The following is a 576,716-nucleotide window of genomic DNA, read 5'->3' as shown; positions in this document are numbered from 1 at the left end:
TAACAAGTGAACTTTAATTTAGTAATCTCATATTAATCATTGAGGGTCCCGAAGAGAGCAACACAATAATTAAAAACAAAAAAGAAATATAGCATTTATGAGGGGAACTGGAGGAACTAATGAAATATAGCCTAGAGAAGAGTAAGATGATATTTAATTTTGCTTGAAGGGATATAGTAGAGGAATGATATGAGGAGTCAAAGAACTAGTGCAAATACTGACTTAAATATGTGTCAATAATCACCAATACATATGCAAGTAGGGCATTTGGACACTTATGTTTACTTGAAATATTTTCCCCATAGAATTATATGTTTTTGGCTCTGGACTTATGGGCAAGAAATAACTTACATTAGCTATAACTGAGTGAGAATTTTTTTTTTTTTTTTTTTTTTTGTATTTTTGTGGAGTAATTTCTTGTTTTTTGAGTTGTGCTTTTTGGGTACAACTTGGAGTTATAAAATAACTTATGTACATGTGCCTCTTCTTGAAAGTAATAAGCAATTAATATTCTTTGATTAATCGGAGATACTTATTAAGTATACTGTTTTAAACAAACCTAAACAACTGTAGCAAATATCATTGATCATTTAATATGTCCACTGAAAATGAGACTACCAATTCCTGTCCACTGGACCCCTTTTCCAAAATTTATAAAACCATTTAACTCATGTAAATTACAGCTGTGGACCACAGTCCATGATTTAGACTACTATTTCTGCAACCTATTGAATATTTACATTAAAAAATTTAAATACAGTTTAAAAATTAATGAGTCACTACTTCAGATATTTTGAAATGCAATTTTATTCTAATTTTTGTAGTGTTTTTATTTGCTTTAGATATTTTTATGTTAGAAGGGATTTCTACTCTGACTCACAATTCTACTTCAATTCATAATTATTTCATTATTTTATTTCAAGTAGAATGAAATAATTTTAAAAATTACCCATTTGATAAACCAAAACCAAAACCAAAAAAAAAAACAAAATCCCTATCCTGAGAATAAATTTGAGTGAAGTATATAAATTGTAATCATTATTATCATTTTTTTATTTCAAACTACTAAAGGATTCAAATATTTTAAATATGAAATTGAAATCTGATAAAGGCATTAGAAAGTAATTTATCAAATTATTCTTTTTCCAGTTCTATATTCAAGTTAGCGTTAAGTATTTATTATTTTCCTGTTTCAATGCTATTCTGTTTTGTATGGTCTCTATTTGTAAGTACCTTAAAATAAAAGAGAGGGAGACACATATATAAAACATTTATAAAATAATATTTCAGTATATAAGCAAGTACATAACTGTAAATTACAGACCATAAGTATCCCCCAAATTTCTACTTTTTACTTGATCTTCCATAATAGTGCTAAGTGGCTACCTCACCTCTCAGGACGTGTGGGGAGTGGCTCAGCCAATCCTGGTGGAATGGCTCCCTATCTCATCATCACTTTCTTTATTCTCTGGAAGTTCTTAAATTAAAGCCACTTTCCTGGAACTAGTGGTTAAGTCAGATTTGTGTAAACACCTAATCTCACAGACATCAGGAACTACTTGTGTGCTGGGGCCAGTTCATGTCCCATGAGAGCCAAATGTGTGCCAATGTGTGCACCTCTTCCAAACTGCATGAACAATGACATCACGTTAGGAGCTTGAAATTGGCTAAGATGAGAATATTATACCATGAAAATTTGCGAATGCTACAAATCAAGGGATTTTGTTTCTTTGTTTTGCTTTGTTTTTTCTTTTTGGTGGGGAGTAGTTTGCTAAACATTGATTAACACACCATTGTGTACAAATATTCATTTTTCCATACACCTTCCGATTGGTTTTTAGCTCCAGTTTTTATGACTCAACCAGAAGAATGTCTATAGAGTACATATACTGCTTAAGGCTACTAGGCTAGAAAGCATGAATATGAAAATTCACAATCTCTTCTTGTTAGTGTACGTATTAGGTCTACAAACTATGAAACCTGATGTGCCCAGTCTCACAGGATGTTTTTTGTTTTTTTTTAAATGCCTAGATGTTCCAATATAGGAAAGAAATCAAGGTTGAGCCATAGCAACTCCTTGGCTCTAGAACAGAAATCTTCTGTTCTAGAACAAGTTGTTGAGTAACAACTTCAGGGACAACTCTGTGAATTGCTCTTCATAAACTGTTTACACAATAATTTAAATCTGATAGTCTTACATATCCAGCTAGAAGTTCCATGAATCATTTTCTAAATATGCAATTGATAGGAACTGAGCAGAATAATTAAATATTATAGTTAGTTTAGAAATCCCACTAGGGGATTAAAGACAGAAAGGGAATTTTAACAGAGTTTGGGAGATTGTGGTAAGCTAATGACCAATCAAGGAAAGAATCCAGTAACCTAGCAACAATCTACTCTACCTTGAAGGAAGCCCAGGCACATTCAAGCGGCAGCCATACTCAAGCCAAAAATCCTGATAGTTAAAACACAAGACAATAGTTATGGGGTCTGAATCTTGTTACATGAAGTAAGGGAGTTAATGGTTCTTGACGAGTAACATTTCTGCATGTAGCCAAGACAGGAATATAAGTGAAAGGGGAAAGAAACTAGGTGATAGGGGACATTATACTGAAACTTGAGATGAATTACAGTATTTTAGTATGTTACCACCGTTTTGCTAATATACATATGATTTAAATAGTGTCAGCACAGTCCTGGTTAGACCATATAGGGTCAAAGGAGAAACTAATGATGTAAGCCTTTATGTCTAACCAAGAATGTGGAAGAAGGTGGTCTTTTCCCCTCCCCACTTTTTCTTTGATCATACAAATGCCGCCCTCTTTGTTCTCTGGGCTGTGTTCTGTTGCCGGCCCACTTGTATCTCTCACAAGCATACTATGGTAATAAATGCACTGTCTGCCTATGCCTTTGCCTCATCCTGAATTCTTTCTGTGAAGAGAAAAAAGACCTGGGCTTTAGTAAGTCCTGACGCCAGGTGAGCAGTTTTAATTAGAACACAGTGGGTTTGAGTTCCCTCCTAAGCCAGGGATTCTGGGTTCAAGTCCAAATCTGAGTTAAGTCTCATCTGAGAAGGAGTGTGGTTTCACAATAGCAGTGTTTTTACAGAAGGATATCATTAAAGAAAAAAGAGCTTGAATGAAGGGCCTTGAATTCCCAGATTTTCCAAGGATTTCCTCATCATAGGTTTGGGGTGACCTCAACAAAGTTATGGCACCTTTATTCTGGACCATTTCATCAGCAAAAGCTTCTACTGATAGTAGGTATACCATTCATTCATTCACTCATTCATTCATTTTTCATAATTATTGAGTTCCCATTATGTGACAGGCAGTGTGCCTGTCAATTTCTCTCCCTTATTGAAATTACAGTGTAGTAGTGAAACTGACAATAAGCAGTTACAAATCAGTTCAGGTAAAGGTGTTTCAGATGAGAGAAAATGGCCTTTTAGAGAACTGAAAGTTCAGTAGGCAGGAGGTTTTTGTAGGAACAAAATTCTTATAAAATCACATGCAAATTTTTAAAAACAGATCTAGATTTATTTAAGGAAAATTGGAAGGTATTAAAATAGTTTTACTTATTTATTTTTATTTTGTGCATGAATACAGAATTGATCAAATTTTATTTTAGAAAGAACTAGAATTTAAAAGAAAAAAATACTATATATTTCAACAATAGACTTAACCTTATTTTTTTAGTAAATTATAATATTTGGAGCAATACAAATTCCTGATGGGAGCAAAATCAAATCTCATTGACAAGAATATGAACAAACTTATAAGAACTACCTTATCTGGAACACAAAAATAGAAATTTATCATGGCAAGAGCAAACTGTCACTCTGCCAAAGACTGCATCATTGCACCCGGTTATGGAAGGTAGTGTTTTGATGTGGGAATTCATTCCACTCTTTATTTCACTGTTCTTATCTTAACAGAAATAAATATTTGGAAAGGATTTCTGACATACTCATCCGTTCTAAATGGTAAGTGTCCCCACCCTACCCCACAAAACTACAACACAAAGGAGAAATATATGCTGGGCTTAAAGTCATACAGTAGTTGTGCAGCACTTACCTATGGTGTATTGAGCTGTTGAAAATACTTTACCCTTTCTTCTATTTACTTGAGGAGCCCAATGGAACGTTCTTTTTTTTTTTTTTTTAACATCTTTATTGCAGTATAATTGCTTTACAATGGTGTGTTAGTTTCTGCTTTATAACAAACTGAATCAGTTATACATATACATATGTCCCCATATCTCTTCCCTTGTGCGTCTCCCTCCCTCTCACCATCCTTATCCCACCCCTCTAGGTGGTCACAAAGCACCGAGTTGATCTCCCTGTGCTATGCGGCTGCTTCCCACTAGCTATCTATTTTACGTTTGGTAGTGTATATATGTTCATGTCACTATCTCACTTTGTCACAGCTTACCCTTCCCCCTCCCCATATCCTCAATTCCATTCTCTAGTAGGTCCCTGTCTTTATTCCTGTCTTAACCCTAGGTTCTTCGTGACATTTTTTTTTTTCTTAGATTCCATATATATGTGTTAGCATATGGTATTTGCCTTTCTCTTATTGACTTACTTCACTCTGTATGACAGACTCTAGGCCCATCCACCTCACTACAAATAACTCAATTTCATTTCTTTTTATGGTTGAGTAGTATTCCCTCGTATATATGTGCCACATCTTCTTTATCCATTCATCGGTCGATGGACACGTAGGTTGTGTCCATCTCCTGGCTATTGTAAATAGAGATGCAATGAACATTTTGGTACATGACACTTTTTGAATTATGGTTTTCTCAGGGTATATGCCCAGTAGTGGGATTGCTGGGTCCTATGGTAGTTCTATTTTTAGTTTTTTAAGGAACCTTGATACTGTTTTCCACAGTGGCTGTACCAATTCACATTCCCACCAACAGTGCAAGAGTGTTCCCTTTTCTCCACACCCTCTCCAGCATTTATTGTTTCTAGAGTTTTTGATGATGGCCATTCTGACTGGTGTGAGATGATATCTCATTGTAGTTTTGATTTGCATTTCTCTAATGATTAATGATGTTGAGCATTCTTTCATGTGTTTGTTGGCACTCTGTATATCTTCTTTGGAGAAATGTCTATTTAGGTCTCCTGCCCATTTTTAGATTGGGTTGTTTATTTTTTGGTATTGAGCTGCAGGAGCTGCTTATAAATTTTGGAGATTAATCCATTGCCAGTTGCTTCATTTGCAAATATTTTCACCCATTCTGAGGGTTGTCATTTCATCTTGTTAATGGTTTCCTTTGGTGTGCAAAAGCTTTTAAGTTTCATTAGGTCCCATTTATTTTTGTTTTTGTTTCAATTTCTCTAGGAGGTGGATCAAAAAGTATATTGCTGTGATTTATGTCATAGAGTGTTATGCCTATGTTTTCCTCTAAGAGTTTGATACTTTCTGACCTTACATTTAGGTCTTTACTACATTTTGAGCCTATTTTTGTGTATGGTGTTAGGGAGTGATCTAATCTCACACTTTGACATGTACCTGTCCAGTTTTCCCAGAACCACTTATTGAAGAGGCTGTCCTTTTTCCACTGTACATTCCTGCCTCCTTTATCAAAGATAAGGTGACCATATGTTCATGGGTTTATCTCTGTACTTTCTATCCTGTTCCATTGATCTATCTTTCTGTTTTTGTGCCAGTACCATACTGTCTTGATTACTGTAGCTTTGTAGTATAGTCTAAAGTCAGGGAGCCTGATTCCTCCAGCTCCGTTTTTCTTTCTCAAGATTGCTTTGGCTATTCGGGGTCTTTTGTGTTTCCATACAAATTGCAAAATTTTTTGTTCTACTTCAGTGAAAAATGGCAGTGGTAGTTTGATAGGGATTACATTGAATCTGTAGATTGCTTTGGGTAGTAGATTCATTTTCACAATATTTATTCTTCCAATCCAAGAACATGGTATATCTCTCCAACCCTTTGTATCATTTTTAATTTCTTTCATCAGTGTCTTATAACTTTCTGCACACAGGTCTTTTGTCTCCTTAGGTAGGTTTATTCCTAGATATTTTATTCATCTTGTTGCAATGGTAAATGGGAATGTTTTCTACATTTCACTTTCAGAGTTTTCATCATTAGTGTATAGGAATGCCAGACATTTCTGTGCATTAATTTTGTATCCTGCTACTTTACCAAATTCATTGATTAGCTCTAGTAGTTTTCTGGTAGCATCTTTAGGATTCTCTATGTATAGAATCATGTCTTCTGAAAACAGTGACAGCTTAACTTCTACTTTTCCAATTGGATTCCTTTTATTTCCTTTCCTTCTCTGATTGCTGTGGCTAAAACTTCCAAAACTATGTTGAATAAGAGTGGTGAGAGTGGGCAACCTTGTCTTGTTCCTGATCATAGTGGAAATGATTTCAGTTTTTCACCACTGAGGATGATGTTGGCTGTGGGTTTGTCATATATAGCCTTTATTATGTTGAGGAAAGTTCCCTCTATGGCTACCTTCTGGAGGGTTTTTATCATAAATTGGTGTTGAATTTTGTCAAAAGTTTTCTCTGCATCTATTGAGATGACCATATGTTTTTTCTCCTTCAATTTGTTAATATGGTGTATCACATTGATTGATTTGCATATATTGAAGAATCCTTGCAATACTGGAATAAACCCCACCTGATCATGGTGTATGATCCTCTTAATGTGCTTTTGGATTCTGTTTGCTAGTATTTTGTTGAGGATTTTTGCATCTATGTTCATCAGTGATATTGGCCTGTAGTTTTCTTTCTTTGTTACATCCTTGTCTGGTTTTGGTATCAAGGTGATGGTGGCCTCGTAGAATGAGTTTGGGAGTGTTCCTCCCTCTGCTATATTTGGGAAGAGTTTGAGAAGGACAGGTATTAGCTCTTCTCTAAATGTTTGATAGAATTCTCCTGTGAAGCCATCTGGTCCTGGGCTTTTGTTTGTTGGAAGATTTTTAATCACAGTTTCAATTTCAGTGCTTGTGATTGGTCTGTTCATATTTTCTATTTCTTTCTGATTCAGTCTTGGCAGGTTGTGCATTTCTAAGAATTTGTCCATTTCTTCCAGGTTGTCCATTTTACTGGCATAGAGTTGCTTGTAGTTATCTCTCATGATCTTTGGTGTTTCTGTAGTGTCAGTTGTTACTTCTCCTTTTTCATTTCTAATTCTATTGATTTGAGTCTTCTCCCTTCTTTTCTTGATGAGTCTGGCTAATGGTTTATCAATTTTGTTTATCTTCTCAAAGAACCAGCTTTTAGTTTTATTGATCTTTGCTATTGTTTCCTTCATTTCTTTTTCATTTATTTCTGATCTGATCTTTATGATTTCTTTCCTTGTGCTAACTTTGGGGTTTTTTTGTTCTTATTTCTCTAATTACTTTAGGTGCAAGGTTAGGTTGCTTATTCGAGATGTTTCCTGTTTCTTAAGGTAGGATTGTATTGCTATAAAGTTCCTTCTTAGAACTGCTTTTGCTGCATCTCATATGTTTTGGGCTGTCCTGTCTCCATTGTCATTTGTTTCTAGGCATTTTTTGATTTCCTCTTTGATTTCTTCAGCGATCACTTCAATATTAAGTAATGTATTGTTTAGCCTCCATGTTTTTGTATTTTTTACAGATCTTTTCTTGTAATTGATACCTAGTCTCATAGCATTGTGGTCAGAAAAGATACTTGATACAATTTCAATTTTCTTAAATTTACCAAGGCTTGATTTGTGACCCAAGGTATGATCTATCTTGGAGAATGTTCCATGAGCACTTGAGAAAAATGTGTATTCTGTTGTTTTTGGATGGAATGTCCTATAAATATCAGTTAAGTCCATTTTGTTTAATGTATCATTTAAAGCTAGTGTTTCCTTATTTATTTTCATTTTGGATGATCTGTCCATTGGTGAAAGTGGGGTGTTAAAGTCCCCTACTATTACTGTGTTACTGTCAATTTCCCCTTTTATGGCTGTTAGTATTTGCCTTATGTATTGAGGTGCTCCTATGTTGGGTGCATAAATATTTACAATTGTTATATCTTCTTCTTGGATCACTCCCTTGATCATTATGTAGTGTCCTTCTTTGCCTCTTCTATAGTCTTTAAAGTCTATTTTGTCTGATATGAGAATTGCTACTCCAGCTTTCTTTTGGTTTCCATTTGCATGGAATATCTTTTTACATCCCCTCACTTTCAGTCTGTATGTGTCTGTAGGTCTGAAGTGGGTCTCTTGTAGACAGCATATATATAGGTCTTGTTTTTGTATCCATTCAGCCAGTCTGTGTCTTTTGGTGGGAGAATTTAATCCATTTACGTTTAAGTTAATTATTGATATGTATCTTCCTATTCCCATTTTCTTAATTGTTTTGTGTTTGTTATTGTAAGTCTTTTCCTTCTCTTGTGTTTCTTGTGTAAAGCTGGTTTGATGGTGCTGAACTCTCTCACCTTTTGCTTGTCTGTAAAGGTTTTAATTTCTCCATCAAATCTGAATGAGATCCTTGCTGGTTAGAGTAATCTTGGGTGTAGGTTTTTCTCCTTCATCACTTTAAATATGTCCTGCCAGTCCCTTCTGGCTTGCAGAGTTACTGCTGAAAGATCAGCTGTTAACCTTATGGGGATTCCTTTGTGTGTTATTTGTTGTTTTTTTCCCTTGCTGCTTTTAATATGTTTTTTTGGTGTTTAATTTTTGACACTTTGATTAATATATGTCTTGGCATGTTTCTCCTTGGATTTACCCTGTATGGGACTCTCTGTGCTTCCTGGACTTGATTAACTATTTCCTTTCCCATATTAAGGAAGTTTTCAACTATAATCTCTTCAAATATTTTCTCAGTCCCTTTCTTTTTCTCTTCTTTTTCTGGAACCCCTTTGATTCGAATTTTGGTGCACTTAATGTTGTCCCAGATGTCTCTGAGACTCTCCTCAGTTTTTTTTTTTTCATTATTTTTTCTTTATTCTGCTCTGCCATATTTATTTCCACTATTTTATCTTCCAGGTCAGTTATCCCTTCTTCTGCCTCAGTTATTCTGCTATTGCTCCCTTCTAGGGTATTTTTAATTTCATTTATTGTGTTGTTCATCATTGCTTGTTTCATTTTTAGTTCTTCTAGGTCCTTGTTAAATGTTTCTTGCATTTTGTCTATTCTATTTCCAAGATTTTGGATCATCTTTACTGTCATTATTCTGAATTCTTTTTTCAGGTAGACTGCCTATTTCCTCTTCATTTGTTAAGTCTGGTGGGTTTTTAACTTGCTACTTCATCTGCTGTGTGTTTTTCTGTCTTCTCATTTTGCTTTTCTTACTGTGTTTGGGGTCTCCTTTTTGCAGGCTGTAGTTTTGTAGTTCCCGTTGTTTTTGGTGTCTGTCCCCAGTGGCTAAGGTTGGTTCAGTGGCCTGTGTAGGCTTCCTGGTGGAGGGGACTAGTGCCTATGTTCTGGTGGATGAGGCTGGATCTTGTCTTTCTGGTGGGCAGGTCCACGTCTGGTGGTGGGGTGTCTGTGGACTTATTATGATTTTAGTCAGCCTCTCTGCTAATGGGTGCAGTTGTGTTCGTGTCTTTCTAGTTGTTTGGCATAGGGTGTCCAGCACTGTAGCTTGCTTGTCATTGAGTGAAGCTGGGTGTTGGTGTTGAGATGGAGATCCCTCGGAGATTTTTGCCATTTGATATTACGTGGAGCTTGGAGGTTTCTTGTGGACCAGCATGCTGAAGTTGGGTCTCCCACCTCAGAGGCACAACACTGATTCCTGGCTGCAGCACCAAGAGACTTTCATCCACACGGCTCAGAATAAAAGGGAGAAAAAGTAGAAAGGAAGAAAGAAAGAAAGAAAGAAAGAAAGAAAGAAAGAAAGAAAGAAAGAAAGAAAGAAAGAAAGAAAGAGAAAGAAGGAAAGAAAGAAAGAAAAGGAAAGAAACAAAAGGATAAAAGAAAAGAAAATAAGATAAAATAAAGTTATTAAAATAAAAAATAATACGAAAAAATTTTTTTAAAAAAGTTAAAAAAAAAAAAAAAGTACCGATAGAACCCTAGGACAAATGTGCAAGCAAAGTTATACAGACAAAATCTCACACAGAAGCATACACATACAGACTCACAAAAATAAGAATAGGGGAAAAAATAATAAACCTTGCTCTCAAAGTCCACCTCCTCAATTTGGGATGATTCATTGTCCGTTCAGGTATTCCACAGATGCAGGGCACATCCAGTTGATTGTGGAGATTTAATCTGCTGCTCCTGAGGCTGCTGGGAGAGATTTCCCTTTCTCCTCTTTGTTTGCATAGCTCCAGGGGTCAGCTTTGGATTTGGCCCCGCCTCTGAGTGTCAGTCGCTGGAGGGTGTCTGTTCTTCGCTCAGACAGGACCGGGTTAAAGGAGTCGCTGATTCTGGGGCTCTGGCTCACTCAAGCCAGGGGGAGGGACGGGTACGGAGTGCAGGTCGAGCCTGCGGCGGCAGAGGCTGGCATGACTTTGCACCAGCCTGAGGCACGCGGTGCGTTCTCCCAGGGAAGTTGTCCCTGGATCCCGGGACCCTGGAAGTGGCGGGCTGCACAGGATCCCCGGAAGGGAGGTGTGGATAGTGACCTGTGCTCACTCACAGGCTTCTTGGCCGTGGCAGCAGCAGCTTTAGTGTCTCGTGCCCGTCTCTGGGGTTCGTGCTGTTAGCCGCGGCTCACACCCGTCTCTGGAGCTCCTTTAAGCAGCGCTCTTATCCCCTCTCCTCGCGCACCAGGAAACAAAGAGGGAAGAAAAAGTCTCTTGCCTCTTTGGCAGGTCCAGACTTTTTCCTGGACTCCCTCCCGGCTAGCCGTGGTGCACTAACCCCTTCAGGCTATGTTCACGGGGCCAGTCCTCTCCCTGCGCTCCAACCGAAGCCTGAGCCTCAGCTCCCAGCCCCGCCCTCCCAGGCGGGTGACAGACAAGCCTCTTGGGTTAGTGAGTGCAGGTCGGCAACTGATCCTCTGTGCGGGAATCTCACCGCTTTGCCCTCCACACCCCTGTTGCTATGCTCTCCTCCGCGGCTCTGAAGCTTCTCCCCTCCGACACCCGCAGTCTCCGCCCGTGCAGGGACTTCCTAGTGTGTGGAAACCTTTCCTCCTTCACGTCTCCCTCTCACTGTTACAGGTCCGGTCCCTATTCTTTTGTCTCTGTTTAGTCTTTTTTCTTTTGCCCTACCCAGGTACGTGGGTAGTTTCTTGCCCTTTGGGAGGTCTGAGATCTTCTGCCAGCATTCAGTAGGTGTTCTGTAGGAGTTGTTCCACGTGTAGATGTATTTCTGATGTATCTGTGGGGAGGAAGGTGATCTCCATGTCTTACTCTTCTGCCATCTTCCCTGCTGTCCCATTGGTATATTTTTTTTTAAATAAAATGTCCTAGTTAAAATCTCTGTCAATTTTACTTTATATTAATGAAGTGGTATCTCATACCACAATAATCTACTGTGTTAGCCAGAAAAATAAAGCGAGTTTGATACTTTAAAAAGGTGGTACATTGTCTTAGAACTTTATGTTGTGTTCCTTTTAATTTTTTCACACGTATCAGAGATTGTCTCAGCTGCGACACAATCTTCAGAGTTATCCCATTTTCATTTCTAAACACATTTAAAGATACACACAAATGCAATATTTAAAGTTGTTCCACCCACTCTGTGTATCTTGCAGATGGTATGTGTAAGTGATGGTGGAGATAGTGATAATGATGATGGTAGTAATAGTGATGATTCTGGCAGTCAGTTTTTCAAAGTGCCAAAAGTTTGGGTTAATCACATAGCAACATGAAAATTACTGTAGTCAATAACTTCTCCTTTGACATATATATTACAAAATATAGTTTTATCCCCACTTGCCAGTTGCATTCTATAGCTCCATAGAATGAGACATAAAATTAAAAGGAACTCATTGCATCTTGAATTGGGCAAACCCAAGCTGCATTACTGGAAGTTATACTAACTATCTCTGTTACTTGAACAAGTTCCTTAATCTCCAGTCCTTGGTTTCTTTTTCCATAAAATAAGAAAAGCAATCATTGTAGTTATTGGGGTTAAATGGTACAGCATACATAAACTGCTTAGCACACAGTAGGTACTTAATGCATAACCTTCCCTCTGAGAAAAAAATAGAGTTACTACAAATTTATTTTACATGTTTGTTACAAGACAGTATTAATCTATAATGAACTAAACAATTAATATTTTAATAGAAATATTTTAACATCCAGTTATTGTAATGAAATTTCATTTTCCTTAATAGCCATACTCTGAAAACGTTTTCACTAATTTAACACAGTTTAAAGAATGATTAGTTATCCTATATATTCGTTGTAATATATGGTATTATACCTTGAAAATTTTCCATTCCCTCTTTTTTTCCTTTTGCAAATATTCATTTTTGACATCCTCCTATAAGAAAACATAAGATTAGATTGATTAAATGAGCCAATATTTATTTTCAATTATTTAGTATTCTGTATTGTAATTAAACCTTGAACATGTATAACTGGAGAGACCTAATAATAGTAGAGAAGTTGAATAGACACATGGTGAAAAGCTATGGGGTAAACTATTTGAGCAATGCCTCAGATAGGAATACAGAGCCACATCTTCAAAGACGAAGATCTTGAAACAAAGTTTTACTGGTAGCTTATAATGAATAATTACCAAATATATAAACAATTTAATTATATTTATATAAATGGACATGCACACACACACACACACACACACACACACACACACACAAAAGCACACAAACACGCACATAGTCTTCCCAGGCATTCTTTTCTCTTAATAAACTTCAATTTTATAAAATACAAAACAACTAAGAAACAGAGCAATAACATTAGAACTGTTCCCATTTTAAAATAAAGATATGGGGGGATCTTGAAGATGGCGGAAAAGTAAGACGCGGAGATCACCTTCCTCCCCACAGATACACCAGAAATACATCTACACGTGGAACAACTCCTACAGAACACCTACTGAACGCTGGCAGAAGACCTCAGACCTCCCAAAAGGCAAGAAACTCCCCACGTACCTGGGTAGGGCAAAAGAAAAAAAAAGAAAAAACAAAGAAAAAAGAATAGGGACGGCACCTGCACCAGTGGGAGGGAGCTGTGAAGGAGGAAAAGTTTCCATACACTAGGAAGCCCCTTCGCGGGCGGAGACTGCAGGGGGCGGAGGGGGGGAGCTTCGAAGCCGCGGAGGAATGCACAGCAACGGGTGCGGAGGGCAAAGCGGGGAGATTCCCGCACAGAGGATCGGTGCCGACCGGCACTCACCAGCCCGAGAGGCTTGTCTGCTCACCCGCCGCGGCGGGCGGGGCTGCGAACTGAGGCTCTAAGGCTCGGTTTCGGTTTCGGACGGAGCGCAGGGAGAGGACTGGGGTTGGCGGCTTGAACATAGCCTGAAGGGGTTAGTGCACCACGGCTAGCCGGGAGGGAGTCTGGGGAAAAGTCTGCACCTGCCGAAGAGGCAAGAGACTTTTTCTTCCCTCTTTGTTTCCTGGTGCGTGAGGAGAGGGGTTTAAGAACGCTGCTTGAGGGAACTCCGGAGACGGGCGCGAGCCGCGGCTAAAAGCGCGAACCCCAGAGACGGGCGCGAGTAGCGGCTAAAAGCGCGGACCCCAGAGACGGGCGGGAGACGATAAGGCTGCTGCTGCCGCCAACGAGGGGCCTGTGTGCGAGCACAGGTCACTCTCCACACCCCTCTTCCGCGGAGCCTGTGCAGCCCGCCACAGCCAGGTTCCCGGGATCCAGGGACAACTTCCCCGGGAGAGCGCACAGCACGCCTCAGGCTGGTGCAAAGTCACGCCGGCCTTTGCCGCCGCAGGCCCGCCCCGCATTCCGTGCCCCTCCCTCCCCGCCGGCCTGAGTGCGCCAGAGCCCCCAATCAGCGGCTCTTTTAATCCCATCCTGTCTGAGCAAACAACAGACGCCCTCCAGCGACCTACACGCAGTGGCAGGGCCAAATCCAAAGCTGAGCCCTGGGAGCTGTGAGAACAAAGAAGAGAAAGGGAAATCTCTCCCAGCAGCCTCAGAAGCAGCGGATTAAAGCTCCACAATCAACTTGATATACCCTGCATCTGTGGAATACCTGAATAGACAACCAATCATCCCAAATTAAGGAAGTGGACTTTAGGAGCAAGATCTATGATTATTTTCCCTTTTCCTCTTTTTGTGAATGTATATGTGTATGCATCTGTGTGAGATCTTGTCTGTATAGTCTTGCTTCCACCATTTGTCCTAGGGTTCTATCCGTCCATGGTTTTTCTTTAAAAATTTTTTTTCTTAATAATCAATTTTAATTTTAATAATGTTATTATACTTTACCTTCGTTCTTTCTTTCTTTCTTTCTTTCTTTCTTTCTTTCTTTCCTTCCTTCCTTCCCTCCTTTAGACAACGAATCATCCCAAATTGAGGAGGTGGTCTCTGAGAGCAAGATTTATGATTTTTCCCCATTTACCTCTTTTAGTGAGGGTGTATGTGTATGCTTCTGTGTAAGAGTTTGTCTGTATAGCTTTGCTTCCAACATTTGTCCTAAGGTTCTATCCGTCCCCTTTTTTTTTTCTAAATAAGAATTTTTAAATTCAATAACTTTATTATACTTTATTTTATTTTTACTGTATCTTCTTTCTTTCTGTATTTTTTCCTTCTTTCCCTCCTTCCTTGCTTCCTCCCTCCCTTCCTCCCTCCTTTCTTTCCTTCTTGCCTTCTTTCCTTCTTTGCTTCTTTCTTCCTTCCTTCCTTCCTACCCTCCTTTCCTTCTTTCTTTCCTCATACTTCTACTAATTCCCTCTACTTTTTCTCCCTTTTATCCTGAGCCGTGTGGATGAAAAGCTCTTGGTGCTCCAGCCAGGAGGCAGGGCTCTGCCTCTGAGGTAGGAGAGCCAACTTCAGGACACTGGTCAACAAGAGACCTCCCAGCTCCACATAATATCAAACGGCGAAAATCTCCCAGAGACCTCCATCTTAACACCAGCACCCAGCTTCACTCAACGACCAGCAAGCCACAGTGCTGGAAAACCTATGCCAAACAACTAGCAAAACAGGAACACAACCCCACCCATTAGCAGAGAGGCTGCCTAAAATCATAATAAGGCCACAGACACCCCAAAACACACCACCAGACGTGAACCTGCCTACTAGAGAGACAAGATCCAGCCTCATCCACCACAACACAGGCACTAGTCCCCTCCACCAGGAAGCCTACACAACCCACTGAACCAACCTTAGCCACTGGAGACAGACATCAAAAACAGCAGGAACTACGAACCCGCAGCCTGCAAAAAGGAGACCCCAAACAGAGTAAGATAAGCAAAATGAGAAGACAGAAAAACACACAGCAGATAAAGGAGCAAGATAAAAATGCACCAGACCTAACAAATGAAGAGAAAATAGGCAGTCTACCTGAAAAAGAATTCAGAATAATGATAGTAAAGTTGATCCGAAATCTTGGAGATAGAATGGACAAAATGCAAGAATCAGTTAACAAGGACCTAGAAGAACTAAAGATGAAACAAGCAACGATGAACAACACAATAAATGAAAATAAAAGTACTCTAGATGGGATCAATAGCAGAATAACTGAGGCAGAAGAACGGATAAGTGACCTGGAAGATAAAATAGTGGAAATAACTACTGCAGAGCAGAATAAAGAAAAAAGAATGAAAAGAACTGAGGACAGTCTCAGAGACCTCTGGGACAACATTAAACGCATCAACATTCGAATTATAGGGGTTCCAAAGAAGAAGAGAAAAAGAAAGGGAATGAGAAAATATTTGAAGAGATTATAGTTGAAACCTTCCCTAATATGGGAAAGGAAATAGTTAATCAAGTCCAGGAAGCACAGAGAGTCCCATACAGGATAAATACAAGGAGAAATATGCCAAGACACATATTAATCAAGCTGTCAAAAATTAAATACAAAGAAAGCATATTAAAAGCAGCAAGGGAAAAACAACAAATAACACATAAGGGAATCCCCATATGGTTAACAGCTGATCTCTCAGCAGAAACCCTACAAGCCAGAAGGGAGTGGCAGGACATACTGAAAGTGATGAAGGAGGAAAACCTGCAGCCAAGACTATTCTACCCAGAAAGGATCTCATTCAGATTTGATGGAGAAGTTAAAACCTTTACAGACAAGCAAAAGCTGAGAGAGTTCAGCACCACCAAACCAGCTTTACAACAAATGCTAAAGGATCTTCTCTAGGTAAGAAACACAAGAGAAGGAGAAGACCTATAATAACGAACCCAAAACAATTTAGAAAATGGGAATAGGAACATACATATTGATAATTACCTTAAATGTAAATGGACTAAATGCTCCCACCAAAAGACACAGATTAGCTGAATGGATACAAAAACAAGACCCTTATATATGCTGTCTACAAGAGACCCACTTCAGACCTAGAGACACATACAGACTGAAAGTAAGGGGATGGAAAAAGATATTCCATGCAAATGGAAACCAAAAGAAAGCTGGAGTAGCAATTCTCATATCAGACAAAATAGACTTTAAAATAAGGACTATTAAAAGAGACAAAGAAGGACACTACATAATGATCAAGGGATCGATCCAAGAAGAAGATATAACAATTGTAAATATTTATGCACCCAACATAAGAGCACCTCAATACATAAGGCAAATACTAACAGCCATAAAAGGGGAAATCGACAGTAACACATTCATAGTAGGGGACTTAAACACTCCACTTTCACCGATGGACAGATCATCCAAAATGAAAATAAATAAGGAAACACAAGCTTTAAATGATACATTAAACAAGATGGACTTAATTGATATTTATAGGACACTCCATCCAAAAACAACAGAATACACATTTTTCTCAAGTGCTCATGGAACATTCTCCAGGATAGATCATATCTTGGGTCACAAATCAAGCCTTGGTAAATTTAAGAAAATTGAAATTGTATCAAGTATCTTTTCTGACCACAACGCCATGAGACTAGATATCAATTACAGGAAAAGATCTGTAAAAAATACAAACACATAGAGGCTAAACAATACACTACTTAATAATGAAGTGATCACTGAAGAAATCAAAGAGAAAATCAAAAAATACCTAGAAACAAATGACAATGGAGACACAACGACCCAAACTTGTGGGATGCAGCAAAAGCAGTTCTAAGGGGGAAGTTTATAGCAATACAAGCCCACCTTAAGAAGTAGGAAACATCTAGAATAAACAACCTAACCTTGCACCTCAAGCAATTAGAGAAAGAAGAACAAAAAAAACCCAAAGCTAGCAGAAGGAAAGAAATCATAAAAATCAGATCAGAAATAAATGAAAAAGAAATGAAGGAAACACTAGAAAAGATCAATAAAACTAAAAGCTGGTTCTTTGAGAAGATAAACAAAATAGATAAACCACTAGCCAGACTCATCAGGAAAAAAAGGGAGAAGACTCAAATCAATAGAATTAGAAATGAAAAAGGAGAGGTAACAACTGACCCTGCAGAAATAAAAGAGATCATGAGAGATTACTACAAGCAACTCTATGCCAATAAAATGGACAATCTGGAAGAAATGGACAAATTCCTAGAAATGCACAACCTGCCAAGACTGAATCAGGAAGAAATAGAAAATATGAAGAGACCAATCACAAGCACTGAAATTGAAACGGTGATTAAAAATCTTCCAACAAAGAAAAGCCCAGGACCAGATGGCTTCACAGGCGAATTCTATCAAACATTTAGAGAAGAGCTAACACCTATCCTTCTCAAACTCTTCCAAAATATAGCAGAGGGAGGAACAGTCCCAAACTCCTTCTACGAGGCCACCATCACCTTGATACCAAAACCAGACAAGGATGTAACAAAGAAAGAAAACTACAGGCCAATATCACTGATGAACATAGATGCAAAAATCCTCAACAAAATACTAGCAAACAGAATCCAACAGCACATTAAAAGGATCATACACCATGATCAAGTGGGGTTTATTCCAGGAATGCAAGGATTCTTCAATATACGCAAATCTATCAATGTGATAAACCATATTAACAAATTAAAGGAGAAAAACCATATGATCATCTCAATAGATGCAGAGAAAGCTTTTGACAAAATTCAACACCCATTTATGATAAAAACCCTGCAGAAAGTAGGCATAGAGGGAACTTTCCTCAACATAATAAAGGCCATATATGACAAGCCCATAGCAAACATCATCCTCAATGGTGAAAAACTGAAAGCATTTCCACTAAGATCAGGAATAAGACAAGGTTGCCCACTCTCACCACTCTTATTCAACATAGTTTTGGAAGTTTTAGCCACAGCAATCAGAGAAGGAAAGGAAATAAAAGGAATCCAAATCGGAAAAGAAGAAGTAAAGCTGTCACTGTTTGCAGATGACATGATCCTATACATAGAGAATCCTAAAGATGCTACCAGAAAACTACTAGAGCTAATCAATGAATTTGGTAAAGTGGCAGGATACAAAATTAATGCACAGAAATCTCTGGCATTCCTATATACTAATGATGAAAAATCTGAAAGTGAAATCAAGAAAACACTCCCATTTACCATTGCAACAAAAAGAATAAAATATCTAGGAATAAACCTACCTAAGGAGACAAAAGACCTGTATGCAGAAAATTATAAGACACTGATGAAAGAAATTAAAGATGATACAAATAGATGGAGACATATACCATGTTCTTGGATTGGAAGAATCAACATTGTGAAAATGACTCTACTACCCAAAGCAATCTACAGATTCAATGCAATCCCTATCAAACTACCACTGGCATTTTTCACAGAACTAGAACAAAAAGTTTCACAATTTTTATGGAAACACAAAAGACCCCGAATAGCCAAAGCAATCTTGAGAATGAAAGAAGGAACTGGAGGAATCAGGCTCCCTGACTTCAGACTATACTACAAAGCTACAGTTATCAAGACGGTATGGTACTGGCACAAAAACAGAAAGATAGATCAATGGAACAGGATAGAAAGCCCAGAGATAAACCCATGCACATATGGACAGCTTATCTTTGATAAAGGTGGCAGTAATGTACAGTGGAGAAAGGACAGCCTCTTCAATAAGTGGTGCTGGGAAAACTGGACAGGTACATGTAAAAGTATGAGATTAGATCACTCCCTAACACCATACACAAAAATAAGCTCAAAATGGATTAAAGACCTAAATATAAGGCCAGAAACTATCAAACTCTTAGAGGAAAACATAGGCAGAACACTCTATGACATAAATCACAGCAAGATCCTTTCTGACCCACCTCCTAGAGTAATGGAAATAAAAACAAAAATAAACAAATGGGACCTAATGAAACTTCAAAGCTTTTGCACAACAAAGGAAACCATAAACAAGACCAAAAGACAACCCTCAGAATGGGAGAAAATATTTGCAAATGAAGCAACCGACAAAGGATTAATCTCCAAAATTTACAAGCAGCTCATGCAGCTCAATAACAAGAAAACAAACAACCCAATCCAAAAATGGGCAGAAGACCTAAATAGACATTTTTCCAAAGAAGATATACAGAGTGCCAACAAACACATGAAAGAATGCTCAACATCATTAATCATTAGAGAAATGCAAATCAAAACTACAATGAGATATCATCTCACACCAGTCAGAATGGCCATCATCAAAAAATCTAGAAACAATAAATGCTGGAGAGGGTGTGGAGAAACGGGAACACTCTTGCACTGCTGGTGGGAATGTGAATTGGTTCAGCCACTATGGAGAACAGTATGGAGGTTCCTTAAAAAACTACAAATAGAACTACCATATGACCCAGCAATCCCACTACTGGGCATATAGCCTGAGAAAACCAAAATTCAAAAAGAGTCATGTACCAAAATGTTCATTGCAGCTCTATTTACAATAGCCCGGAGATGGAAACAACCTAAGTGCCCATCATCGGATGAATGGATAAAGAAGATGTGGCACATATATACAATGGCATATTACTCAGCCATAAAAAGAAACGAAATTGAGCTATTTGTAATGAGGTGGATAGACCTAGAGTCTGTCATACAGAGTGAAGTAAGTCAGAAAGAAAAAGACAAATACCGTATGCTAACACATATATATGGAATTTAAGAAAAAAAAATGTCATGAAGAACGTAGGGGTAAGGCAGGAATAAAGACGCAGACCTCCTAGAGAACGGACTTGAGGTTATGGGGAGGCGGAAGGGTGAGCTGTGACAGGGCGAGAGAGAGTCATGGACATATACACACTAACAAACGTAGTAAGGTAGATAGCTAGTGGGAAGCAGCCGCATGGTACAGGGATATTGGCTCGGTGCTTTGTGACAGCCTGGAGGGGTGGGATAGGGAGGGTGGGAGGGAGGGAGACGCAAGAGAGAAGACATATGGGAACATATGTATATGTATAACTGATTCACTTTGTTATAAAGCAGAAACTAACACACCATTGTAAAGCAATTATACCCCAATAAAGAGGTTAAAAAAATAAAAAATAATAAAAAATTAAAAAAAATAAAGATATGGTCAACATGATCTCTATGGTGCTATATAACACTAAGTTATTATTCCATTTCTTCTGTGAATATAATCCTTTTTCGTTTTTATTGCTTTTAAATTTAAATTGTGAACATAGTGAGTGAATATAGATCTACATATATGTTGAATAAATGCTTATTAAAATTAAACATTAAAAATCAACAACTATCTTACTAAGTCTCCCAATGAGCTTTTAATTACCAAACGTAAAATGACATTTTTACATTTTAGAAGGACATGATTACATGTCTATTACATTTACACATTTTAGAAGAGCACAAACACATGAATATTAAAACAGATTTCTTAAGCAGAAAAAAGAGTGAACAACTTAACATTCTAACTATTCATATCAAGACCTGTAATAGTACCTTATGGCCTATATATGATCAAAATAATTCAAATGATAATGAGTACGTTTTAAACATTATCATATATAATAAGGATGTTAATGATATATAATGTACAGCAGCTTATTTCTCTTCTGGAATATGGTCTTTCACATAAAATTGTAAGTTTCCAATTATTCAACATGATGGTTAATAACTTATAATTAATAAAATAATCAAATAAATTAATAGAGAGTAAGTCACATGGAGTATTCATTTTCACCAGACATATATGAACTCAAGCTACACTAAATATAATTCAAACCTTGGGAATTCAGCAGGCATCTAAGTATTTACCTTGTTCATTACTTATGTTTTTACTTTAGTATTCAGAAAATATCGGTTTACAATGATTCCTGGGTGATAAATGCTATATAAAACTGCTTTAGTTTTTATTTTGAGATTTGTGATAGTTTGGCATTCTCCTTTGAAATTATGCCAGTATGAAGCAAACCTTAGGCTTAATTGTAGTGGCTATGAATTTACTGACATTAATATTCCTCATACAGGGATAATCTGCTGGATAACTTCACATTATTGGATAACTAATGATCCCATTCTCTTTTTGGCAGTCCAAATGAGACATCTTTCAGTGAAAACAAAACACAGATGTTCAACATTAGCAGATGTCCAGGGTGACACACTAAACATATGCAAGGAATGGAAACCTTAGATCCTCTTGTGTAAAAAATTCTGACCAGTGAGTGTAAGATTTCCTAGCAGCATCATTTAGTTTTGTAAGAGTAGAATTTTGTTTATGTATTAGATAATAATATCCTCCCACATTCCAATCTCTACATTGATGCCGAAACTATTTTTCTTTCAAAAATAAAAGTATATATTTTAAAAACTACATTATATTTTAAAAACTACATTTAGTTTTATTATTTTCATACTATTTCTATATAAAATAAAATAAAAAGCTATAACATGTAAAGGTAATTTATCTGCATTATCAAAACAAATTCTTAAATTAATTTCTTTTGTCCAAAAATTCTAAGTGGCTTCCTTCATTGTTCATTTTCAGCTTACTCAAATATCTTTTCAGTGTGAACTTCCCTGGTTCAATTCAAGTGGAATATCTGACATTGTACACTTATGTATTTCTCCCTACTAGAAGCTTTGTGAAGGCAGTGAGTCACTTGACTTGTTTATCACTCTACTTCCAGGGCCTAGAATAGAGGATATAGTAGTGTTCAATAAATATTTGTTGGCTATATGAAAGAGGAAAAAAAATAGTTGTTTTTCGTTTGTTTACTTGCCTTCCTTTCTTCCTTCCTTCCTTCCTTCCTACCTTCCTTCCTTCCTTCCTTCCTTCCTCATTTTTGTGGGTAAGGTGTCATCCTCACCTAATCAGTGCCACAGTATCCTGAATTTGATAAGCAATAAACACTATTCAACTGAATTAAGGCTCCTCCCTAAGTAGCAATTTTATAAGTGAAATTTCAGCCAACATTATTTTTAAAATGAAGTATAAATTACATACTATCAAATGTACCATTCTTACATTTTCTGTTTGATGATATTTGACAATTACATACACATGTACTACCAACACCCAAAACAAAATAAAGAATTTCTCTACCCCCCTGAGAATTTCCCTCATAATATTTTTCAGTCAAATCCCTTTTCACAGTGGCAATTATTTTCTGACTTCTACCACTGTAGGTTATTTTTTACTATTTTACTAAATGAAATTATACAATATATCCTTTTCTGTTTCTAGTTTTATTCACTTTGCATAATATCTGTAAGATTCTTTATGTTGTTATGTGTATCAGTCTGTTACTTTTTTATGCCAAGCAGTATTCCATTTTATTAATGAATCACAGATGGTTGATTAATTTTCCTGTTGATGGACATTTATGTTTTTCCTTTTTTTATTATTAAAACTTAGAATGCTTTGAACATTCTTGTAAAAATATTTTTGTATTCATTGACCTCTGTGTTAAATACTTAGGAGTAAAAATACTGAGTCATAGGGTAGATGTATGCTTAACTTTATAGGAAATGGTCAAAGATTTCTCCAAGATGGTTGTAAAATTTTATACCTACAGCAAGAATATACACTAGTTCTGATTGCGCCTCATCCTGCTACATGCCAACGTATGACATCAAGTTCATTAAAGACACTACTATGCTTTCTTCTAGAAATTCTAAGTTTTATGTTTCTTTTATCCATCTTAAATTATTAGTATTATTATTTTATTTTTATAGAGTGAGGTTAAGGGTTGAAATTCATTTTTTTTTCCATAGAAATAGTCAGTTTTATTTTGCTTTCTAAATTTTAGTCACTCTACTGCATATGAAATAGTACCTAATTGTGGTTTTAAATTGGATTTTTCTAATGATTAATGATACTGAACACTTTTTCATGTGCTTATTGATCACTCTCATATCTTATTCTGTGATGTGTCTGTTCAGATCCTTTGCCTATTGTATAATTGAGTATTCGATTTTATTTCTACTGATAGAAGAGTAATTTACATATTTTGCATATGCTGTGCTTATTTTTCTTAGTCGGTGGATATCCTATTGATTTTACTAATCATATCTTTTGATAAGCAGATATTGAAATATTGATGAAGACCACTTTATCATTTTAGATAAACTTTTATCAGTGATTTTTGTGTCCTAAGAAATATTTGCCCACATCAAGGTCATAAATATATTCTTTTATGTTTTATTTAGAAGCTTTATAGTTCTGGGTTTTATGTTTAACTGTTTGACCTGTCTTGGATTCTTCTTTCGTGTAGAGTGAAGCCAGCGGATAAAGCTCATTTTTTCCATAGAAATATTCTGTGATCACAACTGGGAAAAGTTCTCTACTTTTAAGGACTCATAAAATTAAATTGATCCCACCCAGATAATCTCCCCCTCTGAAGGTCCATATCATTAGCTACATCTGCAAAGTTCTTTTGTCATGTAAGATAACATATGCACAGGTCCTAGGAATTAGGATGTGCTATTATTCTGTCTACCACATTTATCTTTTACACTTTTATTTTCTGGGGTTTTTTCTATCTAATTATTAAATTTAATTTTTCATAGGTAATTTGTGAACATGGTTTAAAAATTAAATCTATTAAGAGGTGATAATGAAAAAGCTCCCTTCTTTCTTTCAACCCCATTGTGTTCCATTCCTATATCTCCTAGGTAACTGTTAGTCTTATTTTTACTTAATTTCCAGAAGTTCATTTTTGGAATTTCTTTGTGCATGTATAGGCAATTATAAATATAGATTCTTATCTTAATCATTTTTTTATAATTAAACATTGCATATGATGTGCACTGCTTTGTTCCTTGCCTTTTCTTTCTTTTTTTTTCTTTTTTTTTTTTTTTTTGCGGTACACGGGCCTCTCACTGTTGTGGCCTCTCCCGTTGAGGAGCACAGGCTCCGGACGCGCAGGCTCAGTGTCCATGGCTCACGGGCCTAGCCACTCCGCGGCATGTGGGATCTTCCCGGACCGGGGCACAAACCCACGTCCCCGGCATCGCAGGCGGGCTCTCAACCACTGCTCCACCAGGGAAGCCCTGTTCCTTGTCTTTTCACTTAAAAATAATATTTAGGGGTTCCTTCTAAATTGACACATTGGGAAATACCTTATTTATTTTTTCATTTTTGTATGCTTTTAATGGATTTATCACTCTTATTTAACCAGAGTCTGGAACATTTAAGCAATTGAAGTTCTCTATTCTTACAAAAATCTTGCATTTGAAAACTTTTAACACACATCATTTCATGTATGTTCCAGTGCATGTGATAAATTCCCCAAGGTGGAAATTCTGGATCAGTGGACATGTGCCTTTTTAATCTTGATATGCCAATTGACTTCCATAGGTTATAAGAACGTGTGTCTTCTTAAAACTCAAATTTACATATTTTCTACTTACCCTAAAAAAGTTAGAAAGTTAGCACATTTACATAATTCCCACTTTTCCTTTGCTACTCCTCATAATTTTTGTCATACTATTATTAGTAGTAGTTCTTCTATTGGTTAGTTTCTTAAATTTATATTATATACTTACTGAAACTTCTAGATTTATTTTTTTCTTTTGAACAATCCTACCCATCATTCTTAAATACCTTATTATTTCCTAAAAACAAGGACATTTTCCTACATGCTCATACTACAATCATCAAAAACCAGGTAACTCTGATAACTTGGTTAAGAAGGTGTCTGCCTGATTTTTCCACTGCATTATTACTTCCTTCTCTTTGTAATTAGGACATATTTTATGGGGGAGTTACTTTGGAAATACTCCATTCCTCTTTACATTTTCAGCTCCATTTATTTATTTGGAAACATGGTTTTCAATTTTATTCAAAGAGTTTAATCAATTTTACATACTGATATATCATATATAGTATATATAATATATATTTTATACATAATATATATATAGATAGACATATAGTCAATATTATATATATTCAGAATCCTAGAGGCGGCTGCTACATGTGCTCATTGCTATGAGTGTCACTGTCCCAAGTGCACACACACACACACTTTAACCAATATCCAATACTTTCAATTCCAATGCGCTACTACAGGGTTCATTCTAGTTTTCTTCTTCTCTTTTACAAATTGTAACTAACTTCCCTAATGGTGAGTAACATGTCTTGAATTATCCTAACATATTTACACATTTGATTAATCTGCTGTACGTGACCAATTTCCTATCACCACCACTGCCCACCTCCCTCAGCGGATTCCCTCCTGAAGAAGCTCCCTCTCAAGACATCCCACTCTGGGCCTACTTTTGCTAACCCGGCGCCCTCTTCAGTAAGCCTGGACGTTCACAACGCACGCTGGTGGATCCCTCCTAATGGATAGAGGACAACCTCTTCACTGTACCCAGCATGATACACCTTGTCCCCTTCCTCAAGGAAGTCTTTCTTACCCCATGCAGGCTCCAACGCTAGGGCTTGGCCACGCCCACTGCAAGCAACCTGCTTCCCTCCTCAAGCTCCAAAACCTTGCATGGAATTTCTGAACCCTCTGGAAGGGATCTGCCCTCTCCCCTCTCCAGATCACACTCCTTAAATGGAGCAGCCCTCCTAAGTAGGCAACCTTCTCAAGCTGCAAAGGCTAAGACACTCAGCATCAGCCTGCCACATCAGCCTTTACACTGTACATGCTCTGACATGGCACCTGCTGCCCCTCTGCAGGGGCCCATCTAACCAGAAGATAAATAATTTTCACTTAAAATCAGAGTGAAGTTACACTAAAAATAGATATTTTCTGTCTTGAATGATAAATACTGATGATGCTTTCCCATAAAATTCAATAAAAATTATGTCTACCTGACTATCATTAGAAATGACAGGCAAAGAACTGTAAGAAACTACAAGGTTTATTTCCAGTGCAGGTTGGTAGGGATAGGTGGTGGTTCTGCTTTGCATAGTCATTCAGGGACCCAGACTCTTTCCATCTAATGGCACCTTCATTCCAGAGGCCTCTGAGTCCTTCTCTAGATCCTCTGAATCCAGACTCAAACAAGGGAGGATGGAGAATGAAGGATTATGAGTGGGGAATCTGAAAACTACAAGGAAATCTGAAAAATGCAATCTAGCTGTGTGTTCAGGAGGAAAGTAAGAAGATTTTGTTGTATAAACAGCTAGTTTCTGTCACAACATTATGTTTAGGTCTTTGTGAACTGCAGGGATAGTTTATGGTTGATCATATAGAAGAAAAATAGATATAAACAAAATTTTTGTAAAGTGTATGTAAACTAAATAATGGGTTGTTTTCACAAAATGGAAGTATAAGTTATTGAACAATAATAGAGTAATTCTAATCCACATTGAGATTCTTTAAGCTGACAAGTTTTTTGGTAGGTAATATATTGTAATAATTTGTTCCAATTTTGTTAAAGGAGATTACATGAAGCAGCTCTATACAACATGCATTTACTTTGATTCCTATTTGAATAACCCTTAAGAAAGCATCCAATTTTAGTGCTGTTAGAAATAAAGGACCTATGAAATCATCTACAGCTTAAGATATTGAAGATATTACACTTAGGTAGCAAATACTAACTCTTTTTTTTTTTTTTTTTTTTTTTTTGCAGTACGCGGGCCTCTCACTGTTGTGGCCTCTCTCATTGCAGAGCACAGGCTAACTCTTTATTTCTTTCTACTTAAAGTGTTCTAATCATCCACTTAAGGTCTCAAACCTATCACCAAATGTTGTCTCTGAAAAAACAAAGCACCTGGGGTAAAAGAAAGAAAATGGTAATTGCATGTACAATTTTTAAAATCATCACTAATTGTTTACAGTGAAATTTAATCACAGAAAGATAAGATTCTTATAATTTAAACCTAACATTCATGTTCCAAGAAAATAGCAACATTGACAGATTAAAAAAGCATAAATAATAATCAAATTATATTGTCCAATTTTTATAATTTTAAGAAGAAATTAATTTAGAGTACTGTTAATGAATGAGAGGGAGTGATTACTTAACAAGTTCAACAAAAATCTGTTGTTCAGCAGAAGCAAAACACCAACAAGCTTTCTAAAGGAATTAATCCAACCTGAAGCAAAGACACATTACTTTTGGGGCTTCCCTGGTGGCACAGTGGTGGAGAACCTGCCTGCTAATGCAGGGAGACACGGGTTCGAGCCCTGGTCTGGGAAGATCCTACATGCCACAGAGCAACCAGGCCCGTGAGCCACAACTACTGAGCCTGCGCGTCTGGAGCCTGTGCTCCGCAACAAGAGAGGCCACGATAGTGAGAGGCCTGCGCACCGCGATGAAGAGTGGCCCCCGCTTGCCACAACTAGAGAAAGCCCTCGCAGAAATGAAGACCCAACACAGCAAAAATTAATTAATTAATTAATAAACTCCTACCCCAACATCTTCTTAAAAAAAAAGACACATGACTTTTGACCCTTGTATTTGTATAGGAACAACATTTAAGAAAAGATTATAGAATCTTTTAGGTGGAACTTTAGACATAATTTACCTAGCACAATAGTAATGGAATTTCCTCTATAATTTTCTTGAGACATGGAATCCCAGTCTTAGCTTGAACACTACTTCACAGGTGAGCAGGGGCCACTGCTGGTTTTACAGGACCTTATAAAATGCTGTCTTATACTGACTTGAAACAAAATTTCTTATGACTTTCAAATATTAATTCTTATTCTATGACCTGGACAATGAATACATTTACATCTTCTGGATAAAATACTTTAAAATAATGATGATGGATAAAATGTAACTTGTCTTATTTTCTTTATTCTGAGTACCTTTCTTTATACCCATTCTCTAATATTTCTAACTAAGTTGTCAGCTCCCCTTTCAGAATGTCTGTGCTATTCCTAACCAGAAAAACATGTATAAGATGAGAAACAACATACTTGGCATTTGTGATATCATTTTTAACTTAAAAATGTGCAGCACCCCAATAATGAAATCCTTGAACTTCAGATCTCTCATGCAATTTTGAACAGAAGTCGTGTTATATTCATATTCTGTTACTTGCATTTATTCTTTTGAATGAATGGTGATCTTGTTATCTCATGAAATTTGGCATGGTAATCTTAATTTCTCAAGGAAAAATGTTATATTTTACTAGAGCAAAATATTCACTAGGATTTGAATTATTGGAAATTGTTTTATGTGCAGTAAAGCATTTTAAACTTGTTTATGCAAATGTATACATTTTTTAAAGGAAAAATGGTCAAAGTAATAAGATATAAAAGTCTCCAAGTTGTCTTAGCCAAGAACTTTGGTCTGAGAATTGCACCTACTTAGCATTTGATAATGTGGAGGAAGATTTGGAAAATATTCTTTTAGCTTCTAAAAAATGTACGCTTTATCAAGTAAATAGTTATATTTATTTCAAGATCTAGTATTAGATTTTGTCTTTATTCAGAGATTAACCTATTTGACTAATATTTCACTGTTGTATAGAAAAATAAATCAATTTGCTTCCTTCTATTAAGAACCACAAAAATGAAAATGGAAAAAATGGGTACTTATGAAATGGAAAAATAGAGAAAAAAATAAGATGTCAGTCTTTACCCTTTAATTGTATATGCCTACTTACTATCAAAGAAATGACAAGTATATATTCCCACTCAGAACTATATCCAGAGGAAAGCTTTTTCAAGTATATAAATATTCCTGCTTAATTTGTTCTTATTATCTATTGTTTATGTGCACCAAGCTGGAGAGTGCATCATTTTTAGGTGAAGAAAATATCCAGTGGGATATCCAATTTAACATGACTGAAGAATACAAGCATTGATTGAGCATTTCTCCATGCTCACATTCCAGTGAAGTGTTCAGATGCCACAACTACTTTTCTGAATCATCTCCTTCCACTTTCATCTCTGCTCCTTCCATTCCAGCCACACGGGCTTTCTTTCTATCCCTAGCAGTTGTTTAACATGTTCTCAACTCAAATAAGAGGTGGGCCTTTGGCTATGTCTGTTCCATTTGTCTAGAACACTTGTGTAAATAAATGTTAGACTCATTACCTCAGCTTTTTCAGGTTTCTGTTCAAATATCAGCATATCTACAGGGCTTCCCTATCTATACTTTGTAAAATAACATGCCTCACGCAGGGCACTCCATCTTTCCCTGGCTTTACTATATTTATCTCTGCAATGTTGATCAATCAAAATCATTTATTTATGCTTTATTGTTGGTCTCCTTCTCCACACTGCTGGCACTTGCTGTTTTGTCACCTACTCTGCCCTCTGTATTCATGTACTGACTGGAACTTAGTAGATACTTAATCAATATTTGATAAATAAGCTAATTAATGAATATTGAATAGTACACATCAAATAAATTTTCCCACACTTTAGAAAGAGTAATGTTTTCAGAATGAAAGAGCCCAACTTTCATTGACAAGGATCCACATTTAGAAATATATCTTGTGAAATTAGTGACTTCAAGAATAAAGGAGAGTCAAAACAGAAACTTAAGAGAAAGATAAAACACAGGAAAGAAATGAGGTTAGCTTCAGATTATTTATCTGTATAATGAAAAATGAAGCAATACAATAATGTTGAAGGTGTGGTTATTTAACCAATTAACGTAGCATTCAAATGTGAGTTGAAAGTAAAACATTTTGGTATATAAAAACAAACAAAAATGAAGACATTAAAAAAAAAATCCAAGTGAGAAAAAGGCACATTGGAAGAAATAAGAAACAGAAGACATTTAAAATTTAAAATTAATTTAAAATTAAATCTAAAAATAAATACTATCAATCATTGGAAATGTGGCTTTTAATAATTTAAATTAGGAAATTATTGATAAGAAAATAGAGGCAGGATTTCAGAAATTACTAACAATTCTTCACTAACTTTACAGATGAATAAAAGAAGAACATTAGATGAAACAGAAATATGAATATTTTATTCAGGTTATATCTGTTTGTATTTACAAATTCATTTGTATTGGAAAATGGAAGCATGTATCTGGATCAACAAGTAATGTTTATTGTGGTTTCTGTGTATAAACTTCCAATAGAAATATTATGTTTTATTTTGTGTTAGGAGGAAAAATATTAGAGGAGAAAAAAGACCTTAGTTTTTATTCAGTTGTCTTCTGTATATTTAATTCTCGAAATATATGAGTCAAAATTTTGAAAAAAGAAACTGCTATCTCTGGTCAAGAGTGTTAAAGACAATGTATAAAGAAGACATTGTTCAACCCCAAATTATTTCAAAACTCAATTTTTTAATAATAAAATACATTTTAAGGAACTCGATTAAACATTTGAACCATATTTAGTCAGATATGCTATTTATTTTCTATATTTACTAAAATAAAAATATAAATGCACCTTATTGTAAAATTTTAAAAAGCATAAAAGTATATAAAATAACAATAACCCCCCTTTCTTTTTCTTACTCCCTCCAATCACACTTCGTACCTTAGAGCTAACCATTGACAGACTACAATGACAAGTTCTAGAGCATGCAGGTTGGAATTATGATAACAAAGACATAGGTTTATAAAGATACACTGTCAAATATATTACTGTATTCAGGAGGGCACCAAAAGGATTTTGAGAAAAATAATGTGATTTTCTTGTTTCAAGACAGGAAATCAGACTAATTCAATGCTAATTCTTAGGAGAAAATGCATTATCAGAATATGGGACTTTTTATTTTTTGCAATACAAAACTGACACAAACATGTATTACTTGAATAAGAATATTCACTTCACTACCAAGTATTTTCTGATTTATACTTTGGTAGTTCTAAATGAAATATAAATTAATTTTTTAAATATAAAATAGCATTTTAACATTTATAGCAATCAGTCTTAATTTATAAAACATGGCAGGTGGACTAGGTAGATTTTTATGTTCACCTCACCTCAACTCCTTAGCAGAGGTTAAAGATAGAGAAAGACTGCTTCCACACTTAAGGAGATTACATTTTAGTAGAAGGGAGAGGTAATTTCAAATGACTTACAAATAAAATTAAATAATGCACCAAGTACAAAAGCAGTATAGAACAGGAAAGCAAGAGAAGAATCTTCCCAGCAGGCGTACAGCATTGAGAAAGACTTTAGAGAGGAAATATCCTATGGACAGGATTTGAAAGATGAACTCACCAGGCTGATAAAAGAAGAATACAACATAGGCAAAGGCACAGAGGCAAGAAATAAGATGGTACACTAAAATATTTTTTGGGCTTCCCTGGTGGCGCAGTGGTTGAGAGTCCACCTGCCGATGCAGGGGACACGGGTTCATGCCCCGGTCCGGGAGGATCCCACATGCCGCGGAGCAGCTGGGCCCGTGAGCTGTGGCCGCTGAACCTGTTCATCCGGAGCCTGTGCTCTGCAGCGAGAGAGGCCACAACAGTGAGAGGCCTGCGTACCACAAAAAAAAAAAAAAAAAAAAAAAAAAAAAAAAAATTCAAACAATTTCGCATTAGTTGATTACAACAAAGAGTAAAAGGCTGGAGAAGTCTGTGTAAGGGCTGAGTCATGGATGAGCTGGTATTAGCTAAGTTACTTGGACTCTAACTTGTAAGCCATGGAACATGAATGAATGGGTTTTAGAATTGGAAGGGACTGAGTAATAGCCATTGTATATATGAGCCACATCTTCTTTATCCTTTCATCTGTCAATGGACAGGAGAGAATAGGATCCTTAACAATGGAGAAAATTGAATACCTTAGTTCAAATAGCAGAACTCATTGCAAATATGACATTGCATAGAATAAAATGTAAATAGATAAAAGGTTAGTTTGTCTATGAACGAAACCCCTTTCAACGGAAAATTGAAGTTGCAGTTAAACATTCAGTGAGTTTCCAATGTAGTCCCAGAGCTCTTCTAGTCTTTAAAGGGTGTGAAAACAGACTAATAAAATATTTGAATACTTGATGGACTGTCTTGAATGCATCATGCCCTACGGTACCATTTGTTACCAAAGGTTGACCAAGGATCACTAAATTTCAAATGCAATAAATTCAGGAATAAGTTGAAAAATGAGTGACGTCTAAATTATCAGGAGTGTGTTGTCAAACTTTATTAAAGATGAGATGCTGAATGTCTTGGCAGTCCACAGTCATCAACGCAATGATGGGATATCAGTATGTGCACTATTTCATACTTGAATTAATGTGAATCTCTTCTTTTTACTGATGTTTTCTTTTTTTAATGGTATAGGAATTAACCTACAGATTTGTTTTAGTTATCCATAGAATTTCTATGATGGGTATTTTATAAGCAAAAGAATTTCAAAGATAACAGTAGAAAATTTAAATTAACACTATCCTGAAACCATTTGCCACAGGCAGCTTGCAGACACTCCAATTGTGGCCGCAGCACCCCTGCCTCGGCCTGAGTGAATAAGTGTGCCTCAAGCAGCCACTGCTTTCACTCCCTCTCGCCTGGGCAAGGAACAGATGCCTTAGGGAGGTGCACACAACAAGGTGGGGTCAAAACCAAAGCTGAGCTCCAGGGCTGGTGAGACTAAGGAAGAGGACAGCTGCACAAGTTGTGGATTAAATCCCCAAAATCAGCTGGGTAAATCCTGCATCTGTGGAATACCTGAATAGATGAGTGTTTCAACAACTGAGACCCATCTAGCCTTCGCAGCACTGGAATTTGGGGTCAAGTACATGTGGGAATCTGGCCAGGTCAGAGTCTGAGCTCACCCCACAGTGCCCACAGCAGGTCCAGAGACCTACCTAGAGGTATTGGAGGGTCTCCTTGGAATGTGTTGGCTCTGGCTCACAATGGGAGCAAGGACACCGATAGAGGAGGGCCCAGGAAAATATTCTTATTACTATTATTCTTTTCTTTTTGTTCATTTCATTTTGTTCAGTTGTTGGTATTGTTGATTTTTTTAAACTTTTATTCTTAATTTTAATTAAAAATTTTTTAATATATATAACTTTTATTTTTCTATTTTTACTTTTTGTAGCTTCGTGGGTTTTTTCTTGTTTTCATCCTTTATTTTTAATTTTCTTTTCTTATTTTTTTTTAACATCTTTATTGGGGTATAATTGCTTTACAATGGTGTGTTAGTTTCTGCTTTATAACAAAGTGAATCAGTCATACATAAACATATGTTCCCATATGTCTTCTCTCTTGCGTCTCCCTCCCTCCCACCCTCCCTATCCCACCCCTCCAGGCTGTCACAAAGCACCGAGCCAATATCCCTGTGCCATGCAGCTGCTTCCCACTAGCTATCTACCTTACTACGTTTGTTAGTGTGTATATGCCCATGACTCTCTCTCGCCCTGTCACAGCTCACCCTTCCGCCTCCCCATAACCTCAAGTCCGTTCTCTAGGAGGTCTGCGTCTTTATTCCTGCTTTACCCCTAGGTTCTTCATGACATTTTTTTACTTAAATTCCATATATATGTGTTAGCATACGGTATTTGTCTTTTTCTTTCTGACTTACTTCACTCTGTATGACAGACTCTAGGTCTATCCACCTCATTACAAATAGCTCAATTTCGTTTCTTTTTATGGCTGAGTAATATGCCATTGTATATATGTGCCACATCTTCTTTATCCATTCATCCGATGATGGGCACTTAGGTTGTTTCCATCTCCGGGCTATTGTAAATAGAGCTGCAATGAACATTTTGGTACATGACTCTTTTTGAATTTTGGTTTTCTCAGGCTATATGCCCAGTAGTGGGATTGCTGGGTCATATGGTAGTTCTATTTGTAGTTTTTTAAGGAACCTCCATACTGTTCTCCATAGTGGCTGAACCAATTCACATTCCCACCAGCAGTGCAAGAGTGTTCCCGTTTCTCCACACCCTCTCCAGCATTTATTGTTTCTAGATTTTTTGATGATGGCCATTCTGACTGGTGTGAGATGATATCTCATTGTAGTTTTGATTTGCATTTCTCTAATGATTAATGATGTTGAGCATTCTTTCATGTGTTTGTTGGCACTCTGTATATCTTCTTTGGAAAAATGTCTATTTAGGTCTTCTGCCCATTTTTGGATTGGGTTGTTTGTTTTCTTGTTATTGAGCTGCATGAGCTGCTTGTAAATTTTGGAGATTAATCCTTTGTCGGTTGCTTCATTTGCAAATATTTTCTCCCATTCTGAGGGTTGTCTTTTGGTCTTGTTTATGGTTTCCTTTGTTGTGCAAAAGCTTTGAAGTTTCATTAGGTCCCATTTGTTTATTTTTGTTTTTATTTCCATTACTCTAGGAGGTGGGTCAGAAAGGATCTTGCTGTGATTTATGTCATAGAGTGTTCTGCCTATGTTTTCCTCTAAGAGTTTGATAGTTTCTGGCCTTATATTTAGGTCTTTAATCCATTTTGAGCTTATTTTTGTGTATGGTGTTAGGGAGTGATCTAATCTCATACTTTTACATGTACCTGTCCAGTTTTCCCAGCACCACTTATTGAAGAGGCTGTCCTTTCTCCACTGTACATTACTGCCACCTTTATCAAAGATAAGCTGTCCATATGTGCATGGGTTTATCTCTGGGCTTTCTATCCTGTTCCATTGATCTATCTTTCTGTTTTTGTGCCAGTACCATACCGTCTTGATAACTGTAGCTTTGTAGTATAGTCTGAAGTCAGGGAGCCTGATTCCTCCAGTTCCTTCTTTCATTCTCAAGATTGCTTTGGCTATTCGGGGTCTTTTGTGTTTCCATAAAAATTGTGAAACTTTTTGTTCTAGTTCTGTGAAAAATGCCAGTGGTAGTTTGATAGGGATTGCATTGAATCTGTAGATTGCTTTGGGTAGTAGAGTCATTTTCACAATGTTGATTCTTCCAATCCAAGAACATGGTATATGTCTCCATCTATTTGTATCATCTTTAATTTCTTTCATCAGTGTCTTATAATTTTCTGCATACAGGTCTTTTGTCTCCTTAGGTAGGTTTATTCCTAGATATTTTATTCTTTTTGTTGCAATGGTAAATGGGAGTGTTTTCTTGATTTCACTTTCAGATTTTTCATCATTAGTATATAGGAATGCCAGAGATTTCTGTGCATTAATTTTGTATCCTGCCACTTTACCAAATTCATTGATTAGCTCTAGTAGTTTTCTGGTAGCATCTTTAGGATTCTCTATGTATAGGATCATGTCATCTGCAAACAGTGACAGCTTTACTTCTTCTTTTCCGATTTGGATTCCTTTTATTTCCTTTCCTTCTCTGATTGCTGTGGCTAAAACTTTCAAAACTATGTTGAATAAGAGTGGTGAGAGTGGGCAACCTTGTCTTGTTCCTGATCTTAGTGGAAATGCTTTCAGTTTTTCACCATTGAGGATGATGTTTGCTATGGGCTTGTCATATATGGCCTTTATTATGTTGAGGAAAGTTCCCTCTATGCCTACTTTCTGCAGGGTTTTTATCATAAATGGGTGTTGAATATGTCAAAAGCTTTCGCTGCATCTATTGAGATGATCATATGGTTTTTCTTCTTCAATTTGTTAATATGGTTTATCACATTGATAGATTTGCGTATATTGAAGAATCCTTGCATTCCTGGAATAAACCCCACTTGATCATGGTGTATGATCCTTTTAATGTGCTGTTGGATTCTGTTTGCTAGTATTTTGTTGAGGATTTTTGCATCTATGTTCATCAGTGATATTGGCCTGTAGTGTTCTTTCTTTGTGACATCCTTGTCTGGTTTTGGTATCAAGGTGATGGTGGCCTCGTAGAAGGAGTTTGGGACTGTTCCTCCCTCTGCTATATTTTGGAAGAGTTTGAGAAGGATAGGTGTTAGCTCTTCTCTAAATGTTTGATAGAATTCGCCTGTGAAGCCATCTGGTCCTGGGCTTTTCTTTGTTGGAAGATTTTTAATCACCGTTTCAATTTCAGTGCTTGTGATTGGTCTCTTCATATTTTCTATTTCTTCCTGATTCAGTCTTGGCAGGTTGTGCATTTCTAAGAATTTGTCCATTTCTTCCAGATTGTCCATTTTATTGGCATAGAGTTGCTTGTAGTAATCTCTCATGATCTCTTTTATTTCTGCAGGGTCAGTTGTTACCTCTCCTTTTTCATTTCTAATTCTATTGATTTGAGTCTTCTCCCTTTTTTTCTTGATGAGTCTGGCTAGTGGTTTATCTATTTTGTTTATCTTCTCAAAGAACCAGCTTTTAGTTTTATTGATCTTTGCTATTGTTTCCTTTATTTCTTTTTCATTTATTTCTGATCTGATTTTTATGATTTCTTTCCTTCTGCTAGCTTTGGGGTTTTTTTGTTCTTCTTTCTCTAATTGCTTGAGGTGCAAGGTTAGGTTGTTTATTCTAGATGTTTCCTGCTTCTTAAGGTGGGCTTGTATTGCTATAAACTTCCCCCTTAGAACTGCTTTTGCTGCATCCCACAAGTTTGGGTCGTTGTGTCTCCATTGTCATTTGTTTCTATGTATTTTTTGATTTCCTCTTTGATTTCTTCAGTGATCACTTCATTATTAAGTAGTGTATTGTTTAGCCTCCATGTGTTTGTATTTTTTACAGATCTTTTCCTGTAATTGATATCTAGTCTCATGGCATTGTGGTCAGAAAAGATACTTGATACAATTTCAATTTTCTTAAATTTACCAAGGCTTGATTTGTGACCCAAGATATGATCTATCCTGGAGAATGTTCCATTAGCACTTGAGAAAAATGTGTATTCTGTTGTTTTTGGATGGAGTGTCCTATAAATATCAATTAAGTCCATCTTGTTTAATGTATCATTTAAAGCTTGTGTTTCCTTATTTATTTTCATTTTGGATGATCTGTCCATGGGTGAAAGTAGGGTGTTTAAGTCCCCTACTATGAATGTGTTACTGTCGATTTCCCCTTTTATGGCTGTTAGTATTTGTCTTATGTATTAAGGTGCTTCTATGTTGGGTGCATAAATATTTACAATTGTTATATCTTCTTCTTGGATCGATCCCTTGATCATTATGTAGTGTCCTTCTTTGTCTCTTTTAATAGTCCTTATTTTAAAGTCTATTTTGTCTGACATGAGAATTGCTACTCCAGCTTTCTTTTGGTTTCCATTTGCATGGAATATCTTTTTCCATCCCCTTACTTTCAGTCTGTATGTGTCTCTAGGTCTGAAGTGGGTCTCTTGTAGACAGCATATATAAGGGTCTTGTTTTTGTATCCATTCAGCTAATCTGTGTCTTTTGGTGGGAGCATTTAGTTCATTTACATTTAAGGTAATTATCGATATGTATGTTCCTATTCCCATTTTTTAAATTGTTTTGGGTTCGTTATTATAGGTCTTCTCCTTCTCTTGTGTTTCTTGCCTAGAGAAGATCCTTTAGCATTTGTTGTAAAGCTGGTTTGGTGGTGCTGAACTCTCTCAGCTTTTGCTTGTCTGTAAAGGTTTTAATTTCTCCATCAAATCTGAATGAGATCCTTGCTGGGTAGAGTAGTCTTAGCTGCAGGTTTTTCTCCTTCATCACTTTCAGTATGTCCTGCCACTCCCTTCTGGCTTGTAGGGTTTCTGCTGAGAGATCAGCTGTTAACCTTATGGGGATTCCCTTATGTGTTATTTGTTGTTTTTCCCTTGCTGCTTTTAATATGCTTTCTTTGTATTTAATTTTTGACAGCTTGATTAATATGTGTCTTGGCATATTTCTCCTTGTATTTATCCTGTATGGGACTCTCTGTGCTTCCTGGACTTGATTAACTATTTCCTTTCCCATATTAGGGAAGTTTTCAATTATAATCTCTTCAAATATTTTCTCAGTCCCTTTCTTTTTCTCCTCTTCTTCTGGAACCCCTATAATTCGAATGTTGGTGCGTTTAATGTTGTCCCAGAGGTCTCTGAGACTGTCCTCAGTTCTTTTCATTCTTTTTTCTTTATTCTGCTCTGCAGTAGTTATTTCCACTATTTTATCTTCCAGGTCTCTTATCCGTTCTTCTGCCTCAGTTATTCTGCTATTGATCCCATCTAGAGTACTGTTAATTTCATTTATTGTGTTGTTTATCGTTGCTTGTTTCATCTTTAGTTCTTCTAGGTCCTTGTTAACTGATTCTTGCATTTTGTCCATTCTATTGTCCATTCTATCTCCAAGATTTCGGATCAACCTTACTATCATTATTCTGAATTCTTTTTCAGGTAGACTGCCTATTTCCTCTTCATTTGTTAGGTCTGGTGCATTTTTATCTTGCTCCTTTATCTGCTGTGTGTTTTTCTGTCTTCTCATTTTGCTTATCTTACTCTGTTTGGGGTCTCCTTTTTGCAGGCTGCGGGTTCGTAGTTCCTGCTGTTTTTGATGTCTGTCTCCAGTGGCTAAGGTTGGTTCGGTGGGTTGTGTAGGCTTCCTGGTGGAGGGGACTAGTGCCTGTGTTGTGGTGGATGAGGCTGGATCTTGTCTCTCTAGTAGGCAGGTTCACGTCTGGTGGTGTGTTTTGGGGTGTCTGTGGCCTTATTATGATTTTAGGCAGCCTCTCTGCTAATGGGTGGGGTTGTGTTCCTGTTTTGCTAGTTGTTTGGCATAGGTTTTCCAGCACTGTGGCTTGCTGGTCGTTGAGTGAAGCTGGGTGCTGGTGTTAAGATGGAGGTCTCTGGGAGATTTTCGCCATTTGATATTATGTGGAGCTGGGAGGTCTCTTGTTGACCAGTGTCCTGAAGTTGGCTCTCCTACCTCAGAGGCAGAGCCCTGCCTCCTGGCTGGAGCACCAAGAGCTTTTCATCCACACGGCTCAGGATAAAAGGGAGAAAAAGTAGAGGGAATTAGTAGAAGTATGAGGAAAGAAAGAAGGAAAGGAGGGTAGGAAGGAAGGAAGAAAGAAAGAAAGAAGCAAAGAAGGAAAGAAGGCAAGAAGGAAAGAAAGGAGGGAGGAAGGGAGGGAGGAAGCAAGGAAGGAGGGAAAGAAGGAAAAATACAGAAAGAAAGAAGATACAGTAAAAATAAAATAAAGTATAATAAAGTTATTGAATTTAAAAATTCTTATTTAGAAAAAAAAAAAGGGACGGATAGAACCTTAGGACAAATGTTGGAAGCAAAGCTATACAGACAAACTCTTACACAGAAGCATACACATACACCCTCACTAAAAGAGGTAAATGGGGAAAAATCATAAATCTTGCTGTCAGAGACCACCTCCTCAATTTGGGATGATTCGTTGTCTAAAGGAGGGAAGGAAGGAAGGAAAGAAAGAAAGAAAGAAAGAAAGAAAGAACGAAGGTAAAGTATAATAACGTTATTAAAATTAATTATTAAGAAAAAAAATTTTTTTAAAAAAAACCATGGACGGATAGAACCCTAGGACAAATGGTGGAAGCAAGACTATACAGACAAGATCTCACACAGAAGCATACACATACACATTCACAAAAAGAGGAAAAGGGAAAAAATCATAGATCTTGCTCCTAAAGTCCACTTCCTTAATTTGGGATGATTGGTTGTCTATTCAGGTATTCCACAGATGCAGGGTATATCAAGTTGATTGTGGAGCTTTAATCCGCTGCTTCTGAGGCTGCTGGGAGAGATTTCCCTTTCTCTTCTTTGTTCTCACAGCTCCCTGGGCTCAGCTTTGGATTTGGCCCTGCCACTGCGTGTAGGTCGCTGGAGGGCGTCTGTTGTTTGCTCAGACAGGATGGGATTAAAAGAGCCGCTGATTCGGGGGCTCTGGCGCACTCAGGCCGGCGGGGAGGGAGGGGCACGGAGTGCGGGGCGGGCCTGCGGTGGCATAGGCCGGCGTGACTTTGCACCAACCGGAGCGCGCTGTGCGTTCTCCCGGGGAAGTTGTCCCTAGATCCCGGGAGCCTGGCAGTGGCAGGCTGCACAGGCTCCGCGGAAGAGGGGTGTGGAGAGTGACCTGTGCTCGCACACAGGCCCCTTGGTGGCGGCAGCAGCAGCCTTAACGTCTCCCGCCCGCCTCTGGGGTCCGCGCTTTTAGCCGCGGTTTGCGCCCGTCTCTGGGGTCCGCGCTTTCAGCCGCGGCTCGCGCCCGTCTCTGGAGTTCCTTTAAGCAGCGTTCTTAAACCCCTCTCCTCACGCCCCAGGAAATAAAAAGGGAAGGAAAAGTCTCCTGCCTCTTCGGCTGGTGCAGACTTTTCCCCGGACTCCCTCCCGGCTAGCTGTGGTGCACTAACCCCTTCAGGCTATGTTCAAGCCGCCAACCCCAGTCCTCTCCCTGCGCTCCGTTCGAAACCGAAACCGGAGCCTCAGAGCCTCAGAGCCTCAGCGCCTCAGCTCGCAGCCCTGCCCGCCGCGGCGGGTGAGCAGATAAGCCTCTCGGGCTGGTGAGTTCCGGTCGGCACCGATCCTCTGTGCGGGAATCTCCCCGCTTTGCCCTCCGCACCCGTTGCTGTGCGCTCCTCCGCGGCTTCGAAGCTCCCCCCTCTGCCTCCCGCAGTCTCTGCCCGCGAAGGGCCTTCCTAGTGTGTGGAAACTTTTCCTCCTTCACAGCTCCCTCCCACTGGTGCAGGTGCCGTCCCTATTCTTTTGTCTCTGTTTTTTCTTTTTTTCTTTTGCCCTACCCAGGTACGTGGGGAGTTTCTTGCCTTTTGGGAGGTCTGAGGTCTTCTGCCAGCGTTTAGTAGGTGTTCTGTAGGAGTTGTTCCACGTGTAGATGTATTTCTGGTGTATCTGTGGGGAGGAAGGTGATCTCTGCGTCTTACTCTTCCGCCATCTTCCGCCTAGTCCTTCTTATTGTTTTTATGTGTACATTTTATGTTTTCTTTGCTTTTTTTTGTTGTCTGTTTGCTTTCTGTTTTTGATTTATTTTTCATTCTTTGTTTTTGTTAGTTTAGTCTTTATTGACTGTTCTCATATTAGAATTATTTTGTTTGTTCCCTAGTTTTTGTCTATTTTTCTTCTTTGTGTGTGTGTGTGTGTGTTGTGTTGTTGTTGCTGCTGTTTGTTTACTGTTGTTTTTGCTATTTGTCTTAGATAAAAACATTTACACATATTTAATTGTGGTATCATATAAGCAGTAAACAGAGAAGCTAAAAGGAAATCAACCTTGTCAATTGTACACTAAGCAATGTTTTAAAAAAGAATTCATAAATTATATGTATATATCCAATACTTAGATTAAATAAATAAGAAATTTTTCATATTTAAATAAACTTGTGGGTCAATTAAGTTTTACCTACATCTTCCAAAGCATGAAATATTAATATAAAAGATAACATTTCTAGAATGGGTTACTCAAGATACAGTGTATAGAGTGGTTAAGAGCCCAGACAGTGGAGCCATATAGCCTGGGTTCAAACTTCAGCCATGGGCCTGGTTAGGCAGATGACCTTGGGAAATTTATCTAACTTCCTGGTACCTCAATTTTTTCATCTTAAAAACAGATATTGATAGCACTACCTCATAGAATTCTTGTGAGGATTTACGTTATTAAATGTAAAGCATATAGTAAATGCTCTCTGTAACTACTATTACTACTCAACTATGGCAATATAAAATCAAAGAGAATTAACAATAAAAAGGATAATTTTAGTATCTTTTGAAAAAGGAAGCTCCACTGAATGCTATTTTTCCTTTTAAATATGAATGCAGCAATATTCTGCATAAGTATTTTGATATTATTTATTTCTATCATTAAAATGAAGCACGTGTGTGATTCAGAAAAAAAACCAGATAATATCTGTGATATCACAGGTTATCTAGTTTTATTATCATTCTTAGACCTGTAGGGAAATTGTTATAATTCACTCTGTATTTTACTGTTTTTTATAATGCCTGGTTATGACAAAAGAGGGCTTGAAACTGTTATTATGTCTCACTACATAATTTAAAAAAAACAAAATTTACACAACCTATAGCAATCTGAATCCTTATACAAGGATTCAAACTGGATGAATATACTGCATTTCTTCTTTACTTTATCGTTATTTTTATTTGTTGAAATTATCAACGTCGTCTGCTTCCTTTCCAATTCTGTACTATCACTGAAGACTTATCTTCAAATTTTATCTTCTCCAAGAAACTTTTCCAAGAACCTTGCAAACCAAATTATCCATGTCCTAAATCTTTGACCTTATAATTCTAGCTATCCATAAGCAAAGTGATTTTAAAATTGAATAATGTTTATATTTAACAGTCTAGATCTCAAACATCTATCATGGAATACACACATGTAATGCCTAAAAGTTCATGGACAAAGACGTCAAGATGACAGAAGATGTGAAACAAGACTGGAGTTTATTTAGGCAGAGGGAAGAATGTGAAGAATGTTTTGAACCCAATATGCCCCTTTTTCAACATCCATATTTTATCCCTTTGTACATTGTTCCTTGAGTCTCTTTTCTCTTTTCCTATTCTGCTTCTGGAAATACCTCACTTATTATTAACAAAGCAATGAAACACTTTATTTTTACAAAATAATAATTATATTTGTTAGGAGAGAAACAGTTTAGTTCTCTTTAAGTTTTCTATATGGAAAACTAAAGTTTCATAAACAGTTTATAAAATTCTCCAAAAGTATGTGTAGCTTGAAAGGTTTTCACTTGTACCATCAGATTTATCTGCAGAAGGAAAGAAGCTGTTAAAAGAATGTGTATAGGGATGCTCAGTGTCTGGTTGGGCTTATTTGCTGCACCAAGAGTGCATATTTTAGAGGAGGCAAAATCAGTAGAAAATTCTTATCAAAGACAACATGTTGTCTCTTTTCTTCATTAATTGTTAAAGGTAGTCAAAGGTAATGTACGAGTTCTTTCTAGTATACGTGTGTAACCAGATGTCTGGCAAGTTCATTCAATTATATGATTAAATACTTATTGAAAGCCCAGTATGTACCAGGCAACTTATCACAGTAAGAACTGGAGAAGACATCCCTGTTTTCAAGAAGTAATTTTCCTCCCACTTCATTCTTATTCTTCCTCTGTCTAGTATTTCATTATTTCAAGTCAGCTATTCATTTAATCATTATTTGCCAGGCACTATGTTAGATACTAGAGACATAAGAGAACCCAGAAAGACAAAACCCATGTTAGATCTTAAGAGTAGTACAGTGTTGTAATAAACAGGGAATTAAATTGGAGATCAAGGGCTTCCCTGGTGGCGCAGTGGTTGGGAGTCTGCCTGCCGATGCAGGGGACATGGGTTCGTGTACCGGTCCGGGAGGATCTCACATGCCGCGGATTGGCTGGGCCCGTGGGCCATGGCCGCTGAGCCTGCACATCTGGAGCCTGTGCTCCACAACGGGAGAGGCCACAACAGTGAGAGGCCTGCATACCACAAAAAAAATAAAATAAAATAAAAAATAAATAAATAAATAAATAAATAATTGGAGATCAAGATAACACTATCTTAAACATACTAAGTAATTATTTTATATAGGATAGATCAGCTTCCTCATCATATTTCTTTTATCTATTAAATAAAGGGAGTCATTAATTTATTCATTTAATGAACATTTACTGTGTTGGTCTATTATGTTCCATACACGAAGATAACAGAACCAAACACATAAACTCCGTTCTCCGTAAGAGAGCTTACAGTCTGATAAGAGTCGTGATAGATACACAAGTTAAAACATTCCAATAAATGTGTGCATAGAATGATATAGAAGCAAATGGGCAAGGTGGTCAGTGACTTCAAGGGTCAGCAAAGTTTTTCGGATGCAGATAACACTGGAGTTTATTATGAAGAAAAAGGAAAAGTCTATGTTGCAAGTTGAAGGAAAAAGGAAATTCAAAGGAGAGCAAGAAACATAAGACACAGATACACAAGCCAGAATACTGGAAACTACAAGGAGCCCAGGATGCTAAGATAGGGAGGTTTTAAATTGCTAAGCGAAGAAAGATCAGGGACAGGAGAAATGGGCAGGAACAAATCTATCAATATTTGCATACCATGTTAGGAAATTTAGATTTGTTTCTGTAAGCAAACGACAGTCACTGGAAAAATGAAAAGCTTGGAAGTTGTCACAATCAGAAATTGTTTATTTAAATAGATTGCTCTGAAAACAATACAGAGAATGACTCTGTAGAGGTTAAAAGCATTGCCTCTAAAATCACAAAGACAATCATGGCCTCAGTTTCCCAATCTATAAAGTGAGAATAATAATCCTAAAATTTTCACAAAGTTTAAATGAAATAATATATGCAAAACTCTTAGTATAGTTACCAGGAGTTTGGGTGAAGATATCACTGCCAGAGGCAGGAAAACAAGGAAATCACCACACATCAGAATGTCCAAAATTTTACCACTACTCATGCCAGTAAATTATTATGTAAATTTATTCTCAAATAGATTACAAAATCTGCTAAAGGAAGGGAATTTTTAAATGTATTTTTAAATCTCTCATTCTCTAGATTCTAGAATAAAGTTTTCTTTTTTTTTAACATCTTTATTGGAGTATAATTGCTTTAAAATAGTTGTTAGTTTCTGCTGTATAACAAAGTTAATCAGCTATACATATACATATACATATATCCCCATATCTCCTCCCTCTTGCGTTTCCCTCCCACCCTACTTATCCCACCCCTCTAGGTGGTCACAGAGCACAGAGCTGATCTCCCTGTGCTATGTAGGTGTTCTACAGAAGTTTGCTAAAGACTCAGCTAAAATTTTTATGAAGGTAAGTTTTTCTTTTGTCATTTTAACACAACACTTATGAAAACATAAGGTGTTGGTTTTGCTTAATATTCATCTTTTCTAAACTTTAATTGTTTAAAAAATATCCTTTCATCATGTTTCAGAACAATTTAAAAATATTTAGAATAATGAAATCTCATATGTTATCACTTGCTTTACTTTTATAACAAGTTATTAAAGTACTTTTGCTGTTATAATGAGAATTAAATCAGCAAATTCAGATTTGCTTTACTTTGATGGTTAAAATTATAACAATTATATGTTAAACACATCATTTTGGTTTTTTCTGATAATGTTAACTTTCATGATTTTTTCAGTTTGGTGTATATTATTACCTATAAATATATATTATCAAGTGGGCCTAGTATAAATATGTCCATACTGAAATATTAAGCATTATGTTTAACCTTGAAGTGTAAAAGTGTAACCCTATTGGAATATACTATACCTATCTACATATACATCTATATCTATGTATGTCTACAAAATGTTATTGATATTCATTTTTTATACCCAATTGTCTAATATACTATTGAAGCTCAGTTCCTCCTTCCACTAACCTTCAGCATTTTGGAAATGGATAACACCTCTGCTACAGGCTGGATAGGAAAGGAAAACAAGAAAATCCCAACAGGTTATGCACATATTCAGGCAGGTTCATTGCAGGTTTCTGTTGTTGCTCTGCAGTTATGTTATTATTTATAGATTAACTATCTCATCACAAGCTATATATTATATCTGTTTAAAAGCCATGATTCCAAACGAAGGTCTAGGGAGTCTTTCTCCTGCATGCCACAGAGATGCTGATTGGTTTCCAGCTTGGTGTAAATTTATCTTGATTATTTTGTGACTGGTGTTAGTGTGAGTAATAAAAATAATGTATCAGAATCCTACATTAGAAAGTAGGGAGTTTTGTAATATGCTTGTGCTTTTGGCTGCAAAATATCAATATAAGCAGGCTGCTGTACTTTATGAAAACTGCAACCTTCACCTCACCTCTGTGCACACTTACTAGGCTACACTGAGATAGTCCAGATGTGACAGATGCATGCATCCCACTGAGCTGATCTTTATTCTGGAGGAAATCCCAGAATATTCTGCCCAGAGAAAGATGAAAGAAAGCACTTAGAGTTACATCATATACAATGTTAAGTCCAGAAGCAATAATGAATAGCTTGCTTTGTTTATTTGTATTTGAGAATTTTAAGACAACACCCATTGTGAAATGCCACAGGGCCTATGTATCATGAAAAATAAACAAAATGCTAAAAGCTAAAAGTCATTTTTAATTAGCATATCAATAACGAAAAGATCAACTGAACAGATGTCCCTTGCTTTGTGCCCAGAAGTTCGATGAACTGGAGCTCTGTCAGGTCAAGGAAAAAAAAAAATGTTCAACAGACTAAAGGCTTTAAGACTCTTAATAGGAGCACTCTTGTTGATTTTACCCTTTGTAATCTTCTATAGATATTGATATCCCTCCAAAAAATCAGAGGCCACTCTAATAATGGAGATTTAAAGATTACATTTGAATTACATCACTGAGGAATTACATTATATTACATCATTTCAATATATTTGCATGGAAGTCACAGAACTAAGTATATCTGGGATGGGTTACTTGCATCAAGTCCTTCCTATACTCATACTCCCAATCTGTTTTCCACATAAGTAACTTTTATGAAATATTGACTGCATACCTTCTGCATTACCATTATTTATAAGAAATATGTACATATTTGGTCATTCAGATGATCAAAATATGTTTGTAATATTTATTTTGTTTTCATTCACAGCTTCTAATTTCTCCTTCATCCAGGCTCACAAAACCCTTGGAATTTCCTGAGCAATGGAAACATCTTTTGTTAAAATATTTGATCTCTTGTTTTCAGTTCCTGAAAATTCTGTGGAGCCATAAAGGTGAAATGAGTGTCTTCTTAGTCATAATAAATGCCTTTCCACCACTCTCAGGCTTATGTTAATGAAGAGGGCTTTTGGAAACACCTAAGGATAGGAGCTGGTTGCCAAGGGAACCAACCAAGAATAGAGCATTGGAACTTTCGATCCCACCCTCTGATTTCCTGGGAGGGGAGAAGAGGTAGAGATTGAATTAATCACCAATGGCCAATGAGTTATACAATTGTGCCTATGTAATGAAACTTCCATAAAAACCCAAAAGGAGGGGGTTTGGAGAGCTTCCAGCTTGGGAAACCAGACCTTCCAGGTACTGGGCCAAGCTTCATGAGGGCAGAAGTTCTTTTGCTCAGGACCTCACCCTATGTATCTTTTTATCTGGCTATTCTTATCCTTTAATATCTTTTATAATAAATCAGTAATCTAGTGAGTAAATGGGTTTCCCAAAGAGCTGTTCTAACAAATTAACTGAACCCAGGTAGGGGGTCGTGGGAACTTCTGATGTATAGCCATTCAGTCAGAAGCAGAGGGCTTGCAATTGGCCTCTGAAGTGGAGGGCCATCTTGTGGGGCTGAAACCTTTATTGGTGGAATCTGATGCTACCTCAGGGTAGATTGTGTCAGAATTGAGTTAAATTTAGTTGAATTTTTGGACACCCTGCTGGTGTCTGGGAATTGCTTTTTGGTGTGGGAAGCCTCTGCACGCACACACACACACACACACACACACACATAAAAACACACACACATGTGTGTGTGCTTTGAAATTGGGTCCAGGAACCCCCGAAAACCTTCCTACTTAAGGAATCATGGAGACCATAGGAGAAGATCTGGCTATATAAAAATCAAGCCACTTGCAAAGTATGACACCAAATTACTTCTCAGACTTCTCTACCATAAGTGTGCATCATATTTTCTCCATTTCAACTTTGTATTTTCCTTACACTTCATGTGGCACTTAAAGTATAAATCATCTCACCATTTCCTAATATCTACATCTAAAAAAGCCTATTCAATTTTCAAGCAGCTTTGATAAAATGGTACACTTTTCATGTAGAATCACTCCATCTACATTTCTCTGTAATTTCTGTATGTAAAATAAGCTTTTCTTTTCTCTTGTCTCATTGTTTGTGGTAAGAATATATGTTAGTCCTACTGCAATGGCTTGAAGAAGTTAGAGGTTGATTGGATCAATGATATGTGAAATCTGTAGGTAGGCTGCCCAATTAACAGATATGGTCAAGGAAATGGCCTCTTGCTATCTCCTTGCTACGACACCTTCTTTTCCTACAACTTGTGTTCCAGGCTAGAATAAAGGAAAGGGAAAGGCCAAAAATGTTTTACTAGTGAGATATTGTCTGTTTCTTTAGAAGTCAAGCCTTCTACAGAAAACTTCTATAAGTATTTCACTGACTAGAACTGGGCCATATGGTCACCCAGCTGCAGTAGAGTTTGAGAAGATAATTTTTTCAAAATTTCAGACTCTAAAGTCAAGAAAACTGAAAACATAAGTATGTAAGTGACTCCATGTTTCCCCAACTGCCATAAAACTAATTTTCCTATTAATTACAGTTATCAATGTTAGATATGTTCAAGTCTGTTTGTAATCCTGAGTCACTTGAAAAAAAGGATTGTGACGTTAGTAGTCCTATCCCTCATGTCGGGAACAGTGTTAGAATGGACAGCTCGAAGGAGAAGATTCTGTTGCAAGAACACCAAAGACCTGAAAATAGACCAGTCTTAATTAAATCAAGGTAATCTCCCCATGACCTTTCAGCTCTCAGAAAACTTAATTTTCTGGAGGAAAGTAACAACATTCAGAGCATCTATAATTTTGCCAAAGTGTTTTTCAAAGCAATTGTATCATAATTCATTCCCACCAACAATATATGAGAGTTCCAGTAGCTTCACATCCTAGTGAACTCTTAGTATTGTCAGTCTTTTAAATGTATTACCTGTGTAGTAATATTTCATTATAGTTTTATTATTTATTACTTTGAAGACTGATTTAATGTGCTTGTGGCTATTAGTATATCTTGTTTTGTGAAGTGTGTATTCAAAACTTTGACCATATTAGTTTTTCTTCCTTTTTTTTCCCCTCTTTGTAAGAGATGATTTTATATTCTGGGTAAAAGTCCTTTATCAGACATATATTTTGCAAATATGTTTTAATATGTGGTTTACTTTTAAACATGTTTTTTTATAACAGTTTTAGTGTGATATCATTTGCAAACCATAAAATTTATACTTTTAAACTATACAGTTCACTAGTTTTTCATATATTCTCAAAGTTGTATAATGACCAACACTATCTAATTTTAGAAAAGCAGGCTTTATTTGTTTCATGCTGTCTATCTCTTGTCTAATAAATCTTTGTCTACTCGAATTTGTAAAAGTTCTTTCCTTTGTTTTTTTTTTTTTTTCTGAAATTTGTGGTTTTGACACTCTTTAGTTAAGTTGTGTATATGAAATAGGGTAAGGGACAAGCCTGTTTTTTTTTTTTTTTCATACTTATTCCACTACAATAAGTTGAAACGACCATGTTTCCTCTTCAAAATGCCTTGATCACTTTACTGACCATGTATGTATGGGTCTAATTCTATTTGTAGTCTCTGTTCTATTGACTTATATGTCAATATCATGTGTTCAGTGTAGCTCTATAGTATGTTTTGGAATTAGATTCATCTTTTTCTAAATTGTGCTCATTTATTTTAAATGTTTTCATATATTTCTAAATTGTTTTGGCTGTTCTGTATACTGAATATTTTCATACAAATTTTACAATCAACTTGTCAATTTCTAGAGGAAAACATGTTGGAATTTGTCTTACAAGTGTGTTTAACTATAGCTCAGATTCGTAATGATTGCCATGTAATATTAGATGCCACCTTTCAAACTCTATTATCTCTTTTTCTCTGTCACATATGTATACTTAGAGTCATTATGCAATTTAATCCTGAATTATATGAGTCCTCAGATGTAAAAATAACTAAATATCTAACACTAATTTGAAACAAACCTAAATAATGAAAGACTTCAGTTAAACCTAAGTAATGAAAGATTTTGGGTAAACCTTCTAAATATGAAAAACAGTAACCTTTAAAGGAATAGCGAAAAATGCATAGTAATAAGGAATTCTATTCTTAAGTAGTAAATCTTAGCTTTCCTTAGAACTAAACCCTTTGGTCCTGAAAATAAATGCACAGTCCTTAGAAGATTATGACATATCAGCAATGATAAGCATCAAATTAGGTCAGTGTGATTAACAATAGAACATGTTGCATATTAGGTTGTCAATTTATGTCTATGAAATGAAAAAATAGATCACATGGTGACTCTAATTTCCTACTAGATAAAGATAATTGTAGAAACTCTGGGGTCATTAGCTCGCTGGGGGTTGTCAACACATAAGAGTATTACATCTTTGGTAAACTACTCTGTTAAATATAGATTGAATTATTTGTACTTGATTTACTTAGCAGTACAATAGGAAAAACCTAGCAATATTAATTATACATCAAGTAACAGTTATCCGTACTTTGTGTATTTCATGAGCAAAAATATATTGCATCTTATACACATAAGTAAATGGCAACAATGAAAGACTCGTAAATCCAATAGCAAGACTCTCCTGTTTTGTTTCAGAAATATAACTCATTAAAATAATAGAGAACCTTGAATGCTCTTTATTAGTTTTAAATTATTTATGCAAGAAAAAATAGTTGTTCCAATAAGAAAAATGTTTAGAAAATTTGAAAACCCATTTTCAAAGAGAGAAATTATTGCCAAGTTCTAGAAATTTGCTTTATGGTTTTATTTCTTCTGGAAAACTGCGATTACAAACAGAAGGATTTCTCACAATAATTGTGCATGAAAAGAAAAACATATTAAATCAAGAGTAATTTTAAGAGACCATAACATTTGTTCTAATGAGAAGCAGGGTAATTTTCATATTGCAACATAACATTTGCTTTTTATTTCCTAAAATTTATTTTCATAATTGATTTGGTAAGAATATTAAATATGGTAGTCACACTAAATCTTTTGCATATTCCTCTGGGTTTATAGTTATTATCTATATTTCTTTTAGAAAACATTTCAGTTTCAACTGAATTTAAAAATCATGTATCATTTAATATTGATGATCCACAGCAATCATAATGCCTAGGACTGGAAATGTAATAGAATAAATTGACCATATCAAATGATTAATCAAATTAAATGCTAGCCTATTTAGTCTATTCAGAAAGTATCTAAAGACAAAGATCGGGTTTTATACACTTAATTAATTTTTTTTTCTGAATTATATTACTACAGTAATTTTCCTACATACTAAATAGTTCCATTCTGAGAGCACATACGTTAAGTCCGATTTTTTTGTAAGCCCAACAAAGTTAGCCTAGGTACCTAACTAATACAATCGACTATATAATACTGTACTGTAATAATGTTATAATACTTTTCACACAAATAATACACACAAAAAAAAAACCCCAAAAAATAAAGAAAACATTTTTAATCTTACAGTACATTACCTTGAAAAGTACAGTAGTACAGTACAACAGCTGGCGTACAAGGGCTGGCATCAACTGAACAGGCGAGAAGAGTTACTGACTGGAGGAGAGAGAGGAGATGGGAGATTGTAGAGGAGAAGGATCGTCAGCAATAGGAGATGGAGGGCAAGCTACAATTTCATTCACGCCTGACTGACGGAATGCATGTTCACATCTTTTAAAGTTCACAACTTGGAGGTTTGTATGTAGGGGACTTACTATAATTATTCCCTTTGTACATTTTTCTTTAATTATACATTATATTATACATTCTTTATACATTCTTTAATTATACATTAATTCAAGCTAGTAAATAAAATGAGAGCTTTCCCTAAAATTCTCTGGTAATAATCTTGGTCATTTTTATGTATTGCTTTATATTCTTATTTGAATCATGAATAAAATAATATACTAGTAATCAAAATAATATTATTGCAAAATTATATCATTTTGATCATTGCAAAAGTATATCATTTATATATATGTAGATTAAATGTAAAATTATTTAAATTAGGTGGTTGGTACTCTGTGATAAAGATTAACCTGAACTCAACTTATTTGCCTTTCTGGTTAAAAGATATATCTTAAAAGAGACTCCTTATAAAAATACATTCAACACTGCAAATAAAATAAATCAAGACTGAGAAAATTGGGACAGAGGGAAAATGAGGATAGGAAAAGGGGATGATGTCAGAAGTGAGATGAGTACACTGAAAGCATATCAACTGTTCCTGTATCTGCTGAAGATGGGACACAAATTTAGCCCAAAGCTTTCTAGTAGTCAACACAAGGAAGGATCAATGATTCATTTAATGGGTCACAGTAACCTCGAAATGAAAACAAAGTACTCATTCAGGAAAAGACCTATTACTGGCACTATAACCATAAAAACATTTCCCATGTGTCTTAATAAAAGCAATATTAGAAATTACAACCATACCTACATCCTTCCAATATAGTACAGTCAGAAGTGCTCTGACATTTCTAGTAATAACATTCTCAACTTAGGCTGTTCTATGACACAGAACACAATTCAGCAAAGCCAAAGCAATCTAATTTGGATGGACACAACTATCATGTGACATGGCTTAACCCAACAATCCACTGCAGAGTTTCTAAAGTAGTAAGTTTCACATTTTCACTTTACTTTAGGAGCTGTCCTGTGTGCCCATGTGAGTGCTCATGAATATACATGGGCACATAGATAAAAGGAGATCCACTACCACTTCCAACCAAAAATTTAATAATTTGCTCCAGCTTTATATATTGTGGCATAATATGTAGAAGAGGTTTGAAATTTGTTTGTTGGTTTGTTTCTAAAGGACAGTTTGAAAAGTTCCAGATCTAAGCAAAGAGTTAGACTGAATATTGTTTAGGAAAACCTCAATCACTGATTCTCAAATGAGTGAGAATAAGTGAGGGTTACTTCCATGTTATGTTTCCTGACAGCTTTTTGTAATATTACTATTTTATTTTTTCTTGTCCAGTACAAAACCAGTTATTTTAAGAGTTAGTGGAACTAAAAGATGATCAACACCACCATATTTTTTAAAGGTAATGGTGCTGACAAGGAACACATATGCTTGAAGAGACAACCTGGATTAGCCTAATGGTATTTTTTTGTGTGTGTGGTACTCGGGCCTCTCACTGTTGTGGCCTCTCCCGTTGCGGAGCACAGGCTCCGGACGCGCAGGCTCAGCGGCCATGGCTCACGGGCCCAGCCGATCCGCGGCATGTGGTATCTTCCTGGACCGGGGTACGAACCCGTGTCCCCTGTATCAGCAGGTGGACTCTCAACCACTGCGCCACCAGGGAAGCCCCCTAATGGTCTTTTTAAAGAAGTTTGTTTTTTATTTCAGGACTAAACAACAAAGTATAAAAAATACATGTTTTTGGATTAATGCCAGGTAAATGTCTACAAGCTTGAAAGGAACTGCAATGCAATCCTTTATGAAACTAAAAATGCAGGTGTCTGACATACATTTCAAAAATTCTGAATTAGAAATTGCAGAATAAGAGGAGAGTAAATATAACTACTCAAAAATTTCCACAAGTAATCCTATTATGTATTCCAGGTTGAGAATCACAAACTTGTTCCAAGTATATTAAATAGAAATATTACAAAAACTAAAATAGTTCCTTTCTTCATTTTTAAAGTTCCGCCCATTTTGTAGCTGGTCCCCCAGTCAAATGCCGAAAAGAAGCTGGAAAAGATTCATAAAGCACATACATTGTGGGGTAAAGAAATATTACACCTACAAACCTTCATTTTGCTATCACATTGCCTTTTCTATCTTTGAATATCAACCACTAAGGTAAGTGAGAAATGCCAGGAGCAGAGATTTGGGACTTCAAGCATTCTTGTGGCTTTGTGTGTCTGCTTCACCACTGCTATGCTCCTGATTGCAGTGGTGTACTACTGGGCAGAATATTACATACACAATACGTTTTCAGTCAGGTTAAAATGGGAAACATCGAAACAAGCATTAAAGACTGACTTTTCTAGAGACTATTTAATTAATACTTTCTTGTACAACACAAATATATTTTTTACATAGATTTTCAGAATATTTCAGAAAGTATGTTCACTGACAGGTGAACCTAAGGAGTAAGGAAGTACTGAATAAACAAGAACTTCATAATTTTCCTTCTGATTTCCCATTTACCACATCTTCTAAATTTCTAGAGTGAAATTTTTGATTTTTATCTTTAAAAATTAAATCTGTTCTGCTCTATCACAAACCTGATTTAGCCCAAGAGTAGTAACAGAATAGCTTTTTTTTTTTTTTTTTTTTTTGCGGTATGCGGGCCTCTCACTGCTGTGGGCTCTCCGGTTGCGGAGCACAGGCTCCGGACGTGCATGGCTCACAGGCCCAGCCGCTCCGCGGCATGTGGGATCTTCGCGGACCAGGGCACGAACCCGTGTCCCCTGCATTGGCAGGCGGACTCTCAACCACTGCGCCACCAGGGAAGCCCCCAGAATAGATTTTCACCAGCTATAAAGTGTCTCTGACTATATTTTTCCATTTTAAAAATACCTAGTTTTATTATTCCTAATATGTTTCACTGAATGTAACATTCTATACTGAGGGTAAAACTTGTCATTAGTTTGGTCTATTATTGAATTGGACTCACAATATTTTAAATGTTTCTCTTTATTCTCTCTGTTCCTTCTGCTCTTTTTTCAGCCTGTGCAAGTCAACTCTAGTTCGAAGTAATGTCTCTCTAGTCCTTCTGTATTTAAAACTCTTTTTGTGCATTCTGTCAGTTATTCTCATGTAACTACCAGACTTCCATTGTTCTCCATGGGCTTCATTTATTTATCAAATCATGGTCAAGTACCTTGCTTGAAGTCTAGCCTTTCCACAAAGAATAAAGTGAGAGAAAAGGAATGTCTGCTTCACTCACGTGGTATAATCTTAGAATATAAATGTTTAAAAGGTAGGATAGTTAATTATCATAAGTAAAGATATTCCTATGGTGGAAAACACTTGGGTGCAAGGGAGACTCAATTTGAATGACTCCAGATATTATGGGTTGATAGGCATTCGAACCGTTCATTGGGAAAAAATACTGTCAAACACTTGCTTAAAAAGGTACTATGAATTAGTCATATCCCTGAGATTGAAAACCATAGAAAAGTGGTAGAGCCAAAGAAAATATGGGAATAAAATTAACACAGGGCAAGTGCTTTGTTTCATATTTTTTAGCAAAAATATATGCAGAACTTCTGCTTCTGGGTATAGTGGATTACTTTGTGGTTGACCATTGTTCCTGCTGAGCACAATTAGAAAATCTGGGGAAAATTATTTTTTTAAAGGCTTCAGATATCTGCTAATCCCTTGAAGACATAAAGATCTGATAATCTGGAGTTGAACTCTCAATGTGGAGCTGATTTTACTACTTTGGGGTCATTTACTGGTACTGCTTGAGAAATTTACCTGGATAGAAGGTCATTGCCTCCCAGTAACGAGAAATTATCTGAGCTTTTGGTGATCTCTTGTGTCTATAGTGACAAAAATGAAGACTTTTGGGCCCTAAAACACAAGGTAAATTGTCACCCTCGAATCTGTGCCAGGCAAAAACCTGAAAACGTTAGCCAAAATCATTGGAAAAAGCTGGGTTTTCAGTATTCTTTCCTAAATAGACAAAAATTAAGCTCAGGAACTGTCAGGGAAGGACCCACGTGATGTTTTCAAATTCCATTGAAAACCCTGGAGAACGACAGGGATTCAATAGTAGACTGAGCTTTACCAAAAGTGTGATGCAGCCTCAATTCTCTGATTGGTTAAAGTGTTGAAACCCTTATTCCATCCGCCCAGTGAAGAAATGAAGATATCACCTGAAGTCTGAAAAATATTTGTACAAAATATCCAGCATTAAATTGAAAATTCCCAAGAATGGCAACCAGAAAGACAATGTGACTGATAACCAAGAAAAAATAAAAAGAATTACATGATCTAGACTGACCGATTATTCTGATGTCAAGTTCAGAGATCAGGCCTTCAATTTAACTTTGACAGTTCCGTGTGTGTGTGTGTGTGTTGTGTGGATCCTTTAGAATTTTCTACATATGAGCTCATGTCATCTACAAACAGATAATTTTACATTTTCCTTTTCAATCTGGATGCTTTCTATTTCTTTTTCTTGCCTAATTATCCTGGCTGGATTTTCCAGTTCTACACTGAATAAAAGTGGTGTGACGGGCATTCTTGCCTTTGTTCTTATCTTAGAGGAAAAGCTTTTGGTTTTTCAACATTGAGTATGAGATTAGCTGTGAGCTTGCCATGCCCCTTATTATGTTGAGGTACATTCCTACTACACTTAGTTTGTTGAGAGTTTTTATCATGAAAGAGTAATAAATTTTATCAAATGCTTGTTCTGCGTATGTTGATATAATCATGTGATTTTTATCTGTCATTCTATACATTTGGTGTATCACATTAATTAATTTGTTTATGTTGAACCATCCTTGCAGTTTAGGAATTAACCCCACTTGATCATGATGTATAATCCTTCTAATGAACTGCTAAATTTGGTTTGCTAGTATTTTGTGAGGAGTTTTGATTCTGTGTTCTCAAAGGATATTGGGCTATAGTTTTCTTGTAGTGATTTATCTGGTTTTAAAGTTGCAGGATACAAAATCAACATCAGTTGTATTTCTATACACTAACAACAAGCTACCTAAATTGGAAATTAAGAAAATAATCCCATTTACCATAGCATCAAAAATAATAAAATACTTAGGAATAAACTTAACCAAGGTGGTAAAAGGCTTCACTGAAAACTACAAAACATTGATAAAAGAAATTAAATAAGTCACTAATAAATGGATAGACATCCTGTGTTCATGGATTGGAAAAATTAATGTTGTTAAAATATCCATAAGTAATCTACAGACTCAATGTAATCCATATCAAAACCCCAATGGTATTTTTTACAGAAATAGGAAAAACAATCCTAAAATTCATATGGAACCACAAAGTCCCCAAATAGCTAAAGCAATCTTGAGAAAGAAGAACAAAGCTGGAGTCATCACACTTCCTCATTTCAAATTACAAATCTACAGTAATTAAAACAGTATGGCACTAGTCTAAAAGCAGACATACAGACCAATGGAAGAAAATAGAGATCTCAGAAATAATCCACACATATATGGTCAACTGAGTTTCAATGAGATGCCAGGAATGTACAATAAGGAAAACATCATCTCTTCAACAATTGGTATTGGGAAAACTGAATATACACATGCAAAAGATTGAAATTGAACCCTTATCTTACACCATAAATTTAAAAAATTCAATTCAAAATATATAAATGTAAGACTTGAAACTTTAAAACTCCAGAAGAAAATATAGGAGAAAAGTTATGTGGCATTGGCCTGGGCAATGATTTCTTGGAAATGACACCAAAAGCACAAACAATAAAAGCAAAAACAGACAAGTGAGACTACCTGAAACTAAAAAACTTCTTTGCAACAAAGGAAAAAAATCAACAAAGTGAAAAGATAAGATGACCTACAGAATGGGAGAAAATATTGGCTAGCCATATATCTGATATGGGGTTAATATCCAAAATATATTAGGAGGAACTCATTCCTAATTCAATAGCAAAAAAAAAAAAAAAAAAAAAAATCCCTAAATAAACTGATTTAAAAATGGGCAGGGCTTCCCTGGTGGCGCAGTGGTTGAGAGTCCGCCTGCCGATGCAGGGGACACGGGTTCGTGCTCTGGTCCGGGAAGATCTCACATGCCGCGGAGTGGCTGGGCCCGTGAGCCATGACCGCTGAGCCTGCGCGTCCGGAGCCTGTGCTCCACAACGGGAGAAGCCACAACAGTGAGAGGCCCGCGTACCGAGAAAAAACAAAAAAAAATGGGCAAACATAAATCACAATCTTACTGAACTATTTTGTTGTTAGTATGCCCCCCCCACACACACATATACGTAAATTCTTAGTTAATAAGACAAACATTTTCTACCCAGTCTATCAAGAGCAACTTACATTCAGAGTAAGTGAAATTTGAGTATTCTAAATTACAGATCTCATCTTATATATGATTAAATTCATAATTTTTCAAAAAGAAAAATTGTTAACATATTGTTTAAAATTTGTTGCATTACTATTATTTGTTTCTGAAGACAACAGTGATAGAAATCTAATGATTATATATCCAGATAAATGCCCATGCTTATAATGAAGAGACTTTTAGTTCCTTTAAAGGTAAAATAATCGTTTTTTGGACTAGGCCACAGAATTAAGATGACAAATGGAATGGAAAGTATCAGAATAAGGTATATATAATGTGATGTCACTGTGATTCGACCACCTTAAGAAGTGAACCTGTGGCAAATAGTATAACTCCAGTACCAAGACTAAATGACAAAATGACATTTGTACGGTCTACCACAGATTCAGGCATGAGGTCCCTGAAGAAACCATAACCAGATCTGAGAGGCCTGCTATTGCAGCATCCAGTTCATTTTAAGGAATGGAATAATTAGTCACTAAATAAACGTTCTGGTTTAAAAAACAAAACAAAAAATGGAAAACAACTTAGACATATTTCCAAAGAAAACATACATATGGCCAATAGGTACATGAAAAGGTGCTGAACATCATTAACCATCAAGGAAATGCAAATTAAAACCACACTGAGATTTCACTTCACACCTGTTAAGATGGCTATTAACAAAAAACAAAGGCTAGCTGTTGGTGAACGTGTGGAGAAATTAGAACTCTTGTACACTGTTGGTAGGAATGTAAATTGGTACAGCCACTATGGAAATCAGTATGGAGGTTCCTCAATAATTAAAATAGAACTACCATATGATCCAGCAATGCCATTTATTGGCATACAGTCAAAATAATTAAAATCAGGAGATCAAAGTAATATCTTCAGTCCCATGTTACTGAAGCATTATTCACAATAGTTAAGCTATGGACATAACCTAAATGTCCATCAACATTTAGGTAAAGAAATATGGTATTCTAGCCTAAAAAAGAAGACAATTCTGCCATATGCAGCAACATGGATGAACTGGAGGAAATTATGTTAAGTGAAATAAGCCAGTTACAGAAGGAAAAATATACATGATTCCACTTATATGAAGTATGTAAAACAGTCAAACTCATAGAATAGAGAGTAGAATGTGGAGTTGCTGTTCAATAGGTGTTAAGTTTCAGTTATACAGATAAATAAGTTCTAGAGATCTACTGTATGACATTGTGTCTATAGTTAACAGTACCATATAGGCACTTAGAAATTTGTTTAGAGGGTAAATCTATGTGAAGTGATCTTAACATAGTAAAAGAAAATCACTTTGACAAATATGTTCAAGAAAATAGTGGAAAAAGATGAATTAAAAGGATGAAAAATTGTAGATATCATCTGATAATTGGAATCTATATAATTGGAAATTAAGATGTCAACAAATTTAACAGCACATTAAAGAGTAGAAGACAGAATTGGTGTACTGGAAAGAAGAACAATTGAAAGTATGCACACTGAAGCAGAGATAAAAAGAAATATAAATAAGTAAAAATGTAGGAAAAAGACACATAGAGTGAAAATTTCTCACATATATTTAAATGGAGTCTGAGATGGAGAGAAAAAAGAATGAGGCAAAATCATTATTTGAAATAATCCTAGCTGAATTTTCCAAATCTAATGAAAGATGTGAACCTGTAGATTGAAAAAGCTCTAACACTGAAACAGAATAAAAAGAAATAAAATGAAAACCAGAGGTAGGCACATCAAAATAGGATTACTGAAAAACAAAGACAACTAGGAAACCTCAAAATCCAAGCAGGTTATTTTTTGTATATCGATAAGTCAATTTTATTATAAAATTTAAATGGAAATTCAAAGAGGAAGAGAATTGATAAGGCAATCATGAAGAAGAACAGGGTAGAAGGATTTAATCTGCAAAAAGCCCAAAATTTATGTATAATTCTCAAAAATTAAGCCATTGTAGCACTAGTTTGGAAATAAACAATATGCTATATTAAAAAATAGAGACTACATGAATAGACTCATGCATATATAGTCACCTGATTCATATCAATGGTGGCAATGCAGTTCAGTGGATAAAGGATGGTCTTTCCATTACATGGAACTGGCATAATTGGATATCCATATGCAAAAAACAAAAACAAAAAACTTGATCTTAAATTCATACCATTCTCAAAAGCCAACTTCATGTTAATTGTGAAAATTAAAACAAGAGAGGTTTTTAGAAGTAAACACAGGAGAATTAAACACAGTTTGAGTAGATGAGTGGGGAGGAAGGTCCAAGATGAATATTGAAGGCGGCTCTTTGTGGCACCATGCATGAGAATTTGGCTTTGTTGAAACTTCCAGTAATTATACAGACACTACTGAGCTGCGTCTGAAACGCCTCATTTTTACAAACTAGTCAAAATAGTTCTGTGACTGCGGAAAAATGCTGATCAGCATGAAAAAAATACATAGAGAATACAGGTGTTTTACTCAGATATGTATTCTGCTCATATAGTTTTGATTCTGCCAGAATTAGTTAACAAAAGAATTCTAGCTTGTGAAAAGCACCAGAATAGATGCCCCTGAAGGAGGCAAAATGTGAAGCAGCTTTAGAATCATCACAAAACCACATAGTGACATACACAGAATTAAAAATGAACACTTGTATGATTATTAGCACATTTGGAAAATAAAGTGTGCTTTATTTTTCTGTGCTACATGGTTTAACACGTGGTTGGCTTTGTAGGCAGCATCTGTTCTTGCTCCCACTAAACTGGAAGTTGGAGTTTGCAACTGAGTGTTAAAAAAAATCAAAATCATTAGTGAGCAGTTGAAGATATTTGAGGGAAAACAGAACTTTTACTTTAAACCTGCCACTGTAAACAACTTAGTTTATTTATAAAGTGTATTTTCTTCTAAGTCTCTCTTTGGCCACACTTCCAACCTAGGATTTTCTCCTTGCCACACTTTGCTTTTTCTGCTGTCTTTTCCTCTGACACATCACATTCCCCTTTATGCTCAGATCCCCAGGATGCATGGTCTACATCTCTGCTCACAGGGCTGGCCTTTCCAGCCAGTTCACCAACCCTTCCCAGCACTTCCTATATCCACTAACCCTGATGAATAACAAACATTCTTTCTTTCTCATTTATATATTTCTTACAGAAAAATATTTGCATCCCCCCCACCAAAAAAAAAAAATTTTCTCAACGAGAAGACAACACCAGGATTTACTTGCTATTTCCAGGACTCCATTGATTATTTGCTTAAATTCCTCTCCCAACCAAGAGATAACAGAGCCTTCTCAGCGTCCTCTTTTGGGGTAGTGTTTCCTATCCCAGTCTGATGACTTAGCTGTGAAAAAATTTTCTTCTTTTGAGTCTAAGGGCAAGTTCCAGAAGCCAATTTCTTCCTGTTCTCCAACACATATGACCTCAGGCAGCTGAGCCACATGTTAGTAATCTGCAGATGGGTCAATTTGAACTGACAATTGAAGTTTCAACTCTGCTATTTCTTTTTATCTACTGAGGGCAGGCATTCATACCTTTAGTCTTCTTCCTTCTGAAACAGCTTTACTAAGAGACAGTTATACAGGGAAAAGTTTGTTTTTTTAATAACTTCAAGATCTTTCCAGGAAAGCTAATTTATAAATTGCTCTTAAAGTAACTATTTCTGGGTAGTTCCAGTGTTTTCTCCACATCATATTTCAGAAGGCTTATTACAAAGTCTCTTGAGTCTTTAAAATATGTGTAAAAGTATTTTATTACTTGCCTTTTTGACTTATGATCAGAATCCTGTCATCTTAATCCCAGCTACTTTCCACTTTATCATATAATGCCACCAAAACAGAGACATGTCCACCTTATATAAGTCCTAGCACTGGTCTTACAAATGATTTTGTAAACTCTTTCATTTGTCTACTTTATACCTGCTCCTCCTGAGAGTTTCAGTGGCATATTCTAGGCACAAATCAAAATATTTTTCTCATGTAACTGGCATTACATTCCCAATACATTTCTCTATTTTCTGGCTGTTTTTGACGTAAACAAATCATTATAATACTTGATTGATTACCAAATCACCTATAATGTACTTTCTCTAGGGAATTCCACCTCTACGGGTGACATCTGCCATGGACATCTTATAACAATCTTGTAAATGCTTTAATACCTTAAGATTTGGTTAACTGGCATGGCTCAATTATATATCCATTACTAGCCTAAAACTTCAGAATGATGCTTCTTAATTCTCTCACTCAAATACACAGAATGGTTCGTGTATTTAGCACTTTATTTGAATCTTTCACTATTAAACTGTGCACAATGTTCATCTCATAATGTCCGTCTTCTATTCAGTCATATGCCAATTACCATCATGGTCTGTGTCATTTGTCAGCCATAGTGAAGAAACACTCTTGTCTCACTTTCATCATGATGATTTAATCCAAAACACAGCTGAGAGCTGCACCTTAATTCATAAATCCCAGATGAATTTTCAAAATATAACCCAGATGTTATCCCCTTTGGGAAACTTCTATTCTCACCACACTTTAGTCTTAAAAGAGTATTCAATGTGTGCTCAAATTCAACCATAAGGAAACACTGAAATCATTAGAATGAGTTAAATGGATTTCACTAAGGGTTTTGTGGGGGAGATGGAGGGGAGGGCTAGCATTGAGCACCACACTATAAACAAGTTAGTCTTTAAAAATCCCTTTAGGGAATTTCTGGTCCTCAAAAATCCTATTCGGTTAAAATGCCAATCTGTTTCCTTTTCCCTTTGACTTCTCCATTTTCTCATATCACACATCATAGTCTGCCACTTTTACAAATACCCACTCCAGACATGTGGACTTGGGTTCTCCCTTCCTTTCATGTAGAGAAATATCATCGGCCATCTGGCCTTCTCCAGACATCTCTATAATGTTATTGATTTAAACTTTCTCCATATTCTTCATTATATCATAAACTTGTTCAAGTTTTTTTCATTTCTTGTATAAGTTACTAAATATTCTAGCATGCAAAAACTAAATATTTTAAATTGTCTAATTTATAATGGCCCTCTATGCATTCTATAGCACATTGTAAATGTAAGTTTTATGGAGATTGGTATAAGGTGTATTTATTGCAACTATATTTTGTTTACAAGAAAAGAATATGCTCAAACTAAAACTAAAATGGCCTACAGCTTTTGAAATATCTGTTTAAATGTTTGTACTGCTCTTGAAAAATGTGAAACTTTTAAATTCTTTTATTGTCTTAAAAAGACTTAACTTGAGATCTACCCATTTAACAGATTTTTAAGTATGTAATACTGTAGTATTATCTACAGGCAGAATGTTGTACAGGTGATCTCTAGAACATATTCATCTTGTGTGGCTGAAATTTTAGCCTAATTAATTAGCAATTTACCTCTTCCCCCAGCCCTGGCAACCACAATTCTATGTTTTGCTCCCATGAGTATAATTTAGATACCTCATGTAAGTGAAATTATGTAGTATTTGTCTTTCTGTGACTGGCTTATTTCACTTAGCCTAAGAACCTCAAAGTTCATCTACGTGTCCATATAGCAGGCATGGAAAAGAATGAAATTGGACCTTTATCTTACACCGTATAAAAAACTCAACTCAAAATGGATTAAAGACTTAAACATAAAATCTGAAACTATAAAACTCCTAGAAGAAAAATAGGTGAAACTTTTTTTTATTTTTATAAGACTGATTACATGGTATACTTCTGTTGAGATACGCTGTAAAAGTTTTTGTAGTGTGTTATAAATCTCCACATTATAAAAATATTTCCATAAGTAACATCAAAACACATAAGTAGGTGGTTGGATCATTGTAAGAACTTTTACAAATATCCTATTCCATTATTTTCTAGGGTGGATGATATGAAGTCATTTTTAGTAGCAAGGCAACTAAACATTAAGACATAATAAATGCTTACATTTAATTACCCTGAATAGCGATATTTGTTATAATTTGAAATTTTACTTACATCTGACAGATGGCCAAAAGTTGGTTTAACTGTTTGAAGCATAAGTTGCTTGGTTATTGGGTTTAATGCTAGAGGGAAACCAAACAAAATATTTAGAATATCATCAAAATAAATAAAAAATAAGCAAAAAATGGAGAAGTTGTTAGTATTATCTTTACCAATATTTTGATATAAAAGACAATATTGGATTTTCCCTAATAATAAAATTGACTCACTGGGACTTCTTTTTAACTTCACATTCACAGACAACCATAAGCGTGAATTGTTTAATCTAATTTGTACAATGTCTAACTTAATAGTCAGAAATTAGAAATTGTATAGTACTTCACATGTGGCAGATATTATTGGTTGCCTACCCCAAAGCCATTAACTTAGCCCTTGCCAGAATCACTTTCCATGACAGAAGCTAAAAATATCAGACATTTGCTTTTTTATAGGATATGATACTCTTAAGTTATACCCATGTGACCAAAACTAAAGTAGTCATAATTTATCATCCGAATGGGAGCACATTTGAGAATAAAAGGGAAGTATTCATAATTCTGCTTGGACAGTAGAGCACATCTGAAGTGGAAATGTGCCAGGGGACTTTTGGGAATATCTAGATTCCAGGATATAAAAACAGTCTAGGTTGAGCAACTACCCTTTATGCTTTGGACAAGGCTGTGTTGGATCACAAAGCTTGAAGCAGAATCTTGGATGCATGAAAGGGACTACTGCCAAAACATTGAGGATAGCTGAATGAAAAAACAGAAAGAGCCAGAATCTTTTCTGACGTAGTTGAATAGTTTGCGTCTTCTTACACAATAAATAGTTTTATTCTTTTAATTAGTTGTTCTTTTTACTCACATCAAAAGCATCCTAAATAATATATTTATAAATATTAATATGTAGTGAAATTTGGGACCATGGTACTTCATGCACAACCCATTCAACTATTGGACAAACTTGTTTTAATAATTTTTCCTCCTATGGCTTATGTAATCTTTGTATTCTCTTTTATCTTCAATATAGGAATTTATGATGAATCCACTAATTTTTAAGGTAAAATGTCAGTTTCAAAACATACTACATGATATCAATAAGCAATCTTATAGTCTACTTAAAATCAATATTAATTTTAAAACTATGATGCAATTTAATATCTTGAAAACTAAACAAATTTGCTCTAAACAACAGAATTTTAAAAGCAGTGGAGTAATTTATAACACATTCATTTGATTGTAATGATTAGAATACACTTTAAGCCAGCTAGAGTAAAAAAGATGTATGCCTAATAAGGACATACAAAATAATATAGCAAGTTCTAAGGACATAGTTAGAATTGAATCTGAGTTCAGAAATATCAGAGAACAAGGGTGCTAGCTTTGTATGTTGGGAATAACACAATACCTCTCATACCGCTACGTTTGAACCCCCTTACATTATCAGCTGGCTTCCCTCACAGGCTCTTAATGAGGAAACCCAAAATCCAAGTTTACATAATCTTGTAATTCAGGATACTACAAGTTGACCCTAGTGTTTATGACAGAATTTACTTATTGAGAAGATAATTGGTTTGTCCAAACCTATAAATTTGTTTACATTAGATTAAGAGTCTATCTCTGGTTCAGTTAGAAGAGATTAAGAAACTTTCACTTCTGGGCCTGTGAATGGAACATGAAAATGAAGAGGTCTGATACAAGAAAGAAGTCAAGCAAATTAGAATTTGATAGGGCATATTAAATGCTAGGCACCCCTCAGACAACTTTCATAATATCTAATGCAATCCTCACATAATTTCAATAAGAAAGATTTTCTGGCAACAATTATACAAACGAGAAATTGATGCCTCAGGACAATTAAGCAAGCGTCATTGCCAGAATTTTAGCCAAGGTCTGTCTATCTTGATAAAAAGGTAGAAAAATGGATAATGACTTTATTCGAAGTTACAGATATGGCTATTGATTTTTGTTAACATAAGGCATAAGCCAGAATTGTATGGATTTTTCCTCAATTTTACCAGTGTAAAAGTATAGGAACATCATTTTGTCATAATAGATGTTATACTATTATTCATGTTTTCTTACACCAACCTTAGATTACCCATATCACTATGTTGCTTTTAATAATTTAGAATATCAAGCAGTTTATATCAGAGAAAAGAATATGTATCTAAATTGAAATTAGGAAGCAGTTTGTGGTGTGCCTATAGTATTATCATAACATTTAAACTGTATTGAATTTGAATAACAAAAAAAAGAAAATCTAGGAGAGAGTGTTCATTCAAAAGCAGATTTTATTTGAGATGAGGTTCGTATTTTTTAGTACATTAACAAAATTGTTCAACCATCACTATCGTCTAATGCTGGAATATTTTCATCCCCGAAAACAAATGCTGTACCTAATTGCATTCAGTCCCCATTCCCACCTCCACCTAGACCCTTGGCAACACTAATTTACTTTCTGCCTCTATGGATTTGCCTTTTCTGGATACATCATACAAATGAAATCATACAATATGTAGCTTATTGTGTCTGGCTTTTTTAGTTAGCATAATGTTTTTGAGGTTCACCATGTTGTAGCACAAATTGATACTTCATTACCTTTTATGGTTGAATAAGTCCCTTGTATGGACGTGCCATGTTTCTTTAGTCATTCATCAGCTGATGTACATTTGTTTCCACTTTGGGGCTAGGAACATTCATGTAAAACTTTTTGTGTGGACATGTTTTCAGTTCTTCTGGGTATATACCTAGAAGTATCATTACTCAGCTATATGAAAGCTCAGTGGTTTACTTTTTGAGAGCTGCCAAACTATTTTCCAATGCACCATTTTACATTCCCATCAGCCATGTATGAGGGTTCCAATTTCTTTACATTCTCATTAACACTTATTATTGCCTGTGCTTTTTATTTTGCCATCTTAGTGGATGGAAGTGACATCACATTTTTTCTGATTAGCATTTCTCCTAATTTGGAGAACGGATATTCAAGATTATTTGCTCACTTTTTAACTGGTTTATTTCAGTTATTTTGGTAGAATTGCAATAGTTCTGCATATATCCTGGATACTAGACTGCAATCAGATGTATGATTTGAAAATCACATATCTCTCATTTTGTGAGTGGTCTTCTTAGTTTCTAAATAGTGCCTTTTAAGCACACAAAAGTTTTGTCTTCTTTAAAATTTTTTAAGAAGTCAACTTTATCTATCATCTCTTTGGCTTCATGTTCTTTGAAGTATCACATGTAGAAACCATTGCCTAATGCAAGGTCATGAAGATTTACATCTATGTTTTCTTTTAAGAGTTTTATAAATTTAGCTGTTACATTTCAGTATTTGATGCACTTTTAACTTATTTTTTGCATATGGTAGGAGGTAGGGGGGTCCAAACTTATACTTTTGCTTATAGATGTCCAGTTTTCCCAGCACCATTTATTGAAATTGTCTTAGTACTATTGTTGAAAATCAATTAACCATAAATATGTGGGTTTATTTCTGGATTCTTAATTATATTTAATACCTCTAAAATTTATCCCTATGCTACTACTATACAATCATGACTACTGTAGTTTGTGTAGTAAGTTTGGAAATACAAAAGTGTGAGTCCTCCTACTTAGCTCTTCTTTTCTGAGATGCTTTTGACTATTCTATGTTCCCTGTAGTTCCATATTAATTTTAGGATCAGTTTGTTGATTTCTGCAAGAAAAAAAGAGAACTGAGATTTGATAGGGGCTATGTCGAACCTGTAGATCAGTTATGTCGAACCTGTAGATCAATTTGGTGAGTATTGCCATCTTAACAATATTAGGTGTTCCAATCCATGAATACACGGTGCCTTTCATTTATTTAGGCTTTCGTTAAATTTATTTCAATGATGCTTTGTAGTTTTCAGTGTACAAGGCAAACATTTCTTTTTTAAATTTATTCCTAAGTATTTTATTCTTTTTGATGCTATTATACATGGACTTATTTTCTTAGTTTCATTTTCAGGTTGTTTATTGATAGGGCATAGAAATACAGTTGCTTTTTATATACAAATTTTGTATCCTTCTGAACTCATTTATTGACTCTGATAGTTTATTGTGAATTTCTAAGGATTTTCTATATACACAATTAAGTCATCAGCAAAGAGAGATAGGGTTAATTCTTCCATTCCAGTAAGGATATCATCTTTTTTTATTACCTAATTTCCCAACAGATGATCTTCATCAGGATCTGAAAATTCTGTGCTCTGAGACTGCTTCTTTGATAGTGATACCTGCAATTTTACCAGTGTATAAAATTTTAGGAGCGTAAAACAGGACATTTTAAGGCAATCTTCAGAAGTAACCTACAGCCACAAAAGATCCTATGAGGCAGTAGTTCTCAAAGTGTGCTCCTCAGGCCAGCAGTATAAGTATCACCTGGTTCTTTGTTAAAACTACATATTTCTTGGGCCACAGCCCAGACTTACTGAATCAGAAACTCTGAGCTTGAGGACCAATAGTTGATATGCTCTTGGAGTTCCATTAGTGCTCATGGAGAAAACTACTGCTACAGAGAAAACTAATGCCACATACTCCAAAGCAGGTGAAGTTGGTATCCACATGAGACGGCAACTCCTGGGTTGTGCTCAGATCCTTTTGTAGCAATGAATGCCAGTTGTTGCTCACATTGCTTGCCATCTGCAGGTATTACTGGGAACTCAGCAGATCCCTCTCCACTTTGCCTCTCTTGGAGAATCTGACAAGTGGCTTGCTGCTGGAGGAAACAGATCTGCAGCATCAGGCACCCAGGCCCCTGAGGGCTGAGAAAAACCACAGTTCCTTGACACACCTGTAACTCATTTGGGGAGGTGCTGCTTGTGAAGCTCAGCTTTATCATCAAAAACTGGATTCTCCATTCAGAAAATATACTCCCAGCAGCTTGCAAAATGAGATCAAAATCACCGAGTACTACAAGTATTTTCTCATTATAGAAATTACTTTTGTAATGAGAAAATACTTGTTTACATTTGTTATAAAGAAGTAGCAGTACATTTTGAAAAATACTAAATGTATAAAGAAAAATACATAATGATGTAATCAGTAATGTTTCTTTAATAGTTACTGTATTATACCTTAAGGTATGATATTATTAGTATGTATCTATGAACTCCTCCTTTCCTAACCTTCTACCCACACATATCTATTACGTATTATTCATTTCCAAGTGTGCACATGGTAGGTTCATTAAAATAGCAAAAAAAAAAAAAAAAAAAAAATCTGACCATTTGACAAACATAGTAATAACATAAGCATTTATACAAGCAGTGGCTAAACTGGTTAGGTTTACCAATTAAAATTCAAGGGTTATAATTAAATTAGAGTATAAAATCCACCAAGGTAAATACCTAAAATTAAAAGATACTAGTTGTTAAAAGTAAAACAATCCTTCAGGTGAATGAAAACTTGAATATTTCAAAATACAGGTATAGGAATTTAAAGTAGCAAGAAACACAAATATGAAAACATAGTGCCTCCTAGTATATTATGAAAGTTCATATTTTTCTTGGGAATTGTAGCATAATGAGGTCTAGATTCAAGTGAGCTTGGAAAATAAATATTTGAACAGAAAACATGCAGATGATTGTTATTCAAAACATCAGAACATAAGCATGTCTTAATAAAATTACTTGTACATTTTAGGCACATCTTTCTCTTTTGTCTAACATTTGAGAGTAGAATCCTAGCCATATTGGTTGGCCAGAAGTGATATGTTGATACTGTATTAACTATTTTGCTTCTGTTATTTTTATATTTTGCAGATGTCACTTCATCCTAGTTTTAATATTTAAAAGGAACATAAAATAACACGATATATCAGAGGAATTGGTATGTTGTAAGAAAACAGTCATTATATTTTTAATAGAACAAACATGAAAGTAATTTCCTAATTTGCCAAAATGGACAAAATGAAGGATATGGGTATCTCAATTTAAACTGAAAAAACAGTTCAAGTTATTTAAATTTTTTTCCTGAAATTTTTTGTATGATAAATCTAAGGTATTGAAGTTACCTCTAACTACAAGTAAAGGGCAATCCAGTGGATTTGTGCCCCAAAGCACTAATGAATGTTGAGGTAATCCTCATAAAATTTCATTCAGTTGCAATAATGAGAGAGAAAAAAAAAAAAAACTTTATGTCAAATATTTCCCTATACAATTGAAACCATCTGTTTCTGAAAATTGCATACTGTTTAAACAATATTATTTAGAGTTCTATTCACTTCATGGCCACTCATCTTAGTATTTATGGGAAAATAGTATTTTAATGTCATTAAGATAGCATTTGTCACATTACTGCTGCGGTGGTTTTAATGGGAAAATTCAGCTAATTTACAGGAAATGTCTCAGTACACATAACTTGGTGGGAATTTAGGAAACAGTGATATATATATTACATCAGATATGTATGTAAAAAAATTAAAAATAAAAAATAGAAGATATGAACGTCAGGAGAAGGCTAAAAAATTGTCAATAAATTCCCATCAATAAAACTTTAATAAATCAGCTTCCGGTGGGTGGCTTATTATTTACTTTGTGTTTATGAATATATTTTTAAGAACAACTTTTCTAGTTGGTTATAGATCAGCATCTTTGGCAATAGCACAATGTTTGTGAGAATTTTGTACAATGAGCTTTTAAATCTGTGTGTGAATGAAATGCAGATATATTTAATCTCGACTAATCCTGCCTGTGAAATGCCTGAGCTTAGCTATAGAATGAATAAGAGTTGTATTTTTAGTAAATTGAAGGTTTTATTTTTTACATCTTTATTGGAGTATAATTGCTTTACAATGGTGTGTTAGTTTCTGCTTTATAACAAAGTGAATCAGTTATACATATACATATGTTCCCATATCTCTTCCCTCTTGCGTCTCCCTCCCTCCCACCCTCCCTATCCCACACCTCCAGGCGGTCACAAAGCACAGAGCTGATCTCCCTGTGCTATGCAGCTGCTTCCCACTAGCTATCTACCTTACGTTTGTTAGTGTATATATGTGCATGCCTCTCTCTCGCTTTGTCACAGCTTACCCTTCCCCCTCCCCATATCCTCAAGTCCCTTCTCTAGTAGGTCTGTGTCTTTATTCCTGTCTTACCCCTAGGTTCTTCATGACATTTTTTTTTCTTAAATTCCATATATATGTGTTAGCATACGGTATTTGTTTTTCTCTTTCTGACGTACTTCACTCTGTATGACAGACTCTAGGTCTACCCACCTCATTACAAATAGCTCAATTTCGTTTCTTTTTATGGCTGAGTAATATTCCATTGTATATATGTGCCACATCTTCTTTATCCATTCATCCTATGATGGACACTTAAGTTGTTTCCATCTCCAGGCTATTGTAAATAGAGCTGCAATGAACATTTTGGTACATGACTCTTTTTGAATTTTGGTTTTCTCAGGCTATATGCCCAGTAGTGGGATTGCTGGGTCATATGGTAGTTCTATTTGTAGTTTTTTAAGGAACCTCCATACTGTTCTCCACAGTGGCTGTATCAATTTACATTCCCACCAGCAGTGCAAGAGTGTTCCCTTTTCTCCGCACCCTCTCCAGCATTTATTGTTTCTAGATTTTTTGATGATGGCCATTCTGACTGGTGTGAGATGATATCTCATTGTAGTTTTGATTTGCATTTCTCTAATGATTAATGATGTTGAGCATTCTTTCATGTGTTTGTTGGCAGTCTGTATATCTTCTTTGGAGAAATGAAAGTTAAACATGGAACTATAAGGACTTCTGTTATTTTTTCATTCGGTAAAAATTTTAGCTTCAACTATGTGCCATAAATAAGGATAAATAAAACATAGCTATGACCTTGGATAGATATATACACTAGTGATAGAGAAGTAATTAAAATATTTAAAATAAAATATGAAAAATCTTCTAATAAATACTGGGGGAGAAGAATAGAAAGAGAAAAGTAGCCCAAAGCTCTCAGAAAGGATTCAGAAAGGCATTTCAATTAATGGAATCTCAAATATAAGTAGAAGGAGTTAAAATTCTGTTATTTTCTGTTTTAGTAAGGCATACACTAAAAGTTCGTGGTCAGTATGGGGCCCTACATTTCAAAATGGGAGTAAACCAGGAAGATATCTGGCAAAGACAATGTTAACTAGAAAAAAAGCCCTATTAGGAAAAGTAAAAATAATTGATGCTATTTAGTTAGAAAAGAAAGTTGTGACATCATGAAAATGGAAAGTTAATGTTTCTTCAGATTCTTGTAGAACAGACCATGACAAGCCTATCAAAAATACATTATATTTGGGACTTTGCTTTTGCTTATGATGGACTAGCTTGTGTCAAACCCACTCTACTGACAGGAACAACTAGAAAATCTGGGTAAAATGCATTAAATATCTTTGGAGGCATCAGAAATTACCAAGACAACCAAGATTTGAAGGGAGAAAATCTCAGAGAGAATGGAAAATGCTGAAACTGTGGCTTGGTGCCATTTTTTCTTTCCTGATATCTGCTGATTCCTAAGCAGGGGAAAGCTTAGAGATTGAGAATCAACTAGAGGTTGGTGTATGAGTCTGAGAAGTTATGTAGATCTTTTGGCAGTCTTACGGTGCAGGGAAGGGCAAAGCTAAAGCTCAGGGCCAATTAAGAAGGCTGATTAACACATCAGATCCTGGAAGTCTGCACTCAGGTACAAGGTCAAATCTGAAATAGACCTGCCCTAAAAAAACTGAAACTCAGCTTTAAGTTAGCTCAGTTTCAATACTGGATTCAAGAGATAAGCCAGAAATATGCAAAAGTAAATATCTATGGGAAAGATAGGATCATTCAGATATAAAAATTATCCCTACTGTATTTTTACACAATAATTAGGATTCAATCATATATTATGAGGCTATCACAACACAAGATCAATATACATAAAACAAAGGGGAAAAAAAGAAAATGGAAAATAGAGATTCAGGAAGGTGATCTAGATGTTAAAGTTATAAGGACTTTATAATAACTTTGATTCATAGGTTTATGAAAAATATATTTCAGGGTAAAAAATTTTAGTAGTTAGCTAGTATCTGTTAATAAAAATCAAAAGGGAATTATAGAATTAACAATAAAATAACAAGAATTAAAGACTTGATAATTGGGATTAAGAAGATTAGATACAGAGGATTAATGAATTGGATATAGCTCAGAAGAAAATGCTCAACTTGAGGCATGGAAAGAAAATACAGAGAAAAATTTAAGAAGATGTCTGATGTACTAAGGGTTATAATCCCATGAAGAAAGGAAACAATGAAGTAGAGCAATATTTGAAGAGGTATTACCAAGAACGCAAGACATAAAATACAATCAAAAAATGTAAAGTGGGGCTTCCCTGGTGACGCAGTGGTTGAGAGTCCGCCTGCCAATGCAGGGGACACGGGTTCATGACCCGGTCCGGGAAGATCTCACATGCCTCGGAGCGGCTGGGCCTGTGAGCCATGGCCGCTGAGCCTGTGCGTCTGGAGCCTGTGCTCCACAACAGGAGAGGCCACAACAGTGAGAGGCCCACGTACCGCAAAAAAAAAAAAAGTAAAGTGTATTGTAGAACTAAAGGAGAAAGATGATACAATAAACAAAAATATCTACAAGACAATGCAGACAGCTATCTTCAAGAATATTAGGTAATATGAGTTTCCTTGAAAGAATATAAAAAAACACTATATGGGGGAAAATGATGAGTTGGACTTCATTAAAATGAAGAACTTCTCATCTAATGAAAACATTAAGAGAAATTCATTAAGAGAAAATTCAAGCCAATAAGTGGGAGAAAATATATGCCATATATACATCTGACTCATATAAAAAATTTACTGAAAAAATCTACAAATGACTAAAAATACAGGCCACCCAATATTCACATGAGCAAGTGGATATCAAAGAGGATATCCAAATCACAAATGAAAATATTTTAACACTGTTTAACCTTATTATTCTTCAAGGTAATGCAAATTGAAACTACGAGATAACTTTACTTCCTATCCAAATTGCTGCAAGGACAGAAAATACAGGGAGCTGGCAAGGATTGGAAGTAATGAGAATTCTTATAGACTGATAGGTGGAGTGAAAATTTGTACATATCAATTTGAAAAATTATTTTTCAATATTTGCTAAAATTGAACATATGCATAAACTACGACCTAGAAATTCAATTCTGAGAAATAAGACTACTAGAAATACGTTCAATAAAAGGCATTTACTAGAATGCTGAAATATTCATCGCAGTATTTTTTCATAACAAACCCAAATTACAAACAATACCAACATCCTCAACCATATCAATCAACAATAGAACTGATTAAAAAGTATAGTATAATCAGATAAGAGGATGTCATTCAGCAATAAGAATAAACAAATACTGATCTAAGCAACAACATAGATGAATCTTGCAAGCACAATAATGAGCAAAAGAGGCCATAAACTGAACTATACACTATATTTCGTTATGTACAACTTAAAAATGAGCAAAACTTCTTTACAGAATTACCAGTGAGAATAGTGATTAATTTTGAGGATGCAGATAGGTTTTGTAAATAAATGGGAAAGGTCAAGCAAGGACTTCTGTGGTGTTTTAAAAGTCTGATTTATACCCTGTTTCTCAATCTGGGTCTGTGGACCATCGGTAGCCATGAAGATGCTATCAGTGGCATGTAAATCCTCATATAAACTATATATTATCTTAGTGAATGAATATGTTTTTCAAAACTATTTTTAAATACATGGAGAATTTATTTTGATACAAAATCACTGAAATTGTTATTAAATTCATAGTAGCTTTTTGCCATTAGGTATTTTGTCAATCTATAGTTACCAGTATAATATCATCCTATAGACGTTAATAAAGTATTTCACATTAAAAATGTTCCCCATTCATGAACAAAGGTTGGAATCAGCAGCTTAGATGATATACTGAGATACAGGTATTTTAAATGAATGGTCTTCTAAAATCTCTCTTTATGGTATAATTTTTTTAATTAAAAGAAGATACATTTCAACTGATACAAGCGATCAAACGAAGTTTTGTAGTTTGGCGAATCATAAGACAAGGGCTTCACTTCAAGGGCCACAGAGAAATATACTGAAAGTAAGATGCAAATATGCAGGAATTTCACACTGTCAGTGGATAATTAATTTCCCTAAATACTCTCCACATGTTACCAGATACCAGATTTCTTTGTTTTTGTTTTTAACATCTTTATTGGAGTATAATTGCTTTACAATGGTGTGTTAGTTTCTGCTTTATAACAAACTGAATCAGTTATACATATACATATGTCCCCATATCTCTTCCCTCTTGCATCTACCTCCCTCCCACCTTCCCTATCCCACCCCTCTAGGTGGTAACAAAGCACAGAGCTGATCACCCCGTGCTATACAGCTGCTTCCCACTAGCTATCTATTTTACGTTTGGTAGTGTATATATGTGCAGGCCACTCTCTCACTTTGTCCCAACTTACCCTTCCCCCTCCCCATATCCTCAAGTCCATTCTCTAGTAGGTCTGTGTCTTTATTCCCATCTTACCCCTAGGTTCTTCATGACCAATTTTTTTTTTTTTTTTTTTTAAGATTCTATATATATGTGTTAGCGTATTGTATTTGTTTTTCTCTTTCTGACTTATTTCACACTGTATGATAGACTCTAGGTCCATCCACCTCACTACAAATAACTAAATTTCGTTTCTTTGTATGGCTAAGTAATAGTCCATTGTACATATGTGCCACATCGTCTTTATCCATTCATTTGTTGATGGACACTTAGGTTGCTTCCATATCCTGGTTATTGTAAATAGAGCTGCAATGAACATTTTGGTACATGACGCTTTTTGAATTATGGTTTTCTTAGGGTATAGGCCCAGTAGTGGGATGGCTGGGTTGTATGGTAGTTCTATTTTTAGTTTTTAAAGGAACCTCAGCACCATTCTCCATAGTGGCTGTATCAATTTACTTTCCCACCAACAGTGCAAGATGGTTCACTTTTCTCCACACCCTCTCCAGAATTTACTGTTTGCAGATTTTTTGATGATGGCAATTCTGACCGGTGTGAGAGGATATCTCATTGTAGTTTTTATTTGCATTTCTCTGATGATTAATGATGTTGAGCATTCTTTCATGTGTTTGTTGGCAATCTGTATATCTTCTGTGGAGAAATGTCTATTTAGGTCTTCTGCCCATTTTGGGATAGGGTTGTTTGTTTTCTTGATATTGAGCTGCACGAGCTGCTTGTAAATTTTGGAGATTAATCCTTTGTCAGTTGCTTCATTTGCAAATATTTTCTGCCATTCTGAAGGTTGTCTTTTCATCTTGTTTATGGTTTCCTTTGCTGTGCAAAAGCTTCTAAGTTTCATAAGGTCTCATTTGTTTATTTTTGTTTTTGTTTCCATATCTCTAGGAGGTGGGTCAAAAAGCATCTTTCTGTGATTTATGTCATAGAGTGTTCTGCCTATATTTTCCTCTAAGAGTTTGATAGTTTCTGGCCTTACATTAAGGTCTTTAATCCATTTTGAGTTTATTTTTGTGTATCGTGTTAGGGATGGTTCTAATTTCATTCTTTTACATGTAGCTGTCCAGTTTTCCCAGCACCACTTATAGAAGACGCTGTCTTTTCTCCACTGTATATTCTTGCCTCCTTTATCAAAGATAAGGTGACCATATGTGCATGGGTTTATCTCTGGGTTTCTATCCTGTTCCATTGATCTATATTTCTGTTTTTGTGCCAATACCATACTTCCTTGATTACTGTAGGTTTGTAGTTTAGTCTAAACTCAGGGAGCCTGATTCCTCCAGCTCCATTTTTCTTTCTCAAGATGGATTTGGCTATTTAGTGTCTTTTCTGTTTCCATACAAATTGTGAAATTTTTGTTCTCATTCTGAGAAAAATGCCAGTGGTAGTTTGATAGGGATTGCATTGAATCTATAGATTGCCTTGGGTAGTAGAGTCATTTTCACAATGTTAATTCTTCCAATCCAAGAACATGGTATATCTCTCCATCTATTTGTATCATCTTTAATTTCTTTCATCAATGTCTTATAATTTTCTGCATACAATTCTTTTGTCTCCTTAGGTAGGCTTATTCCTATATATTTTATTCTTTTTGTTGCAATGGTAAATGGGATTGCTTTCTTAATTTCACTTTCATATTTTTCAATATTAGTGTATAGGAATGCAAGAGATTTCTGTGCATTAATTTTGTATCCTGCTACTTTACCAAATTCATTGATTAGCTCTAGTAATTTTCTGGTAGCATCTTTAGGATTCTCTGTGTATAGTATCATGTCATCTGCAAACAGTAACAGCTTTACTTCTTCTTTTCCAATTTGTATTCATTTTATTTCTTTCTCTTCTCTGATTGCTGTGGCTAAAACTTCCAAAACTACGTTGAGTAATAGTGGTGAGAGTGGGCAACCCTGTTTTGTTCCTGATCTTAGCGGAAATGGTTTCAGTTTTTCACCATAAGGACGATATTGGCTTTGGGTTTGTCATATATGGCCTTTATTATGTTGAAGAAAGTTTCTTCTATGCCTACTTTCTACAGGGTTTTTATCATAAATCGGTGTTGAATTTTTTCGAAAGCTTTCTCTGCATCTATTCAGATGATCATATGGTTTTTCTCCTTCAATTTGTTAATATGGTGTATCACATTGATTGATTTGTGTATATTGAAAAATCCTTGCATTCCTGGGATAAATCTCACTTGATCATGGTGTATGATCCTTTTAATGTGCTGTTGGATTCTGTTTTCTAGTTTTGTTTTGTGTGTGTGTGTGGGGGGGGGGCCTCTCACCTTTGTGGCCTCTCCCATTGAGGAGCACAGGCTCTGGACGTGCAGGCTAAGCAGCCATGGCTCATGGGCCCAGCCGCTCCGTGGGATGTGGGATCTTCCTGCACCGGGGCACAAACTTGTGTCCTCTGCATCGAAGACAGACTCTCAACCACTGTGCCACCTGGGAAGCCCTGTATGCTAGTATTTTGTTGAGGATCTTTCCATTTATGTTCATCAGTGATATTTGCCTGTAGTGTTCTGTCTTTGTGACATCTTTGTCTGGTTTTGGTATTAGGGTGATGGTGGCCTCATAGAATGAGTTTGGAAGTGTTCCTCCCTCTGCTATAGTTTGGAAGAGTTTGAGAAGGATAGATGTTAGCTCTTCTCTAAATGTTTGATAGAATTCGCCTGTGAAGCCATCTGGTCCTGGGTTTTTGTTTGTTGGAAGACTTTTAATCACAGTTTCATATCAGTGCTTGTGATTGGCCTGGTCATATTTTTAATTTCTTCCTAGTTCAGTCTCAGAAGGTTGTGCATTTCTAAGAATTTGTCCATTTTTTCCAGGTTGTCCATTTTATTGGCATAGTGTTGCTTGTAGTAATCTCTCATGATCCTTTGTATTTCTGCAGTGTCAGTTGTTACTTCTCCTTTTTCATTTCTAATTCTATTGATTTGAGTCTTCTCCCTTGTTTTCTTGATGAGTCTGGCTAATGGTTTATCAATCTTGTTCATCTTCTCAAAGATTTTAGTTTTATTGATCGTTGCTATTGTTCCTTCATTTCTTTTTCATTTATTTCTGATCTAATTTTTATGATTTCTTTCCTTCTGCTAACTTTGGAGTTTTTTTGTCCTTCTTTCTCTAATTGCTTTAGGTGTAAGTTTGGTTGTTTATTTGAGATGTTACTTGTTTCTTAAGGTAGGATTGTACTGCTCTAAACTTCCTTCTTAGAACTGCTTTTGCTGCATCCCATAGGTTCTGGGTTGTTGTTTTCACATTGTCATTTGTTTCTAGGTATTTTTTGATTTCCTCTTTGATTTCTTCAGTCTTCTGTTGGTTATTAAGTAGTGTATTGTTTAGCCTCTATGTGTTTGTTTTACTAATTTTTTCCTGTAATTGATATCTAGTCTCATAGCATTGTGGTTGGAAAAGATACTTGATAGGGTTAAAATTGTCTTAAATTTACCAAGGCTTGATTTGTGACACAAGATATGATCTATCCTGGAGAATGTTCCACGAGCACTTGAAAAGTATGTGTATTCTGTTGGTTTTGGATGGAATGTCCTACAAATATCCATTAAGTCCATCTTGTTTAATGTGTCATTTAAAGTTGGTGTTTCCTTATTTATTTTCAATTTGGATGATCTGTCCATTGGTGAAAGTAGGGTGTTAAAGTCCCCTACTATGATTGTGTTACTGTCGATTTCCCATTTTATGGCTGTTAGTATTTGCCTTATGTATTGAGGTGCTCCTATATTGGGTGCATAAATATTTACAATTGTTATATCTTTTCTTGGATTGATCCCTTGATCATTATGTGGTGTCCTTCTTTGTCTCTTGTAATAGTCTTTGTTTTAAAGTCTATTTTGTCTGATATGAGAATTGCTACTCCTGCTTTCTTTTGATTTCCATTTGCATGGAATATCTTTTTCCATCCCCTCACTTTCAGTCTGTATGTGTCCCTAGGTCTGATGTTGATCTCTTTTAGACAGCATATATATGGGTCTTGTTTTTGTATCCATTCAGCCAGTCCATGTCTTTTGGTTGGAGCATTTATACCATTTGCATTTAAGGTAGTTATCGATATCCATGTTCCTATTACCATTTTCTTAATTGTTATTGTAGGTATTTTCCTTCTCTTGTGTTTCCTGCATAAAGAAGTTCCTTTAGCATTTGTTGTAAAGCTGGTTTGGTGGTGCTGAATTCTCTTAGTTTTGCTTGTCTGTAAAGTTTTAATTTCTCCATCAAATTTGAATGAGGTCATTCGTGGGTAGAGTAATCTTGCTTGTAGGTTTTCTCTCCTTCATCACTTAAATATGTCTTACCACTCCCTTCTGGCTTGCAGAATTTCTGCTGAAAGTTCAGCTGTTAACCTTATGAGGTTTCCCTTGTGTGTTATTTGTTGTTTTTCCCTTGCTGCTTTAAATTTTTTTTTCTTTGTATTTAATTGTTGATAGTTTGATTAATATGTGTCTTGGCATATTTCTCCTTGTATTTATCCTGTATGGGACTCTCTGTGCTTCCTCTACTTGATTAATTATTTCCTTTCCCATATTAGGGAAGTTTTCAACTATAATGTCTTCAAATATTTTCTCAGTCCCTTTCTTTTTCTCTTCTTCTTCTGGGACCCCTGTAATTCAAATGTTGGTGAGTTTAATGTTGTCCCAGAGGCCTCCGATACTGTCCTCAGTTCTTTTCATTCTTTTTTTTTCTTTATTCTGCTCTGCAGTAGTTATTTCCACTATTTTATCTTGCATGTCACTTGTCCGTTCTTCTGCCTCAGTTATTCTGCTATTGATCCCTTCTACAGAATTTTGAATTTCATTTATTTTGTTGTTCATCACTGTTTGTTTTCTCTTTAGTTCTTCTAGGTCCTTGTTAAACGTTTCTTTTATTTTCTCCATTCTATTTCCAAGATTTTGGATCATCTTTACTATCATTATTCTGATTTCTTTTTCAGGTAGACTGCCTATTTCCTCTTCATTTGTTATGTCTAGTGGGTTTTTGCCTTGCTCCTTTATCTGCTGTGTGTTTCTCTGTCTTCTCATTTTGCTTTACTTACTGTGATTAGGGTCTCCTTTTTGCAGGCTGCAGGTTCATAGTTCTCATTGTTTCTGCTGTCTGCCCCCAGTGACTTCAGTTGTGCAGTGGGTTGTAGGCTTCCTGGTGGCGGACACTGGTGCCTGTGTTCTGGTGAATGAGGCTGGATATGGTCTTTCTGATGGGCCGGACTAAGTCCGGTGGTGTGTTTTGGGGTATCTGTGACATTATTTTCATTTTAGGTAGCCGCTCTGCTAATGGGTGGCATTGTGTTCCTGTGTTGCTAGTTGTTTGGCATAGGGTATACAGTACAGTAGCTTGCTGGTCATTGAGTGGAGCTGGGTCTTGGTGTTGAGATGGAGATCTCTGGGAAATTTTCCCCGTTTGATATTGTGTGGAGATGGGAGGTGTCTTGTGGACCAGTGTCCTCAAGTTGGCTCTTCCACCTCAGAGGCACACCCCTGACACCTGGCTGAAGCACCAAGAGCCTGTCATCCACACGGTTCAGAATAAAAGGGAGAAAATGTAGAAAGAAAGAAAGAAAGAAAGAAAGAAAGAAAGAAAGAAAGAAAGAAAGAAAGAAAGAAAGAAAGAAAGAAAGAAAGAAAAAAGAAAGAAGATAAAATAAATTTATTAAAATAAAAAAATATATTTATTTAAAAAAATTATAAAGTAGTAATAAAAAAAAAGAAAGAGGAGAGTAACCAAACTAGAAAACAAATCAACCAGTGATAACAAGTGTTAAAACTATACTAAACAAACAATAAAATAAAATAAAATAAAAACGGACAGACAGAACCCTAGGACAAATGGTAAAAGCAAAGCTATACAGACAAAATCACACACAGAAACATATACTTACACACTCATAAAAAGAGAAAAAGGGAAAAAATATATATATACCATTGCTCCCAAAGTCCACCTCCTCAATTTGGGATGATTTGTTGTCTATTCAGGTATTCCACAAATGCAGGGTATATCAAGTTGATTGTGGAGATTTAATCCACTGCTCCTGAGGCTGCTGAGAGAGATTTCCCTTTCTCTTTGTTCGCACAGCTCCTGGGGTTCAGCTTTGGATTTGGCCCTGCCCCTATGTGTAGGTCGCCTGAGGGCATCTCTTCTTCTCTCAGAGAGGACAGGGTTAAAGTAACAGCTGATTCGGTGGCTCTGGCTCACTCAGGCCGGGGAGAGGGAGAGACATGGATTGTGGGGTGAGCCTGTGGTGGCAGAGCCCGGCATGACATTGCACCAGACTGACGCGTGCTGTGTGTTCTCCTGGGGAAGTTGTCCCTAGATCACGGGACCCTGGCAGTGGCAGGCTGCACAGGCACCCAGGATAGGAGGTGTGGATAGTGACCTGTGCTTGCACACAGTCTTCTTGGTGGCGGCAGCAGCATCCTTAGCATCTCATGCCTGTCTCCGGGGTCCACGCTGATAGCTGTGGCTGGCACCTGTCTCTGAAACTCCTTTAAGCGGCACTCGTAATGCCCTCTCGTTGCGCACCAGGAAATAAAGAGGCAAGAAAAATTCTCTTGCCTCTTCGGCAGTTCCATACCTTTTCCCAGACTCCCTCCCGGCTAGCTGTGGCCCACTAGGCCCCTTCAGGCTGTGTTCACGCCGCCAACCCCAGTCCTCTCCCTGGGATCTGACCTCCGAAGCCTGAGCCTCAGCTCCCAGCCCCCGCCCGCCCCCAGTGTGTTAGCAGACAAGCCTCTCAGGCTGGTGAGTGCTGGTTGGCACCGCTTCTCTGTGTGGGAGTCTCTCCACTTTGCCCTCCGCACCACTGTGGCTGTGCACTCCTCTGTGGCTCTGAAGCTTCCCCCTTCTGCCACCCTCAGTCTCCGCCCGCGAAGGGGCTTCCTAGTGTGTGGAAACCTTTCCTCCTTCACAGCTCCCTCCCACTGGTGCAGGTCTGGTCCCCATTCTTTTGTCTCTGTTTTTTCTTTTTTCTTTCGCCCTACCCTAGTACGTGGGGAGTTTCTTGCCTTTTGGGAGGTCTGAGGTCTTCTGCCAGCGTTCAGTAAGTGTTCTGTAGGAGTTGTTCCACATGTAGATGTATTTCTGATGTATTTGTGTGGAGGAAGTTGATCTCCATGTCTTACTCTTCCACCATCTTGAAGCTCCTCCCCAATAACAGATGTTTGATATTTACCAGAGCTAATCTTTTCAGTGGTGAAAGAGATATCAATAATTCTAATATTTTTAATGTGAATCACAATAAAATCTGAGATAGTTTCAAATCTCTGAAATAGTGACCTGGGTGTATCAGCCAGAATATTGAATGTAGGCTTTCCTTCTGCCATTAATATTGTTAATCACATTTTATGCCCAAGTAAATTGTCATATCTGAAGAATGGAGTTTTCAAAAGATACACAGCATGAGTAATGCTTATAATGTCTCTCTTTCTTTATTCCTTCCATGTGTTACTGTTTTAGAACATAAACCATGCAGTTGTTTACTCATTTAGGTATCTCACAAAATCATAGATTAAGAAAATTTGTAACCCTGTCTTAGGCAATAATAAACCATTAACAAATTATTACTAAATACCTGCCATATACATTTGTGATATTATTTTAAAAAATCAAAGAAATGGTTGTATCCCATAATCTTACAATGTTTCTCTCAGGTATATTACCCTAAGGAACATTATATTCTCTTCTTTCATGCCCTTGCCTTCTGCCCAGATTCATCCCCTATACTTTTTGACATAAAAACTTCCATCAGGGCTTCCCTGGTGGCGAAGTGGTTGAGAGTCCGCCTGCCAATGCAGGGGACACGGGTTCGTGCCCCGGTCTGGGAAGATCCCACGTGCCATGGAGCGGCTGGGCCCGTGAGCCATGGCTGCTGAGCCTGTTCTTCCGGAGCCTATGCTTCTCAACGGGAGAGGCCACAACAGTGAGAGGCCCGTGTACCGCAAAAAAAAAAAAAACAAAAAACTTCCATCAGAGTGGCCTTCCTGCCCTGTTCTTCTTCCCTGTTGATCAAATACCCTCCGTGATGCTGGCCTTTTGTCAGACAGTTCTGTACTGGATCCATCACCAGAATGCTGACAGCAATCCACTCCCTAATAGGACTCTTGGTTGATCTGGACATTTGAGATATATACTACAAAACAAAACAAAACAAAACTTGTCAATAAGTCATGGTCATTCACTGTTGAAATAGTACTATTTGTCCTGTAATTGAATCACATGATGGGGGCTGAGGAGGTGGCTTTCACACTGGGTCTGATACCCTATTGACAACAAACTTTTCCTCAGATTAAATGCATTCAGGGATCCAAAAGAACTGTGAAAACACAAATCATGTGTACTGCAGCACATAGAAAACACATCTTAAAATTGTGGTCGAGATATTCATTGGATTTACTTAGAAAACACACAGTCTCTTACTCTCAATAGTAGTTGGAGGAGGAAGAGAAGAAGGAAGAATAAAGATAACAGTGATAATAATTTTTAAAAACTACTTCCCTTCAGTGAGGGCCTGCGTTCTGTGAGGCGTTGTGCTAGGTAATTAACATATAATATTTCATTTACTTGTCAGAAGAATAAGAATCTAGGACACTAAAGCCTCATTTTATTTCAATATAATTATATTTAAAACCTCAATAAGCCTCCAATATATTTGTTTCTGGTTTATCGACTTGACTAGAAACCACACCCAAAGAGGATATTTATGCACAGTTTTTGAATGTTTCCTCACAGCAAGCCTTTCTGCACTAAGCACACTCTAGTTCACAAATTAATAGCTTCAGACCAAGATAAATCAAAACCTGGAATATGATTCTGTTCTCCAGGCTACATTCCAGAGACTTCTTCAATGAGACAGAATTATTCTTCAAAATTACGTAAGGAACATTTAAAAAAAAATGCTCAAACTACTTTCTAAGAAAAATTAATTAAATAAGAATTTCAGGGGCTGGAAGCAAAGCATCATTATTTTTTAAAAAGCAATGTGCAGCCAAAGTTGAAACCACTGGGTTAACCAGAGGTATTTGAAAGAGGCTTAAGTGTTCAGACTTATATTTTAAGTAATCTAATCTTCTGAGAATTCTTTCTGTCTCAGTTATCATACATTAAATTTAGATTACAATGTATTTTCCAGCAATTCAAAGAATCAAATTATCAACGGTGAAAATGTTTACTATAAAAACTGTCTTTTCTTTATTTTTTGTGTCCAGAGAGGCTAAAGCTTGTCTCTTTCTTGGAAAATATGTATGATGGCCATAATAATTAATCAGCATATTGCAACATCGTGATATTTTCCTAAAAAGTCCTTAAAGACATTGCTCTTATTCCAAATGTACAACAAACCATAATTTAACCAAATATGGCAAAAAATTTCAATTTTCTACCAGGAATAATAGAGTCCTTCAGCAAATCAATTCTTCATGGAAGGATGTATCACTGCCAGCCATGGTATTAGATTCTTTAACAGCCTTCTCAGTTGTAAACGAGAGAAATTAAATCTGGTTAGCTTAAACAGAAAAGGCTTGTAGTGGAAAGGTAATTGGTAGCTCATAAAACCTCTGGGAGTCCTGGAGAATCACTCCAGGTAGGGACAAAGGAAGGTAAGGTGAAACTGGAATGTTACAACAGGAACAACCTACATAAGGTGACATTGCCAGGGCCATGATCACCAATTATTTTTTTTCTTTTTTTAAGGTTTATGTGCATTTCAAATTTTATTAGAAGTAGATGCTTCACAAAAGTGGATATTCAAATGACCAGTATGCATATGAAAAGGTGCTTAATATTATTATTCATCTGGGAAATGCAAATTAAAGCCACAAGGAGATATAATCACCCCCCCCCCAAAGAGAATGCCTAAAATTAAAAAGACTGACAACAACCACTGTTAGGAAAGATATTGTGCAACTGGAACTCTCATACATTGCTCATGGGAGTGTAGATTAATATAGCACTTTGGAAGCCTGCTTGGAAATATCTATTAAAGCTAGACATTTTATTGCTCGTAATCCCAAGATGAGTATATATGCCCACCAAAAGACACGTGCAAGAATGTTCACAATAGCTTTATTCCTAACAGGTTCAAACTGGAGCTCACCAATTATTAATCTGTGAAGTAGAATATTTTCTTTTATTCTTTTCTGACATCATTACTCTTCTCCCTAGAAAAATGTATCTGGAAAAGTTCTGATGTAAATAATTTAATATCAGTGACAATTAGTTATGGGTTACTCCAGTTCAGCTGAACCAATTATAACATTGAAATATTTCCTCACCAACTGAGTTAAATAACCATTGTAAAAGCACCCTAAGTATCCTACAAGCACCTCAGCTGCTCTAGACCTCAGATCTCCCACTACTAAATACATGATGATTGGCATGTCAGGGATCCTTCAAGATCCTGCTCTGAGCACTTTCTTCTGAACCGATCAGGGTTGGGCTCTTCCAAGTGTTAAATATTTGAATAACACTCCTTCTCTTCCCATGTGACTGAATCTTTGGCACTGGGAGCTGAAGAGTGATTCAAGACAACACAGAATGTAAGTGTGAGTCCAGGGTTTGGAACCTAGCAGGCTCATTCTAGACTCAAAGCTTTAAAACACAAAATCCATATTATTTACTTTCTTCTAGATAAATTTATATCACATTAAGTGAATTTCCCTCACAAAAATTACAGATTGAAGAGGGGGGAGGCACTGGGGACAACTGGAAAGGGTATTAGGAAGAGTGCTTAAGTGACCTTAAAATCATATCCTATATCAACATATACATACTGCCGAAGTCTAACAATGCCTTAGGACACAAGCATCCTTTGTCTTAGCATCCTTAAGACTAGTGCATATTTGGCAGCTGCTTTAAAATTCTGACTTAATTTTCATTATTTATATTTATACATAAAAGGAACACCAATAACAAAAATAACTGTTGTCTATTGAATTATCACAGGTTAAACTAGTGAAGTAATTAAAATGAGGCATGAAAAGAAAACAGAAATATATTTGTTCCATTATAATAAACAAATAAATGGAAATAAATAATTTTATTTTAGTATCTTTAACATCTAGGGGGGAAAATATCCTCAATTTAATTAAAAAATTAATGATTGAAGAATAACAATCTGACAAGTAGAAAAAGTATCCCACTAAGGGAACAATTTTCTCCTCATAGGCGAATAGGTGGGTTTGAAAGTACAGCTGTAAAATCTGTAAGTCTGTTTTAGATTTCCTGTCATTCTTGGTCTAAAAGAATATTAATAATAGAATTAAAGCCCAATAAGTCATAGGAAAAACTTTGAGAAAGGCAGGTAGAAGCCTTCGGGCAAAATATGTTTACAGCTTAATGTACTGAACATGGTTGACATGGTGAATTTAAACTTCTAAGACGGGGAATTATATACAACCCTATAGCCCTCCCTGAGACTTAGAGTGATGAAAGGCATGCTTGAAATACAATAAAAGGAGGATGAATCAGGTTTAAAGAAAGACGGATTATGTCAAGAAATCTATAGTTTTATGGAAACGTTTGCAACTGAGAGTAAAATTATGTTGAACAGCATTTTAAAAAATTGAGAAGGATCATAAAAATATATATTTGATGCATTTTAACTTAACTCAAACAGGTAGAGAAAGTGTTTATTACATTTTTGATACAGATAAACAAGCCTGACTTACCAACAGGCTCACATAGAACTAGGGAATTTCTATTTTCTCTGGCGATCTATTTTCTCTAAAAAAAGTGCCCAAGATATGTCAACACATAGGGATAAAATGAGGTAATTCCAGAAATGGAAAAACAGTTTAATTCTTAAAAAGTTTAACAAAATCCAAACATAAATATTTAGACGTCTCCAGGAAATATTTAAGAAGATACAATAATATTTCAAATTTATTACTATAACAAGGGAATATTTGCAGAAATGTGTTTGCCTATAACACAGGTATAATCCAGACCATAAAATAAAGACACTGGCTCTATGAGGTTATTCTATGTTTCAATAAAAGGAAGGAAATCTACATGGAATTCTGAGGACTATGAACGCAAAATGTAATTTTGCTATATTGTAATTTTACTATATCTTCAACACTAACCAAGAAAGAGATAAGGTCTGTTTGTTGCCATGGACTATCTGGTAAACTACATAAACTGTAGAGGTAAACTCTCTTTTGTGGCAGAGTTATGTTTCATTTATATTTCCCAGCATTGAGGCATAATAGTGCTTGAATATCATTTCTTTTGCTCTGATTTCACTCTTACAAAACAAATAATAGTTTGGCTTTATAATAGCACAGTGGCAAGAGCATTGGATCAAGGTGACAGATGAAATAACACATACAACTAGGAAAGTGGGTACAATAAAGGAGTTATGCCAACATTTCTAGTCATGGGATGCAGTTTACTACTCTGACTTATACAAATATTATTAACATTACCTGCTCAATTTATAGGTAAGTAAAATTTACAGCTCTGGAAGAAATAATGCACAAGAATAAATAAAATATGTAGAAAATGAAAAAAAAAGAGGAAGAAGTGCCCCTGACAAATATAAAGTTGCACTATAAAATAAGAGTAATTAAAACAGAGAGATAACTTTTCAAATAATAAAGCAACAAATCAAATAATCAAGAGTCCAGAAACAGATAAAATATATATATATATATATTTTAAAATATTTTCACCTAAAACTGTGATAAAATAATGGGCTATTAAAATACACAATACTAGGGCAATTAGCTGTACATGATTGTTGGGGGTAGAAATGATCCCTGCATTACATGAAAATAAATTCTAGATGATTCAAAGAACTAGGTAAACAAATAAAAACTATAGCACATTCATTATATTAATAAAAGGGAGTGGTTGAAATATCAGAAAAACAACAATGGATGGGCTGGAGAAAATATTTTCAGTATATAAAACAGGAAAAATTTCAGTACTACTAATATAAGAAAAATTCAGATGAATATGAAAAAGAGACAATCTAATGAAAATAGACAAATGCTATAAATAGGTAAGAGCAGAAAAAGAACTGTAAATATCAAATACATGTATAAAAGGTGTTTCACAGCATTAATAATTAAGGGAATGCAAATCAAACTGGTAGACATTTGATTCTTATTATTCACAGTATTTATGTTCTATAAAGTTGCCACACAAACTGAACAATTATTGTGTCAACTTTATAGGGAAATACAAGTTTAGGTTTCTGTGAACCTCTAGTCACAACATTTTCAACAACTCATCAATATATAACATTGTTTTATGGATATTTCTGTTTAAAGACATATTATTTAATAAATATTGTTAATTGATTCATTAACATTGAACTCACAGCCAACAGCACTATAACTCTTGTATTACTGAAGCTTATCTAACACACATATTGTCTCCCTAAGGCACATCACAGCCTTCTTGCACTTAGAAATACCAAATAGCACAACAACCCTACACTTAGGGGCCATTTTAAACAGCAAAATCACCAAGAAGCACAAAATATGGAAAATGTGGCACTAAATAGACTGCAAAAATTACACTTATTTGCAGTATGAGAACTGAGCATCATCTTGTTCCTCCTCAGCTGGGAAAGTGTGTGTTGAGTGATTCAAAATTTTCATTACCCTGAGTATGTCTATGAATAATCCAAAAAGCACCATGAATATTGATTTAGGGGTTAAAAATTAATTTTAGTGACCAGGCAAGTTCACAAATAGAGAATATAGGGATAGTGAGAATCATTTAAAATCATCTGATGAGCAATGCCTGAAATAATTATATACTCAATATTGCATGGGGAAACAAGGATTTGAATACTGTGCTGGTAGAATTACAAATTTTATAATGTGCATGCAGTATGACTAAGTAACACCACTTCTAGATCTTGTCTATGGAAATATCAATGTATAAAAAACATAAATATGAGTGCTAATATCAGGAATATTTCTAAAAGCAAAATTTCATAAACAAAATAAATGTTTAGACAAAAGAGAATATTAAAATGAATTATAGTGCATCCATCCATACTATGGTATATACTGTAATCGTTTCTAAAGAATATCTTCGATCTATATATACTCAAAAAGTAAGACATCTTACATACATCACTAAGAAAGGAAAATTGAAGAGCAATATGTATAATTTATGTTAATGAACCTAACTAATGCTAATATTTAAAATTTTGAATATACAGTTGACCTTTGAACAATGCAAGGGTTAGGGGTATCACCCCTCATGCAGTTGAAAATCTGTATGTAACTTTTGACTCCCCCCAAACTTAACTGCTAATAGTGTACTAATGATGGGATGCCTTACTGATAACATAAAGAGGTAACACATATTATGTATGTTATATGTATTATATAATGTATTCTTACAATAAGATAAGGTAGAGAAAAGAAAATATTATCAAAAAGTCATAAACAATGGATTTACCTGATGGTGCAGTGCTTAAGAATCCATCTGCCAATGAAGGGGACATGGTTCGAGTCTTGGTCTGGGAAGATCCCACATGTTGTGGAGCAACTAAGCCCGCAAGCCACAACTACTGAGCCCACGAGCCACAGCTACTGATTCCACGTGCCACAACTACTGAAGTCTGCATGACTAGAACCCATGCTCCACAACAAGAGAAGCCATCACAATGGGAAGCCCACAAACCACAACGAAGAGTAACTCCAGCTCGCTGTAACTAGAGAAAATACATGCGCAACAATGAAGACCCAACACAGCCATAAATAAATAACTAAATAAAAAGAACATCATAAGCAAGAGAAAATACTTCACAGTACTGGACTGTATATATTGATACTGTAAATTTACAGTGTCTGTTTACAGGATGAATTGTGTCAGGACTTGCTTTAATGTTGTCTTATATGATACAAAATATTATAGATTTTATACATATTACTAACACTATACATCAAAAATGAAAAGATAATGTGAAAAACTTCATATTTATTTACAGGTATAATGATTCATGCATTGATAATAAAGAAGCTGCAATATGATTGCTTTATGGTAGCCTAGTGTGATCTATATGATTGATTCACAGTAGCCTTGCCTAACACTAATGAATGAATCGTTGTAAACTTTTATGGCATACAGTATATTACATTCATATTCATAATACAGTATTGGAAGCTTTGTTACATTAAAAAAAACAAAAACTCCTGTGATGATAAGCTGATACACAGTTTCTCCAGTTATGAGAGAGAAAGGCATCGTGTAGACATAGTATAATTATTTGAAAGCCAAGTTATAAAACATTAAGAAAACTAACACATTATTAATGTTACATTAAATATCACTCACCTTATGCCTATGTAAGTGTAGGCTCTCCACTTCAATACAAATGTTGCACATGGTGTTCTACACTATTAATACTTAGGTGATGATGATGAAACAAGTCTTATACAGTTCTTGCCACACAGTTATTATATTTCCACATGAAGACACTCACACATATACACAACAGATAAGTGTATTAACTGTATGGCATGATAATTATTTACTATTCATTAAGTGGAAATGGATTATCACAAAAGTCTTCAGCCTCATGGTCTTCACACTGAGTAGGCTGAGGAGGAAGAGAAAGAAGGGTTGGTCTTGCTGTCTCAGGGGTGTCAGAGGCAGAAGAGGTGGAAGAGATGGAAGGGGAGGCATGAGATGCAGGCACATTTGGTGTAATTTTACAGAAATACATCATAGTTTATGTCTGACTTTTTTGATTTTTCATTTCTCTAAAAATGCTTCTATATGGTACCAATCCCTCTTCCACTGTCTCTTTTAGTTTCAGTGCTCATATCATAAAAGGATCTATGTTTAAAACGTCAAAAGCAGTCTTGGATAATCAGAACTCTTCTATCAGACTATCCAATGTCAATTTTTTGTTTATGGCATGGCTTCTTCTACTTTTCTTCAGCACTGGTTCAGAAGCACTTATCTCCATCAGGTTGTCTTCTGTTTATTCCTTTAATGTGTTGTCTATTAGCTCTTGAATTTCTCCAAGATCCATATCTTGAAAGGCTTCACCCCCCACATTTTTTTGCAAACCACATGATTTCCTTGATTGGCTCTATTGTAAATCCTATGAAGTCATGGACAACATCTGGACACAGTTTTCCCCAGCAGGAATTTATTGTTTCGGGTTTGATGGATTTTACAGCTTTTTCTATAACAGTGATGGCATCTCCAATAGTGTAATCGTTCCAGACTTTTATGATGTTTCATCAGGGTTCTCTTCCATAGATTGGCAGTCCTTTGTAACGGGCCTTAAAGGTGCTTATGACCCCCTGGTCTAAAGGCTGAATTAGAGACGTTGTATTTGGGGGCAAGTAGACCACTTTGATGCCTTCAGTGTTGAACTCATGGGGTTCTGGGTGACTAGGGACATTGTGCAATATCAAAAGAACTTTAAAAGTCAATCCCTTACTGGCAAGGTATTTCCTGACTTCAGGGAAAAAACATCAGTGGAACCAGTCCAGAAAAAGTGTTCTCATTGTCCAGGCCTTCTTGCTGTACAGTCAAAAGCCTGGCAGCTGGTGTTTATCTTTTCAAGGCTCAGGAGTTAGCAGCTTTTTAGAAAAGGGTAGTCCTGAACATAATCCTGACTGCATCTGGACAAAACAGTAGAGTTGGCCTATCCTTTCCTTTCTTAAATTCTGGTGCTCAGTTCTCTTCCTTACTAATAAATGTCCTTTGTGGCATTTTTTTTTTTCCAGAATAGGGCACTTTTGTCTGCATTAAAAACCTGTCAGGCAGATATTCTTTCTCCTCAAAGATTTTCTTAATGGCACCTGGGAACTCATCTGCTGCCTCTTGGTCAGCAGAAGCTTCTTCTCCTCTTATCTTGATATTTTTAAGCCAAACCTCTTTCTAAAATTATCAAACCATCCTTTGCTGGCATTATATTATCCAGCTTTAGATCCTTCACCTTCCTTTTGCTTTAAGTTGTTCATATAATGATTTTACTTTCCTCAGATCACATTAGAGTCCACAGGTATGCCTTCCTTAGAGCAATCCTGCACCCACATCAAAACTGCATTTTTAATATGAGATTTTGAAAAGTAGTTTGCAAAAGTACAAGATTTTCAAGCCTGCTGGCAAGGCATCAGCAATGGCTTCACTTATTTCCTTTTCGTTTTTATACAATGGTCCTTATGCTGGATTCATTTATCTTGAAGTGGCAGGCAACTTCAACTGCAGACCTCAATCTATGGTACATATCAAGCAATTCAACTTTTTCTTATAATTTCACATCTTTTCTGCACTTCTTGGGAGCACTTCCAGCATCACTAGAGGCACTTCATATGGGTCTCTTGGTGTTATTCAAAGTTTACAGTGTTGTGCTAAAAATGATTAAAAATACACAAGAACCACTAGAGATCACTTTCTACTGGGATACCAATTTACTGGTGAGACCAACTGCTCATGTGGAGATGATTAGTATCACACAGTGTTTTAAGCAGATACCTGCAACAGTTGAGCTCATCGTAATAGCAACAGGAGGTGCCTATGAAATTATGACAGCAGTACAATAGGTCCTGCAGTTAATTTAATGCAATTTTGATTTGACATTGCATCTGCACATTTGTTTGCATTTCTCTTAACTGTGAATGGCATCATATATGATTTGTGTTTGTGTGTGTAAGTTTTGATAAATTTTAATTTTTATAAGAGATTTATGAATATTTTATGGTATAAATGATAAAATAGACTAGTATCAACATATATTTTGTGCACTCAATGCATACCTAACTTTTTCTTAATTTTTTTCAGTATTTCCAAGCTATGAAATTCATCTGCAAGATTTTTCAACTTGTTGCAAATCTAAAAAGAATTTTCCAATATATTTATTGAAAAAAACTCCGCATATAATTAAACCCACACAGTTCAAACCCATGTTGTTCAAGGGTCAACTCTCTATATAGAAGCATATAAATATGTGTTTAAAGTCTTGAAGAAAATAAAGAAAAAGAATTGCTTATCTCAAAGGTGGAAACTGGGGAGATTTAAAGAGAAATTTTACTACTTTTAGGTATGTTATTTATTTTTACTATTTAGGTAGTACATTGTTCATTTTTTTTCCACAATAACAATTTTAAAAGTAATTTTTGTTATTTAAAAAATATATTACAGAAAGGAGGACTTACAAGGAATAAAAAATTATTTTTGCCCTTGAAGACTTTTGCTATAAAATTTAAAATTGCAAAGTATTATAAAAGACAAATATATAAGATGCCATGAGAAAGAGCAGCTGATTCTAAGTTGATCATGGACATTTCAATGAAAGGAGGCAACATCCCAGATCTAATAGAGGTTTGCTAAATGAGTTAAAGGAAATTTCTATAGTTCTATAAAACTTATAATGTGGTGTTTGGAGAAAGTTAATTTATATGACTGCATAGATTATCATGTCACATTATAGATTAACAGTCACAAAAGATTGAAGAAGGTTGTTGTATAACATAACTTCAGAGCCCTAAGGAAGGAATGAGCTGGGGGAAAATATCAGTACACTTAGGCACCTCAATATGTCTTCTTCCATAAGCCTCCCTTTATTAGACTATGAGGTTTTTATCTGCTTTCCATTAACCTCTATGAACTCCTAAAATGTATGGAAAATGCTCTGTGGGCAAGCCTATGTAACATTCCTGCCTTGCCTCTGGAGAGAATGATCACTAGCTGTCACGAGATTCTGAAAAGGTTAAAATGACACATGCACACACCAAGGATTTACACCACTACTTTACACAAAACAATTCTTTCCTTTTGCTATGTTCATAACTACTTTGTAAATCTTGATTACAGCATTTTAAAAATTGTTTGGCACTATTAGGACATCAATAAATATTTCTTAAAAGAGTGAACAATTCAGTATGTTTTATTACGTATAACATAGTTTTAAAAAATTGTTTCTCTCCCTTTTCTCTAGAACTATTCCAAAAGCCATAGAATTGCAGAAAAAAAAATTATTGACAAAAAAATCCTTGCCGATATCACAAGCATGCAAACAACTATGTACTGTATCTGCAGAATCTTTAAATTCACTTATAACTATTTTCATGCTCAATCTTTATCTAGAAGGAGTCTATACTCATATATGTCAACTTTTAAGAATATATTTAATTTTATGTTGTCATAGTCTCAAGTGAGAAATCATTAAGCAAAGTACTCTGAGGTGTTGATCTAAGTTTAGCAAACAAAGTGGTAACAAGGTATTAAAACAGTATCATTTTACTGTAATTCAATTAATTGATTTGGTGGTTTAGTGTGTTTACTGGAAAGGAAATAAATAATACCTCACCTTGATTTGCTTCATCATGGCAGTAATGAAAACAATAGAGGTATTTCTTTATCCCTATAAAAAAATTTTCTTTTTTACTGAGTTAGCAGAGAAAGAGCCATAAAAAATTTAAAATCAAGATGGCTTAATCAAATGAATAATGAGTTTAATTATCTGAAACCCAAGCTAAATATTTTCATTAAAAAATAACTAAAAAATAAGAATTTATGTCCCCTTTTGATATATGGATATCACAAACTGGAAAAGTAAAACACAGAGGTTCTTACATCTTATAATATACCATCTAGGTAGGTTTTTAATCATCAGAGCCTTGGTATACAGATAAGAGCAGATAAAAGAATATAAATTATTATTCTAGGCTTTCCTATTAGCCACAGAGAGGAAGAGGGAATAAAACGGAGAATGTAAATTGTAACTGCAAACAAGATTTTTAAAAAATAAGTCTGAATACACATATACAAAGTTAAACCATCCTACCACTTTTTACACCCCAGCTCATAGATGATCTCTTCATTTAAATAGGTATTAGGTTTAGAGTTGTGAACAATTACTTGACATTTATCAGTGCTTTGTATTGTTAAGAATCTTTTTATTTTATAGCACTAAGCTAGAATGTAATTATTCAAAGCAGTTCTGATTTTAAATAATCCCCAGTATAGTAGCATATTCATAATATACTCAGTATGGATGATTATTATGTCCAATCAACAGATGAAAAAATATACACTTTGACCATGCCCACAAAAATAAACATGTATTTTATAATTAGATATCATTATTATTATTGTTGTTATTTTATTTTTATTATACCTTTAACCTAAGAGTGGTTGTTTAGATCTTCTTCTCCATTCAGCTGGTCATTTATTCAAGGAACTTGATTACATATTGGGCTATAAGAAATCTAGAAGACAATATATTTTACTCACTATTCCCTCAATAGTCAATGTATAATCCAGCCTTCTCACTTGTACTTAAAATTGCTTCACTGAATTTTTGTTATCTTTCTCTCTCCCATCAGTGTATTCACATCTGCTGTCTTTGGGGTCTTGAAAAAGTCATACTTATTTTATAGCAATTCTATGATCATGCCAGTCCACAGGTAGTTTTCCTTCCCTCTTCCAAGGTATAGTACTTATGATTTCCACACTCATCTTGGCACTTACCATTTAGTCTATTACATCTCATATATTGATCCCTTATTACTTTTAAACTTCCTGTTATTTAGGTGTAACTGGCATTTTCTTCCAAATCATACTTACTTTTTATGAACCTCACAATCTCTTTGGGGAAAGAAAGGATAGTTTATATTTCTTTGAAATTCTCAAAGCCTAGTTCTGATTATATACTAGATGCTGTCTAAAAATGTGAATTCATATTAGATAACACACATTAATAAATAATAATTTAGTGTGTATGTCTACTTGCAAACCCTCATTTTTGTTATTTTAGGAAAGAATTAAGACTACTTGATCATATTGTATCTAATTAACAGCCCAGATGAAATGTTTCTGGAGGTAGAATATTACCGGAAGAGCAAGAAAAGTTGTCTAAGTCACAGTGTGAACTATGCATGAGTCTTGTCTTGTCTTGCCACTTTTTCCTAAACAATGAACTGCTGCCAATCTGCCTTCTGGAATCTCCTCTTGATAATGTCTAGTGTCTGTAGAATTAACCTGCTTAGAAATGAATTCTTGATTCCATCCCCAATCTTACTCTACTCCCAATCTTCTAGATTCCAGTTAATGTCATCCTTATCTTTTCAATTCCTCTGCCCAAGAACTTGTAGTCATTTCATAGTGATGGCATCAAAAAAACCTGTAGGAAGATCTTCAAAACATGATGTTGAACATTTTTAAATGGTCAGTTTTAGATTAAAAAAAGTTAAAAGCCAGCAATATATGATGTCTACCCATAATGTGTCCTGAATCAGACCATTTCTCATCACATTCAATGTTAGCATTCTAGGCCAGGCCATCATCATCTCTTTAAAAACAAAATAAAATAAACAACAAATACCTAAGAGCTTTATTAAGACATAATTCACATACCACACAACTAACGCATTTGAAAGAGAAAAATTCAATGACTTTTACTATATTTGCAGAGTTGTGCAACCATACCACAATTTAATTTAGAATATTTTTTATCACTACAAAAATAATTTATATCTTTTAGCAGTTACTCTTCATCCCTCCCCATTTTCTCTCCCAGCCCTAACAACCACTAATCTACTTTCTATTTCTATAGATTTGTCTATTCTGGACATCTCATATAAACAGGATTATATAATATGTGGTCTTTTGTGACTAGCTTCTTTCACTTAGCACAATGTTTCCAAGTTTCATCCATGTTGTAGCATGTATTAGCACTTCACTCCTTTTTATTGCTGAGTATTCCATTGGAAGGTTATACCACATTTTGCTCATCAGTTGATGAAAATATGAGTTGTTTCCATGTTTTGGCTATTATGAATAATACTGCTACAAACACCTAAGAATGAAATTGCTTAGTCATGTAGTAAATATATGTTTAGCTTTGTGAAGAATTGTCAAGCTGTTTTCCAGAGTGGTTGTACCATTTTATATTCCCATCAGTTGTATATGAGAGTTCCCGTTTCTTCATATCCTTGACAACATTTATTGTCTGTCTTTTAAAATTCTTGCTACCCCAGCAGGAAAGAATTGTTATCTCATTGCAGTTTTGATTTGCATTTTCTTAATCATTAATTATGTTGAGCATCTTTTTATGGGCTTATTGCCCTTTTGTATCACTTTGGAGAAATATTTGTTCAGACTATTCACTGTATTCTGGTTACAAACACCTTATCATAAAAATTATTTCCAATATTTTATTGCATTCTGTGGATTGGCTTATCACTTTCTGGATAGTATAATTTGCAACACATAAGTTTTTAATTTTAATGAAGTCCAATATATCTTTTTTTTTTCTTTCTTTGCTTGTGCTTTTGGTATCATAACTAAGAAGTGCTTGCCTAACCCAAGATCACAAAGACTTACTCCCAAATTTTATTCTAAGAGTTTTATTAGTTTAGTTATTACATTCAATTCTATGGTTCTCCATGACCCATTTTAAGTTAAATTTTGCCTATAGTGTGAAGAGGGATCCAACTTCATTTTTTGTGTGTGTGGATATCCAATTATCCCAGGATCACTTATGAAAATACTATTCTTTCCCTTTGAATTATTTTGGCATCCTGTCAAAAATTGACCATAACTATAAAAGTTTATGTCTAGACTCTCAATCTTATTCCACTGGTACATATGTCTTTCCTTATGGCACTACTACACAGTTTTATAGTAAGTTTTAAAACTTGGAAATCCTCCATATTTTTTCTTATTAAGATTATTTTGGCTATTCTGCCTCTCTTGTGTTTCCACATGAATTTTAGTAACAGTATGTCATTTTCTGCAGAAAATCAGGCTGCAATTTTGATAGGGATTTTGCTGAATTTGTAGGTTAATTTAGAGAGTATGCCTTCATTGTTTTCTACATGAACTTTCTAATGCCTTCACAACTGATCTTTTTGCTTCAATCCTTGCCCTTCAAATCTGTTCTGCATATGGTACTAAAGTGATTTTTTTAAAACTTCTCAGGTTATATTCCTCCTCTTTTTATAAACCCTCAAAGCCTCATCCAGAATAAAATCTAAGGTCTTTACCATAGTTTAATGGCCCCACATCAACTTTTCTCCTGCTACTACTTTGATTTCATTTCTTACAATTTTCCCACTTAGTCACTCATTTGAACTACACTGAACTTATCAGTAATCATTCTATGCAGGCTCTACTTTAGATCTTTTATACTTCCCATTAACTCTGCACATATCCTTCCTCCTCCAGACATCCTGCACTTTCCTAAGGTCTCAGGTATATTATCATATTATTAAGGGGTCCTTCTTGATCTTTTTGTATAACATAGCATCTCTCCATCCATCTCTATCTTCTGACCTGCTTTATTTTTCTTCAGAGCCCTTACTACTGCCTGACATTTAATATATACATACAATTTTTTTAGTATTTATCTCCCCCAGTAAGTTTCATGTAAACAAGATTTTTGTTTTTTTCATTATTTTATCCTTAGTGCTTAGACTAGTACCTTCCACAAAGCAGGCACTCAGTAAATATCTGTTGAAAGATGAACAAAATATTTTAAGACTATCTAATGGCTACAGATGAAATAGCCAATTTTATAAGGGTTCTGTTAGACAATTTTATATGCAGATAATACACAATTAAAACTTCTCTCTCTTACATTCAGTATTATTGTATTATTCAAGCAGTGTGTCTACTTTAAAAGACGTGTCAAATGAATTTGAAGACTAAGTGAATGAGCCTTATTTGAATCTGATTTTCAGCAAGTCAGAAATACTAAGGTCTCATAATCATTACCAGTCCTGGCAAGCAATAAAATTTATATCACTATGTTCTAAAATCAAAGAATCATTGGTATCTCATAAACAGTATTTTAGACTAAGAAGCCAAAGAGCCCTTAACTTCTTCACAATTCTGTTTTTCACTTTGCATGATTTGGGCTGTACAACTGGACAAGTCATTTATCTTTTCTAACATTAAGTTGTGTTTCTTTAAAACAAAGATAATACAGCTTGCTGCTATTTATTCTCTCATATGCATTTCACAATATTGATAAAGGTGACATAATTCTAAACACAGGTTAATTTTGCACTTGGGAGCTGCCACTCAAAAAGGAAGAATTCCTGGGCTTCCCTGGTGGCGCAGTGGTTGAGAGTCCGCCTGCCGATGCAGGGGACACGGGTTCGTGCCCCGGTCCGGGAGGATCCCGCGTGCCGCGGAGCGGCTGGGCCCATGGGTCATGGCCGCTGAGCCTGCGCGTCTGGAGCCTGTGCTCCGCAACGGGAGAGGCCACAGCAGTGGGAGGCACGCGTACTGAAAAAAAAAAAAAAAAAAAGAAAGAATTCCTGCAGTATAAAGGTTTCAGTGTACATAAAGAAGGATATATTAATGTTATAGTATGAAAAATAACAGAATTATAAATGCATGAGAAGCACTGTGGGAAAGAAGGAAAGAATCAGGAGTCAGGAAGACCTTAGTTTAAATGCTGACTCTTTATTTTCCTAATAATGAAAAAGTTAAGCATAATGGAACCTTACTTCTTTTTTTTTCTAAAAGGGGAATAGCAAACACTTTTAGAGCACGTAACAAAGTGCCAGGCTCATGGTAGGTGCTTAATAAATGTGTGGTTCAACTCCTTTAATAGAACTCTCAAAAGGGCATGGCACCAGGTATCAAGTCATGGGTCTGATGAACAGATAGACTGAAACAAGTATCTTTATATGGGCATGTGGGTTAACTTCTGAAATGAGTTGTTGAGAATTCTATCATTATTTTTAAATTAGCTGGTATCTCTATAATATAATTACATTATAAATGCTTTTCTACAAAATTGAATATTAAAATAAAATGAAAAATTATGAGGCTTTTGAAGATCTCATAAATTGGGGATCAAATTAGCTATTCAATATTTATCTTTTTGCCTTTTTAAATATTCTTTACAGTTTTTTTTTTAATTTCAAAAGTCAAATATGCTATTCAGTCCAAATCCTGATAACAGAAGTTGACAACCTGGTGAGTATCTTTCCACCCTTTTGTGGATACTCATATAAATATTTACATAAAATTTTTATGTTTTGTTTACATTTGCTTTATATATATATATATATATATATATATATATCCTGAAGTTTATTTTGGAAAATTCTTAGTATCAACAAATAGTATGACTGTAATTCATCATCCAAACTTAGAAAGGCTATGCTATTAAAACACATTTGGACAACAGTTCTAAACAGAGACTGTCCTGAGAGAACCAGAATGTATATTCACAATAGATTGAGCTCATAGTTGATAGTTCCATGGTGCTCTATAATACAGTTATTCTGTAATTTAGCCACTGTTATTAATTGATGTTCATTGAGGTTGCATCTAGTTTTAGGCCACTCCAAAAAATAAAACAAACAAAAAGACGTGATGTAATAAATATTCATTTTCCATCAATTATTTTCCTTTAGGAGAAAATCCTAAAATTGCATTGCTGAGTCAGGAGGTTTATGTTTTAAAAGAAAAACACTAATAATGTCAGATCATATTCTAAAAAGCATCTCACATTCCCTCCAATAATATATGAGAGCACTTAGTTCTCCATAAGGAATGTCCATATTTCCATGGATTGATTTTCTTGATCCTTTCTTCTGATTATTGTATTTTCTTGTGGTAACATCATATCCTTTTGCTTAAAATATATTTTAAATTATTATTTTTTTTCTAAATTTGAGTTATTCATTGTTCCATACAAACGTAAAATAATTTTATCTCATTACTAGCTAGTGGGTAGTTAGATATTCTTATGGAAATATTAAAATGCTGAACAGATCGTATTTAAATTACATGTATATTTTAGAAATGGTCACACTTTATGAAATTAAATTTTGCCTTCAAAACACAAATGATGGGGCTTCCCTGGTGGCACAGTGGTTAAGAGTCCGCCTGCCGATGCAGGGGACACGGGTTCGTGCCCCGGTCCAGGAAGATCCCACATGCCGCGGAGCGGCTGGGCCCGTGAGCCATGGCCGCTGAGCCTGCGCGTCCAGAGTTTGTGCTCCGAAATGGGAGAGGCCACAACAGTGAGAGGCCCGCGTACCAAAAAAACACAAATGATGTGTCTTTAGTTCCTTTTTAGTTCTTTAATATTTTTATAGTTTACTTCATATAGACCCAAAAATCTGTTATTAAATCACTCATTTTTATTTTTATTTTATCTTGTCATTTCCATTTCTAAATAGATAATTTTTATTGTAAAAACTATTAAATTTTAAGTTTAAATTATTGATTTTGATATTTTACTATTAAAATTTAGCATTAATTAGTAAGTTATATTGATCTGGTAATATTGATCTGGTGTACTGAGCTGGTAATTAAATGAGCACTCTTATTTATGTATGTAATCATAGTAAGCAAATAAAGAAAGTTGGTTCTTTTTTCCTACTATTTCATGTTGTTGTCTTATTATATTATCTAAAATCTCCCAAAAAGTACTAGTGGGTGATGCTAGACATTATTGTCTTGATCTAAAGTTTATCTACAATAGTTTCAGCATCCCATCACTTTTGAGATATTTCCAATTGGTTTCTGGTAAATCATCTGTATCACATTTAAGTATTTTTCTTGTATTTTCCTTTTACTAAGAATTTTTCTTAGACATTGCTACCAGATTCTAGAAAATATCTGCTTGCATTCGTTTCTGTAATTCTATGTTTTAGATCCCTTATTTCCTTTTTTAGTAATATCTTCATTCTTCATACACAAGCAGATTCATGCATTAATATAAATTCACAAAAATTAAATTTTCTTTTAAAACATTCTGCTCATCTTTTGAGGGTGAAATTATCTCTGAACTAATTCAATTTTAAGTTTTAGGATTAATATATTATTTAGTGATTTTTTTTCCTCATCAAGTTTTGCATACTCTGAAGAGCTAATAGTTAAGAAGATTGTTTATTAACTCAAGCTCCACATCCCTCACAGGTTTGTTACAGTGTCACTCCTAGACCCAGGCTGGTGAAATAGCCATTTTCTGCAATATTTCAGAAATCATTATATAGAGAAAAAGGAAACATGTTGGAACATACTATGATACTTAAAATTTCTGCTAACACATAACACACATCCTTGCATTTACATTTCATTGGCCTAAGTAATGCACATGGCCATGCCTGAGTGAGTGGGCACTAGGAGTGAGACATATAATCCTCCCATGGGTATGAACAAAATATAGGTGAAAAGAAATACCACCTACCCATTGTAAGAACTCATTTGAATATAGAAGTTAATATATATGTATGTATATTGTAAGAATTCATTTGAATATAGAAGTTAATATATATGTATGTATATATTTTGTTTTAATATAAACCATTTTGTTATGGTATCTCTGGTAGGCAAAATGATGCTCTCCTCCAAAAAGCCCTACTTCCTAATCCCTGAAGCCTGTGAATATATTATGTTAACATAGCAATGGAGCAGGGGAGAATTCAGGTTGCAGATGGAATTGAGGTTGCTTGTCATCTGACCTTAAAATAGGGACATTATCTTGTATTATCCAGGTGGACCTATTGTAATCAGAAGGGTCCTCAAAAGTGGACTCTAACACCATATACAAAAATAAACTCAAAATGAACTAAAGACCTAAATATAAGACCAGATACTATAAAACTCCTAGAGGAAAACATAGGCAGAACAATCTTTGATATAAAGCACAGCAATATATTTTTGGATCTGTCTCCTAAAGCACAGGAAATAGAAGCAAAAATAAGCGAATAGGATCTAATTAAACTGGAAAGCTCTTGCACAGTAAAGGAAATCATCTACAAAGGGAAAAAACAACCTGCTGAATGGGAGAAAATATTTGCAAATGATATGACCAATAAGAGATTAATATCCAACATATATAACAGCTCATACAACTCAATATCAAAAAAAAACGATTAAAAATAGGCAGAAGAACTGAATAGAAATTTTTCCAAAGAGGATATGCAGATGGCCAAGAGGCACATGAAAAGTTCACCATCAACTAATTCAAAAATATATATGCACCCCAATATTCACAGAAGCATATTTATAATTGCCAAGATATGGAAGTAACCTAAAAGTGTCCATCAACAGATGAATGGATAAAGAAGAGGTGGTATATATATACACACACACACACACACACACACAAAATGGAATACTACTCAGCCATAAAAAAAGAATGAAAGTTTTCCATTTTCAGGAATATGCATGGACTTGGAGGGCATTATGCTAAGTGAAATAAGTCAGACAGAGAAAGACAAATACTATGTGGTATCACTTATATGTGGAATCTAAAAAATACAACATACTGGGCTTCCCTGGTGGTGCAGTGGTTGAGAGTCCGGCTGCCGATGCAGGGGACACAGGTTCGTTCACCGGTCCGGGAAGATCCCACATGCCGCGGAGCGGCTGGGCCCGTGAGCCATGGTCACTGAGCCTGCGTGTCCGGAGCCTGTGCTCTGCAACGGGAGAGGCCACAGCACTGAGAGTGCTGCGTACTACAAAAAAATTAAAAATAAATAAATAAAAAATACAACATACTGGTGAATATAATAAAAAAGAAGGAGACTCACAGATATAGAGAACAAACTAGTGGTTACCAGTGTTGGGGGGAGGGGCAAGATAGGGGTGGGGGAGTGGGAGGTACAAATTATTTGGTGTAAGATAGGTTACAAGGGCATATTGTACAACATAAGGTATATAGCCAATATTTTGTAATAACTGTAAATGGAGTACAACCTTTAAAAATTGTATAAATAATTTATAAATAAATAAAATTCCTTCTGTAATTAAAAAAAATGTGGAAGAATGAGGCAGAGTGTCAGAGTCAGAGAGACATTTGAAGATAGGATATTGTTGGCTTTAAAATGGAAGAAGAGGCTACAAATCAAGGAATGTAAGAGGCCTCTAGAATGTGGAAAAGGGAAGGAAACATTTTCTCCTGGAACCTCTAGATGACATACAAGCCTGCTGACACCTTGATTTTAGCCTAGTGTCACCTATTTCAGAATTCCAACATCTGGAACTGTAAGATTACAAATTTTTCTTGTGAAGCCACTAAGTTTGCAGTAATTTGTTCCAAAAACAATAGGATTTGACACCTGGAAGTGAGTTGCTACATTAAATATCTAAAAAATGAAAAGAGAAGAGAAGAGGCACTATTAAAGAACATGTTGAACGATTTCTTTTACTGCCAACTCTACATAGCATCTAGAATTTTAATTTTTATGTTTGCAATAAGATAGAGTTGGTTATGTTTTTATTTTCTTCCAGATTAAGTCAGCTGTTCTAGCAACTTCACGTTTCTTTCTTTCTCTAGTTATTCTTTCAACTTCTTACATTTTATTTTATTTTCTTTCTTCTTCTCTCCTCTGAGCTAACCAAAGAATCATATTTGTCAGATCGGACTTACATATTTACTAATAGTTCAATGATACAAGCTAGTAGCAAGTACAAGTAGAGCAGGGAGACATTTGGACATCAATGACGGTTCCCCAGGCCATTATGTCATTCATTAGACATGTAATTTCTAACTCAGAATACCAGATGAGGTTTCCATATAAGACATGTCAGTTACTCCACAGAGCAGGAAGCATTAAGGTTATGAAGAATTTTTAGTTTATATCTAGATAGGTGATCTTATTTAATATTTTCCATGAAATTAGACCTCACATATCCTAGGTTTGTTTACCACAAGCAATCTTAGCCAAAGACATCCTTCTAAGAGCATCCCACTGATAAGGACTCTTCCTACTAAATATCAATAGTTTATTTCTTAAGACCTCCAAGGAGATTAGACTGGGTCATCTGCCTTCTTTCTTTCCCTTAAATCATCTCTCCAATAAAGATAAATAGATTACACGGCAGTTGTTTTACCTCCTTCCTCCCCACAGCCCCAGGAAACTCCTAAGTCTGTTTTGTTTTTCAGAAATGTCACTCTCTTGATACAATTTAGTTATAGCTGGATAAACACAATGGCATTTCAGGTACAGAAATAGAAATTCCCATTCAAACTACTGTTTGTTACATGAATTTGTTTACAGTTACCTCAAACATGACAAAAGTAATTCCTAGCAATTCTGTTTCAGGTGAACTGAGGAATGGCATTTTTAGACATTTTTATCTCCACTGACATAATTCTTTTATTAGTGCATTACCATTTCCCCCTATCTGACTCATATGCAAACCCATTCAAAAATATTTGTAAAACTCTCAACTGTTCAAGACACAAATGTGTAACAGAGCTCAAGTTCTTCTGCCATGAGTACTTTTCCTACATTGTACACAATCATTAACTACTTCCTGCTTTCTAAATATTATCTCATCTACCAGTCCTACTACATACTTTCATGCTTATATCTGATTTCTTCATTTACCATTGATGCACAATAATTCAAAATTTATATTTCTCAAAACTTAATACATTGGCATCTGCATCATTAGGCTAAAACCTGACTACATCTTTGCTTCTTATTTCTTACCTGTATATACAAACCAGTGCTCTCTGAAGGAAGGTGTATGCTCTGGTTTCCTACACAAGATCATCCAATATGGTATGGAAAGAAAATATTAGAATTTCCTTTTGTTTTTACTTTAATCTCATACTTTAAAACAATCACCTTTGTGTTTTATTATAATCATGATATATTAATACAATAGCATATACATATTATATATGACTAAGTATACATTTATTGAGGTACACCTTCAAAAAATATTCCCGTGATAAAATTGTGCTTTCAAAATAGTTTGAAAATCATTGCACCAAATTATTCCTATTTAAAAAAAATAAATATATGAACAATCAGAAAGTTTTTTTTCTGGAACATTCTTTTTCCCCAAAACTTCCTAAGAATTATGAAAGATGTTTTATCTATTATTTTATTTTGAGTAAATTATCCCTAAATAGACAACAATGAGTATTTCTCATAAAAGTTATATATAATTGGTATATCAATGTTTCATTGATTTTTCCCTGTTTAAAGAACTCCTCTTTAATATCTGTATATTAAAGCCACTCCTCTAAACAAAAATTACTTTATTTCAAAATCTTTTACTTATATTTTTTTATTAAATAAAAACACTTTACTCCCATAAATAGTATTTAATATAACATGTATTTTTGTATTACATGCAGAGTAGAATTATTCTACTTCTCAGGGCTATTCATACATAAATTAAATGAATAAATACCAATGTTTAGTATTATATAACTGTGAGCCTAGAGAGCTGGTATCTAAGATGTGTTCTGACACATGTTAGACATATGTCCTCAGTTAAATTTTTTACTCTTTCTAAGGTTCCAATTTCTCCTCCCTGAAATAAGAAGCCTAGTTAAGAGCATGGGCTTTGGACAGAACTGGGCCTGGATTCTGGTTCCATCACTGTAAATTCCTGTTTATTTGTGCAAGTGGTTTACGCTCTATAAGCATTAGTTTCCTCTTCTGTAAAATTGGTTTAATAAACTTAACTCAAAGGATTGTCATTAGGATTAAATGAAATAATGCAAATAAAGCAGTTTAATTCAGTAAATAATCACCAGTGTTAGCTATTTTGATTACTAATATGCAGATTTCTAGTAAATTACTCAAATATGACTATGCATGTCTAAAATGTGTGACACTTTTCTAAGTGCTTTTACCTGTGTCAGGATACTTCAAGAAAATAATTATTTCATACCAAGTTTTACTATTAGAATGTTGGGATCTAACGGTTAGGGTAACTTCTTACAATCATAATTCACAGTAGATGATAGAGCACAAATTAGAGCACTGAAGTTTTAACTGAAACACTCATGATATTCTTACCATAGCATACTGTCTTCATCAAAGGAGAAAATTAATGAATTGATGTTTATATAGGCCATAGAGGATAGATATGATTTTGATATGAAGTTAGGAGAGAAAAAGGTCTTTTAGCATTGAGCAAAGGGTTATAGCAATGAATGGGAATGTCTGCTATGGGGGAAGAGACATTAAGGGTTCAACCTGATTGGATCAAACAATATGCTTTGAGATGGAGAGAATACATAATGCAGATAAGTAATTACAAATTGTACCATTCTCAACTGGAAAGTCTAGACTTCATTAGAAAAAAATGGGTTCTCAATTTGAAAGCTCCTGAGTTAAAAGTTAAGTAGTTTCTTAACTAACTTTTAGAACCTATAATATGATAATTTGAAATATAACTCTACAGCATGTGAAGTTTCCCAAGCTTATTGATCACAGTTCCTGTAGAAACCCTTCTTAAACTCTCTTAGATCCTTTCCCTTACAATTAGAATGTGATCCTATACCTTATATGGTCTGGTGAACCTTACATCTTCTTACCACTGTCTACCTCTCCAGACTTCTCTCTTTACTCCCTCCTTATAACTGCTTCAATCTTCTTTCTGATATTCATGCCATAATTGTTCCCTTCTCAAAACATTTGTGCCTGTGCTTCTCCCTTCCGCTTAGAATGCTCATCTCCAGATCTTCATGCTACTAATTGGCTCTTTTTCAACATGCAGGTCTTACCTCGAATGTTGCCTTCTCAGAGAGGAAGAGGACTCCACAGCTAAAGAAGTACCTCTAAGCATTCTCTAGTCTATCACCTGTTATTTTTTTCTCATTCATCTGAAATAATCATTGGGTTTCCCATTTCTGTGTTTACTTGAGTATTGTCTATCTCTTCTCTCATCATAATATGAACTGATAGGATTGGGGCTCTTTCCAGATGTCATTCCCTTAGCACCTGGAAGAATGCCTGGATAATGCAGGTGCTCAAAATTATTTCCTAACTGACCAAATAATAGATGGATGAACGGATGGATGGATGGATGAATTTGGAAATCCTTTACTCAACCCCCATTTGCAAATTAGAAGATGGCAAAAGGTGTCTTTCTAATTTTTCCTTGAATTACTCATTCCGACCAGGTGACAATAACATGCTCTGCCTGCAAAGTTACACTCATTCACCTTTTGAACTGGAAGCTGACCATACTCTGTAAAAATATGTAGACAGCATCTCAGTCACCAAAGACTTTGGCAAACTACCAAATTCTATTTTATTGCTTTTGCTCCATTTTGATTTTTCAAGCCCCTTGACAATATTCACCCATTTTTCCACATCAATTTTAATCTCATTTCCTAATGTTGTGCTTCCCAGATAAACTTCTCTGGAGTCCTAACTCTTATTCTCTTATTATGCATTCCTGATTCCTGAATCTGACTTTTCAGATTCACCAACTGAGTATCTGCTTTTTCCCTATTCACTTTCTGACTCAGTCTGCTCTCAAGTCCCAGCAAAGCCTACATTCTCAGAGCACCTTAGTTCTAAATCCCTGTAGAGAACATTTGTTTATATATTTGTTAATTTATCTTTAGATATTCTGTTATTTTTTTCAAATTTGTCTTACTTTACCAGTTGCAATAAAATACCAACACACTAGTGTTGTTGTAAAGATTGAATGAGCCTATCAGAAACATCTAGCACAGCAGCACAACACAACACACAGCACAGAAGTCTCAGCAGCCACAGAAATATCATCTCTGTTATTATTTAATATTATAATTCCTTTCCTTACATAATTTCCTACATTTTCATCCAACATATAGTTAAATGATAAGCTATTAAATGTTTACAGGAAAGAGCAATTCCTCCTCCAAGAAATCTACATATCTCTTACCAACACCTTTCCAGTAGATCTAAGACCTGAAAATAGATGGACATAGGATCATGAATGTACTTCCTACAAGCAAATCAGGAAAGTTTGAAGGAAGAAATCAATTATGGCTGTGGAACAAACCTTGAAACTTTTAACTCAAATTTTCCTTCTAATATATGGTAACTATAAGCAATTTTGTGGGATTTTATATGCACTAAGACATTTAAAAAGTAAATAAAGGATGAAAATTTTGTCTTGCATGTTATAATGTATTTCATTTTCTTCTTTGAGACTTTGGAATGGTTTCTAAACTGATATTTCAATCTAATAGCCTTAATTCAGTATCTAAGATATAATAGCCTAAGAAAAGAGAATCTGTGTAATAACTATACTGAATATAAATACTTGCTTACAGTAAATTCTATGCCTTTGGAAAAGATGACCATCATGAACATTCTCAGTAGATTTACAGATAACCTTGCCTGCAAATATTTCTAGGTCATTTTCTATTAAATCTTGGTGGATGTTTATCTGACATAGTCTATTGGGGTTAATTTTGATTATTGATTTGTCTAACTTTTTGCTTTCTCTTTGAAATGTGCTAAATTCTACTTACCTCTCGTGTGTTAACAGACACCACACAGTATACTCTACAGCACTTGTTATGCTCTGGAAATATGTAACTAAACGATAAGCTGATTTACAAATATTTTTTTAGGAGATTTTTAAGTGTACTAATTTTTTTAAAACAGCTGAATTTATGTTTCCTCCATCTCTTGTATATACAATGTTCTTATTATAAAAACATACCAAAATAATTCTAAATCTTATTCTAAAACTTAGCATATATCTTCCTTATGCACATATATTTTCTTATTCCTAAATGTGCCTTGAACTTATTTTTGAGTACTATCTAAATGTTAAGAATAAAAAAAATTATAATGAAAGACATATTCATTTTAGGTCCTAATTTGGGAACTTTTACTTTTCTAAGAACTCCTCAGAAAATATTGCATTGTTGTCAGTTGTAAGACTCAGGGTAGCACTTGCTAGTTGCTATAGCAAACTAAAATCTGGTTGCTTAATTCAACAAATGTTTGTCACTTGCACAAGTCTAATACTGATGTTCCTGGCTGAGCTACTCTTATGGGCAGCTCCATCCAAGAAGAGGATCCTAGAGTCCAAGTTCCCACCATCATGTGATTCTGATATCTTGGAGCACTTCACTTCCAGACAGTGAGTGAGATCATGAAAGATAATATCTTTCATGGCCAGGCTGTAACAATTTCCCTCTATTTTATTAACCAGAGCCAGTTACATGTCTCCAACCTAACTGCAAGAGAGACTCTGGAATTTAACCTTCCTCTATGCTTAGAAAGAGAAAAGGGAGATTGCTAAACCTCTAGTCAATCTCTGCCACACAGGCATATTGTTCTAGAACATGGTAAAAGAAGTAAATATTGGCAATGAGAACAAATATCCTCAGTGATAGTTTCTTTTACTGGAATTTTCCTTATTAGGATGTTGGTTTAAAAATCAGATTTTAAAATGTAGTATTTTCATTATTTGTGCATAACTGTACATAGAAGTGATTTTATTGAATTACTTACAAGACACATTTTACTCAATTAAATTCTTTCCTGAAAAATGAGTGACAGTCAATATTTAGCAGACAAGATGTAATATCAGAAATACTCTTGAAAAACACTCTGAAACAAGACATATAAAATGCAAAATAACTATTCACTTTAATTATTTTATTTCAGTGGCTATAATACATGTTGGATATAACTGCCTTGTACATATTGATAAAGCACAGTATTGCCTATATTTTGATTTTCTTTTTCATGAATTATTTGTAAGAGATCAGTATTTTGTAGGGGACTAGTTTTGCCAAATAATATAAATAACCAAAAGATAAAAACACTCTACTATGAAAGCATGTTTGGAATTATCAGAAGCTGTAATACTGAATTAATCAGGTATAAACTATTTTGTTTTCCAATAATTAAGAAATCTTTTGCAATATAAATATTAAGACATCAGAAATGTAATCCAATTATAAGTTTATAAAATTACATTTGTGAATATGTAGATTTGGAGCCCTTCTAAAAATATTGACGCATACAGTTTATGGAAAAACTTGGCCTGAAATTTTATGTGAATTAATTTGAAAACTATGTTTAAAAAATACAGGACTTTCATCAATTTTGGGATAGGTTTGAACTTGCTATCTGATTAATATTGTATTATCTGCTAAACCAGCAAGGCACTCTGGCAAGGCTTGGTAATTTCCTATTTTATTAGCAAAAAATTTGTAATAATTTCCTTTAATTTACAGACAATTACAATTCAATTATGAAGCATACAAAACATTTTCGAAGTTAAGACAATACACTGCCTAAAACTTATATGATCTGTCAAATTTTTGCTGAAAAGAAATTCATGATTAAGGTCTTATATAATTATAAGATTGAAGACTCAAAAACCTGTGAAAGTTAAAGACTAAAACTGAGCTAATTATTGTTATCAAAATGTTTCATGTCCAGGTAAGCAAAAGATGCATGATTAACTCTGTTTCTGATAATGCATTAAAGCCAAAATTCTGCCTGGCTTCATTTCAAACTGTTATTTGTAGTCAGGGTCAACTATTTCAATATCACCTATATGGTTGGTGGCTTCACCTAAATCTATTGAGCTGATACTTCTATAATTCTGGGTCAGTAGAAGTAGTACTGGTCATTAATCATCATCTTCAAAAAAATCTAGTTTCCAGTAACACTTGTTTTTTTCTTGAGAGAAAAATACCAGCCAATATACAACCCCATTAATCAAAAACATATGTAAATTCTGCCTTTTTTACTATTGAAATAATCCATCTATCTACTTCTATATCAGATACTTGATGCATTTATATATTTTTAAATTTAAAATATATTTTAAATTCTGTTATAAGGTAAATATGTAATCATAACTAAAATTGATTAAAGTAGCAGAAATGAAAAATAGGGAAAGTAACGAAGAAATAATAACATGAGTTTATCTAGGTAAGGAAGCTACCACAAAGTCAAAAGTGACATTGTTCTTCTTCTTTTTTTTTCTTTTTTTTCTTTTGGCCATGCAGGATCTTAGTTTCCTGACCAGTGATCGAACCCATGCCCCCTTCAGTGGAAGCGTGGAGTCTTAACCACTGGACTGCCAGAAAAGTCCCCAAAGTGACATTGTTCTTTTCGAATCTAGGAAACGTAGAAAATGTCATGAATTGCACTGTCCCTAAAAAGGAAGGATGCCATTTCACAAAATGAGAGAAACTTGTTCTGAAAATCTAATGAAAAATTAATGTAAGTAAATTGACTGAACTTAAATCATTAAAATATTAGGAATTTTAATAATAGGATACATTATTGATATGTAAGAGTATAAGAGAATGAAAGAGACCGCATATTTGTGGAGAAATAAAGTATTATGGGGACGAGGGGCAAATGGCGGAGGAGTAAGACATGGAGATCACCTTCCTCCTCACAAATACATCAAGAAAACATCTACATGTGGAACAACTACAGAACATTGGCAGGGGACCTCAGACTTCCAAAAAGGCAAGAAAATCCCCACATAACTGGGCAGGGCAAAAGAAAAAAGAAGAAAAAAAAGACAAAGGAATCAGGATGGGCCTGCCCCTCTGGGAGGGAGCTGTGAAGGAGGAAAAGTTTCCACACACTAGGAAGCCCCCTCACTGGCAGGGATGGGGGGAGCTTCAGAGACGTGGAGGAGAGTGCAGCAACAGGGGTGCAGAAGGCAGAGCGGAGAGATTTCCACATGGAGGACTGGTGCCAACCAGCACTCACCAGCCAGAAATGCTTGTCTCCTCACCTGCTGGCGGGGATGGGGCGTGGGGGTGAGGGCTGGGTGCTGAGGCTTGGGCTTCAGAGGTCAGACCACAGGAAGAGGACTGGGATTGGCTGCGTGAGGACAGCCTGGGGGTGCTAGTGTGCCAAAGCTAGATAGGAGGGAGTCCAGGAAAAAGCCTGGGCATCTCGGAGAGGCAGGAGACCTTTGTTCTGGGGTACTCAATAGATGGCCCACCATAGGAGCTTCCTTCCTGTGTGCTCACAGACTGCAGGGCAACACCTACGTGAGCGCAAGCCCTAGCCGCGGCTGTTATCTCGGACAACAGAGGCTGCCACCGTTGCCACCAAGCGTCCTGTGTGCAAAGCAGGTCACTGCCAACACCTTCCCAGCAGCCTGTGCAGCCCGCTAGTGCCGAGGATCCCGCCATCCAGGGCCAACTTCCCCGGGTGAACATACGGTGCGCCTCAGACTCTTGCAACTTCACGTCGGCCTCTGCTGCCGCAGGTACTCCCCGCACATCCTAACTGTGACTGCCATATCCCTTCCTCCCCCAAGCCTCAGTGAGCAAGTGAGCCCTAATCCACCGCTGCTTTCGCCCCCTCTTGCCTGGGAGGGGAACAGACGCCTGAGGGAGGCCCACACGCAGAGGCGGGGTGAAAACCAAAGCTGAACCACAGAAGCTGTGCAACCAAAGAAGAGAAACGGAATACCGCTGCATGACCAGTGGATTAAATCCCGGCAATCGGCTTTGTAAACCCTACATCTATGGAATATCTGAATATACAATGAGAGTTCCCAGAGTTGAGGCTGTGGACTTTGGGGGCAAGTACACACAGGTGTAAGGCCAGATCAGAGCGTGAGCTGACCCCACAGTGGCCACAGCAGGTCCATAGACCTACCTAGAAGCATTGGAGGACTTCCTGTGTAGGTAGGGATTGGCTGTGACTCACTGATGGTGCAAAGACACTGACAGCTAAGGCCACAGGAAAACATTACTACTTCTTTTTTGTTGTTGTTCTGTTCCTTTTTTATTTTTCTTTTAATTTTTATTTACTTGTTATTTTCTTTTCTTTTTTATGTTTTATTTTTAATTTTTTTTAAAAGTCTTTACTGGAGTATAATTGCTTTACAATGTTGTGTTAGTTTCTTTTGTATAACAAAGTGAATCAGCTATACGTATACATATATCCCCATATCCCCTCCCTCTTGCGTCTCCCTCCCATCTTCCCTATCCCACCCCTCTAGGTGGTCAAAAAGCACCAAGCTGGTCTCCATGTGCTATGCGGCTGCTTCCCACTAGCTATCTATTTTACATTTGGTAGTGTATACATGTCAATGCCACTCTCTCACTTTGTCCCAGATTACCCTTCTCCCCCACCATGTCCTCAAGTCCATTCTCTACTCTACGTCTTTATTCCTGTCCTGCCCATAGGTTCTTCAAGACCATTTTTTTTAAATTCCATACATATATGTTAGCATATAGTATTTGTTTTTCTCTTTCTGATTTATTTCACTCTGTATGACAGACTCTAGGTCCATCCACCTCACTACAAATAACACAATTCCATTTCTTTTTATGGCTGAGTAGTATTCCATTGTATATTTGTGCCACATCTTCTTTATCCATTCATATGTCAATGGACAGTTATGTTGCTTCCATGTCCTGGCCATTGTAAATAGTGCTGCAGTGAACATTGTGGTACAGGAGAATTCCAGATATCAGTAAAATTAAGGTAGTTGGTATGCATAGTTTTAATCTAAATGATGTGAGGTATAAATTCTGCATCTGGACAAAAATACATTGCCTTCATAAACTAACTTACCAGTGGCATTATATGAAAAAAATGAATGTACTTATATTGCTTAAACTTAATAATCCTGTTCTCATTTTTCTTTAGATGCTCAAGGTAATATCTGAGAAGCATGTACACAGATTACAAAACAAGTTATTTCCTATTTTCCAAAAGTTAACAACCTAAATAAACAAAGAAATCACTCTTCAAGTCCTTTTAAATACTGTCAAACTAATTATTGAACATCTTCCTCTAAGATTGTATATAAATAATTGTATATATAATTTTCCAGATAAAATATGTAACATTTATGCACTCTTTTATGTTTCTTGTATTCTGTTCTACTTATCCCAGGTTGAGATATGGTGAACTTATTGCTTCCTTTAGGTATTTTCTAAATATTATTGATAAACTTGATCATTTAAGTGATGTTGGCTCTTCAATATGGGTGCAGATAGAGTGTGAACTATATACCTGAGAAAATGTCTTTTTCTCATATGTGGATTACGTTGCCTGCACATTCTAATCTATAAAAGATTGTTATATATAGTAAAAAAAAAATGAATTACTAGAAAACTAAATGTTTAATTAGTTTCAAAACATGTCAGTAGCTTTATAACATCTGTCTCAAATGAACAAAATACAGAATAGAATTTAAAATATGAACAACACACACAAAAGCACAACTAAAGCTTATACTACGCCATCTATTTGAATTTCAGTTTGTCGGAGGGCAAAGAAGATTCTGATACATGCTTGAAAGAAGCACTTTCATTTGTGAAATATTGATTTACATAAAAGAGTCCACAGTGTATTTATTTACCTTGCAGCAGTTAACATAATTAGTACAGGAAAAGAAAAACTTAGCCTATGTCAAGTGAGAATATTATAACTATAACTGGTGGTCTGTAATTATTTTTAAGTGATATGAACCTTGAGGGGTTTGGTATTTGAATTTCACAGAGGGAAAGCATATTAATCAGTGCTATTTCAAATGTATACCTATTAAAAATGGATACATGAATTTGAAGTTAAAAAAAATCAGAGTTAAGAAGGTAGAGTATACATATTCTGAGATATTAAAATTAAAACAAACCTTGAAATTCAGAAAATAGAACTCAGTCAAATCATACACAAGTAATATGGAAAAATTTCTAATTGAGCTTATTTAAAGCAAATCTCTCACCCATGTTAATTTCTATAAGTTTCTAGATCTTTTAACCATTTATATTTCATATTCAATTGCATATCCTATCTGAATATTTATAATGTTTGGAGGGTCAATCACAGGTGACTGCACAATTATTCTTCTAATATCACTAGAACTCTAAAATTTCAACATCATTTATTATTAGAAAAATGCAAATCAAAACTACAATGAGGTATCACCTCATACCGGTCAGAATGGCCATCGTCCAAAAATCTACAAACAGTAAACACTGGAGAGGGTGCAGAGAAAAGGGACCCCTCCTACACTGTTGGTGGGAATGTAAATTGGTACAGCCACTATGGAGAACAGTATGGAGGTTCTTTAAAAAACCAAAAATAGAACTACCTTAGCACCCAGCAATCCCACTCCTGGGCATATACCTGGAGAAAACCATAATTCAAAAAGATACATGCACTACAATGTTCATTGCAGCACTATTTACAATAGTCAGGATATGGAAGCAACCTAAATGTCCATCAACAGAGGAATGGATAAAGAAGATGTGGTACATATATACAATGGAATATTGCTCAGCCATAAAAAAGAACAAAATAATGTCATTTGTAGCAACATGGATGGACCTAGATATTGTCATACTGAATGAAGTAAGTCAGACAGAGAAAGACAAATATCATATGATAATGCCTATTTGTGGAATCTAAAAAAAAGGGATACAAATAAACTTATTTACAAAACAGAAGTATGGTCACGTATGTAGAAAACAAACTTATGGTTACCAGGGGTTAAGGTGGGGAGGCAGATCAATTGGCAGATTGGGTTTGACATATACACACTACTATATATAAATAGATAACTAATAAGAACTTGCTGTATAGCACAAGGAACTCTACTCAATACTCTGTAACAGCCTATATGGGAAAAAAATCTAAAAAAAAAAGAGTGGATATATGTATATGTATAACTGATTCACTTTGCTGTACACCTGAAACTAACACAACATTGTAAATCAACTCTACTCCAATAATTTTTTTTAAATAAAATAAAATTTCATATAAAAGTTTAAATACTGCAATCCATGGAGCTTCATATACACTTGATCTATTGGAAGATAGTACACACTTGACCTGAACCAGAAACACTTAAGCAATGATTTTATATATATATATATATATATTCCAGAAAAGGAGAAAATGTTGCTATTAATGGTAACTTGGGAATTGGCAGAGAGATTTTAGTAATTTAAAATCAGTCTTTTAAAATATTGCTAATATATTCTAAAAGTAGCACAATTAAGTCAGATAGACTATGAAGTTATAAAGGGGGTTATATATAGATATGCTGTCTCTGTAAATAACATACATACACCCATACTTACTTGAGTGTCTCAATTTGTCTGCAAAATATGTCTACTCTTGCCCAAAACTCATCAAATAAAATGGTATAACAGTTGAAATAAAAGACATTTATGTATTTACCAAGTAGGTCCTTATCTTCAATAATTGCCATCTCAACATCTATTCCAGTAACTATTGTGTATGTGAAAGGAACTTGAAGAACACTAATCTCACCAAAAGACTCCTTCTCCTTAAGTTGACCCATATACACAAGTTTCGTATTTTTTTCTGTAAGAGATATAGTAACTGATGTTTAATGAAACCACTTTTATATAATGGATAAATAATTTTGGTATATGGTATTTAAAATAAATTAGCAGTTTCATGCAAATCAGAGAACATTTATTTATATATGTATTTAAATTATATTAGAAAAATAATAGATTGGTGAGAACTTCAGCATATCTAAGACAGTTGAAGACACTGTAGTTTAGTGATCTAGAAATTAAATGTGTTAATACACCAAGATGTTTATGAAATCTTGAACTCATTCCATTTTTTAAGGTCCTAGGATACTGTTTTGTAAGCATAATTTAGTATGCTTTGTGAACCATTTGTTACCTCAATTCCAGCTGCAAGGCACAGTTGTTGAACCAGCAGAGAATAATGAAAATAAGCAGAGAGTGCGAGGAATGGAACTGATGAGATGATTAACTGCAAAAGATGAGATTCTACCCTAACTTTTTCGTATAAATAAAAAAAAGAAAAATGGAAAGTGAGTTTGACTCAGGTAACTAGCAGTTTAAGTCCAAATAAGGAATTTTGTGGAAAAGATCTGACAGTAGTTTCAATATGCATAGTTCTGGAGAAAAAAATTGAAACTCCAAATTATCTTTTCAGGGAGAGCCCAACAGTATTAAAACAAGGATGAGCTGCTGAGCAGTAAGATAAAAAAAAAAAAAAAATAGAATGTAGCCCTCAGGGTAGGACAGTGACAGAACTCAGAAGAGGTAAAAGCCTTTACTAAGTACCCTGGGGTCAAAAGCCAATAACTAACTAGTTGATATGCCACTTATATAAATGGAAAATCTTCACACTGCATATGACTAGTACAGCAAAATTCAATGAAGTTTGCATATTAAATTGAATTACGTTGAAGACTGCCTAACCAGCCAAAATGGATTAGTTCTAACTTTTCTGTCACTATGTATTAGTGTTTTGCCTATTCTAGAACTTCATAAAACTGGAAACATACAGAATGCACTGTTCTGAGTTTGACCTTTTTGCCCAACCTAATGCTTTGAGATTCATCCGTATTCTTGTATGTATCATAAATTCTTTTTATTGAGGCATGACATTCCAATGAATGAATATACCATAATTTTTCTATCCATTCAACTGTCAATGGATATTTGGATTACCTACAGTTTCTGACTTATGAAGATTCATGTAAGTCTTTTTGTAAGCATATATTTTATTTCTCTTGAGTAAATATCTAGAGTGGAATTTCAGGGTCATATATTAAGTGCATTTTAACTAATCTGATATGCTTATAGAAGTACTTTGTTGTAGTTTTAATTTCCATTTCTCTGATAAATAATGATGTCAAGCATCTTTTAATGTGCTTCTAGGTTGTTCCTAAGTCTTACAATTCAATATATATTACAACTTATTTTACATTCCTGCATCTTACAACTCAGTAAAAAGAAGAAAATAAATGCAACAAAAATTAGTCAAAAATTGAACAGCTACTTCACAAAAGAAGACAATTAATAAATGATCAATAAACACAAGAAAACATGTTCAATATCTCCTATTCATTAAGATAGGCTAATTGATTAAAAAGAATACATAAGTTTAAAACTTACCACTTTTCTTGATTGTGGTTTTGAAAGTCCTACAATACTTCTGCAAATCTTACAATATCCAGAATTAATATAAGCCACAAAAGAGATTATATTTCCACTATCACTGAAAACAAAAGAGACAATTCATTATTTCACACATTTTTATAAGAAATTATTTTAGATATTTTGACAATAAAAGTTGACATTTAATTCAACTATTGAGTAAATTTCTTAATGAATGACAGTTTATAGGCAGTCCTCTGTATATGATAAAAATTTACATCTGAAAAAAAAAATTTACATCTGATATTTATATCAGCAACTAATACAGAAGTAAATATTGACAAGAATTTGGCAGTAAACTGTATGGTGGAGGAGAGGAAGATGAGTGTGGGGCAAGCCCCAAGCCGTAACATTTGCTGATTTTCATGGTGTAGATATTTTTACCATGGCTAGTTTGAAACTGCCAGTGGTTTAACAACTGGCTCAAAAAAATCTCTGAATATTTAACATTTGGATCTTCAGAGCTCAAAGTGTATAATAAATAAATAAATAAAAGGTTATTTGTCACCAGTCATTTATTTTGCTTAAATAAAAATTTATGGTAACTCTTCTACTGTCTTATATTTTGTTTCTTACAGCCAAACATTTATATTATAAAGTTATCTTCAAATATCAAAGTATAATATAGCTGTAGAATTATGTGTAAATTGTATAGACATGGGAATTTTTTCATAGATCCTACTCTTAAAAGTAAAGAGTAGTGTTTTGCCAAGATGTTATCTGATTGTAGAGACTGTTTTACTTCTTTCAGTCAATCAGCAGGACATAAAGGAAGGTATAGAGTCTCCTGGCAATTGTTACAGGTAAGAGAAGCATGCACTTAGTACAGAAACCCATTATTTTTAAATGTTAGAGCTGCACTACTGTAAATCTTTTCTTGAAAGTCAAGCCTTCCATAGATCATAGAGAAGCATACATAATATCAAATTGAATAATGATCATGGGAATTTGTATTAAAGGCGTGTTAACAATGGAAAAGCTGAATCACTGCAGCAAAATGTATGAGGCAGTCTCACTCCTTATAGGGGACATTTACTGCCTCAGTAATTGTCTATGGTCTCTGTACTAATCATAGAAAATGTTTATCTTAATGAAGACAACACAGCAAAACCATTTTCATCTAGGTAAGCAGGCTGAATTTAATGACATTAAAAAAATGTCTCATCACACTTAAGAAATTTTAAATATTACTTTTTGACTAGAAAAACAATCATACCAATGCCTGTAAAAACTTAACACCTTTCTCTTTTGTTTCTTAATTTTATTTATTTAACCTCTAAACCTGTTTCCCATTACAAAGAACTTATGCCAGTGATGTCAAGATAAATGTTGTCATCTCCATACCCTTTCCTCTTGGGTTACATAGAAAGCTACGAACAACATAGAAAGATCCAAAGGATTATAACACAATTTTAAATGAAAATATTTAGTCATGGACTATATAAATGACATTTTATTCATTATTATTTAAAGGTAATATTCAGGAAATAAAGTTGATTTATATTTAAAAACAGAGTTTCAGTTTAGGAAGGTTAAAAATTTGGGAGATGGATGATGGTGAGAGTTGCACAACAACATGAATGTACTTAGTGTCACTGAACTGTACAATTAAATATGGTTAAAATGGTATGTTTTATATTATGTGACTTTTACCAAAATAAAAAAAAATTAAATAAGGTCTTAAAGAGCCTCATCAAAACTCAAACTCATATTCTAAAACCTGAAAGCATTAGACCTTTATGAAAAGAAAAAACTTGACTTTATCTTAAAAGTAAATTAGAAAGAGAAGAAAACCAGAAGGATTCATAGAAAGTGAATACCATGTATTGTTCTTTTCCTTCCTGTTGTTTTTCATGTGCCAGGAAATAGTCACAAGTCTAATAAAGCTATTTTATTCCAATTTTCAGATCAGTTAGAAGAAGTCATGATAAGAAGGATAATTCCCAACTGGCTATTAGCATCAATACTGGGACAGTTAAGGTCTCAGTTTAAATGGAAACTAGTGATTAGAAAGATTGTTAAAGGACATCTTCTTAATTAAGATAAACTCAAGTCCATTAGCCTAACAGACCAAAACACAGTTTTGGAGAAGTGTGTCTGAGTATCAGCAAGACTGATGCAGCTTCAAGCAGAACATGCATTAGCTTAATGGATACCATTTCTCCCTGTAAAACTAGAGTACTAGAAAAAGAACAATATAAAAAAAATAGTGCTAATGAATGCTACTTTTGAACTTTAATATTAATTTGGGGAAACATTTTTGAACATGTTTTCCTTATGAATATATTTTTTGCTTTCCTAAAGTGTTAATAAAGATCTTGGTTAAAAAGGACCTTGCATTTACTGAGTATTTCTATAAGGGTCCATACTAATGAAACTTTAACCAATATTAAACACTACTTATTTTAAAATGTATATTTATATGAAGATATATAGTATTTATGGATAAATGGAAGCAAATCCTGATTAGAAATGCATATCAGAAAAATTGAACACTGATTAATTATATAATTTCCATTTATACTACACCTTCTGAATTCATGGCACATTAAGATAGGTCATTCTTCTAAAGTATGAGTACTATATGTAAAATACTGTCATGCATATTAAATACCTGCCACTTTGCATAAGAAATTAAAAATAAGTGAGCATTTCTCTAATCACACAAACATGAGATTTGGAAAAAAGTTGTACTAATTATTGATAGAGGAAATCCAGAGAAATATGGGTGAAAGAAATTTAAATTTTGAACACACCTCAGAAACTATTCCAAGAAAAGAATTTACTAATATAATACATTTATAGAATTTCACAGAAAATAACAGAGTATGACTTGTTACTTATTGAAAATTAGGGCAGATGAAGAAGGTCCAGACTTGGTGTTAAATTCCCTCCACCCCTCTCTCCTTCCCCTTCTTCCCCCATTATCCCCTTTCCTCCATCCCACACTCCAAGATAGGACAAATACTGGGGCTTAGAGCCTTTTACAAGTCAGGGCAGAAGGGATTATGGAGATTTGATGCCCAGCCTGATAGCCAAGAAAGCCATACCCTCAACTCTTTCACTAGATTCAAATTTTCATTCAAATCTCACCCTCTCATGACTCTGCTAGTTTATCCTACAGTTTAACCTGCTATTACCAGCTCCCTTACCCGACTCTGCTTTTTTTCCTCATGGTTTTATCTTCTAACATACTATCAAATTTACTGATTTATTTCTTGTGCTTACTGTATATTACATCCTCTAGCCACTAAGATGCAAGCTCCATCAAGACAAGGATTTTTATTTTTATCTTTCACTCATGTATTTGCAAAGTAGCCATTCAATAAATATTTGATGAACAAATGCAAGGTCTCAATATTAAATTGCAACTTCCTCAAAAGGTTAACTGAGCATGAGAGGAAGCTCAGAATATGGTAGTTTAGGTTTTTATGGAACCAAGTTGCACAATTAAAAATTATGGATGAAATAGTTTTAAATATATGAGGTGGTAAAAGGAAAAATAAAAAAAAAAAAACCTCAAAAGCCAGAAATAAAAAGAAAGTGCAGTCACAGAGGTAAGAAAGCCCTAGAGACAGTGGCAAAGTCTGTCTGAGAGATCAGATGTGAACATCCTCCTTCATAAATCCTTCAAGAACAATATTCTTGGGGGGTGAACTTGAAAAAGCCCACCTTACAAAGAGAGTTCCTGAAGATATTTTCCTCTCTTACTTGTGGTGCTAAAAGGAATGGAAAAAGAGAAGAGAAAGTGTCTCTGAAAATTCCTAACCATAGCTCATGATATTGGGGCTAGAATCTACATCACGTGCGAGGCATCAAAGATCTATTTTTTAATTTTGTTGATTTGCAACTCTAAATGCCTGGAAAAAAATTCTTTCTGGATATATTAATGTTTATCCATGCTTCAAAGAAGTCTAACAGATATGAAGATACTATTTTAGGGAAAATGAGCCCTTAATAAAATATGCATTATCAAATATATTAGCAAACCAGCACCATTAATTATAGTCACCATACTGTTATAAACGTAACTATACATATACTCACATTGCTATAGTTTTGCTTTTTTTTGGCGGTATGCGGGCCTCTCACTGTTGTGGCCTCTCACGTTGCGGAGCACAGGCTCCGGACGCGCAGGCTCAGTGGCCATGGCTCACGGGCCCAGCCGCTCCGCGGCATGTGGGATCTTCCTGGACCGGGGCACGAACCCGTGTCCCCTGCATCAGCAGGTGGACTCTCAACCACTGCGCCACCAGGGAAGCCCTACTATAGATATTTTTATGTATTTATGTACACATGATATATACACATTTATAGCAACATCAGAATTAGGAAATATAAAATAAAATTATATTTATAGAAAAGCAAGAGACAGAATTATTCAATTTGATTACCAAAATTAACCAGTGCTTACAGAAAAAACTATAATCAATCCAAACAAAAATATTAAATTAATTAAATATTAAACTAAAAAACTAATGCTATATCCTAAAATTTTATTATTAAAATTTAGCATTACATCGGGTTTTTTTTGGCATTATAATTAAGGTCACATTTCAAACGGCCATGAATTTAAATATTAGTTTATTTGAATCAAAATTTAAAAATTAAAACAGTCACCTCTTCAGGCAATGTACCAATAGTCCTTAACTACTCTTTATCTTCAGTAGTCAACAGATTTAATTAATCTCTCATGTTCTTGACACACTTTTCTGCTCTTCTCGTAAGAACTTCCTTTTCTTAGTGCTGAGGATACCCTCAGACTATCCTCTATGTACTGTACAGAAAGAGTCAGTTTTTTTCCTCCCTAAAAAATGTCTCTTCCATTTTCCCAAAAAATGGACAAACTCGTATTTTTCTGGTATTAAACATCAATTCTCCTCCGTTAAAAAATTGGATTAAATCTTAGACTTATTTAATTAAACTGGTGTTAGTGTCCAACTTTGAATTCTCTTTACTTTTCCATTCTCTCTCAGTAGATGATACCGATAGATAGATGGATAGATAGGTAGGTAGGTAGGTAGATAGATGACAGATAGATTTTCTATAGACATATTTATGAACACAGATATTCAAAACTAAAGGTATGAATATATGGATATGGGTATATAGGTGTAGGGGTTGTGTATATACAATATTTCATAGAATTCCATATTTCTCTATTTCTTCTTTACATATACTCTGTCTTTTCATGGTATTTTGCACGATATTCAAAGATCTGCTATACAGATTAAGGTTAATATTACTACTCTTGTTACATAGGCTTTAGTGAGCCTGCTGTTTTCAGAATCACACATTCAGTTTTCTCTTTTTATTTGAATTTGGAGCACTAAGTTGTAATACTGAATTTAATTTCCATCATGCTTGATGATTACTTTAGTAAATATAAGAAATGTATTTAACTGTGTCTACCATAAAGTAAATTCTGTATACAAGTTTGCTGCTTTCATACTAAATTTTGACCCTCAGGCTTTCCAGATATTCCAACCATATCTGGGCTTATAATAAAAAATCACTAAAGGAATGAAAGAACCATGAGCAAGAGTCAGCATAAAGTCAAAACTATAAATACAGATCTCCAAATACCTCAAACACTAGAATTACCAGAATGTAGAATGCTTATATATGAAATGTTAAATAATACAAAGGTAATTTCTGGAAGGACTTGTGTAAAATAGAAATTTTTCTTATAAGTTTGGGAAAATTCATTAGATCAACTGTCGGAGTGTGTTTTTGGTTTTTTTTTTAATAATTATTACAACAATTCCTTTTGGTACTTTCTAGTTTTCTAATTCATACATCTCTTTCATTTGACATTTTATATTTTCTAGAAATGTATTCTTTCCATCTAGTTTTTCAATACGTTAGAATAGACTTGTTTACAACACATACTTCTGAAATCTTTATTGTGTCTTTATTATATTTCATGTGCTTATAAGGCTTTTTCCAAAATGATTTTTTCTAAACAGCATTTTATTTCACAAATAGCTTGTTTCTGTGTAAATATTGCTTCTTAGTTCATTGATCTCTGTCTTTATTTCATTATTTTTTTTAAAATCCTTTTTTCTTGTTTTCTAATAAATGTATTTAACACTACACATTTCTTCTCTCTACTGGCCTAACTATACCTCATATGTTCTGAAATATAGTGATTTTACTATGATTTGGTTGAGAGTTATTTCTTAATTTCCTTTTGTAACCAGTGGGGTACAGCAACATGTATTTATTTCATTTCCAACATTTGGGACTGTACTTTTTCTATTCTTTTAAATCAATTTTAAGTTTTCTTGTTTTGTTTTGTTTTACACTTGACTCTGTGTGACCATTATATACAATATATTTTTGTAATTATTCCTTATTTTTTACATGCTGGGGAAAAAGTTCTGTTGATGTGGAGTTCTTCATATATATAAAAGTTTGACTTTTTAAAATTGTAATGTTCAGTTTACAGTTGTTAATCTATTTGGTCTCTCAGTTCCTGAGAAAGTTGTGTAACCAAACTACAATGATTATGATTCTTTCTCTTTTTTTTCTCACAATAGTTTTACATTGCATTCTAACCTGCTCTATATTAAGATTCTTTCATCAGCTTAACTCACATAATTTAAATAAATGCATCATGTCATTAATATTTTTCTGTGGCAAGATCTTCTATTTTAATTTTTCCTCTTTTACACTTGTCAGTATTTCCTAGTCAGCTTTCCATTTTAGTATGTATAAATAAATGTCAATATTTTTGAAAGACTCCATAGTATGGAGGTATCATAATTTAGGTCATCATTTTTCTAAAGTTGAGGTTTTAAACGGTTCCAAGTCTTGCTATTTAAAAATATGCTACAATAAATTTCCTTCCTGAACATCTGCAGATAAGTGCACAGTTTTCTATAAATTAAATTCCTTATAAAACATGTAATAATAAATTCTGATAAATTTTGCTAAATCAGAAAATGAAATCTAAATATTGTTTTAATTGGCATGCCTTTGATATTTACTGAGGATTAAAGTTCATTTATTTATGTATTTACCACTTGCATACTTTTATGAATTTTCATTCATACATACTGCCCATTTTCAATTTTTGTCTTTTTTATCTGTAGTAATTCTTTATATATTATGGTTCTTTAATCTTCATCATTATATACATTGCAAATATTTACTTCTGGTTTCCTAAGAATGATTTTACTTGTTTACAATTTACCACATAATTTTTATGATTTTGTTTGTGGTCAAATCTGTTAAGAATTTCTTCATAATATCCATATATTATTGAGAAGATTATTACTAATAAAATGATTATATATTGTTTCAAAAGATTTATAGGATTTTGCATTTTAATATTTCCTATAATTTACAATTTGAATAATGTATGAGCTAAGAATTTTCATCTCAAATGGATAGAAGTCCCAAAAACAATTGTTGAAAATTCTATCTTATCCTCATTGATTTGAAATGTCCTTGATTTCATATATAAATTGATATAAAGTTATGAAGGTTTTTCTGAACTTTATTGCAATCCACTTTTTAAATTATTTTACTATTAGAATATGTTTTGATAACTGTGAGATAAATTTTCCAACTGAAATTTTACCAGATTTTCTTGGAACATATTAAATGTTTGCTCTTCCAGACAAAATTATGTTGCTGAATATTTATGTTTGTCCCCTTCAGATTCCCTTTCTAACTTTCTCTACTCTGTTAGTTTTTTGTTAAATTTGGCCAATGAGAGGCAAAGGAAGGAGATAATAAATGAGAGAATTTGAGGTAGTTATTTCCCCTATCTGCCATTTTGATGGACTACTGTGTAGCAGAGGCTGAATACCTGTACCAAAGACCCCAGTTGCCACAGGAAAAACCTGTAGATACAATGTGTAGTCAGATCCTGATAATTCCTCCCTCCCCTTTCCCCTTCAGAGAGACTTTGTAATGATTTCCTACTATTGGAAGTCCCTGGATGCTTCACCATCTTTCGTTAGTTTCCCAAAATCTTACCCTCACTTTTGTAAGTAGTGCATTCCTTAGACTCTCTTTCATCATTCTCATCTAATATGCTGTCTATTTACTGCCAGAAGCCCAACTGATACCTACAATTTTCTTCTCAAGTTCCATAAAGTATTCTGACAACATTTTCATTTCCATTCTATTCAATTCATATGTTAATTTAGGTAGAAATATATGTTTATCATATACCAGTCTAGCTTCTATTTTCCCAGTCTTTTTAATACCATCCCCCCAAATTATATAGTTTGTCTCATAAAGGGTTTGCATTTTTCTCTTAGTTCATTTCTGGACATTTAAAATTCTGTTGATATTTTAAGTGATGTGTCCCATTATTTTGCATAGTTTTTGTTTCTTATATAAATTATGAATTGTTGACTTAAGAAATGGAAATTGATTCTTCTTGGTGTAGTAAAAGAGAAAGTTTTGAAGAAAGGATTGACATTTAACCCAAAGTCAATTACATTTATGGTGCCAGAGTCAGAATAAATCAAGCTTCATAATTGCCATACTTAAGATTTTTATTCCACAAAAGTAGTAGTGAACAAATTTGGGTCAGGTGCCAGATCCACAGAGGATTTCTTTCTATGCAGTAGGGGTTGATCACCAAAGAAGAATTTAGATGGCATTACTAATGATTGACTATATATATGCTAAGTAAACAGAAACATTTAAAAGAAAACATTTCAAATAACATAAGAAATGTAAGACTATAATCTTCCAAAAATATTTCTGATTCACTGATATCATTCTTTCTCTTACCTAGCACCATGATGCTAGGAAAAAGATGCATATATATATGTGTGTGTGTGTGTGTGTGTGTGTGTGTGTGTGTGTGTGTGTGTGTGTTTAGCTTGACTTTATCTCACAGGGTTCTTTAGAGGACCAAAGAGATAATCTTTATAAATAGCAATAAATTAATAAAAGAAAATTATTTTCATATTTGTGTAGAAAAAGCTTCTTCGTTTTCACCTGACAATCATATATTTTAGCCATAAATTATAGTTAACCATGGTAATTTTCCATTTAACAAGGCTACACTGATTAGTGACTTCATTCTGACACCACCTAAACATTTACATTGATTTCAGTTCAATTACTTAAGCAATATTATTTTAGAGATGAATAATCACATACTAAATGGACTGGCCAATGAAGTACATGAATAGTATGATGCATTTATCATTTGCACATAGTACAGATTATAATTAAATTTATTCATTATTTGAAATACTGATTTACCTCATTAATTTCACAATAACTAATTTTGATTCAAGATAATATTCCACTTGGTATATCTTAATGTAATTTGGACAGTGTAGGTAAATGGTTTGAGTAAAGAAATTTATTTTATTACATACATTCAGAACACTGGTTATTTATGCTCAAATTAGTTCAATCATTCTATAAGATATTTATGCAAAAGTACATTTCAGTACACCTACTGATGATCCAGCTTCATTTTTGTACACACTATTCTGACAAGAAAAATGTGTGAAGTTATTTTTTAATATTTTTCAAAACAACTTTAAAAAGATGTGATAAATCCTATTTTCATTTTTTAATGGAATATTAATGTTTGATAATTAGATTTTGTGAACTCTTTATATTAATCCTCTTTTATAATATCATTTGTTGATTTTTCTGAAACTATTGTTTTCCTCTTAATCTCATTACTTTCACATGTTAGACAACTCAATATAAATTGCATACCCATAGTTTCTTCTTATTGTTATCTCTATCTTTAACTTAATAATTAATCCATCTTAGATAATTTTTGTCACATGATGTCAGGTTAAATAGCTGACTAAAGTTTTCTCCCATGTGTACAGATTATTTTCTAACACTTTTTTTTTCAGAATTTCTTTTTTTATTTTGTCAGATATATTCAACATACTCAAAACCTAACTTTTATCCTATGCCATATTTGAATTTTAGAATTGGTAGGGTCTGATTTATATATTCTACATAATAAGTTATCAAATCTGTTTTTCTAATAACACTTTTTATTTAAAAAATTACTAGCCTTTCCCCACTGATGTATGATACTTCTTCCATTATATACTATACACTATTCTCCTACACACTGGGCTCTTTTATAAGCTAACAGGCTAAATGGAATGAAATGAAAAAGTTTTAGATCTTTTATAAGAAATAAATTTACAGCATGTGTCAAAAATGATGTAATTTTTTAGACACATTGATGAAACGTATCTAAGAATTTTTCTTAAGGAAATAATCAGGTATTTAAATATATAAGTATTCAAAACCCTGTGTGTAAGATATTTTATGCAACTTAAATGACAATCAATAGGGAAATGTTTAAATAAAGTATGATAATCCATTGGATATATTATGCTTCCACTAAAATTCATAACTTTTAAAAACTGTTACTTACATTGAATATGGTAATTTTATAACGGCCAGTGGAAATGAGTTCCATTAACTTTGTTCAACTAGTATTCAACTTTGGTTAAAAATATACAAAAGCCATTTGCTTCTGAATTAAAAACTTGGAAAAATATAGGAAAAGGTTGATGTCTGTAACAGTCAATGTTTTAAGAGTATAATTATAAGTAACTTATGCTTTGTAGTCTTCTGTATACAATAAATGTACACATTGTTTATATATTATTTTCATAATTACATTAAATAAAACATTTTCTAAAATAATTTTAGAACAACTGATTCATAATGTGGTCTCTGGTAGAGGTATGCCATAATTACAGAATAAAAATAAATTGCTTTTGAGCAATATGGTATAATAGGAAGCCTGAGACCCCCTTTCTCCCACAGAGACACTGATTCTACAGCAATCCATGGACCAATTCCACTTGCGAGAAATCCAGAAACTAAATAAGAGGCTCTTGTACTCCATGTGAGCACAAAACCAGCCGCATCAAAGCTGGTAAAAAACTTCATGGCACCCTCGAGCCATAGTCTCTCCCACCAGTACAGCTCCATACAATCAGGAGAAAACTCCCAGCTCCTGATTTCTCCTTAGGAAGGTAAAGAGAAGTCTGGACTGTATGTACAAAGTTCTGACCTTTCAGGGGAACTGCCTGAGGGATTGGATTCTGCCTTGTCTCTCTGAGATCACTGACAGAACTCAGCATACTCTAGAAGCCTGGTGGCCTCTGAGAACAAATAAGAGCTGGGTAGCATGCTGCTTCTTCAGAACACACATGGTACAGCAGACAAAGTTCAGAACAGCTTGATGGCCTCTCCCTCAGGAGAAAGAGAAGAGTGGTGCATGCACACAAAGTTCTGGCTTTTCAGTGGGTTGCCTGATTTATATCTTGTCTGAATCTAAGCACTAACAGGAATAGGGTGCCAGGTTGAGGTCCACTGAGAACAAAAATTTTTCAGTGTGTACCTGAATCTACAGTACCATATATAGACACTATGTGGCACTCCTGATTAGAACTTGGCAAACCTCTTCAACAAGATTATACACACAAGCCTAGACAGAACACATCCCCAGAAAAGGCTTGAAAAATCTCTAGAATATCCAGCTGGGCTGACTGAAGAAGTTCCTCCCTGTGCAGAACCATGCCACAGAAACTGGGAGAAATAGTTGATTTTTCAAATTCCAAAGTTCCAGCAGAAGATAACAAGACATACAAAAAGCAGGGAGATATGGGATATTCAAAGGAACAAATTAAATCCCAAGAAAATGACCCTAAAGAAATGGAGAAATATGAATTAGCAGACAAAGAATTTAAAATAGCCATCATAAAGGTTTTTTTTTAATAAATTAAAAGAGAGCACAGACAAATAACTAACAGAAATCAGGAAAATGATGTATGAACAAAATGAGAATATCAACAGAGATAGAAACTATGAAGAAGAACTAAATAGAAATTCTAGAATTGAAGAATAAAATAACTGAATTGAAAAATTCACTACAGAGCCTTAACAGCTCTTGACTAGACAGAAGAAAGAAAGAATCAACAAACTTGAAGACAGGACTTTTGAAATTACTGAGGCTTAGGAGCAAGAATAAAAAGAAGAAGAAGAAAAAAGTGAAGAGAGCTTAACGGACTTGTGGGACATCATCAAATAAAATAACATATACACTATAGGAATCCCAGAGGAGAAGAGAAAGTGGCAGAGAACCTATTTGAAGAAATGATGGCTAAAAACTTTTCAAATTTGAGAAAAAGTGGACAAATTCAAGAAGCTCAATTCACTCCAACCAGGATAAATCTAAGAAGACCTACACAAAGACACATTATAATAAAACTGTTAAAAGTCATAGGCAAAGAGATAGTTTTGAAAGCAGCAATAAAAAGCTACTCATCACATACAAGGAAGTTCTAGAGATCTGTTGTACAACATTATACTTATAATTAACAATAAAGTACTTAAAAATTGTTGTGTAGGTCTCATGGTTTGTGTTTCTTACACAATAAAAATATAGTGTTGTTAAGATGTAGCCTCTGAGTTACTAACAGTTTTATTACTTCTCCATCAAAATGTACCCTGAGTAATATGCACACACACACACACACACACACACACACACAATCTCCTACGAACAAAAATGTCTCAATTGAGATCTTGTTAATCAATCATTGACCTAAGGTAGAGGGCATGTAATTTTAACTTTTGACAAAATATTTTTCTCTGTTGAAACTCCAAAATTATGATTACATAAGATGTGTTTACAGAGACAACTGAAAATAGTATCAGAAATATTTTAGTCAAATTTCTAGAGTTATTGAAAATATGTTTTTTTCTGAGTTTGAAGACTCATCCTTCTATCTAAAAATGCAACTGTAGAAACAAAACTAACCAGTTAAATTATTTAATTTAATTAAATTATTAGCTTGGACCTCTTTTCTTGAAACAAACACTTAAGTTTTTTAAAAAGTCTGAAATACAGTTGACTTGACAAGGCAAAAAATGAAAAGTAAAGCAAGTATAAGAGAGTTAAATGTTACTGGATTCTAATTCAAAATATTTCATTTATGTCTTTAGGAGTTAAAAGAACATCTACACAGTGTCACATATGTAAAAAGCAATCAAAATTTTTGTTCACTTCATGTGAAACTTGAACTTGATTTAGAAGGTGTCATTATTCTAAGAAACTTTCAAGCTAGTAGACATATGTTTTAAATTTTATTCAGATCATTTTTAATTTTATTCAGATCATTTTGAGTAGTGGAACTACCACTCAAAAAGAAAAAAGACATAAAAACCTGAAAGGACATCAAAATAAATTATGCAGATTCATACACATTACCCTTATTACCTATTTCAGTGTAATACAAACATTTATAAGCTACATAGAGTCTGTTTTTCATGATTGGCTGATTCAGTCTCTATTATTTTCAAACTCTACAATTTGTACTGTTAATTTCTTTCTCACAGAGCAATGTTATTTTACATCAGGTAGAATATGCATAAGTTTTGCCTCAGTAGTGGGGAAAAATTAGACCCAAACTAAATCTAAGAAAGACTAAAAGCAAGATATAAAAATATTGAACTGCTGTCAAGTACTAAACTTGGGCCCTGAGCAAAGTTCAAGAAAATTTGGAGAAATAGAAACAAATATTCATCACTGAAAAAGTAAAATTTAGAATACTTGAAATTCAATGCAGAATTACAAAACATGCATGCAGAAAAAAAATGAGTATATAACTAATAATGAAGAGAAAAATAAATTAATTCAAAGCATATCAGAAGTGATATGTGATAGAATATGAAGACAAAGACATTAAAACCCTTATTATATATGCATCCCATAAACTAGTGGAAATAATGAGCATTTTAAGTAGAAACATGGACAATATATAAATGATGCAAATCAAATTTCTAGAGATGAGAACTAAAATGTCTGATATGAAAAATATAATAGATATAATTTATAGGTTAGACACTGCAGACAAAAAGTTTAGTAACCTTAAAGACATGACAAAAGAAATTATCCAAAATGGAACAGAGAAGAAAAAAAAGAGAATCAAGCACACACATACATACACACACAAACACACACACAGAACAGAGCATATTGAGACATGTGATAGGTTTAATTCATCTAATATACATGTTATTTGCATACTCAAAAAAGAATGAGTGAGCACTTGTCTAAAATAATACACATTTTATTAAAACTAATATTCCACCTCATAATAGCAAAATTAAAAAAATTTTAAAGTGTACATGGAACATGTACTACATAGACCATATTCTGGGCCATAAAAAAAAAAAGTCTCAATAAACTTAGAGATTCAAATCATACAAAATATGTTCTTTGACAAAAACAGAATTAAATTTAAAATCATTAGCTGGCAAAATCTACAATATTTTGAAACTTAATAACATATTTCCAAATAAACAATGGGTGAAGGAGAAATAAAAAAGGGAAGTTAAAAAGAATTTTGAATAGGATGAAAACAAAAAGAGTAACATTCGAAAATTTGCATATACATCTAAAGCAGTACTTAGAGAGAATAGTATTAAATGGCTATATTAAAAAAGAAGAAAGATCTCAAAACATAAACTTCAGCTTCTGGCTTAAGATACTGAAAGAATGAATTAACCACAAAATACACAGAACAAAGGAACTAATAAATATAGGAGTAGAAATCAATGAAAGAGAAAACAGAAAAACAATAGGGAAAATCAATGAAAACCAAAGCTGGTTCTTTGAGAAGATTAATAACGTTGAGATATGTCTAGCCAGACAGAGCACAAAAGAATTATCATAACAACCCTCAGATAAGTACTATTATTACCTCCTTTTTACAAACAAGAAAAATAACACACAGAGAAGTTACATGATTTGCTCAATGCCTCACAATTAGAAAGTAGTACAGCCAGAATTCAGACCCAAATTATCTCCCTCCTCCAGCCATGATTTTAAATATATATTTTATTTTATAATGTATATTTATATAATTACAAATTATATCAATTAATATTTGTATAGCTATATTGTATATGGATATGATATAGTAAATAATTATATACAAATAAAATAAATCTCTTTCCACTTTCTGGCACTTTTTCACTTTTCAGTATATCTTGGATATCTTTATGCCTTTGCACATATGGTATGCTTCATTCTTTATATTGGTGACAGACTCCCACCATAATTTATTAATGTTCCATAATTTATTAACCAGTCCCTTATTGATGGATATTTGCTTCCCAGAGCAAAAAAAGTACAATAAAAATTATTGCACATATATCTTTGAATAGACAAGAACACATTTACTGGTAGTATAAATTTTTAGAAATAAAATTTGCTGCCTAAAGATTGTTATTTTTTATAGATTTTGCCATATTTGTCTTGAAGCATGTTGTACCAACTGATATGCCTATCTAAGGTGCATAAGATTCTTGCTTACCAATGCTAGAAAATCTTCTCTATTAGTGAAATTTTGAATGTTTACAAATGTGACAAGTGGAAAATGTTAATTAAATAAAAATGAATATTTGAAATGATTAGCAAAGGTAAGTTATGCAGGATTTTTCATTCCCTTATTGAGAACTGTCTTTTCATTCTCTTTTCTTCATTTTCCCTCTCTTTCTCTCTCTCTCCCTTTGACCACTTGAGATTTTACAATTGATTGGTAAGAGTCATTTTATATTAAAAATAACTTATGTATAAGATGTACAACAACTTTATCAGCTCTCTGTATATTAATACTTTATGGATCATATTCATGCAGAATACTGAATTTTTATTACTCTGAAATTAATATTTCAGTATAAATTTTGAAATTTCAGTTTCTAAAAGGTATTTTACCTTTTTCTTTAGTCATGTTTAAAAGAGCTTCCCCCACCAAAGATTAGGAAATACATTTGCCAATGTTTTCTTATAGCAGTGTTATGATATCCTAGATTACACAGAGGCTTTTAATCCACCTGAATGTATTTGCCTCTGTTTACCACTTGTCCAACAATCAGGCATTTAATAAACTATCTTTTCTCTACTCTTTTGCAATAACTCTTCTATATTATACTAAATTGCCATATTTTTTCTACTTCTTTGTCTTTTTATTAATCTGCTAACCTAATAAAATATTTGATTTATATTACATTCAGTATTTTAAATGTATCTAAGTTTTTACACGTTTAATATTTTGTAGACATTAGTATCAACATAATCAGCTTTCAAAAAAGTCCTACTGCTATTTTTTATTAAGTTCACATTGGGCTAATAAATTTACTGTGATTTGCAGTGATGTGTTTTCCTATTCAAGTACAGGTTACGACTCAACTATACTTATTTTATGTAACACAGTTGAGATTTATTTTTTTTAAAAAATACCTTCATATTTCTTGTCTATTTCTATACATTTGATATTTTGGCTATTATATATGTATCCTCTTCATTTAAAATTTATAAATAATATGAAATAAATTTTAAATATTAACCTTGCAACTAATTACCTCACTTAATTCCATGTTTTCTAATGATTTTCTCATTGACTCTCCACAAATATTCAACTATATAATAATATGAATAAGTAATAGTGATTTCACCTTCTTTTTCAAGTTCATGCTGTTATTCATTTTACTTAAAAATGTTAGTAAACTCATCAATTTAATGAGAATGTTTCTGGTATTTACTATTAAAAATATATCTAACTTCTTTTTTGAGACAGATAATTTTATCATGTTATGGAAATATTCATATATTCTTATCTTGTTAAGAATGTGTGTCAGAATTTCCTCAAATGCTTTTTAACTGCCATGAAGATATTATGGTTTTTCTACTTTGATCTATATTTTAGTGAAATACACTAATATCATTTTAAAAAATATTGAGCTAGTTCTCACTGAATTCCTAGAATGAACCAATTTTTTTTGATGTATTATTCTTTAAAGTACTGCTAGATTATGTTTTCCAATTTAACTTTTAAGGTTTTTATATTGATATTCACATTTGAGATCCCTACATAGTCATTTTTTTAAATTATCTTTGTCAGTTTTATCTTCCATGTTATACTGAATTTGAAAGAGAGCATTGGTATCATCTGCTCCTTGAAAATTTAATCAAATTAGCCAACTTTAGGCATATTAAAATATTCATAATATTATTACAGTGTGCTTCTGGTACTCAGCAAGGATCTCTCCAATATTCTAGAAGAGGTTACTATGATCAGTCTTCTTTAAAAAAAAGACAAAGCAAAACCAAGAGGTTATACTAGACAATGCAAAAAACAAAATGGAAGTTAAGACTTTTTTTGTCGATGTATATTACTCAAATTATTTCTATTGCTGATATATCTTTTCTAATGTCATTATATGGGAAGAGTGGCTAAACTGTTAAAAATGTTAAATTTATATAACTAATCTATTTTTCTATCTCTTTCCATTTAAAAAAATAATTTTTAAAAGCTGCATGTAACTTTTTTAAATCTGGTAAAGATCAGAACAAAATATAAGGTATCAGAACTCCCTGTGATAAACAAAAATATCACTTTCTTCATAAAGATATCCCAGGTTATACATGACACTGAATGAGTAGTTTAGGTAGTTTTTAAAGTGATACTCTTGTGGTTCACATACATTAAAAACTATTGATAGCACCTTCATGATTGAAAGATTTGTTCAAGTATTGTATATTATATTTCTACCCTTTAAAACTGTCTTAAGGGCTTCCCTGGTGGCGCAGTGGTTGAGAATCCGCCTGCCGATGCCAGGGACACGGGTTCGTACCCCGGTCCGGGAAGATCCCACATGCCGCGAAGTGGCTGCGCCCATCAGCCATGGCCGCTGAGCCTGCGCATCAGGAGCCTGTGCTCCGCAACGGGAGACAGAGGCCCGCGTACCGCAAAAAAAAAAAAAAAAAAAAAAAAAACTGTCTTAATATTTGCATGAATTAAATTCAATTAAATATTTACATTAATTAAATTAAATATGCATGAATTAAATAAGGGGCCAAAGTACTTCTTGAGAATAACTGCTTATGCACATAAAATTGTTCTGTGTAAAATGCCTGAATAATTATTGTCATATTATTCAAACATATATCATTCATTCTTGAATAGCAACCCAAATTTGATTTATATTTTATATTCTCTGGCAAATATTATCTCCAGATAAGTTTCAGCAATATTTTCTAAAATAATATTTGTCAAGCAAACATAAGCGGATTAATATTAATATAGTATGTCCAAAAAGAAGCAAGCCTCTCAAGTTCAATAACACTTAGTCCTGTCTAAAATAGAATTTAGGTACATGGTATTTTAATATAAAGCCTATCCAAACTTTCTGAGTGAAGAATTGACTATATGTTAAAATAAACATTGGAAAATGGCACTTTCCTCATAAACATGGTGCAAATTTAAATAATAAAAATAATTTTTTTAAAAAAGTATGCCATTTGAGAAGTGTAAGTAGAACTGCTGTAGCATTTAAGCCTAAATTTATATTTTTCTCAGAGCAAATATTGATCTCATAGCTGTAGCTATCTCCTAAAAGCTCCTGTAAAATTTGGGAACCTAAAGAGATCAGATGAGAAATACAGGTCTTTGACATGGCTGCCCTCAACTGATCCAAGATTTGCCTTGGTTCAAAAAAGGACTTTTATGGAGTATTATTTGAAACTTCTAAGTGTTCTAAAATTTTAGATTTAATAGAAACATACAAATAACACTCTTTTTATTAAAGTTTGTAAATCAACATATGGACTTAAAAAGTAATTAATTGCCCACGTGGCTGTCATTGGCTGTAGAAATGCCAAAAAATTAAAATAGGAAATAAGAATGCTGTAGTCACAGGTAGATTGCCCCTAGCAGTCTTAATTTTCTTTCTTTTTACAAGCAATGTAAATATCCACTATATTTCATAGGAGCTGAAGATCTGATCATTTTGTCATTAAATGGTAGTTAGGGAAACCTTGAATAAACGTTTGTTTGGGATCCAAAATATATAGCAATACCACAGATATAAATTCAGTAGTGTCAATATTTAAAGAGGTAAAGCTAATCATGTGGTTATTATCTTAAAAGAATAAAGAAGGTTGTGCATGTGTAACTCACACACAGGCATGAGAAATAGTTAAAGCAAAAAGACTGCAACCTTGGAGTAAGGTATCAATTTGTGAAAAATAGATTATTATCTCAAAGCCCTCATATGGCGCTTTGAGGAGATAGAACGTACAGGAGAGTAATTGCTTTTAAAAAATGGGGAAAGTCTTCCAGTTATCACTCACTCCAAGAAATAATATAGATGATAGATGTAGATTTTTCCCTTGTTGAAAGCATGGAAGCTTACAAAGCTCTTCTTATAATAAACATGAGCAAGAGTCATTCTAGAGATTCCAGAAAATTCATGCAGGGGATTACATTTCGTGAAGTCATATGAAGGCAGTTGCAAATATAAATACATGAAGCATGTCACTAGAAACATGGCCTCTGAGAAATTTGGAGGAAAGTTTGTAATTTAAAGACCAAACCTAATAGCAGGATAACTCTTTTTTTGGTACCAGGAAATGACAGGTCTTATGGGGGTTACAGGGGGATGAAGAAGCAGAAATGATTTGGGATCACGAAGAAATAGAATCACAAAGAAGACAAAGCATAGCTGGGCCCAAAATGAGGCAGTTCTCACTAATTCTGCCTAAGTGCTACATAAATACTTTAAAGAAAGTTATGTAATACCACACTCCCACTTGGATGAAGCATGTGCTTTTGTTGTCTCAGCAGCTCTGTAGAAACACACTTATCCTCTTTCACAGTCCAAGTGGTTCAAGGAGGATTTTACCATTTTCCAGGGGCAGGGCTGTGATCCAGCTCCAGCTGAACAATAAATTCCATCCCCTATCCAGAGTGACTTGTTCAGTGTGTACATGCAACTCAAGCCCAGCCAGTGAGTCATACCAGATTTTTCCTGGAACAATCAGGAAAAGAGACTTTTTCACAGGGATTGTTGGCTGTAACAAAAATGTATCCTGTAGCTATTTTTGCCATAACACGAGAAACTTGCTAGGGAAGAAAACAAACAGAAAGCAAAACAGAATGAGGGACTAGAACAAATAATCACAGTGAAATTAGTTCAGATCTTGGATCCAGGTATTTCTGAAAGATAAATTCCTGACTTCCCAGTTATAAGTATCAATAAATTATTTTTTGTTTATTATTAATTTTTACTCGATTCATTGAGTTTGATTTCTGTAATTAAAATGCAAAAATACCTAATAAAATATATTAAAGTTAGAATCCATAATGTCTTCCTGGGCACTGATCTTCCTTGCTAGGCTCTGATCACTTAAATTTTTAACCAAAGTTCTCTTAACCAGACTCCATTTAACATGTGTGCCAAGCTAAATGACTCTGTAAACATGACACATGCCCTTGTCTAATTGAATATCTGTGGCTAGTAAGTGGCACTTTAATAGCCTCATGTGCTTCAATTACCATCAAATGAGTCGTATTCTTGACAACAGTCAATTGTGTTTGTTAACAAATGCTGTTCATATTATTTGCATTTTTCATTGAAATTAAAATTTTATCAAATATTAAATCAATAAATATTCTATGTGTGAAAGAGTTCATGTTTGTATGAAATCTAAAGATGAATCTATCTATCTAAAGATGAATCTATCAGAAAGACTAACAGTTGTGAGTTGCAAAATAAAATATCCTAAGTAGATATAGGTAAGAGCCTGAGTAAAGCAAAACAAAATTTACTCTTCACAAAAGATTTTATTTCTTGTTCCTCTTTAAATGAATTAATACTAGAATTCATGGGTGTACAAAAAACATACACATCTCTAATGTAGATCCATAGTAATACAAAGAGGCCTTCCCCCTCCATCAAAACATGAGAAATAGGGACTATGTAGTAAAATTTTAAAATGAAATAAAAGGCTTAAACTGCTGATAAGTCATTTTATATGATTCTCTAATTTTGTTTCAATTAGATTACCACTTACTGGTCCTAACATACCAGTACATCTATAAAGTTTCAGCCTCTTAGAAGTTAATGTGCCTAGCTTTCAACTCAACAATTTACTGTATAACTTTAAGTTTTTTCAGTTCTTCAATATGGATTCTAAACTCAGTGAGGACAGGTACTACTTCTAATAACTCTAAAGAGTTCTGGGTTTTATATATTGTAAATACTTACTGATTCAGATATGAATCATTTTCATTATAGCATTTTTTATGTCTAGTCTCTTTGCACACAGAAATTTTTTTTGTAAAAATAAGCTTCTTTTCTTGAGAATAATATTAATAAAATTAATCCATAAATATTTTTAAATATTTTATGACAGAAAGTATAATTATATTGAACTTTTGGTGCATACCTATATTTTTTAAACTGCAAGTAGTGCTAACTTGTAGATGACTGATTTACATATGTTCTCTATGTGTTAACATTCACATAGTTAAATCAAGCGTCCAAAGGACTAAGAAAATGTCTTGTTTCACTTCCACTATTTTTTTCTTCTAGTTTTATTGAGATGTAATTGGCATATGGCACTGTGTAAGTTTTAGATTACAGCAAAATGATGTAACTTACATACATCATGAAATGATTATCACAAGTTTAGTGAATATCCATCATCTCATATAGATACAATATTAAAGAAATAGAAACAAAAATATTTTTCTTGTGATGAGAATTTTAGGATTTACTCTCTTAACAGCTTTCAGCGTTAATTATATTTGCATGTCATACATTACATCCCTAGCACTTATTTACCTTATAACTGGAAGTTTGTACCTTTTGATTGCCTTCATCCAATTCCCTTCCCCTCCCCCACCTCTGATAACCAGAAATCTGACCTCTTTTTCTATGAGTTTCTTTGTTTGTTTTAGAATAATTGACCTACAACACTCTGTTAGCTCCTATTACACAACATAGTGTGATTTGATATTTCTATAGTTTTCAGAATGATCACCACGATAAGTCGTTGTGATATGTCACCATATAAAGATATTACATAGTTATTGACTATACTCTCCACACTGTACATTTCATAACTGTGACTCATTATTTTGCAACTGGAATTTTGTACTTCTTAATCTCCCTCACCTATTTCTTCAACTATGTTTTGTTTCTCATTTTTTCTCCATATTAACAGCCCTCGTTTTTCCGTAGTTACAATGCTAATCCAAGATCAGGTCTATGGTGCTGTGATGTTACAAGTACAAGGAGAAAAGGAGGGAGGGGTGGAAGCCCACTGCCACCTCACTGCAGGGGTTAGTGTGGCTGAAATCCATCTCATGTCCCCATCACCATGCTGTGTGCCCTGGCATAGGGCTGCATCTGCCAAGAGAAAGTTGTGCATTTTTTAGTTTACACAGTGGTGACATATGGTCTGGGGTAGTTTCCATAGCTAATCCTCACTCTGTCTCATATTTAGACTGAGTCTTCTGTCCTCATTCTGTTCGTAAACAAGCCAGGGACCCAATAATCTTTACCAAATATACAATCCAAACTCCCTTCAATCTATTGTTTTCTGGGTAAAGTATTTGAGTCTAATTCAGGCTTGTGTGTACCCAAAGACTTATTAGTTTCATTTACACTACCCTCTGTAAGGCCTAAATGCAAAAAAGAAAGGGATAGAATGTTATGAGGATCTTTTTAACCAGTATTTCTCAGTATTTATTACAGCAATAAGAGTTTCTTAAACCAACAGTTTTGTGTTTCCTTCTGAAAGAGAAAACAGGGTACATTCTATAAATGGCATGTGATCTAACCAGAGCATAGGGACTAGAGAATTCTGGCCAGAAGCAGATGCACAGTAGTAAACATTGATGAAGGGAGGTTAATCCCCAGAGCTCACAATCACAAATTTTGTGCTGCCTGGAGTCTGACACACCTAACTCTGCTATCACATAGGCAGTTGATTTTGACTTTTCTTAACATCAGAACACATCTTGGAGGGCTGCCCTGGTGGCACAGTGGTTGAGAGTCCGCCTGCCAGTGCAGGGGACATGGGTTCATGCCCCTGTCTGGGAAGATCCCACATGCTGGAGAGCGGCTGGGCCCGTGAGCCATGGCCGCTGAGCCTGCGCGTCCGGAGCCTGTGCTCTGCAACGGAAGAGGCCACAACAGCGAGAGGCCCGCGTACCGCAAAACAAAAAAACACATCTTGGAGAAATAATGTAATATAATGGAAAGAGGATTCATTTTCTCATTAATCCATTCTGGATTTCATATATGATATTTACTAAAAGTCTAATCTTTGAAAAATACATTTTTGAACTTTAGATTTCCTTAATATCAGTTTCCCTTAATAAAGTTTCCCTTTATTTAAAAATTATTTATAAAATTTTTTGAATATTCTTTTCTCAAATAACTTGTTATATGATGCCTTTTAATACTAAGTTCCCTGATGCTTATAGAATACAATTTCATTTGTATAAATTCTACATTAATAATTTTAGAAATATTATAAATATCACTTTATCAGGCCATTAACATCTATGAAGATAAAAGTTTGTGGTATCTCACTAGATCTGTTTATTAGCATAATATAGTCTTTAAAAATGAAAATACAAATATTACATGTAAATATATTTTCATTTTCCTGAGGTAATCTTACCTCCCACACACACATGCACATGCACACACACTTTCACTCATCTGTAAATGTATAATGCCAGAGAAATTTAGGACATTCAAATGTCACAGTTAGGAAAACAAACTTATAATGACATGGTTTACCTTCTTAGCTATAGTCACTTTTTGGGAAGTAGTCATAATGCTTTGTAAGATCTTTTAAAAAGCAGCCATATAGTTCATCTTTACTGTCAGTAGTTTTAAAAATCCAGTTCTGTAAATCTGTTATACCAAGATTTTTTGCCTCTTTTCATGTTTTGCTATAGCAGGAATAGTATTTCATGTTCTGAATCTGTGCTGTCCAACATGGAGGCACTAGCCATGGGCACCTGTTGAGAATTGGAAAGCAGCACGGCTAAGCAGAGATTTGCTGGATGTATAAAACACACAGTGGATTTTGAAGATTTCATATATACATTTATTCTTAATAAAATGATGTAAAGTAATCAGTAATTTTATGTTGATTGCCGATTGAAATTAGATATATTTAGTTAAATATACAGTAGTTCACCCTTATCCATGGTTTTGCTTTCCGTGTTTTCAGTTACCTGTAATCAACAATGGCCTGGAAATATTAAGTGGAAAACTCCAGAAATAAACAATTCATAAGTTTTAAATTGCACCTCCTTCTGCGTAGCATGATGAAATCTCACACCACCCTGCTCTGTCCTGCCCAGTATGGGCGTGTCCTGCCCATTAGTCACTTAGTAGTCCTCATGCGTATCAGATCAACTGTTGTGTTATCATGGTGCTTGTGTTCAAGTAACCCTTATTGTACTTAATGATGACCCCAAGGTGCAAGAGTATTGATGCTAGCAATTCAGATATACCAAAGAGAAGCCATAAGTGCTTCCTTTCGGTGAACAGGTAAAAGTTCCTGAATTAATAAGGAATGAAAAAATATACTATGCTGAGGTTGCTATGGTAAGAACGAATCTTCTGTCTGTGAAATTGTGAGGAAGGAAAAAGAAATTTGTGCTAGTTTTGCTGTCACACCTTAAACTGCAAAAGTTACAGCCACTGTGTTTGATAAGTGCTTAGTTAGGATGGAAAAGACATTAACTTTGTACAGCAAGATATTTTGAGAGAGAAAATCAACACTCACATAACTTATTATAGTATATTGCTATAATTGTTCTATTTTATTATTTGTTACTGTTGTTCATCTCTTATTCTACCTAATTGTTAAGTTAAACTTTATCATATGTATGTATGTATAGGAAAAAAACATAGTTTATATAGGGTTTTGTACTCTCCACAGTTTCAGGTATCTATTGTGGGTCTTGGATTGTATTCCCTCATCGATAAGGAGGGACTACTGTTTATTAAATTTAATTTCATTTGTTTCTTTTTACTTTTTTTAAAGGTCACTACTAGAAAATTTAAAATTTATGTGTCTTCTATTAAATTTCTATTAGTATTGTTCTAAGATTTATACTTCTTCAAAATCCTATATACATATGATTCACATAATCATATATATATGAATCACATTATAATCCTTTATGAATTATATGATCACTTTTATGTTTTTTAAATCCTATTGCTCTTTATATAGCCATCGGGGGTACAATGGAAAAGAATTCAGTCATCATTGGTCATTACAGTCTTACCAAACTATATAGTACTTCCACTGATTTCTACTTTAAGTCATTCTTACTTCTTTATTTCACCTTGTTAGACATACTCAAGATCTCACCATACACAAAAGGAGCCCTTTGGTCTAATCCATGTTCTTTTCCTGGATAGACTTATAGAAGAATTGTGGTTTGCTTTCATACAGTAATGAGCTGGGCCTTAGAATTTGGAAGTAAATAAATAACCTCTTTTTTTCTTTTTTAATAGATCTTTATTGGAGTATAACTGTTTCACAATACCGTGTTAGCTTCTGTTGCACAACAAAGAGATCAGCCATATGCATACACATGTCCCCATATCCCCTCCCTCTTGAGCCTCCCTCCCATCCTCCCTACCCACCCCTCTAGGTCGTCACAAAGCACCGAGCCGATCTACTTGTGCTATGCTGCTGCTTCCCACCAGCCGACTATTTTACATTGGTATTGTATATATGTCAATGCTACTCTCACTTCACCCCAGCTTCGTCCTCCCACCCCATGTCATCAAGTCCATTCTCTATGTCTACCTCTTTATTCCTGCCCTACCACTAGTACCTTTTTTTTTTTTTTTAGATTCCGTATACGTACCTTAGCATACTGTATTTGTTTTTCCCTTTCTTACTTACTTCACTCTGTATGACCAACTCTAGGTCCATCCACCTCACTACAAAAAACTCAATTTCGTTTCTTTTTATGGCTGAGTAATATTCCATTGTATATATGTGCCACATCTTCTTTATCCGTTCATCTGTCGATGGACATTTAGGTTGGTTCTAAGTCCTGGTTATTATAAATAGTGCTGCAATGAACATTGTGATGCATGTCTATTTTTGAATTATGGTTTTCTAAGGGTATATCCCCAGTAGTAGGATTGCTGAGTCATATGGTAACTCTATTTTTAGTTTTTTAAGGAACCTCCATACTGTTCTCCATAGTGACTGTATCAATCTACATTCCCACCAACAGTGTAGGAGGGTTCCCTTTTCACCACACCCTTTCCAGCATTTATTGTTTCTAGCTTTTTTGATAATGGCCATTCTGACTGACTTGAGGTGATAACTCATTGTAGTTTTGATTTGCATTTCTCCAATAATTAGTGCTGTTGTGCATCTTTTCATGTGCCTCTTGGTCATCTGTAGGTATTCCTTGGTGAAATGTTTCTTTAGGTCTTCTGCCCATTTTTTAACTGGATTGTTTGCTTTTTTGATACAGAGCTCCATGAGTTGTTTGTATATTTGGAGATTAATCCTTTGTTGTTTCATTTGCAAATATTTTCTCCCTTTATGAAGGTTGTTGTTTTGTCTTGTTTATGGTTTCCTTTGCTATTCAAAAGCTTTTACCTTTAATTAAGTCCCATTTGTTTGTTTTTGTTTCTGTTACTCTTGGAGGTGAGTCAAAAAAGATCTTTGCTGTGTTTTATGTCAAAGAGTGTGTTTCCTATGTTTTCCTCTAAATGTTCTATGGTGCTTGGTCTTACATTTAAATCTTTAATCCATTAGGAGTTTATTTTTATGTGTCGTGTTAGGTAGTGTTCTAATTTCATTCTTTTACAAGTAGCTATCCAGTTTTCCCAGCACCACTTATTGAAGAGGCTGTCTTTTCTCCATTATACCTTCTTGCCTCCTTTGTCATAAATTAGGTGCCCATATGTGCGTGGGTTTACCTCTGGGCTTTCTATCCTGTACCACTGATATATTTCTGGTTTTTTGCCAGTACCATGCTGTCTTTTTTTTTTTCTTTTTCGGTATGTGGGCCTCTCACTGTTGTGGCCTCTCCCGTTGTGGAACACAGGCTCCAGACGTGCAGGCTCAGTGGCCATGGCTCACGGGCCCAGCCGCTCCATGGCATGTGGGATCTTCCCAGACAGGGGCATGAACCCGTGTCCCCTGCATCGGCAGGTGGACTCTCAACCACTGCGCCACCAAGGAAGTCCCACGCTGTCTTGATTACTATAGCTTTGTGGTATAGTTTGAAGTTGTGGAGCCTGATTCCTCCAACTCCGTTTTTCTTTCTCAAGATTGCTTTGACTATTCGGGATCTTTTGTGTTTCCATACGAATTGTAAAATTTTTTTGTTATAATTCTGTGAAGAATGCCATTGGTAGTTTGGTAGGGATTGCACTGAATCTGTAGATTGCTTTCGGTAGTATAGCCATTTTCACAATATTGATTCTTCCAAACCAAGATCATGGTATATTTCTCCATCTGTTTATGTCATCTTTGATTTCTTTCATCAGTGCTTTATAGTTTTCTGAGTACAAGTCTTTCCCCTCCTTAGGCTGGTTTATTCCTAGGTATTTTATTCTTTATGTTGCAATGGTAAATGGGAGTGTTTTCTTGATTTCTCTTTCTGATTTTTCACTGTTGGTGTATAGGCATGCCAGAGATTTCTGAGCATTAATTTTGTACCCTGCAACCTTATCAAATTCATTGATTAGTTCTAGTAGTTATCTGTTGGTATCTTTAGGATTTTCTATGTATAATATCATGTCAGTGACAAACAGTAACAGTTTTACTTCTTATTTTCCAATTTATATTCATTTTATTTCTTTTTCTTCTCTGATTGTTGTGCCTAGGACTTCCAAAACTATGTTGAATAAGAGTGGTGAGAGTGGATATCCTTGTCTTTTTCCTGATCCTCGTGGAAATGCTTTCAGTTTTTCACCATTGACTATGATGCTTGCTGTGCATTTGTCATATACAGCCTTTATTATGTTGAGGTAGGTCCCCTCTATGCCCAATTTCTGGAGAGATTTTATCATAAGTGGTGTTGAATTTTGTCAAAAGCTTTTCTGCATCTATTCAGATGATCATACGGTTTTTATTCCTTAATTTGTTAATGTGGTATACCACATTGATTGATTTGCCTATATTGAAGAATACTTGCATCCCTGGGATAAACCCCACTTGATAATGGTGTATGATCCTTTTAATGTGCTGTTGGATTCCATTTGCTAGTATTTTGTTCAGGAATTTTGCATCTATGTTCATTAGTGATATTGGTCTATAATTTTCTATTTTTGTGATACCTTTTTCTGATTTTTGTATCAGGGTGATGGTGGCTTCGTAGAATGCATTTGGGAGTGTTTCTCCCTCTGCAGTTTTTTGGAAGAGTTTGAAAAGAATTGGTGTTAGCTCTTCTCTAAATGTTTGATAGAGTTCTCTTGTGAAGCCATCTGGTCCTGAACTTTTGTTTGTTGGAAGATTTTAAATTATGGTTTTAATTTCATTACTTGTGATAGGTCTGTTTATATTTTCTAATTCTTCCTGGTTCAGTCTTGGAAAATTGTACCTTTCCAAGAATTTGTCTATTGCTTCGTGGTTGTCTTTTTTTGGCATATAGTTGCTTGTAGTGTTCTCTTATAATCCTTTGTATTTCTGCAGTGTCAGTTGTGATTTCTCCTTTTTCATTTCTAATTTTATTGATTTGCATCTTCTCCCTTTTTTTCTTGATAAGTCTGGCTAAGGGTTTATCAATTTTGTTTATATTCTCAAAAAAACAGCTTTTAGTTTTATTGATCTTTGCCATTGTTTCCTTCATTTCTATTTCATTTATTTCTGCTCTGATCTTTATGATTTCATTCCTTCTGCTCATTTTGGGTTTTCTTTGTTCTTCTTTCTCTAGGTGTTTTAAGTGTAGGGTAGATTGTTTATTTGAGATTTTTTTGTTTCTTGAGGTGAGATTGAATTGCTATAAACTTCCCTCTTAAAACCACTTTTGCTGCATCCCATAGGTTTTGGGTCATCATATTTTCATTTTCATTTGTTTCCATGTATTTTTTAAAATTTCTTCTCTGATTTTTTCAGTGATCCCTTGGTTATTTAGTAGCACACTGTTTAGCCTCCATGTATTTGTGTTTTTTACAGTTTTGCTTTCTTGTAATTGATTCCCAATCTCATAGTGTTGTGGTCAGAAAAGATGTTTCATACAATTTCAATTTTCTTAAATTTTACGAGGCTTGATTTGTGACCCAAGGTGTGATCTATCCTAGAGAATGTTCCATGTGCACTTGAGAAGAAAGTGTATCCTGCCACTTTTGGGTGGAATGTTCTATAAATATCAATTAGATCTATCTGGTCTATTGTGTCATCTAAAGCTTGTGTTTCCTTATTTATTTTCAGTTTGGATGATCTGTCCATTGGTGTACATGGGGTGTTAAAGTCCCCTACTATTATTGTGTTACTGTCGATTTCTCCTTTCATGTTTGTTAGCATTTGCCTTATTTATTGAGGTGCTCCTATGTTGAGTGCATAAACACTTATAATTGTCATATATTCTTCTTGGATTAATCCTTTGATCATTATGTAGCATCCTTCCTTATCTATTGTAACAGTCTTTATTTTAAAGTCTATTTTATCTGATACAGGTATTGCTACTCCAGCTTTCTTTTGCTTTCCATTTGCATGGAATACCTTTTTGCATCCCTTCACTTTCAGTCTGTATGTTTCCCTAGGTCTGAAATGGGTCTCTTGTAGACAGCATATATACGAGTCTTGTTTTTGTATGCATTCAGCCAGTCTGTGTCTTTTGGTTGGGGCATTTAATCCATTCACATTCAAGGTTATTATTGCTATGTATATTCCTATTACCATTTTCTTAATAATTTTGGGTTTGTTTTAGTGGATGTTTTTCTTCTCTTGTGTTTCCCACTTGGAGAAGTTTCTTTAGCATTTGTTGTAAAGCTAGTTTCATAGTACTGAATTCTCTTAGCTTTTGCATCTCTGAAAAGCTTTTGACTTCTCCATTGAATCTGAATGAGATCCTTGCTGGGTAGAGTAATCCTGGTTATAAGTTTTTCTCTTTCATCACCTTAAGTATATCCTGCCACTCCCTTCTGGCCTGCAGAGTTTCCACTGAAAAATCAGAGGATAACCATATGGGGATTATTTGTATGTTATTTTTTTTCCCTTGCTGCTTTTAATATTTTTTCTCTGAATTTAATTTTTGTTAGTTTGATTAATATGTGTCTTGGTGTGTTTTTCCTAGGGTTTATCCTGTATGGGACTCTCTGTGCTTCCTGGACTTGGGTGACTATTTCCTTTCCCATGTTAAGGAAGTTTTCCACTGTAATCTCTTCAAATATTTTCTCAGACCCTTTCTTTTTCTCTTCTTCTTCCAGGACCCCTATCTTTCAAATGTTGGTGCATTTAGTGTTGTCCCAGAGGTCTCTGAGATTGTCTTCAATTCTTTTCATTCTTTTTTCTTTATTCTGCTGCTCGGCAGGTATTTCCACCATTTTGTCTTCCAGCTCACTTATTCATTCTCTTGCCTCAGTTATTCTGTTATTGATTCCTTCTAGTGTATTTTTTATCTCAGTTATTGTGTCATTCATCTCTGTTTGTTTGTTCTTTATTTCTTCTAGATCTTTGTTAAACATTTCTTGTATTTTCTCATTCCGTACTTACATTCTATTTCTGAGATTCTGGATCTTCTTTACTATCATTACTCTGAATTCTTTTTCAGGTAGATTGCCTATTTCCTCTTCATTTATTTGGTCTTGCTGGTTTTTACCTTGCTCTTTCATCTGTTACATATGTTTTCGCCATCTATTTTTTTTTTTTTTTTAATGAGTGGGATTGTGTTCCTGTCTTATTGGTTGTTTGGCCTGAGGCTTCCAACACTGGAGTTTGTCCACTGTTGGGTAGAGCTGGGTCTTGATGCTGAGATGAGGACCTCTGTGTGACCTCACACTCTTGAATATTCCCTGGGGTCTGAGGTTCCCTGTTATTCCAGTGTTTCGGACTCAGAGTTCCCACTGTAGGAGGTCCCGCAAGCCACTTGGGGTGGCAAAAAAAAAAAGAATAACAAAGTAAAAAATAATATTAGACTAGGAAACTAACAGATATCTTAGAAAGAACATAAAAATAAAAATATAGATGAATCAACAACTAGAAGGTACATCAGTACCACAGTAGTAAAAAAGAGGAGGAGGAAAAAGAACGAAAAGTGGGGGTGGGGGGAAGGCCTTGGCTGTGGAGAGCGGGGCTTAAGCAAGGGTGAGATTTGAGCAGTTGTCGGGGCCAGTGCTCAGGACCCACATGGCTGGAAGAGGCCCTGGAGGCTGTGGGGGGTGGGGCTTAGGCTCAAAGAACAGAAGGGACCCAGGCTTGCCCTCCACCCTGGTGGAGGTCAGGGGACATCACTTGGGATCCCAGTAGTTTTCCTGGGCTTGATTGGACAGGGCAAATGCCTTCCTCTCCTCTATTGCTCCTCTGGTCTGGGGTGTGGGAGGGCCCCTCCCACTTGCCCCTCTTGATCTCCCTGGCCTCCCTCCTATGTCCCCAAGGACCCACCCAGCCTGGAGTAGGCTTTGGAGGGCAGAGGATCGGCCTGGGAACTCAGAAGTCTCCCTGGGCTCGACTGGGTGGGATAGTTGCCCTTCAGCTCTTTTCCTGCTCCTCCCAGAGGGCCCCTCCTGCCTACCTCTCCTAATCTCCCTGGCCTCAGGAACACCAATCTTGTCTGACCTTCAATTCTCCTCACCCCTCAGTCTCCCTACATCTTACCTTTTCACTTTGGGGTTCCTTCCATCTCCTTAGGCTTCAGAGTTCCCCACCAGTGGCCAGCAGATGCTCTAGTTGTGGGGAGACGCTAACTCTGCATCTTCCCACACTGCCATCTTGACTCCTCCTCAATAACCTCTTTTTTATTTTCACTTCTCTTTTCCCTTAAAATCTGTAACACATCACACACTAATACCTAACTAACTACTTCCATTACTCTGGTGTCTTGTCTATGTTCTTCATATCTCTCCAAATGTGAAAGAATCTTCCAAACAGAAGTCATTCCATTAAACATATATTTTCAAATATAATGAAAACTGTCAAGGACTTATATTAATGCACTTCCTCAGGTGGGGTGATTGGATGGTGCATCACAACATTTAATATAGATGCTTTTTATTCATTAGATTGCTTTTGGTTTTTAGAAAATAAATTATAATTATTTTTATTTATTTATTTATAAAAATAGGTATCATAGAATAAATTTGATATACTGAAAAGTACAAAAAAATCAATACTTTGAAGCATTGGTTATAAATAATATTTATATTACATTACAAGAGTTAGTGTTTAAAGAAATTCTGCTCTGAAATTTTTGGAGATAATTTTGATTAAAACAAATGGTATTATAATTCTGCATTTCTATAGATTTAAGTGTCCACATATTTGGTTTGCTTAGAGGAAATAAAATTTATTTTCATATATTTGATTTGCTTAAAATATGAGAAAATGGAACTAAGTCATTTACTTTTTACATGGAGCAAAGTAGAGCTTTACTGCTAAATGTCATGATCTAGAATGCCAAAAATTAATTTGTGTTCATAGGAAAGATTATAATTTTATAATGACAAAATAAAAAAGATAATGGTCATATATAGGAAGTAGAAAGAGATAAAGTATTCCATAAAGAGCTCCAGCATTGCCTGGGTTGTTCATGAAGACTTTTATTTACTTACTGGGAATGTGAATAGAATTGGAATGTTTTATTATTAAATGATGTTTAATTGAATCCTATCTATTTTCAAGGATTTGAATTAATTAAATAAATGCTTGATTTATTTTTATTACTATCTAGTAGCTGGATAATTATTTAAATCAGCAGTAATTGTTTTTTTACTTTACATAATTGTTTAACATATTGTTCATCTTTATCTTACCATAATTAAATTAATTCTGAGTAAAAATTTAAACTACATCCTTCCTACAAAGTTTGTGTGGATTTATCCTGTGGGTATTAATATACCTTTGTCAAACTGCAAAATGAATTAAGAACAAAATCAATGGTTTTATAGTGTATAGTTGTACTAGTTTCCTGTGGCTTCTATAACAAATTGTCACTCACTAGGTGGTTTAAAACAATATAAATTTACTCTCTGGTAGTTCTGGAGGCCAGATGTCTGAAATCAAGGTGTCAACATGGCTGTTCTCCCTCTGGAGTTTCCCTTTGAGAATACTCCATTCCTTCCCTTTCCTAGCTGGTAGTTGTTGGCATGCAATGGCAATTAGTGCCTTCTGGACACATCACTCCAATCTATCTGCATCACCTTCTCCTCTGTTTATGTCTCTGTCAAATCTCCTTCTGCATCCTTCCATCCTTTGCCATATAAGGTAATATTCACAGGTTCTACAATTAGGAAGTGAATATATCTTTGGGGAGCCATTTTTATTCCTGTCATAATAATAAAAGAAATAATCTAACTGCAATAATTAAATTTGTATTGATCAAGCTGTTCAAAATGTGTGCAATATTTTAAGCATGAGTGTTATGTCAAACAAATAAGAACTTCTCTGAAATGATATTTTCAAGCAACAAATATCTTCAGATTTTAATAGCAGTGTGTTTTATTTTCTATTGGCAAAATTTTCAGAATATTGCATCTGGAATTTAATAAACTTAAAGCTTAATTTCAAAGATCTCATCTATATGGAATTAGATTCACATATATTTTATATGGGTAAATAGTTATGAAATAAAAAATTTTTCACAATAAAAATATTAATAAAAATTATATTTAATGATATTCTAGCCATTATATATATATATATATATATATATATATATATATATATATATATATATATATATATTTTCCTGGTATGCAGGCCTCTCACTGTTGTGGCCTCTCCTGTTGCAGAGCACAGGCTCCGGGCGCACAGGCTCAGTGGCCATGGCTCACAGGCCTAGCCACTCTGTGGCATGTGAGATCTTCCCAGACTGGGGCATGAACCTATGTCCCCTGCATCAGCAGGAGGACTCTCAACCTCTGCACCACCAGGGAAGCCCACTAGCCATAATATTTTTGAGGTAAATTATTAAAACTTCTATGATAAAAACAGTAAAAGTTTTTTTCATAGAATGTTAATAAAATTAATAAATTTTATACAGTCATTACGCATTTCCATTATTAATTATTACTCTAGCAAACAAGTGTATTATCACACCATGAGGAAACAATTAAAAAAAAAAACAGTGGCAGCAGCTTCGTGGAAAAAAAAAGTTTCTTGAATTGTGAAAGAAATTATAACATAAAAATTTTGGATTATACTTGTGATCTTGACAAATAAATTTATATAATAAAATAATAAAAATGCACATGTTCTGAATTTGTATCTTTAGATGATCAATATCAGTTTAAATCCTTTAGTAGAAATATAAATTAATAATGAAGCTTAAAAGTCAAGTGGTAAGCAGGTCCTTCAGCAGCTTTAGGAACATTTGCAGATGGCAACATCCTATAAACTTGGGCTTTAATGATCAAACTTAGAGGGAAGGAAAATTTTGTGCTTCTACAAGGTAGGGAGTAAGAACAAACACCCTACATAATATCAAGATTTTCAATGATAACATGAATTACAACTATCTGTCCAAAGATGCAGCAAGTCATTTAGAAAGTTACGATTAGCTTGGGTTCTTGGTAGGAAAAGAAAGCAACTGTCCCATGAACATTTAAAATAATGGTCTATTTACATTCACAAATGTCTTGGGAGTGGGGATGGGGTGGTCTGCATTTGAATACCTCTGGGAAATACTAGAAGAACTTTATTCTAACTGTGAGGTGTTGGGTGAGAGCACAGGTTTATTTAAATCCATGCTTGAGAATACTGCCTGGTGACTGGAGTAAGAACGTAGGCTGACATCCACAGATATACACATGCAGCAACAAAATATTCTGGTTGAAATTAAAAACAAAAAAAAAATCAACACAAAACAAAGCATGGTGTAGAATTCTAGCAGTGCTAGGGAGTACTGAAAATGTACTTGAGAGGTTATATTCCATTCCATACCTAGAAAAATTAAAATGTCTCTCACATAAATTCCTTCCATTAATGGTGTCACTACTGCCTTTTGTCTCTTTCCCTCTGCACTACCAAAATAGACTCCTACTTGTTTTCCTGGTTTTCTAGTGCCTCTCTCCTTTTAACCATCATTCATATTTCTCTGCCTGATTCACTCCTCTAAATTTTTTACTTCTTCAGACATCTATTCAAAACCTTTAATGATACAACATTTGCAATAAAATTAGGCACATGCACATGAATATGTCATTTAAAATGCTTTGTATTCTCTATAGTTTTGACTGAGTGCCCAATGCTGATGAATAAACACCTTATTAACTTGAATTGGGCTATTTGAACTGCTCTCCTGAATCAAGATGTGCAAACCCTGTATTGATGCATGTTATTTTTCCTGCCTGCAACTATCACTCCCAGCCACTGTTCAACCATGTTCAAAAAATCCTCTCCCTCATTTAGTTTCTATTGCATCTGTTGGAAAATAGTAATTTAAGAATATTTTCATAGGTAATATATATGTCCATGAGACACTGAAATTTATTGTAATGTGTGATATTTGGGATGCATCTTATTAATTTTGGGGGGGTAAATCATATAAATTTATTTGTGGGTGATACACTTTGTATATTATAAATACACTAGGGGAGACATACCCATAATCATATAAAATAATTATTTTATATCATCTTATTAATTTAAAAATACACTTTTAAGGGGAGACCTTCAAGATGGTGGAGGAGTAAGACGTGGAGATCACCTTCTTCCCCACAAATACATCCACATGTGGAACAACTCCTACAGAATACCTAATGAATGCTGGCAGAAGACGTCAGACTTCCCAAAAGGCAAGAAACACCCCACATACCTGGTAGGGAAAAATAAAAAAGAAAAAACAGAAACAAAAGAATAGGGATAGGACCTGCACTTCTGGGAGGGAGCTGTGAAGGAGGAAAAGTTTCCACATACTACAAAGCCTCTTCACTGGCAGAGATGGAGTGGGGAGGTCGGCGGCGGGTGGGAAGCTTCAGAGCCATGGAGGAGAGCACAGCTACAGGGGTGCAGAAGGTAAAGTGGAGCAATTCTTGTACAGAGGATCAGTGCTGACCAGCACTCACCAGACTGAGAGGTTTCTCCGCTCACCCACCGGGGCAGGTGGGAGGTGAGAGCTGAGGCTTCGGCTTTGGAGGTCAGATCCCAGGGAGAGGACTGGGGTTGGCTGCGTGAACACAGTGTGAAGGGGACTAATGCACCACAGCTAGCCAGGAGGCAGTCCAGGAAAATGTCTGGAACTGTCTAAGAGGCAAGAGACCATTGTTTCAGGGTGCACGAGGAGAGGGTATTTAGAGCACCATCTAAATGAGATCCAGAGATGGGTGTGAGCCACAGTTATCAGAGCAGACACCAGAGATGGACATGAAATGCTAAGGCTGCTGCTACAGCCACCAAGAAAGTTGTGTGAAAGCACAGGTCATTATCCACACCTCCACTCCCACGATCCTGTTCAACCTACCTCTGCCAGGGTCACGTAATCCAGGAACAACTTCTCTGGGAGAACACACAGTATGACTCAGGCTGGTGCAACTTCACGCCAGCCTTTGCTGCTGCGGGCTCACCCCACATTCCACACCACTCCCTCTCTCTGGCCTGAGTGAGCCAGAGCCACCTAATCAGCTGCTACTTTAACCCCATCCTGCCTGGGCAGGAAAGAGACACCCTCAGTTGACCTACACACAGAGGCGGGCCAAATCCAAAGTTGAACCACAGGAGCTATGCAAACAAAGAAGAGAAAGGGAAATTTCTCCCAGCAGCCTCAGGGGCAGTGAATTAAATCTCCACAATCAACTTGATGTGCCCTGCATCTGTGGAATAGCTGAATAGACAACAAATCAACCCAAAATTGAGATGGTGGGCTTTGGGAGCAACTGGAGACTTGGGATTTCCTTTTTGCACCTAATTTCTTTCTGGTTTATGTTTATCATACTTTAGTATTTAGAGCTTATTATCATTGGTAGATTTGTTTACTGATTTGAGTGTTCTCTTTCATTTTTTTTATATGTATATATATTTTTTCTCTTTCTGTGAGTGTGTCTGTGTATGCTTCTCTCTGTGATTTTGTCTGTATAGCTTTGCTTTTACCATTTGTCCTAGGGTTCTGTTTGTCAGGGTTTTTTTGTTTTTTGTTTTTTTAGTAAGTTTTAGCACTTGATATCATGGGTGGATTTGTTTTTTGTGGGGTTGCCCTCTTTTTTCTTTCTCTCTTTCTTTTCTTCATATTTTTTTTTATTTTTTAATGTTTTTTCTATTTTAATAACTTTAACTTATTTTGTTATTATTTTTTCTCCTTTTTTTCTTTCTTTCTATTTTTCTTTCTTTCTCTCTTTTCTCACTTTTCTTCTGAGCCATGAGGCTGACAGGGTCTTTGTGCTCTGGCCAGGAGTCAGGCCCTGAGCCTCTGAGGTGGGAGAGCTGAGTTCAGGACATTGGTGCACAGAGACCATCCAGCTCCAAGTAATATCAAACAGCAAAAGCTCTCCCAGAGATCTCCATCTCAACACTAAGACCCAGCTCCACTCACCAACCAGCAAGCTAAAACACTGTACACCCCATACTAAACAACTAGCAAGACAGGAACACAAACACACCCATTAGCACACAGGCTGCCTAAAATCGTAATTAGTTCACAGACACCACAAAAATCATCAAAGGACATGGTCCTGCCCACCAGAAAGACAAGATGCAGCCTCATCCACCAGAACACAGGCACCAGTACCCTCCACCAGGAAGCCTACACAACCGACTGAACAAACCTTACCCAATGGGAGCAGACACTAAAAACAATGGGAACTATGAACATGGAGCCTGTGAATTGGAGACCCCAAACACAGTAAGTTAAGCAAAAGAGAAGACAGAGAAATACACAGCAGATGAAGGAGCAAGGAAAAAACCCACCAGACCAAACAAATGAAGAGGAAATAGGCAGTCTACCTGAAAAAGAATTCAGAGTAATGACAGTAAAATTGATCCAAAATCTTGGAAATAGATTGGAGAAAATACAAGAAATGTTTAACAAAGACCTAGAAGAACTAGACAGCAAACAAACAATGATGAACAACACAATAAATGAAATTAAAAATTCTCTAGAGGGAATCAATAGCAGAAAAAGTGAGGGAGAATGGATAAGTGACCTGGAAGATAAAATATTGGAAATAACTACCACAGAGCAGAATAAAGAAAAAAGAATGAAAAGAATTGATGACAGTCTCAAAGAACTCTGTGACAACATCAAACACACCAACATTTGAATTATAGGGGTCCCAGAAGAAGAAGAGAAAGAGAAAGGCACTGAGAAAACATTTGAAGGGATTATAGTTGAAAACTTCCCTAACATAGGAAAGGAAAGAGTTAATCAAGTCCAGGAAGTTCAGAGAGTCCCATACAGGATAAATCTAAGGAGAAAAACACCAAGACACATATTAATCAAGCTATCAAAAATTGAATAAAAAGAAAACATATTTAAAGCAACAGGGAAAAGCAACAAATAACATACAAAGGAATCCCCATAAAGTTAACAGCTGATCTTTCAGCAGAAACTCTGAAAGCCAGAAGGGAATGAAAGGACATATTTAAAGTGATGAAAGGCAAAAACCTACAACCAAGATTACTCTACCCAGCAAGGATCACATTCAGATTTGAAGGAAAAATTAAAACGTTTACAGACAAGCAAAAGCTGCAAGGATTCAGCACAACCAAACCAGCTTTACAACAAAGGCTAAAGGAACTTCCTTAAGCAGGAAATACAAGAGAAGAGAAAGACCTAGAATAACAAACCCAAAACAATTCAGAAAATGGTAATAGGGACATGGATATTGATTGCAACCTTAAATGTAAATGGATTAAATGCTCCAAACAAAAGACATAGACTAGACTGGATGAATGGATACAATAACAAGATCCATATATATGCTGTATACAAGAGACCCACTTCAGACCCAGGGACACATACAGGCTGAAAGTGAGAGGACGAAAAAAGATACTCCATTCAAATGAAAATCAAAAGAGAGCTGGAGGAGCATTCTCATAACAGACAAAATAGATTTTAAAATAAAGACTATTAGAAGAGACAAAGAAGGGCACTACATAATGATCAAGGGATCAAGCCAAGAAAAAGAGATAACAATTGTAAATATTTATGCACCCAACATAGGAGCGCCTCAGTAAATAAGGCAAATGCTAAGAGCCATAAAAGGGGAAATTGACTGTAACACAATCATAGTATGGGATTTTTTTTGTTGTTGTTCTCTATGCGGGCCTCTCACTATTGTGGCATCTCCTGTTGTGGAGCACAGGCTCCGGACACGCAGGCTCAGTGGCCATGGCTCACAGGCCCAGCCGCTCTGCGGCATGTGGGATCTTCCCGGACCAGAGCATGAACCCATGTCCCCTACATCAGCAGGTGGACTCTCAACCACTGTGCCACCAGGGAAGCCCCATAATAGGGGACTTTAACACCCTACTTTCACCAATGGACAGATCAACCAAAATATATATAAATAAGGAAACACAAACTGTAAATAATACATTAAACAAGATGGGCTTAATTGATATTTATAGGACATTCCATCCAAAAGCAGAAGAATACAATTTCTTCTCAAGTACTCATGAAACATTCTCCAGGATCGATCATATCTCGTGTCACAAATCGAGTCTTGGTAAATTTAAGAAAATTGAAATCATATCAAGTATCTTTTCTGACCACAGCACTATGAGACTAGATATCAATTACAGGAAAAAAACTGTAAAAATTAGAAACACATGGAGGCTAAACAATACACTACTAAATAATCAAGAGATCACTGAAGAAATCAAAGAGGAAATTTTAAAAATGCCTAGAAAAAAATGACAATGAAAACATGATGACCCAAAACTCATGAGATGCAGCAAAACCAGTTCTAAGATGGAAGATTATAGCAATACAGTCCTACCTCAAGAAACAAGAAACATCTCAAACAACCTAACGTTACACTTAAAGCAATTAGAGAAACAAGAACAACAACAACAAAAACACATTTAGCAGAAGGAAAGAATCAAATCAGAAATCAAATCAGAAATAAATGAAAAAGAAATGAAGAAACAATAGCAAAGATCAATAAAATTAAAAGCTGGTTCTTTGAAAAGATAAACAAATTTGAAAAAGAATTAGCCAGATTCATCATGAAAAAAGGGAGATGACTCAAATCAATAGAATTAGAAATGAAAAAGGAGAAGTAACAACTGACACTGCAGAAATACAAAGGATCATGAGAGATTACTACAAGTAAATATATGCCATTAAAATGGACAACCTGGAATAAATGGACAAATTCTTAGAAAAGAGCAGCCTTCCGAGACTGAGCCAGGAAGATATACAAAATAAAAACAGACCAAACACAAGCACTGAAATTGAAACTGTGATTAAAAATCTTCCAACAAACAAAAGCCCAGGACCAGATGGATTCACAGGTGAATTCTATCAAACATTTAGAGAAGAGCTAACATCTATATTTCTCAAATTCTTCCAAGATATAGAAGAGGAAGGAACACTCCCAAACTCATTCTACAAGTCCACCATCACCCTGATACCAAAACCAGAGATGTCAAAAAGTACAGGCCAATATCACTGATAAACATAGATGCAAAAATCCTCAACAAAATACTAGCAAAAAGAATCCAACAGCACATTAAAAGGATCATACACTGTGATCAAGTGGGGTTTATCCCAGAGTTGCAAGGATGCTTCAATATACGCAACTGAATCAATGTGATAAAACATATTAAGAAATTGAATGAGAAAACACATATGATCATCTAAATCAAAAGCTTCTGACAAAATTCAACACCCATTTATGATAGAAACCCTCAGAAAGTAGGCAGAGAAGGGACTAAACTCAACATAGAAAAGACCATATATACAAACCAACAGCTAACATTGTTCTCCATGGTGAAAAACTGAAACCATTTCCACTAATATCAGGAACAAGACAAGGTTGCCCACTCTCACCACTATTATTCAACCTAATTTTGGAAGTTTTAGCCACAGCAATCAGAGAAGAATAAGAAATAAAAGGAATCCAAATCGGAAAAGAAGTAAAACTGTCACTCTTTGCATATGACATGATATTATACATAAAAAATCTTAACGATATTGTGAGAAAACTACTAGAGCTGATCAATAAATTTAGTAAAGTAGCAGAATGCAAAATTCATGCACAGAAACCTCTTGCATTCCTATACACTAATGATGAAAACTCTGAAAGAGAAATTAATGAAACACTCCCATTTACCATTGCAAAATAAAGAACAAAATACTTAGGAATAAACCTACTAAGAAGAAAAATTATCTGTATACAGAAAACCATAAGACACTGATGAAAGAAATTATAGATGATACAAACAGATGGAGAGATATACCATGTTCTTGTTTTGGAAGAATCAATATTGTGAAAATTATTATACTACCCAAAGCTGTCTACAGATTCAATGCAATCCCTGTCAAACTTCCAATGACACTATTCACAGAACTAGAAAGAAACATTTCACAATTTGGATGGAAATAGCCTAAGTAATCTTGAGAAAGAAAAATGGAGCTGGAGGAATCAGACTCCCTGACTTCAGACTATACTACAAAGATACAGTAATCAAGACAGTATGGTACGGACACAAAAATAGAAATATAGATCAATGGAACAGGATGGAAATCCCAGAGATAAACCCATGTACACATGGTCACCTTATCTTTGATAAAGGAGACAAGAATATACAATGGAGAAAAGATAACCTCTTCAGTAAGTTGTACTGGGAAAACTGGACAGCTACATGTAAAAGAATGAAATTAGAACACTCCCTAACACCATACACAAAAATAAACTCAAAATCAATTAAAGAACTAAATGTAAGGCCAGACACTCTCAAACTCTTAGAGGAAAACAGGCAGAACACTCTATGACATAAATCACCACAAGACCCTTTTTGACCCACCTCTTAGATAAAAGAATAAATAAAAACAAATAAATAAAATAAATAAAAAGAAAAATAAACAAATGTGACCTAATGAACCTTAAAAGCTTGTGCACAGGCAAGGAAACCATGACAAGATGAAGAGACAACCTTCAGAATGGGAGGAAATATTTGCAAATTAAGCAACTGACAAGGGATTAATCTCTAAAATACACAAACAGCTCATGCAGCTCAATATCATAAAAACAAACAACCCAATCCAAAAATGGGCAAAAAACATAAATAGACATTTTTCCAAACAAGATATACAGATTGCCAACAAACACATGAAATGATGCTCAACATCACTAATCATTAGAGAAATGCAAATCAAAACTACAATGAGGTATCACCTCACATGAGTCAGGATGGCCATCATCAAAAGGTCTACAAACAACAAATGCTGAATAGGGTGTGGAGAAAAGGGGATCCTTTTTCACTGTTGGTGGGAAAGTAAATTGATACAGTCACTATGGAGAACAGTATGGAGGTTCCTTAAAAAACTTAATATAGAACTCTCATACTACCCAGCAATCTCACTACTGGGCATATACCCTGAGAAAACCATAATTCTAAAAGAATCACATACCACAATGTTCATTGCAGCTCTATTTACAATAGCCAGGACATGGAAGCCACCTAAGTGTCCATCAGCAGATGAATGGTTAAAGAAGATGTGGCACATATATACAATGGAATATTACTCAGCCATAACAAGAAACGAAATTGAGTTATTTGTAGTGAGTTGGATGGACCTCAAGAGTTTGTACAGATTGAATTATGTCCAAAAGAGGAAAACGAATACCATAGGTTAACACATATATATGGAATCTAAGAAAAAAAAATAGCACAGGGAGATAAGCTCCGTGCTTTGTGTCCACCTAGAGGGGTGGGATAGGGAAGGTGGGAGGGAGATGCAAGAAGTAGGAGATATGGGGATATATGTATATGTATAGCTGATTCACTTTGTTATACAGAAGAAACTAACACATCATTGTAAAGGAATTATACTCCAATAAAGATGTTAAATAAACAAACACACCTTTGTATATTTTTTTCTAATTGTTAATTCTTTGAGATCAAACCAAAACCTTACATTTAGTTCCTCAAATACTTGAGTTTGTTTGATTTTAAATCCATTTCTTTTAATCTCCACAAAGCAACTAGTTTAGTGTTTTGCACATAATAAATTATTTACTTATGTCCACACAAAACCTGCATGCAAATGTTTTTAGCAGCTTCATTCATAATGCTAAAACCTGAATGCAACTAAGATGCCTTTCAGTAGGTGAATAGTTACATACACTGTGGTACATCCAGACAATGGTATATTATCCAGTGTTAAGAAGAAGTGAGCTATCAAACAATGAAAAGATTTGGAAGAAACTTAAATATTAAAGTGAAAGAAACCAATCTGAAAAGGCTACATATATATTTTATGATTCCAATTCTTTGACAATCTGGAGATGGTAAAATCAAAAGAAAGCAGTAAAAAGATCAGTGTTTGCCAAGGGTTTAGGGAGGAGGGAGAGATGAAAATGTGGAACACAGAGAATTTTTAAGGCAGTAACTATTCTGTACAATACTATAATGGTGGATAAATATCGTTATACATTTGTCCAACCCACAGAATGTCTAATACCAAAAGTGAGCCTTAATGTAAGCTATGGGCTTTGGTTGATGATGTTTCCATGTAGGTTCATTAATTGTAACAAATGAACCACTCTAATGGAGTATGCTAATAGCAGGGGATAGTGTGCAAGACTGGGGGCAGGGGGTATATGGGAAATCTCTGTACCTTCTGCTCAGTTTTGATGTGAACTGAAAACTTCTCTAAATAATAAAGCCTATTAAAATTAATTAAATGAATTAATATGCTATATTACAAAATATTCACTTATGCAAAAGAAGAAAAGAGGAAGAAAAATGCATCACTATCAATGGCACCCCTAGACACAAACCTGTTTCTGGGATGCTCAAGAGTGTCCTTATGGCTAAAAGTTTAGATACCCTGCAGAGTTAATTGATCTAGAAGGACTGATGTCAAAAAGTTGGGATTTAGAGCCTAGAGCTTCAAATTTCCATTTGGTATAAATACTGTGACTGAAATTCTCCATTTTGGACTTTTGAAGACAAGAAAATTTTTTATAATTGCTATATTTGCATATTTTATCTTTTAAAACTAAATTTTTACTACATTTTTGGTATCTCTTATTATTATGTTTGCTATATGATATCCAACCTGGAAAATATGGAGCATACTGACATAAGCAGGATAACAATAAAATGTATACAAATGGTTCATTAATGTCAAGTTAACTTACCATTTCTTCTTATACACATGATACACATAGAAACAGGTTGATTAGTGAGATCAGCTGGTTTCCATTTTCTATCCAGTCACACCTGGAAAATATATCACCTGGGAAGATTTCAGCTGGTGTGATACAAACCAGACAGACCCAAATAACAAGCAACATTGTACACATCCATTAAACTCAATCTCCCTTTGCATATGAAGCAAAAGTAAGAAGACTTAAGTTAACAGAGGAATAGTGCCAGAAATAAGATTTATTTCATAGATTTCCAGGTATTAATCCTAAATTCTATCAATCTTTTGAATAATTTCCTAGATGTCTCTGAAACTTCATCCAATATATTTTTCTAAAATAAGATCAAAACACAAGTAATTATGCTTTGGAAATCATACTACTGCTAATTTTAAGCCTATCAATAGATATTGAAAGTATAATTTGAGCTATGCTCTACATTTTCTGATAAAAATTCAAAATAAATCATGAGTAAAGTGGAGAAGTATTATATTTAATGTTTCTCTTTGATATATCAAGTTTGTCACCACCATAAAAGAAAATTAGTTTAGGTTTAAAGAACTTATTCTTCACCTAGGAATATTTATTTATAAGAACCATAGTATTTCAGAGCTGAAAGAAGCCTTGAGAATCATCTAGTGAAATTGCCATTCTTCCCTAAGGAGGATAAATTTTTTTTTTTTTTAAACTGTGTAAGTGTAAGGACCAAATATTTTAACAACAGGGAATCAGTGGAAGAATTATGTTACTTTAGACTTATACGATACAATCACAGATTGTTCAATGTGATAGTTTCCACCATTACTTTAAAAGTACTTACCAAATAAGAACTTGAACCCAGCATTCTAAGAAACTATGTGTCCACATCTTCTTAACTTTTTGATGATAAATTTAAATGTTTTAGATTGATATTTCAGACTGAAACACATATTATTCATCAGTAGTAATCAAATACATTAAAACACATAATTATTCCCCTTTTCCAAATCCCATATTCTTTTGGTTCACGTAGTTGAAAAAAATCTTTGATTATGGTGTCTTTCTTCCTCTAAAACCATCTAAAAAATATTAATGTCCTGATAAATTGGCAAGTTTAAGATTTTTTTTAAATAAAATAGCCCTGGAACTGAGGCATGGACCAAGAGTTAATATTTTGAATACAGAAGGGAGACCCATGGTAAATCCAAACACCCAATTAAAAAAAAATTCTATACAATAAATATACTGAATCTAGAAATGCTAATTCCTAGTTTTTTACACATCAGTTTACTTCTTGTCTTCTAAGTGTACTTTTGGCCAAAAATGAATACAACATTAGGAAAAATGTTTCATGAACAAAACTACAACATGACATTCAATTTTTATAAGCAAGAAGAAAATATATATTTGTCTAAATATGGGCTAAACACTGTATTTCAAAAAATGATAAATAAAATATAAAAACAAGCACAGGAAAGAAATTTGGAACAAATTCAGGAAAGGGTGCATAGTCTCACTAAATTGAACAGGTTTATTAGGGAGTCTCAGCTTTTGAAGCATAGGTATTCATTTTTTCCAATAAATGAATCTTCTGTATGGTGCTGTATTAACCTCACTTTTCTATTATATAGCGGCTCCCTGAAAGGATAGCTTAGCCAGATTCTGTAATTTCTTCACCATATTTTTATTGTTAGAATAGTCACATTTTGGAATTTATAACTTAGACTCATTCTTTTTAGAACTTTAATTTCAAACTTAATTCAGAAATGTTCTCCTCCTCCTGGCACCACGTCTCCCACCGCAATTATGGATCTGCAGGTTTGAGGTAGGGCACTCTAGTGATTCCTGACTGAAGATTCTGACACACCTACTGTAGCTCCTCTTATGTTGGTGTCTTAGTTTTGGCTACTATAACAAATAGCATCAGCTGGGTTGGCTTAAACAACGAACATTCCTCACAATTTTGAAGGCTGGGAAGTCCAAGATCAAGGTGTGAATAGATTCAATGTCTGATGAGAGCCCTCTTTCTTGTTTGCAGATAGCTGCTTTCTTGCAGTATCTTCACATAGCCAAGAAAGTGAGATCAACTCTTTCTCTCTCATCTCTTCTTTTAAGGGCATTAATGTCATTCACGAGAGCTCCACTCTCATGACTTAATTGCCTGCCAAATGTCCCACATCCAAATAACATAATCTTAGTGAATAAAGCTTCAACATATGAATTTTGTGGGACACAAACATCAGTAAATAGCAGTTGGCATCTCTTATTTAGTATGCTTCTCATAAATGGAAATATTGTACAAAATGACTCAATGCCACCTACACATTTTGTATATACATAACCCAGGAAATGCATGCATCATTGTCACGCTGAATATTGGAAATGTAGGCAGCTTCACTGCTGCTACTCCTTACCTCAGTCTTATCTATTCTCTATAATGATATTTTCCCCTGATAATGTGTACAGATAAGCAAACATGCAGCTAAAGTAGGTGCTCTACCAGGAAAAAAGAAAAAAAAAATGACTGTAACTTCTCACAACCTTTATCCTTTATAGTTTCGTCTTTACATTGACTACTAGGGTGGGGCAAGAAGGGTAGGGACTGTGGGGAGAAATAGGAGGATGTGGAAGTAAGTCAACTTCTGAGATCACTCTTCAAGTCAATACAGAATGATTTTTAATTTAAAAAGCAACAATCTAAATGTCCAATTGAAAGGTAATATTTAATATATTAGAGAAACACGTGTGAAGAAATATTATATAAAATATTAAATCTATGAAAAATTGCAAATTCCAATAATGTAATGTAATATAAAGGAAATAATCCAAAATTACTTTAAACTCACCATGACCTGGAGGAAATTTTTTCCATTAAGTGAGTGTAACTAGCTCATATATGGATAAAGTAGGCCACTCCGTATAATATGGACACTTACGATTAATTTCACCTTATTTTTATTTTTCAGTTTTGTTTTTTCCTGAAAAAAAGTCATTATCAAATTTTATATTACATAATTTTTTAAAAAAGAGGTAAAAATATAGAAGATAGATAAATGGCAGTAAAAGAAAAATAAAGGTTATATGGATGTAACTTAGTATAAAATGTATTTGAATTTTATAGCAGCGTGACCACATAACCATACTGAAATTTTAATCTTCAGATCTGCTACTAAAATATTTTCCCCTTTCAAAGTATTTTTAGCCTCCTATAAATGTTTTAGCATTAAAAAAAAAAACCTATCATAGTCAAGACTACACTCAAAAGTTGTATTTGATAATACCAAATAAATGATACTGACATTTTGAAAATAAAAACAAACATATGAAACTTTTTTTTTTAAGCCAGACACTCTGAAACCAGAGATTTGGAAGGAAGTTGAATCCTAGGAAAGTCTTCTGTATCACCAACACTGAGACCACTCTATCTAAAGAAATCCCAACTATTAAAGACCTAAATCAAGAAGATGGATGTCTCCTCATCTCCCTCCAGCATGAGCACCTCACTGTGACTGATGCCAGTGCTCTGCAGCACCTGTACCATTGTTAAACCCTATCAAGAGGAGCTGACAGAGCATGACCATGGTGGGCTCCCAATCCATCATTTATACAAACTTCTTCTTCCATCCAGGGGAGAAGAAATAGAAGAGAGGGGAATTTGGGGATTTGACTAAAAGAGAATAAATTGTTAAAATTGAAGAAAATAAGTTATCCTAATGCAGCAGAATTAGGGGCTCAGAATTAAGTTGTGATCACCTACTCATGCAGCTCTCGGTCTCGATGTATGTTATACATATGAAATAGTGTTCAGATAATGCTCAAGTATTTGTTCTTCCTAAGGTAGACTGTAGAGGTTTAGAGATCTCTGATCATTCTGGTATCCCTCATACATGACATGCTGTTGACACCCAAAACATACGGTTGTTGAATGAATGAAAGAGTGAATAAGTGAATGAACAGATGAATTTTAAATTCATGGAAAACCAAATTCACTCAAACCTATAACAAATTATATCCATAGAGACCTTTCCACTTCAACTACTCATAGGAGACTTAAGTGATATTCATCAAATATATCATATTTTTATGGTCTCCAGTTCAAGACAAATTAAAATATAAAAGAGATATGGACATCTTCTGCCTACAGAGGCAAAACTTAGTGTTAATTTATACCCATATTGTGTTAATACATAGATTAGATACGGTCATACCGATTTCAACTTTGCATAATTCTTTGCAGGGATTATAAGGATTTCACAATCTTCTTCTGCCACCACTGAGAACGCCTTTGTTTATGATTCAGTCTGAGCTGTAACTTCCAGGGTTCCAAAGGTACTCCATTGTCCAAGCTGTAAAAACACCAAAAGTTACTTAAACTTCATTATCATTCATCAACATAAAAATACCAATGATAGTGAAAGGATCAATCTAGGAGAGCCAGCAAAAGGATAAATGGTAGATCACACTCCTGCTCTTTGAAAGAAGGGGATCTAAACATACTTGCATGGATGTCATACTTCTTTTGTCCAATGTCACTTTCCCAAAGCAAGAAATTTTTGTTTTAATTTTTTTTTCATTAGCATGAAACAAATAAGTTATAAGAATAGATCTTCTGTTTTATTCACCGATTCATTTTAAATGCCTGAAATTGTGCTTGGTACATAGTAGCCATTCAATAAATATTTGTTGTAAGAATGAGGAAAATAGTGTACTTATATCCATGTTCTTCTGTTTATTTTATTATACTCATATGTTGGTAAGTAATAATGGAAATGAATACAGTGTTAGGCAGGTATAAATCACTGATATATATATGCATTCATGTATGGTCTCCTAATTTACTATGCTAAGAATAAATATTAAGCATGGGAAAAATGTTACCACTAGAATACATATTGTAAGTTATTAGGCTGTAGTGAGAATGTGTACAGTTACAAAGAGGATTTGTATTCATGTTTGCCTGGGAAAATTGAAGGACATCTAGAAAAACAAGGGAAGCTTCTCAGAGAAAACATCAGGTCAATAGGGCTATCTAATGATGATATGGGAAAACTTCCATCTTCCACTTCATATCCATAGAAAGGCTGAATATTTTTCTTTTTAGTTGAATGAATAGCTGAGATTGAATCTGCAAGTTTGGAAATAAAGGAGGACTTGAAACAATTACTGCTGAAATCAAAGTGGTCCACAGTGATATCAAACTAGGAGGAAGTCCTAAGGGATTGAGTTCTGGGGTTGTCAACCATATTGGAATAGGAAACTCAGGACTATACAGGTGAGGAATTGGAGTTGAACACTTTTGCTTAAAGCCTAGGACCTTGAAGGATTGTCCCATATATTAAATGGAAACAACAAAAACTCTAACCATTAATCTAGCTATGGAACTGTGTGGGTGCAGAGTATACATTCACACATAGTACAGGACCCAAAGCTAATGTAAAGCCTGGCACACAACTGAAAAAACCCTAGGATCCAGGAAGGTTCAATTTTAAACTCTATGTATGAATTCAGAAGACAAGGAACTCCCACGGAATGCAATTCCTGATAATAACAAAATCACTATAGAAAATTGCAAGCCACATAAGTGGACAAACCCTTATGAGGAAAGTCAACAAAAAAAAGAACCAGAAAAAAAAATGAAGAACTTAAAAGAAGCAGTACACGTTTAATATATTAAGACCATAAAACCAGAGCACGACATTATGGAGGCAAAAAGAGGCATTTTGTGAAAGAACAAAATTAAATTTCTATAAGTAAAAATTAAAGTTATTGAAAGAAAAACACAATGAATGTATTAATTAGTAAATTAAAACTAAAGAAAGAATTCAGGACACGGACAAAATATGAGAAAAACATCCAGAATAAACTATGAAAAATATAGAAGTAATGGAAATAAGTGGGAGATTTTAAAAGATATAGAAGATAAATGAAGACCATTCAGCCTATATCTACTAGGATTTCCAGAAGAAAGCTAAAAAATATGAGAGTGAGGTGATACATAAGTGACAATAGCTGCAAACTTCCAGAAATGACAGAAGAGTTGAGTCCTGAAAATGGAGGACACAAAATTTAGATACATATTTGTATTTTATATCACTAATCAAAATTTGTTATACTTCCTTAAACTTTCTCCTCCAAATCCCCCTTCATCATCGTATTAGTTATCAATAATTTCAAGCAGATGTTTTCTATATATTTTTCCAGATTTTCTAATTTTTTTAAAGTATAAGACTTAGTCTGAGTTACCTAATAAATTATTATGAAAGCATAAGTCCTCCATGATTTTGAATAACCTTCTTAAGACTTTCTTTCTTCATTCATTAACCAATATCATCAGACAACCCAGCAATGTTAGGAAAGTATTCAACTTCCTTGCTCTTTACATACCCACTTATTTTAGTTGAATTAATTTTAAAATTAACATTTATAACATTTCCATTCTGTTCTATAATATGGTCACCTTCAAAATGCTAGAAAAAAGAACATTCAAAGAACTAGAATTGTGTATTTACTTAAAATAACAGTAATATAGAGTGAGAGTAAAACAAACAACAAGATGATAATTTTAGGCAGCATGTGAAATAAATTACTAAAAGATGAATTTTAGCTGGAAAAGCATTGAATCCAAAGAAAATGGATGCAAAGAAGTTGATAAAAATTGGTAAATGTAAATAGCATTTACTGATATATAATAAATTTTAAATGACTAATATAGAATGCCTTTAAAATGAGAGAAAGTTAAAATAATTTTACAACAGAAACTCCAAAGAAAGGAGCAGGAAGATAGAATTAAAATGTCTATGCTCTGGAATTAGGAAAGAGAAAAAGATTTATGCAACTTTTCTTAGTTCAAATTACAAATTTAATATAAGAATTAGAACTTTTTAAATGGAAAAAAGAAAATAAATACAATGATATAAAAATAAAGAAATGATAAAAATTTTTATGTACCTAAAGTGTCTAATAAACACCAATAATTTGACTTAAGAAATAAAAACAACAAAAGCAAATGATTATAAATATGACAAAAATATTTGTAAAATTTCCAGAAGAGAACAGCCAAATGAATCGCACGCAAAAGAAACATGCTCAACCTCACTAGAAAACAGAGATGTACATGGTACCCACATATATTCATCCATCAGAATGAAAATATTAAATTACTCTAACCTATGAGACTGGGGAGATACTTTAATACATAACTCTAAAAACTGTAAAAAGCTTCAAAAATGGGAAATAAATAATAAAATAAACAAAGAATGCTTAAAATACTTTATCCAGTAACCCATTCCCTAGGAATCTACCTTAAATAAATAAATACTTTTTTAAGGATACATTTAAAGATGTTAAGGCAGTACTTTTTGGCAACCCCTGACTGGAATATTCCTTAGTGGTCACCTACTTAGATCAATATGTGTGTGTGTGTTTGTGCATATGTATGTAACGTGTGTGTCTATGTATGTATGTATCTATGTATGTATATATATATATTTGTGAGTAAATTATACATATATTCAAACAACTCTAAGTTTTAACATACTGTTAATGATTTGTAACATCTATACATCTTAACCTAAGATTCCTTATAATGAAAAAAAAAGTAATAGGTGAAAATTTATGTTAAAAATCTATTTTTATAAAGTGAACATTTACAGAAACAGTAATTTGTGTAAGTGTATACAATTGTTTATATCCTGATGTCAGTTCAGGGAAACATATACAAGTGTAAAAGGCTATTCAGAGGAGAAATGGAGTGAAAATGACAAAGGATTTATTAAATTTTTCTTCAAACTTCCTTGTATTTTTTTCGATGATAATAGGGAGTATGGATTAAATTTTAGACATTTCTGAAGACATTTAAAATGCAGGTTCAAAACAACATTCTCTGTCTCCTAAGACAATAGAAATAAAAGCAAAAATAAATAAATGGGACCTAATCAAACATGAGTCTTTGCACATCAAAGGAAACCTTAAACAAAACAAAAAGACAGCCCTCAGAATGAGAGAAAATATTTGCAAATGATGTGACCGAAAAAGGCTTAATTTTCAGAATATACAAACAGCTCATACAACTTAACAATGAAGAAACAAACAACCCAATTAAAGAATGGGCAGAAGACCTAAATAGACATTTCTCAAAAGAAGACATACAGATGGCCAAGAGGCACGTGTAAAGATGCTCAACATAGCTGATTATTAAAGAAATGCAAATCAAAACTACAATGAAGTATCATCTCACACCAGTCAGAATAGTCATTATTAAAAAGTCTACAAGTAATAAATGCTGGAGAAGGTGTGGAGGAAAAGGAACCCTCCTACACTGCTGGTAGGAGGGTTCTACACCTCCTACACTGCTGGAATCTAAACTGGTACAGTCACTATAGAGAACAGTATGGAATTTCCTCATAAAACTAAAAAATAGAGTTGTTATATAATCCAGCAATCCCACTCCTGGACGTATATCCAGAAAAGACAAAAGCTTTCATTTGAAAAGATACATGTACCCCAACATTCATAGAGGAACTATTTACAGTAGCCAAGTCATGGAAACAACCTAAGTGTCCATCGACAGATGAGTGGATAAAGAAGTTGTGGTGTATATATACAATGGAATATTACTCAGTCATAAAAAAAGAATACAAATGCCAAGATTATCATACTAAGTGAAATAAATCAGAGACGTATGTGGAATCTAAAAAAATGTGCAAGTGAACTTATTCACAAAGACTAACAGACATAGAAATCACACTTATTGTTACCAAAAGGGGAAGGGGGGGTGCATAGGGATAAATTGGGAATATGGATTAAAAGATACACACTACCATATATAAAATAGATAAACAACAAGGATCTACTTATAGCACAGGGAACTACATTCCCTATCTTGTAATAAACTACAATGAAAAAGAATTTTAAAAATAGATATACATATATGCATATGTTGAATCACTTTGCTGTACACCTGAAACTACACAATATTATATAACAAGTATATTTCAATTAAAAAAATTCTGTGTTATTTTTCATGCCTGTATTATCTCTTTTAATATCTTTATATTGATACATAATATATCTTAAATTATATACATCAAATGTTTATAGCTGTTATCTCTAGGTGATGGAATTGCAGATAATGCCCCTTATTATTGTGTACCTCTCTTCATTTTCTAAATTTTTCAATAAATATAATTTAAAATTAGACAACATTATGAAGTTATTTTAATGACCTACAACTCAATCTTAATTTTTTTGAAAACATTTATCAAGGTTATGTTGATAATCCTATTTTGGTGGGGATAGTTAGTAGAGTTGCACAAAAGGAAACAGTTTCTCTCACTTCTAAACTCTCATGTTATTTTACTGAAAAATAAATTGATAGATAACTTTATTGGGAAATAATATATTCCCATGATTTAAGAATTAACTTCTCTAAAAATGCATAACCCAAACAACTTGTCTCTGAATATTATGAGTTGGTAAACCGATTACAATTTCTTTTGAATAAAAACATCATGCTGAGTTTTGTGCAAAACTGCATTTTACAAAAATAAACTCTTCTGAAAAACAGAAAACTTTTATAAGTATAATTTTTGTTCTTGTATCATTTTTCCATTGCTTCTAGCTTCCAGACACATTAAACAAGATCAGTGACTAAAATTACAGCTGCTATTTTTAAGCCAAGGAAGGGTTTTGTTCTTAATGCTATAAAACATTTTCTTTTTTCTAAGGGGCTGAAGAAGCAGAGAAAATACAAAGCCTCTATAGATCAGGGGTTCAAGGCTGAGGTCTAAGGATCGACTTTTAAAGACTCTTAAACTCCTAATATATTATGACACCGTATGTGATTATTTGTAAATTTCCATTTTTCTTGAGTTTCTATCGCTTTCATTAGATTTTCAAAGTTGTCTGTGTCCCGAGAGAAGGTTAAAAAGAACTGCTCTAGATAGAAAAATATTACTTTTCCCCTATGATTTTAAAAGGCTTATGTAGGAACTACTTTCTTATAACCAATGTTATACAATAAGAGAGGGATACAAAGATGTTGCATTTTATAATCTTTCAGAGGATTTTGACCATATTTGGGTTGTATTGTGATATTTAGAACGTAGAAGCAGGCACAAACATAAGGTGAGGATAATTTGCTTGGGACCTCATCTCACTGGCTGAGAGATTGGACTGTGTGATTCTGTAGGAATTCTCTGGGTACATTTGTTCCAAAGTTGTATGCTGAGTCAAACAAGATGTTTCCTATTATATGAAAAGAATTGATCATTTGAGGTTATACTAATAGTATTGCAGTCTCTAAGTGAAATCTACAAACCAAGTCGATTTTTAGATATAGTCAATAAATTCCTCTTTAAATTTGGCTAAACAAGATGTCCTTTTATGTCCCCTCACACATTTTAGCAAAAAGAGTCTAGACATCATAATGAATAAGAGAAGTAGAAGTTCTTTTTCTTTCCTCTGAAACAGAACGGTTCTTTCAAACACCCTCAGGGTACTTCCACCTCTTCAATTGTTCACATGAAACACTTGTCTGAAATATCTAGCACACTGACTGCTCATCAATACTACCCAGCTTCAAGGTCCAGTTTAAATCTCATCTTTTTCACAAAGTCACCTGGCTCATCACAGACACCCCTCTGATTTATAATAAAGTATGTACTCTATTGTTTTTTTTATATAACATGCAATGCTTTCCTAAGTAAGGGCACTCTAAAAATTAATGATACTATTATATTACTGTCTTAAAACTGTGAGGATAAAGAAATTTGTTTCCTTCCCCTTAATATAGGGAGATTTTCAGCAGCAAATGAGCCTGAATTGCATAATCATCATGTGCTGCCATTTTAAGACCAGTAGTATTCTAATCAAATGTCCTTAATTTTAAAAAGTCCAGTTGTAAAAAATTAATTGCTCTATAGGTAAATCTTGAACTTGGTAAAAATTTATCTGATGCCTTCCTTACTTAATTTCACTGTGGTTATAGGAGATTTCAAATTTAAATCATTTGAATCAATCATTTGAAATTTGTTGAGACTCAACCTGTGACTTAGCACTAAATCAATTTTTAAAAATGTACCATGACCACTTAAAAGGAATGTGCATTCTGCAATTGTTGTTTGTATTGTTGAATACAAGTCTATTAGATCAAGTTTGTTGTGTTGTTCAGAATTTCTATATCTTTGCTGATGTATTTTTTGTCTAGTTCTTTATCAGATTCTATTTAAAAAAAAACTCCCACTATAGTTGTGAATTTGTTTATTTCTTCTTTGTGCCCCATCAATTTTCACTTTATATATTTTGAGGTCATAACTTTAGGGCACATAAACTTCACACTCATCATGAAATATTCCTCTATCTTAAATGATGCCCTTGCAATAAAATCAACTTTACCTACTATTAGTATAGCTACCCCAGCCTTCTTTTGGTTAGTGAGATCTTATTTATTATCTTCCATTATTTTTCTTTGAAAATTCCTGTATATTTATAATGAGGTGTGTCAGCATACACGGTTTTATTTTACCTAAGCTGACAATCTTTGTTTATTAATTGAAGTATTTAGTCTGTTTATATATGATGTAATTATTGATATATTTGTGTTTAAATATGACATCTTAATATTTGTTTTCTATTTTGCTATCTACTTTTATGTCATTTTCTCTCATTCATTGCTTCATTTTAAATTAATCAAACATTTCTCTATTACTTTATTATGTCATTTTTTAGCTTAGAGTACTTTTTTATTCTTTTGGCAATTACTATAGTAGTAATAAAATGCATCCTTGTCTTACTAGAGTATACTCTAAATTATTAATTTTTTTCACTTTCCAGAAATGGAAAGACTCAAAAAATCTGTAACTCCATTTACCCTATCCTCTTTTTTGGTTTTATCACTTTTGATATATTTTATTTCTATATACATGTAGACCTTCACAGGTAACACTGTTTTATACAGTCAAGGAACATTTAAATCAACCACATATTCACCAGGTTTCTTTGTTCTTCAATCCCTTCTACATTCTTGTAGTTTATTTGGAATAATATTTTTTTCTGCCTGAAGTTCTTTGCCTTGGGATTCCTTTTTGCACAGGTCTCCCAGCAATATCTCTTTATTATTTGTCTGAACACATCTTTATTCTGCCTTTATTTAAAGATATTTTATCTGGTTATAGAAGTCTAGATTGACAGCTATTTTTATCACAATACTTAAAGTATTATCATTCCATGTTTTCTGACATAATTATTTATTTAGAGAGCATTAAAATTTACTTTTGAACATATTGTGTCTTTTCCATCTATTTCAATTTTAAGATTTTCTTGGACTGGTTTTCATTACTTTCTAATGTGTCTAGGTGTGATTACCTAGTTTGTAATTCATACAGAAACTTGAATCTGTTGCTTGATGTCCTTCCACAGTTGGGAAAAAAATTCAACCAGTACTACTTCAGGCAATGCCAAATATTGTTTCTGTCCCATTCTTATGCTTCTTTTTCTTAAACTTTTTATTACAAACTTGTCAGAATTTTTCATCACCTCATATATATCTTATGCTCTTTTCTGTATCAGTTATCTTTTTTTATCTTCATATTTACCTGTAATATTTTCTACTAATCTATTTTCCAATTCAGTAACTCTCCTGTTTTATCTAATCTGCTGATAAACACGTCTATTGAGTTATTATTTTGTTATTATATTGTTAAGTTTCAAAGTTACAATTTGTTTTTTTATTACAATTCAGTTTTGTAATGAAATTCTCCCCTCATCTATTTTCTTCAGAATACAATCAGCTACATTTTTTTTTTTTTTTTTTTTTTTTTTTTTTTTTGCGGTGTGCAGGCCTCTCACTGTTGTGGCCTCTTCCACTGCGGAGCACAGGCTCCGGATGCGCAGGCTCAGCGGCCATGGCTCACGGGCCCAGCCGCTCCGCAGCATGTGGGATCTTCCCCGACTGGGGCACGAAACCGTGTCCCCTGCATCAGCAGGTGGACTCTCAACCACTGCGCCACCAGGGAACTTTAACTTTAACTTCAATAGCTGTATCACCTGTGTGTTAGTTTTATTGCTTTTTTCTATTGATTTTTTGGTATTTTGTCCTATATATGGATATTCTTGGCAATTGTTTATTCAATGCTGGATATTGAGTACAAAAAACTGTCATGGCTCTAGATGATATCACTTTTCTCTTAGATGCTTTACTTTTGTGCTGACAGTCAATTAGTATAGAGCAGATTAACATAATCCCATAAAGAATTGAGGTATTTTGAGGCTGATTTTAGTTCTGGTTTTCTACTGATAGACTAATATGTTTATGAGAACCTCTTTTTCTTTGCAGATACATAACTCTTAATTTCTATCTGTCAAATGTTATGAGACTGATGACAATTCTTCTTGTTAGAGTTGTAGCTGCATAATTTTACTTGGGTTCTGTGATGGTTAATTTTATGTGTCAACTTGATTGGGTCATGGAGTGCCCAGATATTTGATCAAGTATTATTTTGGATGTTTCTATAAGGGTGTTTTTGGATGAGATGTTCATTTAAATTAGTAGACTGAGTAAAGCAGATTGCCTTCCTTAATGTAGTGGACGCATCTATTCAATTGAAGACCTGAGTAGAACAAAAGACTGGCCCACCCCCAAACAAGGGAGAATTTTCCTGCTCTTTGGCCTTCAAACTGATCTTCCTGATTATCAGCAACATTGGTCCCTTATGTCTTGACTGCCTAAATAAACTGAACTCAAAATTTTGTCACTTTGGTACTCTAAGACTCCTGAAAGTTCTGATTCACTATTTTCTTCTTAGTTGTTCATCCTTATTATACCTACAAATTGCCAGATGACTCAAAGAATAAGCAACAGGAAATGTCTGGATCAAAATAAAGTATTTCTCTTCTTGCTTGAATCATGGCCCTTCAAATCCTGGTTCGTTTGGTTGCTCTCAAATACCTTCAAAACAGTTGTTTGCTTGGTTGGTTTTATCCAGATTTTGTAATTGTTCTCAGCAAGGAGATTTGTTTGATGCAAGCTACTCTTCATGGTCAAAAGCAGACAGAGGTTCAGCAGACTAAAATGACTGAGTTTTTTTAAAAAGCAAAATCTACTTCACTTTCTATTGTCTGGATTTTTTTTTTTTTTGGTCCTTATCATCCCTCTATGAAGGGAGTGACAAAATCACTCAGAATAATCAATTGGACAATGATATCCAAAACTTTTTAGAAGACAGAGGAAGAGTGGAGATTCTGGCAAGAAAATCCAGAAACTGGCACATAAAAATTAGAATCTGTAATAGGAAAAGTATTAAGAAGAGCTTGATCCTGATTTTGACTTTCTTTTCCCCAAATAAAACAAGAGAGAGAGAGATCAAATGATAGCTTTTTAAAAGAAGAAAGGAATTAGTAACATCCAAGCAATATATCTATATATCCATATATGGTAGTTGATAAGCAAGTCAATGAATAGTGATGTATTTATTAATAACAGAGAATCTCCAATGCCTGAACTATTCATCTATTCATACACATCAGACACTAATGAGAGTGAGTACTTAGTATCTATTGTACTTTGCAGGTTATATTTCATATACGTGTGTATGTCCTGTTCACTCCTCTCTTTGAGTTAAATTTCTTTTCAAAGTCTTAGCTACACATTTTCTAGTTCATAACACATACATCTAGGAGTGTAGAAAGGGAGTAGATCAGCAAAGAAAGCAAGTGCCTGGAGAACTCATAGGAAATGTGTTCCTTATATGTATCACACCACTCATAATGTTCTCCTGAACAGCCCAGACTGCATTCCTTAAGCACATGGGCACAGCTCAGCTGATAACCATAAACTCTATCTCAAGTGGATCCCAGTTATTTCCTTGTACATTAATTTTTTTATGTTTCCAAGAGACCAACTCATACAATATCTTCAGCACTGACAAGAACAACAGCCTCCTTTTTCTGTGTTGTTAGATTTGGACTTCTGACTTTATGCTTAGCAGATATGACTTTTTTTTTTCTATGTCCTCAGAAGGTCCTAGTTGACTAAACTGAATTCCAAAGGATTCACCCAGTATGATTCTGCAGTTTCACAAACCTAATTTGGAAATACTGAGTTCATTTTAATCAGAAGTATTTTTCAAAAATTAAACCAATTAATTAAAAAATAACATTTGGACAAATAAATATACTTTGTAATTTTCTAAACACTTTTGATGCATAATTAATACTGCTGACTAGTTATAAATGAGAAAAATTTTATACCTCTATTTTTTCAGATTTTTTAATTTTCTTATTACAAGATAGAACTTTATCTGATACATAAGAGTACACCATTCAACCACTAGAAATAATCATTTCAACATGTTATTTAGTAAAAATTGCTTTTCTATACTGAGATATTACACTGCAAAAAAATATGAGTGGCATAGTCATAATAATTTGAGTAAGCACTAAGAACTAAAAATATTTCTGTATTCTACCATGAAATTCAATGTCAATTAAAGAAAATGTTAACTTCTACTTTAAATAGTCATAAACTTCTGAAAAGTAGCATGTAAAGTTCAGAAAAAAACTAATAGAGCATATGTTAAAATAAATATTTTATAGGTATTCATACATAAATTCTCATCACATGTCCAGTAGCTATTGCAGGTATAAAATCTAGAGTGCCTTAATGAGTTAATATCATTCATGTGTTGTATGGTTTATCAATTTTTAAATTAATGCTTTGATGTGATTTGAATTTTATATAAAATATGATATATTTTGATAGCTTTGTATAGTAGACTAATTTTTTTAATAAGCCAGAAACACTTCTTCCTGATTTTATATTAAAAATAGGACACTTCCTCCACATAATGCTGAATTCAATTGTTCAAATATCCATTTATTCTGAGTTTAATGTGTTCTGACAAAGGAGATTCAGTTGAATAAGGTTAGATTTGAAGTGAAATAACTGTGTCAGCTTAATCTGAAAATGATTTAACATCTATATTTTTGCTTATAGTAAAAATAAGTACTTTGAATTGCATTTTGGGCTTTTCCATATTCACCATTAAAGAAATATGTTTCTTAAGTATACTCTCTACTTTTATAACTGTATAGCCTATTTTTTAAACTTTTCAATGTACTGTTGACCCTTGAACAACACAGATTTGAACTTCATGGGTCCATATAAATGTAGATTTGTTTCAGTAAATATATTGGAAAATTTGGGGGAGATTTGTGACAATTTGAAAAACTCACAAACCGCATAACCTAGAAATATCAAATAATTAAGATAAAATTAGGTATGTCATAAATGAATAAAATATATGTAGACACTTGTCTATCCTTACATAGGTATAAGATGAGTGGTATTTAATATAAAATTAATAATGTGTTAGGGTTTTTTTTTTACTGTTTTATAACTTTGCTTTCAAAGAATTACATTACCATACAATATGCTTCTCTCGTAATTGGAGAAACTGATACATCAGCCTATATCACAGGCAAGTCATTTTATAAAAAATGTAACAATGTTTCCAATCCTCTATCATTAATATGAATTTTATACTGTATGCCATAAAAATTTATAGTAATTCATTCATTAATGTATAGGTTAGGCTACTGTGAAGCAATTGTATAGATTAACTAGGCCACCCTAAAGCAACCATATTGCTGCTTCTTCATTATCAATGCATGAATTTTTGTACCTGTAAATAAATATGAATGTCTTTTTCACATTATATTTTTATTTTTGAGGTTTAGTATTAATAATGTATATAAAATCACTACAGAAATTTTTTTGTTTTGTTTCGTTTTTTTTTTTTTTTGTGGTACGCGGGCCTCACTGTTGCAGCCTCTCCCGTTGCGGAGCACTGGCTCCAGACGTGCAGGCCAGCGGCCATGGCTCACGGGCCCAGCCGCTCCGCAGCATGTGGGATCTTCCCAGACCGGGGCACGAACCTGCATCCCCTGCATCGGCAGGCAGACCCCCAACCACTGCGCCACCAGGGAAGCCCTCTAGTGTATATAAAATCTACAGTGATGTAGGTATTGACAGATGATACATCTTGTAAGATGATTTAAACTTATGGTATAGATAAATACAGTAGAGTAGGGAAACGTATTTTTGCTTTCTTATGATTTTCCTAATAATATTTTATTCTCTCTGGCTTACGTTATTAAAAGAATACAGTATAGGGCTTCCCTGGTGGCGCAGTGGTTGAGAGTCTGCCTGCCGATGCAGGGGACACGGGTTCGTGCCCCGGTCCGGGAAGATCCCACATGCCGCGGAGCGGCTGGGCCTGTGAGCCATGGCCGCTGAGCCTGCGCGTCCGGAGCCTGTGCTCCGCAACGGGAGAGGCCACAACAGTGAGAGGCCCACGCACAGCAAAAAAAAAAAAAAGAATACAGTATATAATATATATAACATACAAAATATGTGTTAGTTGGCTGCTTATAATATTAGTAAGGTTTCCAGTCAACAGTAGTCTATTAGTACTTAGGTTTTAGGGGAATCAGAAGTTATACACGGATTTTCGACTGCACGGGGGTCAGTGCCCCTAAGACCCGCATTGTTCAAGGGTCAACTGTATAGTAATTATATAAAAATTGTGATAAAATGTTTATTCCCATATATTTTATTCTTTTTGATGAAATTTTAATTAGGATTGTTTCCTTGTTTGGTGTTTCTGACAGTTCATTATTAGTGTATAGAAAATAACAGATTTCTCTATATGAATCTTGTATCCTACAACTTTACTGAATTCATTTATTAGTTCTAATAGTGTTTTGGTGGAGACTTTAGGGTTTTCTATATACAGTACCAAGGCATCTGCAAATGGTGACAGTTTTACTTCTTCCCTTCCGTTTTGGATGCCTTTTAGTTGTTTCTCTTATCTGACTGTTGTGGCTAAGACTTCTAATACTACGTTAAATAGAAGTGGTGATAACGGACATCCCTGTTTTGCTCCTGATTTAGAAGAAAGTCTTTCAGCTCTTCACTGTTGAATACGATGTTGGCTGTGGGTTTGTCATAAACAGTTTTAATTATGTTGAGATATGCTCCCTCTATACCGACTTTGATCATGAATGGATGTTGAATTTTGTCAAATACTTTTTCTACATCATGTCATTTTTGTCCTTCCCTTTGTTAATGTGGCGTGTCACATTGATTGATTTATGAATACCGAAATGTCCTTACATCTCATATGAATGAGTAAAGAAGATGCGGTGTATATGTGTATGTGTGTGTATATATATATGTATATTACTCAGCCATAAAAATAGCATAAAATTCTGCCATTTGCAACAATGTGGATGGACCTAGAGAGTATTACACTTAGTAAAATAAGTCAGACAAAGACAAATACTCTTATGTTATCACTTATATGTGGAATCTAAAAATAAACAAACTAATGTATATAATAAAACAGAAACAGACTCAGAGCTATAGAGAACAAACTAATGGATACCAGTGGAGCAAGACACGGGTGTGGAATTAAGAGATACAAACTACTATGTATAAAATAGATAAGCAACAGGGATATATTGTACAGCACAGGAAAATATAGCTATTGCTTTGAAATGCAAAATGATCTATAAAAAATATTGAATAACTATGCTGCACACTTGAAACTAGTATAAAATTGTAAATCAACTATATTTCAATAAAAATTAAATTAAATTAAATTAATGATAAAATGAACTTTCGTGTTCCGATAGAAAGTCAGTCATTTATACTAATTATCAGGATATTAATTTCTAAACTTTATCTTGGTAAAATTGTATATAACCCTAAAAAATAGATGGTTTTATCTATTTCTTCACATTATTTAAAATAATATTAGTAAACAGTATTCTGTGTTTTTGCCAAACATTATATTTTTGAAATGTAACCATGTTAACGCAGATCATTTCTTTTTTCACTGCTGCATGACTATACTCAAATTATTCATTCTTTTGCTGATGAACATTTGTGTTGTTATCAGTCTTCGGCTATAAAACAATGATGATATAAGCATTATTGTTCATGAGTCTGCATTTCAAATATAACTATTTCTCTAAGATATATACCTAAGGATGCAATTTTTGTGCTATAGGATGTGTTAGCATTTTAACATCTAATATCAAGCACTTCTAAAGTGCAAGTTCTAACTTACATGCAGCATAAATGCATACAATGTCTGTTTCTGCACACCTTCTCCAACATTTTATATTGTCTATTTTTTTTAATATTTTCCAATTTGGTAGTAAGTAATACTATTGATTGAACTTTTTGTTATTTAGTTGTATTTATTTTTAAATGTAAAAATTATTTGCTGTGTATTTCCTACATTGCTAAAATGGTCAAGCATCCTTGCATTTGCTTAATCTTTAATTCATAGTTTCTCTTCTGTAAAAGATCGATTTATAAGTTTTGCATTTTTAATTATATTTTCCTTTTAGACCTGTGGATCATTATATATTCCAGATATTAATCTTTTGCCTCTTATGTATGTTGAAAATATCTTCTCCCAATGTATGCCTTGTCTTTCCACTTACTTAGGGTATCAAGAGATGAATAAAAAGTTCTTGATTAAAAAAATATATATTATTATAGTTTACTTCGATCAGTGTCTTATTTAAAAAGATAATTAAGTTTTTGCTATCATGACATCATGAAGAAATTCTGTCATAGCATCTTCTAAAATATTTGAGCTTATTCCTTTCACAAATAAGCTTGTGATCTCAAATTACTTTTTATGTGTGATGGGAAATAAACATATAGTTTTATCCTTTCTATCCATGTAGATAACTATTTACCTTAGCTCATATTCATGAATCATCCCACCACTTTCCCCACTGCTCTTCATGACACTGTTTCACATGAGTGCTAATATATGTGCACCTAAGTTTTGGACTCTGCCTGTCAGTATGTCATCTATGAGCCACTTTATGGCGATAAAAGCACTATATTGATTATATAGCTTTATTTTAAGTCTTGATATCTGGTAGGACAAGTATCCTTTTTCCAAGAGTCTTCTTCAGGATTATCTACCCTAGGCTTAGCATTTTGCTCTTTTGTATAATTTTTAGAATCACCTTGTCTAGTTCCACAAACAAATTGGATTTTTTTCATTGGAATTGCATGAAAGTTATACATCATTTTGGGAGACCTGTCATCTTAAAATATTGAATGTTCCTGTTTGTGAACATAATATAACTACATCTAAGATTTCTCTACCATTTATGATAAAAAACCCTCCAGAAAGTAAGCATAGAGGGAACTTATCTCAACATAATGAAGGCCATATATGACAAAACCACAGCCAACATAGTTCTCAATGGTGAAAAAGTGAAACCATTTCCACGAAGGTCAGGAACAAGACAAGGTTGCCCACTGTCACCATTATTATTCAACATAGTTTTGGAAGTTTTAGCCACAGTAGTCAGAGAAGAAAAAGAAATAAAAGGAATCCAAATCAGAAGAGAAGAAGTAAAGCTGTCATTGTTTGCAGATGACATGATACTATACATAGAGAATCCTAAAGATGCTACCAGAAAACTACAAGAGCTGATCAATGAATTTGGTAGAGTAGCAGGTTACAGGAAATCTCTTGCATTCCTATACACTAATGATGAAAAATCTGAAAGTGAAATTAAGGAAACACTCCCATTTACCATTGCAAAAAATAGAATAAAATACCTAGGAATAAACCTACCTAGGGAGAAGAAAGCCCTGCATGCAGAAAGCTCTAAGACACTGATGAAAGAAATTAAAGATGATACAAACAGATGAAGAGATATACCATGCCCTTGGATTGGAAGAATCAACATTCTGAAAATGACTCTACTACCCAAAGCAATCTACAGATTCAATGCAGTCCCTATCAAACTACCACTGGCATTTTTCAGAGAACTAGAACAAAACATTTCACTATTTGTATGGAAACACAAAAGATCCCAAATAGCTAAAGCACTCTTGAGAAAGAAAAACAGAGCTGGAGGAATCAGGGTCCCTGACTTTAGACTATACTACAAAGCTACAGTAATCAAGACAGTATGGTACTGGCACAAAAACAGAAATATGATCAATGGGACAGGAAGAAAGCAAAGAGATAAACCCATGGACATATGGTCAGCTTATCTTTGATAAAGGAGGCAAGAATGTACAATGGAGAAAAGACAGCCTCTTCAATAAGTGGTGCTGGGAAAACTGGACAGCTACATGTAAAAGAATGAAATTAGAACACTCTCTAATACTGCACACAAAAATAAACTCAAAATAGATTAAAGACATAAATGTAAGGCCAGACACTATAAAACTCTTAGAGGAAAACGTAGGCAGAACACTCTATGACATAAATCACAGCAAGACCCTTTTTGACCCACCTCTTAGAGAAAGGGGAATAAAAACAAAAATAAACAAATGGGACCTAATGAAACTTAAAAGCTTTTGCACAGCAAAGGAAACCATGAACAAAAGACAACCCTCAGAATGGGAAAAAATATTTGCCATCAAAGCAACTGACAAGGGATTAATCTCCAAAATACACAAACAGCTCATGCAGCTCAATATCAAAAAAAATACCACCTAATCAAAAATGGGCAGAATATTTAAATAGACATTTCTCCAAAGAAAACATACCCATAGCCAAAAACACATTGAAAGATCCTCAACATCACTAATCATTAGAGAAATGCAAATCAGAACTACAATGAGGTATCACCTCACACCAGTCAGAATGACCATCATCAAAAAATCAACAAACAATAAATGCTGGAGAGGGTTTGGAGAAAAGGGGACTCTCTTGCACTGTTGGTGGGAATGTAAATTGATAGAGCCACTATGGAGAACAATATGGAGGTTCCTTAAAAAACTAAAAATAGAGCTACCCTATGACCCAGCAACCCCACTACTGGGCATATACCCTGAGAAAACCGTAATTCATAAAGAGTGATGTACCACAATATTCATTGCAGGTCTATTTACAATAATCAGGACATGGAAGCAACCTAAGTGTCCATTGACAGATGAATGGATAAAGAAGATATAGCACATATATACAATGGAATATTGCTCAGCCATAAAAGGAAAAGAAATTGAGTTATTTGTAGTGAGGTGGATAGACCTAGAGTCTGTCATACAGAGTGAAGTAAGACAGAAAGAGAAAACAATTACCATATGCTAACACATATATATGGAATCTAAAAAAAAAAAGGTTCTGAAGAATGTAGGGTCAGGACAGGAATAAAGATGCAGATATTGAGAATGGACTTGAGGGCACGGGGAGGGCGAAGTGTAAGCTGGGATGAAGTGAAAGAATGGCATGGACATATATACTCTACCAAATGTAAAATAGATAGTTAATGGGAAGCAGCCGCACAGCACAGGGAGATCATCTCGGTGCTTTGTGTCCACCTAGAGGGGTGGGATAAGGAGGGTGAGAGGGAGACGCAAGAGGGAGGAGATATGGGGATATATGTATATGTAGAGCTGATTCTCTTTGTTATACAGCAGAAACTAACACACCATTGTAAAGAAATTATACTCCAATAAAGATATTTAAAAAAAGACTTCTCCAATATCTTTTAATGAAAATGTATATTGTTCTCTAAAAAGTACTGCCCCAAAATTTTTGCTATTTTTCAAGTTTTTTTATTAATGACATTTTCTGATTATTACTTATAATTCTGTGAATTTTTATTTTATTTTCAAATCAACAATGTGTTTAAATAATGTTTTATTATCTTTTAATCTGTTCTTTAGTATTTTCCATTTAGAGAAGGGACTGACCAACCTTTTCTATAATCGACTAGAAAGCAAATATTTTCAGTTTTGCAGGTCATTTAGTGTCTGTCACAACTACTCGACTCTGCCATTGTAGAGGAAAGTAGTCACAAAGTGGTATATAACAAATGGGTGTGATTGATTGTGTCTTAATAAAACTTTATTCACAACAAAAGGCTGTAGTACAGATTTTGCCCAAGAGCTTTAGTTTGCCAACCTCAAAAATAGAGCTTCATTCATATTATCAAGTCCCTATATTTTTTATTATTATTATTTTTAATTTAAAAAATGTATTATATAATTATGCTGTAATATTGTGAAAATGATCTTTAATATATAATATATAATAACAGTATGATTTTATATGATATGCTATACAATATAAATATTACTAAGATATGACATTTGTGTAATTTTAAATTTTAAAAATTACAGTATCTATTTTCTCCCACTTACTTCACCAACTTCAGATTGTCACTTGGCTCCTTGGGTCACAACTGTTATACCCCAAATACCTTTTCTGAGGCTTTTTATTAGAACCATTTTAGGTTTACAGTACAACTGAGAAGAAGGTACAGATTTACCATCTACCCTCTGCCCCCATACATGCATACCCTCCCCCATTATCAACATCACTCACAAAAATGGTATATTTCTTAGCAAAGATGAAACTGAATTGACACATAATAATCACACAAAGTCCAAAGTTTACATTATGGTTCACTCTTGGTGTTGTACATTCTAAGGGTTTGGTCAAATGTATAAGGACATCATTATATATTATTATTATATCATAGAGTATTTTTACTGACTTAAAAATTCTCTTTGCTCTTCCTATTCATCTTTTCCCCTCTCACCAACACCGTTGGCAACCACTAATTATTTTAAGGTCTCCATTATTTTATCTTTTGCAGAATGTTATATCACTGGAATTATACAGTGTGTAGCATTCTCACATTGACTTCTTTCATTTAGTAATATGCATTTAAGCTTCTTCCATGTGTGATCATGGCTTAATAGCTCATTTCCTTTTGTCACTGAATAATATTCCATTGTCTGGATATACCACAGTTTATTTAACCATTTACCTACTAAAGAACATCTTATTCCCTCCAAGTTTTGGCAATTATGAATAAAGCTACTATAAACATTTGTGTAGGGTTTTGTGTAGACATAAGTTTCCAGTTCCTTTGGGAAAATACCAAGGAGCACAATTGCTGGATCATATGGTAAGACTATATTTAGTTGTGTAAGAAACTGCCAGTCTTCCAAAGTGGCTGTACCATTTTGCATTCCCACCAGCAATGAATGAGAGTTCCTGTTACTCCACATCCTCACCAACATTTGGTGGTGTCAGCATTCCAAATTGTGGCTATTTGAATAGATGTGTAGTGCTATCTCATTATTGTTTTAATATGCATTTCCTTGATGACATATGATGTGGAGTATCTATTCATATGCTTATTTGCCATCTGTATGTCTTCTTTAGTGAGGTGTCTGTTAAGGACTTTGGCCTATTTTTTAATCAGGTTGTTTTCTTATTATTGAGTTTTAAGAGTTCTTTGTATATTTTGAAACAGACCTTTATCAGATGCATCTCTTCCATATATTTTCTATCAGTGGCTTTTCTTCTCATTCTTTTGATATTATCTTTTGCAGAGCAGATATTTTTCATTTTAATAAAGAACAGCCTATCAATTATTTCTTTCATGGATTATGTCTTTGGTGCTTTATCTAAAAAGACATCATCATACCCAAAGTCATCTGGGTTTTCTCCTGTCATCATCTAGGAGTTTTATCATTTGTATTTTACAATTCGGTTTGTGATCTATTTCGAGTTAATTTTTTGAAACATGTAATGTCTATGTTTACATTCATATTTTTGACAGTGGTCATCCAGTGGTTCCAGCACCATTTGTTGAAGAGACTATTTTTGCTCCTTTGTACTGACTTTGCGCCATTGTCAAAGACCAGATGACTATATTTATGGGGCTCTATTTCTGACCTATTTCCTTCCACTATTTGTCTATTTGTCTAAAAGATCTATTTGTCTTTTCTTTCACTAATACCACACTGTCTTTATTACTGTAGCTTTATAGTAAATCTTGAAGTTGGGTGGCATCAATTCTCCAACTTTGTTCTTCTCCTTCAATATTGTGTTGGCTATTCTGGGTCTTTTGCCTCTCTATATAAATTTTAGAATCATTTTGTTTATATCTATACAATAACTTCCTGGCAATTTGATTCGAATTGCATTGAATTTACAGATCAAGTGAGAAGAACTGACATCTTGACAATATTGAGACTTCCTACCCTAAACATAGATTATCTCTCCATTTATTTAGTTCTTCTTTGATTTTACTCATTAGAGTTTTATTGTTTTGCTTATACAGATCTCATATATATTTTGTTAGATTTATACCTAAATATTTCATTTTTGAAGACGCTAACATAAATGGTTTTGTGTTTTTAATTTCAATTTCCAGTTGTTCACTGTTGGTATATAGGAAAGAAATTGACTTTTTAAATTAACCTTGTATTCTGTAACCTTGCTGTATTATTAAGTCCTGGAGGTATTTTCATCAATTCTTTCAGATTTTCTACATAGATAATCATATCATTTGTAATAAACACTTTTATTTCTCCATCTCAATCTGTATACCTTTTATCCTTTTTTCTTGCCTTATTGAATTTGCAAGGACTATCAATACATTGTTTAAAAGTTGTGAAAGAGGATATTTATGCCTTATATCTGATCTTAGTGGGAAAGCTTTGAGTGTCTCATCATTAAGTATGATGTCAGCTTTAAGTTTTGTAGGTAGCTTTTATCAAATTGAGAATGTTCCCCTCTATTCCTAGTTTACTGAGAGTTTTTATCATACAGAGGTGTTGGGTTTTGTCAAATTTATTTTCCGCATCTATTGATATGATCATGTAATTTTTCTTTTTTAGTTTGTTGATGTGATGGATTACATTAATAGATTTTGAATGTTGAACCAGCCTTCCACACCTAGGACAAATATTACTTGATTGTGGTGTGTAACTCTTTTTATCCTATTTTGGATTTGGATTGTGTGAGCACCTTATAACACCAAAATAATCCTAATTCCTTCCTCTCATCCATTTTATTATTGTTGCCATCCTCTTCGCTTGTGCCTAGACATAGCTAAGCAGATATATACTCATAAACATACATAGTCAAATACAATCTTGCTCTTATTACTTCAAACAAACTGTTATTTGTTAGGTCACTTAAAAAGAAGAAGAAAAAATGTTTTCATTTTACCTTTACTTATTCCTTCTCTGCTGCTATTCCTTTCCTCTATGTAGATTCAAGTTTCTGACTTATATTATTTCCTTTCTCTCTAAAGAATTTCTTTTAAGATTTATTACAAAGTAGGTATACCAGCAACAAATTCCCTCCATTTTTAATTTGTCTTAGAAAATCTTTATTTCTCCTTCATTTTTGAAGGATAATTTTCCAGGGTACAGAAACCTAGGTTGGTGGGTTTTTTTCTCAACACTTTCAACATTTCACTCCACTCCTTTCTTGCTTTCATGGCTTCTGGAAAGTCAGATTAAATCATTTATTCCTCTATATACATAAGGCTCCCCCCCACCCCGGCTTCTTTCAGAATTATTTTTCTTTATTTTTGATTTTCTGTAATTTGAAACTAAAATGTCAATGTGTAAGGTTTTTTGTTTTGTTTTGTTTTGTTTTTGTGGGAGAGCATTTATCTTGCTTGGTATTCTCTGAGCTTCTGGATCTGTGATTTAGTGTCTGACCTTAATTTGGAGAGATTCTCAGTCATTATTACTTCAAATATTCCCTCTGTTCCTTTCTCTCTTTTTTCTCCTTCTGTTATTTCCATTGTGAATATATTATATTCTTTTGTAGTTGTCCCACAGTCCTTGAATATTCCCTTCTGTTTTTCATTTTAAGTCTTTGTTCTCTTTGCTTTTCAGTTTTGTAGATTTCTAATGAGACATCATCAAGCTCAGAGATTCTGTCCTCAGCCATGTCCAGTCTGCTAAGTCCATCAAAGGCATTGTTGATTTCTTCTTTTTTTTTTTAAATAAATTTATTTATTTATTTTTGGCTGCATTGGGTCTTCATTGCTGTGCACTGGCTTTCTCTAGTTGTGGCGAGCGGGGGCACGTCGTTGTGGTGAGCAGGCTTCTTTTTGCCATGGCTTCTCTTTGTTGTAGAGCAGGGGCTTCAGTAGTTGTAACACGTGGGGTCAGTAGTTGTGGCTTACAGGCTCTAGAGCGCAGGCTCATTAGTTGTGGCACATGGGCTTAGTTGCTCTGTGGCATGTGGGATCTTTCCAGACCAGGGCTAGAACCCATGTCCCCTGCATTGGCAGGTGGATTCTTAACCACTGAGCCACGAAGGAAGTCCAGAATTGATTTCTGTTGCAGTGTTTTTGACCTTTAACATTTCTTTCTTATGATTTTGACCTCTCTGCTTACATTGTCCATGTATTCTTACAAGCTGTCTATCCATTAGAACCCTTAAAATATTAATCATAGTTGTTTTAAATTCCTGGTCTGATAATTTCAACATCCCTCCCATGTCTGGTTCTGATGCTTGGTTTGTCTCTTTAAATTGTATTTTTACCTTTAGGTATGCCTTGTAATTTTTTTTTTTTCTCAGTAGTTGGACATGATGAATTGGGTAAAAGGAACTGCTGTAAATAGGTTCTTAGTAATGTAGTGGTGAGGTTTGGGAGAGACGAAGCATTCTACAATCTATAGTCTATAATTAACTGTCATTCTTTTAGTGAACCTGTGCCTCTGGGTTGTGAATTTCACAAGTGTTTCTCTGTGCTTTTCTTCCCACAGGATGGCTAGAGGGTGCTAGATTGGGTATTTCCCTTTCCCCAGTTTAGTTATATTCTGATAATACTCCAGCAGGTTAGGATCTGGTTAACTAGTTTCCCCTGAGGTCAGGCGTTGTTAAGATCAGAATGCTGTGGTGTATTTCAAAATGGTTTCTACCCTGACCAGAAGCCCAAGGAGAGTTTTCTCTGATATTTCCTATGGAAACCTGGGCAAGATCATGTAGGTAAATCTCACGATGCTATGGAGGTCCCAACAAGACTGGTTCCCCCTGAAGAGTTGTCTGCACTGGGTTTCCAATAATTTGTCAGAGTTCAGCTTTTTGTACCCTGGCACTGGTTACCATAGAGACTCCCACTCCTGAGCCTCTGTTCTGGTAAACCCTGACTCCCTGTATTTGCTCGTCTCCAATCTTGCAGGCTATTGTTTGTCCTTTGCCCTTTCTTCTCTCATGGATACAAGAATAGATATTACAGTTTGTTCACTTTTTTACTTGCTAGCAAAAAGTGGCTTCCACACTCCTCACATGCAGAACTGCCTCTGCTTACTTATTACTACTCTGTGAAGTAGATGACATAATCTAACTACAGCTCCAAGGGTTTCAGGTGACTTCTCCCCAGAGCCCTGTAGTTCACACTAATTCTTTCCATTTTAACATATTTTTTCTCTTCTACAGATTTAAAAATATGTTTGTGACTATCAATCCTTGATTGAATGAAGAAAAGTAAAATCAGTACTAACCTATGTAGAGAGACTTGTCCTCTGCAGAATACGATTGCATCATTATGATCTATAATCCAACACCTGCTCAGACTGTATCTGCCTAGGCCATACTGAACATATATAAGATCAGGTAGTAAACATCTTGTCTTAATCAATGCAGCAGAGATTTTTTTTTAATTGGTCACTGAAATGTGACCAGAAAGAAAAAAGTATTTTATTTTTATTTCCTCTAAGAAAAAAAAAATCATGTAATAATTTTATTATAGTGTAAGTTACTATCGATTATAACAGAAAGTAATTTGATTACACAATATGGATAAGCTAGATAGCACTGAAATACGCTTTTTGTTAAATTTCAGTCTCTGGGTCCTTTTCCAGATATCTCTCTGGAATCTTTTTCTCTGTTTCTTTGTCTCCTCCTTCTGCTCACACTGGGTGGGTAGGAGCTTTTTCTAAGGATTAGTTTTCAGGTCTCCACTCTACACATTAGGTAACTCTACTATCTGAGAATTCAACACTAATGGCATGGTATCATCACTATTTGGAATATTTCTACAGTGCTCTCCATTTCTGACCTATATCTATAATGCTAATCACATCTCAAAGTGCCTACTGGACATTTCTCCATAAATACAATACATGTAAAACTCATAATCTAAACTCATAATCTAAATGCCTACTCTAATTTAGAGATTCTTATTCTTTTCTGTTTTGTGTATGATAAAATATTTTTACCAATGATTCAAACAAAACCCTTCACTTGTTAACATCCCTGTTGAGCTAAATTCTTACTCCCTTCTAATTTCCATATGTTTGCAATCCTCATGACTATTCAATTCATATTTAATATTTTGTTTTCATCTTTATTGTCCATAACTTTCTATCATTACTCCTTTTATAATAGTATGTATATTTATTACCTGAATTTGTTCATTAATTCTCTCCACAGTTCTAGTTTGCCAATCTATTTCTGATTCCCTGCCATAATATTAATCTCTCTAAAACAATTAATTCAATATTTAGCTCTTTATCAGTCAGGGGAGAGATACCATACGCCACTTGGGTAACATGAAAATAATGTAATGAAGGAACTACTTATTAAGGATATAGGCACCTAAAAGTTGCCTAGACAGAAGTGGTCAATTCAATTTCTAAGAAAGAATCTCATATTACAAAAGCATCAGCCATGTTCAACACTCAAAATATTAGGAAGAAAATACCACAAAACTAAAGAACTGAAATTACATTAATGGTCTAGAGGGTCTTGTTTTTATGGAGAGCTTTGCCGATCTGCAGAATTATGAAATTGTCTTACATAATGTCAAACTAACTCCTGAGAATTCTGTGTCAGAAACATATTCATCTATTCAACAGCACTTCCTCACTCCTGCCTTACTTGCTAACAGAGCCTGATTTTAAGGCAAGAAGCTGCAAAGTACCCTGAGATCAAGGATTAAGCCCTTGGTGCTGAATGCTGATTGTTCTAAACTAATAATGGTGATCACATTCACCTCTATCAATTTTGAGTTGAAAGGAGGACTGTCTTAGTCCATTCAGACTGTTGTAACAAAGTACCATAGACCGTGTGGCTTATAAAGAACAGACAGGTATTGCCCCAGTTCTGGAAGCTGGAAGTCCAAGATCAGGGTGGGAGTGAAAACCCTCCTCCGTATTGCAGACTTCTCCATGTATCCTCACATGGTGGAAGAAGGGTGAGAGATCTCTCTGGAGCCTCTTTTATAATAGCACCAACATCATTCAAAGGGCTTTGCCCTTATAACCTAAAGACCCTACTTCCTAATACCATCACTTTGGGAGTTAGTCTTAATATTTCAACATATACATTTTGAGGGGATACAAACACTCAGACCACGGGCCTATGACCCAGTCTGGCCAATGAGAGAGAAATGGAAGATTATGCCTTCTGTGGATTTTGTGGAAATGTCTTCTTCACTGATAAAAGGACACATGATACCCCATCCCAAGTCTGGAATAGTGACAACAACTAAGGTGAAAATCTGAGGAAGATAGGCAGCATTCTAAGAATGACAGGATGGAAATATGGGGAAGGCCCTGAGTCAGGTAACATTGTTGGCACCCTCAATTAATAAATCCATGAGCCATCTATTTCCAGACTTCCTTCATGTGACATAATAAATATACTTATTGCTTAAGCCGTTATTGATAGGGGTTTAGATTACACACATTCAAAACTCTCTTGAATGATACAGAGATTAAGACCAAATTCTCTAACCAAGTTTTTTGAAATAGATTTCAACTGTAAGAAAAATAATTTATACATTCAAATGTTACAGACCATATTCAAACTTTATGTTAGTGTCAAAAACTCTGACAGTTATTGGCATCGTTTAATTTGTTAATAGGTAAACCCAAAAGCTTCCCATTCCCAGTATGATCAATGACAGAAAGAAATCAGAGAAATTATAACTTGGAAAATGGAAAAGTGTAAATAAGCTCCTTCTAGAAGTAATGGAAAAATTACACATCAGGCTTGCCAGTGTGTTTACCATCATCATTTCACCATTTTGTGTCTGTTAGAAAAAATTAAGAATCAAAATAGTGAAAAATCTCACTGTAATTACAAAAAAAAAATAAAAATAAAAATAAATTGCAATCTTAAGGTAGTAGTTCTAGAAAACTTTCTAGAGATGAAATAGGCACTAAATTCAAGCAAACATATAGGAATCTGCTGGACTTTTAAAAAATGAACATTCTGAGTTTTTTAATTACCTTGGTTTATTCTACTATAAAATAGGATAAAAATAATAATACCTACTTAACAGTTGTATTTTCTATTAATATGATCAAAATATTTAATTACTTAATCCCTATCAAGATTTTTAAATAAACACTTGGCACTATGGTAAGCATTCAATATTTAATAGCACCCTTATAATCATAAATAATATTAATAATCGGAAAGTAAACATTATCGAAATAAATATAAATAGTAATTCTTCCAAAAGTACTTGGGAGAAAAGAAAAAATTTTTAATGTTTAATTTAAGAGTGTATAATGTAAGACAAAATCCCTTAAAACTATGAGCACAGTTTCATTAACTCACAATGTAATTTGGATAATTCTAATAAAAATATTTGAGAATTTGGCAAATCAAGCAGACAAAAATGCGTAATAATAGCAAGGAATATAATGATGCAACTGACATTTTAAAATGATTTTTAAAATATTTCCAATTCAATTACGGAAGCCAAAGCAGAAATTACAATTATTTCAAAATTTAGTAGTAGTGTTGGGTCAGTAGGACTCCCAACTGAAAAACCAGAAAGTTATTTTGCAAACTACATGAAAAATATATTTCAGATGTTTAAAATCTTCTAATGTAAAAATAAATTAATAAAGGTATGGATTTTTTAAACATATTTTTATAAAGTAATGGTTTCAGAGAAACTTAGAGGTCTTTAAGGTAGAAACAAAAGACATTTGACTACATAAAAAATTATATATCTATAATGATAAAAGAGCTATAAATTAAAGCATAAACAACATAATATATTGAAAGATCATATTTGCAACGCATGTAATAGAAAAAAGTTTAATGTCTACAGTACTATACTCAAAGATCTTATAAGTTAACAAGCAAAAGCACAAAGAAAACCTGCTAGTAAAACAAGCACAATGGGAAACAGGCATTTCACAGAAAATGGGCAAACACCCATAAATCAGAAACTACACTTATTTCTCTACCTCCAAATAAGTGTTATAAGATTAACACCTATTTTAAATCATATATCAACTTGAAATTCTTTATCATTTAAGCTTCTTAAAGCCAGTATTTGAAAAGGTGAGAAAAACAATAGCATAACTGAATATATTTTGGTGTTTTCAAATAAATAAAGTAGTCAAATAAGAAACAGTCCTTTTAAAAAACCGACTGGGGGAATGTAAAACAAATTGATTGAAAGCTTTAATTCTCTTAAGTGTCTGTTTTGGAAATAAAATATATCGGTAATGCTTATACATGAAGTCCTTTTATTTTTAGATACTATTAAAAGAGCATTGATAAACAGTCAATATGTACCAAAACATTTCTTCTTTACTGCTTTTATATTAAAAGAGCCATAAGAACATCTTATAGACAGCAAAATTTTTACTCTTTTTTTATTTATTTTACTCTTCAATCAATTTATTTTCAAATAATAGTAAATTTTCTATGACCTAAGGTTTATTTTTAGTTACATCACACATTTTAACTCTGTGAAAATAAAAGATCACTACATGTAGTAGTGATAAGAAATATCTTCATGTTTTAAACCCATCACAGCTATTTGTATTGAATTTTTAAATGACTGGAGAAAAAATTTGATGCTAAGTTCCAATTCCATTATTCATAGCAAAAATATTTCTTAAGTGACTTTCTGGGTTTTAACTTTTAAATATTCTAATATTTTCATTTCATTAAACAGGTTTTTTTAAAATTTTATATTGGGCTATAGTTGATACACTTTATTTTTAAGAACAAAATATTACACATATTTTAAACATACCAATTTAGATAAAATAAATGCAGTACATAAAAACAGCAGCAGTAAACACAAATTATATTTATTCTTATCAAATACCTTAAAATTCCTGGAATACTAGGCATCAGAGAAAACTAAGCTCCCCAACCTCAGGAAGTCACCTTCACATTGAGAGTTGAGATAGGCATTCAGAGAGACCAACATCTAAGATAACAGCAAAAAGTCATCTAAGACAGTCTATAGATAAATGAAATAAGATATGGAGGGGATCAGTAGAAGTATGGCCAAGGAATGAATCCTTGAGGTATGCTTTGATATGGAGAGGTCAGAAAAATAAAGAGGACAACTAGCTTAGAAAACAGCATACCCAGAAAATCAGGCAACTTTCCTTCTCAGAACTCTGAAGGCCTAGGAATTAGATATCCTAAAGATAAATTCCTTATGTTTATCAAACATGACATTGTCTTTACTCTTCAGGATATCCCAATATCTTCTTGATCATAGTTTAAAATTAATTAGAATAAGTTCCCATTTGAAATTATTGGTTAAGTTTTGATCTAGAGATGAAATTGCTATTCAACTATTATACTTAAAAGATGTATTATTTCTCCAGTGGGAGCAACCATTTATCAATGCTTCTGAAGTCTCCCCAAATTTATCCAAATACCTGATAAAACCTGAAATGTATTGGGCAGTATGAGTAAGATGCTCATGGCTCAATTGCCCTCAGATACAAGAAAGATACAATCTATGTTGATAACACAGATTAGAAGTACTTAGGAGTTGGGAGACTGAAAAATTGGGATTCAGCAATCAAGTGCTTAACTTGCTCAAAATATTTTCACTCTAACTTAAGGATACATACATACTGGCAGCAAATATTTATCAATTTTTTTATCAATTCCTACCTCCACCCCATCCCCACCACCTCATCCTCACTCACATAGTTTGTTATTGACTGACTAGCTAGCAACTGATACAAGCCAAGAAAGAAATTTGAGAAGGGATTTATTCCCATAAAACCTAGGAATTAATGTAAATATCAACAATTAAATTTATGCAGCAAGCAATTAAATTATGCACGTGTCTATTATCTCTGGTTACCCAATTTATTCCATGACGAAGGGAGGTAGACCCATTGCCTTCTCCTATTTTAACAAGAGTATAAATGGTATAATTATAGCTCCTAAAATGATTGCAAATAAATATCATTTTTTTCCTTTATGCACTGGTAATGGTATCATATTATTTAAAGTGTTTGATTTATACAGGCACAAACTAAGAAATTAACCACTGTGTATTTCAGCTGTTATAATAACTACTGGACAACAGTAGTAATCATTTAATTATTCTTCTTTCTTCATCTACTAGATACCATGCTAGATACTTCTATTGCTATTTTTTCAAAAATATACCACATATAAATTGTTGTGTTAAATGCTGTTGTGCATATAAGCCAATGTACATGATTTCAAGCAGTGTCCAAATAAATACAAACTCCTTAAACCTCAAATTCAAAATCTTCTACTCTCCTACCTATTTTCAGCACTATTTCCAAAATATGCCCTTAGATGAATTTATCATTTTAGTCACATAGTTTATTCATTGACACCGAAAATATTTTGTGAATTTTGACTACGTTTTCTTAGCAGCCCTTTATAACCACAGAGAATGCCTTCCTTAATTTGTTCTATCCATTTAAAATTTAACCTTTTCAATCTATCTTCTTTACCTATTGCCTTCAGAAAACGACTACTCTTTCCTTTAAGCTTAAATATTAATTGCTCGCTTACAAAGCTAATTTGGCAATTCATATCTATTACTGATGCATAATAATCAAAAAAGAAATGTTTTGAGCCCTTGTTTTGCATTAAGCACTTTCATAAATCATTTTATTTATCCTCAAAACTTTGCTATGAGGAGGATATTATTAGTACTATTACTTCCACTAAATCTATTTCACAGATACAGAAACAGAGCTTTAGAAAAATTAAGGAACATATCCAAGGTTAAATGACTAGTAAATATCAGAGCCAGGATTCAAGCCTAGGATTGTCTCATACTAAGCTATATGCTCTTCTATAATTATTTTTATTATTTCAAACTGCAACTAGTAATTCACTGGTTTTTACCTTCTCTCTTTAACTGGATATATATGAGTGTCCTATACATTCTGGTAAGCATACAAGTTTCTACAACATAGAGATATAAACTTCTATGTGGTAAGTAGTGAAATGAAATTTGGGAGATTGTAACAAATCTAGATAGCTATAGCAAAACTAAATTGTGGACAGAAAACACATGTTAATTAGCAATGATGGTTACACAGAATAACCATATAAAACAAGATCCAAAGGTGAATTTCAAGATCATGGGTTAGCCAGATACCCCCATTGGAAAACTGACAAGCTTTCATATAGTCTAACCAATACACTAGGAGTAAATAATTTCTAATGAATTAACTGGTAAAGTGAGATAGTACATGCTATGTACCTGACTCAATAAATATGGGAGCATAGGAAGGAAGATCTGTGACATGATTTGGAGGCAAGAAAGGAGAGGAGAAGAAAAAACAGACTGTTTACATACTGTATATATGCTTCTCCTCCTATGCTTATAGCTCCTGAAAATGTTACTCAAGAGGCAGAGATTCTCAAGTGGGAATGAAAATGAAAATACCTAATTCCTGACACACTGAGTAAACTCACTGCTGAGGAAGACAGGCTGCATGTAACATATCTGAGAAATAATCTTCCTAGTAGAATCTGATTTGGTAGAAATGTTTTAGGAATGTTTAGCATACTGACTGACTCCAGCCTAATAGCCACGGTAAAAGTTGGAAAAGAGTTAATTATCCTGCATAGACACCCAATCATCCCAAATTAAGGAAGTGGACTTTAGGAGCAAGATCTATGATTTTTTTCCCTTTTCCTCTTTTTGTGAATGTATATGTGTATGCTTCTGTGTGAGATCTTGTCTGTATAGTCTTGCTTCCACCATTTGTCCTAGGGTTCTATCCGTCCATGGTTTTTTTTTTAAATTTTTCTCTTAATAATCAATTTTAATTTTAATAATGTTATTATACTTTACCTTCTTTCTTTCTTTCTTTCTTTCTTTCTTTCTTTCTTTCTTTCTTTCTTTCTTTCCTTCCTTCCTTCCCTCCTTTAGACAACGAATCATCCCAAATTGAGGAGGTGGTCTCTGACAGCAAGATTTATGATTTTGCCCCATTTACCTCTTTTAGTGAGGGTGTATGTGTATGCTTCTGTGTAAGATTTTGTCTGTATAGCTTTGCTTCCAACATTTGTCCTAAGGTTCTATCCGTCCCTTTTTTTATTTTTTTCTAAATAAGAATTTTTTAATTCAATAACTTTACTATACTTTATTTTATTTTTACTGTATCTTCTTTCTTTCTGTCTTTTTTCCTTCTTTCCCTCCTTCCTTCCTTCCTCCCTCCCTCCCTCCCTCCCTCCCTCCTTTCTTTCTTTCTTGCCTTCTTTCCTTCTTTGCTTCTTTCTTTCTTTCTTCCTTCCTACCTTCCCTCTTTTCCTTCTTTCTTTCCTCATACTTCTACTAATTCCCTCTACTTTTTCTCCCTTTTATTCTGAGCCGTGTGGATGAAAAGCTCTTGGTGCTCCAGCCAGGAGTCAGGGCTCTGCCTCTGAGGTAGGAGAGCCAACTTCAGGACACTGGTCAACAACAGACCTCCCAGCTCCACATAATATCAAACGGCAAAAATCTCCCAGAGACCTCCATCTTAACACCAGCACCCAGCTTCACTCAACGACCAGCAAGTCACAGTGCTGGACAACCTATGCCAACCAACTAGCAAAACAGGAACAAAACCCCACCCATTAACAGAGAGGCTGCCTAAAATCATAATAAGGCCACAGACACCCCAAAACACACCACCAGATGTGAACCTGCCCACTAGAGAGACAAGATCCAGCCTCATCCACCAGAACACAGGCACTAGTCCCCTCCACCAGGAAGCCTACACAACCCACTGAACCAACCTTAGCCACTGGAGACAGACATCAAAAACAGCAGGAACTACGAACCTGCAGCCTGCAAAAAGGAGACCCCAAACACAGTAAGATAAGCAAAATGGGAAGACAGAAAAACACCCAGCAGATAAAGGAGCAAGATAAAAATGCACGAGACCTAACAAATGAAGAGGAAATAGGCAGTCTACCTGAAAAAGAATTCAGAATAATGATAGTAAGGATGATCCGAAATCTTGGAGATAGAATGGACAAAATGCAAGAATCAGTTAACAAGGACCTAGAAGAACTAAAGATGAAACAAGCAATGATGAACAACACAATAAATGAAATTAAAAGTACTCTAGATGGGATCAATAGCAGAATAACTGAGGCAGAAGAACGGATAAGTGACCTGGAAGATAAAATAGTGGAAATAACTATTGCAGAGCAGAATAAAGAAAAAAGAATGAAAAGAACTGAGGACAGTCTCAGAGACCTCTGGGACAACATTAAATGCACCAACATTCGAATTATAGGGGTTCCAGAAGAAGAAGAGAAAAAGAAAGGGACTGAGAAAATATTTGAAGAGATTATAGTTGAAAACTTCCCTAATATGGGAAAGGAAATAGTTAATCAAGTCCAGGAAGAACAGAGAGTCCCATACAGGATAAATACAAGGAGAAATACGCCAAGACACATATTAATCAAACTGTCAAAAATTAAATACAAAGAAAGCATATTAAAAGCAGCAAGGGAAAAACAACAAATAACACATAAGGGAATCCCCATAAGGTTAACAGCTGATCTCTCAGCAGAAACCCTACAAGCCAGAAGGGAGTGGCAGGACATACTGAAAGTGATGAAGGAGAAAAACCTGCAGCCAAGACTACTCTACCCAGCAAGGATCTCATTCAGATTTGATGGAGAAATTAAAACCTTTACAGACAAGCAAAAGCTGAGAGAGTTCAGCACCACCAAACCAGCTTTACAACAAATGCTAAAGGATCTTCTCTAGGCAAGAAACACAAGAGAAGGAGAAGACCTATAATAACGAACCCAAAACAATTTAGAAAATGGGAATAGGAACATACATATCAATAATTAACTTAAATGTAAATGGACTAAATGCTCCCACCAAAAGACACAGATTAGCTGAATGGATACAAAAACAAGACCCTTATATATGCTGTCTACAAGAGACCCACTTCAGACCTAGAGACACATACAGACTGAAAGTAAGGGGATGGAAAAAGATATTCCATGCAAATGGAAACCAAAAGAAAGCTGGAGTAGCAATTCTCATATCAGACAAAATAGACTTTAAAATAAGGACTATCAAAAGAGACAAAGAAGGACACTACATAATGATCAAGGGATCGATCCAAGAAGAAGATATAACAATTGTAAATATTTATGCACCCAACATAGGAGCACCTCAATACATAAGGCAAATACTAACAGCCATAAAAGGGGAAATCGACAGTAACACATTCATAGTAGGGGACTTAAACACTCCACTTTCACCCATGGACAGATCATCCAAAATGAAAATAAATAAGGAAACACAAGCTTTAAATTATACATTAAACAAGATGGACTTAATTGATATTTATAGGACATTCCATCCAAAAAAAACAGAATACACATTTTTCTCAAGTGCTCATGGAACATTCTCTAAGATAGATCATATCTTGGGTCACAAATCAAGCCTTGGTAAATTTAAGAAAATTGAAATTGTATCAAGTATCTTTTCTGACCACAACACCATGAGACTAGATATCAATTACAGGAAAAGATCTGTAAAAAATACAAACACATGGAGGCTAAACAATACACTACTTAATAATGAAGTGATCACTGAAGAAATCAAAGAGGAAATCAAAAAATACCTAGAAACAAATGACAATGGAGACACAATGACCCAAAACCTGTGGGATGCAGCAAAAGCAGTTCTAAGAGGGAAGTTTATAGCAATACAAGCCCACCTTAGGAAGCAGGAAACATCTCAAACAAACAAACTAACATTGCACCTCAAGCAATTAGAGAAAGAAGAACAAAAAAACCCCAAAGCTAGCAGAAGGAAAGAAAGCATAAAAATCAGATCAGAAATAAATGAAAAAGAAATGAAGGAAACAATAGCAAAGATCAGTAAAACTAAAAGCTGGTTCTTTGAGAAGATAAACAAAATAGATAAACCACTAGCCAGACTCATCAAGAAAAAAAGGGAGAAGACTCAAATCAATAGATTTAGAAATGAAAAAGGAGAGGTAACAACTGACCCTGCAGAAATAAAAGAGATCATGAGAGATTACTACAAGCAACTCTATGCCAATAAAATGGACAATCTGGAAGAAATGGACAAATTCTTAGAAATGCACAACCTGCCAAGACTGAATCAGGAAGAAATAGAAAATATGAAGAGACCAATCACAAGCACTGAAATTGAAACTGTGATTAAAAATCTTCCAACAAAGAAAAGCCCAGGACCAGATGGCTTCACAGGTGAATTCTATCAAACATTTAGAGAAGAGCTAACACCTATCCTTCTCAAACTCTTCCAAAATATAGCAGAGGGAGGAACAGTCCCAAACTCCTTCTACGAGGCCACCATCACCTTGATACCAAAACCAGACAAGGATGTCACAAAGAAAGAAAACTACAGGCCAATATCACTGATGAACATAGATGCAAAAATCCTCAACAAAATACTAGCAAACAGAATCCAACAGCACATTAAAAGGATTATACACCATGATCAAGTGGGGTTTATTCCAGGAATGCAAGGATTCTTCAATATACGCAAATCTATCAATGTGATAAACCATATTAAAAAATTGAAGGAGAAAAACCATATGATCATCTCAATAGATGCAGAGAAAGCTTTTGACAAAATTCAACACCCATTTATGATAAAAACCCTGCAGAAAGTAGGCATAGAGGGAACTTTCCTCAACATAATAAAGGCCATATATGACAAGCCCACAGCAAACATCATCCTCAATGGTGAAAAACTGAAAGCATTTCCACTAAGATCAGGAACAAGACAAGGTTGCCCACTCTCACCACTCTTGTTCAACATAGTTTTGGAAGTTTTAGCCACAGCAATCAGAGAAGAAAAGGAAATAAAAGGAATCCAAATCAGAAAAGAAGAAGTAAAGCTGTCACTGTTTGCAAATGACATGATCCTATACATAGAGAATCCTAAAGATGCTACCAGAAAACTACTAGAGCTAATCAATGAATTTGGTAAAGTGGCAGGATACAAAATTAATGCACAGAAATCTCTGGCATTCCTATATACTAATGATGAAAAATCTGAAAGTGAAATCAAGAAAACACTCCCATTTACCATTGCAACAAAAAGAATAAAATATCTAGGAATAAACCTACCTAAGGAGACAAAAGACCTGTATGCAGAAAATTATAAGACACTGATGAAAGAAATTAGAGATGATACAAATAGATGGAGACATATACCATGTTCTTGGACTGGAAGAATCAACATTGTGAAAATGACTCTACTACCCAAAGCAATCTATAGATTTAATGCAATCCCTATCAAACTACCACTGGCATTTTTCACAGAACTAGAACAAAAAATTTCACAATTTGTATGGAAACACAAAAGACCCCGAATAACCAAAGCAATCTTGAGAACGAAAAAAGGAACTGGAGGTATCAGGCTCCCCGACTTCAGACTATACTACAAAGCTACAGTTATCAAGACGGTATGGTACTGGCACAAAAACAGATAGATAGATCAATGGTACAGGATAGAAAGCCCAGAGATAAACCCATGCACATATGGACACCTTATCTTTGATAAAGGTGGCAGTAATGTACAGTGGAGAAAGGACAGCCTCTTCAATAAGTGGTGCTGGGAAAACTGGACAGGTACATGTAAAATTATGAGATTAGATCACTCCCTAACACCATACACAAAAATAAGCTCAAAATGGATTAAAGACCTAAATATAAGGCCAGAAACTATCAAACTCTTAGAGGAAAACATAGGCAGAACACTCTATGACATAAATCACAGCAAGATCCTTTCTGACCCACCTCCTAGAGTAATGGAAATAAAAACAAAAATAAACAAATGGGACCTAATGAAACTTCAAAGCTTTTGCACAGCAAAGGAAACCATTAACAAGACCAAAAGACAACTCTCAGAATGGGAGAAAATATTTGCAAATGAAGCAACCGACAAAGGATTAATCTCCAAAATTTATAAGCAGCTCATGCAGCTCAATAACAAAAAAAAAACAACCCAATCCAAAAATGGGCAGAAGACCTAAATAGACAATTCTCCAAAGAAGATATACAGACTGCCAACAAACACATGAAAGAATGCTCAACATCATTAATCATTAGAGAAATGCAAATCAAAACTACAATGAGATATCATCTCACACCAGTCAGAATGGCCATCATCAAAAAATGTAGAAACAATAAATGCTGGAGAGGGTGTGGAGAAAAGGGAACACTCTTGCACTGCTGGTGGGAATGTGAATTGGTTCAGCCACTATGGAGAACAGTATGGAGGTTCCTTAAAAAACTACAAATAGAACTACCATATGACCCAGCAATCCCACTACTGGGCATATACCATGAGAAAACCGAAATTCAAAAAGAGTCATGTACCAAAATGTTCATTGCAGCTCTATTTACAATAGCCCGGAGAAGGAAACAACCTAAGTGCCCATCATCGGATGAATGGATAAAGAAGATGTGGCACATATATACAATGGAATATTACTCAGCCATAAAAAGAAACGAAATTGAGCTATTTGTAATGAGGTGGATAGACCTAGAGTCTGTCATACAGAGTGAAGTAAGTCAGAAAGAAAAAGACAAATATCATATGCTAACACATATATATGGAATTTAAGAAAAAAAAATGTCATGAAGAACCTAGGGGTAAGGCAGGAATAAAGAAGCAGACCTCCTAGAGAACGGACTTGAGGTTATGGGGAGGGGGAAGGGTGAGCTGTGACAGGGCGAGAGAGAGTCATGGACATATACACACTAACAAACGTAGTAAGGTAGATAGCTAGTGGGAAGCAGCCGCATGGCACAGGGATATTGGCTCGGTGCTTTGTGACAGCCTGGAGGGGTGGGATAGGGAGGGTGGGAGGGAGGGAGACGAAAGAGGGAAGAGATATGGGAACATATGTATATGTATAACTGATTCACTTTGTTATAAAGCAGAAACTAACACACCATTGTAAAGCAATTATACCCCAATAAAGATGTTAAAAAAAAAAAATCTATGCTACACTACTTATCTTATGATGTAGGTCTGTGCTGCTATACACACCAGTGGTGGCAAAATGAAAGATAAAATTGTGGTAAATTAGCCCAGTACAACTAAGCATGGTCGTTTGAATCACCATAATGGCTTGTCATTAACTTACAATCATAATATTAAAGATCTAGTATCATATAAAAATGTCTGCTAAAAGTCAATATTCATATATCAACAAAGATATTTATTTTTTCTGGTTTCTTAGCACTTAAGTGATACCAGTTTCTGGGGCTAGTGAATTTATTTAGATGTCCAAAAGTTAATAGTCTAACTTTAGCCAAGTCCTTGATGGCAGCATTTTCAGCCACTGTAGCACAGGACAAAGAAACAACATTTCTACTTGCTCGTATTTCATAATTCCTGTTTGTCATCATATGTGTACATATTTGTCACTCAGTGACCTGGAACTCTGATTTTAAAGTCTACTCTAAATGCTATTTCTAGTTATTTTATTTTAAAATTTCATTCAAGAAATCAATGTTTGCTTAGAAAGACAGGAAGTTTTGGTCATTAAAAGTGTGGGCTTTAAAAATCAACAAGGCTGGGTTCTACTTTGGTCTAATTTAGTGTTTACCAGCTATGTGACAAATAATTAAAGTGTTACATTTCTCAGAGACAAAATTATATACCTCATAATGTTTTTGTGAAGATTATCTGAAATACTCTATAAAAGTTTTAACTTAGTCTTAACTTAGTGCAAGTACATAGCAAATACTCATTAAATAACAGCTGCTATTATTATCATCTTTCTGATCATCATCATCATCAAGCTTATGACTGTACTGTTAAGTATACTTCTTAGTCTCATCTAGCACTGTAATCAAGCCAATCCATATATTATATTTTTCAAGTTATATTTAGCAATATAAACAACAAAATATTAGGTCTTATATTTAACAATAACATCATTTTAAAACCTATATTTTAATTTATTTTTTAATGTTGCACACTTTTATTAACATACAAATTATCATAATTAAACCAGCATTTTCCATGAGTAACATTCTCACATACAGGTTTGTTCCCTTCTCCAGTAATTGTAGAGGGGGTGGAAATGTCCTGGAATTTTTTATATAAAATTCCAGACTCCCTTTTGAAATTCCAGACTCTCCTTATTCAGCCTCTCCCTGTAGCTTTTCTCAGTTTCTAGGACTCAAGTGATAAATGCCAAACCCATGTTTCCTCTGAGCTCTAGGTGAGCTTGTGATCCTAGAGACGAGTCTTGTCATTTAAAAATATTTCAAATAAAAACCCATATCATCCTCAAAGGTCTAAGTTACGTCTCTATATGTTATCCATTCTTATTGCCCCCTTCATTGCACTTCTCTATATGTTATCCATTCTTATTGCCCCCTTCATTGAACTTGGTATTATGAATAAATAACAACATGTTAGGCCTTATATTTAACAATAACAATATTATTTGTTATACTATACTTTTTATGTTACAACTTCTTTAGACAAATATTTAGGAATTTCATAAAAAGTTAAATGTATCTTCTCTATGAACCAATAACCTCATTCCTAGATATTTATCCAAGAAAAATAACATTTATCACAAAAAAATGCTAGCACATGAATGTTCATTGCTTTGGAAATAACTGAGATGTCTAGAAACAGAATAATGGATGAATAAGTTGTAGTATATTCATACAATTGACTACTACTGAGCAACTAAAGGTAACTACTGAAACAAAATGATACTCTTAAGATCTAGACTCATATTACAAGTTGTTAACATAACCGTCCACTTGTATACATAATTGGCATCTCAAAATCTCAAAACTGACCAAATTAGTTCTTTCCCAAATCCTCTTCTACCTGTCTTCCCAATCCCAGTAAGTTGTGTTATCCTCCACCAATTCTCTCTATCCAAAATTTTAGAAATGATCATTGAATCCTCTCTTTAATTCCCCCTTCATTTGTAATCCATAAGCAAGTCCTGTCAATTCTACATCCAGAATGTATCCCAAGGCCATCTATGTCTATAGCATCTACTAAAGCAACACTGTCCAGGCAAATAACGTTATTAATGTACTTAATTACCAGAACTTCCTCACTGATTTCTCTGTTTTGCCTCCAGAACCACATACCCAGATCCACTCCATTCTACGTATGACAGCCAAAATGACTTTTTCATATGTAGACCATATCATAGTACTCTCTTGCTTTTGGGGAAAAAAAGCCTGGTAGGTATTTAAAACATAGAATTGTCTTTTTCATATTCAAGCAAAGAATTCATGGAACCTCCAAAAATGACTTGATTGTTTCTTGGAAATATCAATTTTTTTTTTACTAAAAAATGTGTTGTGGAATAGTAGCAAAAGCTACTACAATGGGGTTACTTCACCAGAAATCTTAGGTTTTATGAATATCAAGTGTATATTAGTTAGGTTGTTTATTTTTAGTGAAAAATTTATTAAGACATTCCTTGGAATAAGAGGAAAAGTTTAATTTTAAAAGTACATCCTTTGACGTACAGCAAAGTAGTTAAATACGCAGAGAAGTCCATTGGCTCTGACATGAAAATATTAAATGTGCTCAAAAGTTTACAAAGACTAGCTTTCTGTAGGCATGCATCAAGTCTCTTGAAAACAACAGTAATCAAAAGACACAAGAGTATAACACAAACTGCCAGATTCATCTTCCTAAAATTCATGAAGTTAGTGCTCTCTTCAAGTGACTGGTATAGTTCCTTACTATGCTTTCATCAAAGATGAAATCTTCCAACTAGCCTAAAATCAAACCACTTACCTGAACCTGCTTAAGTGACCAATAACTGCCTTCTCTGTCCTGTGTACCAGAGCATTTCCTCACTGTCCATACTACCTCTTCCTGTCCACATTGTTTTTCCTACTTGGGATATTTCCATTCTTTCACTTGTCCATTCTTTTAGTCATGCTATCTAAAATGCCTTTATTTTAAATGACCTATATATCACACTAATCACTATACCTATGAACAGGGGGTGTGATAAGGAAGAATAAACTTCAATGAGTTTATAGTCAAATGAAAATAGAAACTAAAAACAAACAAACAAAAAAGTAAGTCACATGACAAATACTAACAGCACAACCTAAGGGAATATACTAAATATATGAGGGCACAGGGGAGATTGAGAGACTTTAGTCAGAGGAAATGAAGCTTAATTAGTTTCTTGAGAATGCATGAGAGACTTCCAAGAATCCCCAAAGGAGCTTGTCACCTTCAGATGCAGAAAACAAGATGTGTAGAGACATGGAGAAAACATAAACATGCAGTGAACTATATGTAGTCTTGCCTGGCTAACAAAAAGCATGCACTGGAGAGATGAGCTCATTCATGGAGGGCCCTGAAAACAATGCAGAGAAATTTAAATTTTATCTTGTAAGGAACTAGAAATAAGTAAAGCATTTTATGCAAGGGAGCTACATAATCACATTTGACTTTTACGAAAGTCATTGTAGTGACAATGTGGAGGATGAACTGAGGAAGTCTGTAGATTATATACAAGGATAGGAGGTGATCATAACATATTGACCAAAAATAATAAGAGCCTGAAAGTAAAAATTGGTAGAAGGGATGGAATGAAAAACAAAAACATCGTCAACAATAATAACAGTAGGTAAAAATTGAGCTCTCACAATATGCTAGGCATTGTTCTGTTTTATATAATCTGTCTCATTTAATACAAACAATGATGAATGAGGTGGGTACTGCTACTAGCTCAGTTTTTACAGATAAGGGACCTGCAGCTTAGAGTCTTAGTAAGTTGCTCATGTTTCTATAGCTATAAAGTGTATGCTCTGACTCCTTGTGCTCTTAAAGAGCACATCACTTGTGCTCTTAAAAATGGGGCTATTGGGCTTCCCTGGTGGCACAGTGGTTGGGAGTCCGCCTGCCGATGCAGGGGACACGGTCTCGTGCCCCGGTCCGGGAGGATTCCACATGTCGCGGAGCGGCTGGGCCCGTGAGCCATGGCCGCTGAGCCTGCGTGTCTGGAGCCTGTGCTCCGCAACGGGAGAGGCCACAACAGTGAGAGGCCCGCATACCGCAAAAAAACAAAAGAAAACAAAACAAAAATGGGGCTATCATGGGCTTCCCTGGAGGCGCAGTGGTTGAGAGTCTGCCTGCCGATGCAGGGGACACGGGTTCGTGCCCCGGTCCGGGAAAATCCCACATGCCGCGGAGCGGCTGGACCCGTGAGCCATGGCCACTGAGCCTGCGCGTCCGGAGCCTGTGCTCCGCAACGGGAGAGGCCATAACAGTGAGAGGCCCGCGTACCGCAAAAAAAAAAAAAAAAAAAATGGGGCTATCATGGTCACACAGTGTGGACAGGGCACAAACATAGCTCACCACTTCTTCAGTGTATGCTATAGTCTATAGAATTCTATAAAATAAGGGGACAGTGCCTTCTCTTAACTCCATGGCCGTTCTAACCCACAATGAACTTGCTCTTCTCCAAATGTCATAGTTCACCTTGTCAGGACCAGCTCCCACCTAATCATCTAATTCTTGACTGTCTTCCCCATTTTTGTAACAAGAGTTAGTTCTGGTCCCCTATTAAGGACAAGGAGCATTTTTTACGTTTTATTTCAGTGACGCCCTGCCTCCATCGAAATGTTGTCAAATAATAGTGTGTGTGTGTGTGTGTGTGTGTGTGTGTTGATTTTTTATGCCTGTTTGGAGATGTGCTTACCAAAATTCAAAAACAAAAGGCCAAATCTGTAAGAGACATGAATAGCATAAAATTGTCTCAATATTTACAAGAGCAGGAGGATGGAAAAGAATACATATTTTATGTTTTATTATTTTTATTATTGTGAAATACTAATTTTGTAAGAAACATCAAGACAACAAAGGATCCAATCTGCTAAAGGATAACGAGCAATTAGTTAAGTCTATCATGTTTTATTTTTAAAGTTAATGAGCTAACTTGATAAAGTAAAATACAAAAAAAATTCTCAGGTTAAAGATTTTAACTTTATATTATATTGCTCAAAGGAAATATGTTTTCTCCAGTCTAGGATGTTATCAAGTCATATAACACATACTTACAATGGTTCACAAGATACAACCAGGCAAAAAAAGGGTTTCATGCAAAGCTCTCATTGTAAAAGGAAGGGCCCCAAAGTATCAGTAACTATTTAATCACCTCACCTTTGGGGAAATTTTCTTCTTGCTGTCACTATTCTAGTTCCTCTCCTTTGCTCTTTGGTGACTACTTTCCTTTTTCCCAAATGTGGAATTTACTCAAGATTTGCTCCTTGAGTTCAGCTTTCTTTTTAATACTGTTTTTCTCAGACTTTATTAATAGTTTTATGGATTTAATATCACATTTCTATGTAGACAAATTCAAAATTGATACCTCTAGTCATTTCAAGATTATATTGTATACCCACCACAGCACTTAACACACACACACACAAATTCTTACATAGTAAGTATTTTATTAAGCTAGTCAATTTAACTGATTCTGTAGCATCACACACACACACACACACACACACACACACACACTAAAAAGAAGAAATTTCTTTCTAAAGGTAGCTTGTTGAAACTTATTTTTTGTGTGGCAAAACCCAAGTTTAAAGAGGTATATTTCAATATCACAATTTTTCCCAAATTAGGTGGTTTCAAAAATAAATAAAATTATATGTAATATTTAGCATGGGAACAAATAATATATATAATCTGTTACATTCTATGTGTTATGTGTATTCTATATGTATACAAACAACATCCTATTACATACATATAGACGTATTACATATATAAGCTATATCATTGGATGCATACATTACATGGGATGTGTTATACCCATAACACATAGAATATTAAGTGCAATTTTTCCAATTACTCCAAGATGTTAAACTTACATTTATATAAATTTAAATGATATAAAATAAAATATATATACATATATGTATATATATATATATAAAGATTAGATAGATTGATATATAGATATTTATGTAACAGAGTGCTCTGTGTAGTTTTCCTACTGTAAAAGTGACTTTTCCTGTTGCTTCAGAGTTTTAGAAATTAAAATTTCCAGGGCTTGCTTGCATAGTGATTTAGAGATTATAAAATTGGTTTTGCAAACTTTAGCTCATTTTCCATCTCAAGAGACTATAAGCTGAGGTCAGGCAATTGATGGAAAAGATTGAGAGAGGTCTGTTTAGTGAGGGTTGCCAGCGTCCTACAGTCATTTTCCTTCCTCTTCTTCCCCTTTCCCCAAAGCTCAAAGTGAGGATTGAAAGAATCTCTTTTCCCCATTTCCTGTCTGCCTACATTTTTCCCCTCTGACTTTAAAAGAACTTAATTATAGGAATGAGATCACTAGGTAATTTAACCTAACTCCTGACCAATGCTCCACTGAATGCACAAGATGCCTTGCTAACCTGTAGATTCTTTTCCTAGATTGAAAGAAGTAAGAATGTAGAATTAAGTAATTAAAGAATAACTAGCTCTCTACTCCCAGAAGCCCGCTTCACAATCCTGCAGTCAGACAACGAGGGCAAGATAAGATCTGAAGAAAGATCATGAGGAGTCAGCCAGTCTGCATAAATGGAAAATGATGCAGAACACAACCTCCTGCCTTGATGAGTCACTGAGATACTTTAAAAACAGTCATGGCTGAGCAGACTCTTCGGAGTTGGTCTGGGACACGGAACTACCTTGCCCCAGGTTGCTGGAACTCTGAATAAAGCAATCTTTAATTTCTACCAAAACCTGTCTCTTGAGTATTGGTTTTTTGATTGGTGAGCAGCCAAACCTGAGTTCAGTAACAAGGAGACAGGACATTGATAGAGTAAGTGTGTGGCTCTCCCTCTCCCATCAGCCAGGTGGACTGACAAAAGTTAACTAGTGTGGAACTGTCTGGAAAGGGAGTAAACCTGGAGATCTGCCAGAAGGGATGAGCTGATCCAAAAGAAAGACTTCCATGGTATCCACTGCATGAAACCAGGGACAAAAGGTGTAGTATTAAATAAGACACTACAGGAGACAATACCATTCAAGGGAGTTACGGAAGGAAGGACAATATAAAAGATTGCATTTAGAGCCAAATCACAGAAGGTAAGCATAAAATTTTACCTCTAATATCCACCCTCCCTTCCTTCCTGATCCTCTGAGAAGAGCAAGAAAGAACAGCAAATGAACAGAAGAGGATGCAGAGTAAGAAAAGGGTAATAAACTGATGTGAACTCCTTTTCCCACTGCAGAATTATGGCACAATAAGGCACAAGCTGTGCTGTCAAGCATGAGAATTTGAAATTTTGATATGAAGACAGGACTGGAATTTTTTTTTTGACTGAAATTTTTAATACCTAAAAAGATTAAGCTACTTGTTAATAACTAGGATCTGACTGAGATTTCATCCAGGGAACATGGAATAATAATACTACATAGCTTGTTTGAAAGCTTTGGTATTAAAAAAAAATGATAAAGATATTTTATAAATTCACCCTACTGAGTCCAAATTGTTCAATATAAATTTATCAAATAATTTTCTTTCCACATGGCTTCAAATGTTTATTTTCAAAGAAAACTTCTACTAATAAGCTATAAAGTTATCTTAATAATTATTGAAGAACTTCCACTTAAAATTGCTTGTATAATGTTGCTAAATGTTATCATGTAAAAAATACATTTTAATAAAAGGTAGCAGCATAGTAAAATATATAATATATCAAATATAGGAGTATATAAAGTACAAAATACAGTATAAAGTACAAAATACAGTGTGTGTGTGTATGTGTTTTTGTGTGTTAGCATATACCATACCATACTGAGCTGACTCTAAAGAAATTTGATTTTCTTTATGATTGGTTCTTTGAAAAATTGTGAGGCTAATTAAAAAATGAATTAAAGATTTTAAGACTCGTTAGAATCATTGTTGATGATCTTGTAAAGGAATGAATAATTTCTCTCTCTTTTCCTTATATAAAACACTGTAATAAAAACATTTTGCTTTAATATATAAATCAATATCAAGAAAAGCAAAAACAAAACTTCTTACTATTTGTACTGCACCAAGTTTTTTAGTCCAGTTTACATCTGTAGCAGGGAGTAAATATAGCAGATATTTGCATCTCATGAAAAATGTATTTGATCCTTAGACTGTATGTTTTTCACTTTATTTTCATTATGTTCAGATAATACCCACATATTTACAAAATTTATTAGAGGGTTAAATTGAAGAATGAAGATGGTATTACTTTTTTTTTCTTCTTTGTAGTTTGATTCTCTGATACAACACAATAAAAAAGCAAATAATGGCAAAGAAGCCAAATAGATGGCGGAAAAATAAAACATAACCCTTTGTGAAAAACCACAAAAACTCTCCTAAGCATTAATAATATTTAATGTTTTATTTTTAAAATAAATACACAGAAAAGTCAGGTAATAAAATTAGACAAAGAGTAGCATGTCTTAAAATATAACACATTTCCTATAGGGGACAGATTCAACAAGGATAATTTATGTTTTTAGCAATCCAAAATAAACTGTAGGCAATAATCACATACTTGTCCTTCAGTAGACTTAAGAATAAAAGCCCTAGAGTTGCTGACAGTTAACAAGATTGTCTGTTTTTATGTCTATTATTTTTTCAAAATATTCTATCAGAACTAGGGAAGCAAATGATTTAGAGCTGTGAACTTGTTATCATCCAGCTTGCAATAAAAATGCATCACTGCAGCACTGATAGCTCCTGGCATGCTGTGGCAGTGATAAAACTTTTAATGGTGCTGAACAGGCATGGGGTATTGTCAGAAGAGAATGCTCAGAAAGCTACAGTATCTCAGACCTTTGAGGCAGGTGTTGGAGAATGAGTATTAACTATAAAAAAGAATAACAATATACAATCTTGTCATACAATAACAATATCAATACAATGGGGAGAAACAATGAAAGTTTAAGGAAAATCAGTCATCAGCTTAAAGTGATGTAATTCAAGAACTCCATGGCAGCATATAAAGAAAATTTCCTATAGTTGGAAGTCAGAAAAGTTGAGGATTGGACTCAGTAATTATAAGGATACCATAGCTCCAAATAACTTTGCACTTACAACCACAGCAAATATTCTACTGAACCCTGAAATTTGGGATAGAGACTTTAAAACCTAGGACATAAAGTATAATTGCCACTTTTCAGTGAGAAAATATATGAATGCATTAAAAAAAATTGAGTTTGTCCCATGTCTGGTTCACAGTAGCTCTACTGGGTTCATAGACCCACCTCATGGCAATTTCCATGGATTTTAAACATGTAATTTGAATGGTTTCTAGGCCTTTGTGGTAAAAACAATCAGAAAGGAAGATCAAGTGGAGGCCTCTGAAATTGCTCTCTCCCTACCCTCCTCCACCTTAGGCAAGATAGTAAACAAAAACAATATCACAGACATCAGCAAGATGGAAGATTAGAAGTTCTGACCCAGCCCTCATCCCTCACAAAAGTAACAGTTTAATAACTATCCACAAATAAAAATAGAGTGTTGGAATACAATTTTTAAAAGCCCACAATAGAAGGGAAGAGATTTTCAAGACAGAGACGTTGTTTAAGATCTAACTCGGGAGGAGGAGTCTCGAAGATGGCGGAAGAGTAAGACGCGGAGATCACCTTCCTCCCCACAGATACACCAGAAATACATCTACGCGTGGAACAACTCCTACGGAGCACCTACTGAACGCTGGCAGAAGACCTCAGACCTCCCAAAAGGCAAGGAACCCCCCACGTACCTGGTTAGGGCAAAAGAAAAAACTAAACAGAGACAAAAGGATAGGGACGGGTCCTGCACCAGCGGGAGAGAGCTGTGAAGGAGGAAAAGTGTCCACACACTAGGAAGCCCCTTCGCGGGTGGAGACCTCGGGAGACGGAGTGGGGGAGCTTGGGAGCCGCGGAGGAGAGCACAGCAACAGGGGTGCGGAGGGCAAAGCGGACAGATTCCAGCGCAGAGGATCGGGCCGACCGGCACTCACCAGCCGAGAGGCTTGTCTGCTCGCCCACCGGGGCGGGCGGGACTGGGAGCTGAGGCTCCAGCTTTTGTCGGAGCGCCGGGAGAGGACTGGGGTTGGCGGCGTGAACACAGCCTGCAGGGCGTTGGTGCGCCGCGGCTGGCCGGGGGAGAGTCCGGGGAGGGGTCTGGACCTGCCGAAGAGGCAAGAGACTTTTACGTCCCTCTTTGTTTCCTGGTGCACGAGGAGAGGGGATTAAGAGCGCTGCTTGGGAGGGCTCCAGGGACGGGCGCGAGCCGCGGCTGAAAGTGCGGAGCCCAGAGACGGACTTGAGACGCTAGGGCCGCTGCTGCCGCCGCTGGGAGGCCTGTGTGCGAACACAGGTCACTAGCCACACGCCCTTCCGGGGAGCCTGTGCAGCCCGCCACTGCCGGGGTCCCGGGATCCGGGGACGACTCGCCCGGGAGATTGCACGGCGCGCCTCAGGCTGCAACGTCACGCCGGCCTCTGCCGCTGCAGGCCCGCCCCACACTCCGTGACCCTCCCTACCCCCCGGCCTGAGTGAGCCAGAGCCTCCGAATCAGCGGCTCCTTTAACCCCGTCCTGTCTGAGCAAAGAACAGACGCCCTCCGGCGACCTACACGCACAGGCGGGGCCAAATCCAAAGCTGAGCCCCTGGGAGCTGTGAGAACAAAGAAGAGAAAGGGAAATCTCTCCCAGCAGCCTCAGAAGCAGCGGATTAAAGCTCCACAATCAACTTGATATACCCTGCATCTGTGGAATACCTGAATAGTCAACGAATCATCCCAAATTAAGGAGCCCTGTGGATGAAAGGCTCTTGGTGCTGCAGCCAGGAGTCAGTGCTGTGCCTCTGAGGTGGGAGAGCCAACTTCAGGACACTGGTCCACAAGAGGCCTCCCAGCTGCACATAATATCAAACAGCAAAAATCTCCGAGAGATCTCCATCTCAACGCCAGCACCCAGCTTCACTCAACGACCAGCAAGCTACAGTGCTGGACATCCTATGCCAAACAACTAGCAAGACAGGAACACAACCCCACCCATTAGCAGAGAGGCTGCCCAAAATCATAATAAGTCTACAGACACCCCAAAACACACCACCAGACGTGGACCTGCCCACCAGAAAGACAAGATCCAGCCTCATCCACCAGAACACAGGCACTAGTACCCTCCACCAGGAAGCCGACACAACCCACTGAACCAACCTTAGCCACTGGGGACAGACACAAAAAACAACAGGAACTACGAACCTTCAGCCTGCAAAAAAGGAGACCACAAACACAGTAAGATAAGCAAAATGAAAAGACAGAAAAACACACAGCAGATGAAGGAGCAAGATAAAAACCCACCAGACCTAACAAATGAAAAGGAAATAGGCAGTCTACCGGAAAAAGAATTCAGAATAATGATAGTAAGGTTGATCCGAAATCTTGGAGATAGAATGGACAATAGAATGGACAAAATGCAAGAATCAGTTAACAAGGACCTAGAAGAACTAAAGATGAAACAAGCAACGATGAACAACACAATAAATGAAATTAAAAGTACTCTAGATGGGATCAATAGCAGAATAACTGAGGCAGAAGAACGGATAAGTGACCTGGAAGATAAAATAGTGGAAATAACTACTGCAGAGCAGAATAAAGAAAAAAGAATGAAAAGAACTGAGGACAGTCTCAGAGACCTCTGGGACAACATTAAACGCACCAACATTCGAATTATAGGGGTTCCAGAAGAAGAAGAGAAAAAGAAAGGGACTGAGAAAATATTTGAAGAGATTATAGTTGAAAACTTCCCTAATATGGGAAAGGAAATAGTTAATCAAGTCCAGGAAGCACAGAGAGTCCCATACAGGATAAATCCAAGGAGAAATACGCCAAGACACATATTAATCAAACTGTCAAAAATTAAATACAAAGAAAACATATTAAAAGCAGCAAGGGAAAAACAACAAATAACACACAAGGGAATCCCCATAAGGTTAACAGCTGATCTTTCAGCAGAAACTCTGCAAGCCAGAAGGGAGTGGCAGGACATATTGAAAGTGTTGAAGGAGAAAAACCTGCAACCAAGATTACTCTACCCAGCAAGGATCTCATTCAGATTTGATGGAGAAATTAAAACCTTTACAGACAAGCAAAAGCTGAGAGAGTTCAGCACCACCAAACCAGCTCTAGAACAACTGCTAAAGGAACTTCTCTAGGCAAGAAACACAAAAGAAGGAAAAGACCTACAATAACAAACCCCAAACAATTAAGAAAATGGGAATGGGAACACACATATCGATAATTACCTTAAATGTAAATGGACTAAATGCTCCCACCAAAAGACACAGATTGGCTGAATGGATACAAAAACAAGACCCATATATTTGCTGTCTACAAGAGACCCACTTCAGACCTAGAGACACATACAGACTGAAAGTAAGAGGATGGAAAAAGGTATTTCATGCAAATGGAAACCAAAAGAAAGCTGGAGTAGCAATTCTCATATAAGTTATATATATATATATATATATATATATATGTAGTTTGCTTGAGTGCAGTGTTTTTTGTTTTCTGTACTGAATTCATTAGCATGGGTCGGTATAAAATTTAGCATAGGTCAATATGTAATTTGTAAACTAATAAGGTCTTAAAAGTGAGGAATTAAGTCTTTTAAATTTAATTATTTATTGTAAAGAGCAGAATAGCATACATAAACAGGTGCCTAAGGAAAACTTGTATTCTAATATGGAACTCTCATGAACACCTTTTTTTTTTTTTCTTCTAACGGTATGATAGTAGGCCATTTGATTATTTTTATGGCTTTAACTTTACAACAATGAAATATTCGTAAATTTTAAAAAGTATTTTTCTTTATTTGATGCGGGTGGGATACTGGAGAAATGAAAGGTCAAACATCTATTGAGGAATCCATACTTGTCTATATATGGTGTACTTTTATTTCAAGAACTGATTTAAAATTCCTAAAAGGATGCTATAATAAGTTATTATGCCATTTTACAGACTGAATTAAGTGAATTTCAGGGAGGTATGAAACTTGCCTAAGGCTATCCAGCTACCAAGCGGTAGAAGTGAGAATTAAATCCAGGTATACCTATAAAAAAAAAAATAAAAAAAAAAATAAAATAAATAAATAAATAAATAAATAAATAAATAAAAAAAGAAGGCGAGGGCAGCACCAGGGTATGGGGTTGTTAGTTTTATAGGGGTGAGTAATTTCATACACTGATGAGTGGGAGGAGTATTCCAGCTATTTTGGGGAAGGGGTGGGGATTTCTAGGAATTGAGCCACCGCCCACTTTTTGACCTTTATGGTCATCCTTGGAACTGTCGTGGCACCTGTGGGTGTGTCGCTTAGCTTGCTGATGTGTTACAATGAATGTATACTGAGGCTCAAGGTCTAGTGGAAGTAGACTCGTCCGCCATCTTGGACCTATTTTGTTCTAATCAGTTTATGTTGTGTCCTCGGGCTATGTAATTCTTTTAAAGGTTGTGCCCTGCCCCCTTTCCTCCTGTTTCATATTGAATATATAATATTTACCAGAGTATGTTTTAATAATTAATACATGATATATTGTATAATTAATTTATATATCATATATATAATGATATCTATAGGTATTTGTTCTAATAAGTCATTAAAAATAAATGAATATTAAAAAAAATAAAATAAAATAAAATATTAAAAAATAAATAAATAAATAAAAGCCCACAATAAATGTCATAATTGATGTGGTAATACCTAAAAGCTTTTCCTCTAAGATCCAGCACAAGGCAGGGATGCCCACTCTTGCCACTTCTCTTCAAAATAATACTGAAATTCTAGACAGAGCAAGTGTACAAAAAGAAGGAGGAAAAGAAGGAGAAGCAGAAGAAGGAAAGAAAGAAAGAAAAGATATCCAAATCAGAAGGAAGAAGTAAAATTACCTGTTTGCACATGACATGATCTTATGTGTAAAAAACCCCAAAAACTCCACAAAGAAAATGTTAGAAATAATAAATAAATCCAGTAAAGTTGCAGAATATAAAATCAACATGCAAACTCAGTGGTTTTTCTATACACAAGAACAAACTACACAAAAAAGAAATTGAGAAAAGAATCCCATTTACAAGAACAACAAAAACAATAAAATACTTAGGAATAAATTTAACCAAATAGGTGAAAGACATATATTCTGAAAACTATAAAACATTAATGAATAAATTAAACACAGATAAATGGAGACCTTCTGTGTTCATAGATAGGAAAAATTAATATAGTTAAAATGTACATGCTACCAACTCAAATTCAACAACATATTAAAAGAATTATATACCATGACCATGTGGGGTTTATCCCTGGGATGCAAGGATGGTTCAACATATGCAATCAATAAATGCGATACACCACATTCACAGAATGAAAGAATAAAAATCACATAATCATCTCAATATATACAGAAAAAAAAAATCTGACAAAATATAACAGCCTTTCTTGATAAAACCTTCAACAAATTGGGTATAGAAGGAACATGCCTCAACATAAGAAAGGCCATATACCACAAAGACATAACTATCATCCTACTCAACAGTGAGAGATCAAAAGCTTTTTTCTAAGATCAGCAAAAAGACAAGGGTGCAACTCTCACCACTATTTTTCAACATAGTACTGGAAGTCCTAGTTAGATATAGTCAAGACAAATCAGAAAGGACACAGTAAAATTTTTATTATTTGCAGGTGATGTGACCTTATATGCAGAAAATCCAAAAAGCTGTTGGAAATAATCAATGAATTAAATAAAGTTTCAGGATATAAAATCAACATACTGAAATCAGTGGCATTTCTGTATACCAACAAAACTTCTGCAAAAGAAATAAAGTATCCCATTCACAATAGCATCAAAAATATAAAATATAAATAATTAAATGTTTCAACCAAGTAATTGAAATATCTGTATCATGAAAACTGCAAGATTTTTATGAAAGAAATTGAAGAAGATACAAACAAATGGCAAGATATCCCATGTTCATGGATTGGAGCAATTAATATTATTAATATGTCTGTACTATCCAAAACCATATAATCCAAACCCAATGTAATCCCTATCAAAACTCCAATGGCATTTTTCACAGAAATAAAGCAATCCTAAAATTTGTATGGAACCACAAAAGATCCTGAATTGCCAAAGCAAACCTGAGAATAAAGAACAAAGGTAGATGCATCACAGGTCTTGATTTCAAAATATACTACAAAGATATAGTAATCAAAACAGTATGGTGTTAGCATAAAAATAGACATACTAATGGAACAGAAAAGAGAGCTCAGAAATAAATGCCATCACATACAGTCAACATATATTTGACAAAGGTGCCAAGAAAACTCAATAGGGAAAAATAACCTCTTTAATAAATAGTGCTTGGAAAACCAGATAACCACATGCAGAAATTGCACAAATAACCCAATTTTAAAAATGGGAAAAGGACCTAAATAGACATTTCTCAAAGGAAGACATAAAACTGACCAACAGGTGCATGAAAAGGTGCTCAACATCGCTAATCATCAAGGAAATGAAAATCAAAGCCACAATGAGATATCACCTTACACCTGTTATAATGGTTATTATCGAAAAGAAAAGATAAACGTTGGAGAAGATGTGGTGGAAAGGTGATCCTTGTACACTGTTGGTGGACATGTAAATTGATACAGCCATTATGAAAACAGTATGGAGCTACCCTCCCCCAAAAAATTAAAAACAGAACTAACTACCATATGATTCAGCAATACCAATTCTGTGTAGTCATCTAAAGAAATGAGAACAGGATATTGAAGAGATATCTACATTTCCATGTTTATTGCATCATTATTCACAATAACCAAGATATGGAAACAACCTACATGTTTATCCATGGATAAATGGAGATAGAAGATATGATATACAAACAAACAATAGGATATTATTCAGTCTGAAAGAGAAGGAAATCCTACCATTTGTGACAACACAAATGAACCTGGAGGACATTATGCTAAGTGAAATAAGCCTAACATACAAAGACAAATATTATACGATCTCACCTATATGTGTAATCTAAAATAGTCAAACTCATTGAAGAATAGAGTAGAATGTTGGTGACAAGGGGTCAGGTGTGGGGAAAATGGAGAGATATTGGTCAAAGGGTGCAAAGTTTCCAGTATGCAAGACGAGTAAGTCTTAGAGATCTAATGTATAGCATGGTGACTATAGTCAACAACGCTGTGTTGTGTACTTGAACTTTGCTAGCAGAATACATTTTAAGTGTTCTCACCACAAACATACAAAAATCTAACTATGTGATATGAAGGATATGTTAATTAGATTGCGCTGATCATTTCACAATGTATACATATATCAAAATATCAAGATGTATAACTTAAATATATACAAATTTTATTTGTAAATTATACATCAGTAAGGCTGGAACAAAAATAATACTACATCCCAGGTAGAATGACAGAGATTAGTGCTGCCCTCATACACCTAATTCAGGATTCAGAGGTGGTAGTCCCATCTTATTCTCATTTAATTCATGAGTTTTGTCCTTAAAAGCAAACAACTAGATCCTAAAAGATTGGAGTGGATTACTGTAAAGTCAACAAAGAAATAGCCCTAATTATAGCTGCTCTGCCAGAGGTGGTATTTTTTTCTAAAGAAGATTGAAAATGTATTGGTTACATGGTATGTGACCACTGAGTGGTGTGTTCTTTTCTATCCCTATCGAGATAGATTAGAAACATTACCCATTCATGTGTGATCAACAATATACTTTTATGTTCTTGACTCATTTTTTATCCTTGTTTGTTTTTATTGGCTTTATCCATATTCATTCTTCTTGAATCTGAGAATATTCTAAGTTTTCCTGACTTCAATCCATGGTGCTAAATAATTTGGTTTTAATTGTTTCTTTGGCTCTTTTCTCCTCTGAACATCTTGACCACCCTAAATCCAAAATTGGCTTTTTTAACCACAATTCTAGTTGAACCAGACCTGACCCTCATGTGGGGTATCTAGACATCCAGAAAGATATTAAACTTTATTTTTTTGTACCAGCTGATAGTTTTGAAACACATATAGGCAAAGGATTTTCTTCAAGCGAGACTTTCTGATTGTAACAGAATCAACACCTTGATTACCTTAGCATTGTCCTTGAGATAAGCAGCATAAACATACATTCTTAACTTGATTTAAAAGGCCCTTCATGATCTGTCCTTTGTGTTCCCTTTCTCAAATCACATGTTCCCTCTCCCTTATCTCAAAATAACCCTCCTTCTACATTCAGTCATCCAACTACATTGGCCTTGTCTCAGTAGTCAAACATACCACAAAACACCAGCCAGTGGGCAATATGCTTTGGAAGGTATCCCTCATTAAATTGTTTTAAACACATTTCAAGTTGTGTTAACAGTATAATTCTTATTTTTAAAAGCTGTATTATCTTGAATATTTCAGGACACACTGAGTGATATATTTAGATTTAAATATCTGGAAGAGATAAAATGTTACAATAATGATACATTGTTGCTTATTGAGAAAGCAAATATTCCTTTCTTGCCATTGGGTCCATTGAAGGTATGTGCGTCTCTGCCAGTATAGAGTTTCTGAAGTCTTCACTGAAAACAAAGCTGTGGAAACTCTGAGGTATGAAAGAGGTTGTAGACTCATTTTCTTCACTCAGATTTTTATATATCTGTGTTCGTGGTCAAGCTAGGCCTTTCAGTATCATATAAAATCCATCATTTCCTATCACTGAAATAAAACAAAACCAAACAAGATATACTGTAGACTTTATTTCCCAGACTCTTTGATATAAGTATGACTACAATAAAGATTACCATTGCTTCACTTTTAGCAGATTTCTTTTAGTTTAATCAATAAGTGACTTTAATGTGGCACTTAGGCATCACAAATAATTTAGTCAAATAACAAATATAACAAAGACATGTCTACATATTTAGAATACTATTTTCTGACAGTTATTTATAGTAATAAATCCTTTTATGTAACTGATAAATGCTAGAAAAGAACCATGGTGCCATATCAAGATTAATAGATATAAGACATCATGAGAAAAACAGGGCCAGAAAAGTCCTTGAACTTTTCTAAATGCCTCCCACCCCACAAAAATGTGCCTTTCTTCTTATTTTATATAAGTAACAATATATACCTACTATTAATCTTCATTTATCTTTGTTCTGGACAGAATGATGATCACTCATAGAACTGAGTAAAGAATATAGTATGAAAAGGGAGGGGTTCCCTTCCTGTTGGTTGTTTGGCCTGAGGCAGCCCATCACTGGAGCCTACCTGGGCTCTTTGGTGCGGCTAATGACGGATGCTGGGAGGGCTTACGCCAAGGTGTACTTCCCAGAACTTCTGCTGCCAGTGTCCTTGTCCCCACCGTGAGCCACAGCCACCCCTGCCTCTGCAGGAGACCCTCCAACACTAGCAGATTTTTCTCTCAAGAAGTAGTGCAGCTTTGAAGACTCCTAGAGATCATGGCAACATTTTTCTCAACTGCATCAACCAACAAGCATTGCTACCTCGAGGAAATAAGAGGCTGCTGAACTCATCCTTGATTCTGTCAAACTATCCTCAATATGTATAATTGGTCCCTGTGTGGTTGTAGGCAAGAAAAAAAAAAAAAGGACTGAACCCCAGAAACATGACAAATGCTTTGAAAATGGCTTTGGACTAAAAAAGTCTCCATGTGTTTCATAATGTAATCTTTTTGCTTATGAAAAATGCCTGTGAGGATGTCATAGAATGCTGCTGCTGGAAGATTCAAAGCTGTCTCAATGCGTCTCAGCTTTGCTTGTCTGAGTGGAATGAAGCCAAAGCTGAACCTTCGTATAGTGCCCTGCATGTGAGGCTGGAGAGGCTGATCGCTCACCCACCTCTTCTTTTTCTGATACACCAGAAATACATCTACACGTGGAACTCCTCCTACAGAACACCTACTGAACGCTGGCAGAAGACCTCAGACCTCCCAAAAGGCAAGAAAGTCCCCATGTACCTGGGTAGGGCAAAAGAAAAAACAGAGACAAAAGAATACGGATGGGACCTGCACCAGTGGGAGGGAGCTATGAAAGAGGAAATGTTTCCACACACTAGGAGCCTCTTCACGGGAGGAGACTGTGGGTGGTGGAGGGGGAAAGCTTCGGAGCCGCGGAGGAGAGCCCAGCAACAGGGGTGCAGAGGGCAAAGCGGAAAGATTACTTCACAGAAGATCGGTGCCGACCGGCACTCACCAGCCCGAGAGGCTTGTCTGCTCACCCACCAGGGCAGGCGGGGCTGGGAGCTGAGGTTTAGGCCTCGGTCGGAGTGCAGGCAGAGGACTGGATTTGGCGGCATGAACACAGCCTGCAGGGGGTTAGTGCACCATGGCTAGCCGGGAGGGAGTCCGGGGAAAAGTCTGGACCTGACGAAGAGGCAAGAGAATTTTTCTTCCCTCTTTGTTTCCTGGTGCGCGAGGAGAGGGGATTAAGAGCGCTGCTTAAAGGAGCTCCAGAAACGGGCGCGAGCCACGGCTAAAAGACGCTAAGGCTGCTGCTGCCGCCACCAAGAAGCCTGTGTGTGAGCACAGGTCACTATCCACACCCCCCTTCCAGGGAGGCTGTGCAGCCCGCCACTGCCAGGGTCCCGGGATCCAGGGACAATTTCCCTGGGAGAATGCACGGCGCGCCTCAGGCTGCTGAAACGTCCCGCTGGCCTCTGCTGCTGCAGGCTTGCGCTGCATCCATACCCCTCCTTCCCCACAGCCTGAGTGAGCCAGAGTCCCCGAAGCAGCTCCTCCTTTAACTCCATCCTGTCTGAACGAAAAAGAGACGCCCTCCAGCGACCTACACGCACAGGCGGGGCCAAATCCAAAGCTGAGCCCCTGGGAGCTGTGCGAACAAATAAGAAAAAGGGAAATCTCTCCCAGCAGCCTCAGAAGCAGCGGATTAAAGCTCCACAATCAACTTGATGTACCCTGCAACTGTGAAATACATGAATAGACAACGAATCATCCCAAACTGAGGAGGTGGACTTTGAGAGCAAGATCTATTATTTTTTCCCCCTTTCCTCTTTTTGTGAGTGTGTATGTGTATGCTTCTGTGTAAGATTTTGTCTGTATAGCTTTGCTTCCACCATTTGTCCTGGGTTCTATCCGTCCGTTTTTTTGTTTTCTTTTAATTTTTTTTCTTAATAATTATTTTTTATTTTAATAATTTTTTAAATTTTATTTTCTTTCTTTCTTTCTTTCTTTCTTTCCTTCCTTCCTTCCTTTCTTCCCTCCCTCCTTCTTTCTTTCTTTCTTTCACTTTCTCCCTTTTATTCTGAGTCGTGTGGATGAAAGGCTCTTGGTGTTGCAGCCAGGAATCAGTGCTGTGCTTCTGAAGTGGGAGAGCCAACTTCAGGACACTGGTCCACAAGAGACCTCCCAGCTCCACGTAATATCAAGCAGCAAAAATCTCCCAGAGATCTCCATCTCAACACCAGCACCCAGCTTCACTCAACGACCAGCAAGCTACAGTGCTAGACACTCTATGCCAAACAACTAGAAAGACAGGAACACAACCCCACCCATTAGCAGAGAGGCTGCCTAAAATCATAAAAAGTCCGCAGACACCCCAAAACACACCACCAGACGTGGACCTGCCCACCAGAAAGACAAGATCCAGCCTCCTCCACCAGAACACAGGCACTAGTCCCATCCACCAGGAAGCATACACAACCCACTGAACCAACTTTAGCCACTGGGGACAGACACCAAAAACAACGGGAACTACAAACCTGCAGCCTGCAAAAAGGACACCCCAAATAAAGTAAGATAAGCAAAATGCGAAGATAGTAAAACACACAGCAGATGAAGGAGCAAGATAAAAACCCACTAGACCTAACAAATGAAGAGGAAATAGGCAGTCTACCTGAAAAAGAATTCAGAATAATGATAGTAAACATGACCCAAAATCTTGGAAATAGAATAGAGAAAATGCAAGAAACATTTAACAAGGACCTAGAAGAACTAAAGTTGAAACAAACAGTGATGATCAACCCAATAAATGAAGTGAAAAATACTCTAGATGGGATCAATAGCAGAATAACTGAAGCAATAGAACGGATAAGTGACCTGGAAGATAAAATAGTGGAAATAACTACTGCAGAGCAGAATAAAGAAAAAAGAATGAAAAGAACTGAGGACAGTCTCAGAGACCTCTGGGACAACACTAAACACACCAACATTCGAATTATAGGGGTTCCAGAAGAAGAAGAGAACAAAAAAGGGACTGAAAAAATATTTGAAGAGATTATAGTTGAAAACTTCCCTAATATGGGAAAGGAAATAATTAACCAAGTCCAGGAAGCACAGAGAGTCCCATACAGGATAAATCCAAGAAGAAATACTCCCAGACACATATTAATCAAACTGTCAAAAATAAAATACAAGGAAAACATATTAAAAGAAGCAAGGGAAAAACAACAAATAACACACAAGGGAATCCTCATAAGGTTAACAGCTGATCTTTCAGCAGAAACTCTGAAAGCCAGAAGGGGCTGGCAGGACATATTTAAAGTGATGAAGGAGAAAAACCTGCAACTAAGATTACTCTACCCAACAAGGATCTCATTCAGATTTGATGGAGAAATTAAAACCTTTACAGACAAGCAAAAGCTGAGAGAGTTCAGCACCACCAGAACCAGCTTTACAACAAATGCTAAAGGAACTTCTCTAGGCAAGAAACACAAGAGAAGGAAAAGACCTACAATAACGAACCCAGAACAATTTAGAAAATGGGAATAGGAACATACATATCGATAATTACCTTAAATGTAAATGGACTAAATGCTCCCACCAAAAGACACAGATTGGCTGAATGGATACAAAAACAAGACACATATATATGCTGTCTACAAGAGACCCACTTCAGACCTAAATACACAACAGACTGAAAGTGAGGGGATGGAAAAAGTTATTCCATGCAAATGGAAACCAAAAGAAAGCTGGAATAGCAATTCTCATATCAGCCAAAATAGACTTCAAAATAAAGACTATTAGAAGAGACAAAGAATGATGCTACATAATGATCAAAGGATGGATCCAAGAAGAAGTATAACAGTTGTAAATATTTATGCACCCAACATAGGAGCACCTCTATACATAAGGCAAATACTAACAGCCATAAAAGAGAAAATCGACAGTAACACATTCATAGTAGGAGACTTTAACACCCGACTTTCACCAATGGACAGATCATCTAAAATGAAAATAAATAAGAAAACTCTAGCTTTAAATGATAAATTAAACAAGATGGACTTAATTGATATTTATAGGACATTCCATCCAAAAACAACAGAATACATATTTTTCTCAAGTGCTCATGGAACATTCTCCAGGATAGATCATATCTTGGGTCACAAATCAAGCCTTGGTAAATTTAAGAAAATTGAAATTGTATCAAGTATCTTTTCCATCCACAACGCTATGAGACTAGATATCAATTACAGGAAAAGATCTGTAAAAAATACAAACACATTGAGGCTAAACTATACACTACTTAATAACGAAGTGATCATTGAAGAAATCAAAGAGGAAATAAAAAATACCTAGAAACAAATGACAGTGGAGACACGATGAACCAAAACCTATGCGATGCAGCAAAAGCAGTTTTAAGAGGGAAGTTTATAGCAATACAATCCTACCTTAAGAAACAGGAAACATCTCGAATAAACAACATAACCTTGCACCTAAAGCAATTAGAGAAAGAAGAACAAAAAAACCCAAAGTTAGCAGAAGGAAACAAATCATAAAGATCAGATCAGAAAAAAATGAAAAAGAAATGAAGGAAATGATAGCAAAGGTCAATAAAACTAAAAGCTGGTTCTTTGAGAAGATAAACAAAATTGATAAACCATTAGCCAGACTCATCAAGAAAAAAAGGGAGAAGACTCAAGTCAATAGAATTAGAAATGAAAAAGGAGAAGTAACAACTGACACTGCAGAAATACAGAGGATCATGAGAGATTACTACAAGCAACAATATGCCAATAAAATGGACAACCTGGAAGAAATGGACAAATTCTTAGAAATGCACAAACTGCCAAGACTGAATCAGGAAGAAATAGAAAATATGAAGAGACCAATCACAAGCACTGAAATTGAAACTGTGATTAAAAATCTTCCAACAAACAAAAGCCCAGGACCAGATGGCTTCACAGGTGAATTCTATCAAACATTTAGAGAAGAGCTAACACCTATCCTTCTCAAACTCTTCCAAAATATAACAGAGGGAGGAACACTCCCAAACTCATTCTACGAGGCCACAATCACCCTGATACCAAAACCAGACAAGGATGTCACAAAGAAAGAAAACTACAGGCCAATATCACTGATGAACATAGATGCAAAATCCTCAGCAAAATACTAGCAAACAGAATCCAATAGCACATTAAAAGTATCATAGACCATGATCAAGTGGGGTTTATCCCAGGAATGCAAGGATTCTTCAATATATGCAAATCAATCAACGTGATACACCATATCAAGAAAGTAAAAGAGAAAAACCATAAGATCATCTCAATAGATGCAGAGAAAGCTTTCGACAAAATTCAACACCCATTTATGATAAAAACACTGCAGAAAGTAGGCATAGAGGGAACTTTTCTCAACATAATAAAGGTCATATATGACAAACCCACAGCCAACATCGTCCTCAATGGTGAAAAACTGAAAGCATTTCCACGAAGATCAGGAACAAGACAAGGTTGCCCCCTCTCACCACTCTTATTCAACATAGTTTTGGAAGTTTTAGCCACAGCAATCAGAGAAGAAAAAGGAAATAAAAGGAATCCAAATTGGTAAAGAAGTAAAGCTGTTACTGTTTGCAGATGACATGATACTATACATAGAGAATCTTAAAGATGCTACCAGAAAACTACTAGAGCTAATCAATGAATTTGGTAAAGTAGCAGGTTACAAAGTTAATGCACAGAAATCGCTGTCATTCCTATATGCTAATGATGAAAAATCAGAAACTGAAATCAAGAAAACACTCCCATTTACCATTGCAACAAAAAGAATAAAATATCTAGGAATAAACCTACCTAAGGAGTCAAAAGACCTGTATGCAGAAAATCATAAGACACTGATGAAAGAAATTAAAGATGATACAAATAGATGGAGAGATATACCATGTTCTTGGATTGGAAGAATCAATATTGTGAAAATGACTCTACTACCCAAAGCAATCTACAGATTCAATGCAATCCCTATCAAACTACCACTGGCATTTTTCACAGAACTAGAAAAAAAATTTCACAATTTGTATGGAAACACAAAAGACCCCGAATAGCCAAAGCAATCTTGAGAATGAAAAACAGAGCTGGAGGAATGAGGCTCCCTGACTTCAGACTATATACTACAAAGCTACAGTAATCGAGACAGTATGGTACTGGCACAAAAACAGAAAGATAGATCAATGGAACAGGATAGAAAGTACAGAGATAAACCCACACACATATGGTCACCTTATCTTTGATAAAGGAGGCAGGAATGCACAGTGGAGAAAGGACAGCCTCTTCAATAAGTGGTGCTGGGAAAACTGGACAGGTACATGTAAAAGTATGAGATTAGATCACTCCCTAACACCATGCACAAAAATAAGCTCAAAGTAGATTAAATACTTGAATGTAAGGCCAGAAACTATCAAACTCTTAGAGAAAAACATAGGCAGAACACTCTATGGCATAATTCACAACAAGATCCTAGAGAAATGGAAATAAAAACAAAAATAAGCAAATGGGACCTAATGAAACTTCAAAGCTTTTGCACAGCAAAGGAAACCATAAACAAGATGAAAAGACAACCCTCAGAATGGGAGAAAATATTTGCAAATGAAGCAACTGACAAAGGATTAATCTCCAAAATTTACAAGCAGCTCATGCAGCTCAATAACAAATAAAAACAAACAAACAAAAATCTAAAAATGGGCAGAAGACATAAATAGACATTTCTCCAAAGAAGATATACAGACTGCCAAAAAATATATGAAAGAACGCTCAACATCATTAATCATTAGAGAAATGCAAATCAAAACTACAATGAGATATCATCTCACACCAGTCAGAATGGCCATCATCAAAAAATCTAGAAACAATAAATGCTAGAGAGGGTGTGGAGAAAAGGGAACACTCTTGCACTGCTGGTGGGAATGTGAATTGGTACAACCACTATGGAGGTTCCTTTAAAAACTACAAGTAGAACTACCATATGACCCAGCAATCCCACTACTGGGCATATACCATGAGAAAACCATAAATCAAAAAGAGTCATGTACCAAAATGTTCATTGCAGCTCTATTTTCAATAGCCAGGGGATGGAAACAACCTACATGTCCATCATCGGATGAATGGATAAAGAAGATGTGGCACATATATACAATGGAATATTACTCAGCCATAAATAGAAACGAAATTGAGCTATTTGTAATGAGGTGGATAGACCTAGAGTCTGTCATACAGAGTGAAGTAAGTCAGAAAGTGAAAGACAAATACCGTATGCTAACACATATATATGGAATTTAAGAAAAAAAATGTCATGAAGAACCTAGGGGTAAGACAGGAATAAAGACACAGACCTACTAGAGAATGGACTTGAGGATATGGGGAGGGGTAAGGGTAAGCTGTGACAAAGCGAGAGAGTGGCATGGACATATATACACTACCAAATGTAAAATAGATAGCTAGTGGGAAGCAGCTGCATAGCACAGGGAGATCAGCTGGGTGCTTTGTGACCACATAGAGGGGTGGCATAAAGAGGGTGAGAGGGAGGGAGACGCAAGAGGGAAGAGATATGGGAACATATGTATATGTATAACTGATTCACTTTGTTATAAAGCAGAAACTAACACACCATTGTAAAACAATTATACTCCAATAAAGATGTAAAAAAAAAATAAAAGGGAAATTATTCATTAGTAGGAAAAAGTGTTGTTTTCAGTACATATCCTACTTCATATTGTTACTCACCACAATCTGTCATCTGATCCCATTACATAAAGTTCCACTATGTGACTGTAGATCTAGCACATTTATTCACTTGTGAGCATTTTGAATGAAACATAAATCAGTTTTTTTTCTTCTGAAGCCTGTCATTTTTGAGAAGAAGATCGTGGGAAATGGATGGTGTTTCTCCATTTCTCAGTCCTTTACATTTCTTCAAAGGATCAGAGCAAATTGTTCAAGTGCTGTGAGAACTTTTCTTTCAATTTGCTTATTAACTTGCTGTAAATAGAAACTTTACAAATTGATTTTAATGCACAGTTGTGTTTCTGTTTTATTCCCTATGACATGCCAACTTCTTGCCTTCTCTAAACTGAGTCCTTACTCGTGGGTTTCTTTTGGTTACCATCTATACATCATGACTATAGGATATTGATTTTTTATTTTTGTCTTCTCTAAAGCAAGGGTTGCGTTTGTTTGGATGCCGGGGCTTAAAATAGATTCTTTCTGGGTAGCACAATATCACTTATTAAACTTCTAATCTGTGTGTCAAGGGCACTGTGTAAACATCGCTTTTGTTTTTTAATTTTATTTTTTGAGAAAATAATATATTTTATTTTTTTAACATCTTTATTGGAGTATAATTGCTTTATATTGTTGTGTTAGTTGCTGCTGAATAACAAAGTGAATCAGCTATACGTATACATATATCCCCATGTTACCTCCCTTTTGTGTCTCATTCTCACCCTATGCCAGCCCTCTAGGTGGTTACAAAGCACGGAGCTGATCTCCCTGAGCTATGCCGCTGTTTCCCACTATCTATTTTACATTTGGTAGTTTATATATGTCCATGCCACTCTCTTACTTCGTCTCAGCTTACCCTTCCCCCTCCCTGTGTCCTCAAGTCCATTCTCTACGTCTGCGTCTTTATTCCTGTCCTGCCCCAAGGTTCTTCAGAACCTTTTCTTTTTTTTTTTTTAGATTCCATATATATGTGTTAGCATACAGTATTTGTTTTTCTCATTCTGACTTACTTCACTCTGTATGACAGACTGTAGGTCTCTCCACTTCACTACAAATAACTCAATTTCATTTCCTTTTTTGGCTGAGCAATATTCCATTGTATATATGTGCCACGTCTTCTTTATCCATTCATCTGTTGATGGAAACTTAGGTTGCTCCCATATCCTGGTTATTGTAAATAGTGCTGCAATGAATATCTTGGTACTCCAAAGAAGATGTACAGATTGCCAACAAACACATGAAAGGATGCTCAACATCACTAATCATTAGAGAAATGCAAATCAAAACTACAATGAGGTATCACCTCACACCAGTCAGAATGGCCATCATCAAAAAATCGACAAACAACAAATGCTGGAGAGGGTGTGGAGAAAATGGTACCCTCTTGCACTGTTAGTGGGAATGTAAATTGATATATCCACTATGGAAAACAGTATAGAAGTTCCTTAAAAATCTAAAAATAGAACTAACATATGACCCAGAAATCCCACTACTGGTCATATACCCTGAGAAAACCACAATTCAAAAAGAGTCATGTACCAGAATCATTGCTTTTTAATAGCTATTGTGTGAGCTGTATGAGAACTATATTGTAATAAGTACACTGTGTAGGGAAAAGATAATAATAGTTTGTAAGACTAGTAATGGTCTTGAGAAATTACATAGAGAAGAAAACAAGTTGGGGAAAGGGTGTATTCTAATATATACATTTATATTCTGTTTTTTTTTTTTTAATACAGTAACTACACTTCTTAGTATAGAATAAGAGCTATGGAAAGAAATCCACTGTGGGAAATAATTTTATTGCAAGAGTTGTTAGTTACTTACCCAATATAAAATCTTTCCTTTTCCTTTAGTAACAAAACCACAATTTTAACGGGTGTTGTATGTGCCAGTTTAAAAATTGAATTTCCCAGAAACTCTTACTTGTGTGGCCACGTGACATCATTCTGATTGATAAAACATTGAGAGTGAAGATGGCGGAAGAGTAACACGCGGAGATCACCTTCCTCTCCACAGATACACCAGAAGTACATCTACGCGTGGAACAACTCCTACGGAGCACCTACTGAACGCTGGCAGAAGACCTCAGACCTCCCAAAGGCAAGGAACCCCCCACGTACATGGTTAGGGCAAAAGAAAAAACTAAACAGAGGCAAAAGGATAGGGACGGGTCCTGCACCAGCGGGAGAGAGCTGTGAAGGAGGAAAAGTGTCCACACACTAGGAAGCCCCTTCGCGGGTGGAGACTTCGGGAGGCGGAGTGGGGGAGCTTGGGAGCCGCGGAGGAGAGCACAGCAACAGGGGTGCGGAGGGCAAAGCGGACAGATTCCAGCGCAGAGGATCGGGCCGACCGGCACTCACCAGCCGAGAGGCTTGTCTGCTCGCCCGCTGGGGCGGGCGGGACTGGGAGCTGAGGCTCCGGCTTTTGTCGGAGCACCGGGAGAGGACTGAGGTTGGCGGCGTGAACACAGCCTGCAGGGCGTTGGTGCGCCGCGGCTGGCCGGGAGAGAGTCCGGGGAGGGGTCTGGACCTGCCGAAGAGGCAAGAGACTTTTGCGTCCCTCTTTGTTTCCTGGTGCACGAGGAGAGGGTATTAAGAACGCTGCTTGAGAGAGCTCCAGGGACGGGCGCGAGCCGCGGCTAAAAGTGCGGAGCCCAGAGACGGGCATGAGACGCTAAGGCAGCTGCTGCCGCCGCCAGGAGGCCTGTGTGCGAACACAGGTCACTAGCCACACACCCTTCCGGGGAGCCTGTGCAGCCCACCACTGCCAGGGTCCCGGGATCCAGGGACGGCTACCCCGGGAGAACGCACGGCGCGCCTCAGGCTGCAACGTCACGCCGGCCTCTGCCGCTGCAGGCCCGCCCCGCACTCCGTGACCCTCCCTACCCCCCGGCCTGGGTGAGCCAGAGCCTCCGAATCAGCGGCTCCTTTAACCCCGTCCTGTCTGAGCAAAGAACAGACGCCCTCCGGCGACCTACACGCACAGGCGGGGCCAAATCCAAAGCTGAGCCCCTGGGAACTGTGAGAACAAAGAAGAGAAAGGGAAATCTCTCCCAGCAGCCTCAGAAGCAGCGGATTAAAGCTCCACAATCAACTTGATATACCCTGCATCTGTGGAATACCTGAATAGACAACGAATCATCCCAAATTAAGGAGCCCTGTGGATGAAAGGCTCTTGGTGCTGCAGCCAGGAGTCAGTGCTGTACCTCTGAGGTGGGAGAGCCAACTTCAGGACACTGGTCCACAAGAGGCCCCCCAGCTGCACATAATATCAAACAGCAAAAATCTCCGAGAGATCTCCATCTCAACGCCAGCACCCAGCTTCACTCAACGACCAGCAAGCTACAGTGCTGGACATCCTATGCCAAACAACTAGCAAGACAGGAACACAACCCCACCCATTAGCAGAGAGGCTGCCCAAAATCATAATAAGTCTACAGACACCCCAAAACACACCACCAGACGTGGACCTGCCCACCAGAAAGACAAGATCCAGCCTCATCCACCAGAACACAGGCACTAGCACTCTCCACCAGGAAGCCTACACAACCCACTGAACCAACCTTAGCCACTGGGGACAGACACAAAAAACAACAGGAACTACGAACCTTCAGCCTGCAAAAAAGGAGACCCCAAACACAGTAAGATAAGCAAAATGAAAAGACAGAAAAACACACAGCAGATGAAGGAGCAAGATAAAAACCCACCAGACCTAACAAATGAAGAGGAAATAGGCAGTCTACCTGAAAAAGAATTCAGAATAATGATAGTAAGGTTGATCCGAAATCTTGGAGATAGAATGGACAATAGAATGGACAAATTGCAAGAATCAGTTAACAAGGACCTAGAAGAACTAAAGATGAAACAAGCAACGATGAACAGCACAATAAATGAAATTAAAAGTACTCTAGATGGGATCAATAGCAGAATAACTGAGGCAGAAGAACGGATAAGTGACCTGGAAGATAAAATAGTGGAAATAACTACTGCAGAGCAGAATAAAGAAAAAAGAATGAAAAGAACTGAGGACAGTCTCAGAGACCTCTGGGACAACATTAAACGCACCAACATTCGAATTATAGGGGTTCCAGAAGAAGAAGAGAAAAAGAAAGGGACTGAGAAAATATTTGAAGAGATTATAGTTGAAAACTTCCCTAATATGGGAAAGGAAATAGTTAATCAAGTCCAGGAAGCACAGAGAGTCCCATACAGGATAAATCCAAGGAGAAATACGCCAAGACACATATTAATCAAACTGTCAAAAATTAAATACAAAGAAAACATATTAAAAGCAGCAAGGGAAAAACAACAAATAACACACAAGGGAATCCCCATAAGGTTAACAGCTGATCTTTCAGCAGAAACTCTGCAAGCCAGAAGGGACTGGCAGGACATATTGAAAGTGTTGAAGGAGAAAAACCTGCAACCAAGATTACTCTACCCAGCAAGGATCTCATTCAGATATGATGGAGAAATTAAAACCTTTACAGACAAGCAAAAGCTGAGAGAGTTCAGCACCACCAAACCAGCTCTACAACAACTGCTAAAGGAACTTCTCTAGGCAAGAAACACAAAAGAAGGAAAGGACCTACAATAATGAACCCAAAACAATTAAGAAAATGGGAATAGGAACACACATATCGATAATTACCTTAAATGTAAATGGACTAAATGCTCCCACCAAAAGACACAGATTGGCTGAATGGATACAAAAACAAGACCCATATATTTGCTGTCTACAAGAGACCCACTTCAGAACTAGAGACACATACAGACTGAAAGTAAGGGGATGGAAAAAGGTATTTCATGCAAATGGAAACCAAAAGAAAGCTGGAGTAGCAATTCTCATATCAGACAAAATAGACTTTAAAACAAAGGCTATTAGAAGAGACAAAGAAGGACACTACATAATGATCAAGGGATCGATCCAAGAGGAAGATATAACAATTGTAAATATTTATGCACCCAACATAGGTGCACCTCAATACATAAGGCAAATACTGACAACCATAAAAGGGGAAATCGACAGTAACACATTCATAGTAGGGGACTTTAACACCCCACTTTCACCAATGGACAGATCATCCAAAATGAAAATAAATAAGGAAACACAAGCTTTAAATGATACATTAAACGAGATGGAGTTAATTGATATTTATAGGACATTCCATCCAAAAACAACAGAATACACATTTTTCTCAAGTGCTCATGGAACATTCTCCAGGATAGATCATATCTTGGGTCACAAATCAAGCCTTGGCAAATTTAAGAAAATTGAAATTGTATCAAGTATCTTTTCTGACCACAACGCCATGAGACTAGATATCAATTACAGGAAAAGATCTGTAAAAAATACAAACACATGGAGGCTAAACAATACACTACTTAATAATGAAGTGATCACTGAAGAAATCAAAGAGGAAATCAAAAAATACCTAGAAACAAATGACAATGGAGACACAACGACCCAAAACCTGTGGGATGCAGCAAAAGCAGTTCTAAGGGGGAAGTTTATAGCAATACAAGCCCACCTTAAGAAGCAGGAAACATCTCGAATAAACAACCTAACCTTGCACCTCAAGCAATTAGAGAAAGAAGAACAAAAATACCCCAAAGCTAGCAGAAGGAAAGAAATCATAAAAATCAGATCAGAAATAAATGAAAAAGAAATGAAGGAAACAATAGCAAAGATCAATAAAACTAAAAGCTGGTTCTTTGAGAAGATAAACAAAATAGATAAACCACTAGCCAGACTGATCAAGAAAAAAAGGGAGAAGACTCAAATCAATAGAATTAGAAATGAAAAAGGAGAGGTAACAACTGACACTGCAGAAATAAAAGAGATCATGAGAGATTACTACAAGCAACTCTATGCCAATAAAATGGACAATCTGGAAGAAATGGACAAATTCTTAGAAATGCACAACCTGCCAAGACTGAATCAGGAAGAAATAGAAAATATGAACAGACCAATCACAAGCACTGAAATTGAAACTGTGATTAAAAATCTTCCAACAAAGAAAAGCCCAGGACCAGATGGCTTCACAGGCGAATTCTATCAAACATTTAGAGAAGAGCTAACACCTATCCTTCTCAAACTCTTCCAAAATATAGCAGAGGGAGGAACACTCCCAAACTCCTTCTACGAGGCCACCATCACCTTGATACCAAAACCAGACAAGGATGTCACAAAGAAAGAAAACTACAGGCCAATATCACTGATGAACATAGATGCAAAAATCCTCAACAAAATACTAGCAAACAGAATCCAACAGCACATTAAAAGGATCATACACCATGATCAAGTGGGGTTTATTCCAGGAATGCAAGGATTCTTCAATATACGCAAATCTATCAATGTGATAAACCATATTAACAAACTGAAGGAGAAAAACCATACGATCATCTCAATAGATGCAGAGAAAGCTTTTGACAAAATTCAACACCCATTTATGATAAAAACCCTGCAGAAAGTAGGCATAGAGGGAACTTTCCTCAACATAATAAAGGCCATATATGACAAGCCCACAGCAAACATCATCCTCAATGGTGAAAAACTGAAAGCATTTCCACTAAGATCAGGAACAAGACAAGGTTGTCCACTCTCACCACTCTTATTCAACATAGTTTTGGAAGTTTTAGCCACAGCAATCAGAGAAGAAAAGGAAATAAAAGGAATCCAAATCGGAAAAGAAGAAGTAAAGCTGTCCCTGTTTGCAGATGACATGATCCTATACATAGAGAACCCTAAAGATGCTACCAGAAAACTACTAGAGCTAATCAATGAATTTGGTAAAGTGGCAGGATACAAAATTAATGCACAGAAATCTCTGGCATTCCTATATACTAATGATGAAAAATCTGAAAGTGAAATCAAGAAAACACTCCCATTTACCATTGCAACAAAAAGAATAAAATATCTAGGAATAAACCTACCTAAGGAGACAAAAGATCTGTATGCAGAAAATTATAAGACACTGATGAAAGAAATTAAAGATGATACAAATAGATGGAGAGATATACCATGTTCTTGGATTGGAAGAATCAACATTGTGAAAATGACTCTACTACCCAAAGCAATCTATAGATTCAATGCAATCCCTATCAAACTACCACTGGCATTTTTCACAGAACTAGAACAAAAAATTTCACAATTTATATGGAAACACAAAAGACCCCGAATAGCCAAAGCAATCTTGAGAACGAAAGAAGGAACTGGAGGAATCAGGCTCCCTGACTTCAGACTATACTACAAAGCTACAGTTATCAAGACGGTATGGTACTGGCACAAAAACAGAAAGATAGATCAATGGAACAGGATAGAAAGCCCAGAGATAAACCCACGCACATATGGTCACCTTATCTTTGACAAAGGAGGCAGAAATGTACAGTGGAGAAAGGACAGCCTATTCAATAAGTGGTGCTGGGAAAACTGGACAGCTACATGTAAAAGTATGAGATTAGATCACTCCCTAACACCATACACAAAAATAAGCTCAAAATGGATTAAAGACCTAAATGTAAGGCCAGAAACTATCAAACTCTTAGAGGAAAACATAGGCAGAACACTCTATGACATAAATCACAGCAAGGTCCTTTTTGATCCACCTCCTAGAGAAATGGAAATAAAAACAAAAGTAAACAAATGGGACCTAATGAAACTTAAAAGCTTTTGCGCAGCAAAGGAAACCATAAAGAAGACCAAAAGACAACCCTCAGAATGGGAGAAAATATTTGCAAATGAAGCAACTGACAAAGGATTAATCTCCAAAATTTATAAGCAGCTCATGCAGCTTAATAACAGAAAAACAAACAACCCAATCCAAAAATGGGCAGAAGACCTAAATAGACATTTCTCCAAAGAAGATATACAGATTGCCAACAAACACATGAAACAATGCTCAACATCATTAATCATTAGAGAAATGCAAATCAAAACTACAATGAGATATCATCTCACACCGGTCAGAATGGCCATCATCAAAAAATCTACAAACAATAAATGCTGGAGAGGGTGTGGAGAAAAGGGAACCCTCTTACACTGTTGGTGGGAATGTAAATTGATACAGCCACTGTGGAGAACAGTATGGAGGTTCCTTAAAAAGCTACAAATAGAACTACCATATGACCCAGCAATCCCACTACTGGGCATATACCCTGAGAAAACCATAATTCAAAAAGAGTCATGTACCAAAATGTTCATTGCAGCTCTATTTACAATAGCCCAGAGATGGAAACAACCTAAGTGTCCATCATCGGATGATTGGATAAAGAAGATGTGGCACATATATACAATGGAATATTACTCAGCCATAAAAAGAGACGAAATTGAGCTATTTGTAATGAGATGGATAGACCTAGAGTCTGTCATACAGAGTGAAGTAAGTCAGAAAGAGAGAGACAAATACCGTATGCTAACACATATATATGGAATTTAAAAAAAAAAAAATGTCATGAAAAACCTAGGGGTGAAACAGGAATAAAGACACAGACTTACTAGAGAATGGACTTGAGACTATGGGGAGGGGGAAGGGTAAACGGTGACAAAGCGATAAAGAGGCATGGACATATATACACTACCAAACGTAAGGTGGATAGCTGGTGGGAAGCAGCCGCATAGCACAGGGAGATAAGCTCGGTGCTTTGTGACCGCCTGGAGGGGTGGGATAGGGAGGGTGGGAGGGAGGGAGACGCAAGCGGGAAGAGATATGGGAATATATGTATATATATAACTGATTCATTTTGTTGTGAAGCTGAAACTAACATACCATTGTAAAGCAATTATACTCCAATAAAGATGTTAAAAAAAAAAAAAAAAAAAAAAAAAAAAAACATTGAGAGTATCTTTGCTTTCCACATACGCACACCACCCCTTCTTCCCTGCTACCTAGAACAGTGATAGGATATTGGAGCTGAAGCAAGCATCTTACAATTAAGGAAAATGCAAGGAGAATTTCAGAGGCCTCACCTGAGACCATGTGACCTCTCATTATGTAACATAAACAAACCTGAAAATTTTTATAAACTAGTGTCCTCTAGTTCTCTATTACTCACACTGAACACAATTTCTGTGTGGATATTTTTGGAATTTCACTTAACTCTATCCATAAAATATGTTCACCTTACTGATGAATATAGCTATTCAATTCCTCTAGAGAAAATCTTCCTTCAGCCTTGGCCCAGTGACAGTGAATTTGACTGAATTTCTGCTTACAATGCATTAATTTTCACATTTACTTTATAAAAATATCTATAATATTAAGGAGGCTGTTAAGGAATATAAGTAATATAGGGAATTTGAGATCCATAGAAAAAATTTTTGGTCAGAAAGTATCTCATAAATATTCGAATTACTTTTAAAAGCAGTCAAATAAAGCTATTCTGGAAGCTGCTAACTCCATTTATATAAAAGATGATGACTGTATTTGAAACGGTAAAGGGGGCTGTATTTTAAAAGAAAAACTTTTATTAATATTAGATAACATTTTCCCTTTTTTATTGAGGTATATAGTTGATGTACAATATTATATAATTTTCAGATGTACAGCATAGTGACTTACGATTTTTAAAGGTTATATTCTATTTCTAGTTACTATAAAATATTGATTATATTCCCTGTGTTGTACTATATATCCTTGTAGCTTATTTATTTTATACAAAGTAGTATGTACCTCTTAACCCCATATCACTATCCTATCTTACCCCTCTCCCCTTTCTTCTCCCCACTGGTAACCACTAGTTTGTTCTCTATGTCTGTGATCCTTTTTCTTTTTGTTATATTTTTGTTTTATTTTTTAGATTTCACATATAAGTGATATCATATAATATTTGTCTTTCCTGCTCTGACTTATTTCACTTAGCATAGTAACCTCCAACTCCATCCATGTTATTGCAAATGGCAAAATATTATTTTAATGGCTGAATAGTATTCCATTGTGTGTGTGTTTGTATGTGTGTGTGTATATATATATATATATATATATATATATATATCACATCTTCTTTACTCATTCATCTATAGACAGACACTCAGGTTCCTTCCATATCTTGGCAATTGTAAATAATGCTGCTAGGAACATGGTGCAGTGTTCAAATTAGTATTTTCAAATTAGCGGTTTTTTTTTTTTTTTTGGATAAATACTCAGAAGTGGAACTGCTGGGTCTTATAGTTTCTTGAGAAATTGCCATACTGTTTTACATAGTGGCTGCACCATTTTGCATTCTTACTAACAGTGTACAAAGGTTCCCTTTTCTCCACACCCTTGCCAACATTTGTTATTTCTGGTCTCTTTAATGATAACCATTGTAGTTTTAACTTGCAGTTCCTGACAGTTAATGACGTTGAGCATGTTTTCCTGTGCTTGTTGTCCATCTGTATGTCTTCTTTGGAAAAATATCTATTCGAGTTTTCTGCTCATTTTTTTAATTGGGTTGTTTCTTTTTTGATGTTGAGTTGTATGAGCTACTTAAATATTTTAGATAGTAACTCCATTTATATAAGTCATATTATTTGAAAAATTTTCTCCCATTCAGTAGGTTGTCTTTTTGTTTTGTCAGTTGTTTCCTTTGCTGTGCAAAAGCTTTGAAGTTTGATGAGGCTCCATTTGTTTATATTTGCTTTTATTTCCTTTGCTTTAGGAGACAGATTCAAAAAAAAATTGCTGCAATTTATATCAAAGAGTGTTCTGCTTATGTTCTCTTCTAGGAATTTTATGGTTTCCAGTCTTACATTTAGGTATTTAGGTAGATACCATTTTAAATGGTTTACTGTATATTGATTACTTTTTCTTTTCAAAATAAGGTACTATACATGGATCAAGGGCTGGTTTAGGAGACCTGGATTTAGTCCAATTGTTGTGTTTATTATGTAATCTTGGGAGAGTCATATATTCCTAGGTTCAACTTCCAATTCAAAAATTGTCATGCTAGGTCAAATTATCTACATGTATTAAATGTTTTATTTTGCTGGTTATTCAGTGAATATAATACATTTTTAGGTTGTTGGAATTACTATTAAAAAACTTAAATAAATTATAAATTTCAAAATGAATATAAATAATGAAAATTATACCAATGGAAAGATTATTTGTAAAAATTTTGGCTGACTTTAATTAATGAACTTTTAGAAATACAGATGAACAACACTTACCTAATTACAATATTTAAATTAGTTAAAAATATTTAAAATCTCACATTAAATCTCCAGAAAAATGTTTTAAGTGTTTACCTACATTTTGAGGTCCCAAGTCCATTTCTACTTTCCCCTATCCAAGAGATGATTGTGAAGTTTTGAGAAAGTTAATGCAGTTTTCAAGGATGAATCTTCATGAACCATAGGGAACACCTCAGTGCAGTGAAAGCATATCCACACATAGAATCAATATACACTCTTCAAGGCCATGTTTGCCTTTAAGGGAGCCATGGTCTTTATAGTAGGACTAAATATTTTATTACTTCTATTGTAAAAGCATGTTGTTTGGACTATGGTTAATTTATATATGGAAAAGATGCCCACTAAATTTTTCATGAGGTTTAGCTACTGTGTTTTTATATGTTATATGAAATTTAAACCATGACAGAAAATAAAGTCTATGCAGGCTAAGAAATGTTAAAGTTTTAGTAATCAAAAAATATTTTTCATCATTAAAAATATAGTATTTTTTAAATGAGGAGTTACGGTGTTTTTGAGATATAACCTCATAAAAAAGTAAGAGTAAAATGATAAAATGAAAGAAATAGGAGAGAAATAACACTGCAAGACTCAGTGGACTTCAAGTAAAGAAAACAGTAAACAAGACATATATATATTAAAAGACAAAAACCCATATATCAGTCATTTCATAGAAATATTTCAAGGTTAATATACAGGCAGATATTAAAGAATTTTTTATCTGGTATCTAATTCCTGGTTCTAATTCCTGATTCTTTTAGCTCTCTGAGCTTTATGTTATCAATCATAAAAATATCCTCTGCCCAGGCCATAAAATGAGATCCAATGAAAAACTCTTGAGATAATTTGAATTAAGTAAACTATATCTATTAAGTAAACTATATCTATACATCTATATGGCATATAGAGTTTACCATATGTAATATATATTGTATAAAGTATTTTATTATAGTGATATAAGTAAGCTTTATATATAGTCATCTTATAGTAATCATGTTTTAGTACCATTTTCACTTAAACTAGAAATATGTAGGTGTGTTATGCAGTATTTGAAATCATAAAATTGTTATCCTTGTTAGTATTTTATTGTTTAAGAAAACAATGCATGAGAGGCTGAGTAATGGTAAGTTTAAGATTCTGTCTTAAATAATGAAGTTCCAAAGAACTTATGGCCAGAAAAGAGACCAGAAGGTGCAAACAGCTGTGTGGAATTGCAGGAAAGAAACCAAAGCCTCAGCAGCAGATTGAAAGTCAGCAGCATGGTGATGAGCAGTTACTAGGGGGAATACTTTAAATAACAGCAGAGGGAGGGAAATGCATCCATGAATAAAGAAAAGGGAAAAAGAAAGACACCTGGTTGGACTTGTTTTTTTAAGTTGGATGAACAAAGAGATTTACAAAGATCAGATATTTAATGAATTGACTGCTGTGATAGTGAAACAGATCTGAGCTGTCAGAATTAGATGTCTTAAAAGTCAAGAGAAGGGTTGCAGCACAGGTAGGTGTAAATACAGAGAATTCCAAAATTTTTTAATGTGTTTGAAAATATGCACTATTGAAATATGAATTGCAAAGCCTTATTTAGTATAAATGATCAAATTAAAGTTGATATTTGTCAAGGGTTGAAAGTTCATATTTTAATAGTTAATCACACATGTTTTTAAGATACCTTGAGAATACATTTTCTTTTAATTTTAGTTTCTAAGCTTTCTGAAAAAAATAAATAACTACTTACAAACACTAACATATAAATATACATTCATTGTGGAAAATTCAACACAAATATATGTAGAAGAAAGAGTTAACTGTTCCCCTTCACTGTTCCTCAATTCCTCTCCCCTGAATGAAGGTAACAATTTTTTAAATATGTATTTTTGGAGTATCCTTCTGGATCTACTTCTATGTAGTTTTTACTGTGTATTTTTATATGTATATACATGCACATATAATTTCAGGTTTTATATTATATTATTTATATAATTCTGCAATTGTTCTGTTTTTATTTATTATCCTTAATAAGTTTCTACATCAATGTATATAAATCTACCTCATTCTTTTTAACCCTGACTAGAATTATAGAGAATAAGTGTATCACAATATATTCTGTCTTCTATTAAAGGATACTTCGGTTGCTTACATATTTTTTACCATAAAAAGTATAATTCCAGAAATTTATGATAGAATGAATTAATTTTTTAATTACTATCCTCAAGCTAATGGCAAAACCCTGTTGAATGTTTGTTCTTTCTTCCCTTTCAGAATCATTTATCCTCTGCAAAACTCCTATGATTTAATTTTCACTGCTTGATATTGGATTAAATGAAACTAATTATGAGAGAGGACTGTTGGGGAAACTGAAAATATGTAAGTATTTTCAATAGACACATGTTCTCCAAAATTCCAGTTTTATTTCAAATGCCATGATCCTGATGAACCACTTTATAAAAACAGTGGCATAGTGAATGGAGAATAATTTAGCATTAAGGCTAAAGTGTGATTGAAATTCAGTTCTAATCAGGACCACTCCACATGACATTTTGTGCCTTAGGGTCCTCATCTGCAGAGAATAATAATAATATCTACTTTTATTTGATACTGTGTGGAATAAATAAGGGATGTTCCTCACCCAAAGGTGTATTAAATAAATTTAGTTCCTTTTTTATAATAGGCACTCAGTAAATGCAAAAAAATGATGTTGAAGTCTGTTGGTTTAGGTTTGTGTGTGACTCTGTGTGTTGTTTATTTATATGCCACCCCCCAAAAAATTAAAATACAAAATACTTCTATTAATGCATCCAATATATCCTTAGTAAAGGGATTAGAAATTAAAATTGGGAAACTAAACTAAAATCTATCTGAAGAGTTTTTTTCTCAGTATCTGGATCAGTCAAATAATCACTTTGACCACTTGCTGTCTTAACCATGAAAACCAAAGCTAGATTGTTATTAAATGTGTATATCAACGAGTGACTTTCAAAGTGTGGTGCGCAGACTAGCAGCATCCTCTGGAATGTTATTAGAAATGCAAACTAAGCTCCCTCCAAAACCTACTGAACCAGAAACTTTAGGGGTTGAATACAGCAACACATTTCAGTGTGTCCTCTGGGGAATTCTGATGCATGCTCAAAGTCGAGAAACACAACTGTATATCTTTAAAACATAAATACTAAAATGTGAAATGTTATTCATTTCACTACTTATAACTTTACAAATGAAATACATCCAAACAGTACATTTTAACATGTCAAGTGAAATTATGAATATTATAATGATAGAGAACTCAAAATAGTGATACACGTTTGGTCTTGCCAAATTTCCCTCCAGATTAGTCTGTTACATGTGCTTCTTTTTACCCAGGTTTCAGAAATGACATTCTTACTAAGTGTTTTCAGATGCTCATCAATTAGATGAGAGGTTAAATCTGGAATTGTTCTCAGCATCTTCCACACAGCGTTGTGTTCAAATAGCATCCTGTGAATGGGCCTTAAAAAAAAGATTTCAATGATGTGTTAGTTTCTGCTTTATAACATAATGAATCAGTTATACATATGTTCCCATATCTCTTCCCTCTTGCGTCTCCCTCCCTCCCACCGTTGTTCACCAAATTGTTATCCTCTTGCTCCCTGGGCACACAGTTATATGACATATTCAAGCCTTCCTTGAACTTAGATACAGCTATATGAAACTGAGTTCTGTTCAATAGAATATGGGCAGCAGTGATGCTTGACATTTCCACACCTATCCTTTAAAAGATCTGTCCTGTGTACAACCATCCATTCTCTTTTCCTATCCATTGGCTAAATGGGGGGACTCCAAGAACTCAGAGAAGGGAAGAGGTGAAAGAGGCAGAATGATCTAGGTCCTTGAGTTGCCATTTGGATGAGAAGTGACCAACAATGAGTTGACTATTGACTATTAAATAAACTGTAAATGTGTTAAGGCTCTGGAAAAAAAAAAGATTGCACACTGAGAGACTACCACATAAATACAAAGAAAAAAACAAACCAAAAAATCCTCAATTTTTGAGCTTCCAAATTTGTATTTCCATTTTTTTTCAGCATTGCTAAGGATAAGTGATGATGGTCTCTTTTGTCTTAGTAATCTTTATAATTTGTTCTCCTTCCAAGATAAAGAGGTACCTCCATGAAACTTTAAACTTTAGGATATTACATAGTGCCTTTACCTTCTTTTTATATAAAACTCAGTGCTTCAATTTTAAGATTATATCTCTCATTATTAGTCATTATAATAATAAAAACCTCTTTTAGACAATAAAATGATTGATGTCTTATTTTATTCTTGATTTTTAGGTACTATTAAAGTTAAAGCACATGAATATGTAATTTAACATTTGAGAATATAAATTTTAAGTGAAAAGATGCATATGTAATTTTAAATAAAACATAGTTTTCTTATGATGGATGATATTTATTTACTTTTAATCATTAAATTCACTATTTAATAAATATAATACCATAATCAAGAAACAAAATTCATGTTGATTCTAAGTTTTCAAGGGACTAACCCAGCTACCATGCCATTGTTAAATGTTCAGTATTTTTAAAAAATCTATTGTGAAAAATCAGTTTAGCAGTAGATAGGGAATTCAGAGTACTCACATATATGTAGGTTTGACAGAAACAGTCCCAGTTTAGGCGTGATATTCTGTTGGTTCATCTGTTATGCCTGTGTTTATGTGTGCATGTTTACTGATCACATTATAAATTGTTTTTTTTTTTTTTTTTGGTATTGTGTGTTGTAGCAAAAAAAAAAAGTTGGAAAAGCACTAATTTAGTAGATAATTTTAAGAAATACTTTTGAGAAAACTAGCTCCCCACTTAATATCATTTAAAAGTGTGTATTTCAGATGTAATAATAAAGAATTAGTATTCAGAAATGGCATGGTATTATAACCAAATCCTAAAAAAAATGTCATTGATTTAGCAACCAAACAGGGGATGACAAGGAAATAATATCACAGATTTTTAAATAGACATACATTTTTAGTGGCAAAACATTTGAAATATCAGTTGCCTGAAATAATTTGGAAGGTAGACCAAGTGCCTAAGAAACCAACTGCTTCACAGAAAATAGTTGGAAAAAGTTAAAAAGTTATTGGGTTTTGTTTGCTTAATGTTAGTTGTTCGTAGCAATGTATTATTAGCTGGATAAAACTGACCAGTTATCAAACATAAATGAAAAGGAATAGAGAAGATCCAGAAATGTGTGGCATGATTTTAAAAGCGATGTCATTAGACGAATATAATAGTCATTTTTACCTGTATGGATGAGTAGACTAATGTTTTTCATCAAATTGGGAAGTTTTGGCTATTTTTTCTTCAAATATTCTCTGTCCCTTTTCTCTCTTCTCTCCTTCTGGGATTCCCATTGTGTTGATTCTGGTATACTTGGTGGTGTCCCATAGGTCTCTTAAGCTCTGTCCATGTTTTTCATTCTTATTCTTTCTCTTCTCTGACTGGATAATCTTAATTGATATATCTTCTTCAAGTTTGCCAAACTTTTCTTCTGCCAGATCAAATCTGTTGTTGAACCTCTAGTGAAGTTTTTATTTCAGTTATTGTACTTTTTAACTCCATAATCTCTATTTGGATCTTTTTTTGCAGTTTCTTTTTATTGATATTATCTATGTGGTAAGACATTATTGTCATACTTTCATTTAATTCTATAAAGTCTGTATTTCCTGTGTGCAGCTACCTAAATCTCTGTTTATTTCACTTAATAGTCATCTAATAATTGTTTGGAAATTTTCTTAAATGCCTGAACCATTAAGTCCCCCAACTTTTGCTGATGGGCAGGCTGTGTGTTTCCATGCTCTACTTTAATTCATTAGACACTGTTTTCTTTATGTCTTTGAACCTATTCATAATAGTAGATTTAAAATCTTTGTCCTACTATGTCTAACATTTGAATCCTCTCAGGACATTGTTTGTTCTTGGATGCTTCTTTCCCTACATATGGGACAGACTTTGTTGTTTCTTTGCATGTCTCATAATTTTTGTTTAAAATTGAACATTTTAGCTAATGTGGCAAATCTAGCTATAACCTTTCCCCTCCTTCCCAGGGTCAAATAACAACAATGCACAATGAATGTGGTTTTTTAAGGGAGTTGCCAGACAAATCACAGTGTGGCAGTGCTTTGGGAGTGGGTTTTTTGAGGATCTCCTAACCAGTCTTCCCTTTCAGGAGCTGCAGAGCTGTTAGCTCCTAAAAACTGTTACAAAATTGGAGACAGGAGAATTAAAATAGGTCAAAATAAAAAGCTACAAACCCTGCTAATTTTCTTGAATAAATACTCCTCATGTGGTTTCATGCATCTGATTAATTTTAGAGTTCTGAAAAAATTTGTTTTGACAATCTTTGTCAGTATTTCATTGATTGTATTAAGGAGCAGATATACAGAGGTCCTCACTCTGCCATTCTAGAAGCCCTGCACTCCACATTGAATCTTAAATCCTCTGATCGATAGCAACACCCCTAATTTCTTCCCACAGATCAAAGTCAACATAGATGACAAGCAGTAAGAAGTTCATGTGACCACTGTGAGTGAGACAATCAAAAATAGTTTGGAAATAACATTACTAACAGAAGACATTAAAAGAAATAATGTTTAAAAGTCTGGAAGTCACTCAAAAATTATAACTATTAGCTTGATAAAAGAATGGACTTGTAATTTACATATTCTGACTAAAAATTCAAAACAATTTTTCCTTCAACTAACTTAATCTTCCTCTGAAAATCTTTTCTTGTTAAATCCCTATTTTTTAGTTTACTTCTGCCTTTCCTACATGGATACTCAAGAATCTTCAAATACTTGGATTACCATACTTGGAACAGGAAGAAAAAAGAGGAATTGTAACATACTGCTATAACCTCCTATTACCACCATTCTTACATTGCTTTTGCTGCCCCACTTGGGCACTGGTCTTAAGGGTGTCTGAGGCTCTGCCCTGACAAATTATGTGCAGTTCTGAAATTCCCCAAAAATTTTTCAGTGGAGTCTAACATACACCCCTGTGATGGTAAACCAAAATATTCAGGTCTGAAAACTTGGCCTCCACTTCCACCCTTTAAACGGAACTTCACTTTTCTTTCAATCTCTACATTTCTTGTTTGGCAGAAACTTTCATATACATCATACCCACTCCTTCTTACCACATCTTCCTGACTTACTCTTAATGCAGTGAAAGAAACTAGATTAACAAAAAGGAAAATTCATATATTGAGAAAAACTATAATGTTCAAACTATTACTAGCAAATAGTTGTTTAATAGTGTTTTTCTTATCATTATCATCATTATGAATTATCAGATCACTTATAATGGTGTGAAAAAAATGTTATTTCCCTTGTATTTTCATTTACTCACCTTGGTTTCTATTTCTAGCCCCAATTCCAGCTGATGGCAAAAAGCAACACTTTAAAATATTCCAAGTATTTCAGGCATTACACATGGAAATAAAATAATTATAGGATTCCTTTTCTACTCCTTTCTCTCCTGGTGATCATCTCAAGCCTAGGAGCTTGTAAAGAGTCATGATAATTTGGTAACTGGCTTCTGATCACCAACACTTATGTGCACTGACATCTGCTGAGTTCTAACTATTATGAATAGCCATTGGAATCCATGTTTTCACTGAATTCCTAAATGTTTCAAGTTATAGGTACATGTGATCTATATTTTGTAAAGCTCTTGTAAAACTGTTGACTTTTTCACTCTCCACTAATTCATCATACTTCTTGCAAATAAAGAGAGAGCTTGATTGTTTCAGGAAATGTATTTGCAGGTGTGGGAAAATGGTTAGGGCTCTCTTAAAGTCTCTATACCCTTAATATTAATAATTTACTCAGATGTGTAGATTAAATGGAGTTTCTGAATTTTTTCTTCAATTAATCTGGTTTTTTTTAGAATCCTTAATCTACTAGGTTGACGAGTAAAACAAAACAAAAAAAAATCCTTACACTGTCTCTTAATATACTCTCTATTCAATTTAAATATTGAGACTACACAAAGTTCCAACACTGGCTGCCTCACATGTTCTTTTTCAAAGACTTAGACTCTTTAGTAAAACTGCTTAGTTTACCAGAGTTACTCCACTCACAATACTTCTCCCCAGGAAGGGATGCAAGTGTATAAGGGGATTTATTGGGTCCTTGTGACAGTCGCTAGAGGAACAGTTGGACAGCATGTGCTGAAAATTTTGTTGAAGAAATAAAATCAACTTCTATTACAGGGCACATAAATAGAGCCATTTAACTTGTGTAGGAAGTTTCCCAATAAAACAGTGGTGAATTGGAACACTCAGGTGCAAGTAGGGAGAGAGAGAAAGTGGTGAAATATGCTATAAAAAGCAATATTTAGGGACCAGTCTCCTCCACCATGAATCCAACACAAGCCACTGAACCAAACTGACCCACTGGGGGCAGACACCAAAAACAGCGAGAACTACAAATGCGCAGCCTGCGAAAAGGACACCACAAACACAGTAATTTAAGCAAAATCAGAAGACAGAAAAACACAAAGCAGATGAAGGAGCAAGGTAAAAACTCAACAGACCAAACAAATGAAGAGGAAATAGGCAGTCGACTTGAAAAATAAGTCAGATTAATGATAGTAAAGATGATACAAAATCTTGGAAATAGATTGGAGAAAATACAAGAAATGTTTAAAAAGGAACTAGAAGAACTAAAGAAAAAACAAACAATGATGAACAACAAAATAAATGAAATTAAAAATTTTCTAGAAGGAATCAATAGCAGAATAATTGAGACAGAAGAACGAATAAGGGCCCTGGAAGATAAAATAGTGGAAATAACTATTGCAGACCAGAATAAAGAAAAAAGAATGAAAAGAATTGAGGACAGTCTCAGAGACCACTGAGACAACATTAAATGCACTAACATTCAAATTATAGGGGTCCCAAAGGAGGAAGAGAAGAAAAAACGAGCTGAGAAAATATTTGAATGGATTATAGTTGAAAACTTCCCTAATATGGGAAAGGAAACAGTCCATCAAGTTCAGGAAGCACAGAGAGTCACATACAGGATAAATCCAAGGAGAACACCCCAAGACACATATTAATCAAACTATCAAAAATTAAATACAAACAAAAAATAGTAAAAGCAGTGAGGGAAAAACAGCAGATAACATACAAGGGAATCCCCATAAGGTTAACAGCTGATGTTTCAACAGAAAAACTTCAAGCCAGAAGGGAGTGGCAGGACATACTGAAAGTGATGAAAGGGAAAAACCTGCAACCAAGATGACTCTACCCAGCCAGGATCTCATTCAGATTTGACGGAGAAATTAAAACCTTTACAGACAAGCAAAATCTAAGAAAGTTCGGCACCACCAAACCAGCTTTACAACAAATGCTAAAGGAAATTCTCTAGGCAGAAAACACAAGAGATGGAAAAGACCTACAAAAACAAACCCAAAACAATTAAGAAACTGGTAATAAGAACATGGATATTGATAAATGAATGTAAGTGTAAATGGATTGAATGCTCCAACCAAAAGACATAGACTGGCTGAATGGATACAAAAACAAGATCCCTATATATGCAGTCTACAAGAGACCCACTTCAGACCTAGGGAAACACACAGACTGAAAGTGAAGGGAAGGAAAAAAATATTCCACGAAGAGGGAAATCAAAAGAAAGCTAGAGGAGCAATTCTCATATCAGACAAAATAGACTTTAAAATAGACTATTACAAGAGACAAAGACGGACAATACATAATGATCAAGGGACCGATCCAACAAGAAGATATAACAAGAGTAAATATTTATGAACCCAACATAGGTGCACCTCAATACATAAGGCAAATGCTAACACCCATAAAAGAGGAAATTGACAGTAACAAAGTCATAGTAGGGGACATTAACACACCACTTTCACCAATGGACAGATCATCCAAAATGAAAATAAATAAGGAAACACAAGCATTAAATGATACATTAAACAAGAGGGACTTAATTGATATTTATAGGACATTCCAATCGAAAACAACAGAATACACATTCTTCTCAAGTGCTCATGGAACATTCTCCAGGATACATCATATCTTGCGTCACAAATCAATCTTTGGTATTTTTAGAAAATTGAAATCCTATCAAGGATCTTTTCCGACCACAAGGCTATGAGATTAGTTATCAATTACTGGAAAAAATCTGTAAAAAATACAAACACATGGAGGCTAAACAATACATTACTAACTAACCACGAGATCACTGAATAAATCAAAGAGGGAATCAAAAATACCTAGAAACAAATGACAATGAAAACACGATGACCGAAACCTATGGGATGCAGCAAAAACACTTCTAAGAGGGAAATTCGTAACAATACAATGCTACCTCAAGAAACAAGAAACATCTCAAATAAACAACCTTACTTTACACCTAAAGCAATTAGGGAAAGAAGAACAAAAATACCCTAAAGTAAGCAGAAGGGAAGAAGTCATAAACATCATATTAGAAATGAATGAAAAAGCAATGAAGGAAACAATAGCAAAGATCAATAAAGTTAAAGCTTTTTTTTGAGAAGATAAACAAAATTGATAAACCATTAGTCAGATTCATCAAGAAAAAAAGGGAGAAGACTCAAATCAACAGAATTAGAAATGAAAAAGGAGAAGAAACAACTGACACTGCAGAAATACAAAGGATAATGAGAGATTACTATAAGCAACCTTATGCCAATAAAATGGACAACCTGGAAGAAATGGACAAATTCTTAGAAAAGAACAACCTCCCGAGACTGAACCAGGAAGAAATAGAAAATATGAACAGACAAATCACAAGCACTGAAATTGAGGCTGTGATTAAAAATCTTCCAACAAACAAAAGCCCAGGACCAGATGGCTTCACAGGCGAATTCTATCAAACATTTAGAGAAGAGCTAACACCTAACCTTCTCAAAATCTTCCAAAATATAACAGAGGGAAGAACACCCCCAAAAGCATTCTATGAGGCCACCATCACCCTGATACCAACACCAGACAAAGATGTCACAAAGAAAGAAAACTACAGGCCAATATCACTGATGAACATAGATGCAAAATCCTCAGCAAAATACTAGCAAACACAATCCAATAGCACATTAAAAGTATCATAAACCATGATCAAGTGGGGTTTATCCCAGGAATGAAAGGATTATTCAATATACACAAATCAATCAATGTGATAAACCATATTAACAAATTGAAGGAGAAAAACCGTATGATCATGTAAATAGATGGAGAAAAATCTTTCAAAAAAATTCAACACCCATTTCAGATAAAAACCCTCCAGAAAGTAGGCATAGAGGGAAATTACCTCAACATAATAAAGGCCTTATATGAGAACCCACAGCCAACATCTTTTTCTCAGCACTATTATTCAACATAGTTTTGGAAGTTTTAGACACAACAATCAGAGAAGAAAAAGAAATAAAAGGAATCTTAATCAGAAAACAAGAAGTAAAGCTGTCACTGTTTGAAGATGACATGATACTATACATAGAGAATCCTAAAGATGTTACCAGAAAGCTACTAGAGCTAATCAATGAATTTGGTAAAGTTGCAGGATACAAAATTAATGCACAGAAATCTCTTGCATTCCTATATACTAATGATGAAAGATCTGAAAGATAAATTAAGGAAACACTCCCATTTACCATTGCAAAAAAAAGAATAAAATACCTAGGAGTAAACCTACCTAAGGAGACAAAAGACCTGTATGCAGAAAACTATAAGACAGTGATGAGAGAAATTAAAGATGATACAAACAGATGGAGAGATATACCATGTTTTTGAATTGGAAGAATCAACATTGTGAAAATGACTATACAACCCAAAGCAATCTACAGATTCAGTGCAGTACCTATCAAATTACCAATGGCATTTTTCACAGAAGTAGAACAAAACACTTCATAATTTGTACAGAAACACAAAAGACACTGAATTGCCAAAGCAATCTTGAGAAAGAAAAATGAAGCTGGAGGAATGAGGCTCCTGGACTTCAGACTATACTACAAAGCTACAGTAATCAAGACAGTATGGTACTGGCACAAAAACAGAAATATAGATCAATGGAACAGGATAGAAAGCCCAGAGGTAAACCCACGCACATACGGTCACCTTATTTTTGATCAAGGAGGCAAGAATATACAATGGAGAAAAGACAGCCTCTTCAATAAGTGGTGCTGGGAAAATTGGAGAGCTACATGTTAAATAATGAAATTAGAACAATACCTAACACCATATACAAAAATGAACTCAAAATTGATTAAAGACCTAAGTGTAAGGTCAGACACTATCAAACTCTTAGAGGAAAACTTAGGCAGAACACTCTATGACATAAATCACAGCAAGATCCTTTTTGACCCACCTCCTAGAGAAATGGGAACAAAAACAAGAATAAACAAATGAGACCGAATTAAACTTCAAAGCTTTTGCACAGCAAAGGAAACAATAAACAAGACAAAAAGACAACACTCAGAATGGGAGAAAATATTTGCAGCGAAGCAACTGACCAAGGATTAATCTCCAAAATTTACAAACAATGCATGCAGCTCAATATCAAGAAAACAAACAACCCAATCCAAAAATGGGCAGAAGACCTAAAGAAACATTTCTCCAAAGAAGACATACAGATTGCCAACAAACATGTGAAAGGATGCTCAACATCACTAATCATTAGAGAAATGCAAATCAAAAGTACAATGAAATATAGTCTCACACAAGTTGGAATGGCCATCATCAAAAATCTACAAACAATAAATGCTGGACAGGGTGTGGAGAAGTGGGAACCCTCTTGCACTGTTGGTGGGAATGTAAATTAATACAGCCACAATGGAGATCAGTATGGAGTTTCCTTAAAACCTAAAAATAGAACTGTCATAACATCCAGCAATCCCACTACTCGGAATATACCCTGAGAAAACCACAAATCAAAGGAGTCATGTACCACAATGTTCATTGCAGCTCTATTTACAATAGCCAGGACATGGAAGCAGCATAAATGTCCATTGACAGATGAACAGATAAAGAAGATATGGCTCATATATATAATGGAATATTACTCAGCCTTAAAAAGAAATGAAATTGAGTTATTTGTAGTGAGGTGGATGGACCTATAGTCTGTCATGCAGAGTGAAGTAAGTCAGAAAGAAAAATAAATACCATGTGCTAACACATATGTATGGAATCTAAAAAAAAAAAAAAAGAATATTCTGAAGAACCTAGGTGTAGGACAGGAATAAAGACACAGGTATAGAGAGTGGAATTGAGGACATGGGGAGCGGGAAGGGTAAGCTGGGATGAAGTGAGATAGTGGCATGGACTTATTTATACTACCAAATGTAAAACAGATAGGTAGTCTGAAGCAGCCGTATAGCACAGGGAGATTATCTCAGTGCTTTGTGACCACCTAGAAGGGTGTGATAGGGAGGGTGGAAGGGAGATGCAAGAGGGAGGAGATATAGGGACATATGTATATGTATAGTTGATTCACTTTGTTATAAAGCAGAAACTACCACACCATTGTAAAGCAATAATACACCAGTAAAGATGTTAAAATATCAACCAATCAATCAATATATAAAGAAAGAAAGAAGCAGTATTTAACTGAGAAACAAAGAGTTTTATTTCTTCAAGGACACATAGCTAATGGTGATTAGAAAGAAAATGAAATACTGAAAATTGCTAAGTGAAGAAGAAATCATGCTAACACACAAACACACACACACACACACACACACACACACACACACACTCACAGAAAGAGGAGGAATTCTGAATGCAAGAAAAATTTCCCTCAGGAGGAGTTACCAAAAGGCCCATGATGGTCTCTAAAATTGAAAGTAAACTTCAGAGATGCTGATTAATTTCTACTTCTCAGTGACCTAGAGACATCAAAGAAAGTATCTTTAGGTCCTGCTATAAAGCAATCAATATTTAACTGGAATTAAATATATTTGGAGATAGAGTTTCTTCATATATTTTAAGAGCTGTCAAATTAAAGAGGGATTAATATTATTGTGTCTGGCATTTTGTGTAGAAGGTATAAAGAGGTCACTTTTTTCTAATTAAAAAGCACAATTAAAATATTAAAGAAAATAAAACATACCCTTAGGTATGTATAAACAAAATTCAAATATTAGCTTCCTATCAAAGTCCTCCTGCTGTTTGAGTTCAAATTTTCTTTTAATAATAGTTAAAAATAACCAACCAAACAGAAAGCAACAGGGGGCTCAGTCTCATGTACTGTGGGAAACTTGATAATCCTGAGAATTGGGGGGAAGTTTATATTTCTTCCAATTGCTTCTTTTTGTTCTCCTATTTTCACTGAATACGTAAGCTCTATTCTGGACAGCAGAATTTGCTGTGGTCAGTTTTATTTTTTTTACTTTTTTTACTTTTTTACTTTTTATTTTTTTTTTACTATCTTTCCCACATATGATATTCATATCAGATAGAGAACAGATTACCACTTGTTTTTAATTTTGAATATTTTCACTAATGTTATCAAGTGATTCTTTTACAAGGATTGGACAAGAGCAGTGGCGTTCAAACATACACACACACAGTCACAGAGCGCTTTGTTTAACTAAATCTTACATAGACTGTATATAAATAAAAGCAGACCTACACTAGTTTAAGGAGTGGGAGGATAGGTCAGTTTCCATACCAGATCCATGTCTCCCCCTACACATCTGAAGGAGCAGTGAGAAATCCACAGAGCTGATATAAAATTATAAGAAAATCAAGGTTACTTTCAACATGGATGTTCTATTATTTTATTTAGTTGATTGCTCAGTATATTTTTAATTCTTTATATTATCATACACTTACAAGGAATTTTATTTTCAAAATCCAACCTCCTCCTTTTAAACCAAGAAATCTGAGGCTTAGATATGTTAAGTAAATTGTTCAAGGTCACACAGATAATAAATTGTAGAGCCAGGTAGTCTCACTCTGGATCCTCAGGGTTCCCAACCACTTAGCCACCACAGTTAGCCAAATCTTCATTATAGTCGTTTTCATTTTTTTGAGTTATTGGGCTAATTGAGTTAGGGCAGATTCTATTCCAGGTTTTGCTGAGTCTGACAAATAAAATAAAGAACATAAATTTATAAATTAAAAATTTGGAACAAACATGAATATTTATTTAGAAAGGGAAGCAAGGACAATAGATAATCATTACAAATTTTTAAAAGCTACACAATTTCAAAACACCACAAAATCCAGAAAAATAATATAGTATTTTTATTAATTAGTTGTATATCCATTATATTTACTTTTCTAAAATTTTTACTACATTTCTTATATATTTTTACCTCTTTGTATGACACCAATTTTATATCATTTTTATTGAAAAGAATATTCTCTGAAGCTTGGTTGGTAAAATGTTTTTAATTATTCTTAATAATTTAGAAATGCTTCCTTTTTAAACATTAGAATTCCTGTCAAATTTAGGAAAATCTAAGTCCACATTTCTTTCCTGTGTGGGCTTTAAGATTGGGAAAGCTTTTCCATGGATTCAATTCTCTCATCATACATTTCGAAGTATGTGCTATTCGACTGCCAACATGTTTCTGGTACCAGGTTGCCATAGGACGGTTGTATATGGTGATGACAGCTCTGACCCATGTCAAGATGCTGTTGGATCCACTCAGTGAGTGATAGGGTTAATCCTGACAGTCATTCATACACTAGGACAGAGAGCAATAATAACTTGCATGTACAGCAATGACTTAGAACCAAAAATTAAATCCCAGTAGACCAAAAGAAAAGTATCTTTAACTCAATTTTCCCTAAACTGAATCCACAAAATGTCAGAAACCACTCCAATGCCAGGTTCATGAATGTGTAGGAAAAGAAAGTTGATAGGCTAAGAGAAAAAAATTGATTAAAGTTAAAATGTCTTCCTTTTGCAAACGTTACAAAAATTTATGAGCATGTGAATACATTTCTAAGGCCTCTCTCAGGTCCGTGGAAGGAACCTATGCAAATCAAATGACAGGCCTAAAGCTTAAGCTTCATTACCTTTAGGTTTTGGTCTGAGTTAAGGTCTAGGCATTAAGCAAAAGAAAGAGTAAAAAGAAAATAGCTTTATAATCAGACTGGATTAAAAACTGAAGGCTTTGAATCTGGAGTGAAAAGAGGTAGAAATTTTATAAAGGCATGAAAGTGAGGAACACAGAGCAAAGTAAAGGTATGAGCGTGAATCAAAGGCCATGGAGGAATTTGCTCAGATTTACAATTTGGGGGAAAAAATGGTGGAAATTATAGTGTGGATTATCAGCTGGGAGTAGAATACCAGGGAGTGTGTTCCATTTGTTTATATCTGTCCCTAGAGCACACACCCTGTGCACCAAGCCATGGGAGTTCCTCAAGGAACCCAAAAACTTGCTGTAATTTGATGGTATTATGTGTGGGAATACAAAAACATTTTCAGAAACTTCACAGCTAAAATTCCTAGGTTTTATCAAGAATATAACATTTGATCAAATGTTCTGTGAACCACAGATTATTGGGATAGAAAAATCCAGCTGAAAATGTCACTTTAATTAAAGATGCCCACACACATACACTTGGACCTCCTTAATAGTTTTAAAAGCAGCATTTATGACATTAACTACATTATTTAAAACAGTTAAAAATGTGATTTTTTCCCAATTGTCATTTATTTTTATCCATTTTCCCCTTATACTTTCAAGTAGTCCACTATAAAATTATTTTCCTGGAATCTAGTGTGTACCTGAATTTTTCTTGTATCATTAATATGTACATCACCTTCTGTCTGACTTTGACTTGCCTAATCAGTCAAGAATCAATGAACAGAATAACAATATATTTTATTTGATTATCCCAATTCAGAAGACAAATGTTGATCATTATCAGTTTTTCCAGAAATTAGGTTTGGTCGTTCATGAAGAGCAGACATCAGAGTTACAGTATGATTTGGATTCTCTTTGCTATTCTTATACACAGTTGAAAATTAAAAGATTAGTGACAGCAACTGTAACTCTTCTTTTCAAGTTTTAAAAAATATATATATATATATTATGATTAGAAATGTTAAAATTAGAAATTTTTAAAAATGTCTGTCCTTGTTGTTTGAAGTGGATGAGCTGGGCTTTTCCATGGGAGAGAAATTAAAAGACATGTACTTCCAAAATAAAATAGCAGATCTCCTTTCATTTCACAGGGACACGATTGAAGAAAATAATAATCCACCTGTTGATTGAAATTTTTAGGAGGAGGGATCATAAAACAATTTTCAAAGAACTTAATTTATCTACATATTTATGAATCCAACACCAAATTTGAGAATCCTCAGGAAAGGTACCTCATCAAAGAGCACTTTTTTTCACACACTCAGTTCCTGAGACCTGGGTGGTTAACAGTAACAACACAAAAAGGGCATAAGGAAGGCCTCAAAATATTTCAAAAGTCACCTGTATTCTCACTTCCTAAACACAGTCAGCAGCAGTAAATAAGATAACCACGGATTACCAAAATAGACAGATGTTTAGAAATTCTATTTTAGGTTCTCTACATCTTTTGTCCTTACACATTTGAAAGAGCTGTTTCTAAGACACAAAACTGATGTGATGGATTTCTCTGTAAGAGAGACAGACAAGCAATTTTGTCAGGAATCTTAATTATTCTTAACCTAATCATCTTATTTCTCTTCTTGGTGCTCAGAAGAATGTAATTACTACAAGTCAGAATCAGAAGGCAAGAAATCGCTTCTACCCACATTTGGATTTTTGAGGTCAGCTTAAAAAAGAGTCCCTATTCTCTGATCATTCATTCATTTCTTTATTTAGCAAATAATTTTGTGCAATGATTAATTTTCATGTATTATTCTAAATATTGGCATACCACAAAGAAAAAGATAAATATGTTCCTTGCCTTACACAACATAAAATCCAGTGGGGAAATCATATATTAAAGGAAACTTATATCTGTGAAACTGCTATAAAACTGCTATAAAAGGTAGAGCTCCGTGTTCTATGGAAAGTAATAGAGAGACATATCTAGTCTAGTTAGGTCAAAAATATTACCCAGAAATGATAACAATATAAACTGACACCTGAAGAATAAGTTGGGCAATGGGGAAAGGGAGGATATCAGTGTTGAAAGTATAAGGAATTGCATGTCCAAAGGTCCAGAGTCAAGTATTCAAGAAACACTGAAGGCCCAGAGGAATCATATCAGAGAGGTCAATGAGGAAATTGGACAATAAATGAGGCCCAAGTGACAGGAAAGGCAAAATCCTAGGGGGCATTGTAAACTCTGTTAAGAATTTTAGACTGTGTCATAAGAAAAGGTAAAGTCATCCAAGGGCTTTCACTAAGAGTAATAACTACAGGGATTTACATTTTTGAAAGTTCACTCTGGCTATACAGAGGAGGGTGGGTTAGAGTATTGTAAAACTAATGCACTGAGATCAGTTAGAAGGCTATTACAGCAGATTGTACAATGAACAATTCCATCTAGCAGGTCAAGTTTTTAAAATTAGTTTGGAATATATTTAGTGAGCTTAATAATTCAAGGAAAAAGCAGTACAATTCCATGTCAAGAACACTCTTCCACGGGAGTAACACTGAAATCACCAGTAGTATCAATATCATAACTGGAGAGACTCCTTTTGTCAGGATGACTGACTAATAATGCCAGTTTAAAATTTTTCCAGTCCAAAATAATCTGTTATGTTTAGTGTCTTGAATTTGTGACTACATTTCAGTAACTATCAAAATGCTAGCCAGAAAAAAATAAAATATAAGAAATACTCTATCATTCCCCACTTTAGAAAATATTTTAGAATATTCTCTTATCCTCATCTAATGTTAGGAACAAGGAAATCTACAAACTTAAATTTTATTAGATTAGTTCTAACATTTCCATAATCAGAGGGAAAGTATATGCTTAGCAAAGCCACAAATAGTTATATGTATCAAATGGATGGATGGGCAGGTAGATACACAAACAATAGACATATAGATATAGAGATATATAATATTTATTTAGCTGTATTTATCTATCTATAAATATATATTTATATATCTATATATCTGAAGTAGATGTATATAGATAGATATTGATATTGAAATTTATATCTACATATGTAATTGAAATCTATATATTTATTTACAAAATATATACATATATCTGTAGATAGCTGCTATATAAATGTTTTAATTTTAAAAAATAAAAATGTTTTTTGAAGACTGATAATAAAAATGACAATATGGAGAAAATCTCTTAGGTTAGGCATTGAGTAAAAGAAACTCAAATGCATGATGTTGTCAATTATGTACTTCAGTATTTGCTTTTTGACAGAAAAAATTTGACATCGGAATTGATTTTTTAAACTGATGATAATTAATGTATTTCTATTTCTTTCTAGGATGCATAAAAATGCTTGAGCTAGGGCTTCCCTGGTGGCACAGTGGTTGAGAGTCTGCCTGCCGATGAAGGAGACACGGGTTCGTGCCCCGATCCGGGAAGATCCCACATGCCGCGGAGTGGCTAGGCCCGTGAGCCATGGCCACTGAGCCTGCGTGTCCGGAGCCTGTGCTCCTCAACGGGAGAGGCCACAACAGTGAGAGGCCTGCGTACCGCCAAAAAAAAAAAAAAAAAAAAAAAATGCTTGAGCTAAATTTAATACTTAGACATGGCAAATAAGTTAGCTTAGGTGGTTATTATGTCTTCTTTCCTAAACTTTGCTTGCTTGTTTCTATCGTAACAACCTTGTCATATGCATGCCTTTAGTAGAAGCCACACAAAACATTTCTGTAATATAACTTAACACTATAAATTTCAATAATAAATTTAAAATAAGAATTTATTTAAATAAATTAAAAATAGGATAGGGATTCAAGACTAAATTTTAAATAGTAATCAAATTTATAGTAAATTTCAAATGGGAATATTGTATTGTCGTCCTTTGACTAAAATTAGATTTAATGGACAGATTTTATTTGGGTTTTTTTTTTTTTTTTCCAGCAGTGTTATACAATGTTTTTAGAAAAATCCCTCACTTTTTGTGGGAGATTTTTGTTTTTTTAATTTTGGAGAGGATTGAAGTGGAAATGAATATAGGGTAATAGCTTGGACTATAGCATGAAATGAAATGGATCAGGAAGTATTTTTCGTTCTTGATTAGATTGGGTAAAGAGAGAAAAAAATATTGTAAGACCACCAGTTTCCTGACATAAAATTATAAGTTGGAAGAATGTATTGAGATGGAGAATACTTTAGAAGATGAAAGTTTGGTAGAATGAACAAGGGTTCAGTTTTAGATTTAGAAAGTAAGATATACCAAGTGAACACATCAAGTAGGTAATAAATTATAAATAAATCCAAATCATTACAGGAAAATAAATACGTAAATAAATGTTTGTACACATCTGATATACTAACAAGGACTAGATTTACCCTCCTACCTGAAACAACTAAAAAGTAAAATATATAAAGTAATGGTTTTATAGACATTGAGCATCAGACAAAGAAAAACAGTGATCCCTGGAATCAAGATACAAATGAAGGTAAGAAGAGGGGGATATCACAGGCTTGGGGATTCTCCCTGGGGAGTGAGGGTTTCAAGCTACATATTAGGTACCCCAGCCCTATGGTCTGACACTGGGAAGATGAGCCCCTCTTAGATGGTTTAAAAACCAGTGGGCTGTAAGAAACTGAGACTCCACTCTTGAAGAGTTCAGGCACAAACTTGCTTACTCCCAGTAACAGCAAAGAAGCAGCTGTTTGAAAACTACCTGGGGCTTTAACCAGATTGCCCAGACCACACCAGCCAGCCCCCCAGCCTGCACCAGGCTCCTGCTCCAGCCTCTCTTGCTCTGGTGCTGCTACCCACCAAGGCAGATGCTGCCCTTGCCAATAAGAGTGTGCATGCTTGGAGGGAACTGAGCTAGCTTAGACCTGCCTCTGACCAGGGTGGGGGAAACTACCACCCCAGGAGCACACATCACTGCACACACTTAGAAGGGAGCAAAACCACCTAAGTAGCATTGCACCAACCCCTCTGGCCCCAGTCCAACCTCTAATAAATGCATGCACACAAAGGAGGGGGGCCAGTGAAAACAATACAGAATTGCAACCCCAAGTCCTCAAGCCCTGACCATGACCCCAACCAAGGCAGAGACTGCCATCACACTCTAGAGGAACAGAACTCCCTCAGGTTTCTTGCTCCTGTCCCTTGTACAGTGACCCTACCACCAATAGGGTGGTGATGACCATTGAGCATACAACAAGCCCCTGCTGGAACTTGGCTCTGGCTCTAACACCTTCAGCTCCATCCCTACCTCCTACCAAGTCAGTGACTGCCAGCACACCCCAGGAGAAGATGCTGCCCATGCTCACTTCAGATCCACCTCTCCCACTAAAGCCACTGGGCACAAACAGACTGTATAGGGATTCTCCTACACAGAACACACCTTCAAGACCAAGATAGTTAACTGATTCACCTAACGTCATAGATAGAAAGTTAAAGAAAATTAGAAGACAGAGGAATATCTTTCAACTAAAAGAACAAGAAAATAATGCTTGAAAAAAAAAAAAAACCTGAAGAAGCAATTTACAGAGATAAGTAATTTACCTGACAAAGAGTTCAAAGCAATAGTAATAAGAAACCTAATTGAACTTTGGAAAAGAATAGATAAACACAGTGAGAATTTTAACAGAGAATTGAAAAATGTAAAACTGAACTAGTCAGAGCTTAAGAATACAATAACTGAAATGAAAAGTATGCTAGATGGAATTAATAGCAGATTAGGTGACATAGAACATGTAAGTGATCTGGAAGATAGAATAAGGGTAATTACCCAATCAGAAACAGCAAAAAGAAAAACAAATTGTTAAAAATGAGAATAGTTTGAGGGGCTTCTGTGATAACATTAAGTGTACTAATATTCACATTATAGGGGATTCCAGAAGGAGAAGAGAGAGAAAAGTGTCAAAAATGTATTTGATGAAATTATGGCTGAAAAATTCCCAAACCTGAAGAAGGAAATAAATATCCAGGTACAGGAAATATAGAAAGTTCCAACAAGATAAACCCAAAGAGACCCACACCAAGACATATCATAATTAAAATGACAAAAGTTAAAGATAAAGAGAGAATTTAATGGCAGTAAGAGAAAAAACAAAGTCACATACAAGGGAACCCACATAAGGTTATCAGCTGACTTTTCTGGAGAAATTTTGCAAGCCAGAAGAGTGTGGCATAATTTATTTAAAGTGCTGAAAGGAAAAAAACTACAACCTAGGATCCAGCAAGGTTATCATTCAGAATTTAAGGACAGATACAGAACTTATTAGGACAAGCAAAAACAAAAAGAGGTCAGAGGTCATCAATACTGAATAATCTTACAAGAAGTGTTTAAGGGTCTTCTTTAAAAAAGAAAAGGCTGGGACTTCCCTGGTGGTCCCCTACATTGGAATGTTAAGAACCCACCTTCCAATGTAGGGGACATGGGTTGGAACCCTGGTCGGGGAACTAAGATCCCACAAGCCATGGGGCAACTAAGCCAGCGTGCCACAACTACTGAGCCTGTGCACCACTACCAGAGAGGAGCCCAGGCACTGCAACTAGAGAAGCCTGTGTGCCACATCAAAGAGCCCACATGCCACAATGAAAGATCCCTCATGCAGCAAAGAAGATCCTGTGTGCTGTAACTAAGACCCAATGCAGCCAAATAAATTTAAAAAAAGAAAGAAAGAAAGGAAGAAGAAAGAAAGAAAGAAAGAAAGAAAGAAAGAAAGAAGGAAAGAAGAAAGAAAGAAAGAAAGAAAAGGCTACAACGAGAAAGAAATTATAGGAAGGGAAAAAACCACTGATAAAGGCAAATATATAGTTAAAGCTGTGGGTCAACCACTTAAATAAACTAGTATAAAGGTTAAAAGACAAAAATCTACTATAACTACAATAAACAGTTGATAGACATGAAGATGTAAAATATGACATTGATAACACAAAATGGGAGAGGTGCATAAGAAATGTAGAGCTTTTAGAATGCATTTGAACTAAAGTGACTATCAGCTTGAAACAAGTAGATATAATTCTAGAGAAACATATGAGCTCCATGGTAATCACAAATCAAAACCTGCAATAGATACACATAAACTGAAGAGAAAGAAACACAAATATAACACTAAAAAAAAATCATCAAATGACAGGGAAGTGACTAAAAGAAGAAAAGAATGTGGAAGAAATACAAAAGCAACTGGAAAACAAATAAAATGGTAGTAATTCAAACCTATCACCTATCAGTAATCACTTTAAACGTCAATGGACTAACTGCTCCAATCAAAAGACATAAGGTGGCTGATTGAATGTTTTTAAATCTCCCTATATGCTGCCTCCAAGAGACTCACTTCAGAGCTAAAGACACAGACTGAAAGTGAGAGGATGAAAAAAGATATTTCATGCAAATGGAAATGAAAAGAAAGCTGGGGTAGCAATACTCATATTGGACAAAGTAGACTTTAAAACAAAGTCAATAATAAAAAAAAAAAGAAGGGCACTATATAATGATAAAGGGACCAATACAAGAAGAGGATATAAGATTCATAAACATATATGTACCTAATATAGGAACACCTAATTATGTAAAGCAAATATTAACAGACATAAAGGGAGAAATTGACAATAATACAATAATAGTAGGGGACTTTAACATCCCAGTTACGTTAATGGACAGGTCATCCAGACAGAAAATCAATAAGGAAACAGAGGCCTTAAATGGCACATTACATCCATTGGACGTAATTAACACCTACAGGACATTACATCAAAAAACAGCATAAAACACATTCTTTTCGAGTATACATGGAACATTCTCCAGGATAGATCACATGCTAGGCCACAAAAGAAATCTCAACAAATTTGAGAGGATAGAAATTATATCAAGAATCTTTTCTGACCATAACAGTATGAAACTAGAAATCAATTACAGGATGAAAAATGAGAAAAACACAAACACATGGAGACTAAACAGCAAGCTGCAAAATCTGGACAAAGCTGTGTTAATCATTCTCCCCCCAGAATACTCGTTAAAATAGGAATATAAAAACAATAACAAAACATCAAGGAGATAAGGGAGTATGTCATCAGTTAGCAGATAAGAGGGTCCATCACTTTTCTATGGGGGAGGGAAAAGTGTATGGAAGTGTAGAGACAAATGAAGCACAGTGGAGAAATACAAAGCCTAGATCAGTCATAGGAGAGGAAGCTGCATCAGAGGAGATGGTCTGCATGCTTTGTAGAACTCAAAGAGACCCTACCCTAGAGATGTCTCTAGCAAATAAAATGAAGGAAAAAAATAGAAGTGGAGTTGCAAGCAGAAGGGTTAGTTGAAGGTCATTATTTGGCAAATTATTTCCTAAACTAGAATGAAAACAGGAGGATGCATGTAATTGGTAGGAAGTCATAATTGAGACATCACATAACATAACATATTTGGTGTAATTTTTAAGAAATATTTTCAGAACTGATGCAAAGTGGTAATTCAGTGATAGTTGTTAACCAAAATGTACAATATGTTTTCCAAAATACATGTTAAAAATGTATCTGTAGAATAAATTCATCATTATTTCTGAAAACAACCAACTTGTATTTAAAATACAGTAAATAAGTTGTTTTCCTTCACTCTATCTTTTCTAATATTTTTAGAAAATATTATAATCTGTGGGTTTTTAAAATTTCTACGTGCATTTCCTGGCAGTCTCACATTTGCCTTGATTTCCATTTTCAGGCAGTGACTACGAGATGTAGGTTTTCACCTCTTCTCTCTCTCAACTATTTTATAGATTTTTCTGCTTAGCTGTCTTACTAATTAATCACAAAAAATAAATCATTCATGTCAACTCTAAATTGCTTACTTTGGAGCTATTTAAGCATGTTTTCTTTTTCTTCATATTCAGAGTAGAACTACATTTAATCTCTTCTTTAAAAGAGCAAAAATTAAATTTGGTGCATTTTTAAATATCTTGAAAATAATTCTTTCTCTTGAAAACTATAATCATAATATTTTAATAGTCTTCATACTAATATCTGATGTTTTAAAATGTAGTTTCCAAAGCAAATTCTATACATTCTTATTAACATCTTCTGGTTTCAACTAACCCCAAATGTGATAAAATTATTTCTTCAATATTTAAACTCAATTATTCTATTGAAGCCCTTAGTCCTTCTCCTTTATGGAATCTAATTATTCAGGGATTTAATTACTTTTCTAGAAATGTTCAAGATCTTGGTTCTAGTTATTTACTGCCATTGGACTGAATCTCCGTCTTAGGTTCTGTGAAACACTAGTGCCTTCTGGGTATATTTTGAGTGTAGTGTCTAGAGAATATGACCACTCCTTATACTTCACTGTTATGAATATGATCCAATCCTTATCTTTTTTTCTGGATTAATATAATATTTTTGTAAATGTTCCCCCTATTTCACCCCTGCTGCATACTGCAGACAGAAGAGTCCTTTGAAAATATGTCAGGTTTTGTCCTTGGATTCCATTAGGCTCCAAGTAAAAGTCCAAGTCTTTTACAATGAGCCAAGCTATCTCTTTAACCTCACCTTCTAAAGTCCCCACTTCTTCATTACCATTGGTCTCTTTGGTACCCTTCAAACATGTCAAGTAAACTCCCACCTTAGGGTTTTTGCATTTCCTATTTCCTCTGCTTCAAAAGTTCTCTTTCAAGGTATCTATATTGTATGCTACCTCACTTCATGTTTCTCCTCAAATGTCAGCTTCTTAGTAAAACTTTCTCTGAATACTTCTAGATATGATTGAATTATCTACCCCAACTCTTACTAAGACCCATAACTCCCTAATTTTTGTTCATAATACTAATTACATTCCAACACATCATGTATTTTCTTTTTTTTGCTGTTGGTGATCATCTCCTATTAGAATATAAGCAAAGAAAGGCAAGGTTTGTACTAGGTTCTGTACTATGAACAGTGCTAAAGAAGCTCAATATATATTTGTGGAATAAATGAATTTTTTCACCGTTTTCTTAGGCTACTTCTGCCTGCTGATGCATTCCCCAAATTGCTTTCCAGCTTCATGACTATCAATTTGCTTAACGCACGTGAATTTTACTTTAATATCTATAATTCCCACATTATATTACATATCTCTCTATAAACCTTCTACAACTACCCAAACTCATGCCCTCTAAATCCAAACCTTTTATTTATTCAAATTATCCTCAGAGCTGTCTTCTTTCTAGTATACTAGAAAACTCTGATTATTTTTTATAATACATGTAATTCTACTACAATATAAGGTTTTATAACTTCATTTATTATAACATGATCAATTAATTAAGGAATATGAATTGCATTTATTTCATAATTACTAGTTATAATGTGAATAAAATAGAAAGCCAGAACTTATGGGTAGTAATAAAACTTTAAGTGTTTTGTGTTTTTATAAAAATGTGTGATAAAAATGATAACAATGCAGATTTGTTCAGCGATGTGGTAGGATTTAGAAGTATGCAATTGTACTATAAAAAGCAAAAAAACAAAAAAAAACTCCAGTATTGGCATTCCTATAGGAAAATAACACCATTATTTTGAGGATTAAATACTCTAAATCTCAATCTTTCTCTCCATTGGAACAATGATTTTATAAAATGATTTTCAATGTTCTGAGGTTTCTTAGGAATAAAACTATTGTCATAGCAAGAGTCTATTCTTAGCAGAACTAGCCGTACTATTACAATTGGGATCATGACAATTACTTCTTAAATATTCCCTTTTACATTATACTTCCACTTTATATCCCTTTACTATTTCCTACTCTCTCCACAGAAAAAAGAAAGATTACATATAATAATAAAAATAATTAACATCTGAATAGCATTTTGACATTTTCAAAGCAGTTTTACTTATATTGCCTCATTTAATGTTAACAACAATGCTGTAAATTGATATTATTTTCATTATTTAAAGAACGTGATGAGCCCCCGATTTCAAGAAAATACTGATAGTGTCAGACACAACTTAAGCCTGTTCTAGATATTATTTTTCCCTGTCCTGTCACTCTGCATAAGAATAAAGAATTAACATGTTTTTAAAATAATTTTATCCATATGACTGTTGTTTATGGTTATCTTTATTTTTCATAATCTATGAAGACATCAATGATAAGGTGAATAAACAAATAATATCTGTTGTATCTTGTATTAAAAATATTAAATTAAAACTGAAAAGTCAGGAAATATTCCTAGTAAGAATTATGAAAAAGTAAGTTTTAATCTGAGTTAACAAACTGACATAATCCTTGACAGACTGCCTTCAGTGTAAGCAGGATTTAATTAAGGTTACTATTGAGCTAGATATTCAAATAACTGAAGATTAAGGGAACATAATAAAGATATACAATCATATTTTCTGGATAAGTAAATCACAATATATTTATTTAGCACTGTCATGTGCAGCTATATTGGAAATGAAGCAAAAAGAAAAATATGCCCCCTGCATATATACTTACCAAAATATGCCCCCATATTTTGAGCCGTGGAAAATATTAATAAAAGCTCTATAACAAAAAAATGAGTACATGTAAAGCCCTGCATTCCACAATCTGTTCACACACCATTGTCAACCTTCATAAATCCACCTAGCAGGGACCCGACCACCCAGTGGTTCAGAAACTGTGGGAAGATGAAAAACAACAGTACTTGTCATTGAACAAAAATGCAGCATCATAAAACAAACCAAGAAAACAAGTCTGTCTAATTAAAATTTTGATATTTTATCATAGATTTTTACATTAATTTTTATTTTTCAAAATACTGCATTAAGAATATTTTATCTTGTTTACTGAGATTTTTGGTACACGCCCTTCAATCTGGCACCTCATCTTAATCCCAGCCCTGTCTCCAGGTACATTTATAAGTATCACTGAAAACAGATGACTGAAAAGCTGTAACTATAGATTGAAATAATCTACCTCAACAACAAAAAGTGCATGTTCTATTACACCATAGAATATTAAGCTAATGAGTTCTTATGTCACACTTCCAAATCTAAATCTTAACTTCACAACTTAAGCAATGTCACAAGGATGATTACTGCAGCATAGTTTGGAGAATATGTCTCTCAATTTAGAGATTATTGTTAGAAATACTATAGATACATTACAAAGAATTAAGTCTATAACCATAAACCTGGCAACATTTCCATAATATAGTAGGTAACTGAGAAAAACAATCCAAAATATATCAGTATGATGTTAATATTGTAAAATTAATGATAATAAATCATTCTGATCATACACATATCTATACAACAATGTGTGACATTTTAAAAAGTTATATTTGAAGAGATAAAGAGGAAGCAAAGGTGTAAATAAGCCAAATTTCTAAATGACATTTTAAAATAAATGTCCATACAAACAGAGCATGCATGTTATGATTTCATTTATATAAGTGTAAATGTGTTTGAATATGGTATTGAAGAGATATTTGAAATGGTGGTCACAAAAATGTTAATTGTGATAACATCAAAGTTGTGGGATTTAAGGTAAATGTTTTCCAAGTAAATGTTGAATTTTTTCACAATTAATATATATTATTTCTATGACCAAAAATTTTAAATGTTTTATAAGATCACATAGCAGCAACTGCATTTGAGCTTCAAAAATGAATTTGAGGTCTTTGTTCAAAATGACAGACTGAGCATGAGCTGTAATTCCCTTAGTATTAAAAAATAAACATTAAATGCATAATTATATACTCTGTTGAAAAAGGAAAAACATTTTGTGTGTGTGGTGAGGATGCAGAGCTCTTGACACTGGTTGTTCATGGGAAGCTTCTCTCAGAGAAGAATATTTAATGGTAAACAGAAGTATGAGGAGGATCAAGCCATATATTTTTGTGACAAGAATAGTTGGGAAATAACTGTCCAAATAGAAATAAGCACATGTGCAAAGATCAGAAATCCTGAGGGAGAAAAGAGAAGCTGACCAAAGATTTGGATAACCAGAGAACAATGAAAAGGCTGGACGTTGGGAGGAATGGGCAGGGCCAGATCTCCCAAGGTACCTGTGGACTTGTTAAGGAGTTTAGTTTTTTTTTTTGAGTTTAGATGTTATTAGAAGAGCAATGGTAAATCAGTAAGCAGATTTAACTGGAGAACCAATGAACTTCAGTCTGTGTTTTGAAAAGAGTATTCCAGCAGCTATGTAAGTACCCGACTGGAAGGCAGAAGTAGTGGACACTGAGAACCTACAAAGGAGGCTATCACAGTACCCAAGTGGGAAGCTATGGTGACTTGCTCAGAGATTGATGTCAGTGTGAAGGGAATGAAGCAGACAAAACCAAGATATATTTTGGAGTTAACCCTGAAAAACTTACTGATATTCAGGTGTAAAAGGGATACAAAGTATTAAGTATAATGTCTACGTTTGTCACTCCAATGAATCCTCGTCTGATTTATGGAGAGAGAAGGAAATGGAAAAGAAACAGTTTTAGAGTCATTGGGAATGAGGCAGGTGGGCAAAGGAAACTGAGAGTTCTAGTTTGGGTATGGTAAGTAGAAGAAGCCAAAAAGATGGCTCAATACATGAATGTAGAGTTCAGAGAAAGGTCATGGTTTATTTGTTTTTGTAATCTCCCAATGGCTAAAACTAATTTTGTTTCACAAGTTCATAACATTTTACTTGGAAATTTTACCTGTAGAAAGTTATATTTAGGAAATAAAAGTGTGGACATAAATTCATTTATAATAATTTCATCATACATGATAGCAAAGAAATTAGGTGAATGTGCATAAATAATAAACAATACTACAAAGAAAAGTCAGACAGGATTTGGTGATTTGTTAGATGGTGCTAAGGGCATTGTTTTATGATAAAGTTAGTATTACAAGCTAGAGCTGAAGAAAAATGTATTATAGAAAGCTCTTTGTACTTTTTCCTTCCTTCTGTTGTTTATACCTATGATAAACAATATATTTACATATTTTAATACCATATTTCAGAAAAATATAAAAATTTTGTATAAAATTAAAACACAAAAGAGTTTGTTCTTATAAGTAGCATTTGGAAATGATTTTTTATAATACTATTTGCATAAAAATAACTTGAAATATAGAAATACTTCAAAATGACAAAAGTTAATTATCTTATTTTTTTATCCATTCATCCACCCTGTCTTTTTGTTTGTTTGTTTGTTTGTTTGTTTGTTTCTTTTTTGGCAGTATGCGGGCCTTTCACTGTTGTGACCTCTCCCGTTGCAGAGCACAGACTCTGGACGCACAGGCTCAGCGGCCATGGCTCACGGGCCTAGCCGCTCCACGGCGTGTGGGATCTTCCCGGACCGGGGCACAAACCCGTGTCCCCTGCATTGGCAGGCAGGCTCTCAACCACTGTGCCACCAGGGAAGCCCCACCCTGTCTTTTGATTGGAGCATTTAGTCCATTTACATTTAAAGTAAATGTATAAAGTATATGTATATGTATAGCTGATTTGCTTTGTTATAAAGCAGAAAATAACCATTGTAAAGACCATTGTAAAGCAATTATACCCCAATAAAGATGTTAAAAAAAATAAGAATAAATAAAAGGAGGAGACAACTGCAAAAATAATAAAAAGTTAAAAAAATAAAGTAAATGTTGATAGGTATGTAATTATTTACATTTTGTTACTTGTGTTCTGATTGTTTTTGTAGCTCTTCTCTGTTCCTTTCTGCTTCTCTTTTTATCTTCCCTTGTGATTTGATGATTTTCTTTAGTGTTATGTCTATATTTCTTTTTCTTTATTTTTTGTATATCTGTTATATTTTTTGTTTTGTTTTGTGGTTACCATGAAGGTCATACATAAGCAATCTATTTTAAGTTGATAGTGACTTAAATTTGAGTGCATTCTCAAAGCAGCACATTTCTACTGCCCCTCCATCATTTAATGCTTTTGATGTCATATTTTACATCTTTTTATTTTGTGTGACTCAACTATTTTAGGGATAAATGATTTTACTGTGTTTGTCTTTTAACCTTCATGCTAATTTTATAGATGTTTGATCCACTACCTTTACTGTATATTTTCTTTTATCGTGAGATTTTTTTTCTTTCATAAGTTTCTTGTTTCCAGTTATGGCCTTTTTTTTTCCATTTAAAGAAGTCCCTTTAAGGTCAATCCCCTCAGCCTCCACCACCACGACCCCTTTGCCAGCACTCCAGCACCACCTTGGGCCGGCAATCCTCTATGGGAGGGAGCAAAGCGGCCAGTGGCTGGATGGGTAGCTGATGGGGCAATGGAGACAGCAGTGGGGCAGCCTGTTGTCCTGCATACTGGAAAGTGACATCTCCATGGGGCCAGCCTGTAGTACCCATGCATTCTAAGGTGGACAGCAAATTCTGTGTTTATCAGAACACTTCCACTGCTGTACTGAGGGCACATGCATTTTCAGTGGGACTTGAAATTCCTGGAGAACTGCTTTTGGTAAAAAGCTGGCAACAATTTCTTTAATATCCATGTCTTAATTTTTTGTTTTGTTGTGTTTCAGAAAGACATCAAGAAACTATGAACAACTTTGGTAATGAACAGTTTGACTGCCATTTCCTGAATAAAGCCTTTACTGCAAGGACATTCTGGACCAAAACAAATTAATGAAATTTCTTGTTCTGATGATAAGGCTGCCTTCTATGTTGTAGGCCTGGGAGACATTCTAAAGAAATAACTGAGATGGTTAAAAGCTCTTCCTCTGGTCATCCCCTTTTATGCAGTCAAATGCAGTGATAGCAGAACCACAGTGAAGACCTTAGCTTCCATCAGAACAGGATTTGACTGTGCCTGCACGACCGAAATACAATTGGTGCAGAGTCTCAGGGTGCCTACAGAGACATGCGAATTCTTGTAAACAAGTGTCTCAGATTAAGTATGTTGCCAATAATGGAATCCAGATGATGACTTTTGATAGTGAAGTTGAGTTGATGAAATTTGCCAGGGCACATCCAAAGGCAAAGTTGGTTTTGTGTGTTGCCACTGATGATTCCAAAGCAGTCTGTCACCTCAGTGTGAAATTTGGCACCAGAGTCAAAACTAGCAGGCTCCTTTTGGAATGGGCAAAAGAGCTAAATATTGACGTCATTGGTGTCAGCTTCCACATGGAAAATGTCTGTACCGATCCTGAGACTTTCATGCAGGCCGTCTCTGATGTCTGCTATGTCTTTGACATGGTAGCTGAGGTTTATTTCCACATGTATTTGCTTGATGTTGGTGGTGGCTTTCTCGGATCTGAGGATGTTGTGTTTGAGCTGATTCCTTCAGGCATGCTGGTGGGTGGGGTTGGCTACAAAGCCCAGCCTCAACTACTGCTATTATGCTGGTGGGAGTGACTAGCCCCCAGCCAGCTGTCTACGAGGCCTGGCTGTAACTGCTGCAGCTGTATTGATAATGCAGGGCTGGCCCCTGAATGACTGGCTGCAAGACCTGATGACATCTGTCACAGGAACGCTGGTGTGGGGGGCTGGCCAGGGTGGGAGCTACTTTGGAGGGAGACCAGTGCTGGCAGAGGCTGCCCACCAGGTGGAGCAAGGCTGGCTCCCTGGAGCAAGAGCCACTTTGAAGGGGCACTAGTCCTGACCAGGGTGGCCTGCCGGGTAGGGGGGAGGGGGAGTCACTTAGGAGGGGCTGGCCAGGGTGGATTGTTTGGATGGGGGAGTCCTCAGGGGAATGCCAGGACTGAGTACATAGTGTTAGGCTGATGAAGAGTGAGAGAAATGGTACCCACCAGCACCAGGCCAGCTAGGCAGAAGGACTGCTTCAAAAAAATGGAGCTGCCAGCATTTTTGTCCATGGAGAAAGTCCCACCAGATCCCTGCCCTTCTGGTACACTCCCTAAATTTAGCAAATGAATCTCCTTCTTATATGACCTGGATGTTTTTTCAAGCCGTTGCCTCTGTGCTGGGACTTGGAGCAAGTAAGTTTGTGTATGAGCCCTTCAAGAGTAGAGTCTTGGCTTCCCACAACCCTCAGGCTCTCCTAAATATAAGCCCCATATTTTTCAAATGCAGAAGTATGGGAGCTCATCTTCCAGTGCAAGTCTCGCCTGGTAGGGAGCCCAGCATGGGGCTAGACTCCTTGATCTTCGGGAGACCTCTGCAGGTCCTTAACTGTAGGAAATCTGTCCTGCTAGTCTTCAGGTTGTTCTCAGAGACATATAGTTGTTCTATATGTAGTTGTAGTTTCCATGTGTCCTTGGGATGACGTGAGCTCAGGATCTTCCTACTCCACCATCTTGATCCAGACACTCCAGTATCTCATTTTTTTAATTTCTCTTTTTTATTACTAGTTAGGTTAACCTTTTTTATAATGTACTTATTAGCCCATGCATTTTTAATTGTGAATGTACTTGTGAATCAATGTTGATTTTTCTTTTTTTTAAACTTTTGATCCCCTTCACTCATTTATACCACCCCCACCTCTTGCCTCCAGCAACCACCAATCTGTGGTCTTTATCTATGAGCTTGGATTTTTATTTTGTTTTGTTATCTTTTTATGCCACGTATAAGATAGATCAGATGGTATTTGTCTTTCTCTGCCTGACTTATTTCACTTAGCACACTATTCTCTTGAAGCCAAAGCATGGAGAAGAGTTCCCTTGTTGTTGTTTGTGTTGGGTGTATATATGGGTTTTTTTTCTGACCTATTAAAAATATAGGCACTCACTTTTATTTATAAGTACTATTATGTCATTAGTTGGAATAAGAGTATCCTAGTGCAGTGCCTTGATCATAGGAGGCTCCAATAGCCAGAAGTAAGTGCATAAGTAATTTGGGAAGCAAAAATACAGAACTAGGAACCAGTGGCCTTGGCACAGCCATGATGCTTTGAAGAAATGAACCAACCTGCCTTGGGTTACTTGCAGAGGTACTCTTCAGATGTCATTAGAAACTGTTTCCAGGAGAACAACTTCCACACTATGGCAGATGAAAAAGATAGTCACCCAGCATCACAACCTCAAAAGGCATGACAGAAATTTGTCACATACCCAAGAAGAAGGCAGACACAGAAGTGAGAAGTCCTTCAACTACCATCTTACTCCTGCCTCACAAAGCCACAAGGACAGAAGAGCCACAGCCAAGAGCCCTGCCACCCTCTGTACCACGCTGAGTTTCATCAACTAAGACTGCTTTAATTTCACTTCCTGTAGAGACTAGAAGAATAATTTCTGAATCAGTACATTTTTTTATTTCCCATGAAAATTTATAGAACTTTTATGAGGGTTTTTTTTTTTAATGTACAGCTTTGGGACTAAACTAAAAAATATTCTTCTGCTTCATTTAAATCAACAAAGGCCACTTGTGCTTATAAGATATAGTTTGAAAGATCATGCACTGGAAAGGATTTTGGCAAGTACGGATAAAACCTGATTCTATACTTATTTGGAATTCAGCACTAACCTTTCATAATCTAATGCAAATAAACATCTATTGAAATACAAGTAAAATGATACACTCAGTTTCTACTGTAAAAGTTAGAGTTTGGCAGCTCGTTAACTACAAAGGAAAAAAGATTACTAGAAGCTTTTTAAATAATTGAAATAAGTAATGGATGCCATAAGCCTCCTCAAATTGTGTAAGAGATTTATAGTTTGATCCTGCCAAATGATAACTGGCAGTCTATTAATCTGTGTGAAAAATGAGATATGTTATTTTCTGCATAATGTAACTTGCATAACAATGAAAAGTGTTTGCTAAGGAATGCTTCTGCTTTAGTTCTGTTCACTCTCTTTAACTCCAGAAAGTGTGTTTAATGTAAACCCTTGGATTGATATTATGCTGACAATCTTCATGTAGTACTATGAACTGATTAGACTAAGCACTAGACTCAGAGTAAAAAGTATTTAAATACAGTACCAAAGTATTCATTATTTTGCTGTATGACTGCAGACAGCTCTGTCTTTGGACAGACCCCCAACTCTCCAATTTCTCTTGATAATTAACATAACTTGCTATTAAGCATAAACTTCATTGGATAAAAATCAAGCTCTCATTACAGTTTCCCATGATATCTTTGACAGCACCACACAGTGATGGTAATTTTGATATATAATATAATCCATTTTACCAAAAACATTTATTGAGGGTTCCACATGTGTCTAGAGCCATTCTAAGAGTTTTACTCATTTAATCTTCTCATGAACCTAAAGACGAGATCCTATTATGAACCCCTCTTTGGAAAAGAGGAAATTGAGCCAGAGAGATGTTATGTAACTTATCCAAGGTCAAAGCTGCTAAAGTGTGGAGTCTATATTTTATGCCAGGCAGTTTGACTCAAGAGAGATCAAACCTAAGGCCAAATGGATAATACTCTAGGCACACTCTGTTTATCTTTTGAGGATCAGACTTTGTCCTAAGCACTTTGCACACAATAACTCATTACATTTAGTAATGAAAATAAAAACAAAAATAAATGGGACCTAATTAAACTTAAAATCTTTTGCACAGCAAAGGAAACCATAAACAAGATGAAAAGACAACACTCAGAATGGGAGAAAATATTTGTCAGTGAAGCAACAGACAAAGGATTAATCTACAAAATATACAAACAGCTCATGGAGTCCAATATAAATAAAACAACCCAATCAAAAAATGGGCAGAAGACCTAAATAGACGTCTCTCCAAGGAGGCACAAGAAAGGATGCTCAACATTACTGATTATTAGAGAAATGCAAATCAAAACTACAATGAGATATCATCTCACACCAGTCAGAATGGCCATCATCAAAAAATCTAGAAACAATAAATGCTGGAGAGGGTGTGGAGAAAAGGGAACACTCTTGCACTGCTGGTGGGAATGTGAATTGGTTCAGCCACTATGGAGAACAGTATGGAGGTTCCTTAAAAAGCTACAAATAGAACTACCATATGACCCAGCAATCCCACTACTGGGCATATACCCTGAGAAAACCGAAATTCAAAAAGAGTCATGTACCAAAATGTTCATTGCAGCTCTATTTACAATAGCCCGGAGATGGAAACAACCTAAGTGCTCATCATCGGATGAATGGATAAAGAAGATGTGGCACATATATACAATGGAATATTACTCAGCAGTAAAAAGAAACGAAATTGAGCTATTTGTAATGAGGTGGATAGACCTAGAGTCTGTCATACAGAGTGAAGTAAGTCAGAAAGAAAAAGACAAATACCGTATGCTAACACATATATATGGAATTTAAGAAAAAAAAAATGTCATGAAGAACCTAGGGGTAAGGCAGGAACAAAGACGCAGACCTCCTAGAGAACGGACCTGAGGTTATGGGGAGGGGGAAGGGTGAGCTGTGACAGGGCAAGAGAGAGTCATGGACATATACACACTAACAAACGTAGTAAGGTAGATAGCTAGTTGGAAGCAGCTGCATGGCACAGGGATATTGGCTTGGTGCTTTGTGACAGCCTGGAGGGGTGGGATAGGGAGGGTGGGAGGGAGGGAGACGCAAGAGGGAAGAGATAAGGGAACATATGTATATGTATAACTGATTCACTTTGTTATAGAACAGAAACTAACACACCATTGTAAAGCAATTATACCCTAATAAAGATGTTAAAAAAAAAAAATCTACAAACAGTAAATGCTGGAGAGGGTGTGGAGTTAAGGGAACCCTCTTGCACTGTTGGGGAGAATGTAAATTGATACAGCCACTATGGAGAACAATATGGAGGTTCCTTAAAAAACTAAAAATAGAACTACCACATGACCCAGCAATCCAACTACTAGGCATATACTCTGAGAAAACCATAATTCAAAGGACACATGTACCCCAATATTCATTGCAGCACAATTTACAATAGCCAGGACATGGAAACAACCTAAATGTCCATTGACAGATGAACAGATAAAGAAGATGTGGTACCTATATACAATGGAATATTACTCAGCCATAAAAAGGAACAAAATTGGGTCATTTGTAGAGGTGTGGTTAGACCTAGAGTCTGTCATACAGAGTGAAGTAAGCCAGAAAGAGGAAAAACAAATATTGTGTATTAACACATATATGTGGAATCTAGAAAAATGGTACAGATGAACCTATTTGCAAGGCAGGAATAGAGACACAGAAGTAGAGAACGGACATGTGGACACGGTGGGGGAGGAGAGGGTTGGACAAACTGGGAGATTAAGAATGATATATATACACTACCATACGTAAAATAGATAGCTAGTGAGAACATGCTATAAAGCACAGGAAGCTTACCTCAGTGTTCTGTGACAGTCTAGATGGGTGAGGTAAGGGGGTGGGAGGGAGGTCCAAGAGGAGGGGAGTATATGTATACATATAGCTGACTCACTTCATTGTACAGCAGAAACTAACACAACATTGTAAAGCAATTATCCTCCATTAAAGAAAAGTTAAAAAAAAAACCTATTACACAGAATTAACCCAGTTTCAGAATTTAAAAAACAAAAAAGTATCAGACGTTTAGTAACTTGCTTATAATCATATTATGCAATAATTAGTGAAGCCTGAATTCATCTGCCTGATTCAAAAGCCCATGCTATTGACAAGAAGAGTGTATGTTCAGCTTCAGTTTACTCCAACTTTATGAGATGTATTAAATAGAGAAATCACAGCTATTTACCCAAGTCAAACTACTTTTTTTCTTTTTTCTTTTTTTTTTTTGGATATCAAAAATCAAATAGACTGCACAGTAAAAGGAAAAATAGACAAATGTGCTAGGAATGAAAATATATCAGTTGTACAGACTCCAAAATTACAGCCAAACCCTCAGGGTGTTGAAATCCCTCTGACCTGCCTGAGGTTGTTTAAGAGGAATACTGGCCCTGGGAGTCCATTCAAGCCTCCAGGCAAAGCTCACTGTGTATAGGCACTTCAAAAAGGAGACAGGGAAGGACAAGAGAAGAACATCTATATATATATATATTTTATGTCAGCCAAAGCACTGTCTACTGCATGCTGCAGAATGCAAAAGAAATCAACTGTATCTCTATATGTAGTCAGTTATCAAAGATTCCAGGTAACAGTGCAGCCATAATGTGGGGTACCAATATAGCTCTTAACTTTGGCCAAGATGGTCACCTTATCACTGTTACTTTTGGCCTGCACTCTGCAATTACAGCTGACATCAAGTCACCAACGTGTTAAGGTTTTTCTTCCATGTTGTTTCCCACTAGGTAAGCTCCATATTTATTTTTCTTTTTTCAGATTTTTTGGAATGTATATATATGTACACAGAAAAGAATTCTTTTTGCATAAATTATTCAAAGTCAGCCAGACAAACCAATAATAAAAAAGCTGATTAGAAAAGAAATACTATTGTTAATCAACTTTAAAGTTCAGAAATCAAATGGTGCATAACAATTGCTGATAACTCTGCAACATTAACTTGCTTTTTGGAGTGGATTGTTTTTTAAGATAGTGTTCATCTGCTGATACATCTGCCATTAAAGCTCATGGATACAGAGGCTTTCTCTAAGCTTTACTATCCAAATAACTCCCCCTATGCAAGGAGTCACAAACTCATTTAGCTCTGTACCTTAGACTTCAAAGTAAGTGATTTTTATCAAATTCTAGATCTTGGACCACTTCATTGTACAGCAGAAACTAACCACTTCCTTCCCCCAAATGCATGTAGAAAATAAGTATATTCTTCTGCTTTTTGCTTACTTCCTGACAAGAATTCTAGCAGGGAACTGCGTTTCTGACTCATAATTGCTATAGCAGTATGCTTCTGAATTTTATCTTTAATAGAGAAACAAAAAGAGAATGACAGCACCATGATTTTCTATTCTTTATTCCCATAACAGACTGAAAAAACCCAACCCCGATTAAAATTAAATTTGTCAAAAGGCATTACACAGCAACATTCTTTGAATATATACGCCTGCAAAAAATAATTTCAATAGCAAACCACAAAGACATATCTATGTGTCTGATTTCAAGTGTATTTTATCAGCTACATTTAAACTATCATGGGAATAATTATGAAGCAAACAAATTATTAGTTGCAAAACAAGTGGAAACTCTTCAGTTTCATTTGTAAAATAATGGTAATATTATTCACCTTAAAGAGCTATCATGAGGATTAAATGAGACCATGTGTGCAAAGTATTTAACATAGTGCTGGTACACACTGGGCACATAATAAGTGTTAAGTATTAATACTGAGTAGGACTGTTACCCACACAATCTCCTTAAGAGTGATTGACAATATGACTTCAAATACCACTAAATATGAACAGCTTCCACGTGTGTATTTCTAGACTATAAATGTCTCTGAACTTCAGAAAAATATGTAACAACTGTACATCTCTACTTGGATGTTTCTAAAGCTCTATTTCCAGCTCAGTGTGCTGGAAATAGAGTTTTACATTTTCATCAAACCAAACATAATTCACCTCCATTCAAAAATCTGTGAGTTGTCCTAGATTTTCTCTCTTTTACATCACACACCTAATGTTTCCTAGTTCTATTGATTGAACTTTCTAAATATATTCCATGTCTATATCTCCTTATCCATATTACCACTGCCATTGGTGTAGTTCAAGATCTGATCATTTCTTGCCTGGATTCTTGCCATTCTTTTTAATTGGTTTTTCAGCTTCCATGTGTGCCCCCTTCAGCATATCTTCTACACTGCCACTAAAGCTGCCAAATGTAAATCTGACCATGTTACTCACTGGCAAAATACTTCAGTGACTCCCAATTACCTGCAGAATAGAGACCAAATTCTTTCATGTCTGGATCTCTTGGAAGACAATAAATATCACCTTCTTACCTTCCAAATTGGAAAGGTAATAAGAAATAAAAGAATGAGAAATAGGTAACTAAAACCTCTTTTATTACTGATGAAGCTACTATGAATATATAGTTTATACTTTCAGTCAAGTGTGTCTCTTAACCTTGAATCCTATAATCAGAAAACTTACCCTCCCAGCCCGAGGCAGAGCTAAACTAGAGCAAGTCTTCCCACCCTGGAGAAGGTGCTCCCTTCTGGCAGTACACTTCAAGAGGAAGAATGGTTTACCCTAGGAGTTTTACAGTTTCAGGTCTTATGTTTAAGTCTTTAATCCATTTTGAGTTGATTTTTGTGTATGATTTAATATAAATATACAATTGCCTTCTTTTGGATGTGGATATCCAGTTTTCCCAACACTATATGTTGAAGAGACTATCCTTTGAGTATTCTTGGTTCCCTTGTTGACTGGTGATGTACACCTGAGTTTATTTTGGGGCTGTCTATTCTGTTGCATTGGTCTATATGTCTGTCTTTACGCCAGATATTAGTCTTGGCAATGACTTCTTGGATATGACACCAAAAGCATAGGTAACAAAAAGATAGATTAGTGGGACTGCATCAAATCAAAAAGCTTCTACAAAGCAAGGAATGGTGAACACAATAAAAAGGCAACCTATGGAATTTAAGAAAATATTTGCAAACTGTATATCTGAGAAAAGGTTAATGTCCAAAACACATGAGGAGCTCCTCCAACTTAATAGTAAAACAAATAAATGACACAATTTTTAAAAATGGGCAGAGGACTTGAATAGACATTTCTCAAAGAAGATATACAAATGGTCAACAGTCACATGAAAAGATACTCAACATGACTAATTATCAGAGAAATGTAAATCAAAATCACAATGAGATATCACCTCACACTTGTTAGGATGGCTGTTACCAACAAAACAAAACAAAACAACAACAAAAGAAATGACAAGTGTTGATGAGGATGTAGAGAAATTGTGCACTGTTGGTGGAAATGTAAATGGTGCAGTCACTATGGAAAACAGTATGGAGTTTCCCCAAAAGATTAAAAATAGTAATACCATATGATCCAACAACCCTAATTATGGGTATTTATCCAAAACAAATGAAATAACTGTCTCAAAGAGATATCTGCATTCCCATGTTCCCAACATTACTCACAGTAGCCAAGATGTGGAAGCAACCTATTATCCATCAATGGGTGAATGAATAAAGAAAATGTAGTATACATATCAAATGAAAATATGTAGTATATATATTAGCCCTGAAAAAAGGAAGAAAATACTGCCATATTTAGCAGTATGGATTAATCTCAAGGACATTATGCTAAGTGAAATAAACCACTCATTGAAAGACATACTGCATGATACCACTTATATGAGGTATCTAAAATAGTCAAACACATAAAAACAGAGAGTAGAATGGTGGTTTCTCGGGGCCGAGGGGAGGGGGAAATGGGGAGCTGGTTTTCAATAGGTATAAAATTTCAGTTATGCAAGATAATTAGCTGTTAGATATCTGCTGTATAGCATTGATTCTATAGTTGACAATCCTGTGTTTTGCACTTAAAAATTGTAAAGAAAATAGATCTTTACCACAGTGAAAAATCTTATGACAGTGAAAAAAAATTAAGTTTAAAAAGAGGAGGAATGGTGAAGATATGCCAATACTTCCATTTAAATATTTCTAAATTTACCTCTCAAAGAGGTGGTTCCACACAACCTCCTTAGAGTAGAGTGAGTTAGTAAGGCTGGGTATGTCACCCGGTGGAGCTCCTGTCACTTGGAAGAAAAATCAGGTATGCTCTTCCCTAACAAGGAGTCTGGCAGACCAAGGCCTTTGTGATCTGACCTGTAGCAGCTACTCCTATAGCCTCATCCTCTGACACTCCCTGCCACTCAATGTAGGTTCTGCTATCAGTTTCAAAGTGTGTTTCATAAATTGTTAAAAGGTTATAAACCAGGGCTTCCCTGGTGGCACAGTGGTTGACAGTCTGCCTGCCAATGCAGGGGACATGGGTTTGTGCCCCAGTCTGGGAAGTTCCCACATGCCGTGGAGCGGCTGGGCCTGTGAGCCATGGCCACTGAGCCTGCGTGTCTGGAGCCTGTGCTCCACAACGGGAGAGGCCACAACAGTGAGAGGCCCACGTACCACAAAAAAAAAAAAGGTTATAAAAAAGAAGGATGGTAATAGAAGAAATTCTGTGATCTAGAAATTTTGCAAAGTGCTGGATCAAATAAAGAGCTTTCTTCACTGTAAGTACTTTCAGATCCTTTAATATGCTAATGGGTATTGTGACTTTCCAGGAAGGGGATAGACAATACATGTGTTACCAGATCATCTTACAGGATGTTTTCTGAGGCATACTTTGGAAAATGCTACTGTAGTAAAAACATTTCACTCACAGTTTTGAATATATCTTGTTCTCTCATGTCTCTAAACCACTGGACATGATGTCCCCACTGCTTCCACTCCTTAATCAACTCCCCACAGCTCTTTAAGACTAGATCCAAGAATCACCTGTTTAACCTTTTTCAGTCCTTAGACTTTCCTCCTTATTTTCCTACTTCTGTATTTCTTTAGAGCTTCAGGCTCTTACAATCATATGAATTTTCACTTTGTATTACTGTTGGCTTCATTTGATTTTCCATCTTACCAAATTGAAGATACTGGAGTGTAGAAAATATTTTATCTTTGTATCTTAAAATGTTAGGCATTTGATAAATCATTGTAGAAAGAAGAATGCACTTGGACTTGGGTGTCAGTTCTAATTTAACATGATGCTCTGTGCCTGCTACCTGCTTGGCTCCCAACCCTTGTCTCAACCCCCTGCCCAGTGCTGAATTCCAGTCACCCTGAACTTAATTCCGCTCAGCCCTGTTTCTTTTCTCTCTGGCTTTCCCATATACTGTTCTCTCTTTCTGGAACCCCCTAAAGCTTCTGTCCACTGAACAACTTATTTATTTTTCATGCATTTTAGTCCTTCTAAGATCTCCCAAAATGAGATAAAATGTTTTTGCACAGGTCTCAAAGTACAGTTTATCTATCTCCAACATATGTTATTGCAATTGCTTATTATTTTATTTATTTATTTATTTTTTGCGATACTCGGGCCTGTCACTGTTGTGGTCTCTCCCGTTGCGGAGCACAGGCTCCAGACGCACAGGCTCAGCGGCCATGGCTCACGTGCCCAGCCACTCTGCGGCATGTGGGATCTTCCTGGATCGGGGCACGAACCCGTGTCCCTTGCATCGGCAGGCGGACTCTCAACCACTGCGCCACAAGGGAAGCCCAGCAATTGCTTATTTAATTGTATATTCTATGTAAATGCAGGGACCATGTCTATCTTGCTCACTAATCTGTCTCCATTGCCTAGCACAGTATCTGATACATTGTAGGTGAGCAACAACTAGTCATTAAGTGAATGAACTATTAGTTATGCTTCTCACCTAGGCTCCAGACAATAGTCTGAAATTTTATGACATTTATTTCATCAATGTCCCACTACACTGTCTGTTTTTAGGTAACGTGATAGGTGCATATTTTACTTTTACTTTTCTTTTTTTCTTATTCACAATGCTTCTGTCCATAATTTGTCACCTGCATGCTGGGACATGACTTACAAATCAGTCCCTACTTCTTCCATGTCATGTCGCAGTCTTTCTCTACAAATTACAGCTTAAAGTTCCCTCAGGTTAACTAGAGCATACAAAAGGCTGAGAACCTCTGCAACGGCTTGTTTCCATTGACATTAAAATAGTAGGTCACACTATATCCAGAAAATTCATGTGGAAATGGCAGTCTGATATATTTCTTCAGAGAGCAAAACAATTACAGACAAGGAATTTTCTTTCCCAAGAGACTAGTAAAATGCTTTCCCCATGTCACCTTCCAATATTTTATGTTGTGGTGAGTGACTACACCTTTTCTATTCAATTAGACCTTCAACAAGCTGAATAGTAAATAGTTAACCAGTCAAGTTAGAAACATATGTAAGCATAGAACCCTGAACAACTGTTTTTCAAAATTGACCACATAAAGAATGCTATGGAATACCCTCCTCAATAAATGTGAAGGAAATCCTATTAATATATTTATTATCCTTTCATCTAGTGCTTATTGTAAATCATTTTGATATTTTAAATGAGGAACATGGTTAGGTTAAAAACCTTAAAGGGGGTAAAACTAATAGGGCACAATTTCCTGAAACCACAATGGTTCCCACAAAGCAAAAATATATTGCTTTAGTTAAACTTGAGACCTTATTTTTTATTATTTTCTTCTGTAACATACATTTATTAATGAAAATTTGTGAAATAAAATTCATCTGAAAACCCACTATAGAAATGTTAGAACCATGTGGGGCTGGAATTATGTGTACGTATTTGGAATATGTAGAAAATATGTGAGTTAGTATGGAGGTGGTTGAGAGTTATCAACCTGGAGCCTTCTTGACAAGGAATATAGGATTAGTTCTATACAAAATAGTGAATTAAGTGAAATTTTTATTATCCTAATTTCCAAAATGTCTCCTTAGCCTTTTTCTTTAGCTAAGCCTTAATAATTCCTTTTTTCTGTAATTACACTTATATCTCCACCCACCCATGCCATGGCCAACTCCAGATTCTCCCCACATCGATTCACCCTGCATATAACTCACAAATTTTCTTTTTCAAAATAAATGTGATGGTGTCAGTCTTCACATTAAACACATTTAAATCCGCTATTGTCAACTCTTTGATATGCGTACTAGGTCTTTGATATTCTAAACTTGACTTCTCTAACCTAATTTTTCAGGGTTTAAATAAGACAAAGAAAATGAACTCACTGAAACTCTAGAAATAGTTATTGTAATAATAACTATTATTATAATGATGATGATGTTAGATAAATCTTTAATTTTTAAAAAAAATTCCAATTATTATAGTGAAAATAATATGATCTTGGATGAAAATTTACAATGTACAAAAAGATATACAGAATATGACCCACACTCTCCCAACCAAAGTTAACCACTATTAATATGTTGTAATACAGCTTTCCGCAATCTGTTTTTCATACGTACTTATGTAGTCTAAATTAACAAAGGTATTAATTTAAAAGGGGCAGAAACACATTTATGATAATTTAAACAATGAGAGTGTATGGAGCACAGAAATATATATGAAAAGTACATGATAAACAGTAATTTGTGAATTTCCCCACCTCATAATGGTTCCCTCATACTTGGTAATTACCTAGAGAATGTATTCAATATAAGGGTCCTCCAATGTGGCTAGGGGACCATGCATTGGGCATATGTGAATGTGGTAGGTAGAGACTGTATATTTTCTTTCCTTGATTTTAATTTTCTTTATGGCACTTAACACTATTATCATGGTCTCGATGATTGTGTCCCCCCAAATTTCACATGTTGGAGTTTTAACTCCCAATGTGATGGTGTCAGAAGATGAGGCCTTTAGGAGGTGCTTAAGTCATGAGGATGGAAACATACTACACTTTTTTCACAGCTTTATTGAAGTATGATTAAAAATAAGAATTGCATATATTTAAGGTGTACAGTAGGATGTTTGGATATATGTATATAGGGTGAAATGATTTCCTCAATCAAGGTAATTAAAATATCCATTACCTCACATAGTTACCATATTTTTGTGTATGTTGTGAGAAAACTTGAGATCTACCTCTTAGTAAATTTCAAATATGTGATAAATTATTAACTATAGTCACCATGCTATACTTTGGCCCCCAAGAACATGTTTATCTTATAACTAAAAATTTGTACTCTCTGATCAACTTCTCATTTCCACCACCAGCCCAGCCTCCGACCCCTGATAAACACCATTCTAGTCTCTGTCATGAGTTCAACTATTTTAGATTCCACACATAACGGAGATAATGCAGTATTTATCTTTCTGTGTTTGGCCATCTCACTTAGCCTAATGTTCTCTAAGTTCATCCACGTTGTCACATATGGCAGGATTTTTCTACTTTTTAAGACTGAATAATATTCTATTCGGTATATATACTACATTTTCTTTATACTCACCTGTTGATGAACGCTTTTGTTGTTTCCATATCTTGGCTATTATGAATAATGCTGCAAAGAATGTGGGAGTTTCAGATATCTCTTTAAGATACCTGTTTTATTTCCTATGGATATATACCCAGCATGGGATTGCTGGATCATACTGTAGTTCTATTTTAATTTTTGAGGAACCTCCATACTGTTTTCCATAAAGGTTGTACCAGTTTACAGTCCTACCAATAGTGTCCAATGGTTCCTTTTTCTCTATGTCTTCATCAATCTTTTTGTTTTGTTTCATTTTGTTTTTAAATGAAAGTCATCCTAACAGGAACAAGGTAACATCCCATTGTAGTTTTGATTTGAATTTCTCTGACGATTAGTGATGTTAAACATATTTCATATACCTGCTGGCCATTTGTATCGCTTCTGTGGAAAAAATGTCAGTTCAGGTTCTTTGCACATTTCTTTTCTGGGTATTTTTTATATTGAGTTGTATGATATATCAGATATTACATATATATATATATATAATTATTAACCCCTTATTAGGTATATGGTTTGAAAATATTTTCTTCCATTCCATAAGTTGCCTTTTCCTTTTGTTGATTGTTTCCTTTGCTGTGCAGAAACTTTTTAGTTTGATGTAGTCCCATTTCTCTATTTTTCTTTTGTTCCTTGTGCTTTTTGGTGTCATATCCAAAATATCTTTCCCAAGACCATACAAAGCAGCATTTCTACTATGCCTTTTTATAGGAGTTTTATAGTTCAGGTCTTATGTTTAAGTCTTTAATCTATTTCTAGTTCACTTTATGTGTGGTGTAAGATATAGGTCCAGGTTCTGTCTTTTGCTTGTCATTATCAAGTTTTCCCTACATTGTGTATTGAAGAGATTATCCTTTCCCAATTGTATATTCTTGGCTCTCTTGTCAAGTATTAGCTTACTGTATATACACATAGATTTATTACTGGGCTGTCAATTGTGTTCCATTCATCTAATTATTTTTATGCAAGTACCACACCATTTTGATCATTATAGATGTTAAATATAGATTGAAATCAGAAAGTGTGAGTGCTCCAGTTTTCTTGCTCAGGGTTACTTTTGTTATTCAGGGTCTTGTGTGGTTCCAAGCAAATTAAAAAAAAAATCTATTTCTGTGAAAAATGCTATGGAAATTTTAATAGGAATTGCATTGAATCTACAGATCACTTTTGATAGTATGGATATATTAACAATATTAATTAATCCCCTCCTTGATTCAATTCATTCCCAAGTATTTTATTATTTTTGATGTAATTGTAAATGGGATTGTTTTCATTATTTCTTTTTCAGATAGTTCTTTTTTAGTGCATAGAAACACAACCAATTTAGGGGGGTTGATTTTGTATCTTACAACTTTACTGAATTTGCTCATTCGTTCTATCATTTGTGTGTTTGTGTGTGTGTGTGAAATCTTTAGGATTTTCTTTGTATAAGATTATATTCAGCAGAGACTGCTTTACTTTTTCCTTTCCAACTTGAATCCCTTTTATATCTTTTTCTTGTCCAATTGCTCTGGTTAAAACATCCAGTATTGTTAATAGGAGTGGTCAGAGGGACATCCTTGTCTTGTTCCTGATCTTAGACAAAAAGCTTCCAGTTTTTTACTGTTGAGTATGGTAGTAGCTGTGAGCTTTTCTTATATAATCTCTATTATAGAAGGTATGTTCCTTCTATATGCACCTTGTAGAGAGTTTTTATGTTGAATTTTGTCAAATATTTCTTTTCATAATCTATTGAGCTAATCATATTTTTATCCTTCATTTTGTTAATGTGGGGTATCACATTGATTGATTCCCCATCCCTGTATCACACTTGATTATGTTGCATGATCCTTTTAGTGTGCTGTCAAATTCAGTTCAGTAGTATTTTGTTAAGGATTTTTGTGTCTATATATATCAGAAATACTGGCCTGTAGTTTTCTTGGCTTGTGGCATCCTATCTAGCTTTGTTATCAGGTAATTCTGGTTTTACAAAATGAGTTTGAGAGTGTATCCTCCTCTTCCATTTTTTGAAAGAGTTTGAGAAGTATTGGTGTTAATTCTGCATTAAAGTTTTTTTGGAATTCACAAGAGAAATCATCTGGCTCTGGACTTTTCTTTTGGGGAGGTTTCTCATTACTGACTCAATCTCCTTACTCACTATTGGTCTGTACAGATTTTCTATTTCATCCTGATTCAGGCTTGTTAGATTGTATGTTTCTAGAAATGTATACATTTCTATTAGGTTATCCAATTTTTTGGTGTATAATTGTTCACAGTAGTCACTTATGATTCACTGTATTGTGATATCAGTTGTAATGTTCCTTGTCACATTCCTGAATTTGAGACATCTATCTTTTTGTCTTAGTCTATCTAAAGGTTTGTCATTTGTTCACCTTTTCAAAAAAACAACTCTTAGTTTCATAGATTTATTGTATTTTTTTCTAGTCTCTATTTCATTTATTTCTGCTCTTTTATTTCCTTCCTTCTATTTAATTTGGGCCTAATTATTTTTCTAGTTCCTTTAGAAGTAAAATTAGGCTATTTGAGATCTTTCCTTTTTCTTACTGAAATTATTTATTATAAACTTGTGTCTTAGTACTGCTTTTGTGCATCCCATATGTTTTGGTATGTTGTGTTTCCATTTCTGTTTGTCTCAAGATATCTTTTAAATTCCCTTTTGATTTCTTCTTTGATCCATTGGCCCTTACTAGTATGTTTTGCTTTCTTTTCTTTTCTATTTGTTATAATTAACATACAATATTATATTAGTTTCAGGTGGACAACATAGTGATTGAATATTTTTATGTATTATGAAATGATCAAAGGAATAAGACCAGTTACCATCCTGCAATATATAAAGTTATTGCAATATTATTGACTCCATTCCCTATGTGTACAGTACGTCTTTCTGACTTATTTTATAGCAGAAAGTTTATACCTCTTAATCCATTCACCTACTTTGTCTGTCCCTCTACAACCCTCCTCTCTGGCAACAACCAGTTTATTCTCTATAACTATGAGTCTGTTTCTGTTTGGTTTGGTTTGGTTGGTTAGTTTGGGATTTTAGATTCCACATATTAGTGAAATAATATGGGATTTGTTTTTCTCTGTCTGGTTTACTTCATTTAGCCTAATACCTTCTAGGTACATCCATGTTGCCGCAAATGCCTGAGTAATATTCCATTGTGTATATATATCACATTTTCTTTATTCACTGTTTTGCTTTCCATTTGCCTGGAGAATTTGGAGTATTTTTTTCCACCCCTTCACTTTAAGCCAATGTGTTCTTGAAATTTAAATGAATCTCTTGTAGGTAGCATACAGTTTTTTGTTTGTTTGTTTTAAATTCATTCATTCGATGTCTTGTGATTGGAGAACTTAGTCCATTTACATTTAAAGAATTATTGCTGGGTAAGCATTTTCTATTGCCTTTTTGTTAATTTTTTTTTTTTTAGTTCATTGTTTCTCTCTTGCTGTTTTCCCTTGTGATTTGATGATTTTCTATAATGACATACTTTGATTCCTTTATTTTTATCTTTTGTGTGTCTGCTACAGGTTTGTGGTTAACATGACACTTTCATAAATGTCTTGTAGTTATAACAGTCTATTTTAAGCTGATAATAACAACTTCAATTGCATACGAAACTATTTTGCTTCTGCTCTATTTTGTTTATGATGGCACAATTTAACATCTTTTAAATTGCATATTCATTAACAAGTTATTATAACTGTACTTTTTTCTTTTCAAGTTTATGCTAGTATTAAAAGTGATTTACACACCACCATTACGTTAAAAGAGTATGTTGAATTTGACTATATACTTGCCTTTACCAGTGAGTTTTGTACTTTTGTTTTCTTGTTACTAAATTAGCTTCATTTCAGTTTCATTTCTTCCTTTTGAATTTATTTTAAAGCAGGTCTAGTGATGATGAACTCCTTCAGCTCTTTTTTGTCTGAGAAAGTCTTTATCTCTCCATTTCTGAAGGACAACTTTGCTAGCTAAAATATTCTTGATTGACATTTTTTTTCTTTCAGCACTTTAAATATATCATTCCACAGTCTCCTGGTCTACAAGGTTTTTGCTGAGAAAGCCACTGGTAGTCTTTACAGGTGTTTCCTTTTGTGTGATGTGTCTCTTTTCTCTTGCTGCTTTCAAAATTCTCTGTCTTTTGACAGTTTGATTTGTCAGTGAAATCCTCTTTGAGTTGAATATTATTTTGCACCTTTGATCTTCATGCACTTGGATGTTCATATCTGTCTCCAGATTTAGAAAATTTTCAGCCATTATTTCATTAAATAAATTTTCTGCCCCTTTCTCCCTCTCTTCTACATCTGGAACTCCCATACGCAAACTTTAATTCACTCTATGGTATACTATAAATCTCACAGGCTTTCTTAGATTTTCTTATTCTGCTTCATCAAATCTGATGTTGACACTCTATTCTATTTTTCATTTCATTCAATGTATTCTTCATCTCTTGAATTTCTATATTTTTAATGATTTCTATTTGTCTGTTGAACTTCTCATTTTACTTATGTATTTGTTGCTGATTTCATTGAGTGGTCTATTTGTCATTTTTTGTAACTCATTGAACTTCCCTAAAACAATTATTTTGAATTCTTTGTCAGGTACTTTGTAGATTTCCTTTTTAGAGGGTGAGTTACTAAAAAATTACTGTGTCCCCTGTGTGCCTTTGGTGGTGTCATAATTCCTTGATTGTTCATGTTCCTTAAAGTCTTGCATTACTGTCATTACATTTGAAGAGGCAATCACCTCCTCCAGTCTTTACTGATTGGTTTTGGTTTTCATAGAGAAATACTTTCACTAGTCAGCCTGGTTGGAGATTCTGAGACTTTCTCACAACTTATCTATGAAAGCATCTGCTCCACACCTCTTGTTACCTCTTGAGAGGGAATTTTTTAATTGTGTACCTTCTCTCAATCCTGCAAAGCCAGACTGGATATTGAAAGTCTCCCATTTGTTTTCCTTAGGGCAGTGCCTGAAATGCTTAACTGTGTGTCTTCTCCTAATCCCACAGAGTTGGCCAGCTTTCTGTGCATGCTTGTTAACCATCTGCAAAGGCTTGCTATCATTGTCCATGGGTCACAGGGAGAATCTAAAATTGGGGTAAGGGTGAGGAACACAAGTATTAAGGGTGCTCATGTGCCAGTTGGAAGAGTCACAGGTGAGGCATCCTAGGTGGCTCATGGGTGGGCTTTTTGATGGAGTCCACAAACCTTCTGCTTGTCCTTTGATGAATTCTGAGACCAGCATCTTTCTCCCTTCCTCTCATTTTTATAACCTCAGTATTCTGGGTGCAGCAATAAAGAAGTTAGCCTCTTTAGCAGCATCCTGCACAGCTGGCAGAAAGGCAGTCATTCACTAAGTTCTTACATTCCCCCATGGGAGAAATTACATGGCACTGTGCTCGGCTGCCTTGGGAAAGGGATGATGCAAATGAAGTGACCCTCTTCAATGCATCCATTCTAACATTTTTTGCTCTAATGGTATGCTGGAACTTCTCTGCTAGACTCCTGAACTCCCAAAAAGGTACTCTCACCTTTGGGTGGTTGACAAAATTGATATTCTGTGGAGAAATGATAATAGAAAATTACTATTCCACCATCTTGCTGATGTCACTCCTAAACATTTTGTTTACTTATTTTGGTCATTAACTGTTGCCCTTCTATGAATTTAAGTATAGAGAATTTTGAATATTTTCTTCACTGATGAATAAATACCTAGTGTTTAGAAAGTGTCTGGTGCATTGTAGATACTCAATAAATATTTGTTGAAAAAATGAATGAATAAATAAATATATGTGCACTCTATCTAAACTGCGTCAAAATGATGCTCTTGGTAGTTTTCAACTAACTGTAAAGATACAGCCAAGATGTGACTGGAAGTGTATTATCTTCATAATGGTGTTTTTGGAGAACACAGATCTCTTGCTGCCAATGTTACTACAACGTTTCTGCTCCTTGCCTTCCTAAAGCTTGGTTGCCAAGATTTTAGCTCTTTGAATACTCAGGTAATTGACCAAGAAGGCCTTAACAGTCCCCTCAGCCTGACTAAATTTTAGACAGGTTTATTCCTGATGATAGGCCCCTAACCTCTTTTTATAGAGCATTTAATTCAGAAGACAGTAACTGTAAATTCTTTCACTCCTCTTTGAGATGTAAATTTCCCAGTTTCTTGCCTGTTTTACAACCCAGGGATGTCTTTCTCAAGGACCGTTAAGCCATCCCTTTGAAATTTAATCAAGAAAGACAGAGCCCCTATCTCCCAGTCTCTGTGGGAAATTAGAAGTCTAACTTCAGTAAGCGGCATTTAGCAAAGACAAATGGTCTTATCAAATTGACAATCTCTTACCAATGCCCTCCAACACTTTTTCACTAGTTCACCCCAGCACTAAAACTCTCTCCTACATCTGTTTCAGAGAAGTTAAGTTTAATCTCTCTCCTCTATCACGATGGTCTTGACCTTTATTGCAACTGAATGAAGTATTCCTTGCCTGTTTGTTCTGTCCAGTGCAATTTTGCTCTGGCATAATCTTGAAATGAATTGTGTATTTTGCTTAAGCTATTCAGACTTAGTTTTCTTACTTGAGAGAAAGGGAACATAATTCACACTTAAAGAGACAAAGAATCTTAATCAAATATGGTTGCGCCCCAAAGGAACTAGAACTGAAATCCCATTTAGAATTCAAGGGACTCTTCACTCTATAGCACAGTCACTTTTTGACTCAGTGTTTCTCTATTCCTATTGCTATGGGCTTTGTAAACAAAATACTTTTATTTTTCTATCCTGTATAGCTGATCTCTACTCCATGATTTTTCCTTATTAAGTTACTTCTGTCCCCTCATGATTCTGGCTTATCAATGGCCCTTGATGTTCTTACTCTGTTAATTTACTGCATCATTTCAGCTTCTATTCCCATTACTTCCTGATTCACACTACCATTTTTCTAGCTTGAATTGTCAAGAGAAAGACCCATTTTATCCCTTCATAAAGATCCACCTTGTGCCCTGTTGGCCAATCTATGGATTGGCTGCCTTTGGATTGAGTTCTACCCCCCAATCCAATTACATATGCTCAGAGGAATCAAGGCACATGAAAATAACACATGGCTACTCAGTCAGGATAGTGTGTGGTGTATGACAATGGGAGACACTCTGATGGACATTGTGTAGTACAGCTCATCCTTCAATTTCCAGTTGTACATACCTTTCCTTTTTACATGTACTGTGTCAAAGATGCTCCCTATCTTACATGATTTCTTATCATAATTCAACTATAAATACATCCCTACTACTCTCAATCAAGTAATAATGCAAAATCATACAAGTCTTCTTCAGATAGAGAAAATGCCATAAAACTACTTGAAAAGGTTCTTGCCAGTAGTCTTATGATCCTAATCCAGGAGAGTCCCATTTCTCCTCTATTACAGTCGTAATACCACTGATATGTTATTTTTTTCTTTATTCTGAAATCAGTGAACTCAATATCACATGTAATTACAATCAACACATACTATATATTTATTAGCAATAACAAATAAATAATATGTTCTACCTAAGCATAGAAAGAAAAACAACCTGCCCCTAGATTTCTAAGTAAAGGTGTTCAGGCTGTGGACAGGGCACAGAACAAGAAGAGTGTTTGTTCAACATATATAAGATATTCATGAAACAGCACCACATACTTGTAATATGGATTCTCATGACTGTGGTAACTGGGAATGGTAAGGATACAGATTGGGGCCTCACTGTTTGCAGTGAAATTAATCATTTAGTCAATTAGATTGTCTTAGTTTCCCATGGAAACTGATCCCCTATGATTAGCAGCTGACTGTCACAGCACTTCACTTCAGGGTGGTATTATCTAGCTTGCACAGACTTCTGAAAATGTGGGCTCAAATTTGTTGTTTTTATACTCAGATCTGGAAATTGTCTGAGTGACTGAGGACATATACCAATTATTATGAGTCAGATTCAGATTCCTCTTCATCAGGACTGGAGAATTTTGGCAGCACATGACTCACAAAAGCATGCTGGGCTATATGTCAGTATTCTCCACAGAGATTCTGCAGTCTGTAAATTAAAGATTGCAGCATGTTAGTCTATTCATGCTTCTAGATTAGTATCCCTCCTTGGTTGCCACATAACATTCTGATTTCAAATCTAATTCTGCTTCTTCCTAGTTTATGTCTTAGAAAGTTCATTAACCTATCTGAATCTGTGTTCTGTAAAATAAGCAATATTGATAAATCTATTTTACAGGATTGCAATAGGGAGTGACCAAAATTAAATGTATAATTATGTATTCATATTTATTCATCAAGTCCAACATGTAGTAATCCAAATTAATTTAATGACAAAACAAACCACCTCTAAGGCAAGGGAAGTTTTAAAAAATGTAAATGTATTTATAAAAAGCTACTACCTATCATGAAACCAGAGTGGAAGGAAGATAAAGATTAAATCCTGACATGTTTGCAAGTAAGAAATATAACTAATTTACATAAATTTAATTTTTAAAGGTACTATTCAGAATAATAAAATATTTTCCTACAGTACTTACACAAAAGTTAATCTGTTGGCTATTCAAATATATATGAAAGTTACCTCTTTGATGGTGTATTTCCTTCAATATCGTGTTAAAATTTCAAGGAAAAGCTAATTGGACATATTAAAAGTAAAAAAAAAAAAGCTGGGAGGTGGAGGATTGGGATTGACATATATACACTAATATGTATAAAATAGATAATTAATAAGAACCTGCTGTATAGCACAGGGAACTCCACTTCGCTGTACAGTAGAAACTAACACAACATTGTAAAACAACTATACCCCAGTTAAACAAAAATGTCTAGAATTTTCAGATACTCTTTTCAGAAAAATATTCTGCATGAAATAGATAAAGAAAATTTATACTGAAAATATAAAATAAGAAAAAGAATTGTTCCACAAATAGTAAAAAAGTGAAAACCTCAGAGGGTAATACAGCTTTAAAAAACACACTTCTATCAATCCTTCAATGCAAAGGAATTCACTTATAAATGCATCTGCCCTGACATTTTCATTTTTTTGTCTAGGGTGCTCAAAATTAAAAATTTATCATTCTAGAGGTTGTTCATAGTTCCATGTACTAAAAAATAAGTCAGATTGTATCATGTTTAAATTCTGTTTGACTTGATAGAAATAAATTATTATTCATGTGCAGTTTTTAGAATTTCTCAAGGTTCAACCAATCTAATAGAAATTACTCAGAATTATTTCAGAAAGTTTTAAGATAATTCAAAAATTTAGTAAGACATTTACAAATGTAGTTAGAAATATACATTGAAATTCTTGGATGATAAGACCACCAGCTGTTATCAATGAACAAACATACTAACAAAATTTGTCACAGAAATAAAAAATATAATAACTAAAAATGGCAGAAAAGCAATTTTTGTACACACAATGGATATTTAATGAGCAATATACATGGGGATAAACCAATGAAAAATAAATATGAGATTACTACTCCCATGGATTATATCATATCCTGAAAATATTGTATTCTAGGAATGGTGGTTAGAAAATATTAGATAGATAGATCAATAGATAGATGATAGATAGATAGACAGACAGGTATACAGAGAAGAAAATATCTAGTAACTCAACATGTTATGTAGACAAAACTGATTGACTTTGATAGTCAAAAGGCCTCTAAAACATGGCATTAGCCTGAGATACAAATAGTGCTAAAGTTAGTCTTATGAAGATAGGGGAAGAGAATATCAGGAAGAAGGAACAGAAAACATCAAAGGTATAATGGTGTTGGAAGAGATGGTATGGGAGGGAGCATTTTGTAGACATGCAAAAATTTTGGATTTTATTTTAACTGTCATAGTAAGCCACTAGAAGATTTAAAGGAGAGGATAAACATAATTTGATTTGCTTTTTGTTTTTAATTTTTTTTTCTTTTTTTAATTTTTGGCTGTGTTGGGTCTTCGTTTCTGTGCGAGGGCTTTCTCTAGTTGTGGCAAGCGGGAGCCACTCTTCATCACGGTGCACGGGCCTCTCACTATCGCGGCCTCTCTTGTTGCGGAGCACAGGCTCCAGATGTGCAGGCTCAGTAGTTGTGGCTCATGGGCCCAGTTGCTCAGCGGCATGTGGGATCTTCCCAGACCAGGGCTCAAACCTGTGTCCCCTGCATTGGCAGGCAGATTCTCAACCACTGCGCCACCAGGGAAGCCTGATTTGCATTTTTAAAATAGACTTTTAAAAAATCACTGTAACTACTTTGGTAAAATTGGATTAAGGGAAAGCAAGGGTGGAAGCAGAGAAAAAACTAGGAGGCTATTACAGTGACATGGGTGAGAGGTGATAGTGACTTTCACAATGGTAGTCATAATGGAGATGAAAAGAAATGAAAATATCGAGGACATTGAACATATATTTCATAGGACTTGCTAATGGAGGCAAAAGTAAAGCAAAAAGAGGAATACATGAATAACTCCTATGCTTTGGCTGGAGCAAGTAAGATGATGGCACAATGCTGACTACCAAAGTGGAGAAGAAAGGAGTACAGGACTTGTAGGAGAGGGAAATTTGCTTTGGTCCTTATTTGTTTATCAGCATAAAGATAACATTTAAAGACATGGGATGCAATGAAGGCACTAAACAACATATGTGAAGTTGAAACTACAATTTGAAAACCTGAGACTAAAGACGTTGGAGAAATGACTTACAAATAGCCATTTCATTATTTCATGATACCTTTTAAGAAAAGTTTCAAAATCACATATTAGAATATTGAAAAAGTAAAAACAAAAATAATATAAACTGATAGCCTAATTCTAGTGCAGAGAATTTGCTTAATATTTTTTTAAATGATTTAATGACAGTATATAGAAATGATGTTTACATGAAAATATATTAGGAATTTTAGAAGAGTGAGCAGTAGCAACAGAAATTTAATCTCGCTTGGAAAAAGACAAAGTCCATTATAATAATTATAAGATGGAGAGTGGACACTGGACACTGTTATGCTTTGGCAATACATAATCTAAATTTTATTTATATTTAAACAAAATTCTAAAATATTGGGGGACAGGACTCCACTTTTCAATGTAGAGGCAAAGGGGGATTAGAAAATAACATTTCTAAGTTTTCAGTTCAAGACATGAACTACTACCAGAGAATTTTCTATTTTAATGATAAGGTAGCTGAGGTAGCCAATAGTAGACAGTGAAGTGATATCCTATAGTCTCTTAACTTACACTGAATAGAGAGCCTCACCATTTTGATTAAATATTAATTGGGTCTTTTTGAGAAAATCTGGTACCCCATGAACTGGAATGGGAATTAAAGGAAAGATTCACAAACTTTGAGAACTGAGAAATCCCAAAACCTTCTCTATAATTTGTTCTTTCTTAATGAAGATGTAATAATCTCTATTCATTGAGTTTAATCAGTATCTTAAACCCTCACAAATAACTAAAAGGATTTTCAAACACTTTAAACCTATTCAACCTTCATCTTACATACTCTTGTTTATTTTGTTTTTATCCCTGTATATTTAGTTGAAGATTATTATTCCAATAATGATTATTATAACTTTATACAGATAATATTTTATTTACATGAATTTTATACAGATTATTTGCCTATGAGTTCTTTCATCTTAAACCTGGAGTCTGGGATTATTTCACTTCCTCCTAAAATACATCCTTTAAGAGTTCCTTCGGTGACCATGTACCGAATTTGATGTGTCTGAAAATGTCCTTATTTGGCCCTGATCTGTAAAAGATATTTTTGATAGGTATAAGTTCTAAAGTTGAAATTAATTTTTCCTGGAAATTTAGAGGTTTTTAGCCTACTATTCTTTGGTATCCATTATGCTTTTGAGATCTCTACCCTCAGCCCATGCTTTTTTTTTTTTTTTAATTGAAGTATAGTTGATGTACAACATTATATAAGTTATAGGCATACAGTATAGTGATTCATAATTGTTAAAGGTTATACTCCATTTATAGTTATTATAACATATTGGCTATATTCCCTGTGTTGTATGATATATCCTTTAGATTATTTTATAGATAATAGTTTGTACTTCTTAGTTCCCTACCCCTATATTGTGCCTCCTCCCTTCCCTCTCCCCACTGGTAACCATTAGATTGTTCTCTGTATTTGTGAGCTTGCTTCTTTTTTGTTATATTCACTAGTATGGTGTATTTTTAGATTCCACATATAAGTGATATCATACAATATCTGTCATTCTCTGTCTGACATTTCACTAAGCATAATGCCCTCCAAATCCATCCATGTTGTTACAACTGGAATTTTTTTCATTCTTTTATATAGCTGAATAGTATTGTAGTATTGTATTTGTATATATATACCACATCTTCTTTGTCCACATACCTGTTGATGGACACTAGGTTGCTTCCATATCTTGACAATTGGTAAATAATGCTACTATGAACAATGGGGTACATGTATCTTTTTGAATTAGTGTTGTGTTTTTCAAATATATACCCAGGAGTGGAACTTCTGGGTCATATGGTAGTTCTATTTTTAGTTTTTTGAGAAACCTCCATACTGTTTTCCACAGTGGCTGCACCAGTTTCCATTTCCACCAAAAGTGTACATTTCCTTTTCTCCACATCCTTGTCAGCATTTGTTATTTGTATTCTTTTTTATGATAGCCATTCTGACAGGTATGAAGTGATATCTCAGTGTGTGTTTTTGTTTTTAACATCTTTATTGGCTTTACAATAGTGTGTTAGTTTCTGCTTTATAACAAAGTGAATCAGGTATATATATATATATATATATATATATATATATATATATATATATATACCCATATCTCCTCCCTCTTGCATCTCCCTCCCACCCTCCCTATCCCACCCCTGTATCTGGTCACAAAGCACCGAGCTGATCTCCCTGTTCTATGTGGCTGCTTCCTACTAGGTATCTATTTTACATTTGGTTTACCTTTCCCTGATGATTAGCGATGTTGAGCATCTTTTCATGTGCTTGTCGGCCACCTGCATGTCTTCTTTGAAAAAATGTCTATTGAGGTTTTCTGCCCATTTTTTAATCAGGTTGTTGTTTTTTTTTCTGTCATTGAGTTCTATGAGCTGTTTATATATTTTGGATATTAACCCATTATTGGTCATCTTATTTGCAAATATTTTCTCCAATTAACTAGGTTGTCTTTTTGCTTTTGTAGATGGTTTCCTTTTGCTGTGCAAAAGCTTTTAAGCTTAATTAGATTCCATTTGTTTATTTTGTTTTCCTTTCCTTTGCTTTAGAAGAAAGATCCAAAAAAATATTTCTCTGATTTATGTTACAAAGTGTTCTGCCTATGTTTTCCTCTAGGAATTTTACAGTTTCTGACCTTACATTTAGGTCTTTAATACATTTTAAGTTTATTTTCATATATGGTGTTAGAGAATGTTCTAATTTTATTCTTTTATATACAGCTGCCCAGTTTTCCCAGCACCACTTATTGAAGATAATTTTCTCTTTTGAATATTCTTGCCTCCTTTATTGTAGGTTAATTGACGATAAGTGTGTGAGGTTATTTCTGGGTTCCCTATTCTATTCCATTGATCTAAGTGTCTGTCTGTTTGTGTCTCTTTTTTTTTTTTTTTTTTTTTTGCAGTACACGGGCCTCTCACTGTTGTGGTCTCGCCCGTTGCGGAGCACAGGCTCCGGACGCGAAGGCTCAGCGGCCATGGCTCACGGGCCCAGCCGCTCCGCGGCATGTGGGATCTTCCCAGACCGAGCCACGAACCCGTGTCCCCTGCATCGGCAGGTGGACTCTCAACCACTGTGCCACCAGGGAAGCCCTGTTTGTATCTTTTGTGTTTCCCTAAAAATTTTAAAATTATTACCTCCTGAAACTGAACAATATAACTTATTAATTCTCTATTAAAATTTATCTCTTACTTTTTATCCACATCGTGAGCTTTTACTTCTATAATTATTATTATTATTTTAAATTTCTAAAATATCTATTGGGATTTTTTCCAAATCTACCAAGACGTTTTTCTACTGTTCCCTGTATTTAACTAATTTATATAACTTTTTATCCTTTTAAATCTTTCAGTCAAAGAAGTTTACATCTTGAATCTGACATTACAATCTCTGAAATCATTTCAGGAATAAATCTATGGTTATTGTTTCCTTATATCTCAATAATGGTGACTTGTTTCCTTAAATGCGTGGTGATTTTGTTTTTCAATGAAAGTTGAATTTTTAAATTTAATATAGGTTGCTTTAGGCCTGAATTCAGGATGCTGTCTTTTTTTTTTTTTTTGATGATAAGGGAATGCCAACATTTATTTTATTCTATTTTATTTTATTATTTAACATCTTTATTGGAGTGTAATTGCTTTACAATGGTGTGTTAGTTTCTGCTGTATAGCAAAGTGAATCAGTTATACATAAGCATATAGCACCATATGTCCTCCCTTCTCTGTCTCCCTCCCACCCGCCCTATCCCACTCCTCTAAGTGGACACAAAGCACCAAGCTGATCTCCCTGTGCTATGTGGCTCCTTCCTACTAGCTATCTATTTTACATTTGGTAGTGTATATATGTCTATGCCACTCTCTCACTTCATCCCAGCTTACCCTTTCCCCTCACCGTGTCCTCAAGTCCATTCTCTACATCTGTGTCTTTATTCCTGTCCTGCCCTTAGGTTCTTCAGAACCTTTTTTTTTTTTTTTTTGAGATTCCATATATATGTGTTAGCATACGGTAGTTTTTCTCTTCTGACTTACTTCCCTCTGTATGACAGTCTCTAGGTCCATCCACCTCACTACAAATTACTCAATTTTGTTTCTATTTATGGCTGAGCAACCTAAGTGCCCATCGACAGATGAACAGATAAAGAAGATATGGCACATATATATAATGGAATATTATTAGGATGCTGTCTTTTAAAGGTGAATTTGCATTTTCTTTTCTGAGTTCCAGGGAATATCGCCAACCTAGGAATACTTTTGTCTCCTCAAGTTTCCCAAGCTTAATGGAAAAATGTCAGTTCAGCTCCCTACATTTCTGAACTCTTTTGGACTTTTCTTTCCATCACACCATTGAATAGCCACTTTCTCTTCTTATTTCTCACAATTTTATTACTAGCTTAATCCTTAGATTTCTCTCCTCTGATATTGCCTCACTTTATTTTTTTATAATTTTATTCTATGAGAATTAACTTATTTTAGCAAGACTTAAAGTGCATTAAAATTTATATATTTTTTTTGTAATTTACCCATGATACGTTTTAACTTTTCAGAAGAATACTTTAGCAGTTATTTTATTGGGAGTATCTATTCTGTGACACTGCAAGAAGTAGAACTAGATTGTTGTCTTAAAATTATGTTTTAAAAACCACAGATAGAAGTAAATTGCTTTTACTTGACTGATATAAATAGAAATGTGTGCATGTTTAATAGTAAGCACTAGAGCATATTTATGAATACTGATTTTTAGACTCCTTGATTGAGCTAAATGTGTTGATGTGGGTGCCTTTTATAGACAGCCTGCGGCTTTATGGTATGCTTGGTTAAGTAGCACAAACCTAGAACCAATACTTAGAAGAACTGAGATTCCGACGCTCCTGGGCATATTATGGACAAAGGAGTAGGAAGACTTGAAGTTAGGCATTAAGAGTTGGCATGGCTACAAAAGCAGGTGGAAAATATTGCAACTGAAATGGGTTGCCTATTTCTAATGCGACTTGAGTAACCCTAGGTGAAAATGCCAAGTAACAGCTACTCTTCAAAACAACCATACCACTCATTTCTAAAGGTGACCCACTGGCTTTACTTTATTAATTTGTAACCTTGTTTCTTGTCTTTGCTCTCGCCAAATAATTGGATTTCAATAAATGTTGACAAATATATTTATAAATAGACACATTGAAGTGAAAATAAAGACAACTAATGAAACAGCAAAAAGTGAATGTTCCAATTCATTTTATGCAATTAAATCTGTTTCATGGGTAGAGTTTTTGTTTTCTTTGACTTTTGCCACCAGATGAATCTATCCAATTTTAAAGAAATAATTGCATTGTAAATATAATTTATGCACATGACTGGTATTAAAAATATGAAATATTTAGTGTGAGCCCTGAGTACTGTAAAATTTAAAAAGAGATTGTTTCTATATTTCCAGAATATAAAATATAATTAGACATAAAGTCAAATTAAAAATTTTATGAGTGTTCCTATAGGACCTCTACTAATTGATCTTGTTCTTCATTTTATACATTTGGTTAATAGTACATCTGCTGCTATTCATTTATCTAATATTATGAATATTTTATATTTTCAACTTTTAGAACCATTATTATTTGAAAATATTATACACAAAGGCCAATATAGAATCAGTTACTGAAATAAGCTATACTTATGAGGACTTATAAAATGTCTAAACCCAAAGAGTACTGAAAATGTGGATTCCATGTCCTAGCTACTGTAAATAGTCTTGCAATGAACATTAGGGTGCATGTATCTTTTCAAATTACCATTTTCTCTGTGTATATGCCGAAGAGTGGGATTTATGGGTCATATGGTCATTCTATTTTTAGTTTTTGAAGGAACCTCCATACTGTTCTCCATAGTAGCTGTACCAATTTACATTCCCACCAAGTGTAGAAGGGTTCCCTTTTCTCCACTCCTTCTCCAGCATTCATTGTTTGTAGATTTTCTGATGATGGCCATTCTGACCAGTGTGAGGTGATACCTCATTGAAGTTTTGATTTGCATTTCTCTAATAATTAGTGATGTTAAGCATCTTTTCATGTGCTTTTTGGTAATCTGTATGTCTTCTTTGGAGAAATGTCTTTTAAGATCTTCTGCCCATTTTTGTATTGGGTTGTTTGTTTTTTTGCTATTGAGTTGCATGAGCTGTTTGTATATTTTGAAGATTAATTCCTTGTCAGTTGCTTCATTTGCAAATATTTTCTCCCATTTTGAGGGTTGCCTTTTTGTTTTGTTTATGGTTCCTTTGCTAAAAATGTGGTACATATATACAATGCAATACTACTCAGCCATAAAAAAGAACAAAATAATGCCATTTGCAGCAACATGGATGGACCTAGAGATTGTCATACTGAGTGAAGTAAGTCAGACAGAGAAAGACAAATATTCTATGACATTGCTTATATGTGGCATCTAAAAATATGGTACAAATGAACTTATTTACAGACAGAAGTAGAGTCACAGATGTAGAAAACACACTTATGGTTACCAGGGGATAAAGTGGGGAGGGATAAATTGGAAGATTGTGATTGACATATACACACTACTATATATAAAACAGGTAGCTAATAAGAACCTACTGTGTAGCACAGGGAACTCTACTCAATACTCTGTAATGGCTTATATGGGAAAATAATCCAAAAATGAAGAGTGGATATATGTATATGTTTAACTGATTCACTTTGCTGTACACCTGAAACTAACACAACATTGTAAATCAACTACACTCCAGTAAAAAGTTAAAAAAAAAAGAAGTCTAAAAATGGTTGGAAAGTCATCTGTCCTAAATGAAATAGACATTAATTTAACTATAGAAGAATTGACTATGTGCTCTGATTTTCTGATAATTTAGAAGATAGGTACAAAGAGTTACTGAACTAGTCTTTTAAAATATGATTAGCAGAAAGAAAAGTATAGAAACATATATATTTATATAGTTCCTTCTTCAACAAGAAAAATCAACACCAAATACAAGTCATACACTTCCATTAAGTTAGTGACTACAGCATACATTTCTGTATCATTTATATCACTGGAAGTATAGAAGGATGCTGAAATAAGCCACAGTAAGATTCTGTAATCAGAGAATCAATTTTCATGTGACAGTTATATTGCTAAATGGAAATTAGAAAGATTATTTAAAAACTAAGGTCACGGGCTTCCCTGGTGGCGCAGTGGTTGACAGTCCACCTGCCGATGCAGGGGATGTGGGTTCGTGCCCGGGTCCGGGAAGATCCCACATGCCACGGAGCGGCTGGGCCCATGAGCCATGGCCTCTGAGCCTGTGCGTCCGGAGCCTGTGCTCCGCAACGGGAGAGGCCACAACAGTGAGAGGCCCGCGTACAGCAAAAACAAAACAAAACAAAAATAAAAACTAAGGTCACTTCCACTCAGTATATTGATTCTGAAAAGCCCAATAGTGAACACCATGTGTGAATTGTACAATGTGTAGATGTTTATAAATAAAAATAATTAGCAATGTTAACAGGATATTTTTAATGTTCAGAAAGTGAACACTTTAGGATACATGCTCTTTTCATAGTTTTCTTAAAAAACTAAATACTTCCTAAAAATAGCAGAAGATTTAGCAGACCCAAAAAGTAATTTTATATTATTTATGATAGGAAGACAAGGTCCAGGAGTGATTTGGATCCTGCAGATGGAATATGATAATAGCCACCATACATACTTCCACAAGTTACACCTTCTCTTGGCTTCTTCCCATTTTATCCCATGATTTTTTTTTTCTTATTAAAGTTTCTGATTCTACATAGTATGGTATCTTGACAACTGAAATGGCTGAACCTTTGAATTTTTAATCCCTCTAGCATGAATTCTAAGATATTGCTGTAATTTTAAAAATTGAATATAAAAAATTTACAAGGAAATGCCTTATTCCTCTAGATAAAAATTCTGTTGTAATCTCTTTTTCCATGTCATGACTTCAATAAATATCAATCTTTTAGTAAACTATTATGTTTAATATTAACAGATTACCTAAACCATCAAGGCTTTTTTACATTAAATATTTTATAGGATAGTCATCTTCAAGCTCAAAGTTTTATAATCATTTACCATCAGTTAGTGATGAAAAATAAATGAGGAAGTATCAATTCTTTCAGGCCACAATAATAAATGAGAAGAACAAAATCCTTCGAAGGGAGATAGACCTGAATTCACAATATACATACTATTTCTACCATTTATGATGTGGATTTGATAAATTTACATAACATTTTTAATTTCTTCATCAGTTAAATAGGAATGTAAGGAGTATGTGCATGTGTGAGAGAGAAAGAGAAATTTAATACAAAGTGTATGAAGGCTGACATAAGGCGTAGTTACCATGTACCAAGCAATAAATGGGAAAAATATGTCAGCATTAATGTGTTACTTTGTGTGTGAGTAATAGGTTCCTGTCTTGGAGTAGTTACAAATTTATCTTCCTCTTTTTTTTAGAGAGATTGATCTTTGTAAAACTAATGCAGCAAGTAAAATACTTTCACACCAAGAACTCAGGAGTGCAAATGTAACTTTTGATTTCTCTGAAAATTAGTCTCTAATTCAAGTCCTCATTCCAACCAAAAGCAGGTAACATAAAGTCTTTCTGACTAACCACAGTCAGTTGAGGTAAATACTAAAGCTGGACAGTTCCTTTGGCCTTTTTTCTCAGGGAAGGCTTTGATGCTGCTTACTAGAGAGGAGAGGCTGAGATTTTTATACAACATTGAAAGGTGGAGTCAACCATGAACTTGTAGCCTTTTTTGGCATCAGCTTTTCATTCCATCTCTTAGTCCTCAGGCTTGGTTGTGCTGCCATCTGTGTCTGCTTCACCCATCCCAACCATGAGAGATCTTGAAGCTCGCTAACTGATCTAACTTCTTCACAGATCACTGGAAACTGCAGCTACTCTCCCACACCATTCTTGACTGCAGGAATCTGTCCCTATACTAACATATGCCGAATGGTCAGTGTGTTTACCTGATGCCAAACATTGTTCACATGGCACAGGGAAACTGGAAACCCAAGGAATGTGCTGGCTTCCTGAGTAACTGAGTTAAAGTCAGAATAATTCACATTTACATTAAAAAAAAATTAATCGTAGAGGTCACACTGACTTACACTGTTAGTTGGCCTTTCAATATATTTTCAACACTTTCAATGTTTGGCAAATACTCTAATGTTTGGTAAGTTCTATTCTATTTTAACATCAAATAATGGAGGTATAAAGTAAAACGTGAAGTGCCTCACTAGGTAGCAGTTTTCGGATAGGAGTTAAAAAAAATATTTCTGAATGCTGTACCATTAGAACAGTTTGGGTAAATCTGGGTCAAGGTTAAATCATACACAACAGATAACTTCCCCTTTCTTTTCCTGTTCTTAGTATCAGAGTGGGAGTTCAGTAAATGTTGATTGTCTGATTCTTTCTGCATATAAACCCTACTCCCATGTCTAGCTGAACTCTAAACTACCCAGGCCAAAGGCAGATACAAGCAGCTCATATAAGACTATAAATATTTAAACAGAGCTCTCAGCTTCTGCTCACTGCAGAAAACACTGAGTTTGGAGTTTCAGTCCAGCCTGCTAGAGCAAAAAATCAATAATTTTGAGAGGAACACAACTTAATCCAGAGTCTTCACAATATTGAAGGTACAGTTCAAAATTATTGACATATGAAGAACAGAAAAAAATGACTAGTACACAGATTAAAAAACAATATAGTTGACACTAAAATATCACAGATGTTGAAATTAGCAGAAAGAATTTTAAAGCAGCAAATCAAACCATTGTCAAGAAGTATTTGAAAACATAATTGTAGTGAATAAATAAAAATCTCAGTTGAGAAATAAAAATATAAAAATAAATGAAAATTACAGAACTAAAAATCATATCTAAAATTTTAAAAAATATATCCTCATTAAGGAGTAGTAGCCCACTGAATGTGAAAAAAAAAAGAGTCAGCAGACTTGAAGATAGATTGATAAAAGTTATTCAGTTTGAAAATAGCAGAGAAAAAAGATTGAGAACAACTGAACAGAACTTCAGTGATTTGTAAAATAGTATGAAGTCATAACATTCATGCACTGGAGCACTATAAAGAGAGAAGAGAGAAAATAAAGCAGAAAAAAATTTTGAATAAATAGTGGCAAGAAGCCTCCAAAATATTTTGGAAGATATAAATTTATAGTTTCAGTAAACTTAGGAAGCCCTGAACTGTATAAATTCAAAAAACATTTATTGTGAAGCTTACTAAAGTAAAACAGTTGAAACTCCAAAGTGGCAAGAAAATCTTAAAAGCAATTCCCCCAAAAGACATTACCTACAGATTAAAAAAAAAATACAAATGTACATTTCTCTTTATAAAAAAATCAAGGCCAAAATAAACCGGAGCAAATGATTAAGTTGTAAAAAGAAAAACTGACAACCCAGATTTATAAATCCAGTGAAAATATCTTGCAAGCATGGAGGGAAACAAAATGAATAAATGAATAAATCTAAGAGCATTCATCCTTAGCAGAACAACACTATAAGAAATAATAAAGGAAGTTCTAGATGAAGGAAAATGATACCAAATGAAAACTCAAAATCAAAAATCAAAAATGCTGTTATCATCATTAATGTATTGATAAAACTTTAAATCTACATTTTTATGTTAAATGTCAATGTTTTCTTTCCGCTCCTTCCTTCTTTGCCTGTTTTCAATTTTCATTGTTATGAAGATACAAATCTTATGTGCTCAGCATAGTTACACAAGAGGTAAGAGTAAAATTGTGTTAAGGTAAATAATCTCCCTTTACACATTCACATATTATGGCTATGCCAATTTTAAAATATTTCCTGCAAACAGGACACATACATACTCAGTCTTCTTTCAATGAAAAGCAGAACCGAAATAGAAAAATCAGATTAGTGCTATTGATTTGAATAATAGTTTAAACCTCCAACATAATCTATATTATTTGAAACCATTATACAGCTGTCAAAAGTCATTGGAGTTTCTCCATTATTATGTCTGTGTGATGTGAGAAATATTTTGACAGCATTAGTAAAATCTCATAACTTGTGAGCAGCAGAACAAATCAGAGCCATATGTGGATTAAATACAGACTCCCAAAGCAAAGAGTTTTGTTTCTTCTAAGAAACTTTGAAATATTTTTATGTGTATATATAGATTTTATGTATACACAGATTTTGTATATGTATGTATGTATGTGTGTGTGTATATATATATATATATATATATATACAGATACAAATATATAAGCTTTTTCAAAAAAGCTTTATTACTATTTTTCACTCTTTAAAATACCTTCTGACTCTCTTAAACTATCTTTAAGGTAGTTTAAGATTATCTTAAAGATAGGGGTTATATAAATTCTATAAATAATGTCATTTATTTCTATGAGAATCACTTAACTCCAGGATCTATATTTTAGGATTTCTCCTATTGTGTAAACATCGTTGCCAGCCATTGGACTCATGCAACAAAGAAGGGTGAAGATTTATGCTTTGAAGGTGTTCTGTGCTCCCATGTAGACAAGACATTTAACAGTACTTGGTACACAACAGGTGCTGAATACATTTATTGAATGAAAAGTTCATAAACAATAGAGCTATGAACAATTGTGTGAGTATAAGTGTAAATGATAAAAATGAAACTGGAAATCTGTACATGAGTATTTACTTATTTCGGTAAATAAAGCTTCAAATATATTTCTGTGAAAAGGCAAGTATGAAGAAAAAAATTCAGGGCCTTTGTCAAGCAGAAGTTGTAGTCAGGAAATTAGTTAAGCATACAACTATGCCCTTATCAGGTGTGTTAAATTACAAACTTGTAAAAGTGAAGGCAAAAGTGACAATAGCTATTTCTCAAGTTAAGAAGCCCAATACTGGGCAGCAGAACCACAGAAATTAGAACATACACAATGGATGTTCATTAAATACAAAATCACGCAATAGCTCCCAATTGCATGAAAGCCAAAGTAATTACACCTTACACCTATGATCTCACTCCATTCCAGGAACAACTGGCCTCCTAGCTCCTCCTAGAAATGCTAAGCCCACTCCTGCCTTAGGATTTCTGTGTCTTCTGCACCTAGGCTCTGCTGTCTGCCTGGTGGACTAAACTCTCAGATATATTGGCAGAGCTCCCTTCACCTCCTTCAAAGCTATTCCCAAATAATATTTTCTCAGTGAGGCTCACACTGACCATCCTATTGAACATGTACTACACCTCCTCAAAACCAATGACATTCTCAAATCCCCTTGCACTACTCTAAGTTTTCTTTTTCTATGGCACTTAATATATTCTAGCATATTTCATTTGTACATTATGTTTATTGTTTGCTTTCACCCTCAGAATATAAATACCACTAGGGCAGGAAGTCTTGTTTTGTTCATTAACGTATAATAAATTCCTACTCCATGGCAAATGTTCAATAAATATCTTTAAATAAATAAAATATACTGAAAATTTTAATTAAGTGTTAATAGTCTAAATGTATTTGAAAAAAATAGGCAAACATCTGGAATATCTTTTGCCTAAAATTCACCAGGGTGTATCCTCTAGCTATCAATCCATGGACTATGTTAATAGTTGAGGTATTTGCCATTTATCTTATCTCTCATTTATTTGATTCCTAGCTCTGCTGTAAGAAATTGTTCCTCTCTGTAATTCAGTGAAGTATGTGATGAAAGACCAATAATATCTACACACTCTAGTATTTAACTTTTTTTTAAATTAAAAAGGAGGCAGATAATTGGTCACATTTGATCTTTGGAAATAAGGTGGCCCTAGGCTGATGATGCTCCCAGTTTCCACTGGCCACACTTTTGAGGTCAATAACTCTAAAAAGTGTCTCACAGCAGGTCCAACTCTCCTAGGTTCGTTATCTACATTTGAAGTGATCTCAGTTCTTCAAATGGTTCTTATGAATTATGTCCAGATAGCTCATTCTGCCATTTACTCAAAGCTGTTTATTTAGTGCCTTCTATGTGCCACACAAGTTGCTAGGTGATGAAGATATATATAGCCAAAAAGACAAATTCCCTGCTCTCAAGAATTCTGGTAAGAAAAACAGAAAAAGCAAGAAAATAAGAAACACATAATAATAAACTGAAATAAGAACTGTTAAGGAACTAGGATTCTTAAAGAGGTGAAAAATGTATGTGTGTGCATGTGTGTGTGTGTGTGTGTATGTGTGTGTGTGTGTATGTTGTTTTGAGGGGGAGAAGTTAAAGGGCATTATTTTCAGTAATGTTAATGGAAGAATCTACTAACATGTACAGTTGAGCTCAAAGCTGAAGGGAAATTAGGAGCTGAAAGAACAAATTCTATTCAGACAAGACTATGTGAGCAAAGTGTGTGTAATAAGTTTGATTGCTTGAGAAATTGAAAAATAGACAATTTGTTGGAGTATAGTGAGTGAAAGAGAAATGACATCAGTAAAGGTTGGAGAGGTGAGCAAAGACCAAACTTGTAAAGGCTTATAAGCCCATGGTGGAAAGCTTCCTTCTTTTTTCCATCTGTCCTGGAGGCACTGGGAAATTAGAGAAGAGATAATAGCAGGTGTGAACATTCTTGGTACTATATGCAGAGTGAATTGGAAGGCTGTATAGAGTAAAGATAAGGGTTATTGCATTGGCCTAAATAAGATTCCTGAACTGGAGAGGAGGTGGTAGAGTTAGACTAACCAGATTTGAGATACTTTCAGATATAAAAATAATATGACTCTCTGATAGGTTGATATGGGCATGAAGAAAAGTAAATATCAAATATGACTGTTTTCTATTTTAAGCCCCCCAGATTAATGTCATTTACTGAAATTGGAGGACTATATGGGAAGAATAGTGTGCATGAGAGGAAGAAAGGGACACAGATTTGGGTGGCAGGAAACAAAATTGAGCCTGTGAATTTTGAGACCTGTGAGACATTTAAGTCAACATGTCAAAAATGCAATGAGAAATATCATTTTGGTACCTCAAACTTTTAAAAGATTGTATAAGATATGGGAATGGAATAGCAAAGGAATATAGACAGAGAAGAGAAAGAGACCCAGGACCAAATTATAGTTAGTAGAGAAAGAAAAGCAAGCAAAAGAGGCTAATAAAAATGGCCAGTGAGTTAGGAAAATGTCACAGAAAAAAATGGGGATACTGTTCCAAGGAGAGGGGTTCTAAATTCATCCAGAGTTGGAGTTTTGACAAGAAAAATTATCTAAGGATTGTGGTACTGGGCAATGAAAAGTGTTTGTAATGATGAGCTGGATATGGAGGGAAACAACAATAGGAGGGGCTGAAGGATAGTGAGAAAGTAAAGGAATCAATTCATCGAAGGTAATGTCAAACATGGACAATTGCAGAGAAGCCTCTCTAGGACTTAAGCAATGTCTTTGGCCTTTGAGAGGTATGAGAAAAGATAATAAATAGCAAGTAAAACCTACTTTCACCATTTCAAATTTATTGGATCCCAAATTCTGGGTACCTATGCCATAAGCTCTCTAGTGGGAACTCCTATCTTAAGAACTATGTCACATGTCCAAACACCATGTATTTGTTCTTTTCCACTTAATACCACTCTGTAAACATGCGTGGATATTTTTTCACATCTATGGTGTGGACTCTGCATTCCACTATTTTTTTTGAAGGAAAACTTCAGGAACCAGGAGCAACTTAAAATCTGTCCATTTCCTTTCATAGTTTCATATTTATTAATTACCATCAAATATAATAATCTCAAATAATCTCATACTTTCATATTTATTAATTACCATCAAATATAATGAAATTAACATTAAGTGCAGTGGATATCCTAATCTACACAATAAACAGAGACAAGGTTATATGTGTATACACACACACACACACACACACATATGTGTATGCAGTAAGTCCCCTACATACGAATGAGTTCCTTTCCAAGAGCACATTCATAAGTCCAATTTGTTTGTAAGTCCAACAAAGTTGGGCTAGGTACCCAACTAACCCAATCAGCTAAATAGTACCATATTGTAATAGGTTTATAATACTTTTCACACAAATAATACATAAAAAACAAACAAAAAATAAAACATTTTAAATCTTACAGTACAGTACCTTGAAAAGCACAGTAGTATAGTACAACATCTGGCATACAGGGGCTGACATCAAGTGAACAGGCAAGAAGAGTTACTGACTGGAGGAGGAAGAGGAGGTGGGAAATGATAGAGCTGAAGGATCATCAATAAGAGATGGAGGGCAAGCTGCAGTTTCACTCATGCCTGATGTTGATGGCACAGGTTCTGGTTCCTTGCTGGATTCAATTCTATCTATCCTCTTGAAAAAATGATCCAGTGATATCTGGGTGGTAGCTCTTTTTTCCTCATCATAGATAACACGGTAGCACTGGATTGCATTCTGAACAGCTGTTGCAACCTTCATGTACTGTTCTACATTCCGGTCCTGTGCCTCAAAAACTAACAGTCCCTCTTCAAATAAAGAAAATCCCTTTGCTGTTTCCAGCATCGTGTATCTCTTTGGTTCTTCAGTTACTTCTTCCTCTTGTCTCTCTTCACCCTTTCTCTGGGTCTCCAATTCCATCAGGTCTTCATTAGTAAGCTCCTTGTGTTGCACAGCAAGGAGTTCAATGAAGTCATCCTCTTGCAGATCTAGCTCCAGCTTCTCACTGAGGGTCACTAAGTTGCTGAAGACCTCATCCACCTTCTTAAATCTATGAAAATTATGAACAAACTGTGGGCAAAAGTTCTTCCAAACCCCATTCATGGTGACGGTCATAACCTCACACCAAGAAAAGTCTATGTTTTCGATGGCCTTGTAGATGTTATAGCCCTTCCAAAACTGTCACAGGTTGTGCCTGATTCATCACTCGCCTTTACTGCCTGAAAAAAAGTGTGACACAAATAATATTTCTTGAAAGTTGCTATAATCCCTGGTCCATAGTTTGGATGAGTAATGTAATATTCGATGGCAGATGTACTACTTTGACACTGGAATGAATGTCATTCATGAATGGGGGGTGGCCTGGAGAACTGTTGAGCAGAAAAAGAATGTTGAATGGGACATCCTTCTCCAAGCAATATTTCTCTACCGCCAGGATAAAGTGGTGGAAAAACAGTCCTGGAAAATGGCCTGTGTGCCCCAGGCCTTGGGGTTACTCTTCCACACAAGAGGAAGAGAGCCCTTGGCTATGTTTTTAAGGGCTCTTGGGTTCTCTGAATGATAAATTACAAGAGGCTTCAGCTTCATATCACCAGAAGCATTGCCACCAAACAACAGAGTTAACCTATCCTCTGCTGCTTTATAGCCTGGCTTCAACTTTCCTCCTTCGGTCTGGCATCCTCTTCCAGTACAGTCCTGTCTCATCCACATTAAAAACCTGCTTGAGTAAATATGCTCCTTCCAGAACACTCTTTGACATAAAGCACAGCAAGATATTTTTTGACCCACCTCCTACAGTAATGAAAATTAAAATAAAAAGAAACAAATGAGACCTAATTAAAAGCTTTGCACAGCAAAGGAAACCATAAACAAGATGAAAAGACACACTCAGAATGGGGAAAATATTTGCAAACAAACAACTGACAAAGGATTAATCTCCAAAATATACAAACAGCTCATGCAGCACAATATCAAAAAAAAAAAAAAAAACAACCCAATCAAAAAATGGGTGGAAGACCTAAATAGACACTTCTCCAAAGAAGACATACAGATGGTCAACAAACTCATGAAAAGATGCTCAACATCACTACTTATTAGAGAAATGCAAATCAAAACTACAAGATTCCATATATACAATGGAATATTGCTCAACCATAAAAAGGAATGAAATTGGGTCATTTGTAGAGACATGGATGGACCTAGAGACTGTCATACAGAATGAAGTAAGTCAGAAAGAGAAAAACAAATATTGTATATTAATGCATACATGCAGAATCTAGAAAAATGGTGTAGATGTTATTATTTGCAAAGCAGAAATAGAGACACAGACATAGAGAACAAACATGGATACCAAGGGGGAAAGGGGTGGAAGGAAAAGGGAGATTGGGATTGACATATATACACTATTGATACTATGTATAAAATAGATAACTAATAAGAGCCTACTGCATAGCACAGGGAACTCTACTCAATGTGCTGTGGTGACCTAAATGGGAGGGAAATCCAAAAAGAGGGGATATATGTATACGTATAGCTGATTCACTTTGCTTTACAGTAGAAACACAACATTGTAAAGCAACTATACTCCAATAAAAATTAATTTAAAAAACTACACACCATCATTAATAATTTCCCGAAGCATTTCAGGAAATTCCCAGGCAGGTACCGTTTTTTTTTTTTTTGCCACTTACTTTTATGTTATGAAGGTTGGCCCTAGGCTTGAACCAATGAAAGCAGCCATGGCTGGCATTAAAAGATGCACCCTCTGATTCTTCACTGTGTTTCTTCTTCAAGTCTTCATAAAGGCTTTTAGCATTCTCTTGAATTAGCATGAAGCTGAGCGGGACTCCGCACACGGAGAAGTTTCTCCATCTCTTCCATTACTTTTCCACGCTTCTTTGATATTATTGTCGACATCACCAGCACAGCAGACTTCACATATTCCATGATCTTGTCCTTTTTCTTTAGAATCATGCTGATGGTTGAATGATTCGTGTTATAGGAGTGAGCAATATCTACTATCGTTTTGCCTCTCTCCAATCTCTGAATGATTTTCACTTTTGTTTCCATCGTTATAGCTTGGTGATTCTTAGCAGTACCAGCTACCTCATCACAGCTTTTACTCTTGCTTCCAGACATCCTGGGCTCGAAATAAACATACTGTACCACTGTGCTCTATAGAGTACTGTAAAGTACACAAAATCACAACCACTTGAAGAGAATGCACACACATGAAAATGTATGCCAGACACGTGAATTAACTTACATGATTGAACATGTGAATGCACATTCGCATCTTTGAAAGTTTACAATTTGAAGGTTCGCATGTAGGGGACTTATTGTACAGCATATTACAATTCTAAATGCTCTTAGAAACTGATATAAATTATGGTGCATTAATTATGCTGTGTACTGCATATATCTTATATTTTTTATTGTTGCTATTGTCTAAAGAATTTTTACATAAAAAAAGGTGAATGCCTGAGAGAGATGTGTATTTGAAAAGGCACTGTCTATATATACAGTTCCTAACCCCATTTGCTGATGGGTTCAATAGATTAGTCCTTACATGTCACCTCTTGTAGAACAGGTTACATAGGTTAAATTATAATTAAGGACCAATGTCTTTCGAAAATAATTTCATGTTGCAGGTTAACTTTATGATTGCTCTGTTGCATCATATTATGCTATAACTTTAAATTAAGAGTTGGTGGCATATTTATTTCGTATTTATTTTAAATACGAAATAAATATGCTTACCTAGAGGACAGCCTCAAAGTGAAGTGGTTAACAATAAGAATTACGTTCACAGTGAATGTGAACATGTGTGTTATTGTGTTGGAGGGACACAAGTGGCAGTTACAAAGGATATCCGAAAGCTCTTGGGTAAATAAGTGTCGTTCACTATATGCAAGTAATCTTATAATCAGATGAAGAAATTCAAGTACAGAGAGTATTTGCAAAGGTCCTTCTACCAAAGGGAACTAGAAAATAAGAATTAGCAGATAAAAAGCAGTCTTTGAGGGCTTCCCTGGTGGCGCAGTGGTTGAGGGTCCTCCTGCCGATGTAGGGGACACGGGTTCGTGCCCCGGTCTGGGAAATCCCACATACCGCAGAATGGCTGGGCCAGTGAGCCATGGCCGCTGAGCCTGCGCGTCCGGAGCCTGTGCTCTGCAACGGGAGAGGCCACAACAGTGAAAGGCCTGTGTACCGAAAAAAGAAAAAAAAAAGCAGTCTTTGAGAGATGAAATGAAATTGAATTAAGGAAAACAGGTGAGGAAAAAAGAACTAAGAAACAGTCCTTGTATACATCCACTGTCTTGCAATTTAATGGATTGCTTATGTATAGCTAATGCTGGGCTAATAGCAGTAGTTGACAATGCTCAGTTGTTCTATAGAAAAGATCATTTGACTGAAAACCTGAACCTAAATTAAGGCACTCACACTAAGGTGCCCAAAGAACAACTAGTGAAACAAAGTGACATCCTGAACTTTGTAGAGAAATTTATATGCACATGAGGAATTTTATATCATGCACACTTTTCCACCAATAATCTTTTCAAAAACTACTGAGTAGTATGCTGAAAATAAATGCTAATAGTAGCTCACTTTCTTTGAACATTAATCACATTAATTAATGCATATGTAATATCTGCTTCTTTATCTTGGCTAAATATTACACTCTTTTATTCCTACAAGTGATGTCAATGTTGCATTTGTCTGATTTTTTTTTTCATTTATTTTGCACTGAACTAAGAGGTACAGTGCCACATTTTCTTTTTGAGGTAATTAAGAGTCAGAGATTAACTTTCTATGTCAAATAGAATTAGATAAACATACATTTTTTTCCTTGTAAAATAGCCAAGTTCTACTTGCTTAGTCAACATAACATTAATTTAGCACCTATTAGAAGCCAAGTATTCTACTGGCTACTTTACAAATTCATCTTCAGTTAATACTTTCAAATTTAAGGTGAGTTATCATCCTCATTTTACAGTAGAGGGAACAAAATCAGAAAGGTTAATTATCTTGCCCAAATGAATGCAGGTCTATAAAACTCAAAAGGTCAAGCTATTAATGTTACATTATCTCCCAATATTCTACCATGGGGTGTTACAGATGCTGTGGATGTTCCCACTAGACTTCCCTTATCTGGCTGCTGCACCCATCCCTAACAGTGTGACAGTGGCTCACACTGAAACTCTTCTCGAAGAACTGTTCTTGACAGGCATGAGTCAACTTGTCCAAAGATACACAGGTGGTCCTGTGTCTACCCTCTGCCTGGGGCAGCCCATGGCTGATGCACATCTCCTTTGCTCCTGGACAGAACAATCTCGTTAGTGCAAATTATGCATCAGAACCCCCTTTGAAATCAGGCTGAACTATATTTGAAACCATATCATTACCTAGCTTCTTCCTTTATCCTGACCTCCTTCCCTCACTCCCTTACAGGCTTTTCCTGACAGCCCTGCCTCACATAGGAATCCCTTTTCCAAGCTTCATGAGTAAAAAACCTGACCTAAGACTGTTGGTGACAGGAGAGTCTAGAGAGTAGACTCTGATGATAGGATTTTAAAACTGAATTTCTCATTGGCCAAATATCAATGAGGGCCCCATTACTGATCACAGATGGCATTTGAAGCATGATGAAGCAGGATAATTTCTGAGACTTTCACTGTAGTGATCTAGGACAGGATGCAGGTTACAGATGCACTAGCTTATTTCGTGTCTTTGGTGTTTGATAGCTACAGGGGGAAAAGTAACTCTAAAATTAGTGTGCAGTTGAGTGGATATGGCTGAGAGCTACTAATGCATTAGAGAGGAATGACAGGCTCCAATCAGTTAATCAACAAGTTAAAGCAAATTCTGGGAGTCAGAGTGCCTCCTTGGCATGGTTTAAAGAGACTGTCATCCACTGCAGTTGGAAGGCTAAATAATCATAGGAATTAATTGTAAAAGTAACAGAACATCAGCTGAATTTTCACCTAAGCAATGCTCATATGCCAAAGTTAAGACTTATTAGAAAAGACTGGAACCTTGAAATTTGAGATGTGGATACTTGTATAGCTTCAGTGAAGAAACGGGCAACTTTAGTTATCTTGAGTCTTATGAGCTAGCAGAAATACCCCCACTTCCCCTTGACAGAATTAAGAGCATCTCCTCTTGTTTAAAAACTATGAAAAGGCCTCAAAGCAGGTGTCTTATAAGACAATGCTTTCCATCTATAATGTTGCACCTCTTCTTCTGTCTGCCAGACCAATCGTGAGGGTCAAACCTCCTGAGGGTCAAATAGCCTGACAATAGATGAACTGCTGAGCCTACTAAGGGAGAAAGTAATTTTATTATGAAGGAGTTGTAAGATCTAATGAGTTTTGCAGTAGTTTTGCAGGAGCTTACCTGGAAATGTATCCTGAGAGTGCTGAGTAGAATGTTAAACGGGATAGAAGAAATTCTGTCAGAAATAGGTCATTCTCCCATGACTCAATTTAATTCCCTGACAATGGCCCTTAGAGACATTTTAATAACTAGAAGCTCCACTAGAAGATCAGAGAAGGCAATGGCCTACATTAAATACAGAAGAGATTTCAGAACTGTGGAAGCAAGAATGAAAAGGCTCAGAGAATTTGGTGTGCTAGAGTGGATCCATTATAAAAGAGTGAAAGACTCTGAACCTGATGCTGTTCTCAGGAGCATCCAGAAGACATTCTATTTATCAAGGCAGTAATGAATGTCTTTGTGAGGGAGGCACCAATATTTTTGAGAAATCTGTAGTGTAAAGATAAAGTTGCAGAACTGGTCTCCCTGCTATTAATGGGGACAATAGCTTCCCAGAATATCAGAGGACATATGACATCACTTAATTGTCAGAGAAAATGTGAGAGTAATTACTGTTGCAGACAAAATTATCTTAATGATAGCCAGGGCTGGACCTGACATACAGATCTATGGAGATGGCTCAGAGAGCATGACGTTCCTAGAGAAAATATAAATGAGCAGTCACCAAGAGTATTGCTTAATATAAATCAACAGAGATCAAGAATGAATGAACAGAAGGCTGATCAGCTTCCCCAATAGAAAATCAGTTTACTGCCCAGTTCTCAAACCTGTACCAGTTCTCAGATGAAGACTGCATTGACTGGAAGAGAGCCAGATGTCTTTGAAGAATACTCTGCAATACTTTGGCAAACGTATACAGAAGTGATCTCCCCCAGTCCATCACCAAAGACGCCCCATAACCAAGGAAGTGTTAAGGAGAATACTTATATTTTTTAAGAGCATATGGTTATAGGATTTTAGCTGATAATGATATTATGGGATCAGAAAATAAATGGAGTCTTGGCCAAGGTTTATCTCACAGTTTTTCACTGGGTCCATGGGCCCACTTCGTGGTCATTTTCCAAGCTCTTGAATGTATTTTTGAAATGAACATTCACAGCAGCTGTCAGAACCTTCACATTGATTCTTTGGCTAGTGGTTTAAGGATTATTGTTGTAGGAAAAGATAAGTGGAAGTTCCTGAAACAGACCAAATTAGTAAATAAAAAAAATACATATCAAATCCTGGAGTTAGTTGCAGAGCTTAGTTTTACCCTCTGAGAGGCAGGGGTGGTGGTCGTCATCATATCTTATTTATTTCATAAATCTGTCCCATGGAAATGTAAAAATAAAAAAAAATTAAAGAGATAGATCATGGTGAATGAAAATGGACTGCTAAAAACTCAGCTTCATGATAGCCCTAAAGCAGTTGATATAGCAGATGTGATATCTTTACTAGAATGGATTCATATTGCCTAGGTATAAGGTGTGGAGCTATTCATCCAGCAAATGCATCCTTTTCCATATCCATTAGGAAGATCAGAAAACATTACTTTCACATGTGATGTATAACATATATATTTTATTGTTGTTTTGTCCAAGAGATAATTTTAACCTTCTGTCACAAGGTAGTGAAAGAGGACCTAAATTATCTGGATACTTCACAGAACATCAGATAGCCCATGATATTAATTGTATCATGTGAATTGTACTTGATGAGCAGGAAGTGACATGCACTCTGGATACCTGGTCAGATAAATGTTCCAGAGGACAGGAGATAGCTGTTAAATCAGTAAAGATTTCAGGAGTTCCCCAGTCTGGGGCATACTTCCCATGTAAAAAACAAGTCGTTACACCTTATCTCACTCACCAAAAAGAAAGAAGTATTTGGTAGACCTCTTCTGATCTATTTTGTTAGGTGTTGCAGAAGGTCACTTTTGAATGGGGCAAAAAAGAGTATGGAAGCATGTCCAAGCTACCCATATATTTAAGTCATATTCCAGCAGAGTCAATATATAGAGGTATAAAAATTCTGTGTGACCTCAGATACATGGAATCAGAGACAAGATGGCAGAGCAGAAGTACTTGAACTAACCTCCTCTCACAAAAACACCAAAAGCACAACTAACTGCTGAACAACCATTGACAAAAAAGACTACTGGAACCTACCAAAAAATGATATTCTATATCCAAAGACAAAGAAGAAGCCACAAAAAGATGGTAGGAGGGGTGATTTTGTGATATACTCAAATCCCATACCCACCAGGTGGGCAACTCACAAACTGGAAAATAATTATATACAGAGGTTTTTTCAAGGGAGTGAGACTTATGATCCCCAAGTCAGGGCTCCTAACCTGGGGGTCTGGCAATGAAAGGAGGAACCCCCAGAGCATTTGGCTTTGAAGACCAGCAGGTTGAAATTCAGGAGATTCACAGGATTGGGGAAAATAGAGACTCCACTCTTGGAGAATGCACATGAGGTTCCACATGCACAAGGACTCAGGGCAAAGCAGTGACTCCATAGGAGCCTGAGCCAGACATACCTGTGGGCTTTGGAGGATATCCTGTGGAGAAGGGTGCCAGCTATAGCCCACTGCTGAGGCAAGGAAACTGGTGGCAGAGGCCCCGAGGGAATATTCCAAAGTGTGATCTCTCCTAGAGGTCACCATCTTGCCCCTGAGACCTGGTTCCACCCAACAATCTGCAGGCTCCAGTGCTGGGATGCCTCAGGCCAAACAACAAACAGGTTGGGAACACAGCCCCACCCATCAACAGACAGGTTTCCTAAAGTCATCCTGAGCCCACAGCCAAATCCAGGCACACCCCTTGACACAGTTTTGCCCACCTGAGGGACAAGATCCTCCTCCACACACCAATAGGCAGGCACCAGTCCCTCCCACCAGGAAGCCTGAATAAGCCCTTGGACAAAGCTCACACACCAGGGGCCAGAAACCACAAGCAAGAACTACAATCCTGAATCCTGAGGAATGGAGAACACAAACACTGAAAGTTAGACAAAATGAGACAGCAGAGAAATATGTTCCAGATGAAGGAATGATATAAAACCCCAGAAGAACAATTAAAAGAAGTGGAGATAGGTAATATGCTGAAAAAGAATTCAGAACAATGATAGTAAAGATGATCCAAGATCTTAGAAAAAGAATGGAGGCACAGACTGAGAAGATACAAAAAAAAAAAAAAGTTTAAAATAGAGCTAGAAGATTTAAAAAGCAAACAAACAGAGGTGAACAATACAATAACTGAAATGAAAAATATACTAGAAGGAATCAATAACAGAATAAATGAGGCAGAAAAACAAATAAGTGAGCCAGAAGACATATTGTTGGAAATCACTGCCATGGAACAGAATAAAGAAAAAAGAATGAAAAGAAATGAGGACAGCCTCAGAGACCTCTGGGACAACATTAAGCACACCAACATTCACATTATAGGGGTCCCAGGAGAAGAGAGAAAGGGTCTGAGAATATATTTGAAGAGATAATAACCAAAAACTTCCCTAACATAGGAAAGGAAACACTCAAGTCCAGGAAGCATAGAGTCTCATACAGGATAATTCCAAAGAGGAACACACTGAGACACATATTAATCAAATTGACAAAAGTGAAAGACAAAGAGAAAATATTAAAAGCAACAGGAGAAAAGCAACAAATAAGATAGAGGGGAATCCTTATAAGGTTATCAGCTGATTTTCAGCAGAAACTCTGCAGGCCAGAAGGTAGTGGCATGATACAGTGATGAAAGGGAAAAGCCTACAACTAAGAATACTCTACCCAGCAAGGCTCTTGTTTAGATTTGATGGAGAAATCAAAAGCTTTACACAAGGGCAAAAGCTAAGAGAATTCACCACAACCAAATCAGGTTTACAACAAATATTAAAGGAACTTCTCTAGGTGGAAAAGAAAAGCCCACAACTAGAAACAAGAAAATTATGAATGGAAAAACTCACCAGTAGAGGCAAACATACAGTAAAGGTAGGAAATCATCTATAAACAAATATGATATCAAAGCCAACAATCATGAGGAGAGTACAAATGCAGGATATTGGACATGTATTCGAAATTAAGAGACCAGCAACTTACAACAGTCGTGAATATATATATATAGACTGCTATATCAAAACCTTGTAGGAACCACAAAGCAAAACTCTACAATAGATGGCCACACAAAAACAAAAAAGCAATCCAAACACCACACAAAAGATAGTCATCAGGGGCTTCCCTGGTGGCGCAGTGGTTGGGAGTCTGCCTGCCAATGCAGGGGACACAGGTTTGTGCCCTGGTCTGGGAGGATCCCACGTGTCATGGAGAGGCTGGACCCGTGAGCCATGGTCGCTGAGCCTGTGCGTCCGAAGCCTGTGCTCCACAACAGAAGAGGCCACAGCAGTGAGAGGCCCGTGTACTGCAAAAAGAAAAAAAAAAAAAAAAAAAGATAATCATCAAATCACAAGAGAAGAGAACAAAAGAGGAAGGGAAGAAAAAAGGACCTATGAAAACAAATCCTAAACAATTAACAAAATGGCAATAAGAACATACATATCAATAATCAGCTTAAATGTAAATGGATTAAATAGTCCAACCAAGACATAGTCTAGCTGAATGGATACAGAAACAAGACCCATATATATGATGTCTACAAGAGACCCACTTTAGATCCAGAGACACATACAGACATAAAGTGAGGGAATGGAAAAAGGTATTCCATGCAAATGGAAATCGAAAGAAAGCTGGAGTAGAAATACTCATATCAGACAAAACAGACTAAAAAATAAACATGGTTACAAGAGACAAAGAAAGACACTACATAATGATCAATCTGAGAAGACATAACAATTGTAAATATACAAGCACCCAACATAAATCACCTTAATATATAAGGCAAATGCTAACAGCCATAAAAGAAGAAATTGACAGTAACACAATAATAGTGGGAAAGTTTAAAACCCCACTTATATCAATGGAGAGATCATCCAAACAGAAAATCAATAAGGAAACACACGAATTAAATGACACATTAGACCAGAATGACTTAATTGGTATTTACAGAGCATTCCATCCAAAAGCAGCAGAATACACATTCTTTTCAAGTGCACATGGAACATTCTCCAGGATAGATCACATTCTTAGCCACAAAGTGAGCCTCTGAGAATTTAAGAAAATTGAAATTATATAAAGCATCTTTTCTGACCACAATGCTATGAGATTAGAATTCAACTACAAGAAAAAAAACTGAAAGAAACACAAACACATAAAGTTTAAACAATATGTTTCTAAACAACCAATGGATAACTGAAGAAGTAAAAGAGGAAATAAAAATATATAGAGATACAAATGGAAAAGAATATACAATGATCCATAACCTATGGGTCCAGAAAAAGCAGTTCTAAGCAGGAAACAATACAATCTTACCTCAGAAAACAAGAAAAATCTCAAATAAACAACCTGACCTTACACCTAAAGCAACTAGAAAAAGAAGAACAGCAAAACCCAAAGTTAGTAGAAGGAAAGAAATCATAAGGATCAGAGAAGAAATAAATGAAATAGCGACGAACAGGACAAGAGAAAAAATCAATGAAACTAAAAGCTGGTTCTTTGAGAAGATAAACAAAACTGATAAACTTTTAGCCAGACTCATCAAGAAAAAAAAGGGAGAGGACTCAAATTAACAGAATTAGAAATGAGAAGTTACAACTGACACCGAAGAAATACAAAGGATCATAAGAGACTACTACAAGCAACTATATGCCAATAAAATGGACAACTTAGATGAAATGGACAAATTCTTAGAAAGGTTCAATCTCCCAAGACTGAACAAGGAAGAAATAGAAAATATGAACTGACCAACCACAAGTACTGAAATTGAAACTGTGATTTAAAAACTTCCAACAAACAAAAGTCCAGGACCAGATGGCTTCACAGGAGAACTCTACCAAACATTTGGAGAAGAATTAACAGCTATTTTTCTGAAACTCTCCCAAAAAATTGCAAAGGAATTCTATGAGGCCCTCATCACCCTGATACCAAAACCAGGCAAAGATACCACAAAAAAAAGAGAACATTAGAGATGAATGTCACTGATGAATATAAATGCAAAAATCCTCAACAAAATAATATCAACCCAAATATATTAAAAGGGTCATATACTATGATCAAGTGGGATTTACCACAGGAATGCAAGGATTTTTCAATATCCACAAATCAATCAGTGTGATACACCACATCAACAAACTGAAGAATAAAAACCATACCATTAGCTCCATAGATGCAGGAAAAGCTTTTGACAAAGCTTTTGACAAGATGGAAGCTCTCCAGAAAGTGGGCATAGAGGGAATGTACCTTATCATAATAAAGGCCATATATGACAAACTCACAACTAACAACATTCTCAAAGGTGAAAAGCTGAAAACATTTCCTCTAAGATCAGGAGCAAAACAAGGATGTCCACACTTACCACTTTTATTAAACATAGTTTTGGAAGTGCTAGCCATGGCAATCAGAGAAGAAAAAGAAATAAAAGGAATCCAAATTGGAAAAGTAAAACTGTCACTGTTTTCTGATGACATGATACCATACATAGAAGATCCTAAATACGTTACTAAAAAACTAGCAGAGTTCATCAATGAATTTGGTAAAGTTGAATTATACAAAATTAATACACAGAAATATCTTGCATTCCTATACACTAACAATGAGAAATCAGAGAGGGAAATCAAGGAAACAATCCCATTTACCATTGTATCAAAAAGAATAAAATACCTAGGAATAAACCTACCTAAGGAGACAAAAGACCTGTACTGTGAAAACAATATGGCACTGATGAAAAAAATCAAAGATTACAGTGACAGATGGAGAGATACACCATGTTCCTGGATTGGAAGAATCAATATTGTCAAAATGACTATATTATCCAAGGCAATCTACAGATTCAATGCAATCCCTATCAAATTACCAATGGCATTTTTCACAGAACTAGAACAAAAATTTTACAATTTGTACAGAAACACAAAAGACCCCAAATAGCCAAAACAATCCTGAGAATGAAAAATGGAGCTGGAGAAATCAGGCTCCCTGGCTTCAGACTATACTAGACAACTACAGTCATCAAAACTGTATGGTACTGACACAAAATAGAAATATAGGTCAGTGGAACAGGATAGAAAGAGTAGAAGTGGGACTTCCATGCTGGTGCAGTTGTTAAGAATCCACCTGCCAATGCAGGGTACCAAAAAATAAATAAAATAAATAAATTTGAAAAATGACCTGTCTAAAAAAATTAAAAATAAAAGACAGAAAAAAATAAAAGAGTAGAAGTAAACCCATGCACCTGTGTTCAATTAATCCATGACAAAGGAGGCAAGAATTTACAATGAAGAAAAGACAGTGTCTTCAATAAGTGATGCTGGGAAAATTAGACAGCTACATGTAAACAATAAATTAGAACATTCTCTAATACCATACACATAAATAAAATGGATCAAAGACCTCAATGTAAGACTGGATAGTATAAAACTCCCAAAGGAAAACATAGGCAGAATATTCTCTGACATAAATTGAAGCAAGATCTTTTTTGATCCACCTCCTAGAGTAATGAAAATAAAAACAAATGAGACCTAATTAAATTTAAAACTTTTTGAACAGGAAACCAGAAGCAAAATGAAAAGACAACCTACAGAATGGGAAAAATATTTGCAAATGAAGCGACCCAACAAGGGTTTAATCTCCAAAATACACAAACAGCTTATGCAGCTCAATATGAAAAACAAAACAAACAACCCAATCAAATAATGGGCAGAAGATGTAAAGAGGCATTTCTCCAAAGAACACATACAGATGGCCAAAAAGCACATGAAAAGATGTTCAACATTGCTAATTATTAGAGAAATGAACATCAAAACTACAATGAGGTATCACCTCACAACAGTCAGAATGGCCATTATTAAAAAATCTACAAGTAATAAAGGTTGGAGATGGTGTGGAGAAAAGGAAACCTTCCTACACTGTTGGTGGGAATATCAATTGATAGATGCACTATGGAGAACAGTATAGAGATTCCTTAAAAATCTAAAAATAGAGCTACCATATGATCCAGCAATCCAACTTCTAGGCATATATTTGGAGAAAATGATACATGCACCACAATGTTCATTGCAGTACATTTACAATATCCAAGACATGGAAGCAACCTATATGTCCATCAACAGAGGAATGGAGAAAGAAGATGTGGTACATATATACAATGGAATGTTACTCAGCCATAAAAAAGAATGAAATAATGCCATTTGCAGCAACATGGACAGATCTAGAGATTATCATACTAAGTGAAGTAAGTCAGACAGAGAAAGACAAGTATCATATGATATCGCTTATATGTGGAATCTAAAAAAATGAGACAAATGGGAATTCCCTGGTGGTCCAGTAGTTAGGATTCTGTGTTTTCACTCCTAGGGCTCAGGTTCAATCTCTGATCAAGGAACTAAGATCCCACAAGCCACACAGCAGGGCCAAAAAAATAAATAAATAAAGGAAAAAATTTTTAAATATAAAAAAATGAACTTATTTACAAAACAGACACAGACTCACATACTTCAAAACAAAACTTATGGAACCAAAGGGGAAAGGTGGGGAGGAGGGATAAATTAGGAGTTTGGGATTAACATATAAACACTACCTCATATAAAATAGATAATCAGCAAGGACCTACTGTATAGCACAGGGAACTCTACTCAGTATTCTGTAATAATCTATATAGGAAAAGAATCTGAAAAAGAATGGATATACGTACTTGTATAACTGAAGCACTTTGCTGTACACCTGAAACTAACACATATTGTAAATCAACTATATCCCATTATATAATAAAAATTAAATTATAAAAAATAATAGGTGAAGAGAAGAATGCTAGATAGCATGAAAGCATAGTATTGCAACCAATAAACAGTATTTATATTCTTCTAGAAAAAATAAATCTGTGTGGAATCTCTGGCAAGTCCCAGCAGGACACTCACAGGGCAGTACCTAACATTCTAAAACAAGTGCATGCCTGCCACAGAAAACTATACATCTTTTGAAAGTACTGTTACTGTACCATAGCCCCACTCAGGGGTGGCCCTGAAGACAGTGGTGAGGAGAAATCCACCCAAAGAACAGAACTTCAAACAGTGTCAGGTCAACCACTCTTTTTGTGTGGAGAGGAAAGTAGATAAGAATACAAACAGATTTATGAGCAGTGACAAATGATTTGGCTGTTTGGTCAGACAAAATTGGAATATCATGGACAAGGAGGTCTGGGGAAGAGACATACTGTAAACAAACTGCAGGACAGTTTTTGTTCTTTTCTATTACCCGTTGTCTTCAAGCCTATTTCATTGTAAACCAAGATAAGCTATAAAATGTCCTCATACAAACAAGAAAAGTCATTATTATCATAAATACAGGAATATATTACAGGTAAACAAAAGGCAAGCAGTCTCATATATATGAAGAGGGTACCAAAGCTCCAAATATATGAAGGAGATCAAGAAAATAAAAGTGATCCCAGGATCCGAAAGAGGATTGCTTTAATGTTCACACAGCAAAAACTCTTAACCTTTTCCTCTCCCACACTCTCCAAATCTCCTTTAATTCTTGGAAAATCTGGATAGTAAATTACCTGGAGTATTGGTTCTTAAGAAATATGTATTAGAATCATCTGCAAGCTTTTCAAAGTACACAAACACCAATAGCCATGATCCAGACTCACTAATTTATAATGTCTCAGATTGGAGCCAGTCATTTGTGTAATTTAAAAGCCTTACAAGAATACTTTCACAATGTATACCTCTATCAAGTCATCACATTGTACATTTTAAATATATTACAATTTTTGTCAATTGTACCTTGATAAAGCTGGGAAAAACAACAACAACAACAAAAAACAAACACCATGAGTGATTCTGCTATATATCCCTACCTGAAAAGTACCATTTGAACAAATGTTAAATTGTCTACCCAAATTTGACCTCAGAGCCCTATATTTCATAGAATAGAAAACATTTTAAGAAACATCTTGTTTAAAATCATAGCTTAAGATTTTACTTTAAGCATATTCAATATGCTTTAAAAACTATCTTGAAGACTAGGCAGGGAGCTTAACAACCACATACAGAATATAACATTTATGGGAAAGTATGATTGTGATGTCAATTTACCCAAAACCTCCTGGAATACAGCTGTGGAGACCTACCTATATGCAAGATTATTATGTCACTAACAGAAAGAAGAGAGTTCCTTAGCCAATTTATATAAATATTGACATGATTTCACTTTTAAATGAAACAAACAAATAAATAGAGGGGTAAGTAAGTATGCTATTTAAAGAGATACACATATAGCAAAAAAAAAAAAAAAAGAATTGAAAGCAGAGATATTAAGGGCATTCAAATTGCTCAGGTCCTGTGGGTATGTTGCAGAGTACAGGTTGGAATAAGCTGCTCCTAGGCAAGAGATGTTTGAGCCTTCCTGGGAGGTCAGCTCCAAGTCTAGACTTGTTCCATTGGGAACACATTCCAGTGACACCAACACCACAGTGCTGAAATATGAGTAAAAGGAAATGCCCCAACAAAATAAATTCTTGAGACATAATCATTCATCAAATATTTATTGCATATTCACTAGGTAATAGGGATACTAGGATATACATATGGATGTGATTTCTACTTTCCTGAAGTTATATTTTTACAGGTAAAACAATTTCAAACTAAATAGTGCTAATAAAAAGCAAACAACCAAAATGCTGAGATAGAGAATAATGGACATGGGAGATGATAACTTTGGAGCAGTGGTTGGAAATGGGCTCTCTGAAGACAAAATACTTAATCTGAGATGTGAAAGAAGAGCATGACAGGCAAAGAGGCCAGGATGGACAGCATCCTGCAGTGTGAATGTGCTTTCTATACTCAAGAAATGAGTAAAAATTACTATTGCTAGAACATATGGAGCACAGGGAGGGTTGGTAGGAAATGAAGGGAGAGGTGGCAGTAGAGAGATAACACACCTTCTTGTAAGCCATGGTTAGGAGATTTACTCTAAGTACAATCAGAATTCAGATTTGGGTGATAAAACCAAGATTTTAGTTTTATATATATTACTTTTGAGATACCAGTGAAATATGCAATAAATGCGTAAAAACAGGAGCATCTCAGGATACAGAACATCTATCTTCAGAGTATGGGTATAAGATAATAAAAACCAACAACGCAACCAGGGAAGTTGGAGTAAAAATCAGTTAAGTGTGGTTTGCATTCTTGTCCTGGAAGCTGGAAGACAGAAATGACGGAACAGAAAGAGGGTAGAGAAACAAATACATATGGAATCTGAATTAAAATGTTGCAAAGTTCAAGATGGCTCTTAAACATCAGAAAAAAATTAACAGTTTTTATTTGATTATAACCTAACCATATTTTCTATAGAAACACCTACCATTTGTCTCAAACTTTAACAGTAGAAAATCATTTACATTTAACTCTTAATGTAGGGTGTGACAAGGGAACATCAGAGGAAGAACTGCTGTCACTGTAACTAATTTTATATGGCAATGAGCTGTCAAGTGATAGCTCTGTCAAAGATATACTTAGCCTCTGGTCCCAACTGGTAGATCGAATTATGTAACTATATGACAAAGTAAAGAATTTCCCCAAATGACAAAATAACAATATGTGCATTGACGATGACTCTTCTGCTATGAAGATACTGGGACCTCCCCTGAGAGAAAGCAAAGCAAATTGGGCCTCAGCTTCATTAGGGTTAGAGCTGGCACCCAAAATATGTGACCAGAAATTTTATTGTCCATATCCAAGATCCAACCTAAAAAAGGGCTCAGCCTAAATGCAGAATCTGTAAGGATGAAGGCATAGCAGCCATACTCATTGTTGGGGAGGTAGTCATGCTTTTGTCCTGGGGGAAGACTTTCTAGATTGAAAGAGGGCATGTCCTTTAAAGAGCTGAACAAGATGTGAAGGTCCCAGTGAAAGACTTTTGCCTCCAGGATATTGAAGAAAGTATAGCAAGGTTCTGACATAAATATGGGATAATTCCATGTCTATGGAATCCCTGGTAACTCTATTATCATATAGTATATCCAAATTGTTTTCCATTTGTTCTTTATTGTGTACCCAATAAGATGAAAACCTGAATTTGTGATTCATTTGCTAATGTCCCTATTAATTTTAGGAGAAATTTAACTCGGGATATTCATCTATCATCAAAAAATATGTGCCCTTTGAAAGAGAAGTTTTTCACAATTTTGATTTGGCAAAAACCCTGTGCATTTTCCTTTAGATTTAAAACAATTTTTATTTTGGACATGCCCTTCAGCTTGTGGGACCTTAGTCCTCCAACTCGGATCGAACCTGGGCGCCTTACAGTGGACGTGCAGAGTCAGAAGCACTGGACCTCCAGGGAATTCCCTGCCTTTAGATTTAAAAACAACCATTTTGTCATAATTTAAATGAACTAATATTTATTAAATACTCAATCTCACTGATATTTATCAACCAATTTTTGAGGGGACTAAAATATAAATTGCTAACCTATGGGAAATCTTAACAATTGGTATCTGATGTGACTTTTTCAAAAAGTATTTGAAAATGATTTTTTGAGACATTCTATTGCATAATGAAAATTGTTTTGATCTTTAAAATCAATTGAAATCTTATTTCATTGCTGTACCTCTAAAGGACAAAATAAGGTAAAATCAAGTATAAAAAAATCCATAGAATAGAATAAAAATTATTAAACTAAATCTATTAAACAACAATTTTTCCCTGTGTAATGTCTTTAAATTGTTTTATGTGTGAAATTACAAAGTTATTTAGTAAAGCATACATTCTATAACAATTTATATTTCATAAATCAAGCATAGAGTATTAGTTCTTTACATTTCACTTGGGTGAAAATAGTCCTTCATTTTATGGCCAATAATAGTATTTACACTAATAAGAACATAAATGAAAAAGTACACAAATAGAGAAAATACTAGACCAGAACACTAACTCTCTTTTCTTGAGTTCTTATTATTGACTAGATATCCAAGTTAGGAAGTGGGCTTGGTGTCCTGCTCAATTCACACTAACACTTCCATACCATCACTTCTCCACTCTCCTGTGAAAGTACATTTTCCTCGGAAATTGGACACAGATCTTTATTCCATCTTATTGGTCTCATCAACCAATTCACTGTGTCTCCACCCCAATCTCTGAATATTTGACTCCACACACCCAGTTTTCTTCTCTATCTGAAGTTCTGCCAGCATTCTTGGCATTTCTAATCCAAGGGTGGAAGTCATTCAATAGTCTATATGCTCATATATTTGCCCTACTCATTTCCAGTTGCCTTAACCCCCACTAATTCCCATGACCATTCTTGAAACTTGTCATCATTAGGAAGTGCTCCAGTTCTGAAATACTAAACTCAAACAACCCAGCTTCAGACACTAACCTCCAAATATTTTTGGCTCTGTTGTTCACCAACTGCCATTAAACTTTTTGATCTGGCTAGGAGCCCCAGTCCTTGCATATTTATATATTGTCATTATCTACTTATCCAAAAGTGCATGGCCCAAAATGACTAAATAAATCAAGTCTTTTCAGTGGACCTTCAATTATCTTCTTTTTTCCATTCCTTTCCTTTCTCACTCTCTACACTTTTCCTTGGAGACCTTAAAAACCCTGTGGCTGGCTGTAGTAAAAATCTGTATGCTGATGTTTGCTAAATCTCTACCTTTATCCCAGACCTATAAGCAGAACTGTAAACCTATCTACCTAACCGTTTCCAAATCTAAACTCATCTTTTCCCAACTTTGGTCTTTCCTAAGTATTTTATCTTTGTAAATGATACCACCTTAATGCTTTTTGCCTTAAACTTCTGGGCATTTTCCTCAGTTCCTGTGAGTCCTTCTCTCCCTATATTTGTGTCTCTATCATTTGGCAAGTCCTGTTGCCTCTACATTTCAAATATCTTTCAAATGTATCATCTGTTTACATAACCACTAATTCTAAACCATTTCATGCCATCACCATCTCTTATTTGGGTTACAGCCACCTCCCAGTGGGTATAGCTACCTGCAGCCTTGCCTACAACAATACTTTATCCACACTATAATTAAAATAGCTTTATAAAACACAAATCTAGTCAGGTAACTTCTCTGTTAATGACAAAATGTGAATTTCTACAAATTGCCACCATCCCGTCTATCTGTCTTTCAGCATCTTTACATATATAAACTGCATCCCCTCATATTTCTACAAGTAGACTATGTCTACTCCTATATAAAGTCAACCCATGTCCCATTCACCTGCTTAAGGACCTCCCTTCTATCATCAAGTTTGCCCTCACCAACTGATTTTATCCATCAGCATAAAAAACCCTAATCTTTTTATTCCACATCCTTTTCTGGCTACATTGCAACAGCAAATTACCTCCAAAAGTACTGTCTCAATGCCTCTTCTACTATTATCTTGATTTTCTTATTTAACTCCATGTAGATAAAGAACAGATTCTGTAAGATTTTAACAGACGATTTTTTTTAAATTGAGACTTCTTAATGGCATAGCACATGTACTATCTTCATGAAATTCTGTATTCACTTAAAAAGAATGTTGATTCTGGGCTTCCCTGGGGGCGCAGTTGTTGAGAGTCTGCCTGCTGATGCAGGGGACACGGGTTCGTGCCCTGGTCCGGGAAGATTCCACATGCCACGGAGCGGCTAGGCCCGTGAGCCATGGCCACTGAGCCTGCGTGTCCAGAGCCTGTGCTCCGCAACGGGAGAGGCCACAACAGTGAGAGGCCCGCGTACCGCAAAAAAAAAAAAAAGAAAAAGAAAAAGAATGTTGATTCTGCAGTTGTTATGTCCTATAAATGTCAAAAAGATGAAGGTGGTAGGTAGAGCCATTCGTATAATCGATATCGTCATTGACATTTTGTCAAGCTCTATAATTTGCTGAGAGATGTGTAAAGTTTTCAATTATAAATATGATTTTGTCTATTTTGTCTATTTCTCCATTTTAGTTCTGTCAGTTTTTCTTCAGGTACTTTCAAGTTGTAATATTATGTGAATAGACATTTATAATTGTACCTTCCTGAGATATTGACCCTTTTATATTTATGAAGTGCTCTTATCTCTAATAATACTACTTGTTTTATTCTTGAGATTTTTTAAATTGATTTACAACAGTGTTAAAACTTTTATATATAAAATATATATTGCAACTATCTTTTCATTTTGTTTGCCTTCCTTTTTTTTTTAATTGAGGCAATTTTGGTTTATAACATTATGTAAATTTCATGTGTACAAAATTATAATTTGACTTCTGAATATATCATACTTCAGTATGGTCACCAGAAAAAGTATAATTTCCATGTGTCACATACATTTGACCCTCTTTACCCATTTTGTCCTTCCGCTCTGGTAATACTCAATCGGTTCTCTGTATCTATGTGTTTTTTTGTTTGTTTGTTTATTTTGTTTTTTAATGTATTCTACATAAGAGTGAAGTCATATGGTATTTGTTTTAGTCTGACTTATTTCACTTAGCATAATACCCTCATGGTCCATCAATGTTGTTGCAAATGGTAAAATTTCATCTTTTTTATGGCTTAGTAGTATTCCATTGTGCTTGTTTGTGTGTGTGTGTGTGTGTGTGTCTAAGTGTGTGTGTACGTATATGAATACCATATTTTCTTTATCCACTTATTCATTGAACGGCTCTTAAGTTGTTTCCATATTTTTGCCATTGTAAGCAATGCTGTGATGAACATAGGGAATCATATACATTTTGAAATAGTTTTTTTGTGTTCTTTGGATAAATACTCAGAAGTGGGATAGCTGAGTCAAATGGTAGTTCTATTTTTTTTTTTTTTTTTTTTTTGCTGTATGCGGGCCTCTCACTGTTGTGGCCTCTCCCATTGTGGAGCACAGGCTCCAGACGCACAGGCTCCATGGCCATGGCTCATGGGCCTAGCTGCTCCACGGCATGTGGGATCTTCCCAGACCGGGGCACGAACCCGTGTCCCCTGCATCGGCAGGCAGACTCTCAAACACTGCGCCACAAGGGAAGCCCTGTTCTTAATTTTTTGAGGGATCTCCATACTGTTTTCCGTAGTGGCTGCACCAATTTACATTCCCACCAACAGTGTAAAACCGTTCCCTTTTCTCCTTGTCCTCTCCAACATTTGTTATTTATTGTCTTTTCAGTAATAGCTATTATAACAGGTGTGAGGTGATATCTCATTGTATTTTTTATTTTCCTTTCCCTGATAGCGCGTGATGTAAATCATCTTTTCATGTACCTGTTGGCCACCTGTATGTCTTCTTTGGAAAAATATCTATGCAGATTTTCTGCCCTTTTTTTTTTTTTTTTTTTGCTGTACGCGGACCTCTCACTGTTGTGGCCTCTCCCATTGTGGAGCACAGGCTCTAGAGGCACAGGCTCAGCGACCATGGCTCACAGGCCTAGCTGCTCTGTGGCATGTGTGATCTTCCTGGACCAGGGCATGAACCCGCGTCTCCCGCATCGGCAGGCGGACTCAACAACTGCACCACCAGGGAAGCCCTCTGCCCATTTTTTATTTGTTTTTTTTTTCTTTGTGGTTGAGTTGTATGAGTTTTTAAAAATATTTTGGATATTAACCCATTATCAGATATGTGATTTGCAAATATCTTCTCCCATTTGGTACGTTGTGTTTTATTTTGATCATGATTTCCTTTACTGTGCAGAAGCTTTTCTGTTTTATGTAGACCCATTTGTTTCTCTTTTATTTCCCTTGCCTTTGGACTAAATCCACAAAAACTTTGCTAAGACCAATGTCAATGAGGTTACTGCCTATGTTTTCTTCTAGGAATTTTATGGTTTGAAGTCTTACATTCAAATCGTAAGTCCACTTTAATTTTTGTGTATGATGTAAGACAGTGGTCCAGTTTCATTCTTTTGCATGTCACTGTCCAATTTTCCCAACACTTTTGAAGATACTTTCCTTTCTTCATTGTATGTTCTTTGTTCCTTTGTTGTAAATTAATTGCCCATATATATGTGGGTTTATTTCTGGACTCTCAATTCTGTTACATTGATCTGTTTGCCTGTTTTCTGCCAATACTATGCTTTTTTGATTACTATAGCTTTGTAGTATAATTTGAAATCATGAAGTGTGATACCTACAGCTTTGTTCTTTTTTCTCAAGATTCCTTTTGTTATTTGGGAGTCTTTTATGGTTCCATAATTATTTTAGGACTTTTTGTTCTGTTTCTGTGAAAATGTCATTGGCATTTTGTCAAGGATTGCATTGAATCTGCAGATTGCTTTAGGTAACATGGACATTTTTACAATGTTAATTCTTCTAATCCATGAGCACAAACTATCTTTCCATTTCTTTGTGCTTTCAATTTCTTTCAACATCTTATAGTTTTCCTTGGTTAAATTTATTCCTTGGTATTTTATTCTTTTTATTGAGATTGCAAATGTGATTGCTTTCTTGATTTCTCTTTTTGCTAGTTTGTTTTTAGTGTATAGAAATGCAACAGATTTTGTATATTGATTTTGCTTCCTTCAACTTTACTGTATTCACTTATTATTTCTAATAGTATTTTTGGTGGAGTCTTTAGAGTTTCCCATGTCATGAGCAAGTAGTGACTATTTTTTTCTTTTCCAATTTGGATGGCTTTTATTTGTTTTTCTTGTCTAGTTGTTCTAGCTAGGACTTCCAATACTATGTTAAATAAGAGTTGCAAGAGTGGGCATCCTTGTCTTCTTCCTGCTTTTAGAGGGATACTGTTCAGTTTTTCACCACTGAATATGTTTTTAGCTGTGAGTTTGTAATATATGGTCTTTATTATGTTGAGGTACATTTCTTCTATACACATTTTATTGAGAGTTTTTATCATACATGGGTGTAGAGTCTTGTCAAATGCTTTTTCTGCATCTATTGAGATAATGATATGATTTTTATCTGTCTATTTGTCAATGTGCTGTATCATATTGATTGATTTGTGGATGTTGTACCATCCTTGTATCTCTGGAATAAATCCCATTTGATCATGATGTATGATCTTTGAAATGTATTGTTGTTTTCAGTTAGCTGATATTTAGTTGAGGATTTTTGCATTTATATTCATCAGATATATTAGTCTATAATTTTATTTTTCATATTTTCTTTGTCTCATTTTTGTATCAGGATAATGTTGGCCTTGTAAAATGAGTTAGGAAACATTTCTTCATCTTCAACATTTTGGAAGAGTTTGAAAACAACAGCTATTAAATCTTCTTTGAATGTTTGGTAGAATTCACCTGTGAAGCCATTTACTCCTGCACTTTTGTTATTTGGGAAGTTTTTGATTACTGGTTTAAATTCCCTACTAGACTTTCTGTTTCTTCATGATTTAGTCTGAGAAGGTTGTATGACTCTAAGAATTTATACGTTTCTACTAGGTTGTCCAATTTTTTGACATTTGGCTGTTCACAGTATTCTCTTATATTTCTTTCCATTTCTGTGGTATTCATTGTTATTTCTTCTCTTTTATTTCTGATTTTATTTATCTGAGCATTCTTTCTTTTTTATTAGTGAATTTAGCTAAAGGTTTGTCAATTTTGTTTATATTTTCAAAGAACCAGCTCTTAGTGCCATTGATTTTTTCTATTGTCCTTTAAGTCTCTATTTCATTTATTTACACCCTTATTTTTATTTTTTCTCTCATTCTACTGACTTTGAGCTTTGTTTGTTCTTTTTTCTAGTTCCTTCAGGTGTAGGTCAGATTGCTTATATGAGACTTTTCTTGTTTCTTGAGGTAGGCCTGTATGGATTTTGGTATACTCTATTTTTATTTTCATTTGTCTTCAAGTATTTTTTGATTTCTCCTTTGATTTATTCATTGACCCAGTAGTTATTTGGTATGTTGTTTAGTCTCCACATATCTGTGATTTTTCCAACTTTTTTCTTGAGTTGATTTCTAGTTTTATATCATTGTGGTCAGAAAAGAACTTGATATGATTTTAATCTACTTAAATTTATTGAGATATGGTTTGTGTCCCAACATATGGTCTATCCTTGAGAATGTTCCATGTGCACTTGAGAAGAATGTGTATTCTGCTGTATTTGTATGAGAATGTTCTGCATAAATCTATCAAGTCAATCTAGTCTAATATTTCATTTAAGGTCAATGATTCTTTGTTGATTTTCTGTCTATACAATCTGTCCATTGATGTACGCAAGGTTTTAAAGTACCCTACTCTTACTGTGTTGCTGTCAATTTCACCCTATAGGTCTGATGATAATTGCATTATGTATTTTGATGCTCCTATGTTAGGTGCATATATATTAATGTGTTTTGTCTTCTTGATGGATTGTCCCCTTTATCATTGTATAATGTCCATCTTTGTCTTTTTTTTTTTTTTTTGGCTTAAATTCTCTTTTGTCTGATATAAACATGGCTACCCCTGCTTTCTTTTGGCTGCAATTTGCTTTGAGTGTCATCTTCCATCTTTTAGTCTATTTTGTCTTTAGGGCTCAAATGAGTCTCCTGGAAGCAGCATATAGTCAGGTCTTGTTTGTGTCTTTTGTTTAGTGAATTCAATCCATTTACATAAGGTGATTATTGATAGATGAGGGCTTAGTTCTGCTATTTTATCTTTTGTTTCCTTGTTTCTCTACACCTCCATTGTTTCTTTTTCCTTGTGTTTCTGCCATTTTAGTTTGATAGTTATCTATGATGTTTTTCTCAGTTTCCTCTTTTTTTTAATGTTTCATGTCTCTGCTCTTCATTTATGTTTTGTGGTTACCATAAGATTGGATAAGATGTTTCATATGTAATATAGTCCTTTTCTGCTGATAGCTTTTTTCTTCATTTGCCTATATAGGTTCTGTCCTTTTCTTCTTCTCTGTTTATGTTTTTGTTGTCTCAAATTACTATTTTTTTTTATGTTGTGAGTTCGTTATCAGATTTGAAGGTGTTATTTTTGCTCTTATTTTTCTCTTTAGCCTTTATGCTATAATTAAGTGTTTAACAACCTCTTTTGATATAAATTTGTAATTAATATTGCTGGATAGAGTATTCTTGGGTGACAGCTTTTATCTTTCAGTATTTTAAAATGTCATTCCACTTCTTCCTGGCCTATAGAATTTCTGCTGAGAAATCTGATAGCCTCACAGGGGTTCCTTTGTAGGTTATTATCCTTTTTTCCCTGCTACCTTTAAAATTCTTTATCATTGACTTTTGACAGTTTTAATATAATGTGCCTTGGAGAAGGTCTTTTTGCTTTGAGATAATTAGGTGTTCTTTTAGCTTCATAGACTTAAATATCCAGTTCCTTCCCCAAGTTTGGAAAGTTCTGAGCTATTAATTCTTTAAATAAACTCTCTGCTCCCTTCTGTCTTCTCTTCTTTTTCTGGGATACTCATTATGCTTATGTTACCTTACCTGATGGAGTTGAATAATTCTTGTATAATTTCTTCATTTCTTAAAAATCATAGTTCTCTTTCCTCCTCTACCTGAATCTTTTCTAGATTTCTACCTTCAAGCTTGCTGATTCTCTCTTTCTTATGGTCTGCTGTAATTCAGTGCTTTCTATTACATTTTTCATCTTATTTATTGTTTTTCAGTTCTAGAACTTCTGTTTCTTTAGTTTCAATCTCTTTGGTAAAGTATTCCTTCTGTTTCTGAGCTCATTGAATTGCCTTTTTGAACGTTCTTTTTAATAGTTTGTTAAATTGAATTATAGTTGATGTACCTTTTTGAGTTTTCTTGTAGCTCATCGAGTTTCTTCATGACAGCTATTTTGATTTGTCTATCAGTTAGATCGCAAACATCCATAACTCTAAGTTTGGTTCCTGGAGAATGATCTCTGGTGTGTGTGTGTGTGTGTGTGTGTGTGTGTGTGTGTGTGTGTTACCATGTTCCCACGTTTTCTTCATGGTGCTTGATGAGTTGTGTTCCACTGCTGGCACATTTGAAGTAGTGAACACCTTTCTTATTTAGGTAAAATTTTTTCACTTGATTCTAGCACTTGATTGTAAATCTTCAACAGGCTTGTAATTAGAGGCCCTTCTTTTCCTCTTCAGTAGGTGTCACTATAGCACAAGTTTTTGGTTTCTCTTACCTGAGCTTGCCTCTGGCTATATTTGAGAGTTTGCACTTTCACCCCTCCACCACCTCTGCCAGAGATATTGCTGGTGCTTTTGTTGGAACTGCTTGTGCCTCTGGGGTCACTGGTGCCTTGCTGCTGGCAGTGTCACTGTTGTCACTGGTGCTGCTGCTGGAGACACCAGGATGGCAAGCACCTCAGCTACATACAGAGTTGCCTGGGTCCAGGCACTGCCATTGCATTTTGGAGAGGGGGCGGGGGTTAGGGGAAGTAGGCTGGGTTGTGGGCACCTCTGCCATCCTGGAGTTGTCAGATTTTCAGGTGCTACTCCCGAGAGCTAATGTCATGGGCCTTCCAAGCCTGGAAGGACCTGGGTCACAGATCCCACTGCCATTGCTTCCCAGTTCCCTGTGGATGCAGGCACAACTGCAGCCAGGTGGCTGGGTGCTGCTACTGGGTTCTCTGGGGCTGTGAACTCAGCCACCATAACCAGGGGTCTGAGATAATGGTAACTACCATTACTATTCCCCCATTCCTCCTCCTCTGTGTGTTCCAGTCCACCAACCTCCAGATGTGCAGGCATTTAGATCTATCCAGCATACTGGTGTTTTTTGGAGAGGAACCTTTTTTGAGTTATGGATATTTTACTAGTTGTAGATTAAAGGGGAGAGAGGAAGAGAGCTTCTTATGCTGCCATGATGCTAATGTTGCAATATTACTTGTTTTTAATCCTAGAATTTTAATTTGGTTCTTTTTCATAGTTTCCCTGTTTGGATTTCCCATCTGTTAATTCATTATGATTCTATTTTTCTTTCAGTTCTTGAACATATTAATAATAATTGCTTGAAAGACCTTGTCTATTATTTCCAACATCTGTATCATCTTAGAGTTTCTATTGACTGATATTTTTATTGAGTAACTTTTTCCTGCTACTTTTTGCATAGTAATATTTTATTCTGTGTTTGGCATTGTGTTGTATACATTGTAGATACTCTGTATTTACTTTCCTCTGAAAGGTTTTGAGGTTTTGCTCTAATAGGCAGTCAGATTCAAATTGCAAAATCTATCTCCTGCAATAGGCAGAGCTGAAATTTCTGTTCATTTCTTTCTTACAGCTACTGATTTTAGTAGAATTGGAAACTTCCCTACATGCATAGTTCAGTGGGAAAACAAAGATTTTGGTAGAGTTACTACATAGACTTTGAGGCTCACCCACTCTACTTTTCCACTTAAATTTTCCAGGTACTTTGCCAGCTCTGCACTCTAGCTGCTGACAACTTAAGCCTTTAAGACTTGGATTTCTTCTATCCTGACCTCAGATTGAGAATTCTACCAGGACAAAAAAAAGTTGCAAATACACAAATCTCATCTGATATTGTTTTCATTTTCAAAGTCAAATTCCCTCCAGTTTCTGCCTGTTTTATGGTTTTTCCTCCAGCCCTTCAAACAGATGTTTTCTATTAAAACATCTTAAAATACTTTATCCAGATATGATTATTGTTATCTGTGTATTAGTTAGAATGACAAAGCTTATCTAGTACCAAAAGCCATAGCCCCAACTCTACAGAAACTACTTTTGTTAGCACCACCAATAGCCCCACATTACTAGGTCTAATGGTTAATTCTCAGTCTTCAACTTAACCCAAACTTTAAGCAGAATTTGACATGTCCTCCTCCTAGAATCACTTTTCTTACTCTCCTGTCTTCCATCTACCTAACTGGCCTTTTCTTCTTAGGCTCTTTTCCTGATTCTTCATCTTCTTCCAGATATCTTAGCTTTAAAAATATGCCATGAATCAATTTTGCAATATCTATTTTATATCTACAAGCATTTCCTTGGCAATGTCATCCAATCTAGTGGCTTTAAAAATAATCAAATGTATAGCTATTCTCCCTGAATTCCAGACATACATATCTAACTCCCTGCTTACCATTTCCACATGAAACATCTTCCTTGGATGTTCTATTTTCTCATATTCATATTCAGAATATCAGAAAATATTAAGTGCTCAACCCTCAAAACATAGTAGACAAAGAATATGTGTACTAATTGCCTCTGAAATTGATCAAATCCATCCTGGTCATTATTGCTTGTTTTGATATTGCAACTTACTCCTTATTGATTTATCAACTTCTACCATCGCTCTTCCACTATTTTTCTCAAGTCAGTAGCTAAGTCATTCCTTTAAAATATAAAATAGGTAATATTACTTCTCTGCCAAAAATTATTTTTGAAAATATAAAATAGAAATATTATTTCTCTGTTCAAAGCTTTCCATTTCATTTATAATAAAAACCAAAGTCTTACAATGACCTAAAGAGTCCCATATGGTCTGGTCCTTCTCTCTGGGCTTCGACTATTCTCCTATCTGTTTAGTATGTGGTTGTCATTCTGGATAATATTTTCTAAAAATGCACTCCTTAACTTTGTGCCATATTTTAAATCTGTTTTTCCACAACAGCACTGATATTCTTACTTCAAATACAATCTATTTGTTTATTATATTTAGTTTGTCTTCTCCCACTACAATGTAAGCATGAGGGTAATAATTTTTGCTCTTGCTGCTTGTTTGTTTACTGTTATATTCTTAGAATAGTGCCTAACACAAGTTTGGTAATGAATTGTTGTCGAATGAATAACTAAATAAATGAAGTAAATCCTACCTGACTTCTCTCTGATCTTTGGAAATAGTCCAAAATCCTAATATGCTGTATAATCTTCAGCATACTATTGTTTCTATATACCTCCAAAGAGCTTCATGTCTGTAAAGTAGTCTTTCTCCTCACTCTCTTTTCTCTCATGCATGTTTTAAGTTTCATCTTTCAAAAAGTTTTCTCTTACTTTTTTAGGACCATCTTACCCCAGTCTAGATTAGTTTTATCTTGTTCCCAGAATACCTGTTACTCACTGTAGTATTTGTTTATTCGACCAAAGGTTAAAACTGTAAGTCATTTATAGCAAGATCACCTCTCTTTTATGCACTATTTTATTCCAAATAGTTGGTCAAATATATTATTTGTCAAAAATAAAACTTGAAATGTGTTGTTATTGTTAACCTGAAGTTTTTAGAAGTGAATAAACTAAGATTGGCTTATGGCTATAAAACCATGATGTGAATAAACTAGTATCTGAACCCAAGTCTTTCTAACACCATATTCTTTCCACATGAAATATTCATGAGTTATATAATTTTCTTATAAGACTAATTTAATAAAAATGTATCATAATATATTACTCCTTTTTTCCAGTATAGGTTATTGATCATCCTTGGGAATTTTTCATTGACAAAATGAGTTTTTTCCCTATAGTAATATGCAAAGGGTGGCATAACTATGTTATATTCATCTTTAGATACATATTTATGTATCATCAATCTTCAAACCATTTAAAATACTTTTTAAGCATTGTGTGTCACAGCACAGTCAGAATTATGATGACTCTAGTGGAACTTGACAGACCATGAAGTTAATTTACCTGTTAAGGTGTCGAGTGGAAATCTCCTTAGTTGCTGATCCTTGCAGGAAACTAAAAATCACCTGAGGCGGGAAGGAGGAAAGTTTGAGGCAAAGCACAATCAAACGCCAGTAAACCTAATCAAATTTGTAGTGGCATGCGTTGTACTAAAATTCTTCACAAAAAGACAAAAAGCTCAACATCATGTAAACTACTGAAGAACAAAGTCAAAGATCATAGTTAAGATGTTACTCTTCCCTACAAGACATACATCAAAGCAGAACACTGCTTCCTGACCCATTGTGAAGACTATAATTATTTCTAATGGTCTCTAGAGACAGGGCCTATGCTTGTCAAGTAAAGAAACATAAATACTTTTCTAGGTATACATTGAAGTATTTTATATGAAAAGACAACCGTCTTTGGAGGCAGACACTCTTGGATATGAATCAACTTTACCAAGTGGGAAGTATGTGATCTCATACATGTTGCATAAACTGTGAGCCTCAGTTTCTTCTTTTGCAAATTACAGAAAAAAATTTTACTCCTCACACTCTTTTTTAGGTCCAGCTAATAAATCAAAAATTAGTTTTAAACAATATAAGTACAGGATTAAAAGAAAAAATTACATGATATCAAAATCAGAATAGAAATGGAAAAGCAAAATGAAGTTTATATGCACAAGGTTCATTGCATAAGGAAATAAAAGAAAACCCAGCCCTTTCCTTTACCCCCAAAAGTTCAAAATAGCCTATAAACTTTTTACCTCACTAAAAGTGAACTGTTGATTCTCAGGAAGTGCTCTGGAAAGGATAATGTCTAATGAGGAGAAAGTCATGTGATTAAGGGAGCTATATCTGCTTCCTGGTATACCTTGAACTCCCTCTTCTTCTTTCATTAATTTCCACGTCATCTAGTGCTTAATGTACTACTCTTTGGTACTTAAATTTGCCTTCTCTCAAATTTCATTTTAATATATTATCACCACTCTGCATATCTTTGTAAACTGAAGACTTAAAGAAAACAAAATCAGAATCAAAAGAAACAAAGCTCCCTCATCTTGGTCTGCTCTGTGAATTTTTCTACCACACTGATTCCATTTTCTGGCCTGTGATCTGTAACTCAGCAGCTAATTGATTGTGCTGGAAGTAAGATGCATGGTTTTCCTATTCTCTTTCCATCTGGAGGGCAGAGAACTTGTAGAAGGGAAGTGCCCTGTTGCACATTTGTAACTTTGCTAAGTTCTCTCTCAGATTCCTCATATTTAATTATGCTTTTCAGCATTAAAAATAGACCTTTACATTAAAAATTATTCAATGTCCCTGCAATGGACAGAATTGTGCGCTCCCAAAATTCCTATGTTGAAACCTAACTCCCATGTGACCATATTTGGAGTTAGTAATTAAGACTAAATGAGGTCATAGAGTGGGGCTCTAATTTGATAAATGAACATCCCTATAAAAAGAGACACCAGAGTGCCACCCAACATGAGGACACAGCAAGAATATGGCCATCTGCAAGATAGGAAGAGAGCTCTCACTAGCAATTGAGTTAGCCCGCACTTTGATCTTGGACTTCCCAGCCTTCATAACTGTCAGAATATAAGTTTCTGCAGTTTAAGCGACCCAGTCTATATAGTTTTTGTTATAGCAGCCTGAGTGACTAATATAGCCCCTGTTTGACTTCCCACAAAACAGTTCCTTTCTGTGATATTTAAAAACACCTGAAAGGACTAATTGCCTCAGAGTATAAGGGTGAGTCTAGAAGCAGAAAAAGATGAATTGCTTAATACTTGTTACCTAAGAAACTCTGAAGTTCCATTCAATAACACAAAAAAGCAAGGGATGTTTCAAAGACAAAAGCAAATACATAACCGTTCATTCATTCACTGAGAAGATAATAATTGAGCGGTTGTCATAAGCTTAGTAAAAAGCACAATAAGATTACCACTTATCAACAGGAAATTTAGTAGAGAACATAGACATATCTAGTAATTATGAGGAAAAATCACAAATTAAAAATAAAACTTATCTGTTGATTGTTATAATAGCAGAGAAGAAAACATCTAATATAGTTAGAGTAAAGGAAAATAAGAAAAACGATGATATTCAAATAGGAAGGTATCAGAAAAGTACAGGCTTGTCTTCTAATCAGTTTAGTATGTTCAATATAGGCCATCAAGTGTATTATCTTAAGCAAGCTTAAGATATTCTTGGTTTTCCAAGAATCCAAATTTAAACTAAACAATCTCTTAATCCCCAAAAGAGAGTGAAAGGTAATTCTAATTTGCAGCTTCTAGGTTATTTTGTTTTGCATTTTTCACTTTGTAAAAACAAACATAGTAGGAAACAAAATTAACCTTCATTTAATCTGAAGCTTTCACTATTTAGGTGAAGAGTGTATGCTACTGTGAATATGATGTTCTAGTAAGTTATAGACATCTAATCACAATGCATAAATTATTTTCATGGATATAACACAACTGGACAGGGCAAAATTCACTAATAAGCTGACTTCTGGAATAACTCTTAGGTTCCAGCAGTCTCTGTTCACACAAGGTTTACAGGATCAAACAATTAATAGTCATAACAGCGGGGCTAGGTCATCCATCATTTCAGAGAGCTAGACATAATTTGAAAATTTAAAAAATTAGCATTCTCATTATGAAATGAATAAATGCATAAATATGACATTTATTTCTCTTTTTTGATGGTTATTTAACCATTTTAAGTAAACTTAAACAGTAAAATTAAAAAAATGATTGTTTAATTTTTTTTATTTTTCTATTTTTTAAAATCTTTATTGGAGTATAATTGCTTTACATTGTTGTGTTAGTTTCTGCTGTATAACAAAATGAATAAGCTGTACGTATACATATAGCCCCATATTCCCTTCCTTTTGCATCTCCCTCCCACACAACATATCCCACACCTCTAGGTGGTCACAAAGCACTGAGCTCATCTTCCTGTGCTGTGCAGCTGCTTCCCACTAGCTATCTATTTTACATTTGGTAGTGTATATATGTCCATGCCACTCTCTCACTTTGTCCCAGCTTACCCTTCTCCCTCCCTGTGTCCTTAAGTCCATTCTCTATATCTACGTCATTATTACTTTCCTGCCCCTAGGTTCTTCAGAACCACTTATTTTTATGTTATAGATTCTATATATATGGGTTAGCATACAGTATTTGTTTTCCTTTTTCTGACTTATTTCACTCTGTATGGGAGATTCTAGGTCCATCCACCTCACTACAAATAACGCAATTTCGATTTTTTTATGGCTGAGTAAATTTCCATTGTATATATGGGCCACTTCTTCTTTACCCATTCATCTGTCAATGGACACTTAGGTTGCTTCCTTGTGGTTGTTATTGTAAATAGTGTTGCAATGAATATTGTGGCACATGACTCTTTTTGAGTTATGGTTTTCTCAGGGTGTATGTCCAGTAGTGGAATTGCTGCATCACACGATAGTTCTGTTATTAGTTTTTTAAGGAACCTCCATACTGTTCTCCATAGAGTCCGTATCAATTTACATTCCAATCAACAGTGCAAGAGGGTTCTCTTTTCTCCACACCCTCTCCAGCATTTATTGTTTGTCGATTTTTTTTTTTTTTTGCGGTACACGGGCCTCTCACTGTTGTGGCCTCTCCCGTTGTGGAGCATGGGCTCCGGACACGCAGGCTCAGCAGTCATGGTTCACGGGCCCAGCCACTCCACAGCATGTGGGATCTTCTCAGACTGGGGCACGAACCCGCATCCCCTGCATCGGCAGGTGGACACTCAACCACTGTGCCACCAGGGAAGCCCTGTTTGTCGATTTATTGATGATGGCCATTCTGACCAGTGTGGGGTGATACCTCATTGTAGACTTGATTTTCATTTCTCTAACGATTAGTGATGTTGAGCATCCTTTCATGTGTTTGTTGGTAATCTTTATATCTTCTTTGAAGAAATGTCTTTAGGCCTTTTGCCCATTTTTGCATTGAGTTCTTTGTTTTTCTGATATTGAGCTGCATGAGCGCTTGTATATTCTGGAGATTAAACCTGTGTCAGTTGCTTCAGTGGCAAATATTTTCTCCCATTCTGAGGGTTGTCCTTTCATCTTGTTTATGGTTACCTTTGCTGTGCAAAAGTTTTTAAGTTTCATTAGGTCCCATTTGTTTATTTTCATCTTTATTTCCATTTCTCTAGGAGGTGGATCAAAATGAATCTTGCTGTGATTGATGTCATAGAGTGTTCTGCCTATGTCTTCCTCTAAGAGTTTTATAGCGTCTGGCCTTACATTTAGGTCTTTAATCCATTTTGGGTTTACTTTTGTGTATGGTGTTAGGGAGTCTCCTAATTTCATTCTTTTACATGTAGCTGTCTAGCTTTCCCAGCAACACTTATTGAAGAGACCCTCTTTTCTCCATTGTATATTCTTGCCTCCTTTATCAAACATAAGGTGACCATATGTGTGTGACTTTATCTCTGGATTTTCTATCCTGTTCCATTGATCTATATTTCTGTTTTTGTGCCAGTACCATACTGTCTTGATTACTATAGCTTTGGAGTATAGTCTGAAGTCAGGGAGCCTCATTCTTCCAGCTCCATTTTTCTTTCTCAAGATTGCTTTGGCTATTCACAGTCTTTTTTGTTTCCATACAAATTGTGAAAAGTTTTGTTCTAGTTCTGTGAAAAATGACATTGGTAGTTTAATATGGATTTCACTGAATCTGTAGATTGCTTTGGGTAGTAGAGACATTCTCAAAATGTTGATTCTTCCAATCCAAGAACATAGTATATGTCTTCATCTGTTTATATCATCTTTATTTTCTTTCATCAGTGTCTTATAATTTTCTGCATTCAGGTCTTTTGTCTCCTTAGGTAGGTTTATTCTTGGTATTTTATTATTTTTGTTGCAGTGGTAAATGGGAGCGTTTCCTTAATTTCTCTTTCAGATTTTTATCATTAGTGTGTAGGAATTCAAGGGATTTCTGTGCATTAATTTTGTCTCCTGCTACTTTACCAAATTCATTAATTAACTCTAGTAGTTTTCTGGTAGCATCTTTAGGATTCTCTGTGTATAGTATCATGTCATCTGCAAACATTCACAGTTTTACTTCTTCTTTCCTGATTTAGATTACTTTTGTTTCTTTTTCTTCTCTGATTGCTGTGGCTAAAACTCCCAAAACTATGTTGAATAATAGTGGTGAGAGTGGGCCATGTTGTCTTATTCCTGATCTTAGTGGAAATGGTTTCCATTTTTCACCATTGAGAACCATGTTGACTGTGGGTTTGTCATATATGAACTTTATTATGTTGAGGTAAGTTCTCTCTTATGCCTACATTCTGGAGGGTTTTTATCATAAATTGGTGTTGAATTTTGTCAAAAGCTTTTTCTGTATCTATTGAGATGAGCATATGGTTTTTTATTTTTCAGTTTGTTAATATGGTGTATCACATTTATTGATTTGCATATATTGAAGAATCCTTGCATTCTTGGGATAAACCTCACTTGATCATGGTGTATGCTCCTTTTAATGTGTTTTTGGATTCTGTTTGCTAGTATTTTGTTGAGGATTTTTGTATCTATGCTCATCAGTGATATTGGCCTGTAGTATTTATTTTTTGTGACATCTTTGTCTGGTTTTGGTATCAGGGTGATGGTGGCCTTGTAGAATGAGTTTGGGAGTGTTCCTTCCTCTGCTATATATTGGAAGAGTTTGAGAAGGATAGGTTTTAGCTCTTCTCTAAATATTTGATAGAATTCCCCTATGAAGCCATCTGGTCCTGGGCTTTCCTTTGTTGGAAGAGTTTTAATCACAGTTTCAATTTCAGTGCTTGTGATTGTTCTGCTTATATTTTCTATTTCTTAAAGGTTCAGTCTTGGAAGGTTGTGCTTTGATAAATAATTTGTCCATTTCTTCCAGGTTGTCCATTTTATTGGCATATGTTTGCTTGTAGTAATCTCTCATGATCCTTTGTATTTCTGCAGTGTCAGTTGTTACTTCTCTTTTTTCATTTCTAATTCTATTGATTTGTCTCTTTTCCCTTTTTTTCTTGATGATTCTGGCTAGTGATTTATCAAATTTGTTTATCTTCTCAATTAACCAGCTTTTAGTTTTTTTGATCTTTACTATCATTTCCATCATTTCTTTTTCACTTATTTCTGATGATTTTTATGATTACTTTCCTTCTGATAGCTAGGGTTTTTTTCTCTTCTTTCCCTAATTGCTTTAGGTGTAAGGTTAGGTTGTTTATTTCAGATGTTTCTTGTTTCTTGAGGTAGGATTTTATTGCTATAAAATTCCTTAATAGAACTGCTTTTGCTGCATCCCATAGGTTTTGGGTCGCCGTGTTTTCATTGTCATTTGTCTCTAGGTATTTTTTCATTTCCTCTTTGATTTCTTCAGTGATCTATTGGTTATTTAGTAGTGTATTGTTTAGCCTCCATGTGTTTGTATGTTTTACAGTTTTTTTCTTGTAATTGATGTCTAGTCTCATAGCATTGTAGTGAGAAAAGATACTTGATACAATTTCATTTTTCTTAAATTTACCAAGGCTTGATTTGTGTCCCAAGATTTGATTTATCCTGGAGAATATTCCATGAGCACTTGAGAAGGATGTATATTCTGTTGTTTTCGGATGGAATGTCCTATAAAAATCAATTAAGTCCATCTTGTTTAATGTCATTTAAGCTTGTGTTTCCTTATTTTTTTTCATTTTGGCTGATCTGTCCATTGGTGAAAGTGTGGTGCTACATCCCCTACTATAATTTTGTTACCATCAATTTCTCCTTTTATACCAGTTCACATTTGGCCTATGTATTGAGGTGCTTCTTTTTGGGGTGCATAAATATGTAAAATTGTTATGTCTTCTTCTTGGATTGATCTCTTCATCATTATGTGTTGTCCTTCTTTGTCTCCTGTAATAGTCTTTATTTTAAAGTCTATTTTTTCTGATATGAGAATTGCTACTCCAGCTTTCTTTTGATTTCCATTTGCATGGAATAACATTTTCCCTCCTGTCACTTTCAGTCTGCATGTGTCCCTAGGTCTGAAGTTGGTGTCTTGTAGACAGCATATATATGGGTGTTGATTTTGTATCCATTCAGCCAGTCTATATCTTTTGGTTAAAGCATTTTATCCATTTACATTTAAGGTAATTATCAATATGTATGTTCCTATTTCAATTTTCTTAATTGTTTTGAGTTTGTTTTTGTAGGTCTATTCCTTCTCTTGTGTCCTGCCTAGAGAAGATCCTTTAGAATTTTTTGTAAAGCTGGTTTGATGGTGCTGAACTCTCTTAGCTTTTGCTTGTCTGTAAAGGTTTTAATTTCTCCTTCGAATCTGAATGAGATCCTTGCTGGGTAGAGTAATCTTGGCTGTAGATTTTTCCCTTTCATCAGTTTAAATATGTCCTGCCACTCCCTTCTGCCTTGCAAAGTTTCTGCTGAATGATCAGCTGTTAACTTTATGGCGATTCCCTTTGTGTTATTTGTTGCTTTTCCCTTGCTGCTTTCAGTATTTTTTTTTCTGTATTTTATTTTTAATAGTTTAATTAACATGTCTTGGTGTGTTTCTCCTTGGATTTATCCTATATGGATCTCTCTGTGCTTCTTGGACTTGAAAGACTCTTTCCTTTCCCATATGAGGTAAGTTTTCAACTACAATCTCTTCATATATTTTCTCAGTCTCTTTCTTTTTCTCTTTTTCTTCTGTGACCCTTATAATTCGAATGTTGGTGCATTTAATTTTGTCCCAAACATCTCTGTGACTTTCCTCAATTTTTTTCATTCTTTTTTCTTTATTCTGCTCTGTGGTAGTTATTTCCACTATTTTCCACTAGTTCCAGGTCACTTATCCATTCTTCTACCTCAGTTATTCTGTTCTGGATTCCTTCTAGAGAATTTTTAATTTCATTTATTTTGTTGTTCATCATTGTTTGTTTGCTCTTTAGTTCTTCTAGGTAATTGTTAAACGTTTATTATATTTTCTCCATTCTATTTCCAAGATTTTGGATATTCTTTACTGTCATTACCCTGAATCTTTTTCAAGTAGACTGCCTATTTCTTCTGCATTTGTTTGCTCTGGTGGGTTTTTACCTTGCTCCTCTATCTGCTGCATATTTCTCTGTCTTCTCATTTTGCTTAACTTACCCTGTTTGAGGTCTCCTTTTTGCAGGCTGCAGGTTTGTAATTCCCATTGTTTTTGGTGTCTGACCCCAGTGGGTGCCTTGTTTAGGCTTCCTGGTGGAGGGCACTGGTGCCTGTGTTCTGGTAGATGAGGCTGGATCTTGTCTTTCTGGTGGGCAGGACTGCATCTGATGTTGTGTTTGGGGGTGTCTGTTCACTTATTATGATATTAGGCAGTCTCTCTTCTAATGGGTTGTGTTGTTTTCCTATATTGGTAGTTGTTTGGTGTAGGGTGTCCAGCACTGGAGCTTGCTGGTCGTTGAGTGCAGCTGGGTCTTAGCATTGAGATGTAGATCTCTGTGGTAGCTGTCACCGATTGATATTACATCGGGCTGAGAGGTCTCTGGTTGTCAAGTGTCCACCTCAGCTCTCCCACCTCAAAGGCTCTGGTCTGACAGCTGGCTGGAGCACCAAGACCCTGTCAGCCTCACAGCTCAGAAGAAAAGGGAGAAAATAAGGAATGAAATAAATAAAAGAAAATAAATAAATTTATTAAAATAAAAAAAATTTTTAATACTATAAATAAAAGAAGAGAGCAACCAAAGCAATAAACAAATCCACCAATTGTAACAAGTGCTAAAATCTAAACTAAGATAAACTTAAAAATCAGAAACTAGTCAGTTGCATACAGCAAACCCCAAAACTACAGTTGCTCTCAAAGTCCACCGCCTCAATTTGGGATCATTCGTTTTCTATTCAAGTATTCCACAGATGCAGGGTACTTCAAGTTGATTGTGGAGATTTAATCCACTGCTCCTGAGGCTGCACAGAGAAATTTCCCTTTCTTTTCTTTGTTCCCACAGCTCCTGTGGTTCAGCTTTTGATTTGGCCCTGCCTCTGCATGTAGGTCGACCTCTGACGTCTGTTCTTCGCCCAGACATGAGGGAGTTAAAGGAGCGGCTGATTACTGGGCTCTGGCTCACTGTGGCCGGTGGGAGGGAGGTGTACAGAATGCGGGGCTAGCCTGTAGTGGGAGAGGCCAGTGTGACATTTCAACAGCCTGAGGTGTGCCATGTTTTCTCCTGGGGAAATTTTCCCTGGGTCACAGGACCCTGACAGTTGCTGGCTGTACAGACTTCCAGGAGGGGAGGTGTGGATAGTGACCTGTGCTCGCACACAGGCTTCTTGGTGGCTGCACGAGCAGCTTTAGTATTTCATGCCCATCTCTAATGTCCGTGCTGATAGCCGTGGCTCATGGCTGTCTCTGGAGCTCGTTTAGGTGGTTCTCTGAATCCCTTCTCCTTGCACACTCTGAAAAAATAGTTTCTTGCCTCATAGGCAGTTCCAGACTTTTCCCCAGACTCCCTCCCATTTAACTGTGGTGCACTAACCCCATTCACGCTGTGTTCACACAGCCAACCCCAGTCCTCTCCCTGAGATCTACCTCTGAAGCTCAAGCCTCAGCTCCCAGACCTCACCCGCCCTGGCAGGTGAGCCAACAAGTCTCTCAGGCTGGTGAGTTCTGGTTGGCATTGAGCCTCTGTTTGGAAATCTCTCCACATTGCCCTCTGCACCCCTGTTTCTGTGTTCTCCTCCATGGCTCTGAAGCTTCACCCCCCCACACCCCACCCACACCTTGTCTCCAACAGTAAAGGGGCTTCCTAGTGTGTGAAAACTTTTCCTCCTTCACCAATCCCTCCCAGAGGTGCAGGTCCCATCCCTATTCTTTTCTCTCTGTTTTTGCTTTTTTCTCTTACCCTACCCAGAAATGTGATGAGTTTCTTGCCTTTTGGGAAGTCTGAGGTCTTTTGCCAGCATTCAGTAGGTGTTCTGTAGGAGTTGTTCCACATGTAGATATATTTTTGATGTATTCATAAGGAGGAAGGTGATCTCTACATCTTACTCCTCTGCCGTCTTGAAGGTCCTCCTAATTTAAATTTTAAAAAGTACTGGAGAAGAAAGAAACATCAAGGAAAGTAACAGGAAAAGGAAGAATTTGCTCTAACACCTGAGAAGAGCTTCACCTAAGAGCTTAAGCTTAATATTTCCAAAGCTTGGGTCCTTCTTACCTGTAGTAATGGTCAGTGCTTCTCATTATAGCAGCACCTTGTAAAGAAGAGAAAAGAAAAGCTAAAAAGTGAATCCACTAGTACCTTATTCTGGGAAGCCTGAGCCTTTAATATCTTTGCTTTTCGAAATTCCCAGCACAATCATCAGTGGACCAGCCCAACCCACATGATATCCTTTTCCCCTGTAATTAAAGGGAGAGATGAGAAAGGGGGCTTGTCATAGATGTCACCTGCAGCAAATCAGAAAGTTATGAAAGACACTGTGTAGAAGTTTGTTCTGAAGTGGATCCAGCCATGATTTCAATAATTATTGCAGGTCTAGTATGTGCTAATATGCCTAGAAAGGGATAGAACTTTTTAAACAAATGATAATAGGGTTTTAAGGAAGCATGTAAAAAGAAATTAACCTAGTCCTTGGAGTTAGTATAGATAAAATGACATTCAAATTGAGAACTAAGGAAATGGAAGTGGTTTCTTACATAAATATGGTAGAAGAATAATATCTGGGGCTGAGAGGAGAGAAGTGAGAGGTCACCGGACAAAATTTTTTAAAAAGTGAATCACTGGAACTGAAGAAGGCCAGAATGGAATAGGCCTAGAACACTTAAGGCACAGATAGGAGAAGAAAATGATGTAAGTTGAATTTGGAAATATAGTCAAGAGGCTTATAGTCAGTGCTAGGCACTGTGCTCTTCAGGTTAAGAGTGAAACACTTGAATCTCATTTTTGTAGAAGTCACATAAACTTCATAAACTGAACATGGAGAAAAAAGACTGGGAAGGAGGACAAGAGTTACTATAGGGAGACTAACTGGATAACAATTACCATACTTCAGGTGACAAGCAACCCTCCAAATAGAAGTATGGCAACAATGGGGTGAAAAGAGGTGGATGTATTAAATATGTTGGTTAAATGAGGTTAATGCCCCACATAGCCTAGGACTGCATTAAACATTAATCAAAGCTTTGAAAATCATGGCACTCTACTACATTTTATGAAGGAATGGCTTGAGAGATTTGCACACTACTTCTCATGGAAATTTCCTTTAAAACCCCCTGTAGATATGCTCCCTCTCTGTGATGATTAACTTTATATGTCCATTGGCTAAGCTATGGTACCCAGTTTTTGGTCAAACAACCATTTAGAAGTTGCTGTGAACATTTGCTTTATTTATTTTTTAATTTTTATTGGAGTATAGTTGCTTCACAATATTGTGTTTGTTTCTACTGTACAGCAAAATGAATCAGTTATACATACAAATATATCCCCTTTTTTGGATTTTCTTCCCATTTAGGTCACCACAGAGAACTGAGTAGAGTTCCCTGTGCTATACAGTAGGTTCTCATTAGTTATCTATTTTATACATAGTGTCAATAGTGTATATATGCCAATCCCAATCTCCCAATTCATTCCACACGCCCTTTCTTCCTTGGTATCCATACATTTGTTTTCTACGTCTCTGTCTCTATTTCTGCTTTGTAAATAAGATTGTCTATACCAATTTTTTTTCAGATTCCACATATATGCATTAATATACGATTATTTGTTTTTCACTTTCTAACTTACTTTACTCTGTATGACAGTCTCTGCATCCATCCACATCTCTACAAATGACTCAATTTCATTCCTTTTTATGTCTGAGTAATATTCCATTGTATCTATGTACCACATCTTCTTTATCCATTCCTCTGTTGATGGACATTTAGGTTGTTTCCATGTCCTAGCTATTGCAAAGAGTGCTGCAATGAACATCAGGGTGCATTTGTCTTTTTGAATTATGGTTTTCTCTGGATATATGCCCAGTAGTGGGATTGCTGGGTCACATGGTATTTCTAGTTTTAGTTTTTTAAGGACTCTCCATACTGTTCTCCATAGTGGCTGTATCAATTTACATTCCCACCAACAGTGTAAGAGGGTTCCCTTTTCTCTGCACCTTCTCCAGCATTTATTGTTTGTAGATTTTGTGATGATGGCCGTTCTGACAGGTGTGAGGTGATATCTCATTGTGGTTTTGATTTGCATTTCTCTCATAATTAGTGATGTTGAGCATCTTTTCATGTGTTTGTTGGCCATCTGTATGTCTTCTTTGGAGAAATGTCTATTTAGGTCTTCTGCCCATTTTTGGATTGGGTTGTTTGTTTTTTTTGCTATTGAGCTACATGAGCTGTTTGTATATTTTGGAGTTTAATCCTTTGTCAGTTGCTTTGTTTGCAAATATTTTCTCCCATTCTGAATGCTGTCTTTTCACCTTGTTTATGGTTTTCTTTGCTGTGCAAAAGCTTTTAAGTTTAATTAGATATGATTAACTTTTAGATCAGTAGACTTTGAATAAAACAGATTACCCTTCATAATGTGATTAGGCCTCATCCAATCATTTGACAGTATGAGGGAAAAAGACTGAGGTACTTCCTCTAAGAAGGAATTCTGCCTCCAGCTGTCTTCTGTGGGACCAGCAAGAACTTCCTTATTATTGGGAATAGATAAAGCCAAAATAGGACTCAAACTGCAACATCAAGTCTCTCCCAGGTCTCTAGTCTTCTAGTCAGATATTGGCCTTGCCAGCTCCCACAATCACATGAGCCAGTTTCGTAAAGTAAATCCTTATCCCTAAATACATACATCTTATTGGCTCTTCTTCTCTGCAGAATCACAACTAATACACTCTCTTTTCTACCCATAGCAATCATATTTTCCTGTCAACATGCTGCTGTCTCCCAGCCATAGAGTTTCCATTCACTTCTTTCTGCCAAGTCCCTAACCACTGCACAATGCCAGGTTACTTACTCACTTTCTCCCAGCCAGAAGGGGTCTCAGGCTTTCTATTCCCATCTGCCTTTTTCTGCTCACAGGTGGCCAGAAAATTAACAGCTCCACTCATCCTCAACAACAAGCCAAATCTCCCACATATGGGAAGCCCTTTTATTTAATGCATTTCCTATAAGAACTGGCCCTTTTACCAAATTCTCTACTGGAAAGGAGTTTCCAAGAGTTCACAAAGAAAATAATATACAATTTTTTTAACATCTTTAGAAAATAATATCCAATTTATCCTAGGAGTCAGCAGGTGAAAATACCATGTTTATTCATACATTAATAATCCTTAGTCCCTGTCTCAGACATTTAGGAGATAAAAGCAAAAGGCTCAATGATAAAATCAAAATGGTAGACATGAATGAGGGAGAGAGGAGGAATAGAGGTGATTCCCAGGATTCTGTCTTATGTACTTGTTAGTGGGGAAAAAATGCACTTCATTTTACTAGGGAAGTAATAAGTTTGAAGTCACAAGATTTTTGAGAGATGAAAAGTTAATTGTTGAGGATGTTGAATATGGGTGGCCATGAAACATCCAATTTTAGAACTGATAGATGGATCTGGAGGTCAGAAGAGAGGTAATGTCTGGGGATATAAGTCTATGAGATGATGACTTATAGACTCTTGGTGGTCTAGGAAAAATGAATAGAGTAAGAAAAAACCAATAAGCTCTAAAAAATTACCAAAATTTAGTAGTCATGTACAGGAAGAGGAGCCAAAACAGGAGATAAAAATGAACAATGAAATAGGTGAGAGGGAGGGAAATTTTTTTATACATATATTCTGTTATAGAATATATATATTATATTATAGAATCAATTGCATATACCTATGTTACTCTAAAAGCACCTCAGCTGTTAATGCAGTAGAATATTGGAAACTGATGTATTCTGATGAATTAATATAGTTCCAATCACTTCCTCATCTTTGGCAGATGTTGGTGAACACAGCATTGCCATCAGTCAACCATCGTAGAAAGTTATTAACTTCCACACAAGGCAGTTATTCACAACAAGTTAACATTCTCCAGAGGGCATATTAGAGAATGACAGAAAGGAAATAATCTTATTTCAAGCTATCTTTTAAAACATGCCCTGTCTTGCACATTCTCAAATCACTGCTTGCTTATCTTTTGTGAATTATTAATCACCCTCACTCACAAACTGCACACTATTTAAACCATAATTAATGAAATAAAAATGAAATAAAAACTTTACATTCCTTGAAAGTGTGCACCAGAAGAACCATGTGATTAAAAATTAAAATATTATAAAGGAGTATTCACTTTACATTTGTATTTCTGAAAATAACAATAAAATAAAAGAATGGGACAAATAAAATTAAAAACAAAGAAATATGTCCAACCAGAATTTCCTATTTATATCTGTAAATTAAGACTATCTGAATATCCAATCTGAGGAATTGATTAGCTATATTATCAAAATCTACACATTACTAAACGTTACTAAGAAAAGACATTTGTATGAACAAGTGACATTTTCAATACTATCAAAGTCTAATACTATAAAATATTTTTAAATAGAAGGAAATAAAAATAATCTTTTGGGAAAAAGCAAGAGTAAATTGTAACTCCAAACTCATTTTCTCACCCCTCATCTATCCTCAAATTTTTCAATATTATCTCAGCCCTATGACTCTATAAAACTGATCTTTACAGAAAGATGGCTCTTCAGTTACCAAATTCAATAGATGCTTTCAGTCTTCATTATTCCAACTTTCCATAAATTAACTGACACTTTTTATTTTTCTCAAATATATTCCTTAATCCTTGACAAATTCAGACATACCTTCAGTAAATCACTATGTCCTGTCAATTTCTATATGCCAATTTTACTTAACCTCTTCTTTCCATTGCCCACTGCCAGAACTGAACTTAATGTCTCTCGTTAGGAATATGCAATAATATCATTAGATTTTTTTCCATGTCCCCCTGTCCCATCTCTTCACACACATACACACACACACACACACACACGCACATGCACATGCACACACATTTGAGTCTATCCAATATGGTGGGAAAATAATATTTTTTATTTATACTTAGATACTTTGACCATGTGACTCTCAAGATCATACTTTTAGTGACAGTCACTGACTATAGAATCAAGTCTATAGTCTGCCCAATACTATTCACAGCACTATTAGATCTAGTTCCACCTGCTTTTTCATCTGTGGTTCAATTTACTTCACTTCATAGATCCATCTTTCCCATAATGAAGACCCCCTGCCATTCCCTGAAAATTCTATGATCCTTCCTGATTTCATGTTTTGGTGTTTCTTCTGTCCAATTTATACTAAGCCTTTTTAAAGCCTAACTCAACTACTTTTTTCTATATGGAGTCTTCCCTAAATCTCTTCCAGCAAAGTCATATCTTCTCCTGTGTTCACTAGTTACTATATGTTACTCATGTAGCTCATATCACATTTAGCTATATATATTTACTTATTTCATGCCATATTTCTTTTACAAGATTGTCAGCTTTGTTAAAATATAAATTCATTTTTGGTTATATTTCTGTCCACCAAAATACTTAGAACAATATTAGTGCTTAATTATTTTTGTTATATTACATTAAAAGTTTCAATTTATTTTCAAGAGTACTTGGTTTATAGACTTATCTTTTTTTTAAAATACACTTTACCTTTAATATAAAGAGATATGGGATTGATGAAGGCATTTTATAACAAAATGCTAGTAAAACCAGTGTCAAATTTACTCCTCCTCAATAATTTTTTTTTAATATTTATTTTATTTTATTTATTTATTTTTTATTTCTTTGGCTGCCTTGGGTCTTAGTTGCAGCATGCATGATCTTCGTTGAGGCATGCTGGATTTTTCATTGCTGGGCACGAGCTCTTCATTGTGGCACGTAGGCTTCTCTCTAGTTCTGGCATGCAGGTTTTCTCTTCTCTAGTTGTGGTGTGAGGGCTGCAGAGTGCATGGGCTTTGTAGTTTGTGGCACATGGGCTCTCTAGTTGAGGTGTGTGAGCTCAGTAGTTGTGGCGCTTAGGCTTAGTTACCCCATGGCATGTGGGATTTTAGTTCCCTGACCAGGGATTAAACCCACATCCCTGGATTAGAAGGTGGATTCTTTACTACTGGACCACCAGGGAAGTATCCTCCTTAATAAATTTAATCATACTACTACTGCTACTTTTAACATATAAATTATTCCCTTCAAGTGTGATTTAAATTTTTCTCAATCAAATACTATTAAAAGTTAATTTAGCTTGATTTTTAAAATAAAGCACTACTAAAAAGAGTCATAAGTATGAGTGGCACAGTACAGAAAAAGTGGTAAATTCAACAATAATTTATAAAATGATTTATAAAAATCACAAGTGCTCTTTTCAGATTATCATGACAGACATAGGCCATATGAATATACAAAACATCCTGTTGTCCTCAGTCAAGCACAATATAACTAAGACTACTTAGTTTTGCTATAAAAAGAGCATTTTATTGGGCATTTCATGCCAAAGGGACCAACTGAGTTACAACAACCTATCATTAGCAGTGCATTAACCTCTAACATTACTTAATATTCATAAATGTTACTAGATAGTGGTGTCAAAGGTGAAACATTTGAAAAATGTCTTTGAAACAGAGGGGGAAAAACTAATATGCTTTTTAATCTGAAAGCTACATCCATAAGCAGGGATACATACAACCTGGACATTGGAAAGGAGGATAGAACTGTTGCAATCAATTTATCACTTGAAAAAAACCATTATTTAGTGACAAATGACTTTATGTGCACATAATATGATAACAAACATTTTCTGTTTCAGAATAAACATGAGGTAATGAAAAGAACTCAAAGCCAAAGCAATTGTATTCTCTCCCAGGCTTCACCACCTGCTGCCTACATGACCTCTGTCAAACCATTTAGCCTCTGGTCTTTGTTCCCTCATCTGTAAAATGAGAAAGGTGAACTCAATGATCTCTCACATAATTCTAAGCTCTAAAATCCTGACTCTCAGGAACATATTTCAATAGAAGAATTTCCAAAATTTGTCTCTTATGATATTCTTCAACAACATGCTTACTGATATTTTGCCATATATTGTCATATTTTGCTCTATTTTTTTAATGTAGATAGTGAATTTTCTCCATGAACTCTAAATCTCCAAAGTGTCCAGTTTGGTACTTTATACCCACTGGGCACTGAAAAATTATGTAGAATGGATACTAAGAAGTGTTCTACTAGCAACCAGTTTTCTGCCTCCCAAGTATTCCTGATATTCATTCAAATAAATGCCACTTCCAGGAAAGAATTCTGTGATTTAGACAAATCCAGGAAGCATATTACACCCCCTTGGGGACACTCATTGGTTCAGGGGTAAGCATGTGACCAAACCTGAATTGAACAGAAAGACTCTTGAGTTTTTGCCTTGAATGCTGGGCCCTGTTCCTTTGACAGTGTCATATCTAAAGGTAAGGTCTGAATAGCTTGGCTGGACAAAGGATTAAGCTGACACTCAAAGGAAGGCCAAGGGGAGCTATTGCAGAGGAATGTCACTGGACACTGTTAAACATTATGAAACTCTTGTTCAATTCGTGCATAAAATGCTTACTGCCTCTGGATTTTTGGTTTTATGAGAAAGCTCATTTACTTTTCAGTTTAAGGTAGTTTAAGTTGGATTTTCTTTTACTTGCAACAGAAGTATTCAAACGCAGGTAATTAATGAACTTTAAAAGGATCTGATTAGTAACATCTCATGGAACTCTCAAATACTGACTATATGACATATGTTATTAACCTATTTTGTTTTGTTTTATGGTTTAACATCAATTCTATAATTTGTATTTTCAGCAAATATAATCCCATAATTTAAGGAGTTCTTTCATTTTTCATAAAACTGTTTTGAAAATAAATAATGCTTTGACCTTAAAAGCAGGCTTATACTATTTGTATTGCTCAAGGGACAATATTTCAAAATAGTAATATCTGAAAATCTGAATATAATAATCATTGCTTCAGAAATATCTCCATATTCTTGTTAAAAAATATTCTATTCCCTACATTTATACCTTATTTTTCTACTTTTCAAAATCCTATTTGAATTCTGCTCAGCATATATAAAGCCATAAAGAATGTCTCTATCATGCTCTAACAATCAGAAAAAGCCAAAGAATCTATAAAAGTTTATTTTCTAATAAATTAGAGAACTGAGGTTGCAGAACGTAAAACACACCTAAAATCTAAGGAAAGCCAACTCTGTCAAAGGAGATAAGCACATAAGTGAGGCAGAGGATGAGAGAAAGAAGAGGCACTGGGTGCTATACTGATAAGAAAAATCATTTAAAATATTCTAAAAGGGTGTGAGTGAGGGTTATAGTGAGATTATAAAACCATTAAAAGCTTCAGACTCAAGAACAGTTCACATTCACTTGCCGACTCTTCATTGATCTCACCAGGACCTTGGGAAAGATTCTAGCGGCAGCACAGAATAAAGAAATTGAGGGTAACCATACAGACTAAGGGTAACCATAGCAATAAAAACTGCAAATGCAGCTCAATTTTCCATTCCAAAAACTGAACAAAGAAAAAAGTGAACCCTACTTCCAGCATAAATACTACTTACTCTCCATCTTACATACATGAGAGCTTATCAAGTACAAATTTTGAGAAACGTGAAGTAGCAAGGAAAAGCAAAACACTGGTAGAAGACAAAGAAATCAAATGAACCAGACCCATATATGATACATATGATTAATAAGGTGATGATTGAAATAAAAAGCATGGTACAGATAAGAAGAACACTTTCAACTGAGTCACTGGATACTCATAATACCTGAGGAAATAATTAATGAACTTGATGACAGGTCAATGAAATTACTCAAACTAAAACCCAAGGAAAAAAAAAGGTTTTCAAAATTCAGAATAGAATATCCAGGAGTTGTGGAAGAATTCCAAAAGGTGAAGAGAAAGAGAATGGGGCAGGAAAAATACTTAAAGAGGTGATGATTGGCAAGTCTTCAAAACTAATGAAAGCCATCAAAATACAGATTTAAGAGGCTTCAGAAAACACCAGGCAGGATAATTTTTTAAAGTTATCTAACACATTGTAGTCAAACAGTGGAAAAATTTTTGAAAAGTAAAAATCTAAAAATTGGCCAGAGAAGAATAGCACATCCCATACAAGAATTGTAATCATTTCAATTTGAAATTATGCAAACCAGAAGACAGCAGGATAACATAAATAAAATGTAAAATTAAAAAAAAAGATTAACTCAGAATTCTATATCAATGAGAACATCTCTCGAAACGAAGGAGAAACAAAGGTAAAATAAACATATTTGGGGGCAAACAAAGGCTGAAATAATTTATTATCAGCAGTCCTGTGCTACCAGAAATATTAACTCAATTTCTTCCAGTAGAAGTATCATAATACCAAACAGAAATTTGGATCTACATAAACAAATGAAGCGTTCTGAAAATAACAAATATAAAGATAAATATAAAAATTTTTGTTAATTGCTTTAAAAGACACTTTTATTATCTAAAGCAAAAATAGTATCAATGTACTGTGGATTTTGAAACATATAAGATACAGTATATGAAAATAGAAGCATAAAGAATTATACGGAAATGGAAATATGCTGTTGTAATACTTTAACACCACGTGAAGTGGTCTAAGTAATATTTAAAGGTAGATTGTGACAAATTAAGATTGTGCATTGTAATCCCTAGGAGACCACTAAAAAGTTTTTAAAAGATCTATGATTGATAAACCTATAGGGGAAGTAAAATGGAATCATTTAAAAAATTGAATCCAAAAGAAAATTCTAAATGTGAAAAAAAAACAAAACAAGAACAGATGGAACATGTAGAAAACAAGTAGAATATTGATAGGTTTATTCTAACTACAATGATACTTAAGTGAAATGTAAATGGTCTATACACCTGAATTAAAATATAGAGATTGAATTACACACACACACACACACACACTCACACACACACACACGTAGAATTCAGGTATATGCAGTACACAAGAAACCCATTTTAAATAAAAAGACATAAATAATTTAACAGTAAAATGAAGGGGAAAATATACCATTCAAACATTAATCAAAAGCAAAGTTACAAACATTAATCAAAAGCAGGCTACGTTAAAGCAGACAAAGTAAATAACAAAATAAGGAATATTACCAGGGTTAAGAGGAACATTGCAGGATTATAAAGGGATCAAGATCTCATTAATATGCTAAATGTGTATTCCTCTAATAGCAAAATTTTAAAATGCATGATGAAAAAACTGATAGAACTGAAAGGAGGAATAAACAAATCCACAATTATTGTTAGAAACTTCAGTAATCCTCTCTCAGTACTCAAAGAAGTACATGGGGAAAAAATTAGAGAAGACATTGCATACTTGAATAACATTATCAAACTACTTGAACCAATTTACATTTATAGAATAATCCATCCAATAACAAAAGAATGCACATGGTATGTTAACTAAGATAAACTATAATTTAAGTAATAAAGCAAACCTAAATTAGAAACCAAACTGAAAACATACAAGGGAATTAGATTAGAAATAAATAACAGAAAGATATTTGGAAAATCCCAAATATTTTGAAACTAAGCAACACACTTCTAAATAACCTATGAGTCAAGAAGATCAGTAGGAAAAATGAGGAAATATTTTAAATTAAATAAAAATGATAACATAACATATCAGAAATTATAGGATGCAGTTAAAGCAGTGTTTAGAGAAAACTTTACAGCAATAAATGCTTACTTAAAAAACAAGGATAGTTTTGAATCAATGATCTAAACATCCATCTTAAGAAACAAGATAATAAAGAGCAAAATAAACACAAACCAAGAAGAAAGGAGGAAAAACCAGATAAAATTGATAATATAAAAATAGAGAAAATAAATGAAAGCAAAAGATAGTTATTTGAAAAAATTATGAAAATTGAAAAATGTTTAACCACAACAAAGAAAATGAAAGAAGACACAAATTATAGATATCAAGAATGAGAAAAGACATTAGTACTTGTAGATCCTACAGACATTACAAGAATATTCAGTTAATATTATGAACAACATTATGGCAAAAACATATTGAATACTTAGTTGAAATGGAGGAATTCCTTGAAAGACACAAACTACCTCAGCTTACAGAAATTTTAGCCACAGCAATCAGAGAAAAAAAGAAACAAAAGGAATCCAAATCAGAAAAGAAGTAAAACTGTCACTGTTTGCAAATGACATGACACTATACATAGAGAATCCTAAAGTTGCCACCAGAAAATTACTAGAGCTCATCAATGAATTTGGTAAAGTAGCAGGATACAAAATTAATGCACAGAAGTCTCTTGCATTCCTATATACTAATAATGAAAAATCTGAAAGAGAAATAAAGGAAACACTCCCATTTACCACTGCAACAAAAAGAATAAAATACCTACGAATAAAACTACCTAAGGAGAAAAAAGACCTGTATGCAGAAAACTATAAGACACGGATGAAAGAAATTAAATATACTACAAACAGATGGAGAGATATACCATGTTCTTGGATTGGAAGAATCAACATTGTGAAAATGACTATACTACCCAAAGCAATCTACAGATTCAATGCAATCCCTATCAAACTACCAATGGCATTTTTACAGAACTAGAAAAAAAAATCTCACAATTTGTATGGAAACAAAAAAGACTCCAAATAGCTAAAGCAATCTTGAGAAAAAAAAATGGAGCTTGAGGAATCAGGCTCCCTGACTTCAGATTATACTACAAAGCTACAGTAATCAAGACAGCATGGTACTGGCACAGAAACAGAAATATAGATCAATGGACCAGGATAGAAAGCCCAGAGATAAACCCATTCACATATGGTCACCTTATCTTTGATAAAAGAGTCAAGAATATAGAATAGAGGAAAGACAGTCTCTTCAATAAGTGGTGCTGGGAAAACTGGACAGCTAATGCAAAAGAATGAAATTAGAACACTCCCTAACACCATACACAAAAGTAAGCTGAAAATGGATTAAAGACCTAAATGTAAGACTGGACACTATCAAACACTTAGAGGAAAACATAGGCAGAACACTCTATGACATAAATCACAGCAAGATCCTTTTTGAAACACCTCCTAGAGAAATGGAAATAAAAAGAAAAATAAACAAATGGGACCTAATGAAACTTAAAAGCTTTTGCATAGCAAAGGAAACGATAAGCAAGATGAAAAGATAACCCTCAGAATGGGAGAAAATATCTGCCAACAAAGCAACTGACAAAGGCTTAATCTCCAGAATACACAATCAGCTCATGCAGCTCAATATAAAAAAGAACAAACAACTCAATCAAAATATGGGCAGAAAACCTAAATAGATGTTTCTTCAAAGAAGATATACAGATTGCCAACAAACACATGAAAGGATGCTCAACGTCATTAATAATTAGAGAAATGCATATCAAAACTACAATGAGGTATCACGTCACACCAGTCAAACTGGTTGTCATCAAAAAATCTGCAAACAATGAATGCTGGAGAGGGTATGGAGAAAAGGGTACCCTCTTGCACTGTTGGTTGGTTGGAACATAAACTGATACAGCCACTATGGAGAACAGTAAGGAGGTTCCTTAGAAAACTAAAAATAGAATTACCAGATGGCCCAGCAATCCCAGTACTGGGCATATACCCTGAGAAAACCATAATTGAAAAAGAGTCATGTACCACAATGTTCACTGCAGCACTATTTACAATAGCCAGGACATGGAAGCAACCTAAGTGTCCATCAACAGATGAATGGATAAAGAAGATGTGGTACATAGATACAATGGAATATTACTCAGCCATAAAAAGAAATGAAATTGAGTTATTTGTAGTGAGTTGGATGGAACTAGAGTCTGCCATACAGAGTGAAATAAATCAGAAAGAGAAAAACAAATACCATATTCTAACACATATATATGGAATCTAAAAAAAAAAAAATGGTTCTGAAAAACCTAGGGTCAGGACAGTAATAAAGACGCAGATGTAGAGAATGGACTTGAGGACATGGGGAGGGGGAAGGGTAAGCTGGGACAAAGTGAGAGAGTGACATTGACCTATATACACTACCAAATGTAAAATAGATAGCTAGTGGGAATCAGCCTCATAGCACAGGGAGATCAGCTCGGTGTTTTGTGACCACCTAGAGGGGTGGGATAGGGAGGGTGTGTGGTGAGTGGGATATCTAAGAGGGAGAGGATATAGTCACATATGTATAGGTATAGCTGATTCACTTTGTTATACAGCAGAAACTAACACAAAAATGTAAAGCAATTATACTCCAATAAAGATGTTAAAAAAAAAAAGATAGCTCAAGTAGTCTCATGGACTCTTCAAGACTTACTTAGAAATTCTTGCCTCAATATACTTGTCTCTCTGGGTCTATCACTTATAAAAATATTATATACTGAACCTTGCCCAATCTTAACCAAGCTCAATCATTGAAAAAAACCTTGTTAAGCCATATCACTCAAAGCCTCATAAATATCTTGCCTTTGCTCTCCCCGTTCTGAGTAACTACTAAGCACTATTAAGATAGATACCTCCCTTTCTGTGGTAAGCCATTTGTTTCAACAGGTTATTTGGTGATGTTTTCAAAAAACAAGCATTTAACAGCTTTTGACATCAACAAAGTAAAGCAGCTTCAAAATGTTCAATTCCTCATTCAAATCATGGACACTGATCAAGACAGCTTCAAAGAAACCAATTTATATAATTTATTTTTTTTTCCACCATGAATGTCCCTAAATTTCTCAAATAAATCTCTCAGTTACATTTTCCTGACATAAGTCACTCAGAGCTTTATTGTACTTAACTAAGTAGGTGAGTAGCTGTAATTATAATTGCAATTCTAATTAATATTTCCTTATACTATCTAATATTCATTATAATTAGGATACCAAATAATTTAAGTTATACAAACCACCAATAATATCAGTCCAAAGTCCTATTTGGAGAGTGACTATATCTTTGGGACAAACTGTATCAGACCCTATTAACATACCATCCAGATGTAGGCTGTAATTATTGTTATGGAATCACCACTCTGTGTGGACTGTAGAAACCAGGGCATTTCTCAGAGGTTTAATAAGAGCTACTCCCTTCCCTGTCACTCAACCTCCTCTGTAGTTCTCACTCACTTCATGCTAGGAATATTATACCTTTTTCTACATAAGAGGTAAATCTCTGCCTTCCTCTCTCTCAGCCTAACTGCACTTTCAGAAATGTCTTGAAGTTGCTGCATGTTTAATGTATACTGATTTACGACACTGATATGTGTATTTTTCTTGAATATGTCAGTGGAAATTTGAAAGACAGAGGTTACACCCATGGGCTAAACAAGTCTCTCTCAGAGAGCTATTTAGGTCAAAATAACAAGATAAACAGAAAAATATTCCAAAACCCTATGTACATGTAGTTCAAAAAGGAAGAAATAGCATATAGACATACTATAAGCTTTACCTCATTAACAATTGAGATGTACAGATAAAAGCATTTTGTATTATGTGCTTTTATGTGTCAAAGAGTGTTCTAAGAGTTTTACAAATATTAATGTGTTTAATCCCCATATAATCTCTGAGATAGTTATAATCATTATTCCCATATATACAGATAAGCAATTGAGACATACAGACGTTATGTATTTTTTTCAAAAGAATAAAGTAGTTGGAAGAACCAAGATGCATGCTCCTAACTACAAACTTATAATGCCACTCAATCTCTAGAGCTAAAAAAGAAGAGGAACCAAACTTCCATAGATGCTTCCAGAAAACAGAAAATGAGGAAACATTTCACAGTTCAATTTATGAGGCCAGTATAACATTAAAAATAAAACCTGAACAGGACTCTGTACAGAAAGGAAAATTAAATAAAAATTCACTCATGAAAATGAGTCAGAAGAATCTTAAATGAAATATTGGCAAATTTATCCCAGCAATAATCAGAAAGATAATACATAAGACCAAGTTGGGTTTATAATAAGAATCAATGAGGCTTTAATCTTCAAAAACTTACCAACATAATTCACCATTGAATAAAGGAAGAAAAAAGACATATGATCACCATAATAGAAAAATAATTCAATAAAATTCAACAATCTTAACAAAAAACATTAAGAAACCAGGAATATAAGAGAATATCTTTATTATGATAAGGTAAACATATCTATTTAAAACAGTCGTCATATATAAAGCTGAAAGCTTTCCCTCTAAGAGACACAATGGCATTTGATAGTTGTCATCATTCCTAATGAGCGTGGATTTTAAGTCCAATATTGTAAGATAAGGAAAAGAAATAAAAGTTATATAAAGAGGAAACAGAAAAAATGCTTTCATTGGCAAATTGTACGATTTTGTATTTGTAAAAAAATACAAAATAGGGATTTCCCTGGTGGTACAGTGGTTAAGAATCAGCCTGCCAATGCAGAAGACATGGGTTCGAGCCCTGGCCCAGGAAGATCCCACATGCCGCAGAGCAACTAAAACCATGTGCCACAACTACAGAGCCTGTTCTCTAGAGCCCACGAGCCACAACTACTGAAGCCCACACCTAAAGCCCATGCTCCACAACAAGAGAAGCCACTGGAATGAGAAGCCCGCACACCACAACCAAGAGTAGTCCCCGCTCGTCACAACTAGAGAAAGCCCACATGCAGCAATGAACACCCAACACAGCCAAAAATAAATTAATTAATTAATTTTTTAAAATACAAAATAATCTAAAGAAAATTTAATAAAATAACTTAACATTACTAGGTACAAGGTCAATATCTGAATCAATTGTACTTCTTTACCTCAAAAAAATTTTAAAAGATACTATGTGCAATAGTATCAAAAATAACAGATAGATCTAAATAAAATTAACAAATTCAAATAGAAAAATAAAACATTATTGAGAGAAAATAGAAAAGGCCTAATAAGTGGAGAAACAAATTATTTTCATACATGGGAAGACTATATAAAGCTGCAAGTTCACCCCTGATTAATCTCCAGATTGAATGAAATCCCAAATATTTTCAGGTGAATTGTAAATCTAAATATGAAAGACAAACCATAAGCTCTGGAAGGTAGCAAAGTATGTTTTCTAAAGCTCTGGTAGAGAAAGATTTCCTAAACAAGACACAGAAATTGTTAACCAGAAAGGAAAAGATAAATACATTAGAGTGTATTAAAATTTAAGATAGTGCTTATTAAGTGATAACATTAAGACTGAAAAGTAAAGCCTCACAGTGGGAGAAGATATTTGCAACACGTAACTAGCAAGGGGCTTATACCCTCAATAAGAAAAATACAATCTAATTTTTAAAATGGGCAAAATATTTGAACAGTTTTCATTAAAAATCATATTTCAGCTGTCAATAAACAAGTGAAAAGACACTCAAACTCACTAATCATCAAAGAAAATCATGGTAACTAAACAATGCAATATATCCACACCCAATGATATGGTTAAAATTAAAAACTGATCTTTCTCTCTCTCTCTCTCTCTCTCTCTATATATATATATATATATATATAAATTATTAATCACTGCAATTATTATTCACTGTATTTTATGTTTATTTCTCTCCCTCTCACCTTTTCCTCCAACAATACCAAAGGTAGTTTTTCCCTTCGCATGCTAGACAGAAAGAAGACTCGAAAAAGCTTTAATGCTATTCAAAAGAGAATAATCTGATATATGCTGGATAGGACTACAGCTGTGAAAAGAGAAATAAGGTAATGGAACAAAGACTGAGCCAGAGAGTAGGGTGTAAACAGAGAAGAATAATCAGAGAGGCAGCAGGAGGAGTCTCTTCTCTCACAAGGGGACACCATGCCCAAATGTCCAGAAGTTTGGACACCCCCTTATTTATTGTCTGTGAGCACCCAGCTCTCTGACACCTCCTGAACAGAGAGTGAAGGATTACACAATTATTTGCAGATTGAGACATCAAATAAATTCCTCACCCTCCAAAAAAAAAATGAAACTGACAGAATTTTGCGGTACGCGGGCCTCTCACTGCTGTGGCCTCTCCCGTTGCGGAGCACAGGCTCTGGACGCGCAGGCTCAGCGGCCATGGCTCACGGGCCCAGCCGCTCCGCGGCATGTGGGATCTTCCCGGACCGGGGCACGAACCCGTGTCCCCTGCATCGGCAGGCGGACTCTCAACCACTGCGCCACCAGGGAAGCCCTTTAAGTACATTTTTAATGACGTTTTACATATGTTGAACATCAAACCCTAAACAGGTTCTGACAAATTATCTTTTTCCTCTTATTTATTAAGTTCATAGATGAACTTATTGATCGATAAAACCCTTTGCTCTAGAAAAGATTTGAAATTAGCTCATCAAAACACAAACTAGAGTAACTATACAAGCTTAGTCTCACATTCTGGCCTAAACACACATAAATTGAGCACATATAAACATTGGCACATTGGTAAATTATTTAATTACCTGGAACCTTGGTTTTCTTATGTTTTTTAATATGAACACAAAGGTTTATTGTGAAGACTACAATTAAGTGAAAGTGGAAAATCAACTAATACTTCTTTCTCAGACCCCTTAACCCATTCAAAATGACCAAAAAAAACCCCAAAAACTAGGATTTTTTTCTTACCATTTTAAGAACATATTACTTAAAACATTATTACATTCATTTATTGAAAACACATTTTAAGTGCCCCCACATGCAAGTGATTTGTAAATTAACTAAAAACTATCAGAATGTGATGAGTTAGATAGCATCCATCTACAAGTGATTCTGCTGCTCTATGAGTAACCCAATAAGTCATGCTTGCTTTTTGTTGGAGGTCAAAATCACAGATGCAATTTAAAAAGCAATTAAACACTGCAAGAACAGATGATGAATTGTTCACACCTCAGCATGCTTAATGTATTATCAAAGTCTAATTTGCTAAAGCTATAGAGGAGATTATTTGTTACATCTTTTTAGAGTACTGTATAATAGTTACTCAGTATTTTTTTGGATAATTATTTCCAAGACAAGCTCAGTTGATAACTATTCTTAGGTCAAATTAGTCTCTCCTATTTGTGAGTGATTATTTAAATTCTTTATTGGAGAGAAACATGAAAATGAAAGGATAGTCTTAGTTCTCCTCAGGTGAAAACCCTAAGTATATTAGGAGGTATGAAAAAAATTTCACAGAGAAATAACACACTGGTGGAGATCAATCACATTTTAAAGAGGCAAATTTTAAAAATACAAGGTTATGAGTTAAGTACTGAGTAAAAACAGATGGCCTTTGTTCAATAATTTTAATTTGTGATGAATGAAAAAAGAAAGGAATGCTCTGAAATCTCTAAAAGAAAGCCTATATTTACCCTGGAGAAAGGTGGGGAAAATGTTTAAATATTGTGACTAAACACAATTGGCTTTCACTTTAAAGCTCCCTTATTGGTCTTATTTTAAATTTTTCAAACATTAAAAATCTGTAAAGGAACACTGTGTGTCATTTAAAACTGCCATCAATAACATCTTCAAAAATAAAAGTAGAAATGTTATACTTATGCACAGCAAATATTTTCTGGTAACATCAGGGGTGTTAAGATCTCAAGAGCACAGTCAAAATACCAACAGTAGAATTAGTAATGCCATAATAACTGCACAACTATTAGAGTGGACCTTTATTTTTAAGGCATACCATATATACACATTGAGAAATGCTTGTGTTTTCTCCTTGTACTTTTTACCCATTTTTCCTCAAGCTTATTCACTGGAATTAATACAGTCAAATTATCAATTTTTAAAGGCTTTGTTCACATATGAGGCCAACTTGTAGACATGCTTAATATTCCATCTCTAGAGAAATGAGCTCAACTCTCAAGTGCATGATCATGTAGAAGAGATGATGCCCCGACCAATGATGGCAGCAGACAAGTGGATTGTACCTAAGTTAAAAATGCAGCCAGTAGAATCATTTTTTCCAAACCTACATGAATCACAGAGTCATGAAATTTTAGGTGTGGAAGGAACCATCAATATTATCTAATCCAAAACTTTTACCTTACAAACAAAACCTGGAAATGCAAATTCCCTAGCTTGAAGACATGAAGACATAATTATATTATAAATTGTAACACAGTTAGTAGATCATAGGAAGTAAAAATAAAATACATTTTAACAATTGTATGAACTTACACAAACATACAGATATATGATTTAATCACGCTTTTTGAAAGAATTATTAGTTTCAAAAATATTAAATTACAGTCTAATAGAGGCAGTTTCCAGAATGTGTAAAATTCTAAATACATGTGTTTATCAATAAATCAGGCAATAAAAATGTGTATAACTTCCATCTGGAATTAAGATACATAAGGCTGTACATTAAATTAAAAAAAAAAAACCCGCCTAATGTATCAAAGTAATAACTACTCTAGAAATAAAACAAGAATGTCTGTAATTATTCAGTTGAAAGGTTTGGGAATACCTAAAGCTCTGATCAAAGTATCTGGGATATTTCTTTAGGGAGGAAGGACTAGAATAGAAAGAGAGATGAGGCGCCCTAGTGGATAAAAAACGGAAACCCACCAAATTTATAAGGCAGCAGCACTCACTCCTCCAGGGAAGAGAATGTTCTGAACCATGGATTTCAGCTCTCTTTGTCCTGGGAGTAGGATAGCTTATGTGACGTCCAAATAACTCTTGTTCTAATTACATACAACCTTCTGATTATAGTTCATCTTTTATTTCCAGTCACTTAACAACAGTAATAAAGATCACTAATTGACTGACATAAACCTAGTTTTCATGACTGTTTTGAGTAGGTTGGCATTGTAAGTTATACATCACATTCTATGAGATTGGTATTGTGACTCTATGTCCGAGGATTTGTCACCATTATGCTGACAACACTGCGTCACTAAAACTAAAAGGATGAAGTCTAGCCCTAGTTGTAGTGAATTCCCAAAGGTTGTTGCAGGACTGTACTGAAGTTCATAACCGCCAGTAATCTCTACTTCCTTCATGACCTCTAGGAATCACTGTGCTTTTTTCTTTGAAACTTAGATATAGAGTTAGTAGGAAAAAGCCACATATTGGTTAGGAATATGTGCTTTAGAACCAGAGAGAGATGTATTCGAGTTTGGCATACACATTTATAGGCATGTGTCTTTTGGCAAGGACCAACTTACTCCTAAATTTGGTGGAAAATTTGGAGGACAATTTAATGCCTGGACAAAATATAAAAATATTTACACGAAGGCATCAGAGGGTTAATAATGCCACGAAGAAAGGTGCACTTAGTATTTGGAGTTGCCTTTCCCTTATAAATCTCTCAATTCCTATAGTTATGAGAAGGAAAATGGAGAACAAAAATTGGAATCCAGGCCTGCTAAATATGTGCCTAGTAAATATGCTACAAATTGGTTGGTAGCCCAAAAGGTTAATTTTCAGAGTAAAGGTGAATTAAAATTAAGACCACAGAGGGACTATGGCTCACTGTTGAATCATCTCAATTCCTTAAATTGGATTAAGAAGTCCATATTGCTAGTGCTCCTCAAAGCTCACCAGAAGCAATGTAAATCCTGTCTGGAGAGAAGAAATATCTCTAATGCTCTCAGTGTTTCTACGATTTTTCAAATACAGTGGTTGGCACATTAAAAAAAAAAATCAGGCCCAGTTGGAGAAAGACACCATAAACAAAACAAAACAGCAGAAAAACAGACAATAGAAATAAACCCACAACTCTAGATATTAGAGTTATCAGGCATAGGCTGTAAAATAAACTTTGCTTACTATGCTTCAAAGAGACTTGGACTTCTTCAGGGAACTGGAAAATCTATAAAAAGCATATGGAAGATTTGAAATTATAAAAATGAAAAACACAACAACCAAATTAAGAACTAAATAGATAGTAGTAACAGAAGAATAAACATAGATATAGAATATATGAACCAAAAATAATCAAAAGAAAGTAGCCAAAGTGAAGCATGCAGAAAAAGAATGAAAAATATAGAGTAAGAGTTACAGAGGATACATTGAGAAGGTCTAGCATACATGTAATGTTGCTGCAGAAGAAGAGAAGTGAGTGAAAGGAATAGAAGCAAATTTTTAATAAGTAGTGCCTATTTTACTGAGCAAGAAAAGGCAAGCCACAGATTTAAAAAGCCCATGGAAGATAAAACAGATTTAGTAATAAGAAACCTACCTACGGCACAGCAAAATCTAGAAATCTAATCCTGGAGAGAATGTCCTTTAAAAGTGAAGTAATAACATTTTCCGACAAACAAACAAACTGAGTAAATTTGTCACTAGAAGACCTGAGCTAAAAAAAACCAAAGAGGGCTTCCCTGGTGGCGCAGCGGTTGAGAGTCCGCCTGCCAATGCAGGGAACGCAGGTTCGTGTCCCGGTCTGGGAGGATCCCACATACCACGGAGCGGCTGGGCCCGTGAGCCATGGCCGCCGAGCCTGCGCGTCCAGAGCCTGTGCTCTGTGACAGGGGAGGTCACATCAGTGAGAGGCCCATGTACCGCAAAAAAGAAAAAAAAAAAAAAAAAAAACCAAAGAACAAAACTAAACTAAACGGGTGTTTTTTAGACAAGTAAAATTGGATATATGAATAGAAATAAAAGGCAACAAAAAATATAATACTGAATTTTTTAATAATAACATCATTTGTAGTAAAAATATAGAGACTTTAAAAGACATGAAAAAATAGCATGTTTTTTAGGGGGGAGTACAATGGATTTACAGCGTTCTAAGGCCCTTTCCTTACCTGGGAATTAACATGTCAATTAACATTACATTTTGACAAGTCAAGAATACGTGTGGTGATTTCTAGAGAAACAAATAATAAAATAATAACTTTCAAGCAAATATACTGGAAAATTACATAATAAGAAATATTCAAATGAGGAAAAGGTAGGAGAAAAACAGAATATAGAAAATTTTAAGCAGTAAGTAAGTGAGATAACTGATTTAAAACTAGGTATGTTAATACTTTGGTAAATATCAAAGGACTAACCCCTATAGTAAAGGTTACACAGAGTAAAGGTTGCATGGGACAGAGGGGGAATCTTCAACCTTGTTTCCAAAAGTAAGATTTTGCTGAAGATAAAAGCCAGTGTAGTAATAGTGTTATTGGGGAAAGGGTATAAAGATTGGAAAGTAGGAAAGAAATTCTCAACTTTCACGGTTGATAAGATTGTGTATAGTGAAAACAGAGAGAGTTACAGATGAATTATTTGAATTAACAAGTGAGTTTAACAAGTTCTACATATATTGCTATTTGGTCAATACACCAAAATCAGGCATATCCATATAGTAGCATTAAATAAACTGAATATAAAAATTTTAAAAAGATACTATTTATAATAGCATCAAAATATGAAACTCCTACAAGTAATTCTAACAAAAGATATAAAGTCCTATTCTTTTAAAACTATAAATGTTATTGAGATAAATTTTGAAAAATTTAAATAAATGAAAGGACAAACTATTCATGAGTTGGAAGACATACTGAAAAGATGTCAGTTTTCCTCACATCAATATATTGATGATGGAATCTCAATTAATATTCTGAATATTGATTCTAAACTTTATGTGGAGATTCAAGGAATAAAAATAGCTATGATTCTATTAAAGTTAAAGAACAAGATTTGAGAACTTTTTGGATATTAAGTCTAATTATAAAATTAAGTAATTAAGGTGATACATTCTCAGCAGAAAGCTATGCCAATAGACTGTAAGAGAATAGAAGCCAGAACCAACCACTCGAGTATATGACACTTCACTAGAGTAAAGATAGTACTGCAGAGGATTGGAAAACCCATGGTCTTTTCAATAAATTGTCCTTCAGCAAATAGATATCTATAGGGGGCCATATGGACTCTGCCATTACAATTCTTGTAACAGTGATCCAATCAACACTTCTTTTTCCAGGAACACAGTCCCTGTGTTAAGGAGGCTTGACTGAATTTATATATTTATATTTTTGGCCACGTTGGGTCTTCATTGATGTGCATGGGCTTTCTTTATTTACAGCGAGAAGGGGCTACTCTTCGTTGTGGTGCGCGGGCTTCCCACTGTGGTGGCCTCTCTTGTTGCACAGCATGGGCTCTAGGCACACGGGCTTCAGTAGTTGTGGCTCACAGGCTCTAGAGCTCAGGCTCAGTAGTTGTGGAGCACGGGCTTAGTTGCTCTGCGGCATGTGGGATCTTCCCAGACCAGGGATCGAACCCGTGTCCCCTGCATTGACAGGCACATTCTTAACCACTGCGCCACCAGGGAAGTCCCGGTTTGAGTGAATTTAAAGGCAACTATCACTATTGTACCACTCTTACGTATTCTTGTCTCTAGATAAATTCCAAAGTCACTTGAACTGTTCATCATGTGATATGGCTGCTAGGCCACACACTATTACCGTTACCTTCATCTTGATAGGCCACAATTTTCCAGTCTCTCTTTCAAAACACTCAAGCAAAAGTGAATACATGCTTTTAGTGGATCTGATGTGCACTATAATTTCTTGTGTTTCAGTTGTTATACTATTAATATAGATATATATTAATTTTCTCAACAAACACATCAGTAGATGCCTTGTACTAAAATTACAATCAACCAAAATCCTTTTTTTCCACATGTATTATATTGATATTAAGACCTTTCTTCTCCTTTATGAATTGGGGAGTTGCACAATACTTTTAACCTAATATTAAATACTATTAAACTTAAGTGGAAAAATAGGTATAATGTATAAAGCACTTTAATGTGGTACCTGGTTTATAGCAGCAATCAAAACACTGTTAAAAAAAGTCATACTTTCCTTAATAATTTAGGCACCTTCTAGGAAGAAGACAAACAAAGCTCACTTACATGCAAACACACAACACAAATACACACACAGACATAGATGTGCCCAATTTTCTCGTGCCTAAAATTACAGTGTTGAAAAAAGCTGCCATTATCAAGAATTACTCACTGAAATTAACTTTGCCTTGAAAAACAAAAAAAGTATAAACCTACACGGCAACTGGAAATAACCCAAGTTTTAATTGCAGACTTCTGTGGTTGGATAATATTTTTTTTAACATCTTTATTGGAGTATAATTGCTTTACAATGGTGTGTTAGTTTCGGCTTTATAACAAAGTGAATCACTTATACGTATACATATATCCCCATATCTCTTCCCTCTTGCGTCTCCCTCCCTCCCACCCTCCCTATCCCAACCCTCTAGCTGGCCACAAAGCACAGAGCTGATCTCCCTGCACTATGCGGCTGCTTCCCACTAGCTATCTATTTTACATATGGTAGTGTATATATGTCCATTCCACTCTCTCACCTTGTCCCAGCTTACCCTTCTCCCTCCCCATATCCTCAAGTCCATTCTCTAGTAGGTCTGCATCTTCATTCCCGTCACGCCCCTAGGTTCTTCGTGACCATTTTTTTTTAGATTCCATATATATGTGTTAGCATATGGTATTTGTTTTTCCCTTTCTGACTTACTTCACTCTGTATGACAGACTCTAGGTCCATCCACCTCACTACAAAAAACTCAATTTCGTTTCTTTTTATGGCTGAGTAATATTCCATCGTATATATGTGCCACATCTTCTTTATCCATTCATCTGTCGATGGACACTTAGGTCGCTTCCATGTCTTGGCTATTGTAAATAGTGCTACAATGAGCATTGTGGTACATGACTCTTTTTGAATTACGGTTTTCTCAGGGTATATGCCAAGTAGTGGGATTGCTGGGTCATATGGTAGTTCTATTTCTAGTTTTTTAAGGAACTTCCATACTGTTCCCCATAGTGTCTGTATAAATTTACATTCTCACCAACAGTGCAAGAGGGTTCCCTTTTCTCCACACCCACTCCAGCACTTATTGTTTGTAGATTTTTTTATGATGGCCATTCTGACCTGTGTGAGATGATATCTCATTGTAGTTTTGTTTTGTTTTGTTTTGTTTTTGCGGTACACAGGCCTCTCACAATTGTGGCCTCTCCTGCCGCCGAGCACAGGCTCCGGATGTGCAGGCTCAGCGGCCACGGCTCACGGGCCCAGCCGCCCCGCGGCATGCGGGATCCTCCCAGACCGGGGCACAAACCTGTGTCCCCTGCAACGGTAGGCAGACCCTCAACCACTGCGCCACCAGGGAAGCCCCCTCATTGTAGTTTTGATTTGCATGTCTCTAATGATTAAAGATGTTGAACATTCTTTCATGTGTTTGTTGGCAATCTGTATATCTTCTTTGAAGAAATGTCTATTTAGCTTTTCTGCCCTTTTTGGATTGGGTTGTTTGTTTTTTTGATATTGAGCTGCATGAACTGCTTGTAAAATTTGGATATGAATACTTTGTCAGTTGCTTCATTTGCAAATATTTTCTCCCATTCTGAGGGTTGTCTTTTCATCTTGCTTATGGTTTCCTTTGCTGCGCAAAAGCTTTTAAGTTTCATTAGGTCCCATTTGTTTATTTTTGTTTTATTTCCATTTCTCTAGGCGGTGTTTCAAAAAGGATCTTGCTGTGATTGATGTCATAGAGTGTTCTGCCAGTGTTTTCCTCTAAGAATTTAATAGTGTCTGGCCTTACATTTATGTCTTTATTCCATTTTGAGTTTATTTTTGTGTATGGTGTTAGAGAGTGTTCTAATTTCATTCTTTTACATGTAGCTGTCCAGTTTTCCCAGCACAACTTATTGAAGAGGCTGTCTTTTCTCCACTGTATATTCTTGCCTCCTTTATCAAAGATAAGGTGACCATATGTGTATGGGTTTATCTCTGGGTTTTCTATCCTGTTCCCTTGATCTATATTTCTGTTTTTCTACCAGTACCATACTGTCTTGATTACTGTAGCTTTGTAGTATAGTCTGAAGTCAGGGAGACTGATTCCTCCAGCTCCATTTTTCTTTCTCAAGATTGCTTTGGCTATTCAGGGTCTTATATGTTTCCATACAAATTGTAAAATTTTTTGTTTTACTACTTCCAGAAATGTCATTGGTAGATTATAGGGGTTGCAATGAACCTGTAGATTGCTTTGGTAGTAGAGTCATTTTCACAATGTTGATTCTTCCAATTCAAGAACATGGTATATCTCTCCATCCCTTTGTATCATCTTTAATTTCTTTCATCAGTGTCTTAAAATTTTCTGCATACAGGTCTTTTTCTCCTTAGGTAGGTTTATTCCTAGATATTTTATTCTTTTTGCTGCAGTGGTAAATGGGATTGTTTTCTTAATTTCACTTTCAGATTTTTCATCATTAGTGTATAGGAATGCCAGAGATTTCTGTGCATTAATTTTGTATCCTGCTACTTTACCAAGTTCATTGATTAGCTCTAGTAGTTTTCTGGTAGCATCTTTAGTATTCTCTATGTATAGTGTCATGTCGTCTGCAAACAGTGACAGCTTTACTTCTTCTTTTCCAATTTGGATTCCTTTTATTTCTTTTTCTTCTCTGATTGCTGTGGCTAAAACTTCCAAAACTATGTTGAATAATAGTGGTGAGAGTGGGTAACCTTGTCTTCTTCCTGATCTTAGTGGAAATGGTTTCAGTTTTTCACCATTGAGGATGATGTCGACTGTGGGTTTGTCATATATGGCCTTTATTATGTTGAGGTAAGTTCTCTCTACCTATTTTCTGGAGAGTTTTTATCATAAATGGGTGTTGAATTTTTTCAAAAGTCTTCTCTGTTTCTTGAGATGATCGTATGTTTTTTCTCCTTCAATTTGTTAATATGGTGTATTACATTGATTGATTTGAGTATATTGAAGTATCATTGCAGTCCTGGGATAAACCCCACTTGATTATGGTGTATGATTCTTTTAATGTGCTGTTGGGTTCTGTTTGCTAGTATTTTGTTGAGGATTTTTGCATCTATGTTCATCAGTGATATTGGCCTGTAGTTTTCTTTCTTTGTGATATCTTTGTCTGGTTTTGGTATCAGCATGATTGTGTCCTCATAGAATGAGTTTGAGAGTGTTCCTCCCTCTGCTATATTTTGGAAGAGTTGAGAAGATAGGTGTTTGCTCTTCGCTAAATGTTTTATAGAATTCGCCTGTGAAGCCATCTGGTCCTGGACTTTTATTTGTTGGAAAATTTTTAATCGCAGTTTCAATTTCAGTGCTTGTGATTGGTCTGTTCATATTTTCTATTTCTTCCTGGTTAAGTCTCAGAAGGTTGTGCATTTCTAAGAATTTTTCCATTTCTTCCAGGTTATCCCTTTTATTGGCATATAGTTGCTTGTAGGCTAATATTTTTGAATGAATATTACCACTTCTCTGGGAGTTGAGTTGCTGGCTAGCAACAATCTCAGTTCACTTTTCATTTGGCTGGTGTCATACCTTAATGTCACTAATGGCCTACTCTCACCAATAGATAATTGACTATCTGTGCTCAGCAATCATTGCTCAGCTGAAAATAGATCCTGAATAACATCAATCATTTCATTTTTTCAGTCAAACCTAGATGTGCTGACAGGACATCCCACAGCGTAGAATAACTATGAAGATGCCTGCAGAGAAGCCATTAGGAGAGTTATGTGGCCTCTGTCAGAGCTACTGTTTCTTCTGTTATATAACTATTGGGGGAAATGTGCTTGCACATTTCACTTTAAAAACATATTTTCTTATGCAATTTTCATATTCTCTGAAATACACTTGCTTGGAACACACAAAACAAAGACAAATTAAGCTACTAGAAACATCATTAGCTAACTCCCACATTCCTAAACAAATCTCAGAATAGGACACACATAACATATTCAGGCCTGATGAATTCACACTAAATAGTTCAAATTGCAAAAGAAGCTCTATTTTTTTTTTTTAATTAGTAAATTCAACATGAGTGTAAACAATTAGGAAGGCTATTCTGGGAGGTCAGTGAGGATGGAGAATAAGAGAATTAAATCTTTGTGATTAGAAAAGTTCAGAAGGAAAAATGTAAACCAGTCATTTGCGGGGCTTATAGAGCATATTAAAAATAAATCTGTTTTCAGTTATTATTGTGTAATCTGCTGTCAATACAGCCCTAGTCAGCCAGATCCAAATGAATTTTCCACCTGAAATTATTGATTTACCCTGATTAAGGACACTAATCTTATTTAGTGACTTCTTAACTCTCAGTGTCCTGCTTGTCTCTTGCATGGTACAAAGTTCAGGCAAGCCAGCACTGAGTGGTAGGTGTTGAACAGACATTTTTTCCACTAGTACAAGAGAAGCGAGTACACTACTTACACATTGCAAACAGCCACAGGGTCTTATCGCCAGTTTGACAATCCTGAACTTGGCATTTTGAAAAGGAATTTTGCATTGAAAGAGGAATTTGAGTTTCACTACTACTGAAATCTGGTCTTTGCAAATAATTCTTGTGATCCAGGGGCAAAAGATCCAGAGAGCAAAACTTTCACAGACTCAGCCTTGTATTATACCCACTGCTCACACTCTTGTCTTTAACCAAAAGAAGAAATATCTAGTGCTGATCAGCTTCTTCCTTCATGGATAATTTTTTTTATATATATAAAGTTTAGAAACTGTGTTTATCTTATGCGAATTATATTCTTTACCCATTTTCTCTTTCAGATTCTGTTAGCTCATCATGTAATAAACATAGTATCCTTTTTAATATTTGATGGAGGCTTTTTAAATTTTTATTTTAGTTTTAATATTGTTATGATCAGAATTTTTTAAATGGCTCTGTAGATTATCTTTTTTCCTGTGATATATTTTTATCAGTCCTAAGCTCACAATAGACTAAGATTTGAAAAATATTTAGTTTTATTTTGATTTGATTTTTCTCAATACAATACACCTAATCTATCTGTTGTTTATTTCAAAGATGTGACAGTGATTATCAAATTGAGAGAAGAGATAGGGATCAGTACATTCAGGTGTCAGTACATACTTAAATGTAATCTGAGATGTTCCTTTATAATATATTAGGTTCTTATATATAAAAAGATAAAGCCAAAAGTATCTCTTCTTTTCCATTGATCTGGCTGGTTTATGCACCAATACTCTACTTTCAGTAAGTGTTGTTATAATATCAGTTTTAATATTTTCCTATGTATTCTGTATTAATTTCTATCGCTATATATGAATCACCACAAACTCAGCAGCTTAAAAAAACCATACATTTATTATGTCACCATTTTTATGGGTCAGGAATAGGGGCTTGGCTTCACCAGATTCCCTGCTCAAGGTCTCGCAAGGCTGCAGTCAAGGTGTCTGCTGGGCTGCATTTCCATCTGGAGGCTTGACTAAGGAAGAACACACTTCCAGACTCATTCAAGGTTGGCAGAATTTATTTTCTTGCATTTGTGGAATTGGAGGCCCCAATTCTTACTGGCCACCAGGTGGAGGCTGCCCTTCGGTCTTACTGGCCACCTGCAGTTCCCTGACATATGGTCCTCTCCATAAACAGTCACAACATAGCAGGTCACTTCTTCAAAGTGGAGAGTCTTCCCCTCCAATCTGCTAAATTGCCTTATAAAATCTGTCATACAGAGTGAAGTAGCCAGAAAGAGAAAAACAAATACCATATATTAGCGCGTACATGTGGAATCTAGAAAAATGGTACAGATGAAACTATTGTAGGGCAGGAATAGAGACATGGTCATAGAGAACGGACATGTGTACATGGGGGGAAGGGGAGTGTGGAATGAATTTGGAGATTAGGTTTGACATAAATATACTACCATGTGTAAAATAACTAGTGGGAACTTACTGTATAGCAGAGGGAGTGCAGCATGGTGCTCTGTGACAACCGAGATGGAGGGAGTGAGAGGGAGATCAAAGAGGGAGGGGATATAGGTATACATATAGCTGATTCACTTCATTGTGCAGCAGAAACTAACACAACATTGTAAAGCAATTTTACTCCAATAAAATAAAATGTAATGGAATTGTGAAAGTGACATCCCATTACTTTTGCCATATTCTATTGATGAGAAGTAAGTCACAGCTTCCATTCACGCACAAACGGAGATAGATACACCCATAACACCAGGGACAGAGATCATGAAGGCCATCATAGACGTCTACCTACCACAAATTTGCTTTAAAATAAGTTTTAATATTTTTTCAAATATGTGTTTGACATTTTTATGAATTTAGTCTTCTAGTTGTGATGCATATCTGTTTGAATGTATCATATATTTTAATTTGGAAGAAAATGTTACCTCTAAAGTATATAATGCTCCCCATTAGAAACATTAAATACTCATAGGTATACTCAAATGCTCACGTTATCTTTTTTTTTTCTTTTAATTTTTATTTATTTATTTATGGCTGTGTTGCGTCTTCGTTTCTGTGCGAGGGATTTCTCTAGTTGCGACGAGCAGGGGCCACTCTTCATCGCGATGCACTAGCCTCTCACTCTCGCGGCCTCTCTTGTTGCAGAGCACAGGCTCCAGACGCGCAGGCTCAGTAGTTGTGGCTCACGGGCCTAGTTGCTCCGCGGCATGTGGGATCCTCCCAGACCGGGGCATGAACCCATGTCCCCTGCATCGGCAGGCGGACTCTCAACCACTGCGCCACAAGGGAAGCCCTATCTCTTTAAAATATTATAACTATCTTCACATAGTTTATATATATTCTGGTTGAAGGATTTTTTTGATCAAGAATATTTTTGGATGTTAATGGCCAGTGAGAGTAAGATTTTTTTTACTGTTATTTTTTATTGAAGTACAGTTGATGTAAAATACTTTTTATAAGTTACAGGCATGCAATATAGTGATTCAAAATTTTTAAAGGCTATACTCCATTTATAGTTATTAGAAAACATTTGTTATATTTTCCATGTTGTACAATATACCCTTGTAGATTATTTTATACATAATATTTTGTACCTCTTAATCCCCCACCCCTATGAGGCCTCTCCCCCTCTCCTCTCTCCACTGGCAACAACTAGTTTGCCCTCTGTATCTGTGAGTCTGCTTCTTTTTTGTTATATTCACTAGTTTGTTGTATTTTTTAGATTCCACATATAAGTGATATCATATATGTATATACACCACATTTTCTTTATCCATCCTTCTATTGATGGACACTTACTTTGCCATATTTTGTCAATTGTAAATAATGCTGCTATGAACATTGGGGTGCTTGTATCTTTTTGAATTAGTGGAGAAAAGGGAACCCCCATACACTGTTGGTGGCAACGTAAATTGGTGCAACCACTGTGAAAAACAGTATGAAGTTTTCTCTAAAAACTAAAACCAGAATTACTCTATTACCCAGCAATTACACACTAAGAGTAAGATTTTTATTTATTAAATTTTATGATTATTTATTGCTCAGGTATTGAAATACATTGATTTATAACTATTTTTATTGGATATAAACACATTTCTGAAATATTTTGTTCTTTCTAATATAATTTTTAATAAATTCCTTGTGGATTTCTAGGCTAATATTTTTAATATGAGTGTTAATGTTCATTTTCCTTTACAGTTCCTTGTACTTAAAGCTAAGGCCACTGTGTATGGCTATATATTTCTTTGTCCAAAGGAATCAAGGCAACGATTCAGGAGGAGCCTGACGTCCATTCCTGCCCTACTGGTTTAGAGGCATGCCTGATACAGAGAGGCATAGCTGTGGAAAAGGAGGCCTCTTTTTAAAATAAAGTGTTCCCTCCCTTCAGGGAGGTGTTTTGTAATCTCTGTGCTCAGAGGTAGAGGTGCTTTTTTATAAACTGTCCAAGGTCTCTGTATAGGCTAATAACATTTCTGTTATCTCTCCTATTCTACATAATACTGGGCAAGTTGTTTAACCTCTCTGTGCCTAGATTTCTTCATCTGTTAAGTGGTGGTAATAATAGTACCCACTACATAAATTATAAATTTGTGTAAACTAACAGTTCCTGTTAGTTCCTCTTAGTAAATGTTTAATAAATTTTCATTATAGTTGCTCTCATTTGTTATTGTTTTATTCTCCTTGAGTTTTCCATTTTTTCTCAGGAACATTTAGGATTGTTAGAACAGGAGTTAATAAAGAAGAGGAAAAGGAGAAGAAGAAGAAGGAACAAAGCAGTGAGAAAAGAGGAAGGGAAGGAGGGAGTGTGGGAGGGAAAGAAAGAAGAGAGAAAAAGGATTTGACTTAAAATATCCAAAGGCAGGGCAGGGGCAAGGAGGGGGAAATTAGATGAAGGCAGACAAAAGGTACAAACTTCTAGTTATAAGATAAATAAGTACTAGGAATGTAATATACAATATGATAAATAATACCACTGCTGTACCTTGTATATGATAGTTGTTAAGAGATCTCATAAATCCTAAGATATCTCATCAAAAGGAATTATTTTCTTTTTTTTTAAATTTTGTATCTATATGAGAAAATGGATGTTCACTAAACTTACTATGGTCATTTCATGATATATGTCAGTTAAATCATTATGCTGTACACCTTATACAGTGCTGTATGTCAATTACACATCAATAAAACTGGAATAAAAAAATATCCAAGGGCATAACCAGATTTTATGGGAGTGTAAAACATACCATATTGGGTCCCCTTTTAATAAAAATAATACAAAAATAATTTAATTTGCAAAATTACAAAAATATATAACCATGTGAACACATTGCTAATATTCCTCCCAGGGCCTTGGAAGGACTATATAAGTGAGTAACCTTGAAACTCAATTTTCATTAGATTCAAGGGAAGTATGTTTCCATAGACAACCAAAATTGGATTTTGAAGAAAAATAACAATCTCGAAAGTAAAACTAGAATCCTTTTAAAATTGTTTACCTGCCTTAACATAAAGAACAAGAATGACACAGATCATGAGATCTTCTATACTGTGTGACTCTTTCTAGAAGACATCAAAAAATTGAGTTCGCTGTTCAAGAAGAAGGAGAAATCCTTTCTGACAGAGGAATGGCAGGGGGCATATCAATGAAGTCAAATACTACGTTTCCCACTGTTATCCCCCAAGAAGAGAGAAGGGGTTTTTAGAAATATCAGGAAAGAGAGAAATGAAACTGAGCACATTAGAGACAGTGACTCGCTTCGCAGTAGCCAGGGAAGTAGGGGAGGCTGCAGAGTTTTACAGAGGTGGTAGTGAGTTTTCTGAGGCAACACTTCTGGTTACCTATAGCCCATACATGATGAACATGTGATCCAGAGGTTCTTTCCCACCCTGCCAAGTAAACAAAAGTGCTTGGAGGTCCAGGAAACTGACCTGGGTCCTAATATCAGAGCCCAAAGGCCACTGTGTATGAGACGTGAGCTGACTTAGACAACAAAACTAAAATGTCAAGAATTAGGAAACATTAGAATAACATTTATAAAGGTTATAGGTAAAATATGTTGAATCAAGAGTTCTATATAGAAAAACATAAGAAGAAATTGGCAAAACCAAATTTATAATGAATCATTTTAATAAATCTCAGATTATATATAATTTCTGAGGTTATAAAGATATAAAAATATGAGTATATTTATAATTCTGTCCTATTATATTTTGTACAGTATATATTATTAAATTTATATGTTCATTGTATAATAATTTATAACACTTAATTGTTAGTGATAGTATCCATCTGCCTATGTATTTCCAAATTTTTCTCTGAAAACAGATTAACATAACTTCTGTTGGCCATATAATATTTATAAGCATTATTTCACATAAAACTCCTCAAAAGGAGTTTTCCTGGCTCAGTGTTGCCCAATCTCTCTTTAATACACTTCAATCAAGATTTCTTCTCCATCATTTAATTGTTTTGAAATCGTCAACTAAGTCATATTCCCCACAGCATCACTGGATATAGTTTATTACTTAGCTCCTTACTTTTCTTTGCTTATACTCTAAAAGAATCACTCCAGTTGATTCTATTCAGGTACCTGATTTTTTTTTTTTTTTTTTTTTTTTTTTTTGCGGTACGTGGGCCTCTCACTGCTGTGGTCTCTCCCGTCGCGGAGCACAGGCTCCGGACGGGCAGGCCCAGCAGCCATGGCTCACAGGCCCAGCCACTCCGCAGCATGTGGGATCCTCCCGGACAGTGGCACGAACCCATGTCCCCTGCATCGGCAGGCGGACTCTCAACCCCTGCGCCACCAGGGAAGCCCCCTCAGGTATATGATTTTAAATGCTGTCTATGAGTTAAAGGCTCATTTTTATCTCTTTCTCTAGGTCCTCACCTGAGCTCCAGGTGCTTAGATTCCATTGTCAAATCAATTTCTCAACTGAGATATATTTAGTAGGTTTATCAAAATTAACATACTGAAGACTGATTCTTTGATTCATCTGTCAAAACTCTGCTCTTCCCCAAGCTTCTCCTCAGTAAAAGAAACCACCACAGCTCAGGCCAAAGGCTAAGAAATAACTTTAATTCATTGCTTTCCCTCAGGCCCCATAAGTCAGACAGATAAAGACAAATACTATATGATAACATTTATATGTGGAATCTAAAAAATAAAACAAAAACATTACCACTGGGGAAAGGAAAGTGGGAGAAGGGCAGGAAAGGAGTAGGAGATTAAGAGATACAAACCACTATGTATAAAAAATAGACAAGCAACAAGGATATATTGTACAGCACAGGCAATTACAGACATTATTTTGTAGTACCTTTTAATGTAGTATAATCTATAAAAATACTGAATCACTATGCTGCACAACTAATACTAATATCATGTTGTAAATCTACTATACTAAATAAATAAATAAATAAAATACTTGGCTAGAAAAAAATCAACTTACAATTATATGGTAAATCTGACCACTTCTCACCATCTCTTGCAATAATTCAACCTTGATAAAGTCACTGTTATCATTGCACTCCTAGGTTCCAGGAATACCCTCATACCTGTCATCACTTCTTTCTTTACTCCTCCAGTGTGGTCTTTGGAGAAACGGTCATAACACTTGTAATACTTATGTCAGAACTTTCCCTTGCTTGTTCAACACCCTTCAACATCTTTCAAATTCAATTTTCCATGAACTATCATATAATCTGGAGCTTTCTCATCCTTTGTGACAGCTAATCTTATGTGTCAACTTGACTGGCCACAGAGTGACTATACTAAACATTATTTATAGGGGTGTCTGTGAGGGTGTTTCCAGATGAGATTAGCATTTGAATCCATGGACTCAGTAAAGTAGATGGCTTTCTCAATGTGGGTGGCCATCACACCATCTGTTGAGTGGCCATCATACCATCTGTTGAGGACCTGAATAAATCAAAGGCTGAGGACGAAGTGATTTGCCCCTTTTTTTCCTCCTGTCTCACTGCTTAAAGTGGGACATCTCATCTTAGTCTCTTCTTCCCTCAGACTGGGATGAATAACATTGTCTCCCCTGACGGAGCCTTCCAACTCTGACTGAATTACATCATGGGTGTTCCTGGATCTCCAGCTTGCATGTGGCAGATCACAGGATTTCTCAGTCTCCTAATTTTGTGAGCCAATTCCTTGCAATAAATCTCCTTGATAAATTAGATAGATAGATATAGAGAGAGCTTATCTCGAGAACTCTGACTAATATGCTCTTTCTCTCTCATTTAATGGCAATTTCCTCCTCCCTCATGCCATTGCACTTGCACTGCTATTCTTGCTCTTCTGCAAATAACCTAATTCCTGACTCAGACTTTTACATTTGCTGTTTCCTCTCTCACATATGCTCCCACAACCCCCTACCCCACAAAAAAATTCACATTTCTCACTCCTATATACCATTTAGTTATCTTTTCAAATGTCACCTTCCTAAAGAGGCCTTTCCTTAACACCATGTCCAAACTAGCCTTTCCCACTCCTCCTGCTAGTCCCTTTTCCTTCTTTATGTTTCTTCAAAGCACTTATCACAACTTCAGACTACACTATTTTTTTATTTGTACCTTTTACTGACTGAAACCTCCCAAAACAATATAATCTCTTTCCTATGTTTGAGTATTCTGAACTATTGCATTACTTTTATAATCTGAAACAATAAGTTATTTTAATTAGAACCATAATAATGTATCACATAGAAATTAATAATAGGAAGAATACTTTCAAATAGAACATATAATATTTTATCATATCTCACTAGAAGATTTAAAAGCTTTCTTATTTCATTATTAAATGAAAAATACTAAAAATAAATTATTAAAGGAGACCTTCAAGATGGCAGAGGACTAAAACATGGAGATCACCTTCCTCCCCATAAATACATCATAAGTACATCTACACGTGGAACAACTCTTACAGAACACCTACCGAACCCTGGCAGAAGACCTCAGATTTCCCAAATGGCAAGAAACTCTCCACATACCTGGGTAGGAGAAAAGAAAAAGAAAAAACAGAGACCAAAAAATAGGGATGAGACCTGCATCTCTGGAAGGGAGCTGTGGAGGAGGAAAAGCTTCCACACATTAGGAAGCCTGTTCACTGGCGGAGGGTGTGGGAGAGGTGGGAGAAGCTTCGGAGCCACAGAGGAGAGCACAGCAACAGGGGTGCAGAGGGCAAAGTGGAGCGATTCCTGCACAGAGGATTGGTGCCGACCAGCCTGAGAGGCTTGTCTGCTTACCCACTGGGGCGGGTGGGAGCTGGGAGCTGAAGCTAAGGCTTCGGAGGTCAGATCCCAGGGAGAGGACTGAGTTTGGCTGTGTTAACACAGCCTGAAGGGGTCTAATATTCAACAGCTAGCTGGGAGGGAGTCCAGGAAAATGTCTGGAACTAAGAGGCAAGAGACCATTGTTTCAGGGTGCTCGAGGAGAGGGGATTCAGAGCACTGCCTAAACGAGCTCCAGAGACAGGTGTGAGCTGCGGCTATCAGCTCAGACACAAGAGATGGGCATGAAAAGCTAACAGTGCTGCTGCAGCCACCAAGAATCCTGTGTGCAAGCACAGGTCACTATCCACACACACACACCCCTGGAGCCTGTGCAGCCCGCCACTGCCAGGATCCCATGATCCAGGGTCAACCTCCCCAGGAGAACACATGGCACCTCTCAGGCTGTTGCAAAGTCATGCCAGCCTCTGCCACCACAGGCTTACCCCACATTCAAATTATAACTACAATACCCCTCCCTCACCCTGGCCAGAGTGAGCCAGAGCCTGGTAATCAGCTGCTCCTTTAACCCCTTCCTATTTGGGTGGAAACAGATGCATGAGGGCAATCTACATGTAGAACTGTGGCCAAAACCAAAGCTGAACCCCAGGAGCTGTGCAAACAAAGAAGAGAAAGGGAAATTTCTCCGTGCAGCATCAGGAGCAGTGGATTAAATCCCCACAAGTAACTTGAGGTACCCTGCATCTGTGAAACACCTGAATAAACAATGAATCAACCTAAAATTGAGGTGGTGGACTTTGGGCGCAACTGTAGACTTAGGGTTTGCTGTATGCGACTGACTTGTTTCTGATTTTTATTGTTTACCTTAGTATAGCTTTTAGTGCTTGTTATCATTGGTGGATTTCTTTATTGGTTTCATTGCTCTCTTCTTTTTTTATTGCTTTGAAACATTTTTTATTTAATAATTTTTAAATTTTAATTATTTTATTTCATTTTATTATTTTTTAAACTAATTTTTCTTTCTCTTTGTCTCCCTTTTCTTCTGAGCTGTGTGGCTGACACGGTCTTGGTGCTCCAACTAGGTGTCAGGCCTGAACTTCTGAGGTGGGAGAGCTGACTTCAGGACATTGGACCACCAGAGACCTCTCAGCCCCACATAATATCAATCAGTGAGAGTTTTCCCAGAGATCTCCATCTCAACGCCAAGACCCAGCTCCACTCAATGACCACCAAGCTATGGTGATGGACACCCTATGGAAAACAACTAGTAAGACAGGAATGCAACTCCATCCATTAGAAGAGAGGGTGCCTAAAATCATACTAAGTTCATAGACATGCCAAATCACACCACCAGAAGCAGCCCTATCTACCAGAAAGACAAGATCCAGCCCCACCCACAAGAACACTGACACCAGTCCCCTACACCAGGAAGTCTACACAAGTCACTGAACAAACCTTACTCACTGGGGGTAGACACCAAAAACAAAGGGAACTATGAACATGCAGCTTGCGAAAGTAGACCACAAACACAGTAAGTTAAGCAAAGTGGGAAGGCAGAGAAATATGCAGCAGATGAAGGAGCAAGGGAAAAACTCACCAGACCAAACAAATGAAGAGGAAATAGACAGTCTACCTGAAAAAGAATTCAGAGTAATGATAGTAAAGATGATACAAAATCTTGGAAGTAGAATGGAGAAAATACAAGAAATGTTTAACAAGGACTAGAAGAACTATAGAGCAAACAAACAATGATGAGCACAAAATAAATGAAATTTAAAATTCTCTAGAAGGAATTAATAGCAGAATAACTGAGGCAGAAGAATGGATAAGTGACCTGGAAGATAAAATAGTGGAAATAACTACTGAAGAGCAAAATAAAGAAACAAGAATGAAAAGAATTGAGGACAATCTCAGAGACCTCTGGGACATTAAACACACCAACTTTCAAATTGTAAGGATCCCAGAAAAAGAAGAGAAAAAGAAAGGGTCTGAAAAAATATTAGAAGAGATTATAGTTGAAAACTTCCCTAACATAAGAAAGGAAATAGTCAGTCAAGTTGAGGAAGCACAGAGAGCCCCAAACAGGATAAATCCAAGGAGAAACACACAAAGACACACAATAATTAAACTATCAAAAATTAAATACAAGGAAAAAATATTAAAAGCAGGAAGGGAAAAGCAACAAATAACATAAAAATGAATCCCCATAAGGTTCACAGCTGATCTTTCAGCAGAAACTCTGCAAGCCAGAAGGGAGTGGCAGGACATACTGAAAGTGATGAAAGGGAAAAATCTACAATAAAGATTACTCTACCCAGCAAGGATCTTATTCAGCTTCGATGGAGAAATTAAACCCTTTACAGACAAGAAAATTTAAGAGAATTCAGCACACCAAACCAATTTTACAACAAATGCTAAAGGAACTTCGCTAGGCAGGACACAAGAGAAGGAAAAGACCTACAAAAACAAACCGAAAACAATTAAGAAAATGGTAACAGGAACATACATATCAATAATTACCTTAAATGAAAATGGATTAAATGCTCCAACCAAAAGATACAGACTGGCTGAATGGATACAAAAAGAAGACCCGGGCTTCCCTGGTGACACAGTGGTTGAGAGTCTGCCTGTCGATGCAGGGGACACAGGTTTGTGCCCCAGTCCGGGAAGATCCCACATGCCACGGAGTGGTTGGGTCCATGACCCATGGCTGCTGAGCATACGCATCCAGAGCCTGTGCTCCACAATGGGACAGGCCACAACAGTGAGAGGCCCGCGTATTGCAAAAGAAAAAAAAAGAAAAGAAAAGAAAATAGAAAACCCATATATATGTTGTCTACAAAAGACCCTCTTCAGACCTAGGGACACATGTAGACTGAAAGTGAGGAGATGGAAAAAGATATTCCATGCAAATGGAAATCAATAGCAAGCTGGAATAGCAATTCTGATATAAGAAAAAAATAGACTTTAAAATAAAGACTATTACAAGAGACAAAGAAGGACACTACATAATGATCAAGGGATCAATCCAAGAAGAAGATATAACAATTGTAAATATTTAAGCACCCAACATAGGAGCACCTCAATACATAAGGCAAATGCTAACAGCCATAAAATGGGAAATTGACAATAAAACAATAGTAGGAGATTTAACACCCCACTTTCACCAATGGAAAGATCATACAAAATGAAAATAAATAAGGAAACACAAGCTTTAAATGAAATATTAAACAAGATAGACTTAATAGATATTTATAGGACATTCCATGCAAAATAAAACAGAATACACTTTCTTCTCAAGTGCTCACAGAACATTCTCCAGGATAGATCATATCTTGGGTCATAAATGAAGCCTTGGAAAATAAGAAAATTGAAATCCTATCAAGTATCTTTTCCAACGACAACACTATGAGACTAGATATCAATTACAGGGAAAAATCTGCAAAAAATACAAACACATGGAGGCTAAACAATACACTACTAAATAAACAAGTGGTCACTGAATAAAGCAAAGGAGAAATCACAGAATACCTAGAAAAAAATGACAATGAAAACATGAAGATCCAAAACCTATGGGATGCAGCAAAAGCAGTACTAAAAGGGAAGTTTATAGCAATCCAATCCTACCTCAAGAAACAAGAAACATCTCAAATAAACAACCTAAACTTACATGTACAGCAGTTAGAGAAAGAATAAGAAAACAACCCTAAAGTTAGCAGAAGGAAAGAAATAATAAAGATAAGATCAGAAATAAATGAAAAAGAAAGGAAAGAAACAAGAGCAAACATCAATAAAACTAAAAGCTGGTTCTTTGAAGAGATAAACAAAATTGATAAATCACTAGCCAGACTCAAAAAGAAAAAAAGGGAGGAGACTCAAATCAACAGAATTAGAAATAAAAAGGAAAAGTAACAACTGACACTGCAGAAACACAAAGGATCATGAGAGATTACTACAAGTAACTATGTGCCAATAAAATGGACAACCTAGAAGAAATGGATAAATTGTTAGAAAAGCACAACCTTCCGAGACTGAACCAGGAAAAAATAGAAAATATAAACAGACCAATCACAACATTGAAATTGAAACTGTGATTAAAAATCTTCCAACAAACAAAAGCCCAGGACCAGGTAGTTTCACAGGTGAATTCTATGAAATATTTACAGAAGAGCTAACACTGATCCTTCTCAAACATTCCCAAAATATAGCAAGGGAAGAAACTCTCCCATACTCATTCTATGAGCCACCATCATGCTGATACCAAAACCAGACAAAGATGGCACAAAAAAAGAAAACTAGAGACCAATATCAATGATGAACATAGAGGCAAAAATCCACAAGAAAATACTAACAAACAGAATCCAACAGCACATTAAAAGGATCATACACCATAATCAAGTGGGGTTTATCCCAGGATTGCAAGGATTCTTCAATATACACAAATCAATCAATGTAATACACCATATTAACAAACTGAAGGATAAAAACCATATGACAATCTCAATATATGCAGAAAAAGCTTTTGACAAAATTCAAAACCCATTTATGATAAAAACCCTCCAGAAAGTAGGCATAGAGGGAACTTAAATAGAGCTTACCTCAACGTAATAAAGGCCATATATGACAAACCCACAGCCAACATCATTCTCAATGGTGAAAAACTGAAACCATTTCATCTAAAATCAGGAACAAGACTAGGATGCCCACTGTCACTACTATTATTCACCATAGTTTTGGAAGTTTTAACCACAGCAATCTGAGAAGAAAAAGAAATAAAAGGAATCCAAATTGGAAAAGAATAATTAAAGCTGTCACTGTATGAAGATGACATGATACTATACATAGAGAATACTAAAGATGCTACCAGAAAACTACTAGAGCTAATCAATGAATTTGGTAAAGTAGCAGGATACAAAATTAATGCCCAGAAATGACTTGCATTCCTATACACCAATGATGAAAAATCTGAAAGAGAAATTAATAAAACACTCCCATTTACCATTGCAATAAAAAGAATAAAATACTTAGGAATAAACCTACCTAAGGAGACAAAAGACCTGTATGCAGAAAACCATAAGACACTGATGAGAGAAATTAAAGATGATACAAACAGATGGAGATATATACCACGTCCTTGGATTGGAAGAATCCACATTGTGAAAATGACTCTACTACCCAAAGCAATTTACAGATTCAATGCAATCCTTATCAAACTACCACTGACATTTTTCACAGAACTAGAACAAAAAATTTCACAATTTTTATGGAAACACGAAAGATCCCAAAAAGCCAAAGCAATTCTGAGAAAGAAATACAGAGCTGGAGGATTAAGGTTCCCTGACTTCAGACAATACTACAAACTACAGTAATCAAGACAGTATGGTACTGGCACAAAAAACAGAAATATAGATCAATGGAACAGGATAGAAAGCCCGGAGATAAACCCATGCACATATGGTCACCTTATCTTTGATAAAGGAGGCAAGAATATACAATGGAGAAAAGACAGCCTCTTCAATAAGTGGTGCTGGAAAAACTGGACAGCTACATGTAAAAGAATGAAATTAGAACACTTCTTAACACCATACACAAAAATAAACTCAAAATGTATTAAAGACCTAAATGTAAGGCCAGACACTATAAAACTCTTAGAGAAAAGCATAGGCAGAAAACTATATGACATCAATCACAGAAAGATCCTCTTTGACCCACCTCCTAGGGAAGTGAAAAGAAAAACAAAAAGAAACAAATGGGACCTAATGAAACTTAAAAGGTTTTGCATATCAAAGGAAACCATAAACAAGATGAAAAGACAACCCTCAGAATGGGAGAAAATATTTGCAAATGAAGAAACTGACAAAGGATTAATCTCCAAAATATACAAGCAGCTCATGCAGCTCGGTATCAAAAAATGCAAGCAACCCCGATCCAAAAATTGGCAGAAGATCTAAATAGACATTTCTCCAAAGAAGATATACAGATTGTCAACAAACACATGAATGTATGCGCAACATCACTAATTATTAGAGAAATGAAAATCAAATCTACAGTGAGGTATTTCTTCACACTGGTCAGAATGGCTGTCATCAAAAAATCGGCAAACAATAAATGCTGGGGAGGGTGTGAAGAAAAGGGAACCGTCTTGCACTGTTGGTGGGAATGTAAATTGATACAGCCACTATTGAGAACAATATGGTGGTGCCTTAAAAAATTAAAAATAGAACTACCATATGACCCAGCAATCCCACTACTGGGCATGTATCCTGAGAAAACCATAGTTCAAAAAGGGTCATGTACCACAATGTTCATTGTAGCACTATTTACAATAGCGAAGACATCGAAGCGATGTAAGTGTCCATCGACAGATGAATGGATAAAGAAGATGTGGTACATATATTCAGTGGAATATTACTCAGCTGTAAAAGGAAACGAAATTGAGTTATTTGTATTGAGGTGGATGGACCTAGATTCTGTCATATAGAGTGAAAAAGGTCAGAAAGAAAAAAACCAATACCATATGCTAACACATATATATGGAACCTAAAAAAAAAAATAGAAAGGAAAAAATGGTTCTGATGAAGCTAGGGGCAGGACAGGAATAAAAACGTAGATGTAAGGAATGGACTTGAGAACACAGGGCGGGGTAAGGGTAAGCTGGGACGAAGTGAGAGAGTAGCACTGATATATATACACTACTAATTGTAAAACAGATAGCTAGTGGGAAGCAGCTGTATCGCACGGGGAGATCAGCTCGATGCTTTATGACCACCTAGAGGTGTCAGAAAGAGAATGTAGGAGGGAAACTCAACAGGGAGGAGGTATGTGGACATATGTATACATATAGTTGATTCACTTTGTTATACAGCAGAAACTAACACAACATTTTAAAGCAATTATACTCCAGTAAAGATGTTAAAAAGAAAAAAAAGTTAAACATTCAACTCAATAATCAAAGATAAGAACCACAAAATAGTATTAAGAAAATTACTTGTTAAGAACTAAATAAGACAAAGTTAACCCATTATAATACTGTTTTTAAGAACGAAACAGTAGAAGTGAGAAATAAAACCAAGAATAGTGTCTTAGAAAAGGAAAATAAAATGGATAAGTCTCTGATAAATCTGACCCCCCAAATGGGAGGACTCATGAATATTCAGAAATAATAATGAGAAAAGGGCTAAGGAAAAAATTGAAACCTGTAAGTACAAACATTTAAGGAATTTGTGATCCACTAACTGAAATATTAAGGCAAATTTGGGAAGAGGTAGAAAACTTTCATAGAAAAGTCTGTTTTGAATTTCAAGGACATACACCAATAAAAATCATTAGAGATTATTAAAGTATGCATATGCAATAGATAATCAACTTCCAATTAAACATAACAGGTTGAAGATATCATCACTCCTCCTGAACTATTACTAAAATACAAGTGAAAGAATCTAAGAAGATATATAAATCCAAACTTACACAAATAATGGAAAAAAGTTAACAGCAGATGAGAGAGGAAAATAAAATTTTAGAAAATGAAAAGACAATAGTAATTGAGTTAAGTTTCAACTTTCTCTGCTCTGCTAAAGGCTTATACTTGGGGGGAAGCCCACAAAAGTAAGAGATTTACTACAGAAACTCCAGGAAAATCTCAGGAATCAGAGGCAACTTGTCTCACTAAGGGCATTCATGGGAATTGGAGGTGGGACTGCTACAAAAAGGGATACTGACTGAACATGAGCCTATGCTAGACATTAGATCACTAGATTCCCTCCCTCCTGCCATACAAGTGACACCAGAATGTGTACCATTTGTTCAGTCTCTGGGCAGCAGAAGACAGAGTGAGTCATGTTACTGAAAACAGGGAGATAGTATAAGTCCATATACTGAACTGTGAGACCCCCTCGGTTCACCTCCCCATCATCAGGAACACTGGCTGCAAGGCTCTGACCCACAGTACAAACAGACCAGAAATTAAAAGATTATACTTGGGAGAAACTAAGCAGTTTACTGAAGGAAGTCATCGAGAAGACATGACCATCAGTTGACCCTCAAGCTGGACCAGGGCAATCGGAAGCTCCTTACTGCCTCCCCTGTCCTTGGAATGTCCCACGGTGGGAGCCATTTTCAAAGAACACAGCTTTGAGAAAGCGATGTGTTGCTGAGACCATCTGGACAGTATACGTGACTGACCCCAGTTAAGGCCCCTATAAAAACATTTAAGACTCTAGTGAGACTGTGCAGATATGTATTCATCTTGAGGCTGCCCAAGACAAGCTTTGTATGCAAATTCTGGCTTGTTAAACCTGCCACATATTAATCTGCAGTGGTCTGACTCTTTCTTCAGTCTCCCTTTGTCTTATACAGGGGCCAGTTTGCAAAGCAACACAGCCCTAGAAAATGACACAGAGAGACTGAAATCCCCAGCAACAAGCTATTTCATCCCATGTGAGGCCTACAAATACAATTTTGAATCAGCATTTTAATGCCTCACTCTTAAATATGGGCAACAGGTAATAACCAGACAACTGAGAAAAGTTTCCAACGTGAAATGCAATGACAAAAAACATAAACACAAAACCAAACTTTTAGAATAATCAAAAAGTATTCTACAAAGGATTTGGAAATACATTTTTCAAAAACTAGTAACCCAAGAAAGACAAGAGAATACTAAATCCTTAAAATAAAAAGATGCCATGAAAAAGAAATGTCTGAAAAACAAAGAATAAATTTGGGGAAAAAAAAAGCAGATATATAAATTCAATAGAAGGGTTGGGAGATAAAGTTGAAATATTTTTATCTTCCATACAAATGATAAAGTGGAAAAAGTGAGGCAGTTATTATAGAAATAATATAAGAAATTTTTGTATTGTACAAGGTTATGACTTAGAGACTGAAAATGTCAATCAAGTGGCCAGCAAAATGAATGGAAAAAATGCCCACAAGAGTTACATCATTGTGAATTTTCAGAACTCCAGAAATAAAGATCCTAAAAGCTTCCAGGAAGAAAATTTTTTTGAAAAAAATATATTTTCAAAGAATTGTTGATCACAATATCACCAAACTCCTCACAAAAGCAATCTGGGAGCTGAAAGACAAGGCAACAAAATTATGAGGTAAAATCATTTTGAACTGTACAATTCTACATCCAGTCAAGCTAGTAATTAAAGTGAGAGTAGGATAAAAAGCATATTTTTATATTCAAGGTCCCCAAAAATGTACATATTCTTAGAAGTTCACAGAGGAACTGCCGCCCTTCAAAGGAGGGAGTAAATACAGAGGGAAGACACAGCATTTGACAGATTTATGTGAACAAGTAAAAGTTAAAGGGACTTGACAGGATGAAGGGGAAGAAAGTCCCAGGATGCCAGATGAGCATCAGGCTTGGGCAGCATTTATTATAAATGAAGTAGAAGGACAGAGGTCTCCAGGAAGCTTGCCTCAAACACAAAAAAATTTTAGATAGATAGATGATAGATACATAGATACATACATAGATACATAGACTTGATATATTTGACCTTAGTAAGAGAACTTTACACTTTTTTGAACAGTTTGGAAGTAAATTAATGATAGATATAAAAACAACTGAGTAAATAAAAAAATCAAAGACTTTATTATCTCCAGAAAAAGCAAAATGTTGTATGAGAAAGGAAATGTGATACTATATGGAACAGCTGTGACTAATATTTACTCTGTAAAAATAATGGAAAAGGCTCTGTGGGGAAGATGGTGGAAGAGAAAGACGTGGAGATCACCTTTCTCCCCACAGATACATCAGAAAAACATCTACACGTGGAACATTTCCTACAGAACACCTACTGAACGCTGGCAGAAGGCCTCAGAACTCCCAAAAGGCAAGAAACTCCCCCACGTACCTGGGTAGGGCAAAAGAAAAAGAATAAACAGAGACAAAAGGATAGGGACGGGACCTGCACCAGTGGGAGGGAGCCATGAAGGAGGAAACGTTTCCACACACTAGGAAGCCCCTTCACGGGCAGAGACTGCGAGTGGCGGAGGGGGGCGAGCTTCGGGGCCACGGAGGAGAGCAGAGCAACAGGGGTGCGGAGGGCAAAGCGGAGAGATTTCCGCACAGAGGATCAGTGCTGACCAGCACTCACGAACTCACCAGCCCGAGAAGCTTGTCTGCTCACCCGCTGGGGTGGGCAGGGTTGGGAGATGAGGCTCGGGCTTCAGCCCGGAGCGCAGGGAGAGGACTGGGTTGGCAGCGTGAACACAGCCTTAAGGGGGTTAGTGCACCACAGCTAACCGGGAGGGAGTCCGGGGAAAAGTCTGGACCCGCTGAAGAGGCAAAAGACTTTTTCTTCCCTCTTTGTTTCCTGGTGCGCGAAGAGAGGGGATTAAGAGTACTGCTTAAAGAAGCTCCAGAGACGGGCGCGAGCCGCAGCTAAAAGTGCGGACCACAGAGACGGACATGAGATGCTAAGGCTGCTGTTGCCACCACCAAGAAGCCTGTGTGCGAGCACAGGTCACTATCCACACACCCCTATCAGGGAACCTGTGCAGCCCGCCACGGCCAGCATCCCGGGATCCATGGACAACTTCCCCGGGAGAAAGCACGGCTCGTCTCAAGCTGGTGCAACGTCACGTCGGCCTCTGCCGCCGCAGGCTCGCCCCGCACTCCATGCCCCTCCCTCCCCCGGGCCTGAGGCAGAGTCCCCAAAGCAGCTGCTCCTTTAACCCCGTCCTGTCTGAGCGAAGAACAGACGCCCTCCGGCGACCTACACGCAGAGGCAGGGCCAAATCCAAAGCTGAGCCCCTGTGAGCTGTGAGAACAAAGAGAGAAAGGGAAATCTCTCCCAGCAGCCTCAGAAGCAGTGGATTAAAGCTCCACAATCAACTTGATGTACCCTGCATCTGTGGAATACATGAATAGACAACGAATCATCCCAAATTGAGGAGATGGACTTTGAGAGCAAGATTTATTATTTTTTCCCCTTTTCCTCTTTTTCTGAGTGTGTATGTGTATGCCTCTGTGTGAGATTATGTCTGTATAGCTTTGCTTCCACCATTTGTCCTAGGATTCTGTCCATCCGTTTTTGTTTTTTCTCTTAATAATTATTTTTTTTATTTTAATAACTTTATTATATTTTATCTTACTTTATTTTATTTTACTTTATCTTCTTTCTTTTTTCCTTCCTTCCTCCTTCCCTCCCTCATTTCTTTCCTTCTTTCTTTCTTTCCTTCCTTCTTTCTTTCTTTCTTTCTTTCTTTCTTTCTTTCTTTCTTTCTTTCTTTCTTTCTTTCTTTCTTTCTTTCTTCCTACTCTTTCTCCCTTTTATTTTGTGCCATGTGGATGAAAGGCTCTTGGTGCTCCAGCCAGGAGTCAGTGCTGTGCCTCTGAGGTGGGAGAGTCAACTTCAGGACACTGGTCCACAAGAGACCTCCCAGCTCCACATAATATCAAGTGGTGAAAATCTCCCAGAGATCTCCATCTCAACACCAGCACCCAGCTTCACTCAACGACCAGCAAGCTACAGTGCTGGACACCCTATGCCAAACAACTAGAAAGACACGAACACAACCGCACCCATTAGCAGAGAGGCTGCCTAAAATCATAATAAGTCCACAGACACCCCACCACCAGACGTGGACCTGCCCACCAGAAAGACAAGATCCAGCCTCATCCACCAGAACACAGGCACTAGCACTCTCCACCAGGAAGCCTACACAACCCACTGAACCAACCTTAGCCACTGGGGACAGACACAAAAAACAACAGGAACTACGAACCTTCAGCCTGCAAAAAAGGAGACCCCAAACACAGTAAGATAAGCAAAATGAGAAGACAGAAAAACACACAGCAGATGAAAGAGCAAGATAAAAACCCACCAGACCTAAAAAATGAAGAGGAAATAGGCAGTCTACCTGAAAAAGAATTCAGAATAATGATAGTAAACATGATCCAAAATCTTGGAAATAGAATAGAGAAAATGCAAGAAACATTTAACAAGAACCTAGAAGAACTAAAAATGAAACAAACAATGATGACCAAAACAATAAATGAAATTGAAAATACTCTAGATGGGATCAATAGCAGAAAAACTGAGACAGAAGAACGGATAAGTGACCTGGAAGATAAAATAGTGGAAATAACTGCTGCAGAGCAGAATAAAGAAAAAAGAATGAAAAGAACTGAAGACAGTCTCAGAGACCTCTGGAATAACATTAAACACATGAATATTCGAATTATAGGGGTTCCAGAAGAAGAAGAGAAAAAGAAAGAGACTGAGAAAATATTTGAAGAGATTATAGTTGAAAACTTCCCTAATATGGGAAAGGAAATACTTAATCAAGTCCAGGAAGCACAGAGAGTCCCATACAGGACAAATCCAAGGAGAAATATGCCAAGACACATATTTATCAAACTGTCAAAAATTAAATACAAAGAAAACATTTTAAAAGCAGCAAGGGAAAAACAACAAATAACACTCAAGGGAATCCCCATAAGGTTAACAGCTGATCTTTCAGCAGAAACTCTGCAAGCCAGAAATGACAGGCACAACATATTTAAAGTGATGAAGGAGAAAAACCTGCAACCAAGATTACTCTACCCAGCAAGGATCTCATTCAGATTTGATGGAGAAATTAAAACCTTTACAGACAAGCAAAAGCTGAGAGAGTTCAGCACCACCAAACCAGCTTTGCAAAAACTGCTAAAGAACTTCTCTAGGCAAGAAACACAAGAGAAGGAAAAGACCTACAATAACGAACCCAAAACAATTTAGAAAATGGGAATAGGAACATACATATCTATAATTACCTTAAATGTAAATGGACTAAATGCTCCCACCAAAAGACACAGATTGGCTGAATGGATACAAAAACAAGACACATATATGCTTTCTACAAGAGACCCACTTCAGACCTAGAGACACATACAGACTGAAAATAAGGGGATGGAAAAAGATATTCCATGCATATGGAAACCAGAAGAAAGCTGGAGTAGCAATTCTCATATCAGACAAAATAGACTTTAAAATAAGGACTATTAAAAGAGACAAAGAAGGACACTACATAATGATCAAGGGATCAATCCAAGAAGAAGATATAACAATTGTAAATATTTATGCACCCAAGATAGGAGCACCTCAGTACATAAGGCAAATACTAACAGCCATAAAAGGGGAAATCAACAGTAACACATTCATACTAGGAGACTTTAGCACCCCACTTTCACCAATGGACAGATCATCCAAAATGAAAATAAATAAGGAAACACAAGCTTTAAATGTTACACTAAACAAGATGGACTTAATTGATATTTATAGGACATTCCAACCAAAAACAACAGAATATACATTTTTCTCAAGTGCTCATGGAAGATTCTCCAGTATAGATCATATCTTGGGTCACAAATCAAGACTTGGTAAATTTAAGAAAATTGAAATTGTATCAAGTATCTTTTCTGACCACAATGCTATGAGACTAGATATCAATAACAGGAAAAGATCTGTAAAAATTACAAACACATGGAGGCTAATCTATACACTACTTAACAACGAAGTGATCACTGAAGAAATCAAAGAAGAAATAAAAAATACCTAGAAAAAATGACAATGGAGACACGATGACCCAAAACCTATGGGATGCAACAAAAGCAATTCTAAGAGGGAAGTTTATAGCAGTACAATCCTACCTTAAGAAAGAGGAAACATCTCGAATAAACAACCTAAAGCAATTAGAGAAAGAAGAAAAAAAAAAACACAGTTAGCAGAAGTAAAGAAATCATAAAAATCAGATAAGAAATAAATGAAGGAAACGATAGCAAAGGTCAATAAAACTAAAAGCTGGTTCTTTGAGAAGATAAACAAAATTGATAAACCATTAGCCAGACTCATCAAGAAAAGAAAGGAGAAGACTCAAATCAATAGAATTAGAATGAAAAAGGAGAAGTAACAACTGACGCTGCAGAAATACAAAGGACCATGAGAGATTACTATAAGCAACTTTATGCCAATAAAATGGACAACCTGGAAGAAATGGACAAATTCTTAGAAATGCACAACCTGCCAAGACTGAATCAGGAAGAAATAGAAAATATGAACAGACCAATCACAAGCACTGAAATTGAAACTGTGATGAAAAATCTTCCAACACACAAAAGCCCAGGACCAGATAGCTTCACAGGTAAATTCTATCAAACATTTAGAGAAGTGCTAACACCTATCCTTCTCAAACTCTTCCAAAATATAGCAGAAGGTGGAACACTCGCAAACTCATTCTACAAGGCCGCCATCACCCTGATACCAAAACCAGACAAGGATGTCACAAAGAAAGAAAACTACAGGCCAATATCACTGATGAACATAGATGCAAAAATCCTCAACAAAATACTAGCAAACAGAATCCAACAGCACATTAAAAGAATCATACACCATGATCAAGTGGGGTTTATTCCAGGAATGCAAGGATTCTTCAATATACGCAAATCAATAAATGTGATAAACCATATTAACAAATTGAAGGAGAAAAAGCATATGATCATCTCAATAGATGCAGAGAAAGCTTTAAACAAAATTCAACACCCATTTATGATAAAAACCCTGCAGAAAGTAGGCATAGAGGGAACTTTCCTCAACATAATAAAGGCCATATATGACAAACCCACAGCCAACACCATCCTCTATGGTGAAAAACTGAAAGCATTTCCACTAAGATCAGGAACAAGACAAGGTTGCCCACTCTCACCACTCTTATTCAACATAGTTTTGGAAGTTTTCACCACAGCAATCAGAGAAGAAAAGGAAATAAAAGGAATCCAAATCAGAAAAGAAGAAGTAAAGCTGTCACTGTTTGCAGATGACATGATACTATAAATAGAGAATCCTAAAGATGCTACCAGAAAACTACTAGAGCTAATCTATGAATTTGGTAAAGTAGCAGGATACAAAATTAATGCACAGAAATCTCTGGCATTTCTATACACTGATGATGAAAAATGTGAAAATGAAATCAAGAAAACATTCTCATTTACCATGGCAACAAAATGAATAAAATATCTAGAAATAAACCTACCTAAGGAGACAAAAGACCTGTATGCAGAATATTATAAGACACTGATGAAAGAAATTAAAGATGATACAAATAGATGGAGAGATATACCATGTTCTTGGATGGAAGAATCAACATTGTGAAAGTGACTCTACTACCCAAAGCAATTTACAGATTGAATGCAATCCCTATTAAACTATCACTGGCATTTTTCACAGAACTACAGCAATAAATTTCACAATTTCTATGGAAACACAAAAGACCCCAAATAGCCAAACAATACTTATAATGAAAAATGGAGCTGGAGGAATGAAGCTCCCTGACTTCAGACTATATTACAAAACTACAGTAATCAAGACAGTATGGTACTGGCACAAAAACAGAAAGATAGATCAATGGAACAGGTTAGAAAGCCCAGAGATAAACCCACACACATATGGTCAACTTATGTTTGATAAAGGAGGCAGGAATGTACAGTGGAGAAAGGACAGCCTCTTCAATCAGTGGTGCTGGGAAAACTGGACAGGTACCTATAAAATATGAGATTAGATCACTCCCTAACACCATACACAAAAATAAGCTCAAAATAGATTAAAGACCTAAATGTAAGGCCAGAAACTATCAAACTCTTAGAGAAAAACATAGGGAGAACACTCTATGACATAAATCACAGCAAGATCCTTTTTGACCGAACCTCCTAGAGAAATGGAAAAAAAAAACAAACAAAAAAAAAACAAATGGGTCCTAATGAAACTTAAAAGATTTTGCAGAGCAAAGTAAACCATAAACAAAACAAAAAGACAACTCTCAGAATGGGAGAAAATATTTGCAAATGAAGCAACTGACAAACAATTAATCTCCAAAATTTATAAGCAGCTCATGCAGCTCAATAACAAAAAAACAAACAACCCAATCCAAAAATGGGCAGAAGACCTAAATAGACACTTCTCCAAAGAAGATATACAGACTGCCAAAAAATATATGAAAGAACGCTCAACATCATTGATCATTAGAGAAATGCAAATCAAAACTACAATGAGATATCATCACACACCAATCAGAATGGCCATCATCAAAAAATCTAGAAACAATAAATGCTGGAGAGGGTGCAGAGAAAAAGGAACACTTTTGCACTGCTGGTGGGAATGTGAATTGGTACAGCCACTATGGAGAAGAACAGTATAGAAGTTCCTTTAAAAACTACAATTAGAACTACCATATGACCCAGCAATGCCACTACTGGGCATATACCCTGAGAAAACCATAATTCAAAAAGAGTCATGTACCACAATGCTCATTGTAGCACTATTTACAATAGCCAAGACATGGAAGTGACCTAAGTGTCCATCGAGAGATGAATGTATAAAGAAGATGTGGCACATATATACAATGGAATATTACTCAGCCATAAAAAGAAATGAAATTGATCTATTTGTAATGAGGTGGATAGACCTAGAGTCTGTCATACAGAGTGAAGTAAGTCAGAAAGAGAAAGACAAATACCAAATGCTAACACATATATATGGAATTTAAGAAAAAAAATGTCATGAAGAACCTAGGGGTAAGACAGGAATAAAGGTACAGACCTACTAGAGAATGGACTCGAGGATATGGGGAGGGGGAAGGGTAAGCTGTGACAAAGCAAGAGAGAGGCACGGCAGATATACACTACCAAACGTAAGGTAGATAGCTAGTGGGAAGCAGCCACATAGCACAGGGAGATGAACTCGGTGCTTTGTGACCGCCTGGAGGGGTGGGATAGGGAGGGTGGGAGGGCAGGAGACTCAAGAGGGAAGAGATATGGGAACATATGTATATGTATAACTGATTCACTTTATATAAAGCAGAAACTAACACACGATTGTAAAGCAATTATACTCCAATAAAGATGTAAAAAATAAATAAAGAAATAAATAAAAATAAAGAAATGAAAACCAAAACAAAAAACTAATAATAATGTAAAACATCAAACAGATATTTAATCAAAAATTATGAGGAAAAAAGCATGAATGGTAGGGACAGGGAGTAGGACGTGGTGTTTGAGGGATAGCCTAAATTTCCATAGTAAGAAGTCAATAGAGAATGTCTAGAATTGAAAAATCAAAAAATAAAAGTGTTCCAGAGACTACCAGTCCCTACCAACACACACACATTTCTCCATAGCAATAATAGAAGGCTATGCCGGCACATAGCTGCCCAAAATAAAGACTGTATTTCCCCACTTCTCTTCATCGCAGGTACAGTCACAGAACTGAGTTCTGGCCAGTAGATATGTCAAGTGTTAGCTTTCCAGTGTCTTCCTTAAAAATACAGACTAGCTCTGTCCCTCTTGGTTATAAAATAAATTTCTTTACACTTCATGTTGAAGCAACCATGGATTTTAGAGCTTCATTCTTTGTTACCTGATACTGGATTACTTAACCCACAAATGTCTAATTAGACAGAGATCTTTGGACATATTTTCATGACACAGTATATTCCAAGGTAATAATTTAGTAATTTTCTACTAAAACTTAAATGTGTGCTTATGACATTTTACTTCTCCATTTTCCCATGTCTAATTCCCTGGGATAGACACTGTTGATTGATTATAAAAATGCCATTTCCAACCTCCCATCCCTCACCATATCTCATTACAGATTGAAGATAGAAAGGCATGTTTTTGTTTTTTCAAACTTTTTTAAAAGCTAAGAGCATCCATAAGACCCAACTATGAAACATAACCAAAAATATGCTTGATGAAGAGCCTTCTGGGAAAGTTACATGCTCTTTCAGATAAACAGAGGAACACACGGTCATCATCTTCTTTCCCTCTTCTTGCCTTGAAAATGGATGTTATGGCTGGAGCTGTTTCCCTCCATCATATACTGAGTTCTAGCCAAATCACTGCACATCCCACTTCAAATAGCATGGCAAATGTGTGCATTTTTAGTAAGAATACTAATGGTATACTGCATCCCTGAGTTAATTCTAGAGCATAAAAGTACACTGACAATTTTACTTCAAATTTTTTCAAGTATTCAAAATTTGTTTAGTCAGGTAGATTAGGAAGAGAGGACACGGGAAGAACGAGCCAAAGGAATATAGTATATGGAGATGAGAGAAAAAGAGGAAAAGATGATTTCCATGTACCTGAATAGGATGTCTGGAATCATAATTTCCCTAGTCCTTCACTACCTCCCCAAAAGTAGACCAATTTATAAAGATAAACCAAAGTACTGGAGTACTTCATAAGAATTCTAGGAATATCTAAAACTGCTTCTGTTTTAATCTTTGTTTCTCCCATTTTCCAAGAAGTGCCATCAAATCAAAATTTTAGGAAATGTAAATATTCTCACAGCTGTCAAAGTGTTTATGTTTTAAAATGGATATTTTAAATCCCATTCAACCACAAAGCATTGTAAGACAGTTTCCATGGTTACTCCAGCAGGCATAAAACATTTATCAGGCTGCTTAAAAAAAATTAGTGTCATCAGCATTTAAAAAACTTTTAGAAGTGTTTATCTTGACTACTAATCATCTCTGTTGTATTATGATAATAATTCTGAAAACTCAGCAGATGTGTTAAATTCAGTGAACAATGTACAGAATTCATTAAGAAAATGTGTATCTAAATTTATTTCACTTTTATTCCAATTGATAATATTTGTGACTACAATTTGTATGTGGAATGCTGAACACACATACATGTCCCTGCCACAGTATATTAAAAATCAGATTGACATAAATTATTCAAGGTCTTCACTTTAATGGCAGATTATAATTATTTTATTTTTAAATAGGTTCAGATTTGGTATTTCAGGAAATTAATCCCTCAAAGTGAAAATACATCTTAAAAACAACACCTCATAACCTTACAGTTTAAATATAATAGTTAGGACTTCCCTGGGAGTGCAGTGGTTAAGAATCCTCCTGCCAGTGCAGGGGACACAGGTTCAAGCCCTGGTCTGGGAAGATCCAACATGCCGTGGAGCAACTAAGCCCATGTGCCACAACTACTGAAACCTGTGAGCCTAGAGCCTGTGCTCCACAACAAGAGAAGCCACTGCAATGAGAAGCCTGCACACTGCAATGAAGAGCAGCCCCCGCTTGCCACAACTAGAGAAAGCTCGCATGCAGCAACGAAGACCCAATGCAGCCAAAAATAAATAAATAGATTTATAACAAATAAATATAATAGTTATACAAATAAACAAATTAACAAATAAATTAAGATGCAAAATAATAATATGTAAATTATTTTCTATAAATCTTTTTCCTAATGACACAATTTTATTTTCCAAATTAGTATTTTTAAAAACTTATAAGAAAATACTTGAGATACTTTCTCACCCCTCCCTTGGTCTCTCTCACATAACTCAACCACCTTTGACTATTTTTACCTTCCTTATTTACACTGATTTACCTCCCACACTTTCTAATACTTATATAACTATACAAAAATTGTAATAATTATGGTTGTGTCTGTATTTAGTGTTTAAATTAATATGCCTTTGAAGAGTACCATGGCAATGATTCCTTTGTTGTTTAGTTGTCTGTTTGTTTGCTCTCTCCTGCATGATATTGCACTGTTTCATTCTTCATGTAAGTAAATCTGAAATAATATTTTTAAAAGAAACATACTGAGGTTTCAAATGAAGAAATAAAAGATAGAAATTGGGAAGGAAAGATAAGAACACTTCTCTTCTTCATGAAAAATTTTGCAGGAAAAACAAATGCTTTTTATTCACCTTCTATTTAAAACCAAATATTTCACTTATGTTTTAAATTAGAATAAATAGATATTACAAAATAACTTTTTATATGTGTCTTCTCATGCATACATAGAATAGTCATTTCAATTAGACTTATTTTAATATTCTAGTATTACTCTTCTGCTTCATAATATTGTTTGTAAATCAGGAGTAACTTTTAGGCCCCCAGAACTTCCAAATCATAAAATAGTCCCAATGACCCCATATTTCATTTTGAAATATAAATCCATAATCTGAACATTAGGCAGATTGTAGAACAGAGGTTTTATACACATAGATTTTAAAGATTAGAAATACCACATTTTCCCCACACGTAGAAGTACTCTATACTCTTAGCAAGCAAGAAAGAAAGAAAGAGAGGAGGGAAGGAAGGGAGAGAGAGAGGGAGAAGGAAAGAAAGAAAGAAAGAAAGAAAGAAAGAAAGAAAGAAAGAAAGAAAGAAAGAAAGAAAGAAAGAAAGAAAGAAAGAAGAAAGAAAGAAAGAAAGAAAGGAAGGAAGGAAGGAAGGAAGGAAGGAAGGAAGGAAGGAAAGAAGGAAGGAAGGGAGGGAGGAAGAAAGAAAAAAGAAAGAAAGAAAAAGAAAGAAAGAAAGAAAGGAAAGAAAGAAAGAAAGAGAAAGAAAGTGAAAGAGAGAGAAAGAAAGGAAGGAAGGAAGGAAGGAAGGGAAAAGGAGAGAAAAGGAAAGAGGAAGAGAAGAGAAAAAACAAAAGAGAAAAGAAAACTCTCTCAATCATGGCTCTCTAGTTCTATTAAAAGCAAGAAAATCACATTTGTAAAGACAGAATTTGTTCCTCCCAGTGGAGGACCAAATAGGTCTCACTGATCTGTGGGGATTGAAAAGATGTTTCAAAAGAAATGGTTTTGTAACATCAATTTATTCTACTTTAAAACAAAAGCAAAACATTTGGTATTAAATAAAATATTTTATGGCAAAAACTTAATACCTCATAAACTTATTTAAAAACATAATAGTGTTCCTCTTGGAAAACTTAGAAAATGCCTCCTGTAAAAGAAAAGATATCAATCATATGATTTGGGATCATAGGTTTTAACTATCTCTTTTCCCTCCTTTTTCATCAATCTATTCTCCCTACCCTGCACTTAATTCATCCCACCCAATAACTTACCCCAATAAACACAAAAGGATGTCAGCTCTTTTTTGTTGTTTATTTCTTAGTCACTTTCTATGCATTCAAGTAAACTTGTCATATTTCAAATGATTTAACTTGATTTTATAAATGTTTCTTTCATCCTCATAAAACAATTTCTCAAGGTTATTCTTATTTATACAGTTTTATACGGTCAGCTGCCATTTGAGATCATAGAAATTGTTGCAGAATCATCTAAGTTACAAAATTATCTCACTGTTATCTAGCTGAGGAGGTCTTTAAAACAAAACAGACAGGGCTTCCCTGGTGGCGCAGTGGTTGAGAGTCCGCCTGCCTATGCAGGGGATGAGGGTTTGTGCCCCGGTCTGGGAAGATCCCACATGCCGCAGAGCGGCTGGGCCTGTGAGCCATGGCCGCTGAGCCTGCATGTCCGGAGCCTGTGCTCCGCAACAGGAGAGGCCACAACAGTGAGAGGCCCGTGTGCCACAAAAAAAAAAAAAAAAAAAAAAAAAAAACAGACAAAACGAGGTTGTAGCTATTAAAATGCTATGCTTTGTCAATACTCAGAAACATAATGAAATATTTGATTCTAAAAAGATGTTTCTATATTTTATGTATTGTAATAATTCATGGACACTTCTCTTTCTTTGTGAAATATTTTTCAGGGATAACCTATCTTTTAACATAAAGAAAATGTATAATTTGAAGCTAAAATACCTGATTATATCTGTTTTAATTAATGATAAAATTAAGTAACTTCAAAAAAAGTTTTAAATGTCATAATAAATATTTAAAATGATAAAGTCTAGGTTTTCTGGGTTGAAGACATTCAACCACACTAACAAAGCATGTTCACCCATTAAGCAAGTGGTTAGGAATTCTAATTCAGCATGATTATAGCTGTTAGGTATTCAGGACTACAAGGAAGAGATGGTTAAGATGGCAATTAAATACTTGAATTAAAATTTTACTAAGGAGATATATGATCTGATTACTGTTTTGCATAAATAAGTAGTATTAAGGGTTTCTAAGGATGAGGAAATAGTACAAAAGGTCAAAGTGTAAAAATTGTATTTGGACCTGTGACACTCATTTTCAGATTCAAAGATCACACTAAGAGAATAAAAGTACAATATAAAATAAAGTAGGCTGCAAATTCTATAATTATATTTGAGATGATCATTTTACATGTTTCAGACATGTTTAAAGGTATATTTTACTGTAATATTCTATATTTTTAACATGTTGCTGTGTTCAATCTACAAGATCCATAAAGTCTGCATTGTGAGCCCCTTATCAGTATTGTTTGTATATTGTTCATTTGTTATCTTCAGCAAAATCTCCCATACAAAAGAGATTCAATGAAGTCATGAACATAAATACAGTATTCTGTCAAATAGAGGAAGCATGATTTGAGGAAAGACCACTGTCTTAGTTTACTTGGGCTGCTATAACAAAATACCATAAACTGGGTAGCTTATAAACAACAGAAATTTATTTCTCACAGTTCTGGAGGCTGAAGAGTCCAAGATCAAGGCACTGGCAGGTACAGGGTCTGGAGAGAGCCCACTTCCTGGTTTATAGACAGCTATCCTCACTTGGTGGAAGAGACAAGAGAGCTCTCTGGGGTCTCTTTTATAAGAGCACTAATCTCATTCATGAGGGCTCCACCCTCATGACCCAGTCATCTCCCAAAGATCCCATCTCCAAATAGCACCACTTTGGGGATTTAGCTTTAACTATGAAGGAGGGGGACCCCAAACTTTCATTCCATAACAACCACTTACCTTTGCTTCAAAGGTTCTGAATTCAGGTTTCATCTCTCTAATTAGGAGCTGAGTGACACTAATAACAGTACTTTCAGTTTCCTTTCACATAAAATTGATAATAACATCCACTTAGAAGCGTTACTATAAGATTTAAGTACTATAATATTTGAAGGTGGCTGGGCTCACAGTGCCGTTTCTTAAACTGCCTCTTTCCTCCCTCCCTACTTTCAAATTTGGAATTCAAATTTTGTGACTTCAAGCAAGGAAATTCAAGGTGTCTTTAAATTTCAAATCATCTCTATCAAATAAATTATTAAAATGTTTCCAGCAATTATTAGATATTTATAGAGAATCAGTTTGCTATTTTATTCACTTTTCTGGGGGTTGGGCAGTAGATTTGACAATGTTCAGAATAAAAACAGGCAAGATAATTTCAAAATTATTATCTCAGTAATAGTGGTTACAAAAAGCTGCAGTATAAATGTGTATTCAAATTGTGGATTTAATAAATTTAAGGGCCAGACTAAACAAAGTGTAACCAAAATCATATGAATCTTGAAGCAGAATCTTTAAAGCACAGAGTATCCAATATTTGTTTTTCCTTTTGGCAGGATACCTCACTTGGAATCATCTGAGATAATCTTCTATTTTTCACTTTATTTGCCTCAGTGGACTCATTTGATGCAATCTTTTATTTCTCTTCTCACCAGGAGAAAGATATACCTCTCCACAATAATATTTTTATTGAAGCATAGTTGATTTACAATATTGTGTTAGTTTCAGGTGTACAGCAAAGTGGTTCAGTTTTATATATAAATAAATATATATATATACATATATGTATATATATATTAGATTATTTTCCTTTATAGGTTATTACAAGATATTGAATATAGTTCCCTGTGCTATACAACAAATCCTTGCTGCTTTTCTATTTTATGTTAGTGGTTTATATCTGTTAATCCCACACTCCTAATTTATCCTTCCCACCTTCCCTTTCCCCTTTGGTAACTGTAAGTTTGCTTTCTATGTCTGTGAGTCTGTTTCTGTGTTGTACACAGATTCATTTGAATTATTTTTTAGATTCCACACATAAGTGGTATAATATTTGTCTTTCTTTGTCTTACTTATTTCAATTAGTATGATATTATCTAGTCCATTCATGTTGCTACAAATGGCGTATTTCATTCTTGTTTATGGCTGAGTAATATTCCATTGCATATATGTACCACATTTTCTTAAACCAATTGTCTATCAATGGGCACTTGAGTTGTTTCCATGTCTTGGCTCTTGTAAACAGTGCTACTCTAATTATAAGTCAAAACATGGACATGCCTTGACATGCACATATTCTTGCTGTTATTGCTGTTTCTAATACAAAAATATACATTTTTTTCATGAAAAATATTGATTTTCATTTATTAAAATGTACACTTATTTGTGTATTGTTTTCTCTTACTTATGATCTTCATCTATTCACCTTTGAAAATGTACATATCTGATTAATATTAGACACTCATAATGTTTACTGATTTGAATGTGTGTTTATCTGTATTTTCTCTAAAATTTTACTTATATTAATTTTATCTTTAGATCAAAGTATCTCAACCTTGACACAACTAACATTTTGGACTGGAAATACTTTTTGTAAGTGTATTAAGGCACTTTCCTGGCCTCTACCCTCTGGATGCCAATGGGAACTTCACCCCATGTTGTGACAACCAAAAATATCTCCAGATTTTCCAAATGTCACCTAGGAGGTAAAATCATCCCCAGTTGAGACCCACTGGTTTAAATCCATGAATCTAAAATTTAACTTTTGATAAGAAAATGTAGTCATCAGAATGCTAAAAAGTAGAAAGTCTGTAATTCAAAGTAACTCAAGTATGTAAGAAATACAGCTCCAAAATCACATCTAATTATCTATACACACTTCTTGTGTCTATGCAATATGAATAATGCACTACAAAAGCATTTCCCAACTGTAGGAAAACTTCTCAAACTAACATTTATAAAAGTACTTTGAAAGAATAAAAGATGTCCAATAAGCTATACATATTGTGTACAACACTGCCCTCACAAAAATCAGCAACAAGAACAATGAACAAAATCACTAACACTTCTGAAACCAGAGATTTCTGCTTTAAAGCTGGACACAAATTTCCTGCTCATTCATCTGCTGTTAGAGATGGCATGTTTTTCAGTGCTCACTTAGTGACTCTGTAATTCTTTACAGCTTGTAAATTTAAAAATCACAATGAACATGTCTCACAAGAGATCTAGATGTCCTCTAGAGAATTTCTCCTACATGGTTTTATTTATACTAAAATTTCTTTTGCTTCACAGAAAAAAGGTACAAAAACAAAGTTTTCAGATGTTCCTTAGCTTTTATACTCCAATTAATCTGTCCTCCTCCTTCAAACACAAATTTTTCCATGTACAATTTTTCTTAGTGTCAATTGTCTGAGCTATTCTTCTAATATGTTTATCTTCTCCAGAGTTTCAACTAGTCTTCCCTGAAAACAGTGTGATCCTCATGTTTTTTTTTTAAATTATTTTCCTGGAACAAATAGACAATAACTGGTATTAACTCTAAAAACAGAAAATAATAAAACATGATCTTTTAACAAAATATTTTTCTTAAATCAAATGATTACTTTGTTATTATTCAAATGAAAAAAAATAAAGATTTAACTCTTTCAATAAGTGTTTTTAAAATGTAACTGGAAGATATTAGGTGAAGATTTAAACAAATACTCTGCTCTGGCTATAATACAGTAGCTCTTCTCAGTTAACTACCCCCCAAAAAGAAAAAAAGAAAAATCATAAGAGTTGGGTAAATTTAACAAAAGCAAACAAACAAAAACATATTTTTTAATGTAACAAAGAAAAGAGCCAAAGTGCTGCAAGAGGGACACTCACAGAAATGAGCCCAACAGTTTTTGCTGTATTTTCCTCAAGGCATTTGATGATTCATAAGCTACATAAGGCAAGAGTCTATGAAGCCAAATGGAATATAAAATTTAACAGAAAATCTAAGCAGAGTTTTCCACAGTCTCATGGTGCTGGGGAGATTAAATATTGGAATTCAGAGACTGCCAAGAAGGAAAAAAACCCTAGTAAACATCCCATGTTTTCAATTAAAAACCCTAAAGAGCTATACTTTAGGAAAAAATGAAAAACAAATAAAACCAGTCCTAGGAAAGACTAAATCCAGTCCTAAATTTTCCAACTATGACTGCAACATGGTGATCTGTTCCTATTCTCTCTGCCAGAAAAGAATTTAATCTTCTCCCCACAAAGATGCCATTATCCAGTCTCTACAGTGTTTCACACTCAATGACTGGCTTACAAACAAATATTACTAGACATGCCAGGGGAATAAACCAAATGACTAAAAATCAAGACAGAGAAAAAGGGGGTGGGGGTTAAAGACAGAAACATACCTACAAGAAATTCAGATATAGTTTTTAGACATGGATTTCAAATAAATGTTTTCAATATATTCAAGAAGATAGATGACAATATGATGAATCTTACCACAGAGCTGGAATTTATAAAAAAGGAAAAAAATGTAATTCTAGAAATGAAAATACTATAATGGAAAAAATAACCTAGTAGGTAGATTTAACAACAGATTAAACACAAAGTAGAGCATTAGTAAATTGGAAATTAGATCAGTAGAAAATATACAGACTAAAGCTTTTAGAAATGAAAAGATAAAAACCAAAATAGTTTCAGAAACATGTAAGCCATTGATTATAGGTGTAACACATGCATTTAAAGTGCCAAAGAATGAAAAAATGGAGGTGGGTGGGGATAGAAGCAATATTTGAGGAAACTCTGTGTTCAGTGTTTTCCAAAATTAATAAAAGACACAGACGCATTACATTTTATTAACATGAAAGATCTGTACCAACAAACAACAAATTAATATATTACAGGAAAAAATTCCAAAAATCAAAGATAAGGAAGAAAACAAAAGTAGCAAGAGTCATGAGAGGATATCCCCTTGAAACAGAGAAATAAGACTCTCAGTTGACTTTATTTCAAAGAAAAAGAACAAAGAGAAGAGGGAGCATGGAGAGGAAGATGAGGAGGAGGGAGATGAGGAAGAGTAGGGGGAGGGGACAAAGAAGCAGCAGCAGAGGTCTGAAACACTGTTGTGGCACCTTTAATGAATTTAAAATAACTGCAACTTATCATTTTCTAACTAGTAAACATGTCCTCTAAAAATAAAGATAAAATAAAATGTTTCAAATAAATAAAAGCCAAGAGTATTTGTCACCAGCTGACCTAAGCTAGAAAGAAATACTGAAAGAAATTCTTCCTGAAGAAGAAATGTGATCTGATTAAGGCATGGGAATGAGGAAGAAATGAAGAGTACAAGGAAGGATAAATAGATGGGTGAATTGAAATGAATATTGACTTAAATAATCAATAATAGTAATAACATTCGACCAATGGAAAAATATGTGTAGAATTAAATAAAGTGATGAAAAAAGAACAAAAGGCAAAGAGAGTTAAATGGTGTTAAACAGTTCTAAGATCCTTTCAACTTTCTGAAAGTGGAAAAACATTAATTTGTCATAGACTCTAGTAAATCAAGGTTTTAAATAATAATTACTAAGGAAGTAAATGAAAGAATACATGGCTAACCAGATAATGTACAGGAAAGAAACTATGAAATAAGAAAAAAAAAATTTGATAGTTAAAATAGAAAACCAATGGCAGATTTCAATTCAAATATATGATAATTACTTTAAATAATAAATAGAATAAATGTCATAACTAAGACAAAGACTCTCAGACAGTAAAAAATTATCTATATAAATTTATTGAATATGTGAACAAAAAATTTTCTTTGCATTGAAGGAAAATGTGTTTGCAATTATGAATGGGACATTTTGTTTATAAAAGGATGAATAAATGTTGTTTGGTAAAACAAAGAAACACAGGTTCCCCAAATAAGCTTACAGGAACATTTTGGCACAAGCCCATTCTTCCTTAATTGCTACTATTGGCTAACATCAATTCAATTTTGTTTCCTGTGGGTTTTTCGTACATCAAGTTAACTCCCTGATGATTTCTGCTTTTCTTTCCAGGCTTCTAGCTGTGGCAAAACATTTCACTCAGCAGGGCCTTACATGCAGTGATACATTTGACTTGTCAACACTGAGCATTCAGATGTACATTAAAAATAAACCCCAGCATACCTAAACTAACTCTTACTGGATAAATTCTTCAGGAAGCACTTTTAAGACTAAAAAAATACAAAGGTTATGGCAAGGAAAGCAATATCATGTAAAACATCTGAGAAACACCAATACAGTGATACTCACCACCAGATTTCTATAGTCAGTGTTTCTAAAATTAAGCATATAATAAAAAACACATTAAACTAAGAGAACATCAAGCAATATGCTTAGAAACAAATGTAAATAGATTCAAATAAAGATTGACATTTAAAACAAAATAACTAGGATAAGCTGAGAGCTCATATAGGCCTTTTTGCCAACCCATTACATTAACCCTGAATTGACATTTTAAAACACAAAGAAATTAATGATGTGCATTTCAAACTAGTAGGCAATAAGAGAAGTCTCCATCTCATAGAAGTAGTCTATGTAGATAAAATTCCAAAAGCTTAATGTAATATGTCAAACTTGGATGCTTTTTAAATCTATATGAAAGTAAATATGTAGATCAAAATATTAGTTTACTAAGATAAGATCTACTCTTATCCTTCACCTCAAATATCATTTAAGAATATTCATGTACAAATTGTGCTTTTATTTAGAGTATTTTAGTGATTGAGTACTGTTTTATTAAGAAAAACTTTAGTAAATTGATTTGCTTAATATCTTATATAGACATTTGAAAATTTAATAAATAAATTTTAAAATTAGTAAAATTTTTTTGGATCCAAAAAAGAAAACAAACAAAAAACTAATTCAAAAGATACATGCACCCCAGTGTTTATAGCAACATTGACAAGATATGGAAGCAACCTAAGTGTCCATGAACAGATGAATGGATAAAGAAGAAGATGTGAGATACACACACACACACACACACACACACACACACACACACACACACACACATATACATGCAATGAAATATTACCCAGCCATAAAAAAGAACAAAATTTTGCCATTTGCAATAACATGGATGGACTTGGAGGGCATTATGCTAAGTGAAATAGGTCAGAGAAAGACAAATACTGTATATCACTTATATGTGGAATCTAAAAAATACAGCAAACTAGTGAATATAACCAAAAAAGAAGCAGACTCACAGATGTAGAGAACAAACTAGTGGTTACCAGTGGGGAGGTGGGGAGGGAAAATATAGCAGTGGGGGGATGAGATGCACAAATTATTGGGTGTAAGATAGGCTCATGGATATATTGTACATGATGGGAAATATAGCCAATATTTTGTAATAATTGTAAATGGAATGTAAACTTTAAAAATTGTATAAAAATTTTAATTAAAAAAATAAATAAACGCAACTCAAGCCCTGAGTCAAACTCTTTGAGTCAACCTCAAAGAAAAATAAAATAAAATAAGATAAAATAAGTAGAAAAATGCTAATTTACCATAAACATATAAGTAGGAATATTTAAACATTCTTTTGCAAATTTGTAAGGAAAATATTAAGAATGTCATCCATCTAAAACATATTTTTTAGTAATAAGTTTTTTCATTCTACTGAAGTACAACAAGGGGAACTAAATTTCACAGGCTAGGAGAAAACTAATATAAAGATGGAAACCACTTCTTCATGTAATGAAATATCATAAGTAACATGGGGAAAGAGACAAAGGTAACTTAGCTCAATGAACAAAAATGGAAAGTTACAATTTCAGATAGAGCAAAGTTACTATGTCAGTTGTTGAAACATCACTGGAAGCTCAAAAATACTTTTGTGTCCAAAAGATATGAAATATAAACCAAGGGAAAATTGTTACATAATACAAAAGCATATGTTAGTTGAAAATATAAAAATAAGAGTTTAAAGACTTTTTAAGAAAATATTTTCCAGTTTGCTGAGAATGAAGTCTCCAAGAAGTTTAATATTTCTGCATTCTCTATAGCATAAAAAGATGAAAATAAATAGGGAATATATTTAGGAAAATCAGTAATAATATGAATTTTTACTTCACAATGTTCATTTCAATGCCAACATAAGAAAATCATAATAGTTATATATCTTTACCTTACATTAGCTTGTATTAGGAAGTAAAACATTTAAAGCAAGAAAATAAGGACATTAATCGTTTTCTTCTTGGCTTGTTCATTTCACACTTGCTATAACTATAAAGAAAATGAGACTGGTGGTGCCTTCTGTCTGGGAAATATTATTTCCTTCCAGAAACCTCACTTAGAACTAAGGTAAGGGCTGAGGAGATGGACAACAGGGAGACTCACTGAAGAAGGTCACTCTTGTTCCCCAATTCAGAGTATTGGAATGAAAATGGTCAATCAGAACCAGAGAGAATTTAGGGAAAAGAGTTGCCTGAGCAGGTTTCACAGTCTTGCCTTTAACTGAGATCTCAGCTCCAAAATGTGCTTGTAGGATCCCTTGACCAAGAGGACCTTAATTTTCCCCTCGGTTTGACTAAACTTTAGACAGGATTTTTCCTGACTATAAGTCCCTAATCCCCCTTTTCTTAGAGAATTTACTTTAGAATACTTACAACTATAAATTCTTTTTCTACCCCTTTGAGATGTAAATATGTAAATATTCTACAATCCAGAAAGGTCTTTCCCAAGTATCTGGGAGCCATCCCTTTGAAATGTAACCATCCAGAAATATAGGGCCCCTACCTCTCAGCCTCTGTGGGAGGGTAAGACTTAGATAAGCACCAATTAGCAAACACAGATGGCCTAATGACATTGACCAACCTCTTCCCTGTTAGTTGTCTGGTACTTTTCCACTAGCTCACCCCAGTGCTCAAAAACTCTCCCACCTTTTTTTCAGCAGACTTGCATCCTATTTTCTCTCCTCTATTGCAATAGTCTTGAATAAAGTCTTATTTACCTGTTTAACATGTCTGGTGCAATTTTTCTTTGACACTGTGGTCCTACTCAATTACAGGTATATGAGAACTGAATATCTATTGCTCAATAAATAAACAAGTTGAAGTGCCAAAAATGTGGATAGAAATTATGGAACTAACATTTCATTTCTGACATGAGTAACAAGAGTCAATACACTATCACCCAGGGGTCCTACTATGTTTTAACTAGAAGGAGCATTATGTTAAATTGATAATTTCAAATCTTCCTTGTTATTATCACAAGTTACAGCCTTGATGACCCAAAGATTTCCTTTCCCTATTTAAGTCATAATTTTATTTTAATTGAGATATGATCGACATATGAAAAGTTGTACATATTTAATGTATACATTTTGTAACTGAGCAGGACCCTATGGGGCCTTCCTGGGATAGACCCTCCACACCCATTGTCCTCCATCTGCCTCTTGATGAGCTTGAAAATAGGTGTATACCCACAAAACCATCACCATATACAATGCAATAAATTTACTATCAGCTCTAAAAGTTCCCCCCCCCTTTTTTTTTTTTGGTAAGAACACTTTTCTCATAAGGACTACCTTCAACAAATACAGTATTGTTAACTATATGCAATATGCTTTACAGTAGATGTCTAGCACTTATTCATCTTGCATAAGTGATACTTATACCCTTGACCAACATCTCCCTGATTCTGGCTGCCCCCTCTGCCCCAGGTAACTACCAACCTACTCTGTTTCTATGAGTTTTACTATTTAAGATTCTTAATATAACCGGAATCATGTGGTATTTTTTCTTCTGTGTCTGGCTTATTTCATGTATCATAATGCCTTCCAAGCTTATCTGTTACAAATTGTAACAAATGACAGGATTTCCTTCTTTATAAGATGAATAATATCCTGTTGTATGTATATACTACTTTTTTATTCATTTGGTGGATGGACGTTTAGGTGTTTAGGAGGACATTTAGGTATTTCCATGTCTTGGCTCTCATCAATAATACTGCAATGAACATGGAAGTTCAGCTATCTCTTTGAAATGTTGATTTTGTTTCCTGCAGATATATACCGAGAAGTGTTGAATTTTTGGATCATATGATAACTCTATCTTTAATTTGTTGGGGAAATTCCATACTATTTTCCATGGCAATTTCACCAACTTACACAACCATAAACAATGTACAAAGTTTCCCTTTTCTCTGTATCCTCACCAACATTAAGCTTTTGTTTATTTTTATAATAGCCAGCCAAACAAGTGTGAGATAATATCTCACTGTGGTTTTCATTTGCATTCCCTTGATGATTATTGATGTTGAGCATTTTTTCATGTACAGGTTGACCATTTTCATGTCTTCTTTTGAAAAATGTTCAGTTCTTTTGCCCATATTTTAATTAGATTATTTGGTTTTCTGCTGGTGAATTGTATGACTTTTTTTTTTTTTTTTTTTTTTTTTTTTTTTTGCTGTACGCGGGCCTCTCACTGTTGTGGCCTCTTCCGTTGCAGAGCACAGGCTCCGGACGCGCAGGCTCAGCAGCCATGGCTCACGGGCCCAGCCGCTCCGCGGCACGTGGGACCTTCCCAGACCGGGTCACGAACCCACGTCCCCTGCATCGGCAGGCGGACTCTCAACCACTGCGCCACCAGGGAAGCCCCTGTATGACTTTTTTTATATTTAGGATATTAACCTCTTATCAGATATACGACTTACAAGTATTTTTGTTCCCATTCTAAAGGTTGTCTTTTTATTTTGTTGATGGTTTCCTTTGCTGTACAGAAGCTTTTTACTTTAGTGTAGTCTCACTTGTTTATGTTGCTTTTGTTACCTGTGCTTTTGATTTTATATCTAAGAAATTTTTGCCAGACTCAAAACTTACATTTTTAGGTCTTATGTTCATCCATCTTTTAAAATATTGCAACAAAAATCTTAACATTAAATACATTCAATCAATAATAAAACTTTTCTTATCAGGAAGCTTGCACAAGCCTCTTAGATAGTCTTATCCACCAGAGGACACACAGTAGAAGCAAGAAGAACTACAATCCTGCAGCCTGTGGAATGAAAACCACATTCACAGAAAGATAGACAAAATGAAAAGGCAGAGAACTATGTACCAGATGAAGGAACAAGATAAAGCCCCAGAAAAAAAACTAAATGAAGTGGAGATAGAAAACCTTCCAGAAAAAGAATTCAGAATAATGATAGCAAAGATAATCTAAGACCTTGGAAAAAGAATGGAGGCAAAGATCAAGAAGATGCAAGAAATGTTTAACAAAGAAATAGAAGAATTAAAGAACAGACAAACAGAGATAAAAGAGGAAATTTACAGTAACACAATACAATACAATAACTGAAATGAAAAATACACTAGAAGGAATCAATAGCAGAATAACTGAGGCAGAACAGATAAGTGACCTGGAAGACAGAATGGTGGAATTCACAGCCATGGAACAGAATAAAGAGAAAAGAATGAAAAGAAATGAAGACAGCCTAAGAGACCTCTGGAACAACATTAAATGCAACAATATTCGCATTATAGGGGTCCAAGAAGGAGAAGAGAGAGAGAAAGGCCCTGAGAAAATATTTGAAGAGATTACAGTCAAAAATTTCCCTAACATGGGAAAGGAAAGAGCCACCCAAGTCCAGGAAGCACAGAAGACAAAGAAAAATCATTAAAAGCAACAAGGGAAAAATGACCAATAATATACAGGGGAACTCCCATAAGGTTAACAGCTGTTTTCTTAGCAGAAACTTTACAAGCAAGAAGGGAGTGGTGGGCTTCCCTGGTGGCGCAGTGGTTGAGAGTCCGCCTGTCGATGCAAGGGACACAGGTTCGTGCCCCGGTCCAGGAGGATCCCACATGCCGCAGAGCAGCTGGGCCCGTGGGCCATGGCCACTGAGCCTGCACGTCTGGAGCCTGTGCTCCACAGTGGGAGAGGCCACAACAGTGAGAGGCCCGTGTGCAGCAAAAAAACAAACAAATAAAAAAAAGTAATGGAGTGGCACAATATATTTAAAGTAATGAAAGGGAAGAAACTGCAACCAAGATTACTCTATCCAGGAAGAATCTCATTCAGATTCAATGGAGAAATCAAAAACTTTACAGAGAAGCAAAAACTAAGAGAATTCAGCACCACCAAACCAGCTCTACAGCAAATGCTAAAGGAACTTCTCTAAGTGGGAAACACAAGCGAAGTAAAGGACCTACAAAAACAAACACAAAACAATTAAGAAAATGGTAATAGGAACATATTTATCAATAATTACCTTAAATGTGAATGGATTAAAAGCTCCAACCAAAAGACATATGCTTGCTGAATAGATATAAAAACAAGACCCCTACATAGGCTGTCTACAAGATACCCACTTCAGACCTAGGAACACATACAGATTGAAAGTGAGGGAATGGAAAAAGACATTCCATGCAAATGGAAATCAAAAGAAAGCTGGAGTAGCATTACTCATATCAGATAAAACAGACTTTAAAATAAAGAATGTCACAAGAGACAAGGCAGGACATGACATAATGATTAAGGGTTCAGTCCAAGAAGAAGGTATAACAATTATAAATATATGTGCACCCAACATAGGAGCACCTCAATACATAAGGCAAATACTAACAGCTATAAAAGAGGAAATCAACAGTAACACAATAATAGAGGGGGACTTTAACACTCCATGTACACCAATGGAAAGATCATCCAAGCAGAAAATTAAAAAGGAAACACAAGCTTTAAATGGCACAATAACAAATAGATTTAACTGATATTTATAGGACATTCCATCCAAGAACAGCAAATTACACTTTCTTCTCAAGTGCACCCGGAATATTCTCCAGGATAGATCACATCTTGGGACAAAACTCAAGCCTCAGAAAATTTAAGAAAATTGAAATCATATCAAGCATCTTTTCTGACCATGATGTTATGAGATTAGAAATAAATTACAGGGAAAAAATGTAAAAAACACAAACACATGGAGGCTAAACAATATGTTACTAAATAACCAAGAGATAACTGAAGAAATCAAAGGAGAAATCAAAAAATAACTAGAGGCAAATGAAAACACAATGATCCAAAATCTATGGGATGCAGCAAAAGCAGTTCTAAGATGGAACTTTATAGCAATACAATCCTACCTCAAGAAACAAGAAAAATATCAAATAAATAATCTAACTTTACACCTAATGGAACTAGAGAAAGAAGAACAAACAAAATGCAAAGTTAGTAGAAGGAGAGAAATCATAAAGATTGGAGCAGAAATAAATGAAATAGAAACAAAGAAAACAATAGCAAAGATCAATAAATCTAAAAACTGGGTTTTTGAGAAGATAAACAAAATTGATAAACCTTTAACCAGACTCATCAAGAAGATGATGGAGAGGACTCATCAATAAAATTAGAAATGAAAAAGGAGAAGTTACAATGGACACTGCAAAAATACAAAACATCATTAGAGACTAATACAAGCAACTCTATGCCAATATAATAGACAACCTGGAAGAAATGCAGAATTCTTAGAAAAGTATAACCTTCCAAGACTGAATCAGGAAGAAATAGAAAATATGAACAGACCAATCACAACTAATGAAATTGAAACTGATTAAAAATCTTCCAACAAACCAAAATTCAGGACCAGATGGCTTCACAAGTGAATTCTGTCAAATATTTAGAGAAGATCTAACACCCATCCTTCACAAACTCTTCCAAAATATTGCAGAGGAAGGAAAATTCCCAAACTCCAAAACCAGACAAAGATACCACAAAAAAGGAAATTACAGATCAATATCACTGATGAATATAGAGGCAAAAATCCTCAACAAAATACTAGCAAACAAAATCCAACAACACATTAAAAGGATCATACACCATGATCAAGTGGGATTTATCCCAGGGATGGAAGGATTCTTCAGTATACACAAATCAATAAATGTGATACACCATATCAACAAATTGAAGAATAAATACCATATTATTACCTCAATAGATGCAGAAAAAGCTTTTGACAAAATTCAACACCCATTTATGATAAAAACTCTCCAGAAAGTGGGCATAGAGTGAACCTCCCTCAACATAATACAGGTCATATATGACAAACCCACAGCAAACAGCATTCTCAATGGTGAAAAACTGAAAGCATGTCCTCTAAGATCAGGAACAAGACAAGGATAACCACTCTTGCCACTATTATTCAACATAGTTTTGGAATTCCTAGCCACAGTAATCAGAGAAGAAAAAGAAATAAAAGGAATACAAATTGGAAAATAAGTAAAACTGTCACTGTTTGCAGATGATATGATACTATACATAGAGAATCTTAAAGATGATACCAGAAAACGACTAGAGCTAATCAATGAATTTGGTAAACTTGCAGCTAGAAAGTTAATGCACAGAAATTTCTTGCATTCCTATACACTAACAATGAAAGATCAGAAAGAGAAATTAAGGAAACAATCCCATTCACCATTGCAAAAAAAGAATAAAATAACTAGGAATAAGCTTACCTAAGGAGGTACTCAGAAAACTATAAGACACTGATGAAAGAAATCAAAGATGTCACAAACAGAGGGAGAGACATAACATGTAGTAGGATTGGAAGAATCAATATTGTGAAAATGACTATACTACACAAAGCAATCTACAGATTCAATGCAATCCCTATCAAATTACCAATGGCATTTTTTACAGAACTAGAACAAAAAATCTTAAAATTTGTATGGAGACACAAAAGACACCGAATAGCTTAAGGAGTCTTGAGGGAAAAAAACGGAGCTGGAGGAATCAGACTTCCTGACTTCAGAATACACTACAAAGTTACAGTCAACAAGACAATATGGTACTGGCACAAAAACAGAAATATAGACCAATGGAACAGGATAGAAAGCCCAGAGATAAACCAATGCACACATGGTCAACTAATCTATGACAAAGGAGGTAAGGATATACAATGGAGAAGACAGTCTCTTCAAGAAGTGTTGCTGGGAAAACTGGACAGCTACATGTAAAAGAATGTAATTAGAATACTCCCTAACACCATACACAAAAATAAACTCACCATGGGTTAGAGACGTGAATGTAAGACTGGACACTATAAAACTTTTAGAGGATAACATAGGAAGAACATCCTTTGACATAAATAACAGCAAGATCGTTTTGACCCACTTCCTAGAGAAATGGAAATAAAAACAAAAATAAACAAATGGGACCTAATGAAACTTGAAAGCTTTTGCACAGCAACGGAAACCATAAACAAGACCAAAAGACAACCCTCAGAATGGGAGAAAATATTTGCAAATGAAGCAACTGACAAAGGATTAATCTCCAAAATTTACAAGCAGCTCATGCAGCTCAATATTAAAAAAACAAACAACACAATCCAAAAATGAGCAGAAGACTTACATAGATATTTCTCCAAAGAAGATATACAGATTGTCAACAAACACAAGAAAGAATGCTCAACATCATTAATCATTAGAGAAATGCAAATCAAAACTACAATGAAGTATCACCTCACATCAGTCAGAATGGCCATCATCAAAAGATCTACAAACAATAAATGCTGGAGAGGGTGTGGAGAAAAGGCAACCCTCTTGCACTGTTGGTGGGAATGTAAATTGATACAGCCACTATGTATAACGGTATAGAGGTTCCTTCAAAAACTAGAAATAGAACTACCATATGACCCAGCAATCCCACTACTGGGCATATACCCTGAGAAAACTATAATTCAAAAAGAGTCATGTACCAAAATGTTCATTGCAGCTCTATTTACAATAGCCAGGACATGGAAGCAACCTAAGTGTTCATCAACAGATGAATGGATAAAGAAGATATGGCATATATATACAATGGAATATTACTCAACCATAAAAAGAAACGAAATTGAGTTATATGTAGTGAGGTGGATGGACCTAGAGTCTGTCATACAGAGTGAAGTAACTCAGAAAGAGAAAGACAAATACCGTATGCTAACACATATATATGGAATCTAAGAAAAAAAAAAAAAGGTCATGAAGAACCTAGGGGCAAGACGGGAATAAAGACACTGACCTACTAGAGAATGGACTTGAGTATAAGGGGAAGGGGAAGGGTAAGCTGGGACAAAGTGAGAGTGGCATGGACTTATATACACTACCAAACGTAAAATAGATAGCTAGTGGGAAGCAACAGCATAGCACAGGGAGATCAGCTCAGTGCTTTGTGAACACCTAGAGGGGTGGGATATGGAGGATGCGAAGGAGGGAGACACAAGATGGAAGAGATATGGAAACATATGTATATGTATAACTGATTCACTTTGTTATAGGGCAGAAACTAACACACCATTGTAAAGCAATTATACTCCAATAAAGATGTTAAAAAATAATAATAATACAGTCTTGTTCCTCATTTATTTATGTACTATGGCTGTTTCTGTTCCATGATATAGAGTTGAGTAGTTGCAACAGAGATTGTACAGTCCAAAAAAACTAAAATATTTACCATGTGAACATTTAAAGTAAAAGAGTGCCAACCCTGGTTTATGGTTTATGCCTCTATTGTAGAACTTACCATGCTGTTTCATAAATATTTGTTTATGTATGCTTGTCATACATAAAATAAGTCAGGAACTGTTTCTACAGTGTTCCATAAATTGCTGCTTAAGTTGAATCCTGCCTTGTTCTTCAAGCTTATTGATTTACTTGCATCCCCTTCAATCTCTACTGACCTCTCTATTTGGTTACTTTAATACTCTACAATCATTGTTACCTGGAGACCCTCACACAAGTTGTTCCCTCTGTCCAGAACAATTTTAATTTTGCCATTCACAAGGCAGGCTCTTTGTCACACTTCACATTTCAGCTTAATTGTTACAGCCTCTGAAAGGCCTCCTTCCTGACTATCATATGTAGTCCTTAACCCCCATCCTCCACTCCTATTATTATTCTCTATCAAAATATCTGACTTACATAATTCATAGCAATTAACAAAAGTGGTACTCTTTACATTTTTACTTGCTTATTGTCAGACTACTTTGTGACACTGCAATTTCCATGAAAATGAGCATTACATCTGCTTTTTCATCACTATATTCTCAAAATACCTAATAATTCTACATCAAACACTAGCATAGTTTCTGGTTCTGAAATTGATAGATCTCTAGTAGACTGATGAAGAAAAAAAAACGACACAAAATAACAATTGAGAAATGAAAAGAGGATACCACTTCAAATCCCATAGACATTAAAAGAATAAGTGACTGTTACAGTGTTATACCTATAAATTCAATAACATAAATTTCAAAGACAAGTTCTTTGAAAATCACAAATTAGCAAACCTGAAAGAAGAAATAGAAATTTTGAAGAAGCTTTTATTAATTAAACTGAAATTATAATCTGAAATCATCCCTAAAGAAAGTTCCATGCACAGATGGCTTCACCAGTGAACTCTATCAAACATTTAAGAAATAAATAAAATGAATCCTATACAAACTCTTTCCGAAAATAAAGAAGGGTGTGATCACAAAATAAAACTGGAGATTCATACCTCTCATAAATAAACAGGAAAAATTCTTAAGAAAATATGAGCAAATTAAATGTTACAATGTGTTAAAAAAATATAATACATTATGACCCATTGGAATTTACCTAGGATTGCAAGTTTAATATCTGAAAAGCAACCAATTTAATAACCATATAATAAAGTAGAAAAAACTTAAGATGATTTCAGTAGATGCAGAAAAAACATTAGACAAAACTTAACTACAATTTATGATTTTTAAGAATATTAGTAAGCTAGAAATAAAAATGTTAAAAAGCAAAAATTGATATTTTAATAATCTAACAATAAAGAAATTTAAAAATTCAAAACCAAAATTATAAAATTTTATTTATACAAGCATCAAGGAAATAAAATTCTTAGAAATTACTTTAACAAAAATTGTGAACAACTTATACACTGAAAATCACAAAACATTGCAAAATGAAAGTAATTAAGATCTAAATAAATGGAGAAAGATAATGTGTTCCTGTTAGGACACTCAATTTTGCTAAAATAGAACCTTCTCCAAATTGATCCATCAACTCAATGTAATCCCATTCAAAAATCACAGCAAGCATTTTGTGTAAAGTTATCAAGCTGATTCTAAAATTTATATGGAAAAGCAAGGGACCTTAAAAAGGCAAAACAATTTTGACAAAAACAGATGAAGTGAAAGAACTCACACTACTTGATTTTAAGAATTAATATAAGCTACTATAAGCAAGACAATGTTATATTAGTATAGGAATCAACATATAGATATATGCAACATGAAAGAGAATTTAGAAACAAACTGATAGCTGTTGATCAATTGACTTTTACAAACTTACCAGGGTAAGTCAATGGGGAAAAAGAGTCCTTGCAACAATGGCATTGGTTATTTGTATGGAAATAAAAGAACTTCAACCCTTACTTCACACAGTACAAAATAATTAAACAATAACTTAAATCACAGATCTACATGTAAAAGCTGAAAGTCTAAAACTATTAGAATAAAACATAGGAGAAAATTATTGTGACATATTAAAACTTTTGCTCTTTGAAAGACACAATGAAGAAAATAAAAAGGAGAGTTACAAATTGAGAGAACATATTTGCAGAAAATACATCTGACAAAGAACTTGTTTCCAGATTTAGAAACTCAGAAAACTCAATAAGACAACCAAAAACATTTAAATGGGCACAAAAGAAGATGTACAAGTGGCAAATAAGCACATGAAAAGATGCTCACATTATTACTACAGAAATGAAAACTAACTTCACAATGATATACCACTACCCACTTAACAAAATAGCTAAAATTAAAAAGATTGACAATCCTGAGTTAGTGAAGATGGGGAGCAACTGGAAAACTCATACATTGTTAATAAGAATGAAAGTTGGTACAGCTTCTTTGGAAACAGTTTCTTATGATGTAAGACATAACACAGTATGACCTAGCAATCCCACTTCTATGTGTCTACCCAAGAGAAATGTAAACAAATATAAACATAAAATTGTACATGAGTGTTCATAAAAGCATCATTCACAGTAGTCAAAAACTGAAAACAATTCAAATGACCATGACCGAGTAAATGGATAAAAATTGTGGTATAACCATACTATGGTATACTACTTAACAATAAAATGGAATAAAATACTGATGCATGAAACAACATGAGTGAATTTCAAAAATATTAAGATAATTGAAAAGAAATTATGTGCAAAAGAAACTTGCATGCTATCTCATTCTTTTCATATGAAATTCTAGTAAATGCCAAAATCTAATGACAGAAAATATTGGATGGGCCAAAAAGTGCCTTCAGCTTTTTAAGTAAAAATAAAAGACACTTTTTAAATTTTTACCAAGAACTTTATTGAACCCTTTTGTTCCACTACCTTTTGCCATTTTTCAGGCAACTTCAAGATGTCCCTCCTAGTGAGGGACATCTTGGTTGCTTCCAAGTTTTGGCAATTATGAATAAAGTTGCTATAAATATCCATGTGCAGGTTTTTCTGGGGACATAAGTTTTTAACTTCTTTGGGTAAATGCTAAGGAGAACAATTGCTGGATGATATACAAAGAGTATGTTAAGTTCTGTAAGAAACCACCAAACTATCTTCCAAAGTGACTTTACCATTTTGCATTCCCATTAGCAATGAGAGTTCCTGTTTTCCACATCCTCACCAACATTTGATGTTGTCAGTGTCCTGGACTTCAGCCATTCTGATAGGTGTGTAGTGGTATCACCTTGTTCTTTGAATTTGCATTTCCCTGATGATATGTAATGCAGAGTATCTTTCCAGATGCTTATTTGACATCAGTCTATCTTCTTTGGTGAAGTGCCTGTTAAGGTCTTTGGTCTATTTCTTTTAATCAGTTTGTTTATTTTCTTATTGTTGAGTTTTAAGAGTTCTCTATATTTTGGATAACAGTTCTTTATCAGATATGGCTTTTGTAAATATTTTCTCCCAGTCTCCTGACATATCTTAACTCATCCTCATTCTCTTGACATTGTCTTTCTTAGAACAGAAGTTTTTAATTTTAATAAACTCTATTAATTATTTCTTTCATGAATCATGTCTTTGGTGTTTTATCTAAATTGGTAAAACTTTTTATACTTTTTGAAAATGTGTTTAAAATATGAAAATAAATTCATATTGATATACAAATTGGGCAGTGAGCTAGACATTTGCTAAAGAGGTGAAGAAATGTGTAAAGTGAATATGGCATTAAACAATCTCCAGCCCCACATCAGTTACTGAATGCCAGAAAGAGGGCATAAACTTGGAGTGGATAGCTCACTCACTGAGAGCTGGCAGCTGTGAGCCAGCAGCTGGTAACACTGCTCACAGCCAGGGGAATAATCACCTTGAGGTCCAGGGGACTACTCACAATACCATAACTGAAGTAACTCTTCCTGGAACATTGTTTGATTTGCCTCATTCTTTAAAGTAATAAATTTCCAAATGTTATAAAAATTCTAGTCTCAAGAATGAAGACAACCAAAAAACAGTAGTCAGAAGAGAAAATAAAGGCAAATACTTGAAAGCTGGTGATAAATCTAACTTTTAGAACTTATAAGCTTCAAAATCACTGAAAATAGCAAAAATTGAGTAATATGTGTTTGTGGAAGCAAAATTATTTAATATAAGTAAAGTAATTCCATCAGAAAAAGATTTTTCTGGGCTTCCCTTGTGGCGCAGTTGTTGAGAGTCCGCCTGCCGATGCAGGGGACATGGGTTCGTGCGCCGGTCCGGGAAGATCCCACATGCCGCGGAGTGGCTAGGCCCATGAGCCATGGCCGCTGAGCCTGCGCATCCGGAGCCTGTGCTCCGCAACGGGAGAGGCCACAACAGTGAGAGGCCTGCGTACCGAAAAATAAAAAAAAAGATTTTTCTGTCAAGCACCTTAAATTGTTACATTTTTCAACAACATTGGAAGAATCTAGCATGTCCCACTTTGCTTTTATATCACCTTGTTACTCTGTAAAAATTGCAGTTAACCTGAGAGGTGATAGTAGGTGGTCCAAGCTGAGGTTTTGAGACCATTTACAGCCTTTGGCACAGACAATAATCTTAGAAACACAACTCTATGGGACCTCCTATAGTAGATGTTTACTCCTAGATAAAAATCTATTTCTAAGTGAGACCTTCAAGGAGGTTGAGGAGTGAGACGTTGAGATCACCTTCCTTCCTGCAAATACATCAGAAATGCATCTAGATGTGGAACAACTCTGACAGAACACCTACTGAATTCTGACTGAAAACCTAAGATTTCTCAAAAGGCAAGAAACTCCCCACGTACCTGGGTAGGGCAAAAGAAAAAAGAAAAAACAGTGACAAAAGAATTGGGAGAGGACTTGCACCAGTGAGAGTGAGCTGTGAAGGAGGAAAGGTTTCCACACACTAGGAAGCCCCTTCACTGGCAGAGACAGGGGGTGGTTGGAGGGAATCTTTGGAGCCACAGAGGAGAGTACAATAATAGGGGTGCAGAGGGCAAAGCAGAGAGATTCCTGCACAGAGGATGGGTGCCGACCAGCACTCAGCAGCCGGAGAGGATTGTCTGCTCACCCACTGGGGCAGGCGGGGGCTGGGAGCTGAGGCTCTGGCTTCAGAGGTCAGATCCTAAGGAGAGGACTGGGGTTGGCTGCGTGAACACAGCCTGAAGGGGATAGTGTGCCACAGCTAGCAAGGAGGGAGTCCAGGAAAAGGTCTGGAGCTGCTGAAGAGGCAAGAGACCATTGTTTCAGGGTGCACAAGGAGAGGAGATTCAGAGCATGGCCTAAACAAGCTCCAGAGACAGGCATGAGCCACGGCTATCAGCACGGACACCAGAGACGGGCATGAAATGCTAAGGGTGCTGCTGCAGCCACCAAGAATCCTGTGTGCAAGCACAGGTCACTATCCACACTGCCTGTTACAGGAGACTGGGCAATCTGCCACTACCAGGGTCCATGATCCAGAGACTACTTCCCCAGGAGAACACAGGGTGCACCTCAGGTGGTTGCAAAGTCACACCAGCCTCTGCCACCACAGGCTCACCTCACATTCCATACCTCTCCCTCCCCACGGCCTGAGAGAGCCAGAGCCCCCTAATCAGCTGCTACTCTAACCCTGTCCTGTCTGAGCAAAGAACAGATGCCCTCAGGTGACCTACACACAGAGGCATGGCCAAATCCAAAGTTGAAACCCAGGAGCTTGTGAACAAAGAAGAGAAAAGGAAATATCTCCCAGCAGCATCAGGAGCAGTGGATTAAATCTCCACAATCAACTTGATGTATCCTGCATCTCTGGAATACCTGAATAGAAAATGAATCATCCCAAAATTGAGGTGGTGGACTTTGGGAGCAATTATATATAATTTTTGTTTCCTTTTTCCCTTTTTGTGAGTGTGTATGTGTATGCTTCTTTGTGTGATTTTGTCTGTATAGCTTTGCTATTACCATTTGTCCTGGGGTTCTGGCTGTCTGGTTTTTTGTTGTTGTTTTTAGGGGTTTTTAGTATAGTTTTAGTGCTTGTTATCATTGGTGGATTGGTTTTTTGGTTTATTTGCTCTCTTCTTTCTTTCTTTCTTTTTTTCTCTTTTATTGCTTATATTTTTTAATAATTAGTTTTTATTTTAATAATTTTATTGTATTTTTTATTTCTCTCTTTTTTCTTTTTTTATTAATTTTAATTTTTAATAATTATTTTTTCTTTAATAACTTTATTTTATTTTGTTTTATTTTTTGCTTTCTTTCTTTTTTTTCTCCCTTTTCTTCTGAGCCATGTGGTTGACAGGGTCTTTGTGCTCCAGTCAGGTGTCAGGTCTGTGTCTCTGAGGTGAGAGAGCTGAGTTCAGGACATTGGTCCACCAGAGACATCCCAGCTCCACATAATATTAAATGACAAAAGCTCTCCCAGAGACCTCCATCTCAATGCTAAGACCCAGTTCCACTCAACGACCAGCAAGCTACAGTGAAGGATACACTATGCCACACAACAAGCAAGACAGTAACACAACCCACCTATTAGCTGAGAGGCTACCTAAAATCATAATAAGGTCACAGACACCACAAAACACACCACTGGACGTGGTCCTGCCCACCAGAAAGAAAGATCCAGCCTCATCCACCAGAACACAGGCACTGGTCTCCTACCACCAGGAAGCCTACACAACCCACTGAACTAAACTTAGCTACTGGGGGCAGACATCAAAAACAATAGGTAATATGAACCTGCAGCCTGTAAAAAGGAGAGAGAAAACACAGTAAGTTAAGCAAAATGAGAAGACAGAGAAACACACAGCAGATGAAGGAGCAAGGTAAAAATCCACCAGACCAAACAAATGAAAAGGAAATAGGCAGTCTACCTAAAAAAGAATTCAGAGTAATGATAGTAAAGATGATCCAAAATCTTGGAAATAGAATGGAGAAAATGCAAGAAACGTTTAACAAAGACGTAGAAGAACTAAAGAGCAAACAAACAATGATAAGTAACATAATAAATGAAATTAAAAATTCTCTAGAAGGAATCAATAGAAGAATAACTGAGGCAGAAGAACGGATAAGTGACCTGTAAAATAAAATAATGGAAATAACTACCACAGAGCAGAATAAAGACAAAAGAATGAAAAAAATTGAGAACAGTCTCAGAGACCTCTGGGACAACATTAAATGCACTAACATTTGAATTATAGGGGTCCAAGAAGAAGAAGAGAAAAAGGAAGGGGCTGAGAAAATATTTGAAGAGATTACAGTTGAAAACTTCCCTAATATGGGAAAGGAAATAGTTAATCAAGTCCAGGAAGCACAGAGAGTCCCATACAGGATAAGTCCAAGGAGAAACACACCAAGACACACATCAATCAAAGTATCAAAAATTAAATACAAAGAAAAAATATTGAAAGCAGCAGGGAAAAAACAACAAATAACATACAAGGGAATCCCCCATAACGTTAACAGCTGATCTTTCAGCAGAAACTCTGCAAGCCAGAAGGGAGTGGCAGGATATATTAAAGTGATGAAAGGGAAAAACCTACAACCAAGATTACTCTACCCAGCAAGGATCTCATTCAGATTCGATAGAGAAATTAAAACCTTTACAGACAAGCAAAAGCTAAGAGAATTCAGCACAACCAAACCAGCCTTACAACAAATGCTAAAGGAACTTCTCTAGGCAGGAAACACAAGAGAAGGAAAAGACCTACAATAATAAACCCAAAACAATTAAGAAAATGATAATAGGAACATACATATCAATAATTACCTTAAATTTAAATGGGTTAAATGCTCCAACCAAAAGGTATAGATTGGCTGAATGGATACAAAAACAAGACCTGTACATACTGAAAAAGAGGTTAAGGAAAAAGATATTCCATGCAAAAGGAAATCAAAAGAAAGATGGAGTAGTAATTCTCATATCAGACAAAATAGACTTTAAAATAAAGACTATTACAAGAGACAAAGAAGGACACTACAAAATGATCAAGGGATCAATCCAAGAAGAAGATGTAAAAATTGTAAATATTTATGCACCCAACATAGAAGCACCTCAATACATAAGGCAAGTAGTAAAAGCCATAAAAGGGGAAATGGACAGTAGCAAAATCATAGCAGGGGATTTTAACACCCCAATTTCACCAATGGACAGATCATCAATGAAAATAAATAAGGAAACACAAACTTTAAATGACACATTAAACAAGATGGACTTAATTGATATTTATAGAACATTCCATCCAAAACCAAGAGAATACACTTTATTCTCAAGTGCTCATGGAAAATTTTCCAGGATAGATCATATCTTGGGTCACATATCAAGCCTTGGTAAATTGTATCAAGTATCTTTTCTGACCACAATGCTATGAGACTAGATATCAGTTACAGGAAAAAATCTTTAAAAAATACAAATACATGGAGGTTAAACAATACACTATTTAATAACAAAGAGATCACTGAAGAAATCAAAGAGGAAATTTAAAAATACCTAGAAAGAAATGACAATGAAAACACGACTAACCAAAACCTATGGGGCACAGCAAAAGCATTACTAAGAGGGAAGTTTACAGCAATACAATGCTACCTCAAGAAACAAGAAATATCTCAAATAAACAACCTAACATTACACCTAAAGCAATTAGAGAAAGAAGAACAAAAAACCGCAAAGTTAGCAGAAGGAAAGAAATCATATAGATCAGATCAGAAATAAATGGAAAAGAAATGAAGAAAACAATACCAAAAATCAATAAAACTAAAAGCTGGTTGAGGAGAGAAACAAAATTGATAAACCATTAGTCAGACTCATCAAGAAAAAAAGGAAGAAGACTCTAGTCAATAGAATTAGAAATCAAAAAAGGAAAGGTAACAATGGACACTACAGAAATACAAAGGATCATGAGAGATTACTACAAGCAACTATATGCCAATAAAATGGACAACCTGGAAGAAATGGACAAATTCTTAGAAAAGCACAAACTTCTGAGACTGAAGCAGGAAGAAATAGAAAATATAAACAGACCAATCACAAACACTGAAATTGAGGCTGTGATTAAAAATCTTTCAACAGGGGCTTCCCTGGTGGCGCAGTGGTTGAGAATCAGCCTGCCGATGCAGGGGACACAGGTTCGTGCCCCAATCTGGGAAGGTCCCACATGCCGTGGAGTGGCTGGGCCTGTGAGCCATGGTCGCTGAGCCTGTGCTCCGCAACGGGAGAGGCCCCAACAGTGAGAGGCCCACGTACAGAAAAAAAAAAGTTTCAACAAACAAAAGTCCAGGACCAGATGGCTTCACAGGTGAATTCTATCAAACATTTAGAGAAGAGCTAACACATATCCTTCTCAAACTCTTCCAAAACATAGCAGAGGGAGGAACACTCCCAAACTCATTCTAAGAGGCCAACATCGACCTGATACCAAAATGAGACAAAGATGTCACAAAGAAAGAAAACTACAAGCCAATATCACTGATGAACATAGATGCAAAAATCCTCAACAAAATACTAGCAAACAGAACCCTACAACACTTTAAAAGAATCATAAACCATGATCAAGTGGGTTTAATCTAAGAATGCAAGGATTCTTCAATATATGCAAATCAATCTATGTGATACACCATATTAACAAATTGAAGGAGAAAAACTGTATGATCATCTCAATAGATGCAGAAAAATCTTTCAACAAAATTCAATGCCCATTGATGATAAAAGCCGTCCAGAAAGTAGGCATAGAGAGAAGTTACCTCAACAAAATAAAGGCCATATATGACAAACCCACAACCACCATCATTCTCTAAGTTGAAAAACTGAATCCATTTTCACTAAGATCATGAACAAACAAGGTTGCCCACTCTCACCACTATTATTCAACATAGTTTTGGAAGTTTTAGTCACAGCAATCAGAGAAGAAAAAAAAAAATAAAAGGAAACCAAATTGGAAAAGAAAAATTAAAGCTGTCACTGTTTGCAGATGACATGATACTATACATAGAGAATACTAAAGATGCTACCAGAAAACTGCTAGAGCTAATCAATGAACTTGGTAAAGTAGCAGGATACAAAATTAATGCACAGAAATCTCTTGCATTCCTATACACTAATGATGAAAAATCTGAAAGAGAAATTAAGAAAACACTCCCACTCACCATTGCAACAAAAAGAATAAAATACCTAGGAATAAACCTACCTAAGGAGACAAAAGACCTGTATTCAGAAAACTGTAAGACACTGATGAAAGAAATTAAAGATGTTACAGATGGTGAGATATACCATGTTCTTGGATTGGAAGAATCAACATTGTGAAAATGACTCTACTACCCAAAGCAGTCTACAGATTCAATGCAATCCCTATCAAACTACCAATGGCATTTTTCACAGAACTAGAACAAAACATTTCAAAATTTGTATGGAAACAAAAAAGACTGTGAATAGCCAAAGCAATCTTGAGAAAGAAAAATGGAGGTGGGGGAATCATGCTCCCTGACTTAAGAATATACTACAAACTACAGTAATCAAGACAGTATCGTACTGGCACAAAAACTGAAATACGGATCAATGGAACAGGTTAGAAAACCCAGAGATAAAGCCATGCACATATGGTCATCTTATCTTTGATAAAGGAGGCAAGAGTATACATTGGAGAAAGACAGTCTCCTCAATAAGTGGTACTGGGAAAACTGGACAGCTACATGTAAAAGAATGAAAATGGAACACTCCCTAACACCATACACAAAAATAAACTGAAAATGGATTAAAGACCTAAATGTAAGGCCAGACACTATCAAATTCTTTGAGGAAAACATAGGCAGAACACTTTATGACATAAAGTACAGCAAGATCCTTTTTGACCCACCTCCTAGAGAAATGGAAATAAAAACAAAAATAAACACATGAGACCTAATGAAACTTGAAACTTTTGCACAGCAAAGGAAACCATAAATAAGACAAAAAGACAACCCACAGAATGGGAGAAAATATTTGTAAATGAAACAACTGACAAAGGAGTAATCTCAAAAATTTCAAGCATCTCATGCAACTCAATAGCAAAAATACAAAAAACCCAAACCAAAAATGGGCAGAAGACCTAAATAGACATTTCTCTAAAGAATATATACAGATTGCCAACAAATACAGGAAAGAATACTCAACATCACTAATCATTAGAGAAGTGCAAATCAAAATTATGAGGTATCACCTCACACCAGTCATAATGGCCATCATCAAAAAATCTACAAACAATGAATGCTGGAGAGGGTGTGGAGAAATGGGAACCCTCCTGCACTGTTGGTGGGAATGTAAATTGATACAGCTACTGTGGATAACAGTATGGAGGTTCCTTAGAAAATTAAAAATAGAATTACCATATGACCCAGCAATTCCCACTACTGGGCATGTACCCTAAGAAAACCAAAATTCAAAAAGAGTCATGTACCACAATCTTCATTGCAGTTCTATTTACAGTAGCCAGGACATTCAAGGAACCTAAGTGTCCTTCAACAGTTGAATGGATAAAGATGATGTGGCACATATATACAATGAAATATTACTCAACCATTAAAAGAAACAAAATTGAATTATTTGTAGTGAGGTGGATGGACCTAGAGTCTGTCATACGGAATGAAGTAAGTCAGCAAGAAAAAAACAAATACCATATGCTAACACATATATATGGAATCTAAGAAAAAAAAATGGTTCTTGTTAACCTAGGGACAGGACAGGAATAAAGACTCAGATATAGAGAATGGACTTGAGGACAAGGTAGGGGGAATGTTAAGCTGGGATGAAGTGAGAGAGTGGCATGGACTACTGTATACTACCAAATGTAAAATAGATAGCTAGTGGGAAGCAGCCACATAGCACAGGGTGATCAGCTCATTGCTTTGTGATGACCTAGAGGGGTGGGATAGGGAGTGTGGGAAGAAGACACAAGAGGGAAGTGATATGGGGATATATGTATATGTATAGCTGAGACACTTTCTTATAAAGCAGAAACTAACACACAATTGCGAAGTGATTATACTCCAATAAAGATGTTTAAAAAAAAAAAAAGTCTTTCTATACTGAAGAGCTAAGTTATCTGAAATACCTCTGTATTAAGAAATATTTCTAGGAGAATAATCATTTGGAATTAGATATTCAGTGTTATTTATTATAGTTTTTATTCTAACATTTTATTTAAACTAAGGGAAAATATATTGTCCATATTACAAATGCACAAGAAAACAAACACTATTGTTATTTAGTGATTAATGATAAGGACAATGTTGACTACAAAGAGAAAATGTGAACTGATTTTTAACTTTATTTTATGAATTAATAACTCACTGATGGATTCAAAACTTGAGCTGATTTAAAGCATAATCTTAACATTTCCATAAGTGGAAAAAAAAACACAATGAAAAGTTACATAGTTTGTGTCATTTGTTATTTGGAATGTTCAGTGTATATACTCATATTCAAAATATTCTTAGGCTATGGTATAAATTGTACTTTTTCCTACAAAAATATATTCATTTGCTACAAAGAGGGCTATACTCAGAATATATGTTACTAAAATGAAAAGTATGTCATTTACAAACACAAAAATTAGCATGGGTTACTGTGCAAGGCAAAAAGACATACTTATTAAGAACACAAAATTCATAATGCTTTATAAATCTAATTTCAAATAATAGCCCAAGTAAATTTAACTTTGAATTAGTGACATGATTTTTTTTCGAATACTATGTCTAGATTATTTCCTGTCTCATTTATGCTTGTAGAAGATAGAATTAAAATGTGATTCATATCACTAATAATATTATTGCTGTTTCCTGAAAAGGAAGCTCATCCACCTGCACTGACACTTAAAGAAATGAAGGTCAACATAGATTGTCTTTCTGTAAACTAGATTACTGTCTTGAGGTAAATTTTAGTGAAAAATGGCTTTTATCTTCTCTAAATTATCTACTGAACATTTAAAGGGACTGTAAATGACAAGCATAAGTTCAAATGACAAGAAAATAGGAAGAATGAAATAGTACAGTCTTAACATGTGAGACCAGACATTAAAAGGTAATTCATAAGCAGTATAGATTACTTTAATATAGAGTTCATGTACACCAATGTAATATATCCAAACACAGAGAATATTTTCATTTTATTTGTTCATAAAGGAGTTTTCCCAATAGTTTTTCTCTCCAATTTTTAGGCTTCCATTGAATGGATTTTTAGTTTTTGCATTTTAAGATAGGAATAGACTTATTTTAAGATGATCTACTTAACTTTTTAAACTCTCCTATCTAATATGTCAGCTATGTACAAAACAATGCATATGTATATTTTAAACAATAACACAATAAAAATGAACTGAACACCCATATATTCATCATCCAGCTCAAGAATGGAACATCTGGGAGTAACAAAGATAGTGGAGCAGGAAGACCCTGAGCTCACCCTCCTCTCATGAGTACAACAAAATTACATTTATTTACAGAACAACTATCACTGAGAACAGATCTGAAGACTTGTAGAAAAGGTATCCTACAACTAAAGATACAAAGAACGAACCACAATGAGAAATGTAGGAGGGACAGAGGCATGGTATAGTCAATACTCATACTACCAGGGTGGAGGCTCACAAATGAGAGGATAATTACAACTGCAGAAGTTCTCCCCATGTAGTGAGAGGTCCAAGTCCCATATTTGCCACTCCAAGTCCCATATTTGCCACTCCAGCCAGGGGTTTTGCACCAGGAGTAGAGCTCCCAGAGCATTTGGCTTGGAAGGCCAGCAGGGCTTACTTTAGGGAGAAGAAGAGGGCTGTAGGAAATAGACAGTCTACTCTTAAAGGGCACACACAAATCTCACATGCTCTGAGACCCAAGGCAGAAGCAATAATTTGAAGGAATCCTGGGTCAGACTCACTCACTGATCTTGGGGAGCCTCCCAAAGAGGCAGAAGACAACTCTGAAATTAACCCTGGTACATATACACTGGCAGAATTCACTTTAGGGAACTCATCCTACCATGAGGACACTGGTGCTGGTAAGCACTATTATGGAAACCTCAGTCTAGCTTTTTAATGTGAGGACCTAGCTTTGTCCACCAGCCAGTAGGCACCAGTCCAGGGACATCCCAGACCAATCAGCTAGCTAGACATGGACACAGTCACACCCACCAGCAGGCCAGTTACCATAGGACATCCTGAGCCCCCAACCATCCCAGAATCTAACCTCAGAGGCCTCAGAACCTGGCACCACCCATGAGTGGGCCAGAACTAGACCCAGAAGTCCCTGGGTCCTAGCCCAACCAACCAACAGGCCAACATCAGATCTGGGACCCCTGTGCTCCATGGCCAATGGATGCAGGACATAACTTTGCTAACCAATGGGCTGGCACTAGCCCCAGGACCTGGCCTCACCCACTAGAGGGTGTGGACCAGCCCCAGGACCCCCAGGGCCTTGATCTTGACCTCTGGACCCCACAGCCAGTGATTTTAAAATCTGGCCTATCCACCAAGAGGCTGGCATCACCCCAAGACACCATGGACCATGATCCTGTCCATCAGCAGGCCAACACTGGCTCTGGAACCCCTGACTCCACAGCCAACCAACACTAAACCTGGGTCTCCCCACCAGTGGGCCAACACTAGCCCCAGGAGCCATGAGGGTTCTGCAGCCAGCCACCTCATTACCTGGCCCTAGCCATAAGCAGGCCAACACCAGGACCAGGACTCCCCTATCCTTATGGCAAGTTGTGCCAGGACCTGGCCCCAACCACTAGCAGCCAACAGCCTCCACACAAGGTAGGGCCTGGCAACTAAACAAACTGTGGACCAGCCATGCCTATCTGCATTCCACACTTGTCAACCTACCACAACAGGAGGACCCACCCATCCTACATAGAGGATACCCATAAAGCATATAACTCTAATCACCAGAGAGGAGTGTGTTGTTAGGCTACACAGGACTTCTCCTATATAAGGATACTTCTCCAAGATCAGGAAACATAACCAACCTACCAAATACACAGAAATAAAAGCAATTAATTTGGCAAAATGAGGTGACAGAAGAATATGTTCTATAAAAAGAAACAAGATAAAACCGCTGAAGGGAGAAAAAGAAGAAAGGAACAGAAAAGAACTACATAAACAACCCACAAACAATTAACAAAATGGCAATAAGTATATGCTTATCAATAGTTAATTTTAATGTAAATAAACTAAATGCACCAGTCAAAAGACACATAGAGTGGCTGAATGGATAAAAAAAAAAAAAAAAAAAAAAAAAAACAAGACCCATATACAAGAAACTCACTTCAGATCTAAAGACACAAGCAGACTGAAATTGAAGGGATGGAAAAAAGGGTATTCCATTCAAATGGAAATGAAAAGAAAGTTGGGGTAGCAATACTTATATCAGATAAAATAGATTTTAAAACAAAGACTAACTAACAAGAGACAAAGCAGGACATTACATAATGATCAAGGGATCAATCAAAGAAGATATAACAATTGTAAATATATATGTACCCAACATAGAAGCACCTAAAAACATAAAGCAAATATTAACAGACATAAAGGGAGAAATTAACAATAACACAATAATAGTAGGGGACTTTAACACCCTACTAACATCAATGGACAGATCATCCAGACAGAAAATCAATAAGTCATTATACCAGATGCACTTAATAGATATATATAGAACATTCCATCCAAAAACAGCATTCTTTTCATGTGCACATGGAACATTCTCTAGGGTAGATCACATGCTAGGCTACAAAATAAATTACCATAAATTAAAAATTTTGAAATTCTATCAAGCATATTCTCGATGAAAATGCTATGAGAATAGAAACCAACTACAAGGGAAAAAAGCTGCAACAAAAGATACGTGGAGGCTAAACAATATGCTACTAAACAACCAATGGGGTCACTGAAGAAATAAAAGAAGAAATGAAAAAATACCTGGAAATAAATGAAAATGAAAACATGACTCAAATGCTATGTGATGCAGCAAAAGCAGTTCCAAGAGGGAAGTTTATAGTGATACAAGCCTACCTCAGGAAACAAGGAAAACCTCAAATAAACAAATTAAGCTTACACTTAAAGGAACTTGAAAATGAAGAATAAACAAATCCCAAAGTTGGTAGAAGGAAAGAAATCATAAAGATCAGAGCATAAATAAATGAAATAGACACTAAAATAATAATAGAAAAGAAGAATGAAACTAAGAGCTGATGCTTTGAAAAGATAAACAAAACTGATAAAGCTTTAGCAAGACTCATCAGGGAAAAAAAGGGAGAAGGTGAAAATAAATAAAATTAGAAACAAAAATGGAGAAGATACAGCCAACACTGCAGAAATACAAAGGATTACAAGAATACTGCTATTATACACTAAAAAAATGGACAACCAAGAAGAAATGGACAAATTCCTAGAAACGTATGATCTCACATAACAGAACCAGGAATGAATAGAAAAATATGAGCAGACCAATGACCAGTAATGAAATTGAATTAGTAATTAAAAAAAAAAACTTCCAGAAAACAAAACTCCAAGACCAGGTGGCTTCATAGGTGAATTCTACCAAACATTTAGAGAAGAGTTAACAGCTATGCCTCTCAAACTATTCCAAAAAAAAAATTACACAGGAAAGAATGCTTCCAAACTCATTCTATGAAGACAGAACCACCCTGATACCAAAGGCAGAAAAACACATCACAAAAATAGAAAATTACAGGTCTATGTTGCTGATGAACATAAATGCAAAAAATCCTCAACAAAATATTAGCAAACTGAATTCATCAATGTATTAGAAAGATCATACCCCATAATCAAATGGGATTTATCCCAGGGATGCAAGAATAGTTCAATATCTACACTAAGGAAAGGAGGGGTCCTTTTCATATTGAGTGGGCTATAGTTGTAGAAGGGGGACTACTATGGCATTCAGTAGAAGGACACAGCCAACCTTGCCTACTCAGCAAGAAAAGACCCAAAGGAATAGTTACTCTGACTTCAAACTCCTTCTATCCCTTTTTATCTCCTAGTGTTTCCCATTGTGTAATACTAAATTCAACCAGAAAAAAATGTCCAGGAAGAGTAACTGACACAGTTTATACAAGTCATACTTTGGGGGCATAAAGCAGGGTGGAAACAAGTATATGTGTGTGTGCATGCACCTGTGTGAGTATATTACCTACTATGTGCATAACCTTTTTTTTTATTTTTATTTTATATTGGAGTAAGCACTTCATATGCTCTCTCCTTAAGTTTCATAAAAATCCTGGGGATAGATATATTTATCACTTGTTTAAAAATAAGGAAACTCAGGTTAGATAAAATATTTATGATCATGTAAGCAAGTTGCAAGCTGGGTTTTCAATTCAAGACTTTTTTAAAAGAATGCTACTACTCTAAAATGTATTTTTCCCTTCAACAAAGAGACAATATCACACAGTATGATAAATTACTAGAAGCATACTATTAAAATAAAATACATGAAAAAGCTTCTCACTATCCCTACAATTGTTTATTTAATGCTACTGTAATGTTATATTTAATGCATTAAGATAAGTAAAAACACAGTATATCTATTTGAAAGGAGATAAAATGATCATTATTCCCAGACAGTATTATGGCAATTAAAACAATTAAAATAAAGTCAATTGAAATATATTAGAATAAATATTAGTTCAGTAAGGCAGTCAGTTACAACTATATATAGACCTAGTTAAATAGCTTTCCCATATACTTGCAATACTTAGAAAATACAATGATTTGAAAAGTTTTAAGAGAATAGATCCTAAAAGTTCCCATCAGAAGGAAAAAAAAATTGTATCTATATGGGATTGTGGATGTTAATTAAATTTGTGGCAATCATTTCATAATACATGTAAGTCAAGTCATTATGCTGTACATCTTAAATTTATACAGTGCTGTATATCAATTATAGCTCAATAAAACTGAAAGAAATAAGTACTTCTTAAATTGTGCCCCCTAATTTCCTTTGAGCCTGGTGTTGAAAAAAAATACAATAAGAAAATAATGCATTTATAACATTCACAAAAAGATATAAAAGCTATATGAAATTATATGAAACTCTATTGAGTCACAAAAGAAGACTAAAAAAATGCAAAATATTCGCCATGTTCCTGAATGAGAAAGTTACTATTTTATATATATATATGTATTATTTTATATATATAATTAATTAAAAAAATAGTAAGACTAGTAAGAACTAAAAAAATAGTAAGAAATTATCTTACCAGATATCAACACACACCATAAAGCTAAGGTTATTTTTAATTCAGATGAATTTGGCATAAGAGTAGACATCAATAAAACAATAGTTAGCCCAAGTATATAAGGTTAACATGTGACCAAATTGCATAACAAAGCAATAATTATGACTGAAATGTCCAAGAATTTAAATGATAATATGAAGATTTTGGCAAAGAACCATAAACTATAGAAAAGAGTCCACTGAAGTTTCTAGAAATGACAAGTGCAGTAACTGAAATTAAGAACTCCATGAATGAACTAAAAAGAACTGGTGAACAGGAAAATAAGAGCAAAAAAATACACAAGATGAGACAAAATGATGGCAAATACAAGATATTTTCCAATGATGGAAACAAGATAGAAAACATATAAGACATTATAAGAAATTCTAACATATGAATAAGTGGAGTTCCAGAAGGGTAGCATAAAGAGAGCTCATCAGGAGCAACATTTGGTAAATTAATGGTTAAAATTTTTCCAAAACTAAGGAAATCAAACCTGAACTTTGAGAAGAACTACAGAGACTTCCCTGGTGGCACAGTTGTGAAGAATCTACCTGCCAATGGAGGGGACACAGGTTCAAGCCCTGGTCTGGGAAGACCCCACATGCTGCAGAGCAACTAAGCCCATGCGCCACAACTACTAAGCTTGCATTCTAGAGCCCACGAGCCACAACTACTGAGCCCGTGTGCCAAAACTACTGAAGCCTGCATGCCAAGAGCCCATGCTCCGTGCAAGAGAAGCCACCACAATGAGAAGCCTGCACTCTGCAACAAAGAGTAGCCCCCGCTCACTGCAACAAGAGAAAGCCCACAAGCAGCAATGAAGACCCAAAGCAGCCAAAAACAAATAAATACATAAATTTATTAAGAAAAAAGAAGAAGAAGAACTACAAACTGAAGATGAAAAAAAATCAAATTTTGGGTTAATCACAGTAAAAATTTTAAAACCAAAGAGAAAAATCTTAAAAACATCTAAGAAGGGGCTTCCCTGGTGGTGCAGTTGTTGAGAATCTGCGTGCTAACACAGGGGACACAGGTTCGAGCCCTGGTCTGGGAGAATCCCACATGCTGTGGAGCAACTAGACCCATGAGCCACAACTACTGAGCCTGCGCGTCTGGAGCCTGTGTTCTGGAACAAGAGAGGCTGCGACAGTGAGAGGCCAGCGCACCACGATGAAGAGTGCACCGGCTTGCCACAACTAAGGAAAGCCCTCGCACAGAAATGAAGATGCAACATGGCAAAAATAAATAAATAAGTAAATAAACTCGTACCCCCAACATCTTTTAAAAAAAAAAAATCTAAGAAAAAGTAAAGTCTTATTACTTTCAAAAGAGGAACAAAGGCATAACAATGAACGAGACAGATAGCTGACTTTGTATTTGAAACAAAGCCATAAAGAGATAAAAGAAAATGACTGCCAATCTCAAATTCCATTCTAAGCAAAAAAAAAAAAATTTTTTTTCCAAAAATAAAGAACAAATATAGGCATTTTTCTAACAAACAAAACTTGAAAGAATTTTCTATCAAGAGACCACACTAAAAAAAATATTAAAGGGTATACTTCAGGCAGAAAAAAAATGAAGAGATGAAAATGTTAAAACTGTGGGTAACTGAGAAAAAAAAAAGACTCTTTGAAGTCTTAGTAATACTGATTTGTAGGATTTATACACAGAGTAGAAAGATTTCCAGATCCCACCATCTCTCAACCAAAATAGTCATGGTTTTATTTGTTTAACACATTATTTATCTGTATAAAGTTTATTCTGAAATGAGCTCTACAGCTAGACTTGTTAAAAACCCAGTAAGCTTCAATAAGTTCTATTACCTAAAACAAACATAACATTAAAAAAGCAATTGAAGGAAAATTGCAATAAATATATAAAAATGCCAGGCAGGCTTTTCTTTTTTAGCAACTTACAAATTGATTTTTAAAATTCATATGAATATACAAAGGACTAAAGATAACCTAAAACAATTTTGGAAAAAGAACAACAAAATGGAAGATTCACACACCTGATTTCAAGACATATTTAAAAACTATAATAATCAAGACACTGTAATATTAGACTAACATAGACATATGTCAACAAAATATAAATTCCAGAAGTAGACCCACACATATATGCACAAATAATTTCCACCAAAACTACAAAGGCAGTGCAATCCAGAAAGAGTACTCTTTTCAAAAAATGTACTGGAATAATTGAATATCAATGAACAAAACAAACAAACAAATAAATAAATAAATAGAAAACTTCTAATCATACTTTATACCATTTGCAAAAATTAACTCAAAATGGATAATAGACTTAAATGCAAAACCTAAAACTATAAAACTTGTAGAAGAAAACATATAATCAACCCTTTGAGATTTTTAGTAGGGCAAACATTTCCTAGATATAATATCAAAAGCATGATTCATAAAAGAAAAATTATTAAATTGGATTTAATCAAAATTAAGTACTTCTACTTTTTGAATCACTGTGAAGAGAATGAAAAAGAGAAGCCAAAGACCGGGAAAATATTTACAAAGCATATATCTGATATATGTTCAAATATATGTTCAGAATATATAAAAATCCTCAATATTTGTGCAAATATTTTCCCTTTTTAAAATTGAGTTTTCACTTTTAAAATGTGCAAAGTATTTGTGCAAGTATTTCACCAAACAATATAGATGAATGACAAATAAATACATTAAATATCATTAGTCATTAGGGAAGTACAAATTAAAATCATGATATATCACTACACACCTATTAGAATTATTAAAATTTAAAGAATGGCCAAATTAAGATTTGACAAGAATGCAAAGGAACTAGAACTCTCATAAACTAATAGTGAAAATGTCTTGTGGTACAAGAGTTTTGAAAAACGGTTTGGCAATTTCTTAAAAAGTTCAACATACACTCACCATAGACTAAGTTGCTCCATTTCTAGGTTTTTACTTAATAGAAATGAAGACAAATGCCCATGCCAATACTTGTACATGAATTTTCATAGCAGCTTTATGTAATAGCCAAAAACTAAAAACAAACCAAATGTCTATCAACAGATGAATAAACTGTTGTATATTCATAGGGTGGATTACTATTCAAAAAAAAAAAATAAAGAAATGAACTACTGATACACAAAACAACATGAATGAATCTCCAGATTAATTGTGTTGAGTGAAAGAGCCAGATTAAAATACAGTATATACTGTATGATTCAATGTATATAAAATCCTAGAAAATATAAACTAATCTATAGTGGCAGAAAGCTGATTAGTGATTGCTTGGGCACAGGGTATAAGGTTGGGCAAAAGGAAAGGACTACAAAGTTGCACAAGGAAACTCTTGAGAATGATGAATATGTTCATTATTTTGATTGTGATAATCGTTTCATAGATGTATACATGCATCAAGACATTAAACTGAATGCTTTAAAATATGCATTTTATTGTATGTAAATTTTACCTCAATAAAGCTGTTTATATTAATAAGATATGATATATATTATATAGTAATATTGTGTATATTATTACACAATAATATATTAATATTGTGTATATTATTACACAATAATAGTATACATAAAGTCATTATTTCTTCTTTATTTGATGCTTGTCAAAATCTATCATGATCTGCAAATATATTCTGGACAAATATCAAATATTTGGGGTAAATATACATATTAGGCAAAATCCTTTTTGTGAAGATTTTGTTCTCCTTTGCATAAATGGTACTCAATTCATATTACAATTATTTATGTCTACAATATATAACACATATAAAGCTCTTTATATTAGCAATACACAATTAAAGCACAATAGAAAAGACAGGAAAAGGCTAAGATCAGATAGCTCACACCAACACAAACAAATACAAATATCCAATAAATGAATGAAGAAAACCTCAGCTTAAGAAGGAAGCAAAAACAAAGGCAATTGTGATGTTTTTGTTGTGTCCTATGAAATTGGAAAAAATTTTAAAGCTAATTTCACTGCTAAGGGCAATATCAATTAGTTCATTCTTTCCAAAAATAAATGTGGTTTAAAGTATTAATAATTATAATATCTTAGTCTTTTATCTACCAGTAATTCCATTTCAAGGAAATCATTCTAAATAACCAGAAATTTGATAATTTCTCTTAGCTAAAGAATCAGGTTTTGTTGATTTCAAATAAGAATTTTAGATGTTAAATTATTAAGTTTGTGACACCAAATAGCAAACAGAAGAGAAGTAATGTTTAGAAATGTTTAGCTAGAATATGAGAATAATTATCAGTTAACCAAACAGAGAATGAATGCTTCAGAGAATTTTTGCCAGCATAGTTTTCAGCTAGTTGACAAGGATCTAATACATTGAACATTGAAGAAAGATCTAATACACTAAAGAAAGAATATTGATCCATATCCTGATGGCATAATTTGCTGTGCAACAAACTCAATGTAGTGGCTCATTTTGAAACTAAATTCCATGCAGACCATGAGATAGGAGGTATAGTCACAAATCCATTGAGAGCATGTCATCCTTGAATATTAAGGGAACCAACTAAACCATTATTTTGTAAGAATAAATGTTTAATGGATGAGAGGAAAGACACATAAGGAAATATGTTGCAGGCTTTTAAAGACTACCAAATTGTTTTATTACCTCTCTGCAGTTAGACCCAGGACTTGACAAGCAAGAGTTACTATGCAGAACCATACTCTGTTAGAAACAAACAATCTTTCCAAGATTTTCTAATAAGATATTACTTAAGCCTAGACTTATTTTTTAAATCTCTCCAAAATAGTTCTTCATGCCATGAGATAACAGCTCCTTGGGTATAAAGGCATTCTGTCCAAATGTATAATCCACAATTTCATATATATGTAACTAAGACATCTTACTTGATAAAGTTAGAACTAACTTTCAAGATGACTTTAATAGACTGTTAAATAATTACATTAGGAAGGCAAGAAATGTTTTTTATATGTCCAGACATTAAATTTTTAACAAAAATTTGCATCTTGTGATAATATCAGCAATTGTCATAAGAAATATTTTAAAAGCATCATACTCTATTCTGTCATTAAATCTGTAATACATAACATGATAAAAACTCCCATTGGAGTTATCCATTCTGATCTCTCAATGCATGACGTGTGCTTTCTATTACACTTACAAATCTAATATAGTAAGAAAGCACTTATACCAAATACCTAGAAAATATTTCTATGACAAAAAGAATTCTAACTTGAAATGAACAAATGAATAGTCACCCAAGGCAATAAGTCTCAGCTTTAACATTCACATCTATGTTGAAATAACATATATCTTATGGACTGAATGTTTATGTCCTCCCAAAATTTATGTTAAAATCTCAAGCTCCAATGTGATGTGGTATTAGGAGGTGGAACATTTGGGAAATGATTAGGTCATGAAGATAGAGCCCTTATGAATGGGATTAGTGGCTTCAATATTGTGATTTATAAGCAATATAGATTTGGTCATTCAGATGACCAAAAGCTATTTCTCATATATGTTTGGTCTTTGTAGTTTCTGGCTTACAACCCCCAAAACCCTTGGAGTTTTCTAAGTGTTGACAGTGACAAAAATGTCTCTTGATAGGTTAATAAAGTGACTTTTGGACTTCACCTGAGAAAGGGGGCTGGTTGCCAGGAGAACCAACCATATGATTAGAGGATTGTAATTTTCAGTCCTACCCTCCATCCCCAACCCCCAGCACCTCACCTCTCCACCCCACCCCAACCTCCAGGGAGGAAGAGGGCCATTGGCTATTGAATCACCAATAGCCAATGATTTAATCACTCTTGACTATGTAATGAAGCCTCTATGAAAAGCCAAGAGGACAGAGTTTGGAGAGCTTCCAGGTTGATAAACATGTGAAGATTTGGGGAGAATTGTGTGCTCCAAGAGGGCATGGAAGCTCCACATCCCTTCCCACATACCTTGTTCTATGGATGTCTTCCATCTGGCTGTTCCTGAGTTATATCTTTTTATAATCAACTAGTGAACTAGTAAGCAAATTGTTTCTCTGAGTTCTATGAGCTGCTCTAGCAAATTAATTGAACCCAAGGAAGGGACCATGGGAACCTGTGATTTATAGTCAGCTTGTCAGAAGTACAGGTAACAATTTGGACTTGTGACTGGTATCTGAAGTCCAAGAAGGGAGTTGTGGGAACCTCTAATCTGTAGTAGGTCAGTCAGAAGCACAGGCTTTCAACTGGTGTCTGAAAGGGGAGGATGGGATGGAGAAAAGACAGTAGTTGTAGAACTGAACCCAAAAGCTGTGAAATCTGATGCTATCTCTGAGTAGGTAGCATCAAAATTGAGTTGAATTGCTTGTTGGTTCAGGGAACCCCCGTTTCACACATTGGACAACGAGTGTGAGAAGAGACCCTGAGAGCTCTCACCACTTCTTCCATGTGAGGACAAAGCAAGAAGAGGGCCACCTATGACCCAGGAAGTGGGCCTTCACCACACAAGGAATCTGCAGGTGCCTTGATCTTAGACTTCCCAGCCTCCAGAACTGACTGTGAGAAATAAATTTCTGTTATTTACGCCACTCAGTCTATTGTATTGTTTTTTATGGCAACCCAAATGGACTAAGATGCAGCTATACAGTGAAAAAATTTTTTTTACAAGAACTATGTAATTGAGGGCATTTGCTTATTTCCAAACAATAGAAGAAAGATACAAAGATATAATTTTCTTAAACACTAGTTAATTTGTGACCAATTAGTAACTTCTGAAACTCCAGTACAAAAATATCACTGGCAGCTTTTATAAAAAAATTCTATCATGATATGGAAGGTTATTTGGGAAAGGGAAGATTGACTTGTACAAAGGGCCTATGATGGACCAAGTAATATTTGTGAGGCTTTACATTTTTAACTTCATTTAGGCTTCACAACAATGATCCTCTGAGGTTAATAATTGTGCCCATTTTATAGATTAGTGAATTATGTATCAAGAGGTAGAAATTTGCCCAAGGTCATACAACTAATAACTAGAGGAGCCCAGTTCAGAACACATTTCTTCCTGACTCCAAAGTCCAGGCATTTTGCAATACGTGCATCCCGAATGTAACTTTAACTCTGTCATTGGTGGGCCAAGACTCAGTGCCTTGCTCTTCTATACTGTAAATCTGTCAATGAGTTTTTAATCTCTGTCCTTGGCTAACTCATCTCCTTAACACAGATAGCTCTCTTTTTTTAGTTTCCATTCTTATAAATGATCACTGTTTCTGTCAGAAATCTAAATTACTTTTAGCATTTACACAATTCGTTATTGTCTTACTTTCTCTTTTAGCTTCAAATAAAGACTTTCTTTTCTAGAGGAGAGGGCCTTTCCAATTTCACTCAGTTTATAACCTGATTCTGTATTTTTAACAGAATTAATAACCCACAAAGTGTTTTTCTCTCAATAGCATGTAGACCTAAAACATAGTTTGAGATGACAATTCCTCATCTTATACGCCATTTCACTAGAAAACAGCACTGTAAGAACCATATTGCATTTGCATTTTAAAAAGCTTGAATCTAATATATTGAATTCATTAATAAATGAAGAATAAAATCAAAATTATTTATAAATTAAAATTCCAAGCCATATATTAATTCATTGCTTTTAATATTGTTTATTCATGATCCATTTCCCCTCTTTCTGAAATATTTTCTCTTTTGAAATGCTATCTCTTACCAATTGAATATAACTTCAGTAAAATTGTAAATTATAATGTACAGCCCCCATCAGCATTTATTCAAGAGGTGAGTATTGAAAACAAACTACAACAATCTGACTCCCTATCCTTGAAACTAAAGTGTGAGCCTAATAACCCCCAATCAAAAATAGTTGTACCTGATTGAGTCCAATGTTGTACCAATGCTGGAGAGGGTGTGGAGAGAAGGGAACCCTCCTACATTGTTGGTGGGAATGTAAATTGGTACAGCCACTATGGAGAACGATATGGAGGTTTCTTAAAAAACTAAAACTAGAGCTACCATATGATGCTGTAATCCCACTCCTGGGCATATATTTGGAGAAAAACATGGTTCGAAAGGATACATGCACCCCAGTGATCATTGCAGCACTGTTTATGATAGCCAAGACATGGAAGCAACCTAAATATCCAACAACAGAGGAATGGATAAAGAAGATGTGGTACATATACGCAATGGAATATTACTCAGCCATTGAAAAGACTGAAATAATGCTATTTGCAGCAATATAGATGGACCTAGAGATTGTCATACTGAGTGAAGTAAGTCAGACAAAGAGAAATATTGTATGATATGCCTTATATGTGGAATCTAAAAAGAAGTGATACAAATGAACTTATTTACAAAACAGAAACAGACTCACAGACTTAGAGAACAAAATTATGATTACCAGGGGGGAAGGATGGGGGTAAGGGATAGTCAGGGAATTTGGGATCGACATGTACACACTGCTATTTTTAAAATGGATAACCAACAAGGACCTACTATAGAGCACAGGGAACTCTGCTCAACATTATGTGGCAGCCTGGATGGGAGGGGAGTTTGGGGGAGAAAGCATACATGTTTATGTATGGCTGAATCCCTATGCTGTACACCTGAATCTATCAAAACATTGTTAATTGGCTATACTCCAATATAAAATAAAAAGTTTAAAAATAAAAAAAAGATATCCAGAGGTGCATATCATATCCAGCATCTAATACTTCTTCTCCATTTTGGGAGCTATCCAATATTCTTCCACAGGTTCCCCCTCTACCCCCTTCCTTTTTTTGGTTATTTGTTTTAATTAGCCAGAATCGGTTTCTGTTGTTTACAATCCAAAATTTAACTAACACATATGGTAAGCTTATATTCAATCTGACATACCTCAAAATACAAAATTTAACGGAAAGTTTCTCAATTCTCTTTTTTCTCTCTCTCATCTCTCCCTCCCATTGTCTGTTCTCCACACACACTTCCCTATTACAGTGTACTGTAGTTACTCAAACCCTTCCTCTATGGTGACATCCCCCGTACGTGCCCTTTGCAACAATTTTAATGTTTCAACATCATTTATCCTTCCTCCCATCTAGCACTGTTTACTCAGAGTTGCTGAACTGAAGTATAAGTTAAGAAGTAATCGATATGATTAAGCCAAAATAATCAAGTTATCAATAATCGATATTCTTAATCTTGTCAAGCATATTTGTATTTCTTTAAAAAGAGGCTACTGTTACTCAAAATTAATTTGTTAAAATTTAAAGTAGGGGGACTTCCCTGGTGGTTCAGTGGCTAATACTCCACGTTCCCAATGCAGGGGGCCCAGGTTCGATACCTGGTCAGAAAACTAGATCCCACATGCTGCTACTAAGAGTTTGCATGCTGCAACTAAAGATCCCTTGTGCCACAGCTAAGACCCAGTGCAGCCAAACAAATTTATTAATTAAATAAATACTTTAAAATATTTTTCAAGTAGGATGACAAAGTGAAGAATTTTAGAGAGTATAAGGTAGTTACTTTTTTAAATGTATTCAATGACATCACTCAAGTAGTCTGTGGATCTGATCATGGTTCATTTAAAGATAAACAGAGGGCTTACAGACAAGACAACTTATCCATCAATTAAACAGATTTTAGTTGAACTACTTTTGTGTGAATACATAAAGCATACAGACCCATTACAAATGTGATTAACAGAGTCACAATGAGATTTATAATGTTACCAAATATGGCTAGCACACCCCAAGGGGACCCTCAGTCACCTCTCCCTGCATTTTGGGGGGGTGGAGGCAAAAGCAATGATTTGTTTCTAACCAATAGACTATGGCAAAGGTGATGGAATATGAATGCCTTTAATTAGGTTATATAAGACATCATCTTAGCAGAATGAGAGAGAGACAGAGACACAGACATAGAGAGAGAGACTCTCCATTGCTGGTTTTGAAGATTTAAGCTTCTATGTTGTGAGAAGGTCTGAGAGAGAATGATATGGCAAGGACCTGCGTGACTTCTAGGAGCTAAGAGGAGCCCTCAACTAGAGCCAGGAAGAAAGTAAAGCCCTCAGTCCTAGAACCAAAAGGAATTGAATTCTGCCAAGAACACGTGAGTTTGGAAGAGGACCTCATGCTCTGGAAAAGAATATAGTCTGGCAGATACCTTGATTGAAGTATTCTGAGACATGAACAGCTAAATTTTGTTCAGAGAGATAACAAATGTATGTTGTTTCAAGCCACTATATTTATGTAATTTGTTACACAGTAATAGTAAACAAATTCACTCATATACCAAGGAGACAAGAAGATAAAATTCATGTCTGTAGAACAGTCATAGATTGTGGATTTAGCACATTCATTGCTCTTTTACTTACTAGTTTATCATATCCACTTCAAAGCATTGATGTGAGGATTCAATCAGAAATCTTATGTGTAGATTTTAAGGCTCTGTGTGAATATTAAACATCTCATAAAAGTGAGTTTCCTCCTCATTTACTCTGCTATTTAACTCAGTGGGTGTCACAGCCCCACTCATTGACAGCAGTCAAAACCCTCATTCTGAAGAGTCACATTTGGATAATTCTGAGCCACTGAAAGTGGAAGCTTGCAGTACTTCAGGATCTCCTCTGCCCACCCACCCACCCATTGTGTCACATGTGAGTGAGAAGTGGGTTCTGGAGATTACCACTGTCCCAGCATCTATTGTTACAGTATTTGGAGACTGGTTGTTATATGGACTCCACTGAGGTCCACATAAGGATGTAGCAGTAGCTTCTTTGTTCATTCTCCCTTGTGTTTAGATAACCTTCTACCATGACCCCTTTTCACTTCAGTCCATTGCTCACATGGTGCTTGGCTCTCATCCATTTCTTGTTTCCATCCTGACTTGAATGTAGATTTACTTCCTAGTATTTTGACACCTTGCTGGAGAACCATAGCCACTTGTGTTCCTCCTGCACCTAAGATAAGAACTTTTTGTTATCCAGAAACTGCTACCTTTTAATTTTCAGAAAGATGAGGATTGAAAATCCATTGAAAATTCTGCAGCCCAGCACAATCTGAAATCAGCAGTGAGTGATTCATGGGTTTCTAGACACTTAAAATTTTTAATCCAGTACATTTTTTATTCAACATTATGGTTGACATTTCATTAAGAATGAAAATTGCTGTAGCATCATATAGCTCCAATAACTTTTAGTGCTGTAGTGATTTTTCTAACAAGTATATTTTTTAACACATTCACTGAACACATTCTAGTTAAATTTGCTATTTTTTACAGCTTACCAGTTTAACTGTACCCCTGTATGGCAGGTGGTTATGATGTCCCTCTCTACAATTCCCTCACACATGCTTTCCTATAAAGTAACTAGTCTTTGCTGTGTTTATTTATTGTCATTCTTATAAGTAAAAGCATCAGAAATCTGACCATTCTCAAAGTTCCTGGAAGCTCTGACCATATTTTCTCAAACTTGCCATTAAAATTGAAGAAAAGTACTTATGGCATAGAATTCATAGTGTATTTCTCTAAACATAAATACCAGATTTTTCATTTCTCATCCACCCTACTGGTCTTTTAGCCTCATTTCTAGTATGATACTTTTACTTCTGGCTTTGTTTCTATTGTCAATCTCAATTCCAGTATCCAACACTGTACCATGGTTTCCTTTCAACTTTAGTTGTATTCACAAATCCAACACCATCTCTAATAACCAGCCTCCACCCAGATTTAATCCCCCTTTTCTCCATCTTCATCTCCTTCAGACAGTTGTACCCCAGTCACAGCACAAAGCACTCCAGAAAATTAAAGAGAATATGAGGTAAATTTATTTAAAGGCTCTTTGTTGGGGAAGACAGTTTAAATTTGTGAAGGACTGCCTAACCATAAGTTAGTGAAATCTTAAACATAATTTTGGTTTAGCATAATCAGTAAATAACAACTATTTTGCTTGCAACTTAAAATTAAAATTATGTGCCACAATTGGATATAGTACCAACATATCTATTCTATGCCATGAAGACTGAATTGATGAAAATTGCACTCATCTAGAATCAGTCTCCAGTATTTCCAGCTCTCCTGAATCAATCATTAGTGCTAGTTTGTAAATAAAGTACACTTAGCTGCAAACAACTAACTTTTAAAAAAATCTATTCAAAAGAATTACTCAACTACAAGAATTAATATATTTAAAATACTTACAATTTCTTTAAGATAGCCATGAATTCTACTAACTTCTCTTCAGATGTTTTTGGTCCATATAAAGTATGGCCACCACGTGCTTTTTTAACATGGATAGATATGTTGTGAGAATCATCAGGTTGTTGGGGTTTACTTTCTGCTGTGCCTTCAGCAGGTTTTCTAAACAAGGAAGCATAATATCTTATGGTGTTGTGTTTTGTATAAAAATTGCTGACATGACTTTTTACTGTCAAGAGTAGAAATGCACTGTTCTGAAGTAATTTGGCATTTTAATAATATATTCTTTCTCAATGCTTGTTTTTTTCCCAGTCATTAATAATGCAATTAAACACATATATAAAATATTTTCTGGGGCTTCCCTGGTGGTGCAGTGGTTGAGAGTCCGCCTGCCAATGCAGGGGACATGGGTTCGTGCCCCAGTCCAGGAAGATCCCACATGCCGCGGAGCGGCCAGGGCCGTGAGCCACGGCCGCTGAGCCTGCACGTCCGGAGCCTGTGCTCCGCGACGGGAGAGGCCACAACAGTGAGAGGCCCGCGTACCGCAAAAAAAAAAGAAAAAAAGAAAAAAAATATTTTCTATGTACAGAATTTGGTTATAGGTATTATATAACAGTCCCAAGTGATTGAAACATCTTCCATAATAAATTAGGTGCATATATTTAGGGAAATATTTCAAGTCAATGGTCACCCTTCTTTTACACTCTTACAGTTGTTTCTCAGTGTTTTGTGGGTTTTTTGTTTTTTGTTTTTTTTTCGGTATGCGTGCCATCTCACTGTTGTGGCCTCTCCTGTCGCGGAGCTCAGGCTCCGGACGCGCAGGCTCAGCGGCCATGGCTCACGGGCCCAACAGCTCCGCGGCATGTGGGATCTTCCCGGACCGGGCTACGAACCCGTGTCCCCTGCATCGGCAGGCGGACTCTCAACCACTGTGCCACCAAGAGAAGCCCCGGTTTTTTGGGGGTTTTTTTGACACCAATGATAAAAGTAATTTTTTTTAACTTTTGTTTCCAACTGGTAAATTATGAATGTCTTGGAAGCAGTCACCATACTTCATTCTTGTGCTATAGTATATTACACAACTAAGTCCCTAAGAGATGTGTGAATGAATAGCCATTTCCCATTTATCCTTCCAGCTCAGAGCTTTCCTATTAAGAGGTCACTAAAAACCTAAGGAAAAGCAATCTAACAAATGTTGTCCATCCTTAAGAAAAAAAATAGTGGAGGAGATGCTAAAAATCCAAATGATCATAGATTAGTCACCTTTAATTAATACATGAAAAGATTTTTTTAAGTTAAATATAAGATAAACATGATGTGGAATAACAATAACAATCATCACATTAACATCTACCTGAGTCCTTTTAAAAGTGCTGACTACTATATTAAACATTATATACATATATCTCATTAACATTAACTAAGTGAAATAAACAATATGATCCTCAATTTAATAAGATGAGGAAATTGCAGCTTAAAGAGTTTATATAATTTGTCTAACCACTCTTATCCACTTTCCAGTAGAGCTGGAAAGAGTTTTTTGCAATCTAAAGTTCACAGAATATTAAAACTTAATAGCAAAACTTACTTATCTGATATATACAGAAGCAAAGATACTTTAGCATAACTTACAAAGATAAAATTAAGAGCCAAAATCCATTTCCCCTTACACCACTTTCACAGAAGCTCAGCCATTCTATCCATAGAGACGTAGGACACTATTTAAAACTCTATTCCCAGTTATGTCTATAAATAGTAAGTACAGTAAAGCTCAGCAGTGGTTAAGATTCAGATATAAAGCAATTGGCTGCTTTCCTCCACCCAGCTCTGATTCTCAAATGCAAATGGAATAGAGTTCTTTTCTTCTAGAGGAGAGAGGTCTGTGGACTGGAGGGCAAGGTAGAGGTAGATATGGTAAACTTTGTGAGGGAAATTTAGAAAGTGAGTCCCCATGGACCCAGTATTCTTCTGGCTCAAGTTCATCATATTTGCCCAAGGCAAGAGGTTCCTGGCATTCCTGCTTTTACATTGAAAATCACAAGGCAGCCAAAGGATTCAGAATAGTCCACATTGATATTTAAGATATTTGAAGCCAAGCAGGTGATACCAAACCACCAAAAGCAACAGCAGGAAATAGATGGTCATATATATTAATTAATTAACTGATTGATTAAGCTGTGTCCTATGCTCTTTGGTAAATGGTAGAAAATAATCCTCATCATTATATTTATATACTAAAACTAGCAACAATTCAATATATATAATCTAAAATTTTCAGTCATATAAAATTCAAAATCATTTTATGAGAGATTAATAAATGTGTAAGTTGCCAAGGCAAGTGGGAGTATAGGAGGTTGTGGACATGATTCACATCTTTTCTGGAGCTATGTTTGTAATCTCAGACTTCTCTATGTTTCTGTGTTTCACAATTACCTGTACCTTTAAATTTTTAGTGAAATTTTATACTGGGTAAAATCTCTGATTCTCATAAGTCTAATTTGATAACTGGATCCTTTGTGTTATTCTCAGACCTCTAAAGATTTTTTTCTTTCATACAAGTCCTACTTGTTACATGATAAGATTGTTCCAAGATATGTAATATTTGCACTATTATGTTACTTGTATATATGTAATAATATTTCTGTAACCGATATGTTTAGGATTTTTAAAATAAAATTCAGTTTTATTGATCATTGTGGTAGCATAAACTATTTTTCTCTTTTCCTCAGTAATCAGCTACTTTAATAAGCTCTTTTTTTTTCAGTTGACCATCTTAAGGATTTTGTGGGTGGTAGATAAAAAGGTGTAGATGAAAATAAATGGAAAGAAATTTATTGCTTTAAATGCATATAGTTTTTAAGAAAAAATAGTTGACAATCTATGAGCTAAGGATCTATCTCAAAAAGTGAAAAAAGAAGAGCAACTTAACCCAAAATAAGTAGAAGTATATAAGTATATAATAAAATTGGAACAAACATATCTAATAAACTTGGCAAACCATTAGTCAAGTACAAAAAGAGAGAAGGCAGAAATAAATAATATCAGGAATGAAAAAGGAGACCTCATCACAGATCCCACAGAATAAAAGATTATACTATGAAAAATTTAGATGAAAGGAAAAAATAACTATGAAAGTACAAATTACCAAACTGACACAAGAAGAAATAGAAAATTTGAATTTTTCTAGATATTTTAAAGAATATAACTATTAAATAAGAATCTCCTCACAAAGAAACTCACAGCCAAAGTGGCCTTACTGATAAATTCTACAAACTCTTAATAAATAAATAAAACCAAACACTTCAAGAAAATAGAAAAGTCATATATACTTTCTGTCTAGTTTTATGACATCAACATAGTCTTGATATCAACATCTGGCAAGGATTTTACAAGAAACAAAAATTATAAGCCAATAACATGATGCAAAAATCTGGAGCAAAATATTAACAAACTGAATCCAGTGATAATTTTAAAAGATAATATAGCATAGCTTAGTTGAGGTTACACCAGGAATACTATTCCAGAAATGTTATTCAACACATTAACAGTACACAGGAGAAAAAATCATTAATAACTAAATAATATTTAATATGATACAATATTCATTTGTAATCAAAATCTTAGCAAACTGAACACAAGTGAATTTTCTTAATATGACAAAAGTATTTGCAAAAACTACAGTATTTAGAGTGAAATATTAAAACTTTGCCTCTGGAATCAAAAACAAAATGTGCATACTGTTCTAACCTATTTAATACTATAGTGGAAGTCCTGGGCATTAAAATTAATATAACTAAAAGTATAAGAATTGGAAAGGTCAAGTAAAGGTATTATTTTTTCAGATGACAAATTATATACATGGAAAATCCAAATGAATCTACAGATACTAGAATCAATAAGAGAATTCAGTAAAGATGCTGAGTAAAAGTTTAATATACAAAACATCTATTGTATTTCTGTCTTTATGTTCCTTAATATCTAATGCAGGAAGGCACTAATAGAATAATCAGTCTTGTAAATGTGCTATTGAAAGATGTTAAAAGTGATATGAAGAATTTATACACATTGTGAAAACAACCATAGGGTGCTTATCAGAGTGTAAAAGCTGAGACATATAAGATGACAAAAAGTTAGACAAAAAATATTCCAGTAAGAAGCTAAAAGGAATTTTTCTGGAGAAGAAACTTCTAAAAATGCTTAATTTTACTCAAAAATATTTTTATCCTGCCATATAGGCATAGCCGCTGTTCAACAGATAAATATTCTCTATTAATCTATTCATACTTTTTTGGCATCACCATGTCCAATTATTTGTGAATTAATTTTTACTCCAAGTAAATGATATGGGTGCATGAAATTATTTATAGTATTGGATAGATACCATAGAACACTAGTAATTTTGTAACTCTATTCCTTTCTCTGCTATCGACTTTTAACTATTTTTGGCATTGTTTTGCATGTAAGCGTGAATCAAGACAATGGCATCAAACTAATAGCATCTAATTCCTCATTGCCACACATTTGCAGTTTAAAAAAAACAGAAAAATAGTAATTTTACTTAATCTTAACCCTTTGACCCTTGAGTACACTTCTTTGTGATACTTTGCGTGACAAAATGAGAATTGCAGATAAAGTATTTTTGTGGCATTCTAAAGAAATTTTTGTCTCAAATAAAAGTGCTTCTACTACTGAGTTGCAAGCTGAATTATCCACTTTCTTCATTGTGCTGTATAGTTACTTGAAAGAACAACCAACCAGCTACAATAATTGACTTGGATATTTAGGATTTATTTTTTCAAAAATGAGTGAAGTGGGATTGTCAATTCAAGGAAGATACAGCATTTGTTGCCAATGATAAAATGCAAGCTTTCAAGTGAAAATCAGAAGTTTGGAAAACTTGTGTTTACCTCTCTCTGTAAGTTTGACAGCTTCCCAGTACATAAAGGCTTTTCTGATGAGATCAGTTGTGATATTAACAATATCACAATTGTGTTTTTTTCTAATATTACATAAAGAAACATGTCTACATTTGCAAGATCTGCATAGTTCAATGGACCAATGTTTTCCAAATGACCAATGTATGTATTACAAAATCATACATTGGTGAAAGAGCCATTCATAGTGCAAAATATAGTTTTTATAGATAGCAATTTTTTTGTTTGTTTGTTTTGTTTTGTTTTGTTGCGGTACACGGGCTTCTCACTGTTGTGGCCTTTCCCATTGCGGAGCACAGGCTCCGGACGCGCAGGCTCAGCGGTCACGGCTCACGGGCCTAGCCACTCTGTGGCATGTGGGATCTTCGCGGACCGGGGCACGAACCCGTGTCCCCTGCATCAGCAGGCAGGCTCTCAACCACCGCGCCACCAGGGAAGCCCAAGAGCAATGTTTTTTAATTGGCTGTATTCTAGATTTTTTTTTTTTAAATGCCTCAGTAAATTCAGGTGATAGCGATTAGCACCAGCACTAAGGAAAATAAAGTAAAATTTTGCATGCATTATCTCATCCATTCCTCCAACATCACTCTAAAGTATGTATTATTGTCCCCATTTTTAGATGAAGAGACTAAGATTCAAAGTTTAAGGTAATTTTCTTAAAGTACCATAATTGCCAAATTGCAGAACTGAAGTTCAAACCCAGATCTGATTAGTCCAGAGGCCATCACAAAACTTTATTCTCCATATATCCTTGCATCAGAGCTCTTACAAGCTTTTTTATCATTCTTCAAAATCCTTCTTTAACCCCCTCCACCACTTTTTGTAAATGCATATAAATTTTACTAAGTAGTAGTTAGAGCCAGATTAATATATGTACTCTTTCTTAAGATATTTTCTGTAGGATTCTTCAATCACTTTTTCAAGAAACTGAAGTCATCCTGACATAAAAATAAAAATTAAATTCAGTCACTTCAAGTACACTAAGTTAACTCTATCTGTTGATTTTAGCATAATTATCATTAATGCCAAACCAGGGAAATAACAATGGGTAAATCTCCACCCCCAGGATGAAAGCTGGTGAATTGCAGACTTTGTTCCGCGCTGAGCAAGAGTGCTGACTTTGTCCCACACATTGCCAACATACCCAAAGTTAAAATTGAGGAGAGTTGAAGGTAAGTTCCATTTTAAACTCTTGACAGTCAACATTGGAATCCTGTCATCTCTTATAATATAAGAAAGAATATTTTAAGGTTAGAGAGAGGTAAGCAATATGTCCCTGGTTTCTACTAAATTAATGTCCTTGACAAACTCAAAGTCTTCTTTTTCATTTCCAAAGAGCAATAGAAAATCCACAGTTAAAAACGAACAGTTGGACTTACATGTACTCTACAGAATAAAGGAGCAATACATTTTCCTGAATATATGACAAGCTATACAAATATGCAAGAAAGTTAAGTTGTTTGGAGAAGATTATTTCACAGATTTACCTCCTAAGGATTGATTGAAATCGAGCCCCAAATCAAAAACTTGGGATATCTAAAGACAACTTTTAATATAGCAGTATATTAACATACATTTATAAAATAATGATCAAATACCATGTTCTGCCTTTTCTTATAACCTAAATTCCCTCCAGTCACAATTCAATTCAGCGAACACTTCTTGAACACCCAGCCCAAGCAGAGTTCACTGTGTTCATTATCTCAGCTCCCAGGTATGAATCATTTCCATTTTTCCATTTAATCACCCTACTTTTTCCACCCACAGAACATTGCTGAATTGGTCACACACTTGGATGATTACAAATCTACGTTATCTAATTTTAACTGATCTTTGATTTTGTTCAGCATTCTTAAATTAGCTCTTTGTCAAGCTCTCATGCAGTCACCTCAATGGCTTTCATCTAGTTCCTTTTCCAGCCCCATTTCCACATTCTATAGACAGCCTTTCTTTCAGTACTAATGCTCTCTACCTGACCTCTATATAGGAATTAATGATTATTATTGACTGTTGAGAAATAATGATAAACCCCATTCCAGTTATTCAGCTGTAGTGTCACTCAAGCTGAACCTAATTTTGATTGATTGATGATTGATTGATTTGTCTTTGCCAATATTTTGTTTAACACAGGTTTACTGCAGGAATTATAATAATTTCACAAGCTAATAGCATACAGGATAATGTCACTTTTTCTTTTTTTTTTTAAGTTGAGGCTTTTAAAAAAAAATTATTTATTTTGGCTGCACCAGGTCTTAGTTGCGGCATGCAGGATCTTTTTTTTCAGTTGTGGCATGTGGGATCTAGTTCCCTGACCAAGGATCAAACTCAGACCCCCTGCATTGGGAGCACGGAGTCTTAGCCACTGGACCACCATGGAAGTCCCAGAATAATGTCTCTTAAGAAGCCAATAAATAAATAATCTCCAAACTAATGACAAATTTTTTAAAAAGTCCAAATTTAGGAGAGGTGTACCTTTTTAACAGTTTGTTCCCAGGAGAGTTGGCTTAGTAAACCACAAGCTGAAGGCACAAAAGCAAAAGTCAAATGTTGCTGTTGGAGCGCACTGCTAGGGAACGAAGACTCAAGTGTTGACCGGCTAAATGATCTTGGTGGGGCTGCTGCACTGTTTTCACCGTTGCTGGTAAAAGGTCTTACCCTGACAGGAAGCTAATGCCACAAGGTCTTCAGAGACCTATTCTGATGAGCAGAGTCGCCTTGCTGAGGCCAAACATTCTCAGATAGTCCTCACGATTCTGGGTATTTATAGTCTAAATGTCCCCTCACCATAGTTGCTTATTCATTTGTTCTTATTGATCAGCCCCCGGTGGTGCCCCTCAGCAGCTGAGCTACAGAGTGCTTCAGCAGCAGCCTCAGATGTCCATGATGCTCTCCTGATGCAACACCTTCACTCTTATAGAAATACAGCTTTCCTTATAAAAACAATTTCATTCTTAGATCAACTTTGATTTATTGAAGAGAAGAATTAAATGCAGAGAAAATGTGGCCTGTGGATTTTCAGAATTTCTCTTTTGATTTTATATTAATCTCCTCAAGTAAGTCGTAACCCCATAGGGCTAATCTAAGTAATGAATGGAACCCCTAATTTGGGGAAATGGAAGGACCAATTTAGAGACAGGGAGGCAAATTTCCTGCCAACAATGTTATACAACCTGGAAGAAACTCCAAACTTTCAACCATATCCTTTTGAACCATAAAACTGACTCTCTTTGAATCAAAGATGGCTTTTCTCCCTTAGTTGCATATGGTCTTTGATGAATAGGATTTATAAGACATCACCATCTACATTACTTCTTCAGCTGAACTCATAATTTCACCATGTCCACTACCTAACTCTTAACTGATGGTATCACATTTTTCCATTATTGAGATATTAGTCGGTAATTCCATGCAATACAGATGGTATCAGCAGGGATCTACTGGCCCCTTAAAATCTAAATAAGTTCCCATGAAAATTCATGCAAATAGAAAGCTCTTCCTAAAATTTCAGCTATTTCCTAGGAGATTACATTCTGATGTTACCTCTGCCACTGTGCTTCTTCCTTAAATACTCTCTTTATTCCATGTCTTGTTTATGTAGAAGTAAAACCAACCTTTCTTATATCTCCTCAACAAAACTAAATTAAATTAAACCAAGTACTCAGAGCATTTGTAAGCATAGTAGAGTTCATTAAATGCTGGGGTTATCTTAGGTGTTTGTATCACATATGATGCAGGTACTTGAAATCCATTAATAGATCTTTCTTTTCTTAAATGTCCTTACCCCCATGTCCAGGACCAGTGGGTTCTCCTCACTCAGTGCACACCTTCCTTCAATTATTTCCTGGCTATTCTTGCTTCTTTTCTACCCCATTTTTGTCTGCCTTTCCTCACTCCTGGCTTGCTCCACAACTCCAAATTAGAATGCCTCTATCGGGCAGAGCACTCCAGCCCTCCTCAGCACCTACTCCCAGACACTTCAGGAAAGAAGCATGATAAAAGGTCCTTCCTTCTGGCAAAATCTATCATTCCTCAGTGGTAATCATAAACATAAATGGCATTTTTTTTAGACTCAGGCTTAAAACTTTCTTGTATCATTCCACTTTGATACAGGAAAATCCTATACATGTAGGCAATTTCTACAAATCACCATCATTTTGCTACAATAATGCCCAAGCCATCCAGAGTTTTATTTTTATGTCATAGTAAAGTCTTTAATTTGGGCCACAAATGATGACACCAGAGCATGGCTGAGGCAACCAGTTAGATTTCTATAAAGTTCCCTCCTTTTCCCTTCATAGAATTCTCCTAAAGGTCAAAATATTGCTCCTGAACTGGCATGACAGTCTTTCATTTTTCCCTTGTATTTCTCTCTCCCCTTTCTGCCTTTCTTCTTTCTTTCCTTCTTTCCTTCTTCTCTCTCTTTCTCCTCTCCCTTTCTTGCCTTCCTTTCTTTCTCTTTCTCTACCCTTCTTTCTCTTTCTCTTTTCTTCTTTCCTTTCTTTCTTTCTTCCTTTTTTCTTTCTTTCTTTCTTTCCTTTTCTTTCTTTCTTTCTTTCTTTCTTCCTTTCTTTCTTTCTTTCTTTCTTTCTTTCTTTCTCTCTCTTTCTTTCTCTCTCTCTCTTTCTTTCTTTCTTTCTTTTCTTCCTTCCTTCCTTCCTTCCTTCCTTTCCTCCTTTTGCCTCCTGCATCCATCCCAGCCACCATTTTCATCTTGGTACCCATAGGGTACCTTTCTTTCTCTTTCTCTTTCTCTACCCTTTCTTTCTCTTTCTTTCTGTTTCTCTACCCTTCTCTTTCTTTCTCTTTCTCTACCCTTCCTTCCTTTCCTCCTTTCTCCTTCTGCATCCCTCCCAGCCACCATTTTCATCTTGGTACCCATAGGGGAGATCATGGACAGGTTTTAAAAATACTGTTTTCAGGTTTCTGTTCACAACTACTAAACTGGGTAAATAGAGTATCAGCTAAGATAGCTTCAGCAGCACTTAGATAATCAACAGTGTGAAGACTATTACATGCAGTTCTCTCTGCCTCAGAGACTCTTTCTCTTCTTCTTCTAGCCAACTCTTAACTTATCCTTGAATTTAAACATCCCTTCCTCAGGGATGCTTGCCCTGACCTTCCAGGACACCATCTGTGGTTAGTATAAGCACTTTCAGTGCAACCAGCCCCCAAACCTGTAATCACCTCTGACACCCGTTATGCTTCATTCATCTCCTCTTACTCAGGGCCTGTCAGTGCCACCAACCTGCACCTTCTGAGTACAGAGACCCTGACTGACCTATACTCAGCACATGATCACTGCTCAGAGTATATTAAGTAAATGAATAAATTAATAAGACTGTCTCATAAAGTTTCTTTCCAGAGTGTGTAAAATTTTACTTTTCTTTTTAGAATAAAATAGTGAAACAGAATTGTTCTAATTCTGACTTTTAAAAATACAGGGAACATCTCATTCAATGGATCTCAGAACTTCAGTGAAAATATGGGTTTTACAATCATAGCAAGAATAGTTTTATTTGTTCTAAAGTTAAATACATATTTTCCAAATAACCTATGGTTGATTATCCTGAGGCCAGATCCAAGCTGTTGCACATGGGTAATATTGACAATGTTAGAGAAAGAAATAGAGTCCAAAATCTCTGAAGAAAATCACAAGCAAAAAATCAATTTTTCAGAAAGATGTTTTTAAGTCAGTCTTTCAGAATCCATTTGTCTAGGTTTTCAGTTTCTTTATCTCCAAATATTCAACTCTAATTTCCAACATTTTCTTCACTTACACTTTTAGAGAGAATTTATAATCCACCTAGGTAGTATATGTACTATACCAAGTGATTATTTTAAAATGTCTGGAAAAATATACATATTACAAAGTTCCACATCATTTTAACCCAGAACAAAGCCACTTGCTACTACTGCATTTAGATCTAGGAGTGAAATTCTAAGCTTCAATTCAAGCAGCTGGGATATCCTAGTATCTTTAGAATCTAAAGTCCAAACCACTAATCTTTCTACTGTCTCCACAGTTTTGCACTTTCCAGAATGTCATACAGTTGGAATTATACAGTATGTCTTTTCAGGTTGGCTTCTTTCATTTAGTAATATGCATTTAAGTTTCCGCTATGTCCTTTCATGCTTGATGGCTCTTTTTTTTTTAACACTAAATAATATTTCATTGTCTGAGGTAGCACAGTTGGTTTAGCCATTCACCTACTGAAGGACATCTTGATTGCTTCCAGGTTTTGGCAACTATGAATAAAGTTGCTATAAATATTTGTGTGCCAGTTTTTGTGTGTACATAAGTTTCACCTTCTTTGGGTAAATGCCAAGGAATGTGATTGCTGAATTATGTGGTAAAAGTATGTTGAGTTTTGTAAGAAACCACCAAACTGGCTGTACCACTTTGCATTTTTACCAGCAATAAATGAGAGCTCTTGTTGCTCCACATTCTTGCCAGTATTTGGCATTGTCAGTGTTCTGGATTTTGGCCCTTCTAATAATTGTGTATCTTGTTGTTTCTATTTGCATCCCGATTGATACATGATGTAGACATCTATTTACATGAGGTTATTTTTGCTAGCATTACTCCATGAAATTTCATTTTTACAATGTCCTAATTAGATTTCCAAGTGCTTTTCTATTAAAGTTATGACAGATTCCATGTTAGTTGTGCGATAACCCTGCCATCCTGAGATGTGATCATTTAGAATAACATAGTTTATAGAGACAGTAATCCCCGCAGCTTCTCGTTGTTAAAGAACATTTTCCTCTGGCTCCTCTTTTTATGGATACAGTTTTGGTATTTTAATACTTAAGTAGATTAGTGGGATTTAATTTTATTTAAACCCTACCATGTACAAAGAAGACAACTTGCTTATTTTTTATAAAGAACCCAAGACTTTCCCATAAGCTCGCAGATTCTCTTCCCCCAGTGCCATCATATGTTGTCTGTCCCATTGATTTGAAACAGTTTGATTAAAATAACTTTGTTTTCTGTCAAGTAAATAAAGGCTCAGTCATGCCCATTTTCTTCCCAGTCCATTTCCTTTCTGAACTGGGTATCGGTGTATGTTGGGAGAGGTTGAGATTGCTAATATGACCACTGTTGGAGAGAGAAGCTCCTCTTCCCTGTGAGCTGTCAGCTGATCATCATCATGTTCCTGTTGCAGAGTGGCTGCAGATCTATGCAGGCACCTAGATTGGTATCTGTTGAGGAAAGACTGTATTTTTTGGCAACATCACTTGCTCTTGCTGACTACCTTTTCCTTGGGCATCCAGATTTCTACCTCAGCAGCCAGCTCTTCCCCTCTCCAGGATCCTACAACCCTTCAGTCCTATTAGCATTTCACTGTCTCCTCACCAGCGTTCACAGGAATTTCTGGACCTCATACATGCTAGACACAGGACGAGTGGAAGCAATGACATTAGCTCCAGGTTATCTCTCAGCATCTTCTCCACCAATGCTGTGCTATTATTCTCATTTCATGTTGAATGAAGCCCAATTTAGGTCTTACTGTAACAATAATTTTCAAACATCATCTAGGATTATTTGTTTAAATAAATACTTAGGCTTTGGCTCCAAGTCAGCGATTCCAATTTAAAAAGTCTGGGTTGGAATGAGACCATGCACCAGTATTTTGTAAAAACTCTCTGGGTGACTCTAATGTGCAGTACAAGTTGTTTATCACTGCCCCAGAGGATGCAGTTTCTTCAGTAGCTATCTGGATGTTTCTTCAACCCTCATATCCCCATGGAGAGTTTCATATCAAGGATGGGAGTAGATGAAGATCAACAGTTCTCGAGCTTATCTAACTTCCTCTGTTTCTATATCACTATTTTCCCCCAAGTGCCTACATTTTATATCTTCCTGCTTCTCAAAGTATTATTTACCCTTCCCTTCTCTCTGAAACCATGATGGTGCATAGAGTTCAGGAAGGGAAATGGTCATATTATTAGGACAATATATCAAAAGAGAATACAAAATATTATCTTCCTTACCTATGTCTCCCTAAAGTATCTGTAACATTAAATAGGAATTTTTATAAAATTCAAGTAAGGTATTAATAAGAATGCAGGCTTCCTTGAAAATATTTGAATTTCTATCCCCCTAAAACCCCACACCTTTAATAAATGTATCTTTTACATAGGTTTCCACAATTCTGTGGATTCATATTATTTGTTTCTTCAGTTACTGTCATTTCCTTAAACTTCTTTTCCTCTGGAAATAAACTGATGTAAAAATGTATTGATTAAAAGTCTACTTATTTTCTTGTTGTTTAAAAACACTTTTGAAGCAAGCAATCAATGATTTTTTATTAATTTTTAATGGTGGTGATTGTTGCTTAGCCTGTTTAAATAAAAAGGCAGAACTTCTTGAGAGATGGCATAAATCTATATAAAATAACATTGTCATCTATAGTCCATGATACCAGTGAAACAGTACAATTAAAAAGCTCTTTAAGTTCATAACTCTCAAGTAGGATAATGTTATCCTCTTTTTCTGAGTAAAAACTGAATGCATTCAATGTTCAGAGACAATTCCAAAGTCATGTTGCTGATACTGGGTGAAATAAAAACTCAAATCCAAGTCTTCTGGTTCAAAATTCAGTGTTCTTTTTAAAACAATGTATCTATTTGATTTCCTGTATCTGTGAATATACCAAAAGTTCACTTTCTGTCTAGATGATCCACCAAAAAAATAAATTTTAGGTAATGATCACAGTTCCAAGCAGTCCTTGGTCTCATTCTTGTCATTTACTCACAATTTTTGCTCATGTAGAAATGTTTCCCTATGTCTCAGCCAGGTCTTCCATTTATTTTCATTAGCGTAGCATTGCTCCTAGTGTTTTTTTTTTTTAACAACTTTATTGGAGTATAATTGCTTTACAATGGTGTGTTAGTTTCTGCTTTATAACAAAGTGAATCAGTTATACATATACATATGTTCCCATATCTCTTCCCTCTTGAGTCTCCCTCCCTCCCACCCTCCCTATCCCACCCCTCTACGTGGTCACAAACCACGGAGCTGATCTCCCTGTGCTATGCAGCTGCTTCCCACTAGCTATCTATTTACGTTTGGTAGTGTATATATGTCCATGCCTCTCTCTCATTTTGTCACAGCTTACCCTTCCCCCTCCCCATATCCTCAAGTCTATTCTCTAGTAGGTCTATGTCTTTATTCCTGTCTTACCCCTAGGTTCTTCATGACCTTTTTTTTTTCCTTAGATTCCATCCACCTCACTACAAATAACTCAATTTCATTTCCTTTTATGGCTGAGTAATATTTCATTTTATATATGTGTCACATCTTCTTTATCCATTCATCTGTTGATGGATGGACACTTAGGTTGCTTCCATGTCCTGGCTATTGTAAATAGAGCTGCAATGAACATTTTGGTACATGACTCTTTTTGAATTATGGTTTTCTCAAGGTATTAATGGTGTATGAAGCATTTCTTCTATTCTCCTTGCACATGACTGTCTTACTTCAATATTTAGCAAATGCACTGGTGTCAGGCATTCTCGCCAGCTGCCCACAGCCAAGCAGGTGCCGTACTTCAGTCTCACTATCGTATCTGTCATATGACATTTGAGTTAAATGAATTATAGAGTGTTGAATATGACAATGATAAGAGGTAAAAGTTGTTGAAGAATAATTTTAATAGAGCAGACATTTAGTGTCTACCAAGATTCATGTCTCCTCATTGATTTTATTCTGCCAAATGCTTCTCTGAATTACTGCAGCTCTAGTTCCACCACCTGGGCATATATGGGTTTATCACATTACATGAGGGACCAGTGTAAGCCAAGATTAGAGGAGATCTACAATTTCTTGATATATTTTATGTAATTTTATTTTCATTCAGTTTAAGATATTTTTATTGCTATTTTAGAGCAGAGGTTTTTTTCTGGCTGAAAAAATATAAATGTTTTGTATTTCTTAATAGTCACATGACTGCACACATTACGTTTTTACCTGCATGATTTTGCTTTTACTATGAGACATGGATACTGAATTACATGAAAAGCCTTTTCATCATCTGTAGATATCATCATATAGTTCCTCCTTGAGTTACTAATATTATAAAATTTTAATAATAACTTTTCTAATGAACCAAGTTTGTACTCATGAGATGAAGCCAACTTAACCATAATGTACAAATCTGCTAATAGACTACTGCATTATTTCATTTGCTAATATTTTATTTTGTATGTATGCCTATATACTCATAACTAAAATTGTTATTTCTTGTTTATGTTATTCTTGTTAAATTTTTACATCAGAGTTTTACAGGCATGGCAAATATACAACCTATTTTTCATTTTCTATACTCCAAGGACATTAAGTTGCAGAGAAAATACCTTTTCTTGATATAAAACTTATAGTGATATCACTTGGACTATGGGTTTTTAATTTTTGCTTTTGTTCTTTTAGCTTCAAAAATATTTTTGAAGAGTACTTTTTACAACTTCTATTTATACATAGTTATTCTTTATTTCTATCTTCTTGAATAAATACAGTAGTACATATTTTTTAGAAAATGAACTAACAATATCTAGATTATTTCTAAGTTATATAAAGTATTCTATCATAATTTATAATTTTCTTGGTTTTCTCTGCATCATTTATTATGTTATCTTTTTCACTCCTAATAGTATTTTATCTTATTATGTTTATTATATAGGGCTAGTTGTTTATTAACGTTAGTGAAAAAACTCAGGGATCTACATATATTTATTAGTACCAGTTACCATACCACATAATTAAAATGCCTCCAAAATGATTGTACGAATTGAACCTTCCCTACCAATCTCTATTTCCTTGGCTTCTCCTTTTTTTTTTTTTAACATCTTTATTGGAGGAAAATTGCTTTACAATGGTGTGTTCGTTTCTGCTTTATAACAAAGTGAATCAGTTATACATATACATATGTCCCCATATCTCTTCCCTCTTGTGTCTCCCTCCCTCCCACCCTCCCTATCCCACCCCTCTAGGTGGTCACAATGCACCGAGCTGATCTCCTTGTGCTATGCAGCTGCTTCCCACTAGCTATCTACTTTACATTTGGTAGTGTATATATGTCCATGCCACTCTCACTTTGTCCCAGCTTACCCTTCCCCCTCCCCATATCCTCAAGTCCATTCTCTAGTAGGTCTGCATCTTTATTCCTGTCTTGCCCCTAGGTTCTTCATGACCTTTTTTTTTTTTTTAGATTCCATATATATGTGTTAGCATACGGTATTTGTTTTTCTCTTTCTGACTTACTTCACTCTGTATAACAGACTCTAGGTCCCTCCACCTCACTACAAATAACTCAATTTTGTTTCTTTTTATGGCTGAGTAATATTCCATTGTATATATATGTCACATATTCTTTATCCATTCATCTGCTGATGGACACTTAGGTTGCTTCTATGTCCTGGTTATTGTAAATAGAGCTGCAATGAACAATTTGGTACATGACTCTTTTTGAATTATGGTTTTCTCAGGGTATATACCCAGTAGTGGGATTGCTGAGTCATACAGTAGTTCTATTTCTAGTTTTTTAAGGAACCTCCATATTGTTCCCCATAGTGGCTGTATCAATTTACATTCCCACCAACAGTGCAAGAGGACTCCCTTTTCTCCACACCCTCTCCAGCATTTATTGTTTGTGGATTTTTTGATGATGGCCATTCTGACTGGTGTGAGATGATATCTAATTGTAGTTTTGATTGCATTTCTCTAACGATTAATGATGTTGAGCATTCTTTCATGTGTTTGTTGGCAGTCTGTATAATTTCTTTGGAGAAATGTCTGTTTAGGTCTTCTGCCCATTTTGGATTGTTTGTTTTTTTGATATTGAGCTGCATGAGCTGCTCGTAAATCTTTGAGATTAATCCTTTGTCAGTTGCTTCATTTGCAATATTTTATCCCATTCTGAGGGTTGTCTTTTTGTCTTGTTTATGGCTTCCTTTGCTGTGCAAAACCTTTTAAGTTTCATTAGGTCCCATTTGTTTATTTTTGTTTTTATTTTCATTTCTCTAGGAGATGTGTCAAAAAGGATCTTGCTATGATTTATGTCATAGAGTGTTCTGCCTATGTTTTCCTCTAAGAGTTTTATAGCGTTTGGCCTTACATTTAGGTTTTTAATCCATTTTGAGTTTATTTTTGTGTATGGTGTTAGGGAGTGTTCTAACTTCATTCTTTCACATGTAGCTGTCCAGTTTTCCCAGCATCACTTATTGAAGAGACTGTCTTTTCTCCACTGTATATTCTTGCCACCATTATCAAAGATAAGGTGACCATATGTGTGTGGGTTTATCTCTGGGCTTTCTATCCCATTCCATTGACCTATATTTCTGTTTTTGTGCCAGTACCATACTGTCTTGATTACTGTAGCTTTGTAGTTCCTTGGCTGATCCTTAACATGCAATACTGGGAACTGACCAAACACTTTCAGTGTTTGAGTTCCACTTGCTCTTCATGCATGCACGTGTGTGAGCACACACACACATGCACACACATACAACCTTGCTTTCAAAAGAAAACATCATTACCTTTTTCCTTCCTCTTTGAAAAGTTTAGGCAGTCTGGTTTTATTCTGCAAGAATATTTTAGGATATTGCTTCATAAATATATTGTGTGCTGATAGGATGTTGGTCCGGCTTGAAAGACAGAGACAAGAGAGAGAGACAGAGAGAGAGAAATTGCATTATAAGCATCATAAGAAAATAGCTTCTGAGGCAAAGATTTTTAACTCAATATATACAACTTAATTCTATACTATTTAGTCTAAAAAGAAAATGACAAAAATATAAAACATAAACATTTTATGCTTTAAAAATATCCACTATAAAAATTGTCTATAGTGTGTTTCAGTGAGAAATATTTTAAGAATATCAAATTCAGGACAATGTCAAAAATTTAATTTTTAAGTTGAGTCTTCTTAAAGTTTTTTTCCGTAATTTATTAAAGCTCTTGTATAAAATATACCACAAAATTAAAATTCCCCCAAAATGATTCACATAGAGTTTACATATACATTATTGAAAAGTATATTTATCTGACTCTTTGCAATGACCTATGAGTCTCTTGCACTATTTTAGGACCAGAACAAAAATGTCTTAGACCAAAAGTTCAGCATTTCCCAAATCCAGATCAATGGGATCATCTGGGATGTTTTTTTAAGTACAGATTTCTGATCCTTTTCCTGATGAAGCAAGAGCTCCAAATGTTGAGTCTGGGTGGGCTTCTCTATTTTAACTATCAGCCTCCAAGTGATTCTTATTTGCAGTTAGGCTTCAATACACTTAAAATATTTAAAAATGTAAATAACAAGATCCACTGGAATATAGCAAATTGACATTCAGTGTCAGGTAATGACATTTGTTTCTGGAAAATCTGCCCTGTTCAATTTTCAATTGACAACCACCATGAAAAGCTGGTCAGCTTCTTAAAATGTTGAACATTCATCTTGACAGCTTATATGAATAATTATCAAAAATAATCATGCTTAAATCTTAGTCAGTATTTGCTTCATGGCAATGAATATAAAAATCCTCGAGAAGGCTTTTTTTATTTCATTGTCAATGTAAATAATGACACCTTAAAATATTTATAACAGCTTTTTTCTCTTGGCCAGAGTTCATAAAACACCATGTTAATTCTTTACACAAAACAAATACTATATACTTTAAGAAACCTATTTAATTTAATTTAACTTGATTCAAATAATGCAATGTGAATGTGATTTAATATGACATTAGAAATGTTCATTCCTACTATCTCACACTATAGAGTAGACCAAGGATCTACTATTTTTTTTTAAATTCCAACCACTGAAATAAGTGGAAGATTTCTCAAGATCTTTCTTCTTTCATTTTTTTCTATTTGGAACTCAGATTTTACAATCATCTGTTTTACAGGTCTACCTGTTATAAATCTAGTACTTCTTATATGACAAACGTTGTGCTAAGGTCTTTACATTATTTTTGTCTCATTGTATAGTTATATAACTGGAAGAGGCTGATATTCTTTAATTCCCATTTTACACATAAATAAACTACAAACAATAATTTGCTTAATTCATGTTACTAGGAAATGGAGAACAAAGAGTACATATGAAAACTGAATTGACTTCTAAACCCATCCTCTTAACTTTTTGGATATACCACCCCTGTAAATAATAAAACATGTTAGTTCTTACTATGTGCCAGGCATTATTCTAGGCAGTTTACATGTATCAGATCATTTAATCCTTACACAACTATATTAGCTGATACTACTATTGTCTCCATTTTGTAGGTAACAAAACTGAGGCTTAAAGAAGTACAAAAGTGTGATTTAAAAAAATTTTCTACATGGAGCCCATTCTACAAGACTTGAAACCTTAATCCAATCTGTAATCTAGATAAATCATCTTTAGAGTGGCTAAGAAGCCTACACCAAAATGCTAAAACCTTCACTCTTGTCCTTTTCTATGTGTATGACTGAGATGTCTGCTTTATCTAACCCTTGAGAATTTTCAAGATGTGGTGGCTAGTATACATGTACCTGGTGTTTATAATTTATGTCTCCAAATTAATGTGCCCAAGAAGTGAAAGAGGTGGAAGGTTGAAATGGAAAAGTCAAATGCTAGAGCTAATTTTCAGAATGAGGCCCTAACTGCCCTATAATGCTCTGATGGATGTTCTATATCACAAAATGTAATTTGGCAGTCTACTCCTATTTCTGAGTCTCTTGTCAAAACAGAAACATATAATCCTATGTGTTTAGTAGGAATACATTTGGTTTAAAACCATGTGAAATTTGTAAATGAATGCCCCTAAATGTGGATAAGAGAAGTAGATTCAAAGAAACATGAAATAAATGTAATTAGAAAGCTAAGGACAAAGAAAGATTCAGAATTATAGGAGGGTTGGAGAGTAGACCATGGATCCAAATAACTATTTGACAATTTGAATATGGTCCAGAAGATACTTTCATAGTTTCCCATGCTATGAGTAAACACTGTCTATGAACAAAATTTGCCACTTCACTGAAGTATATATGCAAGGAAATTTACCTACAAGGAAAAATCTCCAACTTCTTCAAGCAGATGAAGAAGTGCATGCAAAACCTATAGCTTGAGGAAATCAATCAAGATTGTGGAGTAAGAAGATGTGGAGCTTACCTCCCCATTCAAACACATCAAAAATACAACCATATGAAGAACAATCCTCACTGAAAACTAGAAACTGGCAGAAGGAATCCTGTACAACCAAGGCTATAAGATACACATATAATCAAGTAGGAAGGGAAAAAAAGTGATCAGGTCAGGACTGTGCCCCTGGGAGAGGACTCAGAGAAAAAGGGAGATAACACGGGAGACACCACCCTGGGGAGTGAGAGTCACAGACTGGGCACCTCAGTCCAGAGGTCCTACATGGGAGATATGAGCCCTCTTGCTGGTTGGAGGACTGCTGGGACTAAAGGGAGGGCTGTGGGAAGCCTGGACTCCACTCATGAGGAAGAGCACGTTGGCATGCACACCAGCCCTAGTCGAGCAAACACTCGGCCCTGCTCACTCCATGTCACAGTGTGGCACTGGATCTGGAGAGGGCACAAGTAGGGAAAGATCTGACCATAGGAGACAGAGGTAACCTGCTACTGGAGAAGAGCCTAGGTGGGGTGGCAGTGACCATTGTTGGTGCTTACTAAAGCAGTGCATTAGATGCAACCCAGATCTCTGACAGTGGCTCACAGCTCACCTCCCAGTATATACTAAGAGCCTACATGGGCCCTGCTTGGCCTGTGGTATGGGTCCACAACAGGATGGGGGTGGAGGCTGGGGGAAGTGATTGGCTGTGAGGGACAAAGGGGACTTGCACCCGAGGCTGCATCTAAGTGTAGCAAGGGAAACAATTGCGGGTGCCTGCAGAGGCAGCACATCAGAGACAGCTCGAACTTCTGTCTGAGGCCAACACAAGCATCTCCTGCTTCAACACTACCTCCTCTGGGGCAAGGGGCCCAATGCTGAGAGAGGAGAAAACACACACTTAAATGGAACAGAGACAGCTGGAGCGTGACCCCCAAGGCTTCTGCTCCAGCAACTTGGGATCAGATGCCACCCCAACTGGGTGATGATGGCAATTGAGCAGACAGGATGTCCCACCTCACAACCCACTGCAGCTCTAGTGCCTCCATCTCCAGCCCCACCCCCTACCAAAGTGATAACTGCTAGCACACGCTAAGGAAAACTGTGAATATCATCCATGTAAATACAGCTCGCCTACCAAAGGCACTGGGTACATGCAGTCTGTATAGGGGTGCTTCCACATAACAACAAACCTTCAAGACAACAATAGGTAACCATTTCACCTAAATATATAGAGACAGAGAAAGTTAAGCAAAATGAAAAGGCAGAGGAACTGGTCTCAACTGAAAGAGCAAGAGAAAACTCTTGAAAAAATAAATAATGAAAAAGAAGTAAACAATTCACCAGCAAAGAATTCAAAGCATTGGTAATAAAAATGGTGGCTGAATTAGGGGGAAAAAAATACATGTACCCAGTGAAAATGTTAACAAGAAACTAGAAAATATAAGAAAGACCCAATCTGAAATAAAGAATTCAATAGCTGAAATTTAAAAATACACTGGAAGGGCTGAATAGCAGACCAAGTTATACAGAAGAACACATAAATGATCTGGAGATAGAATAATGGAAATCACACAATAAGAAAAGCAAAAAGAATTTTTTAATGAAAACAATTTAAGAGATCTCTGTGATAACATTAAGCATATCAATATTTGCTTTCTAGGGGTCCCAGAAGATAAGAAAGCGAGATGGAGATCAAAAATTTAGAAATACTTAGAAAAAAATGACAATGAAAACACAATGACCCAAAACGTATGGGAAATGGCAAAAGCACTTCTAAGAGGGAAGTTTATAGCAAAGTTATCTTACCTCAAGAAACAAGAAAAATCTCAAATAAACAAACTAAACTTACACCAAAAACAACTAGAGAAAGAAGAACAAACAAAACCCAAAGTTAGCAGAAGGAAAGAAATCATAAAGATCAGATCAGAAATAAATGAAATAGAAACTAAGAAAACAATACCAAAGATCAATGAAACTAAAAGCTGGTTCTTTGAGAAGATAAACAAAATTGATAAAGCTTTAGCCAGACTCAAGAACAAAAAGGGAGAGGACTCACAGCAATGAAATTAGAAAAGAAAAAGAAGTTACAACTGACAGCACAGAAAGACAAAGGATCTTAAGAGACTACTACAAGCAACTCTATGCCAATAAAATGGACAACCTGGAAGAAATGGACAAATTCTTAGAAAGGTATAAGCTTCCAAGAAGGAATCAGGAAGAAATAAAAAATATGAATAGACCAATCACAAGTAATGAAATTGAAACTGTGATTAAAAATCTTCCAACAAACAAAAGCCCAGGACCAGATGGCTTCACAGGCAAATTCTATCAAACATTTAGAGAAGTGCTAACACCTATCTTTCTCAAACTCTTCCAAAATATAGCAGAGGGAGAAACACTCCCAAACTCATTCTACGAGGCCACCATCACTCTGATATCAAAACCAGACAAACATATCACAAAAAAAGAAAATTACAGTCCAATATCACTGATGAACATAGGTGCAAAAATCCTCAACAAAATACAAGCAAACAGAATCCAACAACACATTAAAAGGGTCATACACCATGATCAAGTGGAATTGAGCCCAGGGATGCAAGGATTCTTCAATATATGCAAATCAATGTGATATACCATATTAACAAATTGAAGAATAAAAACATATAATCATCTCAATAGAAGCAGAAAAAGCTTTTGACAAATTTCAACACCCATTTATGATAAAAACGCTCCAGAAAATGAGCATAGAGGGAAACTACTGCAACATAATAGATGCCATATATGAAAAACCCACAGCCAACATTGTTCTCCGTGGTGAAAAGTGAAACCATTTCCTCTAAGATCAGGAAAAAGACAAGGATGTCAACTCTCATCACTATTATTCAACATCATTTTGGAAGTGCTACCATGGCAATCAGAGAAGAAAAAGTAATAAAAGGAATCCAAATTTGAAAAGAAGAAGTAAAACTGTCACTGTTTGCAGATGACATGATACTATACATAGAGAATCCTAAAAATGCTACCAGAAAACTACTAGAGCTAATCAATGAATTTAGTAAAGTAGCAGGATACAAAATTAACACACAGAAATCTCTTGCATTCCTCTACCCTAATGATGAAAAATCTGAAAGAGAAATTAAGGAAACAGTCCCATTTACCATTGCAACAAAAGAATAAAATACTTAGGAATAAACCTAACACCATACACAAAAATAAACTCAAAATGCCTTAAAAACCTAAATGTAAGGCCAAACACTATAAAACTCTTTGAGGAAAACTTAGGAAGAACACTCTTTGACATAAATCACAGCAAGATCTTTTTTGACCCATTTCCTAGAGTAATGAAAATAAAAACAAAAATAAACAAATGGGACCTAATGAAACTTAAAACCTTTTGCACAGCAAAGGAAAACATAAACAAGATGAAAATACCACCATCAGAATGGCAGAAAATATTTGCAAATGAAGCAACTGACAAAGGATTAATCTCCAAAATATGCAAACAGCTCATGCAGCTCAATATCAAAAACCAAACAACCCAATCAAAAAATGGGTGGAAGACCTAAATAGACATTTCTCCAAAAAGACATCCAGATGGCCAAACAAACACATGAAAAGATGCTCAACATAACTAATTATTAGAGAAATGCAAATCAAAACTACAATGAGGTATCACCACACACCGGTCAGAATGACCATCATCAAAAAATCTATAAACAGTAAATGCTGGAGAGGGTGTGGAGAAAAAGGAACCCTCCTACACTGTTGGTGGGAATGTAAATTAATACAGCCATTATGGAGAACAGTATGGAGGTTCCTTAAAAAACTAAAAATAGAACTACCATATGACCCAGCAATGCCACTACTGGGCATATACCCTGAGAAAACCATCATTCAAAAAGATACATGCATCCCAGAGTTCATTGCAGCACTACTTACAATAGCCAGGACATGGAGGCAACCTAAATGACCATCAACAGAGGAATGGATAAAGAAGATGTGGTATATATGTACAATGGAATATTACTTAGCCATAAGAAGGAACAAAACTGTGTCATTTGCAGAGACATGAATGGAGCTGGAGACTGTCACACAGAGTGAAGTAAGTCAGAAAGAGAAAAACAAATATTGTATATCGCTCTTATGTGGAATCTAGAAAAATGGTACAGATGAACCTATTTGCAAAGCAGAAATAGAGACACAGACCTAGAGAACAAATGTATGGATACCAAGGCGGGGAAGGGGGTGAAATGAACTGGGAGATTGGGCTTGATATATAATCACTATTACGTATAAAATAGATAACTAACAAGAACCTACTGCATAGCACAGGAAACTCTACTCAATGTTCTGTGGTGATCTAAAAGGGAAGGAAAATCAAAAAAAGAGGGGATATATGTATACATATAGCTGATTCACTTGCTGTACAGCAGAAACTAACATATTTTAAAGCAACTATACTTCCATAAAAATTAATAATAAAAAAACTCAGTGAATGAGAGATTAGAGACAGGTGTATAAAAAAGTAATAAACTTGAAAATATGTCTTTAGATATTCCTAAATGCTTCATAGAGGAATAAAAAGGTGCAAAACAGAAAAAAGAATTATAAAATATTTATTATTTTATTAATTAAAAACATTTATGGAGCCCCTAGGGTATTCTAGTCTCTAGTAATAGAAAGACTAATAAGATGGGATTTCTGTTTGGGTTGACAGACTACTAGTTGACCCCACACAAATTCACTCTCCACTTCTTCCCAAACACATGGTTGCCCAGCTAAAGACTGCATTTCCCAGCCTCCTTTAAACTGAAATTAGCCTAAGAGAAAGTTCTTGCCAGTAGAATGCAAGAAGTAATTCTAGAAATTCTGCCTCCTTTGTCAAATAGGAAATTGCTTTCCTTGACTTCATATTTTTCCTTTCCATGAAGTGGAAACTAGATGTGGCAGTGGCCTCTTCACCTGTATTGAAAAGAAAATGACAAGCTGATATCAAAACACCAAGATGAGGCCAACACACGTCCCTGAATGATTTCATGCAGTAGAACTTCTACATACAACCAGAGCGCCACTTTCAAACTAAGGATGAAAAACTTTTTACTTAAACCACAGCATTTTTTAGTTTTATTGTTACATCATACTGGCAGTTACCCTAATCTAATGAAAACAGCCTTCAAGGAGCTGCCTATGTTAAAATAGAGGGGAAGAGTCTTTAAACAAATGCATAAGAAATTATCAGGAGTGCTCTGATAGAAAACAATACAGAGTCAAGTGGAAATGGAGAAGACAACTCTTCTTGGAGAAGGAGATTTCAGGTTGAACATGAAGATTAGTTTACCTATTTATTGGTAGGTGGGGATGAATAGGAGGATGGTATTTCAGACAGAAAAATCAGTATGAGCCAAAGTACAAAGCCCTCAATAACATGGTGCAGGTATAGTCAAGAAACCACCAGTCATGTCATGGCTGGGAGGAAAGGAAGAGTCACTGGGAGACAAGGCTGGAGATGTAAAAATTATCCCATTATAAAAGCTCTTGTAAGTAATGTGATTATAACTGACTTATCCAATGTGTGTCTAATATGGAGGGAAGATTCTACAATTTAACAGTTTCTGGCTTGCACAGCTGGGTAGATAATTTTGCCATCCACTAAGATAAAAGTGTGGATGAAAATATAGCTTCAGCTTTATACAGTAATAAGCCTAAAAGTTTTTTATGTCAAATCAAATTTATATCTTTCCTTTTGCAAATGAGAAAACTGAGCCCTGAGAGTTTAACTGATATTCCAATAACCTCAATCACATTTAGTGGCAGAGCAAGAGCTAGAAGGTGAATTCTTTCAGACTCTCAGCTTAAAGTCTTTTTGGAACAGATGTATAGGGAATAAAAAGCTATGAAGTTTGCTGCGAGACAATCTGAACCTTGAAAAATAAATAAAATTAAACTTGGTATAGGGGAGATTAATAAGTTTATAAGAATAAAGGAATTGGTAAAGAAGGGTGGGGGTTTAGGGGATATTTACTCAGGAGTAAAATTCACGTCAGCAAATAGTAATAAGAATATATTGATTGTCTCAGATTCTAGAGGACTTCAAATGACAGATAAAGGAGATTTATTCAAAAAATATTTACTGTGCACCAATAATGTGTCAGATACCATTATAATCACTGGGAATACATCAGCAAATAAAAAATGTTTTGTCCTCATGAAGTTTTCAATGTAGAGAGAGGAACAATAAAAATAAATTTGTAGCTATATGTCAGACATACTATTAAGAAATGAAAGCAAAAATCAGGGGATAATAAGTACTAAGAGTATCTGTTTCATATAGGCTGGTCACAGAATGCAGAGACCTGACGGATGTAAGGGATAAAGGAGAGTAGACATCTGAAGAAAGAGCATTCCAGATAGAAACTACAAGTGTGAAGGCCTTGAGGCTGGACCATACTTGGTGTGATAGGAGCAGAGCATGGAGACAACTATGGCTAGAGCAAAATAAGCAAGACAGTCTTGTCTAGAAGAAGTGGTCAGAGATGCAGTAGGATGTGATCATGTATGACCTTACAGGCCACAGTGAAGTTCTTAACTCTTACCTTGAGTGATAGGGAAACCATTAGAATATTCTGAGCAAATAATGTTCTGGTGTATATTTTAACAAGATTCATCTGGCTACTGTGCCAACTACAGACTGTAAAAGGACAAGGGATGGAGCAAGAAAACCAATCAATAGGCTACTGCAGTAATCCAGGCAAGAGCACTGGTGCTCTGGATCAGGATGGTATTAGCAGAGGTGGTAAGAAATGGTTAGATTCTGGATATATTTTGAAGGTAGAGCTATCAGGATATCTTTCAGGTTAGATACGAGGTATAAAAGAGAAAGATAGCAGGCTCTGATGACTCCAAGATTTGGGGCTTGACCTTGAATTTGCACAGTTACCATTTATTAAAATGTGGATACAGAAGGTTAATAGGTGAAAAGAAAAAAATCAAAATTTATGTTGTAGATTTGTAAAGTTTGAGGTGTCTGTTTGCTATCTAAGTGGATTTGACTTTATCTTTTATGTGGTGAATAGTCATTGGATTGTCTTGAGCAATGAAATGATAGTAAAATATATTAACCTAAATGTATCAAAGAAATAACATTAGAAAACTATCAAAGCAAATGTAGGTTCCCACAATCCTCTACTCAGGTTTGATTAATTTGTTACAGTGGCTTAGAGAATTCAGGAAAACTGTTTATTTAGTTATGTTTACCAGTTTATTACAAAAGGATATGATAAAGGATACAGATGGACATCCTGAAAAAAGAAATTCACAGGGTAAATTATGTGGGAATGGGTGCAGAGCTTCCATACCTTCTCCAGGCATCACTATCCCAGCACCTCCATGTGTTCACCAACTCAGAAGCTCCTTGAACCCAGTCCTTCTGGGTTTTGATAGAGGCTTCATTACATAAACATAATTGATTAAATTATTCACCCAGAGGTCAGGAGGTGGGACTGAAAGTTCCAACCCTCTAATCACATTGTTGGTTTTCCTGGCAATTTGGATCCTTAGATGGGGTCCAAAATTCACCTCATTAACATAACAAAAGATATCTTTATCACTCTCATCAGTTAGGAAATTCCAAAAGTTTTAGGAGCACTATGCCAGAAATGGGGACAAAGACCAAACATATACTTCTTATTGTAAATCACAATGCCACAGAGGGCTATTGGCATTTTGGATGGAGCAATATGCAGGATTTTACTGCACATTGCTGTTTACAATGCCCAACCCCTACCCACTTAATGTCAGTTCTACCTCCTAGTCATTGTGGAATCTATAAGTGGGTACACATTTCCAAATGTCCTCTAGGGGCAGTACTGCCTCAGTTAGAGGATCTTGCTCTAGACAACTGAATACAAGACTATGAACTTTAGGCAAAATAACATTAACAGGCACACCTTGAATCACAAGCCTCCAACTTGTTCACAATCTTAAATAAAAGTAAGATTCCATCAGTGTCTGCCCACATTTTCTGCCACCACAAAAGATAACAAGTCTGTTCTGATTGACAGTGCCAACTGGTAGCTACCAATGAAAACTATTCAAAATAAAAATTGACTTCATTCCAGACAGAGCAATGTTTGTGGGACAGCTCAGTTAATTTTTTTTTATGTGTACATAAAACATCTTTTTAAAGCTCTTCTTATCTCCCCTTTCTCTTCCAAACCTTATTTTCCTTAAAAATAAAAATCACCTTTTTCTTCATATATTCATATTTATGTCAAACAATGTCCATGTCTGACAAGCCAAGTCCAGGAGCCTCCTTAAAATCATCATAACTGCTCTACTAATTTGATGTACTTTACTTTAATTGGAAGCAATGAGAGAAAAATAATTACTCAATGTTTTCATGGTTTAATTAATTACTATAATTTAAGCAATATCATTTTTCTTTTTCTGTCATAAAAGTATATAATTTAAAGATACATTTTGGGGAAAATGGGCACATTTAATCATCTATAAATTAAGGAGTTTCCATCAGATGATTTCTAAGTTGATTTCTTCTTGTAAATCCTCTAACTCTACAATATTGTGTCTATGGGAAAATGCTGAATGCTACATAATCAACTTATTAGTGAACTTTGGGCTAAAACCTATTTATGAGTTATAGACTCTGTAAGTATAAAAATATACAATCAACATAACTACATCTGTATTTGAGTATAAATGGCTACATATTGGTAATATTAATCACTAATAAAGATAAAACTTTTGCTATATCCTAGTCAAAAACCAAATTGTTTGACAAGGACCATTTTTATACAAATGTACAAATGCAAATGCATCATAACTGTGTTTGTCTTTTATACTTCCAAGTTTATAAATATTTAAAGATTTCTGTATGAAGTTACAAAAGTATTGACCACAAAGGAAAAAGCAGTTATAAAGCTGTAGCCTCATTTTTTTTCTATTTGAAACTTAGGAGAACATAAAATTCCTTTTAAACCATATTGCTCTATTTTTTACTAAGTAAATTGAACTTTAGAACATAAGAGCTGACTGATCAAGTCATAGAGTACTTTGACAAACCAAAGAAATCTTCAAAGGATATTTAAGTTTATTTCCAAAGCATATAGTCCAGGAAGAAATTTGGAATGTCAAACCAACAGAAGCTACTGTGTTGTTTTAAAATGTATGTTTTAAAAAGATTAGCTATCTAGACAATGCTAAAAAAAATGTGTATTTTTCCTCATAATCAATACAAGTAGAAAATTCGTAATGTTTTTTAAAACATTAAGAAGATATTTATTTCTACTGAACATCAGAACATAATTCAATTCAAAACATTGAACTGTATGCCTAAAGTCTAAGAGTAGAAAGCAATAAGATAAAACAAATCTCCTGGGACTTCCCTGGTGGTCCAGTGATAAAGAATCCACCTTCCAATGCAGAGGACAATGGTTTGACCCCTGGTAGGGGAACTAAGATCCCACATGCTGCTGGGCAACTAAGCCCACACACCACAACTACTGAGCTGTGAACCTCAATGAGAGAGCCCATGTGCCGCAAACTACAGAGCCAATGCACACTGGAGCCCGCACCACAACTAGAGAGAGAAAATCCGCACTCCACAACTAGAGAGAAGCCCACACGCCACAACAAAGGGCCTGCATGCCACAACTAAGATCCGACGCAGCCAAAAATAAAAAAGAAAATAAAATTTTAAAAAAAGAATACATTAGGAAATCATTTTAAAAAATAAATAAGTAGATAAAATTAAAAAATAAAACAAATCTGCTCTCATGGAACATAGTCTACTAGAGATAAAAAGTCCTATATCCAAGAATTTAGAAATCCAAAGTGACATCATTTTCCCTTTGTTATTCAGTTTTTCTTTTATGTGGTTTAAAAAGAAAACCCAGAATATGCCAATCTACTGCCTTTATTCTGAGGAGAAGAAATATCAGATAGACACCGAGACCACACATATATGGGCAGCAGCCACGACAACATTGGGTCTTGCCTTTTGTACAAAATGTATACATATATACATGTAAAAATATATATATATGTAATCCAGTGAGAAGTGCTCACATGCACCCAGATAGGGGACAGAAGCAGTTGTAACAATGGAATGGAGCCCATGGTAGAGGTACATGGGAAGTGGTAGAGAGTAGCAGCCTCCCCTCCATCTTCCCACCCTGGGCCAAAGGAAGAACCTGGGAGGAAGGACAGTTATCCAAAGAAGATGAATATACATATGTACGTGTGTGTGTGTGTGTGTGTGTGTGTGTGTGTGTGTGTGTGTATGGTATAGTATCAAAACTAAGACTCTTCATATGTTTAATGTATAAAAAATTTCAATCCTTGAGTCATTTAATTCTCAGCCTTTCTGTTTTTATTATGGGGGAAAGTATATTTCATTGGTCAGTTTAAACATATAATACATATAGAATAAATATGGAGGAACATATTTTTCTTAAATCCCTTCTCAATTTGTTGAAATCAATTGAAAGCTTTGTAATCTGAAAGACAATTTCTATGTACACATTTCTGATAAATTGCCTAAAGAAATTTCAGGGAGGAAAAAGGACCTGAATTGCTAAGCCTTCATTAATTTGTTGTAGTTTATTTTCTCATTCTAAGTAAATACTCATTTTCACATCCAATTTTGTATTTGTAATCTTATATTCTTTTTCTAAAAGAATGACCCAAAACCTATACACAGTTCCCGTAAAATGTGTCCCCTTCCAGGCCCCTGGTGTGTGCCACTGCCTCAAAAGAAAACATCCAAGAAATTCAGGGGAGTGTCTGAGAAAAGATACAGTAAATGTGAGACTTAATAGAGGGAAGTCAGGCAGGACAACCAGACTGCCTGGACCAGATGATGGTCTGATGAGAAAACACTGCCTGGGGGGGATTCTCAAACCAGGAAGATGAAGGCTGATAAAATTTATGTAGAATGGATTCTTTGGCAGACCCAGATCTAGATGATTTAATCTCTCTTATTATGATTCCCCAAGGGTGGTAGGGAGGTGGGAATCTAGAAATACAATATGTTTTTTAAATGCCTGGGCTAGAAAACAAAAGGAAAATAAGAGGAAAGAAGGCTCCAAAAGCCTTAACTAGCTTGTTACGTGTGAAAAAAGGGACCAGCATATAAGTTCAACAGTTAAAAACTTGGGTGAGCTTTTTTGAATAACAATAATAAAAATAGTTATGTAGCTCTTACCATGTGTCAGACACTGTTTACTTTACATATATTAGCTCATTTAATCATCCTAATAACACTTTGAAATGGATATGACTATTATCTCCATTTTACTAATGAGAAAACTGAGGTAAAGAGAAATTAAGTAACCAGTCCAAGACCACACAGTTGGGAAGTGGCTGATCCAGGATTCAAACCAGGCAACCTGACTCCAGAGGGCATGTATTTAATTCTTTACCCTACGCTGAAAGATGTCAAGAGTGAGGAAGGGGCAGAAGCACATAATTAAAAAAGTATTATTTAGATAAAAAAAAGCATACCCTCTCTTTTTCTCTGAAAAAGGAGTGGAAAAGTCAATGAAGATGTAGAAATAATTTGAAGTGGTTAAGAGGATGTGACTTAAGATGAGGCAAGTTCCTCTCCTAGTGAAGAAAAGTGGGAGGGTAGATGGACACTGATGGATGGGAAAGAAACTAACTAGTTTTATAATTTCAAAAAATTCAATTTGGGAAAAGGAGTTGGCAAGAAAATAGATTTTAAAAAATTATATTTTCAAGTATCACACATCTTAGGAACCCTGAGCTATGAACCGTGATATTTCTTAGTTCTTTGGCTCCATTATATTTCAACTAGGCATCTCCTAGGCACTGCTAAAGTACTTGTTTCATTCAGGATTTGTGTTTTCAACCATTTAAAGCTTTTTTCCGTTATGACTGTTTTTGAGTACTACAAAGAGCCCAGCTAGGGATGAGTTATGTTTGTTTCACACTAAACTGTTTCCTTAAAATATGACATATATATTCTGCCCCTTCAACCTGGAGAAATAACCTCCAGGTTTTCAAATGTTTTTATCTGTGTGGTAAATCAGGTACCTCTGAGAGTCAACAATGGTTTATTACTATACTTTATCCATGAAACAAACCCATTCATATTCATTTGAATGACAGGAAAAGAAAGGTGTGATAACTTACCTGTATTGTATTCTTCTCATGTGGCATAATGTATTCAACTGAGGATAATCAATGTTCTTAGGCATTTGCAAGCCTGCAAAATTAAAAAAAAATCAATTAAAAATGTGAGCAATTTTCGGCAATCTTATTAACCAAGTTTGTAAATACAATTTAATTGCAAACATTCATCATAGTAAAAGAACTCAGTGACTATGGAAGTGATGTATTAACAGTCTTTTTTACACAAGCAGAATTGAATAGGGTGATTAAAATGAGGAAAGAATTTAATGTTTTTCATTGATGTCAAATCTAGTCTGGAATATTATGTTTGTTTATTTGTTTAATTCCAGTAAATTCTGGTGCTAATATGTGTCATATAATGTCACTCCTCTGGAAGTAAGCCTTTCAGAATCCTTATCCTATACCTTTAGAATGTGAACTGGTTCCAGAACTCCAGACATGACAATTCAAAGAAAAGTTTTCTTGAGGTCTCCCTCCCCCTCTTCATCTCCTTCTCCTTCTCTGTAATACTAGTAATTTTTGTTCATTCCTATGCAGGTCCCCATCTTTGGCTAGCTCCTCTTCAGAACTCTACAGAGCACCTTCCAGTGTCCGGATTCAATTTGCAATTCCTTCTGAAGTTCAAGTGTAAGCAAATCACATATGTTCCCTTACAAGCAGAAAGATAGTAGTCATAGCTAAAAGCAACTAACTGTGATTCCCCTTCAGTACCAGAAAGAACTGACATCCTTCAAAGGAGATGAAAAGGAAAATAGAATATTGACAGCAAGCATAATTACAAAGATGGGCCTTCACATCACAGGTACTCTCCATACCCCAGGAGAATGCATGCTGTTGGAAATTTAAAATGGAAAGCAGTAATAAATACCAAGATGCACATTATTCCTTCCCTTAGTGAACAGGTACTGAGAGAATCACCGGTCTAATGCATTTCTAACCTTTTTAAGACATATTCATTGACCACATCCCAATAATGAAGAATTAGAATTTGACATGTCCAAACTTATCCATTTTAATTCCAGGTAACTGAATCATAAAATTTCAAACACTTTTTGTTTAAGCCTTTTGTGTTCTAAAACTGAATCATCAATAACAAATAACCACTTTCTAAATACAAAACTGAAAATAGTAAAATATAAACAGAAAACTGGTTGTTACCACATGAATCATTACCATTTAATAAACCTGAAAACACTAATTACATGCTTTAGGTATTTTCTTACCTACCTTACTCAGTTAAGCCTTCAGAAAGAAAAAATTACCTCATTGCACTTTAGCATTATATGGAATCATTATTTTAGATGATCCAAGTTACAGCTAGATTATATAAAAATACTTCTAGTATAGTAATATTTCTTATATGGGATATTATAAAAAATCTTAATTATAGTAGTATTTTTAAAAATTTTATTGAAGTATAGTTGATTTACAATGTTGTATTAATTTCTGCTGTACAGAAAAGTGATTGTTATACACATATATATATATATATACATATTCTTTTCCATTATGGTTTATCACAGGATACTGAATATAGTTTGCTGTGCTATACAGTAGGACATTGTTGTTTATCTATCCTATATATCACAGTTTTCATCTGCTAATCCCAAACTCATAATCCATCTGTCCTCCAATCCCTTCTCCCCCTTGGCAACCACAGGTCTGTTCTCTATATCTGTGAGTCTGTTTCTATTTCATAGATAAGTTCATTTCTGTTATATTTTATATTCCACATATAAGTGATATCATATGGTATTTGTCTTTTTCTTTCTGGCTTACTTCACTTAGTATGGTAATCTCTGGGTCCATCCATGTTGCTGCAAATGACATTATTTCTTTCTTTTATGACTGAGTAATATTTCATTGTGTATATATATACCACATCTTCTTTACCCATTCATCTGTCATACAGTAGTTTTTATATACATGGGTTAAGAAAAGACTTCTACTAAGTATTGGTTTAGTCCATTTTCCTAACCTAGTTTAAGAAGAGGGTCAGAAATAGCCCTGGGGACTGGTGTGGACATAAAAGGGGGATGGTGGCATAGAGATTTGGGAAAAGGACAAGGTTTGAGAAATTCTGACTTTAAAAAAGACTTTGAAAAAGTAAATATCTTCAACTTTCAGTTAAAGCAAAAATATAAAAATCGCAGAACAGATATTATAAGACTAAGAATTGCCAGCAAAGAATAGAAAAATTGAAAACTCACCTTGCCTGAGGAAAGCTGTGGCACCTGAGGGTGCAACTTTGCACTGGGCTTGGCACAGCCAAGTAAACTCAAAACCAGAATCAGATGAATGGATAAAGAAGATGTGGCACATATATACAATGGAATATTACTCAGCCATAAAAAGAAATGAAATTGAGTTATTTGTAGTGAGGTGGATGGACTTAGAGTCTGTCATACAGAGTGAAGTAAGTCAGAAAGAGAAAAACAAATACCATATGCGAACACATGTATATGGAATCTAAAAAAAAAAAATGGTCACGAAGAACCTAGGGACAAGACAGGAATAACGACGCAGACCTACTAGAGAATGGATTTGAGGATACGGGGAGGGGGAAGGGTAAGCTGGGACAAAGTGAGAGTGGCATGGACATATATAAACTACCAAATGTAAAATAGATAGCTAGTGGGAAGCAGCCGCATAGCACAGGGAGATCAGCTCGGTGGTTTGTGACCACCTAGAAAGGTGAGATAGGTAGGGTGGCAGGGAGGGAGACGCAAGAGGGAAGAGATATGGGAACATATGTATATGTATAACTGATTCACTTTGTTATAAAGCAGAAGCTAACAAACCATTATAAAATAATTATCCTCCAATAAAGATGTTAAAAAAAAAAAAAAACAGAATAGTCTAGCTAGTACTCACAGCCTAAAAGGACACTATACAATTCACAAAAAAATTTCTTCACCGATCCTCATTTGCAAGAGGTGTTTGTCACAAGGATCTTTACATAAAGGCCCTTGAGCAATATACTGGATATTGTCTTTGAAGAGTTTCATTAAAAAGAAAAAACCAAAAGATTTCACCATGAAATTGTAAAGTTGAGCTTCTCTGGTGATCAAATTTAATACAGGGGTAAAGCTTAAAGAGTTTAAAGAATACTAAGCTTACATTTGTTTTCCAGTCTTTTTCTTTTTCTTATGTCTTACTTGGGCTTTTGGCAGAGTAGAAGAGGCTTAACCCTATAATGGGGATAAAAATCAAGGATTTTAACCAGAGTAAGTTTGAAAGGGGATTAGCAGCTGATATAAATGGGTGGTTATAAAGAATTTTAAACTTGAAATTCATGGTGAAATTAAAAAAACAATTATCTTTATTGATATAAGGCCTACTATATATTATTGAAATAGAGAAACTAAAATCCAATGTTTTATGTGAGTAACACGATGATCTTTTGTTTACATGTGTTAATGTTTTCTCAGGGGTAGATATATATTTTCATATTTATGCAGTATGGTGAATTAAGTATGTTTGTGATAGGAGTTATAAAGATATGTCAAAACATATAAAGATATGTTTTGTGAGTGTTAAAATAAAACTAAACTATTTTTCTCCAACAAGCTTTCCCTCTTAAGAGTAGATAAATATCCCTTGCAAAATCTAAGAGGAAGCAGTAGACTAAGTGAAGACTTAACAATATTGTAAATGAATAACCACTATTTACTATGAGACTAAATTCATCTGAGTGGCTTATAGGGCAAGGTAAAAGAAATGGACAACAGAGCCAAAGAGAAAATGTGACAACAACAAAGAGAAAATGTGGAAATTTCAGAGTATGGTAGGCTAGAAAACAGACCTCTTCAAAGTAGTTATAGCACACACTCTAATGACTAATCCAGTGATAGGTAGAACTTTGCTTAATACAGTATTCAGAGTGCAAAGAAACAGTTCAACAGCAATAGCAACAGAAACATTATCAACGAACTTTTAGTAAGAATAGCAGTTCTTATATGCAGGAGGTGAATTCTAGCATAAGACTAAAGTACAGAACAAGGAGTTGGATAGGAGTAAAAAGAAAATATCCATCAGAGACTATAAGTGTAATTAATTCCCCCTATATACTTAGATAATTGATCTAGTTCTATGTTTTTAAATAAGTCTAAACTTGTGTAATAATAGAGAATTAAACATACCTATGTTAGTGGTTAATAGTGTGTTTATTCTTTTCCCTTCAAATAATAATTTGTTGTTTTCTAAAATCTCAAAGTTAATTCTCCTTCAAGTAACATTCAATAAACATAAGGCACCTGAAAAATCTCAAATAGACCATCAAGAGGCAAAGGAATAGTGCCCAATCATGGACTTCTATGAATAAACGCTGACACACCAACAGGGACAATTATGCAAGTGGGCTTATGTTGTCCCTGCCCCTTGTCTGAGTGGTTAAGATGTTAAAATAGACATATATTAACTGAAAAGTGAAAATAGAGGGGAATGTTGTACAACAAATTATTGAAATAGCTTCCCTTTATATCTTGATGAATGCAGTCATCTACATTCATGTTTATTTCCTCAACTCAGATTCGCTTCTCCACTTACTAAAATTTATCTTTCACATTCATTATTCATTAAAATTTGTTTTATTAAAAATCATAGGAAATCTTGTAGTTTTTAGTCCAATAACCTCTTTTCAGTCACCATTCTACTAACCTCTGTCAGTGACATTTGACACTGGTGAAGTTTCTACCTATGAGGCTTCTGTGACACCATTCTCTCCTCGCTTGCTTTTTCCTTATTAGACTGCTCTACCAACTCCTATCTTCTTTTCTTGAGCATCAGTGTTGCCCACCAATCCATTCTCAGTATCCCTGTCTTCTCTTCTCAGTTTAGACCCACTTCTTGCATGACCTTATCAGCACCCACATCTCCAGCTATCACACATACACTTCAGATCCTCAAATCAAACTCTCCAGCCCAGAACTCTAACTTTCACTCCACTAATATTCACATGAATGTCATCCAGGAAAATCAGACTCACGATAACAAAATCTTCACTTAAAATTCCTCTCATACTTCTTTCCCTCAAAATCCTGATCCTCCTCCTGAATTCTCCACCTGGGTTAAGAAAATCCCTATCACTTTCACAATTCTATCACCAACCTTGGGATCCTATTCTATTCTTTCCCCTTCAGGACCAAGGTGTTATGAAAGCCATCAATTCTGCCTCTTTTGAAATGTATCCTAAGTATCTTTCAAACATGTCCTCTCCAATCCTAATGGCAGGGCCACTGAAGAGGGCCATACTGTGTGCACACTGTGAAGAAGTGCTATTCACATGCATGCAACACGTCAGAACCTTGTTTTAGACCCTCGTTGGGTCTCATCTGTACTACTGCCATTACCTCCTGTCTAGTCTCCCTGACTCGAACCTCTTCCTTTCCAACTCATCCTTCACACTACTATCACAGTACTTTCCAAAATTCCAATAGAGATTACATAACTTTATATGGAATACAATGCCTTTTATAATCATACCCAAGTGGAACCTCATTAAATACCACCACCATGTTCATCTCCCTTGCCCCTCCCCCATCTCTCAACAACACATTTTCTGTCTGCTCCATGAACATACCTTGTCCTTTTTTTTTTAAGATTTTTTTTGATGTGGACCATTTTTAAAGTCTTTATTGATTTTATTACAATATTGCTTCTGTATTATGTTTTGGTTTATTGGCCGCAAGGCAAGTGGGATCTTAGCTCCCTGACTAGGGATCGAACCCACATCCCCTGCCTTGGAAGGTGAAGTCTTAACCACTGGACTGCCAGGGAAGTCCCATACCTTGTCCTTCAATATGATATTATCTTTGGTTCTTTCTCAACTTATCCATTCATTTAGATCCACCTCAAAAGTTAACCCATCTGTGACATTTAAACTTCTCTTCCCTAGAAAAAAGTAGCTGTGCTAAACCTGAAAATAGTTTCCCTTAAGCAAGCATTATCTTTCTTTATGACTTTTTCATTTATACCTATTTTTTTTTCTATTTATCACTATCCCCTAAGGGTAGGATTCATTCCCTACTTATATATGAAACACTAGAACTTATAACTGTGCTTCAATTTAAATAAATATTATTTGTTAAATTATAATAAATAAATAATAAGAACATGGCTCTAATATGTCAGGCAAGGATGAGTTGTATGCAAGGAAAATAAATCAAGGAAAAGTAATGAAGGCAGGACTATATGAGGAATATAAAGTTGTGTTTAAAGAATATTCACCAAAAACTCATAAAAAATAAATGAACAACAAACAAACAAAATACCCTCTGCCCCTTGCAGGCAATACTTTAATCATTTTATCACCTTTCTATATGAGATTGAAGATCATATGAATGTCATTTTTGACATTATACACCATGGCAAAGCTCACTAAGTAACAAAGTGTAAAAAGAAGAAAAAACTTTGATCTTCATTAAAACTGAGGATTAAAAATATTTCCTTACTACAAACTCTAAAGAATATCAGCCAAATGATGTGATTTCAATAAATTTTAAAAGAGGCATTCATATGCATACTTCTCTTGTTTGAGGAAATAAGCAGAGTTCTCCAGGGAAAGGTAGGTTCCCTTAGCCCTGAGGGGTAAACCAATGAACTCTTACCTGGAATGGGAAGTTCTTGAGACTGGACACACTAAGAGGAACCCCAAGCCCATGATATATATGGAATGTAGGGCTGCAAAAGGATCCTACCTATACTCATAGTTTTTTAAGAGTCAGGTTGTTGCAGTGATAAAACAGAGGACAAATGTTAGGTGGCAATCAACGCAGAAGCAGCTGATCTCAGTCATTAAAGAGAAATAGAGAAATCACTACCAAGAAACCTTTGGAATATGAACTACTAATTAGAGACATATGATTTAGGGAAGAGTACAGAAAAAAGTTGATGAGAAAGTATTCAAAGTTAACATATAAGAAAATTCTATCTGTCTGTTATCCCAGCTCATTCCCCACCACTATTTATTTTTCTAGCAAGTAAACTGCTTTCAAAAAATAACCACTGTTCAATAATCCTGGCACCTAGGCATAACATACTCTTAGGGAAAGCATGAAAAACAATTAACTTATCAAACAAAAATCAAATAATACACATCAGAAGATGTAGTATGGCAGGAAATGAGAAGAAAGGCCACACACACATACACATGATGAAAGAAAAACAAAGATCTATAAGGCATTAAATAGAAATAAATTACAAATGAACAGGTTATATTCAGGAAAGAAGAGAAAAATAATTATGACAAAACCCACATTAGACATAACAAAAATGACAATAGAGATGTAAGAAAATATAGTCACAGAACATTGAGGTAAACATAAATAAATAGAGAAAAGAACAGGAGAAAGTGATAAATGAAGATAGAAAGGTGACACTACATGTGAAAATTGTTCCTGAATAAGAAAATGTAATAATGGCACAGGACAAAATATGCTCAAACATATTACACAAGAACACTTTTCTAATATAAAGACCTGAGTCTGAAGAACTAAATATAATATCATGACCCAGAAAGGGAAAGAGAAATCATAGTACATGATTTACAAGGAGACTAGATCTTTTAGATGTACTAGATTCGTAGCTAAATGTCACTTTTTCAAAGATAAACTATTATTTTAGCACCCAGGCAAAAGAGGAAGTCTCCTATAAGAGTGAAAACTCAATTTGGCCTTAGTCTTCTCCACAGAACAGTCCTGGCAAACAGTAAGATAATCTCAGGGGGAAAAAAAATGTGACTCATGAGTTTTATTCTCCAATAAATATAAAGGTAACAAATAAATATAAGACCTCAGAGAATATAAAGTACCATGAGCTCTCTGAAAAATACAATTTGATAACAATACAACTAAGGCTTAAGTAATATGGACTATACTAATAAACAGTAGGTAAATTCTGTAAACCTTAACACAAACAATAAATTCTTCATAGATTCTAGTGACAATAGTGTAAATAATAATGAGTAACAAATTGGAAGTTTCAACAGAGAATTGGAAGTATAAAATATATTTGTATAGATTCCCTCACACAGCAAATAATTAATAGCTACAGTTTAAAGAATATTTTAAAATAATGTATGTTGAATAATAATATGTGAAGGTATGAATGAAATTAGCCAGACTTAGATTTTACTATTCAGATTAGACATTAATAATCAAATTAAGATGTGCAGAGACAAAGTTTTCTCATTTCATACTAGATTGTGAATGTCCATTGTCTAAAGTTGTTAAATCAAGAAAGGTTTAGGTATGGAGCCTTACTATTAAATATTTTTGCATTCCAAATTATATGGCCTTAAAATTTATAAATGAAAAATCTCAGCAGTTGTAAATTAACTGTACTTCAATTTTAAAAATTGTTAAAAAAAAAAGAGCAAATTGGAAAAAAAAAACCCAGGAGACAAAATAACTTCCACAGTATCTTCCCTTCCTTTTTACCCAAAAATTAAGTAGAAAATGAATGACTGAGTATATAAATATTCTACATAATTAGTGAGATATATCAATCATATATCAAATCTATTCTTAAATCAAACAGTATATCAAAACTGAAATTATAAAATATCAAGAAAGTAAAAACAGTGACTGCTTTCATGAACCAATGGAATATAATTAGTCTTTCTCTGGGGAAATTACATTCCCCAAAATATTTATATTACAAGAAAGGAGAAAGAATGAAGCATTCAATGCAAGAAGTTAGGAAAAGAAAATTAAAATAAATAAGAGAAATAAAAGAGAGAAAATAGAAAAGTAGAAATTAATGAACTTATAAAACAAGAAAAACTGTAGAAGCGTAAGCAAATTCAAGAGCTGGTTCTTTGAAGGGAAAAAAAACTACTGGCTTATCTAAACAAGGAAAAAATATCATAAGTACTCAATGTCAGAAATACAACTGGGAAGTAATTAATGATAAATGTCATTATATAGGTAATCAAAGTATTTTTCACAACTATGTGCCAAACTAATTAAAATTCTGATTAAAAATGAATGACTTTTCAAGAAAATGCATATTACCTAAATTGACCCTAGAAGGGAGGAAAAACCTAAATAAATAAATAGTCTTGAAAAAAGTGGAAAATAATCTCCCAGTAGTTTCTCTCTCTTTCTCTCACACACACACACACACCCCACACACAAACACACACACACACCCCACACACAAAAAAACACACACACACAAATGTACATAACCAAGGTGTTATCACGGGTGAATTCCATCAAATCCTTATAGGAGAAATAATTCTAATGCTAGTTAAATGTTTCAGAACACAGAGAAGAAAAGCTTCCAAATTTTTTTGATGAAGCAAGTAAAACAATGATACCCAAATGTGACGACAGTGGGTAAAAGAAAACCAGAGACTGATCTCGTGCATAAATAAAAATAAATATTATAATTTTATAGTGCCCAGAAACATATTAACACAGTAATACCACACAAAAAGTAAGATTTATCCTAGTAATTCCAAGAAATTTCAACTACAAAGTATAACCATATAACTTACCACAAGTCAACATTTTAAAAATCATAATCTCCAGATACAGAAGTATTCAGTAAAATTCAATATTGTTTTTAAATAATTTAAGTAGAAAAAAAGTTTCTTAATTTGATGAATATATCAAAACAAAAGACAGCATCATGTTTAATGTTGAAACACTAGAAGCAATAGCATAAATTCAGGAAGAGCTTACAAATACCACTAGTGGTACACACGTCTGGAAGTACCAAGCAACACAATTTTTTTTTTTTTTTTTTTTTTGGTGGTACGCAGGCTTCTCACTGTTATGGCCTATCCCGTTGAGGGGCACAGGCTCCGGACGCGCAGGCCCAGCAGCCATGGCTCACGGGCCTAGCTGCTCCGCGGCATGTGGGATCTTCCCAGACCGGGGTACGAACCCGTGTCCCCTGCATCGGCAGGCGGACTCTCAACCACTGCGCCACCAGGGAAGCCCCAAGCAACACAATTTGATAAAAGAAATACACACGTTATAAAAATTAGAAAAAAAGAGACAAAAAAAGATCACTGATCACAGATCACCATAACAAATACAATAGTAATAATTAAAAGGTTTGAAATACTGTGAGAATTACTAAAATGTGACACAGAGATGGAAACTGATCAAATGCTGTTGGGAAAATGGTGCCAATAGACTTACTTGACACAAGCCTGCCACAAACTTTTATTTTGTAAAAAATGCAATACCTACAATGTGTAATAAAACAAGGTATGCCTGCCTGTTAAAAAAAAACAGAAAGAAAAAGAAACAAAAATAATTGATAATATTGTAATTATATAAGTAGAAAACAGAATTGCATAGACTGAAAATCCATTAAGGTATTGACTGAAGTGGTTGATAATGGAAGTAACCAAATATTCAATAGCTTGCCTGTTTCCCTGAAGAAATGAGTTGCAAAAGCATTGAGGGTAGTAGAGGAAGGTAGGCATCAATGCCAGCTGTAGGTTTGGGGAGAATGGTAGGGTTTCCCAGTGGACAAGACCAGGACGTGGTGGGCATCCACATGTGGGGTGGGCCTGTGCAGAATATCAGAGGCCAAGAGGGGTAAGGAGAGCAAAGGTGGGAGGGAGACAGGATATGCCAGTGTTGAGTGTAGGACCCTTAGTGGGGATGGGGTGGCAGTAGTATGAAAGATTGGCTACACACAGTGGAACTGATCAAATGTATTTAGGTTAATAGGAGCAAGGTTTCTTACTTGAGAGAAGAGAGTTACAAACACAGAAATCCAAAATGACTGTAGTGTTGCATTGGACTTGAATGAATTGGTGTAAACTCATGGCTTTCATAGATATAAATTGATATGCAAACAACATAAATGTACATTTTTATTCCTTAGATCTGTCCACTGAGAGGGCCTGGGGGCAGTGACACTCTAACATCAATGAGCACACATAGTACGCAGAGCTTAATTTTTAAATCTAATTCTGCATTAAAATAAACTAGGGCTCTTTGGGAAAAGAGCTGGTCGGCAGGATCAAGTAGGGAAAAGTACAAGATGAGCCTGAAAAATCTTACTGCTCCAGAAAGCAAGGAAATGCTTAAACAACCTTGAGGGTACTCCCAGTGGCCAGACTTAACAATTAAACAATTTGGGCATCAAAATATATAATGATAGTAATTAATTAAAACCCTTTGAATAAACTAGGAAATCATAATTTTACATTTATTGATTAAATATTTCATGAGAAAAGGGGTATTTATATATTTTCAAAATACCTTTTCACAAAATACTTATTAATTACAAAAGGGGGAAAAGCAAATTTACAGCAGAGAAGCTCTCTGGGTACCACCTTAGTCAACTGATTAAAGTGAAATTATGTGTCACTTGGTAAGATGGAAGGAGAACACAGAATCACTTCTATGACATTCCTGCCAAAGATTTCTAACTTGAAACTAATCATAAGGAAATATCAGACAAACCAAACTGAAGCATATTCTTCTAAATAATAGTTTGTAACTCCCAGCATCAAGGTCATGAAAGTCAAGGAAAACTTAAAAACTGTTCCAGACTAAAGGAGATTGAAGAGATAAGACAGTGAAATGCAACATGAGATTTTGAATTGGATCCTTTTACTTAAGAACATTATCAGAACAATTGGCTACATTTAAACGGGGTCTAAGGATTAGATTACAGTAATTTATATGTGTTAAATTCCTGATTTTGATGAATGTATTGTGATTATGTAATAAGAGAATGTCCTTGTTTTTAAGAAATGCATACCAAAATATTTAAGGATGATGGAGTGTCAAATGGCTCTGGAAAAATATATTTCTTTTTATTGAATTTACAACATTTCTGTAAAATTGTGGTTTCAAATTCTTTATTTTTTAAAATTCAATAGCTCTCTCATATGATGACTTTTATAGTTAGAAAATATAATGAGAAAAATATCTTCCTAATAGTAAGGAAAAAATGTAAAATGCCCAGGAATAAATTTTCTTGAGTGTCATAAAAAGGACACTTGCATAACTTGGAAGTAGAAAGGTTGAATAAAGATACCAGTTCCTGAGTAGGAAGACTCAATATCACAAGGATGTCAATTCTTCATAAGTTAATTTTTGTTTGTTTGGGTTTTTTTTCTGCGGTACGCGGGCCTCTCACTGTTGTGGCCTCTCCCATTGCGGAGCACAGGCTGCGGACGCGCAGGCTCAGCGGCCATGGCTCACGGGCCCAGCCGCTCTGTGGCATGTGGGATCTTCCCGGACCGGAGCACGAACCCGTGTCTCCTGCATTGGCAGTCAGACTCTCAACCACTGCGCCACCAGGGAAGCCCTTCATAAGTTAATTTTAAATTTTACACATTTTCCAATTAAAATACCAAAATGTTTACTTGCTGAAGAAGCCCAAATAGTTATAAAGTTCACACAGAAAAATTAAAATGGGAGAATAGCCAGAAAAAGTCTTTTAAAAAAGAGTAATCAGTAAAGGTTAATCTTACCAGATATTGAAATATAATGCTTCAAAATTATAACAGTTTAACATGAATGCATATATAGACAAGAGATTAGTGGAAAAAGTAAATAATATATTCCAGAAATAGATCCAGAATGCATACAAAAATTTAGTATTTAATAAAAACTGGTATTTCAAATTAGCAGGAAAAAAAGAATTACTCAACAAATGGTGTTAGAACAGTTGGTTGGTCACTTGCAAAAATATTATGTTGTAGCCTTACATCACTATTCTAAAGTAAATGTATTCAAAATAAATTCCAGATGCACCAAATATTTAATAGGCTTAATACTGAAAAGTAAAATTACATAAATACTAAGAGAAAGCATGGAGGAATTATGTTTAAATCTTGGCATGGAAAAATGTCATTCTAAGCAAGAATCAATAACAGAGGACAAAAACTACACAAACATTCTAAAACCTTTGTAGGACACAAAAATCATAAAGACAAAACAAAAATGCAAACTGAGAAGAATATTTGTAAAGTATATGCCATGCCAAAAGGCTAATTTCTTTTATAAACAAAGAGTTGTGTTTTTTTTTTAAATAAAAGAAAAAATAGGGCTTCCCTGGTGGCGCAGTGGTTGAGAGTCCACCTGCCTATGCAGGGGAGACGGGTTTGTGCCCCGGTCCGGGAAGATCCCACATGCTGCAGAGTGGCTGGGCCCGTGAGCCATGGCCGCTGAGCCTGCGCGTCCGGAGCCTATGCTCCGCAACGCGAGAGGCCACAACAGTGAGAGGCTCGCTTACTGCAAAAAAAGAAAAAAAAGAAAAAAGAAACAGTGAATAGTCAAGGGACATAAACAGGCTGTTCACATAGATACAAATGGGCACAAATATATGAAAAGATTCTAAACCTCACTCTTTAAGAAAAGTGAACTTAAAGAGCAATTAAAACTGTTTGCAATTCATTTATTGGCAAAACGTGTGTCTTATAGTACATATTAGCATAAACGTTGTAAAATAGAAGTTCGTATACACTGATGGTAGAACTAGAAATTAGTACAGACTCTGTGGAAGACAATTTGTCAGTAGTTATCAAATTAAAATGCACACATTCTTTGTCCTTGGAGTTCTGTTGAAACACTTGCTTACCAACTTAAAAAGATACATACAGAACGTTTATTTGATTTAAACAGCAAAACTTGCTAGAAACCAATTCCCACCATATTAGTTAGGATCCAGTAGCCAGGAAACAGAAACCATATCAGTATTTTTAATGGAAAAAAATTGATACAAAGAACTGTTAGGTGTTAGAAAACTGAAAAGAAAAAAAAGGGAACACCAAATATCATGCAGAAAGCATCTACCACCCCTATTTCAGCCGATGAAGCAAAGGAAAGAGGTTTAATTACCAAAACTTAGAAGCTTGGAGAAATGTCCCTACAAAGCTGAGACACATCCCTCTGAGGACAGGACATAGTAGCTGGCACTGAATTTTTGAGGGGGTGCAATGGGGTTATTTCTGAGAATATTGGTAAAACTGCAAATGGAATAAACTGCTGCTGCTGGAACAAACAGCCATGGTTTGGGTGAAAAAGACACATTACTGGAGAGACACTCACAAGAAGCAAACCAGAAACGGCAATCAAAAGAATGAACACTTTCCTTAACTTTCCTCCTGCCTTTCAATACCCCTCTAATACCTGCTATTGACAGAGCTTAATAGGAAGCCCCCCGGCTTCCTGGGAAAAACTGGTTTGCAGAGTCCCAGCCCCAACCTCATGAAGCAGAATATAAAAGGGTGGACTTGAAGATGAGACACAATAATTTAAACATCCATTAGTAGCATTTTGGTGTACTCAAGCAATGAAATATAATGTAACCACTAAAATAAATATATATACATATATAAACATGAATATGCATGGAAAATTTCAAGAAAAATATTTTTATGATAGTTACTTCTGAGGATAAGATCAGGAGTATGAGTTGGGAGGAAGACTCACTCAAATTTTAATATTTTCTTGTGCCTGAGGCATATGTTATTTATGTAATAATTTGTAAAAGAGAACTATTCACCAAAACTCCCATAAATTGTGAGACTTGTTCATTTTTCTGTCAATTTACTAAACACTTGTATGCTAGGCATTGGAGAAACAGATGTGAGGGATAACCACTTATTTCTAGATATTCATCTAATTAGAATCATAGCCCTAAGGCACAAGTATATGAGGTTTCTAAGTGAAGTTAAAGGTGTTAAGGATAGAAAGGGTGTAGAGAAATTGCTAAGGGAGTTCAGAGATATGGAAGAGATTACTTCCTACTGGAGGGCAGTGGTCTCCAACCTTTTTTGGCACCAGGGACCGGTTTCGTTGTAGACAAGTTTTCCACTGACCAGGGTGGCAGGGTTGCGGGGGTCAGATGGTTCAGGTGTTAATGCGAGCAATGGGGAGTGGCAGATGAATCTCCTCTCACTTGCTCACCACTGCTCACATCCTGCTGTGTGTCCCAGTTCCTAACAGGCCCAGGACCGGTAACAGTCCACAGCCCTGGGGTTGGAGATCCCTGCTGGAGAGGACAGGAGAGTCTTTGTGGAGATTAAAGTCATTGAGCAGAACTTTGAAGAATTGGAATGATAGGAACAAATAGAGCAAGATAGAAGGGAACCCCAGAGGAAACATGAGCTAAGGCAGGAGAGTATGGTGAAGAGTATAATGGTGTAACTCAAGGAGTAACTTTCCCCTCAGCATGAGAACTCTCCAGCTCTATTTACGAGAGGCCAGATAGAGGGTGTTAACCAGATTGCTAGGGAACGTTGCTTATGATAACAATGATGCCTGATTGATGAGTTGTACCTGGACTAGAACAAACTAGTGATGATCTGCAAGTACCTGAGCCACAGAAATGGGCTTCCCTGAGTACAGTGATTCTTGTAACTGAGAAGTTCTATGCCTATGGAATTTTTATAGGCCATGGTTATAAAAATTGGCTCCTGCAGGTATGAATTTTAAGCCAAGGCTATTTATCACCTGCCCTTTGTGACTCTCATTACCTTGAACCTGAACCACCACCTGGGGGGGGCAAAGAGGACTGTGGGCTACTGCCTAGGCAGCTGTGAGAACTGCTTCCACAAAAGGGAAACACCTGATTCTGCCCTCTGGAAGACTGATTCTATCCTATATCCTTCTGAGCACAGGGGCCAAATATGGTCATGTGAATGTTTACTTGGACCGAGAAAGCCCTCTTGTCTCCTTGAGCAGTGATGCAGATGGGTTTAAAGAATGTCAATCAAAACATTTTAGCTACAGTGGAGAGTTCAATCAATAGCCGTGTAAAGTCTAGGACATGAAAGACAGATTTTAGCCAAATTATGAAAAGTTTAAATGCCAGACTGAGGGAAATGGATTGTAATCTAAGTTTTGGAGGCAAGTAAGACCCTGATATCTTTTGAGCGGAGAATTAATATGATCAAATTCATATTTTAATTGTCATATCAGAAAGGAAATCTGGTCCACAATATATGTTGAAGGAAGGTGATAAAGGATCCAGATGGCTGAGGGATTGATAACAGAGGACTGATGCAGGAGGTACTTCTGAGAGACTGCTGAGAACAGAACAGCAGCCTGACAGTGAGGGGTGACCTGGTGTGACCTCTAGTGGAGAGAACTGATTTGCAATGCAATGCAATTACTTCAAGGTTTCCTGCCTGAACACCCCAGTCATGATTAACCTCAAGTTTAAGTTAACATAACAATTTCTAAAGGCCATTCAAGATCTTCTAACAGAAAGTACGAGCACACGGAGATGGTTATAACGGTGGTAAGAAAAAAAGTAGAAACAGTACTGTTTCAATAAAATATTCATCTTTTCTCCTTTGGGATTTAAAAAAAGATAAAAGTGACTTTTACACTGAAAAATAGAAAAAATAATTTTCAAATATTTCCTTTCCTAAATTATCTGATGGTATTTTCCATAGGGACTATTATTGATTACACAAACACAGAGACATACACAAACATTCAACCACTTTTTTATCTTTTATTCCTTCTTGGAATACCCATTCTCATCTCTTTCAACTGTTTTTCAGCCTTGCTTTCTTTATATATTACAAAGTCTGCTTCTTCACTGACAAGCCCCCCCTTTTTCTTATTTTTACTCCTGAATGGTGTAAAACTTTAAAATGGAGCAATATTCACCTTTCCAGATAAATATATATCTTGAAACTCCTTTAATCTTTAGCTGCTAAAGAACTGAAAACTCTCAAATTACAGGAAATGCCTGTGAAGTTTTAGGAATGATGACACCATTATTTCAGGTTTTCTGTAAATGTATGCTCATAACATGAAAGAAAAGAGCAAAGGAAAACATTCACTTAGGAGTAGTATCTTGTTTCTAAATTCCTTCAAGTGTCTCTGGTCTTCTCTTGAATGCTTTTTTTTTCTTCTTCTTCTTCTACAGCCTCACATGTTGGAAGAAGCAAAATGTACCTACAAATATCTTGTGAACTTGAAAGCCTTTTTTTACTGCGAAAACAAACAAACAAAAAACCCTTTGGTTAAAGCACAGAAATTCTTTCTACCAGATAAACCAGTAGGCAAAATGTAAAGCACATTTTCGAAATTGTCCTTTCTTAGAAAGATAAGCCTAATAAGCATGAATAAAATAAAGGTATAGCTTATTAACCCAAAAAAGGTATCTAACTGGACCACACTCCTAATCGTAGTATGAAATGGTTTCCTCCAGCCAAATGCTAAAATGCGGCTCCCTGTCTCCTTAAAAAGAATTTTTAAGACATCTTTCTTCCTTTTGTCTCTTCAAGAAATCAACTTCTAATAATAATGGGTCAAGCATGTCCCTAGGCCAGATGCTATTTCATGTAGGTGGTAAAACTACTGCAGGTTTTGCTAACTGTAAGGTTTTTAAAATAATTCTCATCCAGAGTAAAAAGTGCCATGAGTCTTTTGCTTTTGAGAACAATCACCTCTTTCCTAGCATAAGCATGCTATGAAGAATCCAGAGACACAAGTCAAAGAGACTATAGAAGGAGAAGACTTGGAAGTTTCAGAGAAAATATTTGTAAGTGACTCAAGAAGCTTAACTGCTTGGAGTGTTTTTGAGTCTGAACTTCAGAGTTAAGCAGACAGCACGGGGAGGGGGGGGCGGGTGTTGAAGATGAGGATACATTCTCTTCCTTAAATCTAAAGTGTCAAAGTAGTGAAAATGGCAAAATTCAACAAATGCACAACCATCATTTAACTAGTAAACTGTGCAGGGATTTCAGGGTAGTGGACAAGGAGGAAACAAGCATGCTGCTGACACTCTGGTTTGTTGTTTTCATAAGTAGAGAAAGTTCATTACATGGATGATACTATGAAGAGTCTCTATCACTTGACAACTATGTGAACTTTAGCATGAAACTTAAGCCTCACTATGCCTAACTGTAAAATAGACCATGTGTTAGTTTTCTATTGCCACTGTAAAAATTACCACCAACCTACTGGCTTCAAGACAACACAACATTATTATCTTACAGTTCTGGAAGTCAGAAGTCTGAAATAGGTCTCACTGAGCTAAAATCAAGCTGTCAGCAGGACTGTATTCCTTCTGGAAGTTCTTGGGGAGAATCCATTTCTTTGCCTTTTCCAGCTTCTAGGGGCCACCTGAATTCCTTGGCTCATGGCCCCCTTCCATCTTCAAAGCGAGTAATGGCCAGTCAAGCCTTTCTCATCCTGCATCTGACTCATAAATGTTTCCTCCTTCCACCGAGAAGGACTCTTGTTATTACAGTGGGACCAGCAGATAATCCAGAAGACTCTCCCATCTCAAGGTCAGCTGTTTAGCACCCCCAATTCCATCTTCCATTCCTCTTCATTCCACTTGCCAAGAAGCATAGCATCTTCACAGGTTCAGGGGATTAGGACATGCACATCATTGAGGGCCATTGTTCTGCCTACAACAGAGCTCATAGGTTCATTGCGGGAAATAAATGAAATAACAACAAAACATGCAAAATGCTCACACACTGCTTATAGAAAGCCCTCAATAAACATTATTCACATATAAAATTTATAGAGAAGATAGGCATGACTCACTAAATGTAACCTGGCTAAGTGCATTCAAAGTAAACCAGAATGTATATAATGCCTAGATTTTCCTTAAGGTCCTTAACTGAGCCTTCCTATTTATGTCCATTACATTTTGAATCACTCCCTTTTATATCTCCTTTATAATTCAGGTTCAGTCGTATTATGGATTGAAAGCATTCTCACATATGCTTTCCTGAGGTCATTGTTTCAGCAGTGATGATAGAGTTCGCTAAGGGAAATTGCCGACTTGCTAGAGTTAGCAAAAAGACACAGTTACTGAGCAAGCAGGACACGTCTCCAAAGAGAAGTCACACATAGAACATCAAGCAGGAACCTCTAAAGGGAAAATTGGGAGCTCCACTGCTTTCCATTATGCTCTATTCAGTTCTGAGACTTAAATGCTGCTGATTTTTCATCTTTTAATCACTTCACACAAGTTAAGTGTCCTTGGGAGACACTACAGAGGGTAGCACATATCTCATCCCATTGATTCTAAATTAATTTGATCTTTTAACTCCCAGATACTGCACTTCCTAGGCTGCTAAAAAAGAAATCGTCTTAGGGTGACTTTTTTCTGCACAGTAGAAACTGTGGTTTTTGGCAAAATTACATTTAATATTTATTTCAACTTGTATTGAAATATAACTTTGGCTATATATAAGAAATTTTTCATAACAATAATAAAAACATATAAAATAACATGTGTAGGAATAAATTTGATTTAACATAAGAACTTTGTCTAATACTGTTCAAGACATAAGTATAGCATTACCCATTTCAAAGGGTATCAACTCCTGCCTGTGGCAACTTTTTCCCTGGAGACTATGATCATTAATTTAAAAATATGTATACATAAAAGAGTCAACTCTCACAGGAAGATAAAAGAATAGATGGGTTAGCTTTTTCAGATCAATAACAGAAATCTACCCAATGAATATTAAAATAATAAGGTAAATGCTTTATTGAAGTTGAAAGAGTCACAATTATTACCACTGGTATCTGAAAGATTTTTAAAATCTCAACTATCACTAGGACTATTACATATTATTAGTGACCAAATAATAGATCTATGAATTTGATGTGTATGAAGAAAAGTCTTGAGAAAAATATTCTGGGTTAGGCTGACTATATAAAATAAGAAAATACTGTAAATTGTATAAACTTGAAAATATTTATATTTATAATTCTTATGATATCATAAATCAAAAACTACAAAATTAAAATAAAATGAGAATAAATTTCAAAACAAGGATAATGGGAATTATCTCTTATTTTTCTTAAAAAATTTAAATAAGAATTCTCCTAGTAAAAAGTATGTATTAAATAGCTTATGAAAGGCAGTAAAACTAACTCTGGGTAGGCACAGGAAGACCTGTCAGAAACAAGGGGCCTGATCATCGGTAAGCCAAGTGACTTCTCTGAGACTTTGTTTTCTCTCCTCTTTAAAAGTATTTGTTATTTGAACTTCTGAGAGTTCATAAAAACCCTCATTTTACTGGGTAAAAATACTGGAGACCTACAGAATAGAAATGGCTTCAGGAGAACAAAGCAGGAATTGCACATCTATGTTCTTTCCATTCCACTATGCTGTCAGTAAGACTCCCAGTGTGTCTAACAACCCTCAAATGCCCCACTTCTCTTCTCTGGGGTAAGTACACTGAAAACAATGGCAGACCCTCCAGATTTTCCCCACTCACTTGGAATACTGAGAAGTGGAGGAGGAGACACATTGCTTACAGCTATCATTTGAGATAAAATGGCTGCTCGGAGAGAAGACATAGGCATCTTGACGGCTCAAAGGCAGCTAACCAGAGGCTATTTGAGAGGCAAATGACCACTCTTTTCCTTGAGACATCACAAAGCAGAACCCTCAAGGTACTCTCTGATAGGTTGTGTATTACGGAATCTTCATGTTCACAGTTCTTCTACGTGTGTACAGCATTCTGAGAGGGAAACCTAGACCAGGAAGAAAGATATTCTAGTCTAGTGGAACTTATGAAGGAGGCATTGTGAGCTATAGTGAATAGTACGACTGAAGAGAGAAATAATATTGTACAGGCAGATACAGCAGAATCAATAGCACACATGAGCCTAGGTTAGGTAAAGGAAGAATTCATGTCATTGACCTTCCATTGTCCAGAGACTCTTTTCAGCTTACTAAATGTCTACCTTGCATATTGGAGACCCTTTTTGTAACAGCAGCAACAGGATATTTATACTGCTTTCCATGGCTACATACATAGAGTAAAACATACCTTTTAACAATCAGACACCAATAAACTCACCATATTCTGCTAGGTGTGATATATGTTTCTCTTATTTTCTGCTGCTTCACAATAATTAAGGCTCATTACAATGTCTAGGATTTAGAATCTTAATATATCTTTTACTTCTGTGTATCATCTCAGAAGGGTTTTAAAAATATTTTCTGGGGTCATAACTATAATAGGTTATGCACAAAAGGACTGTGACTGACTCCTGAGCATGATATATAGTGATAACTATTTATCCATCAACTTCATCTAGAAAACACTAATAACAAGAATTGAAAACTTTAGTTGTATTACAAAAGGAACACGTTTATCTTGCAACAGTTCCTATTGAATTGTCTCTGCACAATAAAATTACTTCACCATAACTTTTCAGTTGAATATATTTTCTTGTCCCCAGTTCTATAAACTCTGGACTCAGTGTAGACACAATTCTTTTTGGTTCATCATTGCTTTTAATCTTGTATTTTTTTCTACACTAGCCAGCTACCTTCACCTGTATGGCTTGCACCTCAGAATGGCACCTAGCCGTCCCAACTGTACCCCCTTCTGAATTCCTATGCCTTCATTTGACAGACTATCCCAGATCCGTTCTCTTCCCAATATTACATTTAAAACTCAAAGAACTAAGGACATTTTTTTTTTTTTTTGCGGTACGCGGGCCTCTCACTGCTGTGGCCTCTCCCGTTGCGGAGCACAGGTTCTGGACACACAGCCCCAGCAGCCATGGCTCACGGACCCAGCTGCTCTGTGGCATGTGGGATCCTCCCGGACCGGGGCACGAACCCGTGACCCCTGCATCGGCAGGCGGACTCTCAACCACTGCGCCACCAGGGAAGCCCAAGGACATCTTTTAAAAAATTAATTATAAAATACTCCTGCATTTTTCATGGATTTTTAAAGAGATGGGGCTATATTAGATGATTTTTTTTTTCCCTTTGGCAAGTTGTTTTGATCAAATTATGTAAGAAAAGTTTTCTAAGGCCCTAAGTTCATACTGATCAATTTTCTTTCTGATTCCAATTTCATAAGTTCTTATTTTTATTTATTTTCTAGTTCTTTTCCCTTATTTTTAAAATTTTCACCTTTTTTCTGTTCTGTATTTCATATACAAAAAACTATATGTACTGAAACATAATTAGCATCATAATAATTTCACATCAATTGGACCTTGCTTGAAAACAACTGAAAAATATACAAGTGTGTATATATATACATATATATGTATATATGTATATATATAGTGACAATGCAAGTAAACAAGAACATAGAACATTAAGAAAGAAATAGCAAAATAAGCAATTAAAAAAATCTTACTTCATTTTATCTAAGTCTATGTAATCTTCATGACTTTGTGTGAACATCTGTTAGTATCTGCTGGTATATGTCCAAAGAGAATCCAACAAATCACAAACTCAGCTTCTCCCAAATGTTTTTGATTAGTCCCTGCAATATATTCTGAATAGTCTTAAAATTCATTCCAAGAACAATAACATAATCACTGATTTGTCTTTGACAGACAGATGTATGAAATTTTTTGTCAGTTCCTGGATATTCCTCAGAAGTCTACTCACTTCTCAAATACTTACTTGTAAAATTATCCTGTGCAAGTCACTTAATCTTAGTTTCAATATCCTAATCTACACAATAAAGGTAATGATAATACCTCATACAAATTTTATGAACACTAAATTTTCAGTGAATATAAAAACTTTAATGAATATAAAGATCCTAGCACAGTTTCTAGATATAGTAATCACTCATTTATCATTGTTACTAGTAATAATAATATTATTATTACTGAGGTAAACCTTGAGAAATTTACATGGATTAAAAAAGGTTTAATTTAAATACATAAATACTTTTTCTCAAACATACATTTTATATGGGTTCAACCCTTCCTGCTACATAGTCAACAGTAACATATTACAGGTATGTTTTTCTAGATACACCTTAGGTATCAATCCTATATCACAAAACTAATAATAATAATAACCAAATTTACCGTGATAATTTTCTATAGACTATTACTATTTCAAATGAATTAATTCCAGAGAGAATAATGCTTCAATTAAAATTAAAGCAATTCAGCACATATATTTCTATTTTAAAGTATAATTATCAAAATATTTATATAAATTAAAACTAGTTAGTTACAAAACTCATTTATATAAAATAAAGTGTTACATATCATATAATTGACCAATCTGTCCTTTGAAGGACAGTCTATAAATTACATATGCACACGCCTATAATAACTGCAAAACAAAATAAATCATTAATATATAAATATATTTATATATGTACATATTTTTTCATGTGAATGATTAAAAATAATATTCAAATTAACTAGAATGTATATAATCTGTATATAGTCTTACCCTATTAATGAAGTACAGTATTTATTTATTTGTTTATTTATACATATACAGAAATGAAACTTATATGGAAATTTGTACACCTACTTCAATCGGTGTCAAATTTGCTAATAAAAAAATGAGTACACAGTACAAAAATATTGTCATTAACTTATGACTTAAATTCTTTTGTTTCATTTACTGTAAATTGCTCTGAGGTATAATTTTTATGTCCTCACAAATGGTAATTTTTACTGTGAGATTAATTTATAAGCAATTTAAACTCCAACTGATAAGTTGAATAATGTATTGATAAATACATTACTAAAGAAACAAATCTATTTTCCAGAACCAATTGTGAATGATAAATTGGTGTACACACATATGAATATCTATTTGTCTATAATGTATAAATAATATACTACCCATAATCAAAAAATCTTTTTTTTGATTCCTGTCAGTCTCTTGCCATATATAGACCTAAGCAATAGTACATTCATGTACAAATATTCACAGCACTTGCCACAGATATACATATTCTTTAAGTGCATATTAAATTTTAATCACAAAACTGTGGTCTTCTATTTGAATGGATTATTTATTTATCTGAAGAAGGGGATCAAATTTCTCAATTGATGTAGCTACACACATTTGTATAATTTGTCACTCAGCTGTTAAGGCAGTTTCTCCAGAGCTGCATTAATCACTGCACCTGTGAACTGAGACCTATTCTGAGTGTTTCATTATGGTATATTTGTAAACTTTATTAGGAAAGATAAATCAACTTAAGATAAATGTGCATGATTTAATAGAGGATCTCAAAGATTTACCAAAACAATTTCCCTGTCAGTCTAGAGTTTCACAAGTATGTGTTATATCCAAGTAGGTTTAGTAAATGAATAAAATTAACTAGTCACATTTCCAAAGCTTGTGTAACCTTAGATCAAGCATGTAACTCTTAAATAGCAAAGCCTAGAAAGGCAATAAGCAAAAGGCTGAACAATCATAGAAAATATCCCCCAGGTACTAGCAAAGTGGATCAACACTTGACTCAGAAACTAGGAAACAAGAACAAAGAATGATAAGCAAGAGTAAAGACTGATAAGCCACTCCTAGCTAAGGGCTTCACCAATACCAATGGAAAGAAATGAATCAGTTATAGTAAACCATAGTACTCTTTTTTTTTTTTTTTTTGCGATACACGGGCTCTCACTGTTGTGGCCTTTCGCGTTGCGGAGCACAGGCTCCGGACGCGCAGGCTCAGCGGCCATGGCTCACGGGCCTAGCCGCTCTGCAGCATGTGGGATCTTCCCGGACCGGGGCACGAACCCGTGACCCCTGCATTGGCAGGCAGACTCTCAACCACTGCGCCACCAGGGAAGCCCCATAGTACTCTTATATATATATATATATTATTATCATACAAAAGTTCAAGTAGACAGAGGTTCAGGTGCCATCTCAGCCATTAACCAGCTCTGCCCTATATGACAAATTATTTACAGGCCTCAATTTCCTTGTAGGTAAAATGGAAAGATATCTACCCATAGGATTATTTTGAAGGATGGAAAAAAGTAGAGGTCACTTAATGCTTATATATCTATGTTCTTGTTTAGTGACCATAATAGCTCAATCTTACAGGACTGTTATACAAAACAGGACTGTTATACAAAAACACGGAAATCACAACTACTGAACAACCAGTGACAAAAAATCGCTGTAAACTACAAAAAACATACCCTACATCCAATGACAAAGAAACCACTATGTGACACTAGGAGGGGCACAATCGCAATAAAATCAAATCCCATACCCACCAAGTGGGTGACCCACAAACTGGAAAATAATTATATCACAGAAGTTCTCCCACAAGAGCGAAAATTCTGTGCCCCACGTCAGGCTCCCTAGCCTGGGGATCTGGCATCAGGAGGAGGAGCCCCCAGAGCATCTGGCTTTGAAGGCCATCAAGGCTTGATTACAGGAATTCCACAGAACTGAGGGAAACAGAAACTCCACTCTTAGAGGGTACATTCAAGGTTTTGTGCACACCAGGACCCAGGGGAAAAAGCAGTGACCTCACAAGATCCTGGGCCAGACCTACCTGCTGGTATTGGAGGGTCTCCTGTGGAGGCAAAGGGCGGCTGTGGCTCACTGAGGGGACAAAGACACTAGTAGCAGTAGTTCTGGGGAGTACTTATTTGTATGAGCTCCCTTGGAGCCCGCCATTTTCTCACCAAGACCTGGCCCCACCCAATAACCTGTAGGCTCCAAGGTTGGGATGCCTCAGGCCAGTCAACCAACAGGAAGGGAACACTGACCCACCCATCAGCAGACAGGATGCCTAAAGTCATCCTGAGCCCACAGCTGCCCAATAAATGCACCCCTTGACATGGCTCTACTCACCAGAGGGACAAGACCCAGCTCTACCCACCAATGGGCAGGCACCAGTCCCTCCCACCAGGAAGCCAGCACAAGCCCCTTAGAACATTCTCATCCACCAGGGGACAGACAGCAGAAGCAGGAAGAACTACAATCCTGCAGCATGCAGAATGGAAATTGCAATCACAGAAAGTTAAATCAAATGTGACAGCAGAGGAATATGTCCCAAAGGAACAAGATAAAAACCCCAAAAGAACAACTGAGTGAAGTGGAGACAGGCAACCTACCTGAAAAAAAAAATTCAGAAAATGACAATAAAGATGATCCAAGATCTCAGAAATAGAATGGAGGCAAGGATCAAGAAGATACAAGAAATGTGTAACAAAGAGCTAGAAGATTAAAGAAAAAACTATGAGATGAGCAATACAATAGCTGAAATGAAAAGTACTCTAGAAGGAATCAATAGCAGAATAAATGAGGCAGAAGAATGGATAAGTGACCTGAAAGACAGAATTACTGCTGCAGAACAGAATAAAGAAAAAGGAATGAAAAGAAATGAGGACAGTCTAAGAGACCTCTGAGGCAACATTAAATACATCAACATTCACATTATAGGGGTCCCAGAGGAGAAGAGCAAGAGAAAGGACTGGAGAAAATATTTGAAGAGATAATACCTGAAAAATTCCCTAACATGGGAATGGAAACAGTCATCCAAGTCCAGGAAGCACAGAGAGTCTCAGGCAGGATAAACCCAAGGAGCAACACAGAGAGACACATAGTAATCACACTGACAAAAATTAAATACCAAGAGAAAATATTAAAAGCAACAAGGGAAAAGCAACAAATAATATACAAGGGATTTCCCATAAGGTTATCAGCTGATTTTTCAGCAGAAACTTTAGAGGTCAGAAGGGAGTGGCATGATATATTTAAAGTGATGAAAAGGAAGAAACTACAGCTAAGAATACTCTACCCAGCAATGCTCTGTTTCAGATTAAACAAAGAAATCAAAAGCTTTACAGACAAGCAAAAGATAAGAGAATTCAGCAAAACCAGACCAGCTTTGCAACAAATGCTAAAGGAACTTCTCTAGGCAGAAAAGAAAAGACCACATCTAGAAACAAGAAAATTACAAATGGAAAAGATCACTGGTAAAAGAAAACAAACAGTAAAGGTAGGAAATCATCCACACACAAATATGATATCAAAACCTGCAGTCATGAGAAGAGGAGAGTAAAAATTCAGGATATTGGAAATACATTTGAAATTAAAAGACTGGCAACTTAAAACAATCTTGTTTATATACAGGTTACTATATCAAAACCTTATGATAACTGCAAACCAAAAACCTACAATAGATACAAAGACAAAAAAGAATAAGGAATCAAAAGACACACTAAAGTTAGTCATCAAATCACAAGAGAAGAGAACAAAAGAGGAAGGAAAGAAAAAAAACCTAGAAAAACAAATTCAAACAATTAACAAAATGGCAATAAAAACATACATATCAATATTTACCTTAAGAAAGGTATTCCACGCAAATGGAAATTTTAAAAAAAGTTGGAGTACCAATACTAATATTAGACAAAATAGACTTTAAAATAAAGATTGTTACAAGAGAAAAAAAAGGACACTACATAATGATCAAGGGATCAATCCAAGAAGTTAAAACAATTGTAAATATATATGCACCACCTCAACAGATAAGGCAAATACTAACAGCCATAAAAAGAGAAATCGAAAGTAACACAACAATAGTGGGGGACTTTAACACAACACTTTCATCAATGATGAAATGATCATCCAGACACAAAATCAATAAGAAAACACAAATCATCAATAAGGCCTTAAATGACACATTAGACCAGATTGACTTAATTGATATTTATAGAGCATTCCATCTGAAAGCAGCAGAATACCCATTCAAGTGCACATAGAACATTCTCCAGGAAGGCTCACATGCTGGGCCACAAAGTAAGCCTTGGTAAATTTAAGAAAATTGAAATCATATCAAGCCTCTTTTCCAAGCACAACACTGTGAGATTAGAAACCAACTACAAGGAAAAAACTGTAAAAAGCAAAAACATGTGGAGGCTAAACAATATTCTACTAAACAACAAATAGATCACTGAAGAAATAAAAAAGGAAATCAAAAAATACCTAGAGACAAACAAAATTGAAAGCACAATGACCCAAAACTGACAGGACGCAGCAAAAGTAGTTCTAAGAGGGAAGCTTATAACAATACAATCTTACCTCAGGAAACAAGAAAAATCTCAAATAAACAACCTAAACTTACATGTAAAGCAACTAGAGAAAGAAGAACAAATAAAATCCAAAGTTAGTAGAAGGAAAGAAATCATAAAAGCAGAGCAGAAATAAATGGAGACAAAGAAAACAATAGAAAAGATCAATGAAACTAAGAGCTGGTTCTTTGAAAAGATAAACAAAATTGATAAACCTTTAGCCAGACTCACCAAGAAAAAAAGGGAGGACTCAAATCAATAAAATTAGAAATGAAAAAGGAGAAGTTACAACTGACACCACAGAAATACAACCAACTATATGCCAATAAAAAGGACAACCTAGAAGAAATGGACAAATTCTTAGAAAGTTACAATCTCCCAAAACTGAACCAGGAAGAAGTAGAAAATATGAACAGACCAATCACAAGTACCAAAATTGAAACAGAGATTTAAAAATTTCCAACAAAAAAAGTCCAGGACCAGATGGCTTCACAGGCAAATTCTATCAAACATTTAGAGAAGAGTTAACACCTATCCTTCTGAAACTCTTCCAAAAAATTGCAGAGGAAGGAACACTCCCAAACACATTCTATGAGGCCACCATCACCCCAACACCAAAACCAGGTTAAGATACCACAAAAAAGAGAAAATTATGGCCAACATCACCAATGAACATAGATGCAAACATCCTCAACAAAATACTAGCAATCCAAATCCAACAATACATTAAAAGGATCAAGTGGGATTTATCTCAGGGATGCAAGGATTTTTCAATATCCACAAATCAATCAGTGTGATACACCACAACAATAAATTGAAGAATAAAAACCATATTGTCATCTCAATAGATGCAGAAAAGGCTTTTAACAAAATTCAACACCCATTTATGATGAAAATTCTCCAGGATAGGACACAGAGGGAATATACTTCAACATAATAAGGATCATATACGGCAAACCTCAGCCAACATCATACTCAATGATGAAAAGCTGAAAGCATTTCCTCTAAGATCAGGAAAAAGACAAGGATGTCCACTCTAGCCACTTATTCAACATAGTTTTGGAAGTCCTAGCCACAACAATCAGAGAAGAAAAAGAAGTAAAACTGCCACTGTTTGCAGATGACATCGTACTATGCATAGAAAACTCTAAAGATGCTACCAGAAAACTACTAGATCTCATCAATGAATTCAGTAAAGTTGCAGGATACAAAATAAATACACAGAAATCTGTTGCATTTCTATACACTAACAATGAAAGATCAAAAAGAGAAAGTAACAAAACAATCCCATTTACCATTCATATATACAATGGAATAATACTCAGCTCAGCCATTAAAAAGAATGAAATAATGCCATTTGCAGCAACATGTATGGACCTAGAGGTTATCATACTAAGTAAGTCAGACAGAGAAGGACAAATATCATATAATATTGCTTATATGCAGAATCTAAAATGAAATGAGCTTATTTACAAAACAGAAACAGACTCACAGACTTAGAAAACAAACTTATGGTTACGAAAGGGGAAAGGTGAGGAGGAGGGATAAATTGGGAGTTTTAAAATAGACAACCAAGGACTTCCCTGGAGGTCCAGTGGTTAAGAATCTGCCTTCCAATGCAGGGGACATGGGTTCAATCCCTGGTTGGGGAACTAAGATCCCACAGGCCGCAGGGCCACTAAGCCCACGTGCCACAACTACTGAGCCCACACAGTCTGGAGCCTGCATGCCACAACTAGAGATAAGCCTGTGTGCCACAACTAGAGAAGCCCACATGCTGCAAAGATCCCGTGTGCTGCAACTAAAACCCAACACAGCCAAATAATAAAATAAAAAAACTTTTTAAAAAATAGATAACCAACAAGGACCTACTCTGCTCAATATTCTGTAATAACCTAAATGGGAAAAGAATTTGAAAAAGAATAGATATATGTATATGTATAAATGAATCACTTTGCTTTATACCTGAAACTGACACAACACTGTAAATCAACTATGGTCCAATATAAAATAAAAATTAATTAAAAAATAAATTAAAATGAAAAAGAATAAAATGAGACAATGTTTTTAAATGCTTACCACATGGCCTTGCACATGTAAGTACTCAAAATAAGTAGTTGTGATTAGGCATTTCCAATAGCAGCAGTGAGAACAGCAGTGGTAGTAGTGTTCCATATGTTGAGTTTAAGATTTTTCAGCTAATAAATGTGCTGTCATTTTAGGTCAAATCCACTCCTTAATTTGAGTCCCAGTTTGAGTGTGCTATTTTTATACTAAGAGTAAAAATAGAACAGACACTTTGAGCTCCTGTCTTTGTGTCCTCAGTTCTGGCAAATAGTAGCAAACAAAAATAATCATGTAATAAGTGATTTACACTTTCCTGACATTCCCTTTTTTTATATGTGGCCCAATCTTACTCCAGACTACATATATGTAATTTTATTTAATGAATGATGTAAATTATTTTGAAAATGTAAAGATAAACCCAATTGTGTCTAATATTTATTTATAACCATTCTAAACCTGGCTTCTGTTAGTTTTCATCTTAATAATAACCAGTGTTGCATGGTACTTTATGAAATCAAAGGGTTCTGAATGCATTTCAGCATTGCAACATTTCCACATAAGAAATGCAAATAGTTGTTTTCAAATGAAGAAACCAAGGAATATGGAGGATAAGGGGTTTGTCCAAACCACACAGTGGCATGGGGGCTCAGAATTTTAATAAGGTCTGTTTCAGAACTGGAACTGTAGGGCTAGGGGAGCATAAATTGCAGAATACAAGCTGAAGGAAGGGGGACGAGATAAGGGGCTGTTGGAGCTGTTCTGGGTAGTGATGAGGGAGGTTTGAACTAGGGCAGTGTAGCAGGAAAGGAAAGGAGGAAGTGGTTAATAACAAATGGAGGCTGGGGAGAAGAATGAGGATTCCTAGGATTTTTCATTAGTGTTAGGGTGGATGCAGCTACACTAACTGAAATAGAGACCAAAATATATGATGATGATGATGATGGTGATGATGATGACGTAGTCAATATTTCATAAGCACTTTTTTTGCAAGGCATCAATTCAGACACTCTACACTTCTTTATCCCTCACAACCCCATGGGGTAGGTACAATTTACTAGCCCTATTTTATAGATAAGAAAACTGAGGTATGTAGAGGTAATTAACATGAGAAGATGATAGAGGGCAGAACAGTTCTTACTTTTAACCTATAGCAAAAGGACCAGAGAGGCTCGACCTAAAAAAAGGGATTTTTAGGAGTTCATTAAAGAATGAGTGGATTAGGAAAAGAAAGGACATGGGATATCTGCTCCTCTCTCCTTCCTCACAATAATTAAACTGTATTTTATCTATGAATCACAGTTGTTTTCTCTGTTTATATTCTTGGGGAAATATCTATAAAAATTTGGGATCTCATTTATAAGAATGTCATTTCAACATATAAATCACTATGAAGATGAATCCAGATACAATTTGATTTTTAAAAATTGAGAATATTTCTCAAAAGACATCATAATACTAGATAAATGCTTTCTTAAAGCATACAAATAAACTATCATTCTTAACTCTTAATATTATTAACCAAAAAGATCAAGGTAATACTTTGAGCCCATCTTATAAGATATATAAATATTCAGCAAGAAGTACAGAGCATATGAACACTGAAGGATAACTATTTAAAATGATCAAGATGTTATCAACTGTTGATCGTAAACAAAATACATTTTAAATGAAATCAACTATTTAAGGAAATAATTAAACATTATAACAACTATGTAGCCTGGAAAAGTACTGAGATCAGAAATCCTTGTCAGACTTGATGGCATTAGCAATTCCCCTGATGGCTTTCAGGTAAAATTATTTGAAGCACATTCAATATATCACAAAACTATAAAAATATCTTCTCTTGCTGACTTTAAATTTCTTTCCCTTTATGGGCACTCACAAACAGATGGAGTCTCCTTACTAAAAATAAATTTTTCCTAAATAAAATAGGGAAAGAGTACAAAATGTTTACATTACAAAGAATTTTAACCAAGGTGGCATGTTAAGCCATTTATTTTACTGGATTATGAATTGCCCTAGTATCTTAACGTCTGTTCAAAATTCACTCTGAAAGTCACAAACTTATTTGTGCTCCACTTACTACCAAGCTCTTTGAGTTTATTTGGTCAATGTTTACTTCAATAACATTGTAAGAGAAGGTTAATTCATGGCATTTCTGTTTGAATTTCTATTCTCATGAGAGTAATTGAATGACAGATAACATCTGTGGTCTATATTCCAACTGCCAAGCTAAGTGATTTCCATGCGTTATCTCCTATTTAGTTGAACCTTTGCAAAAGTCTATGAGGCAGAAACTGGTACTATGCCCAGTTTACAATTTGAAAACAAAGTCTTCATGATGATAAATAATTTCTCAGTTCTTCTGGCCATTGAAATGCACCTTCAGGATTCAGATTCCTCCAAACTCTTCAGCCTGTTGGTTCAGCATTAATTCAAGCAAAGGAACACACATTCAGCAGACACTTTCCCAAACCTGTTTTAAATGTCAGTGCCTCTTGTTAGAAGGAAGCCCCCATTTAAACAAATAAGTGTTCTTAACAAAGACACATATTGCTGACTGTTCCTGCATGCTGTGAATACCGACTGGCATGAGTTCCTTAGATGCACAATCTATTTTTTCTCTTGACTTTTCTCCAGATATATTACTCTGAATTCACAATATTTTGTTCTGCAGGTGCTCAAAAGTCATTCAAATTTAAGAGTGCAACATCCCCTTTAAACCCAGAAGGATGTGAAACATGTCCCCCTAACTTAAAAGGGAAAATATGTCCCTTTCTCTTTCTTTCACTCTTGCATTTTCTTTCATATGACTAAGATATCCTAAAGATTCACTTGGGTATATTCACAACTGCCTAGAGAAGTATCTAGAAGTGTCACAGAGGCGTGCATGGAACATGATTCCTTGCCCAATCCTGCCCATTCATTACACATTCTTACTTCCTAATTTACAGGATTATAAGGCCAGAGGATGAAACACAGACATGGCAGCATTCACAAAGGCTATGAAGGGCATGAGGCATTTCTTCTTTCCTGGGGTGAGGCTATTGAGAGCCTCCTACTTCCTGAACATATGATTCTCCTTTTCACTTGTGCAGCAGACAGAATTAGACTCACTACTTTATCCAATCTACCTTCAACTTTCTGAGGGTCACACAATGAATCAAGAAATGGGTCATGATTGAAGCCTAGATTAAAAATTCTTTGCCCAGCCAAATTCTGACTTGTGGTTGGCTCCCCTTCCCTCAGTTATTTAAGAAGTAAATACTATTTCCCTCACCTAATAACTTGCAGTGCTTCCCAGTGTACCACACCATAAGTGATTTTTATGAAGATACTATTCACAGCATCAACTGAGCTGCTTGTCATCTTGATTATTTTTCTAATGTAATCTCATTGTCATTTAGGTTTAACATTTCAGAGACTTGAACTTCAATGCACTGTACTATTCAAAGTTGCCTGGGGGTGTGTGCTGAGCTGTGCTTTTCCCCAGTGATTCAAGGAAGAACATTATTCTTCCTTCTTTATTGCTCCAGTCTTCCACTCTACACTTCCACAAATCACTGTAATTTGCACCACACAGTACACTATCTGCACGAGGTGTCCTGTAGCAACTTCTGAAATGGCCTATAATATTATAAATCACTGTGCTATTTTGGCATAAAATGTTACTTAGGTAAGTAGCCTTTGTTGTGCATTTTTTCTTTAGAGAACTATTAGTCACATTTTATCGTTCACAAAGAAAGCCTGGTATGAATCACATTTTTCTGGGGTTTTTTTTTTTTTTGGTTGTTGTTTGGTGGCTACTATAGTTTAAAACTACACTTTAGTCCTTAATAGATACAGTGTCTTTGAATAAAAAACATGCATATGTGTTCATGCATTAATAAACTGGAAGTCAGTAAGAGAGAGTTGATGCCTGTTTTGAATATTTTTATTAATTATTACTTTGTTACATGATATCTTCAACAAACATAGAACAGATTTATAGGCAATGACAAATGGCTTAGTTGAAGCAAACCCCTGACTTTATTAGGTCAAATACAGGAGAGAAACAACTACCAAACAAAAGCTGGCCAAAACACAGTTTTGGATCACATCAATTCTGATGCTTTATCTACTTTCTGTGGTATATCAAACTGTCCTTCAAAATTGTACTTGATTCACTTTTTGGATGGGTTGGATCTAAAATAAATTCTAACTGATTTTCAGAGCTTGAGCTGCTGCTTCCTCTAACAACTGCATCAGTCAGGGTTTGATCAGAGAAGCAGAACCACTAGGAGATATATGAAATAAGGGATTTATTATAGAGATTTGAGCTTACATAGTGACACAATCCAAATCCACCTCACCAAATCATTGCTCAACTTTTATCTGATTTCCTTTTTCCTCTAAACATTTTCCTAAAAATATTAAGAGAAACTGTTAAATCACCATGCAATATACATTCAAGAGAGCAGAACAACAGCATTGTTCAAACTGGTATCTGGATACCAACTCCAGGATAACGCTTCCAAGCTTTCAGTAAAAGTCATAAAAATTCCATAAAAGACAAAATGTATAAAATCAAAAATTAAAAGGGATAGACAACATGATGACAAAATCTGAATGAACTCTATGAAATTTTAAAGCATGTGGAGTAAGATTAATGAGAATCTACCTGTTATGGGTTGAAATGTGTTCCCTCAAAATGATATGCTTAAATCTGTTAAAATATTCAAAGAGTACAATTTAACTGATCTAAGTAAATTTTATTTTTTTGCTTCATGAAGTAGACAGTCTGCCCTCTCAAGAGTCCAGAGAACTACAAGGCAAGGAACAGGACTGTGAGCTTTTATAATAAAAGAAGGCAATCAGGGAATAAGGGAAGAGTATTTGGCTTAAATTGGTTGGCTGGGATTGCATATCTGACCTTATTTAGAACAAAGAAATCATTACAGATTCTTGGCAGTTGGGCATTGCCTGGCTGGACATACTGTGTTTCTGGTAAAGGGGAGTATTTACAGGAACACAAAAGTTATCTAAGTTCTGGTTTGCTGACATGGCATCCCACACAGGAGTGGCTCTATCTTGGGCCTAGAAATTTATTTCAACAAGTCCTAATCCCCAGTACCTCAGCATATGGCCTTATTTGTAAATGGAGTCTTTACAGAGATAATCAAGTTAAAAAGAGGTCATTAGGGTGGCCCCTACTCCAATATGACTGTTGTCCTTATGAAGAGGGGTAATTTGAACATTCACAGAGGGGAAACAATGTGAAAACAAAGTGAGAAGATGCCAGGTAACTGGTGTGATGCATCTACAAGCCAAGGAATTCCAAGGGTTGCCAGTAAACACCAGAAGCTAGAAAAGGCAAGGAAGGATTCTCTTCTAGAGCTGTCAGAGAGAGGATAGCCCTGCTGACATCTTGCTTTCTGACTTTAGCCTCAAGAGCTGTGAGACAACAAATTTCTGTTGTCTTATGCCACCTAGTTTTGGGTACTTTGTTACAGCAGCCCCAGGAAACTAATACACTAACAATGCTTCCTCACATGGCATAATTCATAATATGGCCCTATGCCAGAACTTTTTAACATATTCTTCATTCTAGGTCACCCTCTTCAGGTTGTTGTGGTAAACTGTACCAAAAGCCCCCATGGGTACCCACCCTCTGCCTTGCAAATTCCTTCAGATTTGCCTTGTATGTGTACGTGTTAACAATATTTGTTCATCTATTCTACCCACTCTTGCTCTTTTTTTCATTTCCAAACTGGTTCCCACCCTCATTTTGGCCCCTTTAACAAGTAGCTCAGTTCTGGACTCTGTCCTTTACTTCCCCTCTCGAGAACAGGCCACACAGTGTGGTTCACTGATTCACAGCATCACAGCACCTGCAACACCGCCCATTCTTGCTGCTCCTCACCTTGCCCACAGCCAGATCTGAAACCCGTAGCATAAGGTGATAGAAAGACCAATAAAAATGTTTCTAGATAACTGAACTTAAACTTTAAAGCACCAAAATATTTTACAAGAAAATAACAGAAGCTGATGAATAGATTTTTGGCTTGTTGATTCAGGATTATCAGTAAGAACATCAATTATTATTCTAGAGTACTATAATAGTGCCTTTGGAAGCTGTTGTTGTTAAATCTGCCAGACTATTAAATGGACTCATTTTTTTAATTTCAGAGAATTCTTCCCAATTTTAACATGTTTAAAGTTATTTCTGTTAGTGTGGCAACTTCTCCACTTCTAATTTTTTCCTTCTAATCAGCACTGTCCAAGGATATCAGTTAAACTGGCTTATAGAATTGTATTTATGAACATGGAGATGAGCTGCCAGAATCTTCCTTCAATGGATGACTTGTTGCCCCAAGGCAACAAGTTGAGGTTGAGGTTTAGTTGAGGTTTAGTCTCAGCTACAGAGAAAGCTGCTACTCACAAGGGTACCCCCTTCCCAGGGAAGCTTGTATAACTGATAGATATATAGATATATGTATGTATGTATGTACATATATGTGTGTGTGTGAGAGAGAGATGATACACAATATATCATCAATTCAGATGGTTGATTGGTTATTTGAGAAAAATTTACCTAAATATCCTAAGATATCACCACAACTCTTGCTGTATTTAATTATATTTGATGAAACTTATCTTATCAAAGCATTACTATTTTGTGTTCTGAACATACCACATAGATTTTCCAAAATTTCTTAGCACTAACAAATTTTATTTTTAAAGTTTTTAATTATTAATGATTTTCATTGTAATTTATATAAATGTGTTGGTTCTAGATTAAATAATAATTTTACTGTTGACTTAACTGGCAATTTAATTAAAAGGACTTTCATCACAATTGTAGTTTTATATCAGGTGCTTCTGAGCAAATATAACTGATTTAGATAATTTTTCTATTATGTCTTTATAACTGGTAATTGGGGTTATGAAATTCATCTTTGAACTTGAGTGTACTTCTTTCTTGAGCAATTAAAATGAATTGTGTACTGAAAACTTGCAGCCTCTACTTAGCCATGCTGTGGCTTCACAGTGGAATAGAGAAAGAAACTTGGCACCCATCACTATCATCATATTGCAATGAAGGTATTTTGAAATAATCTGTGCCAATAATATTTTTATTAGATTGTCCACTGCTCAAAAAAAAAAGATCACTTGCTTTAAAAAAGTCTACATACAATGCGTGTAATTTGGTCTTAAAGTTTTTTGATCATAATAATGATGATAATGATGGTCAAAGTATTTTGAGAGAGCTACACGGCAAAGAGAAAATAAGTAGGGCTACATTTGCATCAGTCATTGTTAAGAATGTACTGGCAGTACATGAACTATTTAAAAACTTTAAAAAGCTTCTCAATATTTTACTCACTTATTTCATGTTAAATTATACTTATTGGACTGGCATCAAGTTTCAGATATGGTTTTGTGCCCCAGATTTAGAATGCTGTATCTATTTTTAAGTTTTAAAAGCAGATGCTCTAGGGAAAATATCATAAAAATTCTTCAAAGAAAAAAATATACTCCAGTGCAGTCTTGACTAAACATTGAAAAAGACTGTCAAGCTGAACAGTTGACTGATGATGACCCTAGTTGAGATGCCTGTTAGCTGTATTTTCAAAAGCATCAAAGTCATTCTGCAGTCTCCTGGTAAATTGTCAAATCTGTCTGGAATTGCTGTTAGGTTCCAGCCATATCTGTCTATTCAAGAAAAGCTAAAAAACCAAAAAATTACCAATAAACTTTGGCCTTTGAATTTGAGTTCTTGTCAAAGAGAAGTTGTGTATTTTTTCTTTCCTAAGAGCATTTATCCTTTTAGTGAATTGACTGAATTACACGCTCTACAATAAAAGCAAATTTCAGAATAAGTTCAAACATTAGAACAGGTACCTGAAACAACTAAGAAGTAAACCAATATACGATTTTAAGTTTAAAAAATCATAAGACTTACAGTTTTAGAATTACTACTTATGGATCAATTGACTTAAGAGGTACTGAAGAGCTTTTCAGCACTAGAATATCTTGAGAATAAAAATATACCGAAGAAGTAACTAACTTTGAATAGAAACTATGCAGAAGAGGTAAAATACCAACTCTGATAAATAATTTTATTTTCCTCAGTTCAATTCAGGGAGCATTATAGCATAAGAGTCCCAAAGTAAGGAGAATAGTCATCAGAAGTCTTAACTATTAAGTGACATAGAGAAACCCTGGAACTTACAGGATAGGCAGGCCACAAGGGAATGGGGGCCCAGACAAGAGTCTGCATAATAAGAATTCAAGCAAGTCAAAGAAAATTTTTAACCAGAACAATGCACCAGTAACAAAAATTGAACTCAAACTCCTGAAGGAACTTACTACAACCAAGTCTTCACTGGTTTCTGTGTACTTAATGCCAGCCCAACTAGGGCAGGCTTACACACTGACATGATTCCTGACCCTCTGTGTAAATGCAATACCAAAGAATATTTGGTTTGGTGATACCATCTATGGCTACTGCTGCAATAAATGAAAAGCTCCAAGAGATTGATAGTTCTAATTACCTCTAAGTATCTGTTACACCCATCAATTTATGTGGACACGGTTTCTTCTTCTGTGTCTTTTTTTTTTTTTTTTTTTTTTGCGGTAGGCTGGTCTCCCACTGTTGTGGCCTCTCCCGTTGCAGAGCACAGGCTCCCGACACGCAGGCTCAGCGGCCATGGCTCACGGGCCCAGCCGCTCCGCGGCATGTGGGATCTTCCCGGACCGGGGCATGAACCCCTGTCCCCTGCATCGGCAAGCGGACTCTCAACCACTGCACCACCAGGGAAGCCCATATTCTTCTGTGTCTTTGACAGTGTTTGCAACATACAATTCTGATCTTGGAAGAGAGACAAGCCTTCCTCCAATTCCATACAACATTCTTCACATAGGAGGAAAGATTGGGAATAAATTTGTTAAGATAAAGTCGCTATTTTTCATTGGTGGTTAGGCATGTCCCCAAATAATCTGATAAAGGAAGTATTTCTTAAGCCAATTACTTTATGATTTTTCTCATAGGTAAATATAAACATAGAGAAACATAAATAAAATCTGAGTTTTCAGAATAATGTAATTTAATAGAAGATATACCATCAGTCTTTCCTACAAATAATCCTGGCTCCTGTTACTATTTGTGCCTTTAAAAGTTATAATGCTACAACTTTTGTACAGAGAAAATGGAAAACATCAAACTGTGAGTATTCAAGAAATCATTAACTACCTCCTCCTAAATGCATGAGTGTATGTTAACCCTGCAATTACAATAGTTCTTTAGGTGCTCTGGTGCTTTATGTCAAAAATTGAACTGCTGAAATAAGTACCCTTAAGGAAGAAGCAATAGTGAACTTACAACCTCTTCATTACTCCAAAACTGGGAACAGGTTAGGTCCTTGGGATTATTGGGGTAGGGCAAGGCTGTGAAATTGAGTTGTAGCATAAGTTAGAACAAATGACTTACCTAGTTGTTAATTGAAGTCAGGCAACTAGTAGATAAACACACACAAGTGACATCAGAAAAAAGTCAAAAGCAGATAAGACATGGGGAAAAAGCTAGTATTGAAGTCAAGAGAACAAAGTTCACTGCAATCCAAAAAACCCAAGTCAGGTGAAAAAAAGGTCACAGGAAAAATGTAGAATGTTGGCTTGTTTTCCAGGAGAATAGCCAGTCTGAAGTGTTGAGGCCAAACTATGACCTTTATGTTCAGAGGACTAAACCTAATTGAACAAATCCACTCTTTTGCTGAAGAATCCCTATGGGAAAAGAGAATTATTTCTAATCCTTTAAAAGCAGTTATGGCTACATCATCTTGCCTAACTCTTGGAGAGCATATTTTATTTCTTGTTATATACCCCGTCCATAAAAATGTGTCTGGTACATAGTAGACAATAAATATATTTACTTAATACACCAAGAACTCATTAAAGGTATCTATGTTTTCATGGGTTCAAAATTGTCAATAGACATTTATTAACTAATACAGCAGTACTGTTTCACCTGTATATAACACTTTACATTTCATGAAGTACTTCCACCAGTATTATCCCATTTGAACTTCAAAGCCATTCTGAAGTAAATATTAACTATAATCATTTTATTGATGTGAAAAACTGAGACTCAGAGAGATTCAGTAACTTTTCCAACCGACTTACAGTAAATAGAGGAAATAATATTAGAAATTAGATTTCTTGGATCTAAGTCCTTTTCTCTTATGGTAGAGCTCTAATGTTCAAAGTTAGAAAAAAAATATCCCATTGATTTTTCCCTTCTGCTGGTTGAGAAAGGAAAACATATATCTAACCTCCCTCAAATTCTTCTCAAATATAGGCCACATCTTCAGCCCAACATCAAATACAACGCAGAGCACAAATAAGATGTTTAGCAAAAAGAGGCAGAATGTTGAAAGCATTTCCTTTAAGATCAGGAATAAGATAAGGATGTCCACTCTTGCCACTTTCATTCAACATAGTATTGGAAGTACTAGCCATAGCAATCATACAAGAAAAAGAAATAAAAGGAATCCAAATTGGAAAGAAAGGAGTTAAAGTGTAACTGTTTGCACATGACATAATAGTATACTATATAAAGAAAATAATAAACACAATAAACAAATAGGTGAAAGACTTGTACTTTGGAAACTATAAGACATTGATGAAAGAAATTGAAGGTGACACAAACAAATAGAAAGATACACTGTGTCTATGGATTGGTAGAATTAATATTGTTGAAATGATCATATCACCCAAGGTAATCTTCAGATTCAATGTAACCCCTATCAAAACACTAAAGAAATTTTTTCACAGAAGTAGTACAAACTGTTCTAAAGTCTATAGGGAAACACAAAAGACCCCAAATAATGAAAGCAATCTTGAGAAAGAAGAACAAAGCTGGAGATATCACACTCCCTGATTCCAGCTACGCGATAAAGCTACAGTAATCAAAACAGAATTGCCCTGGTGCAAAACAAACACACATATCAATGGAATAGAATGGAGAGCCCAGAAATAAACCCACACTTATATAGTCAATTAACCTACAACATAGGAAGCAATGGAGAAAAGAGTCTCTTCAATAGGTGGTCCTGGGAAAACTGTACAGTCATACAAAAGAATAAAACTAGACTGCTATCTCGCACCATATACAAAGATAAACTCAAAATTGGTTAAAGACTTAAATGTAAGACCTGAAACCATAAAACTCATATAAGAAAACATAGGCAATATACTCTTTGACATTGGTCTTAGCAATATTTTAGGGGATCTTTCCCCAGGCAGGAGAAACAAAAGCAAAAATAAACAAAAGGGACTACATCAAATTAAAAAGGTTTTTCACAGTGAAGGAAACTATCAGCAAAACAAAAAGACAGCTTAATAAATGGAAAAAGATATTTGCAAACAATATATCCAATAATGGGTTAATATCCAAAATATACAAAGAACTCATACAACTCAACACCAAAAAAACCCCCAAACAACCTGATTTAAAAATGGGCAGAGGAGATGAATAAACATTTTTCCAAAGAAGACATACAAATGGCCAACAGACACGTGAAAATATGCTCAACATCAACAATCATCAGGGAACTCCAAAACAAAACCACAGTGAGATACCACCTCACACCTGTCAGAGTGGCTATCACCAAAAATACAACAAATAAAAAGTGTTGGTGAAGATGTGGAGAAAAGGGAACCCTCATACACTGTTGGTGTGAATATAAATTGCTGCAGCCACTGTGGAAAACAGTATGAAGTTTCCTCAAAAAATTAAAAATATAACTTCCATATAATTCAGCAATTTTACATCTGGGTATTTACCCAAAGGAAACAACAACACTAATTGGAAAAGATATATGCAACCCTATGTTCTTGAAGTATTATTTACAATATCAAGATATAAAAGCAACCTAAGTGTCCATCAACAGAGGAATGGATAAAGAAGATGTGGTATATATGTATGTATGTGTGTATATATATATATATATATATATATATATATATATTCAATGGATATTACTCAGCCATAAGCAATGAAATCTTGTCATTTGTGAGAACATGGGTGGATCTAAATGGAAGTGAAATAAGTCAGAGAAAGACAAATACCATATGATCTCACTTATATGTGGAATCTAAAAAAACAAACAAACAAAAAAGCAGGCTATAGATATAGAGAACAAATGGGTAGTTCAGAGAGGAAGGGAGTGAAGGGTGGATGAAATAGATGAAGGGGATTAAGAGGTATGAACCTCCAGTTATATAATAAGTAAGTCACATGGATATAATATATAGCATAAGAAATATGGTCAATAATATTGTAATAAATTTTTATGGGATAGATCGTTACTAGACTTATGGTGATCATTTCAAATGTATGCAAATGTCATCACTATGTAGGACACCTGAAACTAACATCATAATATTGTATGTCAACTACATTTCAATTTAAAAAAGGAGGCAGAATGTTAAATGAATATAGGCATTGGCTAAAATGAATCATAGAAGAAAATAAGATGAATTTAATCTCAGATAAAAAATAAGATATAAATATATAACATGTATCCTAGAAAAATGAGTGAGAGAGAAGCAAACAAGAAACCATTTATTTGCTAACCTAAGGTGAAGAAATCCTACTTATGAAAAACTATTCAATTTCCTGCTATTATACCCTTCATTACAACATGACAGAAGATCATTAAAAGTAGAAGAGCATTAAAAATAACTTTTTTAAAGAACTGAGTTGTTAGAAAAATGTTAAAGACTATTTTGACCAGAAATTTAAAAAAAAACTTTTTATAATTAGATTCTTTCTTCCTGATTTTGAGCTCAAAAAGAAGATTCTAGCAAATACGATTCTAGCAAATACTGTACGAAGATGGCTATCTAAATTTCAGAACAAATTGAGACAGGTTGTCTAAATTTCAAAACAAGTTGAAACTTTTCATAGAAAAGTGAGCACTCTTTTTAGTTTTTCTCTGTAAGATGTTCAGCGAAAATGTGTTCTAAGGCTCCAGGGGAGAATAGAGAGGTATCTTTGCTTCAGAATGGGGAAGTTCTAGTATCTCTCCCATTCCCCCAGCATATAGTCAAACCCAGAGCACATAGTCCTTTTGATATTTCCTCTGTCTTTTTGAGTGCCTGGGGTAACAACATCTATCTAAACATAAATCTAGATTGTCTTCACTTAAGACTTTGTTCTCTGGGCAACTGAAACTCCAGCTGCCTTTTCACTAGGGCATGATCACCAAACACCTACCATGGGTAATATTACACACATGAAACTCCACCCTGGAGGCAAATATGTAAGCTGAGAGATACTCCCCCAGATGGTTTGTCCCCAAAAGACCACACTATGACTATTTCTTTTTCAGAGAAGTTCTGTTCTCATTGCTCCTGTCACCAATAAGAAGCTCCTCTTTTTGCTAGGGTTATTAGCAAAATAACCTCTTTTAAATAAGCTCTTATATCATTTGGGTAGAAGGATAGCATAAATTTCAGAATGTTAAATTCAACCAAATAAAGCTGGTGTGTCTGGCCAAACTACTGTCCTTTTTCTGGCAATCAGTAAACTGCAGGGTGGCTATTTGTTTAAGTATTTTCTTCTGTCTCAACCCCCAACTCTTGGTGTAAATCATCCCATTCTGTTCTCCATGGCTGGACATGGATAGCTCAATTACCACATCCTAGGCAGGATACACAACACACTCTTAAGAGTAGGAATAACAACCAGTCATACCAGCAGTAAACATAGCATTCAAGTCAGTGGCTTTATTCCAATGTCACCCATAATTGAGAGAATAGGTGTCCTGTATTCCTAGAGTGCAAATACAAATAATCTGAGAAATTTTGGCATGAGTTGTCCCTTTGACACTACCCGATTTCATTCCTTCTGTCCTAAGGTAAGCAGCCATATTCAATTATAGTTATAGTAACTAAAGCCTTCAACTCTTAGTGATGATAGTCCTACAATGTTTTCATACACAGTTGACCTTTGAACAAGCAGGGGTTAGGGGTCCCCACCTTTCACGAGGTCAAAATCCCCATATAACTTTACAGGTGGTCTTCAAGATTCCACATCTGTTTATTCAACCAACTGCAAATCATGTGATACTGTAGTATATATTTGCTGAAAAAAATCCATGTATAAGCTGATGTGCCCATTTCAAGCCAAGTGTTGTTCAAAGGTCAGCTATAATTTGCATACATTTTACACACCTGTTTAAATAGGACTGATAAAGTAGTAAATGGTTTTGGCTAAACAAAAACTCCCACATCATAGATAGAAGACAGAAAAGAACACGGATAGAGAAAGTGAGTGTGTGATGTACATAATAAAGAATATCATTACAAGTTCTTGTACACGTTTAACACAAATGAATTGAATAAGGGGAAAGATAGACATCTAAGGAGAAAGACATTTTCTGATTGCCTGTGAACATAAGATCATTAGCAGCATCATGATGACAGCATAGTAACATCTCTCAATCAATTCTTCCTAGTTCCCTTCCACACTCTCCAAAATCACATATACTCAAGGCTGAGTTCAGAGAATTTCATCTTAAACTTCACCTCTATAGCTCAAGTATGTTGGAGATGGATGTGGAAGCTATATAAAATTGATGTTAGCTGGCCTAATGGCTAAAAGTATGAGAAGGAGTATGCCTTGTTGGATAAAAATGAATAAGCACGTAACATGGTTAGTGTTCAAACTCAGTTTTGTTCATAGAGAATAATTCAATTTTCAGATAAATTTCTGAGTCTCTACAGAAAATTTGCAGATTTATGCTGCAAATGTATGATGTACTTACATTACTCATGTGTAACATGGTCAGGGAAATACCGGAACTTAAATTTACAATTTACTTATGTGGATTAATAAGAGAGAGTAAGAATCTTTAAAAATCACAGTTAACTCAAAATGTTGGTGTAACCTGCACACTGTCTTTCATCAATCCACTCATCCATTTTAAAATGCCTATATTACTTCTCCATGATATACCCCTTATGACTAATGAATATCCCCTTAACCTTTGTTCCTTCCACCTGTAAAAATCTCTTCCCTCTTTCAATATTGAACCCAGGCATCATCTTCTCTGCTTTGACATACTTATTTTCCTTCTTCCCAGTTAGATGCTCTCTCATTAGGCCTCCATGACATTTGCACAGAAATCCAACACAGAGCTTATGCTATTTCATCTTATATACTTCTCCCTCCACTAATGGACTGATTCCTCTTTAGGACAGGTATTTTGTCATCATCTTGTGTTTATTCAACCTTGTACCTACAAGGCAAAGTATAATGCTTAAGACATATTAAGAACTCAATAAATGTCTGCTGAATGATCAACTGATTGAATGTTAGGAAGTAGGAGTATAGTTAGTCATTCAGCTGCTTTAGATTATATTTCATCTTTCCCTTGCCTATATTCTTCTGACTGAAATAAATAGCAGAAAAGAAGCAGCTGTAAAAACTCTGAAGAAAAAATCATTCTTCAACACATCTGAGTAGGAGATTATTGCTCTAAAATTTTTTCTGTAAGGATTGCTAAAATTTTTCCTGTAAGGATTAATTTACAGGTAAATTAAATATTTTTGGAGTCTTATTAGATAAACAGTATTTTCTTCACTTTTCATAGAACTTGATTTATGTATTTACTTACTCATATTTATTCATTCATGACTTGTGAATATGAGTCAATGAGTAAAACCACAAATACCCTATCAGTAGTGTTCTTCGTTAGAGGCAATAGAAATAAATTCTAACTTAAAAGAAAAACAGTTGTTGGGAAGAGTATTAGGAGGATCCCAGAATTGGCTAGAGGCTGGAGGCTCACAATGGGAGGTGGGAAGGAGCCACAGGGCTGCAGAGAACAGGCAGCAGGAACCAAAGAGCAAACATTGAGGGTAAAACATTCTGGTGATTACTCCACTATTACTTCACACTCTTCCCATTCTGGTATTATTTGCTTGTGTATTAAAGTTATCCAGGTGGTCAATTGACCTGGCTTAGGTTCATGAGCCCATCACCTAGCAGAGAGAGGGAGGTCCTCAATACTTCTACTTTCATAGGGGGAGATTGTCACCAGTGTCACTACCCACCAAGACTGTATATGACGGAAGAGAGGCAACTCTACAAAACAAAAGCAAGGTGCAATTAGGAAATGAAATTGATGTCATCCAGCCAGAAATGTTATAAATATTCCTTATAAATATGTTTTATATTATATACAAAGCTATTTTCAAAAAATGTACAGATGCAGAAGATAAAATGGATATGAATCCTGCCATTAAGAAACTTACGGTCTCAGAGGAAATAGTTGCTTTGGAACCACATTGTATTACTATAGCTTGAAAAGATTGAAATAAATGGCAATTTCACACAGTTCAACCTAAAACGTAGGCTAAACAGATAATAAACCATCAAATTACCAAATCTTGAGAGTCAATAGGAAGCTTATATTAAGTTTTTATTCCTATAACCTTCCTTCCTAAATTTATAGTAGTTATGATACACTGAGAGTGCATAGTATGCATAGTGTGTCAGCATTGGCCTCTATTTACTCAAACATTCACCTTTATTCACTCAAGCATTCACCTTTGTTCTTTTACCTTTCTCAGTGGCATCTGAAGACTCAGAACAAAATAACTTTAAGGCATGTTTTACATCTGATATTATTAAAATCAGTACATTTTAAAGGGTGCAAATAAACATGGAGAATAGAAAGTGAACTATTTGGCAAATGGGAATAAGCCCAAGGGAGAATTTTCTATGACTGCTATATAGTAAACTGAATGGCTTGCAAAAGCAATTATCATGAAAAATGATTGTGCTAGGTGATTAAGTTAGAGTAATATATCCAGAATAGTAAGCAGGAAATATTTATTTTCAAGAAAAGTACATAACTATAAATAGAAGAAAAAGTAAGAATCCAAATCAGAAAAGTATTACATTGTATCAAGTGTCAGCAACCTTCTAAATTATGTACCCAAATTTTAAGCCCTACCCTTCTGGTTCTTCAGGATCATGGAGAAGATGGTCATCATGCCAACTTGTTGAAACAATGTTTCCATGCCAACTCAAATGATGAGTAGTAAAATGGTGTTATTTTTCCAATTCTCTCCTTCAGATAGCTCTCTCATGCAATGAACCTTATCAAGTACGGTAAAGTTGTGCTTGACAATGCCTGTCCGCCCCCCTCCAACCTCAGTTGCTGAGACCTGATCAACTTGACTCTAACTAAGTTGGATGGATATATTTGATGCTGTAAAACTCTCTAATGTGATTCAATGAGAGTCACTGAACTACAGAGTATACTTGTGACTTGTGAAAGAGTTAACACAACTTCTCACATACCCAATATGTTCTCAGAAACGTTAAAAAGGGGGAAAGGAGGACCTTTTTCTTAAAATTTTATATATTTATGCATTTGGTTGCAAGTATTATAAATTACTGAATTTCTTTTATTTTTTTCAATATTCTAAGGATGAAATTTGGGTCTGTGTCAGGGATCACCAAGACAGCACCCAGGCTCAATGATTCACAGGAAAGATCACCAGACTCAGAAAATCTGTTAAACTTGCATTTATGGTTTATTATTACAAAAGTTACCAATTAAAATCAGTGAAGGGAAAGGGTTTTATGAGGCAAACTCCAGGAGAAACAAGACACAAGTTTTCAGGTGTCCTCTCAGTGGAGTGGCATGGATACATTTAAATCTCCGAGCAACAATGTGTGACAAAATGTGCTAAATATTGCCAACCAGAGAAGTTCACTGAAGTCCAGGGTTTTTAGTGGGGGCTCAATAACACATGCATGTGGTGCTTGCTTACAAGAGTGACCTTAGCTACTCAGACTGTAGTCCCTCACAGAGCAAAACCAAATGTTCACTGTAAATTATATAGTTTACATAATTTATCTGATCAAGCTGTTACCTCATGGCCTACAGCCTTAGGGATACACTCTCTTACCAGGTAAGTATTCCAAAGATGTAGAGCTTATCTCCCAAGAGCTGGACAAGGGTCAGTCCTGAAGACAACCTTTTCTTGGGAGTGTGAAGGATTTGAGCAATGTTGGCCTGCTGGGTTAACACTTCCCTGCATGGCAGATTGCCCTTTTTATTTCTTTTTTAACATCTTTATTGGAGTATGATTGCTTTACAATAGTGTGTTAGTTTCTGCTGTATTACAAAGTGAATCAGCTATACATATACATATATCCCCATTTCTCCTCCCTCTTGCATCTCCCTCCCACCCCCCTTATTCCACCCCTCTATGTGGACACAAAGTACTGAGCTGATCTCCCTGTGCCATACAGCTGCTTCCCACTATCTATTTTACATTTACTAATGTATATATGTCCATGCCACTCTCTCACTTCTTCCCAATGTACCCTTCCCCATCCCTGTGTCCTCAAGCCCATTCTCTGCATCTGTGTCTTTATTCCTGTCCTACCCTTAGGTTCTTTAGAACCATTTTTTATTTTTGATTCCACATATACATGTTAGCATACAGTATTTGTTTTTTTCTTTCAGACTTTCTTCACTCTGTATAGCAGTCTCTATGTCCATCCACTTCATACAAATAACTCAATTTCATTTCTTTTAATGGCTGAGTAATATTCCATTATATACATGTGCCACATCTTTATCCATTCATCTATCAATGGACACTTAGGTTGTTTCCATGTCCTAGATATCGTAAATAGTGCTGCAATGAACATTTTGGTACATGACTCTTTTTCAATTATGGTTTTCTCAGGGTATATGCCCAGTAATGAGATTGCTGGGTCACATGGTAGTTCTATTTTTAGTTTTTTAAGGAACCTCCATAACTGTTCTCCATAGTGGCTGTATCAATTTATATTCCCAACAACAGTGCAAGAGGGTTCCCTTTTCTCCACACCCTCTCCAGCAGTTATTGTTTGTAGATTTTTTGATGATGGCCATTCTGACCTGTGAGATGATATCTCATTGTAGTTTTGATTTGCATGTCTCTAATGATTAAAGATGTTGAACATTCTTTCATGTGTTTGTTGGCAATCTGTATATCTTCTTTGGAGAAATGTCTATTTAGGTCTTCTGCCCATTTTTGGATTGGCTTGTTTGTTTTTTTGATATTGAGCTGCATGAGCTGCTTATATATTTTGGAGATTACTCCTTTGTCAGTTGCTTCATTATTGGATTACTCCTTTGTCAATTCCTTCAATATTTTCTCCCATTCTGAGGGTTTTCTTTTCACCTTGTTAATGGTTTCCTTTGCTGTTCAAAAGCTTTTAAGCTTCCTTAGGTCCCATTTGTTTATTTTTGTTTTTATTTCCATTTCTCTAGGAGGTGGGTCAAAAGGGTCTTGCTCTGATTTATGTCATAGAGTGTTCTGCCTATGTTTTCCTCTAAGAGTTTTATAGAGTCTAGCCTTACATTTAGGTCTTTAATCCATTTTGAGTTTATTTTTGTGTATGGTGTTAGGGAGTGTTCTAATTTCATTCTTTTACATGTAGCTGTCCAGTTTCCCCAGCACGACTTATTGAAGAGGATGTCTTCTCCATGGTATATTCTTGCCTCCTTTATCAAACATAAGGTGACCATATATGCATGGGTATACCTCTGGTCTTTCTATCCTGTTCCATTGATCTATATTTCTGTTTTTGTGCCAGTACCATACTGTCTTGACTACTATAGCTTTTTAGTATAGTTTAAAGTTGGGGACCCTGATTTCTCCAGCTCCATTTATCTTCCTGAAGATTGCTTTGGCTATTCAGGGTCTTTTGTGCTTCCATACAAATTGTGAAATGTTTTGTTCTAGTTCTGTGGTAGTTTAATAGGAATTGCAACTAATCTGTAGATTGCTTTGGGTAGTATAGTCATTTTCACAATGTTGATTCTTCCAATCCAAGAGCATGGTATATCTCTCCATCTGTTTGTATCATCTTTAATTGTTTTCATCATTTTCTTTTAGTTTTCTGCATACAGGTTTTTGTCTCCTTAGGTCAGTTTATCCCTAGATATAATATTCTTTTTGTTGCAATGGTAAATGGGAGCACTTCCTTAATTTCTCTTTCAGCTTTTTCATCATTAGTGTATAGGAATGCAAGAGATTTCTGTGCATTAATTTTGTGTCCTGCTACTTTACCAAATTCATTGATTAGCTCTAGTAACTTTCTGGTAGCATCTTTAGGATTCTCTATGTATAGTATCATGTCATCTGCAAACAGTGACAGGTTTACTTCTTCTTTTCTGATTTGGATTCTTACTATTTCTTTTTCTTCTCTGATTGCTGTGGTTAAAACTTCCAAAAATATGTTGACTAATAGTAGTGAGAGTGGGCAACTTTGTCTTGTTCCTGATCTTAGTGGAAAAGGTTTCAGTTTTTCACCATTGAGAACAATGTTTGCTGTGGGTTGGTCATATATGGCCTTTATTATGTTGAGGTAAGTTCTCTCTATGCTTACTTTCTGAAGGGTTTTTATCATAAATTGTTGTGGAATTTTGTCAAAAGCTTCTTCTGCATCTATTTAGATGATCATATGGTTTTTCTCCTTCAGTTGGTTAATGTGGTTTATCTCATTGATTGATTTGCATATATTGAAGAATCCTTGCATTCCAGGGATAAACTCCACTTGATTGGGGGTATGATCCTATAAATGTGCTGTTGGATTCTGTTTGCTAGTGTTTTGTTGAGGATTTTTACTTCTATGTTCATCAGCGATATTTCCTGTAGTGCTCTTTTTTGTGTAATATCTTTGTCTAGTTATGGTATCAGGGTGGTGGTGGCCTCATAGAATGAGTTTGGGAGTGTTCCTCCCTCTGCAATATTTTGGAAGAGTTTGAGAAGGATAGGTGTTAGCTCTTCTCTAAATATTTCATAGAATTTGCCTGTGAAAGTCTCTGTTCCTGGTCTTTTGTTGGTTGGAAGACTTTTAATCACAGTCTCAGTTTCAGTGCTTGTGACTGGTCTGTTTATATTTTCTATTTCTTCCTTGTTACGTCTTGGAAGGTTGTGCTTTTCTAAGAATTTTCACATTTCTTCCAGGTTGTTCATTTAATTGGCATATAGTTGCTTGCAGTAATCTCTCATGATTCATGTGTTTCTGCATTGTCAGTTGTTACTTCTCCTTATTCATTTATAATTCCGTTGATTTGAGTTTTCTCCCTTTTTTTCTTGATGAGTCTGGATAATGGTTTGTTACTTTTGTTTATTTTCTCAAAGAACCAGCTTTTAGTTTTATTGATCTTTGCTATTGTTTCCTTCATTTCTTTTTCATTTATTTTTGATCTGATCTTTATGATTTATTTCATTCTGCTAACTTTGAAGGTGTTTTTGTTCTTCCTTCCCTAATTGCTTTAGATGTGAGCTTAGGTTGTTTATTTGAGATCTTTCTTGTTTCTTGAGGTAGGATTGTATTGCTATAAACTTCCCTCTTAGAACTGCTTTAGCTGCATCCCATAGGTTTTGGTTCATTGTGTTTTCATTGTCATTTGTTTCTATGTGTGTTTTGATTTCTTCTTTGATTTCTTCAGTGATCTCTTGGTTATTAAGTAGTGTATTGTTTACTCCATGTGTTTGTATTTTTTACAGATTTTTTCCTATAATTGATATCTAGTCTCATAGCATTATGGTTGGAAAAAACACTTGATATAATTTCAATTTTCCTAAATTTACCAAGGCTTGATTTCTGACCCAAGATATGATCTATCCTAGAGAATGTCCCATAAGCACTTGAGAAGAAAGTGTGTTCATTTGTTTTTGGATGGAATGTCCTATAAATATCAATTAAATCCATCTTGTTTAATGTATCATTTAAAGCTTGTGTTTCCTTATTTATTTTCATTTTGGATGATCTGTCCATTGGTGAAAGTGGGGTGTTAAAGTACCCTACTATTACTGTGTTACTGTTGATTTCCCCTTTCATGGCTGTTAACATTTGCTTTATGTATTGAGGTGCTCCTATGTTAAGTGCATAAATATTTACAATGTTATATCTTCTTCTTAGATTGATCCCTTGATCATTATGTAGTGTCCTTCTTTATCTCTTGTAATAGTCTTTATTTTAAAGTCTATATTGTCTGACATGAGAATTGCTACTCCAGCTTTCTTTTGATTTCCATTTGCATGGAATATCTTTTTCCATCCCCTCACTTTCATTCTGTATGTGTCCCTGGGTCTGAAGTGGGTGTCTTTGAGACAGCATATATATGTATCTTGTTTTTGTATCCATTCATCCCGTCTATGTATTTTGTTTGGAACATTTAATCCATTTACATTTAAGGTAGTTATCGATATCCATGTTCCTATTACCATTTTCTTAATTGTTTTGCATTTGTTATTTTAGGTCTTTTCCTTCTCTTGCATTTCCTGCCTAGAGAAGTTCCTTTAGCATTTGTTCTAAAGCTGACCTAGTTGTGCTGAATTTTCTCAGTTTTTGCTTGTCTGTAAAGATTTTTTTTTTAACATCTTTATTGGGGTATAATTGCTTTACAATACCATAAAGATTTTAATTTCTCCATCAAATCTGAATCAGACCCTTGCTGGGTAGAGTAATCTTGGTTGTAGGTTTTTCCCTTTCATCACTATCAATACATCCTGTCACTGCCTACTGGCTTGCAGAGTTTCTGCTGAAAGAACAGTTGTTAACTTTATGGAATTCCCTTGTACATTATTTGTTGCTTTTCCCTTGCTGCTTTTAATATTTTTTCTTTGTATTTAATTTTTGGTAGTTTGATTAATATAGGTCTTGACATGTTTCTCCTTGGATTTATCCTGTGTGGGCCTCACTGCACTTCCTGGACTTGATTGACTATTTCCTTTGCCATATTAGGGAAGTTTTCAACTGTAATCTCCTCAAATATTTTCTCAGTCCCTTTCTTTGTCTCTTCTTCTTCTGGGACACCTATAATTCAAACATTGGTGCATTTAATGTTGTCTCAGAGGTGTCTGAGACTGTCCTCAGTTCTTTTCATTCTTTTCTCCTTATTCTGCTCTGTGATAGTTATTTCCAGTCTTTTGTCTTCCAGGTCACTTATCCTTTCTTCTGCCTCAGTTATTCTGCTGTTGATTCCTTCTGAGAATTTTTAATTTCATTTATTGTGTTGTTAATCATTGTTTGTTTGCTCTTTATTTCTTCTAGTTTCTTGTTAAATGTTTCTTGTATTTTCTCCATTCTATTTCCAAGATTTTGTATCATCTGCACTATCATTATTCTGAATTCTTTTTATGGTAGACTGCCTATTTCCTCTTCATTTGTTTGGTCTGGTGAGTTTTTACCATGCTCCTTCATCTGCTGTGTATTTTTCTGTCTTCTCATTTTGCTTAACTTAGTGTGTTTGTGGTCTCCTTTTAGCAGGTGGCAGGTTCTTAGTTCCCATTGTTCTTAGTGTCTGCCCCCAGTGTGTAAGTTTGGTTCAGTGAGTTGTGTAGGCTTCCTGTTGGATGGCACTGGTGCCTGTGTTCTGGTGGATGAAGCTGGATCTTGTCTTTCTGGTGGGCAGGACTGCATCCGGTGGTGTGTTTTGGGGTGTGTGTGGACTTATTATGATTTTAGGCAGCCCTTCTACTAATGTGTTTGGTTGTGTTCCTATCTTGCTAGTTGTTGGCATAGGGTGTACAGCACGGTAGCTTGCTGGTTGCTGAGTGGAGCTGTGTCTTAGCATGAGATGGAGATCTCTGGGAGAACTTTTGCTGTTTGATATTACATGGGGCTGGGAGGTCTCTGGTGGACCAATGTCCTGAACTCGGCTCTCCCATCTCAGAGGCTCATGCCTGACTCCTGGTCAGAGTACCAAGACCCTGTCAGTCACTCGGCTCAGAAGAAAAGGGAGTAGAAAAAAGAAAGAAAGAAAGAAAAACAAATACAATAAAGTTATTAAAATAAAAAATATTATTAAAAATTTAAAAAATGAAAACTAATTTTAAAAAAAGGAAAGAAAGAAGAGGGCAACCAAATTAAAAAACAAATCCACCAATGATAACAAGTGCTAAAAACTATACAAAAAATAAAGGAAGGGAACAACCAAATCAGTAAACAAATCTACCAATGATATAAACTCTAAATACTAAACTAAAATAAACATAAAACCAGAAACAAATTAGATGCAGAAAGCAAATCTCAAGTCTACAGTTGCTCCCAGCATCCACCACCTCAATTTCAGGGTGATTCATTGTCTATTCAGGTATTCCACAGATGCAGGGTACCTCAAGTTGATTGTGAAGATTTAATCCACTACTCCTGAGGCTACTGGGAGAAATTTTCCTTTGTTCACACAGCTCTTGTGGTTCAGCTTTGGAGTTGGCCCCACTTCTGCATGTAGGTCACCTGAGTGCATCTGTTCCCTGCCCAGACTGGATGGGGTTAAAGGTACAGCTCATTAGGGGGCTCTGGCTCACACAGGTCACTGGGAAGGAGGAGAACAGAATCCGGGGCGAGCCTGTGGCAGCAGAAGCAGGCATGACATTGCAACAGCCTGGGGTGTGTTGTGTGTTCTCCCAGGGAAGTTGTCCCTGGATCACGGGACCCTGTCTGTGGCAGGCTGCACAGGCTCCCTGGAGGGGAGGTGTGGATAGTGACCTGTGCTTGCACACAGCCTTCTTGGTGGCTGCAGCAGCAACCTTAGCATTTCATGCCTGTCTCTGGTGTCCATGCTGATAGCTGAGGCTTGTGCCCATCTCTGGAGCTCGTTTAGGTGGTGCTCTGAATCCCCTCTCTTCGCACACCCCGAAACAATTGTCCCTTGCCTCTTAGGCAGTTCCAGACTTCTTCCCAGACTCCCTCCAGACTAGCTGTGGTGCAGTAGCCCTCTTCAGGCTGTGTTCACACAGCCAACCCCCATCCTCTCCCTGGGATCTGACCTCTGAAGCCTGAGCCTCAGCTCCCATCCCCAACCCGCCCTGGTGGGTGAACAGACAAACATCTCAGGCTGGTGAGTGCTGGTCAGCAGCAATCCTCTGTGCGGGAATGTTTCCTCTACCTTCTGCACCCCTGTTACTGTGCTCTTCTTCATGGCTTCAAAGCTCCCACCCACCCACCCACCACCTGTCTCTGCCAGTGAAGTGGCTTCCTAATGTGTGGAAACTTTTCCTCCTTCACAGCTGCCTCCCACAGGTGCAGGCCCCATCCCTATTTTTTGTCTCTGTTGTTTCTTTTTTATTTTGCCCTACCCAGGTACCTGGGGAGTTCCTTGTCTTTTGGGAAGTCTGAGGTCTTCTGCCAGTGTTCAGTAGGTGTTCTGTAGGAGTTGTTCCACATGTAGATGTATTTTTGATGTATTTGTGGGGAGGAAGGAAATCTCTACATCTTACTCCTCCACCATCTTGAAGGTTCCTCCAGATTGCTCTTTTTTATATAAAATCTATTCCCTTTACTTATACTGTAATAATTTTTTTCTGTGCACATGTCAAGACAGTTAAAAACAATGTTTCCCATCTTTTCTTGCAGCTAATCATGACTATGTGACCAACTTCTCCCCAACAGATTATATGAAAATCACACCATTGCTTAAAAGGAAATTGCTTTCCATGGGCTTTGTTTGTTCATTCCTGTGAGAAAGATGATGGCTCTTCAACTCAGCCTCAACCTATGACCCAGAAATTCTGCATCTGGCAATATATACCAAGAAATTCTCACACATGTCTATAAGGGGACATTTAAAAAATATGCTCATCAAGCATTGTTTGAGGCAGCAGCAATTTGGAAGCAATCGAGTTGTCTGTCACTGGAAGAACAGATAAGCAAAGTGTGGTGGATTCATACCAATCAGGTTGATGCTCAAAATATGTAACAAATGTTATGGCATCAGTCTCAGTCAGTCAAAATGAATACCAGCCTTAGCACTGGAGCAGGGTCCTGGAGACCTCCCATCTCCCCTCTCCACAAAATAGCTTGGTGTTAACCCTGTAAATGCTACATTGTAGAGAAATCCATTCATCTATCAGAGGAGCCCTCAGAAGACCCTAAATAGAGACTATTCATCAATTCATGTTAAGGCATTTATATATTTTAACAACTTGTATAACCGTACACCTGCATACCGACTGAAAAACAGCCCTGTGTGGAGTACTAAGCTTTAGTTAGTATTAGTGGACTACGTGTTCACACAGCAATATAGATCAAGAAAATAACAAATAAAATGAGATGTAAAGTATCATTTAAATTAAATATATTTGCACACAAGCACCAGAAAACATCTTATAAGAACATATAAACAAGGGTATGTTTTATTTGCACCTGTTGAATGAGCACAGAGAAATGGAAATATTGAATGGGGCTGAAGGGAAGCAAATAAAAAAGAGAGGGTCTTGTGTAGATCAATTTTGATAAGGTCCAAAATATTCCATTTACAACCAAGCTTTCTCTGAGTCTAGCCAAATGTAGATAGGCTGTTGCCACAAAATTTTTTATATGTTAATAAACTTATGCAGAAGAAAGTAACTGCATTAGAAGGAATATTTTGCCCAGATAACTTGTTTCTACAAAACACAGTTTTCAAAACTCAGTTCATAGGAGGGAGACAACTTATTAAGGAAGTTGAGAAAGAAATATAGAAAAAATGGGATTTTGGATGAGCCTCAAATGGTAGATAAGATTTCAACTGGCAAAGATTGGAGAATACAGAATTTCTGACAAAGAGAACATACATAAAATCAGGGAAGATAAATAAATACAAGGAATACAAATACTACGTTCAATTTCACTACTAGTGACCAGCCTGTTCTGATGTTCTATTTCTTCCCAATTCAGTCTTGAAAGAGTGTATGTTTATAGAAATTTGTCCTTTTCTTGGTTTTCCAGTTTGTTGGCATATAATCATTCATAAAATTATCTTATGATTTTTTGTATCTATGTGATATTGGCTGTCATTGCTTCTCTTTCATTTCTTATTTTACTTGGGTCCTCTTTCTTTTTTTCTTGATGAGCCTGGCTAAGTGTATATCTATGTTGTTTATGTTTTCAAAAACCCTCACAACTGCTCACTCTCCATGGCTATTTCAGCACTCACTCTAGTGTGGAGATGTACCATGGGGAAGAGGGGCCAGAGTGGGCACTCCGTTTGGGCCAGGGCATGAGCTGGAGAAGTCCTGGCCCCAGTCAAAATACCAGACCACTCTCAATATGCTGCCCCATGAACCAGTAATGTTTGCCCTTTCCCTATTTGGATACTGTGCTGGGTCTGACCTGGCTCTGTCCCTTACAGTTGCACCCTCTCCTCAGCCACTGCAGGCTTTGCCCTGGTGTGGAGCTGCACCATGGGACAAGAGGGGACATGATAGGTGCTCTGCTCAGGCTGAAGTGTGCCTGGGTTGGTCATGGGAAACCAGCCAGAGTCCCAGGAAGTTTCAATCTGCTTCCTCCACCTTGTTTCAAGAGTAAGCAAATGTGTGGCACCCTTCATGAGCAGAGTCTAAGTTTCTTACAATACTGCTGTAGTCCCACTGGTTTTCAAACCAGCTAAGAGGACTTGTTCTCCTGGTGTTCCCCAGGGCTGGGGTGCTCAATATGTAGTTCTAAATTCTCACTCCCCAGGGAGGATCTCCAAGCCTGTGGTATCTCCCTCCTCTGCTCGGTCCCCTCCTAAGAGCACAGGTCCTAATTTGATTGCTTCTCTTCTCTTCCTACCCAACTCTGTGTGGTTCTTTCTTACAGCCTTGGTTATATAAGAATCTCTCTGCCAGTCTCAAGTCACTTTCAGTGAAAATAGCTCCACATGTAGATGTATTTTTGATGTACTTGTGAGGAGAGATGAGCTCCATATCCTCCTACTCCACCATCTTGGCCCCCTCCTAGGAGAATCTATAAAAATTATCTTTAAAGGGGCAGAATGGACTACATCTACATGTGCTATAATTTTTATAGATTCTCTTGCTGCTGCCTTTGCATGAAATTCAGCTAGGGTATTTCCCTGAGACAAGCAGTTTGTAACCTGATGACAGACCTTCTCCAGGAATTCTGCCTGAGGCAAAACTGGTGGAACATGATTTATTAGGAGCTCCAGCTGTTCCTGTGCATGTTCACCCTCATGTGTCCTCAGGCCTGGGGGTCTGCCACTTCCTTTGGGGCCCATCATGGATGTGCTTCAGACTGCCTGAAAGACCTGGATGCAGTGGTGGAAACAACACAAAAGGAGAACCTGTTGATGAAAAGCCAGTGTGAGGGGCTCCACATGAAGAACCAGGAAATGGGGAAAATCATGAATGGGCTTTAGGGGATGGAGGAGGTTCAGAAACAGAAGGAACTTGCTAAAGTGTAAATCCAGAAGGCTCTTTTCTTTTCTTAAAACCATTCAAACCTTGATTTATTTGCTTTTTTTTATGAAAGTTCTATTTACTTCGTTTATCTTTGTTAAAGTGAGTGTGTTTCAATATAAGTGCCTGTAGAACTCTGACTCAAAGCACTCTGAGGCTGTTATACAAGGTCCCACCATGGTCTTTCAGGTGTCTCAGGTAAGGTTAAAACTGTCCCCTTGGGTCCAGGAAGTATCTTCAGTCTCCAAGTAATGGTGAGGCTAATCATGTCCCCTGAGTCAAACCTGTACCACCTCTCCACTGAGGGAAAATATTTGAGCATTCACAAGCCTGTCCAAAACAAGAGAAAACTTAATGTAAACTTATAGTTAAATAATATGTTACTTACTTTTTTTTACAAATAAGTACTTCTAAAGTTAATTCTTTTTTTTTCCATTCTTAACTGAATTTATTATTTTTTTTATTTCAGTATAATTGATTTATATTGTTATATTAGTTTCAGGTATGCAACGTAATTCAATATTTGTATACAATCGAACTTTGAACAACATGGATTTGAACTTCACAGGTCTACTTATACACAGATTTTTTTTCAATAATTACATACTGCAGTACTACACAATCTACAGTTGGGTGAATCCACAAAACAAGACCCACAACACAGGGGAACCAAGTGTAAGGTTATACTCAGATTTTCAACTGTGCAGGAATGGCACCCCTAACCCCTGCATTGTTCAAGGGTCAGGAGTATATTGAAAAATGATCACAATAAGTCCAGTTTTCCATCACCATACATGGTTACAAAATTTTTTTCTTGTGATGAAAAAAAAAGATCCACCCTCACTCTCATAGCTACCTTTAAATATGCAATACAGTATTGTTAGCTATAATCACCTATGACATTCATTTTATAACTGGAAATTTGTACCTTTTTACCACCTTCACCCATTTCACCCTCCCAAACACTATAGGCAACCACCAATCGATTCTCTAAATCCATGAACTTGATTTTTTTGGGGGGGAGGTGTTTTTTGGCATTTTGTTTTTAGATTCCACAAATAAGTGAGATCTTATGGTATTTATCTTTCTCTATCTAACTTATTTCACTTAGCCTAGTGCCTTCGAGGTCCAAATGTTGTCACAAATGGTTGGAATTCCTTTTTTATGGCTGAATACTATACCATTGTAAATATATACCACAATTTCTTTATTCATCCATCCATTGATAGACACTTAGGTTGTTTTCATGTCTTGGCTGTTGTAAATAATGCTGCTATGAATATGGGTGTGCAGGTAATTTTTCAAGTTAGTGTTTTCACTTCCTTTGGATATATACCCACAAGTGGAGCTACTGGATCATAGTGTAGTTCTATTTTTAATTTTTTGAGGTACCTCCATGTTTTACCAATTTAGAATCCCACCAACAGTGCAAAAGTGTTTCTCTTTCTCCATATCCACACCAGCATTTGCTATCTCTTGTATTTTTGATCATGGCCATTCCAACAGGTATTTGCATTTCCCTAATGACTAGTAATTTAGATCATATTTTCATGTACCTCTTGGCTATTCTTAGAATTTATTTGGAAAAATGTGTATTCAGGTCATTTGTCCATTTTTAATTGGATTATTTATTTCACTATTGAGGTATATGAGTTTTTATATTTTTTGGATATTAATCCTTTGTTAAATATATGGTTTGCAAATATTTTTCCCTTTCCATAGGTTACCTTTTTATTTTCTTGATAGTTTCTTTTGCTGTGCAGAAGCTTTTTAGTGTGATGTAGTCCCACTCATTTATTTTATTTTGTTGCTTGTACTTTAGATGTGATTTCCAAAATTCATTACTAAGGCCTATGTCAAGTATTTTTTCCTATGTTTACTTCTGAGAGTTTCATCATTTAAGGTTTTGCAACTAATTCAATTTCTTGTCTTTTTGATAATAGCCATTCTAACAGGTGTGAGATTATATCTTATGGTTTTGATTTGCATTTTCCTGATAATTAGTGATGTTGAGCATCACTTCATGTACCTGTTGGCCATTTGTATATCTTCTTCAGAAAAATGTCTATTCAAGTCCTCTGCCCACTTTTTAATCAAATTGTTTATTTTTTGCTATTGAGTTGTTTGCTTTCTTTATATACTTTGGATATTAACCCCTTATCAGATATACAGTTTGAAAATATTTTCTCCAATTCATAGGTTACCTTTTCATTTTGTTGCCGGTTTCCTTTGTTGTCTAAAAAGTTTTTAGTTTGATGTGGTCTCACCTATTTATTTTTTGCTGTTGTTGCCTTTGCTTTTGGTGTCAGATCTAAAAAATCATCACTGGGGCTTATCTGGTGGCGCAGTGGTTGAGAGTCTGCCTGCTAATGCAGGAGACACGGGTTCGAGCCCTGGTCTGGGAGGATCCCACATGCCGCGGAGCAACTAGGTCCGTGAGCCACAACTACTGAGCCTACGCGTCTGGAGCCTGTGCTCCGCAACAAGGGAGGCCGCCATAGTGAGAGGCCCGGGCACCGCGATGGGGAGTGGCCCCCACTTGCCACAACTAGAGAAAGCCCTCGCACAGAAACAAAGACCCAACACAGCAAAAATAAATTAATTAATTAATAAACTCCTACCCCCAACATCTTCTTTAAAAAAAGAAAAAAATCATCACCAAGACTGATGTCAAGAATCTTACCACCTATGTTTTTTTTCTAGGAGTGTCATGGTTTTAGGTCTTACATTAAATTATTTAATTCAATTAAAGTTAATTTTTGTTTATGGGGTAAGATAGTGATCAAGTTTCATTCTTTTGCGTGTGTCTATTCAGTTTTCCCAACTCCATTTATTGAAGAGACTGACCTTTCCCTATTGTATATTCTTGGTTCTTTTGTCATAAAGTAATTGCCCATACATGCACAAGTTTATCTCTGCACTCTCTATTCAGTTCCATTTATCTCCATGTCTGTTTTTATACCAATACCATATGGTTTTAATTAGTATAGCTTTGTAATACAGTTTAAAATCAAGACACATGATGTCTCTAGCTTTGTTCTTCATTTTCAAGATTTATTTGGCCATTTTGGGGATTTTCATGGTTACATACAAATTTTAAGATAGTTTGCTCTATTTTTTTTAATGCCGTTGGCATATTGATAAGGATCACATTTGATCTGTAGATTACTTTGGGTAGTGTGGACATTTTAACAATACTAATTCTTTAAATCCATTAACATGGAATATCTTTCCATTTCTTTGTATCCTCTGCATTTGCTTTTATCAATGTCTTACAATTTTCAGTGCAGAAGACTTTCACCTCCTTGGTTAAATTTATTCCTAGGTACTTTATTTTTTTTGATGCAGTTCTAAATGGGATTGTTTTCTTAGTTTCTTTTTCTGATAGTTCATTATTAATATATACAAATGCATCATATTTTTGTATATTGATTTTTGTATCCTGCAACTTTGTTGAATTCATTTTTTTTCTTTTTTTCTTTTTTCTTTTTTCTAAATTAGGTTAGTAGAAGCTCATCCAAGTCACCATCTGTCTTTTGACATGAGACCATTAGACTTTGAGCATTTCTTTGGTTTTGGCTAAAAAGGGATCTGAGGCTTACCTTACACTTCCATGACCAAGACCTATAATAACCCATTTCTCCAAAAAGATCTGGTTCCTTTTCATGAAGAATGGTATTTAGAAATCAAGATCTGGTATTGTGCTCTTTGCTACTTGGAGGTGTTTCTCATACATTTCTGGACTATTTTTTTCATTAATCTATGTATTCATGTGCTGGTACCATGCTCTTTGATAATTTAGGCTTATGTCATATTTTAATGTGTTACAGTTATCCCTTATAATTATTTTACTTTTGCATAATTTTAACATCATAATTTTAATATAGTCAAATATATAGTTAGTATTTGTTAAAAAAAACTACACTATTTTCCCAAATACTTGATGCCCTTCAAGTGAAAGGATTATATATCACTATCCTGGTGAATTTACTCATTGTTGTGTGATTTATTTCAGTCAGCTGGGAGCAGAAGTGACATTTGTCACTCCATGCAGAATATTTAAGAGGCAGCATGAAATTAAACTTGTTTTCTTTTCCCTGCCCTTATAATTAAGATGAAGCTTTGGTTGAATTCATTTATTGGTTCTAACAGTATTTTGGTGGAACCTCTAAGGTTTTCTGTATATAATATCATGTCATCTGCAAACAGTGACAGTTTTACACCTTCCTTTCCAGTTTGGATGTCTTTTATTTCTTTTTCTAGCCTAATTGCCCTGGCTAGGTCTTCTAATAATATGTTAAATAAAAGTGGGCATACTTGTCTTGTTCCTGATATTAGAAGGAAAGCTTTCACCTTTTCACCATTGACTATGATGTTAGCTGTTGGCTTGTCATATATGGTCTTTATTATGTTGAGATACGTTCCCTCTATACACACTTTGTTGAGAGTCTTTATCATGAATGGATGTTGAATTTTGTCAAAAGCTTTTCCTTCATCTATCAAATTGATCATATGAGTTCTATACTTCATTTTTTAAAGTAGTGTATCACATTGATTGATTTGCAGATGTTGAACGATCCTTGCATCCCTGGAATGAATCCCACTTGATCATGGTGTATGATCCTTTTAACATATTGTTGGGATTTGTTTGCTATTATTTTGTTGATTTCTGCATCTATATTCATCAATGATATCGGCCTGTAATTTTCTTTTCTTGTGATGTCCTCTCTGGTTTTGCTATCGGGGTAATGCTGGCTTCATAAAATGATTTCATGTGTTTCCTTCTCTTCTGTTATTTTGGAAGAGTTTGAGAAAGATTGATATTAATACTTCTTTGAATGTTTGGTAGAATTCACTAGTGAAGCCATCTGGTCCTGAACTCTTTTTTGTTAAGAGGTTTTTGATTAAGAAGTTGTCTCTATTTCATTTATTTACACTGTGATATTTGTTGTTTTTATCCTTCTACTAACTTTGGGTTTGACTTCTTCTTCTTTTTCTAATTCCTTGAGCTATAAAGATAGGTTGTTTATTTGAGATTTTTCTTTTTTCCTGAGATAGGTGTATATTGCTATTAACTTTCCTCTTAGAACTGCTTTTGCTGTATCCCATAATATTTGGTATGTTCCATTTCCATCTTCATTTGTCTCAAGGTATTTTTGATTCTTCTTTTGATTTCTTTTATGACTGATTAGTTGTTCAATAGCATGTTGTTCAGTCTTCACACATTTTAAATTTTCTAGTTTTCTTCTTATTTATTTCTAGCATTGTGGATGGAGAAAATGCTTAATATGAGTTCAGTCTTCTTAAATTTATTAACACTTGTTTTGTGGCCTAAGATACGACCTATCCTGGAGAATATTCCATGCACACTTGAGAAAATTTGTTCATTCTCTTTCTTTTGGATGGAATGTTTGAGAGAGAGAAAGAGCAAGCCAATCTGGTCTAATGTGTCATTTAGGGATGATATTTTCGTATTGATTTTCTGTTTGCATGATCTATTCATTGATGTAAGTTCCCTATTTATTGTATTGCTGTCTATTTCTCCCTTTCAGCTTGTTAATATTTGTTTTAAATACATAGGTTCTTCAATATTAAGACATAAATATTTGCAAATGTTATAGACTCATTGGATTGACCCATATATCATTACATAATGCCCTCCTTTGTTTCTGATCATGGTCCATGTTTTAAAGTCTATTTTGTCTGATAAAACTGTTGCTACTCCAGCTTTCTTTTGGTTTCCATTTGCATGGAATATCTTCTCCATCTCTTCACTTTCAGTTTGTGTCCTTAGATCTGAAGTGAGTCTCTTTTAGCACTACAGAGATGGGTCTTTTTTTAAATCCATTTAGCCACTCAGTCTTTTGATTGGGGAATTTAGTTCATTTACACTTAAAGTAATTATTGAGAGGTATGTACTTATTGCCATTTCATTAATTGTTCTCTGGCCATTTTGTAGTTTCTCTCTGTACCTTTCTTCTTCTCTTGATCTCTTACTTTGTTGTTTGATGACTTTTTATGTTATGCTTATATTCCTTTCTCTTTATCTTTTGTGTAGGTTTTGCATTGTAGTTACCATGCAGCTTACATATATCAACTTATATTTAAAACTTTCTACTTAAATTGATAACGACTTAAGTTTGAACACATTCTAAAGCACTACATTTTTACTCTACCCCCAGAAGTTTTGTTTTTGAAGTCACATTTCAATTTTTTGTGTGTTTACCCCTTAAGTAATTGTTGTAGTTACAGTTATTTATTTATTTTGTGGTACACAGGCTTCTCACTGTTGTCGCCTCTCCCGCTGCGGAGCACAGGCTCTGGACGTGCAGGCTCGGCGGCCATGGCTCACAGGACCAGCTGCTCTGCGGCATGTGGGATCTTCCTGGACCGGGGCACGAACCCATGTCCGCTACATCAGCAGGCGGACTCTCAACCACTGTGCCACCAGGGAAGCCCTAAGTCCATCTTTTTTAATGTATCATTTAAAGCTTGTGTTTTCTTATTTATTTTCATTTTGCATGATCTGTCCATTGGTGAAAGTGGGGTGTTAAAGTCCCCTACTATGTTTGTGTTACTGTCGATTTCCTCTTTTATGGCTGTTAGTATTTGCCTTATGTATTGAGGTGCTCCTCTGTGGGTGCATAAATATTTACAATTGTTATGTCTTCTTCTTGGATTGATCCCTTGATCATTATGTAGTGTCTTGTCTCTTGTAATAGTCTTTGTTTTAAAGTCTATTTTGTCTGATATGAGAATTGCTACTCCAGCTTTCTTTTGATTTCCATTTGCATGGAATATCTTTTTCCATCCCCTCACTTTAAATCTGTATGTGTTCCTAGGTCTGAAGTGGGTCTCTTGTAGACAGCATATATACAGGTTTTGTTTTTGTATCCATTCAGCCAACCTATGTTTTTTTATTGGAGCATTTAATCCCTTTACATTTAAGGTAATTATCGATATGTATGTTCCTATTACCATTCTCTTAATTGTTTTGGGTTTATTATTGTACGTGTTTTCCTTCTCTTGTGTTTCCTGCCTAGAGAAGTTCCTTTAACATTTGTAATAAAGCTGGTTTGGTGGTGCTGAATTCTCCTAGCTTTTGCTTGTCTGTAAAAGTTTTTATTTCTCTGTCAAATCTGAATGAGATCCTTGCTGTGTAGAGTAATTTTTGTTGTAGGTTTTTCTCCTTCATCACTTTAAATATGTCCTGCCAGTCCCTTCTGGCTTGCAGAGTTTCTGCTGAAAGATCAGCTGTTAACCTTATGGAGATTCCCTTATGTGTTATATGCTTTTTTTTCCCTTGCTACTTTTAATATGTTTTCTTTGTATTTAATTTTTGATAGTTTGATTAATATGTGTCTTGACATGTTTCTCCTTGGATTTATCCTGTATGGGACTCTCTGTGCTTCCTGGACTTGATTAACTATTTCCTTTCCCATATTAGGGAATTTTTCAACTAAAATCTCTTCAAATATTTTCTCAGTCCCTTTCTTTTTCTCTTCTTCTTCTCGGACCCCTATAATTTGAATGTTGGTGCATTTAATGTTGTCCCAGAAGTCTCTGAGACTGTCCTCAATTCTTTTCACTCTTTTTTCTTTATTCTGCTCTGCAGTAGTTATTTCCACTATTTTATCTTCCAGGTCACTTATCCGTTCTTCTGCCTCAGTTATTCTGCTATTGATTCCTTCTAGAGAATTTTTAATTTCATTTATTGTGTTGTTCATCACTGTTTGTTTGCTCTCTAGTCCTTCTAGGTCCTTGTTAAACGTTTTTTTGTATTTTTTCCATTCTATTTCCAAGATTTTGGATCATCTTTACTATCATTAATCTGAATTATTTTTCAGGTAGACTGCCTATTTCCTCTTCATTTGTTAGGTCTGGTGGGTTTTGCCTTGCTCCTTCATCTGCTGGTGTGTTTCTCTGTCTTCTTGTTTTGCTTATCTTACTGTGTTTTGGATCTCCTTTTTGCACTCTGCATGTTCGGAGTTCCCGTTGTTTTTGGTGTCTGTCCTCAGTGGCTAAGGTTGGTTCAGTGGCTTGTGTAGGCTTCCTGGTGGAGGGGACTAGTGCCTGTGTTCTGGTGGATGAGGCTGGATCTTGTCTTTCTGGTGGGCACTTCCACGTCTGGTGGTGTGTTTTGGGGTGTCTGTGACCTTATTATGATTTTAGGCAGTCTCTTTGCTAATGCATGGGATTTTGTTCCTGTCTTGCTAGTTGTTTGGCATAGGGTGTCCAGCACTGGAGCTTGCTGGTTTTTGAGTGGAGCTGGGTCTTTGTGTTGAGATGGAGATCTCTGGAAGATTTTTGCCGTTTGATATTACATGAAGCTGTGAGGTCTCTTGTGGACCAGTGTCCTGAACTTGGCTCTCCGACCTCAGTGGCACAGCCCTGATGCCTGGCTGGAGCACCAAGAGACTGTCCTCCACATGGTTCAGAATAAAAGGGAGGAAAAAAAGAAAGAAGAAGATAAAATAAAATAAAGTAAAATAAAATGTTATTAAAATAAAAATGTATTAAGAAAAAAATTTTTTAAAAAAACCAGACAGACAGAACCCTAGGAAAAATGGTAAAAGCAAAGCTATACAGACAAAAATCACACACAGAAACATACACATACACACTCACAAAAAGAGAAAAAGGGGAAAAAATATATATATCATTGCTCCCAAAGTCCACCTTCTCGATTTGGGATGATTTGTTCTCTATTCAAGAATTCCACAGATGTAGGGTACATCAAGTTGATTGTGGAGAATTAATCCGCTGCTCCTGAGGCTGCTGGGAGAGTTTTCCCTTTCTGTTCTTTGTTCGCAGAGCTCCCGTGGTTCAGGTTTGGATTTGGACCTGCCTCTGCGTTTAGGTCACCTGAGGGTGTCTGTTCCCGCTCAGACAGGACTGGGTTAAAGGCGCAGCTGCTTCTCGGGTCTCACTCACTCAGGTCAGAGGGGAGGGAGGGGTACGGAGTGCGCGGCGAGCCTGCGGCGGCAGAGGCCAGCATGACGTTGCACCAGACTGAGGTGTGTTCTCCTGGGAAGTTGTCCCTGGATCATGGGACCCTGGCAGTGGCGGGATGCACAGGCTAGTGGCAGGGGAGGTGTGGAGAGTGACCTGTGCTTGCACATAGGCTTCTTGGTGGTGGCAGCAGCAACCTTAGCGTCTCATGCCCATCTCTGGGGTCCGTGCTGGTAGCCGCGGCTCGAGCCCGTCTCTGGAGCTCCTTTAAGTGGGGCTCTTAATCCCCTCTCCTCGTGCACCAGGAAACAACGAGGCAAGAAAAAGTCTCTTGCCTCTTTGGCAGTTCCAGACTTATTCCCCGACTCCCTCCCGGCTAGCTGTGGCACACTGGCCCCCTTCAGGCTGTGTTCACAAAGCCAACCCCAGTCCTCTCCCTGCACTCCGACCCTCCCAGCCCCCGCCCGACCCGGCGGCTGTGCAGACAAGCCTCTCGGGCTGGTGAGTGCTGGTCGGCACCGATCCTCTGTGCAGGAATCTCTCCACTTTGCCCTCCGCACCCCTGTTGCTGTGCTCTCCTCCGTGGCTTCAAAGCTCCCCCACTCCGCCACCAGCAATCTCCGCAGGTGAAGGGGCTTCCTAGTGTGTGGAAACCTTTCCTCCTTCACAGCTCCCTCCCCGAGGTTCAAGTCCTATCCCTGTTCTTTTGTCTCTGTTTTTTCTTTTTTCTTTTGCCCTACCCAGGTACGTGGGGGAATTTCTTGCCTTTTGGGAAGTCTGAGGTCTTCTGCCAGCGTTCAGTGGGTGTTCTATAGGAGTTGTTCCACATGTAGATGTATTTCTGATGTATCTGTGGGGAGGAAGGTGATCTCCACCTCTTACTCTTCTGCCATCTTGAAGCTCTCGCCTCATATGTTTTCTTGTTACTGGTTAACACCCTTTCTTTTCAGCTTAAAGAATTCCCTTCAACATTTCTTTTAAGGCCAGTTTAGTGGTGATGAAGTCATTTAGGTTTTGTCTGTCTGGAAAACTGTATCTTTCATTCAATTTTAAATGATACTGTTGCCTGTTAAAGTTTTTGGTTGGAAATTTTTCCTTTCAGTACTTTAAATATATTGTGCCACTCCCTTCTGGCCTGCAAATTTCTGCTAAAAAATCTTCTGGTAGTCTTATGGGAGATTCCCTTGTAGGTAGTAAGTTGTTCTTCTCTTGCTGCTGTAAGATTATTTTCTTGTCTTTAACTTTTGACATTTTAAATATAATGCCTCTTTGTGTGAGTCTCTTCTGGTTTATCTTATTTGGAGGTATTTGGGCTTCCTGTATATAGACGTCTATTTCCTTTAGCAAGTTGGGGAAGTTTTCAGCCATTATTTCTTCAAATAAATGTTCTGCCCCTTTCTCTTTCTCTTTTCCTTCTGGGCCCCCTATAATGTGAATGTTAATCTGCTTGATGTTATTCTGTATTTCTCTTAAGCTATCCTCACCTTTTTTCATTCCTTTTTTTTCTTTTTGCTGTTCTGATTGGTTGAGTTCCACTGCTCTGTCCTCAATTTCACTGATCCTTTTTTCTGCCTCATCTAGTCTGCTGTTGAACCCCTCTGGTGTACTTTTTGCTTCAGTTATTGCATTCTTCAATGTGATTTCTATTTTGTATTTTCATCTATTTTCTACCTCTTTGTTGGAGTTTTCACTGTGTTCATTCTTCTCTCTAGTTCAGTGAACATCTTTATGACCATTACTTTAAACTCTTTGTCAGGTAAATTACTTACCTCCATTTCAATAAGTTTAAGATTTTTTCTGAGGTTTTATTTGTTCTTTCATTTGGAACATAATTCTCTGTTTCTTCATATTTCTTGACTCTCCATGTTGGTTTCTATGCGTTAGATAAAACAGCCACTTCTCATATTCTTGAAGGAGTGGCCTTGTGTAGGAGATGAACCTTATCATTCAGCTCTCTCCTAACTCTCAAGTTTTTTCTGAAATCTTTGCAACTGTCCAAGCAACATTTTATTTTTAGTAACTTTCAGTAGTTGGGGGTGTGCCAAGACCTGCCAGTGTCCCAAAGGGGAGGATCTCAGTCAGCGCCTAGATTCAGGATGAATGGAAGCCAGACCCTCAGGCAAGAGTTTTTAAAGTATGCAAATATATATAGCTCTGTGAGACTGCAAGCATAAACCCTTCTGGCCACCAGAGCCATGCAATCTGGAGGTATCCCCTCCATGGGAGTTGCAAAAATTGGGGCTGTGGACAGCTCCTTTCTGGAAGAGATCAGCAAGCTATAGTGAGGCAAAGGGAGAGTGGAAAAATGGCATTGGCCAGACTGCATTCCTTGAGAGCACCTCCTAGTTGTGTGTCAGACCTGAAGCCTGGTCCTCAGGTCAAAACTCCAGGACAAGCAAATAGGCCTCTTTTACAGAAAGACTGAGGATATGTTTCAGTTGGATATCTCTGCAGTGCTCTGGGGTGGTAACCTGCCAAGGACTGTCTCTTTGATTATTACAACCCCATGGGACCCAAGAACACAGCCCCCTGGCCTCCAGAGTCAGGTGATCAAGAGGTGTCCCCTGGATGACAGCTGCAAAAACCAGGGCACCCTATGTAAAAACCAGAGTAGCAGATGCATGTAAAATCTCCCCTCCTGGAGGTACTGGTGCTGTGGAGCATGGCTGGGGGAGAGTGTGAAGACAGTGCCCACTCTTCGAGGTCTCTGGAAAGGATTACAGTCAGCCCTTAGATGTGTGTTTAATTAGAAGCCTTCTCATCAGGTTGTAGTTATGATGCTAGTCTAATAGGTCACTTTCATAGAAAGACAGCTCTTGGGTCTGTTGCCTCTTGCTGTGCCCTGGGGGGCAGGGGGATAGCCATTTAAGAACTATTTTTTTGTTACCGTCCTGTGGGACCCCTGCTCATAAGCCCCACTGGCCACCAGAGGCAGGTGATGTAGAGGTGTCCCCTGGTGGTGTCTGCAAAACGAGGGTTCCATACATGGATATGAGCTCCTTTCTGGGAGAAACAGGTGAGTTTGAGCAAGGCAGAGGGAGAGCACAAAGAATGCATCCACAGGCCTCCATTCCTTGAGAGCACCTCCATAGGCCCCTACTTATATGGAAAACCAGAAGCCTGCCCCTCAGGCTGAAGCTCCTGGATAAGCAAATAGACGTCTTTCATAGAAAGACTGGGGGTGTGTTTCAGACTGCTATCTGTGTAGTCCTCTGGGTTGGTAGTCTGCCAAGAACTGTCTCTCAGATTGTTACAGTCTCCTAGGACCCAGGATTGTAAGCTCCCCTGACCTCCAGAGCCAGGCGATACAGAGGGTGTCCTCTGGGTGGCAGCTGCAAAAACCAGTGCACCAGACATGTGTAAAAACACCCCACTAGGAGATAATCACACTCTGGAGTGCAGCAGAGGGAGAGAGAGCAAAGACCCCATCCACTGGCTGGGATGAGGCAGAAGGTCAGCATATAGATGCATGTAGATGGACTGGGGAAAAGGAAAATAAAAGGAAAGAAAAAAAGAGGGTGCCCACCAGCTGGAGTGCAAAGACAGCACCTACAGGTTAGAATGAGGCAGAGGGGGAATATATACTTGGCACTCGAGGAAAAGAGAGGATAACAAAGACCAAAAAAAGATGAAAAGATGGTGTCTGCTGGCTAAGAGTGAAATAGAGGAAGAGCATGAAGATGGTGTCCACCAGCCAGCAGACCCCTATATATGTCCTAATTTAGATGCCTGCCACTCTGGCTGCCACTTTAAGATTAGCAAGTGAGCCACATTCACATAAAGTCTGGGCCCCTCTCGATAGGCTGCCTCTGAGCTAAGCCCTGGAGCAGGTGAATCCAAGCACCTGAGCCCTTTAAGAGCCATTTCAGATCATTATAGTCTTGTGGTTCTCTTGGACATGAGCCCCATTAGATTTCAAAATTAGATCTCTTGGAGTCTCATCTCTCAGGTGCAGGTCTTAAAAGTTGGAGTGTCCAATGTGAGGTTCCAACACTTTGCTCCTCAGGGAGAATCTCCAGGTTGTGAGTCCCCTCCCTATGATGGGTTTCTGTGCTGGTGATGGAGTTTATGGTGAGACTGTGTCCTATCATCTCCTACTCGTTTTGACATGGACCTTCTCTTGCTTGCCAGATGAATAAGAGTTGCTCAGACAATTTTTAGGTTTTTTTCAGAGGAAGTTGTTCTATATGTAGCTGCAGATTTGGTGTGCCTGTGAGGGGAAGTGAGCCCAGGATTCTCCTACATCGCCATCTTGAACTGGAACATCCCCAAATCCAGAAGGTTCTGAAGGAAAAGGACCAAGTTACCACAGACTTGAACTTTGTGGAAAAATCTTCTCTGACATCTTCAAGCAGTTTGAGAAACAGAAGGTGATTGAAGGCTACCACACACATGATGAATCACTGAAGAAATGTGTTGAGGATTACATAGGAAGAATTGAAAAGGAAGGCCAAAGATATCCAGCACTGAAGGCCCACGCAGAAGAGAAACTCAAGCTGGCAAATGAGGAAATCGCCCAGGTCCAGCTTTTCCTGGGCCTTCCAGGAAAACCTAAGGAAGAAGCAGACACACATCCACTCACTGGAGAAGAACATTGGGCAGAAGACTAACGAAAACAATGAACTGATCAGAATCTGTGACAAGTTCATTTCCAAGATGGAAAAGATCTGATATGGAGGTTCCTGACTCGTGCTATCCTCCCTCCTGTCTGCTATCTTACTCGGTTATTAGAAGGTTTCCTGTTCTTTCTTCTCTTAACCTCAACTTATTTTTGAACTAGATTGCTTTAAAAAGAAGACAATAAAATTTCCCTTAAGTTAACAAAAGAGAGAAAAAGTGAGAGAGGGATTCTATACAGTGCTCTGGTCAACAGTCTTAGCTGAGACCAACCTGTGTGGCATTCCAGCTCAGCTTCCAGAAACATGAGTAAAGAAGTCTCAAAAAGATTTCAGTCCCCAAATTTTCAAATATTACCAGCTGACACATTAGACATTATGAAGACAAGCTGTTCTCACCATGACTTGTCCAGATTCCTGATAAACAGAGCCAGTGAGCATGTTGCAATGATAGTTGTTTTAAACCACAGAATTTGGAGGTGGCTTGGCATACAATAATAGACAACCAGAATGCCTCCCCATCTTGCATATCCCATTTTCCACTTTCCAAATGTCCCCAGTTCATTTGAAGTCCATGTAGCTCTGGGACTACCAAGTCGTCCCCCAGCTCCAAGGGTAGGAGAAGTGATATAGGGTAATCTAATTGTCAATGTTTTCCCCTAGTCACAGAGACTAGTTCATGCAGGTGCACATGAACTAAGCCAGACTCTAATATTCAATGCGAATATTAGAACTTTTGCTTGGAATTTTCTGTAAAAGGTGTTTTCTTTGTCTGGACAATTTGGAGCTGCTGAAATCATTTGTTTTTCTAACCATGAGGGAAGCCAATTTGCAAATAAGGTCAACACATGGAAAAGAACAGAGTTGAGAACACCCAAAACTCAGACCTGGGGTCCTGATGACAATATAAACTTTTAGATGAAGCCCTTGTCTAAATTTGACCTTCTGGGTATTTTAGCTTTATACATTGGTAAATTCCCTTTATTATTTAAACCATTTTGAGTAGAGCTTTACCTTGCTTACAACCAAAAACATTCTAAGCTTTCTATGCATAAGCCAAAAATTTTTCGGGAAAGACTCACATCAGTGACTATCATGGATAAAAGAACTCAGGAAGAGGGAAGCTTTAATTTTTAATCGTATACCTTATTGTATTATTTGAATTATCTAACAATATACATGAATTACTTTTTTTTAATAATGACAGGACTTATCTGGGTGCTGAAATAGGCTATTTTTTAGTTTTGTTAGTCATGGTTTTCTGTGTGATATCCAACCACGCCCATGTGATACTTAATTCACTCTTTCCTATAATATAAAGTATCAAGGACTTACAATGCTGAAGAATTTCACATGTATTACCTCTTTTAATCCTCATAAGAAGTCCAGTGGTTAATCCATGTTACCCCTATGTTATGAAGCAGGAAAGTGAAGCAAGCTGAGAACTGTTAAGGAATTTGCCAAAGGTCACGAAACTAGTTAAGTGGTAAAGGTAGTATTCAAATCAAGATCTGCCTAATATCATTGTTCATGCTCATAACTCTCCCACCATTAATGATTCAAGTGTTTTTCAAACTTATATTTGAACCTTCTATCCTAGAATGATAAGTTTGTCATCTTTTCTTTATGTTAAAAAAAACAACAAAATTTAGTTCCCTCTCTGTTAATTCTACCTATTGAGGAGTATTTTTTCTGCCTATGCCAAACCACCTAATCCCTCATCCAAACATTAGTCTTTTAAATATTTGAAGACAATTATAATGTCCCCCTTCCAGGAGCCCCCCTCTCCATGCCCACCATATCCATGCTCACATACAAATACACATACACACACACAAACACATACACACACACACACACATCCCTGAAATATTCCTTTGCCAATATCTTTAAATTCTATCAAACCAAGTTTATCAAACCTTACTTAAAGTCACCTTTTTCCCATTTCCTCACCATCATGATCCCCCTGTCCTGTACCCACTCACCCTCTTAAAACTAAAGTCTGCAAAGGTAAGTGATTTTCCCAAAAACAAAAAGTTCCTTATTAGTTGAATACAGGAAGGTCTGATTACCACTTTCCTGTGGATCAGCACCGATATTCCTCATCAGGCACAGCTCATACAGTTCTTTATAGTGACCTTTATATGTATTTATTCACATTCAGGTGATAGACAAGCAAACAGATCTTCACTTTGATAAACGATGAATATAATATTAGCATCTTTGGATGAGAATCCAACTATTGAGGACTAAGCTGAATATTTCAGGCCAGAGGATTAAAATTCAGAATGCTTACCAATGTGATAGAATAAATAACAATTGAGATCTTTTAAGTCCTGTGACAGACATTTCAAAGAAACAGTGTATCTAAATCAGCCTGTATTTAGTTGTGAGTTAGAAACAATTCCTGGCTAAGTGACATATGCCCAGTTTAGAATTATGCATTTCTGTTGCAGGGAGAGCATTTCACAAAGTTTTATCATACCCATTATTGGAGTTTATGTAAAAATGATATCTGGGGAAATTTCGCAGATGCCAATAAAGAGGCAACAAGTAAACCTATATTCGGTCTCTGTCTCTTTCTCTCCTAAAGATTATTCACAGTATGCCTTATTTTCTACAAAAGTCCTTGAAAGAGTTGTGAGATTTGTCATCTCACTGAGTATAAATTCTTTATTTCATGAAAACATTTTCCTGTAGTTGGTGATAATTAATAGCTTCCTTATATAGAGTGGTATAAGCTCTTGCATATTACCCAGAAGTTAGGCACAGCTTCATAAAAGCCCAGACCATGTGTGAAACTGACTTGAACATACTGACTAATTTATTTGATCTTATTCTGACTCACCACACGTCATTGTTTGCGTCAAAGTTCATAAATCTTGCTTTGCTTTGGAAAAGATGATTCATATACAAGTCTCAACTGATTGGATAAAAAATGAGCTTGTATACAATATAGTAAAAAACAAAAATGCATGTGATTTTGGTATATACATTTTCTTTTGATGGGAATAAACTACTACAAATGGATTTTCATGTTTCAATTTAATAAATTCCAATAGCTCATTATTGTGTAGATTAAGACAAGGCCACTGTGACACAGCAATTAGAAATATGCTATGGAACAGCCCCATATTTTTAAGACTCCAAACATTGTTTGTCTTAAGTTTAAACTCAGGAGAGTGATATTTGCCCATCATTAACCTTGAAGCCCAGAAAATTTTAATTTACCTCAGTTTTAGGAAACATGTCCAATCAATATGAAGTAAACCAAAATAACCTAATATACTGAGAATGTGCTGTAAGAAAGTCACCTATATAGAACATCTAAATATGATCTGAACAGACTATAAAGACTTGCCAGATAATTTTCCTCTCAGGAACAGCCATTATTTCACACTTTGGTTATGATTAGATCCCATCTGTTTGACCCTATCATGTTTTTATTCCTACAATCCTCTCAATAATTGAAACACTGTTAATAACAGAATAGCTTGAATTAGATTGAGTACATTATCCGTGTCAAGTACAGGGAATTCTAATGTTCAGTTGTTTGACAAAAATCTAAAACAAAGAATTTTAACTCCATTAAAGTGAGCCTACAAGATTAAAGAAAGGAATTTTCAGTATAGGTTTAAACATATGTGACGATACGGGACAGATGTTTAAATGTTACTCTGCTTCCTTGAACAGATGCATCATTCACTGTTCTATTTCAGTAAACAGGGAACATCATAATGAAATAGACACATTTGGCAGTAAGAGATCATCATTTTTATGCATTACATTTTTTGAACGTGGGACATTTTAAAGCATTTTGCTATAGTATATCATCTACCTGGTGTAAATTTATGACATCCCTCTTTTCAAAATCAACTAAATCAAATCAAATTTCAATGAGATGAAATGAACTGATGAAAAGCTGTTTCTGAGTCTTTGAAGTGGTTTGGGCTTTTTTTCTTATCAAGGCAAATCTGTCTTGTAGCATGTTAATGTAAATTATGGTAGTGAATGTCAAATCTCCATCTGCTCCAGCAATCTGTTAAAATATACAGTTCTTTTCTAGGGAAAAGAGTTTATAAACTTTTAGAATATTGTCATCAGTACCCCTCTTGAATAATCTGTGTCTTGGCAAAATCTATTCTTCACCAATGACCTAATTCCCTGCTTTGGCAGAATTTCTTGGTGATATCCCCAGAAGCTTATATTTTTTCTTTATTCCTAGAAAGGGTTTCATGAGCTCTTGATAACATTCTCTATCCTGTGTGCATCCAACCCCTGCAGCAGACACTGCATTTAGAGATCACCATGGGAGCTAGAAGTTCTTCACAACGGAATATTCACTTTGGAAGAGAGGGAAAAGAAGTCAAAGAGAAAAAAAGAGCTTTCAATCACAGCAAGGGTGGACTTAGAGTATCCTTTGGGTTCAGTTTCCCAAAGCACCAGCAATGGTTTGATGGAAAGAGCCTGTCACTAGAATAAAAACACTCAGTAGTTCTGCTGCTTTCTACAGGGGGAGATTGTGCAAGTTACGTAACGCTCAAAGACTCACTTTTCTCATCTTTAAATAATAATATCTACAAGTATGAGCAAATGAAATCTTTTTTGTGATTTAAAAGAATATATTTTACAAAAAAATTACAATCATTATACACAAGCCACTGCATGCTGTCATAAGGACATATACATAGTTTTAGGTAATTATAAAAGAAAGAGTTTACTCGGAAAACCTGATAGATCTGCCTGCACTGTTGAGAACCAGTGTGTCAATGAGCATTAGGAGACATTCTCAGAGATTTGCTGCCCAAGAAAGCACATAGACACATTCAGGAAGAAAAGCTTTCTGGTAATACATTATCAATCTTCTCCTAGAGTTTTGATGTTTTCAGAAAGAGTATTGCCTTTTGATCTTTATGAAGAAAAAGGAAAAAAGTGCATTTTAAGTTCTATGTCCCCAAACTCACCATACTTACGTAATAAAACAGTTCTCATTTGTAAAAAGCAAAAGGAAACACCTTCTTTGAGCTTAGGAGATATTACTTGTTTTTCCCTAGTTATTTAATGTTAGATATTCTTACATAAACTCTTTTCAGAAAAAAAAACAGATTGGGTCATTCAAATGTGATATTTAGAATTTTTATAAAATATGTATCAGGGTCTTTGCTTAAACTTGAATACAAACTTTATTTCTAAACTTTACTGATGAAAAACTCAGGAAAAATGAAAAATCAAAAGAAATCATAAAATCTAAATCCCAAACAACAGAATTCTAATCTACCATGACTAAATGTCAAAGTGAAAAAATATATATTATTACTGTGTTTTCCTCCATGTTCAGAAGTTCATGAAGGGATATTTTAGTTGAGGTCAGAGAAAGTTTGAAAACTGTGACCTGACCACAGAAAGCCTGTCTTTTCAGTTTCCTGAAATGTGTCAATGGAGCTGATGACTACATAGGGACTGGTCCTCCTTGCTTAGGTACATATGGATGGAAAGAGGGACTTCAGCATAACAAGAGCATCACTCACTTTGAGCAGACCACTATCAACAAAGTCAAAATATAAAATCAGCGTTCATGTTGTTGCAGTAATTGATATTTAGGAGTTGAAGATGTGCTCAAGATTCATAACTGAAACAAAAAAAATTCTTTGGATCACATATACACAATCTTATGGAATCAAGATGATTCAAGGAGATATGAACAGACTGCATTCTTTAAAAACAACGCCTGTTTCATTACAATTTTACAGAAATGACCCAAATTACTCTGGATGGCAGTTGGAACAGTTGTTACCAACATGGATTATGCATGTAAAAATGTTATAATGGGCTTCCTAAGATATTTTCTTATTCCAAAATTCCCAGGTTCCTTGATTAACAGAAGCTAAAAATGCTAGTCAAAATAATCTAAATTTTCCATTCCCAAAATATATATAATAAACTCTTTTATGTTGCATGAGCGGGGGGTAGCTACTAAAAGATGACAAGTTATACAGGTAGAGTAAACGATGATGATGATAGATGATTGATAGATAGATAGAGAGATAGATAAACAGACAGGTATATATCACTCATGAAGTTAATTTTTTTTAAATATATAAACATATCAAGAATCATGTGATGGGATAAGGACATTCATCTTGTTTTTACTGGAAACTTAACTGTTTTAGTTTTTTTCTATCTATTGCATTAAAAAAATAGAATACAATTATTTCCCCTCACTTTCTGATAGAGTTGGAAGATTTTGCCCTTTTTGACCTCTAGTTTTCATTTGCTAATAATTCAAGCTTAATGGGTCTTCAGTATCTACTAAGAAAAAATAAAAAGAGAATGGAATGATTGTAGTGATGGGGAATTGGGGAAAGAAATAGAGTGATCAAGAAGATGTAAGGAAAAGAATCTGAAAGGAAAAGGAGTAAGTTTGGGGGCTTACTCAATGGGGCACCATAAATCACAGAACTTATCCCAAAGAAGTTGCCTAAAAAGGAAGAAGGCCCACTACCAGAGAAGAGTCTAGTGCACCAAGAAACAGTCACTTACTTCAATTGCTCAGTCCTTACTGACTTTGTACATGACAAGACAGGCTTAAGAAAATGGTGGAATTTGAATTGGGCCTTGAAGAATAGACAGTACCTGAGAAGGTAGAGAGAAGATTATTAACGATTAGGAAATGGAAAGAATAAGGTTGTCTCATCATGAATGTGTATTGCATACACTGGAAAACATCTCTAAATAAAGACTTTGAGTTGTAAGCCAAGTTGTGCATCAGGTGACTTCAAATGATTCTCATGAACTAATTATGAGTCATAATTGATGATCTACTGTGGATAGACATCATAAAGGCCCCTAATTTTTTCCAAGTACTATGTTCATCACTCAGGATTTAACCGTAAGAAAAATAACCATGTTTCCACCTCTGGCATTTAGGGTAACAGACTTTAATCAAAGATACTCTGATTCATATGAGACCAAGAAAAATTAACAACCTGTCATACCATTAGTGAACAGAACAGAGAGGATATTAATTCAGTACTGGGTAACCCAAAGCTCATGTTCACAGTGGAAAAGTGATCATACTTAATGTGGCAGAAGAGGAAAGATTGGTTCCAAGGGCTTAAGTAATAGAGGCACAAATTTTAGTCCAATAGTTTCTGTAACAATTACAAATGTCCCAAATTAGACAGGCCTGCTTTTCAGGTAAAATTTAAGCAAAGGCTGAATTACTGCCTGCCTCAAGTATTGTAAAGAGAATTCTTGCACTGGATGACCTCTAAATTCCTTTTAACTTTAAGAATCAATTAAATCTTGATTTTCTTCTATACGTAATATGATTACTTAAATAACAATAAATATTGATGATCCCTGCACAAAGATATGTGCAATAAAATAATTCCAAAAGATAACAGATAATATGACCTCTACTCTATAATGATTGGATGTTCAACTAATATTGTTTGTCTTTTCATTGATCACATTATTCCTAAAGTCTTCCTACCAGTTCTTACCTGAAAAGTCCTTTGTTGATTATTTCACGTCGACATTATCAAATCAAGGGGCTATTTGAAACATTTGGCTTTCTTAAACATCTTATAAATGCTCAACATAGTCTATATCAAATTAGTATTCACATCATTTCTTCAAAACCTTACATTAAGACTTGATTTTAATTACGCCTCAGTTACATCTTGCACCACTTTTGTGAATTAGCATTTTTAAAGGAAGGGAAGCTGCTAGGAAGAATTAGATTTTAAAGTGCAATATGACAAGTTTAGACTTAACTTCTGTTGCAGTTATGAAATAATTCTCCAAAACAAGATGCCTTCATATAATTTTTTTAAATTATATACCCCTCACTTGTTGTCTCAGATTTCCACACGTATCTATGTCTTTTTCAAAAACAATATACAGAAGACAATAAAGAAGCACTGGCTGTCAGATATAAGCACTAGAACTAGACAAAGTATGAAGCACAAGGATCTCTGCATTATTTTTTATGCAGAGTTGTGAAGACTGTGAAATATTTCCTAAAAGATTCATATTAACCACTTAGAATGTTATAAATTTATAATTTGGTCACCTCCTTCTTAACTGACTTCAAAAGTTTTCCTAGTGAACAGAGGTTCCTATAAATATTTAAACTTATTTTTAATGAAACAAGCATGCATAACAATAGTGAAAATAACAATGATGATGAGATAAGAGCTACATTTATCAAATACTGATTATGTTCAGGCACAGTTATAAGTACATTATATGTATTAGGTAATTTAATCCCCACAACAATTGTATGAGAAAGACTTTTTTTTTTTTTTTTTTTTTTGCGTTACGCGGGCCTGTCACTGTTGTGGCCTCTCCCGTTGTGGAGCACAGGCTCCGGACGCGCAGGCTCAGCGGCCATGGCTCACGGGCCTAGCCGCTCCGCGGCCTGTGGGATCTTCCCAGACCGGGGCATGAACCCGTGTTCCCTGAGTTGGCAGGCGGACTCTCAACCACTGTGCCACCAGGGAAGCCCGAGAAAGATTTAAAAAAAAAAAAAACATTTTATAGATGAGGAAACTGAGGCACATAGATTTCATAACCAGTGAGAAATAGGACCCCATTTCTAATCCTACTAGTGAGGTCCCAAAACTTACATTAAAGCCATTATGCTAATTATAACATTATTAATTTCTGCTTCTGTCTTAGAAGCAAAAAGATGACTCCCTCACATTAATTCTCCAACCTTGAACAAAGAGGACTAACTGCTTTAAAATACGACACCATGCATTACAGCAATGGATTAATAAATGCAGACAACTAATCATGGTGTCATATTTATAGAAAATAAAGAAGAGATTTAGATAAGCAAGATCTATAGTGAAAATGAGACTTCTAATTTTAAAATAGTGCTGACCACTTATCATCTCAGAAATTATCCAAAACAAGGAGGAAGAAAAACCTGAAAAACAACCCCTTATGTCTTAAAGTAGGAGATAATTAGGAGCTAACAGGAACAGAGCACACAGGCTAGCTGTGGGAGCATCTCCAAAATGGCTTGTCCTCAAACAGAAGCTGGCAGCAGAGATGGATGAGGAATCACGCAAGCAGACTGCATTGTCAGGAAGCAGTCTGTTGGTGAGACAGTTTGAAAGAAAGAGACTGAATCATTGATAGCCCTGGAGCTGCCAATCTTAGATGACTGGGAGGAAGTAAACCCTATAAATACCTCACTCACACACATGCTAATGTTATAACGAGAACTTCTACCAGCTTGGAAGACTACCTTGACCTTTTTCTCAAGGAAAACATGTAGTCCAGGTAGAACACACCTCGTCAAAGAAAATGAGTAATAGTATGCAAGGATTTTGTACAAGTCTTTACTAACATATCAAAAGACAATAAAAGGAGTGAAAAAACAGGAGAAATTAGTAACTCACTAGAAAAATATTGATAAAGAAGCATATAAATTTAAATGGTGTATAATCTATAAAAGTATTGAATCACTGTGTTGTGCACCTGAAACTAATATAATATTGTAAAACAAATATACCTCAATAAAAAAGAAGCAAATGAAAATTGTGAACATCAATGTCACCATGAATTTTTTAAATGTAATGAATAAATTTCTCCAAAAAAAATAAAATATCAAAACAAAGAAACATGAGCTCTGGAGAAAAATAGTAGGAAAACAGAATAAGGTAAAACATGGCATGGTTGAACTTAGAAAAGAAGTGGGGGAAAAAAATCATGGTGCCATCATAGAAATGATGTCCATGTGGGAAGCAGACTTAGAAAGTAATTATTGCTGAAAACACAGTAAAGGATATGGAAGGCAGGATTGGGAAAAGGAAGAAAATAAGATAAAAATGAGCAAGTTGATTAGAGAAAATCATACATATGGAGGAGAAATGAGATTCCATTATATGCAAAATTGATGTTGATAAAAAAAATCCAACATAATGTTAGAGAAAAATAAAAAGCTTTGGTTTAATAAAATTATCTCAAAATTTTAAAATACTAAATCTATGGATTTACATGACACATGATATCTCAGGGGAAAAATGCAGACAAAACTTCCGACACCAAGGTATTTCTGAGTTAAGCTCCTATTTTCATATCTCTTGTATCTGGGGTAAGGGAAAGAGGAGTCATTTAAAGCTGATACTTGAAGTCTGAAAATAATAAAAAGGATAAGTGTAAAAACTAAGAAAAGTGTTTCTATTAATGAAGATCAGGTACAGAAAGGAAAGATCTAAGGTGATAAAACATTGAAATATAATCATTTTATTATTAAAGACAGTAACTAGTCAATAGACTTTCCATTTAAAAATAAAGAACTAAGTTCTTATATAAATTTACAGTTAGAAATATAATTATTAAGAAAAAATCAAAATAATTACAAATTAGTTATAAACTACACAAAACAAGAAAGCAGCAAAACAAATTCAAACTACATCGCGTTTCAAAAACAAACAGAAATATAAAAATGTAAAAACAAAAAAATTGCAGTAATATGATAAAATACAAAACACCAAACATGTCTTTTATACTAGTGAGCTAAATTCAACCTATTAGCTTGACCATGGAGACTTCTAAAGCAAATCAAAAAGGTAAAAATAAAAGGATGGACATATATATATAAGGCAAATGAAAACAGAAACAGATGCCATAACCATTTTTAATTGAAGTACACACATTAAGAAGGATGAACTGGGCTTCCCTGGTGGCACAGTGGTTAGGAATCCGCCTGCCAATGCAGGGGACGCGAGCTCGTGCCCCGGTCTGGGAAGATCCCACATGCCGCAGAGCTGCTGGGCCCGTGAGCCATGGCCGCTGAGCCTGCACGTCCGGAGCCTGTGCTCCGCAACGGGAGAGGCCACAACAGTGAGAGGCCTGCGTACCGCAAAAAAAAAAAAAAGAAAGAAAGAAAATGTGTATAATCCAAAATACAGAATTACAATTATGATCAAATAACTTAGCAGTAAAATTCACAAAATTAATGTACTTTGCTACATTTTTTTTTTTAAAGAATGCATTTTTTTTTTTTTAGATGTTGGGGGTAGGAGTTTATTAATTAATTTATTTTTGCTGTGTTGGATCTTCATTTCTGTGCGAGGGCTTTCTCTAGTTGTGGCAAGCGGGGGCCACTCTTCATCGTGGTGCACGGGCCTCTCACTATCGCAGCTTCTCTTGTTGCGGAGCATAAGCTCCAGACGCGCAGGTTCAGTAGTTGTGGTTCATGGGCCTAGTTGCTCCGCGGCATGTGGGATCCTCCCAGACCAGGGCTCGAACCCATGTCCCCTGCATTAGCAGGCAGATTCTCAATCACTGCGCCACCAGGGAAGCCCTGTACTTTGCTACATTTTATTGTGCTACATTTTTTACAAATTGAAGGTTTTTGGTAACTGCGTAGACCAAGTTTATCAGTGCCAATTTTCCAACAGCATTTGCTCACTTCCTGTCTCTGTGTCACATTTTGGCAACTCTCACAAGATTTCAAACTTTTTCATTATTATTATTAATATATTTGTAATCTGTGATCAGTGATCTTTGATGTTACTCTTGCAATTGTTTTGGTGTGCCATGAACTGCCCTCATATAAGACAGTAAATTTAATTGATAAATGTTATGTGCGTTCTGACTGCTCCACTGACCAGCTGTTCTCCATCTCTTTCCCTCTCCTCAGACCTCCCTATTCCCTGAGATGCAACAATATTGAAATTAGGGCAGTTAATAACCATACAATGGCCTTTAAAAGTTTAAGTGAAAGAAAGAGGCTCTCACTTTGTCAAAAACTATGAATGATTAAGCTTAGTGAGGAAGGCATGTCTAAAGCTGAGAAAAGCTGAAAGCTAGGCCTTTTGGACAAAACAGTTAGCCAAGTAGTGAATGTAAAGAAAAAGTTATTGAAGGAAATTAAAAGCGCTACTCCAGTGAACATGCAAATGATAAGAAAGCATAACAGGCTTATTGCTGATATGGAGAAAGTTTTAGTGGTCTGGATAGAAGATCAAATCAGCCACAACATTCCCTTAAACCAAGGCCTAATCCAGAGCGAGGCCCTAACTCTCTTCCATTCTGTGAAGGCTGAGAGAGGTGAGGAAGCAGCGTAAGAAAAGTTGGAAGCTAACAGAGGTTGGTTCATGAGGTTTAAGGAAGAAGCTGTCTTCACAATATAAAAGTGCAAGGTGAAACGTTAAGTGCTAATGCAGAAACGTCAGCAAGCTATCTAGAAGCTCTCGCTAAGATAATTAATGAAGGTGGCTACATAAAACAATAGATTTTCAATGTAGATAAAACAACCGTATATTGTAAGAAGATACCACCTAGGACTTTGTTAGCCAGAGAGAAGTCAATGCTTGGCTTCAGAGCTTCAAAGGACAGGCTGACTTGTTAGGGGCTAATGCAGCTGGTGACTTTAAGTTGAAGCCAGTGCTCATGTACTATTCCAAAAATCCTACAGTCCTTCAGAATTATGTTAAATCTACTCTGCCTGGGCTCTATAAATTGAACAACAAATTATGGTTTACTGAATATTGTAAGCCCACTATTGAGACCTAGTGTTCAGAAAAAAAGATTCTTTTCAAAGTATTACTGCTCATTGATAGTGTGCCTGGTCACCCAAGAACTCTGATGGAGATAACAATGAGATTAATGTTGTTTTTATGCCTGCTAGCACAACATCCATTCTGCAGCCCATGGATTAAGGAGGAATTATGACTTATTATTTAAGAAATACATTTTATAAGGCTACAGCTACCATAGATAGTGATTCCTCTGATGGATCTGGGCAAAGTAAATTGAAAACCTTCTGGAAATGATTCACCATTCTAAATGCCATTAAGAGCATTTGTGATTCATGAGAGAAATTCAAAATATCAATGTTAACATGAGTTTGGAAGAAGCGGATTCCAAACCTCATGAATGATTTTGAGGGGCTCAAGATTTCAGTGGAGGAAATAACTACAGATGTGGTGGAAACAGCAAGATAGATAGAAGTGGAGCCTGAAGATATGACTGAATTGCTACAATCTCATAATAAAATGTTAATGGATGAGGAGTTATTTCTTATGGATGAGCAAAGAAAGTGGTTTCTTGAGATGGAATCTACTACTGGTGAGGATGCTGTGAAGATTGCTGAAATGACAACACAGGATTTAGAATATTATATAAACTCTATTGATAAAAAAGAGGCAGGGTGTAAGAGGATTGAC

General features: G+C 35.4%; 1 protein-coding gene and 1 pseudogene across 1 annotated transcript; one reads left to right on the top strand and one right to left on the bottom strand.

The window, feature by feature from the left end:
- Positions 1 to 116,943: 116,943 nt before the first annotated feature.
- On the bottom strand, positions 116,944 to 512,188 carry CNBD1 (cyclic nucleotide binding domain containing 1). The gene is given in 13 exon segments (XM_049700473.1): positions 116,944 to 116,972; positions 117,174 to 117,320; positions 118,897 to 119,003; positions 159,314 to 159,320; positions 166,075 to 166,167; positions 166,170 to 166,206; positions 167,437 to 167,574; positions 222,861 to 223,054; positions 245,820 to 245,965; positions 459,686 to 459,844; positions 477,154 to 477,261; positions 491,907 to 491,979; positions 512,101 to 512,188. Coding segments are annotated over 13 exon segments (1,326 nt in total).
- Positions 274,051 to 274,865, top strand: LOC105748307 (ornithine decarboxylase-like; annotated as a pseudogene).
- Positions 512,189 to 576,716: the final 64,528 nt, after the last annotated feature.

Source organism: Orcinus orca, chromosome 17, assembly GCF_937001465.1.
Source record: "Orcinus orca chromosome 17, mOrcOrc1.1, whole genome shotgun sequence".
Classification (NCBI taxonomy): Eukaryota; Metazoa; Chordata; class Mammalia; order Artiodactyla; family Delphinidae; genus Orcinus; species Orcinus orca.
This window is presented reverse-complemented; position numbering and strand designations above follow the sequence as displayed.